Genomic DNA, 576,716 nt, shown 5'->3' with positions numbered 1-576,716 from the left:
TATGCCCTGGTGCTTTATTCAAACTGTGTTTCCCACAAAAGCAACAGCTAGCAGTTTGTACCCTTCAGAAGTGCTCTGCGGTTTAGTAGACAATTAGCAATGCGGATGGCTGTTTTTGCTTTTCAGCCTTTTTAGAACAAAGACACAGAACACTCTTGCACATATTTTCCTAAGCATAACCTTTGTTTCAGAATTTAGACTGCAAAAACAGAGCAACTACTCCCATGGCATTTCACAGTTTCTATTTGTGGTTGACGTTGACAAGTACAGAAACATGAAAAGTGCACATTTCCCATGCTCTCCATGATGAGACATGATGTAGCACCTCAGGGGAGGTGGTTCCCTGGGTGCTGAGATCAGTACCTGTGGGATCATGCTGCAGCTCTCGGCTCTGTACCTTAGCTTTTCTCCCATGGAAATCAAGGTAGAGGAATAGATGTGCATAGAATCATAGAATAGTTTGGGTTGGAAGGGACCTTTAAAGGCCATCTAGTCCAAGCCCCCCGCAATGAGCAGGGACATCTTCAACTATGTCAGGTTGCTCAAAGTATAATTGTGCCTTCTCCTGAAGTGGGGGCAGGAAGGAGCCTGAGCCAGCAAGCAAAACCCCTCAGAAACTGTTCAGGTTCCATGGGCTGATGCTGCTCCTGTAGACTGAACTGGAGCAGAGGTGATAACAAAGTCATGTAAACACAGAAATTGTAAAGCACCAAGGAGTAATGAAGAAATAAAACAAACTTGGAGAGATCTAGGAGAAAAAACTATCAAAATGTCACATGAGCTTAATTCAGTATGTAAATCAATCTGAATCTGCATTTGCTTTCTGTCTTACAGCGGGCTGTAATTAGAACTATGCTGACTGCTGTCTGTTGCTGATGAAGAAGCCAAGAGAAAATCTAGTTAATTCCCTAACACTGCAAAAACCATACAGCTAAGAGCTGAGCTTCATTTAATGAATCAAAAATATGAACTTGGCCTGCTCATGCTCAGGGAGCTTTTATACAGACCATTTTACAGGCAAGAACATTTCTGACTATCCCAAAACCTATCTCATGGTTTGGAAAAGGGAGAAAATAAGGTGATATTTTTAAATTAAAGGTTTGAACCTGTCTGTCTCAACTCAAAAAAAAAAAAAAAAAGTTTCTAACGAAGACAGTAATTATGTTTTATACGTATAGGTTTGGTTGCTTATAAATTACCATAACAGCATAATAGTGTATTTTGTTGGGTTGTGAGTACCATTACTGGTTAACATTTAAAAGAACCTTCTAAAACATTATTTTGAGGATATGTAGCCTCTAAAGACATTTTTCAGCTGAAGTTTTCTGTGTTTGCTGCTAGTCATTTGTACGTCCTTTGCTTAAAATATGTCTGGCAGGTTACAGTGGAAAAGCTTCTGATAACTCAGCACATAGCTTTAAAGAAGGTACTTAGATATGTTTTGTCTTTTAAATTAACCTAGTCTAGTCGAGACTCACAACTTTTGGGACAGAAGTGGTCTGAATTACCTAAAAAAGTAAAAATATTCAGATCACATTGAGAAAAAGACAAGCAAGAAAAACAGACGTGTAAAGTGATGGTATCACACAGCTGGATGGCTGCTGCATAGCCTTAGGAAGAGATCCTGAGTCTTTAATGAGATGTACAATATCTATAAGGACAGAAGATTGTTATGAAGATATCAGGCTGTCCAGATTTTAACAGAATGCGAGTTAGATATTGAGGAACTAGGTTATAACCATTCTTTAACATGCTTCTCTGAAAGCTAATTTGCTACGAAATTAGGAGCAAAACCAGGTAATGGCCACTGCATAAACATGTTGGCCTGTTTAGTTAATTATTTAGTAGCTGAAATTAGTTAATGGACTAAATAATTTGCTAGGTGCATTTTATTTACTAATTATGCTCACAATAATATTCATAATACTTTATTATTCCATTTCTTTCAACATTTCCGAGTGGGTTTATAGCAGCCTTAAATGAGCTCCAGGAAATTTAGACTAACAGCTAATTATTGTGGCAAGGCTGTTAACCAAATTGGAAAGAAATGTACAAAAACTTTATCATGTAGTTTATTGCTTACTGTCAGAAGGTTCAGACATGGATTTATATCCTGTATTTTCTAATTAAAATAAACAAAGTATTAAAATATTAAGAATGCAGGGATAAAAATGTATGTATGTCATGAAAAAACCTTAAACATTCTGATTTAACATGCAATCTCTTAGGGACAAATTAATATGACCTAAATTCTACTAAAGCTCACCATCTTCTTTCTTTGTGGTGGTTCTTCTTCTGAGAAGCCTAACTGTGGAAAACGGCTGACCTCAACAAAATCTTCTTAGAAAAACAAAGCAAGATATTGTTTTCGACCTTCTTTTTTTTTTTTTTTAAGAATCACCATCCGTCTTAGTAAGTTTTTTGGCTATTCTCTGTTTGACAAGCGTTTCACCTAGAACTGCCAGCATCACAGAGTACTGTGAGCTGACACTGTAGGTGAAAAAATCGAGCTAAAATTCCCCCTCTCTTGCTCATGCCCTTTCTATGAGAACCAGGTAGCACTGAAATGATCCTTGAAGCCTCACAGTGAATTATTTTGTTGTACTAACATTTATCAAAGCAGCATACAACGTGATGTGACTGTATGCCAATAATGATACATTTCTTTTCTTAGGATAATAAACCATTTTAATTATAATAAATTATCCCCCCAGGTCATAACAGAGATGCAACATTCACTGCAGAGCTGTCTATAGATTTATTCCATAAACATTTACAACAGAGAAGGTGAATGTCACACTGCTTAAGCTCCCCTTTTTCAGATAAAAACCCATTCTGTAAGAAGCAGAACATTCACTACTTCCATTGATTTCAATACAAATTAGACGTTCAGCTTTTTCACAGAATTGCATGTAATAAGTGGGTATGTCACATCTCACAGATGCTCTGTTATTAGTCTATGAATAGCATCAGCTGAATGACTGATCTTTACCAACACTGAACTGCTCCAAAATACATTTTAAACATTGACTGTGTGAATTAAAAGTTTTCAAAAATCAAATGCCTTAGAACTTTTTCTTCCTCTGCAAGCTCGGCTGCTCATAGTGCCAGGATGAAATGACATGCAGATACCTGATGCACCTCTAATCATAATGATTCTCCTCAGTTTTACTGACTGCAATGTCTCAATGTCCCCTGTGCACAGGTCCCTATCTTTTGATCATTTTTTCTTCCTTATCTCTTAAATACAAGATTTTGCTTGCCCCTTCCTACTTACCCATAGAGTAAGACACAGTTACAGAGAACTTTTCCAACATTCCTCTAGATGTTTATGCCAAGACTGTGGGAGTAGAGGACTTACAAAGTAATTTCACTTTTTCTTCTTGAGACCAGATGCATCAGACAGTCTAATCTTTGCTCCTTCTGCAGTAATATATAACTTATGGCTTTATTATTACATGCACTTTTCCCACTCTCAGCAACATGAATGCTAAGCAGCACAATGAAAAGCCATGGAACGAACTCTACCTTGCTACAAGTCCATGAGTCTTGCCATGACTACTTGATGAACCTTGGACTTCCTCCAACACTAGGGATGACTGTAGCGTAAGTTGCTCAGTTAAATAGGATACCGATAATACTTATAGGCAAGTCTTGATTGCTATTTGGAAACAACTCCATATATATATCTTTTTATATAAATAAAAGCTACATTTGTCTCCATTTTATTTTGGGCAATGTGCAAGCCCTTAACTATTCTTGACTCACGTACCTTTGTATTGTCTTAATACTCCAGCTATAGATCCTGAAAATAAGCCATTAACATAACAAGTCTGAAAATATCCACAGTTTTGGTTTTAGTTTGGCACATTTGCCAAAGAAGGCAATGTAAAGATAGCATCTGAATTCCAGTCTGACAAAATTCTAGCTGCAATTGCAGTTTCTGTCTTTTAAACATCAGTTTACTTTTCAAGCATGGAGTCCTCATCGTGTACACAAATATGGACAGATGAACCAATTGGCATAGAAGTTTTGGGAAAACCATAAAATACTTTTTTCCAGTTCACCTGAAATAAATTTGCTGACACAAAGCAATGCCTTGAAATATATTTGGAAACATTTGAGCGTTACTTATTCATATCCAGAGAATTCAAGGGTAAGTCTGCTCTGTTGTTCACGCAAAATTATCAGCCAAATTTAACTAGCCAATGAAACTCCCACCTTACGTTACAGCGCAGAAAGGAGAATGAAACTCTCTTATTTCATGTTGGTGTTAAGGACTCTGAGTTACACATCTGGGTAGAAGTCCATCTCATATTAAATGACACCTATACCTGTAGGTCATTGGCTTATGTGAGCCTGCAGACAAAATGTTCACCTGTTTCAGAATACGGTCCTAAACTCACAGGAAGATTTGAGGTAAGTACCAGTTCTACACATGCCTCTGAGCAAGGTGTGGCATTTAAACTGGACCACTTTGGGATTTGAGTAGAAGGTTGCTACAACTCAAACACGCCTCTGAGGCAGAACATCTGTCTACGTTCTTCTGAGAGTACCAGTTCACTATCAACCAACCCCAGCAGAATTTTAATACTGTTCTTTTACTAGGTTAGCTAGTGGTACAGAAAGGTAGTGAGAACTGTTACTTCTCATCCATCTCCTTCCCCTCTAGTGCAACTTTCTTTTGTGAAGAGTACAGCTATACGCCTATAAAATACAAGTAAATTAATCTCTTATTCTGTAAAAACAGTACACTCGCATGTACACTGCAGCAGCGTAAGCCCTGGAAACTCTTGTATGGCCGCTGTTAAAGGTGCCTGCTCACTCCAGATGGGAAGCAAACCATTCTAATTCCTGCATTTCTAGTCAGGCTCCAGGTAGTCTCACAGCTTGTTCATAATCAGGTTGCAGCCGTGCCAGCAACTAAGGTAACTTTCCTCACCTCTCATACTGCTATCTCTGATCTAGTGATGGGGCTGCTCCACTGTGTGTTTCCTGACATATTTTTTTGAAAATGAGCCAGGTTGACTTTCTAAGTTGTACAAGCAAGTGGAAAAGAGGAGCTGAAGAAGGATGCTGACGTTCTCTTTCCCCACTTGCAGATCTATAAACCAAGCCGCAAGTACCAAAAATCATGCTTACGATGTTCTGCAGCAGAACCTTCTTGCATAAAAAAAGCACAAAACTACTTGGCCAATTTAAAAGAAAATATCACCTGTAATTCTCAGTTGAAAGTAATTTGACAACCCAGAGGAAGGTATATTGGATTAAAACAGTAAAACCAAGTTCTCAGTAGCAAATCAGCCTTCATGAAACTGTGTTGTATTTCTCAAGTTACTTATTCCGCTTCACTGTTTAAAGTAGCTGCTTACTATTGAGAAGGCATGCAGGTACAGAGACACTAATGATGCATGCAGCATTCAAGCCACCAGTAGCAGTCTTGGTCTCTAATGGGCCTTCAAAAGCCACTTCTTTCATTTCATTTAATATAGAAACAGTACATTATAAATCCTCTCCCAAAGAACACATACTGAGAAAAAAAGGAATACATTATACCAGACTGGCAAAACCATTCGGGTCTTCCTGACCTCTGAGATAATATGTCCTGTGTGGTATTCTGCAGTGTTGTAGGAAATAAATTACTCATTTCAATAAATGTTGAAAAATTTCTGACAAAGTTATGAAGAGCTCTTACAGAGTTGTGTGATCCTGCTTGTGTGGATGAGCACTTAGTCATACAAACAACATGACTGAAGCCAACGGATCGCCTCCCAGGGATCAATGCTCACCAAACAAAGAGTATTTGTCTGGTTTAGTGCTGTTTAATATAATTGTTTGTGTTTGCTTTTTTGTTTGAGAATGCAAAAGCTGTGTCATGTTTATACTGGGCCCATTCCCTGTCTGGGGAAAAATTTCCTTCCAAGAAGATGATGATATAGCAGGGTTTATTATTTGTATGTGATTTATTGTATTTAAATCAGATTACACATGATTACCTTGGAAACACTGCAAACATTTTCATACACTGTTCCATTTCAGTAGTGCAATGTATCAAGAATTAGTTAGTTAAGTTAGAACAAATTGTATATATTTTTCCCTCAAAAAGGTTTACTCTAGTCCATCAACTGGAAGTCCCTTCCCTCCATTTCCTTTCAGCGAAAGTGTATAGACTGGGAGAAGGATGGCAAACAGTTTATTCAGTGAATGATCCTAGAGCAGACTTGTAATCCTGCCTGCCTTCCTACCTCCTGTCTATTAGTCTGGAAGCTCTTTGGAGCCAGCATTTCTTTTTCTGTAAGACAATCAATTATTTGTGAAAAAGCAGAGCTGGAATCTGAGTTAGAGACTCTAGAAGTCCTTTTCCCCATAGTAAGAAAGGCTGTAGCAGGAAAGTTTGGATTCTCTAAACTGAATCTGAAGTTGGACAGGTTCATCACTCACTCATGAAATTGCTTTTATATTCAAGAGGAAATGTAAAAGGAATAGATGTAGTGATACTTCTGAAAATAATGTATAATTTGAAAGCATAGTACTGCTTCAGGAACAGTAAGAGGAAGATAGTAATGTGGCTTCTGTGTAACATTAAATGCTGTTCTACTCCTCTCCCAATTCAGATAAAACTAAGGAAAAATAACAAAGTTAGATGAGAAGTGCGCTTGTTTTATCGTTTATTGCAAGTGAAAAGCAAAACTCAAACAAAATTCAAACACCCTTTTCACCACATGGAGTCCAAACGTATCCAAGTAGTCATGTATTCAAGTAGTCATGTATTCAAGTAGTCAAGACAACAACAATGCAAACCAAAATTAGAGTAAATTAAACCATAAATCATTAAATTCTACACGATGTGAGTAAATAACTTGCAAACTCTCATCTAGGAACTTATGAAAAACAATAATTAAATAAAATCAAGTATTTTGTGATTTCCTAAAGTCATTGCTAGCTAAAAGCTTATCTGAGTGTGCTACGCCAAATCAAGTATCTTTGCTGCTCTTTAGACTTGTCTTCTTTGTTTACATTGTATCAAGTTATATGGTTAAAAAAAATGAAGGCCTGAACTAATAATTCTTTAGTTAGTTTAGTTAGTTTAGCCTTTCCTTAGTGCTGGCAATACAAGGGGGTACTCTGAGTGTTCAGCTAAAGCTGCAAGGGGGTTAAAAAGAATGAGAATTGATGGCTTTGATAATGTAGTTGTAAGAACAAAAATGACAGCCAGTGTTTCATTAACTGAATAGCCCCTGTGTACAGCTACTAGACAAGTTTAATAGGAGTGTTTCCTTGCATAGTAATTGATTTACTTTACATAAATAATGCATTAGAATTTTATAAGGTTTCCCATCATACCTTTGGACTTTAACTGAGCACTAGGCATGAACAGGATTAATTTTTTTCTGATTTACGGTATTGCAAAGAGGTGTATTCCAGTTGCTGAGATGTTTTTCTTTGTGAGTGCCAATCATATACCTAAATTATATGATTATTCCTCTCTTTGCGAGAATTCCTGGTTCCATTCCATTTTCAGGTGTCATTCCTGGTTTAACTGAAATTATCTTCAACTAATGACCAAAATTAACTTGCACTTGAATTAACATAGTGAACAACATACAAATATAAAAATAATTTCAGACAGTCATTCCCCTCCTAACTCCCTCCCCTCCCCCACTATGCATTCAGTATATCACTATATCTTATACTATTAAGCACTTCACTTTGTACCAAAATTGCATTAGGAAGTTTAAGTCCATTCTGCCTTCCACATTGTCCTTTCAGGGATTATTTTACCAAGTTCCTCTATTATGAGTTTCCAGGTATGCACTACTCTTAAATTACCAGACCCCTTGGAAGCTGCAACTTGAGCCAATATTATGCTAATTTAAAGTCTCTTGTAAAGTCTGCCCTAAGCAGACTTGCCAAGTGGCCAAACTCTTCTCATCTAACACCGTTTAGGTTCCTGTACCCAAATATATGACAGAGTTAGCTCACTGTCTGTCAATAATGGATTAAGCTAAAAAACCTGTCAGACACTGGTTGTGGCTTCTTCCCTGCCTCCTGTGCTCCTACACAATCACAGAATATTAGGGATTGGAAGGGACCTCAAAAGACCATCTAGTCCAATCGCCCTGCTGGAGCAGGAACACCTAGATGAGGTTACACAGGAATGTGTCCAGGCGGGTCTTGAATGTCTCCAGAGCAGAAGACTCCACAACCCCCCTGGGCAGCCTGTTCCAGTGTTTTGACACCCTTACTGTGAAGAAGTTTCTTCTCAAATTTAAGTGGAACCTCTTGTGTTCCAGTTTGAACCCATTACCCCTTGTCCTACTGTTGGCTGTCACCAAGAAGAGCCTGGCTCCATCCTCGTGACACACCTTTTATATATTTGTAAACATTAATAAGGTCACCCCTCCCCTGACTCCTTGGAGATGTTTCACTTTGTGTAGCTACTTGTAAGTTCATGGAGGTAATCTTCTCAAGATTCATTCTACAAAGAACTCCTGTGCAATATGGAAGGAGAGGTTATAGGTACAGCTGTGAATTCATTCCCCAAGGTCTTTCAGAACCCCAGCATCCTACACGCAAACCTCTCAGTTACTCATTAGTCATTATCCACCTCTTCCCATGGCTGTCAGAAAGCATTGTGGGTTTTGTTTTGTTTTTAGTTTTGGTTTTCTTTTGCTTTTCTTCAAGGCTGGTACATTTCCAAAGAAAGTTTCTGGTTTTATAAAACATCATTGATCATGAAAAGTAAAAACCAAAAAAACCCCAAACAAACAACAACAACAAAAAAACCAAAACAAACAAATGAACAAAAAATCTGCATGATCTCCTCTTACAAATATCTTCCTAAACCCCCATTCTTTTTGCAACAGCTCCAGCTTTGTTTTTGTACCTGCTTCATTCTGAAGCTTCCTATCTGCAAGTGGCTCCATACACCATAAGTGTTCCCTGTTAGATTGCTTTAATAGTGTCCCCTTTCTCTCAGGCTGGCTCTTGGCCAGTCCATCTTAGTGTAGCAATCGCTGTTCCAGTATAATAGGCAAGGTAAGCCACTATCAGTCTCCGTTACAGCAGTCTTCACTAATTGCTTTACTTTGGAAGGACTCCATCTCCTTGCTGTCCCGTATAAAATTCTGGAGACCAGTTTGGCTAAAAAAATATTCCCCAAGCACACATTTCATGGCACATTACACAAAAACACTGCCTGTTTACGAACATTTTAATCTGACACAATGACAAGAAGAAAACCCAAGAGTTCCAGAAATGTGCATATGCACATATAACACAATTCTTTCTAGGTGAATTAAGTCTTTCTAAGTTTAGTATAGAGCATCTTATATTTTCTTTGATTATCATATGCATAACAATATTGCAGTTCTTTTCTGTATAAAGGATATCTTTCAGATCTGCTGCTACTCTCACCATGCAGCAATAGTTCCTTCAGTATCAAAGCCCCACATATGTTGAGCAAAATCTACCAAGACAAAGCAATTGGATGCATTCTTATGCAAATTCCATCATGCTCTCCTTTTTCATCTAGTGCCAAATGGTCCATTCACTGTATGTCAGGAAACAGAAAGCTGTAAATCATGTTATAATCATGATGGCTTAAGCATGTATGTGCAGGAAAACTTATTAATTCTTACTGCACTGATAGATACAGTATAATTAAAAAGTAAGTTTTCTGGCATACCACCCATTTTTATGGTTGAAACAGAAGCAGCAAGCTCCATAGAGAGGAAAAAGGTGCTTGGTAGCTGTGAAGCAGGAGAGGATTTTTGCAAAATAAGACGTCACAAGTTAGGTAACCCCTGTGGTTAGAAGAAATAGAAATAGAATCAGATATTCATCACCTCTAGACCACTGAATGATTGTCTGAAAATTATAGTATGTGATAAAATCAACATCTTGACTGACTCCACAATTTTAATATCTCCCAGACTTAAATTTTAAAGGTGTTTGTAGGCCTAGATTGCGACAAGACTTCCTCCACTTGGAACTGCTTCATTATGATGGCAACTCTTAGCTTTAGAGAGTCTATCAGGGTGCATAACCAAATAGCATTTGCCCACACACGTTCCATGAAGGTAGACGGAGTAGTGAATAACGTTTATATATTCAGTGACACAGGAAATTGATTATGTGAGGAAAAAGCATGCAGAGGAGCCTGGGAACACAGCCACCTTCTGGATGACCCTGCAGAAGGTGGTAATAGTGACAAATTGCTTTCTGCCTCTTTTTATATAGTTCTGTACTTAGCATTCTGTTGTTTTGGTTTAAGGACGTTTAAAGCTACTCCTGTCTGTAAAAACAGCTTTTGTTCTGTTAAATAAAAAGAGAGCTCTTCTTTTGAATTAAAGTTTTTTTTTTCAAAATAGAAAATTATCTTTAAATACAGGTAGGTGAAATCTATAGAGTGAATGCCTCAGGAACGTAACTTCTTGCAATCTATAAAATCAACTGAAATAATTATCCCAAAGTAATTTGGTTTGTAATTCAACTTAAAATAAAGCCTATACGAGAAAAAAAGCATGTATTATGATTTGTTGTTTCCCAACTATATTAGTGACGATTCTCCAGTCATTCGAAACAATTATGTGTAACAGGATACTCATTTTTGTAATTCCAAGGCATATTGGGGATGCGTTTCCTGGGTCTTGTGCTTCTCTCAGTTGAACAGAGCAGGAGGACCAGTGCTACATGACCTCCTTCTTTCTGCAGGTCCACCTTTATAGTCCAGCTTGTCACAGTCAAGGTCTTGAAGGAAAAAACAGTGAGAATTACAATGAGTAGAGTGGGACAAGAGAACAGTAGCTATACACGACAGTTTAGCATGGTTTATGCTCTGCAGAGTGAAAACAAGAAAAGACAAAACATAACCATTGCTTGAGCCAGCATCCAGTGTGACTTGAGAGAACAGGAAAAACTGAACAGATGTATAAGAGGGTAATCCTGGTGTTCCTCTATAAATACTGGGTTGGATTTTGTTCTTCTCTTTCCTCACATGCCTTTAACTCTTTCTTTTGTTGGAAATTTTTGTTATAAAGTTCTGCGGTAGACGTCAGTTACTTTCTTTGTTGTTGTTGTTGTTTTGTTTGTTTGTTTTCCACGGCTGAGCTTTTCCATGGGATGTAGAAAATGGCTAGTTGTCTTTGGGATAGACCTTGCTGTTCCATCAAGGGGGGAATACATTAACCTCTGTGGTTTTATCCAGTTGAAACATTTTCACAGGCACAGTTCTGACTAAAGCAAAGGAATATCACTCACCGTCTCAGTCCTAAACCAAAACTGAGAGCTTAGTTCTGATAGTGCTTCACTGATTTACAGTATGAAAACCAAACAAATTGCATGAAAAATGCTGCAACTGCATTACAAACAGTATCCATAAGAGCCAAATATAGTTTGCTTGTAAAGTCTGCTTAAATCTTTTTGACCAAATACTCTCTTACCAAGAAGCTTCATGGAGGATTAATTAACACTGATGGTGGGTTAAGTAACACATTTTGTTTTACATGCACCATAAATGTGGTATAAAAGCCTCTATAAACCGCTTTTTACAAGGACTTACTGATGTACCCAATTTTGATGGGTGATCTGGCAGTGCAAAAATCCAGTGTTAAGGACTGTGAAACCATGGCCTCAATATCCAATGCTTTTCTGGTGTTAATAATAGCCATGAAACCTTTGTGAAAGTTATGAGGGCCCTTAAAATCATTATTAAAGTTGAAAATTTCCTAAGACATAGATACTAACACAAATTACTCAGCTGGCTATCAGAGGGCAGGATGTCTGACTTTCTTGTAGGTTTGAAGATCCGTTGTCAGTCTGAACAAGGGTGCACTTCACATACAACACACAGGGAATAAACCAACAGCTACAAAAGCTTAGCTGAATGTGCAGCAAAACCCCCACAATGATCATGCTTATCAAGTGCCCTTTTCCACAGTTTGCATTTTAAATTGAAATTTAAAGATACTGTGAATCTATGTGCTTATAGGTATATACATTATGAGGCAAATAAATGCTTACCACAGATGTCCGTTTGATGTTAATTTTGTTTGGGAGATCCTCAGGGAAGGCTATTTCAAAACAGTGTTGTTTTCAATGAAACATCAAAGCTTTTCCATATCTTCAAAATAAGTCTTTTATTGCAAAGCCATAAAAGCTCGGTTAAAATGTATGTGAATGTGTTTATCTAACTTATAACACACAATTAACTGACAAAATTCAGTTTGTAGTCGCAGATGTTATATGCTATGCTACTAAATCTCAATCAGAATCACCTAGTTCATTCTATTAACTTGTTCTTCATCTGTAAAGGTTGCAAGCTATGCAAGTTTTGCAATTTTTAGGCATCTATGTAGGTTTTTAAGTGATTTGACTGATTTTTTTCTTCAGTCTTATAATCTAACCTATAGCATTGTCTGCAGTGACAAATTATTTTTGCATGTTAAAAATTAAATGGGAGTAGCATTTCTCTTCTAAGAGGAAAGAAATGTTTGCCAAATAGATGTCAAGGATGTATAGTTAAATAGGAAGATTGTACTGAGAGAACCTACAAAATATACACATCAGCAAAATTCACTAATTCAGACACTTCTTTGCCAGGATGTTAAGTCGCTCAAAACTGAGGTGGATATCTATACCTGGTCTAAGTAATTCATTTATAGATGTTCATCTGGTGAATAAAATAGGAAATTATCATTATTTATATGGAAAATGCTCACACTTAGCACTTTTAAATCCCAACAAACAGTTACTTATGCTAGAAATGTTGTCCATTGCTTGCTTTCTTCTGTCCTGATATGACTGCAATGCTGATCTTCATATGACAGCTAATATGTACAGCCTCATCACTTACATCAAAAACCTGGATACATTCAGTAAAGAAAGCTCCCCAGAACCTTTAACCGGTCACTGCTAAAACAGGAGACTTTTATTCCTGAATCTCCATCCTGCAATTTGCAGTAAAAGTCAGGATAGCTGATCTGGGTACCAGCTGTCTCTTTTCAATGAGACAACCATTTGCGATACCAATTTCTGCAGTTTTACACAGCAATCAATTATTCGCTGCCACAATGGGCCACTAAAGATCCATCACTCAAAGATTCGTGTCTGGCAGTTATTTTAAGAAGCCAAAAACGAAAACTCCTACAGAAAAAAAAAAAATCTTCATATTTCCGAAATTTAACAAAATATCTGCTTATAAGAATAATCATCTCCAGTGAAGGAAGGAATGAATTAAACTTTTTGAAACATCCCTGAAAGTGTGTCAGCAGCTACACCTGTAGGTTAGAGCCAGACTGGAACAGGAAGGCAATGAGTCAGGGTGTCAGGTGAAATGGGATCTGCAGTCTGCTGGAGGAGCAGAGCATTGAGCCAGACCACTGAGCATATCTATGTATGAAACACAGTCAGGAGAGAACCAAGTTTCAGGAAACTGGTCAAACTCGAATTCACCAAGCTGAAGAGCTAAACAGCAGCACCGCAAGAGACTGGGTGAAGGTAAGAAAGTTGAAGACTCTGAGTAAGACAGGGCTGAATGACGTTGGAGTAAATGGAGGGAGAAGAGGAGCCTTAACCCCTAACCAAGACTCTGGAGGAGGAAATGCAAACAGGAATGCAGATGAGAGATTCAGAGACGAGAGAAACAAGAGCCTGATGCACAGCAGTAACCAAAAGGAACAACCGGGAGCATTGTATAGGATTGTCTCACACCTCCAATGAATGGGGCAAACTGCAAGCCAGCCTCAGGACCCGTCCTCAGGATGCCTGATCTCCAGATTCTCCTGGCTTCTCAAAGAGCTGATGACAGGCACAGTCCCTGGAGCTAGATAGTGTGGCTGAGGAAACAACTGGAAATATGTAGGATTTGGGATTTATTTGGCCAAATAAGCACTTCTAGGTGGCCATTCATCACAAACTAGGGTTAAAAAATAAATTAAAACTTCCCTAATCTGCCTTCAGAGGAAAAAAAACAAGGTACTTTGGTAAACGCTGTACTGAAGTTTCTTTGAAATCAAATGAAGATGAAGCAAGAGACTGTAACCTGACTAAACCCAATACCACAATACAGCAAAAAGAAAATATTTTTTACTTACGAGTGAGATGTTTTAGTAGGGTTGTTTTTTTTTTTTTTTAAAAAAAAAGCTTTCAAATTTTGTAAATGATCAATAGACATTTCAAGTTTTAGTGGAATGAAGTTGTGGCAGTGCACATGCTTGTGTTGGTGTTTACTTGTGTGTATGTATGTATGGAAGTATATAAATAGTTTGTTTCTCCTGCCCCCACGAGGTCTAATCCAAATCACTGCATAATTGCATTTGATAATATGCTGCCAATTGTTCTGTCCACATAGAGCCATCGAAGGACATTAGGAACTCTGATGTTTTACATAAGCATTTTTCAAGCTATTTTTATCTCATATACTGCCATCTCAGAGAAATTCAGTTCTTCACACCTCCTGCTTATTAGCTTCAACAAGGAGCTGTACTAGCACAGATATATTGGCAATGTTTCTAAAAAGTAGTTCAAAGTATTATCCTTTCTCAGTCTCATCTCTTCCATGCAGCCCAAGGGAAGCATTTGGAAACATCAGTTTGCCAAGCTTTGAAAAGGTCACTTGAATAAAATTTGTACCATGCACCCCCTGACACTGACTGAAAAGAAGATTACCTCTCCAAATAGCGACCTGCTATTTCCTTTTAATCAACAGCAAATAGCATTTCAGTAGGTATGAACTAGTTATAGACAATTTTCACCTTGTTCTTAATTCATAGAGAATTACATATCTTTATTTACAATTACAATATTGAATTACAATATCTTGATTGCCTTAGAAACATAACAAAAAAAAAAAATAAGAAAAAGAAAAAAGTAGAAACCCAAATCCCACTATATGAATACATATATTTAATGAACCCTTCTGCTGGACCAGATCCAATGAGTCTTTTTTGGAATCAGTAAATGGCTTTTAGAACTATTCCTCTAGAGTGAGGGCATGTCAATCTTTTGAGAACAGGTTTTTATTGGATTTGAAACAGATCAAGATAAAAATAGAGATAAGAGTTATTATGAGAGCTCTAGTACATTCTGAACTGACTAGTTTGAATAACTTTTCTTAAAAAATATGGTAAATATTGGCAGTGATGTCAGATCCCAGTTTTCTGTAGTTACCATATGTAAAACTTTAAGTCTTACATAACATGCTCAAACTAACAAGAAAAAAAGAATCTTAAGCCTATTTTGCATGGTATCTGTGTGTGTGAGGGAATGTCTCTCCTTTATTTCTTCATAAATTTATGCAAGCCTATCTACAAATTAATATGCTGATTCACAGGGATCTAAAATAGATTATCAGGATTTGTGGCTGAAATTTGGGTAGAATTTTCCAGATAGGAAATGAAGAGTTCCACATAGGAACTCTTAGGTAGTTAAGTTGTATTTAAACACCTGTGTTTTGTGAAATGCCATATATATATAGATACCTGTGTTTGATATAGATATATATCTATTAAAAACATTTTCATGTTATATATAGGTAAAATGGCAACATCCATTATTCATTTCATAAATTTATTTAATATTGAGAATAGCATGTATCAACTAATCTGCAGCTTCATTGGTTTTTGAACCAGACTTGACAAAACTTTCCAGTAAATCTGTTTAGTAAAGTAGATTTGGGAATATAAAATTTTTGTGTAGCTCAGAAGCGATCCAGAAATCCTTATAAAACCATTGCTGCTGGAGAAGTTCTTTAGAATTCTCAGCTGTGAGGCTGGTTCGGTTACATGTTACCTTTCCTGCTCACAGCATTAATTGCTCAAAGGCTGTGATAAATAGGGAAAAGTCTGATCGTTAAAATTTAACTGCAAGAGAACAGGAATATTACATCTGCCAAATAACTACTGAGTAGCTGAATGATCAGAAAAGGTAGCACTGACATTTGTTGCAGTAAAACCAGACAAGATGAAGTCAAATTATGAATCCTTCACAGTAAATATTGTATCTCCCCCAATGTATTCAAGCTAGCAATGAAACAAGTGGTATTTCCAATATTATATTTTATTTTTGACCATATGGTACAGCTTACAGAAGTAATTTGGGCAGAACCTGATGTCTTTTTTTATGTGCTTGCTAAGTTCTTTCTTGGTACAGGCAGATGCCAACATTAAAAACCTATCACTGAGTACTATTAGGGTAGGTACATTAACTAGACATTTAAATAAAGAGACCGTGTATATATTCCTCAATGAATAAAGATGCAATTCACACTGCTTTAAATTCATAGGTCTAAGCCACTGCACTTCAAACATGATAGTGATAAAGGACATATGTCCGCGCCTGTAGTTCTACCTGAAAGCTTCTTGTATGATCTGAACAGAGGAACCCTACTGATCTTTGTTTTGGACGGGAATGTGATTTGTGGGTGGATGAATGACAGCTTGGGAGGAAAAGCAAGGAGCTACTTTCAAGTTCAGAGAGAGAAGGACATTTCAGTACTGCCTGAGCCACCCTGCTGTGTAACTCTGGCAGAAATCTGAATAAGTCGTTGCACAGGTTGATGCTAAAAGAGGGTTGATAGCTGTATCAGCAAAAACATTTCTCAAAGTTTGTTTCAAGATAATGTGGCTTTCGCTACCTTATAACTAACAATTATCAGTTTCTCATGAAAAGCAAAGCATCCAGGATCTCGGGTTTTGTCTAGGTTGGAGGTGTTAGCAGCACTTCATTCAATGCTGCTCTGTGCAGAAGTGCTGGCTCCTTATTACAGATATTACAGATAAATTTCGAACAGCTGATGCAGTGACTGCCCCCACCGCCTCCCCCAGCCGTCTGCCATCCCTCTAGCAGATACTAGATCCAGTGCCTTGAATCAGAGTCTGGATTCAGAACTACTAAATTCAACAGGAATAATTTGTTTCTCTCCAGAGAAACTGCACCAATGCTTTGGCTCTCTGTGTTGCCCCCCTGGCAGGACCACGGAAAGAAGCCTCCCTGCTTCTCTGGACTCGGCTGCTTTCTGACCACAGCCCCTCAAACCTCAGCATGGGCAGCTACAGAAATAAGCAGTTTAGGCAGTGACCATGGGAAAAGTGGATTGCTAGGGACAGCCTGACTTACAAGCAGCCTTACAAACCTGAATGTCACCAGGCTTTCTCCTGTGGCTGGCTTCACGCTGGCCGCACATCTGCCTGGGCACTGTGGGGAAGCAGCAGGCGAGCAAGCTGAGCCGCATCCACCAAGCTCGCTCCCCGCAGAGCTGGAAGCAGTGAGGAGGGGCTGCCTGCTAATTCCTGGATATTACCAGCTGCTGGATCAGTGAGGGGTTCTTCATCCAGAGACAAGAAAACATGGAGACAGAAGAGAAAAAGTTTGCGCAATCCTAATGGGGGAGTGCTCCTCTTGGTGAGGAAAAGATGTCAGATTGACATTCTACTTGCAGTTATTTTGCTCTCAAATTTCTCCTGCTCTGCTCCTGGAATTATTTTAAATTTAAGATGTTGGTTTGCTTTTAATTAAATGAAAATTGCAAGTTTACTTTAAATTTAGAGATTAAAATTCTAAAAACCCCACATTTTATTTTGTTGAGTCTTTAAAGGGGCTTTTTGTATATTAAAAAACTAACCAAACAGAAACAATAAACAGCAAAAACAACAAGTGAATGTAACTAGTTATTTTACTTCACCCCAGCAGTTGAGGTGCTAGCTAAGCATGAATAACAGCAGCAGTAATGACTTGGTTTGCATAGCATCCTGTGTTCAGTTAATGTTGTCCTAATGTGATAGGAAATATATAAACACCTGGGAGGGAAAGATCTTCATTACGTTAACTGTCTGTCATTTTCCAATCCCTTGTTACAACACCTGGTAAAACAGCCTTTCCTTTGGTAGATGTTATTAAAGAGTTATACTAAATTCAGTGTCACTTTGTTAGGGTACTTCTTGTAGGTATATTTAGGGTAATTGTCAGAGGGAGTTTTAACATACACTGCTGATGTAAAATCTAAATGAAAGATATAATTTTCCATCAAACAGAAAACATCAACTGTAGTGTTGAAAATATTTCCATTTTATTACAAACTAAATGATCCAATCTGTGTGTAAGCGAAGAAATTTTATAGCTGTTTCTATTCATGCAGTTCATAAATACCCTGTTTATATAAGCATATTATGGAGGTATTTATGTAAAATGGTATCAATAGCATAAAAAAAAAGGACACTGAAAATCTAAAGTTATATTACAAGTCTGTCTTGACTCCCTTTAAAAAAAAAAAAGTTATATTGTGAAAACCAGAGAAAATCAGTTAACTCTGACTGGAAAGCATTAGCCACACAAACACAAAGTAAAAAGTTACCCTATGTCAGCCAATCTGTGATGCCCTTAGAAAATCTGCATCTGTATGCCCTTAGAAAACGCAAAGTTTTTTCAATTAACTGGGTTCTTTGTGACTGAAAGCCAAGCTAACTCACATTACCTGGCATTTTCTGTAGGCCAAATAAGGCACTCATGCTGAGTCAAAGAGCAAATGTTCCTTACAAGAGTCAGGTAATTATACAACCTAATTTACATTTCTAAAGTTAGATTCCTTGAATGCTACTTTTTGAGGTGCACAGATGACCATGTGTATGTATTTGCAGGTGGCATTTTTGTTAACTTCTTTGCTTCTGATCTTGAAGCATGCATTCTTCACTCAGAATACTGAAAAACACAACAGCTGGAAGAATCTGCTTTTTCCAGTTCGCTTTCTCTTCCCAGCTGCATTTCATTACTGTCCTCTATGCCAACAATGTTTGTTGCTTCATTACATCCTCAAAAGGAGCCCTCAAGATCCTTGCAGCTTCTTGTATGGATGGCTTGCTTCTCCTGAGAACTACAATTCTCCTTATTTGACAAAAGTTGTTTTAGCCAAGGGGAAGGAAAAAAATGACAGCCTATACAGGCATATAGCCTGCTACAAACAAATACAGGATTTGGTATGGACCAGAAACCAAATGTTATCTATAAGACAGCTAAGAAGCCATGGCTAAATTAAAAGCAGATTTATATAATCCTTTCTAAATAACGTTTCAGACATCTATGTCCAGAAGAGTGACCCTCAGAAATCTCACGTTGCCAACCAGGAGTCCTATTATGTTTTCTCAAGTAAATCACTTAGGTCAGGCACCTAAAGTTTACTACATTCATAGGGGAACTGTGGCCTGCTTGGCTGCACAACGTTTAAGGCCAACTGACATTGGCACATTAGACATCTCACATCCCCGTCTGGTGAAAGGCTGGATTCAGAAGGTGTGATCAGAATTTGCCAGCAACACTCTGTCAGAGTCAGAATTACATTCAGTAGAAAGCACCCCTCTTTGAAAAGAGAAAATAAACTGAGTGCCAATTCTATTGTGTAAATGTTAAGTGACTACTTCACTAGGGCAGCTCAATTCCTTCTTCAGCTTGAGATTCAAAAGTACATCTTCAGCCTTCCTGGAAGCTGGTCATCCTCCCTTCATAAAACAGGTTGAACTGAAGCACTCTCCATTTTGCCTGCTGAAGTGAGGCCATTAAATATGAAGTAATGTATGATACCTAGCACTGGAGGAAAACAGTAAAGAAGAAACTTAACTCTGAAAACTCTGAAGCTCATTGATAACTGCATTCCTTTGGAAAGGAACTTCTCAGTTGTGGGCCCAGCTTGAGATCACCTTATGCATTTCATTTAACAATGTTTTAATGCATAGAATATCTCTGGAAAAACTGGGAAAAACAGCAGTGATCTAAGCTGAACCTCTTATTTTGCAACTGGGATATGCTAAAAGCTGTGAAATGGTGGGTTAGCATAATAATTTAACAGGCTATGACTTCTTAAAAGTAGACAACTTGATCAACTGCCTTCATGTATGTTAAGTATGTTATCAATAGCTGTAACAAAATTAAGCCTAGACGTTTAAATTGAATTAATTTGTATGTGTTACTGCTTCTTGCAGTAGGAAAAAAAAATGGTGAAACGTAGAATTGCAGAAAGGTTTGCTTTGGAAGGGACCTTCAAAGGTCATCTAGTCCAACAGCCCTGCCATGCATAGGGACATCTTTCACTAGATCAGGTTGCTCAAAGGCCCATCCAGCCTGGCCTTCAACAACACCAGGAATGGTGCACACACCACTTCTCTGGGCAACCTGTTCCAGTGACTCACCACCCTCATAGATAAAAAATTCCTTCCTTATATCTGATCTAAATTTAGCCTCTTTTAGTTTAAAACTCTTCATCCTTATCCTACCATTGCAGGCCCTGTTAAAAAGACGCTTTTCATCTTTCTTTTAAGCCCCCTTTATGTATTGAAAAGCCACAGTAAAGTCTCCCTCGAACCTTTTCCAGGCTAAATAACCCCAACTCTCACATCATACCAAATGTGTAAGTTATGTTACTCAATGTGATGAGTCATTGCAAACAAACATTTTCCAGTTTATTATTCAGGTTCCAAATTGCTTATATGGAGCCATGCTTAGGCTGTTTAGAAACTGTTTACTCAGTCAGCTGTACATGGAAAAGCCTGCCGATTGTTCCACTCTATTATCTCTTACACATTCCTTTTGTTTGTTTGTTTGTATGTTTGTTTGTTTGTTTGTTTTAAATAGGTATCTGATGACAAAAGAGAAGACAACACTGTGGGATTTGAGTAACTACCCATGTTCACAAGTGAACCAAACAAGGTTTGAGTGAGGACAGGCTGAAAATCACTCATCCAGTCTATTAGACAAAGACGTAGTACCAAATATTTCAGAAAAAAAAAATGGAACAGTTCACAAAATATTTGCATATAAGAAAAAGTGGTGATGCTTTCACCAGATGCAATTATTCATAATAAATTATTTAATGTTATTTTTAGTACTCTGAAAGCATCAGTCCCATTTAAACACCAAAAATGTGTGACAAACAATCATCATCTGCCTATAAAAGTGCATCTTTCCAACAGAGATTCCATGTCTTAGACCACAAACACTTTTTTACACTGAAGGGAGAAGAAAAAGAATAAAATGTACTCTCTTCCATAGTAAAAGAAAAATAGATGTTACATTTAGAGACTGTTATGAGGTGAGTCTGTGTCCAAGAAAGTGATATCCTCATATCCTGACACAGAGACCTAGCTGTCTTTTAAGACTGTTGGTTACTGACAGAGCGAAAAAAGACACATGGAATATATGCTAGTCAAAACTATAATGTAATTTGTAGCTCCAAGGTAAAGAGAGGAAATATGTATTAACTACATTTAGTGAATTAAGAACAACATCCAAAGGAAACAAATGGCTTAACCTTTCTATAAGGACAATGCAAACTTGCCAATTCTCCTCCTTTTCCCAGCGTAGAACAGTGTTTATTTTTACACAGTGTACACAGCCTAATCATTTTTGGACATTAGCCCATACCACTGGGACAAGGAAAGATATGTATACAACCATTTTATGTTATATGGACAGGAAGTTATGCTGGACCTATTAAATAAAGCCTGAACTGCTGGATTTGAGCATATACAGCAAACATACCATTTACATGCAACAGATTTTTGGGCAAGAAGCTGACCAATTGCACATCACTTGCATAATATTTCCAGCACATCTGACGTGAAAAACTAGAAATGCTTTATATTAATATATAGGCACAGAAGTTATTGTCCTTTAATTTCAAAAGTATAGGTAGGATACAATTTAGACAAGTGAATAAGGCCTAGTCAGTAGTATCTGTAAAACAAAGTGTCTTACAAGAAAAAGACAGGAGAATCAAAATCCAACAATGTGGAAACTCTGGTGCTCAGGTATTATGATAATGAGCACTTTACTAAATAGGTTTGATACATTCTAATGCTACTGAAGTGAGCCACCCAACATGTGTTTTCCAGTTACAGTAAAAAAGGTTCACTGATTTTTTGAAAGTTCATGGCAGAGTTTATCATAGAGACTATCTGGTTTCAACACCAAAAATAATTTGCTTGATCATAACATCCCTTGATGCTTATTATGAGTGAAAACTGACCTTCCATTTACTCATGCTGCACACAGCACAATGCATGAACAATATCTGTCATCAGGTACTAAGCTTATTAAAACTGTCTGTAATTTCAGACATTGCTATTATAAGCCCTATTTCAACAGCTTGGGATTTTTTATACTGGATTTCTGCGTTTCAGTGTCTTTCCAAGCAGTATTTTTTTCCTGAAGGAACAAAACAAAAATAGTACTATTTTCAAAAAATAAGAAAATTGAATATTGTTTATGATTTTAAAACTTATTCAAATAGGTTGCATTCCAAGAGAAAAAGTTTGAGCAGAAAGTTGAAACAGCTAAACAAGATGCATCACTGAAGAAGAAATTTCTTAGTGGAATTACCTGTCTTTGATGATGTGAATTCTTATGTCTTCCAATAGGACAACTTTTATCCATATGTCTATGTAAAAAATAACTGTACTGCTCTGAGAACTTTGATATACATGTAAGTTACCAATGACAGGAGATCTGTGAAAATGCACAGAATTTACCTGGATAGCCTGGGTCATAGAAGCCCTTTTCACAAATGAGGACTAGAACTTGTTGTCTGCAGCCTAGCAACACAGAAATGATGATTCAGATGTTATATGCTCTTTCTTAATTTCCGTGCAGGCAACACTTTTCAAACTATTTTATTTCAATAGGTGTAAAAATAAGATAAACCTCACACATGTGTGTTAATTGAAAAACATGTCTAGCCCCCATTTCAGAGGGAAATAAGAAAACAAATAAAAAAATTGCATTGGAATAACTAGTGTCAGATGAATTGAACTAAATGAAGAGTCAAACCTGCTCTAGCTGACCCTAGTTTGAGCAATAGGGTTAACCCAGGCAATTTCCAGAGGTCCTTTCCAACCTCAACAATTTTGAGATTCTGTGAATCTTTGATAGTGAAATATCTGCCTTGCCACTTAATTTCTGAACTACCTCTGAAAGGTACTGTCTGACTGCAGAAGACCTTCTGAAGCAGAGACCTACAGGTAGGTTTAGTAACACTTAACATTTTCTTGCAGCCATGGTTATCCTTACTAATCGAGCAGCCTAGGCTGTCCCGAACAGCCTGGCAATTTTCAGCAGTGACAGTGAACAAACCTCAGTAAAGAACTGCATTGCAGGAGACATTTGTGTTGCCACTGGGCACAAACTGGCAAAAGGAAGAGCAATGATCTTGAAACATCCAAGGCCAGGCTGGACGGGGCTTTGAGCAACCTGACATAGTTGAAGATGTCCCTGCTCATTCCAGGGGGCTGGACTAGATGACCTTTGAAGGTCCCTTCCAACCCAAACTAGAAAGGGGAGTAGACAAATGTCTACTTACTGCTCAGTTCCTTACTGCTTAGTTCCACTATAAGAGCAGCGTAGTATAGTGGAGAAAGGGGTGGAACTGAAGCTGCATTATTTCACTGGAAATAAGAAGGGAAAAAGGAAGACAGTTAAGGTGGTAGCAGCTAGAAACAACACTGCAACATCATTAGCAAGCAGAAAAAAAACATTTCAGGAGCACTGCAACTTAAAGACATCCTTTCCAGAAGGCTAATTTCTAGAAATGTACTCTAGGAATTAGTTGAATAAAAAGGGAACCTTAGGAGGACTTGGTAGAGGATAAGAAGATTGCTAAGAAGTGTCTGTCCAACTATTTTGCAGTCTACTGTGGATGCCTGTTTCTAATGGTGCTGGATGAGGAGTGCTGCACACTGGCTTTATTCCTGCAAGACAAGGAGTCACATTTGTTAATACCAAGAATACTGAAAGATGGGACTTGGGTTCCACAGAATTTCATGATGTCGGATTTCAACTAACCCAGAAGGCAAATAAGAACGGCAAAAGTACCAATGTTTTCCTACTCAAGTCATATTTTCAAGCTTTGCATCTGAAATTATGCAGGCTAAAAGAACCTTCAGAAAGCAGAATTTAATCTTCACATATAGCAACATCACTGGAGTGTAGCCTTTTCTTTCCCTCACACCCAAAATATTTGTGAGAATCATGGTTTCAATAATGTTGATAACACGGGAAACTTTTTGTGGGAAGCAAAAAACAAAAACCAAACCAAACCAAACCAAACACCACCCACAAAGGAAAAAAAAAAGGAAAAAAAAAAAAGACAAACCACACACACACAGAGAAAACCCCTCCAAATACAACAAACAAGCCAAAAAGCCTAACCAACACAACCACAAACACTACTGGTTTTAGACACTGTCCTTATTGGTCTCTCCTGATTCTCTTGTAGGACTGAAGGCCTTGCAGAAAGTGACTGGGGATGATAGCACTGGCTTACAAGTGCTATTACAGTATAGTCAGCAGGAGCAGCATCTGTGTGCCATGTCGTCAGTATCATTTCTTCTCCTCTAAACATAGGTAGCACTTGTCATGAAAAACATATGTGCTTTCTTCTGATTCTCATTCAATAGATTCACAGCCTAAAATACTGTACCTGATCTTCCTTTATTTATTTGCAGTACCACAAAGCTTCTGTAAGTACAAATACACAATGAAAAGGTGGCCACTGCCTCAAGAACCTTGTGATCTGAAGTGAAAGAAAATAGACAGACATATTCAAGTGGACCAGGGGAGGCAGGAAAGAATGAGACAGCACTGATGATAATAATATAGCACACAGACAGCCCATCAGTGTCAACTGTGGCATGAAGACTCTAATAGAAAGTTTATGGATAATGTATCTGCCTTACAAGGACCTTTACCAAGGAAGAGAGCAGCCTGGGAAGCCACAGTGAGATAAGTTTGGAAAATACCACCAAAAGAGAAATGACAGGTAAGGATGGATTAAAATATTTGTCCTACTTGGCTACTCAGTACCTAGTTTTCTGACTTAATCTTTCTCAGCATATCCAGGCAGGGCTGAAAATAGACCCAGGCTGGAACAGAAAAAATAGTCATCATTTTCCGGATCCAATTAATACTACAGAGGTTATGAATTCTCCTCCCATTTTGTTTTCCTGAGTTAAAACTTTACAAGTTTGGGCTGGAGGAAACAGGAGAAGAATGGTTTCTAGTCTTATTTCCTGGAGATAAAGCTCATATCTAAAATGTGAGAGATGTGAAAAGGTGAACTTTAGAGGCTGACTGATGATTTTAAGTGCAAAGAAGGTTAGGCGTTTTGGGCCGGGCCACTGAATTTCATATTAAACCATATTTAAGGCATACTATTTAGTGCTGTATGAAAGCACAACACCCACCTCTTATCTTCGCGAGCATGCTGTCACTATTTAAATGAGAGAAGACTGAACTGAGAGGAAGCCTTTTAAAATGGTACAGCTGAGGTTGGATTCCACAACACGCCTCTGAGGGGTCTGCAAGGCAGGAGGTACGCAAAAAGCCTTTCCCTTTCCTTGCTGAGCCCAACAGGATCTCACCCTGGCAGCACAGAGATCCTTCCCAGACATTCTCACATTCTCTGTGCAAAGCAGGTTCCCCTAAAGGCTTCTTTTAATAGTCAGTACCTCAGTTTCTTAAACAGAAGTCAGTGGAACCTTCATATGTGGATTTTTGATAATCAGCCCAAAGCATCCTCCATGAAAACTCCAAACCAGAAACTTGATCTGAAGTGCAACTCCTTTCAGGCTGTAGAATGATACCCTAGCTACTGCTGTCTTTGACAGTATATAAAAATAAATGTGTTTTCCACTGCAAATAACTGAAAGACTCAAAAATCCCTGGAATGTCTTTTCAAGCTTGATGAACCTTCACTATGAACTTTACTTTTACATTTATGTCCCTTTAGAACAGGCAAAGTTATAAGACAATTATTTAATTCACTGTACATAATTACATCAAATATCCCTCTGGGGTTATATGCCGTTTTCATCTCGCTCTGTTTCCTCTATATTTTTACCACAACACAACAATATTCAAAGTCTCTATCTACATATTTCAATCAGTCCATTGTTCACTATGTCAAGAACATGTAGAGCTTTGATCAGTTCTCAAAAAACAGGAACACTTCTAGCTAAAATTTTCCCACAATATATTGACAAAGCAGCTGGCTGCACAAACAAGTGAGCAAACTATCACTTTTGCTTTAGCAGTCAACCAAATCTGGCCCTGCTTTCATTTTTTATTAACTGCAAATTTGACAAAGATGTAGTATTACTGAAATAATACACAGGTGGACAATTTAAACACGATTGTAAGTATGTCTATACTGCAGCAGATCTTATTTTGTGCACCTTAGGAAAAGAATCAGGTTCCTAATATTTATTCCATGTGCTTACTATTGAGGGTTTAGGACAGAGTGATGACTGCGGCATAAAGTAGACGTACACCAGCCACCTTTAAGATAGTTTGTTCAGAGAATAGTAGTAACAAAAAGCAAACTAATCTATCCTGTTTCTCAGGCAAATTTTTCAGCTTATTCAATCTGAATAGTGGAATTAAAAAGTTCAAGTCTAGTGATAGGTATATGCTCAATAAATTGTCATAGATTAAACAGTAAGATAAGACTCTTCTAGTTTAAGTAAAATAGGACTGACTGTAGTGTAGATGTAGAAACAGCGCAACTGGACTCTTCATCTAGACCTCCTCTGGGCTGCTAGGGCAGATTTGGACTTAAAAAGAGAATGAAAGATTAATTGATGTGCTTTGCACTGAGGATAAATCAGTATTTAAACCCATGTTCTGAAATAATATTCTTCTGTGTATTTCCAGGATGGAACAAAGACCATCCTAATGAAATATATGCTAACACATAGCCAGGAAAAACCATCAGTGGCAAAATGTGGAGCAAGGAAAATTAAACAAGTCCATTAGTATTAAACCACAGGGAATAAACATTGACACAAGGTTTCAGAAAGAGAAAAAGATGCTTGTAATAGTGAAACATAATCATTTCCCTAAGATAACATTCTGCTTTTGTTTGCAGAAGTCAGGTGGCCTTCTCTCTCATCTGAGTGAGAACAGATGATTTGGTAACAAACATTTTGTCTCAGTTCCTAGTGCATCTCAGGTGAGCCTTGCTTTTGCTAAACACATAATTTGTCATTGCAATGTTGTGGATATTCTGATTCACTCGGGTGATAAGTAGTTTTCCAGATAAATATATTCATATTAAGATATTAGTGTAATACATAAAATTACCATTGGCACTGGTATGATTTATTATTCAGAGAGCCACACTGACCAGCAGATCAATGGGGAACACTGTATTATTTTATTTATGTTAACTTTAAAACTTGACAAGAAAATGGGATATTTTCACTAGGGAGCAAAATTAGACTTGTTCAAAATGAGCTGCAAATGCTGCTGGCTTTCAGAAGTTACAGAAGTTAAGAAGGACAATCTTTCAGAAAAGTTTCTGTTTTTTTCTGAGTGTTATGGAAGTAAAAGAGAAGAGGCAAACTCTAAAGTGTTTTTACAGGAGTCCAAATCTAAGCATATGGATATACAGTAATAAAGGAAGATGAACATAAGAATCCAGTTTATCTGCAGTAATAATAGAGTGAGGTTAATGTGAAAAAGAAAGAATACTGTGCTTTAAAAATTCCAGAACTTTTTTGTGTTTTGGCAGATTAGTTTACGTTAAATGCCCTATGCTGGTGTGCAGGAACAATATATGTAAATTTTGATAGAGTGGGCATATTGCTAAGTTTGAGCAAAGAGAATCCACATTCACAAGTTAAATTTCCTTCAATAAGGATGAGAACAGGTACCTTATTATTGAGAGAAAATTTTGTTTAGTAAAGCCATCCTAGTTACAAAAGCAAATTTTAAAATGTGGACATTTTAAATAAGTGAAATAGTAATTAAAATAAAGCAAGAGTAAAATTAAGGCAAAGAATGTAAAAAGGGTGTGAAAACCTGGAAGAAATTATGAAATCATTTCTCTTGGACCCAGGTGCGTGAGTACAGACGCACTTGTAACACAGTGCTATTCAGAAAACAGGCACCACATAAAACTGCCTACTGTCTCACTACTCTGCCAAACACTTCTGCTTTTTTGAACTGAAGGTTATTTTCTGTAACCAAAGGAACAGCAATAAAAAGCTGGCTAGAAACGCTGCTTGTAAACAGGTGTTGTGAAATAAAGAATGCAGAACAAAAGCTACTAAAGGAACTGAAATACTGCTACAGTCTGAGTGGTAAGAAGCTGAATGTTTCAGCAGAACCATCATTCAATAAAGTACAGACAGAATACAAAAAAATCTGAGTTTCCCCTAAATACCACATTGCAGTCACTGTTAGTTTTCACTTCTTAATTAGACGTAAGGCGTATATAACTGATGAGAAAATATTAGGTTGGTGCAAAAGTAATTGTGGTCTTGGACCGTGAATTTTAAATCATTTTAACTAGGCTCAAATGCATCTTTCTTAATCAAAATAGTAACCATTACAATCAAAACATTTTTGCAAATATGAAATGTTTGGCTGTTCCTGTAAAATAAAAGTCCATGCTTTGGGATTCAACGAACTCTTGGAAAGCATTTTCTGCATCCTGCTGATTTTGGAAGCCTTTTCCCCACAAAATGTTGTCAAGATGCTTGCAGAAGAGGTAGTGGGTTGGCAAGAGGTTAGGTGGAATATGGCTGATGAGGCAAAACTCCGTAGCCAAATTCCTTCAACTTTTGAAATGTCCATTGCACAACACGTGGTCAGGCATTGTCATGGAGAACAACTGGGCCCTTTCTGTTGACCAATGCCAGCTGCAGGCACTGCAGTTTTCAGTGCATCTCATCAATTTGTTGAGCGGACTTCTCAGATGTAACAATTGTGCCAGGATTCCAAAAGCTGCAGTGGATCAGACTGGCAGCAGATCACCAAACAGTGACCATGACCTTTTTTGGTGCAAGTTTGGCTTTGGGAAGTGCTTTGGAGGTTCTTTTTGGTCCAACCACTGAGCTGGTCATCGCCAATTGTATGCAATCCACTTTTCATTGCACAATCCAGAAACAGTTCATTGTTGTTGCATAAAATAACAGAAGATGACGTTTAAAGTGACATTTTTTTGGAATTTCGGTGAGCTCATGAGGTACCCACTTACTGAGCTTTTTCACCTTTTCAATTTGCTTGAAATTCTGAATGACCACAGAATGGTTGACGTTGAGTTCCTCAGCAACTTCTCGTTGGATCAGCTTCCATAATTGTTATTCATTGGTCATTGTCAACTTCCAATGGCCAGCCACTATGCTCCTCATCTTCAAGGCTCTCAATTCCTTTGTGAAACTTCTTGAACCACCACAACACTGTGCATTTGTTAGCAGTTCCTGGGCCACATGTGTTGTTGATGTTGTGAGTTGTCCCTGCTGCTTTATGACCCATTTTGAACTTGAATAAGAGAATTGCTCAGATTTGCTTTTTGTCTAACATAATTTCCATAGTCTGAAATAAATATAAAATAAACAGCACATAATAAGTCAGTAGCAAGAAAGCATAAAGCAAGTGCATTAAAATGACGTATAGCATAACCACACTTAACTAAGAATGTATTCCAATATCAAATGGCAAATTTCAACAACACAAAAAACGCAATTACTTTTGCACCAATCCCCCTTCAAGAAAAAAACAATAAAACAAAAAACAAAAGCAAACCCCAAAACAAACCAAAAAATCCCAAAACACCTCTCTTTAGCTTTCACAGGTCTCTACTGTTACGTCTGTCAATCCATCCTTTTGAAGACCTTCCCAGATTTCTATGTGCTGCTTTTCAAGTGACAGGCTTGTAAGCCACACATCTCTTGGTACTGCAATGCTGTAATTCAGTCAGTCTCTGTGCTACACGATGGTAGCAAAGAGCATTCGTCAATAAACACAGTATCTTGGGCCTTTGCCAGCAATTCCCTTTGGAAGCCTGAGCACATAACCGCACAGAAATCAACTTCAAAACAGAGCAGAGCTTTTGTGTCAAAGACTACACAGTACTCACAGAAATTGATTCAAATCAATAGAAAGACATATTCTGCACATTTTGAGACCTACATTTGGCATCCACCTGTTTAAAAATCATCCTACAGGCATGGACAGAAACGCAACAAAAGCAGTTAAGGGAAAAATTAAACACCTGTCACGTTCACTGTAGGAAATTCATCCAAGATTTGTTAATTCTAAAAGCAAAATTTCAAGAACCGGAAATATGGATGAAAAATTTTGGTTTTGTAGATCTTACCCACTGCACAGAGCTTTACCTTTAAATTGTGTCAGACATTTCACAGCTTTGTGCTTTCTCCAACGCTACTACTGGGAGCACTTACATTCTATGATTTGCTGGCCAACAGATATGTTATTTATTTGTTTTAACTGATGTGCATAACATGTTGAAAGGACTGAGCAATACATTGAAGGCCATGAAAAAATTTCTTTAACAAGTGATTATTTCTTCTGAGTTATGAAAATAATACAGAGAATTGAAATGTGTTTCTTTTGAAACTTGGAGAATTTACATTTTAGGACTGCATTAATACTCTACTCTTAGTTCATTATAGGTTTATAGAAATGAAGAAACAATCTCATTTATAGACTTATTGCATAAAATGAAAAGATAGGAGGATGAAGGAAAAAACTAAGATCCATCATTACTGGTATATCTTATTCTATGTATGTCCATTTACCTTAACATAAGACAGTCACATTTCTAATAGTCTGAGAGACAAGCATGTATTTATAAAGATCTTTCATTTAAAAGGGATACATAAGGTCTATCAAATTGCATGATTGAAGCCCTCATGCCACAGCATGTTGTATAACACTGAGAGGAAAGCTGGGCCATGCAAAAGCCCATCAAAAAGTGCTACAACAATAAGAAACATTCATACTTTTCATACTTTCCTCAGAAAGGACCTGCAGTTTTCTTTTTTCATCTGGTTGACATTTCTTTACAGTGAATTTGGCTATTAATTATATGCAACTGGTTACATTAATTTTTTGTGACCGAATATGAAGTCAGATAAGTTTAATTGACATCAGAAATGGCTTCTCTGAACTATTTGTTTCAATGTACTGTCAGACTGTCATACTTATCTATTCTGGAAAGGCTGGCTTGAAATTTGTCACTGAAATGCTATTTAATAAACACTTATTTTTTTGTAATATTAGAATTTTATTTCAAATATCATTTGGGGGTTATTCTTTTTATACTATGCTTTATCTCTCACATGGACTTAATGATCTCTCTGCTGGATTCTTACAAATATTTTGAATGCATCTGCTGGTTAGTTCTGCTTGAAAAAACTTTTCTGTGGATCAGTGTGTACCTCCTGTTGTTTACAGCTAGTCAGTTTGCCCATGCAAAAGAAAAATGCCAGTTTAATGTAAGGATGGAAGCCAATCCAACCACACATGCTTAAACAATTCCTAACACTTCCCTTACACTTCATGTGGAGAATAGAATAGGAATGTGTCATGGGATAAACAACACTCCCTCACTGATTTGTTGCTACAGTCGTGGTTCAATACCTAAAAAAATCATTCTAAGAGCAGATACTATTAAATCTGATTTTATGTGAGATTTGCTTGGATTATTTAAGGTCTGATAAGGCACAAGTTCTTCTCTAAGCTCTCCTGTGTCTGGAGTGCTCACAGTGCCTCTCTTCTGAGAAACCTTTTGTTTCTAGTAACGTAAGTGATCTCACTCTGTGAGGTTCCCCACAGTGGGATGTCAATTGGACTCTTCTTCCTGTTCTCAGCAGCCAATTTTCCTGCAGCTTGAAGGAATTTAATATTGCTTAGCCCTCTACGCCTCTTTCTAGAAGCTTGGTTGAAAGTGACTGGTGGATTCAAACATTATTGAAGGAGATAATGACATATTGGCAGATACCAGGACAGATACAATGTCATCCCAGAAACCTAATTTCCCTTGGAAGTCAAGCTAATGTGGAAGAAAATTCAGATATACATTCACAGCAACTTTCAATACCCAGCTATTCTATTCCCTGCTATTGTGGTTTTGCTCCTCAGGCCTATTTAGTAAGAGCCTTATCTCAAAGGAATGTTTTAGAACCTAATTGCTGTGGAGACAGCAACAACAGGCTTTTATCCAAGAATGGAAGTTCGTTCTCATCTGTAAAATACCTTTTTTTTTCTTTTTTTTTTTTTTTAATAACACCTGATTCACAATTAAATAGAAACTTATCTTTTAAGTTCTCTTTTTTTAGGTTATTAATCTTTCCCCACTGTGCCACTGTGTTTTACACATAAATTGCATTAAGACAGTCAGTTTCTTTTAACTGTCTCCACACACAATAAGTTTATATTCCAGTTACGGATCTGAGGACTTTGCAGTACAAAAATCATACGTAATAGGAAAAGATATTATAAACCAGTTCAACTGGTTAGGTGTCCACTTTGCAAATGACCATTTTCTTGTGACAAGTTGCAGTCATTACTGCATCATATAGAAAATCAGGTTTATTATATGCCTTGGGTGTCATGGATCCAGTTCCATCTTGGTGGTAATAGCAGAAAAATATATTAGGTGTATTACTTTGATTAAGAGTTGATAGGACTCACACCCACTAGAGAAACTTTTTACATAAAACTGTTGGAGCTAGACCTCATAAGAGACTCAGGCACCTTGCCATGAGGGCAGATATTCATCCTTGCTCACGTAACCCCACCTCCAGGTAGGAGGGATGTGTTAGGAAAGGATCATTTCATGCTAACCTTTAAGATTTTTTCTGCTGGGGCTGCAGCACTCAAGTTTTTGGTTCTTGGTCCTTCCCTGAGAAGCAAAATCCCGGTGTTCAAGCACCCCAGCCAAGGCCTCATAAAGGACAAGCCGAACAAGAAGTATACTGAGCATGGAGAAGACATACTGGTAGCAAACAGGGAAACTAAAGAGCAAGAGAAAAATATCATCAACCCAATCCTTTCCAGAGATTATGCTTCTAAATCAAGGCTGTGGGTAAACACCTCCATCTGTTTAGCATCCCAGTCCTCTCAAGGGAGTAGGCACCTAAAAACCTGTTTGAAAGAATTCAGCAGTTCAGTCTCTCTCATGCTTTCCCTTGTGAAGTGCAGACTGAATAGGAAAGAATGGAGAATGGAGAGAATGGAGAAGGGTAGCTGGATAGTCAGTACTTATCCTGAAAATAAGTCATCTGAACCATAAGTTTTTCTCTACCTGAGGAGGTTAAATACATACCTTACATATCCTGCCAACACATCCAGACAAGGCTTAAGGTGGGAGAAAACTGAATGTATTTTATTGGCAACCTGTGTACTAGATTATGTTATTTTACCATTCCAAAATATAACATATTGCAAGGTAATGCATTCTTGCAAGGCTGTAAAGTCTTTAATGTTTAATTTGTGTTCATTGAACATTTAGTAGTCTGTACTTAAGGAAGGAAATCCTGTGAATTCTAATAATTAAAAGTAACACATCTAAAATCAGAAAACAATAGCACATGATCTGGAGATAAAAATTAATTTTGGAAGCTAAATCATTTGAAGTATGTTCCCTTTCTTTTAAGAACTGGTGCGTGCTCTTTGGCATACACAAATTCTTTCTTCCTCCTACATACATACAAATTATTTCCCTCCCTTAAGACTTCATTCCTATTGTGGAGAAGTAAAGATTAATGTAATTGTTCACATTCGTAATTCGGTTTGGCAGAATTCCGAGAGGTGGATTTTGATTTCAAGGACCAGACTAATTCAAGATTGTCTAGATCCAAGGTTTCAAATCCATCTTCAGTTAGAAATGGGACCTAATAACAAGATAATTTTCTCCTTTGCACAAGCTCTCTTTGGAGTAGTTTTTCCCTGAAAAAAAATCAGCATTGATTGGCTTTGGGTGTGCTTCTGAAACCTCCTTTCTCCAGAACTGCATTGTTATAGAACTTCTATTATTTTTAAATAAGAGTGTTTCCTACCTGTCCTTTGCCTGATTGTGAGCTGTTGGTCTGATGCTTACAAAGTTCAATTTGACAACATTGAACATTCTGGAGTATACACTGCATGTGGATCTGAGGATCACTCTTCTGTATTTCAGGAAAAGAGGAAAACCTTTTTCATTCAAATTATTCACTAGTCATTATATTCTTTGTTGATGCACATTGATACTATTATTGAATAAAGCATCACTGTAATTAAAAAAAAATAGAAAGAAGTATAAATGCTATAAAAACCTGAATTCAACCTAAAAGCATGAAGACCTGATGTCTAAGACTCAATATGTAAAAACATTTGTGGTTCTATCTTCTTAGAGTTATTGTTTCTAGTTTCTGCTTGTCGGCAATGCCCTTTCCATAGGTTTTTCTCACCTAAGCTATAAGCTATCATGGAGACACTGTACTTGGGTAAAATACAGTTACTAGTATTCCATATTTCTCTATTTGCTTTGCAAAGATAATAATATGCAAATTTATGTATGTGACAACCTTGAAGCACTCCCCCCATCCCAATTAAAACAAAGGATGATGTTATGCCTTAAACATCTAGTTTTTGATACTTTGAGCAGAAAAGATAGATAGCTGTAGAGGCAGACACCTTGTCTTTCCCAAGGTTTTGTGCAATTAACAGTGTTGCTGTGAAGGCCTTGTGGCCTAATTAGGATGATAAAAATGAACCGTCTGTTGGACAATGGATTACCAGAAGAAAACTTGAACCAACAGCTACCCCTGACAGGCAAAACAACTCACTTCTGTTTAGTACTGTGAATTTTCCCCTAGTGTCAAGACCCCAGACCCATTTCCAGAAGAGTCTTCCTAATTTGCATGAAGAGCCAATAGAGAGAGGAGACAAACCACCCTCTCCTCTCTCACATGTAAATGAACTGGGTTATAAAGTCACCTCATGCGTGACATAAGGTGATGGTGTGTACCAAAACCTTCGATGTGTTCATCTCCCTCCATAGAACACTGCGGGACCCACTGACCTGTGGAGTGGTGATATTTTACTCTCTCTTTCTGTTATCTTAGTTTTCCTTCTCTCTCTCTTTTTTCCTTCTTCCTGAACACATAAAGTTAATATCATCATTGTAAGTTCTGCTGCTAAAGTCTTGTTAAGTTTTGTGATATAATAATATATTTTGCCAGGTCACTAATTGCTGTAATTTGTATTCCACCAAGTGCTTTTAGTAAATTCATAACTGAGTTGGACCTCTCGAGTGATTGTCTGTCATTCACTTCACATTACTGTGCAGAAATATCCAGAGTTAACTCACACCTGATTTCACCTGGTGAGAGAGGTTGCATGTGGCATCCAGAGTTAACTCATCCCTAATTGCACCTGGTAGGGTGGGACAATGTATCATCTTTGTTTGCTTAATTTTTTTCCAGTTGTAGGGCTTCTGTTGCTGAGGAAGATATTTATTGCATAGATTTTCTTGACAGGGATACAATATAAAACCCCAGTAAATAATTTCTCCTTGATCCTACAAAACTACAAGAGATTCCCAAGACTCTTTGATAGGGTACATGAAATGCAAAAATGTCATGAAATATCCCTACCTACCCTGATCATTAGGGTAAAAACTCTTTTAATAATATGCTGAGAAGAGGGTCCCGAACAGTAGCAATGTCTCTTTTCAATGAAATCTGATCTCTGCTAGGATTTATATTTAATTTTTCTTTTTAACTGCACAATTTATTCTAATTCCTGATTTTCCACCAATTATACTTTTCCTTTCAGTCTTCCCATCATACCTCTATTTACATCACTGGTTTGTTTGTTTGGTTGGTTGGTTGGTTGTTTTTTTTCCCTTTAAATCAGCCACTAAACATTAATGATCTTAAATGTTTCCAGATTCTTGTCTGTCTGAAATGAAATAGCCTGACACACTTTCACTCTTCACAAATTGGACTGTGAGAAGAAAGACCCTGTGTGGACCAGCCCTTAAGAACAGTTCTAAAGCAGCAAAGAGTTAACACAGCCTGGCAAAATCTAAAAATATATCACCAGCATGCTACAGGTATCAAGGAAGTATTTTTCAGTTAGCAACAGTGGCAAATGGGTACTTGTTTTTTTATACAATTCCTTCTATGTCCATTTTTAAAAGGGTCAGACAGGATATAAAAACCAAAAAGACTTTGAAAACTCATCTGTATTGTAATGGGTTTACATCAAAGATGGATAATATGACTTGAAGTCTGGAGAGCTGTCTACACCACAAATGTGCCGGAAGCGTGTGTTTTGTAGAATTTCTGTTAAGAGTGGAGGAATTTCTTCATGGCTTCTCTTCATGGTTCTTCTCCATGCACTCATGAACTCAACATAAAAGGCAGCAGGGAAGGAAACAAATACAGCAGCGCTTGAGACGATTATGCTAAAGGTAGAAAATCAAGCTATTTGAGAGCAGCTTTAAGCATTACCAGAAAAGAAAAGAGATATCATTCTGGCTTTCTGAATGTTCCATTTCTGTGCTAGTATCAACTGTATGAGAAAAATTATTTGTTTACAGCTGAAAAAAAAAAAAAAGATAATTCTGTGAAAGTCTCCCTCATACCTTGAAACTTCAAACTGAATAGCCCTGTCTCTTGGGCTTTGCTTTTCGCAGCTTTCTTTCTCAGTCTAATAAAAATGCTACTTATGATAAACCAGTGCCTTTCTCTCTGAATTATTTTCTTGGCTTTCTATGTCTCTCACGGCCTCAGATTTGTTTCTTTGTTCTTATCTTCTCATAGTTCTCACCTTTCCTTGTATTTTTGTCCTTTTGTAGTGTCACACAAGTATTTACACAATAAGGTAAGAAGATATTTTGGTTACAGGTTTGACAGATTGCTACAGTGGAAACACATGTAAATGTGTAGAACCACTGATAAAATCTACCAAACAAACTCTATTGTCTAAAAGAAAATGGCAACAGCAATAAATATCAAACAGAATAGTTGTAACGGTCTTACCATGTTTCTTTTGCTAGTAGGAATTTTGATTCATGAATAAGATATAAAATTACATTAATGTATCAAATTAAAATGCACAGAACAAGAAAGCAGTCCTATGAATATAAATTGTAGATCTCCAATGATTTAGTAAAAGTTCAAGTAGGGACAGAATCATGAGAAACGTAAGAAAAGGATTAGATCTAAAACCACAAAATTATGAGGCAGCTTAAATCCAAGAAAGTGAAAAATCAGTATTGACACTCAATGGATGTGATGTTGCCAAAGACAGAATTTCCAGCATATGGACTGTTTATCTTCAGCAACATCTGCAAAACACAGACACACATTGCAAATTGTGTGATTGCTGGACACGTGGCAAGCAGTGAGCTTTAGACTCATTAAACAACTTCTTCAAAGAAAAGCATTTTTATTGTAGTAAGAGAAAATTAGATGGAAGGGAACAAGATGAATATATAACTGCCACGAAAATCCAGAAAGAGATGTAATTAAAAATGAGAAGAAACAATTAAAACAGGCACAAGAGTTCCACAGGAAATACAACCATGTGTTTTGCTACTTATGTACTCTATATAAATAATTTAGATCACAAACTAAATAATTATTTTATAATATGTTGATCAAATGCCATCATTAACTAGAAAGCAGAAATATGCCATGTTCTTCTAAAATTAATGGGTAGATGACATTTGCAGACAAGCAAAAAATATTCTCATCAGGTAAAAATACCAAATTAAATTATGAAATTATTTCAGACTAGTCTAACTTTAAAAACAAAAATTTATGTGGATGTCAGAACCTTCTGAATACAATGACACTTTTTAGCAGCAACATTGATGTTGACTTCCCTCTCCTCATCACTACTTCCAGTACAGCCAACAGAAATCTTCCCTTTAAGGTGTAGATTACACAAAAATCTGTGACATTGACTGCAGGAATATGCTATGGTGAGAGTGATTTTATTAAATGAAACAGTGCTTTTGAAACAGTAGCTATAACCAGGCTTCCAGTTCTCCCACATGCATATTGTAACTGGTTGCTCTAGACTTTGGACCTGAGAAACAGAGAAAAACATATTTTGGAGAGGAAATAAGTTGGCTTACAAGGCATGACATGACAACACAGAAGACTTGCTTGCGGGCATTTAGCATTTGTTACTATCTCTCAGCTGTCTGACTTTCTCCCAACACTTCCAATATGTTCCAGTTCTCATCTACTCAATGTCAGCCTCCACTTTTCAACCTCCCTCAGCTCTTACCAAACTCATCCCCATCTCCACTTTGGCCTTCCCCCATCTCCTCATCTTGCTCTTAATGTACTTACATCCACTGTCCAGGCACCATTCACCACCAGACTCTTTGATCTAAGTCTTTGTACAGATATTTTCACGTTTTCCCACCTCATGCCTACCAGTAACTTCTCAAATTTGTCCTCAGCAGCAGTGCCATGGTTACTGATGCCTTATCAGATGGAGTCTCCACTGCCTCATCCAATTAATTTTTCCTCTCTCTACCTGGCTCTAAGCATCCGCTCTGTCTTCTCTCACTCACACTGATAAAACTCTGAGAGGTGCTTGTATCTTTTGCTCTCAACTAGAAGTGGTGTTCAGCTTCAAATAGAAAATAAAAAACTATCATTTTTATATTCACAGTGGGAAGAAAAATGTGTTCTCATTACATTTGAGAAATATTTTTCACTGCAGTTATTAGAATTGAAGACTAGATTGGAACTTATTTTTTACCAATCTGTTTTTGCAACGTTGGATTTCTCCTGCAGAGATGCCAGCCTAATGTAAGAAAGGTGTCTGATTCTATCCCTTTTATCTGGTGTGTCTCTAGATTTAGCATTAACAGACTAAGAATACTGTCTCTGTCTTAGTGCCAACACAGTAACTTCTGTAAACATTTTGATCTACTGTTTTCAGAGAAAAAGGTAGCAAAATCTCTGTCTTCCAGAGGGTGAAACTGAGACAGAGAGGAAATTTTTGCAAGTCTACACCATTCTTTTTTGGTAAAATCAGTAAAGGAATCCAGGTACCCTCTGTTCAGGATTAGTATCACAGCCATTAGTCCATGTTTTTTCTGGATGAGTTCACTGGGAAGAATTATCTGAATAGTTCAGTTACATTTCCTTCACAATTAGTAAACCTTACATGTAGGCTACAGGTTACTACAGCAGCTTCTTTCCACCATAGCTTACAAACACTAGAAATCCAGAACTTGAATTCTAATAACTATTACATTCAGAGAAATCAAGAAAGGTGAAATACAGCTTTAGTAGCTGACTCTCTTTTTTTTATCTCAAACTGTACATATCCCTTCTTTGTCATTCCAACTGAGTAAACTAGAACACATCTAACTCAATTTAGTTAAAAAGCCAGCAATTAAAAAGTAAAATCAAATAAACAAGCCAACAGGGAAAAATGTTTTAAATCTAAGAAATTAAAAGCCTACTTAATTTAGCTGGGTTTTTTCACAGAGCTTTTCATTAGCCAAAGAAAGGATACAAACCCTGCAAAACAGTGGCAAACACTATTAGCCAGTTCTTCATTCAGATTACACAAAGGAAATGAGCACATTCTGAAAAGACAATGGGTTGAATGTAAAGGCCAGTAATACAGGAGACCATCATGGGAGAGGAAACCAGAGCAAGTGTTATCCAGAAAGATCAGGACATTGTGGAAGAAATGACTCAGTTCTCTTCTGGTGTTTGAGGAAAGGAATTCTGCTAGGATACAAAACTGTTGAGGCTTGGTCAGATCCTCCTCACCAGACATGCATCCTGGAGCAGGTGATGTTTTTTCATGGTACTGGCCATGTTATAGTTCAATAAGGGGGACACCTACTTTTTATTTGCTTCTAAATTTTTAACATTTAGAAAAGCTGTGATTAGATCAGTTTTTTAAAAAAAAAAAAACTAAGTGGCTAAATCTGCTGAGGCAGAAAACATCTACTCTTCTGTGAGACCATGTGATTCTGACATAGCCACAGCCACAATAAATTCTCAGAGATTACTCTGAAAACTTGCTTTAGATTTAGCACTTTCAGGCACTGCCTGTGCACTGTTATCTTTCGAGCCACAAACCAAGAACTAAAATATAATCAAGCTGGCAAAACAACTTTTGACTTTCCTTTTTTAAGTGGAGACTCTCTTGAGATGCAAGATTTTGTATCCTCTGAATGATCCTCAGATCTTTGTAGTCTTTTAACCACTTCTCTGAGATACAGCATAATGCTACCAGCATAACAGAGTTAGTCCAAAGCCTTGTTAATACTCAGATGTGACACAAGAGTTAAGTACAAAAAACAACCTTGTCAACCAAAATTCATGTTAAAATGGGAGCTCATGTCAATGCTGCTATATCTTCCTGACAGCTGAATGCACACAGAAAGTTTTACAAGCCTTAGTACATCTACAAAATGGAGTGCTCTGCTATTGCGATTGTCTACACCCATCACAGAATCACAGAATATTAGGGATTGGAAGGGACCTCGAAAGATCCTCTAGTCCAATCCCCCTGCTGGAGCAGGAACACCTAGATGAGGTTACACAGGAATGTGTCCAGGCGGGTTTTGAATGTCTCCAGAGTAGGAGACTCCACAACCTCCCTTGGGCAGCCTGTTCCAGTGTTCTGTTACCTCACTGAGAAGAAGTTTCTTCTCAAATTTAGGTGGAACCTCTTGTTTTCCGGTTTGAACCCATTATCCCTTGTTCTACCATTGGCTGTCACCGAGAAGAGCATGGCTCCATCCTTGTGACACTCACCCTTTATATATTTGTAAACATTAATAAGGTCACCCCTCAGTCTCCTCTTCTCCAAGCTAAAGAGACCCAACTCTCAGCCTTTCCTCATCAGGGAGATGTTCCACTCCCTTAATCATCTTCGTTGCCCTACGCTGGACTCTCTCCAGCAGTTCCCTGTCCTTCTTGAACTGAGGGGCCCAGAACTGGACACAATATTCCAGATGTGGTCTCACCAGGGCAGAGTAGAGGGGAAGGACCTACTAACCACACCACTTCTAACACACCCCAGGATGCCATTTACCTTCTTGGCCACAAGGGCCCAGTGCTGGCTCATGGTCATCCTGCTGTCCACCAGGACTCCCAGGTCCCTTTCCCCCACATTGCCCTCTAATAGGTCATTCCCCAACTTATACTGGAACCTGGGGATGTTGCTATCCAAATGCAATACTCTACACTTTCCCTTGTCCTGTTTCATTAAATTTTTCCCCGCCCAACTCTCCAGCCTGTCCAGGTCTCTCTGGATGGCAGCACAGCCTTCTGGTGTGTCAGCCACTCCTCCCAGCTTGGTGCCATCAACAAACTTGCTGACAGTGCACTCTATTACTTCTGTTCCCATGAAAACTATCCTAATAGTTCCTGTTCCCCTTGGAAACCATCAGCCTAAAAGCCTCTCTGGATTATTTCTCCTTCTATGAGATGAAATTTTACATGAGGATGGCTGTCTGAAATATATCTATGCTCTAGTTCTTTCAGAGGATGTGGAGTTTAATTTAAGAATTTGTGCATGGAACTCAGAAAAAAAAAAATAGGCTAATGTCTCATTTGGCCTTAAGCACTGCAAAACTCTGCCTTCACTTATTCATATAAAGATATTTTATGTTGCATGGGAGCTCTTCTACCGCTGTCTAATAATAAATCATCACTGCTGAACTGTTTGATTTATGTATGCTCACATTAAACCCACACAAGTTAGTGTAAATGTAGTTTGAACAGAAAATTATACAAAACTGCAGTTGCTAGTGATGGTGCCTAGGAAACTACATATAGGTGAATTCCCAACTGCTGTATAGGCATTGGTACAATTTAATTGGGCATTTTGGCTTAGGGGCAGAAGTTAGGTGCAACATGTACATACCCACTATAGAATAAAGTATTTTTATTCATTTTACCTTTGTTATGCAGATAAATACTAAATAATAGTACCCAAAGCACTGCACTATGAAGGAATCTTTCATGGTAAGGCAGAGATTGTCTTCAAGAACAGTGGGAAATGCTGGGATGAGTAACCCCTGCCTTCTCCCTTGCTCCCACTAGAAAATGTGCTGACAGTTGATGTTAGCAAGCAGTCCTCCCCATTAGAGTTGTATGGCTCTTTTGTCACTGCTTTATTTATATTCAGTCTGATATCCGTGCTGTCATACAGCTGGCCCTGGCAAGATGTTTACTGGATGGGACACCCACAGATTTATTTGCTCTGAGTCTTTAAGTGAAGCTGCAGCAAAGTCAGCATGTCCTTTGAAGGGATGGCACATGTGAGCATATATTACTGAGTTCACTGCTCGGTTCACCCACTGTCCAGACAGCAGAGGTACAGGCAGCCAGGTGAGCAGCTGACACAGACCTGGAGGAGGGAGACCTTGAAGGCCATCACTGCCCCGCTAATGGCTTTGTCTGTGGATGACACTTTGGGACAGCTGCTGGCAAAGGATTAGTTTCACTAAGGGGAAACTCATGTCAAGGTAAATGTATTCATTTTACCAAAAGACAAAATGAAACTTCACACACTCTAACACTGCAGAAGGAGATCAAAATTCAGGGAGTCATTTTGCTTCTATTAATATAATGCCTTTTCCTGGTCTGCTACAAAGTGTGTGTCCCTCTCTACAGAGCCCTGCCATTTGTAGACTATTCTGGACACATGGCTGATTTGCTCCAAAACCTTTTTCTCCTCATTTCTGACCTTGTCCCTAATGGCTGTTTCTGAAACAATAATTTATGTCCTATAGCTCAGCATATCACATCCATAATTGCAAACAACAGAACTGAAAATTACACTAACTCTGCATTTACATCCAACACATGTCTGGATCATTTTCTACACAAGAAATAATTAATCTTGCAGGGAGCTTTTCCATCAACCTAATGGTTGCTTTGAGAATTAAATTCCCCTACCTCCTTCTAGCAACTCGTTAGAGATTAGAGAGATGAGAGAATAAAGCTGACAAGAATGTAGCCTTTAAATTCAGCTACAGTAAGTTAGGGCCGTACTGAATCAGTGAAGTCCCCTGAAAGAGTTTAGATATAAAAATCTGAGTTTCACATGAAATCTGTAGCTTTTTTGAGTTGAAGTAGAACTCAAGTGCTTTTTCCTTTTGTTTTGAATCAACTTTACTCATAATGAGTTCAAAAAAGTTATTGTTATGATCATCTGCAGAAAATAATGCTAAATTAATCCCATAAAATTTTATGAGTGAAATTATACAACACAGTAATGAAATGCAAATATCCTCATTCATTAGGCTCATCCATTTCAATTTCACCTACGGTACATGTCTCAGTGGAGACTGTTAATCATACAGCAGCATGCAGAAAAGAATATATTATATTAATTAAATAGCCTCATTATGCAACTGGGTGCTGAATTATTCCCATGAAATTAAACGTAGCACACATTATTGTTTTTATTAGAGCAACAGAATCTTCTGCTTACTAAATTTGGGGGAACACAATATCATTTTGGTGTGCATCACAAGTAACAAATTAAGAAAATTCCAGTATTTTGAAGGATAATGGTATTTAACAAAAGAAACCTCCACATGAAATTCACAAAACTGTGATCCTTTGCAGAGCTGTTCACAGGCACATGGAGCAGTCCATGCAGACCTCACCAAAAGACTGAAGCCCACAAGAAGACCAGAGAGCTGGACAGAGTAGCCAGGACTGGCAGAATTGAGCCCTCAAATTCAAATGTTCAGCCAACAATGATACAAGTTTATCTAAGACTCAATACAGTTTATTTGCAAAGGTCGCTTGACCAACTCATCCACTACACAGTGCTCTCAGGGACCTTGAGCGCTTTAAAGACTAAGTTCAGTGCACACTACAAAATGTTATCACAAAGACAGTGTGTGGTGTGCTCACGATCACTGAAAAAGACTCTGCTAACTGTTATGGAAGGAAAATCAAAATAACTTTGTGTAACTTTCTGCTTCCACCATAACACTGTGCATATCCTTAATGATGCATCGGAGCCAGTTTCTTGCTAGGATTTTGAACATTTAAAGTCAATGATGATTTAGTTCTGAAACCAGAGGCTAATGTCCCTCAATCTCTCTTAAAAATACTGGAACCAGAAGCAGAGAAAAGTCCACTTCAGCAAACCTACCCAATGTAAAATGTCATTTCTCCTTTACATATAAAATATAGCACTTCGCACTGTAGATTATGCTACAAAGAGGAAGAATGAAACATTTGCAGGACAGAGCAAATTCATATCTTACAACATGCTCTCAGGTTACTGAAATCTCAGGGTTCCCTCTGAAACATCATGGTGCAAGAGCTGTTAACCACTAATATTTGAAGAAAAAGCAGTATTTGCATTTATAGACTATAAAGAATTTCAGGCTCCCTATTAATTTGCGGCAGTGGCATCAGAACACACAGAAAACAGGCATCTAGCCCTGCCAGGACACTAGATTTCAGGCTCTTTGTCTGGCTAGTGGCTACAAATATACATCAACAAAATTCATTGTTTATAAAGGCCTGGCCTAAAGAGAGGAAGGGAGGGGGGTTGTCTCTTCCACCCACACAGTTCTAGCGCTGGGTCATTCTGCAAGAAAATGTGCTTCAATTCCTGTACTTGGAGGAGACACTGGAACTTGTGTTTGCCAGTTCCCAGAGGGCTTTACCAGTAATCTGTCAAACAAAATGCTGATACACACACTTTCCCACCCTGACTCTATCTTTCTGGATAAAGTGACAGTGCCTGCTCTGTCTTGTGGTGATCTGAAGGCTGGCCATGGGCTTTCAGCATGTTTTGATTATGCCTGAAGGATCATGCACTTTGGGCTACAGAATTAGGTTCCTCTTTATACCTCAGGTACCACTAGACCTTCTTCTCTCTGTGAATATCAGGCCACATAAGTAACTTCACTCATATGCAATATTACTAAATTCAGTCTATCAGTGTGGCTTCTGAAGAATTTACTTTGCATTTAGACAGCATTCATGTTTCCCCACTAGATGCAGAAACACACAGGTCCTGCACAGGAAGGTATGTAGGCATACATAAAAAGCAGTGTACAGTGCCACTGAGTCTAAGTGAACCACCCCACTGCCATTAAGCTCACTGTGACTTTTAGAGACTTCCTGAACAGGTACCATGTGTAATACAAGGGGAAAGTTTCAAAATTATTTTGGAGCTGCCTGTTTTGTTGCTTGCCTGTGTATCAAACTTAAATTCAGACTTAATGTGGTGCCAGTTTTTCATCCTTAATAAACACTGGGATGTGCACTGGTTGTAACACCATTCACATTGCAGTGAAGACTGCAGCCATGATAGCACTGTCCGGTTTCTTCCCTGATTTATAAATCAGCTGTAAAACTTTGGTCTAGTTTTAAAAACATGAGGAGATTTCTAGTTGAAAGTAACTGCTTAAAACAGAATTTACATATAAATATATCAAAACTACACTGTGTTAATTTGCTAGATTCCCTTTACAGAAAAATTATATTATTAAGAGTCTTTCATTTCTTGAGCATTATGTCTAGATTGATAGTCATCTAAATGAATCAAGAGCTATTCAGTCAAAACTGAAGGTCTGGATTCACTTGAACAGGCTCATTGTGCTCAATAGTTCTATAGCAGTTAATAAGAAGATTAATTCAGTAACTTTTTGCATACTGACTCAACACATTGTTCCTGACACATCATACTGAACTCTTATGGTGGGTATGAAATCTTTCTGGTCACTATTGTGTGGCCCAGGTAATCTCACATTTGAATTTGATTATGATTTTTAATACAAGATCAAAAAATTGAGAAGGGTGGAATTTTTTTCTTACAACAGTAAGTCACAGCAACATTCTTCTGTGTTTCCTAGGTTTGGTTTGACATTTGTCTACAAACAGAACAACTTACAGCTAGGACCATTGCCATCACCCACTCTGACCTCCTACATGAAACAACCTATAGCATTTAGGGATGTTTCCATATTTGTACTTTCTAGGACCTGGCACAGTTTTTCTTGTACACTTGAGGGCAGCTGCTTATCTGGTGCAGGAGTCAATCCACTACGATGACACTTATCATTTTACTACAACATCAAGAGCAAATAGAGCAACCACAACAGTCACAGCGATTCCTATAAAGGGACAAAATTAAAATGCAGAATTCCGAGAAGAACAAACTAAGGACAGGTAGTCAGAGTCCTTCAGAAAGCTAAAATAAAGTTTTGGTTTGATTGTAGTAATGTACACCCTCTAAAATTTAGATTTCCACACCTACTTTCACAGAAATTGATGTCATTTAGAGGAAACAAACCCATTTGATTTCAAGGGGTTTGTACACACAGAAAAATAAAATTTAAAAAATTCTTAGCAGAGTTTTGTTAATGTTCTAATTTTGGATTTAGACACTTTAAACATTTTACATCTTGAACAACTTTGAACGCACCTCTCTGACATCTCATCTCTAGCGAGCTTCATATAAACTCAGTGGTCTAACAATTATTTAGGCTTCTACAGCTATAGGCAGAAGACTGAACCTTTTACCTGATTCAGCTGTTCAATTGTCTCCTACCAGATAGAATGGGGAAATAGGTGGCAAGATTCCTAACATATTAAGTTTTAGACAGCTAGATTTACCTGAGACTAAATACATGTCCTGGTAATGTTTCATGAGGAAAAAGTACATGTAGCATCAAAATAATTAAGTACTTTTTCGTTGTTGTTGTTCACTGGAAAAAGCAGATGTTATGTAATGCAGGAGATTCTTCATAAGGGTTCAGTGTTTCAGCTGAGAAGGGAGAAACAACTCTATTCCCAGGAGCAACAACAATTTTCAGTAGAAAATTGAAGCACCTCAGAGAGCACTCGGGGTCTGCATCTTCAAGACACATGAATTTCAGAGAATAGAAAGCAATAACTTCAACAAAGGGACATTTGTTAAACTTTCAGCTGCCCATGAGAGATCAAAGCTGAATCCTTCCTTCCTGCTTCCACAGCCAGTAAATCAAACTCAATGAATTAGCTGTAAACATTTAAAGCCCTCAAATTTAACAAATAAATAGATAAATAAATAGATAGATAGATAGATAAAGAAATAAATGTAACATATTTACTTTTTGTTGCAGTTCTATTAAAGGTGTGAACTAAGACAACTGCCTATAATGTCAGCCAGATTTATTATTCACTCTGACACAGTCACCCAATATTGGCGTGGACTGCTGTAGGGAGGCATTCTTATAATCAGAGAGTTGAAAGCAAGGCCATCGATCAAGGTTCTCTTTCCCAGCTGCAATTAAGAAACTTTCTTATCTCTGCTCCTCTTTTATCACCTTTTTATGTCTTTTTGTGTTGATTCTTCTTTGGGCTTTCTTCATGTTTTCCCTTCCAGCAGTGTACACTGAGTGCTAATAGGTCAAATATCTGTCATTTAATTTCAGTACAAATATTGCCTGTTCAGATAGGTTTATGTTTTGCTTTTATTCTCATGACTGTGTGTCCTTTTGACAGCACGTGTCATATAATATTATACCATGATAGATTTGAATATATAGTATATTACGGTTTCTTTTCAGTCCCATAGCTTCAAACATGCTATTGAAATTAGACCCTTGTGTAAAATTTTGCTTGACTATTTTCTCAAGGAGCATGGAGGTGTTGGAGCAAAGGCAAATTCACATAGTGCAAATAACATTTGATGCAAAGTGCCATTTGCCATCTCAACAGATTATTGTAAGGGGTTTTTTTACTTTATATTTCTCCAGAGAGTAAAGTTTTGAACATTATTAACTGCTCTACATTTTGTTTGCACAGTTTTCACTGAGAATGAGACAGTGATCCTTTCCAAAAGAATTTGTGAGATATGTTTGGGTCACTTAACAAATCAAAGCAATTCTTGTTGCTGAACTGACGTTTTGATATCAACAGAATAGGGCTGGCTAATGACAAGATCCAAAAAAGGGCAAAGGTGTCACAAGACTAACCTTAAGGTAGCTGGAACTCCAAGTAAATACGGAGTCACAGATTATACGCTTATATTTCTACTACAATGTGTAAAAGGGACATAGAGAACAAAGTACAGGCTACAAAAACCAGTATTCTAATTGAGGCCTTCCTTGCCGATGGATGCATATTGACACAGCTGTGTGTCCTAAATTCTAGCCCGTTCTGGAACTGAATGATGAAAACTAAGGTTCAATTGATTTTACACTGGCTACAAGAGGATGGACTATGCATGATCCAGCACAAAGCCTTCCAATACCAGCTTAACATATCACAGCTTCAGAATAGGATTCAGCTGATAGAGTGAGTTTTGACTAGATCAATACTTTTTGTCATGAGGCTGTTGTATTTCCAACCTGCTGTAGGGCATCAAAAGAAAAAGTGATTCCTCTTCCATTAAAAGTACTACCACAGAATCATAGAATTGTAGAGTCATTTTAGTTGGAAAAGACCTTTCAGATCATCAAGTCCAACTGTTAACCTAACAGTCCACCTCTAAATCAGAGGAGGCACTAGTGCCAATTCTCATTTTCATGCAAAAGTGTGAAGTGCCAGAGGACCACTCACCTGACAGAAGGACCAAGATTCAGCTGAGAAGGGTGGGAAATATGCTGAGCTATTTTATTCCCAGCACATGAGCCACAGTAACTGATTAAGCATTGCAGGAAAGTACAGTATCTGAAGGAAATGTGTTTACTTTTACAATATGGAAGCAATCAGCACACATGGTAGGAATTACGTTTTTACTATTGAGGCATTGCACATGAAATTCTGCACAGAAATACTATTATGAGGCTGTACTTTTTCTGTTTTATTTAATTGGACCCAATTCACTGAATAGCATGAGATACAGTGGGGCTTTGCTCCAAGCAGGGTCCTTGTATTTAAACGTAAGTCTACTTTTGCCAAAAAATACATGACATTGCAAGAAGAAAGGCATCTTGTTTAGTGATGTTTCAATATTATTTTCAGGTCACAAGTGTTTAATTAAAACTTTATTAAGATGAGCTGAAAGTTACTTTTTCCATTTTAGGTGAAACAAGTCCCATCACTCAATTATAAAATACACTCCTATAAAATTGTGCACACATACATGTTTATTCTCTTTTGTGAAATGAAAAATTAAAACATGATCTGCCATGGAATAATCCTATTCATAATACCTCCACTTATATCCCATCACAATCTTTACATATGATAATAACAGAAATTTATGTGATCTAAATTATTTATTTTTTTCTTTTTTACTATGAACTATATTGTCACAGCAAGTTCCAGAAAACTTTAATAGCTACATAATCAGTCATCAGATATAGACAATCACATCCTCTATGAGCTGAATCATCTTCTGCTATAGAAACATCCACAGGAAAGAACTGTGAAGGGAAAATGAATCCCAGAAAACATTTGTCATGTCTCCTGTTCTGCCCTAGCAAGTGGAGTGCCAAAACAAAGCTGTGGAATCCATTACTAAGACTTCAGGTTCCCCTGAGGTTTCTACATTTTCCTTGTTCTCCCTTTCTACCTCTTTTGTACACTGAAAATCACATGAACTTGTACAAAATCACCTCATAAAATCATAAAGTCTCAACTCATGAAAACCAACCACCAAATCACTCAGGGTCCATAAAAGACACTGATTCATTTATTTATTTTAGCCAGAGAGATAAGATGTGCCAGCAGTCAGGACAGCAACAAAGGCTGAGTCTTGGTAACAACAGGAACACTAATTTTTTCACGGACATTTTTGTGGACTGCAGACTGTCAAGTTTAAAGTATGTCTTCTCCTACACCTCAGTGACACCTTGTAGTCTGTGGGCACTGCTGTGACACAGAGAATTGTTTGCTGACCTTTATGTCTCTCCAAGACTCAATGGATTGTCTCCAATGCTTGCTGTTATATCAAATATTTAGTCACCTTTTTATTTAGCATTCAGTGCAAAGGAAGTTTACTCCTAGTAGTGGAAGAACATGTGAGTGAGGGGGATTGAATGATTTCTAACTTTTTTTAAAAATAGTCCACATTTACAACATGCCTAACTTTGCCTTTTTAGTAATCTATAGTACTGACAGCTTGAACCCTGATGGAAATGGGACATACTTTTAATATTCATAATTTTTGCCAACATCTGGATTTACAAGATAAATTATTAGAAACATCACTGCAGGGTAGAGTTGGTGGACACGTGTATAACTATGATGGATAACTGGGGCAAAAGTCAGCACAGCTTTTGTGAAAAGAAAGCCTGCTTTATAAACTCACTGGGGTTCTTTGAAGGCTTTGCTAAGGACTTATATACATGAAATCTTGTTGACTTTGACAGAGTCCTCTGAAAAAGGCTGCTGAGGAAAGTTAATTGCCATTGAATAAAATGGAAGGACCTGGAATGGATAAATAGTTTCTGCCCTGTCCATTCCCACCCCCACTCACACTCCCCCATGCCCCCACACTGCCTCAAAAAAAAAAAAAAAAAAAGGTAGAAAAAGCAAGAAAAAGAACAGAAGGTACAAATGCTTGGTCCTTGCAGTGGAAGGAGGCCTTGAATTGAGTTGAAGAGGGGTATGTGCTGGAATGTGTGTTGTGCAGCATATTCATAAACAGTCTGGAGACAGTGACCAGTGAGGAGACAAATTTTGCTGAGGTTGCTAACTTATTCTTAATTACATAAAGCTGAAGAAGAAACACAAATAATTGCATGAAGATCTATGACACAACACGAATAGCCAATAAAACAGCAGAACAAGATATCAGCAGAGATGCACAAAACATCATGTAGTTAAGGAGGAAAAAAGCCAGCCTTAACTTCTCATGCACAATTGTGGTCTTTGAGCTGGTCATTCCCACTGAGGAGTGAAAGTGAAAATAGAGCTCAGAGCTCAGGGGAGGCTTATGAGGCAAAGTCCAGGGACTACAGGGAAAGACAGGACAAAATAAAGAGTACCATTATGCCACTCCATGGATACATAATTCTCCTCCATCTTGAATTATGTGTGTAGTACAGTGCTATCCATTGCAAAAGGATTATTGCAGAGCTGGAAAAGTTAAGAAAAGACCACAGGGACAGTCAGGGATATGGACCAGACTCTGTGTCAAAAATGACTAAGTAGGCTAGGAGTCTTCAAAGTAAAAAAGAAATGACTGAGGGGCATATGAAAGAGTTATATAAGATCAGAAGTGTCACAAAGTGGGTGTATATGGATTGACTGGCCATTCTTCCAAAAAAAAAAGAAGTGGGGATTAAATTACAAGGAAGGCAGTTCAAAACAAATAGAGTTGCTATTCATACAGCCAGTAGTTTAGCTACGGTACTTCTGGCCACAAGATGCTGTAGAGTGTAAAAGTTTATGGGGTTTCCAGGACAGGTTAGCAAAGTTCACAAAAGAGATACTTGCTAGTGTTCTCAAACAAACAGAAACTACAGCTCTCTCCACAAGACCTGGAGATGCACATGACTGGATGCTAGGAGAATATTTATGGGGATCACATTTACCTTGTTCTTATACTATTCCCTAAGCCTCTGGCTTTTGGTCACTGTCAGAGATGGCATACTGGGCTAGATGGATTGACCTCCAGACTGATCCTTCATGACTTCTCTTTCATTCTTAATCAAGATGTGGTCAAAAATTAGTTATACTCCACTCTACAAGATCCGTATGCCAGATAGCCCATCACATCTTTCTTTCTGCTCTAGAATTACTTGTCAGACCTTAGCTGGTTTAGTGCTGAAATATATAGGTAACTCAAAAATGCAACACTGCAAAAATATTGGCAAAATAAAGAGCCCTGGATTTGTGCTCAGAGTTATTTTCTTCCCTTCAGTGATAAGAATATATTGAAATGCTGCTGAATTGCAGCATATATTAAATGTATTGTATCTTTTTCCTTTTGATATTCTTAAATAAAAAAGTTTTACTCTAGTGCTGAATGGCTGTTGATATACCATAGCAAAACAATACTTAACACAGTTAAATGCATTTGGTAAATAAAGCCTTTCATAAGTCAGAAGTTGCATTTTCATACAAGCTGTAAATTCAAGAAAGATTCAATATCATTGTGCTCTCAAAGCAGGATTTTTTAGCATATACCATTTTCTATGAATACCATTCAAAGCTCTTTCACTCTAAACATTTACAAAGGACATTATCAGAGTCACATGGTAGACTCGCTTTTAAGTACAGTATGATTATAACAGAAAATCTTTGACAGTCTGGGAAAGAAGAATATATTACTTCGGATGTTAAATAATGAAGAAAAATAAAACACCTGACAGAATACAAGGAAACAAATCATATTCAGTAGCCTATGCTTTTACAGAAGTACAATTTCCAATGTCTAATTATGTTTGCACAGTTTACATTTTAATACACTCTTTTAGTAACATTTCTAATTATTTTGTGATGGACAATGACCATTAAAATAGCAATTGAAAAGTGCAAAATCAGATTCTATACCAATTTGTGTTGCCAAGCATATCCTTGGAGATTTCCCCCTTGAAAAGCCACAACAGATGGGTAAATTGACAGTGAAAACACACAACAGACTTCAGGCCTGTATCACATTTTTCTGTGTCAGCCTCAGTCCTGAATAGTGTAGCTAAGAACAATGTTTGCTATTAGATCCATGCTGTATGGATTACAAACTAAAGACATAAACACAAGCAGTCACCTCAGAATTCAGACACTGTATAACTATTCATTTCTCATGGATAACAGAAAGCAACAATGGGTCACAGTAGTCGTAAGTGTTTGCAATTCAGATAGATATTAAATTGCTTTTGTTTTGTGGTCATAAGCCTGACAGAAATGAGCCTTCGTTTGGCAGTGTCACTGTGCCTGTAGAAGTCCAGAAGCCACTAACAGTGGTGCACTGGTCTACTGAAGCCTATTAAGTAACACAACAAAGTCTTTAGCTCAAAGATCAAAAGCTAATGTAATTAATGGTAAGGGATCAAAGTCACTATCAGTGGCTCACTCATTCATTTGGCATCTGTCAAGACAACAAAAATATCCAGTAGTGAAAACCTGGCACTGTGGAAGCCAACAGCAAAGCTCTGGAGAGCTTGGTTGTTGTGATGGAGATTAGTTTTCTGTCCAAAAAGAGATATAAAACCTAAAAGACTCCATGAAATTACCTAGTTCTGTGCCAGAAAGAAATTTTATGGAGTGCTTGGTAGTTCTTGCAGATCCAGCTTCTGGGACTGCCGAGATTGGTTCACTGATGTTTTTTTGAGGGGAAGGATAATCCTTATTTGGATAAATAAAATCAAAGCATTTGCAAAGAACAGAACAGAAAATTGTAAGACTAATATCTCACAGATACATATCATATATTAATAGTTTATTTCTTTAATTACACAGCCAAAGCTTTTAAAAATACCTATTTGTAGTGTTGTTCACAGTTTTGAATCCATCTCTACAGACAAACTAATCCAAAATTTTGAAGTACAGTACCAGTTGTACCAACATTTGTTAGAATGATTTCAGATCTCTGATGAGAGGTCTGTTCAAAAATGAAAGACACAAGTTCACCTCAGTTGGTAAATTTGCTGTCTGGGACCATCCCCCAGAATCTAGGAGATTCAGGCTCTCATCTGCTTTCTCGTTAAATCATTTTCTCTCTTTGTTTGAGAAAATTAGTGGTTAGTTTATACAAAGTGGACAACTCTTTAACAGCAATTAAGAGACACTCCCCATCATAGTTTTCCATGTAATTATTCCCTAGCACAAAGTACAAAAAAAATTTCACACAGTCCTTCAGATCCTTAGTCCTCACGTTTTGAAAGTGTTTTTTCAATTCCAATGCAATCGAGTCAAAACCTCACCATTTTTAATTTTTTTTTTTTTTTTTTTTTTTTTTTTTTTGGTGGGAAATCCTACTCCAAAGTTGCCATCTGCTAGTTCTCTACTATGATTGCTGCATAATACATCCATAGAAGGCAGCCACTAATGCTAAACTGCCCAATTAATTGAATCATTTATTCGGCAACTGGATTCTTTGCACATTATATCAGCCAGGTGTTTTTTGTTTACAAGCCATGGATCTAAAGCAACTACCTCTCAGCGAGCTATTTTCCTTTTTATATCACTTGTGCTAAATACAACCTTAAGACAATTTTTTAAAACAAGTTTGGAAGATAAAACTTTGTCAAGGACCTCATCTCAGCTATGACAATTTGATAAAACAGGCCAGTTAACAGAATGGAATTAGGACTGTCGTTTAACAGAACCATACTTTCCTGATAATCAGATCTGACTTTGCCTATCTGTAAACATATAAAAGACTTAATATGTTTTCACCATCCTACATACTTAGAATGTTTTGCCAGATTTACACAGAAAAAAACTAATTAGCAGGAAGAAAAAAATTCTGGGAAAATGGCTGAGATTCTTCACAAAAATAAAAGCTCTGCAAGGGAGCTGGTAGTATGTTGACTTCTATGCAACAGCCTTTTTTCCTCATCTGTCAGAAGACATGAGGAATACTTCTTTGCAAACAGTTTAGATGGTGACAGGTTCCTTCCAAAACGTCTGTTACTAATTCTCTCGATTTCTTTACTTTCACACTGTCTGTTGCAGGCAAAAGGAGAGTATTTTCGAGGGTTATGCACAGTGTGCACAATGTAACTTGTAGATCAAAGATTTCTATGCATCATTGACAAACAGACCACAGTTTTTACCAGCCTGTCAGGGTGGACTGCCAAAATAAATCAGTTCTACAGGAGAGGTACCTTCTGACTGCTGTTCACTGGAATTAATTATTAGTCTTTTGATAAGGGTTTGGCTTCTGTATCTCTTCTCTCCAGTCCCAGCTGTGGCTAGCTAGGTGATTCATAATATGAAACACTCCATCATCTTCATGGAATGGAAAATATCTGAACAACTTAGAAGGGTAGATAATGAAGTTATCAGCATCAAAACTAGACCAGCAACACAAAATAACTACTTGTTCCCTTAACACCTCTAATCACAGTACAGGGCTCAAGTATCTATTCCAATGTAATATTAACACGCAGTAACTTGCATTATTACAATCAGAGATGACTGTGCCTATTGTGTCACCCCTACCTTCATATAGCTGTGATATACTATGTTGAACAACCCACTATACTTAGCCAGAAGAAATTTGCCTTCCTAATGTTAATCAAGGTGCTCTCAGTTACATATTATATTGAATATCTATAGGGGAAAAAAAAAAAAAGTACATGAGTAAAAGCTGTGAAGGATTCCTTACATCCAAACATTTCTGCAAGACATGGCATGGCCTGTTGAGATACAATCTCCCTCCTTTGCTGGAACCAATGGGACTGTTCCACCAAGTCCACCAATTCCCAGTTCCACCAGGACGTCTACAGCTAGACAGGATTTCATCCTCAGGTGTTAAGAGTAGGTCACTAGACTTGGTAGACTAGCCAATTCACCCATCTACTGACAATGTCACCAGACTGTAACATGATCTGGAAGTTGTCAAGGAAAGAGAAATTTAATCTTGCTCCTTCTTATTATCCAAAGTACTAAGACTGAAACATGTATCTTCAAGCTTTTATTCAATGAAGGAAAATAAAAAGGAGCAGCACAAGGATTTCTGCATACATGAGTATGCATTCAATCAAAATCCTTATCTTCGGCTGCTCTCTTGGTTTTGATTAACAAAAGACCAGTTGTCTTTTAGTGATTTTTTTCCTTTCAGCTAGGTTCTTCTAGGTGGCTGGACTTTTCTGAGTTTTAGCCTGCATATTTTTCCCTGGATGCTGTAGTCGGTGCTGATAAGAAGACCAACGGAACGCTGAAGAAGCTCACTTTTAGATTTATTACTATTGTAGCCAATAAAGACTGATAAGATTTCCTGTGTTCTGTCGTGAGAGGGGCGTGTTTGAGGAGGGGTGGATGGAACAGGTGACTAAAACTGACCAACTGAGTATTCCATCCCATAATTGTCATACAACCTATATAAAAGGGTGATTGTGAGGGTCTGGCTCTTTTTAACCATGGCCGGCATCTAGAGAGGACCTTGTCTGTCTGCCTGAGATCTGGAAGGCCTCAGGTCCTGCATCCCTAAAATCCAGTTTCCAGTTTGCTGTGAAGTCCCACCCATGACTTCCGGGGGCCTGACCTGCACCTGCTGGAGTCACCAGCTCCGCACACCCAGCTCCGCCGCTGCTGGAGTGACGCCAACTCCACATCGAGCACTCAAGCTTGGTTTTGTATATTTTGTACATATTCTCTATTTATTAGTAGCATTAGTAATAGCCTTTAAAACCTTCCAGCTTGAATTCTGAGTCTCTCGTCCTACCTCCTTATCTTCCTTATCATCTTTCCAATCTAAATGAGAGGGTGGAGGGAGGGTACAGGGGGTAACAGAGAGCATCTGCCATGGTTTATTGTCGCCTTGCCTTAAACCTTGACAGCTGCCCAGCAAGTTCATAAATCCCTCAAATATTTCTGCATCAAATCCAATGCCAGCATGCATAATGTTTCCATGTTCAGTGCAGAACACACTGTGTACTTCACCCTTTAGAGTTACAGAGAGAGAAGAAAAACAGTTGTGCTTTTGGCATACAAATGTATTTTGAAAAAAAAAGAAACAGGAATATAAAAAAAAAAAAAACCTCCTCAACCAGCCTCAGGTCTTTACTTCAGGGCGAAAGAACACACAAACATATTCTTTTCTAAGATCTGATCATATGTTCTTTTTTTCTTTTTCCCAGGTAATTACTCTTTATGACCAAATTACATCTCTTGACAAACTTAAACTTTGCAGCTAAAGAGCGCAACATCTATTTCCTCCATCATTAGTTACAATGAATTTGCTGCCCGTTCCTGTGCAAACACAAATTTAACTGGCTTCCTTCTTTTGTTTCCTTTTCCTAATTAGCCAGAGCAATAATGCCTTCCCTTTAGAACATGAGCACTGGACAGTGTTTACAGGAAAAGGCTGGTCCTCTTTCCTCCTCCCAAAGCAGTTAATTAACCTCTTCTTGGCCAAAGATAGGACATATCTCAGACCCATATTCTATCACAAATGGCCTGTTAGGTAAGTTTCTTGACACTATAAAGTATCAAGTATTTGGTGAATAAAGTCATTAGGTGAAATGACCCTGAATGCCTTTCTTTTTCACCTACACCAATAATTTGGTCATTTTGCATCTGAAGCAAACAAGAAGTCAAATGGATTAATACAATGAGAAAGATGAGATTCCTTATGAAAAAAAAAAAAAAAGTTCCTGCCAATTTTACATGTGAATGTTTTTTATACCTATGATCTTCTCTTGGTTTGCTATTCCATCCTTCTCACAACTTTCTAAATCCTGAAAGTATAATGTTAAAAGGACTGCGTGACCATTCTCCATTTTTCTTTGACAATAATGAATACAGGAGGCAATTTTGGCTGTGACTTGCCTGTATGCTTAGTTTCACACACATGTATACACGAAGACATTGGAACCACTTCCAAAGCCCAACTCAATCCTTATTGAAAACAATGGGCAAATTCCTTCACCTCTCTTAATTGTTCTCCATATGTGAAAAAGTAAACTTATTCTTAATTTTTTTCAGGACTTCTGAAAACATCACCAGACAAAACAAACAAACAAACAAACAAAAAAACAACACACACACACAAAAAAAACACACTAACTTGAAGGGAAGACTGTAAATAACCCTGTAAATATCAGGAATTCTGCTCAGCAGTCATAACCCAGCTACCCAGGATTTCATTATACATTGCCTTGGTTGTTAATACTTAAGCATCACCTAGCCATGCTAGAAGGCAACCTTCAGTTCTAATAACAGGGACAGAAATAACTTGTGGGTTAAGAGCTTTTCTGGGACTTAGAACACCAGAATTCAGACCTAAGCTCTGCTAACAGCTTTTTGTGTGAACCTGTTCTTCTCACTCCATTAAAACTGTTTGCATGTCTAATTGGAGCTATTCTTACAGCTCACTCACACGTTTCAAAGGTTCCATACAGATACACTCAACAATTGTACACAATACCCACAGATGCAACAACAATGGGGCCAACAACCTGGAGACATTGTGAGCCAGTTTTGTCTTTCCCAGCTTTTCATCTCTATACTAAGAAATTTCGGAAATATCTGAAATCTCAAAGCAGTCAAAGCATTTTATCAGTTATCTTTAAAACAATGAGAAATCCTTTGTTCCAGATATCTTGCTTCATATACTGGGATTTAATTTGTTCATCATAAGCAGCCCAGGAGAGCATACATTTAATAATATGAACAACATTTACAGAGAAATAGCAGCTTGACAGAGAACAGGTATTGTTAATGAGCCTTTAAACTACTGCTGTACTTTATTTGCCAATGTGTACCGAACAATCTTCAGTGATAACCATCCAGTTTAGGAGCTTGACTACCCTTAGGGTTTTGAAATCTTTTTTTCTACAGCATAGCAAACATGTTCCCTGATTCATTTTAAACATTTTGCTTTTTATCACAAGGCAGGGCACTGTTGTCTCTGATTCAGTTTTTGATCCTCTAAAAGCTGTAGGTTCTCTTCTTTATAAGTTCTGCTTCTCTAACACTCTCCATCTTGCATGCAGATAGCTGATTATACTCACGTGTGGGATTTTGCCCCTTCTCTCATTGATAAACATCCTGTCTGTCTCATGCTATTGCTCCAATCAATCAGCATTTCACACTCTAATCTTCCCAAGTGCTTGTAGTTGTCCTGCCCTTGCTTCTTTTTGCCTGAAAATTTAATAAGGGCATTCTGTATTCTGCTGTCCAAATCCTTAATGAAAACAACAAGTAATACTGACCTTGAGAAACTTCTCTTTACTCATCTGTTCAGTTTGTGAACAACAGATAGCTACTCTCAGTATGACTTTTCAGCTACTTGCTTACCCACTCTATGCTAGTTTCCTAATGTTTCTATAACTCAACTATGGGAATGCTGTGCAAGAGTATCAAATTCTGTTGAAAGTCAAGTTATTTGTGAAGTTTTCTTCCTTCTCCACAAGCTTGTCCCTCATACTGTAAGAAGAAGTTGGGTAGCTTGAAGTTCATGAATTCTAAACCGCAGAGGTGCTTTATAAAATTCAATTAAGTTTTGTTGCAGACCTGGACAATGCCACTTATTATGGGTGAGTGAAAACTGGTCCTGAAAATACTACCTAATATGTCAAAAAAAAAGCATTATTTTCCTTACCTTGGCTGAGTCAGATAAAGCCATCTTATTGAGCATGTACCTAAAGAGATCTTATGTACCTGGACAGACTTTAATAGCTAAACTCAGCAATTATCATGAAGGAACTTATTTTGGATTATTGAACAAAATCTCACCAATAAACAAATGTCACAGGTGCTTTGTAATTTAAAAGCTCTAAGTATAAATAGTTGAAATTCTACAGTCCTTTTAGCACACACTTGATCATGTTCCTTTCCTAATAACCATTGTAGTTTGGATTAGAGGGAGGTATATTAATATATTCAGAACCATATTTTGCAATACATTCTTAGAACAATCAATCAAACAGAATCAGCTGCTTTGGGATTAGCTATTGGCAAAAATAATCCTGCCCATGGACTTTTTTTATTGGCACCAATGCCTGAAGCTAAGTTTAGCGTGAGTCTTCTTTGTCTATCATAGTTCCAGATTTTTGACCGCTTATTTCTACATCCCGAATATTTTCAGAGTTTATTTCTGAAACAGCCATAACTCAAAGCCAGGGAGCCAGAGAGTTGGCTTCACTTTCTGTCACTTAACTGCTCAGTTTTGTACATCACTCCAAATGAATTCTGCCAGAGCTTCTTACATATCCATTTTCCTATGATTGTGTGCAACAGCTTCTACTTGGGGTATGTTCCATGGAATCTCTGAGGCTGCTTCTGTCCATTTTTCTTTATCCCAAATTGTAAAATCTCAAGCTTTTATTTCTTTAGAGGTTGCAGAACTGTTCATCACCTGCATCAATCAATATTATAGGCACTGAAATAGACTCTGCAATGGGCTGTGGATACAATTTTTTGTCATTACCTGTCCCTGCAAAGAACTGAATATAAAAAGATGAAAGTGCAAGTTCTGTGTGGGGTCAGAACATAGTAATATAGATCAAGCTTTGAAAACGTTTGCTATTAACCTTGATAAAAAAGGATTAAATATTTTAAAGTGTTCAATTTCTTATTTCTAATATGCATAAGGTTAAAAAGATTGCCCTTGACTCCCCAGTTTCAAGAGATATTACAGGAAAGAGTAGCAATCATGAGAAAAGATGCTCTATGGAAAGTAAAGACCCCTCAAAATAGATTTTTAAAATATATGAAATTATTAGACCTTTCTGTCTAGTAACTTTTATGGTGCTCACACACACAGAGCTCCTAGTGTGTCTCATGCTGTCCTGTCATCTTCACTGTGAGTTGCAAACACCTTATGACATTCTGCAGTGTGATGGCCATTTTAATTATTCATTTTAATAAAAGACTGGACACTATAGTGGATGACAATAAACACCTTCCCATATGCCAGGTTTTTTTTGAAGGCATTTTATTCCTCCACCAGACTCAACTCTCCTCCAAAGCATACCTGTTAAACTTCCAGCATTTCTTCTTGACTTCCAACAAGTTAAATAATACAATAGTTCCTGTAACTAAATAAACAATATAGGCGCAATAATAAGAGAACAGCCCTGCTGTCGGTGGTTATAAGACAGAACCTATAAAACCATGGGCAAAGGATGGCAGGTAAAATAAGGGCCTAGAAACTCACATCTGGTCCAAAGCAAACATATATGCTTTGATTTTTTTCTTCTGGCTCATTTAATATTCAGTTTCACTTCAGTTGGATATGAGTTATAACCTACTTTATTCCTAAATTTCCAGGTACATAAAACAAAATTACTTTGTCTTCAAAGGAGATAGCTCCCTGCTGTTGCTGTCTTGTTTCATTGACCTTGACTGTAACCACCTAGTAGCAAATTGAGAATTTCTAAAGAATTCTCCAATTTTTTAATTAATTTTATTAATAATTATTAATCTTTTGGATTGTGGAATTAATTGCTCTTATGAACTGTTAGGAAAGAATCAAAGTAAACTCACCAAGTTAAATCATAGAACCATAGAATAGTTCGGGTTGGAAGTGACCTTCAAAGGCCATCAACAATGACCTTACTTTGTCTCAACTACTACGCTATAAAAATTGATATGGCTAAATATTTAAGAGAAATAGTTTTGAAAGATCTGAAGTCAAATAATCGATGCATTACTCAGACTAATCAAAAACACCTATTTCAACTTTCATTCACTAAAATAGGATGTAAACTGACAATAAGGAAAAGTGATACCAATTATGTCAGCTCTTAATCCAAATCCAACTGAACACAAACAAGTAAATGGAAAAAGTAACAAAAACTCAGTTTTAAATACAGTTGTTAGTAATCCTAGTACTATGACTGTTACAAAGTTATGATCTAAACTTAGATATGTGTAGAAGGATACTTTTCTAAAAAGATAAAGGATTTATCCCGATATTGATTTTTTGGGGAGTGCAATCAATTTCTCTTTCTGAGAAGATTTGTGAGCTTGATTCTGGTGTTGTATCAGAACTCTATGTCTATTCAAGCCCTTAGCTAAAGAACTATTGGATAATATGTCAGTTGTCAATCCTGGTGCATAATATTGATCATTTAGATCTTCCCTTCTGAAATCTGTACAGGCTGTTTTTTGCTGTTGGCTTTGGGCTTTTTGTTTTATTATCCTTGTCTCATCTTGTTAAGTAAAGCAAATGACACAAGAAAAGATTTCATAAAACCCTGCATCTTTCATGGTCTGCCTAGGAACTGAAAAAGAAAAAATAATATGAAGTGTTAAGTCTCATTGGCAAGTGCAGCTTTCACCAGGCTCAACAGTATATTGTGACAACGAAGCAGTGGCCACACAAAACATCAGAGTTTAAAATAATTAGATAATTGGCTACACAAAGAGTAGGACAGGGAACCTTTCACCTTAGGAAATAGGATTAAGATTTTGTCGAACAAAATTACAACCTAACAGCACATCAGCTGGAAGCATTTTGACAGCATTTGGTGAGATGACTTGGTAGCAGTGTTGAGAGTCACAGCCTCAGACTAGAGGAATTCAGGCACTAAAGGAAAACAATTTATTTTTGCCTTTTTCTTCCTTAAGGAAAAGAAATCCTACTTTTCTCCCAGGAAGATAGCTTGGGGAAGGTGGATCATCAGACAGTGCAGGACTAATGAGCAGGGCAAAATGGAATCAGTGAGGACTGGAATTACCTGTCCATGGCAGAGAGATGGACCAAGTTGGTGTAAGAGAGCAAGACAGAAATTAGGTGAAATGCTCCCTGTAGCTGCAACTTGCACAACTCAGGAGAAGCTGAATCATGAGAGGAAAACCAGGGTTTGCAAAGTCAGTTCTGCCTGCGGGTAAATGCACCTCCCTCCCACCCTCCTCCTTTGGCTGCTCCTGCACCCCCAGCACCGAGCTGTGTCCAAGCCTAAGCTAGCGGTGCAGTGCCTGCTTTCTTCAATGCATCTTATCACATCTTTGCTAAATCTCTGTATAAGGAGCAAAAAAGGAAACTCTATAGGGAGCAAAAAGGGAAGCGGTCAAAGGTTGAAAAATGAGCATCCAGTATTTTAAACAAGCTCCTGAACAGTTTAACACATTTTTCATGTCAAAAGTACCTGCTTTCTTTCTGTGTACGGCAACACCTTGTAGTCCTGAAGGAAGGAAGTCCTCACTTTTTCATCTAGCCCTTTAGTATGTTTAATAATGCACTGTATAAGTTTCAAAGCAAGACTAAAATAAAAATAGCTGCTTTCTTGCATAGACTTTACAGCTGCTGGCTAAGAATCAGAATTTTCAAACTTGTATCTTTCTTGTAATTATTTTACTTATGAACATGATCTTAATGAATTTTAGGTTTTAGGATATTGGGTGGGTGGAGATTGAAGGATATAAGGTGGATGGGGGTTGAAATTTGTGGTTATTCAAGATATTACTATTACCTTACAGACACTTAAAGTGAAGAAGGCTAGAGAATTTCTTCCCTATGGTCATGAATTTATGCTGAAGTTGCAACACAGCAAAACTCATGAAAATAATTGATTTGCTAATTATAGAGATGTTCAAGTAGTAAATTATGGAAATTTCCACAAAGTTGTTTTTTTTTAGTGCAGAAAGAAGTGCAAAATCATTAATAACTTTAAGACAATATTCTGCATTTCTAAACAGAACTTTGGTCATAAGCAAAATCAGGAAGACTCATGTTGACAATACCCTTCCACCTTCCAGCTGTAGTGCAAGTACAAACAACTGCTGTTGTGCAATGAGCACCCCAAATTAAGGGTGGGTCTAAGGACATTGCTTCTTGTTAGCATTTTTTCAAAAGGATCTGACGTGTTTCTATGAACTTCTAGCCTCTTGCTGTCTAAGAGTTTGGATGCTTCTGTTCCAATTGTTATGCAGATTTCTGACAAATTCTAGGAATAGATTACATACATAAGGGGACCCCCATGTCTAGTATTGTATGGGGTTTTTCTTAATACTCTTTTACATTAGTAAAGGTGAGCTACAAGATTGAATAACTATAAAAACAAGAGACAGTCTGTATTATTATTTCTCCCCCAAAAACTACCGAATAGCATTACTAAATAATATTTGGTATTAATTCTTGGCTCTACCAAAGTCAATAGAACACTTGGTTTTACTTTCAGTCATGTCAGAATTCCTCTTTGAGCTACAATTTAGGTATTCTTTTAGTCATTTAGAACCTATTAATATATGTAGACATCCATCTCTGAGCAGTACTGTAACATACCAGTATAGTGAATGGCATCTGTTATAAAATGAATCACAGTGATACTATGCGAATATTTAAAACATTATTCTGCAAATATTGGGTCATAAGCAGCACTGTTTCTAGGAGGTGTTTTTTGAATTTACTTCTATGACAAAAACCCTGCTGTCTTCTTCTTGTTGAAGGTGAGTATAAATTCACTGAAGACCTCTGCACATACACAGAGAATTTGTCTCACCATTTTCACAGCACTTCTGCAATTTCAATTTTACCTATTGCATAATAGTTTAAATTTCCTTTTAGTGCCGTATGTACAAAATGAGAAAGTCATTAAAAGCTCTAATCTTTAGTGTTGCTGTTACCTTATTTTTTCCAATAAATGGTAAAATACTGATTGATCTTAAGTTAATAGGAAGTTTGTGCAATATTTTTTTTTCATGTGTGGTTTTTACAATAGCAATTTTCTTGCTGTTTAAGCAGATTTGTGTGCTCATGCATGTATGTGTAAAGGCAAGGCATATAAAAAGAGATTGCAAATGACCGATTCACTTTCAGAAGCCTAAAAAAATCTATGCATTCTTTATTGATGTAAGCACTAGAGCTCAAAGGTAAGCAATCAAAACATCACATCATCGGTTCTATATAGTGAAAGCATAAGGAAAAAAAATCATGAGTTTGATAAAATAGACAAAGCATGTTATAAATAACAAATCATGTACTGCCACTACTTACACTCAGCCTTCATCATAATATAGACAATGTTTTCTTCCCATCTGTCACATCCAATTATTTTTTATGAAAGTATGATTAAATTCATCATTTAAAAGTGCTGAATTTCCAGACGTCAACAACAGTTGTTTTGTTTTTTACAAAAAGTTCTGAAACCTATTTGGTTTTAATCAGTATTTTATTGTTACAAGGAGAAGAAAAAAATATTTTTAAGTTCAGTAAGAAAATTATATTTATCCAGATAAAAATAGGGGACAGAACAAAATGTCATTTCAAATGAAAAATGCTTTAAATTGTATTTAATCTTCAGAGAGAATGTTTTCTATTCTAAAGAGTGACACGGATAGACCAGGTAATAAATAGTGTATGGAATTGTTAATCTGCAATTTTATAAGGCAATAGCAAGCCAATTCCAGTCTTGCACAACTGAAAGCTTTTAACATAAAAATGCAGTTGCTACAAAATATATATTTTATTGTTTCACTAAATAGATATTAATATATATGCTAAAATATACTGTATACTTTAGCTGTGAGAAATTTTGTTCATAATGATCATTTGGGGGATTTAAACCATGAGATTGTATTTCTAACATACATATAAAAAACAATAAAGTGTAATTCAGTGAGGCTTAAAAATCAGTGATGGACATCAAATACAGACAATTGTAACTCCTAAAAATAATCTATTCTTTCCCTGAGAACAAAAGTTTAAGAAAAAATATTACCATGAATCAGTCAGTTTTCAGCCGACTCCAACTCCCATCACAAACTCCAAACATTTTGGCCATGTGAGGACCAAGATTTTGGTGTCTTCTTCCCTTCTATGCATTTGCTAATTATTCCTTCTGTTTAGATTCAGGAACTGTTCCTAACACACAAACCTTCAAGCTTGCTGCACGTTTACAAACCAACAGTTAAATCGCTTAACTCTTCCAAAGCAGATATTGAAACATGCCTGTATATTTGTTCCCCTGCAGAACCAATTCTTTGAGAAGTTGAATTTACTTTTTTGTACTTGTGAATGTTTGAGGAAGCTATACATATTCATAGCCTCATTAAAATATCTTCCTCATAATTACTTCCTCAGCAAGTTCTCATTTTTTTTCCTGTGAACCACTTAGAAGAAACAGAAAATACCACTAATAACTCTCCCTTCACTTGCCAAAACTCTTCTTAAATGAAAGGGGATTAATAAGTTACAGTGTCATATATAAGTTAAAACATTCAGACACATTACAAAGCCAAAATTTAACAGCAGTAATCACACAGTGATGTTTTATGACACAAATTGATCTTAGAATTTTAACTGTAAGTAACACTGGTTTATGTTCACAACTGTCTAGAGAGATGGTATTGGCAATCGAAGTACAGTGATTCCATTTTTCATTTTTCTCCCCAGAAATATAGCTGAGATGAGACAGCTAAAGTAACTCAGTATTTTCCACCTGTGCATTAGGAATCTTGTAGCAAAACCTATACAACAGCAAGGAAGAATACAAACAAGGGAAAGCTCGTTCATGGGAAGTGAGCACCTGATCCCATTATTCTAGGTATCCTCTAGCATCAATGGCAAGAGATGGCACACCCAGAAGACAATTTAGAGTTTGATGAATTTAAGTGCTGGAAATATTCAGACACCTCTCTTCAAAACATAAAGAATTTGCCAAGACTAACTAACACTCTAAAATTAGTCGTGTCAGTAAAATCCCTAAGGTCGATGTATAAATCCATCTGACAATACTGAAGAGGATATACTAGAGGGCAAGCTAATTTCCTACAGTTCCCAATTTCGTGCTTTAACTAATCTTGGCCTGTAAAAGGCTAAAAAGTGAACCTTGAATATATTCAAAACTGCAAAGACAAATAAAATGCTATTTTTTTTTTTCACTGAGCAAAGCCAGAGTCCATCTGCTGAAGTCTGTGGTGGAACTGCAGGTACTCAGTACTCAGAGCCTGGAAGGACTGCCTGTAGGTCAGCCTAGTCATTGACCACCAACTCAGCAAGTGTTCTGGATTGGGATACCACCCCTGGAGACACAGACCAAAAAAAAAAAAACCAAACTAAGACATGCAGCAACAGTAAAGTGACTCAATTAAACCTAGTAAATAATTCCCTTTTTTCATAAAGTATCTGCACTGATTTGCATCATAATCACAGACAATACAATTTTGGCTCAGTGAGCCAGAAACAGGTTTGCATTGCCTGCCCTGAAATAACAGGCTACTCCTGCGTTAGAAGCAGCATCATATGGGAAATGGTTCTGCAAAGAATGCTAATGGCTGGATGCATCACTTCAATCACTGTTTCCTTACAACCAGAGAACTAGAACTACACAAGTGTTTTCGTACTTCTCCCATGCCTGTTTAAGCAAAGAGTTGTGTCTTTTTGCCCTGGACTCGGAAGATTCACATCTCTCCGGAGGCACTCCAGACCTGCATGGTCTAGATTTGCACAATGAAAACCAGAGAGAAAGTTTTGTGTTGTAAGCACCTCAGGAATGAGTTTGCCTGTCAGAATTGTTTCTCTTGTAAGTTTTATTTTAACTTTATTTGGCATAACTACCCATACCATTTTTGAAAACTAAATAACTTAGACAAGTGAATGAGTGCACTTCTTTCAGATTGTAACAGGGTGAAGCAGGGCTGTAGGTGAATGTCCAACACTTACACTTTCCTTCCCAACTAGCACATGAAAAGAAATTTCACTTAACAACTAAAACAATTCATGGTCTGGGCATGTAATTAGGCAAAAAAAAATGCTACTGCTTCTATATTTTGATAGAATGTTCAGTGATAAATAAGGAGCAAAAATTGTATGGAATTTAGTCTAATTCAGACAAGGTAGGATGGATAAACTCCTAGTATATGCAGTAATATATATAAATGGTGCATATGGTCTGCAAAATTACTTTACAGACTTTGCTGATAGTAAGGGGGGATTTTATTAGTTATTTTCAGACCACTGGTTTAGACATTTTTAGACAGAAAGCTGCAGTTCGAGGAAGAAGCCCCATTTTAAATTAATTTCCTTACACTTATGGTCCTATGCTATTATATTCCTTTGATCTTTTCTTCCCAGAATTTGCTGGCTGAGATGGGATATATCTTAATATATATTTTAAAAGTGAAAACACACAACTGCTTCTGATCTCTCTCTCCTTTTTTAATAGCTTTTCCTGATGATACATGAACCATTTGCTTTTTATTTTATTCACCAAGCAGTGGTTAATTTGAGAAATATTTCAAGGGCTTCAGTGCAATGCTGTGTCATATTGATCGAAAGTGAGAAGTTTCAAATCAATACATGGAAGTGCAGACTAATTTAATAGACCTTTACATGTATTGCAGTCCGATATTTTATCAGAAATACCCTTTAATGTGATACACACTACACCTTACATTTCTGTCTTACTATAAGAGAGATTGCTTGAGTAAAGGACAAGTTGCACAGTTATTTTGGAGACTTTTAGGTGCTTTTCAAGAATTATTTTGGTATTTTGCCATTTGGTACTGTAAGACTTTTTTACATTGTGTTTTGAAATAGTTTGGTCACAGCACAATAGTATCACTTTATCTCAAAATTAACAACAAAGCATTACAGGCAGAAACATGAGAAACTTCGTCACCTCATGGTGTGAATTTCTTAGGAAGCACAAAAAGAGGGAAAGGAATCCCACTGTGGCTCTAAAAGACTGAGTTTGAGAGCATGAAGAAGCAGGTGTCAGATTCCTGTTATAATTCATTCCTAATAGAATTATAAGTTACAATTGGCAAAGCAGAAACAAAACTTCTCTGCCATACCTAGGCTGATCATTGAGATGGAGAGAAGTGAATAATGATTTGCTGATGGCAGAAACATCCTGTTTAAGGGATACTGACAGAGGGAAGACACAGTTTTCACTCCCAGTGGTATTGCTACCAAACTTGCTGTTTCTCTGTATTGCCATCTGTCCTGTTTACACACATACACCCTGCATTGCAAATCAATCTAGGAGCTGAAGCAGAAGCATTATTTCATTATTTATTTTGTAACTTAGTACTGGGTGAAAAAATAAGCTACTCAGAAATCCAAGGTTGTAATAGCTGATAACATGCCCCAGGAACATTTCCTTTCTTGTTTCTCCATATTATGTTACTATTCCCTCCCACCTCTCAAGCTGTCCAGCTGATTTAATTGCTGGCAGTACCAAGAAATATAATTTCATTCTAAAGTTTTGTTTTCACAACAGAGAAGTCAAAAAGGATGTATCAGGGAGGGATACTGCAAATCTAGAAAGAATAAACAGATTCAGGCAATATGTTTTTGTTATGTCTTCAAATTGCTGCTTCCATAATCAAAACTAAATCAAGGGAAAAAAAAAAATAAAATAAAATAAAATAAAATAAAATAAAATAAAATAAAATAAAATAAAATAAAATAAAATAAAATAAAATAAAATAAAATAACCTAACACTCTTTCTCAACTTCTCTCCAGAAATAAACACTGACAGCTGCTCAAAGTGTGATCACTACAGCCTGGCCAACAGCATGCACTGGCAGATTCTCTTCTCTCCTTGCTGCAGGGAGAAATACCCTGAAGGTTCGAATTGTTTCTCTTTACAGTGTTTCCATCTGTTGATAAGATAAGCAAAACTTCTAGCATTTGTTCACATAAGCATAGCAAAGATTTAATATTAGTGTTTTAAACAGATATAAACCTGAACATCTGGAACCTTCCACAGAAGGAAGCCTGAATTAATTCAGATATATATAAAAACAAAGTTTTGAGCAACTAAGCTTTGCAGGTGCTACAGAGGAATTTCATTGCTTCCTGTGTAGCTATAGCTTAAACATCTTAGAATTCTTCCATTGTAACTAAGAAGTTTTGATAACTCTCTCCCTTACACAGAAACAACCTCTTCGCATGGAACCAAGGAAGACGACTCCTAACAATCCTCTAGTGAATGATTACTGCAATTAAAAAAAAAAAACACACACACACACACACAAAAAACCAAACAAATAAAAACAACAACCACCAAATAAACAAAAATGCAAAAACAAACAAACAAACAAACAAACAAACAAACCAATGCAACACTTTCAAGGAAATAGTCTTTATAGGAAGCAACATTTTCCAGTCCATGCCTGGTGAAAGTGCCCATATTCACAGAAGACCGTTGAAAGGATTGATGTGATGAAAGAGGTACCTGAAGTTCCTTGAGGAATGAAAAAAGAAAAAGTGCCTACTTTCTGTTGCCTCTAGGACACCAAATGCAGAATACGGCTTCTTTTCATTTAATCTCGTAGTGTTCAATAATCCTATTCTTCCAGAGGCCAGGACATCCCTGTTCTTCACAGAGACCAACAGTTGTGACACTGGACCAAGGCTAAACTTGACGAACAACATCAAATCTATCTTTCAAAAATAAGAAATATGGGTGTTCAGGCTTACACAGTACTGTCAGTTAACATACAAATATTGCCCTCAACAACTTTCTAGACATACACATAAGATGGGAACCTCCTAGTAAATGTAGTTTTAGGATAGGAAACTTTGGTCTAGAATCTTTGCATAACCATTATGACACAAGTATGTATGTGACGTATTTGACAAATAAACATATGATTATTAAATAGATACAACATAATAGATATTCTGTTGGAAAATGTCCATCAGATTAAAGTATTCTTTCTTGTTCAGACTAAATGTGACAGGAGAACTGAAAACAGACTTTCACTGAGTTTTAGATTTGCCTTCAGGAAATGGAGCCCATGGTGTTATACAACAGGGCTAGTCACAGTTGTGCTATGACAACTTCCAAGGTACATTGATAAAACTGGAACAAGATCAATGATGAACATCCATTGCCTTTCTCCACCATTTTTTTTGTTGAATAAATTTTTTGGCATACAAGCTTAGCATTTTTTATGCAAGGTAAGATAGCACCAGCTGTATACATTATATATATATATGCATATATATATATATATATGCTAATTCCACTGATTTTTCACCCTAAAAATTTCTGTGTGAATAAACTTGAAGATTAAGGTGGTGCCTACTTATCTGGGATGTTACAAGAAATTCTCAGAAGCACTGTTTCTTCAGCAAAAATAATAGTGCACATTATAGATGCAGTATAAAATATTTAAACATATTTCTTCATTAGTTTTATTCCACATTAGTGGCTGGCTGGTACATCCTGAAAGAAAAATGAATATACAAGATAATACTAAATCTAAATTAAAGAAAACAATTTAATCGAACAGTGGTCAAATTGCAGGAATGCTTATAAATCCACACTATAAAATTGGCATCAAGTTTTTTCAGGATTCAAAAAACCTCATCAGCTGCAAATCAGAGGCCAGATAAAATCCCAGTAGGCACCACTGGTATGGCATTCCATCATGTAAAATTAATGTTGTGGGCATGCGATGAAACAGACATTACTACAGGAGCAGAAGTTGCAAACCACTGCAGTAATTACAGCATAGTTGAACAATCAAAGGCAGATTCATGAACATTTTTGCAATTAAGTGCGGTAGCTTCTCCCCAGGGTCACAGGCATGCATTTTTGGCATTTTTTTGAACACCCTCCAGTTTATTCACAAAAGTAGTGGTCAGTCTAAAAAGTGCCATGAGTGTTAGTGCAAATTAATTATTTTGGCCAAATTTGTACTAGATATGCATTCTTTTTAAACTGTTAAGACATTAGCCTGGAGCAAAAGAGTTTTAGGATTCAGCCACATGATTCATGTAACCAACATAGTATTAACAGCAAAGGAAAAAAAAAATGCACCCAGCCAGTCTTCAGTGGATTTTATTTACAAAATTATTTGGCAAATATTTATTACTATTCCAGCATTACTTCATGGAAACATGACTATATCAAAATAAAAGGGGAAGGGGAAGGGGAAGGGGAAGGGGAAAGGGAAGGGGAAGGGGAAGGGGAAGGGGAAGGGGAAGGGGAAGGGGAAGGGGAAGGGGAAGGGGAAGGGGAAGGGGAAGGGGAAGGGGAAGGGGAAGGGGAAGGGGAAGGGGAAGGGGAAAGGGAAGGGGAAGGGAAAGAGGAAGGGAAAGGGGAAGGGGAAGGGGAAGGGGAAGGGGAAGGGGAAGGGAAAGGGAAAGGGAAAGGGAAAGGGAAAGGGAAAGGGAAAGGGAAAGGGAAAAGGAGAGGGAAAGGAAGAGGGAAAAGAAAGAGCTTACAGGCTTCCAATGAATGATCCAAGCAGCTCTAGTCAAATTCAGAAATACTCTGGCCCAGGAGTATTTGCAGTGCTGTGAGGTGTATGTCTGTCCTAAATAGACTGAACTGGGAATCATGTTGTGATCCCCAAGTATAACCTGAGCCAAAACCTCACTGGGAATTTTGGTAACAGTTTGACAGTGTGGATGAGAGTGGGACAGGGCTGGGCCCCAAGCTCTGGGTCTCCTCTAGTTTTCTAGTACACTTTGCCTGACTGCCCTGCTGTAGCAAGAACAGGTGCAGAGAAAAGCCGCAAAATTTTCACTAGAAAAATCTAGAAAACAATTTGTTAACAAGACACCACAGTCCTCTCCCAGCCCTAATTGACATCAAAGAGCATGTGACATGGGTTACTTCTGCCATGGTGAAATTATAGGGAAGCAAGTCTCTTGAAATGATACTGCAAACCTTATTCTCCTACCCTAGTCTCCCAGTTGATCATTCACACATGACAAAATGCATCTTAGGGCCATGATCAGAAAAAACAGAGAAGTTCAGAACATGTAATAGGGAGGCATATTCAAAATAATAATCTTACTGTACAATTACATTAAAAAAAAGTTTTTACTCTAGTTATGGCAACATATTTTTACATATCACAGCCTTTCCTCATACCACACATGCTCCAGTCTCTTATTCATCCTAGTGGCCCTTCACTGAACTCACTCCAATATGTCCACGTTTCTTATGTACTAGAGAGCCCAGAACATGTCCAGCACTCCAGACAGGTTACAGCCAGTGCTGAATAGAGGGGACTAACCACCTCCCTTCTCCTGGGGAGACTCTGATGCTATGCCACAAACATCATTCAGCAACAAGCAACTCTGCCTGATTAATTTTTGATGCAATTATTTTTGCTCTTTCCTTGCAAAAGCAATATTTCTGTTCGAGCTTTTCTTCAGATAGAAATATGTTAGGTCATAAAAATCTGCAATAGCTCAGACAAATCACTTCTTCCATCTCCTGCTTTTCTCCCTTAGTCACCAACATTATTTTGCTGCCAGTGCTCTGAGATTCCTAGTCTGTGGCACTCTGCTGAGTACACAGTTTTAAGCACTCAGCTTTTCACAGTTTTTCAGCACTGTGATTATGAAAAGCATATTTAGCTTTGTGAATCATGTGGAAAGACATATCAGCCAAGAAGATTTATTCTTGGGAAGGCATCTCTAAAATTAAGACTTAGCTAAATTGCAGGGTGGAGGTTCATTCAACTATGCTGATTAGACTCACCTAAGGTTTTGGAGTGTGGCATTTGGGACCTTAGAAGTTAACTGAGGTACAGACATGGGGCACTCCATCATGCACCTTGGCTGAATAAACCTATTCATTAGTAATTCCACAAAATATGAAGAGATTAGTAGCTCTAGCCTAGACTGTGACTGCAAAACATGAGGACAGTTCTGAGGGTGTTGACAGATGTGCCCTCTCAAAATAGTTGTGTGATAGAAGAGGTTAGATGCATACCTCCATATGGTTGCTACCTTCCCACATCAGATCTGCTAGCATAAGTGCTAATTTATTTCATTCAAAATGAAACAACATTTACTTCCTTTTAAATTAAATCCCAGTTAAAAATACCTCCATTACAATGACACAGTGCAAAACTAGGAAAACTCTTCAATTCAAACTTGTTAAGCTAAACTACTTGATAGACTGAAGAAGGTTTGGCACCATTTTCATGAGCAGCGGATTCAGCAGTTTTGAGAGGACTATATACCAGAGACCTAACCCAGTTTCAACTGTTCAGGCTAACATGAAGGCAGCATCTACCTTCATCCCTATTCCTTTACATCTCACACTACTCCAAGACACCTCGACATTGGATCCAGCTAAACAGATACTGCTTTGAGCAAATGCAGAAGCTGTAGTTCATTTATTAACCCTTTCCTTGTTCCACTTCACAAGAAAGATGGATCCATTTCTGGCAGTTATTGACATCTGAGTGCTGACCCAAGCTGGTCAAAATTTCTGTTTCTCAAAGTAAAGTGAAAGGTGAGTAGAAGTTGTAAACAAACAGAACATATTGCAGCGTGTGCAACCTAATAGCAAAAGACCTATTGACATTAATGTCCCAAGCTGGTCTGAACATCTCCAGCCCACATGAGCTAGAAATAGTTATCTCCCAGGGGAACTCCTGGATCTATGGGATTTTTGAAGCATGAGTTCTTCAGACCTTGGTTCAAAGCAAGGTTCTGTCCATATTGGAAACACTGTAACATGCTAAATTCATGTACACAGACACAGATTAGCTTCAAACTATTTATGTCTGGTTCTGACAGCAGTAGAGTACCACACAGTTTAGTACCATACAACTGGAGGGTATATTCATAATGTCTTGAGAGTTTTGCATAGAGAACTGATCTTCACTGGTAGCTAATTATAAATTAACATGCTAGAGCATACCATCAACTCACCTATGTAAAAGTGCAATCCTGTCTTTCGCAATAGATGAAGAAGAGCAGCTGGTATAATCCCATTCCAAATACCGAGGCCAACTCATTTCATGAATATATCTACTCTTCAGTTTGGAACACTAAGTAGACGAACAGTCATGTGTGAGAGAATCTTCTCCTTTGATGAACCTTTTGAAAATCCTGATTTCTACTTCAGACTTCTGGGGAAAATAAAATTTCAGTTTGGAGCCAGAAGCAGATTTCCTGAGCAAGGAAAAGAGTGCTGAGGTTATGTCATAGTAAATAATAACAATAGTAATTAGCAGTTGTAACAATAATAGTGTTTAGTTTTAGAAAACTGATATTAAATTCAGGCTGTTTTTCAGCTTTAGATCCTTACTGAGCCTAGAAACTTTGAGAACTACAGACAGTGAAGATTCCCAACTCAGTGAGGCTTTACAAGGTTCATGAGGACTTAAATTCTAGGGCAAAGAATTTGAAAACCCACGTAGCAGGTTTCCTTCCAGAACTTGGAAAACCAGGCTTTGAGCAGTAAGGTGAGAACTTGACCTTGCTTCTTTCAGCATCAGTTTAAGTGAACTGACAAAGTCTTTCTTCAAAAGAGGGAATGACATGGGGGATTGACATTCAGATGTGTTCCAGTCACAACTACTGTAACACACCTGTGCCAAGAACAGCCAGTATATGCATATTGTGATCATCTTGCTTTGAGCTGGAATCCTTGCAGCTTTATAGCAACAGTCATAAAATTGCTGAAGAAACCTCCTGACTCAATTACTGTAAGGAAGGCCAAATTTCTTAGAAGCAGATCCTATTTTGTATATCTTTGCAATACTAGCTTGGGGAAGAAAAAACAAAAAAAAAACACCAAACATACTGAAACTCTGAAATTGCTAGCTGACAAGTCTGATTTTTATCATATTTTACTTTAACAAAAGTGATTCTACAGAGAGAGTTAGTTGTGGCACAAAGTTTAACTACTTTTTCTCTTCTCTTTTTTATTTAGGGCTTTTTCCTTTTCTGTTCAAGGGACTTCTTAAATTTAGTCATTATTTCCTTGCAGTAAAATTTAAAACATCTCTTTAGCTTCAAAATTTCAGCTTGAAACTGAAAGGTATACTGGAGAAGCCAGATACAAGAATGCTCAGCAACTGAGATACAATCATTCAGATGAGTCTTCTGTCACCATGGTAACATTTCACAAATTTGTGTAAGAAAAAAACTGACACACTATAATGTCATGAAAGTGTGTCTCATGATCTATTCATGAGTCCTTTATAAGCAGTAACAAACACACATAAAATGCACTGCACTGATTTTATTTGGGTTAGTTTCTTGAATAAGGTCTTGTTGACTAATCCTAATACATCCAATATTTTTTTACCACTACAAAGTTTATATCTGTTTTAGAATATATAAAATAAATCATAATATCACATTATTCACGGTGCATAACTCCAGCCTTCCAATTACTTTCTTGTACAAAGTACACATTTTTCAGCTTAATTCTTCAGCATTATCAAATATTAATTAGGAAGATATCTTCTCCGTCCTACATAATAAATCCTGCTATTTTTCCTGAGTCTGCTTTTTTAGGAGATTGTCACTTTCAGCATGGGTTGTAGAGTTAGATTTAATCCTCATTTGAAATATGAACTTATAAAGACATGCATTTTCTTAATATTATACACTGATTTATTGAATGTCTGTACCTCTTTGCAGCATAGGGCATAAATTAACAAAAGGTAAGGTACTTTTCCTTGAGAAAAAAATGACAATGTGTTAAATGTGCACAGACAAGTCTTCAAATTCAATTGGACTTTTCAAGAAATACATGTTCTACTAAAAAGGTCATTCCTAAAGGACACTGCAGACCGGCAAAACAGCACTCTTTAAACAGTATGAAGCTAGCACAGCTTAGTATGTTATTCAAAGTCTACAGGTAGTATACTTCATGGCTAAAACTTTCTGATTCCTCCTGCAATTAAAACACATGAATTATAATTTTATTTAAACTACACTGTTGCAGGATGTCACTGCAGCCTAGATAGATACATTTTAGAACTTATCTTGATCCATGTGAATTGCAAAGTTCCAACAAAGAAATGCCACAATCTCATAAGAATCAATGAAGTCTTTGTGAGGCAACATCTTTCAGACCTTATCATTTGGCAGAGTTTTTCATTTTACTTCTGTGCCTATTCAAGAGGAAAATAACAGAGTTTCCTACAGCATGTCCACAAACCATATTAAAAAATCCAAAATGGTTATAGTCTCATATTGCTTTTAGAAGGAGCAAAATGCTTTGAAAATATAAATTGGGTAAATCTTTTGTAATGGATCTATAATGTAAATACTGTAGGAGTCTAAAACATCAAAAATCTCCAGTCAACTCTGGAATATGGCATTATCTTCTCCCAACATGCCTACCAAGTCCTTAGAACTATCAATTATATTTTGCACTTTTTAAAGGCAAGAGAGAGACTGTAGCTCTGTGACATTTTGCTTCTGAGAAGCTGGTGAAGCAATGCTATATCCAGTTTTAAATGGGGAAATGACAAAGCCTGGGAAGATTCTAGTGCCTGAGTAACTGATACGATTAAGGCTACTCCTGCATTAGAAAACAAAAGGACCGAACAAGCCGATGGTAAGTCTGTCATGCTATGAGCTTCAACCAAGGAGGATGATTAGAAAAGCTAGTGAAACTCCTTCGGGAAAAACAATAGGAGAGGATTTTTAAAGAACACAGTCTTCACATCTACCTTGTTCTCTTCCCTTAATATTCAATGAAGGAGAAAGAGGATCTTAACACACAGAAAAGAAAACTTACCTAGATGTGCACCAGAAAACTACTTTGTACAAAACATCTCAGAATACACAATATTTAGGAAAGACACAAGAGCAGGATTCCTCCAGAGTCCTGCTGGGTTTCATTGTGCATCGCTGAAAACCAGAGTTGGTTTTGCCAGGCCAATAAATGCGCAGTGGGCAGCCCTACATTTCTAAAGTATACAGGGCCGGGGAAGGCAGTCAGGCATGACTCTGCCTTCCAGGTTTGTTGCATGGTGTGTAACATAACAGCCTCTCAGCTCCAGGCAGGATTTGATTCTTGCCTAAAGCGTCAACTCAAAAATCCAGTCAAAGAAAGATGTATGGACTATCTCATGCTCTGTATATGCAGACAGTGCCACCAAATTCAGACCTTTGTCAGGAACTAGTTGTGAAATATTTGCTCATTTAAACAGTTTTCATTTAAATCAAATAGAAGTTGTCGACTACATAACTATAGCAGAGAAGTACTAGGAGTTTGATCTAGAGCAAAAGAACCAATCCTACCATTTTCTGCAATTCCACAGGACTTGTGTGTTGTAAATCCCTGCAGTTCTGAGGAGACCAGAGTGGGATTTACCCCAAGAGATGTTCCCAGCATCCTACAAGGCACCCTCCCTGTTTCCCACTTGACTCCTATTCCCAGTTATCCACACCGCATCCCTGTTAGTTTGCACCTGCAATTTTCTTGTAATTGCCTTAATGGTGCAGAGCATGTGTACCCCACCCCTGTTATCTACAGTGGGGAGCAAGACCTGTTCCCCAGGCTGAGTGGTAAAAGCTGGCTTGCATGCATTCCACCTGGGGTACATGATAGGAGGTCTCTGGGGATACAATGGCCCATTTCTCCTCTAAGTGCTCCTGGGAGTGTGTCTCTGTGAGAGCTGTGTTTCAGTCTCTATGCCTACCCAGCACGGACCTCTTCAGCATGCCCCCTGCACTCTGTCCATGTCTGGTCTGTTGCACATATTTGTGCCCCTCCATGTTAGAGGCAATGGCAGACACATAGCCACAGTTGATATATAAAATCTACTACAAAGCTATGCTGCCTTCTCTCCTGCCACTGCTGCCTGTGCTGCTGTCCAAGATACAATGACATGCAATGGCTACTGTAATTCCTTGGCTAAAAGGCAACACAGCCCACAACTGGAAAATTAATCTTGCCATCATCCTGCATAAATCAGTTCCCTCAGAACAGCACGTGGTGAAAAATGCCTGCCAAGGATATTTTCTTCCTCCTCCCTCATATAGTAGTTGTCTGGGTTGTAGCCACGGCCAGGTCAATCTATACTAACTCAAGAGGAGATATGGGCCCTATGGAGGTTAACATCTACTTGTAGGATGATTAACATAAGAGATTATGGTTGCTGGGAACAGAATTTTACACTGTGGAATGTCGCATTTGTGGTTCTCAACATAGGCCCTTCCATATAATCCTCTGAGTATTTTTGTCCATCAGTAAAGCAGTGAGTTCTGTGGTGATGGATTGTGGAACCTTCTCTGTTCAGCCCTCTCTGTCTCTGTTCAGCTGTGCATATTCCCAGGACCCAAGCACCCGCTCTGGCGTGGCCCAGATGTGTACTCTTAGCTCAGGCTGCTGACAACACTGCCAGCTTGGGAGTGAGCTGTGAAATACTCTGAGGAAAGCTGAGAGAGGTGTGGTTACAGAGAGAAGATGGTACAGGCTGAATCATTAGTCACTCAAGGATTCAAGACAGGAAAGATCAGCTTGGAAAAGGTGTAAAACCCTCTTAAAGAAATTAAAACTAGGAGTAAAATTAACAGTTGATCAGACCAATTGTCAGATTATTAATGTTGACAGATTTGGTGCAAAACATCAGTTTAGTAATCCCTGGGACCAGTGAATGCTGATCCTTCTCCAACTGGCTGAAGCCTGCCTTGCCAGCAAAGACTCATTGGATGCATCAGCAGGTGCTTAGCTTAGGCTAAGCATACTAATGCAGAAACTAATAGTTTGTTCAATTCTCAAAATTGTTTTAAGTGTTTATTGGCCATTTTTTTTTAATGTTCATAAACTGCACATATCCTTCTTGCAGAGTTTCTTTGCACATGGCTGAAGATACACAGTGATCCAAAAGAAGAGCTGTAACAGGTCAATGGACAAGGTAGACGGCCTATATCTTTTTGACTGAAAGCCAGAAACCAAAGGCAGCATTGCCAATTTGTAATTTAGAGTAATTAGTGGTAATTTGTTGAGTCCTGCTCAGACTGTACTGCACAGAAGTTCATAACCCAAACCCAGAAATCATCACTCATCTGAGAGAAAAAAAAAAAAAAAAAAAAAGAGAGAGAAAATAAAATTACTTCTTTCTTTCCAGAGGAAAGCCTGGGGATGTGGGTCATTGAGAAGTGACCCCATATGAGATCAGGAAGACTTTCAGGGCTAAGATGCATTGAGTGAGAGGCAGGAGAGGCATTTGCCATCTGCCATGAGAGCACATGAGGCAGATAGCTGAGCTTCTGTGCCATGAGCTTAGTTGCAGCTGATTCACCTCTTCCACTAAACAGAGTAAAAGGACAATGTGGAGAGACAAGAACAAAAAAAGAAAATGGGTCCAAAAGCAGAGATGGGATTCTGGACTGAAGTGAAATGGCAAGTTAGTGCATAGGTAAGGAATAAAAAAAGTAAACATTATGCTAAGCTGGGAGAAAAGAAGTCTAATGCTGAACATTGTGCCAATGGAGAAGGGAGCTGTCGAGGGTTTTGATTGCGGGGTGACAATAAAACCATGGCAGATGTATTGTTAACCCTCCTCCCTCCTTCCCCCCCTTCCCCTTTCAGCCCCTCCCTCTCCCCCTTCCCACTAAGGACAGGCGATCAGGAGGGAAAGAAGGACAGAGAGAAGAGAGTTGGAAACATTAAAAATGTTCTACTAATGCTACTAATAAGAATAGAGAAAATAATACAAAATATAAAAACCCAATCTTGAAAGTCTCAGCAAATGCAGAGCTGGCACCGAGAGTCCTGGATTGAACTCTGCAGCCAACCGGAGCTGGATTCAGTCTCTCACTAGGCCTCAGTTTGCAGGGATGACTAGCAAGGTCTTCTCCTAATGTCGGCCATAAGCAAAAAAAGGAACGAGGTCCTCGTGATCTCCCACTTTTATATGAAGTATTCACGTGAATGGAATGTTATACACAGTTGGTCAGTTTCTTGGTCACCTGTTTCTCATTGCCCCTCTCCCGAGAGATGAATCTGTCCTTATCAATAACCTCGCATTCCATTGCTATGTTTACCAAAACATGTATCTGGTTCTCCAGGAAAATGCAGCTAATATGAAGGCTTTAGCTGACAGGCAAATTCACTAAAAGAGAAACTTGTTTTTAACAAAACCAGGACAGGAGCCTATGTCTGGTGTCTAAGATTAAACAAGTTCAGGCAAAACATTATGAATATCATAGAAAACCAAGTTCTTCAGAAGTTCGAACCAAGGAGTTAGATGAGCAGTTGAAAGAGATTGAAGCAACTACAAAACTTCTGGTGAAAGGTAGGCCATGCTGTAAATTAGGTCATTCAATACACCAGAAGACAATTCAGTCCCTGAAAAAAGTGATAGAGGATAAGCAAGGTAAAGTGTGCAGGACACAGAGAAGACACCAATCCATGTGACAGGGATTGGGATAGCCGATACAATCTGGATTGTTCCAAGTCAGATCCACCAGATTACACTGACAATGCATTCCCTTCCTTAGCAGAAAGAGTCAGCACAAGTAACAATTCCCAAAATAAGCATAAAAGTGATGACAATGGGAATGCGTGGCACAAGGAAATCGATTTATCCTTGGATTAGTTAAGATGTTAGAAAACCTCAGTAATGACTGTCAAAGCCTACAAAGCTATTTCAAGGGCATTTACACATCCATCAAATTGAGAAACAGCCCAGTGACAGACAACAAATAATTGCTAATATTTGTAAACTGCATAGTGCCTGCTCAGTCTCTTTGCACAGGGATAAATGCCAAAACACAGAGCCCCACAGGAAGGGTGATAGCAATGACTGGCTCCCAGTCTGCCCACCCACAGGTTCCAGATAGGATGCCTGAGGCACAGAAGAGTGAAACACCTGCTGCAAGGTACAAGTAAACCAACCTGGCAACTGGAATGCAGCCTTAATGGTCCTTCTAAGAACTCTTAGTTAAAATCTTCAACGGGAATTTCAGTTCAAGTCATTGATCTTTTGTCTTCATAGGCCTGCAGCTCAAATACAGTTACTTGCCTATACAACTCAGAGAATGACAAAAGACAAAGGTAATGAATAGGTGAAGATTTCCAAGTATTTAACAATAGTTTCACAATAGCTCAACTTTGTACTGATTTACTTCTACATGACAGGCTGTTTACTACAATACCATTTGTCCAAACAGACCATCTCATTCCAAGTCTTTGTATACAAGAGATTTTAAATAAGATTGCGGAGTAGAAAACAATCACCTGGAGCTTTCAGCTGAGGTTCAGTGAAAGTACCAGATGACATTCAGTCAGTATCTTCTTATTCTGAAGAGTCTGAAAAAAAGCTTATTCTTTCTCTTGGCTAAAACAAAAGTACATAAATTTAGGTGTGCTCTTTCCAAAATTTTATCCAATGTAAAAGTCCTTTAGTACAGTTTGGTGTTTTAATGGAGACCAACAGAAAATATCTTGTAAATGAACAATACAAGACACCACAGGTTCTTTAAAACTATTAGATGCTACTTACTAGAAACAAAGATTTTTACATCAGTTCAATTCAATTAATTTAGGTACAGTCTAATCAGATGTTAAATAAGAGATCGTCAAAGCAGTTTTGGAACTGTTATTATGATACAAACAAAATCAGGTATTTTGTAAAGTGCTCTTGTTTTGCAAAGATACAGAGAAGATACATATTTTCAAATTTAACTTTTCTGTGATACCATTATTTTTATATTTCATGTCATATTGCACACAAGAATTCTGGCATGGCTTGAATGGTATTATATACAACAGCAAGAGTGTTGCTACTACAATGTGACTACTAACAACAAAACACATCAGTGTCAGAATTTCTTACTCCATGACTATAGCATTGGTAATATGTCTTTTAAAAGGCAAACATTTTCAAAAGTTTGTATTTAAACATTATTCCTAAAACCTTTTCAGAATTCATATTTTGTTAATTGCCTTATAAGAAATGTAAAATATTTTTGTTTTCTTTCCACACTGGGACAGACAGCAACGGCAGCTTCCTGAGAAGCTGCTATTCTGACCCGCACTGAGCTCTGGGTGCAAATGTCGCCAGTTACTTCAGGCTCTCCCAGTAACCACCATACAGAAGGTACTTGGAGCTCGAGACTCAGGATGTTAGACTATGAATACTTTGAATATCATCTTCTGTGCCAAAGGAGACAAAAGGATCCATAAGCAGGTGGTACTTAAATGATTTGAAAGTAAAATTAGAACAATCAGGGACCAGGCATAGGAACTATGTACAACATTACTGGTGGCTTTCTTTCACAGCAGTTAAGTGCTGTGTCTAGTGAAGGAAGGTTCCACTGTCTGCTTTTTTTGCAGTTTAGGAATTTTTATTACATTATCATACATATTATCCATCTCATGAACTCAGCTCTTCATGTCTTTTCTTGAGCAGCAGCTGGGAAATCAAGCACTTTTAACATGCATGTTGAAAAAGAGATAGTTTGCTTCTCATCTTCCTGAATAGTATTAGATTCTGTCTCGCCATATTTAAAGATTATCACTGTCTGTTGATGAGCTGTTTGAGCCAGAGCCTAAGAGCATGCTTTCTGAGCATAAAAATAATCAGGATGTACTACCTTCCACAGTGATCCTTACTGTACTGTTGAAAACAACATTAGACAAAAAATGACTCCTAATACAAAGAACAGATAGAAAACAAGAATTTGTTCTGTTCTGAAGTAAAAATGAAACCATTCAAAGTTTCAGGGACAAAATACACTGTAATAGCCAGCATACTACTTAGAGATTCAAGTCCATATTCCCGTTTTCTCTGAAACAAAACAGAAGACTTCTGTGACTTAGATTCAAGTAACTGCTGTTCTGACCATCTCTTGTCCTTGCCTCATCCTGACTCACAAACTGAAGTACATTATTATTCTTCAGCTCTTCTGCTTTGTACACTTACAAATCCCCATATATTCCCTTCTGCTTTACTGCATCCCAGTGACAGCTCTCATTTTCATTCCATATCAGAACAAAAATTCTGTTTGTCCAGCTACCATTAATCAGATTTTAACACCTAATACTTGTCAGAATCTCCCAAGTAATACATTGCAAACAGTAAGATAAAAAAAAAGTCAAGCTAGTCATTATACCCCTAAAGCAACACCAAGAGTTTCACTAAGCACTTTTCATTAACATTTTTTCTGCATTTACATAAAAATTAGATTTTCTCTTCTGTTTCCTGATAAATGATAAATGAGGCCTTTGATGTACCAGTATGTAAGTACCTAATGTTACGTTTCTAAGAGGATCTGATTAGAATAATAGTAACAGAAATCCCTTTATACTTATGCCAGATGTTACAGTGCAGCAAAGCATTCCAATGCTATAAAATACATAGATTTTTAGGTAAGGTTCTACCATCTTTTTCTGTAGTGACTACAGCTCTCTGCTGATGAGAAATGACTACAGCTGAAAGAAAGCTGAAGAGACAGTTTCCATCAGGAGGCAGACTGAACATGTATATTTGCCCACATGTATATTTGCCCATATGATGTGCATATGAGTAAATTTAGCAAAGCTTTAATCTTTGCTCCCTCAGAGATCTGAAAGTAGCAATGCGCAAAAGAAATATGACAATAGGAAATATTGCTTATAGTTTTCCTAAGCCCTAAATGTGCACCTTGATCCACAGGACAAGCTATTGCACTTGTGTAAGCCACACTTGTAGATGGAACCTCCTTCAAACAAACATCACTGAGACAAAAGCTTAACAAGATTAAATAAAAATATGTTCTGTATAAAGGAGAGCTAAATTTCCATTAAAGTAAATAAGGTATGCTTCTGTAGGATGTCTGTCATATTTGTCTAATAAGTTATTTCCTACACAGAGAGGAAACCTCATGAGGAGTCCCCTAAAAGGGAATTAGCACCTTTCTTCTAAGGAACTCCCACCAAAATCAAAGTTGCTGTTGTGGACTGAGGCAGCATTTCTGTCATTACTGCTCTGTACCATGAGCTGTTAATACACAAGTTGGGACACAAACACCTGAAGCAACCTCTGTACTAGCTGAAAAGAAATCATAAAAGCATCTTAGAATATGGCTGTATTTAAGCTAATATACGCTGTCCCTATGAGGAACACTGCTGCATTACCTAGCCTACAAAGCTAGGTCAGGATCCAACCAGATGAAGGCAGATTAAACCTGTCACATTTGAATAAAAGAAAGTTAAAGATGTTGGAATATACAGTAAGTGCAGAATGACATTGCAACTGAATCTTATTAACACATAGAACTGAAAGTGCTTTTAAAATACCACTATGGTGACATGCTGTTTGATAGCTCAGAGGTGGCATTGTAGTTAAGTTTTATCATTAAGGTCAATGGCTCACACATATGGGAACAGTGAATTCACTCTAAAAGGATTAAAGCTGCCCATGTCTTCATGATAGCATAAATCTTTAGAAGTTTCTCCTGCATCTATGGAGAGAATTACTTCTCAGCTCTGTCTTTTATAACATTCTAATATTTCTATGCAAAATTCCTTGTTATTTCTGGTTTGGTTTTAAGATGAAGAAGGCTTGCAATGTGCTAGACATTACAATGCTTTACTTAAATACAAAATAGGTTGGCAACAAAAGCAGTTATTTTCACACTTTAGTGTCACAGCTTTTAGCATATTGTTGCCATTAGCATGCAGTCACTTGTACAGAACAAGCATGTAGTTGTGACCACCTTATTGTGCCAAGCCGCTGTGAAACACAGCCTAATCCCTCATGATGGGAGGAAGTGCACTCCCAGAAACTTTGCTGATTATACCAAACCGAGAGAGAGCAGTCAATATGCTGGAGGACAGGGCTGCTATTCAGGGACCTGACAAGAACCTCATGAAGCTCAATAAAGGCAAAGTATTGGATCTTGAAACGGAATAACCCCATGCAACTGTACAGACTGTGGAACATCTCAGCTGAAAGGACGTGGAGAGCCTGGAAAACAGAAAGCTGAAAAAGAGGCAGCACTGTGTCCTCACAGCCAAGAAGCCCAATTGCATCCTGGGTTCAGAGAGCAATCCAAGTGATTATTCCCCTCTGTGCGGCATTTGTAAGACCAGTTCTCCAAAAACCCTTACACAGTTAATCAAGTCCAGGATAGAGCCAAGCTGGTTGGGCCCTGGAGCATGTGGCATGTGAGGAGCGGCTGAGGGAACTGGATTTATTCATCCTGAAACATGAGGATGTTCAAGGGAGACCATATCTCTGTCTACAGGTACCTAATGGCAAAGTATAGAGAGGATGAAGCCAAACTCTTCTCAGAGGTGCATTGTGGAAGGATGAGAGGCAGACATGAGATGCAAGCTGGGAGATTCCGATCTTATATAAGGAAACAGCCTTTTGTTTGGTTGGTTGAGTTTTTTCACCACAAGCATTGTCGAAGAAGGCTGAACTAGGTGATGTCTGGAGGCCTCAATGAATCTATGACTAACAACAAGGATTCCTTGCCCAAACAATTCTAAAGACATCTTTACCACCTTACACAACAGTTCGAGGCTTCAGCCAAGACCACATTCTGACTGTGATGTCTTACTATACAGACAGAGAATCCTCACTAGGAACTTCTTGCAGTCTAAGAACTGCAGCATTGGCCCAGTAAATTAAAGCCAGTGCAGGCATGACTACAACATATATGACACCTCTCAACTCTCAAAACACAGAGAAATCGATAAACCAGGTTATTTGACTTGAGACATCCCATGAGCAAAAGAATTAGAAGTAAAGAAGAATTCTGTTACCACATTAAATAGATAAATGCACTAGGAACTTGTTTCAAATTATTTCTGGTTTAGCTTCAACTGTAGTATCATTTTAATTATCTTAACTTTTAAAAATATGTAAATCTGTGAGCTGTAAAATATTATTATTTCATTTTAAAAACATTAAACTTTCACTTTGACTGTATGGAAATTTTCATCGAGAATATTTCCATTTTAAGTGCCTTTAATAGGGAAAAAGCGGTATCTGCCCCTTTGCGGAAAAAGAAAAATGTTAAAGTCACTCATATTGTTGTTATTCCTCCCTTCCTTTAAAGCAATACTTAAGCATACAAAAAGGGAGTGAAAGAAAGTAGAAAAACAGAGGATACAACATTTTATCTTCTACAAATTTTCTTGTGTAGCCACACTGCTGGACAAACTCAGACTCATCACAACCTTTCTGTGCCACGCAAGCCCTAATACTGCCAGAAAAAAACCATGCTGAGACATGAACCCTCTATTAAATCCCTCATTCCTCTACTGTAAACCTGACTGCAACTGCAAACTGTGCTAGGGAGCCCCATGCTAGAGAGCTCCACAAACATCTTCTACACTTCTACCTTCTCTTGGTTTTCAGATGTCCAGGTTCCTGCCTGAACCTGTGTACTAAGTCTGACTACCAAAAATCTTGTGATTGAGCTCATGACTTTATCTGGGACAATCTATATACCCACAGCCTTCCTGTAGATAGAAACTAATTGGGTAGCAAACCCTCTCTTTTGTTGGTGCAGTTTCACAGCCTCGCTGTCCCTTGTCATAGCTAATCCCATATTTACTCAGCCTTCTGCTGGAGTTTAGCATCTCAGAGAGACTGTATCTATATTCCACAGCTAGGTATTTCTTCCTATGGCGAATTTTGTAGCTCATGTCCTTACACTCACTCCTTCAGTAAGTTTTCGAGAAGTTTTCACCTCTTTTGAAGGCAAGTTGTCAGTGGGACGAGACCTACAGGTTGAGATTTGACAGTGAGATTTGGCAGCGTTGCTCCAAGGTTCCTCACATAATCCCCTAAAAATTGGTTTGTGTCATTAGCCAATGGGAACAAGAAAAAATCTCAAGGTCCCCCCACTTCTGCACAAAACAGGGCACATGGAACAGATATTACCTGAAACAGCAACAGTGTAATTGATCTCAGCTTAATAGAGCACAGACCATGTCAGCTAAGTACAGGATCACTGTTACCACTAGTAAATCACTTGACGTGTGACTTCCAGCCTGTGTGATCTAGATGCACAGGCTGAGTGTTCAAAACTGGTTGTCACTGTGGAGCCTTGTAGGATGTTTGTGTGAACATGGATGCAGCCCCCACCACAGCCTCCTGCTGATCCTCTGAGCGGAAAAGGGGCAGCCATTCCATGGCTTTTCTCGACTGGAAAAGGTTAGGCCAGCTGCGATTTCCAGGTTCCCTATTTAACCTTCAACATCAGTTTACTGCCCTGCGCCTGACAGAGAGGAAGCATTTTCACATCCTGGGTCAGTTACAGCCAAAAACTTAAAGCCACTTGTTATCAAATCCTAAAACTGACCCTAGATCATGTGTGCATCCTGTCTACACTTCACAGGCCATCTTTGTAAAGTATTCTTACCTTATGGCTCACAATATTTGTTCTAAGAAAATGAATGCATTAACTGTAATAGATATAGTATATTGTGTCCTTGGCTTTCAAGGTCATTTCTGATGACCTGTATTAAATATTCTATTTAATATTTAATTTCATTTTACTAGCCAAGAAATTAAACTGCCTTGTCTGGAAATATCAATATAATTTAAAGGAAGTTAGTTGAGTAAATAAACTCAGATGCCTATTATTAATTTGAAAATTTGTCTTTGCTGCTGTAGGCTTTGCACTCAAAGAAATCATTCAGAAGCTGAAAACACACATTTCTGAACCTAATAAAACAATTATGAATTTTAATAATTAAAAAAAAATCAATCAGTCACGAGCTTCATTCCTAAGAAGGAAATATAGGAGTACAACACTTCTGAACTGGCGTAAGATAAGATTAAAGAAGGCAGCAGCTCTGAATTTTAGGATGGCAAAGAGCATTCCTTTTCTAAATAGTTCTGTCTCTTGTTGCCAAAACCACTAATATACGGTACCCTCTCAGAAATCTTTTAATAGCTATTCAGTGACTGAAGTATGACCTTTTTACATTTTAATATCCTGGAAATTTCAATTTTATCCTTAGATTAGATAACAGTCAAATTCCCCCTGGCAGGCACTAACATATAAATGAAAACTGACCCAAATACCTAATTTCAGATTGGGGTCATTATTGCTTCTTCTTTTAAGGTATCTAACAGATTGTAGCCAAAATCTATTTGATGAGAAAATGTTGATAAATCTCCACTGCATTATCAGAAGTTGTCAGGTTTCCTAAGGATACAAGCACTTTTTTTTCACCCCAGTTTGTGTTCAGTTTTTAAAAATGAATCAAAGTATCCTACAAGAACTGCTAAAAGCAAAAGAAATGTAGAGCAGAGTCATGCTCCATGATTTATACACCTATTCAGCATAAATATGGCAAAGGTCCCAGAACACTGTATGATTCTCAAGGGCACGGTCAGAGCTAACCGTAATGAGGTGAGTGAGCAGAAGTTTTTCTTATACAATTGTTTAAGCATTCTTGAAGGTCAGATGATGAAAAACATTCTTAACATGCATATAGAGAAACTGCAATAAATATAAATAATTTTTAATTGCAAACAGTGTTTTGCCTGATCTTATTTGCTGACCGCTATAACACTATATTCTGCTTTCATTCCAGCTTTAGTAATCTGGTTTTAATCTGAGGGTTTGGTTGTTATTTTTTAACTTTTCTATTTTATAGCAAATTTTCACAGAAGACCTTGAAGGTGATATTTCTTTAGCAGAACTATTATTTGGATCTGAATTTACAAGGATGCTCACTAACATTTTTACTGTCCTCTGTCCATGATTAAAATGGCCTAATTTTTTAATATGATAGCATATGGTTATAGAAGCTTCAGAGTTCTGATTCTTTTTAGACATCATTATTAGAGTTTTAGAAGTGCATAGTATTAACCCAGATGTTCTATTGAAATGAATGGCAAAGAGCCCGCTGGCTTCAATTGGAGTAAAGATAGGCCACTGCTGAGGGTTTTCATAAATTCTTCCTTCAAGCATAATACAGTGTACGTCTGTTAAATAATTGCCTGTCTGAGCTATTTTTTAGCTTATTGCATATTCAAAAGTGATCAGAAATGGTAGTGTTTTGTGAATTTGAAGCCATAAATCCTCTGAAAGGCAAAATAGATTCATGAACTGAAGATTTATTCTGTTAATACTTATAAGCCTAGCTGTCTTTACTCACAGAGACAAAGCCTATGAGTGAGAGTATTTGTAGGACTGTTTTCGACTTCAGATATTGGGTTTTTCTTGTGGGTTTTTTCTTTGTTTGCTTTACAAGCCAGCAGACAGAAGTAACATTTGATTCATCATGACTCCACGATAAATGGAATTTATCCATGCCATGGGTCTGTCTTATTGTATCAGACTGCTACAATTATTCTTCTGGCAGGACTCAAAGGAGTACCTAGAAAGGAATGAAAAAGAAACAAATTCTGAAAGGCTCATATTTTGCTGAATGGCACAGTATAATACACCCCATACTGACAACAAATTGTGCCTATTCTCTAATAAATACAAATGTCGTTAGTTGATACGATCAATCTTTTATACATTATTTATTTTAACATACTTATCTCTCTTGGATTTTGCTTTTTTATTTTGTTTTTGGTGGGATTGTTTGTTTTAAATATAGTATTTGTCATAGTAAAATAGGGGGGAAAAAGACTTGGATATATCTTAGGAAAAAGAGGTAAAAAAAATTTACGTCTTCTTTTTAATTCTTTTACTAAGAAGTGATAGGCAGCAATTTTTTTTATTTCTTTTTTTACTAGCCAAAAATCAGTACACAAATGTGCTGACTTCTCCTCCCAGATGCATTTGTGGAAGGGACATTGGCCTAGCCCAGTTTCTCTTGAAGTGTTTAACCCACAGTTTACTTTCACCCTCATACTCAGAAAACACATTACAATACCTTTGTAGTGTCATTTAGTGAGCAATGCTGCTGAAACTGAAAAATATCAGCCTACTAAAGAAAATACTTTAAATTATTGTTATCTCGGTTTCTGTAAGTGTAAACGAAGATTTCCTCTGAGAAACTGGAAGTTTTAGTGATTGTATATATATATATATATTCAGAAATATAATATTTTTTCCAGAAATTCAGATTATATATTTATATACATATTTAGAAGATAAAGTTGAAAGGTTTCAGCACATAGGAGGACTGAATCAAATAAATGAAATTAATTAAACTCTCTCTAAAGGTGCCAGACTTCCAGCTCACAATACTGCTGAAGCAGAATTGGTTTCAAGATGTTGCATGAGAAAAATTACATTCTTCTTTTCAAAAGTTTTTCAATGCGGTTGCAGATTTCTTATCTAATAATTTATTAGTAAAATCTATACACGTATCTAAAACACATTAATCAGCTTTATTGTAATAGATAAACTTCCAAAATTGAATCACACTGCATCTTTTCTCAGTGAGGCTTTGTAGGAAAATAGATATGAAAAGAATTTTCCCCTAGGCTGTGAAAAACAAATTTCCTAGGCTTAGAATCAGCATCTCACACAGCGTGGCACAGAAATAAACACAAGCTATATAGCACTGAAAAAGTTGAGATTTTTGCTATAATTGAGGTACTTTACAGTTCAATAAAAGATAATTCTGTGTCAGAGATACTAACCATCAACCAGAGCCAAAATTCTCTATGCAATCATAGCTTCCTTTTGCTTTACACATCTTAGTGATTTAAAGGATACATCACAGTATCTATTTGGAAGAGGAAAAAGTCATCTCAAGGAGGAACAGAATAGCTTTAGTATTCTCAGGCTCCGAAAAACCCATTCACCTACTCCCTTGTAGCTTTATGTAATTAATGTGATTGGACAGTAGTTATGACGGTGGATATAGTTAGCAACTATGAAATTGTGAGTTCTTGAACATCCTTAGAAGAATCCAAAACCGTATAATAATTTTCTTTTTTACTCTGTTAGATTGTTTCACACATTCTTTTTCATCCATCTACAATGCACGTCCAAGGTGTGATAATTCCAGCCTTCTGAGAAAGTGTATGTTTGGGATGGCAATCAGTTGCTTGTACAAAGAGAGCAAAGAAAATAAGTGTTCCATATACCTTCAGGCCAACATTTTCAAGAGACTTGCCTCTGTTCTACGAACGTAGTCTGATTTTATGTGCCCATTCAATCTAGGCAAAGAGAATGTTAAGACTGAAGTTGTACCAAGCTCTGTTATAAGCAAACACATAGATATAGCAGAAGTCTTGGCAGCAGGTGTTGTGATCTTGGGATTTTTAACACTAGTCTCTCCTCAATGGTGTTACAACCCTTTAAGAGTTTAAGATACAAGAAAAGAAAACTTGGACTGTTTCAGTGCTGTCAAAGTCTAGCTGAAAATATTTAACTGTTTTTTTTTTAAGAAACTGAAGACCAAAATACCACTAAACTTTCTGTCTTGTCTTTTAAGTAATAATATTGAGAGCTTTCAGAAAAATCTAGATTTTCTGCATGATTTGGTGAATCTGTGTGAGGTACTACAAACAGAAAATAAAATTAAAGACCGGTTCATGGGAAGAAATCTGCATGAAGTTTGATATCATAGAAGAAAAAAGGCCTACCAACCATATGCCATGCACACAGTTGAGGAAATAAATGATAAAAGCAGCAACTGCAAAGAAAACACTGCAGGAGAATTTGCGGCTGCAGTTTTGTTCTAAAAACAACCTACAGAAGCAGTCACTTGAAAAAAGTATTTCAAAAATGTGATTATTACAAAACTGAATCTCTGGTTTTGCCTCTTTCAGTAGGGTAATTTTGCCTAGCTAAAATAAGTAGCTACAGCCTTGCCAGCATGTCTCAGAAACCATGAGAAGCATACAGGGTCAAAGCCCCACAACTTCTCAGCCCAACCTGCATTTCATTTGCCCTATAACAAGCACCACTCTGAGTCTGATAACCTTTTCCTCCCAGCCCTATACTAGGCTGCCATCTCTCTTTGGCTCCCAGGTCCCAGTCCAGGTCCCAGCAGCTAGGGCGATGTTCATCTGAGAGTCTAGACATCCCAGTGTCCTGTTGGTAACAAGAGTGGCTATCTTGCCCCAAAAGACTTCCCCTGCCCCAAATGCTCATATGGGGGTTTTCATCCGTGTAACTCAAAACAACAACTGTTCCATGATCCCTTCTGGAAGGTACCTCACTGTTCCAACCAATGAACCACGGTTTGTGTTCATTTTTGCTCACAGGGAGGGAGGATGGACAAATGCCTCCCAAGAAAGGGCTCTTTCCCAGATCCACCCTCTACTCGGGATTTTTTTGGGAGTTTGGGGTTTGGTTTTTTTTGTTTTGGTTTGATTGGGTATTTTTGGTGGGTTGGTTGGTTTTTTAAAATCTTTGGAGGCTGCTCTTGTGAGCAGGAGCTCAGAGCTCTCAGCCTGGTAACTATACAAATCTAGATCAGAAATTCCTCCACTCATGGCTGACCAGAAGGACACAGAATCACTGAGGTTAGAAAGGACCTCTGGAGATCATCTAGTTCAACTCCCTGATCAAAGCAGGTCATCTAGAGCAAGTTGCTCTCCAGGAACATAGATTCCAGAGCCTCTCTGAGCAGCCTGTTCCAATGTTAATCACCCTTACAGTAGAAAAGACTGTTTCTTCTGTTCAAAGGGAATTTCTTTTACTTTTTTTTTTCCCTTTTGCCTCTTGTGCTTTTGTGCTTTAACTGGATACCACTGAGGAGAGTCTGGTTCCATTTTGTTTACTTGCCCACACTAGGTATTCACATAAATTTATAGATCTTCTCAGAGCCTTCTTTTCTCAAGACTACACAATCCCAGCTCTCTACATGTGTGTCAGCCTCTCCTCAGATGACAGATGCCCCAATCAGTCGTCAGGTCAGAAATCACCAAGACGTAGAAGCACTTGACATTAAGTTTCTGAATTCAGAGTAAAAGAGAAATGAAAGCAGGGATTCTGATACTACCATCTATACCACATAGCACAACAGCTTTGTTCTGTTCCTCAGTGTCAGCTTTGAAGACAGCAAACACAGAGAACAACCACATGATTAGTCCTTTGTTAAGTAGCCCTGATATGAATGAGTCAATCTGACAAGTTTAGAAACTCCGCAGCTACTAACGATCCTGTCCCAAACTAAAACACACCTTAGAAGGATTCATTAACTGTCAGTCAAATGAAGCAGGAAGTCAACGATGTAAGAGTGAACATGAGCTAAGAGTCAGCATGGAGAGAAGGATCTTATGTGTGATGGAGAGAGACACAGTCAGTGAAGGGCTGGGAAGAGACAACTTGTGCAATGACTTTCTGAGTGGAGAAGAGAACTAGACTGCATTTGTCAGGCCTCAAGAGACACTGCAATATTCAGAACATAAATATTTTGAACAAGTGGCTTAGGATGGAGGGCATAAAAGTTGAAATAACTCTGTTTCAAAAATAAAAGGCTTAGATATAAGATGGACAAAGAGACCAAGAGAGACTCTCAATATAAGTCTCAAATAACGGATCCACATGACAAGTAGACTGTTATTATTATCAATAGTGAGTAAGAAAGCATGAAGTAGAAAGGGTTTGAGGAAGATATTTGAGAGTTCTGGTTTAGATATTCTGTTTTTATAGCTAGACATCTACAACAGACCTCTGTCAGATAACAGCCCAGTTTTCAGTTTAATTTGGATTACAGTCAACAGGTCTAGTTTAGAGTGGTAGATCTCTGGAAGTCATCAACGTAGAGACTGGCACTAAAACTTCCACAGTGTTTCACAGGTAATGGAAGCTATACCCTGCAGTCCTCATGTAACCCATAATTTTGGTAGGAGTTCTATCCATTTAAAGACTTCAGGGTTGATATTTTTGTTTCATATAAGTCTCCATAATGATACTTCATGTCAAATCCAGCATTGCCCTGCAACTTTTGTTGAAATTTATACTTCTGCAAAATGGATATAAAATGTGACTTTTGGCTTGATAGCACTCAGCAGACACTGTGCAAAGTATAAATTATGAAAAGATGTAGAAGGTGCCATAAAGTCAGAATAGTAGCTTTCTACATCTATTTGGCAGAGGTGTAAATCACAAGCTACTGAATTGAACAAAGCACCAGTACTTAGGCACTAACAACAAGCACTTTCCTGGACACCTTTTCTGCTGTAATAGGCTATAAAAAGCAAGGGGGTTTCTAAGAACCTTTTTTAGTCATAGATAAGCACCTTGAATGTGTTTTAGACATGAATAGTAAGGATCAAATATAACTAAAGGGGGAGAGGGGAAGAAGTAAAAAGGGGGAAGAAAATGAAGTGCCTAATAATATGCACCTTAAAAGGGTAAACTTTTATCCCACTAAACCAGCTAATAGACATGTAGTGTGAGTGGCATAAGCAGGGAACGGAAATGTGAGATTTTGCATTACTGAGTGGATATATTTGCAACTATCATACAAAGAGGTAGTAAAATATAGACTTTTGCCTCTGTAGCTTCAAAACTTCACTTCCTATGTTCTGTTCAGTCAAAGAGTTCCTCATGCATACAAAATACAGAAGTGTCTAGCATGGACAAGTAGCTAAATAAAGCAAGAAATTGAAACAGCTATTCAAAAAGAAAATTAGTTTTCAAGGAAAGAGCTAAGAGATGGCTCATGAGCCCAGTGTGTATTTTCTCTGGCCGCACATTACAACCTGCACTGATACTCTGCACAAGCAAGTCCAGGAAGGTGCTTCATGTTCAAGTGTTGCTAAGCAACATCACTACCCAGCAGCAGGGATGCGGTATGAAGCACTGTCTGGTTTTGTAATCGTTTATCATCTAACCTATAGATGATTTTCTGAAAAATAAAAGAGAATATTTCAATATTATTCAATATTTTTTGTAGACTTTTGGGGTTGTTGGTTGATTTTTGTGGTTTTGCTTTAAAAGGAAAGTATTATATATAATCTGGATGCTGTCTGACAGACAGTCTGCTTCTTATACAATTTGCTTTTAAAATTGTCTTCTGCTGATCTTTTCATTCTAAAGTCTTTCAGCATCCTCCATTAAAATTATATATTTCACAATGAATTCTCTATTCCATTAAACAGTTCCTCTTTGCCTGTTTTGTGAGAGGAATGCTGGATAGCAAGTAAATATTTTCAAATGAACCAATCCCTTTCACTAACATAACACTCTGTATGTGTAATTTGATATCACACAAAAGTTGTGAGGCCTATAAAACATATGAGCACATGAAGAACCTGTTAGTCCCAACTAAACAAACACCTTGCCCAGCTTTGTAATCTACTACACCCTAATTATGCTTGCTTTGTTGAAGTGGTTTAATTTTAAGCAAATTAAAATTCCTAAAATAATTTGCATAAGGAAAACTAGAGTTGCAGCCTGGGGGCATTTTACTAGATTGGTGTAGAAGGAGAACAGAGCTGGACTTTAGTGCCTCAGTCCCAGAAAGTTCTGCATGCAAATAGGTGCACAAACCTTGTGTAGCACATGCTGTGAATCTGGACCGTTTTATACAATGCAGGCTTATTTTCCATGGCAAGCTGATGATCAGTGTACTCAGAATAGACCTTCAGTGCTTCCTGAACACAAGGAACTTCCTGTGAGGGCAAGTACTCATCAGTCAGTGCATCTCCTAAGCTCAGTATGTTCCAGATGTACAGCACGTACTGTATACATATTTGATCCACAGGTGAGGAGCAGCTGCCAGATGTATTCTTGGCATCAAGGAATGTTGGACAGAACAATTGCCCTTGCTCTGATCACATGGCTCATCTCCACTTGCTGTGTTTGTGCTGCAGTTTCAAGTGCAATAGATTCCTGCAGGGACAGTAGGCACTTGCCCTTCTTTTTCCCTGGAGACTATTTGGCTATCTAAGTATTGCTTCAAATTATAAAGAAGCACCAGAGAAAAATATATGTGTGTATGCATATCTACCTATATATATATATGGATCATTAACAAACTCTCAGCACTTTCCCTGAAATAATACTTTGTATTTAAATAAACATTTTTATTTCTCTTTCTTGTATACTCACAGTCACCCATCTGTAAAGATGACTGCATAAACTGAAACCAGAGCTACTGTATATTTTGTCTGAGGGTGAAGAAGATTCTTGCAATATAACTGCATATTGTGAGTGACACCATCCTGTAAGGCTCCTGCTTGGGACCCTTCTATTCAACTATGAATGTGGTCTCTCCATGGGTATACCCGTATTGCTTTTCATGACCCCATGTCCAAGGATGTGTTCATGTGTTGTTCTTCCCTCAGCTTGATCCATACATGTCCACTCCGCAAGCCATGTCTTATCTCTTATTTATCCTTGTCTCATCTATCTTTTGGGAGGAGCAAATTCAGGTATGTCAGGTGTCTCAACATTTTGTGTCTCAGCTTTTCAGGACCATCAGGTTTCAAGAAATAGGTAGAGAAGGGTTTGCCCCACCACTGTTCAAGATTCAGGATCCACCAGATGGAGCAGCTCTAAGCTGTCAGATTGTTGGTCACAGCAGAAGTCAATGCTACTCAGAACACTATCTCCATTCTGCAGCTCTGGGATATGAAAATGCCCCTCTTCTTCCCTCGCATCAATCTCCTGGACAACAACATCACACCACTCTCCTCTCTCAACACAAATCCCACAGCAAAAGTCCAGCCAGAGGGCTGCTGTGCTTTATCTGCAAAGGACTCAGATCAACAACACAACTTGACCACTCTGCCAAACCCGGATTCTGCTCTTGCACTCACCAGGGTTTGCCTTATTAATTAACCTGTGCATTGTACTGGGCTTCCAAGGAACAACTTCAGGGGTTGTACCGAGAAGGTGGTATTTCTCACATATCACATGCCTGCCAGTATTGTTAGTTGTTATCTTGTGGTGTTTTTCAGATGGCAGCTTTGGTAGGCCAGTTGAAAAGCCCAGATTTGTACAAGGAATTTATTTCAGTTATCTCAACCATTTCCACTGAACCGATCAATAAGATAGTAATGAGAATATCTGCTAGCTTGAGCTCTCTCCCACACCAGTGTAGACAGAAATTAAGGAACAAGTGGACAACACAATGCTGCTTTAAAGGAGTTATCACTCATATATAAGTTCAGAAGTATGGCAAATAAAATTATTAAAGATGAAGTCCTTGAAAATCATTACACAATGTACTTGTGCGTAAGCTGTGTTCAAGCTGTGCAACCATTTTGTGTGGGGTTTCAAGCCTGATATATAAAAACACAGTCCTGAAAACAAACCCAAAACACAAATTCAGCCAACTCAGAAAACATGGAGGAAAATACATAACTTCTATTGATCTACAGAAAACATTTCAAATTACACTGAATGTCTAGCAAAAGAAGCAAAATGGGTAGAATGACTGAATATTTTACTAGCATATGCCTTAATGTTTCACTATACTTTGAAACATGCGAAATAACTGAGCCAGATGTTGTAGTTTTGTATGTGAAAGGAAATAATATACTGGTAACATTTCTGTAATAATACAGAAATTATCCCGGGCTACTTTCTCAGCAGTCAGCCTTACTGCCTAATGGTTTTAGCAGCTTGTCACTTACTGGCTTTAGACTGAGTCTTGTTCCTGAGAAACCAGATTCGCATTCTTGTTCCTGAGAAACCAGATTCGCATTCTTGTTGGCTTACATGTAGCTGCAAACTTTGATTCAGGTTGTGAGGATTTCAGGCTTGAGGAATTCTGTGCTCTGCATACCAGCACTCATTTTCTGGGCAGAGATTGCTTTCCTATAGTAAGCATGCAAAGTTAATGCATGTATTGGTTCTATGCTCCTGAATGTGATGGTAACACAGTGTTGACATCAAAGAAAAATTTGGCTGTGCAAAAGAGTTCATCTACAGAATTAAAATCTGACTTAAGACAACAGCGATTCAGTAGAAATTCTGTTAGCTCTAACTGTTAGTGGAAGATCACATATCACCAGCACACCAAATTTAGCATTATCATATGTGCTGAATACTATCTGGCTTCTTAGAGGCATACAAGAATCCTTTTTCCCAAGGGCAGACCCAAGAGAATTGATGTTAAGCTGCTGATGGAGATTCTGTTTCAGGAACCATCAATAAGCCAGTTTCCCAAGGTGGAACAGGCTTATGCAATGCCCATTTTTGAAAAGACCTTGTTTGAGACAACACTTTGACATGTCTCTGTTTCAGGGTTCCTTCTCCCCCTCTGTGTTCTCCATTTCCTTCTCCCCTTTGTGTGTCTGGCAGCACAGAATCATAGAATTGTTTTGGTTGGAAGAGACTCTCAAGATTATCAAGCCCAACAGTTAACCTCACACTGTCACTAAACTACATCCCTAAGAACCTCATCCACATGTCTTTTAAATTGAAAGCATGCTTGGGCACATGCTATATCACATCTAGGGAACAGCCCAGCTCCGTAAGCAGACCCACACAGGGGTCCCCCAGTTGCTCCTGTTGTTGGGACATGCCTGGAAGGAGTCTGCAGTTTCTACAGGTGCCTGGAATGAACATGGCAGCAAAAAACAATTGCAAGCCTTGTGAGGGTGGAATTTAGGGATTTCTGGAGAAGATTTACAAGCGCATGTCCCCATGTGTCCCCCCAGCTGTTTGTGTTAAGCAGCCATGCTTCGAGCAGGTGCCACATCCCAGGCCAGCATGGTGTCTAGGCACATCTTCAGAGTTGGTGGGAGCTGTTATTGACCACGGCTTAATATGAAGAAGTTGTTACCTCGTGCTTCCCAGAGTTGCATGAGGACTTTGCTCAGAGTACAGCTGGATTTAGTGATGTTTTGTAGAGGTACACAGAACACAGCCCGAAGGAGTGGGGTACGAGGAAGCTCTCTTCACAGACCCCCTACAGTACCAGCTATAAAACTAGCCATGAGCCACATTCCTGCTACACTATGTGTGCGGTGTGAAATGCTTTCTCAGATTAAGCAGCAGAAGCCTATAGTCTACATTGAAGCCCCTCTCATCAGGATGAGCCATATGTACAGGTCAGCTTCATCCTGACCACTTCATGTCACGCAGAGAAAGTTCCCATGCTGTAAACACAACTGCCTGGAGCAGCTGAATGCCACTGCCTGCTGGGCAGCCAGGAAAGGAATGTGAGATCCTGTCCGCTCAGTTTCTCTGGCCCACTCTCATTCTAGTTGTGAAGGAAAGATTCCTTGTCTGGGGGAAGGGTTTCCCTTGAGATGATAGGCATGTTATTTTTGGTTTTGCAGCTTTGTAGACTCAAGTAGAAGAAAACCTATTAATAGCAGCAACTTAAAAATCACTAATTGAACACTGCAGTTGATTCTTACTATTAGTAGCCAAGAATCGTGCATAATGTAGTAGCTATTGTTAATTGCACAGGTACCCAATTATTTAAATAGGTTTTGCAGATATTTAAAATGCATGGCAAGACAATACAATGCACTGAATACTTTATCAACACTCTCTCTGAAGTGGCTATGTTAAGAGTCACTGCAGACTCTTGTTGGCAATGCATCAAAACAATTCAGAAGTTTATTGTGTCCATTCTGTTTTAAGAATATATTATATAATATGCCATTTATAACAAATATAAAATGCTTTAAGACATTTCTATTTAAGAATATGTTTGTAAGTTTGATATATAGCCCAGAAGAACTATCATGAGAAAAGAACAAAAGGGGAAAAAAAAAAAAAAAAGAAAAATAAGTTATTTTTCTCCTTGTTATCCCCTTCAATGTGTTATCACTGCATTTGACAGTGCTGCAGGTGGTGAGCTTAATTATTTTCTCCTCTGTAGCTCGTCAGTCTGTCAGTTCCAATTCTTATTTCAAAGGTCATAGCAGCAAATGAGGGTGGGGAGAAAGGAAGGAAATTAAATAGGGCAAACCCAAAATCTGACAGGAATCTCAAAGACAGTAATGAACTCACACCTTTGATTCATTTTCCTTTTTGGCAAATACCCCACAAGTGTCAAGAAATATAAACCAAGATGCCCTAAGGTTTTCTTTATTTTGACATGCTGTAATAACATGAGCATATATAAATTAGTGCCAAAAACTGTTTTTTCAAACCCTAAGCTAATGAGGAATGGACCAAGGTGGCAAAGCGCTAGTTGAATTCAACGATGAATTAGATTCCACCCTTTACATGGCATCAAATTCTAGCTGATTTAATAATTCTTCTGAATTTCTTGTTTTGTTTTGGAACAAAACAGAGGAAAATTCTGAAAGATGAGCTCTTTTCATAGGTTTCTTGGACAAGAGGCTCTATTTCATGAGAAGACTATTATCTCATTACTGAGAATGTATCCAAACAGGTTTAGAACTCGGTCCCCTAGTTTGGGATCTCACTATAGCTAAAGAGATTGTCTAATCAATACAGGAATAGGAAGGATGTTACGAATAGAAGTTACAGGTGGGAATTACCTAATTCCTGTTGAAAAATCATTGCTATTTGAGTACTTCAGGCTACATTTAAACACCCTTTTAAGAATATCATTCCCTCTACAGCTCAAAAGAGACCAAGCTTTGGATGGTTCACAGATGTTCATTCTTTAATTACTGAATGCTTCTATTACACACTCAGAAGTTCCTATTAAGATAAAGTAAACAAATTCTACCTTTTTAATGTTATGCATGAATTGGATGAAAATTTAATATTTGCTACATATTTATTTGTATGGTTATAACATGCTGATTATTGGAGTGCTGTGCACAAACACATTGTTGTACTATACTCAATCATAACCTTATTCCTTTACAGGAACAAGATTATTTGCAGTGAAGACGCTGCTACAAAATTAACAAAAACCTAACTGTCGTAGCAATGCCTATAGATAAATAAAGCATAAAGTGTGATGGTTGATTTCTCAACGGGATATAGGCAGCTGGAGTATTAGCCAAGAATAACCAAATGGACAAAGGCTCACTTTAATCCCTGGTTTTGAAAAGAATGGAAAAGAAACTGTAGCATAATAACCCAAAACAAATAAGTGAACTAGAAAAAAAATATACAATGAACTTTAAAAAAAGGACAACTTATATCATTTACTGGGAAGCACATTTTCTAAAAAAAATGGAACATTATCAGAATACATTAGAACAAGGCAACTGCTCTTTGAACCTTCACACTTTGAAAAAAGGAATGCAGCACATTTCATTGAGTCAGTGTGCCGGTTTTGATTGGGGTAGAGTTAATTTTCTTCACAGTAGATAGTATGTGGGTATGATTTGGATTTGTGTTTCAAACAATGTTGATAACACAAAGATGCTTTAGCTATTGCTGAGCAGTGCTTACACAGAGCTAAGGCCTCTTCTGCTCCTCACACCACTCCTCAGCATGGAGGTGGGGGGTGCACAAGGAGCTGGAAGTGGACACAGCTGGGACAGCTGACCCCAACTGACCACAGGGATATCCCCACCATATAACGTCATGCTTGGCAACCAAAGCTGGGAGAAGAGAGATGAAGGGGGAACATTCAGAGTTATGGTGTTTGTCTTCCCAAGTAACCATTACGGTGATGGATCCCTGCGGTCCTGGAGCTGGCTGAACCCCTGCCTGCCCATGGGAAAGAGTGAATTAATTCCTTGGTTTTGCTTTGCTTGTGCCTGCAGCTTTTGCTTGACCTATTAAACTGTCTTTATCTCAACCCACGAGTTTCCTCACATCTACCCTTCTGATTCTTTTCCCCCATCCCACCAGGGGTTAGCGAGTGAGTGGCTGCATGGTGCTTAGTTGCCAGCTGGGGTTAAACCACATCAGTTAGCTTTCAAAAAGCATAAACTTTCTGTTCATGTGGAAAAGTGGCCATAAGCATGCCACGTCACATCAGTTTGTGGTTTTTTCTAAATACTGCCAGTCACCACAGTTCAGCTGCTGAGGTGCATTTAAATACATAAAATAATTATGATATCATGTATCCTTATGATAGCCTCTTCATCCTTCTAGTATATTAGCCCTTTTGCTGAACAACTGAGAGATTTAGATTTATCTTCAAATTGATTTTTTCCCCCTCAAACAGAATAATGCTATCCCTCAGGACACAACCAGCCCAACATCATTTCAGCACGACTGAATCATTTGGTAAACTGCAAAGGGTGTATTTAATGGAATTACAGTGCTTGCTGAAGTACTTTCTACTGAGATTCAGGAGCACACTTTCTTTCTAGAACATGGGGCCACCTCTGGCTAGGGTAAATCAATGCAATGCTCCTTAAACTAACTGTTACTTTACTTTATAGCAACTGAGGACTTAATCTTCAAAGACTTTAGAAAGTATACTTCCAAATGGCTGGCATGGCAACTCAGGTTTTTTCTTCTGACATTCTGTTATATTCCCTAGCCAAGATGCCTTTTGCAAGTGCTACAAGTTAAAGGACTGTCACTGATGACTCAGAGTAGCACAGAAAATTGAGCCAGAAATGTCACATGGAGGTGGTGCTGGAAGACAGGCTACCATCAAAGCTACAAGCAACTACTTTCTGTTTAGATGAACAACCTTCACCTTTATATTAGCCATTTATTGCTTGGCGCAATGGTACATCAGCCAGCATATCATCTTTAACCTAACAATTGTTTCCTCTTAAAGAAAGAAATTGTGTAATGTCAGAAAAAACGATAGGAATAATAAAAAGAACTTTTCCTAGCAAATAATATGTGAGCAATAACTATGTTTCCTGGGCTGGCTCATGGACTCCAACTGATACTTGCTTATCCAAATAAAGGGCAAGGGACCAAAGACAGTACAATGGCAGTGTCACTACAGTTGAGACAGAGTTACCAGTCTCTTATTGCCTCTTTCTAGAGGTAATTAGTCACTGGGTGTAGAGCTGTGATTCAATGAGCAAATAATTATTTATCCTTAAACCACATAAACCTGTCATCATTGGCCATCTCTGGGCAAGAATGAAACACTGAAATTTCAGCTGCAAAATTAGTTGCTCTTGGAAGATGGATGTTTTCAGTGTTTATCAACTTTATTTCTCATGTACTCTGCCAGCCCAATTTCCGTAAATTCATTATTTTATTAGTTAGAGGCAAATGGTTAGCACAAACAAGTTCAACAGTACTTAAGCTAGTCTGGATATTCATGTAACAAGTGCAACAATGTTGGTAGCAAATCTGCCAAAATAGACCTTAGCATTCAACCATTTGCAGAAACCTGTCCACATAATTTCCAGTATTAAATACTTAACACAGTTTTGCAATACCATCGAAAGGAGATATTCAATATTACCTAGCTTCATTTGCTCGATTTAAAGATGAAGAGGCCTAGTGCAATCCTAGTCTTGGCATACATGTACAAAAAATAGCTTCAATTTAAATTGAAAAATAAACCGGAGAACATTGGCTATTTTTGCTCAAACAATCTTCATCAATTCCTCTTCCATTTTAATGCCTAGCTTATTTGTAAGATACATTAGAGACGGGATATAATTTATAATGATGTCCTGTACTGGGGAGCATAAAAGCTGATTGTTCAGGCATTAGGAGAGTCATTTTGGAAGTCCTGAACAACCAAAACCTACATACCCGAGCACCTTGAAAATGTTGGCACAAGTCTACAGCAAAACAGAGGAAAGAAAAGAAAGCATGTTAATAGTTCTCCTCTTCTGCTGCTTTTTCCTGCTCACTTTACTCTTCCACTCCTTCATTTCCCTTCCTTGCTCAACAGAGACTTCATGCTTTGTTTGCAAGCTTATTGTAATTTGTTTCAGCCTGCCATTTAGGGTTCATCTGCATGAAAAGAAGCAAATGGAAACATGAACATCAGCCCACCCCACATTCAATGGCAGTACACCTTTGTTGCCAGTGGTCTGGACAGTCTCAATCCAGCTTTGCACTTAGAGATCATCTAGCAGTTCCTACTATTCGGCAAGAGTTCTTTAATTCTAATACCACAATATCACAACCACTACCTTCACTTCCCCAATGCAGCAGTTGGCCTCATGTTTCGACCAGAAAACCAACCAAAGGAGAAAAACAAAGTTGCCAATCCAACAGATAAGTGAGGGAAGCAATACCAAATAGCAGATACAGCCAATAAACAGTGTTCACACAGACTGAAATTTGTTCTTGTGGTACATCAAATCAATAATGAATAGCAAACAAATTAATAAGATCCAAAGTCTATTTAGAAAGCACAAACAAAATGAAAAGACTGAAACTGATCATATTAATTATTTGCAGCCAGGAGTTTCACTACATTTAGCACTGAATTATTCAGAAAGAGCTTACTATAAATGCACAAATCTCTGCTTTGAGTCAAAGCCTGAAGTAACTTGAACAAGCCCTAAACTACATCTTACACAAGTGTCATAACCACTGAGTCACCCAATATTCAGGGTTGTGTATCTCCAGCTACCTTCCATTCTTATGGGAGAAATGTCAAGTTTCAGCTGAAAGAAGGAAAGGAAAATTTAAATCACATAAAACAGCAACTTGTTTCCAATACTTTTTAAAAATTACTTCTAAACTTCTTTGTAGAGTGCTTTGAGATCTGTGGATGCGATGTGCTGAGTAAGAACATGATAAGATTAATAGTGCTTCATGAGGGAAGAGAAAATAGCTTAACAGGATTTTTTATAGTGAGTAGAATGACAGGCTTCCTATTCTGACTATAAATTCTGGCCATTTCAACATAAGCGTTAGATGAAAAAACAATGCGCTAATACATTTTAAATAATACAATATATATATTGCACATAACATAGTATTCTTTGTCTGAGTCTTACTTTCCCGGTACTTCCAAATTAATTTATTGCTGGGAATTTATCAGGAAAAGACTCAGTGATCACAAGAAGAGATTTCTGGGTACAGGTGCAATACCAACAGTGCTGTTGTAATAAAAGCAAAGGGCAGTAATTTCACTGATATATGGTATGGTTAGAGTTAGCTGTGGAGGACTAAATAAAGCACCCTACCCTGTAGAGAACAGTGAACCGTATCTACGGGTGCATCATTAAATAACATCTTGAGAGAGCACTAATAATTTTTTACCAGCTGCATTTATATATAATATAGAATGCTTACATGTACCCTTCCTCATGATTTTTCCATGCTAGCCCAGGTGATAGAGCAACAAACATGTTGAATTACTGGGCTCTGGTAGAAGTGCTTTGTGCTGGTTAAGATCCAGAGATGCTACTTATACTCCAGAGATGAGCCATCCTCATATGTCACATAATTTGCAGTTTGACCTCTCCCACCACCCAAAATTGTTCTTTTAGTTCACTGAGAAAAAATCAATAACAAATCTGCATGATTTGCCACAAAGAAAAGTTAAGAAGGATGTAAAAAAAGACAGGCATGCTATGCCACTCAGTTGAGTTCATTAGGGGTAGCTCAGCTTGAAGAGGTGTAACTGATAAGCCCAGAAAGTTGTGGAAACAGATCCTAAAAATCCACAGTTCCTAGAAACAATGTTGTCATTATTCCTTCCCAATGCAGCTATACTACTCTAGCACCTAGATTAACTCTCTCTAATAAGTACTTAGTGAAGTAGGTAAACACCAGAAAAAGCTACCTAGGGAGATGGAATCTCCTTGAGATATTGCCACGTTGTCATCACATGAACCCCACTGACCCAATCATATCAGGTCAGCACAAGCTGAGGGGTCAAAGATTGCAGACTGATGCCTACTTGAAAGCACCACCCAGACAAAAGAGATTAAGAAGTATGGTCCCTAACTCTATAGACATGAAGTACTATATAATAAGTTACATCTCCAGAAAACACCAGGAGCCTTTACTTGGATGGGTAGGATGAGGTGAGTTGGGGAGAGGGGAGTTGAGAATGAAGATGAGAATAAGCCTGTACTTGGAAATATTAAGATGGCATCTGAAAAATGGAGACTTGTTATAAGCTATACAGAATTGGCTAAACTGTGATCTAAGCTGTTTGGTTCATTGGTAATGTCATGTTTAATTGCATTACTGCACTTGAAAACTGGGAATTTTGCTGACTCTAGATTATGGGAGAGGTTCCAAGAGAAATTGTTAATCTACATAAACATTTCTTAGGAAAAAATCATAATAGGGAGATATGTTCAATCAACTATAGCTCTAGAAGTGTCCCTTGTGGCTCTCTTGGTTGGCTTTCACATCTAAAATATTTTTTCACCAACAATTTATACTGTTATTTTTCCTTGTCGCCTTAACATAAACCTACCAGAAGTATTTTCAGAGTAACATGTGTCTCTACAAGTAATAGTCTGTCAGCTTCTAGCTTAAGATGCACTATGAATCAAAAGTGTAGAGAAAAGAAAAGAAGATAAAGAAGAGAAAATATCAAAGGCACAGTGATAAACCTGCCTGTTTCTACTTAAAATAGCTATTAATTTCACTTCAAGCACTTAGAAGAATCAAATAGAATCTATTACAGTGTTAGGAATCTCAGGATTTTCAGACCAGCCAGCTTCATAATAATGTGCTGGTTTTAATGCGTGTGTATTCAAACTCACTCACTCAATTAGACAAACCAAAACACTGAGTAAAAGCTCAAAGTCGAGGCCATGCAAAAATATTTCCAATGAGCTTTGAACCCCAAATATAATTTACCTCAACTTCACCTATATTGACTCACTTTCTATAGCCCGATCCACATGTTTATGCATCAAAGCCACACTATATGACTGCAGACTGGGAGCTGCTCTCAGTGAGCTGGAAAACAGTATAAAATAAATCCTGGCTGCATAAGCTGATGAAGAGGTTAAACTGGCCTACTGTGTAATCAGAAATGGCTAGAGAGTTCAGATGTCTTCATTATGGGTACATGATACCAGTCACTTGGTATCTAGATGATATACTAAAATTGAATCACTAGATTGAATATGACAGATAATCTAAACATGAGCATCTCTGAAAATCTGTCCCTTTCAAAGAGTCTTAAGATAACATCTCAGTTTTAAGATGCTTAAAATCATCAATCATATGTGAAAATGTTGCAACATGTTTTACCAAACAAGGTTACAGGGAAAGCTTACTAAAATGAGAATCTCAGCTTTAAAATATTCTTTCACTGATACTACTTGATGCTTGATACAATAGCTGTATATTTTCAGGCAGCATTAACATGCTAATAAATCCTGTCCATTACTGTTTGTGAATAACTAACACATTCTTAATATCTGATAAACCAGAACCTTAGAGTGCAAAGTTTCATTAACATGCTAATGCATCTTGTCCTTGCTTGCTTTAGAATTAGAGAGGAGGTTTTTAGCCAATATAAACCCATTTTTCATTTTGTTAAAGCCATTAACAATGAGAAAAGAGACAGAGATGCTGTCTGCCAATCAATATTTCTTAACAACTAACACCTAAATGTAACCAAAAATACTGCCTGTAAAGCAGTACAGGGAAAAATCAAACTATCATGGCACCTAACTAATTGGTTTTAGAAGCCCCATGAATTATTTGTATTTGGCATGTATATCCAGAAATTTGGCAGCTGGCTCTTTATTCCACGGCCCAAAAATCTCAATTATTCCAAGTGCCTAATAACTTAAGTACAATAAATTTAAAGAGGAGTAGTGATATTCCTCAGTTTCAAATTCAGGACTTTCCTTGGCAAATGCTATTCCACCCACGGCATTTATTTTGAATATAACAACATAGTTCTTCATTTTTCTGGAAGATATCAAGGACTCTTCCTTTCTACTCATGTGAAACTGAGTTGCTCCCAGAAATGAATGAAGTTATGTCAGTTTAGAAACAAGATCAGTTAGATATAAAATCAGGCCACTAATGCAGAAGACAGTTGTGCAGACCCTGTATTTTCAACTATTACAAGGGAAAAAATGTGTCAACAGCTTGATTCATACACATTAATAGGCAGTCAAAGGAAGCGTGGAATGAAAAGTCTGTACTGACTTACAGGTTTGGCTTAACATCTTTGTGAAGGCAAACAGGGCTGCAGCAGCGCTCTGCACCAGCTGCCATGTTAATTAAAGGTCGCGATACCCTGTGAGCAGTTTTGATGAGCACTGAAAGGCTGTCTGATTTTGGCAATGCATACAGCAAAGAGGTCAACACTTCTGGGGCCAGTGTGGCCCAATTTCTTCCTGATAAGAGATGTTGTCCTTTAGTATACATCCCTCAGGCAAAGAGGGACATGATATGCAGCAAGGATTAGAGGAGGATCACTCCCTGATGCTGGATATGCACAAAGAAGTAAGGCTTTTTACCCAGCCTTACTTATCCTATGAATTCATCCAAAGAGCCAGCTGTAATCCCGTTTTGGAGCACGTAAGGAGCGCCTTCATGAAAATGCTTTGTATGTTAAGGAAAGAATACAATATTCTCATGTGACACATCCCTGTTCCAGTCCACAGGGGAATATTTTGATGGCTTGAGGTATGCATTAGCACAGAGCAAAAAATAGACACTTTTGATCAAATCTACCCAGATGCAAAATTCCTTTTGACTTCTGTTTGTGACTGTCTTGTGAACAGTGTCTCAAGAACACTTGACTACTGACGTATTACGAGGACTCTTACAATTCAGATTTTCTTGGCTTGGAAGCTAAAATCCAGAAATATCTGCCAAGTATGCATTTTACACTTTTTATTTGTGGAATTTTTACTTTTCACAGAATTGTTCTGTTACCTGAATTGTCTGATAAAAGAAATATGCACACATTATCTGCCTGTGTTCACTTACACCATTCAAGAAATGACCAGTCATTTAAAAATGCACAGATTGGATAAAATTAACAAACCAGTGAAATTTGTAAAAGGCTAGTGGATAATTCATAAGCAGAAAAGGTGACTTTGAAATCAATTATTCATTGGAAATTATTTGCTTAACTCCACTGCAGTCAAATTTCTACTCAGCTCTAAAATGAAACCATTATGCATTCATTCTTGTTTGCATCCTAATTAGTTTTTGAAGCTAGCTTAGCAGTGCAATATGCCACTACAACATTTATCTCAGTGTCCCTTAACAGAGGTCTGAAAGACAATTTAACATCTTGAGATCATGACAGGTGCTGCAATGGTATGATCTCAGTATATGAGAAATAGTGCGAAAAAAAAAGAGAACTGATGATGTTCAGTATATAGGGGAAAGAAATATGTCTCCTTTTAAATATGACAAAATAAGAAAATAGATTCTAACATTTATGATCCACTCACTGAACCTTATGAGTTATAAAATTACCAGACAGGGCAATACATACTTTCAAATTTCCATCTGCTCCCTTAACAAGTAAGTAACTAGCACAGACTCAAGCACACCTGAGCTGTGTCATTAGACTGACAACAGCCAATTAAAGTTAGAATGCAGGTGAAAATTTTCAAGTTATTGTACCATTGCAAAACCCCAAAGCTTATATGGAAAAAAAAATGTGTATCTTGCACATCCAAATGACAGACACAAAATGGGAGGGTCAATAGCCCCAAACACTGTGACTAGACTATAACAGAACACATATATAGTTTGTAAAGCAGCACATATTCTTAGCCATCTGTCAAACATTGCAAACTGCACGCCTGACCTTCCATACCCAGGTTTTCTACAGTTGCTAGTTCCCTTTTTTTATTGTGAGTTTCAGAGACTTGGCACTTGTCCTGAAAGTCTTAAACTCCAGAGTTTGATGATAATATGGGAAGCTCAAGTGAGAGAAAAGGATGTATCTTTTGTAGTTGAAGAGCAAAACATGAAAATATGCATTTTCTAAAAGCTCAAACAACAGAAGGTAAATAAGAAAAAACCAGCATGTTGTTTTAAATATCACATTAACGTATTTTAAACCAAATGCCTGACCCATGATGGCTCAAATCTGAAATGCCAGGAGTTTCTAAAGTACGGCTCTGGGACAATGCTAGAACCCTGTCTCATCTCACTGCCATACTTCCCTTCCAGCCATGCTATGGAGCTATACTTTCTAATAGCTTCAAGACAGGACAAGTTATGAATGCATGATAATTTTATCAATGGATGATAGGGGAAATATAATCTATGAAGCATATGCAAGACCTGTTCCTTCAGTCATCCAAATCAGAGACCCAGCCAAGGTCAGTAGTAAATCTCCAGGCCCTGGCCTTGGATTTCCCTCCACAGAAATGATGGCAGCAGGACAGTACAACACTCAGCTACGTCTCACCCAGCTCAGAGTCAAGATGCAGCTGGGTCATCTGCCCAGACAAGTGAAGTGGAGGCTTCTCCAGAAACTCACAGTTTGGAAATATCTTACTGAGGCCACAGAGTCTTAAGGCTTAATGCTGTGTTGAAGTCTGTGGTGGGGAATCTGAAATTTGACCTTCGCTGTTTAATATCTGACTGCATACATATGTGTATTGATGTAGATGCACACACACACAAAATCTAAAACAAAGATAACTTTTTCTTGCCTCCTCCATATCCTTTATTACTTGTAGATTTCATATTAATCCCACAGCAAAATAAATATTCTTGTCTATGAAATGATTGTTCTAAATTATTGCTGGTTTTCTGTACTTATTCCTTTCTAGAGTTAAATGTCTTTCATTTAGATGGGATTTTATCATTTTTCTTGTTTGTTTGTTTCGTACTACATGATTTTTTTCCAGTAAAAACTAATTTTAATTAAACACAATTAAACTATTAAACACAAAAACATTTTGTGTTTTCAATGAAGATTTAAACCCTCGTTAGTCTAATTAGATTTTTTTCTCAAAATTGTAACTTCAAATAAATTAAGGTACTTTGTTCATTGATTCAATATGTGATTTATTTTCGTATTTTGCACACATCCTCAGGAAAGATTAATAAGCACATACCACATACACACTAGGTGGACAGAGCACATTTCTACACTGATTTAATATACAGCAATATTTAAACAAAAAATGGAGTAATGGTTGCAAGATCTTTTCAGTAAGGTATTATAATGTTTTCTGAGTGACTAAGAAGTGATTACACTATCCGGCCAGAAGATAAGCCACTCGGAATCTGGGGGAATGGACTGGAAGTCTTTCTCACATCAACAATACAGTAATTTACCTTTCAATTCCAATTTTATTCAATCTTCTAGTGTTATTGTGTTATTTCTAGTAAAAGAAGAAACTCTTTGCTTTTTCAAAGGCTCTTTCCTAAATACATTCAATTTCTACAGCCATGGTTTCTGTTTTATTCCTTCAGTATTCACTTGTGGTGTCGATGATTCTGTCATACTATGATAGTTTTAACTTAAATATTCACTACTTTTTCTTTCAGCAACTGCAGTAAGGAAGTTGTTTCCAATGGGACACATGGCACAAATTTTTTCTCAGTTCACTGGTTTCAGACCCAGTCTCTGAAAAGCAAATTCAAAAAGGAGGGCTAAAGAAGTCAGACCAGAAATGAAATGCCTGATGTTCTTCAATTAGGAACCGAAATAATAGGAAATAGTGATTTCGTTGTCAGTGTCATAATCAGATAAAGGCCAGACAAGCTTTGTAGGTAAAGGTAGTATCTTCTACCAGATGGAACTTCTTAAGTAAGGGCTAATCCTGTCAACTGTTAGGAATAAAAGGAAGAAAACAACTAACTATAAGATGCTTAGTGATTTCATATTTTTCCTAATGTTCATAGAATTTTACAATTGTGTGCTTTATATATTGTAAAATTCTCTAACTGCATATTCATGCTAAGACTTTGATCAGATTCCCAGATGCCTCTGAGTTTCTGATCTGAAATGCTAATCTACTCTTAAAAACATTATGTTTGAAGGAAAGGATCTAATTTAAGCAGCAGTGATCGTGATTCAGGCTAAAGTAATTCAGTTTATGGTAAAAGAAGACTCAACTTTCCTTTTTTGAGGGTTAAATATTCAGCAAACTACTATCTTCCAAAGTTTACTGAAAAAGTGATTCTGAATTGTCCTGTCTGCCTACTAACAGGTGCCCTCTGAATTTTAATAGTTTAGACTCAGACTTTGATAAAGAAATACCAGACAATGTTTCACTTTCATCTGCTAAAGGCTTTCATCTTCTGTCCCTGGCTAGGGAAGATTTCATTCCTACTTCAAGTAATGCATTTGCAGTCATAAGGTTAAACACTCTTCACATAAAGTTGCATGTTGCATCCCCTTTGAAAATAACTCTTCTCAACCATCATGTGTAGAGGAGAAGGAAAACTTGGTAAAACAATATTTTTTTTTCTTACTTCCCTCTTTCACATATGACATTATTAGTTCTATGCTAATAGAAGCTACTTTAAAAGCCTTCATCATTTCTTTACACTTGCTGTGACAGATCACAAGTTTCTGAACTCATTTAGGCACCAACTGGATTAAGTGGCCATTATCTGGCTAGGCAAAATTGAATTTTTCACATATATGTTCAGAATACAATATCTAAATGAACTGACAAACAGTAGAAAGGAAACTGGAGACAAGAAGCTTAGAGCTTATTTCCAGTGCTGTGAACAAAATGATAGGCACAAGGTGATATACAGCCCACTGGCATGAGAGGATACAGGGGATATTTGTTCTATAACTGCCAAAAGAATGGTATTTATAGTTATAAACTACTCTGAAATAGCTTATAACTTTGCAACGGAGAGGACAGGCGTTTTCAGTGTACCCAAAAGTAAAATTGTCATGGACTTTCGTGTCCATTAATAAACCAGATATTATATCTCACATATTCTCAGAATCTTTTATTCTTAGGTTCTCATACTCAAAGGTCTTCCACTGAAAGGTCTAGAACATATTTTCTATTTTGGCTCTGGAAAGAAAGAGCAAGTTACACCCTGGACCAGTGTAAATCCCATTTTTTTGTCAAAGTTTATTTTCTACCATTTTAAGATGTATTGTTGGTTATCAGAAGTTGTTTTCTAAACAGAAACATGGTGCCAAAGAATGCAAGAACAAATACCAGTAAATGCCATTTTGCTCTTTCACATATCTCTCATTGTAATATTTATTTGTTCTTCTATTTGTCTATCTCTTCAAGAAATACTGCCATACCCAGCCTACACTCTTTGTCCTTACTTGGGTGAATAAATAACATATAGTCACTGATTTGACACGACTTATCAACTGAAGCTCATTCAGTATATCTTGAAGTCAAATGAAGATTTCCATTGACAGTGGTAGGCACTGGATTGGTATGATTATAGAGAAGACAGAAGATGTGTTTCATACTAATTAACCTAATACCTGAAAATTAAGGTAACCAGAACTTGGGCTTTTTGGAAGTCCTGTGTAACGTTCTTCAGATAGGATTGGCTGTGGCTAACCTAGAGGGAGAAGTGCCCTTCAGACCTGAAGACAGAAAGTTAAGAAAAGTGAAAACTGTCATGACTGACAAAAATATGCAGAATAAAAATAGAGAGCTACTAAAGAGAAGCAGGTTCTTGCTTCTAAGTGGATTTTAAAACCTCAAGAAATGACACACATGTTCACTGCTGCAGAAATTATGTGCGTGCTTATTGGAAGTAGTGATAGTCTCTTGTGAGTTCTCAAAATATGAGATTTTTCCAATAAAAGTTACTTTTTATATGGATTTCTTACAGGCCCCCCAAAAAAATCTTCTTCTATAAACTATTACAAACTATGAGGCACATTTTATAATATGCCTTAATTTTTTTCTGCTGAAGTGTCTGCTTTTTTCCAAGAAAATACGTTAATCAACCGTAGTGCCTTTTCAGGCTAATGAACCATAGTTAACTGAAGCAGAAGTAGCCAGGCAGCTCAGTGTAGTCCATTCAAACATATTGTCTGATATTTGTTCCTTAAAAGGGAATGTTTTTAACTAAAAAATGAACTGATTTTTCTAAATTTTTTCTTTCCAGTTCTTTATACAGTATTTTTCTGTATACAAAAAAAAAAAAAAAAAAAAAAAAAAAAAGCATGAGCCAGTACTAGCAGATAAACAGATGTGATAGTCTACAAGAAGGCTGACCCACTGAGAGAAAGCAAGCTTTCTGTTCTTTTCCTGAGGTCACACAACCCAACAAGGCCATTTCATCCTTTCTTCAGATAGACTGAGGATTTCCATCCATCAACTAGTATTCACTTTCTACATTCTAACTTGAATGAACCTATCTTGTTCTTTGCACTTCTTTTCAGGTAATAAAAAACACTGTTATGATCAAAGCTGAAAAATGTGCTCCTAGGGCCATCTTATAAAAGAGGCATTTACTGCCTCTTCCTAGAACTTCTGTGCTCCACCTGATGTAATCAGTACTTTACTATAACAGGTTTTAAAACATTGTTTTTTCTCAATGCAGAGATAGTTTTAGGGAAGCAAGCTTTTTCAAAAGTCCATCCAATGTAATCTTTTCACTAAGCCAAAAGTAAAATGATAGGCAAATGTACAGTCAGCTAATGTGCTAGTAAAAAATCTGAGCTGTTCTCTGTCCAGCTGCTTCTTCCTTCCTCCTCAAACACAAAAAAGTCTAAGTTTGGGATCTTTCCCACTCCTTCCTTTCTCCATTTCCTCATCTGCCCCTCCAACTGTACAATGCATTGAGTCATCGGAATTATGGGAGACTACTTGCACAATAAGACATACAGGTTGTATTTTGATACGTTGGATTTAGTCATATAAACCATGGTAAGCCGTGCTTCCAAAATATGTGCTGTAGTCAAATGAGAAGACAGTGGGATGAATGCTGGAATTATTAGGAGAAACACTGAGATCTGTTGCACAGAAACAGTCAGATCAATTAATTATAGAAGTCCCTCCTGATCTCTCCCTGTTAATTTTTTTGAGTAGCTGTTACACTCATGACCCCAGCTATTATATCCCAAAAGTAAAGTCAGAACTAGTCAGAACCAGATTTTGGCTTTATTTTTTCTTTGTACAGCAGCATTGTCTTTTCTACCATTGACTGTTTTATGGAATATGTTAAGTAATTTTCTGGGCCACTGACTTCCCATTGCACAGGTCAGAGTGACATGCTGGTAGTCTAATACCGTATGCAAATCTCCTGTTCCATTTTTTCTTCTACTAACCATCATACTACCACGTTGTGAAAAATCAGAATGGGCCTCTAGTTTGGAAAGCAGCATGGCAGGAGGCAGTAAAAAATGTAAACCATAAAACAAAATGTAAACCAGCTCCACATTTCTATACATAAATAAAGAAGTTATTTGATTCTTTATGCCACTACCTTTGTAGTATAGAATCATAGAATAGTTTGGGATGGAAGGGACCCTCAAAGTTCATCTAGTCCAACCCCCCTGCCATGAGCAGGGACATCTTCAACTAGGTCAGGTTGCTCAGAGCCATGTCCAGCCTGGCCTTCAGTGTTTCCAGGGATGGGGCATCTACCACTTCTCTGCACAACCTGTGCCAATGTTTCTTCCTTATATCTAGTGTGAACCTGTAAACCTGGGATGAATGAGTTTCATAGAAAATAAAATCTGTCCCAACTTGGCTAATTAATCCAGAATTACATCCTTGTTAAAAAGATCTTAGTATCTTTCCGATTTGTAGTTGCTAGAAATACAACTTGCTCTTCCCCTTTTTATTATGCCATTTACTATGAATAACAAACTTTAACAGACTTTCCAGTTCCCAATAAACATTTTATAGATTTTGAATCTGTCTTTTGCCACTAATAGACAAAACAAGATCCTTCTTTCAAGATCCTTATAGCAGAAACTTTTCTTTGCAGGAATAATTCACAGACAGCGAAAGCTGTAAGACCACAGCTTGCATGTAGATTGTGTTTCACAACTACCTCCACTCCCTCAAAAGACCATCTACCTGCAGGTATTTTAAAGTCCTGAGAGAAAACCTATAAGCCCATTCTGAAGACAAAAAAAGAGTACAAAAAAGATGAGAACATAAGCTCCCAGTACAACACACAAAATCAATCTAAGACCTGCTCAGAAGCCAAGCAGAGTTTGTGGCTCCATCAGGGACTAAGTTATATTAATGCAAAAGAAGAAGTCTATAGATGAGATAAAGAAGGAATTTAGAGACAGCCAAAGATTTAGTCAGGATTACAAACCTTTGACCTATATTTCCAAACGTACTTAAAAGCTTGAAGCTTTTCATCAAGAGCAATAGCAGTGAAGGGCCCTCTGGGAGTATCTTGCTTTGAGAGAATTTCAGAAATGCTCCTCTCAGACAGGAGTGATAAATTAAAAAAAAAAAAAAAAAAACCACAAACAAATACTACAAAAAACAACAACAAAAACAAAACTAACAAAAAAAAAAACACACAAAAACAAATGTGGTATTAACAATTGGATTTTTTAAATAAAAAAAATCTGATAGTCGTCTGTCTTGGACCATGGCAGGAGAGGAAAAAGAAATAGAAAATCTGTGACTCTGACAAGAATTGGATTACTTTTTTTTCAAGTGACAACTTGCAGGAACACACATGAATAACTCATCGAATGGTTGAAGTAGCAAGGCAGAAGTAACAGCATGCATTTCTCATTGCAAACACTCTAAACATGAATAGACAATACAAACACTTCAGTAAGCTTAAATAGAAACTCAAATCTAAAAGACTAGGTATCATTCAACTTTAGGAATGTTTCGAGAGGGAATAATCTGAGCTCAAATCTCAAAATCCAACTGCCCCCAGCCTTAAAGGCACAGTTGACTGGAGTGGACATTTTAAAACTGGAGCTTTGATGGGAATAGCAGATAGTTGCATGGTTTTTCTCTAGCTCTCTTTTCAGCTACTAAAACCAAATAGAAATCAGCTGTTGAGTGAGTGCATCATAGCAGCCAGCTCTGTGTGTATTGAGTGCTAAACATACATTTCTTCCTCTGGACTGATGCCTTTCTGTGGGAGATTTGATTACCTAAAGGCTCCACAGAGTCCCTAATCTTCCCAGGAAAAACATTTTGGCAGGGCAGGAAAAGACATTTAAATTAAAATATATATATATACATATTTCAATGTATGAGCCAAGTCAATACTATTTTTAATTTTCCTTACTTCAAACAGCAGTAAAACTGTGGAGCTAATTAAGCATTTGTATTGTACATATGAGTTCAACAGGAATTTTATGCTGATTAAAATACTTTCATTCCATTTTTTATGTCAACTGCACTTGGACCAAGAACTGAGAAAGGCAATGATAAAATGAGTATAATCTAGCACTAAATAGAACAATTCTTATTAGATGACATTTTGTTTTTGAAAAAAAGAATGTCAAGAGTAAAATAAATGGATTTCAGTGCACATAATTCTGTTGACCTTTACAATATACTTTCGTTCTGGAAGATAAGATATTTTAGATAATGTGACCATTTCTCATTTGTCTAGTTGGCATCAGTTACTGTTGTTTCAGGCCTCTTTCCTAGAGACAGTTTTTTGCTAATGATGGGAATATGTTTATAACTATTAGCAGTATCGATCCAGTAGTTCAAAGAGTTCCTGCTTCCACCTACTTGAAAGAATAGCAAAAAGCTATATGAGCTCAGACAAGCTGTTAAGCTCATGACTGCTCTGTCAAAGTAGGCATATCTCAGAGAGGTTTTAGACTTCGCTACATACATAAATTTTAATGAACCCTTTTATACTAGTACTAGTCCCTCTTTGGTAATAAAAATCATATAGAGCAGCGACTGCTCAATATAGAGGCTTTCCATGTTTTTGATCAAAGGCCTGACAGCCTAGTTCAACGCAGATCTAACAAGTTTCTCTTTTAGGCCCAGGAAACCAAGGCAGGTTAGTAAATATGATCTCCTGTGTTAGCCTTGCCGGTGGCCCTATTCCAGTGTAAATCACAATAGGGAGTATATTAACTCTGCTTTCTGTGGATAGAGAAGTTGCATTGTCTCAGAGAGTAGGAAAGAAAACCTTTCCTCTGGGAAATTTCAGGTATTTGCTAATAAGTACTTCAGAGAAGTTATTAATAAAAATACAACTACATTTGACTTTCTTTTTGTGCTGAGACTCATCTTGTTTGTAACAACTAAAATCAGTCTCTTCTGTTTAATTCATGAAACAGCTTAAGCAGCATTTGCCATCTGGACCAAAATTAGATCCCTATGGAAATGGCGCATTATAACCTTAAATCATTATTTCTGTGCTATTTAAGGAGAATGTTGCAATAATTTTTGCCTCTAGTAATATTACTAGGATCATTAGAGTAGGTACAAAGACCATTTCAAAGTTTCTAAAGGACAATCACCACATGAACAATGCACAAGACAAAATATAAAGAGAACACTGTCTTCCTACTTGCCAGCAAAGTTTTAAGTGATGGAATTTCATTGACAGTCAAAGAAATTAAATTGCATTTTCAACAGTTGTAAAATTTCATCTACAGGAGTTTCCATTGATATTTTAAGTTGGTTAGTCAAAGTAGACTGTATTTTATATGACTGGTCTTTTTTATTTTTTTTTTTTAGACTAAATTTGACATTGTAGTAGAGCTGCCCTCCAAACCTTTCATAAGTTAATGCCAGACATTGGCCTCATTGTCTCACTGAGTTCTACCTTATTTCACTGAGTTCTCCCTTCAGCATGCATTTTCTCACAGTAAAATAGTTCATCCAAGCAAGCCTTTCATACTTGAGTCCATGTTCTACCCTTCCTCAGATGGCTATCTCAGCTTACAGGAGGAAAGGCTTTCTAATAATTGTTTATACAAAAAAGGACCCCATGTCTGTATTGTCAGTGACAAATTAAAAGAATATGACTGTATATAAACCCATATGTAAATGAAGCATGAAAATAATCCATCTTTTGCTTCTAAACTCGAATGGATTATACCATACACTTGCTGTATTTACAGAGGGATTACTCTAAATATCCTCATTACATCCCTCTAGCTATTGTTTCCTTTGTTAGAAGACGGAAATGTTAAACAATTCTATGACTTCAGAAATTAATAATTCAGAGAAGAAAAAAAAGTAATAAATCCTTCATAAATTCTTGTTCGTTCCACTCACACTCAATCCTGCAAAAGCCATGATGAGAGCAGCTTCCTCCCCTTCCCTTGCGCTGCCAGCTGTACTGAGCGGTGCATGCGAGGGGCAGAACCAAGGTCACCACATTCCATCCTCTCCAGACACAAGTGACATAGTGAGGAGAGGTGAGTTACTGGCAGAATTGTAGAGATCATACTGTTTAGGTTAGTAAGATTGCCCATTTCTTTGTTATGGCAGTGTGAAAGCAGATCTCTACAATAGGAAATAAGATAATTACAGTCTAGGATAGTGCAGGCATAACAAAAATGTCTCCTGAAGAAAATGCCTCAAGAAAAATATTAGGTATTAAAAGGATTTAATAACAAGTGCAGAGATGATCTGGAGGGTTCGAAAACCTCTGCCAGTCTTTTCTGTAAAAGAAGATGAAAATATCTGTGACAAATACAAAGGACAAAGCCAGAGAATCTGCCATAGGAGAAATGTGGTGGATCAAGTTGCAGAAAGATGTAAAAGGAGCTGAAAGCATCTTTCTGTCAAATTGGATGTGAATAAGGAAAATGTAGAAGACTTACTAGAGAGGATTTGAAAAGAGACTGGGCCTGAGTAGGCGGAAGTACTTATGTCCCAGGTCATGGGAAGAATTCAGATACAGATTTTTTTTGGACCTTGCAATGGAGTTCTGAAAATATTAGAGAGCAATTAGATGCCTGGTGTAGAAGTGGTGTGACAGAGAGTAATGAAAGAATGAATATACTATAATATAAACCATTTGCTTTCCTTAATGTCTTGTTTCATAACTCAGTGACTCCCTTCCCAAAGTCCATGGTAGCTCAGTCTCTGAACTGAAGTCTTCTAAGCAACACCTTAGTCTACCTCCTAAATTCACGCCTGATACTCACAAGTATTTAAAAGCTATATGGTACCTTTTCATCACCTCTTCAGTGACGGATAGAAGTATCTTCATTTTAGAAGCCCAAAATGTTACACAAGCATGTATCTAGGTTACAATGAAAACAGCTACTTTCTATTTTATAACACACTTCTTTTAGCCAATGCAGTGTCCTGTCCTTTTCCTGCAGAAATTGCACAACTGATAAGACAGAAGCAGCTACTTTAAGATTTAAGTTTTAACATTTTAATGCAATCGAAACTAAGTGACTATGAAAAAAAAAAGACATAGCAAATAAGTTTTAGCCAAATCAAAGCAGGAGTTTTTCCCTTCTGCTGATGGTGTATAGAAAGGATTGCTGTGGACCTACGTTCAGCCTCTGGGTCCTCATCAAGGTTCTTCATCCAAGGCCTTAAAATAAAAGGCGTTTCGACATGCCGTGGGGTATAAGCATTGATGTCTCAGTATGTCATAATTTATTTCAGTATAACGCCTAATACTTTAGTGTTTTTCATATTACATTTGCTTCCATTGGAAGAAAATGCTTTTATTTTGGGGTTAGGTGAAACCTCATTGGAGGTGTAGGTAAGACAGCCACTTTTGATTTACCACAAATGTAAGCAGCAATTAAACTTATTTTTGAAGCAAAAAACTTTTCAGGCAGTACGAACCACTGATTCTAACACAGATACCACAGGAGCTGTATGGACAGATATCTCTGGTGCAGAGTGTGAATAATGGTACATGAGTATTTGTTTGTGTCTGTAGCAAGAGAATTACTGATAATGTGGCCATGAAGAAAGTCATCAGAAGTTTTTGACCACTGTGGTAAAATAAAAAAGGCTTGGACTTGGAAGTAAAATAGCTAACTATAGTTGCATTCATGCTTGTCTGTTGAAATTTTGGGCATTATAAGGGGGATTACTATAGGGTGGGAGAACCTGTTGATGACCAAGTATTGCTGTGTAAAAGGAAAAAAAAAAAAACAGTCAAGACTTCAAATGGCCCTTGACTTCTCCTGTGCAAAAGAGCATACAGAATATGAAGCAAGGGGGTGCAGAAAGATTATTAATATCCAGCACCTGTAAGCAAAGCAATGACAGAAATACAAGCAGGTAAAATAAAGAAGGGCAAAACAAAGAAGAGCTGTATAAAGTTTCTGCTTTCTACACCCCATAGTTTTTTTCATTTCCTCACCTATTTCTAATGACACGTTCACCTCACTTTAGGTAGGAAGCTACCTTTGTTATTAACATAGAGTTTTCTGAGTGTGAGATTGGAAATGAGGAATATCAGTGTCAAACACAGAGCACACAGAAAATCACTCTCCCACAGCACAAATATGTTCACTTTCTCACAAATATACTGTGCCTTAATTTTAAAACTGGAAACGTTGAGAAGAACATTGAGGAAGTTCTCCTTGTGGCTATGGCAAGTCATAAATGTGTAATTCAAACAAGTGTACATATACATTAAATTCTGTATGTGTAATATGTGTAACATGCATTCCTCATTTTGGTGTAGTAAACAATACTTCATTTTAAGAAGCCTACTTTTCACAGAGGTACATGGCTAGCAGATTTCAGCTAAAAATAAATAATCCAGAAAGAATCTAAACTGTACCAGGCTGTTGATTACAATTTCCATGGTTTAGAATTCTCATTAATTTGTGTAACTATTTTCTTTCTTGACACATGATCTTAACTGTCTCTATAAAGATTTTCACTAATCTGTTAAAATTATTTAACAACACTCGTAAAGTTTTCTAAATGAATAAGTTACAACAAAAGCAGATCTATGCTAACAGCTAATTGAAGTTTTATAAGAATTTTAGCAAACCTGAATCTGTGTGCCTTAGTATTCTGTACAATTTATTTAATAGACCAGAAAATAAAGGGGATTAAGGCTGCACCTTGAATATCAATAATTTAACAAGCCAGTCGGCTTGTTGTCACTAAATAGCCTGAGATCTGGAGATTGGAGGTTTCTCAATCATGTAAGATGAAGGGACATTGAATATTTCATTACCATCTTTTTCAAGGATTTCAGTCAAATTACAAAATAAGCAATCCTATCCCATACATTTTAACACATCTACATTAAAAAGGCAAGTTTAGTTCTCTTGTAAGTGATATTGAAATTATTAACATATTCCATTTCTCAGGCTATTTCTTCTGAAACAAATAAAGAATTCAAGGATGTATAATCTTCCATGAGGGCTACAGGAATCTATGGAAAAGCAATTTTAGAAGCAATAATAGTTTTAAGATAAAGTCAAAATGGAAAAATAAATTTCCAAGATGGTACTGTTACTCTTGTAGAAAGAATCCAAAAATAGTGACCAAGTGTAGCCTTAGAAAGTAACCTCAAAATCCTTCCAGGCTTTTCACCCCTTATATTTATTAATCCTTATGAAGTTAATAGATTTGCACTGAAACTTCTATAGAATCTAGTGTATTTGACTTACTTTGAAATGTTGTTGTTGAAGTCAGCCCACCAACCAAGCCTAATGGTCCGTGCTCTCCTTTTTCTTCTTCGTTATAGGTCTTCTTTAGAATGATTCCTGCTTTGGAGAATCTTCCATCTCACTCCAGTGACATCCTTTATACAGTATATATATTTATGCTTGATTCTTTGATGTTACACCAAGTGAATACCAGGTTAAACCCATGTAGGGAAAATCAAGGTATGTGTGCTTGTTTGGCTGAAAATTGGTTAATTTTCTTCGTGCAGTTAGAAACCTTTCTTTTCCATAGCTAGCATGCTCATTATTTGGACTTAGTTTGAGAACAAGCAGGTAACACCCCAGCACAGAGTTAATGTTTTTAATTGCTCTGGTCTGAGAGACAAGGGCATTCTGAGCCCTTAGGTATGAGGCATCAAGGAAGGGGGGCATGGATGGGGCAGAGCTTGACCGACATCCAGACTGATCAATAAGAGTATTCCATCCCATTAGTGTCATGCTCCGGATTTAAGAGTGGGGCTTTCTGGTTTCTCACCCCCTTTTCTCTTCTGCTCTTGCTCTGGAGAGCAGCCGGGGGAGTTTTCGGTTGGGACGTGTAGCCTGGCCTTTTGACATTTTGCAGAGGCCTCTAGGCTTTTCTGCCTTTTTCCTCTTTTTTCACTGTTGGGGACCAGGTATAGCTTGCTGGGACTGGCTGCTCAGCTGTGGACGGAGTTCATGAGGAATTGCCTTGAGTATCTTTTATTTCTATTTTATATATACATTTACTAGTAGTGCATTAGTATTTTGTTATTTTATTAAACCATGTTTATCTCAATACAAGTTTCTCCCTTCCCTTTTGAATCTCTTGCCTGTTGCGGGGGGTGGAGGGGTGGAAGAGGGTGACTGAGTGGCTATCGTGGTTGTATTGCTAGCTCAAGTTAAACCACAACAGTATGAAATCTCACTGGAGCAATTCCCTACGGTCATGGATTATGTAACTGTTATTTTGACAAAACCACAAGGCAAAGCAATTTACAGTTGTAGTAAAAATGCAAATACATCTTCTAAATGTGCCTCAACATACTTGGAACAACTTGGATTTTGAGTTTATCTCATAGCCCAGGGTTGGATTAAGCCAATTCATATGATTTAACAAACCGAAGCTGACTACAGAAAAAAAAAAAATCTTGGTCTATTATAGGGTCTATAGAGCTTCTGTTTTAATTATAGAATTTATAAAGTTTCTAGAGGCTACAGTGGCAGGATTAATTTATTCAATGCATCTAAAATCAGCATAATGTCAGACTGAGTCTGAAGAAACCTGGATCATTACTCAGAAATCTTTAAACTGTCCGTTGCCTCAGCTCTGCTCAGCCTAAGGCATGACAGCTGTAATACCACCACATTAATGCCACCAGAGATAGCGTTCACACACACACACACACAAAGAGAGAGAGAGGGAGGGGGAATACTGGGGAGTACTTTTATTATACAAAGACCAGAATGATTTTTTAATGGGTTTTTTTTTTTGGAAGCAACATCTCTACTTTGTTCCTTTGAAGGGCTTATAGACAGAACATACTGTTACACCGTATGCACTCCGACCTCTGTGCAGAATATACCTGACTTAATATTCACTGTAATTTTCATGATATAGAGGTGCTGGCACAATATTTTACACAAAATATCTCTGTAATAAAGGTAACTTCATTTCTGGAATATACTCTTTCCAAAGAATAACTTCATCTTCATTTAGAAGGTATTTGCAATACTCCAAGCTCAGGGTAAACCTTTAGATGGGATTTACTGTATTTCCATTTTGCTAAAATATTTGTGGTAATCAACGTCACTTGGGGAAAAAATTCGTTGAAATAATGCCAAAAAACAAACATAACAGAATAGAAATAATGAGCATTCACAATAATAATCGTTAAACATTTGGCAGGAAAAAGGCATTCTCTTCACAAGAAAAATTTGGACAGTAATACCTTTCATAAGGAATGTTGTAAGCCTCCCTGAAACCTCAAGAGACAGAACTAACTTAATATTCACCTTCTGCAAAGAGTTTGGAAGTGACAGGCCTATTAGCAAACTAATTAACAATCCATTATAAATGGCTAAACTAATTTTCATGGTTTAATTATAAACTCTTTAGGAACCTAAAACTTTCAGGTGCTCCATTAATCATAAGATACACCTTAAAATTCATCACAATGAACCACTAATTTAAATGACTACAGTGAGTAATACAGAAAAATATATCCATGTTCATATTAACATGCTCCTATTAAATATTTCTTTGCATAAAAATAAATACACTCTTACTGTTTTTATGTTGCAGTACAAATACAACTATATTTTTATTTGGATTTTTGCAGGTACACGTCGATCTGCAATCTGCTTGTAATAAAATATGACTGGGCTGTCAGGATATTGCTCTCAGTGGTGCAAGCACTGTTTATTCAGCAGAGGGTCTCATGAGGGCTATATCCACCTACAAACTAACACAGATATGTCACAGTGGACCTGTAAAGCCAAACAGTCCGTGATAAGGATTTAATGTCCACATTATACTCATTCCAGTGGCAGTCAGGTTTGCTTTTTAAGCTTTGGGCTGACTCTAGCCTGCCCCCTTGGACTGAATGACAATTTGCATCTGAACCTGTTCCTGGAGCACCTCTCCCAATTCAGTTTCATTCAAAAGAAAGACAAAAAGGATACTGAAAGGATCAAGTGAGACTGCTTCAAAGCACAAACCAAAGCATAAATGCCGAATGAGCGGATTTGCTTCAAACCAAACTCTTTATTCGAACATGAATTGGACATACCCCAGAGATCAACACTTGACATTTTGTCCAGACACTTTTTGTTGAAATGTGACGATAAAGTGGCAAATTTCACACCTGTTACTGCTGAAAGCAAAAATCTCTGAAATCTCTGAGGATGCCAACTGCTCTGTCAAAGGACCAAACCATTCTGATCAACAAAATTTCAACTGGAAAAATATTTGACTTTAAATGGGGAAAAAAAGTCAGATAAACCCCTCAGCTTCAGAGAGATTCTCAAAAATCAATGAGTGGTAAGAAACTCTCTCCCAAGACAGAAATTCCAATAGTACATGAGCACCAAGTATCCACTGAAATTGCCTCCTGGTATATGGCTGTCATCTTCTGAAGAAAAGTTATCTTTGTGATGGTCTTCCTTACCCCACTCTAAGTGTAGGAGAATTTAGATGGTAAGGCAGAAGTCATGCTGCCTCAAAAAAGGAAGTAAGAAAGCACACTGAAATAACACCATGAGGTAACAAGAGGCACAAGAAAGTACAAAAATACAGATTGTGGAACTGTCAGATCAGCTGCCCCAATGGGTCAAAGATAAACACAGACTCAGCCTTGGTTCTGATTCAGTCCCTCCCTCAGTACTCCAGATCAAGCCAACAATAAGAGTCCTCAGACTTCCCATTTGGTTCACCCACCACCAGATTGCAACCAGATCCTCTTCCTTTGACCACCTGTCTCAGTCAAAACAGAGGGCTCTGCCTGCAGCCTCTTCTGGTCTCCCTGCTGCTTCCCTGTGAGAGGCCAACTAGGTTTTTCCAAGAGGACTCTGAAGAAAAGCTGAAGGACTATTTAATTCTTACAGACAGCATGGTGAGAACCATGACAAATTTGATAGTCACCACTGTATAGATCTTCATTGTTAAGCCCAGAGGCCTGATGCCCTAAAGTCTTTGGACAATTTGGGGAGACATCTACTTCAAAGACTCTCTCAGCATTTCCTTTGCTTTGCAAGCTGTTGGCTAGATGGCCAACACAAGTCAGCAGACCCAGCCAGGTAAGAGTTTCCTTACATTTGTCTAGGAATGTATTAGAGAAAGACATTGGTGCGCAGTCTTAAAGGAAATGCATTAATGCAATAGATCACCTGTTCTCAACTCAAATAACAGCCTGATATTGGCTGAAGAATACTTCCTTAGGGCAGCCAGCTGTGCTACAACTAGGTCTGTTGCCAGTGGGGAGTAAGACACACTCTCCTAGCCAGCCCGGGCATTCACAGACAGCTGTATGTGTGCGTAGCCCACTCCCCACCTCAATGCTACCGTACAGCTGTCCACACTTTGATCCAGACAGCCTTCCTCTGCCCTGCTCAGAGCCTTGCTCCCCTTTTTAGTGAGCTCATACTACTGCTGTTAGTAGGAAAGTTTCCTTTTTCCTTCTTTTCCTAAGCTAGAAAAGGGCCAATTCTTTACTGGTACACAGAGAAAAAACTTGCTTACAAATTTCAGATGATGATTCCATGAAAGCAGCAAAAGATTTTTAAGATGTCAAAACCTATGGCCTGTGAACTACGTATAAGAAAAGTCTGATTTTGTAGTCTTATTCCTTACAAGTTGTGTGTTGGAAAAATGAGCAAGTCTTCCTTCTCACTGGGAAAATTCTGATTTTCCTTCTCTCAGCTTCCTTTCTCTTAAGTTAGAAACCTGTTAAACACAGAATTAGACATATGCATGTTTCAAGATTAATTTTTCTCTTGTGTTTTCCCACCTCTTCATTTATAACTTAGAAAAAGTTAGACTTTTGTACAACATTTTGCAGTTCTGTTTTGATTGTTTACCAGTTCAAATGCTTCAGTCAACAGTTTTGCATTATTTAGCAGTCAATGAAAATAGAAAGTTATTTAGTATGCCTGAAAGGTAGCCCTCATATTTTCGACTGCAAAATCTATGTTTTAGTAAACTATAGTTACTTATAAAGCCTTGAAGATCTTGACCTTTGAAAATTATCTAGGTTTTCTGATTAAGTAACCTCTAGATTTCTCTCTCACTGGGCTAAGACAAGTGAGAGATGTTATTGATATGTTGATATATTGATATACACATATATTGATATATACATATTGCTGAGCCTGAAACACAAAGTTAAGAGCTGGATTTAAACTCTGTCCTAACTGAGCTTTCCCACACTGTTGCACAGAACTTAGCACAGTCCAGTGAAAAAGCAGAAATGTCAATAGTAAAGTTAACTTTGATGTCATATTGTAGTCCTGATATTTTCCATGTTGGAAATATATGAAAATTGAAAACTTTCTGTAGGCAAACTGAAAAACTGAGAATACTGGCAGAGTCTTAACACTGCTATGGATACATGGCTGTGGCAATGATGTGTTTCCTTCCTGATCAGCAAGCAATATAAACATATCTGCTATTTTCAAGTATGTTGCTCCATCCATCAGGGCTGCACTGAACAGTCTGCATTTAGTAGGTAAGTGAGGCATGGCAGAGAGTGATAAAGTGAAAAATTACTCCCACTTCAGCTATGCTAAATCTGAGCTATGTACTGTAAATGTTTACAACCCCTTTTAACATAATGCCTCTAAGAATACAGCTTTAATAAAATTACACCCAAATGTTCAAAACAAAGTGTTCCTTTTCAGCCAATTTCAATCAAATAAAAAGAATTCAGAAGCCCAACTCAGAAAAAAAAAATAAAATTCAAAAGCCCAAAGGATTTCAAAAGCCCAACTCAATAATATGAAGTGCTGATTTACATGGAAGAAAAGTTTGCATGATTACAAAGCTCCATTTCTGTGACACTAGCTGTACAATGAGAAAGGCTCTTTGAAGTCAGTGCTGTAAGAGAAAATAATTTGATAATTGCACAACAGTGGGATGCAATAAGTTTCAATATTTCCTTATATTTAGCTCCTTCAGCTCCCTGTATAGAAGAGGTGGATTCCTCTGGAGGGTAATTTAAAACAGGAGGCTAATTTAAATGCTCTGAAAAATTCCCTGGAGAAGCTTAGACATCATCTTTTACAATAAAAATAGTAGTTCACCATCTTTCATGCCAGGGTTTGGCAGTATGAACTCCAGGCTTCCCCTGAGTATACTTGCGTGTTAAGTGTAGATAGGTGGAAGCAGCTGCCATCTTAAACATCCTTGATTTGGCCAAAGAAGTAGAGACCAAGATTTGTGCCAAAACCAAACCTCCCAGGGCAGTAGAATATGGTTTTCTGTCTTGACATTTTATGATGCTATAAAGAGATATTGAGAGATATTAAACGCTTGGCATCACAGTGAGGCTTCACTGCGAGCACTGTTCCTGTGTTTGCAATAGACTAAGTGATGACAGAAACAGATTATTTCTTGGTCTTCAGTGGATTTTCCCTTCACCAAGAAGGCTTGTGTCTGCCTCCACCCCTGCCCTGGGGTTAATAAATGGCTGCAGCTTCATGCAGTGAGGAAGAACAGACCTGAAGGGCCCAGTGTGGTCCCCTTCTGCCAAAGACCAGGGCAAAATGAGACCTGAGGGCCTCTGCACCAGCTGTCCACTTCCACTACTGTGCTGCACACTCAGAAATGGGCATGTGCCCTAGAATTATATCTTTACATTGAAATTCAGTATCAACCCTTCTTTCCCATGGCTTTTCATGAAAGCAACTGAGAAAAGCTTCCTTCAGATCTGGTGACAGGTAGGCTCTGAGGGACCTCATCTAGCCCTACCCATTTGTCCAAGAGAGGAGAGGGGTTTGCTCTACAGAAGAGGATGTGAAGCAGAGAGAATGCTTTCTGTGGGGTATCCCTGCTGTGTGATGAGAAAAGATTCATTGGATTTCTGACAAAGATATTGAAAGAAGAGCTGTTGTATTTGTTAGTTACATGTACGTACTCGTTTTAGTTTTTCTTAAACTTTATGATTCTGTCCCCTTCGTGTTAGCAACATATTTCGTGGCTCTACTAACCAAGAGATTTTATGACTCATAGGGAAATCCAGGCAGGCTGCACCAACTTTCCCACACTTATCAGAAGGGGCTTAAAGTTTATTTAATTATTTTCTTGTGCAACCTAGAAATATTTAATTCAGGCAGATTTGCCAAACCCAGCAGATGGGTGACATTTTGAAAATATGTATTCAGTATAGAAGATTATAAGTGGGGAGGGTCCTTGGAGGAGGAGGAAATATTACATACATTTTAAGGTTTGTTCTAGTTATACTCTTTTCTGAGGTACAACATATTTTTTATTGTGTCCTTACAATCTGGGAAGGGAGCAACATTTACAGATAGCAAAGCCTTGTGGAGTAATTCCAATTCCATCATGATTTGGGGCACAGCATGTAGTACAGTGCATACCTTTCAAAGCTATTGAAATTTTGATTGATCTTCCTAAGTTCGTTCACTCACAGGTTAGGCCTTTTGCTTTTGCCATACTTAGGTTCTCTTCTAAAATCAGTCCTTAGGATTCAGTGCAAACTGCCACTACTGTTTTTTCTATTCAGAACATAAACAGTGATATGCAAGAAAATCTTTCTTCATATATAAGAAGTAATTATATTTTTAGTATTTTTTATAAACAAGTACAAGAGAAAAAAAAAGGATTTTAAAACCAATTTTCTGTGTATGATTCTCTTATCTAAAGCTGTTACTACAAATGAAGCCTAATTAAGTAATTCTAGATACATTCTTATCTGAGCCAGGTTTCAGACGAATTGCCTCTATATCAATGAGAGAGTGGCTTTTTCTTCAATCCTGTCACAGTTCTTTGCCAATTGTTGGTTTGTGTCTTTCTGGTTAAACCAGATCTGTGAAAAAGTTCAAGACAAAATCAGCAGTGCTTACATGGGTAACTGCTTTGGACAACAGTTCAGAAAACAAAGAGCACCCAAGGTTTTTGCTTAACAATTCTTAAGTACCAGTAGTCATTTGCTAGAGTCTCTCGAGCCTTTCCTTCACTACACAAGTGTTTCAACTCAATCTAATACCCACTTTAAATTAAGCAGAGGACTCCGGTGACAAATAAAAAAATATTCCATAGAAAAAAAAGAAGCACTGAAGAAACAGACTTGAATGAGTTGTTTTGAAGGCTTTTGATATAGAGGACATTTTTCCTGGTAATGGAATCTAGAATTGTTTGTAAGATCTATTTAATCTAGTAAATTTGTTGGACTTGTTACAAAGAAGATTCCTTCTGGAACGTCCCATCCAAACCAACAAAGTTTATTATGAAAGGGCAACTCACGCTGCCTACACATGCTTTTTAGACACTGCCATTACACTTTTTGTTTTAGTTACACAGAAGACCAAGAAAACATTATGGCTTATTTCACTGTTCACTTTGTACATAATTGAGATGTTAAGCACACTACAGTGGTTAGGGACAAGAAATCTTTGGTATGCTGTCAAAAGTTCCCATTCTTCAGTCACATTGCATGCTTCAATAAATCCACCTATACAGGCAATGCCTTAAAAAGCTGTCACCCATGCCCAATGTCAGCAGCATCTCTCAGTGACTTGTCAGTAATCCCTGGTTATCCTCACCTTTCTTGGCTTCACAGACTGACAACAAGACATGAGTGATTGGTGAGTGAGACCTGGGACGAGGCCATATGCAGAAGTCACAGACAATGAACATAACAGACCTCCGCTGTCTAAGTGAATTAAAAAACTTGAAACATGCATCTAGTTGTTATGGCAACCATGAGCATCCAAATTCATCATTCTAAGGGCACATGTGAAAATTAACAAACACTTCTAATGTACTTTTAACATCATCCCTCCTATGGTATTTATATTTTGCTTTCCCCTTTTCAACTCTTGCATGTTTCAAGAAGAGTTGTACACAGTTGCTTTCATATAATTTTAATTGAAGACAAACATATAAATCTTATTTTCAAAACACAATAAAATATCCATTTCTTGAGCTCAGACACTTCTAGCGATAAATTTGGTTTGTTACCTCAAAATCTGAAAAGAGCACAGAACTCAGATTTCTATCTCAGCCTGGCTCAGGTCTCCAGCCTGTGTTTTTTCTAGCAAAATATTTCTGCATTACTAATTTAACCATGTTCTGTAATTGAATCCAAAATCTGAAACTGTTTTAGCTAAATAATACAGATGATAATTTTCTAATGTAAATGGCGTTGTACCAGGCATGATGTAATTGTTATCAGAATCACACAATATAGAAGGAAGAATTAATCACTGGACTGAAACTTCATGGATATCTAAGAAACAATAATCACAACATGATTTAAATTTCATAAGAGAAGACAGATCCCAGTTTCAATGCAAACTAGGTTTTCAATAGAGCTAATTTTCTAAATCAGAAGACCATTATTTTGAAGGAAAATAATCAAGCAAAGATGTGACCATATGTATAAAGCTGCTTAAGAGAGAAATTCAATGACGGTAGGAATTTTTAAAATATTTTTAAAATATTTTTTAAATATTTTAAATAATATATATTTTTATATAGCAAATGAAAAAGGAGTAAAAGATTTAGGGAAGTTAAAGGAAAACTCATAACTAGCAAAGCTAAAGCCTATATTTGAGAAGCCTGGTAGGATGTTAGTGCTGTACTGACAAGCAACAAGAGTAATGGCACTTGCGCAGATACTTATGGGCTCACTTGCCTGCCATTAAAAAGAGGAAAAGCAAAAATTGATATGAAATTCAATTAATAAATACAGAGTAATAATTTTACAGACAATAGGTCTCATCAAACAAATTGATATATTTTGCATGAGACCACAAGAGTGATAAAGACAACTGGGTAGGTACAATGGTCTGTAAAGATACTTGAGCCTCCACTAACTGGCAATGATCTCATTTAAGAATTAGCACTAAAATAAAAATGAAAATCAATCTTTCCTACATGAAATAAAGTGAGAACTGTTCAATAGTTAAGTATCTGAAAGTAGCTGCTTTCGTCGTTTGTCTTATAACTTAGTATGTTAGTAGCATTCTTCAGGGTTTGTTTTCAGGCTTGATGTTACTCAACATAATAATTAAGATTCAAATGTAGATACACAAGCACTTTTAACAAAAAGTGTAAATGCCCCAGTGTTTGGTAAACCACTAAATACCAATAGCAAACAATGTCATCAAACTTGCTTACTATTAAAACAGTTGCAACACAAAAGCAATTACATGTTTAGTAAATATTTCTGTCAGACAATCTCATAGAAATGGCAACCATGCTCAGAATAATAGGGACAAAATGAATTTTTCCAAATAATGAGTCAGGAACACCTCAGCAGGAGTTTCAAACGTGAATGTTAGAGTCTCACAAACAACAGAATAGCGAACAGTAAAATGGCTATGTGTTGATGTCCAGCACCAATGAACTACACCAAGTGACAGTTCTGTTGCCTGTGTTTTATAACAGGAGGATGAAAGACTGGAAAATCATGAAAACATGGGGAAATGCTGGGAAATTGCTTTACAGTAAGAAGTGTTTAAAAAAAAAAAAAGAAAATGCTCCCCTTTTTCAAAAAAATAAAGACTGACGACTGACGTATTTCTAACACAAATGTGCCTTTATGAACTTCATATATACCAAATTTTAAAATACAAAGGAGAAATACATCAGAAATATATGCTTCTGGAAAGATGAAAAGCTATGTCTAGATGTGTGGAGCAATAACAAATTAGGTCAGCTTTTAATTTAAAAGAATCCTTTTTGATGACTTCCCAGTTCATAAGAGTAGATTTTAGACAAAGAGACTCATCTGTCCAGAGAATCATGTTTTCACAAAACAACCATCCAGAGAGCAAGACCTGATGTGAAAACTGCCCCACGATTCAATAAAACAATCAGCATTTGAATGGACCGTACAGATTGTCTGAATTTGCAGTCTGTTTGAGAAGGTGTCCCTCTCCGTACATTCCTGCAGAAGCTCAGCAGTGAGACAGAAGTTCTTACATGTGTTAAAAAATAAATAACAAAAAAGTTAGGAAAAACTCCCTGGAAATTAGGAAACAAGACAGAAATAATTGGTCAGTTTTTCTAATAAAAGTAGTCATTAATGAAATCTCATGGGGATCTATACTGAGCGCATTCTCTCTTTTATATATTCATAAACAATCTGGAAAAGAAGATGAAGTCTCATGTGAGACAGTTTGCTGATAAAACATGTCATCCGGGTTATGAAAGGTGGTGGCTGACTGCTAAGGAAAGACCTTACCATAAAAAACATGTGGCCTGATGAAATATAATGTATTAATAGATAATCATAAAGCAAGGTGCTGAAGTAGTTAAACCAAATGGCATCAAATCAAACAAACAGATGAGAGGAGCTTTCGACATCAGCAACACTATTTTTAATTCCTCTATCTTAAATAATTAAATTTTTTTTGGTGTAAGAAGGCTTTGATTAAAAAAAAATCAAAATTCAAGGTGAGACAAGACAACAACTTGAAAAGTTTCAGACAGAATGTTTATCCTGTGCTAGAACTGTAAGCAACTGAAAATATCAGGAAGCCCTAGACAATATTAATAAAAAGTTTTCTGGTATCATCTCTGCTCTGTCGAATGTTACTGGTATCTTGCCCATCATCTCGGGATTTCTTCAAGATTATCTACATCTACTGGGTCAGAATGCCCAACTATTTTAACAACCCAAGCTCTAATATTTCCACCAACCCCACTCACTTTATTTTGTTATCTAATGGTGGTATAAAGAATGCTGATTCAAATTTTCTAGAAGTTTGTCTTTACAATTCCTATCCATTTCAGACTTGCTACCCTCTGAAGGCAGGTTACCTTTCCTTCTTTTAAAACCTAGCACAGCAATAAGAAATGGAAAACATCACCATTTTGAACAAAGTTTACTATATCCTGACTCTCTTATTCACAAAACTAATTACATACCTTGAAAATATATACAGTCAGAAGGACTAACAAAATGGATGAAGCAATAAATGGATGCTGAGTTTTTATTTCTAACTGGTGGAATGTACCCGTGACTCTGGGAAAACTGTAAATTTACTAATGTTGATAAACAAAATGAAATACACAGATTGGAAACCCTGTAAATCACAATCACAGTCCACTAAAAGGGAAGAACAGCTGCAAATGCTTTGGAGACTAAAGCGAGGAAAACAATTTGCAATATAACATGAGAGTCACCTTGGACAGAACATTAGAACAACTGCAAGAACTATAGCGTGAAGCAGAGCTATCGAATGGCTGTCACCTGGAAAACAATGTTTGGCAAGAGTTACCGTGAACAGCATATTAAACCTGAGTTCACACTGTAAAACAGTAACACAAAAGACAAGCACTGTTGCATTGGAAACAGAGAGAAGGCAATATATTCTTTCAATGTGGGCACAGGAATGTCACAAAAATTGTCAACCCATTAAACCCACAGACTAATTTCTTACCTCCCACCTGCAAAACTAAGAAGTTGAGCAATCAAACCTCATAGCTGGCACACCAGCAAGGTGAAAATGCTGGTACCTGGACATGAACAAGACTTCTGATTGGAAACCAGTGCAGAGACTGTAGCTGACAAGCTAATGAGGTCACTGGCACAGGCCCAGAGGGTAGAGAAAACCCCAGCCAGACATCCCAGCATGCAAAACTCACAGAAAAGGTGCAGCCACAGTGGAAACAAGTGAGAGGAAGTTAATGTTGAGTTCAAAACTCTGACATGAATTGTCACATAGCTACAAAACCAATTGGGTTAACACTAATCTGGGTTTCTGTATTTCACATTGCAGTGATCTTGCATGAGCTCAACTTTCTGAAGTTGCCAGTCAGCTGTGAAAAAATACCAGTGACATGTGGAAGGGCAGGTGCAAGTGGAATGAGAGACTATTTTCACCTGTCAGGAACCCCAGCTTAAGTCCACCTTCCCAGCCCTTTGCTGTCTGTTAAACCAAAAGGAAAATCTCAAGGAGAAGCAACAAAAACGACTGCTCCATCAGTTTATAAGGCTGAAACCTTTTTTCTGTGAAAAAAATAGGATCTGGTAGAATTGCTTAAGCAAGGGGAGAGTATTCTCTGCTTTGTCACCAGATGTGCATGGAAGAAGAATGACTCTGCTGGTTTTCTCCCTCTGGATATCCACAACAAAGCAAGAGAGCCAGGTGGCAGAAGCCAAAGGAGACCCATCTTAAGAGCTGGTGTGCTTGAAAAAGAAATGGGACAAAGGGAAGAATAATTAAAGATTTTGTGGAACAATCAGGTCACCTCCTGAATCTAAACAATATAGTAATGTTCTGAGTGTACTGAAGCATTAGAAACTGAAGAGGTTCATAAAATCAGGCCCATGGTCTGCTGCTTTTCCCCACTTACCACAGATTGTTACATCTGTTTTCCAAGTAAAACTGAGTTCTAATTAACATGCCACAGTGCAGCTCAAGGCAGATGGGAGGGAGCAGAAAGTTTTTAACAGAGCTGTAATAGTATAGGTACACATTTCTAAAGACACCTTTATAGCTCTATAGTTCTCTTTTCATGTACTTTTCACCGATCCCTCTCTATGCAGGCATCTGCCTACGTGGGTGGCTCTTGCTAATTTAATTTTTATCTCCACATTGATAATAACGTGGGAGCAACACATGAAATGTAACCTGGCTTTGGCTCTGCCTTTCAAAAATGAATACATCAATTATAGCAAGATACTCAATTCCTGAAAAGTGTCATAGATTCTTTTGTATGGAGATCAGGCATATTTGAGATTTATGCAGCCTGTTTGATATGGGATTATGTTGCAAGGCGCTAGGCAATTCCAGCTTTCTCTGTCTTTGGTGCTGGAAAAAAGCACTCAGCACATACAAGGAAGTTCTTGGAACTTCACAAGGATTGGGCCAGAGTGAGAACATTAGGAGATAGTTTGCTTTCTAATATTTTAGGTCCGACTCATTGAGACTTGATATTTTTAATCTTATTCAAATATGAATATCTTCAGGAGTAATTAAAAGGGAACCATTTTAAAAGAGCTTTTTATATCAAAGAGAAAAAAAATAACTTTGTATTGCCTGTCTAAAAGAAGTGTGGCAAAGCCTAATTACTTTTATTCAAAATCTAGGCCAAATAAAATGTCAGCGTAACAACTGTTTCAAATTTAGAGCTGTATAAGAAATGTTACAGGGAAACAGACTGTAATGGATATAAAGAAATCCAAGTCTGGATTAAATGAAAAGCTGTTACAAAAAGAAAGTGTACTATTTTCACAAAAGCAGCCTCATGACAAATCAGGGGGAAATTAACATCATTCTCCAAAAAGCATAAGTATCTTGCCTTTAAGAGGACATTTTAATTCAGTTTCACTGACTGAAGAGGGCTACAGAGACATGAGAAGTGAGGGATGAAGGTTGGGGATCATTTCTTAGAAAATATTAACCATCTTAAACAGCATGTGTTCAAATTGCTGCAGAAGAACATTCACCTGGGTTTTCAGTCAAATTCCGCAGCTCAAGTTCATTCTGAGGATCCCCCGCAGAACTGAGCACAAGCCACTAACTGAAGCAAAAAGCCAAATCACTGTCTCTTCACTGAAGTAAGGATATACTCCCTAAATTATTTCCCCTGATAAAGCAAATAAAAATAGGGGCAAATGAATGAAAAGGACCCATCAGAAACTGTTCAGGACAGAAATCCTGAGTGGAGAGGGAGAGCCATACCTACAGGGGAAAAAAAAAAATAAAAAAAAAAAATAAAAAAAAATTAAGTACAACTGCTTAACTGATTCTCTAGTTTCTCTTACATATATCTCTGTTCTCCACCTCCTACCAGCTAACTTCATCTTTGAATCTATTCTGCCTGTATTATTTTTCTACCCCCTTTGTTCTCCATTGGCAACTGGGTTCAATATTGTGGTTCATAACACTGCCAGTCCCCAAAGACTTGATGCTTTACTCTTTAGAATCTCTCAGACATTTTATGTACTACAGGTGAACACAGTACCTCCTCCGGGATTAATCCTGCTGTCCTATGGCTGAGAACTCTCCCAGTGCAAGAAGTCATGTTGCCTGTTTGTCTAGAGAATGATTACAGAAATAATGTGGCTATAACACCAACAAAAACAACTCTGGTGTCATCATTAAAATATGCTTTACTCACCACTGAAAGTAGTAAACCAAAAATCATTATAAAGTCGCTTCTTTCTACACACATGCAAGCATGTTGGATACACCAGTATCCAGATAGTATCTCTGCAACACCACACAGCATAGGGAAGTTTTATTAAAACAAGGAACATGAGATATCTGTCATGATCCCTGAATTACAATTAGAAGCTCACACTCGGTTCTGTAACTACCAGATGCCAAGTCAGAGCTGCCAAAGTGAAGAGGAACAGATGGCATAGACCCATTTAAGTTTCTGAGTTTCGAGAATGGGTTTGGGAGATTGCACAGAGGGTTTTTTTCTTGTGCCAAATAAAGTACTAGAGGATTTTTCAGCGTCTACAGGAAATAACAGTTTCAGGATAAATAAAAGACAATCCCAAGTCTCAAGCAAAATTAGCAGATACTTAAACTCCAATAAGTTTTTCCTCCAGTGGGAATTTTTATGGTAAATCCTCCTTGTTGAATAATTTCTTGATTTTGATATAAAAATATCTGTAAAAGCTCAAGTCAAAGCTCAAGTCATTCCATGAAATCTCTTCACTCATATGAAAAACTATAAAGAAGTGCTTTAAGACTGCAAATGAACCTTGGTTCTGAGTGCAGCCAAGAAAAGTCAGACTGGAAATTAAAGAAGTTAAATAAACAGAAGTAATTGTATTTTCCCAGTGCCTGTGGTAACGTCCATATAGAAATCTTACATCTGGCCTGGTATTATGAGGTTAAACAATTTTCAGCATGAGCAAGTTGACAAAATAGAATTGTTTATTACTGATTCAAGTCCAGAGGATATAAAGTTTGAGATATCTGCCTTCTGAAATCCCCAAGCTCTTCTTTACTTAGAAACAAAATCCAGAGTGATGCTGAGGATCCGATCTTTCTGTTTTTACAAGAACTGCAGATGACCAGCACATCTTAAACTGTATTGTAAGTGACTGTCGAAGAGCCCTTCATACTCTAATTCAGAAGCAATAAGTGTTAAGGATGGTTTTTGACATGTAAACAACTCCAAGATGAGAAACTGCGTATAGCAAATACATACTGTGAGGAGGAGGCCCATTACATGCCAGTATAATACTGTTCTAGGCAGCACCTGGCTCAAAACATGGTAGCCCACAAGATCACAGCATTTCCCCTAAACAGGCTGAGTTCTTTCCATTTGAAATTTGTTTCTCTTTAGATCCTTTCCATCTCTGCTTGTCTGCATCATTGCTACACCGCAGTGCTTAACCCCTTAGCCATTGTACTAGAACAATGCATGAAAATGGCTGGTTTTGCTTATGAGGTTGTGCAACATCAAGTGCTCAGTGTTGCAAACAGCACAGCAGGGACTTATGACACAAAACATACTCCTAAGAATATTGATGAATAGGTCAATAAACTCATATAATCGGCTGTGAAAGAATTTAGAGGAGGAGTGCACTAGCGTACTGAAAATAAAACTGTCCAAGTTTCTTATTTAAACTCTAGGCTCAGTGTTATCCTGCTCAACTTTCAATATTTTACTTGGAAATCTGGTTGTGTTGTGCCCTAATAATACATTCTGCATAATAATAATACTCTCTGCATAATTCAGTGCAATCCAGAGAACAAGAAGCCATATAAGGGAAATCCCTCTTTTCAAGAGGGTTTGATTTTAATCCCTTCTTGTAAAGAAAATAAAAAAGCTTCAAACATCCCCTCCATTCTCATTCCTCAGCTTCAGTCTAATTGTGAAAGAAAAGAACAAGCTCTAGACTGGGAATACAAAAGAACGGGTCAGTCCACAAGAAAGATGTGGAGAATTATGCTATAGAAATACAAGCAGAGCAAATATGTTATTGTTTTTACCAGTGAAATAAGGCTGTGGGCCAGACTGAGGAACTTCTCAAGTCATCAGCCTCCACTCCTGATTTCCCACTGTAATCAGTGAAATAGATTTAGGACTAAAATCTTAAGTCCCCTGGTTTATGTCTTCTCTGTTATTATTTAAGAACTTGTAGAGTTTGACCCTAATACGTAAAAGTTTTCCTTTAAAAAACTGAGAGAGAAGGAATTATTATATAGGAAAGGTCTGAAACACAGAAATTCATTGATGAAAATACAACCTCAGGGAAAAAAAGGTGGAGGTTGGAGAAGAGGGGAATAAATGAGCTCAGTTAGCCAGCTGTAAAGGCAAATCTTTTTGCAAAGCAGCTACGTTGTCTGGCATTCTATTTCCCCAGCTATCAGGCTACAAAGAATATCACACACTTATCAGCTATATACATCTCAGTAACAGAATCATTTCTCACTGAAATTTTCAAACGACCCTTCAAACTCTCTTTACTCCTTTGATGTCTAAAAGTGACTATTTTTAACCAAATCAAGCAGCTCAAACAAAATATGTTTATCTCTACAGAAATAATATTTATGAGAATGTGGAGACTTCAGTCACCAGTGAAGCTGCAGTTATAACTGAAACCGAACACCAGATGCATACACTTTTTAGCTGTGCATAACAAAGGAACAAAACATATCAGTCAGCCACATAGAGGGGAAAAGAAAAAAAAAAAAAAGGAAAAAAAGAGATGCGCAGCAATACAGTGGAAGAGTAAGCATACTTCATTAACATCTAAACATATTTCTTCCCAGTTTTTCCTGTGCTACCAATAAATGAAGTTCCAGGAGAAGGAGCAAATTATTTGCCTCCCGCTCCCACCATAAGGCAACCAAGTTTTTTCTCAGTGGGCGCTCAAATCCTCCCACACATTAGACCAGATCTGCCATGTTTTTGCACTTTAGACAACCAACTGCACTTATACCATGCCAGCATAAAAAGCACTAAGTCAGTCGGAGGAAAGCCATTTGCTCTGCACTAGTGCAATAAAAAAGCCTTTTCTGTTTCTCTCAGGTCTGGCAAGGCTCATTTATTCCATGTCTTTTCCCATCTGGAACAACCTAACTGTACCTTGTTAGCTCATTTTCCTCGCTTCTCGCCAAGTCTCTGGCAAATACGCTTCGTTCTTTGCCTTTCCCTTTTCCTATTTCTTACCTGAATCATTCAAAGATTTGCATCTGTAGAACATTCTGCAACAGAGTGGAAACTTTGCAGGGAAGGTGAACAGTATCCAGTGGACTGTTCCCTAAGAGTGCACAGGATCCATTCATAACTACTGTTTTTTCCCCGAGTTCCTCTCAAAGTGGCATATTTACATGCTGTCTCATTCTTGGAGCATATCTATAAAGTCTCAGTCTAGCCCTAGATTGAATTCCACAAGATGCCGTAAGAGTCAGCTTGAACATCTTGTCTGCCTTAACCATTGCAAATCAAGTTATCAATGAATAACAAGAAAATAGTTATTATATTTTTAAAACCTTTCAGATCTACACAAGACTTGGTCAGAATTATGGTCCTACTACAACAAAGGAAAAAAAAAAGTTATATCTCAAGACAAACCATGTCATTTTGTAATAAACATTCAGCATGAAGTTTCTGTTTGCAGAAGACTTTTTTTTCTAAAATAAAATAAATTATGAGGTCACTGGTAGTTTTCTCCTAGTTTTGCACTGATTAGCTATCTTGAAGTCAATTAAGATATTCCTCATCCAGAAATATTAACCCCTGCATGAGCAACTTCATCCAAGGTAATAGTTGTTTTTGCAAAGTCACTCTTACGTTCAAGTGTTCATAAAATCATGCCCTAAACCAGGAGCAACTAGATTCATAAATGGGGAAAATCAGTAAATAACTTTAGATTTAAAGATTCTAAGGTAGTCAATGAGGTTTCTCCAAATAAAAATGTTTCCTGAAGGCTAGGCTGACTACAGCAAGATAATGCAAGGTAGATTAACTAAATCTGCCATTTTTTTTCCTGGTCTCTCACTCAGTTGATCCTTCTGTTGCCAGAACAGTGAAAGCCCTATTTAACATTAAAGTTACAGTCTGCACCAAGGAAAGGACCATATTTCAGTTTGTCATGTGACATTGCTCCAATAACTAAATATGATGTGCTTTTTCTTTTTCAGTCAAGATTGTTCCAATTTTTTCAAAAGCACAGTAGGAATGATTCAATGAAAGAAACCAATCACACAGAAGTATTAAAAAGATACATGAAAATTGTTGAAGAGTAATCATTAAGAAACCTGCACATTGAATTCCTAAACTCCAGCGCACTTGAAATTAACATTTCACCTCGAAACTAGATACAACATATATATGTCTTTCTGCATGAAGCTACAAGTTGTTCACCTTAAATTATGAAACAAAGGTACTTCTGCTGTAAACAAAATGTGACATTTTTCAGTTTTACTGATTGCCTTTGAAGAGAAATAAAATGTCGCTGTGTCTCATGAAGTTTGCTGGTAACTCATGTGAGTCAGAAAGATATTTACTTATCTCAGTGGGAGACTAAGGCTTAAGCAACCTTAAGCAACTTCTACAAGTTACAGACTCCTTAGTGCATGTGTTAAGGATAAGTCCTACGCCTTATCTGCCTAAACATTGGCTCCTTATTCCCCCGTTTCCTGTTGAGGACTTAGTTTGACTCCTGCTTGTTAAAACCTGGCATGAAGCAGACCAAAGCACAACAGCAGCCAGCATCTCAAAGCTGGTTTTAAACAGGAAATTTAAATAGGTTCAAATATATAAAGGTCTGCCACTTTTCATAAACAAATCCTTTGCTGTGGTTGCAATGGAAATTTCTGACACCACTGTGCTCTGAATGTAGATTTTTACTCTGTGCAAAGACTCACAAAGAACAAATAACAACCACCAGCAGGTGCCATCAAGTGATTCTTTATGGATTTTATTTCCACCAGGTACTCCAAGAAACAAAAGCAAGGTCAAGGTATCAATAACCTCCTATAACACCAAGACGGAATTCAAGGAAAAAAGCAGACCCATGATCTAAAAACTATGCTCCTTAGAGGTTGGAACTCACAAAATAAATGTATTTCTCTTCCTTTCTTTCCCCTAGAAAAATTTTATTCAAGTATCTTAACTAATTATGGTAATAAAACTACAGCATTCAATTTACTTAGTATAAAACTTTCATCCTGATTCAGTTTTTAAAAGCTGGAAAATCTCTATTTCCAACTTGGATGGTTGTTTTCCACCAAACAACGGAGTGTATTTTGTTGTTGTTACCGTGTTTTTCCTTTTTTTTTTTTACCTCTAGGAGAATTTCAAGTTGAAAGGAAAGATCAGAAGCTGGTTATGTAACTTCACAACTTTCTCAGCAGTTCCATTCTACTACATTGACATTATTGTCAAGGTTTAAAAATTGAAGAGGTAAAAAAAGAGGAAAAAGGAAAAAGAGAAAAGAGAAAACATGAAGACTCTGGACTTTGTCTATTTAATTTAGTGATGAAGAAGAAAAGCAAAAAGAATTTAAAATTACCTATAAAGCTTATTCTTTCTTTCTTCCCCACACTAGGAGTTTCAGGGAGGAAGACACAAGCAAGGTCTGTTTAGAAAATGTAATCTGCTCTGAACAGAAGGTTTAGATCCCCTCTCTGGAGTATACTCAGCAAATATTTCTCTGTACCACACATGAGCCAAACATACGCAGTCTTCCTTGGTGACCTTTCTATGTTAAAGTTTCCATTCAGAGGGTGCTCAAAGAGGTAGATTAGTTCTTTCAGTTTTTGTTTTTCAGCAGTCTCATAATTCCTCTCCTGACCTAGATCAAGATGGTATCACATGGAAAATGCTGGAAAACTCCAGTCTTGCCCTGAGAGAGCTCATATGCCTATGTGGCACATCACACCACCATATGGAGATGGTCATGAGAGTCCCAGTGCATGAGCATTCCCTTTTGCCAGGGGTGAACTACTAAGCTCACCATGCTGTGTCTGATTACAAGCCTCTCTCGTTCAGCTTGAAAGCCCACCACATCCTCAGGTGTAGAAACACTCTGCTCTCCCTAAGGCTTTACTGAGAAGTTCCTACTACTTGCACATAGGTTCTGGCATGGGAAAAGTATAGCAGACACGTTGAGCTCACACCTGCAATCTGATTCCTTTCACGTCGCTTTGCATAAGCTTCACTGACTCATGTTTAGCATGATAAATGGGATGTCTTAAATACTTCTTAAAGATTTGCAGGACTGCAGACACTGAACACAGCTTGAGGACTTAGCCTCTGTCTCTTAGTCTCTCCTGTATGAGTGTTTATTTTAAAATTTCAATGGGGCAAAGGAAAAATGAAAAGTTTTTTGTCAGTCCTTTATTTCTGATTTTTTTCATAGCTTTGTATTAAACAGTAAAGTCAGTTCTGCCATGGTAGTTTATGTTACTAGTAAAAGTGTTTTTTTCCAACACATCTTCCATCTGTTCTAGGAAGGTAGGCAATGACCACACCAGCAAATGAATCTTGACAGATACATGATCCAGGGCAGCCCTAGCCATAATCTATACTTAGGGATTTATGAGCCTTTCTAAAGAATTACCAATAAGATAACCAGCATAAATCTTAAACTAATGGTTTACCTACATTCCATCCTAGCACATAGCTCAGGACATCCAATCCAGCTCTGTATATGCTAGGTCAGCCAGTACCAGATACAGCCTAAGCACCTTGAGGCAGAGCAAATTAGCCCCCAGGAGCTCTGTGCTTCCACTTAGCATGAGCTTGAGTATACTTGTTGATTTATCTCTAGTTTAACACCTGTGCCTATTTTTTGTACCTCTTTTTAAAAGGATAATAAATTTTAAGTGCAGGCTTTGCTTTTCTTTAAGAACGAGTATACAGCCAAATTAGCAAACAAAAAGGGGTTTAAATCCATCAGGCATTTTACCTCTGCTGAAGGTCACGTTGCCAATAACTAAGATACAGGAAAAAAACATTAAAAAGTTATGTGTGGCCATGTTATTCTTCTATCTGCCTTGATCTGTTTGCAAGAATGATTTATAAAACTGTTAGAAGCTGCATACATTAACCAGACTGCTCCATTAAAGCTTTTGTAGTGCTAACTAGTTATCACTAGTGGTAGCAACACGGTTAATGAACAACTTATGATTGAGTATCAGTGTCACCAGATAATATCCATTCAACCCCATCACTTAAGCATTTTCAGTTCAGAGGCTTTAAAACTGGAAATACATCAGTTCGTGTCATTGTGTTCTCCTCTTTTCTTCAGTTAAATGTCTTTGTGAAAATTTTCTACTTTTCCTGTAACTCTGTCAGATATTTGAGTATCAAAAGCTTTTATCACACTACCAATTATATTTCTTATGATAACACTTGGTTTTTTTTTCTAGTAGAAATGCTTCTATTCTCTGTAATTTAGAAAACCCATCCTGAAACATCTGCAATGAAAAGATAATGCAACTGAATTAATGGCAGCTGGAATCTTTATACATAGCAAAGAATATCTGAGCCTCTCTGCCAGAATTTCAACCCTTTTTCAACTAATTGTTTGTTCTTCTTGCATTTGTCCATTCAGCATAACAATTAAATGCTGCATTCTCCTAGGCAGTCTGATCAAGTGTGGATTGCTTTCAGATGCCTCAGCTGGGAGTAAAAAATGAGGGAATAAACCTTGGGAAATGTCGTGGTTTCTCTTATTCAACAGAGGATTACATTGGGATACAGTGTGCATCAATTGCCTTGTGCATGAGTCATTACTAGGGGAAGGCCAGAAATTGTCACCCTCTGCCCCCCCCCCCTTTTTTTTTTCTAAGCTGCAACTGGCCTTCTGGGATTGAATCGTGTCTTGCTTTAAGGGAGTATTGCAGAAATATCCCTGTAATATTAGGAATGTACCTTACCCTCTTAACACTTCCTCAGGCACATTCCTGGCTTCAGTTTTAATAAGACATATGGTTCACTGCTCAGTCTGATACACATGTCCACTGAACACCTTTCTAGAAGAGATGGAAGTTGTATTGGAAAAGAGTATTTTTCTACTACCCTAAATGGAAAGAGTAGCAGATCCACAGATGAATGGGTTCTCAAACCAGACCTTCAAATGAAAAAAGCCCTTATTGCTCTTACAGCTAATATACATTTTCCTTAGCTTGCGAGAACAAGAACCCATTATTTTTGCTTCAAAACTCAGATTATCTCTGCTTAATACCATTGCCTGAGTCTTCTCTGACTGCAGGCAGTCTGCATCAGAAAGGAAGTAGAGGCTATAAGACTTCAGTACAAACTGGTACTTAACATTCACAGCCTCTGCTTAAGGCCCCTGTGCACCATGCTGTGGAAATGTACTTTAATGAACATTTTATCTGCCACTCTGGATGTCTTCTTTCCACTAAAATCAGCTAAATGAGTTAGTATATAAGCCAAAGAAATGGACAAATAGAAGAGATAAATGCTTTCCCCAGTATTTGAAATTGCAAGATTAAGCCATACTGCCTTCCATTCAGAAGGTATAAAGAGAAAAAGAACTACAGCATGTATTTGAAGCGCTCTGTCGTAAGTTGTGTTTTACAGGCATATCTCTAACAGCTGTATAATTATGCTGTCTGTATAATTATGTTCCTTCATGGCACACCTCCCAAACCAGCACTCTTACAACCAGGTATTGTGTTTCTGCTAGAAAGCAGTAAAAAGCAGTTTCCTAGAACACTTAACAGCTGCAGGCAATAGCATAAGCACATTTACTGTGCTTCAGACCCAAAGCAAAGACCCCACTTTGAATCACCTTTGACAGTTTCCCTGGGCCTCAGACTTCACACAGACAAGGCAGGGAGTAGTGTCCTCAGTCCTGAGCGGGTAGGCTTGTGCACCTTCTCAGCCTGACCTACATGAGACTTCCCAATACTGCCCTTTGCTGCATCTCACCTTCTGCTCTGCACTAGCTGGTGTAGTAGGAGCGAGTATAGCACACACCTTTCTCTGCTCTTTAACACAATTACCTTCATCTTGGTTTAACATCTATTTAAGTATGAAAAAGCTGAGACAAAACCAGCATGATCCTATTTAGCTTTGACATCAAACTGACAATATTTTTACATAAACAAGCATACAAGATCTGAAATTTATGCTGTACCAGCTGAAAATGAAACAACCCAAGACAAGGATACAGCAGCCAAAGTAAGGTAACAAGTGAGAAAAATAAAAACACAGCGAGTATTAACACTTGCATGACACCTGAAATCTGTGTTTCTAGTGGACAGTAAAGGCAAATACTTTTGCAGGCAGCCATATTATGGCTTCTCTTGGATCTGATACATACAAATTAAGACTTTTTAAATGTACCTTGCCCTGAGAGTTGCTATTTCTAGCGTTATTTGGTTGTTATTCTTTACTAATCTAGTTTTATTATTCACTTGAAGGACTGCCAATAAATATATCTATAGAGGCACCTGGCGTTGTGGTTTGCATCAGACATGATCAAAACACCAAAAATGGTGGCTTCCAAGTGTATGTTCTTTTTATTTGCATAAGAATTACAAAAAAAAAAAAAAAAAAAAAAAAAAGATGGCAAAGAGCAAACTATTTACTCCTGCATTTCTGGTTTTGATTTTCTAGATTATTCCCCAAACCTACCAGCAAGAGCTGCAATGATAAATCATAGTGGGGAGGGATGGTCCTTGCCTGAACTTTCAGGTTTAGCGGAAGAGATATGAAATAGTGTCAGTAGTAGTTCTTCAACCTGTGCATGTGTTCCTTTTAAAGACTATATGATGATTACATTTGGTCAATTATATGGACATTCTGGAAGCAGTCCTTGGTCTGCTCCTGTTCTTTCATATTATTTTTATACTGAAAAGAAGGTAGAAAAATTCATAGGAGTCCCCCTTTTGAAGACAATTATTAGTTAGCAGGTGAAGATATTTAGAAAGCGTCTATTCCCTCTGCCCATACAGGGACATAGTAAGCATGTCTGTATCCCGGAAAGGTCATAAGCAGCTGTGAGTAATGGTTAATGTGCCCAAAAATGCTCTAAAGTATCCTAAAACCAAGCCAGACATAGGAATGGTGAGTGCAGGATAGTTTAAGACAGTACACTTCAGAAGGATGCTGCAGAACAGCATTGAGATGTATTTATAGCTTTTGGTTCTGTGTTCTAACAGAAATGGTCTTGGGTCAAGTTCCTTAGAATTACACACCCAAAGATTTAGCTTTATTTAATCTTAAAGTGAATAATAAAGATACAGTGAGGCTTTATTATTTCTGAATGGTGTCACCTACACAGGAATTAAGGGTAATTTTAATTAGCCCATTTAAAATTAACATATTTACTTATTCCAAATGAATTTCTAATAAACATTTTGTTCATATAAGCCTTTAGACATATGCTTGACACTGACTGACCTCATTTGGAGTCTAGTTGCTCTCCTGAAACTGTCTTCATCGCTGACATATTGTTGGTGAGGAGCAAGGGAAGGGAACAGAGATTCTTCTCAAGCACAGGAGAGGCATGTGAGTGAAGGAAGTAACAAAACCAGCAGCAGAGCAGCTCACTTCATAAATAAGAGATGCTACAGCTCCTATCATGAAAAAGGTGCCTCACCACACAAACAGGTTTGTGCATTCATGGCTTGGCTTGCCCCTCCCCTCTACAGCTTTGCCATCCTCCTTCCTGAAGGACACAGAAGTATCACAATAACAAAAATAATTCATCTCTTATCATTGATATATTTGACATGTTTCACTATAGAAATCAGGCTGAATACTTAATAGATTTTCCTGGCTGGTTTTTGCTTTAGTAAAACCAGGAGACCAGAATCCTCCTCTTTTTCAGCTGTGAGAACAGAGATCATACCAGGAAGAATTTAAGTGCAAATAACATACCTTCTTTCCTTAAGTAAAATGGAAAATAAAGCCAAACTCGTTTTATCTGACTTGCATTGAGTGAACCAATTAAACTATTCTCGTGTAGATTTGAGTTGCATGTTTTGTTCAGCAACATGCATGTTCCAACTGGCAGACAGGCAGATAAAGAAGCTCGGTACTCACACACACACACACCAAAAAAAATGTTCAAGACAAGATATGCCTCAGAATAGCTGGACTCCCTAACAACTGTTTTGTTTTACAAAGAAATCAGACAGAATATTCTACATTCATGGGGCTTGTAACATAACTGCATGGATGTGCCAGTTGTATCCCAGTTGTGTTATATTGCTTTTGTCTCCTGTGACAAAAGAGTCAGTGGCATTATATCTTATTGTTGTCTTCCAATACATTCTGAGCACCTGAAAAGTCATGTCTGAGGCAGGACAACCCTGAAGTAGCTGGACAACAAAGAAAATTAAAATGTCAAAAGTCCTTTACAAAACAGTAAAGGTCGATCCTCTTTGTTTGGACACACTAAGTGCCCTTGGGCAACACAAGGGAAAACTAGAAAGATCGTGGTTGGTTTGTTATCCCTCTTCACGGAGCAGCAGGTCCGTGCTATTGCAGGACTTCAGAGTCAAGTTCAAAAGGGATAAAAATGTATTAAAAAAAAAAAAAACACAACTTCTTCTTGACAGGAATTTTCAATTATATTTAAAACAAAGCCAACCACAAAGAAGGAGGCAGGGGAAATACTATTGGACATATCACTGATAGATCGTTTTCTTTTTATAGAATCAGTATCATTTCGGTTGGAAAAGACGTACAAGATCATTGAGTCTAACCATCAATCTAACACTACCAATTCCACCACTAAACTATGTCCCTAAGCACCACATCTACACATCTTTTAAATCCCTCTGGGGATGGTGACTCATCCACTTCCCTGAGTTGCCTGTTCCAACACCTGACAGCTCTTTTGGTGAAGAAATGTTTCCTAATATCCAATCTAAACCTCCCTGGTACAACTTGAGGCCATTTCCTCTTGTTCTAGCTCTCATTCATAACCATTTTAATCTGGTTTGTACTTTCAGCATCACAGCAAATAATAATTCAGATACAACAGTAACATTGTTTGAAAACAGTGCAAAAATTCAGATATCAAGGTTTCTTAAGGAAACTTAATTCAGAAACAACTTATTTTTCCCCACTGCCAAGTCAGATGCAGTAATGTAATAGATGTCAATAATTATGTTACAGTAGGTATGTTAGAATAAATAGTTACACGGAGGTTAACAGATATGCTGAAATTATGCATTCTGATGTGTCCTTGATATTTTTTTCAAACTAGACAACCAGAAAGAAGCCATTACAGTGAGTAATTTTTTTCTTAAAAAAAAAAAAAAAAAGTAGGAGTGAGAGGGAACAAATTGAAGATCATTAAAAAGATTGCAGGGCAAAAAACACTTGATCCTAGTAGAGCAACAATAACACAGATTTCTCTACACTGTTCCCTGTTGTTACAAGTGGAAGGTGAAAGTGTGATAGCCAGAACAGCTACATTAGTCAGATTTGAGTATTTGAATTTACTGCAACTTCCAGGGCAAATACCTTTAAAAAACTGGTTTTCTGTCTCAGTTTCCGGTTTGGTTGGTTGGTTGTTTGGTGGTGGGGGAGGGAATGGGTGGGGTTATTTTGTTTGTTTGTTGGGAGTTTTTTACAAATCTTTAGATAAAATCAGTGCAGGCAGGCAGGGGATGAAGGTTGCAGATTTCGGGTACTGTTTCTTGCTCATCTTCTGGATTTACTGTTCAATGTTGTTTATATAATCCTTGGCCACACTATGTATGATACACATCAATCTTGAAAATTCGATCCCTATCATAACAGGCTAATTTAACCTGTCACTCCCATAGGCTTCTTTGATCACTGAAGCTGCACATATATTTTGCCATGTTTTAACTTAACACTGAATTAATGTTTAATTGCAGTTTCATGTTTGTCTAGGTTGATGAAAACAAAACAAATTGCTCAGTGAGTAAAAAGCATACAGAACTGAAAAAGCTTGTCTGTGACTCGTAATACAACTTATTGAATGATTGTGAATTTCTATTAACAGGTATGAAATCAAGGTGGGGAGGGTTATGCTTTGTTTGCAATCCTTATCTCTCATCTAATGTGAGTCAGAACTCATTAACCATTAACCCATTTAATTAAATGACCTCTTTATCAGAAAAGTGACTGTTTTCCCCAAACAAAGAAAAATCAGCTGCCTAGTTATTGCTGTGATTAGCCAGAATTAAGTTAATGATACATCAGATGGAAAAGGTTGTACAGTGTTTTCCTTTGCTTAGTTCAAACAGAAACTCTCCAGTATAACTCAATACAAAGATGATGAGGTCACAAATATCATGCTTATATTCAGAGTATCCAAGGCAGAGCTCACTCTGCTCACATAGGAAAAGACCAGCACCTCTTAAAGAGGAATAGGGCAAAGACATGGGAAATGCCCCACAGAGAGCCATCTCCATCTTTCGGTCAGTTGGACTCTGCCTTGCACAGAGGGAGGCAAATGTGTAGTCAACTTTTATTGATCCAGGCACCTGCAATACAACCTTGCAGCAGCTTGTGACCCACTGCATCTATTGACTCACTGCTCCAAGTAAGCACTTGCTGCATAGGAAGTCCCCGATGTGTAAGAACGTTAGAAGTAATGAAAAATAATTATGCTGCAAAAGTCAGTTGCAGGAAGGGTCATGGTGTTTCTGTGCCATCTGAGCACCCTTTCTGCACTAAGACCACCAAAAGGTCAGACAGATGTGCCTTAGTCTTACACCATTCCCTCCACATGTCACAAAGAGCAGCCATTAAGACAGAGACAGAAGATTTGGGAGTTTTTATGTTTATTGTGTCAAATCCCAGACTTCCCATATGGCCTTTAACATTCATCCACAGCTACAGGTGCCAAAAAAAGCCTTTGTTAAAGCTCACAGCTAAAGGTTTCACCACAAAGGAAACTGAGGGAGAAGGACAGTCATCTGTAAACTAGTGATGATGGTAATAAACTGCTTTATGCAACACTGTACAGAAGAGCAACATAGGAGGCTGTGTGGTGATTTGTCTTAAGAAAATATGTACAAATAATTCAAGGTTCTGCCTATGGGTCACTGAGGTTCAGAATGGGACATTTTCCTGGGCCCATTTCCTAATAAAAGTTCACTTTCATTCACTGGAAAAGCAACGTCCACAGAATATATTTTTCTAGCAATAAGATCTGCCTCTTCTTCTCCCACATCTGCCTCAGTATTCCCTACTGTCTCTGGTGGTTTCCCTCTCACTGGTGGTTATTTCTCCTCTCCCTGTTCACAGGAAAAATCTTCCCTGTCACTTCATCCATCTCAGGTAGGCCTCTGGTGTTTCTAGTCATGTCTCCTACCTCTCAGCCTTGAGAAACCATCTCATACCTTGAACTGTGTGGCATTTGAGAGGTTCACCAAATACTTTCTCTTCTTGATTCTCAGAATATTGTATTTTAACTAACTGAAATGGTCAATGTCTTTGAATACCTGGGCTTGCCAGCATCCCAAATAAGAACAACTTTCAAGTTCACACTGTCTGTTGGGTAGCGGTCGCACTGAGCTTGGGACATGCTGGATGGCTTCTCTTTTGAACTCCATTTCACTTTAATGGGTGTGTGGCCACAGCTTTAAAGAGTACATGGCCGAGATATTTATTGACAGTGCTATCAGGAGTGACATAGATGCTGAAGACAGGCAAACAAGTAATTAATTGCATGCAGATTCATTAACACTAGAGGACACATCCCTGACCTGGGACTCAGTCAGCAAAGTGAAGAAAGTGCCTACCCACAAAATCCAAGTGGATGGATATTAACGTGTTGGTTAAGACCAGGAACAGCAAGGAAAAAAAATTGCCCGTGACTCCCCCAAGTAAAGGAGCAAGACTGAGGTTGGCTGCTACAAGACATTGAAATGTTTCTCCCCTGATATCTGGAGGAGAAAGCCAGCTTCTCCAGTGCAAACATTTAGGGACAATGTGAGCACTTCATGAGTCTAAGAATCTCATTCTTAAACACACTCAGAGGCCTCTGTTCAATAAATGCTGCTTTTCAATGAGTGCCCAGTATACAAAAGGTTAACAGTGTTAATATCTTGTTAACAACAATGTGCAATTTTCCTATCTGGAGTTTCCTTACTGTTGGAGCATAGGATATCAGGGAGCAGAGGGTGGGTGAATTTGTACTGATTAATTGAATTAATTTCCAGCTTAATTAAAATACATTGTGTACTATATATATTGTTACAGAACTACAGAATGACATGCCCTAAACAAATACGTTTGTCTTTTAAGCTTTCCTTTGATTAGCACCAGCACAGTTAGCTTCTGAATGGAATGTACAGACCGGCAGGACTTGCTGGGAGGAAGAAGGGGGAAAACCACCATGAAAGGTGCTATGCCTGGCATGATGGGACAAGATAGTGTACCTCTGGCTTCAGGAAAAAAACTGAAGAATGGGTTGTGGTTCACTGTAGGACTGACTTACAGTAGAAGCCAGTGCTATGCTGCTTACTGGTCCCTCTGCCAGCCTGCTGGCAGCCTTGTAGGGCTATGACATGAACAAAATGTTAGGGTGCTGGCTGCCTCCTGGCTATGAGATAATCTAAAATCATGACCTCACCCATCATCCTTGTCTTTATTTTGAGCACCAGCAGTGCCAAAGCTGAAATAATCAATTATTAGAGCCTTGTGCTAAAACTGCATTATTAATAATTCCTCATCAGCAGAATTTGAACCCTTCATTGCTCCAATTCTCAAAAAAAAAAAAAAAAGGTAGACATCTAGTTTTACTGCAAGACGGTTTCACATTCATAATTTCTGACCTAGTACCACCTACATCTTGAGGTCACGACTCTGTTTCACCATCCACATTAGCAAACACCACCCCCCGCACACAACTCTCTGGCCATCGTTTTTGTTGTTGCACCAGTTGAGTGCAGGCTAGAAATGGAGACTAGAAAACAAGACTGTGGTAGTTGTATAGATTACTAGAGCCTGAAAGCATGAAGGAACTAAACATCACTACTCCCCAGTGCTTAAAAAAAGGGAACAAACACTCTATCTGTGTGATTGCAGAACAGCTACAAGCACACAGGTAGCAAGCCAGGTAGTCTGAGCAACAGGGGGGAGTAGAGGCCTGCCAAAGCTCTGCGCAATGCAGGTGAATACTAGTTTGCAATAATAAATCTCAAGATGAAGTTAACTGCTGCTTCCAAGCAACACAGTATGGCATCAGTTACTACATTGTGAGTGACTTGCACAGTGCAGACAAGAATTTTTTATTCAAAACAATTCAGTAGAGGATAAATTCCATTGTGTAAACAAGCCCTTAGACCAGATGTAGGCAAAGAACTGTGAATCTCACCCTGAACTTTTTGGTCAAGTTACTCTACAACCTGTTCACAATCAGCACATAGAAGTGTGTCACATATGTCACAGCCTGACAGCTGTGCAGGGGAAGAGATGAGTCATATAAATATTATTACATAATTTTATATTTCCATATAAGTACCACACACATGGCCCTCCACAGCCTCACATACTGTAATCATTCAGATGGGTATTCAGCTAAATGCTACCCAATACTACTGGATACTCTCTTCCTGTACAGATGTAAACAACCGAGTGGGCAGGAGGAAAGCAAGAATCAGGGCCCTATACACTTGAATGCCTGTGTTAGAGAATGTATCCAGAACTGTTGCTGTTTTTACAAGATACTTAGGACTTTAGTTCATTTCAAGATCCATTTCATGACAGTCAAAAATCTGAAGGTAATTTTCAATGTTGTGTAGCCATCTGAAATTTAAGAACAATAATGTTCTGAACAGTCGGTGTCGGCATTTCTTTCAGCTAAGGCAGGGGTGTCAAACTCATTTTCACCGAAGGCCACATCAGCCTCACGGTTGCCTTCAAAGCGCCGATTGTAATTTTAAGATGGTATAAATGTAGGAGTAGTTACATGGAACAGATATAGGAACGGTATGCACATTTGCACATGAACCTGTTCTTCAGTAGTGGGACAAATTCAGTTCAGCTGTCAATTATGCAGCTGCACAGATCGCATTTAATACTTATTATTGCATAACTGAGAATATGAACAGGAGAGAATAACTCTGAGACATATAAAGCCTTAGATCTGAATGTTAATCTAGTAGGTGGGTGGGCTACAAGCTACAAGTTCTGCACTAGCAGCAGGATGAAATATTTATCTGCTTTTTTCTCCTCTCTTTCAGCTTTCATAATTTTAACTGTTTACTTCAATTTGCAGTTCTGACCCAAGCCATCTCCCCTAAGGTTGCATAAAGTAAAATGACAGGTAGGCAAAAAGTACAGTCATATTTTAGCCAAACATTTGCCTAAGGAAGCTAGATTACCCAGAGTTTTGCTTTGCATTATGCCTTTCATACACAGAGTAGCTACTCCGTGTAGATGCCCATCAGAAAGAGAACAGCTGCCTTCTATAAAACTAAACAAGCTTCCTCCAGCATCTACTCATTGCCAGTAACCCCCCAGCTGTTGTTTTTTCACTGTCACTCAAAACTCTATGTTTCTAGCATTCAGATTTGATTCTACTAAAAATGTGGTTCAAGCGCTATAGCTATCCCACAAACTACAATGTGGTATAAGGGTCTGAGCAATCTTGAAATGAGAAAGTCTGAGTAGCATAATCTGCACAGACATGGCCACATGATGCTTAGCAGAGTATAATTCATCCTGCTTCTGAGAAAAGTAAATTATCCATGGTAAGCCTTGTGCTGCTGCAGCAAGATTTCTACAAATATCCAAGCTGTCTCATTTAAAGCTAGAGTAGGCATCTATAAACAATATTGAAAGCTGCAGACTCAGATTCAGCTGCTTTTTCCTTGGATGGATTATATATCAACAATATCTAATTGCCATAGGAAAACACAAATGTAGAAGAAATCTTCCATCATTAAGTATTCAAATCCTTAACAATTCTGTGGCACACTCAAGCCAGGTTGTTCCAAGAGCTCCCATGCCACAAACTGAAATTTTGCTGTTCATCTGTTAAACACAAAACAGTTGTTAAACACCAAAACTGCAAGCAACCCTCAACACTGCTGTGCTCTTGAGGAAGAAACATAATGATGCCACTCTTAATGAATTTACCTTGAGAATCAAACTCTCTTTCTAAAGTCTGCCAACCTCAATGTGACATTTAAACAGTAAAAGGACTTTCACGAAACACCTTTTTCATTCGTGCAGCCTTATGATGCTACATTCAGTAACTGAACAACTAGCCGCACAGTGATGTCAGAATTCAACAATACCTTTGTACAAGAGTGGGGTTTGTATCATTTTGGGTTTTTTTTAAAGACACAAAGTTCTCATCAGTTTGCTAAGATCTTGCAAGTTCTACTATGCATTAGAAAGGATTTGTTCTCAAAACACTAAAAATGCACACCGCCAACTACAAGCTATTTTTCAGAAGATAGTGTCATCCTTACTGAAGGAAATACCAGTAACTGCTACATCTTGGGGTCATTAATATTATACTGTAAGGTATTATGTGTGATACTGTAATATTTGTATTTTATGTTGTTTAGAAGGTCTTCAGAAACTGAGTGGGATTTGCAGAAATTATTATAGTTTGCTTACCTCTGCTCTCTCCAAATGAAATTCATTATATCACCAGTTTTATTCATAGCAGAACTAAATGGATGTTTAGGCCTCTTGAGAATCAGTTAGAGCTTTTTCTTGAGTAAAAAAATTATCCTAATTTTTACCGTTGTTGCTGCAATGAGGACTGTAAGAATCCCCTCAACCATTTCATTGCATCATAGCTATAAATAATCAAAAAACAGCCTTCTATTTTTGCTATTCTGGTAGGGCAAGACAAACCTAGGCTTAATTTTTTTCAACAAGTGTTGCACCTCCACTGGTTTGGGGGCCGCAACAATCAGATAAGAGTTAGTCAAGGAGCTGCATCAGCTTGAGTTACTTTTGGAGAGCTGAAACAAAAAGCCACTGGATGAAGAAGGGCTGTAATCATGCAGCAAATGGAGGTTATGTGTTCCTTGTGCTTCCCTACAGCTTCTTCTTCAAGGAGATTAAAGGCATGGAGAAAAAATTCCTCAACAGGAAATCTTAGGCAGAAACTTTGAACAGAACTTGGAAACAGTTGAAAAGCCACAGTATGGAAAAAAGAGAGTCTGCAGAGAAGCAGATTGTAACTGAGCAGCAAGGACATGCCTAAGCTTGCAAAGAGTAGCCAAATTTAGATAAAACTGTGTGCGTTTAAGAATTTGTTATTTTAAACTTTTGTTTGCAAAACTCCTATGGAAAAGCAAACCATATGTTGCTCTCTGCAAATGGTTCCCACTGTAAGGAAACTAAGCTGTAGGGAAACACCTTAGATTCGTGCTGTTGGAACCTGTTGCCAATGCATAGCCACCACATGGTATTAGATGCAACTTTTACTCTCACTCCTATGGTTCCTAGGTCTCCTCCTTGAGAGGAGGGCAAAGAGCAACTGGAGTCCTTCCAGTGCCAGAACTGTTTGCTAGAACAAAGCAGTCGGCAGGTGACAAATACCAGCAGGAGTCACCAGCAAAGAGGATGCTTCACACTGGAGTGTGGTCAGCGCAGCCTGCAAGCCGCCTCTGCTATTGGCTACTGGTTGGTGGGAGTGAACGAAAACGGACCAGTCAGACTAAATAATCCAGCCCTCTGGAAGGAGACAGGATGGAATACTCTACAGTTTTTCAACAGCAGGTCTGTTCCTATAATAGCAGCTGGACTGCAACAAAGAGGTATGTGACAATGTACAACGACATTTGTCTTTGGCATTTTCCACAAATTGTTTGGGGTTTCTATAAATTGTTCAGGGTTTCTAACATCAATCTGGATATTCTCCCTATATAAATATGAAAAACTTAAGGGAAAAGTGAATATATTTATTTAAATGTATATATAAGTAAGAAAAAAAAAAAACAACAAACTATCTATTGCCTGAAATCTTTTTTCTTAAATTAAAAAAAGCTCTCAATATGTAAAACCATCCAACAATAGTTTAATCTTAGCCTGGAAGGATAGTGCCCTCTGGTGATACAAATGCCCTGTCATTTGAAAGTACCAAGTTTATCTTGTTTTTTCTTATGACACTTCTGAGCAGCTGCACTAGACTACTCAATTTCCAAAGCTTTGTTTTTAAAATATGCTTAATTAAGAAGCTTTTACTTGTAGCAAAGATATCTGATTATGTTTGGTTGCAAAAAATCTAACAAATTAAGATGGAATTACCTGATGCAAATAGCTGCTGACTGATGCTGCTGCTCTGCGCATTCTCAGTATTCATTATGGTTCATGGGAATTTTATAGAGGCAAGAGTTACATACATTATGGTTGTGCCTTTTGAGAATAAACAGGGGTCTAACATTCACTCACTGACTGCTCCAGTTCCCAGTAAGTTCATCTAGTTAACTACAGGAAAGAAAAATAACAAATTGTTCATATTTGATCATATTTACAAAAATAAATTCTACATCCGTAACATGTTCCACTGAAAATCTCACTAATTCATTCAAGTCTAAGTAAATTTGAGTGAGGGGGAAGAAAAATAAAAGTAAATATTCACAAATTGAGGAATCTTGACCAAAATACTAAAATAATGAACTGTGAAAAGGGCCAGGATATTGATTATACTACCCACATCACGATACTATCTGGTAGTATTCAGAGATACATCTCCTATATAAGTATGGAGAACATAACTAAATGCTGTGCAATTACTGTAATCTTCATTTCACCTCATATCATAGTTTATTGTTCTCTAAAATATCTACTTTGATTCAAATATTGTTGCTACAAGTCTACATGCCTCAAACAGGGAAAAAAAAAAAAGAGGGGTGTGAGGATTCTGAAAGAAGTTAATTCCTTCAGAGGGTGATACCTTCACTAGAAAGACACAGTAACAGAGAGTACAATTATACACATTTCTGACCAAAGTAGATAGATCCAATAGATGCCCATTTTACTCAGCCATGACAAAGGAGTACAACGACCAAAAGGACAAAAGCAGCAGGGACCTGATTCACTTTCTCTCTGTAGAGATTCTTGCAGTTACCTGCTATCCCTTGTACTACTTTATCTTATTTTCAAATTCTGGCAATATTAGAAAAGCATGTGCTAACTGGGCTATATTTAATATCTTTGCTAGATTACAGGGGAAGTTTAGCAGAATACTGCTTAAACTTGGTTGAACTTTCCATAGTAACCTTTTCTACCAAGGTGACAAGATCTTGTGACCACTGGCAAACAACATATTTACAAATATTGGCAAAACTTATGTAACCTTTTCCTAAGGCCGAAGAGTAAAAACCTTAGAGAAAGAGAGAATGCAGAAGGGGAAAGAAGCTACTGAAATTCTTCATACCATGTTGGTTTCTTCAGTTTACAAAGATATTAGAGGAATAGACTAACTCCTAGTGCCACAGGAGCATCTGCTGAGAAGCTGGTAAGGAAAACACCTTTTGAACTCCTTATACTAAGAAGCAACAATTAAGACACAATTATGTGAACACTGATGTGAACCTGCCTGCGCTCATGAGAAGGGAAGCTGAGAAATTGAGAAATCTCGTAGTTTGTGCCAGATGTGATGTTTCTAATCACCAGCCGTGTCTCACACTGAATTTTTCCAGGCATTCAGATTGCAGTTCCTTTGAGATTTTTTTGTGTGTGTTTTTTTTGGTTGTTGTTGTTGGTTTTTTTCCGTAGCTCTGTGCCCAGAACAAGAATCCTCTTCAAGGAGGAGATTAAAGTAGGCTAATTCTGCCTTGGAAAAGGGTGGAAGCGTGACAGTGAATAACAGGAAAGCCCTGAAGAGCTGCAGCACGCCGCCACGGCAATCGGAGGAAGCATTATCTGCCTTCTCACGCACCACAGCGAGAGCAGCAGTTGCCCTTAGACTGTTCAAGGACTACGCATTGCCTGTACCAGAGCTTTTTGCCACCTCACATGGTCTGGTGACCCAAACAATTCCCTCTGCCTATACTGTATCAGTTTAGCTGGTTCTGTAGTGGCAAGCATAATGATAATAATGCAATAAATTGTCTAGGATGCCCCTAAAAACAGGATACCTTCAAGGCTTTAAATAGTTCCCCTCACAGAAACACTTGAGAAACAAAGGACTACAGCAAATGACCACTGAAATGAAAGAAGGTTCAGTTTCATTCCCCTTTTCCAAAATAGGCCTATCCAAATATTCGAGCAGAGCTTCACAGTGTCTATCTGTCCTACTGTCTTTTAACAGCTCTGTGTTTTACAACAGAGTTAGTTTTGAGAATTTGATAGTAAAGCAAATTTCATCTGAATCTATGTTAGTGATCAAGTTTAAAGTAGCATTCATGTTCTATTTCCAGGTGATACAAAATTGAATTCTTAAAATTGAGTTAAATGACTTTCTGTACACTGCTTTTCAAAATGTAAGCAGTAATCATGTGGGGAAAGAGTACATAAAATATAGTTTAAAAGTTGCAAATTAAGTTGCCAGTAGAAATTCTTCTATTCTCCCGAGAGCAGAAAATTATTTAAGTGAAATCTGCTTTCATTTAACTAGCACTTCTTACAAGGGATCTTTGTGAAGCAAGATGAAGTTCTGCAAATTAGTCTGCATTTTCCACTGTTTCAGATATTTGCACTTGTTTTCTAATAAAAATAGTTGGGTCAGACGTGTAAAATGTTGAGTAGTCAGGATCGTAATGTTAAAAGCTTCAGCTATGCATTTAAATTTTCCATGAGCATTTGACATTACTAAAACCTGTCGGTGTTAAAAAGATCAAGTATAAATTACTGTCTTTATCATTTAAATAGCAGCAAGAACAGGAAAGAAAAGTATTTGAATTCAAAATCAAATCAGCAAGATCTAATATGCTGCTGAGCTACCTTAAAGCTTCTTCAGTTGTCCATCGGTCATCTTGTCCTAGAGGGAGTTGCTAGATGCACTGCACTTCTGAAACTAAGAAATTTGCTTGCATGTGTAGGTCTTTGTTTTGGAGTAGTTTGGACATGTGGAACAGCAGCCAGTGCCAGAATCAAGGTTGCTATTTCTCGTCTTCCTCCCCCATTCCCAGCAGCAGAAACAGACCAAGCTCTGTGTGGTTCATATCCTTGTTCCTATTCCCACAGCAAGAGTTAGGGTTCGATCAGGCTTCAGCCTTCATGTAAGACAATTAAGTTTTGATATAGTGCTATAAAGTCTTGCACTGACCTTGTTATTGCTAATGCCCAACTCTCTTTTCTGGTTTCCAATTATTAATTGGCCCCTGCCCTGTATGTGCTAAACAGTTAATAGTGAAAATCTATCAACTCATGAAGAGCGGCTCCTCCAAATTAAGAGTGAAAATAGAACAAAGCTCATATACCTCGATCCTATGATGCAGATTAAAAACATAATGAAGAGTTATCACCACTTTAACATGCATAATTGTGTATTCTATAAAGAAATTCTTAGAAATTAGGCTTTTAAGGTGAAAAAGTGTGCTGTCAGTAAATAGCTGAGGATACCAATAAAGGGTGCTCATATGGATGAGCTTCATTATACATGAACTAAGCTTTTGCAAGATTATGAAAAAAAAAGACTAGAATACAGTACTTGAAGCAGTCCAGGAAAGTTGCTTTGAGAGACGTACATCACTGGAAGGGTTATTTTTGGTTATTATTGTTTCATGTGTTACATCATTATCTTCATCACCATTATTGTCCCACTTGTGATGACATCTGAACAATTTTCATCATATTTAGGAATCCAAATCCACAGAAATAACTGAGAGAGTTGCCTCTGATATCACCCATCAAAAGAAAAATAGCATGAGAGGTTTTAAGATCTCCGTAAGTACTAAGCTTCCAATTGGCAAGATAAAGTAAAATACAAAGGAGTCTGATAGTAGGACAGTTGTCAAGTAAAACACAGAACTTCTAAAAACAGAGGGGGAAAAAATACAACAGGTTGAAATACTTATAAGATTGCAATATACGCTGTGTTCTTAAGTATTTTATTATCTATCACAGCTCCTACAAAACATATGGATGAAGAGTATTGACTTTCTTCCTCCTGTTGAAATCCATTTCTAGAACAGCTCTATTTCTTATATTTGGTACCCTATTTAATATTCTTAGTTCTACCCCTGTGATTTACTGTGTTGGCATATCAAAGATTTCAGTAATATAGGACACACTCATTTGGACAGACAAGAGACTATTCCTGGGAAAACTGAAAGCTGGAAATTATCACAGAATTATAGTCTATCTGATGTGTTAGTTTAAAAATACACTATGCTACATAGTATGACTCAATAGCAAAAGAGACCAATGAAGAACTTTCTTCCAAAAAAACTTGTTTTGTTGATTTGAAGGGGGAGGGTGAGGAAGGAACTGCAGTGAAATTGTAGCAAAATATTCCTCTGGGATAGTCTTAAAGGGTGCCATAGGATGCCAATAATAGTTCTGGAAGATCAAGAAGTTTTGAAATATTTATAAGTTCTACTTTTAAAAGCTCAGCTGATGCCTCAAATTTTAGCAGTCTCTAAATAGCACCTGGTAACTCAAGCATAACAGAGCACAAAATGCCGCTGGTGCAACACAGTGATGGGCAGCGTGAGCCTCCAGAACATCACAGAGGAGAGTCAAGTGAATGACATTTCTTTCCTAAGTAGGAACTGCACATGTGAACAGGGGACCTAGTGATCTGTGCCCAAAGTACGGCTAAATAAAAACAGTGAAGAAGATTCCACAAGAAGGAAACATAATTGAGTGTGACTAATTTTTAGGTGCTCTCTGAATATTTTGCCAATTCCTTTCTGTTTTGTTTGACCTTTATGAGTTTTGTTTGTTTTGGTCTTTAAAGGAGAACAAGCATTACAAGAACCAGCACTGCGAAGCCTTCAAACTAGTCCCAGAAGAGGACGTTAGGTTGTGTAGCCCAGAAGGAGAACAAGGCACAGAATGGAGGATAGGAAGAAAGTAAGGAATGATATTTAGAGGAAATTGTCAACAGTTCAGGATTGAGTTGGGACAGCATGATATGGGAATAGGAAAAGAAGGGTGAACTACTTGGAAAAAAGGATAAACATGTTTTTAATTATAACTAATTATTAATGCAATGAACACTTTCCTTCACAAATGGAGAAGTTGTTTTTCAGCAGCTCTTGGATGGAATTGCTTGTTTGGGGCTATGAGACTTGTTTTCTTTTCCCAGTGCCTGGCATACAACTCACTTTAGCCCTCTGTTTCAATTTTCAAATCTGCAGAATCAAAAGAAGGAAATATTACTTCCTTCACCACACAAAATGCTGAAAGGCATTTAGATAGCAAGTGTTATTGAGTCAGTATGCTTCATCTGCAGATTACCACCGGCAATCTGTCCACTGCCTCACTACTTTGCACTGCACCCAGAAAACTTTATTAACCTGGATCAAAATGATGGCACATTGCCATCATCCAAGTCTGGAGGTTTTTCATGCCAGGTTTGCTTGGTTAATTAACCATACTTGAGGGCAACAACATGCTCAGTTGATGAGGTCCTATTAGACCTTGTCTTGTTTTGTGCATGGGGTATCAACATTAAGTTGCTTATACCTGTGTTGTTTTTTAAATACCATTGAAGATAATCAGATCTGTATATTTGATAATCTTACTAAGTTCAACTAGAGTGCTGTGCAGTTTGCCTGTACCTACTATCACTACTGCCATGACGCTGGTTTGAAATATAGTGTTTAAGGAACATCGCATAAGCAAAACTAATTACTCCTTGTTTTACTGTCATATGTGAATCGTATATGAAATAAAGCAGAAAACAGTAAACATTTTTCAAGGTTAAATACTGCCCTAAGCAATTCTGTAGAAACTATTACTATGAATAATTTAAATTAAAATTAATGCTTAATTACTTCTGCTAGTGAAAGAGCAAGAAACTTATGCCAGCCTGTCTTTCTTCCCTGAAACTGTTTCATAATAGACCACCAATATTTACAAATTTGCTTGTCATAAAAAGAGCATATGAGCACTGATTTAATTGCTGAGAGACAGTATGTTCACATATGCTCTGGACTAAATCTGAGCTGTTCTTCAATGGAGGCTATCACCATCAGTTTTACATAGCATCCACACAAACAAAATGCCAAAATCTACTCTTCTTAATAGAAAGCCAATGGAAATTTTCTGCTCCAAAGCAGCCTCACATTCACTTAATCTCCCATAGATTCTCTAACCAGCTCAGTATTCATTTCTCTGTTCACGTTCCTCCCTTGAATTTGTCTGAAATGCCCCATGGATAAAAGGAATAGAAAAGCCACTGACAAGGTGGCAGCAGAACCTGGGTGACTTCAGAAAGCTCTTGCAGGAAGGGGAGGAGGCCATAGTGCAAAGTTATTTGTTAGCACGGAACCACAGCTCTCATCACAGACAAGGAAGCAAAGAGGTTTCTACCTACCCTCAGCAGAGCGGACACAGAAAAGAGGAAGGAAAAGAAGCCCTCTACAACTACGTAGAAAGCTACAACAGCAATCCTGTTGCACTCTTTCAGCAGTTTGCAAAGTCAGGGATTCAACTGAAAATCTTGAAATTAATCACAGCTGGGAAAGTAGAAACAGGACAAGGCAAAACATATGAACAGCCACTGTGATGTACTGCACATGTTGACATAAGAAGCCGCTCCACACTACCTAATGTGCCATCAGACTGTTTCTCTTCGATATGTTAGATGATACACACAGCATAGAAGCAAGAGAACGAGAATCTGAGCAGCTTCACACATTAGATGAGCCACAGTTCAGCTTTTGATCATGAAAAGCAAAGCTCTTAAGAAGTGTTACATGTTTTCATTGATTATTTTCCATGTCCTTTCTCCTTTGTGAAAGCTAGTGAAGAACTTTATTGTTTCCAATTCCATTCATTTTTCAGCTTGACAACAGCTTTTACTAGCAGATACTCTTTTTAAGATGTTATTTCTACTTTGCACTGCAAATTTCACTAGACAAAAGAAAGCATAAGTATGTTTTTGTGGGCACTTACTTGTCTTTACAGCACTAATTGAGAGAATATGCATGGAACCAGCACAGAAAAACAGATTGCTTTTATAAAAAAAAAAATGTTGCTATATTCTTGCAAATGTCATAAGTGAGTCTCAGTGGCTGTGCAGAAAGACACAGATTAGCAAGAAAATATCAGAAAGGAACTCTCTGCATGGATATGTGCAAAGTCATTGCTAATGTCCTGCATTCATATCTTCTCAGCAGACACCTAGGTCTGAGGCACTAGGCTGCTATTCTTCAGCTGTAGGAAGTAATTGCAGAGAGGACCTGCTGTTGAAACAACCAAAAATAACTTTTTAGACCTAGCCACACTAGTTCTGCCTCGTGATATGCATTTGCTTCCTTTAAGCCTGTCTCTCTCTCTTGCAACCCTTTATGCAGTTTTCTTGCCTACACCCTGTACCTCACCCTTCCCTCCACCCCTCTTAAATAGTCTTTGGCACAGCAGACCACTTACCTCACGACTAACCTAGTCCTTTATTGTGTGTTTTACAAGTGAGCAAATACCTTCCGTCCACATTCAGGAAACTAATTTGGTGCCTGTGAGTCATAGCTTCCCTCTCACTCTGTGGTATCAGGATGGTCTGACCTCAGCAACACTATCTGGCTATGTCCAGGATTCAGAGAAATCACGCAAGTCAGCTACATTGTCCGGTCTTAGCAGCAACTATTCCCTGCCTCAGTGACAAGCAAAGGTACCTGCCCATATTTCCTAAGAGCTGATACATAAACCCAGCCAGCAGAAGTTGTCAGAAGTATTAGAGAGCAGGTAGCTGTTCTTTTTTCCCTCCTGATCCCAAAGCCCATTTTTCACCCATTCCAAACAGCCTGGATCTGTAAAATTAGTGAGCAGGATCATTCAGTGGTTTGGGCACCTTTTGCTCTTGCAAGAGGTATTTCCCCATCTGTCTGTAAAGAAAGGAGTGTGACCAGATGGATGTGTCCTGCACAGCCCATCTGCACTGCAGGTATGGGCATAACAGTTCCAAGCTGAGGGAGGCTCAGGTTTCCTTTTGTCCCACCCCTTGCTTTCCTGCAATGTAAATTTCCCCATTGATTTTGGCTCAAAGAACAAAGACATAGTGCAAATTTAGGCTTGGAAGCACAAAAGGTATAAGCTTCCTAGCACGTAGCTCAAATTTTTAGAAAGCATTTGATTGATGCACATGGAAAGGTAAATGCAGATAGGCTTTGCATATTCTCTAAGATATTTCTGCTGTTTCTTATCAGATAAAGAACACAAGAATGCAGATAATTAGAAAATATATTGCCTGGCTATAACATCCTCCCACTCAGCTTGCCTTAACCTGGAAGATGCAATGGAATCTGTGACAGCAATGTTTAGAAAGGCAAAATTCCCTTCTATTGCTAGATCTATGAACTAGGACAGGTTTTTTGTTTGGTTTTTGGTTTTTTTTTCATCTGCCTTCATTTTCTTAAACCTCAATTCACTAAGTGGAGATTAACTGAACCACCAGAAGCCACCTCTGACCATTACTTCCCAGGAGGCAGAGTCTGTAACAATGCAGGAAGTTGAGTGATATTTTCTTGGTTCCCAAGCCAGAAATTGTAGCATTGTGTTTAATAGAATATAAGAAAACTTTCTGATGTTAATTTGCATAACTGCTCTTGCCTCTCTTCATTTCTGGAGTCCTTTGGAAAACCTTGCTGAGAGATCATATGTAACAACTCTACTTTGCTGTTATTCATTTAAACCTGGTGCTGGGTAGTCCTTATACTCAGCAGTGGATGATTGTTGCTTATACATCTTCATAACATTCAAAGTTTTATATCTCTTCCCTGTACCTACCTCCTCTCTCTTCCACACTGAAGACCTCTGTGCTGTTTAAACTTTCCTCATGAGAAGAGGGGACTCAAACTGTGTGACGGATGAGATGTACTTTTAGAAAACAGCATAATGGTAATCTGAGATTTTCTGTTTTCTTCTTTCCTACTATTCCCTAGTACTTTTATTGTTGTTATTATTTTGTTATCATGAAGCCCTGAACTGACTCTGCATAGTGCAAAGAATAGTGATGACAAGATCTCTCCAGGATGGTAATAGTCAGCTGAAAGCTCCTGACCCATGCACAGAAAGTGATGATAACACAAAACCTTGGACTCTTGACAGTCACCTGACATCTGAGTGCTTTGAAAATTCTGTGTCATTGGTAAGTTTTGCCACATCACTGCTGAGTTCCTAGGATTACATATGAGCACAATGTAATTATTATGTCCATGCACTGATCTTTCCTAGGGTCTGCTTGTATTATCCATTTTTAAACGTCTCTTTTTTTCCACCCTTTTCCTTCTTGTTTGTTAATTTATTTCTTTAAGGCTCCTAAAAAATCTAAAGATACCATAGGCCGAGAGGAGAAATTTTCTCACAGATTAAGAGCTGGCTAAGAAACAGGCAAAGGATGATTGGAATAAATGGCTGGAGCCTTCCACTGCAAATATGTGGATGTCTTCTGCACAATGGACTTCCAGCAGATTGCTTTCTTTGTTCTAGCCCTTCCCTCAAAAGCACGCCCAAACACTTCAACCTACCCAAACCTTCTGTTATTCTTCCTTTCTTTTATTCCTTCTAGAGCCCTCTTTAAGTGCCTCCTCTGTTAATTTCCTCTGATTTTTTTCCCTAGCTTCTGATATTTTTCTACTCTTTTTGTCTTTTTCCTCCCCTTCTGAAATGCAGAGCAGTCATTTCCTTTGTATGTCCATTACCAATCACAATGGAATAATCATCAAGACTAAATTATCTCTGTTGCCCTGCCTGATGTGTATGCACTTGAACCATTGCTAGTCAGGGGGAAGCATATTCACGGCACAGCAATTTTCATAGTAACAACTACATAATAGCAACAGTGTTCATAAGAGAATAGTTTCCTTCTATTTTTACATTTTAAAAATTGTTTGTTTACTTCTACCTAACCCTCTTATGTCATGCTCTGTCATTAATTTTTTTAAGTATCACTAGAGTATAATAATAAGTAATTAGGAGTATCTATTCAACTCACAAATGAAAAGCCTAACAGTCATTGAAATAAAGTTGTCTTCTGTGGCAGACTAACATTACATTTCTGCTGCACAAGAAAGAGGAATATGACAGAAAGGATAGTTTGTAGCAGTCAATAATATTCAACTAGAACATATCAAGACAGCTATAAAGGTCTAAGGAAGCCCGGAAGCACTCTGTTAACAGTACAGTTTTCACGGTTTGGAATAACTATATTTTACTTGGAATGTTTCTCCCAGATTTGCAATTCATGAGATGCTAAACAACTTAACTGACACCACACACTTCCATTCTAGTGTGTTTGTTTCCGTCTGGGTATAGCAGAGATGGTAACTTCTAGAAAAACTTGCCTTGGGGTTTCAAACTGAAGGTCCTGTTTTCAATGCTGATAAGCTTCCTGAGTTCTAAGAGTCTGGACTGAAACTTCCTGTACCAAGTGTGTGCCTTGGAACAACACATGGAAAATTTCAGTTAAAACCTTTCCTTCATTTTGAAAAGGAACTAGTAAAAAGAAGTGGTGCCCCATTTAAACTGAATATTTTCCTCCCTTTTGCTGAAAAAATGCTAGCCCTTGCCTTGAAGAAAAAAATCTGTCCAGAGGATATTCCTCTGGTTTACAGTTGCATATTTTGCCATAAAAATCTGCCAAGGACACAACTCTAGTGCATCAGCATGTGCCATCTTCACAGAGCAAAATGCCTTCCCTTTGAAGGAAGTGAGCCTCTCAGAAATGCAAGAACTGTACTTTTCCTGCAGCTTGTATTCCAACTAATAGGAGTTGCTATGGTGTCTAGCATCACAAATAAAAGAAAATAAACCTTCTTATGGCTGGTAGCCAGGTTGCAGTAAGGGTACACATGACCAGTTTGATTAAAACTGGATTGAATTAAGACCTATGGATGATATGAACAAGAGAAATAGAATTGAGAAAAATATGGAGAGATGACAAAACAGAAGTACTGTCTTTGCTCGGTTATACTTCCATTGTCTCAGCCCAAACAATTTGTGGATCAGGTGTTTTCTAGACCAGAGGTGGTTTCTGCCCATTTTGTAACTCTACAGGTTCTTATTCCAATAATTTGTCTCATGTCTCCTTAAAAATTAATGTGTCCTTGAAATCCTCCAGTCCACGCAAAGAATAACAACTATTCCAGCAAGTTTTCAGTTCTAGAAATATGTCCAGGTTTCTGGATGCAGCTCAAAGTCTCCAGTATGGTAATGCATGATAGATTTTCTTTTAATTGTTTGCAGTCCAGGAAAACACAAAGCCAGTATGTCAGCAGAACACTGAGACTGTAACATCAAATAAACAGATCTCAAAAAATGCTAGCATTTGTATTGTTAATGGAACAGAAGTTCATCACTTCCTCGATCCACACGCAGTCCTGTTAAATGTGAGTTCACTACAGAAGATGAATCACAATAAATGTTATAGTTCTGTTTTTTTAAAAAAAATGCACACTGAATATTGTAAGTATGCTCACAAAGAGATAAATTGGTTCTATGGTTAAAGTAATTCAACTTCTGACGTGTCTATCACTGTCTCTGTTACACATAAACCAGGCAAACCTTAAGCTGTTGAAATCAAAGTATTCTTCCTCATTTTCTGAGTGTCTGATTTCAGATGTATTATATCAAAATTTTAAGAAGAACCATGTGCTCTGTATTTAAGTTAATATGAATTCAAGTTAAGAATATGAGTTATCATGTGTCATACACATTAGGAAGCCTGAGGCAAAATAAGTCCTGCATATCTCACACTGGGTATCTATACTAACAGCTATTAGATTGTGATCTAAATTTCCTATGAAAGTTCGAAAAAAATCCACAGTATTCATAATACCAAAGATTTTCCTGAAGTTGCTGATATTAAGTGAGAACACAAATTAAATTTTAAAATCTTGTTTGTTTCATTTTTGGTACCAGTGAGTCTGTGTCAGCTGCCTTGCAACTTCTATGCTGGGTGTTTTCATAATCCTGCTGGGGACCCTTGAGTGAAGAACTGTTGTCCCTGGTGCAGTCTCGCTTATCATGCACTGTAGGACATTTACTCCCACTACAAAATTGCCATAGAATTTGATGGAGTCAGAATAAGCGCATATTGGTTAGAATGTTCAGAGGCATTGAACACAGTAAGGATATACAGAACTTTATTTGATTAGCTTTTTTTCAGAAGGCCTTTCAAATAAAAGGTTAAGAATTCACTGATGAATTCATAACTCCATTTACTGTAATAAACAGACATTCTCCATTTCACAAAAATTAGGTTGTTCTCTCAGTGGTACTAAAAACTTCAAAACCTTTCCTGGGTATTACACTATATAACATAGATTAAAATGCAAGAAACGGCTATTAAAATCACCCATCAGACTAAAAAACTTTCTTGACCACTCCTTGCAGGAGGCAGAGTTGAGGAAACACAATAAATAAACTCTAAAGTAGTCAAGCTTCAATTTACTATAGAAGAAATCAATTTACTCTAATCAATCAAAGGTGAAAGGCAGCATCTAGACTACAAGCAAATGTGTCAAAATCTAAAAGTTGCGGTATTTAGGAAGAACATGGCATCAAGCTAAGTACATGAAAAAAATAGAATAACAGAAAAGTAACTGAACATGTGATGTGAATTACCAGAAATATTACTTTATTTACTTTACTTTATTTACTTTATTATTTTACTTTATTGTTTTACTTTATTTACTTATTTACTTTATTATTTTGTTTATTTAGGATAAATACTTTGGTCATATGGAACACAATGTCTCATACTACTATGTGAAAGCAGAAAGGGATAAAACAAGTAAAAAATTCATTGCAAGATCTGGAAAAGTATAACCTTTCAGAAAATGAAAAAAATCCATTCAAATTAAGTAACTAGCTTTACTTTTCTTTGGAACAAACTGTGTGATTTTTATAAAAAGTGCATCAGAATAAATCAGGAACAATGTTTGCTATGTTGACTTTTAAAAGTACTCTGACAAAAGATGTACTCATGATAAAGACAGCAAACTATGTGATTTTTTTTAAAAAAAACAGCAGAATAAATCTGGACTAATGTTTGCTTTGTTGACTTTTGAAAGTACTCTGACAAAAGATGTACTCATGTTAAAGACAGCAACAGGAATTTAATAGTCATGACACTTAGATTGAAGCCTTGATTGAAATGCACCACCGCTGGGTTCAATCTCACTTGACAACCCCATTTCACACTTGTTGCATTCCTTTGTTTATCAGCAGGAAGTCCTGGGAACACAGACACAATCAGCTTTGGTAACTGAAGTGAAAATTGATCCTTTCTATGCAAGAAGGAAAGAATTAACCCAATCAGCCTAAAAGACTCTGAAAATAGGCCCCAAAAATAGGCACAGGGAACAAACAGTGATTTAGGCTCTGAGAAAGCTCCATTTTCAAGGCCAGAGGATTCCATGTATCCAAGAATCTATCCAAACCATCTACAAGAAGGACCAGAAGGAGGATTTGGGGAACTACAGACATGTCAGTCTAACCTCACTGCCACGGAAGGTCATGGAGCAGATCATCCTGAGTGACATCACACGGCACATACAAGAAAACCATGCAATCAGGCCCAGTCAACATGGGTTTATGAAAGGCATGTGTCACAGAGGCACCCCGAAATTAGTTTTAGGTGGACAACAAGGATCAAAACAAACTTTTATTCTGGTAAAAAATGTGCAGCAAATTAACCAGTAAGGAACGGGATTTATGCAATCGGTTAGCACTCCAGTAACATAAATACAGGTTTTAATATAAGTTGAGGAAATCATTGGGGTGCAGCAAATAATAGCAATGGAGATGCACAGTGTTATAGACGATCACGATAAATAGCACTCACTCATCGAAATAAATTGCTTAGAATTTATTGCAGCAAGCGGCAAGTGGGCAAAACAGCGCTGGGCGACCGGGGAGTCTCCTGCTCCACCACGGTGCATGTTTTCAGTAGCCGCAAGCCTGGTTAAATGTGGTATAGGATTGCATATTCATGGTTATTCCAGGAACACCTATACATATTCATAACTTTTTCCTTGAAAAGGCCATCCTTATTAAAATTAGTTCCAGTGAATTATATCTATAGTCTTCAGCATTGGCTCTTTCCTGTTGCGCCTGCACAGTGTCTTCGGGTGGTCACGGGCGGGGGCTTTTGGATGAAGGCTGCAGTCTATCTTGTCGTGCACTTATCTTTGGCCTAGTACACTGGGTTTGGCCAAGGCTCCAACGGCTTGAGCTGGTTTTCCTCATGCTTTGTGCTGAAGACCCCCGTTATCTCGTTCACACAAGGATGCAACTGGGCCCTTATCTCTGTCAGTCTCTTACTGAATGTTCTGCAGGGTACACTAAATTAGGCTTTTACACATATAAGTTTTTTACAAAGACTACATACAGGTTGCATTGTTTAATGGCAGCATGTACTAATATCATGTTATATGCTCAGGTTTCACAGCCACTGATAATATATCCATTTAGACCGGTTTGATTAACAAATATATTGTTAAGTCTATTACAACAGTGTGCATACACGTCGCTAACAAAAACAACATCAGAGCCATCCCTGACTTCAGGAAACATATACACATGCTTATATTTAAGCACAGGATACCCTCACCCACAAATCCTGCGAGGAAATACACTTGTCTGATTTTGGCAAGAAAAATACACTCGCTTATGCAGCAAGGAACTATTAAGTAGGTTATCACCCACCCACATGGTGCAGTGAGGCAATCCCAGTCCCTGGAGATTACCTTAGGTGGCAATTCTGCCGATGACAGCGTTCTTGGCCCACTGCTCCGAGAGGACACACACAAAGAGATGCCTGGGCGGGATCCCTGTTGTAATAGTCGTGTCAGGTCTGACGTGGGCATTCCAGAAGCTTCTCTGTTCCCCCTCCCCCACTCTGGCTGTGGGCACCCAGAAACTTCCTGACTGTCTGGCGCCTCTTCCCCTCTCCTGGCTGGCCGACAGATGGTTAAACAAAAGGAGCCGTTAACTTGCCCCATATAGAGGCAGGAGGTGTTGGGGAAGAGGGTGGGGTGTGCATGCCCCTTTCACATCAAAAGAGGGGGGAGAAGGGAGAGAGAGGGGGCTGTGCAACTGCCACAGCATGTCATGTTTGACCAATCTGTTCTCTTTCTACAAGACGACACACCTAGTAGATGAGGAAAAGGCTGTGGATGTTGTGTACTTAGACTTCAGTAAGGCCTTCGACACTGTATCCCACAGCATTCTCCTGGGGAAGCTGGCAGCTCATGAACTGGATGGGTGTGCTCTGCAATGGCTAAAGAACTGGTTGGAGGGCTGGGCCCAAAGAGTTGTGGTGAATGTAGTCAAATCCAGTTGGTGGCCGGTTACCAGTAGTGTTCCCAGGGCTCAGTATTGGAGCCAGTTCTGTTTAATCTCTTTATCAAGAGAGGATGAGGGCATTGAGTACACTCTTAGTAAGTTTGCAGATGACAGCAAATTGGGTGGGAGTGTTGATCTGCTGGAGGGTAGGAAGGTCCTCCAGAGGGATTTGGACTGGCTGGATCATTGGCCTGAGGCCAAATGTATGAGGTTCAACAAGGCCAAGTGCTGGGTCCTGCACTTGGGCCACAACAACCCCAGGCAGTGCTACAGGCTTTGGGAAGAGTGGCTGGAAAGTGCCTGGCAGAAAAGGATCTGGGGCTGTTGACTGACAGCCAGCTGAATATGAACCAGCAGTGTGCCCAGGTGGCCAAAAAAGCCAACAGCATCCTGGCTTGTGGCCAGCAGGACTAGAGAAGTGATTGTCCCCTTGTACTTGGCGCTGGTGAGGCCCCACCTTGAATCCTGTGTTCAATTTTGGGCCCCTCGTCATAGGAAAGAGGTGCTGGAGAGAATTCAGAGAAGGGTGACAAAGCTGGTGAGGGGCCTGGAGCACAAGTCTGATGAGGAGCAGCTGAGGGAACTGGGGCTGTTTAGCCTGGAGAAAAGGAGGCTGAGGGGAGAACTTATCGTTGTCTACAACTACCTGACAGGAGGTTGTAGCATGGAGGGTGTTGGTCTCTTCTCCCAAGTAGTAAGTGATAGGACAAGAGGAAATGGCCTCAAGTTGGACCAGAGGAGGTTTCATTCGTTATTAGGAAAAAATTCTTCACAGAAAGGGTTGTCAGGCATTGGAACAGGCTGCCCAGGGAAGGAGTTGAGTCACCATCCCTGGAGGTGTTTAAAAGGTGTTTAAACAAGATTTTTAGGAACATGGCTTAGTGCTAGAGTTAAGGTTAGGTTATGGTTGGACTTGATGATCCTGAGGGTCTCTTCCAACTGAAATGATTCTATGATAGAGAAATGTATTTTCCCACATACAGCAAAGAGACCATATTTTACATCTCTTCCAACTGAAATGATTCTATGATTCTCTGTTCTCTTAGCAGATCACTTTATTCTAAATTTTGTCATTCTCTACTAGTTCCACTCTCTCTTCTTCCTTTGAAGGATTTATTTTGGTTCTGTCTAGACAGGAAGAAGTGCCCTTGTAATGGACTAAGATCATTAGAGAATCACAATAATTGTGTTTCTGGAGGAGAAAGGAGGGGAGAACCACCTCAGTCCAATAACTGTTGAAGGAAATCGTGGAAGTTGTGTTGGATTTATTTTTGTGATTTTTGGAAAATAAAAAAATAAAAAAAAATACAGGATAGTTAGTGTTACACAATTAAGTTTTCATTAATGTCATTCATGCTATGCTCTTCAGGTTACACATTGCTTCCCTTGCTTAATCTGACTAGCACGAAGTGTGCCATGTATAAGCACACAACAATAAAGCCATTTAAACAGACACACATCCAAGAGACTTCTGTCTCATATGATACAATATTGGTTAGTTGATATGATAAAAAGTCTTTTTCTTTATTATATTAACTTTTTCATGTATGCCTCATCATTTCTTTGTGCTGATTACTCAGTGAAAGAGATGGATTCTATTTAAGGCTACAGAAAAGGTCACAGACAAAAGGGAGCTTGAGTCTCTGTTTGCTATTTTAAAAGAAAACTACCACAGTAGTGTTAATATTTGCTTTCACTTACAGCAGGTATGCTTTGGTTATCTGAATACCAAATCGTGGTGGGCGGTGTGAAAGAAAAAGTAATGGGAAGTTATTGATCTCAGAAGAAGGATGTAGACATGTAGCAATGCATTTTTTTAACAGAAACTTCTGAAATTTTAGGGGCTTAGTTGTTATTGTTCAAAGCTATTGAAAGACATACCAGCTGCAAAAAAGAAAAATGTTATTTTCTTGTAGCTGATATCCAGAAAAGTAAAATAGGTAATCAGAACATGCAAGTTAAAAGAAAAATCTATTATGATAATTGAAACTGAATGCAAAGTAAACAATTGCTATAAACAAAGCATTTCTTTCAATAAAAAATTACATGGGCACAGAACAATAATGACTTCTGGGTTTGGTCAGCTGGTTGATTACTTTGGATGGGAGGTGGAGTGAAAACATTTTGAGAATAATTTTGGCCGCAATTTCACAATTGGCCTTGATTCACCAGACAGTCATTTTTAAATGCAAATATTCCCACTGCTTTCAAGGGATGGTTTTAAACCAGGTTTTCTAACAGATAATAAAGGTCAGGATTTCAGGTTTGCCGTCCGAACACATTTATAACATTTACTGACTGTGCAAATAAATGAGGCATTTTATATTTTGAAAAAGTATTTGTTGAGAGGCAATATTTCATAGCTTGTAGGAGTGTTCGCATTTGCATATGAGAGTTTGCTCTGATTGTGGAGAGCACTCAGGCAGGTCGGGATCTTCCAAATTAGGCACTGACACATGTGTTACTCAAACTACCTGCTCTGCCGTGACACCTGTCTTAGTTGCCAGAAGCAAACAACACAACATATCCCTTCCAGCATGAGACTATCTCCTCCCCTGAAACCATTCATCCTTTTCCCATCTTGCCCATCTCAGCTGTAAGTGGGAGCCAACAAAGAACAGAAGACCAAGGCTCCCCTGACTCCAGTTACCCAGCTTAAGCACTACAGTGGATATGACTTAAACTAGCAGAGAGGAGTGATGAAGTTCAGAATGAGAACAACCATCAGTCCCTTATACAGAAAGGTTGTAATTGTAATGAAGAGTGCACTGAAGGAATAAATAAAGGACCATACTAAAATGCAATTACACTCCAACTAGCAGCAGAGTGGTGGAAATTGCGTATTTGAAAGGTTGATACAGGATGGCATTTAATCCCACACAGCTTTGATGCTAATATGCCAATGCCGTATATTCAACAGTAGCCTGCTCCGGCCTCCACATCTGTGAGAACCAGGGCGTGAAACTGCATTTAAGACAGCATTTGGTTAGTATTTTAAAGCAGTGTCTAAGGTTTCATAAATGCTACGGTAATAAAATACGACTCAGTAATTAGTTACTGTGCAACCTAAGAATGCAGTTACTTATACAAAAATGGCATCCCAAATGCATATTAGATTCTGCCTTTAGACATATTGTCTAAACACAGACATCCTGGAAACGATGTTTCACACATTCCAACATGTCAAGAATGCTAAGAAAGTTTGTAATATCTCAAGATTGCAAGCCATGGTTTTCTGATGGAATTTATGTATGTGTTATTTCATTTTCTTTAAATAAAGCTTTTAAATATTTGTAAATGACAGATTGGTTTGGCTGTTCACTGCAGATTGATTTATTCAGACCAATTACTTCTTTGCTTATGTTATATGAAAGGGTTATTCAAAAGGTTCAGTTCTACTGGATGACTGATCTAAAAATATACCTGCCTCTCCAGTCCATTTCACAAATTCAGTGAACAAATAAACAACATATTTCACTTTCACGAAGGTACAGTCTTTAAGAAAATTGTACAGTTCAGTGCACAGAATCAGTAAATCAAGTTGTACAAAGCTATTAAAAAGCACATAGATGTGTTTGAACTCTGCAGAAACTGAAAACATAGAAGGTAGTTAACAAAACTTCCAGACAAGAACTACCAGCTGGGGGACAACATGACATGGGGTAGCAGAGGAAAATTAGAGGAGCTCAGGATTGTGTCAGAGACTTCTTCCAGGGATTCATTCAGATAGAAGAGAATAGAGTTTCTCTGTACTAATTATGAGTGCCTCTTGTTTCACCTGGAGCAGGAAACACTTTCTGTAACCTGCCCAGAATGCCTTTGTTTACAGGACTGCACCCCATTTTCTTGTCCCAAGTCGGCCCCCAGAAGCACATGATCAAAATGTGCCCTACCCACTCAGCAGAGTACTCTGGGGAGAAGGGCATGGCTGAGGAGAAAGTTCGAATGCCCAAAGAGAGCAAGCAAATTGGTGGTCACCATATCCTCCCAAAGAGGAACTCAGGAGAAAATCAAGTTTCTGTACTGTCCCTTACTTTCTCCATTCCTGTCAACACATATATATTTTTTTTAATTGACTGCTTTCACAAGGCATCATTTGCACAATACTCATACTCATGTAATCAAAATGTGTAGGCCAGAGACACATGAGTGAACACAAAGCAAGAAACATCTTCATGTATTTGTCAGTGTCTTCTCTTCATTTGCCATGACAACAATGAAAGAGTTCCTAGTGAGCCAGTGGAAGAATCACTGCTTTGAAAGATTTCAGGATGATCTAGTAGGTCACGAATAAGAATAACCTATATGCAAGATTCACAGTACAATAGCTTGTACAATTTTCCTTCTATTAATACCTCACAATATCATCTGATATTTTTCTTCAGCCTATGAATATTTCCAAAAAAAATTTCAGCTTCCTTAATATAGTGCTGCTTTTTCTATTCTTTTCATTTTCATTTTGTCCCTTGCACTAAGATCCCACCACAAAGATTACATAGCCATTCATATTGTCAGTAGGAATAAACAAATTTTGGACAAATCCCAAACCATCTTACTGTCTGGGGGCTGAGCAACAGAGTTTTCACAGGTTTGCAAGACACGAGTTCTTGGCTTAGAATTCCTGACCCTGAGAAAGTTTGTACCGTGTCATCTTTTCCTGTTTACTAATTTCAGTTTATTTCCAGTCATCATGTTCCATATTGAACTACTTACACTCTAGAGAGATATTAATTCTGCAGCCGTGTGTTCAGTCTCAGTAATTTCAATGACTTGCATTCATCACAAACAACTTTGGTCCATTCTTTATGTCACCAGAAAAAATAAAGGAAAAAAAAGGAAAACAAACAAACAAACAACAAACAAACAAAGCACTTAGAATTCCACTTTCCTTCCAGGAGGGAAAAAAAAAAAAAAAAAGATAAATCTGCCTGAAAAGTGCAGATCATCCAGGTAAATGTTTTGCAAAGGGGTAACGGTAGATAAGTATCTCAGAAGCTTGAAATGGTAAGTGCACACTGCAAGAGGGGCTTCAATCATGACCACTGTCTGACTCAAGTAGGATACTCCGACACTTGCAGTTTTAGCAAGCACCACTTGTCTTCTCAGCCAGGCATTTTCAGATATGGAAGAGAGAACAGCAATGTGACCCAGCTAGTAAAGGTAGTTTTACGAAGTGATAAGTAAGAAACCTAGAGGTATTAAATACATGGTAAGAAAACTAAACATATTAAATCGAAACCCAAAGAAGCATTAAGCTGATATCTTGATTATCTGATGCTGTAGAGACAGCGAAAATAAATTACCTTTAAAACCTGAGCTTTCACCTCCAGATCTATTCTGTATTTACAGTTTCCTTTAAAAAGCCTCCTACAGGGCATGCCATTTGTAAACTAGCATTAACATAAAGAGGAGATAATTTAGGAGGCCCTATCATACTGCTGTAGTATTTTTTCTTCCTAAACATGTTTCTCAGAAACCATTCTTCAAAATGGAATTCTTCCTCAGAGCAAAAGCAGTGACCAAGGATCACTGCATTCTTTCAAACACCTTTGAAAAGTCTGAACACCCTTAAAAAATGACCACATACTTCCCAAAATTTTTGTTCTTAGCAGAAATAAAATGTATCTGCACAAGACAATGGATCCCCAAGGACAAAATCATGCAGCCTTGTACCTGCATTGCAAGCCAGCTTTCCAACCCCTTTTATGGCCCTCATCTTTCAACATAGTCAATACATTTAGACATTCAATCTGTTGTTACAGTGTAATTTGTATGTGTTGACTTACTTGTTCTCTGTGACATTAGCTTTTCCCTTCCTTTATATATTCTTCCTCTGTCATCCTAAGACATCCTTCACACAGCTGTCTCAGTGTGCCATAGAAACACTTTTTCCTGCAATTCATCGATTTTAATTTTTTTCCAGGTAGTAACTGTATATTCCTATTTTATATAAGAAAATTCACCACGAAGCAGATTCCTGATCGCATTTTCTGCTGATGGCAGCATATCTTCCTTTGTCCTAATCCATTGTTTTCTTTTAATATAGCTGAAAAATTGGCCTTTTATTCATATTTTTCTCTGAGATAATACGCTTACATCAATATTTCACGATGCAGTTGAATTTGTGGGATTATTTGTTTAGGTTTGTCACAACAAGTATCACTGTTCATTTCATGTTTAGAGACTGAAGTGATAGACCTGCCAGAAGTCACCAATGGTTTCTGTTTATGCCTTTCTGAATAACAAGGGGAGACACTGAAATAGTAGTACCGCTGCAAGTAAAGGGCTTTTTTGATGAAATATCCACAATTATTGCAACCCATCTGATCCAAGCAGTTGGCCAAAGTAACAAAAATATATGGGTTGATTTTACTCATGATAAGACATTCATAATGGAGTTTGGCATCTTTATTTACAAGGCACAGACAAAACCCTTTTTTCTTCCGAGTGCAGGAGGAATAAAAATGAAACAAAAAGTGTTTTTCACAGCTTCAGCTTTTTTCCATTAGTCAATACCTAATCCTCAATATTGTAGCAAAAAATTTCTCTCGGAGGTTTTGGATTCTGTAGGTGAATTTTAGATTTTCTCCTTTCCTTTGTTATGCCATCTGACTCTTTCTTACTCCTCTACAGAAAGGTGATTCTGCCTACACAGCCCCACTTTCTGACCATACAGCAACTGAGCAGCGGCACATGTCATTTAAGTCGGAATTTTCTTCCATTTAACGAAAAACAGGTTTACCTCACCATACTGGGCAAAACACAGCATTTACACATGCTGACTTTTACATCTGTTGCCCAAAACAAACAAACAAAAAAACTAGCAATGATTTAGAACTTCTACATTAGATTTACAGCTGAGGATAACAAAGCTCTTTAGACTTGGCATGAAACAGTGCAAGCATGGGAAGATAAACAAATTTGGCTGCATCTTCTGCCAGTTATTCTAGCAACAAACTCATGATTTAGCCAGCATGAGTCCATCAGCATAGGAAAGCTAATAAGTCTTACTGCTTGCACTGGATCAGTAGCATGGACCTGTTGTTGTCATCATGACACAATGGGAACAGAAGTGCTGCACTAATTCACCGACAGAATGGTAAAACTATTTCATAAGGTTTGCTTTATGTCCTTGATTCAAGGACTACAAGACTGATGTTTAGATGTGTTAGAAAAGTACAATACTGTAGATCCATAATGCATTTTTTTTTTTAAATATGTATTCTCTATTTAGAACCACCAAGTTTCTTGCTGTTGTAAGCTATTAAGGATCTATGTAAAAGTTTCATTTAGCAAAATCACTTGAAAAACATTTATGGTTTCTAGTAGTATTGCAACCATTAGAAAAAGAGATACAAATTTCCATGTATCAACTCTAGAGCAATAGTGGAGGTTTCACTCATTAAACTGCAAGTCAAGTATTTGCCAGTTGTTAAACTACAGCTCCTTGGTGTTTGACAATGCCATCCAGGACTCCCTAGTCTGCTTCTATCCAACCATTAGGTCCTCAGAACACACATGATCAAGTGTTTTCAATGCATGGCCCTGAATTTTAAAAAAACCTGTGACAACAGACTACCCTTAGGCTGTTTGAGATGAGATTATCAGCAAGCACTCTATCTACCAAAAAAGCAGATTTAGGGGTTTTTGTTAAGCAACACTCCATTCAAGAAAATATAGCACATGTGCAAACTGAGTTGATTCTGAAGACATCTGTTCAAACCAATATCAAGTCAAAATATCCTGTTTCAACGATAAAATGTTAAATTCAGTTCTCCTCTCAGACTTTTAGTTATTAATCCTTTGGAATAAAATCTAAATCCATTTCAGGGAGATCTGAGAAGAGGAAGAGAATGATACTAATTAGTTTACCCTGTAGTTGTTCAGCCTTGTGAACTAGTTCTTCCGTGAAAGGAGATCGGAATGACATGACTTGCCGTAACGTAGATGACTATTTGATAGATGAGTCATCAAGTCATAAGAATGAAGTAGTCCCAGTCATGCATATATTAATATTTCCAGAGTTAGAGAAGCAACAAGACTGTGAAAGGAAAATGTGGAGGTGAAGTAATAAATCAAAACTCTCCTAGAATATGTGTTCTTTTAAATACCAAATACTCTTATAGATATGATACAGTTTCAGAAGTTCAGTTGCTTTCTGTTCCTATTCCAATTTTGTACAATTTCATTTATTGTAAACTTCTCTGGCTTAGCAACTATTTTTCATCATGGGCCTCATTATACAAGTTGGGCAATAAGCAGTCTCACAGTTAGAGGTCACCAAGCTTTGTTCCCTCTTTCACATCTATTCAACTTCGGTTGGGTTTTGGTTTTATTAAAAAAAAAAAAAAAAAATCATACCCAAGGTTAAAGAAAAGTGATTTAAGACACAGGCACTGTTGTAGGGAATCTAGACTAGAGAAATAACAATACCCCAGCTTCACATTTTCTGACTTATTCAGCAGGATTTTCAAATTTTTTACAGGCCCCTGGGTAAGGTAAACTTATGCTATGAATCTAAGGCATGATCTTACAGGCTACTTACTATTCTATTTGTCATACCGGAAAAAAAATCTGGCTGCACACAGCTACAGTAACTTTTCACCACCACACACACAAAAACACAACCACAGCTAACAGTCCTAACTGAAACAAAAAGATAGGAAACACAAATGGGATAGAGAGCAATTTTAAGTCTACTAAAACAGTCAACCTTTTTGGGCTAGAGAACAGAAAACTTCCCACCATGTTTTTAGTACTACTAGGAACTAATCAGCTTATTAATACTCTTGTACCACTAAGATCTTTTAACATCTGTTGTAAGCTGAAACACTCACAGCGCCACATTGAGTTGCTTTTGCTTCATTGCACTTTTGTTTCTAATACCAGGCTGTATTTTCTAGTTGCAACTGTCTAGAACAGGGTTATCAAACCCATTTTACCCCCTGCCACATCAGCCTCAAGTTTGTCTTCAAAGGAGCGAATGCAATTTTAGGACTGGATAGGTGTAACTAGTCCTACATTTACACAGTCCCAAACTTTCATTCGCCCCTTTGAAGGCAACCATGAGGCTGATGTGGCTCTCAGTGAAAATGTGTTTGACACTCCTGGTCTAGAAACTCCATACGAACAACAAGGAACACTGTCACCAAATTTCTACTTTCTTAGAAAAAAGCACTGTAATTTCATAGGAACGCTAGAAAAGATGTACAGCAAGACTCAAAATAACACATTTCTGCTACAGAATGTGCAATATATCTTGTAGTATCTGTGACTGAATTTTTACAGAGCAAAAGCTATGAGAAGATGAGCCTCCCACTGACAGTACAATCCAATTTTCCCTGTCCTTGCCACTTGATATTTATTGTTATTCCACCAATTCTCTTCTATGGATGGCAAGAGTTTCTTTCTATAGAGAAATATATACAAGCAGCACTTCTCAAAAAGCTGATCAAAGCCTGTGTTACTCAACACAGGGTTATCTTTTCAACAACACCACAGCATTTCTTCTGCACTTTTGCAGGGCTGCTTGCTGCTTCACAGAATCACACAGAATCATAGAATGTTAGGCATTAGAAGGGACCTCAAAAGATCATCTAGTCCAATCCCCCCATCGGAGCAGGAACGCCTAGATGAGGTTACACAGGAATGTGTCCAGGCGGGTTTTGCATGTCTCCAGAGAAGGAGACTCCACAATTTCCCTTGGGCAGCCTGTTCCAGTGCTCTGTCACCCTCACTGAGAAGAAGTTTCTTCTCATATTTAAGTGGAACCTCCTGTGTTCCAGTTTGCACCCATTGCCTCTTGTCCTATTACTGATTGTCACCAAGAATAGACTGGCTCCATCTTCATGACACTCACCCTTTACATATTTATAAACATTAATGTGGTCACCCCTCAGTCTCCTCCAAGCTAAAGAGACCAAACTCCCTCAGTCTTTCCTCAACAGGGAGATGCTCCACTCTCTTAATCATCTTCATGGCCCTCTGCTAGACTCTCTCCAGCAGTTCCCTGGCCTTCTTGAACTGAGGAGCCCAGAACTGGACACAATATTCCAGATGTGGTCTCACCAGGGCAGAGTAGAGGGGAAGTACCTGCTAACCACACCTCTTCTAATACACCCCAGGATGCCATTGGCCTTCTTGGCCACAAGGGCACAGTGCTGGCTCATGGTCATCCTGCTGTCCACCAGGACCCCCAGATCGCTTTCCCCTATGCTGCTCTCTAACAGGTCATTCCCCAACTTATACTGGAATCTGGGGTTGTTCCTGCCCAGATGCAAGACTCTACACTTGCCCTTATTATATTTCATTAAATTTTTCCCTGCCCAACTCTCCAGCCTGTCCAGGTCTCTCTGGATGGCAGCACAGCCTTCTGGTGTGTCAGCCACTCCTCCCAGCTTGGTGTCATCAGCAAACTTGCTGATAGTGCACTCTGTTCCCTCATCCAAGTCGTTGATGAATATATTGAATAGCACTGGTCCCAGTACTGACCCTTGAGGGACTCCGCTAGATACAGGCCTCCAACTAGACTCTGTCCCATTGACCACAGCTCTCTGGCTTCTTTCCTTCAGCCAGCTGACAGTGCACCTCACTACTTTTATCATCCAGTCCACACTTCCTCAGCTTAGCTACTTCATAGACCAGATAAAAGCCTCACAATTTGTGGACCATTTCTGACGGCCTGACCTTGCAGAAGACATTCTGCAGGTCTGTTTCAGTAGCAGAGTTATGGTGTTCTAAAGAATACAAGTCCACAGGACAAGTTCTTCTACAGGACTGCAGTTTGCCCCTAGTGTTTTGCTGTTACCTTGGCATAGGTTTGGCATACTGGAACTACTGCTCCCCCATACAATTCTGTTGTTGCTCATATTTCCTCCTGCTTCATCTGTTTCATGAACTTTGTCAGGTCTCACAGGAACGGTTGCAGCTGTGTACTGACCAGAGCAATGGTCTTCACTATTGCCATCAAATCAGCTGTTATCCCTTAAAGGAACAAAGATCTATGTTTGCTTTCTTCTTTTCTCCATAGATTGAGTTTTTAGCTGTTGAAGCACTCCTAAAACCACACATAACAAACTGAATTAATTTACTAAAAGCCTTAAGGCAGTCTCAGTACACATAAGAAATCTGCCTACAAGAAAACAGATTCACCACTTGCAAAACAAGCAACAACACTGCCAAAACTGAAAGATCTGTTATATCCAAGAAAAAGCACAGTAAGTTGCAGTTACATGCTTCTACTGAGATTAATCACAGCCACTGGCCAGACAATACATTAAAATACCAGCACGGAAAGTACATACGAAGTTTAGAGTATTTCCTCCCTTTAACAGGAATTATAAAGGGAAGTGGTTTCCTTTTTTCCTCCCACCAGTACCTGAAAACTTACTGTTCTAAAACAAAAGGGAAAAAAAAAAACAGAAAAACATATTTATTATTCTTTAGTGTTAGCTTAAAAAAAAAAAAAAGCCTCTGACAAGCTCTCCTCTATCTAGAACCAGCTAGTGATGTAAGGTTTCCTGGCTCCACACAGCTCTTTCTGACTAGTCACAGCAGAAGTGGCAAAGATGTGCCAGAAGAGGTGGAGTGAGTGCCTCTGAGTCAACCTGCCACAGCTTGGCATAACTGGGGCTTTGGGTAAATTTAATCAAATGAATATTAATTTCATTCCAGTTTTCAGTGCTCCACTCAAGAGCTTGTTTCTGTAGGTTCTGCCAAGTACAAATCTGCACTTTCTAAATTAAGCAGTTTTATAACACTATGCTGTAATAATACAGCTTCTTAACATTGATCACTGTAAAAGGCAGAAGGAATAACGTGCTATTAAATGCCAGAAGGAGAGGAACAGGGATCCACAGAAAACATAAACCAACCCATTTTACTGGAAAGTGTGGAGGGAGCTGAAAAGGAGGCAAATGCCAGCCCTGCCTACCACCCCAGGAACTCCACCCCAGAGCTCCCCAGCAGCAGCACACACTCCTCAATGCTGTGACAAGCAGCGCTTGTAAACCTACCTGCCTCTTCTCACATGGCATCATGCAAATGTGCAATTACATTTCTACTGGTGCCTTGGAAGAGCAAACCTACCCACTCCTGACACAATCTGTACAGAGCACAGTCGCTGCCAAATGCTTACACAACATTATCAGCCTGGTTACTAACAGAAAGGTCGTTTCTGTTTAACAAAGATAAAACCAAAGCTGGTTTTTAAGCATAAGTGAAGGGAAATGAAAAAACAAATATACATTTACTCTTCCTAAAAACAGCCAGGAAAATAAAAGACATTTGTAACAGCATGATCTATAGATCACTTTTCCTTGCTTTTCTCGGGGGAAGGTGATAAATAACCACAAATAGATTTATAGACAGACTAACACATCTAAATGTTAAACTACAATCCAATCTAGCATGAGCTGGAACATTAGTGTCTGGCTCTCCTATCTGCTGACACCCCACATAGCAAAACCTTTGAATTATAATAAAATCGCTTTCCTGATGGTGATGGAGGACGTCTGGGTGTTTTTTTTTTTTACTCTAGTTCAATGCTACAGTTTTCCATTGGCCTGGGCAGCCCTGAGGAATTAACTTTTCAGTGATTTGCCTCTTGCCTTTCCATGAAGAGTTGTGCCATAATTTCTCTAATTAAAAAAAAAAAAAAAAAAAAAAAAAGCTTTGATAAGCAAGTTTCATCAATTGTCTTGTTTTGTTCAGTAGCTGGACTCCAGTGCAGAAAGTCTCAAGGAATTAAGACAGGTGTGCCTGATCAAGAGATCATTACAATGAATGGGAGACCACTCAAAAGGTCTGTCCCTTATGTGTGGTTCATAACATCTCTAAGACCGGTCTTTTAGGTACTTCATACCCTCTGTCACTTCTGTGGGTCAAACCTTTCAAACAGGCCCAGTCTCTTGTAATGCACCAAAGCACGTGGCTCTGCACCCGTGACAAAGCACAAAGCTCATCACTCCAAGGGTGTATACATTAGTAAAGACCATAGGGACATAAGTTACAGCTCCCTGGATAAACCGTTGAACTTTGTGTCATTAAAACACAACCTTGCATCTACCTAAAGTCTGTGGTTCAATTAAATATATCATTTCAGGTTTTCTAGAGAGAATCCTATATACTTCAGTACAAGTTTCAACAAAGCAAAATTTAGTGCTTCTGCCTTTTTTTCATTTAGAAATTCCCAGCTACCCCATGGATGTCATGGGTGATAGACTGGGTGTGTTATCTGGAAGACTGTGGCCTTCAGCATCAGCTTTCTTGCTAATCTATGGTGAACCCAAAAATGCAGATCAACACGCTACTCTAATATTTAGACCAGAAATCAGGAATCCTGGCGGTGACATAAGCAGATAAAAATTGTAAATTATAATAAATAAAGAGTGGAGCATGTAAGCAAAAAAAACCCCATGTAGCTGTGAAGCAAAGTACTTCAGCACATTCTTGAATAGTTTACTGAAGTCATTTTATCAAATTATCTTTTCTGCTGTCGAGGGATGTAGTAACTTCACAATAATTCAGAGCTCATTTAGATTTGATGAATAACCCACCAGCCAGCAGGCAGAAGATACACCCATTCAACAAGTAAGCCTTACAGTACTCCCCAGTTTCTTTCCCATCCCAACACCAACTGTATCAATACGGGAGAAGTAGCTTATTAAACATATCACAACCTACGTTTCTTCTTCAATTCTCTTGGTGTTTCCTTTTAAGTTTTCCGCTTGTGTGTCACCCAGTTTAAGCAACCCCCCCACACACACTGTCCTTCTGCTTGCCATTTTGCTTGGTGTTACCTATTAGAGGAAACCTTTCACCCATGCAGGCTTCTCTGCTATCAAGTCCCGCACTAGTGCTTTCCTCCCCCTCAAAAAACAATAGTACAAGAACATATTGCATCAATACTTTGCAGCTACCTTGAAAAATCACTTGTAAACAGAAGTTATGCTAAAAAGTAAATAATAATTTATTAAAATATAGGTAATGTTTTCTATGAATGGGCAGAAAAAATGAAACATTTCCATCTTCCTTTCCTTCAATCCACTTCAAGAGATTTATCTCTTCTTGTGCCAGCCACCTTAAAAGCTATTTTGAAGTTAAACCTGCACACAGATTATTTCCACTCTCCTTCCACTTGCCCCCTTGCTACTCACTGCTCCCAAAAATCTTAATATCACTTTGCATAGCTAAGTGCAAGCATCTCCCATTCCGGCAGGAAACAGAATCTGTAGCTGTCCTGAAGGTTACTCAGCTAGAGATAAGCCATTTACACTTTGCATGGTTATGTGAGTGAAATGAACTCAGAATTTCATTTTCCATCTCAAAACAGCAAAACAGACACACATAGAGTTAGCACTGCCTGGTTTTTATTGCTCTTAAGAGAAGCTGCACAGTGGTAAATGAAACTCGGGGCTAGAAATGAGTTTCAAGTGACTGACCTCAATCACCATGAAAACTGTGATTATATTTACTGCTTTGTAAATATATTTACTCTAACCACACATCAATGTTGACAGGGCTAATTCTAATAGAAGAGACAGTAAGAAGAAAAAGGTCATTTTCCTTCTTAACAGGATATACTGGAGCTGGTGGGGTGGGGGCAGACACCAGTCATGCAGATAAGCAGGGCCAACTGGCCTCCTTTGATGAGGGGGATGAGAAAGCACTAATTTAAAAACCCAAGGTGAACAACACAACATCTACAAATAAGTTGAAGGTGCTGGAGGTGCCAAGTCTGACCTCACCATCTGGAAGTCCTCCAGCTTCTGAATCAGTCCACAGAGGTCTGTCCAGAAACCTCCTGAAGACCAGCCTATCATCAAAACACACACATACCAGTTATATCAAGGATACCATAGCTGCAAGTCTTGCTCTTTAGAAAGCTGTGTAAGACTTTCTGTGTGTGTGTGTGTGTGTGTGTGTGTGTGTTCATTGAAAACTGATGGAAATGAAAAATCAATGTGCCTTTTTTCATCATTTAACTTGATAAACCACTCCATTATAGCAGAAATTAATTTATTAAAACAAAAGTAAATTGACTATTTATAAGTATCACAAAACACTTCCAAGAATAAAAATAGTGTTTCTATGTAATTTCTTGTTAATATATCATAAACCAGTGCCAGATAAAACATAACACTGTGTTAGCCAAAAGGAAATTTATTGGCGAATTTAAAACCTTCCTAGTACCAGAATGCAATTAGTTCTAGCATACATGATTTGTAAATTAATTAACAGAGATATGCCATCACTTACAACACCGATCTACATGACAAAATAACTTCTGTAGTGCTGGACCCTGTCATTGAGCCTTCTCCTAATCATTGTATTTAGCTACCAGTCAAACATACTATATTCCATTCAACAGTGGACTTCAGAAATGTCTGACTCTGTGTACTCTGTGACTAGAAGCATGCTCCCATTTCTATGGATACAAAGAGCAGCTGATAGGAAGAAGGAAAAGAGTGAAAAGAACATTATTAAAGCAGTTCAGTCACTATAGTAAACTTAAGACCTAATCTATTAGATCTCAGTCTGATCAGCATACAGGGAAGATTGCTGCCTTTTTTTCCTGTGGGAACGTGCACATGGACAACTACTTTAGAAGAGATACCTTGTCTGGTAATGATGTTTTACAGCCATCATCTAAGAAAAAAGAGATTTTCCCATATTCCCCATGTGAGAGGATCAGTTCAGGCTATCACGATGTCCAGAATAAGCCAACTGGAAGTAATAAAACAAACACTAACTTTTAGAGGGACCTGGCAAAAGGCTGAAAGAGTTACAAGGGCAGAAATAATTTACTGTTATTTACTGTAATAAGATTGTCCCAGATCTAGTTGCACTTTTATAGTGGAAGTTTCATGATTTGCATTTACATGAAAATTTTACTGTCATGAATATTTCTTATCTTTGTTGCAGTTCACCATAGGATTAGCTAATAAACAGGTCTGCTTCACTCACTAAAGCTGTGAAAACTTCACAGAACTGCTTATATGACAGAGCTGTGGTCATGAATCAGTTAGTGCTACTATTATAAGCAGTTTCAGAGCCTATTTGAATATTTTAAGTCATAGCCTGAAATTTGGTGTGAGATTTGGGAGTCATGCAGAGCTACCGATATATATGTCATGTCACTGAAAACCCTTTGTGGCTACTGAGCAGTAATAAAAATGTTAAATAGCAAATCAGCTAAGCCTGGGTAGGAAAAGATTTGAGGCTGGTGAGCTTAAGAAAAGTGGGCTGTATTTGAACATAGTGATTACAGCTCTTCATTTTATCATCATTAGTTAAACTTTTGTATAATTAGACCAACAACAGGTCTTTAGGAACATGACAGCGACACAGCGACAACAAATCCTGGAGGATTTGTTGGTATGAATGATAACACACATTTTACCTCACCTCACCTCACCTCATCTCCAAGAGCTAGCGAAAGGGAGAGCCCAGGCTGAACCCAGCACAAGTTAAAGTAACCTTAGGATTATTTTAACTAGCACCAGGGGACAAAATTCCCATTCGGGACCCTTGCCCATAGCATACAAAGTAGGACTCTCACCCCATACTGTGAAATGTTCATCTGGAAAGATGAAATTAGTGTGCTGAATATCAAAATACATTTGGATAGGAAACCTATTACTCTTAGAGGTAACTTAAAACCCCATATGTTTGAAAAACCATTTCACGTCCACTGAGCCTGCTGTTGTACAGTTGTATTTGTAATAAATGTTTTTAAAGAAACATAATGATTTTATGTTGGTGTGTTCTAGAAGCTAACTTTCTGTTTGGCCTGTTTTCTGCTCAGGCCTTATGCTTCTCCAAGCATACAAGAAAATCCCTCCAGAACTACTGAGTTATTTGAAACTATAATATCTTTTTCTTTAACACAAATGAGTGTACAGATATTACATGATATTTTCAGGATCTAAGAGGAGTTTGAAGACCTCACACATGTCCAGTGCCAGACTATGAGACTATTTAAAACATCATTGTATACATGGAGAAGAACTACTAAATCTGAATAATCACTGCATAACTAAACTTGTGAGTCAGTTCACTGAAACAAGCCCCAAAACACTGGGTAGGCAGCACACATACTGGGTGATTTTGCTACTGCAGCTGGGACAGCGTCACTTCATCATAAACTAAATTGCAGGCAGATCAAAAGTTTCTCAAATCAATTTTGCCAATACAGCTAAAATAAATAAATAAATAAATAAATAAATAAATAAATAAATAAATAAATAAATAAAAGCAGGCAACCTTAGTTACTGTGGGTAAGAGGAGAGTAGTGTATAATATGGCATTAATAATCCTATGAGAGCATTATATTTGGAGAGGAAGCTCTGCAGAGAACGACATTCAGCTTTGTTTAAGTACATTTGAAGATCATTACTACATCACCATATGTGTCAGGCCAGGATATCAAAGTGTGACACTCACCTCTACATGCTAGGGAGCATCCACTGGGGGTCAGATTATCTTCCTCTTGACATTAAAACTGTAGTGCTGGGGAACTTGTCTAACATTTTTGTTTGGTTTTCCTTCTACAAGTCACCACCAATACGATAGCCAAAGAAACTGATGAAGATTTCTCTCCTCTCGTCATGCCAAGCATGAAGACCACACAGTAATTCCACAGATTCCTCAAGAAATACTACTTGCCAGCACTAAGTGGCAACTGCTCCAAATTTTTCCCTGGCCTGCTCTCACACACCATCCTTCCCTTGACTCAGGGAACATCTACAGTGACACAAATAAAACTTTCCCTTTAGCCAACCACATCATACTGTACTCAGAGGAATTGCCCAAGGACTGGTCTGCACAACTAAGCTGGAGGCAACTTGCACAAAACACATGTGGTGGATTTCTAACCACAGCTGAGATACTGGTCTCTTTATTAAATATTAAAGATAGTGCAGTGCACTTCCTTAACAAAAAGTTACACTGTATTTCATTAATCTTTTTCTGTTTCTGTTGCCATCAGTAGCATCTACCACTTCCTATTCTACTCTGGTTGATAAGTAATATTGTCTTCCTTCCATACCATTTGATCATTTTTGCTTGCAGCATCTTTAAGAGCACTCCAGATCTTTTGAAGGCTCCATTAATTCCCAAAGGTCCTATTTCATCCCAAGGTCCCTAATAGCAGCAAGCACATAGAACTGACTGGTACCTACAAATCTGCCAGAGGAGTCACAATAAAAATGTAGGGTGCATTTATTGCTTTTGTAATAAGGGTTGGTCCCTGGAGCACATTCTGAGCATTTGGATCTGAAGAATATGCTACAAGGATCACTGTTTCCCAGCAAAGTATCTTATGAAAAAATGAAGTATTTTAAAGCATTTGTTGTTTTCCACGTGTCTGTGATTCCACATGCCTCCAGGCTAAAGAAAGCCTGAAAGAATACTAAGTAGATGTCTAGATGGGATGTTAAAAATAAAACTATTCCAAACAGTGTGTTAATGTGCTACAATTTGCAGTCAGTTTCTAGAGAAAGATGCCTACCTGAAGTTTCTGTTTCAGAGCTCTCCCAGTTAAGATTTAATGATGAAAATTCCAGGACACCTCTATCAATGCCTGTTCCTAGTAAAGCTACTTGAATTTACATGGTCATTTAAAAGATGGGGAATCAGATCCCATTAGTATCCAACTGTCTCCACACTACTTTGTGCCTAAGGTAGAGAGGGAACTGGAGCTTCTTCCTGACACCTCTCCTGGTGAAGCATCCAGGATTTAAGAGTCTCTGTGGAAAGTGGAGTGTCATCCTGAATTAAGCTAATGCCAAGGACAGTCCAGTTAAACTGCTGAAAGTTTCCAGTATAAACTTGAATCAATAAGATTTTGGCATTAAGAACACCTCAACTGTAACGGGTGGCAGAAAGTTGGAAGTTTTAAAAAGTGAGACAAATTCTAGTGCTCAAGATTTTTTAAGCCAAGCCCTGTTCTCTGTCCACTTCATTTTCAAACTCCATAGCTAATAAAGTGCCTTTCATTTTGGCCGCTTTTGAGGTGTCCTGCAATCATGAAGTTATTAAACAAAAAAGTATCTAAGACAACTAGTTGCTAATGTTAAAATAGACAGTTTTCTGATTCTGAACACTGAGGCTTTTTAAACTGGCCAGCCACCCAGCCTGCCTGGACAGATGAAGTAATTTGACTCATGTTTCCCAGATATTCATGCATATTTCCTGAAGTCCACAGACACTTTTGTTCTCTAGCTACCTCAGCGTCACTCTTCATTCTTGCAATACTTCAGTTGTGAACCCATAGCTTTTGTTGTCCTCTTTGGTGCTGCATGGGAAAAAGAAAATCCATTGTACTTAAATTCTGCACAGCCTTATGATTTTTTTCCACCTTCCTGCATGTCTACAATGTGTATTGCACCAATAGTCACAGGATTTCCGTAACTTTCAGGTAGCATCTAAAGCAGACAATAAGAAAACAAGTTTGTCTTCCCACATTGATGATAAAATATGGCATTGGTTGATCTTGCACCTCAGGGGGAAAAGGGATATCAAAAGTCTTTGTAAATTGGGACTCCTGTCTCCACATCTCCTGGGACAAGTGTCATGAAGACTGAATACTACATGGAGGATAAAAGGAGTACCAAGTGTTAAGGTCTATGTAGTAGGAACATCCAGGATGTGACTTGCCACTCAAAAATTCATGCATACATGTGTCTTCAGCTTTCTGTGTGTCCTGACAGCTTGAAAAAGGAAACAAATCCTTTTCCTCATTGAGGTGGACCACACATGAATGCACAGTTAGAGCTACAAGGACTTCAATACAACAGCCTCAGACCTGGAATTCATTGTTTTGAGACATATCTCAATACTCGTCTATGTCAAGAGTGCCAGGTCTCACAGAACTGGATGAATTCTGAGTAACTGTGTTCATAGTCTTTAATCCTGCAGGACCTAGAGAAGCCAGTAGAAAGTAGTGGAATAGGTTTAGGAACATGTTTCCATATTCCTTATTTATTTTTTGGTTGATTGCATAAATTCAATGTTTGGAGTAGTCAAATGCCTGCCTAAAAGGATCCAGAGAAAGACATTCTTGCTGAGGACAAGCTAACACTTGCAGCTCTGTCAGTGTTACTGCTTTTTAGAAGCTTATGCCTAAGACACAGATACACCAAGCATTATCTGAAAAACAGAATAGTGTACGTCAAGGACTCAGAAGAAACTGTTAATTAATTCTCAGTAGAAGCTAAGGCTGATTAAGCTGCGGAAAAATTAAAGATCTTTCATGATTGTCAAGTTGTTCAAGACACGCATCAAGACCACCTACTCCTCAAAACTGTGTCACAACGTTATAGGCAGAGAGAGGTTTGACTTTGCTTTGAATGGTGCCTTCTGTCAGTGCACAGCTTTACACTTGACTCAATTCCTTACCAGCTCTCTCATTTTACCAGTTTCTCTGGTTCACCAAAACCCCTGCTTCATACGATAAGCGCCAACCTTACCAAGTGTAAAAGCCAAGTAGTCCTGACAAAATTACAGTATTCTTGCACAGATTCTCAGGTAAGTTTTCAACTAAGAACTCAGGGATAAATTAGAATATAACTTTATTTTACCAAGAAAAGGAGTTCCTGCTTATTTTACCAAGTAGTTCCTCCTTAGCACTGTCCAACTTCAGAAGACCAGAGCTCCAAAAAGTGCATTCCTCAACCACGGCAGTGTGACCACAGCAGTGTCTCTACTTGTCACCAGCTGTTAGGCTGTGGCACACAGCTACAATCCAGGTCCTGACTTTATTGAGATGGGCCACTAACTGTGTCTTTAGACAAAAAAATTAATGGGACACCTTTTCAGCAACAGCAGCAACATGATTCTTCACTAACTCTACTTGGTTTGATAGAACACTAGAATTCTTAGTGGCAAAAGAAATAACATGAAAGGGTTTGATATGTAGCAGCAGATTAGCCTAGGAGATGGAGGCTTGTGGTAATGTGAGATGTAGCTTTACAAAAAACTTCCTGTAGTGCTATGTAGCATAACAACAACATCCGCAGTGGGGTAGGATTTAGGGTACACTTGGTCAGATGTAATAACAGATCAACCAATTTAGGAGAAATTATATATCAAGCACAGCTAAAATGCACATTGTAGCAACCACAAAACTAAAGACTCAGCATGCATTTTAATGTTGCCATTTGTGTTCTTTAGTGACATGTGCAATGTTCAAATTCAACATAAGATCACATCAGCATAAAGAGACAATATGCATATAAGATTCTTTTTTTTAGTGTATGGAAGGCTGGCAACATATCAATTGGCAAATCTCAGTAATATCATCTACAGTCCAAGAGGAAACAATGGAACAACTATTTGAAAATAGAAAGCAGAGCCTATATCTACTGATTTTGTATCTTCACGCTCCCTCACTTCAGATACGTGACCTGAAGAGCTTTTCAACTCAAGCTGTTCTTGGCTGTTGACAAACCCTCAACCTCTCAAATACAGTAGGATTTATACCACTTCACGACTTCTCTAAACAGATCTCCTAGAGTGTTTCCAAAGAAACCCACTATATATCACCATCACTATTATTATTGTTGTTGTTGTTGTTGTTGTTATTGTTATCATTATTGTTATTATTAGTAGTATTCAAAACACTCTTTATCTGACAGGCTATCCCTCCTTCCCAGTTCCTCCAACAAGCTGATTGCCTGAAGCTTATCATATTTTGCTACTTGCTAAAGAACCCTCCACGTATTTTAAACGGATAGAAGATGGAAGAGGTGCTGACTCTTACCCATAGTAGTTAATAGGATGCTCTCAGGGAGTATAAAACACAGATTTTGAAAGAAGGTAAATGCTCCTGAGCTGCCAGAGGTAGTCTGAGCAGACATACGGCAAGACTAGTGACTGCAGCAGTCAGAAGCGTACCCTTAACACCACAATTACCTACTATCTCCTTTAGACTCATTGTCCAAAGGTGTAAGGAGAAGCTACTACAGTTAGTTGTCTTATATTCCTGAAATGGTCAGCTACTCAAGAAAGCCAAAGTCAGCTCCACTCTTCACTCTCTGGGTAGTGTATGAGGATTTGGGGTCAGCACATCTCCCACTAGCGTCAGCAGACACAAGATTTTGTGCTTTACTTGTGTCTTTTTGTTGTTTTTAGCATCACACTTGTTAGGGAGTACACTGCCTCAGCTTATTGAGCTATTAGGTAAACTCCTTCTTACAGAATCTATATTTTTATCTGGCTATGCCATTAGACTGCTCACCTTGGGATTCCACCCTGTGTGGACTGCAGTCATTAATAGAAGCTCCTGCCCAGTGCGTGATGATACTACTGAAACCTAAAGGCCTCACTGAAGGTAAGTAGTGTCCTCCTCACCTTCCACGGACTGCAAAAGAACCAAACAAACCCTTGAGAAGTTAGTATCCTGAAGCCTTTTAGGGGCAGATGTTCAAAGGTCTTAAGAAAGGTTTTAAAACATTTTTCTTCCCCTACCATTATTTAGAGATGAGATTATAACTCTGTCCTAACATGAAAAGAGATGGCATAGCCAGAGTCGTATTCCCAAGAAACAACATTTTTGCAGAAATGTATTCATGATTTGTTCTATTTAAACTGAACATAGCCAGAAAATTAATCATGACCCAGAATTATGCTGAATTACATTCCATATCAATATGTTGAATTGGATTGCTTGCAACCTTTCGACTGGATCACAGGAGCATACAGGAGGGACAATTCCCTTAAAGTGGCAGACTGACATTCAGGAGATGAGAACATCGTGTCTGGCAATGCTGTGTCTTGAGATAGACTCCTGGTTAAGGCTGTTAACCTCCCAGTATCACTATCGATAACAGAAGAATAACAATTCATAGACCCAGAAGGAAGTTGCAACACATTAATCAGTGTCCATAATATCTTCAAAAGTTGACGTATTCTTCATTTGCTGTTTGCTGCCTACTCAGTTCATAACTGGAAGCTGTAGCTTCACTACTCCTTTCAGGTGTGGGTTGAATCAGTGAGATAGCTCTGGAGCCTCCTTCTTTGTCTTTGTAGTGTCATCTGGTGACTAGGACAGAAATTCTCAAAGCACTATAAATAAGTGGCATTTGCAAGTGAAAACAGAACAGCAAATACTAAAGTACTGAGGTGTCTATTCTCCAAGTCCTGTTGCTAATCTTACTGTCCTGTAACTTCGTTTAAAGGATTCCTCAGGTGAAAACATTGACAGTGCAAACAATTTAGCACTTGGTCTTTTGCAAAAAGTTGTTCCTGTGAGCACTCAGCTAGACAGAAAGCAGCAGAAACTACTCAGAAAACAACTATAGCTTTCCCTAATATCTCTACCCTTTCATGATTTTATTTACCTTCACTTAAAAACTTATGGCTTTAGCTGTCCAAGCACAGAATTACTGCATAACAAAAATGACTGGGCTACTGCCATTTTGCACAACCTATTGGGAAAAATGAAATGTTAATTAAGCCCTTATAAAATCAACTTTTGTCCTAGTCAAATTTAGGGTTGTTTGCTTTTTTTTTTTCTTCTGCAATAGTTTTTTATTACATAAAATAACAAAGTAATAACAGTGACACATTTAACAAAGGTTTGTGATAGGTTTAGCACTTGTATCTACTGGAAAAACAAAAAAGAGCAGACTGATAGAACAGACAGCAACACTGTAAGCTCTAGTGCTCTCTTGTTTAAGCATTCAAAATACTTCTACCTACACTTAAGTAAAGGAATTTATTCAATAAATATGTCATTCATATTTTAAAGATCTAGATGGTTTGACCTCGTGCTGGTTAAAAAAAAAAAAAATCCCTTGAGCAGTTATTCCACTGTGGAAGTGATTTACAACAGGCTACAACTTCAATCGAAACAGAAAAATCAATTTCATTAAAAAAAGAAAATCAGTACAAGGACACAACTTTTGAAGTTAGCTTTTACTCCTTACTAAGGCAAAAATTGGATCATCAGAGTATTAACAGATCCCAAATGACAATGTGGCGCCCTTGGTTATTCAGCTAGTCTTAATTAAAGGATTGGCACAGCTCCCTGAATCAGAAACTCTCTTCAAAGTTTCTCCAACAAAGAATATCCATGAGCATTTTCTCCCAAAATATTTCTAACCAACCCATGACTACACAGTGAACAAGCTAATGCTACACTGCAGTACTTTAACCATTTCAGAAAAGTGCTGTATCACCACAACAAATAACTATCCAGATTAGGACCAGAGACTACACTGCCAGTCTACTTAAACATTGAGCATCTACAAGCCAGAGTTCTCAAGATAACAGGCTTTGTCTGTCAGGAAATAAGAATTCAAATTCACATAAACTTTTTCCAGCTCTTCCTGAAAAAAAAAAAAAAACAGTTTCACATCTGTCAGATCACAAAACCAAGAGTGTCACCTGCTTTGCCCAACAAAAATTTGCAGAATTCTGCTGAAAATTTACCTGCACAGTGCTGCCCAACAAAGCCAACGATGTCCCAAGGGCTTTCCAGCTGCCTGTGGTGCTCACACGTTTGGAAAATCAAAGAGGATAATGCATTGCTGCATGGACCATATGGCCCCAATTACTTGAACTGTTTGAAGGAAGGTAATCAAGGAGCAACCTACCAGTTGCCCTGACCCATCTGTGTCTGAAACCTTAGGGTTTTCAGTTACTTCTATTTTCTACTGTGAAAAAGTGTGGCAACAACATAACATCATTAACCTTTATTTCTTTTTTTGACCATCTCTATTTCCAGCCGGCAGACTGCTTACAGCAGTAGCTCTAGGCAGACAAGAAGCCTGTAATCCTAGATGCTTTTATTTGCTTTTTGTATGTTTTGTCCCATTTATTTCAAAAGTCATTTACGACTGGTGAAAACCCTGGATAATGGTAACTCAGACCTCCATTTGATGACTCTGCTTTTTATATAATTTAAAGAAAAGTCAGGTCAGGCTATTTTCACAAAGCTATATACTCAATATACAAGGCAGCAGACAGTTTTTATTTTAATCAGCATTGCACTTGAATGTGCTGTCACCTAATCCCATTTGAGGATGCAGTCACACTGAATGAGGGAGCCACACTCAAGGAAGAGCAATGCTGCATGGAAATCTGCTGTACTGCTTCAGGCCACAGTTGTGAGGTATTTTACAGCAGTACAAAAACTACAAAGTTAAACTATCAGTGTTTTAGAAAGCATTAAATTCTCTCCAAATGACATCCTTCCTTCTCAGGTGATAGGGTAATGTCCAACATTGTCTTTGTTTCCACCAGATAACAAGTTGAGTGGTCTTTTCTGAGCGCTGTAATAAAAAACTCACAGCGAAATGCTAGGCTGGGTTCTCACTCGGGTGAGTGGTGGCGGTGTCAGCATAAGAGCAGCATGGGATGCAGACCTCACAGACACACTTTCTATCCTCCACTTCACTATAAAATCACAAGACAGTTTTAAATAAAACCTTCTCTTGGATCCTGCTGGTGTGTTTAGGGAAGTCTGGCTTCACCAGAAATGTACCTCATTTGCTCACATATTTGATGTTCATTGTGTCAAGACACCTGACGCACAGGCAGATCCTTTCTTTGGTGACCACATTCTAGGGAGAAAATGGCCACCCCACCAGTGAGGACTCCTGTATCTGGACATGTCCTCCTAGAGTAAGCAGAGGACCTGCCATTTAGCCCCTGGTGTAGCGGTGCAATAACTTTCCAACAGGGAGGGCCTTTTTGTGTTTATGGCATCCACAGTAGAGCCCAGGGCCTCAGGTGTATCCACTGCAGGGTGTGCTGCGGGACTGGGATATCCCGTGTTTCATGAGCGACTGAAGACACCAAATACCTCCATTTATGCCAGGATGCCCCAACAAATGCTTATTTCACTCAAAACTGAAGCCAGAGCCATTGGTCCCATGCGCCCCTCACAGGAGGGAGGAAGGTGGGTGGCAGGTACGTGGCCAGGCTGCGCAGGGCCAGCAGCACCAGCCGGCCTGAGAGGGGGCACGGGGGACGGGCTGGGGCATGAGCAAGGGGGCAAAGACTGGAAGGCCATCACTGCGGGGCCAGTGTCTCTGAAGGTGGCTGCGCACAGGGATGTCGGTGCATCCAGGCTCAAGCTGGGAGACCGAAAGCAGCCGCCGTGCCTGTGGTGAGTTGGTTGCAGCACCCAGAGCCTGGTGCTGGTGAACAAAACCCTTGAGCTAGCAAGCAGGCCCATAGCAAATACCAGATTTCAAAAGTTCACAACCTTTTTTTTTTTTTAATTAAAACCATGCTGAATTTCCAGTTGTCTGTTGCTGAAGTTGCCCTTACTTGATGAAGAAAAATCCTTATAATTGCTCTGAAATTTCCATTCATTCTGTTCAACATAAGCTTGCAGAAGGCTTGCCTCCTCTGGCAAATGAAGCTTCACTAGGGAACAACAACATAAAACAGCTTGATTTCCAACTGAGCTCTTGATGCAATACAATAAACAGAAATGAGGTATTACAAAGCAACTGTCTCACTGCCTATCCCCATAGCTCTGTTGGCTGTTCACAGCTCACTCCCTCTAACAGATGCTTCATGCTGTAAGTCAAGCCTGAGCCTCTGCATCTGCAGACACAGTTCATTAAATCAGCTAATTCAATCGCACAGTGAAAACTGCTGCTTCACGGCTGCAGCAGCTTCTGCAGTCTGACCTTTCCATGCAATATCTGCCTGGGAAGTGAAATTGAATCTTGCCCTCACCAAAGTCATTGTTGGCTGATGCTGTAGTAGAAGGTACTTTTTACATTGTGTGGTTTTGGTGGTTTGGTTTGGGGTTTTTGTTTGTTTGTTTGATTGACTGATTGATTACATCTTTTCTCTGTTTTGAATGATCTCTTAAACAAAAAGAACAAACAAAGTATGCAATCTTCCAGTCTATTTCACATCACTCCAAAAGAGAGAGTCAACATATTCTTACTACTAGTAATGAATTTGAAATTTGTTCAGTAATCACAAGTTATCACTATTATCTTGTTCATATTGATTTTTCCTGCAATCAAAACCACATCTTTTTCTCATCTCTGAACCCACCCTCCCCATAACTCTTATGGTACAGAATGAGTCTGGCCTTCACACTACTCAGCACATTAACCTTCAGTGCTCCCTTTTCCCCAGAAAACCCTCTGATGTGGGAAGAACTTCACCAGTTCTCTAAATTCCTCACATATAAAAAACCTCCTATCAAAATGAAGTTCTTGTGACCTGAGCCTGCCAAGCTAACAATAGGCATTTTCAGATTTGTGGAACAAAGGCTTCCTTTTCCCAATCAGTGTACCTCAAGCATTGTGTTCTAAGGGAAAAACATTGTTTTATTAAAAGCTGAGTCCACCAAAAGTCATGCCCTTATGCAATATGCATGTGTAATAAACACATTCCATGGTGTATGATAATACAGGCTTAAAAATACACAAGTATGCATTAGTGATCTGAATAAAGATAGGTCAGTTTGACCTAAGCTACATTTGCTTCTTGCAAAGGTTACAAGTGAGTGTCACCTTAACAACATCTGCATTGTGTTAAAGCAAAACTCCAAATTACTGAATGAAAAACAAAGGGGAATAATTCAGATTTCAAGTGGTTCCTGAAGGGCAGGATTGTCATAAAAACTAGGTTACAAGATCTACAAGTTGACCAGTGGCAGAACTTAGTCTAAAAATAATGAAAATATAGATGTACTAACAAAACATCCTCTAATTCTAATTAAAGGCTGGGCTGATTTCATATACAACCAGAAATTTCAGCAGGAGGCCCAATTGGCAAAGCAAGGAGCTGTTAATGAATTAAAACGCAAAAAAGAAAACATACAAGAAGCAGAAACACAGATAACAAAGGAGGGGTACAAAAGCATTGCTTAGGCTATTAGGGATGGTAACAGGAAAGACAGAGCCCAGTTGGAGCTGAAACTGCTGAATGACATAAAGGGTAAAATGACAATAATTCTGTAAGCATGCTAGGAGCAAACTGAGGTGCAAAGGAAAAGTGAAGCTGTTGTTGAATGGGGGAGATAACCTGGTGGCAGACAGTAGGGCGAAGGCTGAAATACTCAATGGCTTTTTTGCCTCAGTCTTCAAAAGTTCCCAGACCTACACACACACCTGCACAGTCTGAGAAAGGAGGAAATGCAAAAGTAGGAGAGTTAAGGACTATTTAGATAAAGTGTGTGTATTCATGTCTACAGAGATAAATGCGACCTATGATGTGATGTGATGTGACTGTGAAGCTACATCATCCTCAGAACATGTGATGATCCAGGGAGGTCCAATGAATGGGGGTAACTATTACAGTCATCTTCAAGAAGGGTGCAGAGGAAGATCCGAGGAACTAAATGCTGGACAGCTTCAGCTCGGTCCCTAGAAAGACCACGCAGCACATTTCCTTAGGATCCACCTACAAACAAACAAAGGACAAGAAGACAGCGAGGATTTACAAAGGGCAGATCAGCCCTGACCAATCTGATTGCTTTCTCTAGCAAAATTACTTGCTATGAGGCCAAGGGAAGATCAGTGAGTACAATATACAGCCCTCAGTGACTTCACACATCAAAGCCACCAGTTTCATTGCTGTAAAAACTTCTCCTGCAATGAACACAAGTCACAAGTACCTTTCCTGAGCTGCAAAGACACCTGTGGCTGCTCCAGCCTCCCAAGATCATTTGCTTCTCTTTCCTGGCACTTTGGATCTCCTTGCTGATGTTTGCTTGTTTCAGCTGTTCCATGTTCCATACTCCCAGCTGAGTATTCTGCAAAGCTGCTTAACTCATTCTTACAACACCTAGGACAGAGATTAGACGTGATGATCCCCTTGTTCTCTGAACTAATAATTCCTTGTATACTACATGTGGGGTTTTTTCCCAGTTAGTAAATGAACCTGGAGCTATCAGAAGCGTTCATTCAACACTAAAAATCCTAACTTAACAAGTTTTCTTCTGGATATTTTACACCTCCAAAATGATTGTCTTCTTACATTAGTTCAAGTTGGGTGAATGTTTTGGGCAAGTATTTGTCCAGCCACATAGATACAACACATCTCATTTCCTTTAGTCAATTACACCCTTTTATTTTCTTACAGATAAAAAAAAAAAAAAAAAAAAAAGAAAAAAAAATCATGCAAATCGGTGCCTGTTTACTTAGTTTCTGCTTATTTCATATTCTTTTTAGAAGATGAGGATCAAAAGATGATCGTTCTGCTGAATTTCTTCTCTTGTGTTTATTTGTGCACATTTTATGTTACAAGTTAACCTTTTATAAAGAAGATGCTTTGATACACTTAGGGGAGTTCCAGCTTATCCCATTAAAATATTTTAAATCAGCTCTTTGCAGCTCTTCTTTCTAGATTATTTCTTAAAACATCAAAAATTGCTTATGACATGTTGTTTACTTTAGAGGCTTGTCATTATTTTTATCATAAAAGTTCAAACTGAAAAAATAAAAAAATAAAATATTGCTGTGTTTTTCTAAGTGAAGGTGTTTTAAACCCAAATTCTACACTGATAGAACTTGGAATTTGAAGTGATTCCACACTTATATGGGTGCAAATGAGGAATAATCAAAGACACTCAATAACACCAGCAACCAGCAAAAGTGGAGCGAGGATCTGGCCACGCGTCTGCTGCCCTCTCGAGTTTTGCCAAAGGTATTGCCAGCAATTAAAACACTGCCACCGGCCGGGAAGCTGCGAATCCGCACTGCTGATTTCTCCGTAGCCGGCCCGCTCCTGCCAGCCCACAGCTACACAGGATTGCAGCCGAAGTGCAGCAGGGCGTCTCTGGTCGCATTAAGTGCTGATACTCGTTTCAGCAGGTAACATCTTCCTTTAACCAAAGCTCTGCTCCTGCAGAGGATTAGCCCGCACGTTTGATCCACACACAGCAAAGTAACCACTTATTCCATTGGAATCAAATTTGCAAAAGCAAATTATTCCCTTTGTTTGTGAGACTGGAGGCAGAAGCTTTGCTTCTTGTAAGGACATGGGAACTGTCAATTGCAAAGTGCAATGCAGTATTTCAAAAAATACATATTTTTAATGTTAGCAAATAAGATAGTTGTGTCTATAGTTTAACATGTTACAAAGACCTGACTAAAACAGATGTCCTATTTATTCTGCTCAGCTTAATTCCAAGTTATTTCAAGCTCTGCTTAGGGTGGCATTATGTCATAAATTACCAAATATATAATCTCAGAAAATAAATCCAGACTTATTTATACACATTATTTAACTAGGACAAAGGATATTTTTCATTCAGATGCAACTGGCCTGCCATGAGGACCTATCACTTCATGGATTTCAGATATTTATGCACAGGGAACAATTTAATTTTTTGTTCAATCCGCATTCAGTCTAGTAAGATGGATTTAGCCTTTGAAAGTGTTCTGCCCACGTTATCTTTTCAGTTAAAATCACCTCTCAGAAAACATTCCCTGCATGTTTATACATGGAGTTTTGCACAGCAGCACAAAGACAGAGACTGACATGAGGAGCTGAGAGTTCTCAGTCCAACTCCTGCAGCTTATGGGACTCTTTCCATTTGGGCTACAATTATGCTGGATAACAAGTAGCCTGTGCAAGGACCTATCTTTAAATTCCTAAATTTTCAATTCCTTTTTAAGGCAAAAAAAAAAAAAGCCATCTAGACAAGGTCCTGGGCAACCAGCTCTAGATGGACTTGCTTGAACATGGGGATTGGACAAGACGACCTCCAGAAGTCCCTTCTAACTTTGACACTTCTGTGATTCTGTGAAAAGTAACATTTACAGTAGTGGGACTCTCTCTATCCTGCCGTCTCGGTAGATCCCACAAAACTACTGAATTTGTCTCATTTTCTACAGTTATCTATCAGGGTTGTATTCTTGCTTACTCAAGGGAAATTAATTCATATCCCTTAACCAGAAAGAGGTTATTAGGTTATTAAGTTACTTAAACAACCACTTCAGTCTGGAAGGCGCAGCCATCAGTTTGTGCATCTGTGTTCCAAGTGTCCTGTCAACACATGGCTAACACATCTGGTAAGTGCAAAGAAAAGCAATTTCAGTTGTTCCCAAAGGAAAGGAAGCAACAGCAGAACATTTATATGCTAAGATTTCAGCACAGCCATCTTGTTAATTTTAGTCAGCCAAAGTATAAAAATAGAAATCACAGTGTACTTGGCTCAATTTACCTTTGATGGACCAAAAATCAAAAAACACAATTAAGGTCTGTTTGCCATGCACACACCGATAACCTGGTCTGCAAAGGCTGCAGCAGTCTTCTCCTGCCCCCAGCCATTGCACTGCTTTGCTCCTGGGGCACTTTTGCCTTCCTTGGAAACAGGCACCAACCACAGCTTGCTCTAGGATGCCAAACTGATGCTCGTAATCAAATGAAAGCTCCAGGGTGTCTTGCTGGTGTTTGGGGTAAAGTTAGCTCCCTGCTTGGAAGCTGGCAAGGATTTTCTGCTCCAATTAGATTGGCAGGGGCTACCAAGGTATTGCATTTCACATGGCCAACTTCCTTCCGTCACCTGGGCATTTCACTTAAAATTCTTTGCTATTGCAGGGAACCTCTACAATATGACACTGTCATACACTTTTGATCTCTGCTTTTTCTCCCATGACATAGCACAAATTTCATCTTGCATATTTATGAGAAAAGTATTAGTTCTGCAACAGATGTTAAAAGTATCTGTTGTGTCTGAAGGCTCATTCACAGAGGAAACAGCACAATGTAGACCTGGACTGAGCAAAGTGTCTGTTGCACAAGTACAGTTGTGGGAGATCAACTCTGCTGCCAATCTCTCTTCCTGGATCCCTCTTTACTCCAGTGAAAGAAACACTCTATCTTCTGCAAACAATTTTAGCTTTGAAGAGTCTGTGATAAAATCCTCATTTTCTAAAGGACAAAAATATACGTTCTGTTAAGTTCTGTAACAAGTTAGCTCTCTCATTTTCTGCCTTTACAGGGACAAAAATGGAGTACAGTTCCATTGTCCGGTTCGGTGCCATCATTTAAAGGGTGTCACCTCCACTTCCCTCCTGCTGCAGAGGAGTGGGAGCAAGCCTGAAACATGGAGTTGTACCCTCCCGTACGGCAGCACTGCTCACGCCACAGCGCTAGGTCCAGCTGCGCTTTTTTCCCCCTCAGTGCAGTGTGTAAATACCTAGAGCGAGAGGATATACCACAGCAACTCGCATGGGAGAGTCACATTTTTATCTTAACTAGACTGGCAACACTGCTTGAAACCACAAGCTCCTCAGCAATTCATCTTCTCAGCCTGGCCCACTGACTGGCAGCCTGGCTGGCTCTCAGTGCCTCTCCTTACAGCCTTTCACATCTGCTCTTGGGCAAACAGGAGCGGAGCTCACAGCGACTGTGGTAACAAGAACAGATCGGAGGGTCACCCACTGCTCTTTTACCTGTTCCATGGCACACGAAAAAGATGCAGCAAGTAGTACTTTGCCCACCTATAAACTTCCTGTAAGTTTTCTCGAAAAAGGTAATACAAGTCCTTCTAAAAAGCAGCATTAATAAAAACACACTTGCTCTGAGATTAATAAAGATCAGCAGAGCTACAAACAACTTATAACTCTACTCCATCAGCCAAGTGTGACGTCTGCAGACTAGGATATCTCAGTTTAAACTGTCCACATTTCAGTTAGTGATTCAAGCCACCCTGTAATGCTGATCTCTGTAGCAAGAAAAATTAAAAAATCCCTCTCCCATAGTAACACTCTTTTCAGGTCATGCAGGATAAGGTCTTACAAAGTTCATACCCATCCAGAGCCAAGGCTGAAAACATGTCTGTGCTACTAACAAAAACATTTAAATACGTCCCAGCCCCCGTATGCAGCTGAAAAGGAGCTCACAGTTGAATCCTAGAAACGTCATCTCTTCTTATTCAGTACTTTAATTATTAGATTGGCTACTTCATACCAACCTAGTATCACTCAAACTCTTCCAGGTCTCCATCTAGCTTCTATTTTTCACACATGGCTATGCTCCCTTGCTAAACTCTTATTAATAAACCTACGAAAGCAATACAGTTGCACATGCTATCTGTAAAGTACAAACTGTGGCCCATGAGTCACTTGGCATCTCTCCTGAAGTTGAAAGGTCAGCAACCACAGAGAGGAGAGTTCTAACCTAGATGGAAGCAGACGTTCAGGGACCACAGAGGCTATTCCTGCATTATTTCAACCCCAGCTCAACAAGCATTATGGTTCCAGGCTACCCTGATAGCATAATTTTTGTGCATGCTTTGAAAGTGGCTAATCCCCTGGGCGGTTGTCTCTTGGTAGTATTTGGGAAAACAATGCATGAAGCTGACTGCAGCCCATGGCACAACACAGGCATTTCCCCCTGAAGAAGGCAGAGAACAGCCTGCTGCTCATTCCACACACATCAGCTCAGCTTCCAAGCAAACTCTTACCCACTTCATGGCAACGTGCCACACAGCAGCATAGCCCCAGGCAGTCCTGGGACAGGATGGAAAGACACACGCGATGGAATATCTGCAGGTGTTGGGGACAGGCTCCACTGTTAAAGGGTACAGTGATTATTTTGCTTCATTTTTGCCAAAAATCAACTTATGGACACTGATGTAATTGTTTATCTTTTAGCATCATGGCCCTTTCTTCGGACAAAAGTTTGCACTATTAGGCACAATCTGCCATTTTAAACAAGATTTTACATTCAATTCAGAGCAGTGCAACAGCTTCATTATTTTTTCCATCTGTTCTGTTCAGGCTTGTTGGCTTTCATGTACCATTTAACTTTTGTATGAACCCAAAATGCCAAAAGCTGAAGTGAGCTCGACACTATTGTGTGTCACAATCTGACAGGAGGATAAGGTAGTTGTTTGCCTCAGATTTGGTAAAAGAACAGGACAGGCTCCTGGTCAGTATTCATCAACTAACTGTGGAAAAGAGAATATTGGAAAATGCAATTTTCCAAACACACCATTTTGTGTTGGAGGCAGCCAATGGGGCTCTCACACATGTCATAGCCGCACAGACCAAGCTGTGAGGTTCCAGGAATTTGACAGTATTTGTATTTCTAGGCAAATCCACATGCCTTTAAGCAATTCAGCTTTTCGTTGAGCTTGTTAAATCTGTGTCTAAACCTGGTACCTTGTGAGATAATGCATCCAAACAGGAGGTGTCAGTCTAAAGTTATCAATCCACTCCCTTTTCCCAAGCATGAGGAAAGCAAATTACTTAAAAATAATAATGAAATAAATACAGGGAACCTAAAAAAATCCTCATTTAAAAAAAGAGATCTCAAAGCTGTACTATAACATGGATTTAGTCACTGTAAATTATTTCCAAAGGTTGTTAACATACCAGACGTGCCACTCCCAATCCTGTGAAGTGGGGGGCGAGTAGTGGCCACGCCAGGACATTTATCACAGCAGCAAAAAATTTACCAGTCAGCAAGAAACCAAACAGCAGAAGGTTGCTGCCTGCTCACCTGTGAAAGAGCAGAGCATTGTCGGGGACGTCCCAGCCTTCTTTCTAGCATACACATCTCTGTGCAGACAGCTAAGAGTCTGGTTTTGAGGTTCAGTCAGAAACACTTAGAGCTTTGAGGCTTTTATACATCTAAATATGGAGTCATCTTCCACATTTTGGATGATGGTTTCTATTGCTCTAAGTGGCTCATTCCAAAACAGAGTTTAAACACCATTTCTCTTCCTGAATGAAGGGCAGTTCTCACACTTACAAGGTCCAGCAAACTTCTACCTGATCTTTCATGTGCCAGCAGTAAGAGCTCTGTGTTGTGGGCTCGTTTAAACACATGAAGGGTAAGTGGACATAATTAATGGACTGTAAGTACAGGACTTGAGGCAATGAAAAGAGAAGAAAAATTCAGATGTTTGTGTATCACATACAGCCTGAAAAGTTGTCCTGAGAAAAAGGCAGCAAGCCAGAAATAAGTGCCTTTTCGACCAGGCACAATGCAAGGACTGCCAATCACAATGTGCTTTTTTATATGATGTCCAAACACCATCAACAAGCATATCTAAGAACATGAACAGCTGTTACAGTGCCAGGGGCCTCTATCTGATTTCATGACGCTGGCAAAACATTAACTTCAGATTCAACCATGCTGCTCTCTGAGACAAAAGTCCTCCCCAGATGGCAATGCTTCAGGCAGACAGGCATCCAGTGAGAATGTTTATATCAAGAACAGATTTTGTTCTGTTCTAAAACTCACAGCCAGCCAAACAAAGCAGAAAAAGCAGTATGCAACTGCTTTCTCCTCTACCTCTGGCTGCCCATGTAGAATTTTCAGTTTTCGGCTTCCCAGTCCTTAACAGAACAGGCAGCATCTGTTTTATCCCCTGTCCTGCAGAAGGCCACTTCAAGGCCTTGTGTTTTTCAACAAGAACATTTGACCTAGTCTTCCTCCAATTTCTAATCTGTGTCTAGCCAAAACTAAATATTTAAAGAAATCACTGCAAAGCCTTCTATCATAGTCAAACAGGTCAACTAGCCCCCGTGATAAGACGGCAACGTGTCATAGATACTGCACAGATCGGTAGCATCTCTTCACCACAAAATCTAGTAATGCAGATGCTAGCAAAGATTGCAAATAGCAGCAATTTCTCTTTTTCAAACCACTTTCTCCTGTAGCACAACCCTACAACAAACTGTTTTAACTTTAAATGTTGATCAGTTCTCACTCATAACAAACAGATTACTTCCCCTGGCGTAGCTCACCTGATCTATGTAAATATGCAAAAGGTATTAGATCAAGTAGATGAATAAGATGTTAATAAGTTACCAGGACTGGGTGGCTTTCTCACAGGAGTTCTGAAGGCAGCAAGACATCGAAGAGCAGAGGTGCCAGTGGACATGTGTAACTCATCACAGAGTCCCTCTGCCGGATGACTGGCAGACTGCTGCCCCTGTCACCCTCACCCACAAAAAGGACTGTTGAGAGAATCCTGCAAGTTCCAGACTGCTGAGCCTGATCTGTCTCCCTCCTGGGATTGTGGATGGAGGCTCTAATGAGAAGCACAACTCACGAGCCTATGGATACACATGGGCTTTTGGGAAAGAGTCCAGTACGCTTCCTACGAAGGCGAATCCTGTCTCAGTAACCACACGGACTCTTTGGAAGAGATGAATACGCAGGTTGGTAAAGGTAATCCCTCAGACATATTAGGATTTTCAAAAAATCTTTGACAATGTTAAATACTTGAAGCTACAAAAGAAGCTAATGTTGTCAAGAGATTGGATAAAAGAACCTATTACAGGGTGAAAGCTGATGAAAGGGTGGGAAGGAAAGCACAAAAAACCCATCCATTATCATTATTTATCGTAGAACCATAAATCAATTCATCACTTGGTGATGAATTGCTAGTCAAACAATATTTAACTGCCAAACATATTGGGCATATTTAGTATTACAAAATTTTTTAAGCTGTTTATTAGCTAAAAAACACAGTCAAGAGGGCTACCAAGTTATTATCTCCTAAACTGCCACTAGTGTGAACAGTTCAGCATCTGTGGAATTTAAACAAGTTTGATACCAATTACCAGATGAATCAAAGTGGTGACGTTATTCTAAATTTTATGATTACTACCTTTATTTCCACATTCCATTTCAAGCACTGACAGAAAACAGCACAATTAAAAAAGTGAGAGAAAAACATGTATTTTATTTGTACTGAGGCAAAAGGAGCCCATCTCATTAAGAACAAAGAAATGGAGAGCATTTGATTTCATCAATTTTTTGAGAATTTACAGAAAACAGGAAAAAAAACCCTCATGTTATCACACCAGTTTATGATTTAATTTCCTATGTCAAAACTCTCCCTCTTTCTCTAGACTTGGCACATTTCTTTATTGCCCACTACCACATTTCACATCATTACTTGTCCAAATATCATATTACTTATGTAAACATCTGGTTTATGTGTAAACTTCAACAAATAAATTGGAAATCATACTAATTCATCCACACCCCAAAAAAAACAAGTACGAACTAAATATCAAATTAATGACATCAAATTCTATATAATACTGTTTCAACAAGAACTATAACCTGTTGAATTGATAATAAAAAGGATGCAAAACCGAAAAGCAGATGTGCAGCGTTATGTATTAGTGTAATAACATCATAAGGCAATAATAAAGAAGGTAAATATATATATTTTTTTAAGTATACACTAGCCAAGACAAAAATCAAGGCTGTACCCTTAGTCAGTTCATTTTGGTAGTGTAGGATTTCTTAGCTCAAGCTAAAAATGTTAACTTTTGAGCATCTTCATCTGTTATCATGTTTGATAATATATATTTTTGTCAAAAACACAACATGTGGATTTAAATTTTGTGCAATAACATTTTTAGTTTTTCAGTTCAAATTCTTTATGTGAAAATAAAGAAAAACTCTGTTCCCAAATAATCAAGAAGGGTAAGTGGGAAGAAATATTTGAAATTAAATACTCTTAAAATGAACATGAACAATAATATCTCTGCAGGAAAGAAACGTTCGGCAGCCTAAGTCAAAAGACTGAGTTCATACTATTTTTATATGCTTTTTGTTGCTTCTTTGTTCACCTTGTGCTCAAATTGAGTAATAAAAGTAGCCATATGGCAGTCTGGAAAGCCTGACATCACCAAAGATTTCCTTTATTGTTCAATGTGCCTCTGTAGTGCAGAGAAGAATCAACCTCAACCATTTAAAAGGGAAACTGAAATCACATCTCAATGTTGTTATAAATGATCTCAAAGTAATTATAGTATCACAGTAATCAAAGTGACTGTTCTTTTTCCTCTAATTATAACTTAATTTAATCTACTACCTGTCATTTTTACAAACTGCAGTTCACATTAAAACATTCGCTGATAGCAAAAGCTTTTCTTTGAAAACAACACTGCTTTATATCTAGTCAGGCAGCTTGTGCATATCAGAGCATTCTGTCACAAGAGACATGGGAAAGTGTAAATGAGAAAAAGCTGAAATATGGCTACAGCTTATCTGTGCCTTTACTGCACTGCAGAATCTCAGGCAGCACTAGAGACAGCAAGTTTCTTCAGATGATCCATAAATACTTGCAAGCTGACATCATCAGTAAGGATGGGTGCTCCAGACTCCTGTAACATAAAAGGAAATGAGGAGAACTGATTATACTCTTTGTGAAGAAAAAGCATCTTAAAGCACAATATGTTCCATTAAATAAACACTTTACATATTTAGAAAGACCTTAGAAGCATCTCATTGTTGAAATCCTCTGACAAAAACCAGCAGACTATACATTTACATAAATTTTCATATGCTTACATAAATTCAGGCATAAACCATAACTACACTCTCTTCCATTTTAATGCATACAGCCACGGGCTGCAGTATAGCAAGACATCTACAACCACTGTATAGAGTTTTTGACAGCTGCCAAATGCTAACTCACAAATTTTTGGAAGTAAATAGAACTTCCACACCACAATTCCTGTATCATTCCTACCTCAGTGGAGCAAAGACGAGAGAAACAGAGACAACCAAGTGACACAACTAACCAATCAGTATCTGTCACTGGACTCCAGACATATCAAAATTACAAAAGGAAGAAACAAATCCACTAAGGGTCTGATTTGACAGAGTGAAGGTCAACTGGCTTTCTGAAGGAAATCCTGGCCAAACCTTTCCTACAGCTCTGTGCCACCTCGGAGAAACACCAAAACCAACACCTGAAGGTCATGGCACTGCAAAATCAGCCCACAAAAGATTAAAAAAACCCACAACTCTGGGGTGGATTTTCACAATTTACTTTTTGACCTCAGAGGTAATTTTTAGAATTCCAAGAAGTTCAAAATCGTCAATTTTTAATTATTATTTTTAAACAAATTTACAGTCTAAACAAAACAGCAGTTGGCAACTCTGCAAATGTTACATAGTAACTTTCTTAACTCCTCTGAAACCAATCTGCCATTACTTCCATTTACAGATGCAGAAAGAATTCCTGTAAATCTCAAACATTCAACCTTTTCAAAGGTACTAAGCACCCATATTTCCAAATTAAATCAGCGCTGTCTGAACACTTGCAAAATCTTCCAAAATACAGACATGGAAGTCTTAACAAGGATGCTTAGAACTGGCCAAAACCAGTCCTTTTTGAGAACCAGTCCTTGGTTAATGATCAAAGGACAAATCCAGAAGCAGTAAGAGTTCTCGGATCACTACAATATTCTTGACCCAATACACAGCCACTCCCAGGGAAGGGCAGGAATTGTCTATCAGCTGATGGTGGCAAGACGAGAATAAAGGATGTTCTTTCTACCTATTTCCAAGCCTGCCAAATGCTAATCCTGAGCTCCCTTACGTAAGAAGCCACAAGGGAATTACAAGTAGTTCAATTCTGAGCAGGATATAATTCGCCACCTCGTGCCTTACGCATTGAAGAACAGCACATCATCCTCCAGTAAATAAAACAAAGGCGCTGACAGACCCCTAAGAAAAGAGATCCCTCCCAATGACTGCTCGTGGTGATCCAGGGTAATTAAAACCAATGCACAGACTGTTCCTCAGCAGCAGCAGCTTTACTCTGAAGACTGGGAACCCCTCATTCTAGTAAGGTAGCAGAGTATTTGATTTGCTGGAGAATCAAGTGAAATCCAGCAAGGTCACAATGTACAAGTCTGAAAAGTACACGAGCATTCACTTCAGTCTTTCAGAGACCACCTTAAGTTTTGTTTTCTGTTTAAAAAAAATTTGAGCTAAGGCATAAAATGAGAACTTAAATTTAATTAACAGTGATTCAGTGACATCTAGCTGGGCATTTGATAAGATTTGTCCCGCTGACCTCTTCATTTCACGTTGCAAATTCCCCATAGTTACCAAGGCAAAAAAATATTTTTTAAAAAAGCTGAAAAAAACGCATTCTCAAATAAATGTCATATCCAATATAACCTGAAAATTTCAACTGCACCTTCAAAGACTAACCAATAAAACAGAGGTGTATGAAAAGTTTGCCATTATTTTCTTCAAATGTTTCTATACTATACAAGGCACCCACCTGCTAAAGTTTAAAAAAAAAAATCTTTACTTTCAATATTAAAACCCAAACTAGTCAAAATTCACCACTTCCTGAAACATGGTTTCAGTGGTATGTGGGTGCCCTCTTCAGGTCAATGTGGACTAGCAAATTTTTCTGTAGACTTTCAGTTATGCACAAAATAAAAAAACATTAAACAATCCACGTAGCTCATGAGAAAAATAAGAGCAAAATCAATTCAGTTAAACATTTTCTACAAGCACTTATATTTCTCATTTCATAATCTGCAATTGGTTCAACTTTGTTAACAAAAAACCCTGCAGTCACTGGAGGCCATTATGTTGAGCACACTCGCTGCAATACTACTGGGGAGATTAATACACCATTTCTTATGTTACCCCAGAACTGAATTATTTTCAAAATTAGAAGGGAAAGCTGGGGTTCCTAAAATGTATCAAAGAGTCTCACTTGTCCAGCATGAACAATTTTATTAGAGATCAGTTCGATAATTGTTTTGTATTTGCATTTATATTTGGTATACTGTTTCATTTGCTTACTAATTATTAATAAATGAGGAGGAAACAGTTGTCCAAAGGTAATGTTCAAAAGGTAATGTTCAAAAGGTGTTCAAAAGGTAATGTTTAGATTAAACAAAGACCTTTCAAACTACAGGATTTGTGTGTATGCTGTGGAGGAAACATGAAATGCTGCTCAGGTTATCAGCTCTGGAGGCAAGAGAGCTGGGTTCAAATCGTGCTGTCCCTGACTCAACACAAAGTCTTCAAGTATTTTCAATTCTGGATCTCAGTGCCCTTCATTGACAGATGCTTCATTAGAACCAACACATCCCTGTGAAAACTTACCTGACAAAAATCACTGCCATAGAATTGCTACAGAGTTCTCTCCCTCATAACTTGAACACTGTACCCTTTAGCAAAATACTCTACAAATACAGTTAGAATGTAGCTTCAACTGTGTGATGCCATTACTTTTTCACGAGAAAATGACACTGCACTAGCATTCACCCACAGCAGTGTTTCTCTTCCCACTAAAACAGCTGAAAGTGGAAGAACATGGAACTGGGATGCAAGGTTCAAGAACACAAAATGCTCCAGAAAGCTTAACTTTTGAGCTCTCATGTAACTTCCTTCCTAAAGATATAAGATTTGAAAGACTGATTCAGGATCACCCAGGCCACTGAAATTCTGGAAAACACCAGTACTGGTGTACTTTTCAGTTCTTGCTTATAACTAACTTCAAAATTTATTTCCCCTATGGCAAAAAGGTCCCTTAGTCTTTAGGCGTGCTAAGTGCTCTCATTCTAAGGAGTATGAAGGTCTCTGTCCAGGAAATATGGTAGACATGAAAACAGCCTAATACAAGCTTAAAAGACCAAACCAGATCATTTTTGTCTGAAGAAATGAAATCCATTTTACTTAACTTTTGCAATTTTGGTGGCACCAGGCCAAAACTGCATTTATTTTTCAGTTTCAAAACTTGGCATTATTACTTATATGTACACAATGTGTCACTCAACTTCTGAAACAGTGAAAAACAAAATCACGCATACAAGCTTCATCAACAGATTCTTACTTACCTGTCCCCATGCATACATATTGTTATGAGTCTGAGAGGGATTTACTTTGGAAAGCAAGAACCGAGCCTTTAAAAAACAAAACACAGGCAATAGATTAACCTTCTCAAATACAAGTTTCTTATAATAAAAAGAAAAGATACATGTGTATGAAATACATAATTTCTGCTATTTGGAGATTAAAATGTGTACAGATACCTATTCAGAAGAGCAAGGAGAACTTCTATAAATAAAGCCACTCCCTGGATTCTACAGCTATGATGGAGAACTGCTAACACTTTTCAATGCAGCACAAAGTAAGCTTTTTTCTTTTTTCTAAACACTAGCAAAGCAAATGTGAATATCAGTAAGATAGCAATTAAGAAGTTTCAAAAAATATAACACAAAGAAAAACTCTGGTAACGGTCCACAGACTCTGACATGCACTAACATTTTGCCCTACACATCTCACACCAGGAATCTGAAAGTCCAAGTCAGTATGATAAAAATAGCAATAAAAAACAGGATTCACAAATTAGGCAAAAACCTACTATTACATATCTGTCTCTGTAAAAGCTTTAAAATTCAAAATGTTCACTTGTAACTTACACATATTTTACCACAGAAATGCATGTATACTACTGAAAAAAAAAATTCATGACATCACTAATACATCACCTCTTAGATTATGTAATATATACTTCACCATACCTGACTTCCTCCATGTTCTGTATCAATGTATCTGGGCATTGGAAATCTGGAATGGAGAATCTCTTGGGCATCGTCTATTGGAGCTTGCAGCAAGTGGTGAAAATTTTCATATTCTGGCATATCTTGGTAACCTGACTTACGCCACTGAGCTATGGTCTGGTGATGGGGGAAGAAAAGTTCAGAATTGATTCACCAGTCTTTCTTAGAAAATACGAAGGTCTTTTCAGGTGAAAATGTGCCATTGCTGGCCTCTTTTCTATCATGTATCCCTTTCTGTCCTATAGTATGCACATTAACTTTGAAAAGCCAAGATGTGCAAGTACCATACCATTAGTTGTTTTTTTTTAACTCTACCAATTTGTGGTCTGTCTGTTATTTTGTCATCCTTTGTATGCTAAATATTTAGTTCATGAGGTCAAGGATACTATTCACAGTTCTCTAATATGCATATATGATATCACAGAATCACAGAACAGTTTGGGTTGGAAGGGACCTCTGGAGATCATCTAGTCCAACCCGCCTGCTAAAGCAGGTTCAAATATCTATGATATATAAGAAATAAACATTTATACTGATGCTTATCTTTCAGGGCCCGTAGCATAGCCTCCTGACATTCTGGGAGTGGTCAAGGTCAGCTCACCACTACAGGCTGCTGTTAGGAAAGAGCTGGAGGGAGCCCCAGCAGGGGTTTCCCCTCCTTTGTTTGGCAGCTGCTTTTAAGCTGAGGCTCCTGCCTGGCTCCTGCCTGAGCTAGGTGGCAGCCAGGCCTGTACCTGCCCATGCAGCCCACTCGTCTGGACCCTCACCCAGGGACTTGACTTCCCAGCTTGAACTGGGATCTGCCTTATCCCCACTGACTTGTCTGATGATCTTGACTGGAAGCTGAGCCTGGCTACTGCCCACAAACTGCTCTGCTCTGTCATGCTCCGGGAGCAGCCCGCCCCTGCTGCTTCCTGACAGCATCTTACAAAAATACGGAGAACATTTTTCTATTTAAGAAGTATTAAAGTTTAATAACCACTTTAAAAAGTGCAGCTATGAGGACATGATCCAGAACATTATTTATCAAACTCTCAGCTATGAAACATTTACAGTCACAAAGCAGTAAAAAGCAGCAGTTTGGTTCCTCCAAGCATTTATATTCATATTACTAGGGAATGTCCGTCCGTCTAACTGCCAGGAGCAGTTTCATTCCTCCAAGACAGTGCAGATGAAAGATGACTACAGAACTTGGTGTTCTGACTCCATATCCCTGAAGAAGGTCAAAAATAAATGAGTGAAAAGCAGGAGGCTTGCAGGGCATAACACTCTCAAAAGTTGTAGAATTATTGATCTAAACAAATAATCTGAATATTGAAGTTAATTCCTCTTAAACCCATCATAACAAGCAGGACTGAAACATGAGGCAATGTGAGGTGTCTGTGTGTAGGCATGTCAGGTCATCAAACCATGAACATGAATAAGGAGTCTGGCTGGGATCAGCTATGCAGATGAGAGGTCAATGATGGGAGTGCATTAGAACTGGGGCTCAACTTTCAGACTTCTACAGAAAAAGAATATTTATGTAAGAAATTACAAATCTTACCTCTCCATGATAAATAAGTATCTGGAAAAAAGTGTCCATCAAGAGAATGCGATCTGGTAAAATGCTGCTGCTATCCAGAAGAACAGGCTAAGATTTAAAAATTTAAAAAAAAAATTACCAACCGATGCAGAAATGAGCAACCAAATGGCATTACCAGCTTCTTGAATCAGACACTGAATCTTAGGAACTTTTTCAATCACTTACTAAAGCTCCGTATTTGCTTGTTTTCATGTTATACATCTGCAAGCCACACAATCTCATTCTAAAGTTATCCACCATGGTTCTGAATATAACTTCACGAAACTAGTAAAAAATGTATTCAAGAGCTGCAACCTCTTTCATTATTATGCCCTTTTCTAGTCTTTCAAGTACCTCCATATTTACTGATACAATGCCACTAATTTGAATGACATTTAAAAGTATAAAGATTCAGTAGTTATTCAAGTATAAGATTTGGGGGTTGAGAGCTGCCTGGGGTTTTTTTAGTCTTGTCTTCTTGCACCTATTATTACTGTACATATATATCCACCAATACTGTACATTCATGATCTATGAATTTATGAAATCTAACATAATATTGAAGGTTTAATTCACCTTTTTAAGGGTCGTGACACTGTATTGGCACAATATTACTTAACTGAATCAGTACCATGTGATTGAATTGGATCAATCTAATTAGAGATAACAAAAATATTGACAATTCCAAGAATCCAAAATAAAGTTAATTACTCATTCTACACTCAGGTGACAGTTCCCACTTGATCATACTTCACCATTGCATCACCCACATGACTTAACTGTTATTCATACATGGGAAAGTGATCTTACACCCGTGAGTAGCTCTTTACAAACCATCTCATTACTTTAATTTAAACTCCACTTTTCAAAGTCTTTTTTTTAATTTACACAGCTAAAAAACAAAACAAAAAACCCCCCCCCACACACACACACACAAAAGAAAAAAAAAACCAACCAACCAACAAAACCCTAACAACAGTGAGAATTCCAACCTGCCAAGATCCTTGCCTACAATGTTTATTTTCACTGTCTTACCATTCCTCACTCTCTTATCTGCCAGACTAGTTTTGTTGTCAGGATCTTACACTTCTTTCACAAGCTTCTTGGTAAATAATGTTTTTATTTTAGGTTTATATAGAACGTGCCACAATAAGGTCAGCTGAAAGGTTCTGTACCAAATATATACATAATGGTAACCACATCAGAATCAGAAGCTTTGGATGAGGGTTTTCACACAGACTGCATTTTGTACATTTCAAAAAACCCAACTTTTCTTTCAAACTCTACAGAAAAATTACATTGTGAATTAAAAATATTTTTGTTGATGTTTTCATTCTGGTACCACAAAAACAACCCCCAAACTCCTATGGCTCTCAAAACCTAACAAAAGAAATACCATTCCTCAGTTTAAAACATAATTTCACACAGTGACTTTTCCTCTCGGGACTATGCTAAATCAGAATTCTGAGATATGCCTTGTTCATAGTACGTTCTATATTAACTGAATATTCTTTCTCATGCAATAAATTTTAAACTAACACATTTTACAACATGTCACAGTAAGGACAATAATCACCCCTTTCTCAAAATTGCATATTTTAACCTACTGTTATGTTAGATACAATGATACCTCTGGAGGTCCATTGAAAGAGTAGGCATAAAGAATTGGCTGAACCATGATAAGCGACTGGGTTAGATCTTGACGCATAAAATGATGCCGATAGTAGGAGCTCTCGTCTGGACTGTTGTTAAAAACTTGTAAGAAGGGAGATCGTCTCAGGTGAAACATAAACTGCAAAACAAAAACCATTTGTTCAAACTTTCACAGATCAAAAGGAGAATTGTACAAGGAGATAAATATTTTCCACAAACTACATGAGAGCTGTGCCACTAAAAAATTGAATTCCAAGTCCTTCAACATTTTTAACTTGTGTTTGCATCTTTGCCAGTTTTTACATACTCTCATGAGAATAAGACAGAGACATCAGAATGGATAAACCTACAAAGCAGCTTTGAATTAAAAGAAAAGTTCAATATTTCTTCTTCTTCTTCGGTACTAACTGATAAATAGGATGACTGAATACTGCCAAGCTCTTCCTTTAAGTTCTCATGTTCCTAACAGGGAGGCTGCTGTGCATGTGAACAGAAAAAACATCAACCACAGTGAAGTCAAACTTTGTTAGTAAAATGAAAAAAGCAAAATCCTCTTATTGCTGAATCAATCGCTCCACAACACTTAACATCTTGAGACACATTGGTAGGTAACTCGAACAGAAATATAATGGAATTCTATGAACAGTCCAAAAGCAACATATCTGGAGCTATCAGAATCTATCAGAACAGATTATTAGCAAAGAAACTATTCAAAGTCTAATACAGTCAAGCTCAAGTTCACTTCACCAGAGAAGTGTTTCTTTTCAGGTACTATAAATCATCAAAGAGCAAAGAAACAAAAAGCAAAACCGTATCTTTTCTCATGTTTTCTAAATTTCTTCATTAAAACTGCCCTAAAGAGAAAAAAAAAAAAAAAACACAGTGTAATTATCCAAATTACAAACTTGTCTAAGATGACGATTCCATTACAGGAGAAAAAAAAAATACACAGAGTTAGTTTAGCTGTAAGGACAGAGGACAAAATGGGTCACAGCAGCACAGACAACAGCAGTGATTTGCCTAATGTCAGATGCCAAACAGTAGCTGGGGGCAGGGAGGTCTTTTCATTCCAGTATCCAGCGTAAAGCTTTTATTTTACTCTGTGCTGCAGTGCCTCTTCCTTTACTAAGCAAACTCTCTTTATCCCTTCCAGACACACGCTCCTTCTGCTCACCTGTGGGTAAAGTGAAAAGGTTTCTGAAAATCTGAAAGAGCTTGGATCATCCTTATGATATTCTCCAAATTTCTGACACTGGAGTAAAACAAAAAATTATCTGAATTAATAAACATACAGTAATGGCATGACCAAGCAAGTAAGCTTGTTTGTTTTTAACAAACACATGATCTGAGGCGCTTACAGCTTTGCAAGCAAACAGAAACCAGTTCTTCTCTTAACTTTCCTTCTGTGTGAGGCTTTAACGGCTTTTTGGTTTTTTTCTCTAAAATTGCTAAACAGAGTTAGATGATTAAACAGCCATAGAGAACGTGTTCAAAATTAAGTTATTAATAAGTGCTTACTTACAAGTAAGAAATAAAATTTAAAAAAAAAAAAAAACAACCAACTTTTGAAAATAAAAGAAATTCCATATAGTTTTCTAGACACTTCGGCTTTTTTTTTCTAAAAATATTTCATCGACGATGTCATTACAGGCAGCAGAAAGTAGAGAAAGTTTTAATTTCTGCTAAACTCATGCTAAAATTTCTCTCAGTTGTTGGCAATTACCAAATACTGAGGAAACATCCATAAACAAACTAAGGGCATGCCTGCTCTTTTTTTCATTTAAAATAGAATATCTTAGTTAATTCTGCATACCCACTTGTGGAAATGAAGTGCTCAGTTCATTTTTTTTGTATGTTTAAAGAAACAAATCACTGAACATTAGTCATTTAAGAAATATATGTCTGGAGACAAGAAACCAATCTGACTCTTTTAATATAGTCTTTTTACCAGTCGTATAAGTTGTCTGTCCAGCCACCTAAGCACATCAGGCCCCTCTTCTGTCTCTGCCCTATACACCGCCAACCTAGCCATGAGAATTGCAGCAGCTTCCTGGTCAAAAGATGCAGCGATGTTTTGAATCTGTGTTTGCGCATCTGCCCAGCTGCAAAACAACAACACAAGTATTCACATCACAGCGACAGGAAAGATGTCGGACCTCAAACTATCCCTTCAAAATTAAGGCAAAGAAAGAAGTGTTAGCAGTTAAACTATGCTAGAACCTCAAAAATCTACTGGGTGTAAATAAGCAGCCTCTCAGTTAACCATTCTTCATTAGAGGTGTCCCTTATTTGTACAGATGCCATGCAACCAGCGAAATAAAACATAATGCCACTTATAAAACAATTATTATATTAAAAACTATTAATTGTGAAAGGTTAAGCTACAGAAAACACTGTCCATTAAGCTAATCACACATTCCCACACCAGCAGTTTTCTTGTGCACCTTGCTTGCTCTTTACAATTTATAAGGTGGCCTATTAATCTGTCTTTTCATCAGTCGACAAGAAGATTTTACTAATATAACCAATGTGAGTTAACAAAATATTCATATCAACAGTAAGGGCAATGCTTTTTTTCATAAACTGAATTCTCCCTCAAACTAACCAATCAATAATTTCCCTCAGGTTAAAGAAAATGTCATCAGACACTGAAAAATGCCTGCATAATATTAAAGATCACCTTCTAAAATTGTGAAGTAAATTGAACAAAGAAAGCTGCAGGTAAAAATTATGTGTGGATGAACAGGTATTTACACCCTCCTGAACTGCAGCTAACACTCTCAAACTAAGTTAGGATCTCTGCCATTCCCCAAGTCCACCCAGCTCCTCAGTTTAGGCTCCAGAATTTCACCCAAAGCTTCCTCTTCATCTAAAATCCCTTGGGTTACTTCAGAGCACTCCCATAACATCATTATACAGCCACTGCACCTCCCAAAGAAGAAACCGCCCACAGAACCAGAGAGGCAACTGCCTCAAAGGTATGATGATGCCTTCATCACCTGTGGCACTGTGTATCCCAGAACAATAGACTGCTTATATAATCCAGAAATAAAAGGCAAATACATATCCTGCTTTTTCAAAAACGATTCATCACGAGAAAACCTACTTTCTGGCAACTGTGGTCACTCTGATACGTCTCTGTCCACTGGAATGCTGGTACTGAGTCACAAACTGGATGGCACCACGTCCTCCTTGAGGAATGGGAGCATTGTGCTACGTACACAAGGAAAAAAAAATAAATGGAGGGGAATCTCAAGATTTTACAGTATAATGTGAAAATATATAAACATATCACTAGAAAAAATATATGCTGTCTATTGTGAGGAATGTTAAGTTATATAAATGCATTGTCTGGTGCTTTAGTTGAGCACCTTAACTAAACATCACCAATAAACTTGGAGACTGTAAAGGGACGTTAGGAGGAGTTGCTGCCTCCACCAGATACCTTTAGAGCAACCAATGCTTTCTCCTTCCACATACCCTTACAGAGACAATACTTTTGTGTTACTATTGCTGATTTCATTAGAATCTCTTTGAACATCATGTGATCCACCAGAATTACATGGCAACAAAAGTGATACTACCCTAAAATGATTAATGAATCCCAAAAAGTGTCATCAAATCATAAAGATTGGAATCCAGGTGCAAAATGAAATTTCAAAACTCTGGTCAGTAGAAATAAAGGTTTATATGCTGCTAACAGGGTAAGTAATTCCAAAAGAGAAGGACAATTGAAATCAACTATTACATACCATGACCAGACCAGTTTTAGAGCTACTAATAAAACAAAACCAAAATAAATATGCAAAAAGTAATATTTAAAATGGCTAAGGTAAGTTCAAGTTTTCAAACCTTTGCATAGGTTTTAAAGTATGCAATATAGCATCCTAAATACATAGAAACTACAGACAGCTCACATAGTTCCTAAGCTTCAAACACTTGGAAGAAGGGAAAGTACGAGAAGGAAGCAGGGAAACTGCTCATCACGTTTTAATCCTCTTGCCTGCTACTGTGCTTGAGAAAACCACACAAAAATACAGGCTTCAGCAGTGTGCTGGTGTTGGCTGGAGTAGAGTTAATTTTCTTCACAGTAGCTGGTAAGGGGCCACCTTTTGAATTTGTGCTGGACACAGTGTTGATAACACAGGGATGTTTTAGTTATTGCTGGTTACAAAGAGTCAAGGCCTTTGCTGCTCCCCATACCGCCCCGCCAGCAAGAAGGCTGGGGCTGCACAAGGAGCTGGGAGGGGGCACAGGCAGGACAGTTGAGCCCAACTGACCAAAGGGTTATTCCACACCATATAATATCATGCTCAGTCTATAAAGTTGGGGGAAGAAGAAGGAAGGTGGGGGGTGTTCAGAGTTATGTCATTTGTCTTCCAAAGTAACCATTACACATGATGGTTCCCTGCTGTCCTGGAGCTGGCTGAACACCTGCCTGCCCATGGGAAGTCGTGAATGAACCCCTTGTATTGCTTTCCTTGTGTGTACAGCTTTTGCTTTACTTATTAAATACCCTTTATCTCAACCCACAAGTTTTCTCACTTTTGCTCTTCTGACTGTCTCCCCCATCCCACTAGGAGGGAGGGAATGAGCAGCTGCATGGTGCTTAGTTGCCAGCTGGGGTTAAACCATGACTAGCAGTCACATAAAATTACTGTGTTTAGTAGACAGCTAGACAAATATTCATTACCTGGTTGACCACTTCAAAGTACAGCGCCAGTGTTGTAGTAGGATTAAGTCCACAAATCTTCCACTGACAAGTACCTCCTGTTCCAATCTCCTGTAGAAAGATTTTATAACACCTTTACAAATCAGAAGTATTACCTTGTTTGTGAAGTAGAACATGTGGTCACCACAGGTAAGTGTTTACGACTACTCTGTCACAAGTTTCCTCCCTGCTCACTCTGTCAGCTTCTCAGACAAACACTCTTGAAAAACAACTGCAGTATTAGATGCAGGAATAATAAAAAAGGAGGTGGTTGCAAAAAGATTAAAACATTAGAAGGACAAGGAGATGGCATTGGAAAAACAGAAAAAAAAAAAATGTCAGAAACAGGAAAAAGTACTAGACTTTGCTTAAACAGCCCCAAGAGAAGAGATAAAAAGCACATATAAGTTAAATTACTCTTCTAAAGCACACAGTAAAACTTAAGTAGATGGCTTACACAGTGTATAGTATGTAGTTACACAGTCTCTAGTGACTAACAAGGTAACAGTACACAGACAGGGATGTATTTCAAGTGACAATTCATTTTTGTCATCCAAACAACACCAGAACCCAGTGAAACCAATTAAAACAATCAGTCATCCATAATGGACCCAGAGAAACTGCAAAACATTCAAGGAAAATTATGCTGGCGATATTGTCACTGTGCTTGTATTCACTCTTAAAAGAGTCATGGCTAGAATAATTGTTCAGTTACCACTTTAAACAAGCTGCATGCATCTACATTTTATTCATATGTTTTACCTCTAAAACTTTAAATCAGATCATTTCAACAAAAAGGTTTTTGGAATAGAAATTAATCATTATATAATTGCAAGGCAACACACAAATTCACAATTAAATTTTCTATTACTTCCTACGATTTAGACGTATAGCTTAAACAAGAAGATGTAAAATTTACTGGGGTTTGGGGTTTTAACTTTTATTCTAATTTATGTAGTCCTTCAGATGATTAAATAAATCTGTACCAGAACACTTAGAAAAAAAATGCTGATTGTATCGAGACTTTAGTTCACAAAGATGCAATTATAAATACAAGGAAAATTTAGGCATAAAAAACACTTGATTAAAGCTGGTTTCATACTAGCAAGTGCTCTACAATGCAGATTGTTAGGAACAAAACTGAGACTTTTCAAATGCAAGAAATTTTGGTTACTGGCAGGAATTGTTTTTTATTAGTAATCAAATGCAAAATTAAGCTGTAATAATATTATTTGATAGGAAAATAAAGTAATTATATAAGTCTGATGTAAATTTAAAGGACTTACTTCAGGAGCCTGTAATAGTTGGATAGTCTAACCAATTAATTCAATGGGCATTTGGTGAAACAGCTACAAGAACAGGAAGACAGGACTAAGATAAAGGGGATGTTTCCATGGTCTGGTGTCATCCTGTTTTCTCAGTCTTTCTGAAGTAAATATTTTTATGGTTCTCTTTGGATAAAAGGACATAGCTCTGATTTTAACAATAAAGCATGCTAGCTCACTTTCTGCTTGGTTTCTGCTATGCCAGCATATAACTTCTCTGTAATAATTTTAAAGCAACCACTCAGTGGACAAACCTAAACAAGCAACAAAGGATTTGCAAGGTCTAATACAACTCAAATCTAATCTAGCAGTGAACAGAAGCTTATCCAAAAAACAGCCCCTTGCATGCATTTAATTTAAAACCAGTAAAAAGTGAACACTATTTGTTCTGTTTATGGAAGAGTTCCAGCTCCTCTTCAAACCCAGAAATCCAAAACCTTATTTTTCCACAGCAGAAAATTACCTTCATTTTCAGCAAAGTTTACTTACATTTTCTGAGACACAAGGTCCTTTAGAGTTGAGAGAAACACAGGGTCCAATCGCTCCAGAAATCTTCACTTCTCTTGAAGTCTTCATATTTAGAAGAAAAACAGACATTATTTTGGCACACTAAGAATTCAGTCCTATTTTATCACTAGTTAAAGAAAACCTCAGTGTGTATCAGACTTTTGATGCCTTTAGGAAAGGTTACATATATAATAAAGCTTGATACATCTAGAGAAACTTTTCATGTGCTCACTTCCTACACTTAAGTATGTATGTTAGCTGTACCAATTAGTACATCTGAAACAGTATGAGCATAAATTAAAACATGGAGAAAAGATGCTGTTATTTATAAACCTAAGAGAAAGTATACCAGATGTCTATTTTCTAGCAAAGTAATTAAAATATTCACAAGATTAAATTAAAACTGAAGACTGGTAAAATAACCCTGTGCATACCCCACAACTAATTTATACACTATCTCCTAAACTTATTTAGCTAAAAGCAAAATCCAGTTATTTACATTCTTGTGATGTCATTTTCCTGTTTGTAGTGATTGGTACATCCCTCTAAAACTCCCTTTTTGCATTTTCCAGGATCTTCTAACAAAACCCACAAGAACATGTACATGAAAAAAAAGAGGGTTCAATTATTTGTCCTAGTAATAAAAAACTTATACAGATTTTTACTGAACATACTCTTATGAGTTCTGTTGGAAGAGATACCTATTTTCAGAAGATATATTCTATATATCTTCTACAAGGCAGGATTGTCATATTTTGCAAGAACCATCACAGAAGACAGTACCTGAACCTACAGCACATGCATCTCTAAGCTTCTCACAACAGTGGAGGTGAAAATGAACATTGTTAAAGTGCCAGAAGCGATTTTGATAATGGAAAATTGAAGGAAAGCTGTCCTGGACTACCTAGAGAACCTGGACCTACACTCACGAAACACTCATGACTGATACCAAAGTCTACGCAGACATCATTGTGAGTTTCTAACAGAGACACGTATTCAGTTTGTCTCCCTTTTAGGTGTCCCTGAATGCAGGGTAAGAAGGAATTATTGTTATAACTAACTCAAATTTACAGAATCACGGAACTGCAAGGAGATAAGCCAGGCAGTAACAGCTATGTCCAGTCCAACCCCAACACATCTGTTTAACATGTTCCCAAAAATTCTTAAATGGCAAAGATTCCACAGTTCGTAGCCATCCTGTTCCCAGTGCTTCACTAACATGCTGCATTTTTGTATTCTTACCTTTATTTCTAATGTGCCACCAAATCCCATTTTAAATTGTCCTTGCATATCTTTCGTGAATACTCTCTGAAAGGTTTGTTTGAATAAAGATGTATTGAAAGAGTCTCCCATGACCATGTAGCCTCTAGGCAACAACAAAACAAACAAAACCCTCAAGTTAAAACAGATTACTTATAATGCAATAATTTAGCACACAGGATTTATATAGTTTATTTCTATTAAAGGCTAAAACTAAAGACAGTGTATTGTGAGGCACATTTTTGCCTTCTTAAAATGGACTATCACTAAATTGGTATTTTGCTGCAATGCTAAAGAGGAAATTTTTAAGTGAGCTTCTTGCCAAAGCAGCATCTTAAGATCATTGTGATTATAATATATAACAAAATCTGTCACTGTAAAACTGCTATACTGGACTTAAACACTACAAATGTCTTGTAACCTTGTAATGCAATGTCAGCTTACTTCTAATATTCAATACTCCAAACTCAGTTCCACACCATTTTGTGTAGTTCACTCATTATTTCAGGTTTAAATCTATGCTCAAGAAGCATGATTTATTTTTATGCTTAGCAATATTCTGTGGATGTAACTGCAACAGTTGCCACTCATCACAAAACATCATACACTAACTACATTTAGGAAATAGTAATGGGAGATATTCTTTTTATTAATTTAAAAAATAATTAAACCATATTAGTAAAATATGTTAATAGGTCAAACATTACACCCAAAAGAGGTTACATAATTTTCAGGTGCATACTCAAAAATAGAAGAAAATAGACACAGGCAGAATCAGAAATTCCTCCCTGTATGTAGGATGTAACCAAATAAAAAACAGGAACAGGTGTAGGAGAAACAAACTACACATTAAGGCTAGTTTTGCTGGAGTCACAAGAGCAGACAGAAAAATTATGCACATTATAGAAAAATACAGCTTGAGTTTGACGCAGAAAAGGAATAGGAATCAAATATACAGGTAAAGTCATAATCTTAAAGATACTGAGCAGTGGAAACTCCCAAGTTAAGGCTATACACACAGCTCCAAGAAGAAGCAATCCAGCAATAATTACTATGGACTGAAACTCAGAAGCATATGTTCACCACAACATGCGGCTGCATCTCTCATTCTTCTTGGTATACCAAGGTATGTAGCGTGTGCTTAAGATCCTCTCCCGTATGAAGATACTGATAGACAACTAAGGCCCCTTATCTGCAGATATACCAGTAATTAAACCGATAAGCAAACATGCTTCATTTAATTTTACCCGCAGTTGATACTGACAAAGCTAAGAGTAATAAGCAAGAAAAATGAGCTTGGCAACAGAATCCAGACTGAATACAGAAGTCTACCCTAAAAATCAAACGGTATGTAAAGCACATGGCTATACTTCTAAAGATGAAATGTTATAAGCATAGGAAAGACTTTCAGAAAGAAAAGACAGTTTTTGAAAAAATATGGAGGAAGAATTGGCAGGATTTACAAACTGAGGTACTTAACATGCAAGCAAGAGTCAAAAGCTATCCCAGACTGTAGATCTGCAAACAGGAAGGGTGAAGGTGTCATCCACAGTGACAGAAAACAAGGGAGTGGTTTCATGAGAAACACTAGAACCTGCTCTGATCATATTAAAGCAAACTGATGGCAAGACAAGCTGGAAGGAATACAAGACCACATCTGAAATGCAGAACTGGACAGATGGAGCAAAACTCAGGAGCAACATATGTACCTGATAGTCACCTAAGACAGTAGCTGAACCTATGAACAACAGTATATAAAAGGGCATCAACAAGACAGAAAGAATAACACAAGGTCTTGTACCACTCTGAACAGCAAAAAAGGAAGGACGAGAGGTCCTTATTTTAAAGAAACCTGCAGCTTACTGAAAAATAGGAACAGTGCATAGGATAAATTGCCTGTTTAAAAGACATCCATGTTATTTAAGCCGCAAACAGATGATATTAACAGAAAAACAGCAAATCCCCTTCTGATTAAACCCACAATTGTGGTGACAAATTTGCCAGAGGTTTCACAACTCCAGTACAAATGCAACCATCACAGTGTATCAGAGTAGGTTTGTGCATTTTTCTTTTTAAAAGTAGCAGAATGTTTTTGTAAGTGCTTCCTGTTAATCAATCAAAAAAAAAAAAAATTAAAACTGCATCTTCGTATACTACTGAAAAATGAATAGGCACATACCCAGTGTAGTTGGGACAACACTTCATCTCCAGTAGACCAGTCTGATCCAACGCACATGCATATATGTCAATAACATGACCATTTGTTGCAGCCCGATTAGCCAGGGCTTCAAAATGCTAAATCCAAGATGAAAATACAGTTCATAGCAATTTATGATGTGAACTCTCCTTATCTTTATATTGAATCCTAAACTCCCAACATTTTTCTAAGACAACATTATCAGACTTTATACACATGATATTTTAATACAAGCCAGAAGAATATTTTTTTCCTGAAGCTAAAATTAAGTCAGCAATTTTCAACACTTTGGGGTTTTTTCCTCAGCAGTTGAGAACCTGACCGACACTAGACAGACCAGTGGTTGCTATTTAAACTAGAAAATTACATTGATTTTTTTTCTTTTTAAACTTTGCATTAGCTACTAGTTCCAACACACAGAATTGAATTTACCTTTCTAATCTCAAGTGTCTATAATGACAGGTGCCTGTGACTGAGCTATTTGTTTAAGCTCCCATTATAAACAGTTAAGATGAATTCCACAGGTTCTGGATGCAGTTCACCTGCTCAGACATACATTTAAGACGAAATTAACTATGCCTGAACTCTACTGCCTAACCCTTCCTCATCTACAGTGAGTTTTGAGCAGCTGCATTAGAAGCAGACAGCCTTACTCTAGAGATATCATTTAGTCACATAAATCTTTTCTGACTTAAACCAGAGAAACACTCCAAACAACTCGAATGTGAGCTAGACAAAGCCCAAACTCAATATACTGAAATTTATTAAGAAATTCCTGAAGACATAGCACTATTCAGAGACAGGTAAACAAAATCACACAATTCCCACATCTTTATACATTCGCTACCACTAACAGTATTTTACAGTGCCAGACAATGTAAATGTTTACTCACTGGTAAATTGCTTAAAATATCACCCCAAAACATCTCTTACCTTAGTACCCTTTTTAACATATTTAGCATTGTCTTTTTCAATGTCATGCCATGATCTTATAGGTAACTTCAACTCATCCCCTACAACCATGCCAGGTCCTTGCGTAGCTGGTCCTCCAATGAACATCATTATACGTGCACCGGTATTAGGAAAAGTGCACTGCAGGAAATAAAACACAAATAAAACCATGGGGTTTTGCTACAAACTGAACAAAAGAAAAAGTTATGCGAGTATTCATCACGTTGATAGGATTCCAGCAGTAACTGTACATTTTCCCTCCCAAAACTTAAATCTGCAGTTAAATGCAAGTCTCAATTTTGCCTCATTAAAATGCATGAACACCTACAATTATTCTATACATGTAAAGGATGATACCTATCAGAATCATCACACAAATCTAATATGCATCAATTACTAAGGTTTTTACATATTGACTGCAGTAGCTTTTCTGCAACAAAATGATCTATTTACATATTAGCACAACTGTAGTTAAGGCTATTACCTCAAGGAGCCCTACAGCTATAGAAAGAGCCACTCCAGAAGAACGTAAAGGCCGTTTTCCTTGTGGAACGGGCCAAGGATCCCTCTGGAGTTCACCCAAAAGATCAGTAAGATTCATATCAATTTTCTGCACAGGTTGCAAAAATCTGTAAACAAATACATGGAATCAGTTTAAAGTCAAATTTTTAAATAAAAATTTTATCAGTTGCTCACTAGCAATATATAATATTAGACATATATTAGCAATGACTCATTCTAGATTCAGAGCAATGTCTTTGCATTACCAAGTCGATGCAGTTTGGCATTACTAAACACACAGCACACTCTGCTTAAGTTCAGCAAAGAGCTTGTAAACCAAAAACTTGCTGACTCGCCATTATCCAGAAAGAACCCTATCTAGGCAAAAGAATGCAGCAGATGATGAATTTCAAAAAGAAACTCGTTTCACTATTTCAGTCAAAATCAAAGATCAGAAAAAATAATAACATGTGAAGCATTTATTGTGCTCTCTGCTACAGGCTGCAGCTACTTGTTGGAAGGTAGAGACTGAAAAACTGTCTCTCTTTTTTATCATTTCATCAGTTTATTCGATGTCACAGTGGAATACACAGGAGAACGAAACACCAATCCACAATTTCCAAATGAGAGACAAAAGAAGAGGGGAGAGGAGTGGAAGAGAGAGAAAATGTGAAGGCAAAACTGGATATCCACATAAGGAAGGGGCACTAAAGCAGTTATTAACACTTTCCAGCATACCAACCAACAGAAGCATCATTATTTACATATCTATAATATGCCTATATAAAGTTCTCTCAGAACATTTCCAAAGCATCACCCAGATCATTTTACTACCACTCATTACGTCTTTTCTTCCCAGTGCAAACTGTAGGAAAGAAGCAGGTTACAACCATTAGTCTAGTAAATTTGTGTCTGATCAAAAGGTTCAACTGCCAGTCGATCGTCTTCACTGTCATAAAACACATTGTCCAGTAAATCAGTGCAGTCGAGGTACATTTTTCAGATGTTTTAAGCACATTACCTGTTAGAAGGGGGTGGCTGCTGCACTTGAGGACCCCGACCAACTTGTGAAACAGCTACTTTTGTAAGCCCCAGCATTTCCTGTAGTCAAACACAGATTTTATTACAAAATTTGTTTACAAACCATTTGAAGTTCAACATCATCACCTCGATGATTTCTTTTTGTTTACTTCTGTGTGTTACCTGAAGCTGCTTTGCAGATAGGTCTTTCGTTCCTCTGAAGACATAACTCTTGGAAATTCCTTCACAGCCAAGCTCGTGAACCTGCACCATTCGGCCAAAGGTAATGAGACCTACTAGCGCAGTAGGTGGTAGGAGACTAAGTGACATTTGCATGGATTCCTTCAGAGCTTGCAAGTCTTCATCTTCCATGCATGTGTCCACAACATAAAGAAATATCAAAGGCATCTGAGGACCACGCTTTAAGAAAGACAAATGTCAACACATGAAAAACAAATCCTGCAATACTTACAAGATCAAAAATGAACAAATAAAGCACATTTTGTAAAAGTTTTTATTTTAATCATACCAATAATGTCAATGTTCCATTTAACTTAGCTCCCTCTCACACAGTAATTGGTATCTGGGGCTAATGGGGAACGAAACCCCTACCACAATGAACTCTGCATGAAATTGAAATGCTTGCTAGAGAAGAAAAGAAAAAATCCTTTCCAGAAGTAATGAGAGTTTTGAAGCATCTGTCAATTATATAAATCTTTTACCACACAATGAGCTTATATTGCTCTAAGTGAACATAATAATCATAAAGCTATCCAGAATTACAAAATATTCCAACCTGATGATATTCTGTGGCATTTCACCTTACAATTTTACTCTAGAGATAGATCACTGGTTCTTTTTATTCTTTCTAAATTTATTTTACTGTACTATGAGCCAATACCCCCCTTACTTTGCATTACAAAAGTTGGCAAAAACTAGAGATAGTCTTCGCTCTTCACTCTTCATAATCTGAATGCCTCAAACTCTTACAAATTTTAATCCTCAAAAAGGGAATTAAGATGTTGCAAATTTGCAATTGCAATTGTTTGCAATTCTGCTGTTTAGGTTCACTTTTTATTTCTATTCAAGTAACTTCTACCCTAGAAAAAGATTAATATTAAATTTCAAACACCTGAGTTTAACATGTGTTAGCTGTTTTCTCTAAACCAGCTAACCCTAAACCCAGTTCATAACCATTTAAATATAAAATTAAATTCAAATTACTAGTGAGAGATGAATCAACAGTCAACTGAATTTAAACTGAGAAAGTCTGAGCAAGCAACAGTAGTAAGCAGATCACCAGCACAAACACAAATTAGACTCCTGGTAAAGAAACAGACCTAATAGAAATATTGCCTTTAGAAGAGACCTCTCTTTTTTTCTCCTTTTTTTTTAAACCAGTCTTATTAGCCACCCTTATGTTATTACAAAAAGTTATGTTTTCAGTTTCCCACTGATCACATAAAGTTCAATCTACTAACAAGCACACAAACTCTTAATCATTAAAATGCAGTGAACAAATGAAATAAATTCTTCTTGTATCTTGCAAGGCTATAGATATTAAAGATGTTATTTAATTATTTTACCTGTACTACATATTCAATGCTGGAGAACTGAGGCAAAAGTTCAGCTGGCTGATTCATTTCAGATATGCCAGCATAGGTAGGAGGAAACTGCAAATAAAAACACAGAAGTTAAGTATAAACAAAATATAACAACTTCTGCAAAAACAAAAACATATGCATGGACTACCATCCTCTGCAACAGATGCTCACTATTGCCATTATGAAAAAAAGCTCAAGGCAATCCCTGAAGATAGAGCTGCACACTCATGCTCTTGCTGTCAATTTCAGTTCACAACTATGGTTTGAAAAATGGGGATTTTCACTTCTCACTTAAAAAAAGATTTTCTATATAATTAATGTTTCATTTTCTTACCTGATTTCTCTGATAACAAAAGTTGCAAGCCCAGAGTTTCGCTCGATAATCCACTTGGCTATAAAAATACCAAAAAAAAATTTATACAGCATGAATAATTCATTTCCCCCCACTGACACCAGAATATGTTTAATTTTTCAAAAACACATAAACCTGAAAAAGCTTCCTCCTAATATACTTTCTCCTAAACACCTATATTATAAATTCAAAATAAGTGTAGTCTTATGCAGATATATCATGCAAATCATGGTCTTTAGAGAGTAAGAATGGTCTTCAAGGAAAAGAAGCAAGTAAGAAATTCAATAATAGACTCAACACCTTTATTAGAGATTTTCTGCATGATTCTAGGCAAAACATTTTAACTCTCCCTATCTTTGCATTTTTCTCCTTTCTCAGCCCATGCCCATCAGCTCTCAGTGTCTGAGACTAGCCTGAATATACATTACACCCTAAAAAACAACCGGTTCCAACTTAACAGCCCTCTCCCTAGTGAGAGAGTTTTTCTATTTATGAGCCTACCTCCATAGTTAAAATAAAAAAATGCAACTTCATGCCATATAGACATCTTACAAAGTCCTACTCGCATCTTATGGGAAAGAAAGCTTTAAGTGTTTTCAATGTGCACTTCTTGCTATCATATCTTCTCCCATCCACAAGGGCAAAGATCTTTTTAAAATATGATTAAATCTTTGGATAAGTCCCAGTATGCTGTATATGCAACACAGCTCCACTGGGATCAAAGGATCTATACCAAATTCAGCCCAATACTCTCTGCCACACAGGCTTCAAAAGGTTCCCCCTAAACTGAGTCTCTAATCACACCTTCAAAATAAAATAAAAATCTGGCCATGACTTGCATACATGCAAGAAAAATACACACAGTTCAATGTAATGTCAGGAATCTGACTGACCCTTTACAGCTTTGCCTTTCTGTTATTTTTCTTCCAGTCCTCAATAAAAGATAATCCTTCTGAAATAGCTAGCTTCCAGTAAGTCTGACTTCCAGTATCATCAGCCACTGTGTCTGTTTAATACTGAAACACAATTTTATATCTGTTTTGAAATCATCTTTTCTCCTAAGCAGGGAGAACTCATTCATAAAACTGAGTTCGTCCTACAGAATCTTTTACATCATGTCCAATCTCTCCCTATCACTCAGTACCTTTCCCGTGCCTATCAAACTCCACCTTAGAAATTTTTCTGTTTCTTTTCCATACTTCTGTTACTGGAATGACATATGAAGCACCTCCTCTGCTTCCAACTTAAGCTTATCCATGACTAGTCCACAATCATATGTGCTTGTGCCAATATCACCCTTTACCTTAAACAGCTTTTCACCTCTCTTGGTCCTACTCCTGATTTATCTATCTATCCATCCATCACACTTTCTAGCTTCTATTTTGGTAAACTAAACCAGCTAACCTGTTTTGGTCTACAAATGAACTAAGGTCAGTAATAAATACAGTTTATTTCACTTGGAAACTAAACTATATCAAGGCCTAATAGTTAAAATATATAGCATTGTAACTTTTTACCCAAGTAATTTTCTAGAGGCAAAATGCAGCATACTAATTCACAAGATGTGTAGTTGCAGAAAAATAACATAACTAATCATTAACTAAATTAGGTTGAAAAAACTCGTTAAATTGAAACCATGTTCTAAGCATATATGTTACATATGCAAATCTGTGTGCAGAAACTTCTAAACTGTAGAAGATTGAACTGTATACTCATTTGAAGTGTACATGAACTCCCGCACAGCAAATCTTTGGCATAGTTTAACTGGCACTATTCTAAAGATAGTTTGTAATGTAAAATATTGGCATAATGTATGTATTAGGTTTACCATAAAGGATTCAGAACAGCTCGACAGGTGGTCCTACTGCACAGAACTGGCTCATACTGAATAGGAGGCAGGTCTGGCCGTTCCTTCAGTGGTGTGAAGAGGGCAGCCACCGGGACCACCATTCTTGTGGCTTCAAGACGACTTGAAGGCCAAACATTCCAGCTGAATCTAACTCCATCTCTGTCCTCATTCTGCTGGATGAATTCCAGGAAGGTTGTCATGGTCAACTTCTCTGTTTATCACTAATAAAAATAAAAAAATAACCATTAGCAGAATGTCAAAATGCAACTGTTTTTAACCACTAAATATTGAATGCTCTTAATGACAGTCACACATTCAAATACTGTGACAGAGTTACAATCAATAAACACCGAGTAGTGCTTCTTACACCCAAAAAGCAATGCACAGAACTCCAAAGTGAAACAAAAAGAAACTAGGACTCCTAGGATGCAGCAACCTCTTCAAAATAACAAATATTTGGTATCTTGCAAGTTAAATACACAGTGTTAAAACAGTCCATCTTATGATCCCTTTTTGACTTACGCAACAAACTCAGGCAAGGAATAACTAAAGCAGTAATTCTAGGGTAGGTCAGAGCAGAGAATATGCACCACACTAACACTGTAAATAAAAAAACTTGCTTACAAAGAAAAAAATACACACTGTTTTGAGGACTTTCACTAATGCATCTAGTTATTCATTCTGTTCATTACTCAAGAATCATTCATCCTTGCAAACAGTTTAATCCTCTAACTTCTTTTAAGAATCAAATAGTAAAAAGTATTTCTCCTAAATGTGGTTGGTTTTATGTCTTCTGCTGTATCAAATTTTGTAAGAGTTTTCTAACTGTATTTTCAGTAACTCATAATGAATCCTACATGTAAATGTAAAGGAATAACACCACGATATTTCACAAGTGTACATTCCTGCAACAATGCTAGGAAATAACTTTGTAAGAAGTACTAGTGTAATATTCCACTACGTTATCTATCAAGATGCACCTTTCAACAATCGTTTTAACTCAAATTTACCATTTTGAGCACTGACCTAAGGCTTTCAAAATTTTGACCTACAGCAACTCAGAAGCTGGGGAACACAGACACGGCTGAAAAATTCAACAGGTCCCTATGAACATCTGGGAAAGATAGCAAGAATCACACTCTTTCCTCCCAACCTAAAAACCCTCAGCTATAAACACTCTGTTTCTGAATACCTGCTGCATGCTTCCCAGCACATTTTATTGTACAGGTTTTCTCAGCAACTAGGATATCTAAACTCCCACTGCCTAACAGCTAAGAAGTATAAATCTACATGAACCACCTGAGAGGTAGTCTGGGAAAATACTCTTAAGTCTCAATTTAGACTGTACTATGTTAATTACCGGCTTTTAGAAATTCTGAAATCCTTCTACATTTCGGATTTAAATCAGGAATTCTCACAAGCACACTGACCTTCTTTAGTCCTGCAATTACATATGCTAAGGAAGACTCCTGGAGAACTCTCAATTTGTAAAGAACAAGCTCTCTTTACTGAAATTATAATGGTATTTAACTTCCATGACAGTTAAAAACTTTGCAAGTCTTTTTAAACTACAGTTTAACTTAATAGCTTTATTCCAATGCTGACTTTTAAGAAAACAGATTAACAACTTCCATAGAATAAAGAGAAGCCCCACATTTCACAGTTATTATCATTTGGAAATAATCAACTGTCAGCATGTGATGAAAGCTACAAAGAGCAGTCTCATTGTTCCTATAAAACACAGACTGACCAGCAAAGTTAACTCCATAGAGTACCCCTGCCTTCAAGTTTTCCACAGGTGCTACCACTGCCACTTATCTCCACGTTGTAATAGAAATACTGCAACAATTATTCTGTTAACATTTTATTAGGCATGTCATCTTAGTGATATAGGAGCAAATCTACCTGTCACAGCAATTGCAACACAGGGAAGCCACACAGGACTTTGTGCAGAGGAGCGCTTCCACCAGGGCCTTCGCTCAAAATGCTGCAAGGCCATCAGGCAGGGGGCAAAACTGAGCAAAAGCAAAGGGAGAGAACACCTGGAAATCATAACTAGTACAGAGGATAGACAGAAGATAATTCAGGAAAAAACAGCCCGGTATTTGAAAAGGATCTAGAATTTACGAAATTTCTTTCCTAACACATCAAAATCCATCAATTTTTTTTTAAAAGGTGAGTGAACATCACCCCTGAAAAAATAGGATATTGATACAATTATCTGCATGAAGCAACTCCCTCAGCTAAAACCACAAACTGAATAATCTCTCCTTTTAAAATTACCTCCTGAGAAGACAGAGAAAAATATGTGTTTCCTATTCAAAAGGCAGAACCTAATAATCAATTTGTCCTTCATCTTTTCTTCCATCCTTTTTTCCTTTCCAAGAGCAAATAATGTTCATGCATTTCATCATTAATCAAACGTCAAACTCATGGTCTGACAAGTTACATTCAGTTTCAGTACCACTGTTTTAGCTACACAGGCACAGGTAGGACAGGTGTGGAGATGCATTATTTTAGAACAGAACAGCAAACCCTCCTGACCTACAGGCCACCTACCAGACCTCACACATCTGACTGCCACAAAATACACATTGCCCACCTCAGAAAAGCACACAGAAGAGATTTTCAGAACAGCCGAACAGCAGCGGCTCCCCTGTTGGGGTGTCACTGCTTCAGCTTCACTGCAGGACAGGACATCCAGACGAGACCAGCTGTGCTACCCAGCTGCCTCCTCCTTCCCTGGGCTGAGGCTGAACGCACCTCACATCTCTGCACCATGGCAATCTCACTGTGTCTGTCACACAAAAACCCCACACCTGAATGGCGTCAAGAGTCACAGGCTGACAATACCTAACTGTAAAGGCCTGATTCTCAGGTAAATAGTATTCATGTAAATACTCTGACTAGAGGCAAGAGTACAATTGGGGCTTTCTAACCATCACACATATCAAATGTGTTTGATATACCATTCAGAAAGCTATCCTATAGCTGAATAAATGGGTTTGAAACACATTACTTTGAAATGGCACCATGTTGAAAAGCTTCTAGAAGCACTTAAAAATGGTAACAATAGTTTCTTCAAAATATATTATTCTAAAAGATCCTCCTTCATCTCAGCACCTTTAAACATCTACACACCACACATAAATGTATCCCAATACAATGTATCACTAAAATAATATCTACTAAACCTTGGAAACACATACAAATAAAATAAAAACATTTATCTCCACAGCATTTAAGAGTTCCAACACAGACGGATCAAAGTCCCTCATACAACCACGTATTTAAATACCTCTAAATCAGTACAGTTCACTGTGCACTTTTCTTACAACAAACCCATTCTTTCCATTTATTATTCACTAAAAATCTGGTAAAATAAAAGAGATTAATAATAAACCTTTAACTATTTTATGTCAAAATCAGCATTTCAGATACATATCTATTTCAGTTCCAAAAAGGAACTTAAACATACCAGGAAAACGACTTAGTACTTCTCTAAAGCAACTGCAAGTTGTCAAACTGACAACATAAGAATTCCATTTTCACTATTCAAACTCAGCCATCCATACCTGTTCTCCTAGTTTTGTTCACTGAGGACTTCTTTTTTAAAAAGTAAAAACACTAGTATATGTAATAAACCACCTAAATTAAAAAAAAAAAAAAATCCTGGAACACAGCAGGGCCTGCCTAAGCACAATTTTTGTGCAGCTTTATCTACGTGGCGAGGCACCCCTGCCAGCGGCACGACGGGGTGCAGGGAGCCCCGGGACAGGAGCCGCACTGCACACCCGGCGCAGCGGCGGCCGTGCCCCGCCGGTCCTACCCAGGTGCCGGCAGCCCCAGCCAAGGAAGGAGGGGGCTCTCGGCAGCTGCTCCCACCGCTCCAGCCGGGCTCCACGGCGGTGGCCAGCGTGGGCGCTCCCCGCCCCAGGAGAAGGGGCACACACACTCTGGTCTGAGTCCCGGGAGGCCGCGGGCACCGCTGACCGGCCGCCGGTGCTGTCCCCGGCCCCTCAGGGCCGCCCGGGGGCCCCGAGACCACCGTCAGGCCGCTCGGGGGCCCACCGCCACGGAGAGCTGCGTTAGCGCCCGGAGCCTCGGAAGGAGAGGCGGAGAGGAGGGGAGCTCCCCGCCACGCTCCCTCCTGGCACAGAAACGGGGCGGCCCCACGGTTGGGGTCCCACGGCCCGAAGGCGGCGGTGCCTCCGTACCCACGCAGCGCGGCGAGGGGGGCTGCCGCCACGGCGCCGGCGAAGGGCTCTTCTCCCCGCGCCGCCTCCCCAGCTCGCACCGCCGGCCGACTCCGGCTCCCCGTATCCTCCGCTGCCCCGCTCAGCCCCTGCCCTGCCCGCTCACCCGCGTCCCGGCCGCCGCCGCCGCCTCTCTCGCTCTCCCCTCCCGCGCGCAGCCGCCGCGGCGCCGCCGACGCAGCCAACATGGCTGATGGGAGAGTCCGCGCCACGTCAAGGGGCAGAGAGCGCCGGGCCGGGCTAAGCTACCCGGCTCCCCCACCGCAGGGGGAGCCCTCGCCGGGCCGCGGCCCCCGGCCGTATCCCGCGGCCCTCCTCGGAGAACGGAGCGGAGGGACCCGGCGTCAGTCACCCCACAGCGCTGACCTTCGCTTCACCGCCTGACGGCTCCTGTTCGCGGTGGCTTTTCCCCTGTTCGGCTTTCGGATTTCTTTCTGAAGATCGTTTGTCTCAGTCTCGCTCCTAAAATCGCTCGGGACACACCCCGACCGCCGGGGCGGCTTTGCCTTCTGCGCCCCTCGGCTGTGCCCGCGGTTACCGGAGCTGCCCGCACCCCGCCCGGGGACGCGACCGCCGCTCCTGCCAGGGCACGTTTCAGGGAGACCCTCGGGACGAGGCAGCCGGGCTCCTGGGAGTCCCTCAATTCACCCTGCTTGTGGCACATCTTCCACCGTGTGTATTTCTGGCAACTTTTTAATTTGGAAGATAATGTTTTTTTCGAATTGCCTGGGAAAAAAAATACATGGAAATTATATTCCTGGTGGGCTTTAGCCCTAGACAATACTTTATGCAACATTTATAAATATTTAGAAATATAACACATTTACTATCCACACAATAACTTTCACAAAGCCATAACTGTACGGTTTTGTTCCATTTTTTTGTTACTGTGGTTATCTTTTTCCCCCCAAACCCAAGTTACAGTGACACTTGGGTTTCAGGGCTCTTCAGCATCGTTTTAAACAAGCCTGCCATAAAAGGCTAGAACAGTAATTTCTGCCTTTCCTCAGACAGCTTAGTGCAACCAATCCAGACATGGGGAGGACTGAAAAACATTCTGCTGAGTACCATGTCCTCCTTCACTGCAACTCTGAAAACATGCTATAACCACCAACCAAACATAAATGGCTAAAACAACCTTATCATTTTTTCTGTCAAATGTAATTATGATAGAATTTCTATGCCATTACTATCCCCAGTATCACCTGCCAGTCCTTCAGTGTAAAAGCATAAGCAGGTAAACAACAGCAGAACTTAAAGAGAAGGATTTAAAATTTCTTTGTCCACAAATCTCGCTGCCAGTTGTGGGAGTATTGAGCAGGAGCTTGCCAAGGACATGTAACCTCCTCAGATCGTTAAAAAGTAAAAGAAAATGAAAATAAACCAGGGTGAACGTCAAACATGCACAGAAAGCAATTCAGTGTTTTAATTTCAGAAGTACTCAAATATCTCTGTGAAACATTTTCAGAAAGTTACACTGAAAAGAGGCAAGTCCCAAAGTCAGAACTTCAGTATGAACTCTATAAACAAGAGAAAAAGAGGCAACTGACACTTAAAAAGGGAAGAGGAAAGAACAGGAAAGTTTGCTACAAATAAAAGGTATACAGTATTTTTAAGCAGCCATTAGCACAATTACATTTAATTGCATAATGACTCAACCTATTGCTCTAAAATTCAATATGTCTTACAGCTGTTACAATGATGCAAACCACAGAGAAAAGCAAAAAAAAGAACAGAAAATAGGATCCTAACATGGTGTATGCTCATTATAAGAAAATACTTTATCTCCCAGTATAGGAATGTACAGTGAAAGCGTTGCATTTTTCTTAATGTCATATTTTTAGTTTACGTGTTAGACTTTTTTTTTTCAGTCAGCAGACATATCCAGTGATGGCAACTCACCCTTTCTTTGGAAAAATACTCTTCCATAATGCCTAGGCAGCTGAGAAGAAAGAAAATTAATCTCCACTTTCTTTTTCCTCTTCCTCCACTGAGTCATATTTGCTAGCCACTGCAACACCATTGTTGGTAAAACTTGTTAGGAACACTTTTATCATCTGTGGAAGACTACCTGTAATCATTAAAAATATGTTACTTCACTTTAAAAGTATAAATGGAAAGTTACATAAAAAGTAACCTAGAGATTGAAAGTATACATAAGGTATATTTCTATCTGTGGATTCTCTTTCTGTCCATAGTTCCTGACTACACAACAAATAGGAAAAATAAGTTCTGAATACTACCGAAGTATTAGAAGAGAACTTTTACAGCTGGACTCACCAAAGTTTTTGTCTTGACCATTGGTCAGCCTTTCCAGAGGTATCACTGTAGTTCTAGCTACGCAGGTTTTATTTCTAGTGGTGACTGCAATCGTTGCATACTCAATTAGGACGTTGGATCCGTTTTCAGAATTAAAACTCCCTGTTACACGTAGGTGGTTGTGGAAACACCTTAAAACAAACAAAAGCCAGTGGAAAGGAGGAGTTAGGGTAAATGTTTGTTCAGAACTGCTAAAACACAGCCTTGCGGGGCGGGGGCTCTTTTTTAACTTATGTAAGAAGTATTCAGAGCTGCTCTGATCTACTACATTGACTGTGGGTAGCTATAAACTGACTTTGTGTGCAGCAGAACTAATAGAAAAAATAATACAAATTGACATTTTAAGTAACAGGAATTTCATAATGCACAATGTAAATGATTACAGCATTATCCTTCTGCTTATCTTCACTGAAAAGCAGCTCCCTTTCTGCTAATGCTGCCTTGCTTTTTATTTGGCACACGGCTACTCCCACATAATAGTATTTAGATAAACCTATATAACAACAAAATACGAACTGAGGCAATGACCCTTCCCAAATTATGATTGTTTAAATTTATAGCAATTAATTTTTATGTAACTGATTTCAAGCATAGATCTCAAAGCACTGCAAGGAATGGACAAATAGTAGTATTACTGGATGTCCACAGGTAGAATAGAAAATACTAACAGGTGAGTCTTAAAGAGCCACTTGCAGAAGCTACTGTATATTAGAATTATGGTATAGGGCCTAATAAAAATGGTTATTAAAGGTTTACACCGTTTCACCTCAAAAATAGGCCTAGTTTGATGGGCAGCAAACTGACACAACCACTTTCTGCACTACTCGTTGGCCATACTGCCTTTTATTCCCGTCCTGGGGTTTTCAGAGCAGCTAAAACCTCCGCAGCGGGCCAGGGCTCGGCGCCTCCCAGTGCCGCAGCCCCGAGCACACGGCGCTCACGGGATCGCCCCTAAGCCACAGCGCAGCACCCACGCGCCCTTATCGGGGCGCCAGAGCCGAGAGGAGACGGGCGGCCCCGGGGTGTTTATCACGGCACCGCTCCCAGGACGCGTCCCTTGCAGCATTAAGACCCAGTGCCCCGTAACACGCTCGTGGCCGCCGGGCGGCCAGCGGCCCTCGGAATGGCCCCGCTCGGCGCCGCCTCTCGCGAGAGCTTCCAGCGCGCAGGCTCAAGCGGCCTCAGCAGCGCCGGCCGTGGGGCGGGGCGCGGGCGGCCGCAGCGGTTTCGCCGGGGCCATGGAGCCGGGAATGGAGGAGCTGATGCCGCGGCTGTTGCCTGTGGATGACTGTGACTTGTCTGAGGACTTCGACCCCACAGTGCCTCCTAGGACGCCCCAGGAGTATCTGAAGCGCGTCCAGTGAGTGGCGGGGCGGAGGGGCCCAGCTGGGTGAGAGCGGCGCGGCCGCCGGTGCTGCCCGGGCTGAGCTTCGTGGTGGGTGCGGGAGGGCGGCTGTGTCGTGCTGAAAGCTGTCGGTGACCTGCCAGCCGCAGCCGGAGAGCTGTGTCCCCGGCGCTCCCGGTGCGGTGGGATCTCGTACGACACTCGCGTTCTACCAGGCTTCTGCTTCTCCAGGCCCGTGTAGCGATGGCCGCTGCCGCCTGTGCCACGGCGGGCTCGGTACCGCGCAGCGATCGGCAGCGCTGCGGGCCGGCGCTGCTCTGTTCCCCAGGATGGAGGTGCAGCTCTTGGCTGCCCGCACCTGCAGCCCAAGCCTCCGCAGGTCTCGCTGCGGGAAGCGGAGCTGCACTTCAGGCGGGTTGGGAAGCACGAAAGCTTCGGGGAGGCCAGAGCAGTCGAGTAGAAAGTGCGAATAGTTGATCTGTAACTCTCAAGTCAAACTTTCTGTTAAGAACTGCCCGTGTAGCCAGTGTCTTACATGCTTGAAGACTTCCACCGGTGCTGTATTTCAGAGACATCCATAACCACCTGTTACAAAAAGGAAAAACTGGAGCCACTGGATTTTGTTTTGTAGGATTGAAGCAGCTCGATGCCCAGATGTGGTTGTGGCACAAATAGACCCCAAAAAATTAAGGAAGAAGCAGACTGTAAATATTTCAGTAAGTTTGACAGCTTTAACATGTTTTGTTTTGAGAGGAAAAACAAATTAAGGGAAGATATGTTAATATATTGTTGGTTCATATGTTGTTAATATAATGTTAGTGCTAATTTGGGGAGTGATTGGCATAACTGAACAATAGCACTGCTGGATTTTAAAAGCATCTACAGAATTGAAAATCTGGGTTTGAAGAAACAGCTGTTAAACTGCTAGCTAACAGCAGTCTTTATAACTTATTTAAATTTATAATATTCATACTATATGATACACAGCAGACTGTTTTACTGTCTGAGGAAGTAAAATGTTGCATTAAATTTTACAGCTATTTAATCATAAAACCTGCATAAACTTCATAAGTAAGATATATCCGTATCTATATTTAGGCTTATATATGTATCCAGAGTAAGGGTAGTAAGTGCAGCTAACCTTTGCTAAAATCAGATGAAGTTCTAGCATCACTTCTTTCCTTTTTGGTGGAATTTTTCCTTACTGTCCAAGCAGATTTCTCTGTTGTCACATTGCCTTGCTAGCTTGTTTTTTAATCTACTTTCAAATAGTTCAAGAGATCAAGTTTGCCTCGGTCTAGTGAAAATTATGTAGTCTGAAATTTCACTACTAGATTGCTCAAGAAAAATTTCTAGTACTGACATATGACCATGTAACTTTTGCACCCGTTCTCTACATTTGTCTCATCTCTTTGTAGTGGCATTCTTAAGCATTTGTAGAAAGATTCTTTTTTCTTTTTTTAGTAAGTCTTTCATGCTAATCTTTAAAGAGGTTATATCTACTTAACTGTCAGAGATGATTTCCTAAAAGATATTTTTGCAGTCTTCTGTCTTCCTCAATTTATTATCTTGGCAAGCAGAACACCTAAGATTCAAAGCATGTATCCAAGATAAGAAAACAGCATCTTGCTTTTTATAAACAGGGAAACTAAGGCAGGACAATTGCTAAAAAGAAGACCTTAAATAATTATTCGACAATGTATATTGAACACTTGGTTTTCCTTCTTATTTGTATATGAGAAGTGTCAAGCATAATAAACTTTTTCTAAACCAATAGTTAAGTCAGTATTGGATATGGTCATGAAATTACCTTTCTTAAATGAATATTTAAAGGATATTGTTTACCTGATAGTAAACATTTACTGATTCTCTTGTTCTTAAGGATTCTTCTTATATAGCTTTCCTTACATTATAATTATTGCCAGTGTTTTCTTAGATTTCTGGGTGTCAGCCTGCTCCTGAAGGATATGCTCCAACACTCAAGTGGCAGCAACAGCAAGTGGCCAATTTCTCAGCCATTCGTCAGGTAAAAATGGAATTCTGAAGTATAAGCAACTGCACTGAAGGTGCTGTAGCACTGAACATTGCATGAGCTCATTTACCCTGTTTTTTTTACAGGAGGTAAATCAGTGAAGGTGGAGATCTGTTTTTACTGCTCTATATTGCAAATATTAACTGAGCTAGCCCCTATTTCTACAAGGTATCATATTGCATACTGTATATGAGGCATAATGCAAGGTTTTAGTAGAACTAAAGAAACTGACATCTAAAGGTATATTCACTGTACAGATATTTATTTTATACAGAAATCAATTGTCCCCTCATCTTTGCTAGAATTAACGCATATGAGAATATACTAAAAATATTTAAGAGAAAAAAAGGGCATCAGAAGTCACTTGTTCAGACACTATGCATCAGCTACTGTTACAGCATTTTTAGTGATCACTTTTATTTATTTGCTACAATAACAGTTGGATTTGGGAAAAATTGCTTCTGTTGCAAAACATTTACACCTCTGTCCAGGAAACTGTCAAGCAGGCAAGTTTGTCTTAACATGGTGTCCCTGTCAGGTAGAAGAAATACACTAGGAACACCCACCTGCCTGCTTTCTAACAGTTCTGCAGACATCTGATACAGGTACAGACCACTGCTGGAAACAGGATATTGACTGTGTGGTTCTAGATTAAACCAAATATTATTTTCTTAAACTTGTTATACCAAGAAAAGTCTAGAAGTCTATTAAAGCTCACTACTTCAACTTAAAGCTTTATGTAGTAGACTTAAAATTGATTCAGCTTTAACATTACTTCTAAAAACCCAGCATGAGCAACTTACTTACAGTTATACTAAGAGGCACAGGAAATGTTTAGCCAGTTACGCCTCTACCGATTTATAGAACATCATAACATATACCTTTTATACATTTAAAAGATAATGAAGGGGAATTATGACAAGGATAAAATAACTGCAAAGTTAAACTGTAATTTGGCTTTGTTTTAATAACTCAGAGCCTGAACAAGCACAGAAATCACTGGCGGTCACAACATTTGGACAGCAATGTTACTATGGTGAGTACAATCCATAACAGTGCTGGGTTTTTTTCCACTCATTAAATCCATGGTTAATCTTGCTTTACAGTTTAATGCAACAACTTGTGAATATTACCAAGTCTTTTCTTCAGTGTCTTCAAGATAGCAACATTTCAGTTTTCGTTTATTTTTATTTACTTCAGCCAAAATCAGAGGATGAAGAAGGCTGGAAGAAGTTTTGCCTGGGTGAAAGAGCATACTCAGAAATAGATGCACTATCTGATAATGAAAATCTAGGCATTGATTACCTAAAGGTGAGTATAAGACTTGTGATTTTCAGCTGGTATTTTCAAGAATAACTGCCAGAAACAATTCTACTGTTTATTACCACTTTGTGCTAAATAAAAATTAGGCTCTCTGGTGAGCCCAGAAAGTCCCATTTTTCTTCCCTTTTAAATGGAAACTCAGTGAAGCAGAGAACAAATCTAACCCTTAAGTCATGCCCTCATCCATTTTCAGCAAAAGCACACTGCCTTGTTGCTCATTGAACTGAATTGATAGCTTTTTGCATAGTCTGCTTTCATGTTTTGTTGAATGGTGATTTGTGGTTCCTCTCCTCCTACATGCTGTCCTACAAATATACCTTCTACTGTGTCATTTTGAAAAAACACCCAAACTTTAACAAATAACAGTAAAAGCAATGTTTTTGACACCAAATTTGACCGGACCTTAACTTAAATTGATTGAGGATTTTATTTTTTTAATATTTCAAACCTCAGAACAGACTTTCGGATCACTACAAAATGTCTAGGCATCACATGTTAGTATGTTCTAAACTAGAAAAAAAATTATTATGATAATGTCTTTGCATTTTCCACCTTGATTTTTTTCAGGTGGGCTTTCCGCCTTTGCTAAGTATTGTAAGCAGAATGAGTCAGGTAAGCCTACCTCTTAGAACCACATAGTGACATTGCATAAATCATTATTTTTCATATTCTATCTGTTGCAGAAGCTTTATCTATTTTTCTGTGCCAGAGCAGGCAGTTGTTCATTACAGCTGCTATTTGTTGTGCACTTACAAGGAAAACACATTCTCTTACCTTCAGCTACAAATAACTTTACTAGTGAACATGTATCCTACTAGTTTTAAGAATATTCTGTCCTTGTAATTTCTCCATAGAACATCTTAGTGTTTGAATTTTTGCTGAATGCCCCATCAGGTGCTTGACAGTGTTTTAAGGTTTCTCAGTGTGTTAAGTGCAGTCCCTCAACTTAATCATGAACTGTTATGTACATTACAAGACTAGAAGAATAACACTTCCCTTTACTATGTTTCCTACTAGTCACCTTTATAAAGAAGCAACCAGTCAGTGTAATGCTTCTTTCCTAATCTGTAGCTACTTACCCATAATTTTTTGTTAACACAAAATTACTTCCTTTTACATAAAGTTCTTTCCAGGAACTGGTGCTTGAACATTTACTTTACCCTTATATGTAACTTCACCCTGGAATAAATACCATATAGTACCACAGTGGAGTAGAAATACATAATTTGTATATTTTTAAAAGATCACATCGCTTTTTATATAATGTAATCCTTCAGCTAGAAGGACAGCAAAACAAAACATTGCAGGTATTGTATTTTCTCTTTCTGTTCCTCTTTTGAAGGCAACAGTAACCAGTGTCTTAGAGTACCTCACAAGCTGGTTTGGAGAGAAAAAATTCACTCCAGAACTGGTAATTTTTAATTTATCATAACTACTTGCACATTAATGCATTAAACAAGGGATAAATTGTTCATAGTTTTTTATGAAATTGTTTTAGTTTCTAGAGTTGTCTAGATGCATATATCATATTCAGTTACTTTCAAAACTTTCTTGATTAGATACTGAGTATTCACAGGATTAGTATTGGAAGGCTAATTACAAAACATACCAGATGCAGATCTATCAAGTACTGCCATAGCCTCCTCCCCTTTTTATCGCTCCCCACACTAAGACAAACCACAAGGTTAGCTGAGCATCAGCACTGGGGAGAGAAGAGGGTTTAATATGAGAATAATGTTGGTAACACAGTGACATTTTTCTTGTTGCTAAATAGTCAAGGACTTCTCAGTTTCTCATGCTGTGCCAAGCACACGAGAAGCTGTGAGGGGGCACAGGCAGGACAGCTGACCCCAGCTGACCAAAGGGATATTCCATACCATGTGACATCATGGTCAAGGGAAGAAGGAGGAGGAAGGGGGGAATGTTTGGAGTTACGGTGTTTGTCTTCCTAAGTAACTGTTGTGGTGATGGATCCCTGCTGTCCTGGAGCTGGCTGAACACCTGCCTGCCAATGGGAAGGAGTGAATCAATTCCTTGTTTTGCTTTGCTTGTGTGCACAGCCTTTGCTTTACTTATTAAATGGTCTTTATCTCAATCCACAACTTTTCTCACTTTTCTGATTCTCTCCCCCATCCTACCAGGGGAGAGTGAGTGAGTGAGTGGCTGTGTGGTACTTAGTTGCCAGCTGGGGTTTAACCACAACAGCTGTGTTAATTTATATCTTGGTCAGTATTCAAAAAAATATCAGGAATACTGCTCACAAGCAGTTTGTCAAGAGGTAGAAAATTCTACTGTATAATGTGTAATTTGGCTTTCAAACTTCGCATTTAAGTACTACTGCCACAATTGAAATTTTGAGACCTACTCTCTAGGCCTGCTCTATATAACAAGAAGTGCATGAAACATCAAGGAAATGCTCATAATTAAAACTTTGCTATTTGAATCCACACAGGGTAGGTGGCTTTATGCACTGTTGGCATGCCTTGAAAAACCTTTGCTACCTGAGGCTCACTCCCTTATTCGACAGCTGGCAAGGCGATGCTCAGAAGTCAGAGTACTAGAGGTAAGGTTTAATATAACATAGTGCAAAGGACTTGCTGAACTTAGCAAATTATTATCAGGATGATTTTTCAGTTCTTAAGTCTTGGTAAGTGATTTTTTTCATGTGCTAAATTTGCTTGAAAGTGAAGGGAAGAGTACAAGAATGTGACATTACAATGTAACAGCTTTTCTATTGGACACAGGTAACAGGAACTGTTCTAGTGTTTCTCTTTCAGGAGAACAAGAATGAAGAACAGATATCAGCTCTGAACTTGATAATCTGCTTAGTTAGCAGGTAATGCAACTTAGATATCTAAAAACCAGTAAAGTATGTCCAGGAAAAAAAGTGTGATTACTCTTGTCCTAACCTCGATTATTTCAAAGTGGAATTAAATGAAGTACCCTGGACCTAAGTCCTTTCAGTGAAGTATATGTGCTACTTAAGATAAACCTAAGCATAAAGTAAATTTAGTGGTTTCCTCAGATGAGCCCCCTAAACTGCAAAGCTGTAAATATGATAAAACACTAAAAAGAAGAGCTAGAAAGCCAGGGGTCAAAGGAGTATGTTGCATTTGAGATTTCTTACTGTATTCCACTTCCCTCCACTAGGTACTTCGATCAACGTGACTTGGCTGATGAGCCTTCCTAGACTGTTTTATTGAGTATTTTGTGTTGCCAGAGTACAAACAGCATTATCAGAGTTAACAGCAAGACACTGCACCATTCAGACCTGAAGTACTATACAACCCCTTCTGAACACCCTCAAGATGATGCATTTGGGACAGTGATGAGTAACTTAAGCTGCGCTTTAGCATGAGATTGTCAGCGTCTCTGATATCACCACCACCATCATCGTAAAATGGTCAATGAAGTGTCTGGCATCATCTCACAAGCTACTGTCTCTGTAGACTACATTTTTGGTTTTTTCTACCATCTGAGTGATCCTGTGGACACTGCAATTAGGTGAAGTCTGAGGTTACATTACAAATGATAGTTCTTTAACATACACCTATTGAGGGCTTTTTTTAAATAAAACCAAAACATTTTAAAGAGTCTTCTTAAATACTGTGGCTTTTCTCATTTTCATAGTATTTAACAGCAACCTTGTGTGGAAGCATACACAACTAGGACTGAATGTGCTTTTTCAACTTTTGGTCCTGAGCTTAAGCACTGCTAAGTCATTCAATGATAACCAGTAAGTTATTAAAACTATTATTTTAGTAATTTAGCCAGGAGAAGAGAAGGCTCCAGGGAGACCTTACAGCAGCCTTTCAGTATCTAAAGGGAAGCTACAGGAAAGCTGGAGAGGGACTTTTTACAAGGGTATGCAGTGATCAGACAAGGGGTAATGGCTTCAGACTAAAAGAGGGTAGATTTAGATTAGATATAAGGAAGAAATTATTCACCATGAGGGTGGTGAGGCACTGGGACAGGCTGCCTAGAGAAGCTGTGGATGCCCCATCCCTGGAAGTGTTAAAATGTTAAAGCTAGATGAGGCTTTGATAAACCTCATCTAGTGGAAAGTGTCCCTGCCCATGGCAAGGGGGCATGGAACTAGATGATCTTTAAGGTCCCTTCCAACCCAAACTATTCTATGAAAACTATCATTACTACTTCCTAAGTAGTAATACCATTTTTAGTAAGCAGTTGCATAAACCAGTGAAAATTACACAGCTGTATTCAATGCTTTCAATAGAAACATTAATTAAACAGAATGAACAAATGTATTGTCTGTATGGTATCTCAACAAATACATTAGCTTCCCTATTCATATATTTACTGTGGAGTGTTCTGCCAAGAATATCAGCTTCTGGTACATATATGATTCACTCCGGTTTTAATTATCTTCAAAACTTAAAAATCCACATTAAAGGAAGTGCGAATTCTGCCGATAGCAGCAAATCTATACCATTAACTGATGTCTACTTTCTGTATATTGTAGAATGTAAGTCCCTCACTATTAAAAGAACAAAAAATATCACTAAGCACAACTAGTTATTGATAAACCTTTAATATGTCTTGGAATGCTTGGCACTTTTGCATCTGGAAGAGTAGTCTTAACTATCAATTGAAAACTCAAAGTGAATTACCATGACTACTAGAGTTTTAATTCTGGAGATGCAAGTAACAAAACAGTTCTCTATGCTGATGCTGTCTGCCACACTGCAGATGCCTAAAATTTAACACTGAAATGTCCATTTATTAGGCATACAGTGCAAATTATTCCTAGTTTCTTTAGTAATATTTTCAGCATATTAAAAACAGGATGAGTTGGCAACTGAAGAACCCATGGAGTGCACTCAGCAGGAGTACTAGCTAGTTAACTCTTTAGCACTACCATTTCAAACAGATCTGAGTTACAAAGGCGGACAACCACAGCCTTCCTATAAACTACCAGTATAAGAGCCCAGCGCTTTCAATGAGTTGAACGGCTGATCCGCACTGAATACCATCCTACTGTAGTTTCATATTTGCTACTTGCTAGTTCTACAAACAGTGGGACAGCATGCTGCTGGTTTGAGTTCTGCCCCAGATGTTTCCTAGAACTGTCAAATTATTCAGCTACAACTAACCTGAACTGCCATTCACAGTACCTGAAAAGATGATAATTTGGTCACATCTTAAGCTCAAGTATAACAAACCCCATGTACAATCTATAGCTTGCCAGCTTCTGACAGCTATCTAGGAAAGGCTTGAACCCTTACAAATGTCAGATCTTGAGAGCTCCAGGAAGAACAGCTTCCACTATTCTTGCCCACCATCCAACTGGACAACATACACTTAACACAGATGGTAGTTACAACACTCAATGGTGCTATTTTAATGTGTTAGCTTTTCTAGTCAGCCTGTTATTTACCAGTTTCAAAGTAGAAAACGAGTCCCTATCACACGGCATTCTCACACTGCTGAATAACAGTGATTCTACTGTGATTAATTAAAAAATGTAAGGCCCGAACCTCCCAAAAGAAGAGTCTTATAGCAAAATTCATTAGAAGTTTTAACAAGATGTTTTCATGCTTACCTACAGCAAGGTAAGTATTGTTATGCAGATCTTGTAAGAAGTAGTATCTAGCAAACCCCAATGTCCTCAAGATTCTTGGTGATGTCTATAGCTTCTTGCAGGCCTAATAGTCTTCCTGCACATGCTCGTTACAGAAGTGAGTTGTAGCTAGCAATTAAAAACAATTACTTTGATATTGAATTTATGCACAAGCTAAAACAAATTTCCTTCTTTGGCCAGTAGTAGATGACTTTAGCTGTAAAATTATTCTGACACAGGAAAAACAGCCTCTAATTTTAGGGAGGTATGAGATACTGTTTAACTATGTAGAAATAAGTTCTTTTTTTTACTGTTCCATATCATTCCTATGAAGGAACTAAACCTCCCATTTAACAACTTTAATGAGGACACTAGGTTTATTTGATAAGGGCTTCCTCAGAATACAAAAGCAAATGCTGCCTCACAGTTCAGAGTGAATAAGGTGGTATTTTGGCATTCAAGTTAAGTGACAGGAAACACTTAAGTTTCTTATTTCAATTTAGTCTTGCTCAGGCTCTATTCTCAAAACACACCTCTGGTCTTCCATATGTGCTGTTTCAGTAATTTAAATCTTCTGTTGAAAACTTGTGAATAGGCAGTTTTTACCATGTGGACATTATTATCTTGGTATAGAATAGATTTCATACCAAGATACAAGGATAGTTATTTTGATGAAAATTTATTATACATTTTGGAATTGTGCTGCACACTGGTATAATTTACAAGCTATATACAAAGCCAAAACAAGATACTGAATCCACACACAAAGGATTTTTAAGGTAGATACCAAGATTTGAATGTGCTCTACATCTTCTGTATCATCACCTGAAATTTACCTGCAAAGAAAAAGCGAAGTCAGATCAAAGTATCACCATTAGTTATTTTTCCAAGTAATTATTTTCTTGTAATCATTTTGTTAAAAGAAGTAGTAAGGGATATTTCAATCTTACTGTTTAATTGTGAACAATCTAGCCACTATTTAACTCCAACTACACAGCCTTTTATTTTTTTCCTTTTTTCTTTTTTTTTAAGTTGATCCATCACAACAGTTTTGTCAGCTAAATTTAAAATTTGTGCAAAGTATGTGGAATTTTTTAAGTCTGCCTTAAGCATCTTGGGGAGTTACAATAGACTTCACCTACTGACTTTCTTAATGACTTTTGCAGAAAAAGAGCATGCATCTAGTTGTTTTTATCTTCACTTGTTCAAATAGCCTTCTGGAAATACATCCGTATCCACTGGATGCTTCCAAATGTAAATACAACTTTTTAGTTTTGCTTTCCACTCCATATCATGGAGGTTGACCCTCTGACAGTATTTTCTGAACGCTAAAGCATTTAGTGACAAGCTTTATCCTGAAGTTCATACTGAGTCCTATGGCACTGATGAACTCAGTAAGGAAAATTACCAAGTGAGCTAATAATCGCATACTCTGGAACTACTTACATGCAGGCATTGATGAAACTTCAGCTGTCACAATACTCTTTATTCCCAAATTCGATAGGCCTCCTCTGATTAGTCCACAAGTAAATGCTAAATACTAAATATAAAGTTGCATTTTAAGTAAGTGTGAAGTGTAAAGCTTGTTGCTAGAGATTTAAACTAAGTACTGAAGAGCAAGATTTAACACTTGGATAATATAAAACTGTGAAGGTTTTGTTACTGTGCTTGAGAGACCTTGTCATATCTCTAATAGATGAAAGCTCTGATATTTGGTACAGCAGAGCTCACAATACAGATTTCTCTTGTTAGAGACTCTGTCTTGAGTCACGTGTTCCTACTTATTTCCATTAAACCTGTAGGAACTTAGTATCCTTAAAACAACTACTCCCACGACTTGGCTGAAATTACCAACCAGTATTAAAGTCAGCGAAGGAGAAACAGTCCAAGATATAGCATCCTTGCACAGGCCACATCTTAGAATGTGAGGGCAGAAGATGCCTGCAATTATTCAGGATATATCTCATAAAACTGAAGAAGCATCTCGCCAAACACAAAAAAAAATCCCAAGGATGGTAGTCTGTAACTGTGATGACTAAGAACATCAAGAATTAAGAAACTGTAAAATGGAACTGAATACCCCATTTCTTACATCCACCTGAACCAAAGTGCTTTCACTTTTTACTGATTTTACATACCTGAACTATAGTTCAGCATCTACACTCAAAACTATTTTTATTTGGTGGAACATCTTTCTGAATGTTCGTATCATCTCAGAAGCTTGTCCTCAGTAACAAACAGCATCTTCCAAATATGCTTTGGAAAATTTAAAAAAGCTCCTGAGAGCAGGTGCTTTCCAAAGAGAAAGGACAAATTTGTGTGACAGTGGCCAACAGTGACATACCAGTTACTACCATCAAGTAATTCAAACATGACAGCAGCAAATTGCATGACAGTGTTTCTCGAAGCATAAATCAAATCCATGAATCTGAAACAAGATGCATTTCTAAAAACACAGTTTTTAGAGACTAAACATGAGCTGCCCTTTTGGAGAGTCTGTATCCATTCAATTACAAAATTTAAAGTTATTATTAATAGACCAAGATAATTCAAATTAAACTGGTAGGTCCCAAGGGTAAAACTGAAGTGTACCTTTGGTGCATGTTCTAAATACTGCTTTCCTGCAGATATCTGTGTCAAGAGGCGAAATTTATTGTCTTGAAGAACATAAATACCCTGTTAAAAAAAAAAAGGTTTCCTTAGAGTAGCCATAACACATAATCAACATTATATGTGAAGGGATTTGATCTGTAGGTACAATATAAATGTCCTCAGGTTGAAAAAGGAACATTTATATTAAGGCATATACAATTTAAGCTGTATTTTTCTTTACTTATATGAAATATAAACACAAAAGAAAGGATACTTGTGAATTTACAACAAAACAACTAGATGATAATCCTAAAAACTGTATGTTTGCATTCCTCTTGGAAGAGCCCTTCCAGCGCTCTGAAGCAACAGCTCCATGTTAGAGAGTCTTTTCTAATACATCAACTATATGCTGATTTTTACATTCAAGTAATAATTTGGTATTCTTATTCTTCAGTTCAGTGAGAATTGTCTTCTTTAATAGAGATACAGGCAACAACACCCAGCAGATGATCAAAGTAAAAGTCTAGTGTTTTCTACATTACAATTTTGTGCCACAATATGCATTTTAATATATCAAGTATGAACAGAGTAATTCTAATTTATTTGATAATGACTGTGCTACTTCGGAACTTCACAATCCTTGAGATTACATTTAGGTTGCATATAAAACTGAGACCCAAGCTCAACACTGCAGGTTTCTTTGAATTCAAAGAAGATTTCTAAGATAATTATTATTCATTAAGACCACTGCTTGATAAACAGCTCACTGAAAAATAAGATTTATTTTATTTGGCACAACCCTTGGACAAATTATCTTGTCCTTACTCTGATACAACAGGAAAATGGCCATAAGAAAACCAAGTTACTCAAAGGAAGAATTTTTTTTTTTTTTTACTCTAGTAAAATAGCTGCTTAAATTATTTTGATCTTTCTTTATGAACAGTGTCTGTTGATACAGTAGAAAACATCGATACAATGCAATGTCACCAACATGTAAATTTTGGGAAGTTTTTCAGATGTTCCAGACTCATGTATGTTCAGTAGAGTGAAACTAACTGTTAATATTCTTCAAAATAAAAAATTACTTCAAGGCAGCCATTCTATTTAAATAGATGTTAAGATAGCAATAGCACTTTCTCACACTAGTTTTCCAGTAAAATTTGTTGGGAGATATATAAAAAGTTCCTGTTTAAGTGTTACTCAACTGTTACTGTTCTGTCAGTTTGCAACTCTGCAACCACACATGTGAAATTCAATCACTCATTTTTTTCAAAGAGGGTGGCAATAAAGACATCACAAGCAATTATTAAATTGTATTCTGAAACATGAACCTTAAACACCTACTTTTAAACCAAACACATAAATAAATAGTATTTTGGGTTTCTGATCAGATAATTAATACTAGACCAAGACTAATTAAAAAAATGCAGTAGTAACTCAAACCAGCATGATTGATTTTGTAAATTAAATCTTATTATAAAGCATTAGTACCTGATGATTAGTCCTTAGGTTATCTATTTGTTTTTTGAATACAGTTGTCCAAAAATCTTTGCAAATGAACTTCATAATATCTAATTCGTCCTTGAACCTGGCCGTATCTTTTGTAAACCTAAGAGATAAGTGAGAAATACATCAATAACTAAGGTGCACACGACAACTTGACCAATTAAACAGAAAAAGACAATACAAAATATGGTACTGTGTGACATTACTTTTCTGTAACCTGTTATAAAAATTAGTTTTGCAGCCATTGTACAGTATCAGTCAAGCATCACTCAGCATTCATCAAGTGTTATAACTTCAGCACAAAAGTGTACCTTAATACCTACAACCCTACAGCTGAATAAATGGTTTTCACTATAAGATTATTAAAGACAGCTGAAGTACAGAAAGATGCAAAGCACTCCATCATTTTTATCTTCAACTAAATGTCTAAATAGCAGATAAACAAAAAGCTCAAGCCTCCACTACTGCTCAGGAGTCCTTCAAACATGCAAAAAAGCACTAACACATAGGAACAAACACGTAAAACTTATTCCTGTTTCCCAAAAAATGGCCTTCTTTTTAATTTCAGAATTCTCTCCCTTTATCCTCCTTAAAGGTCTTTATCTGGCACTAAAGCACCACTTTTTCAATGAAAACATCATCTTCAGAAGCTCAAGAGTCCCTGCACGACCCCAGAACTAGGGTGCTGAAGTTGGGTGAGCAGCAAGTCATCGTGCAGCACCAAAGGGCCTGGAGAATTAAGGAGGTAAAGTTCCAGGAACTGCAAGTGCATTGGAAAAACGAAATTCAAGAGTAGCCAATCATAAAATTATGTTTAAGAAAAAAATTAGAAAGAGAAGAAAGCAACTAAATGCACCAGAACCAGGAAATACACAAAAGGAGGTCTACAAAAAGTGGAATTTGAAAAGATCATATGTATTAAAAGTAACCGTATACTCTGACTCAGTTTTCACGAAGGAAAGCACTGGGTAAGTATAGACTCCAAAATCGTCCTGTCTATTCGAACACAGGTCCCCGCAAGACTGAGATGACAAAAGGAAAGATGCCCGGGCGCCTAATGAGGAGCAAACACATCCGCACCACAACCCCGGCCCCTACTCCACGGGGCCGCATTCCGCCGGGCGGGCTGCGCTCCCGGCCCCAGCAGGCCGGTGCTGAGGGGCCCGGGCCCGGGAGGACGAGCAAGTCCCGCCGGCCCGGGAGCTGTCAGAGGAGCGCCGCCGGGGCCCGAGGCAGCGGCGGGGACTCACCTTTCGATCAGCCCCTGCCCGACGCGGAAGCCCATGCTCTCCAGCTTGGTGGTGCAGCGCCCGTTCTCCTGCAAGACACAAGGCGCCGCCGCCGCGTTACCCCGGCCGCTGCCGGGCGCCTCCCAGGGGCGGCCCCCGCCCCACTCACCCCTTCGCCCTGCTCGGCGGCACGGTACAGCCCCGCCACCATCTCGTTGTGCAGCAGCAGGAACAGCGCCTCATCCGCCATCTCCGCTCCGCAGCGGGGCTCCCGGCAACGGCCCGCTGTGCGCCGCCGCCCCGCCCCTTCCGGCCCGGGCCTGTCAGCCGCGGGTGCCCCGACGCAGGTGGCGGCGGTCGGGCTGGTCCTCGCAGGCGGGAAGCCGCGCAGCGTTCCCGCTCGCCGCCGCCCGGGGAAGGACTGCGGCAGCTCGCCGCCGCCTGCCAGAGCCTCTCCTGGGGCGGGGAAGGGCCTTTGGTGCTATCGCTTTCAGAGGCCGCTGCGTCGGGCGGTGGCGCGAATGGGAGCGGCACAAGCGAGCGCCGTCAGGGGGCCGGAGGGGAGCCCAGCGCTGGGGCCAAGCGTTCCCCGCGGAGCTGCGCACGCCACGCTGCACGGGCGGGGGGGAGCGGTGTTGCCCTCAGAGCGTCACTCGCTCATCGCCTGCCGCTGGGCTCGCCGCAGCCTCCACACACGCGTGGCACGGGCTGCGCGCCGCAGGAGGGCGCAGCCAAACTCCCGGTGTCGCGGAAACTCCCGGCAGCGCAGTTTTACAGCCGGCCCGCGAGGCACAGCCCGCGCGGCTGCGCGTGACCACCGGGAGGACCCGGCAACGCCCCCGCTGCCAGCCCGCCGGCCCGCGCGCCAGCCGCCAGTAACGTCCCAGCTGACTGGCTCCCCTGGCGCGGCCGCCTCTGTAGTGGAGCTGTGATTGGTCCCGCCCAAGCCGCCTGCGTGCGAGCCTGTCGGCGCCATTGACAGCGAGGAAGCAGGATGAGTCCCGGGTGGGTGGGGATAAACGCCCTCGAGGTGGCTTTCTGATTGGGCTGCTGGAAAATGACGTAGTGAGCTCTCATTAGCTGCGAGTGGTGTCACTCCAGCGACCCTTTCGGTGATTCGCCGCTCTAGCGGCAGAGGCTTCCGCTAGTTGGCCGGTCGGGATGCCAGTCTGTCCCTGAGCTTTGTGATTGGCGGGGGCCTACAGTGAGCCTTTCCCGCGGGGCGTGCCCTTTCCTCTCGTGCCCGATTATTGGCGGTCGGAGGAGACCGCCGAGGGGCTATTGGCTGCACCGTTCTCTCCCGCGGCTGCCGGAGTGCTGTGCCGCCAGGAGGGCCGCGCCGCGCCGCGCGTGGGCGGGGCCTCTCCTCCCCGTTACCCAGCGGTGCCTTGCGGCAGGCTCCGGCTAGGCCGCGCGGCGGCGGGATGGCGGTGGCGGTGCGCGCGCTGCAGGAGCAGCTGGAGAAGGCCAAGGAGAGCCTCAAGCACGTGGACGAGAACATCCGCAAGCTCACGGGCCGGGACCCCAATGACGTGAGGTGAGGCGGGGGCGCCGGCGCCAGAAAAGGGGCTGTGAGGAACGGGGCGCGGTCGGGGGTGCTGGTGTCCCGGGAGTGAGGGGGATTGCGTGAGGGGCCCGAGGGGCGGGTGCCGAGGAGCTGCCTACAGGCCGCCGTCCCCGCGCCTTTCTGTGGGCCGTTCCCGCTCCTCTGGTGCAGCGCGGGGGGGGTGGGGAGGGTTTGCTGGTGGTGTCTGCCCGCTGTGGCGGCCACGGGGGCAGCTGTGGGGTGCGTGAGGGAGCGATTGTGGCCGCGGCCAGCTGTGGTGGGGCGAGCAGCAGAGCCTGGGGTCGTGCTGCGGCTCGGGTCCCGCTAACAGCGGCCGTTGTCTCTTGCAGGCCCCCTCAAAATAGACTGCCAGCCCTCACAGGCCCTGGTGGAGGTAGAGGCCGTGGGAGTTTATTGCTGAGGTAAGGAGCGGGCAGTGGGGTCTCTTCCAACCTTGCCCCTGACCCTGGTTTGCTGTCTGTACACTGGGGGGTTTGTGTTTCTTTTCTGACCTTGTTGCTCGTTGTACTGCTGTTTCAGTAAGCAGGTATCAAAGCTGGCCCACAGAGCATTTGGGGGTTTATATCATAGCCTGATGTTTAGAGTATTGTCTAGTTCTGACTTGTACCAGGTTTAAACTGGTGGTTTCACCTAACCTTTGCAGCCTTGTCTCTTTGAAATCGTTCAAAGTCAATCTCTCCGTAATTAAGAAACTAGTAGCTTTTCTAGGGAGAATAGAAAGAGTTGAACTCAATGGGAATTTTAAAACCCATGTATGTAAAGCCACTAGTGTTTTGTTATGGGTTTTCCTTTCTTCACCCCCCCCTTTTTTTTTTTCTACTTCACCCTGTCTCAAGTAGAATGAAAAGGACAATTTTTGTTCAGTAGTTCTTTATTAATGGAGTAAGTAGTGGATTTTTAAATTGAATTTCAATTTTAAACTGCTGGTTAAGTCTTAATACACCTTGAAAGTTATTGCAGATGTAGGCACTTGAACATAATGGAGCTCCATATTCAAGTGCAGCTACTCAGTTGAGTAAGTGCAGAAATTCAAGTTTAAATTAGTTGGTCCGCAAGCAGTATGTTTAAACACTTCGTTGTAGAAATAACAATAAATTATGTTAGAGCTGAGTAAAACTTATTGTTATATCATGACTGTAAAGCCAAAATACTGTTTGATTGTGCAGGTTTAGGGTGGACCTGGGATTAGCCTCACTTGTTCAGAGATTACAAGTGTTTTCTTTTTAGGCGTGGATTCTCGGATAGTGGAGGAGGACCCCCAGCCAAACAGAGGGATCTTGAAGGGGCAACCAGTAGGTGGGTGCAAAAACTGATGCAGATAACTTCCTTTATCAGAATGAGAATTTATAACAGGAAATTGAAAATACTGTTTAAGGAAAATACCGTTTATAACTGATGACTTTCACTGTCTTCTTGAGAGATTACATATTTGAGACTTGTAGGAAATACATTTGTATGATAGCAATTGACTACAGTGAATTTTTTTATATGTTACAGCAACACAATGATTATAGCAATAATATAAAAATGTAGTAATACAAAGATTCTTGGGATTTTCTGTTCTGTTTGATGTACAGTCTGCCATATCATATTCTGCTTAGTGCCTAGGTTTGTTTTACAGTAGACACAAATTGAGTTATGACTGAGATCTCAATAAATTGAATGCGTACAGTATGACAATTGGATCAGATTTTGAGTTTTCACACATGGACGCAGATCCCTCAGATGTGGCTAATTATACAGAGCTTTATTCTGTGGGCACTTGTGCAATGGTAGTTTCTGACTAAAGCAAGGCTTGCTTTTGAATTTTTGAGTTAATACAAATGAACACTGTAAAGTGGCTTTACCATTAGTGAAGTGCTGTGCCGCAAAGCTGGGAGTGAAAGCTGAAAATAATTTATACAACCCACTGCCTGTTCTTTGTTAAAGCTTCAGTTCGTCCAAGTTCTCAGGTCCTAAGTGCTCTGCCTCTTCTCACCTGTTTCTAGGTACTTGGCTAGGTAACTTAAATAGCACTTCTCATTTGAAAATCATACCAAACTTAATATCCTGATGCATTTAAATCTGTTGCAAGATCCCCTTATACCAGTAAACATTTGAGAGATTCTGGAAAAAAAAGTGCAAACATTAAAAACATAAATTCAAAAGGTATTGTAAAAAGTCAAATATGGTATGAATATGGGTTCTTCTGTTTTACTTTACTGTACAAGTTGTATTAAAATCTAAACTGTCTTGTCTCACTGGTTTTTACCAACAGTAGATTCTGTCTGTAAAATGCTACGTACTGGTCATGAGAACAGTAGGAAGATTTTTACTGGAAGTGTTGGTTCTTCTGACTAGATATGCTGACTTGTTTTTTTTGTGTTAGACCAGATGCTGTCCTAAATACATATGTTCTCTAGTGTCCACTAATGCTTTCTCTTCCTCAGGCTGGGTGGAGAACGTCGGACAAGAAGAGAATCACGCCAAGAAAGCGATGCAGAGGATGATGATATTAAAAAGGTAACACATGATAAATGGTGTTGTGTGGGAAGAAACATACTTTCCTGAACATGAGCACAGTAATTTGTTTTTCTTGGTTGTAGCCAGCATTGCCATCTTCTGTTGTTGCTACCTCCAAAGAGCGAACACGTCGAGACCTTATACAAGATCAAAATATGGATGAGAAAGGAAAACAAAGGTATGTAGAAATCGCTCAAGCGCTTATGTGATGCTTCTGAGTGTTAGCACAGGAAGTAGCTTTAGATTTTAAGTGTTATACAGATGCTATAATGTATCAAAGATGACATTGAAGAGGCACCATAATGGTATAAAATTGATTTTTTAAAAATATTTTCTTAAAATTGTTTCACAGCAAGACATAGTTACTGTAACTGGTGGGTTCTGTTATGCTTCTCAAGCCACCTACAGGAAAAGGCTTGCTAGTGCTGTTGTAACTGGTCAAGACAGAAGTACATATAGCTTCATTGGTTACTTACCATTTTGCACCTTTACAACTGTCTTGGTAAATCATTTATTTTGTTGGTTGAAGGAGACTTCGGGGTTTTTCCTCTTTTTTTAATGCACTAGTTCCATCACGTTTCTTTTATTACTTTCAGGCTCATTATTATGTATGCAGTCCAAACTTCCTTTTGCCTGCTTCTTTCTAGATTCCTCCTATGTGTACCTCCTTTTTCCTATATTTTTGTGTGTGTGTGTCAGGGTAGCTCATAAACATTCTTGCAAAAATGCAGTTCTGTTGGGAAAAGGTGTTAGAAAAGCAAATTTGCAATTGTGTCCAACCTCTTGAACTCCATCCACTTCATTCTGCAGTTCACCTGATGCAATAAGAATGCACACCTCAAATAAATAGAAGAATGATCACTGGAATAAGGAACTATAGAGATCTTCTTTGACAGGGACCACAGATCAATTAGCACAGAAAAGGCACTTTCCTTCCTTCTTTTACAGTTACACCACCACTAACAGACTGCTGTTACTTCTATCAGCAGTTTCTAACTGCTTTTCTTACAGGAGGACTTTCAAATCCTTAGTGGACTTCCTAGAGCTTCAGGCACTGAAAGTTCGTTTCCTCAGAATTGTTGTTTTACTGTTTGGCACTTCAGTAGAGAGTTGGCTGTGTGACTTATGGTGGAAAGAGGCTCTTTAGAAGGACAGCATCCATTGAACTCTTGATTTTGCTTCATTTCTTCTGGGATGTCATTCATATACAAATACACCTTGAGTAATCTCTAGCTCTCCCATTTTTTATTTCTTCCCATTTCTAGTGTTTAATATACAGACACCTTTACCATTCCATGTCAGGTTTGTGCCACAGTAGTAGAGTGGTATTGAGTGAAGAGAGTAGCATTTCCTTTCACTCTTTATTGGGGAAAAGGTCAAGGCAAATAAGAGTCTGCCTCTTCCGTAAATGCTTCATTGGGGATTAAATGGAAAGAAAGAAAGAGTGAAATTCAAGACATTAGGTCTTGTTCAGAAGAAGGGAATTCCTTGAAGAATTTTATTTACTAAGCTTTCTCAAAACAACACTGAACTGGATGAGAGCAATTCTGATTTCATCCCACAGTGCCATGTCTCGTTGGAGCAGATACTGTTAGGCAAATTGCGACAGATAAGCTTTCACTCCCCTGTGGCTCCATTTCTCCTTAATCCTCTGAGTGGGGTGGAGGGGTTATGTTTATCACAAAGAGCAATGACCTTCCAGTTCACTACTGTATTGATAACTCGCACTCTACTTACTGAAGCTTTTCTTCAGTAATCTCTGCTCTTGGATTTATTTTTTTAAATATTTCATTAGTGTCATTATTTCCAGATGTAAAACATGCAAGCTTCCAATTTTCCCAGTGCTAACTGTGCTATGTTACGGGTAAGAGCTATGTCTTACTCTTAAGCAAAATATGATATGTCACTGTAAATTATATCCATGACTCTTGGCACAGTCAATATGTGTTCTATTGCTAATGGTGTTGAGTAATACTGAGCTTTTAAAAATGAATGTCTCTTCTGATCACTTATGCAAATAAAAATCTTAGTACTTGAACTGTATCTCAAACTTCTTTTTGTTTTTATTCAGGAATCGACGTATATTTGGCTTGTTGATGGGCACTCTTCAAAAATTTAAGCAGGAGTCCACAGTTTCTACTGAGAAGGTACTTACTTTTAGTTCTGTCTGAATCTAGATTGTAAATAATAAAGTAAAATTCTATAGTTATGCTGCTTCAAATAGGAATGAATGTTACCCATGGTCTAGGTTGCAGGTGCAACAAATTGGCAAGAGTGCCTGTAGATTTTCGTTTGCTTTAGTCGAACTGTGGTGGCTGGCAGGAGAGGGACTATAACAATTTCATGACTATACAACAGTATTTCTTAGCATTGCAAAAGCGAAAAGGCAATGTTTTGTTGAGTGAGTTTGTTTTTAATTGCAGTACATTTTTAAAACATGTAAAATACAAAATATTATTTTTGTGTGTATATTGTTGTGTGTATATTATTTCAAAGTAAATGAGATTTTTTCAGGTAACTGTTTAATAGGTCATGGGCTACTTCTGTAATGGTGATTCAGTATTGCTAAAGCAGTGCTAACCCTGCTGTGTTCCAGATGTGTAAGTTATAACCAAGTATACAGAAATGAATGGTTGTATTAAGTTTTCTGTTTGATTACAAATGGCTTCCGCTCTCAGTATTAAAAGCAAGAGTTCTTGTTTTTAATAAATGCATATGTGATTGTACTGATGTGAAGGCTTTTTATAGCTTAGTGGTAACTTCAAAAAACTTGTATATAGCATGACAGTAACTTTATTCCTAGTGTGGCCTTTTAAATTGTGGAGCACATGGTATTTGTTTACCGTTGCCCTTAATGGGTTATTCAGTTAATACTATAACCTTTAGATTAAAAACAGTGTTTAAAAGTCCTGCTTTCAGCAGTCCAGTGGAAGCAGATGCAGTCTTTAAACTTAAAACCTTTTCTGTGTAGTGTTAGCATAGCTGGCTTGCAGTGTTGGTATTGATTACTTTAAGATTCAGTGTTTGGATATCCAGCTGTTTTATTTAACTTGTTGTGTAGCACATGAGAAAGGACCAAAGTTCTCTGTTGCCTGCTTGCCTTTAGAACAAGAAACTATAGATTAGGATGGTCTAGAAACACAGAATCCTTGTCTAATTTTTAGTAGTATGTGTTTGCACGAAGAGACTTTGAGGAGTTACTGCTCTTTGCAACATTTTCTTGAGAATTTGTATAGGCATTGTTCTCTTCATACAAAAAACGCTTAAGTATAAATCAAACAAAGTAGAGGCCTAAGGAGTTTTATGACATGGCTATTTTGTTGTCCAGGCACTGAATTATATTTTTTTATTAGACAACTGTTGTACAGTCTGAGTATATGGCTGTTTAGGACATACGAACAGGGCATTCCTGGATTACAGTAATATATCTAATTAGCAGTGAATATGCAGAAAGTATTCGCAATGTAATTTGTTTTGTTGGTCACAAACACCAGTCTGCAGTCCTTCCTTTGTTTCTGGGGGAGTTGACTTTTTTTTTTGCCTCCAAGTGGAATACCCAAAATCGATTCAATTTTTTTCTGCCATTAGGGGGGAAAAAAGCGTTGAAGCTTGCGCTGAAAATTCAAATCCAAATTGAATGACAAAAAAGCAGACAGAAATCTACAGGGGTCCATAATTTTATAGCTGACTCACAAAAAATCAAGTGCTGGCAAGCAATTACACTGCTTTCTTTTACCTGTAATTTAGGAGATGTTTCTTAATGCGTTTTTAGGAATGCCTTTAATGGCATAAATAATTTGAAGTTTTAATTGGACCAAACTTTCTTGGAACATTTTCTTGATTTAGAAAAAATATTTAAGATACTTCTTTATTTATCTTAGCAAAAGAGACGACAAGAAATTGAGCAAAAACTTGAAGTGCAGGCAGAGGAAGAAAGAAAGCAAGTTGAAAATGAAAGGCGAGAACTGTTTGAAGAAAGACGTGCTAAACAGACAGAGCTGCGGTTACTGGAGCAAAAGGTTGAGCTTGCGCAGTTGGTGAGTTTTAGTTTTGCTCTTGATCTTAAATATTTTTTAAAATTATTTTTAGTATATCTTAGGGTTATTTTCTTTCATTTCTCAGCAAGAAGAATGGAATGAACATAATGCTAAAATAATTAAATACATTAGAACGAAGACAAAACCCCACTTATTCTACATACCTGGCAGAATGTGTCCTGCTACGCAAAAGTTGATGGAAGACTCACAGAGAAAGATGAATGGTAAGTTGTCTTTGATACAAAGGCCCTTGTTCTTGCTTCCCTTTGTTTGCTGTATTAATTAATTTTAAGTCTCTCTGCTTAAATACATTCATTTCATGGTTAGGGCAAACTGTGTTTTCTTGCATGGGTGTTCATCATAAGTGAACGTTACTCTTTCAGTGACTTATTTTTATGTTGGATGTGCTTTGCTTCTTTTACAAGAAGTCAAGCGAGGTGTATGAATAATCTCAGAGGTATGTGTTTAAAACACAGTCCTTTATATTACCTTTAGTACTCAGATATATGCCCGTGCAGCAACTTAGTTTTTGAAAAGGCAGATTCTATGGATTGAACACCCAAGGAAATGCAGATTTTTACAAGGGATTTGAGAAGCATTTTCTTAAGCGCAACACTAGAACTTGATGATGATAATTTTTACTTTTTTTCCTTAATGTGTGTTCATTTCTGTTTCACAGGATAACTATAATTTTCTTTTTGGAAAACAAAATACTGCAGTTGATGGTAGTCCTACTGTTCTTCTTTTATTAAACTGAGAATGTATTGGGGTTTTTTTTCTTATGAAATGTTTCTTCATTGTGTGGGGTTGTGGGATAAGCTAGTTTACCTGTCTGAATAGCTTATATTATTTAAGCTTTCTTAATACCTAACCAGCTTTTTGCTGATTCTGTCTTTTGTTTACCTTAGGAAGTATAACCTTGTTAATATATAAATACCAGGAAATTAAGGTATTATTTTGTTATACTGTTGGTTGGATTGATTTTAATGAAGTCAAAAACTCTTTTTGTTAGCCTGAATTTAGGGCTTTACTGTTCTGATACTCAGCTGAGCTGACTATCCCCTTTGCTTTGTTTTCTTAAGGTAACTAGCAGTCTTTTTCATTATGCATGAATGGCTTGTTACTTCAGAATGAATAAGGATGCAGTATTTATAAGTTAAAACAATTTGATAACTTATTAGCTTATTAAGGGGAAAATAGACTTCAGTATCAGTAGATTTTCTGAAATTATTATTTATTCATTTATTCCTTAGCGATCTTTGAAAGCAGGAGAAATGAATTTGCAGAGCAGATTAACAAAATGGAGGCCAGGCCCAGAAGACAATCTATGAAGGAGAAAGAACAACAGGAGTTGCAGAAAGAAGAAAAGAAGGAAGAACAGAAGAAGGAGCAGGAAGAGGGTAAGGCGGCTCAGCAGGTGGAAGAGTTGGAGACAGGTAATCAGCACAATGATGTAGAAATGGAGGAGGTAGGGGAGGAAAAGGGAAAAATAGGTTCAGGGCATAGTGATGCAGAGAAAGAACAGGAAGAGGATGAACAAAAACATGAAATGGAGATGAAAGTAGAAGAGACTACTGAGGTGAGGGAGAATGACAAGCAACAGGATGGTCAGCATGAAGAGGTCACAGTCATAAAAGAGGAAAGTGAAAACATTCAGCCAGTGGATAATGACCAGGATGTGGCTGAAATGAATGAGGCTGATAGTGTAGAACTTGTAGAAAATGAAAATGGCAAAGAAGTGGAACCAGAAGCAGAGTGTGATGCTCAGCCAGAAAAAGTGTGTAGTGTTCCTTCTCCCAAAAAGGATAAAGGTATCAAACCAGAAATTGAATCTGAACCTGAAGAAAAACAAGAGAAGGCACCTGAAGCTCAGCCAGATCCTGCGGCTGAGGGTCTATCCCAGCCGCAGTCTGTGCCACTGCCACAGTCACCTCAGTTGTCTCAGTCCACTCAGGATACAGAGCCCCAGACAGACAAGGATGAAGATGCTGTGGTATCTGTAAAGGTGACTGAGGCACAGACAGAACAGACTCAGACACTGAGTGTAGAAATTAAGAATAAGACTAGGAGTAGAAGCAGGGGTAGGGCAGGGAACAAAACTGGTAAGAGTCATAGCCGTAGTAGCAGCAGCAGTAGTAGCAGTAGTACTTCAAGCAGTACTACTACTGGAAGTAGTTCCAGCACTGGCAGCACTAGCAGTCGGAGTAGTTCCACCAGCAGCAGCACTACAAGTGGAAGTACTAGCAGGGGCAGTAGCAGCAGTAGCTCTAGCACTAGTGAAAGTAGAAGTCGAAGCCGAGGAAGAGGGCATAACAGAGATAGAAAACGCAGAAGGAGCACAGACAGGAAGCGAAGGGATGCTTCAGGAGTAGATAGAAGTCACAAGTCCTCAAAAGGTGGGAACAGAGATACCAAAAGTTCAAAGGATAAAAGTTCAAGATCTGATAGAAAGAGATCTATATCAGAAAGTAGTCGGTCAGGCAAGAGAACTTCACGGAGTGAAAGAGACCGTAAATCAGACAGGAAAGACAAAAGGCGTTAACAGAAGAGACCAAGCTTCCTTAGCCTAATCTTTGCAGCGGAAGAGTATTTGAGTGAAAGGATTCCCTATAAGGAGAAGGCTGCCTTAAGAATTGCATGCTGTAAAAAATCTTTTGGAAAAATGCAGACTGTTTACCAGGCATTATTGTACTTTTTACATAATTTTGTAAAAGGTTACTTACCAAAATTATGTGAAGTTCCTGAAAATGTAAAAATAAAAGATTAACACTCCTTTGCATCTTTTTTTAAATATCCTGTACTCGTTAAGATCCTCTGTATATTTTAATAGGTAAACCTTTAAGTAGCTGTGATCACTTCTTCTGTATCATACACTTTTTTTTTTTTGGTAGAAATAAATGTGCATTTTAAATAAATTGTTTGAGATGTCCTGTTGACAATTAAATTCCCCTTTTAGATCATATGTAGGGAGGCAGCATTGCAGGAACCATAAAAATTTGCTTTTCCCCTCTATTCCTTGCAAGAATGGGAATCTTAAGACCCAGTAAAGGGAGTAATCTCTGCAGTGCTGGGTAGGAAGGGGAAGTAATGGATTTGCATCTATACCTTTTGTTTTCTTCTGTAATCACAAGCTTTTATGCAATTCTGTATTCCAGTTTTATAAAACTTTTTTCTTATCCATAGCAAGCAGTGATGAAATGGGAATGCTAACACTGGCCAGGATAGCTCATCAGTCTGGAACACCACTCTTATCTGCCTTCTGCAGGTGCTTTGGTGGTATTTACGTCTATGTTCTGGAGACAGTTAATCTGTTTAATGATGTTGCTTGCTTTTATGGCCAGTGGAGGGAAGACTTCAGCTTGCTTCTCAACCAGGATTCTCTTTATTTTAGTTGCAGACTAATATTTGATCCCTTCATACCACTAGGAATAGTTACATTGCAGTGTTGGAGTTACCTGGGACTACCTAATACTGATGTTGTGTGCGTGTAAGAATGCTTTCTGAATGTATTTAATACAACTTAAGGTGGTATGGTGTTATCTATGAAGGTGGATACTGTTTTTATATAATTTTGTATGGAAAACAATAACATCTGTTGCTCTGTTCTGTACATGTGCAAATAAATGTGGCTTTGTAGACTACTCAATGCCTATGATGTTTTCTGTAGCACAGATGTGTTACCTTAGTCTTTCTGCATTTAAAGCATGAATCATAATTGCAAGTGTCTGTACCTTAGAAGCTCTATATCCGAGGTTGTTCTTGTAGACTTTAATGCCTATTAACTGAATCTGAAACACTGCTATAATCCTGTTGTCTTGGCAGGAACTCCTGTATCTTTTATGCCAAATCGCAGATCACAAGTCCTATAAAGGTTTTGGAATGGAAGTGACATGTAAGCTTATTTTAGTGTATGAAATGCCATATATAGCCCATTTTTCTGGAACATAGGGCAGACTTTTGTAAAGTTCTAGTTTGGGAGGGTGTACATTTTTGGATTTTCCATCTGAACTCAAGAGTAGTGACAGACTTCTGAAGTGCTGAACTTCCTGGCTTAAAAAAAAAGTGTCTAGCAAGGGAAGAAGTGGGGTGTTCTTTCAGCACAAACAGACACAGTGGGAAAGCTCCTCAGGCTTCCCCCTTCTCAACAAGTTCAATACTTTATGCCGATTCTTCACACCATTTGCTACTTCAGTATCCTACCTGCCTCCGCTTCTTTACAGCTGAGGATCATTTTTAGTTCTTGTAGTCTCCAACCATATTCCCTTCAGAAGAGTGTGGTGATTTAATGTGGGTTGTATTTTGAAGGACAAGCAAAAGTTCAAATGCCTTATTGAAGGTGTTAAACACAGCAGTTTACCACAAGGAACAAACTTTTATGCCAAGTAGTTGAGGAAATGTTACTTGCTTGCATGTTTCAACTAATGGTCACATTTCAAATTGCCTTTGGAAATCATTTTAATTTTGTTGATTAATTTTTTTTTTTTCTGAGTATTTTTAAGGTTTCTTGTTTTAAGCTTGAGTGATTCACTGCCATAGTGTATTTACTGTGCTGGTTTTAATGCCTGACACTGTAGTCGTTATGCAAAGCTAGAGAGGTAGGTTGCTTGTCAGCAGCTGCTGTTTCAGAGGAACAGGGTTTATAAAAGTGATGTGGTGCATAGTGGTAACTGAACTAGGGAATGGATTGATTACTTTGTTTCAGGTTATATTTCAGCCAGCAATGTATTTCTGACAAGTTTTGTTTTTGAGTACAAAGCTGGTGATGTACTTGACAGTTAATGTTTGTTGGAAGAAACTGCCATGGTTAAACTGTCCTGTTAATTGTTAGCTTTGCTAAATCTAAGCAGCTCAGTGTAACATCAGTGTGTGATAACTTCGTAAGTATGAAGTTTTCTAAAAGCTAGATATTCCAACCAATATTCCACTACAGAAACAGTATAAGATGGTAGTACACTATTAGCATAATATTACATAAAGTCTCCTGTCTTTATAAAGCAGTAGTATTTTTAGTAATTGTTACATTTGCTCTCCAGGTCCCATCCTCTTACCCTGAAATAATTTCAGCTGTGGACAGGGCTGAGGCCGTGGATGCAATTTCCTTCCTCTGTTGGCAGTCTCCTATTTCAGATAGCTGATGGCTTCAAGACTGAATTCGATGCAACAGCTTGGGGTTCGTGAGAATTAAGTGCAGATAGTATAGGGGTAGAAAATTATTAAAACATCTTCTTATTTCCCTTCCCCACAGTGCCGAGTACAGATCAAAGGAAAAATACCTTGTTCTATTTTTCATTCAAGCAATGTGGAAAAAGGAATTATTGAAAAAGGGGAAAAACTAAGAATGAAGTTGAGATGCTTTATGTGAGTGTGCAACATAGCACGTATGCTCTGCCTGGCTTGTGGAGTGTTTCCATCAGATGGTCCCGTCAGCTTCAGGTATCACTTCAGAAGGCAGTCAGGGATTTTTTATTGTATGCACTGACTCTATACTTGTCTTTTTCTTCAGTCCTGATGCACAAACTGGAAAGCTCCAAGAATGTGCTTTTTTCCATGATGCTCCCCTCACAGCCCTCGTCAGAGTAGATTTTACACGAATTGTTCATTCATTATAAGCTGAAACATGACTTTACAGAAAAGGTACACCTCTTCAAATTCCTGCTTTTTTACCAAAACGGATGTCTTTATGCTTACAACAGCTTCACTGTATGTATTCAAAGGAAACCTTCTGTGGAAAGTAGGTATTGGTGAACTAAACAACCCCCATCAGCAAAATTCATTTCAAAAACCAGTAAATTTTCAAATAGAATTCTAGAGCGTATTTTGTTTATCAGGAAAGCAATGGTCTCGTGTTCCCAGCTGTAATTTTGAGACTTAGGTTCAGCTGCTGATTTTTGTAGCAATTACAGTGATATGACATGACAAACATATTCATTTCATGCATGTCCCAGATATTTAAAATGAGTCCCTGCCCAAAGAAGATTTTCTCTGAAACTACATGTATTTATGATGGGATCAAATGCTGTGGCAGTGCTGTATGAGTAACATACAGAGATCTATGTTTTGGAGGATAGAATTTTACTCTTTCAAACTTTTTTTTTTTCCCATCTCAGTTTTATAGCAAACCTGTGTTTTACCACAAACCCCGTTCGGGCAGTTGTTACTAGGTGACTGTGTTCTATCATATAGCGAAATGTAAGGCACTCAAAGCATGGAAACCTATTATCAAGATTCAAAGTAATGTAAGTCACAAGTTCCATGGTTTTCTAGAAATGCACTGTTAGTTGTCATGCTTTTTACTCTTTTTATAAGAGGAAGAAAAAGCCATTATTGCTTCCCTGTTTGTTATCCTAGCTAAAAACAGTTGTTTTAAATCTGGATGATGAATGACTGTTACCCATTTAGATTTGTCTAACTAGAAGAGTGAATCAGTGTTTCTTTTCTTCTTTGGATTTATTAACTTTTAGAAGATACTTGTTTTTTAAAAAAAAAGGTTTTAGTGTGACATTTCAGTAAAAGTTGATCTGTATTTTCATCCAAACATCCTCAGTCAAGAGAACTATATTTTTAAGTGCTTTTGCCATATTTTGCGATATTCCACACAGTGAAACCCTGTGTTCTGTATGGAGCCTTTTAGTATTGTTATAAAAATATAACCACACCTGGATATACTGTTGTTATCTAAAAAAAATGTTGACTTTTATGTACTTAGAACTTTTATCAAGTTATTAATTGCTTTGGGATGTTTATTGTTAATGCAGATACTGAATAGTCTCGGAAATGCAACATCTCTTGTATTTCTACAAAATCACGTTTTAGAAAAGCCATCCGGTGGGCCATACTTCTTGGTTTATTTAAATTGCACCATCAATTCTGAGTTGATCCTTCTGTGAATTTTAATATATCATAAGGGATCCCTGCATTTTTAGCTTGGTAGTTAAAGTCACTAAGATGTTATTGCCAATAAAAAGTTGATAGTTTCATCCTAATGAAAGCTGTTGGAGATAGATCTTACTCTTTCATTAGCTGTGTTCATCTTTGCATGTATCATAGTACTCGCATTTGTTGCTTCAGTTCTGCAGAATAGTAATTAACTGAAATCTCACTCTGCCTGCTATAAAGCTTTCAACTTTGTCCTTTGGAAGGCAGCTATGATAAACTCCATGAATCTTTCACTTCGGTCCAAAGGTGATCAGAATTTATGCTTGTATAACATCTGCAAGTATAGGCTTTAGGCACAGAGGAAAAGAGTATTTTATATAAATATGATTTATTATTGGAGTTACTAGAGGAACAAATAACACAGAGATCAAAGCTGTGCTCATCAGGCTTTTAACAGCTTCAGACCTAGAAGAATGGCGTTGTTGAGACTACACTACACAATGAGCAGTGCCCAGAATAACTTGAAAATTGCAGGTGCAAATTAAATTGAGTAGGTAAGACAAGCTGCAACGTTTTATCTCCGTATGAAGACTTGAGAATTAGTTTGGGTGTCCATATGAAACTGACGTCAGAGCCATTTTCAGTGTTCTTTTGACAAATACAGTAATGTGCAGATCTCAAGGTGTGGGTCTGGTTGTTTGTCTTCCCACACAAACTTGCTGAAGTACATAATTTTAGGTGTCAGAATACCTGGCTTTTCCATTTTTAGATGAATCAGCTCCATGTTGCCAGACTCAAAAAGGTACTGTTAACCTTTCTAGGCCCATTATTGGGTTTTGTCTCATGTTCTATGGCTGGTATGTGACATTATGAAAGACCCTTTTGACCAGCTGTAAATCTTGATGGGATAAAAGTGTTGTCCTTTTTTTTTTTTTTTTTTTTTAATTTTGTACAACACTGAGTATACAGAGACAGTCCCTCCAATATAAATGTATATTCCCTGACACTCATCTGTCCTACTTTTCTTCTCACTGGGTTTCTTTGCATTTGGCATCTTTTAGCTGCTTGGTATTCCATTGCCCCCCCTTCACCTGCTGGAGGAGACCAGGGAAGGTCTCCTGTCACCAGCCCTCTAAGCAACACAAGATCCAAGGGAGTGAAGGGGAGAGAATGTTGATGCTGGGGATGTGGCAGCATCAAAGCCGGTCAGGAGCAAGTGGTGGGGCTGAGCTATGGTTTTCCCTGGTGTACAGGGAGCTTGTGGGTGGATGATCTAACAGCGGAGGCAGCTGGTGCACAAGGTCATAAAATGGGCCAGTCTGACTACCAGGTCACGTGGCAAAGGAAGGGGCCAAAGTCTGAGATTGACACTGGAGGACATGTCACCTACTGTGATATTTTTGTTTGCAGGATGATGCTGGTTAAGGTGACCCTGGCTCATTTTGTGCTCTCTCTCCTGACCTCTGGTAGATGATCTGTTTGCTGGCCCAGCAGATGAGGCTAAGCACCAGTGTCTGGTGGGACTGGATGTGGAACAGGAGGGAGGAGAACTGTGCTGCAAGTAGGATCCAACCAAGGTTCATGGAAAGAGAAAACAGAGCAAATTCTGCTTGAGTCATGTTGGGGACTGAGGAGAGGCAGCCTGCTAGGAAGCAGATGATGGCAATCATCATCAGGCTGGGAAGGAATGGAGATTCTTGGGGCACTATCAAGAAGGGAGGGAGAAGAGGCTACCCCCATGCAGGAGAGCAGGAAAGGTGAAGCCCCTTCTGCAGGCAATTTAGATGTATTGTGATTAGGTGACCAAGGAAGTGCAGGACAACAATGTGAAGCATTGGAAGCAAAGCTTACTTCTAACACAAACCTCTCTGTAGCATTTCATTTATAGTACAACTTCACACCTTTATGACCAGTGTACAACTCCCTGCATAATTACTGCTTTAAAGAATAGCTTGTATCTGAGAAAATATTTACACCTTCCTGTTGGATAATACGTTGCTAAGAAACAGAGGGTATTCCTTAAAAAGCAGGACAGATCATCTGCTTAGCTTGGTTATGTTGCTCTGTGATGTACGATGTAGGGATAACATATGGATTTTCTAGTTGTCCCAAGTGCCTGAAAATCTCCAAGAACCTTTAAAAGACTTGCAGTTGGGTATATATTCCCCGTACTAATGGCTTTTACTTAGCATCTAATGTGTGTGAAAACTTCAAAAGAGTATGTGGAAAAAAATCCTGTTCTGAGTTCCCAACGACCACCTATCAATAATCCCAAATGTATCAGTGGACAAAAAATATAGTTTATTAAAATAAAAAAAAAAAAATAGGAAATTGTCACTAGCTATATTAACACTCATTCAAATCCATATAAACATAGGCCATCTTAAAATCAGATGGAAGAAGTATATTAGAAGTGCATTTATAACCCAGAAAAAACCCTAATACTTGTTGAATTTCCCCTAACACAACCTTCCACAAACTCAGTACAAAAGAACCTTTCCACTAAAGGCTTAATTTTGATGTGACAAGAACTAGTTTCTTTGTATTCAAAACATCAGTCTCGCTACCAGAATGTAGTTAATTATTAACTGTATAGGACACCGGACTTTGCAGATTGCTAGCAGGTCAGCATAGTGTACTTCTGTTTAACCAGATGAGAGAAAGAAAAGGAGCAGTTTATTTGCAATGTTTTGTTAGACTAAGAAAAATAACGTAGAATATTCTTGCTAACTGTGCATTGATGCAGTTTCCACAGTTTCTATGCATTCTAGATTTAATCTAAAATGTCGAGGGTCTTGGATGGGAGAATTTTCCTGTTGGTAGTTTCATTTTTAACAAGTCTGCGGAGTACGAAGGTACTTTCAGAATGGAAGAAGTGTGGTGATCGGGAATGTGAGAGTAAGTAAAAAAGTTGTTTGTTTTTTCAAAAGGGGGTGATGGTGCGTATGCAGCTATTACAAACCATAATGTCAACATTAGCAATGAAATAGACTGAAAATGAGCAGCCATAGAAAATGTTAGTTGTAAATATACTAAGTTTATGAGCAACGGACTTCAACTTTTCAAACAAAATGAGAAAGAAATACTTGCTGGATTGTGTTGTGTAAGTATATAAAGATCAAAGGTCAGCAAAAATACTCTTCAATAGCTAGTTTTACTCATATTTCCTCAAAATAGGCAGTACAAAGCAGCTTTAAAGTATTTTTAACTCATTTGTTACAGGTACAAAAGAAATGTAAAAAAAAAAAAAAAGGTAGGCTATACACTGAGCAGGAAGACTATATATTTTGTGTTTGCAGTACATTCACAGCCCATTCTGCAAAACTCTATTTTTTCTACTGTAAGCAAACTGTTTAGAATAGGGGTTTTGTAATCCTTCTTACAAAAGACACTGTTAATATATCCTATTTACTTATTTTTTTCTTCTTAAAGTGAAGTAAGAGCATTATCTGCTTATGGAATTCCTGGGGAGTAAAGAGCTCTGTGGGAGGCAGAACCACTGAATCGCAAGTGGGCAGCAATAAATAATGCCCCACTTATTATTCATTGATTGCCATTGTGAAACCTGTCATAATCATGCATAGTTTCTAAGCTGTCTCCATCGGTTGGCAGCTTTAATTGTTGCACTTTCGATGTGGACAGCTTGTCCTGAAGTGGAAGAGAGCTTGGGTTTCCTCTGCTGATGGATCTTTATGTTCCTGTGGAGCCACACTGACTTGAGCTGGTTCTGGATGCTGAGAGATGTCTGTGGGGCAGCAGGTGGACTGGGCTGCAAAGTGACCAGAGCACAGCAGTAGTGGTTTCTGTGGGGAGATCGGTGAAGACAAAGAGAACTTAAAAGTCATTCAAATTGAATTGGAAACTTTGGTTTTGACAATGTGCTTAAGGTTTATATTGCTTAAAATTACCTCTTTTCTTTTTAATATCAATGTATTCAAAATAGAGGACAAAATCCCCAAAATAATTACTAGATTTAACTTAGAATTTATAAAATATACAATTTAAATATGCCTGGGAAATATTCTTTAGCTGTTTAGATCTGGCTTTAGTAGTTGAACTTGCTAATTCTCCACATGCATTTCAGCATTGAAAGCTTGTCTGAATAAGGACTGGAAAATGCCCTTGATGTCTGCAGTAAATAAGAATGAAAACAGGATAGGTCTGGGCTGCTTTTTGCATTAGTTGCTTTCCACTTGATGATATAAATGGATTAGTATCATTACAAAGCACATATTGATGTATTAACAAACATTTTGATGTATTTATATACATAAGACTTCTGATTTCGGACAAAATGGCTGCTATACTTCTTTCTTTCTACATACTATTCCAGCAGCAATGAGCAGAGTTCGAACCACTACAGACTACTCAGGGCCTGATTGCCGGTATCTTAACTTCAAACCAGGGGAAGAGATAACGGTATACTCCAAACTTTCAAGGAAAAATGAAAATCTGTGGACAGGAAGTGTAAGTACTTCAATCTGAAACACTTTCCCCATAAATAATTTAGTGATTATAATAAGAGTGTAAAAACTGCAGTCTGCTTGCTTCTAGGGATCTTCCCTCTCTTTCATAATATTAACGAGTCATGGATCAATACAGTATTTGGGAGGTGTGTCATTGTTACTATCTTTATATAGAAAGGGAAAATCCCATCTTGGCAAAGATCACTCATGGAGAAACAAAGTCAGGATCAGAATCCAAGTTTTTTGTCTCCTTCATCTAATCATTTGACTACAATGACTTGCTCTGGTTCCCTTAAAAACATCCAGGTTCGGCGGGTCAAGCACCTCCCTACAGGTCCGTGGGTAAGAAGGTGCTATGGTTGCTTAATCAGTGATCTAGTACTGGGACCTGGCTTCATGTTCAAGGAAATTTCTCAGAGAAGTTATCACACATATTTAATGATTTGGAACAATTGACAATGTAATTAGAACGACCATGCAGTTATGTTATAGCTAAGAAGGAACAGATGCATTGATCCAAATCCAACTGCTAGTAAAACTGTGTGCTTCAAAATGTGATTTTTTTTTTTTCCGGTAAATGATCTGTCACATTTCATTGTTTAACTGTCAAATTCTGTCTTCCTTTTTCTTTTTTTGAATCCAAGAGTATCTTTGCAAGTATCTCACTCCTCCTTGCTTTCCAAGATGTATTCTTCCATTCAAGACTCTGTGCAACTGTTCGATATAAAGCTAGTGGTTGTTTTCCTGGTCAGACTGGTCCTTACTTTTGGGGGAGAGGCATTGTCATCAACTTATTTTCTGTACTGTTGCCACCTTCACTGCCATTTTCTCTTCAGCTGCAGCTGGCCTCATACCTGAATTTCACATCCTACTTCTCTTGTAACATATTATGTGTCACTAGTTATTAAGCTATGACTTTTCTCCCACTTGAGTAAATAGGAAATTTGCAGCTGATTTCAGTAGGAGCTGGCGGAGACCATCTGCCTCAATTGAAGCAGTGTTAAGGCTACTGATACGGTTCTGCATAAACACATGCTCATAAAAATAACACAGAAAATAGTAACATGGAGTAATATACTTCCCCTTGCTTTGTGAAGTGACAAATTGAAAACTTGTGAAGCAAAAAGAACCTTTTTTTGTGTATGCGTGACCAAAATGAAGGGGTTGGGGAACAGTCCTATAAACTTATCATTTATTTATTCATAATTTTCTAGCATGTATGCAAGCACCTAACATACTGAAGTTTAAATGCTCTCATTCTTTTTATATTTTTTTTTTTACAGAAAGGAAAGGATTTTGGATATTTCCCAAAAGATGCTGTCAAGGTTGAGCAAGTTTTAACTGCAGAAGAAGTTGAAGTACTCACTAAGGTAAAAAAAATCAGCAGGTGAAAATTGAAAATTTAATATCCAGTTAGAAATTCAAGTGTTGACACATATTTTATTTCAGATAATTCAATACATATTTTTCATTATTAGTCCATTTGCATGTTTAATGTCCTCTAAAATATGCTTATTTAATAAACAATATAGAATAGGAATAGTATAATAACTTACAATACTTTGTGTAAAGTTATACACATGTGCAACTACACAGAAAGAAAGAGAATAAAGATATATTGCTGTGCTACACAGTACTGTAGAAAATTACACATGAAAACATATTAACAGTTAAAACTGTCCTTCTAGGAAACTGATTTCCTTTGTCTTCATGGAGATAAGTACACTTTTGAAAATGAAAATAGTGCACTACCTGAGCACAAAGAAAGTGAACATTCATCATCTGATGCAGAATCGAAGCTGCATGAAAATGAACTCTTAAAACATACAAGGGGCTCCATGCGAAAGGAAGAAAGAGTTGAATCAGTTTCTGAAAATGATTGCAAGGAATGTCCCACTCAAGAGGAGTCTGCAAGCAAAAAGTTGGTTCGAAAAAATGAGAACAGAGAAGATGATAATGAAGAGCCACAAACACAAACCAGTCTCCCACCAGAACCCATCCCAACTCAATCTAGTTGGATTGCAGGATGGTTCACCACAGGAAGCAAAAATGATGAAGAGCCCTTAAGAGCAATTACTGAATCTTTAGAAGAATATATATACCAAGGCAGAAAAATAATGGTAGCTGCTGAAAATGACTTAGAGGAGCCAAACGATAAGGAGGAACAAGAACCCCCAGCATCTGCTTGGTTTCAAGGTGGACTGATGGACTTTCTGTATTTTGGTGAACAGAATGTAGATGTTGGTTTGGCATCAGAGAAAAGTGATCCACAAAACCATGATGATTCCGGTGTGCCTGGACATTCCAGTAACGAAGAGGAAACAGCAGTCACAGCGTTGTTGGCATATGAAGAAGGAAAGAGTGAAGGCCAAGAATCCAAGTCAAATTGGTTTAATTTGGGTTTAAGTCATGTTTTTAATTTTGGTCTTGCTCTGGAAGACCAGCAAAGCAGAGAGACAAAGGATCAAACAAATAAGAATGAAGAAGTGCAGCCTTTAGACCATGAAACAGTTAAAGCAGTGACAGGTGAAGAAGATGAAGAGAATTACGCACATGAAGTAACAGATTCATACGGTAACATGCCAAGTCCTGGGAAGATACCAGCAAGTATGCATACCCTTAATGGCACCAAAAGCACCTCAAATAGCACAGAATCATATTTTGATATACTAACAGGTGACAAAGAGAAGCCACTTGAACCTTACAGTTCAGTACAAGACTTGGTCTTGGAAAGCCAACTGCTGAAAAACGCTGAAGCTAAACAAAGAAATCAGGAGTCAGAAAGTAAACATGTCCAGTCAGGTTGGTATACAAATATCTATAATAGATTTATTAATTATAATGTGGACACGTATGATAATCAATAGGGACATGAATCAATTGCATCAGATCAGATTTCCTCTTCTCCTAGCCCACCTCAGAATTGTGATCCCTCAGACACAAAAAACACAGAAGAAAGGCCTGACATAGCTGAAGAACAGAACCGTTTTTTCACTTTTAGTAGTTCTGCAGACATACTGATGTATTGGAGTTCAACACACGAAGAAGAACAAGCGCAGAGTTTGCAACAACATGTATTTTTTAGAGAAGAAATCCCTCAAACTGAAAGTGATTATGAAATATTACAAGGGAATAATAACAGAGCAATGAAAGTACATGCAAAACAGAGAGTGAGGAGCTGTCTGGAAAAAGATGAGGGTGCAATCTAAGAAAGCAATCTGTTTTCCTCACTAGCTGTGCAAAATAATGAATGTAGTAATAGCAATACAAAACATTTTGTCAAATTAGTTAGAAACAGTGATGCTTCACAAATTTTATCTGTTGAAACACTAGTACAACCTGAAGTATCTAAAAGACAATATGTACCCTTGTTTAGTTATTCCAGTGCTGAAGATCACGTTTCTTAGAATAGTGGAAGTCACGAAAACACCAGTATAAAAGGTTGTTATGAAGACCTTGCCTCCAAACTTTCTCTACATTTATCTTCAAAATTAAATTTTGTGAATACAGTGGAAACTGGAACTCGTCTGCAGGGAAAATACAAAATTGAAAGAGTTGAAAAAGTGTATAAAGAACAAAATAACCTGAATACTTGTATTCAAGAATCTGTAAATTCAGAGAATGAATTACCAAGTTATGGGGAACCGCCAGGAACTGCAGATAATCCTCTGGGTATCAAGAAGACCCCATGTGACAGTGAGCCAAGTCTTAGTCTGGAAACATCTGAGAAAGGCAAACCAGTTGAATGCTGTGATCACAACAGAATTCAGCATCAACAAGCTAGTTCAAAATGGCTGGTGATGTGAAAGAGAAAATTCACAAACTAGAGAATAAAAACAACCCACAGGGTTTTTATGAAAACAACATCAAAGATTTCAGTTTCAGTCAGGATATTTTTAATGATGAACAGGATCAGAAATCTGAGGAGTTCTTAGAACTGACTCCAGACCAACCTTTCTTTCCTCACCCCTCATCTAGTGGCTTCAGTCTTACAGGTACAAAAACTTCAGAAGAAATTGGCTACCTGGAAGATAAATGGAGTTTCAGAATGGAAAATAAAAACTGCTTGCTGAGAACAGGCGAACTAAGCTTCCATGATGAAAAAAGGCCTCAGTGTAAGCCTTGCTAAACTGCTCTGGGGAAAAGAAACTGAAGGCAGCTCAAATCAGAAAGTTAAACATAATGAATCAGATAACAGTAATGTGGATACCTCCAAAGAGAGCAGTCTTTCTCTTCAGCTGGCAATGCAAAAACAGGGCAGTGGAAGGGGAAAAAAAATCTGCCCGATTAGTAGAAGATAGGACAACACTTGATGCTCTTGCTGATTGCTTGTCAGGAGAGAAGGTACAAACTGAACAAATCCCTATGAATGTGCAATGTCATTAGAAAAGTGAAGCAGAAATGACACAAAAGATTCATTTTCAAAACATGAACTTCTGGTACAAGGGAATGGGTCAGAGGACAGTTCTAATCCAGAAACTAGAAAGAAATATAAAAATCACATGTAATAAAGTAAGAGAAAATATTATTCTGTGTCATCAGATTTAGGCCTATCCATTCAAGCCATTATGACAATGCAAGATACAAAACATAGAACATTAATCTGTGTTTTGGAAGGCATCATCATACGTTACTTCAAAAGGCACAGTAATGCTCAAGTCTTCAACAGAATCCAAGTCCAAAAAAAAATTATGAAGGACATTTATTTACAATAAAAGCAACACAGCAGTCATGTGATATTATTCTGACTGAATGTGAACTTTTACCCTAGAAGACCTCTAAAATAGAAGACAATTTTAAAGAAAAAAAAAAGAATTACAGTTAGTGTCTCCAAAACCCCTCAAACTAGAAAGCCACAAATTAATTAAATCCCCATAATCTGGGATTACTCAGAAACCTGGCTAATAAAGTGTGTGTCAAAAAAGAAGATACTGTTGTAAGTGAAAGGATGGATAAAACGGAAAAATTAATTGCTGCTTCTGAAACAAGATAGGAGAGCGAAAGAAAAAAAAAATCTGAAAATCAGAGAGAGTCAAAGTCCAGAAATATAAATAATAAAAATAGCATTATAAGAGAAAGGGTTCCAGGTATTATTTTACCAGACGATCACGGTTCCTTGCAAATATTTTTAGTAAGACTAACAATTAAGCCTATAGAAAAATGTCTGAGGATACTTGTTATGTTAAAAAAAACACAAAAAATAGCAATTACATGAGGACTAGTGGAATTAAATATTGCACAAAAGAATGGGATGGAGTTAAGAGAAAAAGAATCTGAACAAGAAAAAGATACTACTACATCTGTAGAAGGTGCATAAAATGATTAAATCAATTTAGAAATTATGCAAGATAAATTTGAGGAAGGACGGCTTAGCATTTTGGAAAAGGTACTGCTGCCGAATCCAGCAAAAACAATGAAAGTGACCGTATCATAGTAGGGCAGACAGCATTCGTGTCCCAAAAAATAAGTAAAACCAGGCAAACAGTGTATGATAAACACTCAGATTTACCCAGCCCACTGATTACATTCCAACAATTTTATATGAAGTTAAAATAAGATGGTAAGCAACCCTTAGATCATCTGTCTGAGGGAAGAAAATTTATGCAGCTGCACCAGTAATTTGAAAGATTCATCATAAAATCACAGCTTACTCATGTAAAGACAAAGTTATGCAGATGAAACAACTGATTGTTTCTGTGCAAAAGGGGCACAATTTGGACACTGGGCAGGAAAAATGTATGGAAAAAAGGAATGTTCTTTTAGAGCTGCCAGAGCTTTTGTCTGTGATAACAATTCAGTGTACATCCCAAACTGCAGTTAAAGGTACTGGATGAATGCTTCACTGGCAGTGATTTAGCAAGAACAAAATATGCTTTGTTTGAGGAAAAAAACACAACAGATACAACGCTGTCTCCTCTGGTGATTTACAATCAAGAGGTAGTGAGCCTCATTCACAGTAATGTCTGATTTATGCTATTTTGAGGATCTGATAATACAGGTTCAGTTAATATAATGGTAACAGTTTAAGAGCCAGTTACTCTTCCTGACTTTTGACTACTGAAGTATTTGTGATGAGTATCTTTGGCCAATACTGGCTTGAAGCACAGAATTAAAAATTAATCAATTTGTAAATGGCATCTTTTTTCTACATGGGTAAACATTGTGTGGGGTTTTTTGAAAGTGGTATTTTATTTGCTTCATGAAATTTACTCCCCGTCACTGAAACTGAGGCAGCTGGGTGCCTTTACCCATACTTCTGCATCATCATGCCAGTGGTTTCTTGTATTTTGCAATGAAGTTTGTTATCTTGAGGGAAGCTGTTAATCTTTAGCACTACATGGCATTTTTAATTGTTCTCTTCATAAAGCTTTTCTCACTTGTATTTGGAGATAATCTAAGAAAGAGACCTATTAATCCCAAACAATGAATCTATAGGCTAACTATCAAAAAGAAGTATATTTTTTCCTGAACAGTGACTTTAACTACTTTACTACAACACCAGTTTTGCCTAAAGTTCTATCCTCCAAACTCTGTTTTGAGACCACTATTTGAACGAGTATTTCTTAAATCTGTAGCCCATTTTTACTCTGATACAGCAATCCAGTGTTTGGCTTTAAACTGAGGAAAATAATTTTTAAAAAATCAAAGTCTTTGTAAAGGTTAATATAAAATTGTGTCTAAGTTGAATTGTCTGAAAATAAGTGTGACTTCCCTTCACAATTATTTGCAGGAGTAGGCAGTAGAAGAAAGCTACTGGGAGAAACACCAGAGAAGGAACATGAAATGAATGCAGCTGTAGACAGTGAACGTAACAGTGACCAACATTCTAAGGCAATAGTGCTTCCTCCAGTAAATTCTGGAGAAAAAATTGACAGTTCAGTAGCTGACTTTCCATTTGATGTCAAAAAGCCTTTCTCAGATGCCATCCAGAACTACGTTCCAAGTAATGGTAAGTGTTTCTTAAGTTTAGGGAAAAGAAATTTGCAATCTTAAAAAAAAATAGTTGGAATTATATTAAATTGATAATTATAATGTAAAACCTTTTTGTTTCCTTATGAACAAACCAGAAGGAGGATGGATATATGAGATGCTTCTGTGCTTGAATGCTGCTGAGATTGGGGAACTGATAAAATATATGTTTTCAGCAATGGCGAGTATTATCAAAAAGGTAAGAGTTCTTTATGTGATATATGTTTGGCATTAGTGCAAAATTAAGACAGTCACTTATTAGTTATGTTCTTCAATGAAACTTCTAAAAAAGAACTAAAACAAGATCCTTTTAAATAAACCCTCTGCAGTCCCACAGAATCACAGAATGTTAGGGATTGGAAGGGACCTCAAAAGATCATCTAGTCCAATCCCCCTGCCGGAGCAGGGTATCTGATGCTAAATGAGATAGAGATGGAACAAGAAAATGTCAGGTTAGCTGCTGGTCATCTGCCTTTGTTGTTCACACTGCAGAATCTGATTAACTTAGTGCATTTATTTTTTTCTACAGAACAGCCAGAAAATACCTCAGTGGCCAAAACATCAGCATTTTGTTGTTGTTGATGTGTGCTTTTTGTTTGTTTGTTTTAAATGAAACTCATAGCTTCCTCTAGTTTCCATGACAGTACTGATGAAATTTGCTTGGACTTTAAAAGTTTGGTTTAGGATGAGTAAAATAACCAGAATATTTCAATTATTTTTAAAAATTAAGTTTGAAGCCTTGATTCCCAAATATTCACATAGTTCAGAATTCCATAAAAAATTATTTTTTAAGCAAATATATAAATTACAAAATGATATTACAGTTTTTAAAGAGATGTCTTAAATACAAGAGTGTAGGGCCAGAGTGAAGGTGAACCTTACTGGACATAACTGCACAAGAAACAGTGCTGCAAGAGAATGTGAGAAAAGGTAGATCGTGTTGCACTGTTCCCTCTAAACAGAGGAGTTATATCAGGTAAAGTGGTATACGTCAAACTTCATTAATTTTGGTATTTGAGTTTGTTTGGATTAGGTAACTGAAGTTTAAGAAACACATAAATTTGTTCCTGATTTCCTGTCTACTTACCTAGATTCTGACTAAATTGCAGCCTAGAAGAGAAAAACTAAAGGGCTTTGCATTATTTTCTCATGAACGTGATTGGATTTCAACGCTCATTGATAGGTCACTGCTATGGCCAAACTCATTCTTGTATTGTTTAATACAGCTAAAAAAGCCACTTACACCTAAGGGTGATACCAGCATCACAGGCAAGTCAACCACCTTGCACTGTGAAAACTGAGCGAGTGCACACTAATTAAAAGTATATGTAAAAAAAATATGAAAAAATACAGGGTGTTGCAAAAAGATGGACTCACCTTCTCCTCTGAAGTGTGTGGTTGCCCTGTGCTCTTCCCCTTACATAAACAGCCAGTTTCCTTAAATTGTCGGTACCAACGACGAATACTCTTTGGCATTGGCGGGGCAACACCAAAACACCGTTGGAATGCATGCTGCACCGCAGTTACGGATTCAGTTTTGCTGAATTGCAGAACACAAAACGCCTTGTGTTGCAGGGTCACCACCCTGGGAAAGACTCAGGCTGGGGGCTGTTTGTGTGCTGGGAGAGGCATTTGAAATTCTGTGCCCTGTCGTTTCAAACGGTAAGAGTTTCATTCATGGGCGGTTTGTGGTTGCAGAGATACAGTGATTTCAAGTTGGGTCCATCTTTTTGAAACACCCTGTATAATACAAAAATATGGTTAGCCCTAGTGAATGAGCCGAAGAAGAATCTATTGCTATGTGGCTACTGTTTCTCGTATCTTCCCTTACACTTTTCTGTCAGCGACCCCAGTAGGATCAATTTTTTAGCAAACGAAGTTTTTGAAGAAATCTAATTTACAGTCAGTGCCCCGCGGCTGGGCGGCCCTGGGGCTGGTGACGAGCCCGGCACGTACACAACAACCCCGTTGCGCAAGGCCGGGAGGCCGCGGCCGCTGCCTCATCCACCTGTCGCCCTTCCTCCCCCGCCGGGCCAATGTCAGCTCGGCTGTCCGGCTGGGAGCAGGCGCGGCGGGCTGCCGTGTCCGGCCGGTGGGAGCCAGGCCCTTCCCGAGGGATCTCGCCCAGATACTTTTATTTTTGTAAAGACCCGCGGCTGCACGGGGGCAGATGGAGGGGGCAGAGGTGAGTTTCCCAGCGAGTAACTCTGAGGAACAACAGGTGGTTCGTGGCCAGCGGGGCCACATCAGTACCGGAGAACGGGGGCGGCGGCGGGCGGACTCTGAGGGGGCTGTCGGGCCTTCCCGCCCCTCTGTCAGGAGAGGTCCCGGAGACCTGCGGCACTGAGCCGCCAGTTGCCCCCGCTCCGGATAGCTGCGCTGGGAGAGCAAGGAGAGGCCACCCTGAAGCGCACCTGCCCCTCGGCCCCGCCGGCTCAGACTTCGGAGCCGCGTACGGAGGCACCCCCGGTGGAGCCGGGCGGTGAGGCCGGGGCCCGGCTGCTGCGGTCGCTCTCTCACCTCCACCGGCAGTGGTATCTCCCTCTTCATTCCCCCCACTGCCCCTCCCGGCAGCCGTGTTGCGCCCCCTTTCATGTCGCAGTGGTACAGTCCGCCGCCCCTTTCAGGCTCCCCGGGTGCTCCCGCCTGTGCTCGCGCAGTTGCCCCCTTTTCCGCGGCAGCAGTGGTTTTTCCCTCCCCCCCGCGGCAGTGGTACAGGCCGGTTGTCAAGTAGCGAGCCGGAAGGGGCCGCGCGCCGGGGGGGCCTCGAGCCGCCGCCGCGCGCGGTAAGATGGCTGCCGGCGGCCGCGGGGATGCGTTGGACGTCTCCGCCGCCAGCCTCTGGCTGGGCCTGCGGGACAGCGCGCAGCGCTACTGCGGGCTGGCCTTGGAAGGGGCGCGCAGGGTGAGTGCGAGGCCCGCCTCCGCCCGGGGTCGGCTCTGGTCTTGTGCAGCGACGCCTCGGCGTCGGGGGGAAACGGCGCTGCCGGGGATGGCGGGGGCTGGGGTCTGAGAGGAACGGCCTCCCGGCGGAGCGGGCGGCTGCGGCACCGGGGCACCGTGCGCGGCGCAGAGCCGGGCTGGAGCTGGAGCTGTGCCGTGCCAGCCTGGGGCGGGGCCGCGCGGGTCCTGTTGTAGCGGCCGCTTCTTCGAGAATAAAGCTCTTTAAAAGCCGAAGCAGTGGAACGAACGCTCCCTGATTTTATACGCGCACACCCCTCTTGGCTTGAGACGGGGGTAGTCTGGCCGTTTTATTAAAGAAATTCAGATTAAGACTTTGCTGCACAGTAACTTTTAGTAAGTGTGAGCTACGTTGAGCAGGTTCTATCTTTGAGAAAATAACGATATCCCTTTACAAGTTGAATGTAAGTGTATTTAAAATGTGTCAAATAATTCTCTGTATTCAGTATGTTGCTTTAGTATTAATTTGGTTGAGCAGGCTTTTCTGCCAAACAAATTTTCTACCACTAAATCGTGAAAAATACTTATTAGTATTGGTTATTGTAACAGTGAAATGTATAGACGACTTGAAGGAGAACTTACTATAATTGGTAGGTTCAGAAGGAAAAGTTTTCAGAGCTTTATGTAGTCATTGTATCTTCTGTTAACCACTTCTGTTAACCATTTTGTCAGAGTTTTGGAGAAAAAAAAATAGATGTACAAGCCTATAAAAGCCCTAGAAGTAAACTGAATGAACATGTAATGTCTATTTCTGTTGAAAACATTAACCTCTTTTAGTTGAAGCTTTTTACTTTATTTTTCAGGCTGTGGCTTCACTGCCTGAAGATATGAGACCTGGTCCTGATCTATATGGTTTCCCGTGGGAAATAGTGATTTGTGCTGGTGTTGTTGGAACCTTCACAGTTCTCTTGTTCCTATATAGAAGTTATCAATCTGTAAGTGTTCAGATTACATGCACAGTGAATTAATGGTTTGAATTGAAATTGTATTCTGTTCAAGATATAGTACACTTCTGAGTTTTAAATCTGTTGTGATTGAATTTAGAATCCCCATAAAAGAGAATTTGAGTAGTCTGTTTTGTCAAGACAGTAAATATTTTGAGGTGTACCGAGTGACTTGTCATTAGAGGAAATGCAAGGAAACTTGATGTAGTAAGGCTTCCTTTTTCCTTCCCTTTTAAATTTCTACACCAGACTTTCAAAGTCAGCCCTCAATTTTTTTTTTCACGGGATACAGAGGTCTTCTCTAGGGTGTGTGTATTGGTATCTCTGTGACCGTGATGGCTATAGCCACATTAGCTCAGGTCTTTCAAGGTAATTGTAAGCAAAATCAATTCAGATAGATTCCTATCAAGGGAGTTATTTTAAAACTCTTCGAACAGTGACCTTGATTCTGTTTATTAGAACACTGACCCAATTTCACTGTGTGCTGCTTGTGAGCACTCAGCTGATGACTGAGAAATGTAATACTGAAACCTTTTAATGTACCAATCAGATTATATTTTTGAGGTAAGGGTTGTCTTCTACGGTGAGTAAGGATCTGAGTAATAACAGCTGCCTACCAAACTCTCCCTACTAATGAAATGGGGTCAGTGTCCATAATTCAGTAGTTTAAATTTATCCACAGTTTTTGCATACTCTTATACAGACAAAATGTGATTTTGGTGCTCATGTATGAAGATAGGTTGCATACTGGTTTAGTTTTACAGATATGAGCAACTGCATTTTTAGGGTTCTAACATCAACTTAGATCTGGAAAAACGCCACCTTATTCTGCAGCAGCGATTCAGATTGTGTGGAATGGAATCTGTATTTGTATAAGTTAATGCAGCTATAAGTTGGGTCGTTCCTTCTGTTTTCTAGCAGCGTCCCTCCAGGTGGTACTTTCATACCAACATACTTTCAGCATTTCAGCTGAAATTAGTCAAGCAGTAACTCCAGTGTTGTTTTCCTCCTGCACGTGTCACTGAGGCATTAGATATTACAGAAGTTACTGATAGCTTTTTCAGTCATTCATACTTAGAACACACTGACTGCTCTTTAAAGTATTAATGGTTACTTACTCAAAAGTAATGGGATTTGGTTTTGGGTTTTTTGGGCTATGACGGGATAAGGTGTACATATTACTTTTGTCCCCTTTTTTTGTTATGTGGACTTGCGGCCGTCCCATGGCTTTAAATGAGGAGAAAACAGGGAAAATCTGAGGGACCCATTGTATGTTAGGCATGTGATCCAGGCCCTGCCTTGAGAGGAGTGCTGTGTTGTAAAGTTTCTGCGGGTTCAGCCTCCTGTCTGGGCCATTTGTGGCAGATTCTATCCCGCAGTTTGTTAGATTTTGATTCTGGGGCACTAGATGCCACGTGGCAGCTGCTGATTTGGTTCTTTGCACTGCGTTGCGTCTGGGCAAGATGCCAATTAGGTAGTACCCTTACTGTGGCTCTAACTGTTAGCTATTGTAATGTGTGGAGTTTTATCCTCATAGGAAGGTAAATCTGAGCTGGCACCTGGAACTTCCCCCTCCTACTCCTTTCATACTCTTTTGGCTGTACATGTCCACCACCACTTCGTTTTGGCAGTCATGCTTATGTGGTGACTATACAGAGGTGTGTTATAAAAGTGATCCAGGTGAAAACGAAACTCCTTTTCCCTCTTCTTGCTGTTTGATTAGAATGAGAAAAGGACAGGGCAAACAGGCAGCCACGGAATGGGTGAGACCAGAGGATGCAATTATGCATTTTTAACAACAGCCTGTATTTATACTCCTTTTTAAAGTTCTGTTGTTAAGCTGATCATGGAACCCCAGCTTACAAGATTAGTTTTCAGACTATGTGCAAGAGTAATTGATCAGACATTTTCAGTATTTATTTTTTTTATTTCAGGTTAGAAGTCGACTTTATGTAGGTAAGCTTATTTTTCGTACTGTTTTCTTTGGAATATGACTTTCTTTTACTTTTTTTTTCTCCATCTTTTTTTCTCCTTTTAGTTACTTGGATGTTGCAACACTTAACTGTCTTTTTTTTAGGAAGGGAAAAAAAGCTTGCCAATAAAATTGCTGAATTAGTTGAAGACAAATGCAAAATTCTTGAAAAACTCAGCCTTTGCAAAAAAGAGGTAATGGTCATTTATTACTTTTAGGTGTGTCACAGAAATAGACTCAATTAATCAAGTATTTAAAGTATTAAACTATCTAAAAGTGAGATCTTTAAAACCTGTTGAAGTGATTCTTCACATGCTTTTCCCTTGTCGGTGCCTTTAAGTGCAACTAAGGTGTTAGCAAGTTCTGCCTTTAACTCTTAATACAATATATTTCACTGGAAGCAGTTTTTAAATGTCTTTGTTTTATATCACTGGGATAATCTACTAGGGCTAAGGCTTTCCTGATTTCCAGCAAGGTGCATTTGTGAATATTTAGGTGGTGGTTATGTTTCAGTCTAGAGCACCCTAAACCAGTGCTATTATTTATGCAATTCTTTACATAGATTCTGACATACAGTATTTCCTTTTCAGTTTGAAGATTTAGAATTGTCTCTGAAGGATGGTAATGTTATGAAAGAATCAACAGACGCATCTTTTTTTGAGGTAAAAAGATAAATGGAAATTGTTATTTCTACGATTTAAGGCAGTATTTCAGGAAAAAGTTGGTCATATTAAAAAAAAACCTCACCAAAAGGCAACAACAACAAAAAAATCCCAATCCCCCAAACCTTAATTGTTTTAATTGAGAGCATTGTTACTTGGGTCCTGGGTTACTAAAAATGACATAGAAGCAAGAAATTTAAATTAAGATAACTTTTTGTAACAATTTTATTAAAAATTATTGATAGTAGGGCAAATGGCATATTAGACAATATTTAATTGTTTAAAAAGTAAATTATTCTTGTTTCTAGGAGAGAGAGAGGGTACTGCATCAAGTATTTTTTCTCACATCTGATTTAATTCAAATATATTTTATAAGCTACTGGGGCACAATTGTAAACAAAAATTACCACTACATTTTTACATCCACCAAACTGAGAATACATTTGTAAAAGAGTTCCAAAAACGTGGATAAAATAATTAATGGATTTCATGAAATTTATGTAACAAAAAAGCAAATAGATTTGTTTCACTCTGCACCTTGGATCCTATAGAGCTAATTGTTAGGGATTTTGTTAACATGCGAGAGTCTCTAGAGTACTTTGAGATTTATCCTTGATATGGTGAAAATTGTTAGATATACTTTGTTCTCATATTGAAAATCTACTTGTTGTTTTCATATGTAGTTAATGTCAAATGTTTTATGTTAACTGTTGAAACAACTTGATTTAGGAAATGCATGAAAAACTGAGCAAGTCAAACTTGGAACTCAACCAAGAACTAGAGAATCTAGAAAAAGAACTGGAAGAAGAAAAATCTAAGCAATCAGAAAGTGATAACTTGGTAAGAATAAATAGAATCCTTTATTGTTACTATTCGTTTAAAAAAAAAAAAAAACAAAACAGACAAAACATGGTAAGTTATCTGCGGAGAAGACAAACTATTCTCTTCGGGTTTTGTGAGACAAAACCTACATTTTCCATTTTGTCTCCTCTCATATTCCTTATAGCATATTAGAAAAAATAACACTCATAAAGCAAAATACTCAAAACAATAAAAGCTTTGTTTTACTGATTTGGCAGTATAACCTTCTCAGTTTTAAAATTAAAATAACTTTATTAATTGCCTAGACTTTTTCAGTCAAATCTGTGGAAGAAGCTATATGACAACTCATAATTTTCAGGTGGCTGAAATTCAGAAGAGAGTGGAGTCTTTAGAGAATGAAGCAAAATCTATCCAGTCACAAATTGATGAGGTATGCCCAATCTTTGTAGTTTCTGTTTTCAAATCTTTGCAATTTCTTTTCTCTACGTAGTTACTGTTTTATTTTTTTTCACTTAAGTGTGGGGAAATAATACACTGCGTAAACCAAAAGACTTTGTAAGGCTTAATACTTTTGTGTGACTTGATTTAGCAACTTTGAAATTCCCATAGTGATTGGCATTTCTTGGGAAGTACAATTACCTTGTCTTCCTTGCCTTCTTACTCCACAGTGATATACAGTGTTGCAAAACTACAATCAGAAAAAACTGTTGAAATTCTAGGGAAAATGGGAGAATACATATATAGCACAGATAGAAAACCTAAGAATAAGTCTAATAATACCACCATGACCTCACTTGTCTTTGCTTCTACTGTTGAAACAATGCACTTTTTTATTTCACTTAGGCCAAGTCCACTCTAAAAGTCTATCAGATTAATACAGAGAGACTTAAGACATCCATTCAAGATGCAGTAGATGAAACCTGCCATCTCCAGGAAAGTGAGAAACAGGTAGGTTCTTCCTAGTTATCCTTAGAAATATTGTATTTTTGTATGATAGTGAGTAAATACTATTGCTCCAAGGAGCTCATCCTCAGCATGTTTATTAATACCACTTGTGTGTTCTAGTAAATGGAATGAGGAAGAGGACGTGGCTTTAAAATTATTTTATGTTGAATAACTGTGTAAAATACTCCTGTTTTAAAATAAATTAAATAATCAGAGTTTGTTTGTGGAAACATGCGTAGATTTTGGTGAGAAAGAGACCATATGATAATATGAGATTAATAAGAATTTTGCTGAGACCTGGAGGAAAGCAGAAGGATTTAAGCAAGTCCACCTTTAGGATTCTCTACAGAGGCAGTGACAAAATACTTACGTGTGATCCAGAACACAAAAGAAATTAAGAAATTGCAAAGTATGCAAAAGGCGGGTAAAAAAATTACTGTAGTACCATTATAGGTGAACTCATGGAAACTCAGGTAAGTAATACAAATGGACAGAAAAGACAATTACTTCCCAGATTTTAGCTGTTTATTTTCCTCAATGCCATAGCCAGATCTCAAAGAGTGCTGATTATTTTAAAATGTTCAGTGTATGCAATAGTTGTCCTGTGCAATAACTAGTTTTACAATGCATTTACTTTTTTTTTTCTTTTTTTTTTTTTTGCCTTTTCTAACAAGAATATATGCTTTCTGAACATTAAATGTTCCATGGAATGTTTTTGGGTGGATTTTGTATTGGTTGGTTGGTTTTGTTTGTTTTGTTTTTTTTTAATGGACATATGCTTATTTTCCTGAGTGACTGATGATCTCCTTGTTGTCTGTATAGTAACCTGATAAATATCTTGTGAAGGAGGGAATAGAAGTACAGGCCTGTGGGTTTTTTTTTCCCCAGCTTCTTAGAAGATGCTAGTGCTTTAGTCCCCTCTATCAAAATATTGTGCACATCAGACTTACTGATTCAGAAAAACAACCCAAAGGTTACTGGAAACAGAAAACTTTCTACAGGGGGAATTTTTCAGTTCTGCGGAACTCTGTTATCAGTAAAACTTCATATTTTTCTCTAATTTTAAGACTACATGTTTGTGACTACAAAAAAAAAAAAAAAGGAAGATAATTTTATTAGTGGAGAAACAGTAGATTTCAGTGTTATCACAGTGAGAATGAAGTTGCTTTAAACTTATTTTATTTCGAGATTCTCTTTTGTCTAATCTATACACGCTCTTTGTTTCTGTGAGGAGGAAGAATCTGGTTGGTGCTTTATTTCAAATGTGACAGTATACTTATGTAATAAATTTTGAGAAACAGTACACAAAGTTTTAATATAGAAGGATTTCCCGCCCCCCCCGGTAATTTCTTGAGTTCAAACAGAAATAATCCAATTGTGTGTGTGTGTGTGTGTGTTTTAAAAGAATCTTACAGTACTTGGAGTAAGATAATGCTAACTGCTGACAATTACCCTACATTTTATAGGCAATCATATCAAGTAAAACCAGGAAAAAAATCAGTAAAAACAACTCCTGGGATATAATTAACCTGCCAGATTCCTAGATGAAAATAAGGGGTTTTCCATTCCTTCCAGATAAAATAACTGGGGTATAGTAGTTCCTTAACCACATTATTTAAGATTAATTACTATACTTTGTTGTTAACTGAGTTTTGTTCAGTTTTTAGTAATTTGAGAACATTTGTGTATATTGCATTTTGCTATGCTCTTTAGTAGGTAAATAATAGGATAAGAGTTGATGGAACCTGATAGGCAAAGAAGTATCTGCTTTGCTTATTTGCATTCTCTTTTATGAAGTAGTTTGTAAGCATGTGAGATAGTTTGCTATATTAGAATATCCATATCCTTTTTTTATTTTTCTTTTTTTTTTTTTAAGATGGAATTTCACTTATGCTCAAAAGGTAACAAAGTTGTTATTTGTTCACAAAATTTAGAGTACTTTCTTCCTCTGTCCATTTGCACTAATGGGTCATAATCTTCTGGCACGTCATAGCTTAAATGTTATAACAGATGTGCTGTCTCAGGTTTATGATGTGTCAGAGAGAGGATTGGGCCTTTTAGTTTGAACAAGGGAACTGTTAATCAATTCCGAAATTTCTGTGCTTTGTGTTTTTTTTTTTTTTTTTTTTTTTTTTTTTTTTTTTTTTCCAGGAACATTAGAAATACATATTGCTTTAGCTTATTTAAAATCCTTGCATTCCTATTTATTGTAGTTCTTACAGGTCTATAAAGTCATGTCAATTTATTTTCTCTTCGGTTTAATGAAGAAACATTAGGTTCCCTTTGAGGATAACGTTTAATGATAAAAGTAGTTGCCTGTATATGTCTTCTGAGCAGTATTAGCATACAGAGTATTTTTGTTTTACCTGTAATACATAGTTTGCATGATGCTGCAAATTCATACATGGCTTTTACTGCTTGAAGGGTGCAGTTGTGGGCCAAGTGGCGTTCATTCAAATCTAGTCACATACTTTTTGGTTTGTGCCTTCCAGTTTACCTTGCTCAGGCTTGCTTGTCAATTTGCATGGCAGTTCCCCTGTTTAACTACCATATTCTGGTTTTATTTTTAGTATAAGTGGCTGTTATATTCTTGTTAATCAACCTGGTTATTCCTTTCAGTACATTCACTGCTTTTAAATTGGTTGCCTGTTGTGCAACTTTAAGCAGCAATGTTCTTTTGACACTAAGACATTTTTTTTTGTACTGTACCCTATGTTTTTGTACTGCGTGCTTTGTCTTAACAGACATTTGCATCAGTTCAGTTTTGTTCTCACAATATGAATGCATGGTTTACTTAGTATGTTGCAGTGGTAATTTTTAATGAACTGGTGCGTAAGCGTGCTAATCCCTTTACTGCTGTAAAGTATTTTTGTGAAATGAGATTTTACTAGTGGGTATTTCTAAAATGTAGCCTTGGAATCTACCTGTCTTTTTAGTTAACTACAGTTGTTTACAAAGATACATACTAGTAGGTGTTGATGACATACAGCTGACTTCCGTTAGCAGGAAAGCTTTTTTAAAATAAAATCTTTGCTTTAAGAGATATGGGATAGAGTAGGAACAATAATAAAGTTTTGCAGGTCACATGAATTTAAATATCTTTTTAAAAAGCTTTCTGGTTTTCCTTACCTCACTGACCTCTTACAGCTTGAAAAGACAAGTACAATTTCAGAAGCATGTGTACATATTGGGGAATGAATGTTCTCCTCTCCATCTATTCCCCAGTGTTTGTAGCTGTTACACAGATTGTTACTATTTTATATCCATTGCTATTGTCACATCAGATTTTTAAACTGAGTGGATTATTAACTGTTGCTAAAGCAACTGCACAATAACATAGAAGTCTTATTTTCCAACTCTTGAGGTTTAACTGTCTTGTAGTCTGTCTCTGTTAAATCTTACCGATGGGCAAGTGGTTAAAATTCTGCTTAGGTATATATAATATACATAACAGGCTCAAGTACTTTGATTTTTGTTGTAATAGACAATCATGCTAATCTGGTATTTCTCTTTGTAGCTTTTACAAGAAGCTGAAGGATGGGGTGAACGATTTAGTGAACTAAACGAACAGACCAAGATGTTTGAATCGTCCAAAGCAGATATAGAAGAAGTATTGAAAAATAAAGAGAGTCAAGTCAAGGTAGGTTATGACAGCTAGCATTGAATCACACCATTCAGACTGATGCTAATCACAATATGCCTTAAACTGTATAGAGTCTTTGTTTGCTGTCTTCATTCTCTAATGTCTTGTTTCCTGCTAAGGTTGCTTAGCAGCACAATGGAGCAGTCTGATGGCCTTGGAAGCCAGCACTTAAATAAGGAAAAACTCTTTTCAGACTATTTGCGTGGGGTTTTTTTGTGGGTTTTTTTGTTTGTTTGTTTGTTTTAATTTGGAGCATGAGAGTTGGGAGTGTATTGTTACATGTATGTACCTCATATACACAAGCCCTGCTAAAAGCATGCATACTACTCCTGTTGACCTGCAGGTATGTGTTTTAATAGAAAAAGTAATATCGGACATCTAGAATCCTGTATGTGGACCTCACTTAATGTGCTAAGGGAACTAAATTAAGGATAGAAATCCCGGAAAAGTAATTGTAATGGTAACTACATGTTCATTGCTTGTATTTATTTTACCCTTTGTGTTTTGTGTGGGTTTTTTCTTAGTCGCTGACACAATACTTACTGAAGATGAAAGACTGGAGTTCAGCAATAAGTGAAGATGATGACACTGAAGATAATCACTGGGACATAGATATAAAGGGTGAGACAGAGAATGGAGAGCCCTTAGGTATGGTTTGTATAGCTTCCTATCTTAAATATTAATTTAGTAGATGTTTTAGAAGTACAAAACAAACAAACTTCTAGGAAAGTTGAAAGATTAGCTTGTAGAAATTGGATTTTCAAAACTCACCCAGTGTTATCCATGTCAGACAATTAACTGATGCTTGGACACCTCTGGAATAACAACCTGTGCTACTGTTTAGCAGTGTGTAGCTGTAGATAAAGCATATGTATTATCAGAGAGCAATGTAAAGACTCAGTGCATGGTCTCTTGCAGAACAACTTTAGCCTGTGTTAGTATTAAGCAGTGATTCTCAAACGTTTTTAGGTGGAAACCTTGCTTTCCATTCTTCTTGAAGCTCCTCCCAGCAGTTGCACTGTGGTCCTTAGAGCCTGATTTCTTCATCCTTGTCCTTATGCAGGTGGTACTTGTTGCAGACAGTTTGGTAGCACTGGAGTCAGATGGGTGTAGATGTGAGTGCCCTCAAAACTGTGGCACAGAAGAGCCTTTCTTCCTCTGTTTCCTTGCTGCAGCCTCTTTTTATGCTGATGTTGATTATGCCATAGGCCATGGCCCAGTAAGTGTTAGAGCGTGTATTCAGCCTGTCACTTTTAACATGACCATTCTGAGTCTGGTTGGCAAACAAAACACTAGAATATAGGCGTATCCCTCTTGCCCCCTTTGTTTTTTTTTCTTTTTCCTCCAAATATGCTACACCTACCATGGTATGTTGGGGCTTGCATTTTTAGATACATATGTTAAAAAAGTAGTAGTAAGCTCTTCCACAAACTTTTTTGTGCTTTACATGTGATATATTACTCTGTTCTGTCCATCAGATGATCAACAAAAACGAACTGTGAAGAAATTGATCTATGCTGCAAAGGTATGTGATTTTAAGAAACTTGTGGATGGAAGTGGGGTAAACTAGAGGCAATATATATAATTTTTATGGTAAATTTAATTGCATATAGATATGAGCATCACTGAATTAATAATCTTTTAATGTTTAATTAGATATTTTTGCATGCAAACAGGTTTTGGTAATCTTAAAATGCCTTTTTTTTTTACTTTTTACTCTTGTAGTTAAATGCTTGTTTAAAGACCCTGGAAACAGAACGAGATCAAATGTATTCAAAACTGTCTGATGAAAGTAAAGCTAAAGGAGAGCTTACAGGTAATTAAATGGTTTTTTTTTGCCTTTAAGATTAATAAGATGTTACTTTTGTAAAATGAGGTCATGGGCTGTAAGTATTACTTGCAGTAAAGACTTAATTAAGTTACATTAGTAGCTCTACTTGATTTTTAAAACACCTGTTTAAGTTGCTAAGCTGTTTTAAATACTTGATTTTTAGAAGGAGAGCAATCAAAGATGCTAAAGCACCATTTGCAAATTTTGTTGTACTCTTTTGAAATATTCTGTAGCTGTGACGTTATAGAATCTTAAAATATTTGGGCAAAGTGATGTTAATATACAATACCTTCTTTATTTGTTTTTTGTACATGAAACACTGGAGTTTTAATCTAAATTTTTGGTAGCTTAATTGCAGTTAGTTTGCAATAGGTGCAAGCTCAATACTTATCATAGAATCATAGAGTAGCTTGAGTTGGAAGGCACCTTAAAGATCACCTAGTTCCAGCCTCCCTGCTGTGAGCAGAGACGTGTTCCACTAGACAAGGTTGCTTGAAGCCCCATCCAACCTGACCACCTTAAAATCCGAAATACTGCATTTAGAGAATTGAACCTATAAAAGCATCTTACTCTGTTTTTTTCCTTTGTGTAGGACATACTGAATTATACCTTATGAAATGAAGCCACTGCCACTTTAATTCAAATTAAAGCCTATAATTAGCTGTTGCTTTCAGAGATAATAGCCAGCAGAGTAGCCATCACATTTGATTGTACTGTGCTTTGTTATTTGGGTGATTAAATGCTCTGTAAAACTCTCTTTTTCAGTTTTTTTATAGTCCTTAAAACTGACTCTCTGTGCAAGTGTGTTTTCAAAAGTGATTGCAACTCTGTCCCATAAAGATATTGAAGCTTACTTGAAGCTTGCTTTGTTTGTTGAAGAGAGTCGTAGGAGTAGTAAACAGAGAAGAAACATGAGTGATTTAAATTTGGAAAGATAAGGTAGTTTGACAAATCTGAGTTGTGCCTTCAGGTGACTCAGCAAGACCTTGTGTGGATAAATCTGCAAGAGTGCATGACGGTATTGATTTTACTCCTTTAGTAGAATAATTACAATAGGAGTCCTAAATGAAAATTTATATTGTAAATTACAAAACTGCATTGTTTTCAAAGAAGCTATACAATTTAGAGCAAAGGTGAGATATGCACTCAGCACTGCACTTTGTGACAGGTAAATGGTATAGCTGCTGTTTTTCTAACAAAAGGAGCAGTGCTGCTGCTCAATTTGTATAATTTATTGACATATATGAGCATATTATTGCTTGTATTATTAAATCAACATAGAATCAAAGGTTTTTACTGACTTGTAATATACTAAAATATTGCAAATACTTTAATTTTTTAAATTGTACATTGTCCCAATATAATCATCTCTAAATTTGACAGAACGTATCGAAAACCTTCAAAGTCAGCAAGCTTCCTTGCAGTCTGAAAATGAACATTTTGAAAGTGAAGTTCAGAAGCTTCAGCAGAAACTTAAAGTAATGACTGAGCTTTATCAAGAAAATGAAATGAAACTACACAGGTGCCGGTTCCTCTTCTTATATTCAATGCTTACTGTTTGATTTGAATATAACTCTTTGATTCAGGGGGCTGAAAATTATTGAAAATTTGAATATTGCTTTCCAGAGTTTTATGAATTGTAAAGACTGTTACATTACACTTTCATGTACATTTGTATCACAGTAATTTTATAGAAATTGTCTCCATGAAAGTAGGACTTTTCCACAAGCAAGTTCAAAAACAGAGATAAAACAGCTATTAACAAATTTTTAATCTGGGAAATGAAATGGGTAAAGTTGGAAAGCTTCATTTTTAAAAATTTTTTTTTAATTAAGTTATGATGTAATACAGCTATCGAAGTTGATGAAAGGAAGATAATCAGTAGATGCCTTAACCATGAGGTATATTTTGTATAGTAAAGAGAGGCAGTAATGTCAGCAGAGGAGTGATGCTGTATATCAGGGGTTTCAGAAGCATTTTCACCGAGGGCCACATCAGCCTTGTGGTTGCCTTCAAAGGGCCAAATGTAATTTTAGGACTGTATAAATGTAGGAGTAGTAGCTGCATATGAAACTAAGCTTTGAGTTAAAACATGGGCAAGCTAACTATTATAAGTAAGCAACATAGAAACCCTGTGAATCAGGCTTTCATCACCAAGAAAGACAGAATATGAGGGCTGTACTGTCAGAGTCAAGATGATAATAGTAGAGATTCCGACTTACTGATTAAAATCAGACATATGTTAAGGACTAGAAATAAATGTGATTGGTTTGGGGCACATAATAATCTTCAGAATTGTGTGCATGGATGGGGCAGGGAGGGAGCAGGGAGCATCATTTTAGGGCATGGTGGTAAAATTACAGTTTCATTAGCCAGAAATTATTTCTTCAAGGAGTAGACATAATCTTAAAGGTAGCAAGAGAAGCAGCGCAAGTCTTGATCCTGTACTGAGCAGCATGCAGGACCTTTTTAAAGTATTACTTTCAATAATCTGCTCTGTCTTTTATGTATGTAGATATAGACATTTGGCATCTAATGTAGATGCAACAAAAGCTAGAAATCCACTACATCAACATTAAAAAAGAGCCGGGGGGGCAGGGGGAGAGTGGAAAGGAACCTATTAAAAAGAAGCTATGATGGGCAGTCAGAAAAGAAAAATGTTTGCAGACTATGTGGATGATATTTTAAAAATACCACACTGAAGCTCAGGAAATGTAGAAAAGCCAAAAAGGAGTGGGGATGAGATAGCAGAATAAAAGAGGCTATTAGTATTAAAGGCATCATTTTAAAAGCTAAGTGTGTTCAAACAAGGGCAATAGAAAATGTTCAAAAGACCCATGATTTAGGTAGTTTGATTGTGAAGGCCTGTTGTTCATGGGGAAGATGACCGGTTTATCCATTCAGGGCTGTGCACAGCAGTCTCTGTGTGTGTTCTGCAGAACTAATTTGTGCATGGTCTGTGGTCTGGAATATGCGTTTTCTCATCTGTAGTGTCCGATAAGGTATAAAGAAAGACGGACCCGCAGATAAATTTTTAATAGCTAATAACCTTTTTCTTCTTCAGAAAATTATGTTAAAATGTAAAAAAGTACCAGAACAAATCAGTGGAAGTCAGCGTAGTTTGGTATTTGATTTGATTTGATTTCTGGCTGCATTTTTCCCCCCCTACTCCCTCTGTACCTGCCCCTGCCCCAACAGAAATATTCTTTGGGAATATGGATTTTATTCCAGATTCCTTTTAGGAATAGTGGTAATCTAATTGTTTCATATAGACCAGTTACTTAACTGGAAAAACAAACAAACAAACACAAACAATAAACAACAATATGAGTACAAACCTGTTCTATTTCTGCTATTTCATATGTTGCCTATACACCTCTTTATCTGCATGAATATCATGTATTCGTCATGCCTAAATAATTGGACAAGTTTTTCGTGACAGACCAACTACAAAATTGTTGATTTAAAACAGAATTAACCATAGTTTTTGAATTTCCTTAAAGGAAGCTGACAGTAGAAGAGAGAGAACGCCTACAGAAAGAAGAAAAGCTTTCTAAAGTAGATGAAAAAATTAATCATGCTGCTGAAGAACTAAACAGCTACAGGTAATTACAGATTTTAGTTACTGTAATCACTTGTTCCTAAGTGAACAAAAGGCAATAGAGAATTAATAGAAACGCCAGTGTAAGTGAATGTCTTTTCTTCCAGTTTCTTTGTTTTGTGTGTATGTTACATGCCGCTTTGGGTGTAATAATACATACTAAGGCAGTTTCTGCTTTCTTAAAGTGTTTAGGTATGAAAGATCACTAGCAACTTTTCTTCCATTTGAATGCTAATTGTATTGACATGTTAGCTTTAATGGAATGGTAGAAGTGGGTCTCTAATCTAGTTCCTTTACTGAACAGAGATAAAAATATGAAGAGAATGCTGAGAAATAAATGCAATGTTCAGTTTTCCTGTAGGTTCTAACATATTTATGTTGTATAATTATTGTATTTCTGTATCTCTAAGCTTGTCAAATAGTACTGTTGTTTAAAAATTCTTTAGTAACATACTGTGATATGGGAATATTTTCTGTGATTATTTTTTAATTGCTTTGCTATGTTTTGTGTTACACCAACTCGGTACCTCTGCTTTCTGGCATAATTATTCAATCTGTAATGTGTATTTGCCATCTTCCTTCAATGTTTATGGGATAATTGACCCTCACTGAAGGACACTGACCAACAGTGCTTCCTGAAGAGTTAATTAGATTAATTCTTCTCTAGAATGTTAAGTTCTTGTAGACACTCTTCAGTATTCGTACAGGAAGATGGAATTCACCCTTCTTGATTTACTCTAGAATGTGAACATTGTAGACATCTTAAAGAGAATGTTAATATTGCAAATGGAGTATTATTAAACAATGAAGGTGTCTTTGGCCCACCTCCTGAGAGAATGGAGAACCTGGCAAGGTTGTGCACGGGGCAGCTGGCAGCAGAGATGGCATTGTACTTTCTGTGGTCTTGAAATTTTAGACCAAGTGACTGTGCCTCGGGACTGACTGCAGTAGCATGTGGCAGCGTGATGCTCCAGCCATGTTGGTACATCTGCTGAGCTGGGTGAGGCTGCTTACTAGGGTGTATGTGGAAATATAGCACACACCACTGAAAAGCTGGGGAGGTGTTGCTTATTTGGGTTCTGTTCTTTTGTTTACATTCCTGTTTACACTAATCTGGGCCCTAGAATTTCCACTGCTACTACAGTTTTTCTGTGTCTCCTGGGCCTAGGTGACAATACTGTCTTTTGGATTAAAAAAAAAAAATCTGAGTACACCTTGTGTTTACTATGTTTAAAGTTGCTTTCCTCCATATTTTATTACAATGTCATAAATTGTAATTTTGTTATAGACAGCGAGCAAAAGATCTTGAAGAAGAGCTAGAAAGAACCATTCGTTCTTACCAGAATCAGGTATGTGCTTTGTGTTACTTAGATCTGTGCCAAGTAGGAGGGATGTTATTGCAGCTGAAGTACCACTTTGAGGCAGGTTGTGGCGCTACATTTGGCTTCCTTTTGTTGGGTGGTTCCTTGCCTCTTTTTTTTCTTTCTTCCCCTTCTTAGTGCCCTCTGGTTTTGACTGATACAATTTCATAGTAGAAATCACAAAATAACCTTATGAAAAAGTTAAATTTTAAGTTTAGACGTTTAATTATAAATTATTCACACATAAAATTTATTAATAAGAGCTTATACTCAATCTTAAGTTTTATTTTTTAGATGAATAATGATTTGATGAATCTTGCTTCCACAGATTACTTCACATGAGAAAAAAGCTCATGATAATTGGGTAAGTTCCAGATACTGAATTTTCTGAACTTTGTGCATCTTCCTTTTCTTACTTGAATAGCTTGCTTTATCACTTTTTTGTTTCTTACTAAAAACACAAGCAAAATTAACCTGTCACCTTCAAACATACAGTTTTCTTGCAGAAATACACAAAAGCATGTTAAAAATACTTTTACCATAAAAATAGTTGGAATAATTAAGCTGGATGCGTACAAGCACAGTAGAAAGATATGAGAATATTATTTGCTATAGCAATAAATCTGCTGGATAACATGTTACCATTTAATAAATGTGTGACATTTTGCTAATAATAAAAGCTTTTGGCCTTGTTTCAATGCCATTTTAAGATTTTCCATGGATGTTATTCACTTCTTTTATCTACTAATGGAAGACGTTATGTCCTGTGAGAACAGTATGTTCCATTGACAGCTTCCTAAGAATGTTGCTACAAAATCCGTTTTTACCTTTTTTCCCCCAAACAGGAAACTTTAAAATATCTCCTGACTAATACATTCTTCAGTTTCGCAGAGTGGTCTGTATTAAGAGAGAATCCTGTTAAAAGTTGTAGTGCTTCATGGTCATATTTTTACAGTCTTTAACTCTATGATTTTAAAATAAAACTTCCTATATAAGATTTGAGACTCTAAATCTTGTACCTATTCTTTAGATACTTCAAAGCAGCTACAGCCAAAGAATTTCATTTCTGCTGTTCTAAGCAAGAAAGTCATATCATTTCTCTAAAAATTTGGGTAGTAGAGCTGCTAATTTCCTTTGGTGATGTATGTTGGTCTCTGTTTCATATGCTTTGTACACTAGGCATGAATATCTAGTCCACACACTTCAGGTAGGAAAATAATATCTTGGACCTAGGACCTGTCCCATTTACAAAGCATTTAATTAATAAACAGCAATATCTAAGCATTTAACTTTTGTCTCTCCCTAAAGCTGACAGCCCGAGCAGCTGAAAGACACCTCAGTGATATAAAAAAAGAAAATGCACATAACAGGCAAAAGTAAGTGCAGTCCTGATGTAAACAAATGCAATTTAACATGCATGTTTTGGATTTATGCAGTTTGGTGTTTTCTAGACCTATATTAATCAATCGTGGTTCAAACAAGGCAGAGAGAGCACAGTGTTCCATTTGAGTTCTAAAAGAAAGGGAGTCATTTGAATGCTCCTTTAATAATAATGTGCAAGAAAGTAAGAACTTAAGAATTATGAGAAGTATCGAAATATTTCAGGAAAGAAACAGAATGTAGCACTGGAACTCAAAGGTTTTGGGGGTGTTGTGTTGTTTTTTGTTGTTGTTGGTTGGTTGATTTTGTTTTTTAATAAGTGTGTATCAACCAGATGTTGTATTTACCTGGTGATTTTACCGCTTATCTCAGAAGTTAATACTGAGCTAACAGATCAGGTGGTGGTGGTTGAGGGGAACCTTTAGGTATGAAGTTAACTAGTATTTGGAATGTAGTTTAGAGTACTCATGAGAGTAACATCATGCTAGGAATTGTGACATCTAACATGCCACTTCTGCTTCTGAATTACGGTTTAAACACAGCAACACAGAGAAATGCTTTCAGGAATTCTTAAGTTCAGAGTTCTGTTACATCCTTTGTCTTTTTTCTTTTTCTTTGAGGAATAAAATACCCTTTAAGTAGAAAGCCTAGCAATAAACAGTGCAATCCAGTAAAACTTCTGCAGTTTTGGTTATTTACTACTTCTGTTGTTGTTTATTTGCAGATTAACTGAAGCAGAATTTAAACTTGACCTTTTAGAAAAAGATCCTTATGCTCTTGATGTCCCAGTTAGACCATTTGGCAGAGGTACAGTATTGAATTGTAAAATAAAGCCTAATTGTTTTGGTTTATGGCTTTGTTTCCCAAGACCACAAATATGTAATTGTTTGGAAACTATCTTGGCCATGTGTATGTACAAATAACAGTCATTAAAAAAAATAATTGGGTCATAAGTGACTCTAGGTCATGTTGAGTATTCTGTTGAAACTAAGAGCGTTTGTAGTATTGATGAGAGTAGACTGGGAATATGATACACATTGTAATTAGAGCACCATTTTTATTTCGCTTATACAATTTAGTTTTAAACTTCACCTGAGAAGTTAATTACTTTATACAGTTTGCTAAACTGAATATTGTGAACTTGAGTATTTTGTTTTAACTGTTCCAGAGCATTCCCCATATGGACCCTCACCAATGGGCCGGCCTTCATCTGAAACAAGAGCTTTTCTTTCCCCTCCAACTTTATTGGAGGGTCCTTTAAGGCTTTCACCTCTGCTTCCAGGTGGAGGAGGAGGAAGAGGTACAATTCTTAAATTTGAAAACATATCTGTTCTGGATTTCTCTCTCCTCTACTATAAACCTGTCACACCTTTTCCTCTTGCTGGTGACAAAAAGTATTGAGCCAACCGATTCAATATAAACAGTTAATCAGACAAACTCTTCCTGTTTTTCAATTTGCTTCTAAAGCTGTCTAAGGTGTAACAGTACAGTGGAAAATTTACTTGGTACGAGTGGCTTGGTCAGTGGATTCATTTTAGAAGCATACATTGAGAAAAGTGAAAAGCCAAACTTAATCAGTCTTGGTTTACTTCTTGGAAAAGTGGGGTTCTGCTGTTAGAAATTTATGATTTCAAAGTAAACAAGAGTCAGTTAGGTTTCTGAAGAAAGAATACTGCCGCATCCATCTCAATGGTCTACAGTTGGCGAGAGGAGAGGGTACCTATGTTGTCAATAACATGAGACAGTTTTGTTGAGGGTCATGATACTAGGAAGTTACTGATTGGATAAATTGTTTTCCTCCCTTTGTTCTAAATTTGGGGCTGTCATATGTGGAAACAGTTTCTTCCCTAGTGATAAAAGGGACCAGGAAGGATGTGTCTAAGGAGTCAAATGCGGAGATTGATGCTTAAGTGCAAAGCAAGCTGTGATGTTGTGAATTGTAAGGGAAGAAAACCACTATTGCTTTATATTTTTGATGTTGATGGAAATAGTGTAGATAAATACTAGAGTGGAGTTCAGTATCTGTTACAGGTAATAAAGAAGCTATAATTTAATTTACTACTACTGTTATACCCATTGAAACCTGTACTTACTTCATGGGAAATATGTCTAAATGCCTTTCCTATAGGGATTTCACTAATCAGCATTGATTTTTTTAAAAGACCAGCATGGACTATTTATTTATTTTAGTTCTTTGTAAAAAGCATATCCAGTACATATGAAAGTTGATTCATTTTCTGAGTCAGAAAAAGGTTTGAGGTTGAATGTTCAACTCTAGCCATACAACACACAAGCAAAATCATACTTGACAATTTATTTGTGTAGAGACAGTAAGTAATGAAACTGAGCCGTCCAGTGTATCTTCAAATCGCAGGTTACCTTCTGCTGGTGAGGAAGAGTAAAAACTGGATTTCAGGATGCAGGATTAGCAAGAAAAGAGACTGTGCAAAGGCAGCACTAGTGTAACTTGAGCAGATTAAACAAATGATGTGTTTAAATAATGCCAGCTATAGAACAGTTATAGTGCTCATCTCACTTTGCACAAGATGCAAAATGGCTTCAAATTTTAGAGAATTAGAGAAAGATACCAGAATTCAGTATTTCTGTCATTTTTCAGACAAAATCTCTTTTAAAGGAAACTTGCAACCTAAAATCACTGATTCTCACAGTTTCTCTTGCACTTGGTTATGTGTTTACCTGGTCTTCTCCTATTATTTTTTTTCTTGAACAAAGAATTAGAACCAGAAGAGTGAATGTGAGTGTATTTTCTCATTATGTGGGTATTAGTTTTCAGTGTGCTGATTTTTAGTTTGATTAGCAGCAGGTTTTTTAGCACTGAGAAGACTTGTCATGAGGCCACTAGTTTCTCTGATTCAAATGAACCAAAACTCTTAAAATTATTATTAAAAAAAAAAGTGCAGGTACTCTAGATAACACTCTTGTTGAACTAAGTTTTTTTCATTCCAAAGAAACCTTTTAAACACTTCTATTAAACATAACTGGCCATCAGAAAACAGCTGGAAAGTCCTGTGGAGCCATGCATCTCTCAAATCTTGACAGTGTTGGCGTTCCATGATTCATGCTACTATTTTCAGACTCGATGAAGAAAGCCATAATAGAGGATTTAAAGTACCTGGGTAAATAGCTATCTGATTTCTTCGATTAGGATCCAGAGGACCAACTGCCATGTATGAAGCTGGTAATGAAAGAGGAGAACTGAGTTCTGACAGATTAACTGATCCCCACAGACCACCATCAGATACTGGGTCCCTGTCCCCGCCTTGGGATAGAGAACGCAGGATAATTCTGCCTCCACCAGGTATCATACTCTGCTTACCTACTGTATCTGTGGAAAAATGGGGTTACTGACTTGCAGTGTATGTATTTAAGTATTTTTTGCTTAAAAATATGAAGTTTTCTTGGAATGCATGTGCAATTGCACAGGAAAGGGTTTTTTTAATAGTAGGCTTTTTCCCCTTCTTGAGTGGTGCAGTTCACTTGCACTTCTTCTGTGCCATCTTTTAAATGTATATTATTACTAGCAGTGTACAATCAGCTGTTTGATTTTATCATTTTACTGGAGGTTTGTTCAGTGCATCAAAAGACCTGTCTGGGCTGGATGATTAATAAGAGATCTGAGGAAGTAAAAAGCTTTAATGGCACGTTAGCCATAAATAAAAGCTAGCTAATGTTGAAAAATACTATTTTATTTTATTTTTTTAATTTTACATTAATAGTACAGGAGTACCATGGTACAATCCTCCTGTTGGGTACATATTTTCGTGTTGATACTGCCTCTGATATTTAACAACAACAAAATCGGTCTTCACTCTTACTTCAGCTAAACATCTGTATTTCACATTGTCACTCAAGGAAGACAGATAATTTGAGAGGATACTACTGATATTACTGAAGTAAGCAGTGTGGGGGGAATGACAACCTTCCTGTGTACCTGTAACAAAGAAGCAAAAATGCTACAAGTTTAAAAAAAAAAAAAGTTAAAAATTAGGTGAAGTATACACATTAAAGTACCTCAATTATTAGATGCAGCAAGCAATGTTGTAGTTGCTACGCATCTATGTGAAAGCCTGATGATAACACTCAGTCTGCTCAGGATGCAGTTTCTCATTTGCCAGATCTGATATGTTGACAGGACACTGCAGAGAGTTTGTGTTTCCTTGGCCTGCGCTGTGTTCTTACCTCAGCTTTGCACTTGGATCTCACTGATACAGTTTGTCTTGTACCTGTGTGATTGATTGCTAGATCTGATGCAAGGAGGTAGTGGTAACACATTACAGCGCTATGAAACGTAACAGCAAACAGCATTCTCATCTAAGAATGGCTTAAAACGTATAGTACCTTATTTTGCCGTTGACCTTCACTGCTGTGCTGAACCTTTGAGTCCCCACTGTTTATAATGTAGGCAATCATAACTTTCAAAATTCTACTGTATGTTAAACTGAAAATCAATGAACTTTTGTCTTCTGCAGATCCTTAGAAATGTAAGCTGTAGTACATGGTGGAATTCCTATGTTTGGATTTTTTTAAGATGAATAGTCAGTTTGGATATTTAGAAGAGCATGAGATACCCAGATAATAACTCATCTCCAGTTATATGGAATGGGGGGAATAAATGTTTGCTGACCTGTTTCGTGATTTCTTCAATGTTAGGTGAGCCTTACACTGATCCAGTTCTTCCTCCTCGAAGACAAGAAAGATTTTTCCCTAATCCTCCAAACACTGGGAGACTTTCTGGACCAGCAGAACTACGAACTTATAACATGCAGTCTTTTGATAAAACAGGTGAGAATTGCTTCCGTGGTACTGTTAAATGGAGATTCATGGTGTATGTTGACTATATTTAGTAAGCTGTGGTAAGAGGACAACTTGATAGCTACCATGGCCCTGATGTTCCATTGTGTCAAAACCTTTTAACATCCGCTGGCCTTGGTTCAGTCTTTCCCTGTTACCAACAGTAGCAGTCTCTTCTGTTGGGGTGGGACTCAGAGAATGGTAGGCATAAGTTTTGTTTTGTTTTGTTTTTTGTTCACCTTCACTTTTCTGTGTGTTAACCATTCAGGATTGGCCTCGAGTCTGTTTTGGCATGACAGTGTTAAAGTATCACAAACCCTCATGTGCATTTCCATGCCACATTTGTTGAAGTTAGAAAGAGCTGGGGTCAGTAAGACTGAAAGAATAATGGAAAAATTTCAAATGTCCACTGGTTTTCTGTACTGAACTAGAAGGTCCTGAGGTCTCCTTCTTGGAACTGTTTACCATACTTGCAGTTGCACCCAACTTAATCACACGTTTCACCAACCCAAGTACCACTTGTTTTAAATTGGCCAATTATGTAAATTGTGGTTAATGATACTTAGCAACAGCCAGAAACTCAGCAGCAAGTTTTGGTGATTTAAACCGTATCACTGGAACAGTTTAAGAGATAAAGCCTTAACACTTATTAAACAGTTTTCATCCTTATTTAATGGCTAGTAAGTCACATGCATCTTATTCATCAGCTAGCCTGAAGCCATTAAACTGCCAACAGAACTTTGCCACCCAGTATTCAGTTACTGATATTATTAGTAGTAACGTACCATCTTTGCCCAATTTCTGGCAATAAGAGGGAGAACCTTTAACTTGCTGTCACAGGTTGGGAACTGGGAATGCTGAATTCTGTTTCAGGTTGTACGTTCAGGTTTCACAGGGAATTGTTCTCTCCTGGAAGGCAGTTCTGTTTCTGTACAGCCGCTCACCTTCCCTCCCCTCTTTCCCAAGCCTCCCCGTGTTTCACTTCTGCTTCCTAATACTTTGTGTTCCACTGAGGTCTTTCTTTTAGCACCTGGATGCTGACTGAAGGGCAGGAGTGCACTGTCTGAACTCATTGCATCCATTTTTACCCTTTTCTTCAACAGCTGGCAAGCAACAATGTTTAAAAAAAAAAAAAAAAAAATTAAAATCTGTATTCACTTCTTGGGCAGTTCAAAACCTACTTAATGGAAAGAGCGTTTTGCTACATAATCTTGCTGCCAGCATTTAGCAGGTCATTAAGCATATGTGAATGGTGCTTTATTAGGGGCATTTAATTTCAGTAGACTTGGGTGAGTATTTGTAAAAATAGCAAAAAAGTCCAACAAAAGTAAAAAACAAACCAAAACCCCCAAACAAACAAAAAACACCAACAAAAACCCAAACGTCCAACACCCCACCTGGCTTCAGAAGAGCAATGTCTCACAGTACTGAAATCCAGGCTCCAACTTTGCGGTTGGAACTTACCAAAGAAACAAAGTATTAGCAGGAGGGGAAGATAGAACTGCTACAGTAACGGTAAGATGTATCACTAGGAAATTGCGCTTGTAAACTTCTTAAAAAAAAAAAAAAAGGGCGGGGAGGGGAAACTAAAATGAAAGGAAAAGCCTTATTTGGATACAAGAAACTTTGGTAAAACCTGCAACCTTGTAATTCACGTGTAACTTGTACAGAAATTGGAGAAGATATTCGGCATAGCTTTGTGTTCCTGGTTGTCTTTCAGTCTGCCCCCAGAACAGTTGCTTGGTACAGCAGTATTTATTTTTTCTTGCCTATATATCCGGATTTCAGAAAAAGTACTGAAATCAGTGGTGAAGAGAAGGAGGTCAGCACTAAATAGCTTGTTTAACTTTTGCATACAGATGGACAAACACCTTCAGAAAATAGCCCACAAACAGAACCAAGTGGAAATGGGATGAAAGATCACTCTAACCTTACTGTAAGTAGCTAAACAGAAATTTTATTTAAAGAAGCTTTAATTTTCTGCAAAATTTTTAGGAAAATTTGTCTCTAGTGTGTTGATTATGTTATATTGCCTTTTTAAGTCCAAATTATAAAATTGTGTGCCTTTAACACAGCACTTAATTGTCTTGTGAATTAGTTTTGATGCATGACTAATACAATACCTGCTAAAAATTAATTACAACCCAAAAGATGAAACTGTGGCCAAGCTGAGGGTCAGTGCACAGAGACATCCTTGCTCAGGATTATGCCTCAGCTAAGGCAAAGCCGTGAGCCAGTGTGCCTGTCTACATCAAAGTGGGCCCCATATCCCTTTCCCTAAGCTGACTTCCCTGGTTTTGTTGTGTTGCAGAACTCACTACCGGATCAGCCATTGGCTTCTGAAAGCGAAGCTGTCAGTTCAGGGTTTGCTCCTCCACCCTTCCCTCCAGTCAGACCGCCGATGATGCCAGTGGATCCCAGAGCACCTTTCATGAGACGGGGTCCCCCTTTTCCTCCCCCTCCTCCTGCTGGCGTGTACGGACCACGTGAATGTTTTCCAGTACGAGACTTCGGGCTTCCACGCCCTCCACTGCCAAGTACGTAGCACTTGCCAGCACTTACTTCAAGCTAAGTTGATGAACATGTGTGCTTTGTGCAGGTAGTGAGTTATCACACTGGGTGAATACTTAACTCTTTATTTGCACGTACTGCTTCTCAGTTCAGGTAACTGGGAGCATCTTCTCTGATGAAGGTTAATTGCATTGAACACTTTGGCTTCTACACAGTTGCTTATATTGATAATGCTTTTACAAATGCTAGCTTTGGCTGGAAAACACACATACACACTTCAGCATTTAAAGAGTTATTTTTAGGGTGGGAAAGCAAGTAGATGCTTACCTTAATCCTTTTCCTCCTATGAGGTTGCATCATATATAAATCTTAAAGCTTCATCCTTTAGCTTTGAGGTATGCCAGTATCCATACAAAAGCATGTATTTAGGACATCATTAATTGTTAATTGTTTTTCCTTGGAGTTTGCATTAGTGGAACAAGATGTGTCAGACTGAAGGGCTGCTTCTGCCTCTCGCTGTTCTCTGATTAACCTGTGCAGAGCTAGAGTTATTTTCCAGAGTATTTGTCAGGTGTGGGAGCCAAGTGCTGCCACCACAGAGCAGAGGCGATGGTGGCAGCAGCCGCCCATTAACAGACACTGGCTGCTGCTGTGAGCCTGGTGCAGGTAACCACTGGAAAAAGTGCTTGATGTGTCCTCCCCTTCTGAGCATCTTTGTCTCTTTGGAACAGAACATTTACTGTGGTCTGCTTTGTGACATGTATTGAGTTAGGCTGTTGCTGAGCAGCAAGGTCCATGGGGTAGCAGGACATAGGTGTTTGCTGTTACAACTGACACTAACTGGAATACTCTGCTTCTCTCACAGTAAGAAATCCATTTCCGATGAGGTCTTACCCTCACTATCCACCTCAACGACCTGGATTTTTGCCTCCACCACCACATCCTGAAAATAGAGTTGAGCCACCTCAGTCAAATCCATCAGCTGTAGAACAACCAGAACCACCACAGGAGACTTGACAGTCATTTGAGCAACGTGCCAAACCCTTTCTCTACTCTCCTAATGGCATTTTCCTTACATTAAGTAACTATTGTTACTTAGGTATACATAAACTCCTTTGCTCAAATTGAAGCTTAATAGAAAATTCTCAGGATAGTGTTTTGTAAATAAAGAATGAAATAACTATGAATATTGTGAATAAGTGATTTCCATTGTACAATAGTAATTTTAAATTAAGTATTTCTAACTTGAGTAATCTCTTCAGAGGTGTATAAAATTAAATCATGTGAACCATATTTTAAAATCCCAGCTGCTTTGTCCTTGTTTAGCTGTACAGGGAATCTCTGCATGCCAAAAGTGATGCTTGCTGCTTTTTGAATAGAATGTGAAAACAAAACTGTTAATAAACATCTCCTGAAAATGAATGCACTGTCACTGTTAACATGGTACTACAGAAGCAGCTCAAGTGAAGAGGAATTAATAATCTTCCCTACTACAAACATACTACATTAATGACCATACAGGAAAGCTTTACAAAGGGGAGGACAAAATGTAGAGCAAGTCTCCCACCATTTCAAAACTAAGAGTGTGGGAGGGTAGCATTTTCCTGAAAGTGTTTATGGTTTTTAATGACATGGGAGGAAGGAGTCATGGCTCTGTGATGATGCTTCAGCACTACCAGACCTTTGCCTTTGAAGATGAAATGGCTGCAGCAAACTAATATTAGGGGTTCGTTTACTCTCTCAAGATGAATTTAGTTTTTAGGCTTCAGATTTTAACACTGGCAGTTGGGAAGCTGGGAGGGACAAAAATATCACTCTTACTTTGGAGAGCACTCCAGGATTTCTCAACAAAATGGCCACAGAGGAGGGGGCAGGGGATTGCTCTAAGCATGCTCATTGTAATAGATAATACAGATAATTAAAACTGCAAAGCAAGGTAGAATTTCTTGCTTGCCTACACTAGGCACAGAAGCAAGTATACCACATACACATCACAAAAAAGCAGCAAAATGGTCAAGAACATGGTGGCAAACATTTTAAAACAACAACAAAAAAGTAGCAAACTGCAGCGTTAATAATTTTGTGCATTAGGCGTGTTATCTTGTCCAGCTGCTCACCTGAGGTTGCTGTTTGCGTCTTCCCTTGCAGTGACAGACACCACAGCAGGCACAGGGCACTTCCCTGCAGCTTGTCTGTGCCACGCTGCCTCTGGACTAGACCCCAGCTCTATTTTTACTGACTGTTGTACAATTTAAAGACGACAGCTGGAGGCTGTTGGCTGTTCTGTCAGTTTAGCTTCAACTTGAACCTCGTGTCCTGACTCCCAATGCTGCCAGCTGTGATGGATGCTTTACGATAAAGAAGGAAACTGCTTTTAGCCAGCCCCACGTGCAGTCCCGCTGCCACCTCCCCATTCTCTGCACACACACACACACACACACACAGTTTCAGCCTTGACTATGAATACAGCCACCACATCCCATAATTAGCAGTTACCAAAAAAAAAATCTCCAGCCCACTTTTTTTGTAATTGCTTAGGTGAAGTGTGCCAAGTGAGGGCTTTTTCTTTTGCAGCTCAGTTCTCCTGCTCCCACTGTTATTTCCACACAGGCTTAGTTCAGTGGCAGAACTCTCCCATGGCTTATTCCTAATATTTCTTTATTGTCCTTTCTACTTCCAGTTTAGTTCTCAATGCCTTTGGGTAAGCCTTTCTACTTGAGCTATCAAATGACAAATTGCAACAACAGACATTTTAAAGCATTATCCTTGTTAAATTGTTTTAACTGCTATTTGGCTTAATCCAGCTGCTGCACCATTTTTAGCCAATTATTTATTTTCTGAAGGCTCTAAGCTTGCCTGAAAGACTTCACCAGGACGCTAAAATGAATTATTTGGTTTTACCCTTGCTGTCAATGCTAGAGACAGCCAGAGCTGCCAGCTTACCCCTGTACATAGAACCAGTGGATCGTACAGGGGTCCTTAGTTTGATAACACTGCCACTGTAAGAACCCCTTTTTTCCTACCAACTCAATAGTTGCAAACTACTTATGAATGTAACTATATTTTTTGAACAGGTACCGTATTCTCTCTGTGTGGCTTAAATATTTATTCTAGCTTTTAACTGAGTTAACTGCAAAAAAACAGTTATTCCTCCACCAAAACAATATACTCTGTGCCCACAATGACACCGAAAGCTGCAGGCAAAACAAAACTTAGCTGCACTAAGGTGATGCAGGACAATCATGGATTCAATCACCCCACAGAGAGAATGGAATAATTTCAGACTTGGAAGACCCTGTTACCCAAAAAAAGTTGAATCCCTACATCTTGGTATCACTAGTTCAGATTGTTGCTAAAAATACAAACAACAAACCCAACTTTCATTCATTTCTAGGACAACAGAACAATCAGAAGAGCATTTCTCCACACTGCTCAAGGTCTGGGTTTCACTGCACACACCTTACTGGACTCCCTATACTTGTAAAGTCAGAAAGGTTATAGCAGCGTGTATGTATTAAGTACATTGACTTGGTTCCTGGAACACAAGCCACACCCAGTGATGAGACTTCGAATTGTGCCAAAATCCAACCTGGAGCACGAACAACAGCCACCCACAGACACAGCCTGTTCTGAACGCTGCGCTGTGGCTGCGGCAAATGAAAGCATTGCACCTCTCTCTACCATGGGCGAGTGGCCTGTTCCTCCTGCTCCTTATCTTACCTTTCAAGATGAAGTTAATTAAAAACAAAGCAGAAAATAGGTTACACTAACAAAAGAAACTAATTTATATAACAGAAAGGTAAACAAGTTACTTCCCAGCTGTGCTAAGCAAGGCAGTTATCCACAGAAACCCTCTGGTCTGCAGAGATAAAATTAACCTCCTGCAACTCTGTTTATACCAGAGGATACAGCATTTGCTTCAGGGAGTTCCGAGGAAAAAGCCAGAAATCTTCATCTCTCTATCACCAAATCTGAGGTCCAGATGATGCTGAACAATCCCTGTCAGATTTAAGTGCCACATAAACCTCCCTCCTGAGGCTGAGCCCTGACGGGCACCAAGACCAAGCCTTGTTATGATGTCACTTTACTGCAATTTGAAAAAGTATTTACCTGATCTTTACTACCCACAGCATCTCTTCCGTAAGTCAGTAAATGACCTCGCTTTCCAGACCTGCTCGGACAACACGCAGTGCAATTCTCACGCTTGGCAGGAGTTTGGACTGTCACGAAACGACGCTCGGAAGCTCCAATGAAATCCGTGCTTGGCGCACACACCGAACAGCCACTCCCACAATTCTCACAGCACAAGCAGCCGTCGCAGGGCACAGCGGCTCCTCCGCAGCGTACCAGGCATCTCCAGCTTCCATTCAGATTGCGCAGCTACGTACTTTGAATATGGATAAAACGGCAAACTGAAGCATTGCAGGTATTCATAATCTATTTAATAGTGGGACACCAAAAAAGTACTACACATTTTTTTTTCTTGAGCACATTAGATTTTGATTTAAGCAATTGCAACGGATGCAGGAATTTGTCAAAAATAGTCTTCTATATTCTACAATCCACAGTTTACTGTATCAGTCTAATTAATAAGTCATATCATGATATACTGTTTGTGCTAACTGGGTCTGATAGTCTGATCTTTAGCAAAGCAGCCATCCCCTTCCTCCGCCCCCTCAAAAAGTGTTGACAATATTCAGCCAAATTAAAAAAATATTACTGTACGACTTTAGACTCTTTTGTTGACCTAAACACAATGGGAGCTACCAGTTATACACAGCTTATGAACGATGTTGCATTTTAATTCTAAAAATCTTCATGCTGATACAATAAAGTATTTTATTCAGCGATCAATTTTTAATGCTTTATTCATTGATTAAAAGAATATACATTTAACATAAACCATACAACATCAGTCATCAATTCAAACATTCAGCTGGTTTCCTTACATTTTCTGTCAGGATTTTTTTTTTTATCTGATCACATTTATAAGATAAAATCTCACCACATCTGGCATATACACACACTGTGCCAGTGGATTCACTCTACTGATGTACATATAAAATCCGCATGGTATGTGCTCACTGGAGACAAAACAGCGCACACCTGTCAAAAGGTCATTTTAATATAAGATGGTAAAACCATTTGTAAAACACATATAAACTTTTTCCATAAATAGAATCATATCTGGACATCTGTTGCATAAATTGTGTTTTCCAAAGCTTACAATATAGCAGCCAGGTCTCAGCACTGCTGGGCACCCACGTTGGCCACTTACTTTATTATTGCAGACTGTCCTTTAAACATTAAATGCACAACATTCGTACCACTTAAAACTGGGGTCAGGTGGAAGTCTCACAGAGACCACGTCTGTACCGCGGTTGCCCTGAAACAGTTAAATCGGCTTTTAAAGCCTCTCAGATATAACAAGATTTTAAAACATACTTCATGGAATGTTCTTCATGCATCATAGCAGCTCATACCTGTGATAGAACAAGCTTTGTATTTGTTTCCTTCCCTTCCTTTACATTCACTATTCACAGTGAAACAGGTGCATGTTTGTTAAGAGTTCTGAGGTTGCTGACTGAGCCACAGCACAGCTGTGTACCGCAGGTCGAAATTCGACCTTATATATTACAATCTAGCAGTATCTGGCGGGCCAAGAGTCGGCCTGCCCCTGCCAGCATGTGGGCACTTCTTCGTTTTTAATCTATTCTTTGGCAGCTGACACAGGCGCTGACAGAGAAAATCCAGTGACTTGGTTGCTAGGGATTTCACGACTAATGTTTGTTTGCAGGTGTATACCTTTGCATTTGAGTCTTCACTGTTACGTTTTTACCTCATCGGAGTGCACGTTCTTGGTTTTTTATTTTAAACTTTGGCCCAAAGCTAACTTTTAAGGAAGATGACAGAACATGAGAATAAACGAGGAGGAGCTTGCAAAGAATCTGACAGACTACAGCTTACGGAGTGAATCTGGAAGTGCAGGTACCCGAAAAGCTAGTGTTTCACACCACCGCTCGACAGCTAAGAAAAGCCGAGAACGGTAGTTAAGTCATGCTTCAGAATCCGCAGGTGACACAACGCAGGGTGAGGGTCTGACAAGGAACCGCCCTGGACAGACTGCTCTGCCTTCAAGCCTACGAAGCAGCATGCGACCAGGTGACGCACACAACGACAGCACAGAAATCCACCAGGCTACGGGTACGGGGATTCAAGAGTTGGCTCCTGAGCACGGAACTCCGATATAATAGTAAAATCATTCAAAATGCAGTTACTCAATAAAAGTAAAGTTAGCCGGCAACCTCAGACAGCCTTTGGCTGTATCTCTGTAAGGTTTGGTAGACAAGTCCATTAACCGTGAAAACCCTAAACACTGCCACTTTCAGCTTCTAAACCAATACCCGACTACGTTCTTTGATCAAGAAGTAGAATACACATATATAATTCTATATAGCTAATACTGATTAAACACAGCACAAAAGGGGTTAATTCACGCTACCGAAAAAAAAAAAAAACAAAAAACAAAAACAGAAACAAAAACATAATAGGACCCTACTTGCATATGTAACCACAGGAGTTGTAAATAAGGAGCTAAATGCCTTCACTGAAGCTTTGCATCTCCCTGTAAAAGTGACGGGTTGGCTCAGTGAAGACACTGAGCAGCTCGATGTCCATGACTGCGTGCCAGGGCCGACCCAATCCCAGAGACACTTGCTCGATGAGATTGTGCACGGGATCCACATCCTGATCAGCCAGCTCTCCTTGGTCAAAATCAATGCTTTCTTCTGTCACTTCCAGAACTTTCAAGTCAGAGCCACGAAGACGAGCAATTGCTATCAGATTATGAGCCCAAACTGTGTAACCTGGAGGAGGGAGGAAAGCAAAAAAAAATTACTCTGTCATTTTGGTAAAGGCTTTTTTTACTGAAGTACTTAATACCAGCACTTCTCAACATCCTCCCCAACCTATTTTGTCACCTTCCATCTGGCAGAATTCCCCTACAGCTTTTTTTTTTGGCTGCACGTAGTAAAGCCTCATTTCATGTTCTGAATATGGAAGTATCAAAAATATTTCAGGTAGCTTGACCAAGGTTTTCTAGATCTAATTTTTTTACCATTTGTAGAAAAGTGAACTTCTTTACTCCAAGGTAACTTGTATCTACCATTTCAAACCTCCCGTAATCTATTTTGTAGTATAAATAAATAGAATGAAAAAAGTGGATAATCAGTTTTTTTAAGTGAACATCTAGAAGGACTGTTTCAAAGCTGTGCTTGTGCTGGAAAAAAAATATACCTGAAGTTTGCTTCTGTTGCATTAAAGGTAAACTTGGGAAAAAAAAAAAAGCAAACAAACAATAAAACCCAACACACAGCAACCAGAAGCCTCTCCCGAAAACAGGCCACACCACTATCAGCAAAAATAATTTAAAAAATCTACATATATATCTTCTTGTTCTAGCTGAGATTAAACATAGTTACGAAGCTTTCCCCTCTCCCCATTAGTATATATTGGCATCCCTCTTTAAAAACACCTACTCCCCAGTTACCTGTCAGCTTTCTGCACCCTGGCTAAGGCACATGCTGAGCTCCCCCTTATCCAGATGCAAACCACAGATGATTTGGGAACTCCCCTTTTTGGGAGCTCTGCCAAGTGAACCCTTCCTCTGCAATAGGCTCATTTCTGCCTTCATCATGGTTCTCACAGGTGCTAAGTCTCTTGGTGAGATGCCCACTTAGATTCCAAGCAAAGCTGCAGTCTGCACAGTGTTTGAAGTGGGAAAGTTAAGCTGATGAGAAATAAAAACTAACTGTGGTTTGGTCTTCAATGATGCAGTTAACATGCTCTTATCATAATGTATCGAAATAAGACAGCTAATTAAAGAACGAAGAAAACTAATGTCAAAGTAATAAAGAAAATAGCTTTCATTCTTTTTTTCTTTTACTTTTTCCTGCTGTTTGTCTCTAAGGCTTCCTGTAAATATGTTGCCCAAGGTAGGCAGGTTTTCAACAGAACAGCCTGCACACACCTATATGTCTCATTTCCTCTGTATTAGCCACTAGGAATGCACAAATTCCCACAATTTTCCTCTGCTGATACTTCACCTCCAGCACAACTGCCCACAGAAGATGAATTTGTCAATAAGGCTGTAGGACATGAAATCCAATCAAAAATTCCACCTGTACAATGACACTCCCTTATCGGGATTTGAAGGAGCTCACAGCACCTTCCAGTTATCTTGATTGTAAAGGATCTTACTAAAGAAATCCTTGACAGAAAATGCTAGAGTAAAGGGAACAACAACTGCGGTTAAGTCCCCTGCTGTGCCATCCCTGTGGTTCATGTATATGGCTTTTGCTATAACTTTCAAGGTCAGATCCACCATGTTCTGGAACAACTTAATCTCGTAGTAAATAAACTCTCCTTTAAAAAATTTTGCCTGAAGTTTCCCAGTAACCTTCCAGCAGTCAAAAAGTCCCTGCCCAGTTAAATATTTAGAAGTGACAGGGAATGATCACTTCACTACAAATATCATTGAAAAACAAATACACCACCGGCACAGCATAATTTGTTTTTCCATTCATTTCGCTCATGGACAGAACAAAACAGAGAATATCAGAGATAAAATACGTTTACAACACAAAGTCTTGAAAATCCACGTGCTGTGTCCTTCTCTTAAACAGGAGAGAAAAAAAAACCAAAAACAACTTCACCCCCATAGATGGACGGTGCTTTTTATTTACAATATCAGATTATACCACTCTGACTATTCTACTGTCCCCATCCCATAGGAACACATGCTCTTCACACCCTTCCTTCATTCTGCAATAATGTACTTAATATCCTTCAATCAGCTTCCCTCTGCTCCCAAAGAGGCTACCGGGGTGGAAAGATACAACTTCCCACAGAAGAAAATCTCAAGGTACCCAAGGAAAAGAGTGTCCTCAGGGTATGTTTCCGCCTTCCTCCTTTGGTCAGTGACAAGGATAGCCAAAACTATATGTAAACCAAAGCCTTTTTTTCAGAGCAAACTAATAGCAAAGAAGGGGAAACAAAACAAACAAAAACCCAACTCACACAAACTGAGAAGTATTGGAAACTGAAGAATTGCCACTTCAGGAGACAGGATAAAAAACCTGAGCATTACATGTAAAGCAAATGATGGCACCTTCAACAAAACCATCATTTTTTCCTGAAGGAACTTGATAATACCACGAAGAACGTGACAAACGCAGTCGCAAACAATTATCTGTAAACCTCAGAAAAGAAAAGTGTGAGGCTAAGATGCTGAACTGAAGCATCACAGCATCCTAGATCTTTCTTCCTAGTCATGTTCTTCCCACAGCTGCTACTCTAGAAGAAAGACACTCATGCTGTAGTACCACAGAAGTCATATTCTGCGCTTAAAAAATATCAGGAGGCATTTGTAAGCAGCTTAGCTAGATTCTGCTGCAAGGAGGGGAGAAAAGAAGGGCACAGAATCCAAATCCCACCATCAGAGGAAGGGTGATATTGGGCCATTCTCTCCTCCAGGTATACAGAGCATCTCTCCAAAGAAGATGCAGCAACAACCATTTGCTAGACAGAATCATAGGCAGCGTTTGCTTTCCCAGTGCTCTGCACAGACTAATACTTTCCACTCAATACACATGCACTGATATTAAACGATACTACGGCTAGCTTATGTTCAGATATATTGCCATCTTTTTAAGTTTAGATAATATACTAGAGGACTGCCCTGTATCAGGAGGACAATTTAAGGTAATGCCTTAAAAAAAAAAATAAAAAATCCTCAAACTTGTATCCAAATGTTACAAGAAACTGCTAAAATCCACATTTAGAGTGGTAGGGTCATGGGCCAGTATCTGTCAGACCTGGAAATGATAAAGGAGAGACAGCTGAATTGATTTTTTTTCCCCCATGTAATTTTTCAGTAGAAGACAGTGGAAAAACTTTTTCTAGCAAATGCAGCAGGACCTTCTGACTTTAATCAAAGGAAACCTGAATGTACAACCTTGACTGCTGAAGGTCTCTCCTGTTTGTGCTGAATGGCTGGAGATTTACTTCCCCACACAGCCTGAGGAAACAGGCATTCATTCTTATGCAACACAATACAGAGTCACTGCTTAACTCCTTCATGCATCTTCATGCTAACTTGGTCTTGATAAGCTGATTCCAGCACAAACAAAATAACCTATTCTGCATTATTTCAGTATCAGGTGCCTTAAAATTTGCAAAGCAACTGTAACTTCTAGCAAGTACTGTACTGATGACAAAGCTGAATACAAATGCACACCTTTTTTCCAGTTTGCTATTATGTAGCAAATAAATAGGTGGGATAAACCTAGCTCAGGTATTACTGGTAAAACCAATGCACCCAGCAAGGCAACCTCCTCCACATTATATTTTTCAGCCTTCATCTGCCACCAAATTCAAACAGGATGCACAATCATCTCATCTTGCCACAATACAAGCTCACAGTAAAACAGTAAATATTTTCAGTGGTCACGTTTACAAAACCAGCCACTTAGTGGAACTTGTACAGCACAGACCACTTTCAGGATAAGCCTCCTGGAATGCTCAGTTCTCAGTTATCCTCATTTCTGTGAGCAGCCTAATAGAATCCTATGTGACTTCTCAACAGAAGTTAGTAAATTTCAAGTATGTTTAGAACTCGTACACAATACCTTCGTATTTTCAAACACGAAAATACAGCATAAAATACAACAGTACGTATAGCAACTGTGGAGCAGAGTTTTGAAAACCACTCCACCAAATACATAATGATTAGAAAGGCTGAAGCGTTGTAAGTACTTCAAAGTCACCTATTATGCCCGTGCAACGCGTTACCTACCATGAACAGCTAGAAGAGACAGCCGTGTGCACCTCCAGGCTAGTAAGACAAGTGGATCTTCATTCCGGTTGTCGCTAAGATCTGGGAAGCCAGACATATCTATCACATCATTCATTAGGATAAAATGAGTGAGGAACTTGTCGTACTGCCTGGATATGAGGTCAACAACAGCCCCTGAAACACAAGTGATGTAGCTGTCAAAGTGAATCCTCTCTAGCGGGATACTGGGCTTAAGAATCCTTAACATATCATCACTCTTGACATCAAAAGCCATTATGTAGACCCGAAGATTAGTGCTGTTGCGAGTCAGCGCCTTCCAATTCTCATCTTCTGGCATGCTGTCCAATGACTTGTGCATTATGGAAACGCTGTGGACCAGGAGGGACAGTCGATGCAAAGGCACATGGTTGCTGTCAGCCAGGACTCTTGCCATTTCAGCTGTAAAATCACAGAAATCCAGAGCAAGCGAACGCAGATTCACAAAGCGCTCCAATTCAACCGCAGTGATAAGAGTGGTATTACCAGGGATGTGGTTGTCCAACAAGCTCAGATGTTCCATGGTGTTGGCTATGGGGTTTGATAAGGAGGACAATGATGTGGGAGTTACTATTTGCAGCATAAACCCACAAGAGAGCCATTTCAATTGCCTGCTATTGCCTAATATCTCTTCAAACAGTTGTTGTATTCTGCAAGTAAACAAAACAGACAATGTTCCTATTAAACGTGGTTTAGTCTTACCAATTGCATACCATTCTTTTTTTTTTTTTAATTCAAGAATTATTCTTCTTTCATTTATGGCCTCGTTCTGCAGGAAGGTGCTATTATTATGGTTCTTATAAACTACAAATGTTAGAACCTGACTCTGCAGACCTCCCACAGCAATTTAACCTTCACTGCACTTAAAGGTTTCAAATTGTAATCTAACTTGAGAAAAATTATGCACTTTATCTTTCAAAAACAGTGGCACACTATGAACCTTCATTTTGTGTATTTTCCAGCACATATTTAACACCCTCCCACACACATTTTAAGGTTATGCAAATAAGAAAACCTGTAATGCTTTTAAAACACAGCTCTTGTTTTCAAAAACAGCTTTTCGTATTTGCTAACCTCTCCAGAACTGCAAATTCATTATTGAAAAAAAAAGAAGTCATTTTCAATGAAAGGCTGTAGAAACTTGGCTTTGAGCATAAGTTGGAATTATCTGAAACCACCTGCTTGACTTGGCTCATTAAGGGTAAAGAACAAACATCTAAGAAGATTCCTGAAGATTCTTTAAATAATTCCAAATGTACAGCTAACTAGATTTTCAAGTGTCAACACGCTCAAGTTTTACCAAAACCACTTGGACCTTGTAACATTTCAGTCTCAGATTATCGGTGCCAGGTGATTCTCAGCACACCCAATATCCTCATGCCATTTATTATGTTGATGATTATTATTATTAACTTATTCTAACGCATCCCACCTCTCCTTCCCCTTTATTTTTTTAATGAAAGGATGTTCTTTAAGTTAGATATTTAATTCAAGATGGTAACAAAACTATTTAAAGATTTTGAATACTAAATTCAAATAGTTCAATCAAACCCTACAAACTTTTCCCAAACAAATATTTTTCCAGTCTTCACCCCATGAGGCCCAAAGGACCCCCCCCGCCCAAATGACAAGTGTTCTTTGAGCATATTCATTTTGGGACACACGTGTAGATGAGTGTTTGATCTCAAACCCTGGTCAGCCAGAAGGGGAGATCGGCATTAAAGGGAAGCAGTGGAGTCAGGCTGTGACACTTCATGAAACACCAAGGAACAAGATGCAAACACCTCCAGTACAAAATTAGCAGAAATCTTTGTGCCGCAAATCAGGTAATAGTTTGCATAGAACGCTTTTTCCTTTGTTGTTATGAATATCAGTATACTTTATACATCTAAACAAAACAATGTTACAAAGTTATTATTCTCATCCATGTATCTTTAATCAAGATAATGTTCAGACAAAATTAAAGGCTTATTTAGCTCAGTATCCTGAGTGTCAGCAGAGAAACACCAACGCCTTAAGACTCGAGAAGGAAAGCATGTAAGGATACTTCTCAAATATCTCCCTAGTTTCCAAAAAAATATTAACTCGGGCCTCCTGAGCCAGAGGTGGCTTTCTGTATTCAGTAACCCTCAGCAACATGACTTGTACAAATTTATCCAGCTTCCTCTTTGAGCCACGTAAACTTTTAGCAACTGTAACATCCCATAACAAAGATCTCTGCAGTGTGATTCCCTCCTCTTCTTGCTTGCTCTGAACCTGTCACCTTCTACCTTTGATGCCCCATAATCCTTCTGCAAATCCTTACTCATCCTCTCCCTTCCCTGCATGTGCTTTCTTCCTTCAGCAAAGAACGTGTTGGGTCTGCCGGGCCAGGCTTCTCTTTCTAAGTGGAAAAGTTGGTGTGGTTATCGTACTTATCTACTACACATCTCAGAATGGTTCCCAAGGTTTTGCTTAGTACAGCCATTAGATTTAAAGACTTCAGTTCTCCCAGATCGTCTCCAGATATTTTTTTAAAACCAAAGACCAGCAACTGTGACACAAACACAGTTTTAAACAACAGGTCAATAGTCGTAGATAATGTTATTTCGCTATTTTAATTCCTAAATTATTTTACAGTTCAGATGAGCCTTGTTTGATCCTGGCAAAGTCTGTTTCATAATTATTCCTGCCAATGCTTAAATTGAAAGCACATTCTCTGACAATCCCCCAAAGAAAAAGGTTCTACCACAGGAGACTTTCTAATTTCCTCCAAGGAACAAAGACTCTTCCCTCCCCTCTCTCATCATAAACATCCATGAAAGGTGCTGTAATGGTTGCAGGAAATGTAGAATTTATTTTGTACTAGTCCAAGTAGTCAATCTTAATAGTGCTTGTAATATTTTACAGAACAAGTGAAAAGATGACAAACCAATTTTGAGATACTCAGTAGAATACTACCATCTATATACCTCACTGCACTAAAAATCTGTTTAAATTACGCTTCTGATAAAACTTGATATATCTAAGCTTAGAAGAGAACTGTTCTAATACTTGCACAACTCAATGAAAATAAATACATTACAGAACTCTGCAGCTGTAGGGTGGTTCCTTCTCCCCTATGGGAGCTGCAGTAAATAACTCTACAAAAGAGAGATATGGATTTAATCCTAGCCACACATCAACTTTTTAGTGCAAGCACCAAAGCATTTATACAAGTATTTAGATTTGTGCTAATAGTCTATCAACCTGTAGCTTCTAAGAAAACTTTCTCCAGTTCTTTGCCAATTTAATAAAAAGAGATCAAATATGTCAAGAGAGAATATTTAAGAGTGATCACTTTCGGATTGTTTTTAATACCTGCTTTATAGAAGGCCAGACGGGACACACAATATAAACCACAGGCTGTTAGTTTTAACATATTTCAAATAAATTTTCCAAACACCCTAACAGGGTTTTTCCCCCCCTGCAAATTCCTATGCACATTCTATTTTTCAAAACCAGACTGCATCTAAGTGGGATTTCCAAAAATAATTTGAACTGTGTTCTAGAAATCTAGACACATTAAGTGAATTCTTGAGAATTAACACCTACTTTTTTACCATGTTAATTTTTACTTCAACTGCCTAGCATGTAGTACCACATTTATGCTAACTCACACACAGTTATCTTAAAGTTAACTTATAAAACAAAATATAACCAGAGCACAGCACATGGAACAAAGCAATGTAACCGAGTGATGCCTCAACAAGTGTACTTAATCAGTCCCCTTTACTCCCAATTACGGGATGTCCACCATCAACCTGAAACCTACAAATGGTCATACTGGAGCAAAGCATTTAAAAAATAAAAAACTCAAAATAAATTAGTTTTGCAGTTAATGCCCCAAGTACTGCTTTCAGCCCAAGGACAGACCAGAGCCTGACTAGACAGGCTGAGTTACTGTTTAAGCCCAAAAACCAGTCCTGACCAGCACTGGAGCACATCGATCGCCCTGGACAGGAAGCAAACATATTACTAAGGTCCATATGGAGCCTATTTGTTTAATTAAAGACTATCAATCAAAATGTTTTGTTTAATAACAGAGACTAAACTGTTTCTTTTGAAAACCAAACTATCTGAACCACACAGATCAATCATAGGAAGCAGATTTCAGAAAGCCAAAATTTTAAACAACTACCTTTTGTTCAACTCAAGACAAACGCGTTGTTTACACTGAGCTTCCCAACACTAAGGAACTGAGTTAAGAGACTTTTAGAAAGTAACCAGGGACACATGCTATACAGAAGAACAAGCATTACAAACCCATGCTGATCACTGCAAAAGTACACTTGTGAAAACACAATCCAAAGCCTTCTCTCCCTCAGAACAACCCTTAGTCTGAACCTGGGGGAGCAGCCTAATGGTTCTGTGCTGAGATTTCACCCATGGTCTGTTACACCCAGCTCAATACTACCGACTTCAGGAAGCATCACATCTTCTCCGAATGCTTTAACTGCAGGAAGGTCCTGAAACAGCTCAGAAGGTTTATCACCATCCGGCTTCCAAAAATCCTCAACTACCAGTAACGCCGACTCCAAAGGTTGCTCAATATCTTTCAGCGTTAGTTATCAGTAACCGCGTTTTGCAACTTCAGTGATGCAAACCTCAAGTACGAAAGAAAATATTAAGGAGCCCTAAAATAAATGTGCTTCTACTGTGGGGAGCTTAAAAACACTGAACACTACCAGCTTTCCTTTAATTTAGACAAGGACTAGCAGGTCCCAAATACATTGTTTTATTCTAGGAAAAAAACACAAACAACCAGAACAAACAAACAAACACACAAAAAACAAACAAACAAAAAACCTCCAAAAACAAACAAAAAAACCCAAAAACAACACAAAAACCAAACATCAAAACCAATCAAAAAGAGAGGTATAATAGCATTTATTTGCTCATTCCAAAATGTGCAAAGGTCAATATTTACCTAAAAGACTAACTCAAATTAGATAAGTTTTGAATGGTTTATGGCTTTGAAATGTGCATACTTATTTTCATTATTTGTTTGAAGAAATGTTTAACCATGCACTCAGGCGAGTAAACATCTGCTTTGACAGCTCTCTAAGCCCCTTAGCAAAGATTTGATTATATATTTATGTTTTCACAACAAAGGATATGAAAAAAAGGAGCTTTTACTAGATCCGCCTTTTACCTGCAAACAGCACTTCAGTACGTACGTTCAATAGAAACCCAAATTGTTCTAAGTTCTGCGATCTAAGCATAATGGATGACAAACGCACAGTATGAGACACACATCTATATTTTCGCTGTTTGGCAAACTGAAGTCAGGGCCAAACATCTAGTTTGGTGGTTGTGTTCACATACAAACATTGATCTGATAAGATACCTACACTAGTTCTAAAACCACATTAAAAAGTAATAGTAAAGAGCTGGAGCGGCTGTACTTATTCCACTCCCATGCTACTGCAAGAAAGACATTCAAACTGACACAAAATAAAATTATGGTACTCGGGGTTTATCTATACAGAAAGTTCTAGCAGAGCTACTGAAATAGTTAACATAGCATCAATTCCCTCTGTGGTAATTTAGTCAATAAATTAATAGCTTTTTACATCGTATTTAATGTTCTCCAAAGAACAGCTAGCTATTTGGATTGTAAGCATTCAAGGACTGTACCATAATGTCACTATGGCAAGCTAAAATACACCTCTGAACTAAAGAAGCACATGGTGAGCTATCATCTTCCAGTGATTCTGCAAATACATAACCTAGATTTGAGATGCAACTTGAAATAAGTTGTTTTGTGTTCCTGTTCTCTTTTGAGTTTACTTGCTACATGTCCTCAATTCTTGTGAAATACGACAGATGACTTCCTTTCCAAGATTTTCATGTACAGCAACAGTAGAGGTGCTGGTAACAACCCCCCATCCCTCCTCCCCTTTTGTGCCATTAACATAATATTGTTTCTAGAACACAATGAAAAGAGGAAAGAAAGGATTCTCACTCTGCTGAGATGGGAAAAAAAAAGCCACAAAAACAGACTAATTCATGTAAATAGTAGGAACAGAAATGAACTCCATAAGAATTTAGATTCTTATCCTATTAAAAAAATTAAAGTTTTCTCAGTCACGTATTGCAGGCATGAAAATCTCTGCTCTGTTATCCAGTTTTATTATTTTAATGTATTTGATAATTTACAAATATAACTTACTGCTTAATCTTCTTGCCATCGGGGTCAACCTTGCCAAGGTATGTGTTTGATATACTTCCATGTTGCTGCAGAATGCTTATATCCCCAAAGAGACTTAACTTCTGGAGGTTCCTACAAAACGACAAAATAAAAAGGAATCTGTATACCAAACAAAAACACTGTGAGGAATCATTCTGGATAAGACAAACACAGACAATAATAACACATTATTACATGGAACATGTGGTCTCTTTTGGGAAACATCCTACTGTCCCAGAATACAGGCACATATGGATCTACAAAAGAATGAGAGTGAAGTGTGAAGGGAAGAGGGCTACATAAACTGCTGAATTCAGCTGTAAAAGCTAACGCCAGTTTTCAGTCACCACAGAAGGATTCTCAGCGGGTCAACACCATAAAGAAAACTTTCAGCAGTGCTTCATGCACTTTTTAATCCTTGGAACATATGTGTCAGGTGTCACAGATGAAAACATCCAGTATCTATTGCTTTTAACATTTAATGCCCAATAGCAGGCAACCACAAACAACCCCATCTGAGCAGTTACGTCTCGCAGCTGGGTTACAAACGGGAGCCCAAACCTGCCTCAATCAAGGCAACACAAACCTCAGACAGGAAAAGCGAAAGCTCCCCACACCTTCAGTGTCTAATTTCTGTTACATTAAATTAGTAGAAGCTCTCCTAATATTTCCCATCCGTGACCAGAAGAGGACTAGAGGTGCACCATGACATAAAATTACAATTTTTAAAAGAGGTACCTAAAAAGAACAATCTCCAAGTTTATGCTGGACACGACTCAGTGAGCTGGACAGTCAGTTTTCCCTAGTACAGTTCATTTCTCTGACTTGCATATTTTCTGTTCCAAACAAATAACAAAGCAAGAGATATGAAAATTACTACAGTTTTAGAGTAGCTGTGTGGTATTTACTTGTAAGATTTTAATTTTTTTTTGACTAAGTTTCAGGTCAACACTTTTTTATTTATACATGCTGTAAATTAGAATTATTCCTAGCATGCAAGGACTAGTCTGCTCACAGCAGAAACTCCAGTTTCATCACAAATGAATACATGAGTTAAATTCATTTTAAAGAGCAGATGCCAATTAACCTGTAGCTGACAATTAAGCGAGCTACATGAATCCTTCTTTCTGCTGGCTTACAAATCATATACTAACATTTCAGATGAGCACAGGGAAGCTCTGGTGCCAGTTCACCACCTCCACAGCTGGAGCCCATATTCCAGCAGCGGGGCAGGGGAACTATCAAGTAGTCAAGTTTTACATTTCTTAAGTAAGTATGAACTGCAGTCTGTAATTGGTATCTACCATAAATCATAATTTACCTGTTTTGGAGCTCCTGTATTCAATAAGTGTACACTAGTTTCCTGAAACCTACCCACTCTTGCACCTGCTACTTTTCTTCTACAGCTGAACAACAATGTAGCAGCAAGATCCACAAGCTTCATATCAATTTGAACACATACTAGGGCCAAATAACTAGATTTGAAAATTATTTCAGAAATTCTAACAATTTCTTATTTAGTCTTTTAAGTACAGGACTACTTAATATAAACTGAGCCCTGCCCACATGCTCAATGCTCTTTACAATGGAAAAAGGCAATGCCTGATCATACTGAAGAGTAAGCTTGGCTGGGAAACCTGGAGACACTGGCATCACCATCAAGAGTATTTTGGGCTCTTCTTTCCTCAAAAGCTGTAAGAGCCAGTCTGGTATGGCAGGCAAAGCAGCAGAAACCTCCACCTGGTGTGAAAGGCAGCATTTGCAGCCAATGCTATAATTAAGTTTTTTATCTTCTGATCTCTGTGACTTAATGCTGAGAGCCAAGAGATAAAACACAACCTTCAGAACCATTTTCAATCACCTGCATATTCACATCACACACGGGTCTTGTTTTGTGCTACCCATACCCCCACAAATGCTACCACAAGCAGGTATTCATTTCAGATCCACCAAACTACACGACACACAAAACACTATTTACTAGTATCCCGCACATTTTTACTGAATCTATTTGACTGCAATTGCAGGCGCTACAGAGGTGCATGGAAAAGTTCTCCACCTCAAAACCTGAGCAATGAAAACGTCCCGTTATTTTTCCATTCACAGCACAGTCATTACCATCAACTAACCTGATCACAGTTCAACACAATATTACATTTTTGCTACTATTCACAGTGTCCTATAATCTCTATGGCATTCGGCTCACATCTCATCATTATTTCATAGAAATAGTAAAGTGATTTATATTTAAATAAAATTATTTAGAAGTTAATTGTCACCTTCTGCTAAAAGTAACTCCGGTGTCTTAATCGTATGTACTAGCCATACACACAGCTGGGGAAGAATGTGTTTTGAGGAATTTATACATTATTTATTTTCCACTAGCTCAAGATGCATATTAAAAGTAATAAGCTTCTTCCTAGGCTCCATCTTCAGTTTTAGTGGGTCTTTTTGAATACATAATTTAAAAAAAACCCCTACACAATGAAAATTGCCTTGCTTGCATTCAACATAAAGTGGTAAGGCACATGTTGTATTATTATACTTTTTTTTTGACATTTTCAGCTGCCTGTGCAGACCAATAGAAGAGAGTCATAAGAAAACTTCAAATACAGATGCAATCTACTGTTCCAAGCGATTCACCAATTTTTGGCAACGCCAAGATAGTCACCATACTTCACCAAGATACCACAGTTTTACTACCATCTGCATTTTTATTTCCACAGCAGAAATCAAACAAGTCACACAAATTAAGGTGCTGCAGAGGGAAGGGGCAAGGGGGGATCACTACCCTCCTGTCTTCCTTTGGAAGCAGCTAGAGGAGAAACCACATGCTGGGATTTGAGTTACATAAGAACACAAAATTTTCCTAAGGAATGATCGGCAGTTGCTTATTAGCTGCTGTATGCGCTGAAATGACTCACAGAAAGTTTGTTGCCCTCCCACCTGCCTTCCAGAGCTTAGTTTTGAAAGATCAGTTTGAGAAGGTGCAGATTATTGAGATCCCCTAAGAGCCACTAAGAAACAACTTGTCCCTCCTGATACTGCAAAAGAACATTACACCAACCTGCCTTTTTTTTTTTTTTTATTTTAATAGAAAGTAGAACATTAACTGTTTAAACAATAATATACCTTGTTATTTTGCTTCCTTTACTGTCATACGCATAATAGCTCATGGAAAAGTTACAGATCGTTATAAATGCTACTTTAGTGCCTTTTAATTAGGTAAATTTCAGATTTTTAGAGCTCATCATGGTCCCAGAGCTATTAAAGCAATATTTTAGGAGTAATATGCTGCCACCCACAAAATAAAAGTTTATGGCAAATATGAGGTAGACCTAGCATGTAGCTTTTTGCATGACAACTGGCTGCCAGCAGTAATACTTAGCCAGAATACTATCAGCTGGCTTTAAACCAAGTTGAGGACAAGTAGTTATTTCCTTAATTCCATCAAAATTAGCAAAGGTCACTCTGAAATATTTTTCCAGAGACTTAACAGGCAGACTTGCTTAGAAAATGATGATTTTATGTTGTACGGAAAATGCTTTTATTAGCAAAAACACATAATTCTCCTCTATCCAAGAAATAATCTAGGAATTGCTTCACTTTAGTCATCACGTTTTTCAGGTTCTGCGGTATTGAAAAACCTCAAGGAATTCTAGAGACATCTAAAGTACTCTTTTTTTTTTTTCCTGCGAGGAGGGGAGTTGTTACTGAACTGTTTAATAACAAATTTAAAAGCCTAAAACAAGATTACACAGTTAAGAAACAGCGTAGCATTTCACAAAAGTAGATTTCTTCCTCTCCAGTTCTGAAGCGTAAGATGGAAATTCTCTGAATTTCTCTGCCAAAAAAACTATCATAAGGGCTGACAGGAGTTATGAAAGAATCATCCTGTTTTAAGCTTAACTCCAAAACAGCGATTTGTCAGTGGAGAAGTTAAAAGCACTGCAATTTCCGTTATTCTGGAAATTACAATGGCATACTGCAAACACAAGAAGGAATTTTTAATTTCCCTAGAGTTACAGATGAATAAACAGAAGCAGAGAAATAAAGTGATTGGACTATGGCCATTCCTTAGACAAAACTCAGCATCAGGCAGGCAACAAAGCCTCCGGTTTAGACACAGTCACAGTAAGGACTAAGCAGCTATCTGGCCCATGTTAATGTTCCTTCCCACCTCGTTTCAATCTCTAAACTACTTAAAGAGCTAAAAACCAGTGTTCTACATGCAAACTGATCCATTGTCAATAGTTACCTCGTTAGAAAGAAAAACAAAATCAAAATGAACTAAATACCTGTTCAAGGGAAAAAAAAAAGAGTCTATTCAGGAAGTAAATCTGAATAAAAGGTCAAGTTTTTAATATAAATCAACCCCCTCAATTTTTTAGATACTAAAAAAAAAAAGTCTGCTGTAATAACCAGGTATCCTGTGTTCCCCAGTTATACATTATCCATTTCAAAACAAAAGAGCGCGATGCAAATGATTTGAAGAGAGCAAGGAAATACAGTAATGCCAACTCCTATCAAATTTGCTAACTTTTAACCTCTAGTTTACCACCAAAATTATAGTGACCTGCCAGAGAACAGGTGTGAGAAACAGCTACTTTTACACAGTATTTTACTGCAGCCCTGAGCCAGACTGTGCATGCAGAATCTGTAAAAAGAACTTTAGAAAGCAAGTGTCCTTGTACGAGTCTCAGATAAGGCCACAGAGAACAAATCTTTTTCAAAAGTTACCAAAATCCTTCTCACAACACATTAAATCTTGACAGCCTCATATTTTAGTGAGACAAAGAAAAAAAAAGGCATTCTAGTTTTTCCAACAAAACCCTCAGGCAACATCTCCTGCAGATACTATTTATTTTAAAATTCCAAGTCCACGTGGTGATAGTTGTCTCAGATCAGATAATCACCAACATAGCTTCAACATTTTTTCCACTTATGACATTAGCTGGATTTCCCAAATATTCAACAGCTCCTTAAAGACAAGAGAAGACCGATTGAGACAGATGATCATGATTTGCACACCGAGGATTCACGGGGCAAGAAATAAATTAAGGTGAAGGTGGGCCAGACCAAGGAGCCATTTTCAGATGCAGTAAGGTTACAGCAGTAAGGTTTATAACTCTCGACCATCACAGCTGCACCGCAGGAAGTACCTGCTGGGCACAACAGAGCAGCGGAACCGAAAGCGAGACTGCACACACCACATTTGCATTCATCGCAAACCAACAAGGAATTCAATTTAAAGTTCTCTTGCTACAATGCAAAATAAAAAAGCAAGGAGGCCTCAAACTACTCCCTCCGGAATCAACAAGAGGCAGTGATCAGACCATGACTGAGGTCCAGACAGTTTTCCAAAAGCCATCCACAAGGTTTAATTGATCCTAAAGATACCCCAAAATACTTGCAGCTTCTTGTTTTCTTGATGGGTGAAGCTATATGCACACGGAGGAAAAATAATATTAATCATTTCCTATCCTGAAATCTACATAGCTTTCCAAACACATCATAACCTAACTGCAATATCCTTGCTTTCCCGTCCTAGGTGCTGACTAGAGGCCATATATCGGGATATCTGATTATTATCTTTTTTAAAAAGATATTTATCTTGATCACACCCACACACAGTAAAGAGAATGCACTTATTTTCATCTTAAAGAACTCCAGCCCGAGGAGATTATCTACCCTGCCAAGGTAAGTCTGAAAAAGCAGGCTCTAAACACATCTTAACTCCAAAGCATGGGAAAATATTTCTACCATTTAAATTCAATTTGGTCAAGAAAGCCTTACATCTGAAATATTTTTTCAATAAACCCCTACTCCTGGTGAAAAGTGAGCCAAACCTCAGTTTAGTAGGTAACAAACACAAGAGCTGGCATGCACGTTCAGCTTTTCAATGGCAAAAACCCTCACAGTTGGAATGGTGAAAATATTTTCCTCCATCCCTTTGCCTGAAGAAGAACACGAGTGCTGTAACTTTAACTCCTTTAATAATTTCTCAAGACATTAATTATTTTTCAGTCATGCATAAGAGCTCTAAAGCCTGTCCATAGTAAGGCTTACATTTTAAAGTGAGAAACGTGCCTCATTAGGCACCAAATTCAAACTCCCAGCTCTCCCTTGCCCCCTGTGAGCTGCATTCCCCCTTTTTTCAAAAGGACGAAGTAATTCTGATTACTACAGCTACATCTGGTTCGCATATTGACCAGCCGCTTGCCAGCTAAGCGTCTGCCTTCATTTTCTCCATCAAACTACAGAATACGACAAAAATCGGTAGTCTGGAGGAGCGCGCCTCCGCTTCAGCTCAGCCGGCGGCCGCGGCAGCAGCCCGGGTCAGCCCCGCCGGCTGCGCGGGTGTCCCCCCGCCCCGCGGCTGCAGAGGCGCAGCCCCAGCACGAACCGGCCTGTGCGGGTCACCCACAGGCGCCGTCGCCGGCTGCGGACGGGACGGCCCGACCGCGGCCCCGCGCCACCCAGGGGGCTCCGCCTGCCCCCGCCGCCTGCCCGCACGCTTCCGCCGGGCGAGGCGAGGCGCGGCCCTCCCTTCCTCCCCCCAGGCCCGGCCCGAAGCGGTACCTGTTGTTGCGGACGCTGCTCAGGACGCACAGCACCAGCTCCAGGTAGGTCCTCAGCAGGTCGAGCCAGCGCGGGCACAGCGGCGGCACCTCCCCGTCGCCCGCCGCCGCCGCCGCGCCCTCGCCCGCCGCCGCCGCCCCCCCTCCGCCGCTGGGGTAGTTGTCGGCGGCGAACTGTACGCGGAGCTCACGGACGAACCAGCCGCACTTGCGCATGAGGAACTCGAGGCGCGGGCGCTCGGCCGGCGAGACGCGGAGGCTGAGGCGGAGGCGCGGCCAGAGGGCCGGGTAGAACAGGCACTCCCGCCAGTGCGAGCAGGCGGCCGAGGCCCGCAGCCGGTCGGGGCCCGCCAGGAAGGAGAAGATGTGGACGACCAGCTCGCTGGGCAGGGAGCCGGCGCCCACCGCCTCCCCGCACACCGACATGCCTGGCGCCGGCCCGAGCCCCGCGGCTGCTGCGGCGGCCACAGGCGGCGGCGGCCCCGGCCTCGCCTCCGGCTCCTGCGACAAAAACAACAACATCAATGACAAGGCGGAGGGGGCGGGCGCCGGCCGGGACGCGGCTGCTGCCGGGACGCACCACCCGCGCCGCCGCCGGAGGGGGGGACGAGGGGCGGAGCGGGACCTACCACCACCCAGCGCGGCGGGGAGGGGCGCGAGAGGGAAGACGTGGATCGGGCCCCCCGCCAGCGCGGCGCCGCGCGGGCCATACCACCCAGCCTGCAGGGGGGTGTGAATACGCACGCCGCCGGCGCCGCGCTCTGCTCCAGCGGAGCGAGGAGAGCCGCCGAGCCGGAGGGAGGAGGAGTTACCCCGCGGGGGAAATGGAACGTGCCATCGGTCGAATGGGAGGCGGAGCCAGGCCAACCGCCTCCGGGACGGGAGTTGAGCCCTTAACCCTTCCGTGCCGGCAGTGGGGCCGCCGCTGACTCGGAGTCCTGTCCCGTCGGGGCGCTCCAGACACCTCGCGGCGGGGTCTGCGTGCCTCCGCGTCTGCCCGGCACTGGAGCTTCGAGCGGCGGGCAGGAGTGCAGCTCCTCGGCAGGGCGGGAGTGTCTGGGTACCTACCGGCGCGGCACCCCGAGGGGCCGGTCCGGCAGCGCAGGCTCCCTCACCTATCCCCGGCTCCTCCGCCCTAACGCAGTGCGGCGGGAGGCCCGGGAGGGAGCGGGGCGACGCTCCGAAGCCAGCTCCCCTGTGGGCTCGGCAGCTGGCGGAGCCGCCGCCGCTCTCTGGGAGCGCGGGGCGCTGCCGTGGGGGCAGGCGCGGGAGGGACCCCGGGCGCCCCGTGTTCTGGAAAGCTTGGAAAGCGTGCCGGGTCGCGGCGGCAGGTTTGTGACCGCACGTACGGCTTCCAGTCAGAGAAATTACCTCAGCAGCGTTCCGGCTGCCGCTGCGGGAAACGCGCTGACGGGGCAGGAAAAGCGAAGCGCCACGGAGAGTCCGACATGTGACCGAGCGGGGTGCGAGCCTCGGGGGATGCATGAGGAAACGCTCCGCTCCTTAGGTCTCTCAGTTTCTTATAAGTCAGCCGTTTTGTAATGCCCCCGCCAACATCAGCTGTAGGTGTGAGAAGAAAACTTTTGCGTGTACAGACTTCTGAGACAATTAAAAAATCTGTTAAATACCGATGCTGCAAAGGCTGAGCATCAAAGCGAAGTTAATTGCAATGTAAGATGTAAGTTTTCTCATGTTAAAAACCTTAGTGAAGTAACATTGAGTGGTGCTGGTGTTTTGGAATAACGCACGTAAGTTTATATAACAATGTTATATCTGAGTGTAGGTATTAAAGGACAAAAGATGTGCTAAGAGATATAAAGCTTAGGCTCCCCCTTGCATTCAGAATAGGGTCCCATTATAAAGAGATTTATCAACAGGCAAAGCTAAAACACTACTCTCTGCTCCATGACTAGCCATTTTCTGTGTCTCATAGCAGGGGTGAAAAAAGCAGTATTGTTTCTCTTTTCTTGAATCCGGTCATGAGGGAAATGTGACTGAGTCTTCTGTTTCTCCTTGATTAGCAGGAAGGATCCCAGAGGGGCAGATGTTATTGAGAAAGTGAGACTGTAGGAAATTCCCAGCCAGACAATTCTCCCATCAGGGACCAGTGCTGCTTCACACACCTGCGCCAGTGATTTGGACCTGCATAAACAACTCAGGTAAGCACTGTGCTATTCCCACTGCAGATTCCCCAGTCAGATTAGACCAGAATTCCCCAGGCAGTCAAGATGCAAGCTCTGAAGCAGCCAAACTCATCTAGCCTAGAAGGATGCAAATGAAAGGAACTTATATGCCTACACGTCTCCATGTTTTAATACCTACTCAACAATTCTACATTGTTGGGCTGATGATGAGTCAAAGGACTTCTGAGGTTACTAAGTCTCTTAATGTAACAGAATCAAGCTTTACAATTCAGTGCCCTGGGATTACTGAAGTGGCACCAAGAAAACATGGGTTTATGAGGTTAGTAGTTCTGCATTTCTGATTGCCCTTGTTACATTGTATTGGATCAGCAAATGTGGCGTGCCTGTGATAATAAACATGGTGAAATGGTCTTTTACTGTGACCATTGCATAGTCATTCATTCAGCTCCAGCCTATTGGGGTTATGTTAAAAAATTCAAAACCTTCAGTTCTGTAGGCTTGAGGGAATAAATGATACATGTTTAAAGTTTCAGGTCATTACAACTATGGCCAAGTAGTCCAACATGATAAATGCCAGAATTGGTGAGGTTCCCCACTCAATCTATCTGCATAACCAGTGAGGTGACCCGGTCTCTGAGGTGGCTGATTTTGGGTGTTGAATCACAGTTTTCCCTGCCTGGAACATCAGAAGAGTGCTTCAGTTTGACTGAGAATTCATTGCACAGTACAGGCTTTTGTTGTACTAATGCAGTGACTGCACGTTGATGGGATAATACCTCAGAAAAAGACATGCATGTAACTTGCCTGCAGACTTTGGGGAGTTACTGGGTGGCTCCAGCAGGTCAATGGTCTGTTTGCTGAAGCACTAGGCTGGCTCTACAACTGAAGCTACTTGCTGAACATTTAAAGCTGATGGGGATAACTATGAATCTTTAAGCTGGAAATCAACTTTTTCAAATGGCTGAAAGGTAGGGGAGCCATACTGCACATCTTAGAGAGGCTGAAAAGAGGAAAGCATTCCAAAGCAGTTCACAGACAGATGATGACAGTCATTTCTTGGGAAGTGACCACAGGTTCTTGCACAGTCCACCATGGATCAGAACAGAGCCCTGGGGAACCTGTTTTTTTTCCAGCCTCCACAGCCCCCCTTGGGTTCCTTCCATATTGTCAGGATTCTCATTGCTCAGCAGCACCAACACCATCCCAGGAGCAGCTGTTCTGGCACAGGAGTTGGGAATCACACATGGCTCCAAACTACAGACTAGCTGCAACCAAGTTAGAGTTTACTGGACCTGAAGGTCCCCAGTTTAGCAGCTGATGTTCAGACCAGAAGCTGCCACCCTGCTGCTTCAGGAGCTCTGTCCTGCTGACCTACAGATACCAAGATAAAGCTAATGAGCAGAAAACAAAGTACAAGCTTCTTAAATTACTCAGTCCCTTGTTTTTTAGGTATGTTGTTAAGACATGTACGTTTCTGACATTAGTGACTTAGTCTGTGTCGTTTGGGAGCTGCTGTGAACTCAGGAGTTCTCCATCACCAGCTGCAAGAACAGACCCACCAAGTCAGAACAAAGCCGAAACAGAAACCACTGTCCTAGCAGGAAGCCAGTGTTTCCACATGTGCTGCACCAAACTGAAATAACGCGTCTTCTGTGTTCCATTATGTTGAAGAGGAGCTCAGCAGTTAAATGTTGAACTTGACCTTAAGCTTCCTGCATAATCTTCACCTGTAAAACATTCTCCATATCAAAAGGTTGTTTTGAGAGGGGTCAGGCTGCAGCAGACACCGCGGCCCTGGTAACGGGGGCTGAGGGAAACAACAATAAACTCACTCCCGCGTGGGCTCCTCAAGAAGGCCGGGCGCAGGCAGGCACCGCGGCAGCGCCACGGCGGGAAGGGTGAGCGGCACCCAACGGCAGCGGTGCCCCCGGGCGGCCGGTAAGGGCGGGGCCAAGCGTAAGGCCCCGCGCAGCCGCCCTGAGCCCCGGCGGCGGCCGGAACTGGAGCGGCGCTCCTTCCAGGGCTCACCATAGAGATGCGGGGGGAGGGGGGGCGGAGGGCCTTTGGCATTTCCGGTTGGGTGCTCCGTCACATCCGGGCGGCTGAGATGCCGGTAAGGCGGGCGGGGGGGTGCGGGGGCCCGGGCCTGGCCGCTCCCCCAGGACTCATCGCCCCCTGCGGGGCACGGGAGCCGAGCGGGCCGTGGGGCGGGGGCGGGCGGCCCGGCCCTCCCCGCCGCCGGAGGCCGCCCCTTAGGGCGACGGGCCGGCCCCCGCCATGGGGGAGGGCGGCGCACCTGCCCGCGGAGGGGGGTGGAGAGGTAAGGGGAGGGAAGTGCGCCCCCGCCGGCCCTGGGCGCCCGCCCTGCCCGCGGCGCTGGGGGCTCTCGCTCTGCCCCCTCAGGGCTGCGGCCGGTGTCCGCCAGGCTGCCCCCGTGCCCTCCCGGCCCGGTTGTGGGCAGCCCGGCCTGGCAGCTCCGCTCGTGTCCCCCTGGGTCTCCCGGGGCTCGCCTGGGTGCGGGCTGGAAGGGGCAGCGGGGGTTCCCGAGCCCCGGCTGGCGGGCGGTGGTCTTGAGTTACGCTGCCTTCTCTGTGTGCATTATGTTGCCCCTTCCCAGCCGAAGGCGAGGCTCCTGTGTGTATCCTGAGTATCCCGTGCCGCACGCTTGCTGTCAGGAGTACTAGAGGAAGGCTTTTAGGTTCTCTTGTTAGCTGATCCACTGTTCTCATTATCTTTTAATATAGTCAATAGATTTGTGATGGAAGTGGGGGAAGAGCTGTATGTCGTTCACTTTCTTCTCCCATCGCTAGTGTGTGAGTGCTTTCCCAGCAGGCAAAAATACATACAAGCTTGTTCTCATTTTCTCTTGTAGCTAAAAGAGCAAACATTGTGTGGGTATTTGTGAAGTCACTTCTAACCTACCTGTGTTCCACAAGATATTTCTCATAATCAGAAACATAACAACAGACAGGAAAAACAGAGCTTTCCTGGTGACAGCTTGTTTGTGTATATTTGTCTTTCATCAACAATTTGGATAATTCTACTGTTTTGCAGGGTGGGAGTTCAGCCTCATTTTCTCTTGCGTACTCTGTGATTTTCAGTTGATCCCATAAGTTTCCAGGACAAACAATTCAATTTTCCATTGAAAGTGAACTACTGAAAATAAAATGTGGTGTAGAGCCTTTGAAAATTAAATTTGCAGTGTTGGGATGTTATTTTGCTGACTCAATGACAACAGAAATTCAGGAACCTGGGTAAATGAGTTTTCTCAGCACTTCAAAGTGTATTTTTCGAGTTACATGCAACAGCTGCTCACTTCTTTTTGCATTGCTCTTGTTTTTTGATTCCTATCTCTTTATATTTCCTTTTTTGTTGTTTTAGGTTAAATTGAGTATTTGCACAACACAGCTTCTTGCTGAGGACCACTGTACCATTTTACACTTAGGAAAATATGAGAATAAGCACGGAGTATTGTTCTCTCTGAACTAAAAAAAAACCAAAACTGTGCCTTGCTGAGGACAGCTGCAGGAATCAGACACTTGAATCAATGTTATCGGATGAGTTAGAATCCAAACCTGAGGTGAGCAATTGTGAGCTGGGTTTGGTTCCCAGGAATGTTTATGGGCAACACATAAAACTTTTGTTCAGTGACTTTACACAGTTTGCTGCTTACATATTAATTCTCAAAGTGTTTTCAGTGGCAGCTTCTAATGCTTCCGTGTTTTGATTTGAACGGTAAAAAATTAAAGAATATTGTAGGCCTTTTTCTCTCCTTTCAAGTGTCAACCAACTATCTTGCCTGTTCTCAGGTTATGATAGGACAAGGGGTAATGGGATCAAGCTGGAACACAAGAGGTTCCGCTTAAATTTGAGAAGAAACTTCTTCTCAGTGAGGGTGACAGAGCACTGGAACAGGCTGCCCAGGGAGGTTGTGGAGTCTCCTTCTCTGGAGACATTCAAAACCCACCTGGACATGTTCCTGTGTGACCTCACCTAGGTGTTCCTGCTCCAGCAGGGGGATTGGACTAGATGATCTTTTGAGGTCCCTTCCAATCCCAAACATACTGTGATACTGTGATGTTATATTTTTCACTATTACGATGTTCTTTCTGTTACAATAATAAAATAAATTACTGTATTGACTACTTCTTTCCCTCAAACCAAATTGACTTTACTCAGTTTTGGAGAGCCTGGATAATTCTATTAGCATCAGCCAGCTCTGTTTTTAAAGTACTCATGTTTCCACTAAGCAGTTGGTGGAAGTGGTAGGCAGCAGCACCCAGGGGATCCTGATTGCTGGGCGTGAGGCTGCTGGACCATCACCAGGTTCAGCCAGTGGCACAGCCGAGCATGAATTGCAGTGATGTGTGTGTGTGTGTGCACACAACTGGCCACAGATTAACACATACATAGCTGAAGGGTCTTTAAGAAATGAACAGAAACAGCATGAACAACACAGAAGTTTGTAACTGGAATATATCTGTACCTTCACTCCCATGCGTACTCACGTTCGCAGATGTCTCTGGTCTCTGCCAGGTCTAAAGCCTTGGCTTTTTAGCCAGTTTCTGGCTGCAATCTTGGGTTTTCTAGGCTGTGGTTGCCTTCTCCTCATATGTTAGACTAGAAGTTCACTAGCAGTGAACTCACTTGTGGGGAGAATGTTTAGGAATATGCTCAGTAGGTGGATAGAAGGGACTGCAGTGATCGGACACAGCAATGTACTGACCAACAGCCAGCTAACATATGATTGGAGTCTCTTCTCTCCCCTAGCCATGGTTCTTTCTCTCCTTAACTCAGTTTCTCCTTTGATCCACTCCCTAATCATTGTCTAATAAGTTTTACACGTCCTGCAGTCCCTGTTACATCAGATAGTAAGTTTGATCTTTCGTGTTAGACCCATTCAGGTAACCCAAGACAATTTTATTTTCTTACCAGTTACAAATGTTTTGGTTGAGCCTCTTCAACATTTCATTTCAGCAGCAGCCCATTGATTAGTGTCTGAGGAGTTCTGTGCTTTGTTACTCTTACCTACAATTTGCTAGATACAAGTCTGCAGTTTGTTACGCTTTACACAATTGTATCAGTGTTTTCAATTTATTACTTCTCTTGTTTCTTGCCTTTGTTTCAGGCTGACAGCTGCTAGTCAGGTATCTGTATGTTCCCCTACTTAAAAGTGCAGAGGGCTGTATTGCTTTGTATCTTTGCTTTTCTGGTTTACCTCCTCAGAAGGCTGAGGTCCTAAAGCAGAGGATTTAGTACTGCTATGAAGGACCTTTTGGGGAAGTTCACAGGTGTAAATAGAATTGTTTTTATTGAATCCTCTGTTTCTATCCTTTTTCAGCCCATATGCAATACAGCAAATATCTTAAACTGGTACTCCAAAGGGAATGTGGATTATAGGCTTGTAATTAGTCGTAGCTTGGGTGAAGTTGTAATTTGTTAATTAACAGAGCAGCCAAAGTCCTTCCAATCCTACTATTCAGGTAAAGTAGCTGCAAATTCATTGCAGCCCTGAGTAGCCTTGGTATAGGCTGCAAGGAGTTCCTTTCCCTTGTCTTGTGGTTGGAATTTCGTAACTGCTACCGAATTTTCTCCTGGTTCTCAGGTGGGGGACTCTGTTACTTCAGTCTTTGCATGGGTGGATTCCTGTAGATTATTTCTGTCAGCCAAGGACCAGAATAGTGGGAATACTTTTCCCTCATTCCTCACATAGAAGCTGTAAGTGAGCCTTGTCTTTTCTCAACTTAAGTCAAATGTTTGTTAATTAGGCATGTTTACATAACAGTCCTATTTCTGCAGACCAGAGTTAGATCTCCTTCCCAGTAAGCCCGGAACAGGGTAGGCCTTTCTCCAGTATGAAAAGGCCTGATGCGTGAAAGCTACGGAGGTTGCAGAGGGCATCCTTTCCATAGATGCTGTTTTCTAAACAGTGTTCCTCTGGATCAAGGCTATTTTGTATTACAAATTTGGATTAATTTGCATTGCAGATTACCAAATCTATACACACCCTCTTTCTGGTTCTGATTGTGAAAGTTGAGTGTTAAGTTAGTACTATTTTCTGCTCCTTTGATGTGAAACTGGTACATACCTCTTTTACACCTTCCCAAATAGCTGTTCAAGTGTGTCTGAAAGTCAATCATGATTTTATATCCTCTTCTGAGCCTTGCACCTCAGCCACAGATGTTTTTTCATATCCCCTGCCATGTGAGAAAGGTATTAATTAGGAGCTAACTGTATTTGTGTAATGTCTAGATAATATTAATGAAAGCACTACGGACGGGTTGCATAAGCTTCTTTGCTACTGGTTTTATCCCTAAAGAAGCCACCAACATGCCAGTAGATATTTAGTATTATACTTGAGTAGAGGTGCATCCTTTCCCAGGAAGTTACAAAACTGCCTGGAGACAGTTTGTACAGGCAGATGGATCTGCTTTTTCTTCTGAACTCCCTGCCCCCAAAGCTGTATTGCAAGCATTCCTCAGGGAGCTGATAAGATCTGCATTTTGCATGCTTTAAGCCTTCAGGGTGATTTGTTACAATTGCAAATATCTCCAGCCGCCCCCACCGCACTGGTGCACTGCAGGGCCTTTCTGCTGTCGGGTTGGGGGGGTAGCTCTGGCACAACCAAGTGAACTACAGCTCTGGTCTATTAATTGAACTGGGTATTGAAAAGGGAGAGGTGGGAGATATTTTAGCCTCTCCTTTCTCGTTAGCACCTCGCAAGGAGAGACTCTTGTGAATTAATTCATTTCCCAGAGGCTGTATGGGAGGAGGGCATCCTTCTGCCCTCCACACTTTTCAGCTCCAGTCCCTCCTTTCCACTCCACACCTCTCTGTCTATTGAATGTTCTTTCGACCTCTTTATTTTGTAGTGGTTCATGGGATTAATTTAGAACAGAAACAGTATCAATTAAAAACATAGTCCTTGCTGCTCTCAGAGTCTAGTCTAGCTGTTCAGCAGGAGGATAGATCTCAATGCCAGTACTGGAGCAACCTTCTCCCCCGCCATGCCCCCTGTTCCTCCCCAGCCACCCTCACCATAAACAGAACAGCTGCCTGACACTTCTTGGCTTTTGAATCATCTGATGAAGGGGGTCTGTTATGGGACACAAACTTCAACCAGATGGATCCCAGATGGCCATATTTTAATTTGTTTCTGTGGTGTTTTGTGTTATTTTTAGGATATCTAGGAGGGGTTCCCAGTTCTTTGAACAGATATATTGTTGTTTTCTTCTTATTTTCTCTCTCAGGTCAGGGGCATTATCCAAGCTTTTCGGTAACACAAGCATTCTGCACGGCTTGTGGGGATCAATCCTGTCCAACCATCTCTTGTTGACCAGCAGGGATGACAGTTATTTGTTTAGTGATAAGAGCCAAGAAATATTTTACATTTTTAGTACATACACTGTCTATATTACTTACAGGATTTTCAGAGTTATGTGATCTTTCAGCAGGAATAAAAGGAGGTTATATTTAAGAAGGTGGTATGGCAAGGACAAAAATAAAATTCTTTATAGCAAGATGCAGCTGAACTTTTCTCATTTTGTCCCTCCAAGGCTTATAGATTCTCTTTGTATGGCTCACATCTTGTCCATAAAGTTTTAATCTATAAGTTGAGGATGTTCTTTTGCAATTAATACTAAAATTTATTTGAAATTCCACAGGATATCTTGGCTATAGAGTAAAGCCACTTTACAACTCTTGTAATTCATTTTGTGTTCTGTTAATAATTTGTACATTCAGTTTTCCTAACTATTCCTGCTCAGGTGCCCCAAGATGTACTGTCTGCTTGGTTACAAATTCTGGCACTTTGGCCATATTTGTAGAAGGATCAGTCACCTCCTTACATAGGGATTTTATAGTCACCATCTCAGGAATGCTTACAGCCCACCTGGATCCTGTTTGTGATGCCAGATATTAAGTGTTATGAGATCTGACAAACTGTAGCATCCAGGAGATTCCTCCCCTCCTGGTCCTTCAGACTGGAGACCACTGGCCTGTTCCCAGGTGCAGGCAGAAGTGGGGCTGAGTCTGAACTGCAGTTATGCCCCCACGCACACATAGACAGTACAGACACGTATGGCTGCAAACACTTAACACATGGCAGGACAGCACCTTTACAGGCACCCACAAACACAAATAGCATTCACATGGAACAGAAAGACCACAAATGGCCTAATTCTGTTCCTACTCGTCAGGTAATCAGGTGTGAAATTTGCAAGTGTATCGCACATATGCCCTCTCTCAGCTGAACATGCATACTCACGATCATGGATGTATCCAGTCTCTGCCAGACCTTAAGTCCTTCCAGTATCTATCTCCAGGCCCTGGGCTTTTTAATCAGGCTTCTGACCAGGATCTTGGGGTCCAGATTATGGTTTCCTCCTATTCACAGGCTAGCCCACCTTGAAGTCAACTGGATGATCCTACTTGGAAACTATTTAGGAGCAAACAGTGTTTGAGAAGACAGGATAGACTTGAGTGACAGAATGGCGTACTGACCTGCAGCGTGCTAATGTGTGCTTGACCCATATTATCCCCCACCCCCTTCCTGTTCCCCATGGCTGTTCCTCTCCTATCTACCTTGATCTCTCCCTTTCCCCGCCTTTGATTCTTTCCCTTAAACATCCATAAGTTTTTCACATTCCTACAGCCTCCTCTTAAGACATCTTAGTAACAGTTAATCAGTCCCAGATTTCTCCCATATCCCATAAGAAGTTTGCTCCTGCCTATGAGATGTGTTCCAGTATTCCACGATCATGTTGTTCCTATCTCTTACAAAGTTTCTGGTTGAATTTCTTCAAGGTCACATTCAAGTCGTTCTTGTAAAGGTCCATCCATCAATGTCCCAGGAGTTCTGGTCTTTGTTACTCTCTCTTATCTGTAGTTTGTTAGAGTTTGTGTATCTGCACATTTAATTTATCACCTCTCTATTCCCACTCTGTCTTTTATGCTGAATAGCCAATTACCAGATACCCTTACAATTTCCTATTTGCTTTCAGCTGCAAAACTAAATTAAAAGAAACTTAAGAAAGCAGCACACAGTGTTTGTAATTAGTCTTTTTTTTCCCATATTGCAGTTGCTGTAGCTGTCAAAAAGGTATTAAAAGAGTTTGAGCAGAAAGGAAGGTTTCTGAAAGTACTTGACTGTCAAGATACAAGTGTAACATGAAATTTTTATTTTCTCTGAATTATTTGATGTAGAGTTGGAATATATTTGATGATTGATTTGCTTTTAGTTTATGGGAAAGGCTTTTATTCCAGATTTTAACAATGAGCATGATTCTTATCCTTTTGTTTACTTCCGCTTCTTTTGCCCCCTTTTAATTCTCTGTACTAGCTTGTTACCACTTTACACAGAAAACTAAAAGGATCTCTTTTCTTTCAGGCATCTGTTTGTGGCTGCTGCAGTTTGCTTTTCCCTAGTGGCTTAATATTGCTGTGTGGAAGTGGAGGGTTTGAAGCAAAGCTTTCCTGTTATAGGAGGAAAGTTTTATCTAAGGCTTTCTGTATGAAAATAAGGGAGTGTTTTGTGGTGGTGGAGTAGGCAGGAGTAGGGGTCATGAACAGACTGAAGATGAAAGGCAGTCCAGTAATTTTGAACTATCTTGCTGCTCACATTTTTCAGTCCAGCTTCTTTGTCTGGTTGCTTTGCTCTGTTATTCCTAACTCCCTTATCTTCTTACTCTTTCTCTTGTTTTTTAATCTTAAATTAGAATGCATGGCCTTGGGGAAGGGACTGTCTCTTATTGCCTCTCTATTATTTTGACAAAATAAAAATACTTCCCTCTTCAGACTGGGGTCTCTGGATAATCTTATACCTAAGTGGAAAAAATGCTAACCTTTCAAACTGCAGTCTGACTTGGAGGCATATTGCCATCTGAATGAATGAGTCCAAGACTTAATTTTTACCTTCATAATTGTCAGCGATGACATGCTGCTCCTAAAGGAGGGTGAGCTGGGAGCCAAGGGTGAGCCCAGCCCAGGCTGTGCCCTCACTGACCAGGGCACAGTCCTGCAGCACCTGAGCAAGGCCAGCAGAGTTGGGTGCTGGAAACAGGGTCCATCCACAGCTCTGGATGAGGTAAAGTGAGGAATCAGGTCCAGGGTCCTTCCAGAGAGTCCAGTCGGGAGAAGCAGGGGATGGGGCTGCAGACACTGATGCAGTAGAAGTCTGAGAGTTATCCAGGAGAGGGGCTTGAGACAGGTAAACCTACAACGCAGCTCAGGAAGGGACTAAGGAGCACAGGCTGAGTTTAAATGGAGCCCACAGGGGGAGGGTGCAGGTGAGGGCCACAAGTAGGATGCTTGTAGCTTTACCCACATAAGCACAGGCAGCACAAAGTGCCTGATTCCATTTCCAAGGGTTGCTGCTTAGAGGCAACCTTGATGGGTTTCTCTAGGATGTGTCCCCGTACCTCTCATGCTTACCAACCAGTCTGGCTTGGAGTTCACTGGCATATGACACATACACACTCTAGAGAGCGGGATCACACATGGAATAGTTAAGAATGGATTTTAGTGATTAGACAGGATGCACAGTGATGTTTAGGCTGTGCCAGATAACTGAACTGACAAATTTTCTGCGTATATATAATGGGCCTCGTTCATCCTCCCCTCTCCATTTTCCTGTGTTTGTTCTGCCCTAATCCACCTTGATCCTTTACAGTTCCTGCCTTTGGCCTTTCCCTTAAACAATGCATAATAAGTCCTGTGCAATCCACCAAACCTCTTCTTCAGTCCCAAAGTCCTCCCCAGGGAGTGCATCCCAATATAAGTCCTATACCTCTTTATGCTATGGTTCCCCTTATTTTGCATAGAATTCTGAAGAGCTTTTCTTCTGTTGAATACCCTTGGGGGGGGGGTTCACACTAAGGACAATGGCTATAATGGTCTGTCTTTGCTGGTCCTAGGAGTAGCTGACTTGGATGGATAAGGCTGTCTGTGTTCTCCCTCTTGTCATCCCAGCCCTGTTCCTCTGATCATTATCTGCCTATTTTGAATAGCTATTAGCTAGACATCTTTGCAACTAGACTTTTGCTTGCTTTTTATTTAAGAAAGGCTGACTTTTAAGTATTTAAAAACAATGGGTTTTTTTTAAAAACTGTGCCAAAGGCTGAGCATGGAAAACATTTACTTGGAAGGTTGGAGGGTGGTAAAACATCAGGTGGTAAAAGATGAATTAAAAAGGAATGTATGCCTTAAAACATGGCATATATTGGTAAAATTTATATTGGTGAAAGATTAAATAAAACGGAATGTAGCCTAAGTAGCCTTCAGAGTAGTCCATAGTGATCCAGGCCTATTTATTGTAGGTTAAAGAAATGAGAATTGTATAGGTACTTCAGAGATGACAAATACAAACAATTTCTCCTTTGCCATTAGTGCAGATTGAAAAGCTTCCATTTGCTTTGATGTGTATTCATGGGATTATATTCACTGTCTCCTACAAGACATTAGGGGGTAAAGGACTGGTTTTCCTACCTTTTTAAATTATTTGTGCTGCTCTCGACCTAATCTTCAGTATCTTTTTTCAGCTGCTGGTTCAGTTTGTTCAGAATACTTCTATTCCACTGGGGCAGGGGCTGGTGGAATCGGAACCAAAAGACATCACCTGTCTTTCTCTCCTTCCTGTTACTGAGACCTCAGAATGCAACAGACTCATGTTGCCAGGTAAAATCTCTGTGGAGGATCTTTGTGCGTGTGCCCTTTCGCTGTGCCATGGTGGCAACTGCCTCTTGCTGATAAGATATTCCAGGGATGGGGAAACAAGTGCAGGAGGGTGACTGAAACTTTTCTCATTTAACAGTGAAGTCTGACTAGTTAGAAAATTCCTTCCTCCTCCAATCTCTCTCAAGTTCTATTTTATTTTTTATAGAAAAATAACTTATTAGGCATCTTTTAGTCATAGTATATTTATGCTTTTTATTTACTCTGGTTTTACTTTCTTCACTAGATGATGAAAGAGATCTCACTTCTCCAAGCCACACTAATTCTTCCAAGGATGTTTCTTCATCTGCTGTCTTGAGAAGTCTCCAGGTAAATGTGGGCCCTGATGGAGAGGAAACAAGGGCACAGAGTGTACAAAAACCATCTGAACTTCTGTCAACTTCAGAGACTTCCAGTTTATTGCAAGACCTCCAGCCCAGTGACAGCACTTCATTTATTCTTCTCAACCTAACAAGAGCAGGTAACTCTTCTGTTTGTCATCCAGCTGTATATGTCTCAGACAGCAGAATGGAGGAGGTAGAAGTACAGCTCTGTCCCTGCTGCTTCTGAATGGGAAAGATTACAAATTTTTCTGGGCATTATTGGATATTTCAGGAGCATTTAATCATCAGCAGCTTCACAATGCAGTGAAAACTTTTTCAGTGCAGCTATTAGGTCTATGCCATAAACACCAGACTCTGGGAAGTGAAAGAAATTTCCCTCTGTTACATTATCCTTCTGTTTCATGAAGCTATTTTTGTTTCTAGGGTTGGGGTCTCCAGCAGAGCACTTGGTGTTTGTTCAAGATGAAGCAGAAGATTCTGGGAATGACTTTCTCTCTCATGACAGCACAGACAGCAGTACTCCGTGGTTCCTACGAGTGCAAGAGTTGGCCCATGACAGTTTAATTGCTGCCACTCGGGCACAGCTCGCTAAGAATGCCAAAGCAAGCAATAATGGTAGGAAATACCCTCCTGTCTCAAAAGTTGAATGTTCCATACAAGGCTTGTAGTTTCAGCTTGTATCTTCCTTTCTCTTTCACTCTCTCTTGCTTTTAATCTATTCTGACATGTCTTCATATCATCAGTGACAGAATTACACAGGACAGTCATGTAATGTTTCTGCAATATAAACAGGCTCTTCTGCTTTTCTCAGGGAATGAACTTCAGTGGATCCAGCAGTTCCATTGTAGTCCCCATGTTCTCTGGTACATATGGAGTATCTTCCTTCTGACTGCAGCTGCTTTTATTTCAGCTTTCATTTTCACTTTCAAGTGTCTATTTTTAATGCATACTGTAATTTATACTTCTTAGCTCCACAGGGTTTGGAGATCAGCTTTCTGGAGAATACATAATTGGATGTAGTCACATGCTTTGTGACTTAATTATTTTAATAAATAAATGCAAATAAATGCATGGTGTCTTTTTTAGCTAAGGTGTTTTTTAAAATAGTTATCCTGGCTAATACTTAAAATCAGTTTGTTGATATTAATAGAGAGACTGTTTTTATAATTTTTGATGCATTGGCTTTCTATTCTCATGATAAGACTGATCTGGTAGCAGCTGATCTGATACAGGTAGTTTGTTGGAAATAGATTATGGGCCTGGTAAAGTTTCCAAGTCTGTTATGGGTTAGGCAGCACCATCTAGGATGTGGTAAACAATTAGTAACAAGGCACATACCTGCTTTACAGTCCTGTATCATGTATTATGCTGGTTTTATCTATTAAATTTGACACATTGTAGTAATCCGTATGTTTTTTAGATTTTGCTGGGCTTTTTCTTCCAGGTGAAAATGTTCATCTTTGCTCAGGAGATGGGCAGCCGAAAGACTCCAGCCCCATTCCTCATTTATCTCGCGTGGAAAGGAAGCTGAAGTGCACGGTTGAGGGCTGCGATCGGACGTTCGTGTGGCCAGCTCACTTCAAGTATCATCTGAAAACACACCGGTGAGTGGAACAAAGCTGTATTTTGTCATGACTTTGAAAAACTGTGCTCTGTTTTTGGGATAGCATTATTTTTTTTACATTGACAGGCTGTGAAAATGTGGTATTACTCTTGGAAATACTAGGCCTATTGCTAGCTTTGGGTCATTTATGTTGAAACACTATGACCAAATTTAGATGATTTTTGGAGGTCCTTGTTAGTGATCAGTTTTGAGTATTTGTATTTTAACAGGTGCTCGATAAAGAGCATGCTTCTATGCTATAGTGAACATTAGAACTTTTAGGTTGCTATCATACTTTTATATATCCTTGAACAAACTTGCTTGATCTAGCAAATCACCCTAGTCTCTTTTAGATACGAAACTGGCAGTCTCTAAGGTAAACTGTAGAAGAGAAGCTTAAAAACTGAGGAGGACTCCAACAGACATGAGGCCATCATCTTGCCCTGAGACAGGGTCAGCAGTAATTGCATATATTATATGAACACATACAGTCATTTTTGATCCTCCAGTGACTAAAATTCCACAATGCTCCTGTATAATCTGTTGCACCAATTTACTAAATCATTCTGGGTAGGGAGTAGTCAAGGCAATATGATGAAAAGACACTACCTGAACAAATACTTACAGTGGACCACTCATACTCTAGTTCCTTAGGACTTAGGTCATTCACTTTGCTTGAGTCTCTGTGTTTTCTGATATAATTCATTTTAGTTTAAATGTTTCTGCTTTTATTTAATCAAAAAAAGAAGTTGAGTGTTCACAAAAAATACATTGCAGTGGCTGGTAATGAAACAGCTGATTTGTTGCTTTCCAGGAACGACCGCTCCTTCACCTGCCCAGCAGAAGGCTGTGGAAAAAGTTTCTACGTCTTGCAGAGGCTGAAGGTGCACATGAGAACTCACAATGGTGAAAAACCCTTTGTGTGCACGGAGCTGGGCTGTGGGAAACAGTTCACAACAGCTGGAAACCTGAAGAACCACCTACGAATTCACACTGGTGTGTTTTAGACCTCACCTATTTGTGGTCTGCAGAGGTGGGGTCTTTACTGAGGAATAAAGCACTTCCTCCTCCATCCTCAAACTTCTCAGAATCTTATGTTGTTTATCTCTGCCCTACATTAATGTCCATTTTCTAGAAATTCACATTGAACTATAGGTCAAATTAATCAACTACTTACCCTCTTTACTATCCTATAAAATTCCACACAGGTTTTACCCTTTAAATGCTATATGATGATGCTGTACTCATGCGATGAAGATTCCCTTTCCCCCTCCAGTGGTTTGATGGAGGGAGTGGTGTGTGTTGTTTTGGGAAGAAAATAGACTTTTCTCAGGGGAACAGTCTGTGAACATGACTGCTGAAATTGGTTTTTATGAAGAAACTATTTTAAATTCCTGAAAGGCACAATAGCTTAGATATTTCTCCAGTGTGGAGTCCTGGCGGACACAGTCGCAGCTGTACTGACATCTAGCTGGATCTGATTAGCTTACGTTACCTGTGCTGCTTGTAGAATGACTACATTTGGGAAATGTAGGGAAGTGAGAAATTCAGTGGAATGAGTAGCAAAAATATAGCAGCAAAGTCTAGTAGGAAAAGGCGATAATTGAAGACAGCATTCTGGCATGCAAACTGCTCTGTTTGTGCTCATGCTAATTCGGGATGGTACCATATGCTGGAGCCTGTGTACTCTTAACTCATGCTCAGCTTTTGACATTAAATAAAACAAGAACCTTTATTTCACAGTGCTGTATTTTATACATGGTTTGTTTATGCTGTCTCTTCTGGAGAATCTGATCCTGCTTTGTCAATATTTTTAGAAGTTGGTGTACCAGCCAAAGTCTTGAAAACTGCAGAAAGTGCTTTAGGTGTTTTTATTCTAGAAAGTTGCTTGAGGGAGGCACACAAGTTACTGCTGAAATCATCAGCAGTTTAATAGTTAGCAAAGTTCATAGTGAATATCCTGGTGGTTTGGTTGGTTTTTTTAAGCCTCAGGATTATCACACCACTTACACAAATGGGCCACTTCAAGCCTCTCAGAATATTGTTAGAGGTTTACTGATGGCCGAGGGAGGTAGGCTTGCATGACAGTTAGCTAACATTTTAAAATAGCCTTGACAACTGCAGGAGCACAAGGCCTCCCTAGTAAAATGAAATCATAGTTTATGTGGGCCGCCAGCAGCTGTTTATGCCTTCTGCTTTACTTAAGTGCTGCCGTGTGGTATGTGCTTTGTAGATACACATGGAAAAAGGTTGCTATTTTAAAGAATTTGCAGTCTAGCTAGGACACATGGTTTGGGGGGCAGATGTTGGGATGTAGTTAAAAATTATGTATACCAATAATAAAATCTTAAACATGTAGTAACAGCAGCCATAGTTTTTACAGTTGTCTTTTGCACTTAAAGCTCCCAGCCAAGGCACAGAGAACATTAAAAGGCCCAACTGACACATGCAGAGTCCTCCATGACAGAGTGAGTGTTCTGCAGCCAACAAAGTAGTAGCTTCTGGAGGAGTAAATAATAAGTTTCCTAGCTGCAAATTGATGAGGTGCAGTTACAAGTTTGATCAGACCAAAGGTGTTACAAAACTGCAGGTATAAATAGATGTAGGGTTTCTTAGAGATGGAACTGTGTGCTGTTATTTTTGTTAATGGTAGTTTTTCTTCCAAGTTTTAAATATTTATAACAAGGCAGGAGGTACAGTGCCACGTATTTCAGCTTTGTAACACTAATCAGAACATGCTGTATTGATCCTTTTTGCTCAGATCTGTTGAATGCTATAGCAGATAGGAAGCTGAGAAATGAACTGTGGGGAGAGGACTTCTAAAGGCAAAATCACAGTAGAAACAACTTTAAAAACAAGTTTACTCTGAAAGAGCTATGTTAGACAATATATGTTAGACAATAAATTAGTTAAAATAGCTTGCTTAATCTCCTGTGGACTTGCTGTTACTCTGATACAGTGGTCTAGCTGAAGACTTGAAATCATAGTGTTAAAGATAGTATATTGAGTGGGATGTTGCAGGCAAAAGTTATCTCTAGGTTTTTTAAGGCTTTATTAAGAGGGTGTTTAGAACAGATAATTATGTTGCATTGCACTAGTGTGGTCACCTCCCAATTTTTCATCATTTAGACAAATACAAAAATAGCTGTGGAGAGATATAAAAATAACGAATTTCAGCCTATGAGAACAAATTGTGCCTTGAATTCCTGTTCCTCCATGGATAAATATAAATGACTGACACATCTCTCATGGGATTTTGCCAAGTTCAGCCTGATCTGAAATAAAGTATAGAATCTGACATGAAGGGAAATACAGTTAATGGAATTTTTGGCACTGAGAGGCAGAAAGAGAACAGAATCCTGGGAGTGTGTGAAGCAGAGAGCTGGTTGTTAAGAACTGTATATAGAAGATATATCATAGTCCAGGCACTTTTAAATTACTCTTTTGGTATTTACATACTTGGAAGATCGATTTAGAAACACTGGACCCTTGGTTCGCTTTCAGCGAATGATGATCTAAGAATATTTCAGAACATCAGTGTTTCTACTTCAAAGCTGATGAAGAGAATGCTTTAAAAGCTTTAGGAAGCATATGTGTAATTTCTGTTGAACTTGTTGCACCTAAGGCCAAAAGGGAGAATGCAATAGACATCTTCAGAGGGACTTGGACAATCAGATCAAGTTGTGATCCCAAAATCTAAGAACTTACTTTTCCCTTGTAGGGGAAAAACCTTTTCTGTGTGAGGCACAGGGATGCGGTCGCTCCTTTGCTGAATACTCCAGCCTTCGGAAACATTTGGTTGTCCACTCAGGTAAGAGTCTTCACCTGACATTCTGTGGCCTATCTGAGAAAAGATCTGTATTGTAGGACTTTGATTTTATTTCCTTAAGAAAAATCCCCTGGTTTTTACAGGTCATAGTGTTTCACAACTTCCTTTGTGGTGCCTGTAGCCATTAATTTTTTTTTTTTCTGTTGTTAACTGTTTCTAAATTTCATGTTTCTAGATTTAAATTACATTTTTAAAACTTGTTTTTAAATTGTTTCTAAAATGTCAAAAGTTGGATATCTCTTCCATAGCTGCCATTTTCTTACTTAAAAGAGAGGACCTAGCACCTCTATATATTAACCAAAGCCATTCACATCTGAAATCTCTCATGAGTAGGTTTCTGCCCTGGGTAGGGTTCTCCTTTATTTTTTTAATACTACATACTTGTAGTTGGACAAAGCATTAGATGGACATCTATTTCACACGTGTTTCAAAGCTTCTGCCTTCTATTTTGATTGATCTGTCTTAAATATCATCAGCACATAATGCATGTGCCTTGTTTGAGGAAGGAGAGATTTTATTGGGGTAGTAATATTTGAGACTACCCAAGTTCTTCATGCTTTCTCTTTCCCGTCTTCTTGGATACCATGCTGTTGAGCTCACATGTATGGACATCATACTTGTATGGAGGAAATGGTAGACTGCTCTGTAAAATGGAAATGGTTTCACAGTGACAAGTCATCATCCAGTCTCTGCTCAGTAATGTAAACCAGGTGCTGCAATTTGTTGTATGGTGGCAGGAGACAGCTTCCTTGCCTCTGCTTCCTTGCTTTTGGTCCTTTTATTCTAGGTATGGGACAGTAAATATTTCCATGTCACTGACTAAGAGATTCCAAATAACTTGTTCCCTCTCATAAATCAGAGTTGAAGACTTTATATTGCTCTCTAGACTTGAGATTTCCAACAACTGGCAGTACTGATACCTAAACCTCTTCTGTTCTGAAAGCTTATCGCACTCCAGGAAACAGGAATATTTCTCATTTGTTTTTATTCACTGATAATTAGCACCAGTGGTGTCAGCTCCAACAGTATTATTGGCTTCTTGGTTGATGAGATCTTTATTCCAAATTTGGTAATTGTTGGGACATTTTTTCCCCCTTCTACTCCAAGGAGTGAAGCCCCATCAGTGCCAAATTTGTGGGAAGACGTTTTCCCAGAGTGGTAGCAGAAATGTGCACATGAGGAAACATCACTCCCGAATTGGAACAGATGGCAGCAGAGAGCAGGAACAGCCAGGTAAGGAAGGGAGGACACACTGTGGGGAAGGCGTACAGGGAAGAATTAGTGGATGGTCAAAGAGAAATGGAAGATGTTTGTCCTCAAAATATGAGACCACAAGCCAGTAAGGAATAAAAGACTGTTCCTCTTGAAGATGTGGATGGATTGCTCACTCCACCCTTTTCTAGGATAGAAGACAAAGGTGTGTTTCTGTATTGTGGTCAAGGGGCAGATAGGTTCATTGTTTTCAAAATTAATGTGAATCTGGTATTTTTTTTTCACATGGAATTTGTGCCCATCATTATGTATTCTTGTTGCAAGATGCCTTGGTTTTTTATTACAATTTGAACTATTTAAAGAGAAATCCAAACCCACATGAGACCCTGCCATACTGAGGCTCAAAACAGTAAATACAGGAGTTACCATCCATTGGAGCACTGGATGCCCAAAGAATGGGAAAAGATAAAGTAGGTTTCTAGGAAAGAAGTCTGTGTGACTTGGAGACGGGCATGGTATGTTGTAGTGTCATTATGAGTGACCTTATGTGTCATTATGTAGTGACATTATGAGAATTTTGGTTTACTGTTTTGTTTTGGTTTTTTTTCCACAACAGAGTCACTGATGGGCAGCAGTTTGCTGGAAGAATCTACAGTGCATAGTAAGAATCTCATCTCCATGAACTCTCAGCCCAGCCTTGGTGTTGAGTCTCTGCACCTGCCAGATACCGAGTCTATTATTGGAGTAGAGGAGGGTGAGACCAGCTGCTCTTTTTTCCGCCCTCTTATATGTGGTGACTGAAGTGGGATCGATCATCCCTCGTAGAGGCTCACCATGTTGCAGCAGGATGAGTGGACATTGCTTTAACTGTGCACCGAGTGGGTGGGTAGATGGAGAATGAATCATAAAACTGGAGTTGGAGAAGACCTACCGGACCAAGCTTCTCTCTTGCAGAGCTTAGAAGGTTAAGTCTGCTGCTTAGGTGTCATTTAGCCCATGTCATGGAACGCCATTTCCAAACTGTTTATGCAGTCCATTCTCCTCAAGCCTAATACATCTATTGCTGGAGTACTTAGGAGCCCCAGTGAAGGGCCAGGACCTCATTGTGCCAAGCACTGTACAGACATTCGGTCTCTTGAGCAACAGGCCGTCCTTCCATCCTTTACCTTCAGAGACTATATTCTAATACATCTCGCTGTCAGAAGCTGACTTACTATCTGAAATAAATGTACTACTTGATATCATTTAATTACATTTGCTGTGTTCTTTTCCTGCTTTCCCCAGTCACTTTTTCCTCCAAAATTTGTTTGGTATATCAAGCTCTTTAAATGAGTCGACTACATAGATGTTTTGAATTTTTGTTAGTTTCTTCAAAATTGGGATTATTAAGAATGCAGAGTTTTGCGAAGACACTATGCACCTACAATAGCTCCTACACGAAGAGAATGCTCCCTAGCTGAATGTAAAGGTAGAGCTGCTGTCTTTAAAGGTATTGTAGTTTGGCAGTTCTTGCAGAAGCTCCACCAGGGACCTGTGAATTGGGATCTGCTGTGGTTTGGCTGCCATCTCATAAATTGATGGGAGATGCTCTAGTGAGATGTCTTCTTTACTACAGTATTTTATAGGTCAGCTGAACAGCCTGCAATTCTTTTAACTAAAATAAGCATTTTTTTTCCTAAAATGCAAAAATCCAGAGCAAAGGTGAAAACTCTTTATTGCCATGCCATTTTGAGATATATTAAGAGCTTACGAATTTGTTAGGATTACAGAAATGTAATCCTACTTTCAGAACAACACTTTGTTTAGAAAAAAGCTGCTAATAAGTTTCAGTTACTTAGTTTGATGCTTTTACTTTCATCACCATTTGTTTAGGGAACAATATTAAGACTTGGATTTATCCGTTACTCTATTCATGCATGTGACCTTAGGGTTTGTTAAAGGGATATGGCATAATATCAATTTAAAGTCAAGCCTTTGTTCCTCCTTTCTTTTTTTCTTTATGCTTCACATGCTTGGATTTTTTTTTTTCAGCATCATCAAGTATTATTACGGAAAGTAGCAAACAATTTTAGTAAATATCCCTCAAAATTTTCTTTTTTTTTTTTTTTTTCCTAGTACTTTGTTATGGTCAAAAGTGTCATGGTCTCAATTTCATATCTTTATCTAATGTGGTAGCTCTTACAGGTATTATACTATATTTCTGACATGATGATGCAGTTTGGTTATTGGAAAAAGATAAATGGATTGAGGTAATGAAGATGAAGAGACACAGCTTCCATTTAAAAAGTGAGGAAAATATGATTGATAAAGAAATTGGACAATGCAGAAACATTGATAGCCATTTAAAAATCTTTTAATCTCAAATTGCTTTGATATAATAATTATCAGAAAACATTCCAGGTGGCAAGGGTTTGTATTTTTGAGATTGTAACTACTGTCAGATAAAGAAAGACCACCAAAGTGTGAACTAGACCATTTAAGATGCCCCAGGGATTTGAGTGCAACATGCTTGACAGGTAATGCCTGATCTTTCTTCCACCAAAGTCCATCTTTGTTATCACAGTAATCGTAGAATTAGGACACCAGCAATCCTACATGATGCATTGTTTAATTACAACCTTCTTCATAATTTTGGTTGTTTTTCAGGCCAAATTAATGACCTAAATTGGTAAGATGTTAAAACAGTTTCAAATAATTAAGTCTTTATTAAAATATCTCCTATACTATTGCTTCTTCCTAATGGAAGGAGCGGTGCTGGTAACAAGTGACTGAAGAGTTAACACCAGAGAAGGACTTCCCTCTGAGTCTTCTGCCCGCCTTCTGCCAAGGTAGGTCAACTCCTGCAATTTTTATTTTCTCAGAAATACCTTGTTTAAAAGCATTCTACCGCAGATATGTGTAAACAAAGGTTTAGTGCACTGAAAGACATTCTCCTCTTTCTGTGTGCTTCTGTGGCATCAACACAAGGAGCTGACACTAGAGGATGCACCGCTTCAATCTTTCATATCTACTTTTATCCAAAGACTGTGCTTCAACCTTTTTATCTTGTTTCCCGTTAAAGAAAGATAAATGGCTCACACTGGGAGCACTTGTGAAGACTAAGGAAGGTTGCAGGGTTTGCTGGGTTGGACAAGACATGCTCTAAACAACAGTTGCTCTTCCTTTCCTTTACTAAGTTCTCACATCTCGCTTCCTCCAGAGCAATTCTTAGGTGTCAGTCTCAATCAGAAAGCTTCTGAGGATTAACCCAGAGAATCTTGAATTTAAAAAAAATCAAGAGATGATCGATGGATTCTTTTGCTAGATCTCATGTTGCCACTTGCTTTCCACTCTGTTCCTCTTGAGGTTCTCCTTCCTGTACAGTACAGTTGTCCTTTTCACGCTGAGGCTTGGGTGCTCTGCAGAAACAGATACTGTCTACTACTGGAAATGGTTCACAGTGCTTACTTGCTGCTTTGCCCCATGCATTAGAATAGAGTGCAGTCACAGTGGTTACGATAGAGAAGCAATGGTGCTTAATAAGAGGAGTGAAGTTGATTTCATTTTGCCTGCACTAGATGATACAAACTGGAATGCTTTCATGAACAAGGCAAATATTTCTACTCAAAGGCAAAAGCTCTGTATTGCATTGTTGTTATTACCTGTGAACATCAGATTCTTCTTCCAGCAAGTCAGTGGCACCTTTCCCTTTTTTCTTTACAAATTCTTCGCTTAGGCCAACCTGCTGCAGGGTGTGTCTGTAGCGACGCTCTGCTCCTTGACGAGCATCATGCTGTGAAATTGAAACTTAAACAGTAATCACATAGAATTGGAGTTTCCCCATAATGGGCAAATTGTTCTAAAGTTCAGGACTGACACTCCTAACAAGAACATGAGAGCAGCAAAGCCACCATCCAGAATTTTTATCATCCATACAGTACAGTACGAAAAACATACTAGGAGAATATCTCATTTGTATCAAAGCCAGAGCTCACCTTTTCCTGCTTCTGTCCTTTTTCTTCCTTCTTCTGCTCTCCTGCTTCTACAGTGTTCCAGTCTTACCAGACTAACATACTTGTGTCTCAGTCCTGACTCTGACACTCAATTTGAGAATATGTGCAAAAAGGAGTTGTGAGAAATTCCAGAAGCACGTTTGCTTGTAATTTGTAAGCACTAGCAACTGCAGAGCTCAATAAACGGAGAGCACCTGTGAAATAGTTTCATACCAGCTCATCTTCAAGAACCTGAAAAACAAGCATCCTGGATCTTATATCCTCATTGCCTCCAAATACACCTTGCAAATTAATGTAGTCTGAGATGATGGTTTTCCAGAGGGACTGGCCAGTTCCTCAGATTAAGGTGTTCTATGTGGAAGGATAGAAATGCTGTCTCACCAGGAGTGAATGCTATCGATACTGCTGAATTCTTAACAACCTGGCAAACATAAATGTTACCAATATTTATCATACAAAGGTGTTCTCTGCCTCCATTAACTACACATCTGAACAGAAAGTCTGACCCAGGAGGCTACTTTCTATTGAGAAATCTTCAATCTGCACATTGTCAATGTATTGTCACTATGTCTCTAACCAGGTATTCTCCCTGCAAGGAGACAGACCTGAGAGAGAAAACCCAGGGGAAGAGATACTTGGTAGTGAGTAAAGACTGTGTTGCACCTCAAGTGCAAAAGAGATTTGCAGATCATATTGTGTGATGGATTAGACATGCTGAATGCAGCCCCAGATAGCAGAGCTGGCGGGTGATGTAAGCGACATAAGTGTCATCAACGGTTCCCTAATAGCGCTTGTGGTACAAAGAAAAAGTGCTCAACTGGAGAGGCTAAGGAAAGAAAAAAAAAAAAAAAGATTTCTAGCCTGTAGTATTCAGGTGCAGAGTAGGTGCTCATATAATTTCTGGTGTGATAAGGCCTTAATTTTCATCATACCATATATTTTGATTGCAATATATACTAGGGACTGGAAAGCTTTACAACCAAGAAATAAGTCTGAGTGTTTTTTCGAGTGGTCAGAAGGATTTTTTAATATACAATTAAATTATAAACAAATAATAATATATTTATAATTTATATTTTTAAACTATACTTGAGTGGCCTTATAGGTATTATTGTAAGTATAGTCAAGAGACTATGCAACCATTTTGACCTTGTTACCCATGAATTAATGGTAGACTAGGCTTCTTAATGCCTGTTTTAGATGAAAACCGAAGTATCCTGTCACCCAGAAACACTGCAGAACTTTGACCAGTTACCTTGGTGACCTGTTCAAAGAGGTATGGTCTGTTCTTGACTCGCAGCTGCATTTCTTCCAGCTCCTTTCTGTATTCTTTTGTTCTTGCTCTCATATTTTGCCTGAAATAGAAAAGTTCCCTGTCAATAAGGTTCCTTCTGACTGTAGCTAATCAGGAATGAGGAATTCTCAGTAACTGTTCTGTCCTTTAAATAGCCCTGGTAATTGTCTTGATTCTGAACGCTGGGCAAAACGCTGCTATTGCTGGCAAGTTACGGACCCATTAGCAAGGCTTTACTACTAGAGTGTAAGCAGAGAACTAGCATTCACATTTTTAGAAAACCTTGTCTTATGTGTGCTTTGCCAACTTACACATCTCAGTTTGTTTGTACAAATTAGTCTCTACAAATGTAAAACTAAAGGAAACCATTCTGTATGGAAAGAGTAGTGTGGAATTGTCAAGAAATGCAAACAAATGTGGAATGGGTATAAGAGCCAAAAAAGTTAGGCTAGGAATGTTCTTAGACCCAATTCCTCCTAAAGAATTATCTGATGATCCCCAGTTAGTAGAGCAAATAGTTATTTCTGTGCAAAATAAGATACTGACCAGTTCTGTTTTGACTTCTCCTTGTGTGTTTCCTCCAGACTTCTGTGTGGATCAAGGGCTTTTGCTCGGCTGTTCACTGACTTTTGGATAGCTTGGCATTTCTTTTTCTGTTTCTCCAGCCAATAAATTCCTTCTTTGTTCCCTTCCTTTTTGCTATCTTGGGAGTATCTATGTAGAAAAAAATATTAATGAGCTCACTTAAGACTGCCAGACTACATGGTATTGGGTATTTCACTTTTGTGGTCCTTTAAGGAGAAAAGCAAAATTTCAGACATACGAGTGTGCAGCTCCCAATCAACTAGGGGGCAGGGCAAGAATTAGCAGAGAAAGAAGACAGAGACACATTCAGGAAAAAAGTATCACTGATGTAGTTGATGTGATGAGGGTAAACACTGATTTTTTTAAAATTCCCCCCACCTCCATTTTGGTCATTTAGTTGGTGTATAGTCTTGTAGGCAAAGTTTTCTACTTACTTAAGAGCAGATTCCCTTTTTCTAGTGGCATCTGTAATATGCACTGGAAGGGTGTTGGAAGAGAGAGAGGAAAGTCCAGTCAGAGAATGACCTTTTTGCACTGAAACCTTGGAAAGTTGCTGAGAATCCTGAAAAAAATGGAACTTCATTCAGTGTATTTATTCACAGCATAGGATCTCCTCTTTTCTTTGTTTACCAAAGATAACAGTTGGGGTATGAGAGCAATGCACTTGTTCTTCTCTCTTCCATTAGCAGGGGTTTATGTGGGGAGGGGGATGAGGGGGAGAAGATGTGATTAGGAGTATGGAAGGGTGGCCTTAGCTGTCATAGCTCATCTTTTTGTGTAGAGTTTTGTTCTCTCTGGTTTGTCCTAGAATTCTGCAGTACTCCCAAGACAAGGGCAGAAGTCACAGGACATTAACCATCCATAAATAAATGCTGTAAATTTAAGAAGTTGCCATCTTGATCAGAGAAAGCAGTACCAGAGAAATATCCAGTCATCTCACCTTTATCTTTTCATTAGCCTGCCTCTGCCTGCCATGGAGATTGGAGGTTCTTAGCTTGAAAGGCTTATTACGAGTTGCCTCTTTGATTTCTTGTCTCCTTACTGCTTCCCTCTGAAATGCCCAGTAAAGTCCTTCAAAATCCGGTATTGTTGGATTAATCCTTGGCTTGAAGCTGAAACTTTTGTCCTGCAAGAAGCCAAGTCTTTCCTGTTTAGTTTTAGTGGCAGTTCGGCACTGAGGCTCCCTCCGACAGTTGTTAGTATCTATAAGAGCTACGGAGCTCTCAAGCAAATCCTTGGCTCTCATTTGAATGCGGATTTCTCTGTAGAGTTCAGCTTCTAATGAATCAAAAGCAAAGCAATGAGAAGAATATGAGTGATATAAAAGGCTATAAAATTGCCACTGCACAACTCTAACCTTTTATTTATGATGGCAGCTACACGTATAGGAGAGACCAGACCTCCTTTGTTCTCTTTCCCCACCCTCCAGCCTGTCTCGCTTCTGCCTCCCATGAAAAAAAAAAATGAAAGATACCAGAAAAAACAGGGGAGAGTCTCTTTCTTAGGCATTAACCTCTAGGTATCTCTTTCACTTATCAGAACAAGTTACTGAAGAGGCATTCTTTTCCTGTTCCTGTTCTAGGAGCACCAGATCACTCGTGCCCTTTGTGTCGCAGAAGTGTTGTGTTAATTGAGGTTCTACTTTTCATACAGAACTGCATGTCATTGTGTTGACTGTGTGATTAAAACAAGCCATTCAAATATAATTCTCAAGGATAATGGCTTTTCTATGTAATATCCAGCAATGTTTGCCTATATTGGAAAATATTTTAAGTAACAAGCATTTGGTGGATGGATCATGTCTTGTGACTTCTGTGACAAACCTTCCATAGAAAAAATGTTTCAGGGTACAGCGTCAAACGGAGTCCTTTCCAGTGCAGCACTACATTTTTGTGAAAACAAACAGTTTGCTGTTGGTTGTGTGTGTTTTTTCTTTTAGAAAAAAAATCAATACTGCTGTTTGCAGAATAAGACTTTTTTTAAGTTTATTTAGAAGTTTGCATTGACTGAGGTATGAAATGTTAATTTGTCCTCCCTTCTGATATACCAGATAGAAGAGGGGTTTGTCCTTTGTTCTCTAGTAAAAAAAAAAAAAAAAAAAAAAAAGGGAAAAGCAATGAGGATTACCAAGGACTGGTTTAGGTCCTATATTCAAACATGAAGTCTGTACAGCTTACCATCTGAAAGGAAGTGAGCAACAAGAAAACTTCCATGACTGTCCCTCTGACTGGAATGGTCCTGGCACCTACCTCCCCTGTTTTAAGAACTTAATAAGAAGGTGGAAAGTGAGTGGGAAGGTAACTGAAAGCATCGGAGAATGGCAGGAGGGACTGGACAACTGCACTAGCCCTTAGAACTGACCTGATTTCCTGTTTTGGGCTCATGATATAACTTTTTCCTAGGGGTCCTGTGCACCACAGATCACTCAGGTGGGAGTAAAATTGCCAGTTCCAAGAGACTGCACAGACCTGGGATGCTTCTGGCACTATTATCTGTCTTCACATTTGCGCCACAAATAATCTGGGTCCCTTAATGTAAAATCCAGTGCAGGGAAAGATTTGCAAACTGTCATGATTTGCAGCAAAAGGAGCATGGAAATCTGTCTGAAGAGTACAATGTATTCATGTGTGCTGGGGAGTGGTACAGAACTCCTGATGCTGATACAAGACTACTACATTTAGGACACTCTGTATCTAGATGAGATGGAATGACCAGTGACTCACAGGAGAGCGGACAACACCAGGGGACGTAATGGTATTTGCTTTATACTCCAAGTAACACCCTATGGACCATGATCCTACTTTCCAGCATGGAGACAGTGATGGACAGGCAGGGAGTTGTCTTTACAGGAAGAGCCCTGGCATTTTACCTTTGAGTTTATCTCCAAGCAGTGAGTCATAAGTAGATTTAGGCACTTTTTTACTGACTTGCTTCAGTTTGGAGCTCTCATTTGTGGTTGCTGCTGCCAGGAACTTTTGTCTGATAGCTTCTTTCTTTTTCTCCTCCTTCTCCAAGAAACTGAAGGGCCGCTGGGTTGCAAGTAGCAGCTCCTTTCTTTTCTGTGTTGCTATTTGCCTGCGAATCTCATTCTGCTCCATTATTTCCTGATAAAGGGGCAGAAACACATGGGCAGGTACAGGCTGCGCCCGAAATTGTTTCTGACATTCAGCTTCGTCCTGGCTTTGCCTTTTGTCTCTCTGTTTGTCTAGTTCAAGAAACGTGTAGGACTTCATCAACTGGGACTTTTGGTGAGCTTCCCGCAGTGTCATTTTGAAGGGCTGAGGGATGGTGATGGAAGGAATCCAGGGAGATGAAGCGCTTTTTGGCCTCAAGCGGGATTTAGGAATCAAGTGAGGCTTTGGCTGATCCCATGTACTGTCCGAGGTGAGGTCAATCAAAGAACTGGACTGCCTTTTGTTGCCAGATGTACGACTAAGACAAAGAGAGTATTAAGGGAAAATACAAGAAATTATTAAACAATAGAATTAAAAGAAGGGAGAGGCTGTTGATTACAAGAAAGATACCGTGGGCCGAGCTGGTCGACAGGCCCAGGGCTTATTGTTCTTGGGCTCTATATTTGGCTTTGTTACCAAAGTTCGCAAGCAGAACTTTGCTTTCCATTTTCCATAGGCATTTCCATGTATAAAACCAGTTAGGCCTACTTAGCTTTGTAATGCAATACATTATGCTGCTAGTACTCTATTGCCAGAAAGGCCACCAGTGAATCAAAAAGTTCTAGGTTCAGGATAGGTGGCTGATAGCTACTCAACATAAAGGACAAGCTCAGGAGAAGCAATAAATTATGCACACAGATGCACAAATCTTAATAAGCAGTACTAAGCACCAGAATTCCTAAGACACTGATGGAAGGGCTATTACAAGGAATCGCTTTAATGCCAGTCTTAAGAGGTTCAGCTGGAAACTTTGTAGCTGATAAGACCATATGATTGATGATAAGAAAAAAAACAAGACTATCATGACTCTTATTGAAATAGCAAACATCTCATAGGATGCTTGAGGGTGATTGTGAAACTGAATAAATGTTTAGGGATGGAATAAACACAGGGAAAAGGAAGGATCAGTGCGGACTGAGAACAGGAAAAGGGGGAAATGCCGATCACGTGTGAACCTGGTCAATACTCTTGGCTGGTGATTGCTGAAGTCTGTTCTTCATAAACTATTTCTTCTGTATAAGAGCATGTGTGTGATCTTCTAGTGAACTTCAAGCTGGACTAACCACAAAGAAAGACCAAAGATCTGAGAGCTAGAAGCTGGAGACTGCAGCACTGAAGACTGGATTCTGGATAGAAATGTGTGTGACCTACTAGCAAATTTTCGTCATGATCAGCAGGAATAGGCAACCCGCTGTTCATGTTTTATATGAACGCTGCTTATGTGGGCACCTCTTGGCCCCATCCTCCCACCTGTGAATATATTTGTGGCCAGCATTTTGGTGGTATATACGCGTGGAGTTCACGCTCCGCCTTGTTGCTGGTCAGCAGCAGCAGGAATGCCGCATCCTTGCCAGGCACCATCCTACCTGAGAGCCTCCCACAGCTTGTCACGCAGGACTGCCGCCTCCCGCCTGAAACCCTCGAGCTCCTCATCCTCTTCAGGTACCCCCAGGTCATCCTTTAGCTTTTCCTGGTACGGTAAGCCCGTTTCTGACGGAGAGCACCGGCCTCCCATCCTGAGAGGCCTCACCCGGTGGCGGGCTGTTACAGCCTGAGGTGGTGCTGTGTCACCTGGAAGAAAACAAACAAAAAGAAGCGATAAACGCTCGTTTCGGGGAGAAAAGCCCAATCTCCATGCCCGGGCTCGGCGCTCCCGGCTCTACCTCAGCCCCGGCGGCGGCGGCCGCCGCCGCCGGGGCTGAGGTAGAGCCGGGAGCGCCGAGCCCGGGCCGCTGCCCTTACCTGCAGGCCGCCGCTTCAGCCCTCCGACGGCGCCAATGCCCATTCCAGCCAATCAGCGAAGCCGATAGCGCTTCATGCCCGCCTTCTCGGCCTCAAGTAGCCAATCAGACTCGAAGACGGACGGCGCCCACCGCTGGGGAAAACAAGTGTTTTGTGTAGCGCCCGCCCCCAGGCAGGCTGCGTTGTCATGGTTTTTCGGAGAGACTTCCGCTGGGAGGCGGTTGGCGTGTCGTCACTTCCGCAGAGATGGCGGTTGTGTGTGGTAGGGGGTTGCTGGCCCCGCTGGCTGGGCGGTTGCGGGCCGGCCCGCGGGCTCCGCTACGCTCTGTCGCCGCCGCCGCGCCGCTCTACGATGTGGTGGTGTCGGGCGGGGGGATGGTCGGGAGCGCCATGGCCGCCGTGCTGGGTAAGGCTGTGACCTTCCCGCCCGCTGCGGGCGGTGTCCCGGGTGCCGTCAGCCCGGCCGTCGCCGTCCCCGCGGGAACTGCTCTCAGGGCCGCCCCGCCGGTGGCGGACTGGCCCTCCTGCCGTGCCGCGGTGCTGTGAGGGCTCGGGGGTCTTCGGTCCTCCTGCAGTGTGTTGGGTGAGTTCAGCGAGTGGCAGGTTTTGTGTCCCGCTGTCCTCGCTGTCTCACCAGTGCCACGGAAAACATCATAGCGGGACCTTTGCCGAAACCTTCGTGTTTCAGCGTGTGAAGTATCGGGTACTTTTATAAGGGGACCGTAGTGATTAATCCATGTTGGTGATAGTGTGATATAACTATGTAGTTACCATTTAGGATCTTAATGTTCAAGATCCTGTTCTGGAGTGTAAAGAAGAGCAAAAGGGCAGAGATCCTAAGCAATAAGTGATTTGCCAAGAATAAGGGTTTACCCTCCAAACTTATCATTGTTCTGCTTGTATTGTTGACCAAGACCACAGTGGAATTGAGGCAGCATAGGGATCCTCTCCAGCACTGACATCTAAGGCTAACATATGGATTTGGGACCTTTCAAAACATGAAATTATGTTATGCACAATCTAGAAAACATGTTCTATCGTATTATAAAAATGCATAGATCCAAAACTAAAAAATGATATTTTTTTGGCAGAAGCATTGTAACAAAGCATATGTTTTTGTATTTTAGGGCATGATATCCATTTTCATGATAAGAAGATTGCTTTGCTGGAGGCTGGTCCTAGGAAAGAATATGACCGCATGCCAGAGAGTTACAGTAACAGGGTCAGTTCCATCTCCCCAGGATCAGCAACCCTCCTAAGCAGTAAGTAGGACTTCTGTTGTGTACATTTTTAACCGTATGTTTGAACTGGTTTTATTTTGTTTAAACAAAACCCCTTTGAGCATGTGCTGTCTTCATCCTAAACTCAGTGGAATTATTTGTCTTTGCCTCTTAGTATTCTATATGCTGAATCAAGCTTCTCTTGGTAACAGCAAACTGTGTTCTGGTACCTTGGTCTGATTAGTTATATAAACATTTGGGACATTACTTATTGCTCGGTACTCTGGAAACTCACTTCTTGTGATTAATTTTCATTTTAAATAGAGATTTGAGTCTTGATTCTTCATGGAGAAAGAAGTGTTCTAAACAATGATGCATTTCTGTGTCTGTTTTATTACTCAGTGACAGGACAGTGAGAGTTGACTGTTAAGTTACAGTGTTCATGGAAAGCTCTTGTGTCTTTTCCACTGGCTGGTGCTGACAGTAAAATAATGTGAAAGTATCAAGGCAGACCTGGCCCTGTTGAGGGATGATGCGAGCAGTGTCTGGGCACTGAGAGTGAGGGAGGGAGGAGGATGTGGAGTGACCTTCAGTTTTGTTTGGGTCTCAAGGTCACATGTGAACCAGTATCTCCACGCATTTGTGTCCTTTTTCTCTTTCAGGTTTTGGTGCCTGGGATCATGTCTGCAGTCTGAGACTCAAAGCGTTCCGGCGAATGCAGGTGCCTTACTTAGGGCTGTAAATGCGCTATATGTCTGTCTACTCTGAATTCTCAGGAGTACTTACATTAATGTTCCAAGTATGATTTTGCTTTGGAAAAGGGCAGGTCATGCTTATTATGATTCCTGTTACTTCTTTGGGGGTAGCAGTCTACTCAGAAATACCTGTCCTCAGTTTTGGCGTTACAGGATGAGAGGTTGATTCCTAGTGGAAGCTGTAGATACTCAGGCATGGGTGCTAGTCAGGAAATAAAGGTAAAGGTGTGTATTGGTTTTGGCTGTGACTGAGTTAATTTCCTTCATAGTAGCTTGTGTGGGGCCATGTTGTGGATTTGTGCTGGAAACTGTTGATAGCCCAGGCATGTATTAGCTATAGCTGAGCAGTGCTTACACAGCGCCAAGGCCTTTGCTGCTTCTCACCTTCCCAAGAGTGAGTGGGCTGGGGCTGCACAAGAAGCTGGGAGAGGACACAGCTGGGACAGCTGACCCCAGCTGACCACAGGGATATTCCACACCATATGATGTCATGCTCAGCAATAAAAGCTGGAGGAAGAAGGAAAAGGAAAGGATATTTGGAGTGATGGAATTTGTCTTCCAAAATAACTGTTACATGTGATGGATCCCTGCTGCCCTGTAGCTGGCTGAACACCTGCCTGCCCATGGGAAGCAGTGAATGAATCCCTTATTTTGCTTCGTGTGGGTGCACGGCTTTTGCTTTGCCTATTAAATGGTCTTAATGTCAGCTCGTGAGTTTTCACACTTATACCTCTCTGATTCTCTTGCCCATCGCATTGCAGGGGTGTGAGTGAACAGGTGCATGGTGCCGACCTGCCTGCTGGGCTTAAGCCACAGCAAGGTGGTAAGGGACCTTTATATTTTAATTATGTAACAGGGAAGTAGGGATAAAAAACTTTCTTTGCAATTAGTTTTTGAAATGAAGCAAGATCATTGTATGAAAGGAATTATGTCATGTACTTCAGTAGCTGAGAATGGAGGGTAATCCAGGATGTTTCCTCTAGTTCTGTATTTCTAGATTGCCACATCCTTTTCCTGTTAGGATGGATACATTCATAGTCCCTGAAAGGCACAGCACTTCTTTATCATGTATCTTCATGGAGTGTTTTTTTTCCTTTGTAGGTGTGGGATGCTTGCTCAGAAGCCATGATTGTTTTTGAGAAAGATGACTTAGATGATATGGGTTACATAGTGGAGAATGATGTCATTATGTCTGCTCTTACAAAACAGTTAGATGCAGTAGCAGGTAATAGACAACTTCTTTAATATTTTCTTTCTTGCAGAGAGCTTTCCATTACTTGCCTTCTGTTGCGTGTGCTAAGTTAGGAGAGGGAGAAAGACAATTCATCTGACAAGTGATTCTGAGACACAGGCAGCTTCTTGAATTGGGGGGGAGGGAGAAATCTGTCTTCCAAAGGCTACACAGCAAGAAAGCAGTTGCATATGTAGTTCTCTAGAACCTAGTTTCTCCAAAAATAGACTTAATGAAAAGATCTATAACTTTCTATCCAGAGCAGGCCTTGCAGTGACAAAGGGTTGGCCATATCTGTTCTTTCAGGGTGCCTTGGGAACTGTAGGGTCAGCTCTTAGGGTGCCATTAAGACATGCGGCCTTTGCTCTTGTAGTGATGTTTCCTTTTTTTATTTCTGTGTCATGCTGTGACTGCGGTACTTTGTGTTCCCATCAGACCGGGTGGAGGTTTTCTACGGGAGCAGAGCAGTCGGGTATACCTGGCCCCTTCCCACTCACAGCTGTGACACAAGCCCTTGGGTCCAAATTGAGTTAGCTGATGGACGCAGACTTCAGACCAAACTGCTGGTAACTAAACTTTTTATTTCTGTTGATCAGGCGTCATCTCTCACCCAAGTCCTTTCCACTGGATTTGGTTCTGATTCCGTGTGTGCCGCTCCACCCACGTGGAGGGCTTGAGTGAGGTGAGTGGCTAACTCTGTCAGAGATGCTATGTGATGCGATGCGCAGCCTTTTCCGTACCTGATGCAAGAAGGCTGTACTGAGTTGGACAAGAGCAGAATGGGCCCCCTTTTCTGGTTTTTTTTTGGATTTTTTTTTTTCGTGAATAAACAAAAAATGCATACCTGCAGGCTGAGTTTTGTAGACTGGAATAGTGGCTTTCTTAGGAGCTGCTGAAGAGATTGCTTTGTATCTCTTTGTTTTGCAGATTGGTGCAGATGGTCATAACTCTGTAGTCCGGAAGGAAGCAGAAATTAAGAACATTGAGCATCAGTACGACCAGTCAGCTGTTGTGGCAACTCTTCATTTGTCTGAGGTGATATTCTGCTAGTTGACTCTTCCGTAAACAGTAGAACAGCTTAAGAAGGTGATCCAGGTTGCTAGTTTGTCCATTTGCTTCTTTCCACCGTAGGCCACAGACAATAACGTAGCGTGGCAGAGGTTCCTTCCCACAGGGCCAATTGCGCTTCTTCCGGTAAGATGACTCGTGGTCTCTGTAGTTCTTTTTTGTTTGGTTGGTTGTGGTTTTTTGTTTGTTTCTTTGTTTGTTTGTTTGTTTTTGTTTGGTTTGTTTGTTTGTTTGTGGTTTTTAGCCTGTTTTCTAGTAACTTTGCTTCTGCTTGTACCTTTCTATGTTGGTTCTTTCTCTTAAGAATTTGTCCATCTCCCCATGACTTTTCAGTTATTGCGCTTGTTTTCCTCTCTTGCCCTCTCACTTTATCCTTGGTATTTCCCACTTGTAGAAAGTTGGGTTGGAAGAGTAAGGTGCAGAGGGACTGGTGTGGGGCAGGGCAGTGGGGAAATCTTTGCTCTGATAGTTTATTTTTGCTTCTTTTGATACTTACTCTTGACATTCTCTTAAACTAGCTGTCTGACACTGCCAGCTCTCTGGTCTGGTCTACATCTCATGAACATGCATCAGAACTTCTTGCTATGGATGAGGAAAGTTTTGTGGATAGCATCAACTCTGCCTTTGTGAGTATCAGCCTTGCGGTGGGTATGAAGCTCTGTTGTAATCATGGGAAATAGAACGGAACCCTACAGCTGAAAGGATAGGCATGGGAGAGGTAGATTACCAAGTTCCTTCCTCTGGCGAGCGTGATATTAAAAAGGCACTTAGCAAAGAAGGGATGACTCCCTGGGACTGAATTAGGTTAATTCTGAAAGTCACAGAAGAAGTAGAAATAAATTTCCAAACAGTGGGAAGGGTAAGCTTATCCTAGCTGGAAACTTTTATGTCCTGAAATGATGAAGATAGTTTCTTCTACTGCGTAATTTTGTCCAAGTGATTAAAATTCAGTATTTGGAGCTCATTCTGATTTTTCTTTTTCAACTAGATTCTTTCATATGTCTAGTTCGATTTAACATCTGAAGATCTGTCTGTTTTTTCAGTGGAGCAATGTAAACCACACGGACTTCATTGATACTGCGGGGGCCATGTTTCGATCTGCTATTTCCCTCCTGAAACCCTCAGGAACTGCTGTCCGTCAGCTGCCCCCAAGCGTGGCTAAAGTAGATCCAGAGAGCCGAGCCATGTTCCCTCTCGGAATGGGGCATGCGACAGAGTACGTCCACCACCGTGTGGCTCTGATTGGGTAAGGTCCCCAGTGGTAGCCCTTGTGTGAGTGGGTGGCGTGTGGTTAGAAATGATGCGAGTGTAGCGACTTCTGATCAACAAATTAGATGGTTAGAAGTAATTTATAGTTTCTGTTTGACTTTATCCAGGCCTGGTTTGTACCATGTGCTCTTGTGCCAACAAAGTCCTTCTGTATAAGTAGCTCTCTGTCCATTGTGTGTGCTTGCTGTTTACATTGTGAGATAATTATTTCCCTTTTCTGGCTTGTGTTCAGTGAAACAATCCTGTATCTCACGCTGGACCTGTACTTCCACAAACACTGGAGCAGCCATTCTGTGTGCCAGTCTGAGTTTTAAACTCACCATTCTTGAACATAAATGTCAAAGGGATGTCATAGGCTCTTGTAGGGTGGTCTATAGAAATAGGAAAATATCTTGTCTTTTACATGCTGCATGGGCTTTTTTGTCCACCACAGCTGCAATCAATGCACTGGTAGCTTATAGTAATTCCCATGCCATATTACACTGCAGATACTTTTTGTCTTTCCTGCTTGTGAGCCACTCTGCTTGGCAGCACTCTGTGCTTTACAGCTTGGTGAAGTGCGTGATCTTATATTTCATACCCAGAAATAATTTCATTTCTTTAAGACTCCCTTATCAATGTCTGGCTTTGTCCTTTATAGATACATCTACTCATAAAATAATTTGATTTTGGTTTTATTCAACAATGTCCCACTTTGCCTTTGTATTCATGATATCTGTCTACTTTGTGTTTGTGAAATGTGCTAGTGAGGTACCTCCTGTTGTGCTGAGTTCACTTACAAAAACATTAAGGCCTGTTCCACATGTGATCTGAGAGAGGACTTTGGCTAGTCAGCTCTTTATAATTTTTCCTTTCAGAACTGCTTTTTGTTATCTCCCCTTTGTCTTGCTTTTTACAACTGGAGAGGCAGGCAGGTAGTTCAGCGTAGCATGCAAGGAGGTACTGGGTAAAGCACATGTGCTGCTGTAAGATGGTGTTCGTTGCGAAGAGGTGAGGAGTGCTATACTGATCCTGTCTGGAGTTTGTCAGCTGTTACAGCTTTCTTCAAAAAGGAATATAAATTTCTGTCTTCTCTTCCTCCAGGGATGCAGCACACAGAGTCCACCCACTTGCAGGACAAGGTGTAAACCTGGGCTTTGGTGATATTGCATGCTTAGCTCATCACCTCAGTGTAGCAGCTTTCAATGGGAGCGATCTGGGTAAGAATCCAGGACAGTGAAGTGGCCGTAAGAGACTGATTGGTCTTACAGGCCTTCACTGCTAACAGCAGGACAAGCATTACCTCTCTTGCAGGTTAAGGGTGCTGCTGGCTTGTGTTTGACAGGCACAAGCACCTCTGAAGCAAAAGTGTTCTGCTGCACATTGGCTGTGGAGCAGTTATGGATGCCTTTCCATCCCACAAATCTCGAAGCTGCTTTAAAACAAAAAGGAAGTTCTGCAGGATGGTAGTTGACGAGGTGGTGAGATGAAGAGCACTACGTGGCGGAAGGAGGCCTTTATTAAGATGGACCATTTCTCTGTCCTGTGTTTTCAGTTGTCAGTGGAGACTGCTATATAGATAAGATGCACAATTGTTTGTAGCAAGTAAATTTTAATAGGAGCACTCAATTATCTCTTCCAGGCTCTTTAAAACATCTCCTAAAGTTTGAGACAGAACGGCAGAGGCACAATGTCTCCTTCATTGCTGCCACTGATGTGCTCAAGAGGCTTTACTCCACGAGGCTGGCTCCTTTGGTGTTGCTGAGGACGTGGGGATTGCAAGCAACAAATGCCCTGCCTCCTCTCAAAGTAAGAATCTCACTTTAGTGGGGGCCCTGCAAAGAGTGTGGAACTACTCTTGAAGCATACACGAGTTGTGAAGATTTTTTTTCTTTAAAATTAAGCATTTTTGGTTGGAAAATGCTGCTTGTGAGGTTTTGTGGCCTGAATAAGCCTGAGAAGTTCCTGACTGTGTTGAAACTGACAGCTCAGACATAACTAGTTTCTCTTGCAGCACCAGGGAAAATAAGGATCTAAGTGTGTGTTCTGTATCAGTAGTTAGATGTTAGAAGTCATTATTTTGCTATGGCATGAAAATGTGGAACCTTGAACTGTATTCCAGAAATGCACTACAAAAAAAAAGCCCTACAAAAACACATCTTCAGCAAGAATAAGATGTCAGGTGACTTGACAGATGTGCTGTGCAGCTCAGATGGCTGTTTTCTGTACTGTTTTGCCTTGTTAAATTGTTCCCTCGTGGCAGAAGTGCAAGTCTCAAATGGAAGTTACCTGAGAAAGGCAGCGGTGAGGAGGTTCAGTCTTAAACAGGCGCTCTCTTTGCAGCCTGCCTGAAGTCTGCACCATCTTAACCTGGTTGCTGGATTTTCATGAGGTTCCTTGAGCCACCTGCTCTGTAAGCTCCCAAGCACCCTCAAAGCAGATTCCTCGTTTCTGGATTTGGATGCTTTATTCCACAAATCAAATCACCTTATTCCAGTTAAACACAGGTGGCCTGTTTCCTTTGTGGTAGAGTCATGGTTGAGACACTACATGAGTTGAAGAGCAGTAGATTGCTCAGTAGTAGCTGCCATTGACAATGCTGCTGCTTCAGTGCTCACATTTTTTTTTTCTGTTTAAAGCAGAAAACCAAATGAAGACTGCTTTTTCTGAGCACAGAACCTGTTGTAACACCTGTTTTGTGCAGCTTGGGAGGGAAAGGAATGCTGCAGCTTCTTCCGTTTTCTAGCATACAGGGATGGGTGCTCTGCACTTGGCTAGAAAGATCAACAAAGAACTGTTTTTCATATATTTAAAAAGGAACATGTCTACAGCTGCTTTCTAGAATGTATGCTTACTACCAGTTTACAAATCACTTATCTTTTTATTTCCCCTTTTTAGGAGCAAATCATGGCTTTTGCCAGTAAGTGATCAGTTGTCAGTTTGGAACAGCAGCTTGCCAGGGAATGCATTGCCCTTGGAAGGACTGGGACTGACTTGAATCTTTGAATTGTGCTATTTTAATTTAACAATAAAGCTGAGGGATTGAGCTGTGTATTACATCATCCACTGGTTTGTGCAAAAGCTGTCTCATCTGCTCTCCTCAAGAGGATTTGTGGTCTCTTCCTGTAGTACCATGATGTCTTCAGCCACAGAACAATCTGTACAATGTGCTTTTAATTTTGGCCTTTTGAATTGAAGACGGAGGTGGAAACAGTGGTCTTTTGGCAAACACAGTGCTGAATTTTGCCAGCTACAGTTTCTGCTGCTTAATTATTTCATTTTTTTCTGATGTGATTTCTAGAGCTGCAGTGTCACTCCTGGCTTCCTAGCACTTTCTGGGCTCAGAAAGGAGGGGTAGTTTTCAGTACAGGAGAGCCAACTCATGATGACAGATATGTCTTAAAACTGATTTGTCTCTTTCACCCTTTTCCCTACCCTTCTGTTGGTGCTTTATTTAATGTTTTTTCTTGTGGAACTGGCAAGTCTTAAGGGCTCTGTGAAAAAGAAATGCAAGACAACAATAATGTCTAGGAAAGAAAACTGCACCACAACACCTTGAACATTGTTAAAAATGCTTTAATTACTAAAATAGATATTCAAGATATTCTGTCTTAGGTTCCAAACGCCAGCCTCTGCATTAGACATTTGACACTCGCAACATTAACTGAGCACTGCCCGTGGGCAAGATTTACACATATGGTTAACCACTCTTGGGAATTAACAGCAGAAAGAATGAAACATAAGGTTTGAACTGAAAGCCATTACTTGTGCTTCTTCAGTCACTCATATCAGACAGTTCCTGTTAGAGACCAGCTAAAAGACACTAGGAAGGAGGAGATAAAAATCAGGGCTGCAAGTAGAACTCTTCTATTAACAGGCTCCTGAGTCTTTAGTTGAGCTAATAAATAATCTCATTGCACTAGGATAAGTGTGAGGACTCAACTGGCTTCTCAGATCCCCCACCCACCTTGACTAGTTCAGATGTAAACAGCAGGGGCTCAATTCTGCAATTCCTCGCAAAAGAAACCTTTAGCTGAGTTTTTGTTTCTCTCATGACTGCAGGATCAGGCCCCTGGTAGAGAGCAGCAGTTATGCTTCAGTGAATGCATTGTGCCACTGACCAAGGAAGGCCCTGAGCATTCCGATTTCATGCAACTTTGGTGCTGGGAAGCAGATGCTCCCACCTAGCATTTGTAGTACCAGAGTCTGAGGCAAAGAATGCAGAAAATAAACTCCCTCTGCAGGCTACCCGTCTTGTTCTAGAGCACCCTCCCTTCAGACAAAACCCAGCCCCGCAGTACTCCTCGGGGCCAGTGTCTGTGCAGCTGGCAGATACACTGCTGCTGGTTGTTCCTTATGCATCACACCCCACCTTCCCGTCCTGTTTCAAATACAGCCTCACTGCTGGTGCCTCGTAGCCCCAAGATGTGGTAGGAGTTTGTCATAGCACTGGCTCAGACTGAGACTTTTGGATCATTAAATTACCTAGTTCTCAGGAGTCATGCAGCCTGGCTAGTAACTACTGCATCCTACTCTGTGCTCTTTGAGAATATGAAAGCGAATACAGTTGTTCACTGAAAACAAAATGAATGTGTTCATTGTGCAGACCAGACCATATACTAAGTTTTGCCAAACACTAGGAAGGAGAATAAGAAATAGTTGTGGTTGAGAAGAGGCCACAACGACTTTCTTCACGTTCAAACAGAAGCTCCTAGTGAGGAAGGGACAGAACTTTGATGTGACACTGAGGAATTTCCCAACATGGATCTCAAAACAGATTATGGTAAGGGATAGGACAGGTAGGATGAGCAGATCATATTTGAAAGAAACAGCCTGAATTTACAGCAAGGTGTCAGTGGTGGGACAAGTCCAGTTAGCTCCAGCCCCAGCCCTTGGACTCTTGTTGCTGACTGAACTTGCTCAATCAAAAGCACACCTTGCACCCTGGTGCTGTAAAACCTGAGATGTGAGAAGGGGGTAGCTTAGTCAGCCACCATCAAACTTACGCTGCTAACTAGAGGAAGTGAACTAATGTTCACAGTAAGGCAAATTTCTAAGTCTTTGAAAAGATTTTTAAGTCTGCTTGAAATGATTAGTGAGGGCCTGAGTGTGCTACTTCCTCCCCTTGCTGGCAATTACAAATTATTTTCAAGTCCAGTTTGCAGAGAAGGTAGCGTGAAGTCTTTGGTTTTACAGAAGTGGGAAAGGTGTGTCATAGCAAAGAGCTAAGGGCCTGACAGGAAAGTGTTCATCACAAGAGATTAGTGGATAAAAGCCTTAGTCATGCGAGTAACACCTGTCTTCTTTTGACTGGGCTAAATTCATCTTGATGTTACACATTCCATGGTGAGTAGAAGATATTAAAATTTTGCTAAATAGGAGCAAACGGATGAGCTAGATGCCAGCTATTTCATGGGGTGGAAAAAGTTGTCTCTACAGCTGTTTCTATTTAGGACAATGCAAGGTCTGCACTTGAAGCTTGAAGGTATTTGAGCCATCTTGATTTTCTTTACAGCCAATTAAACAAGAAAACCAGGATTCTACAGGCCAGCTTTCTAGCCTATCTGACAAGATGCTTTATTTATTATATTGACCTTCCATTGCTTCTATGTGTTTGGCGTGAACGATGGCAAAATCCACTTAAAATTGTTACTCAAGAAGCTTTGTGCTATCCTGACAGAACTCTTGGGCTTCCTCAACAGCTGCAACCCCTTCATTGGATGCACTATTCCTAAAGCCCTGCTGTATATAATAAATATAATTCCAGATCAATGCAGGGCTGCATACATACGGGTCCAACTGCACCATACTGAATTAGAGACAATTTTAAATGGGCAATGGATAAGCAAACAAGGGATAAGAAAGCAAAGCTACCTCTGTTCTTGTTCTCCCTCTGTTTCTGATGCTAATGTCACTCCCCCTATTTTCATCTATTAAGCAACTGAAAAAAACTTGTTTCAACATAGGTCTGCATTCAGAGGTGGTTCCTGAGGAGAACGCAGGAAGCAATAAGTCCACACTTTCAAACAGGAAACCACACCTTAGAGCTCACTCCCATAAAGCAAGCAGTGGTGTTCTAACAGCTCACTGGCCCAGCAGCTCTCCCGGGCTGTGCAGCGCTTATTTCCCCTGTGCTAGTGCTACAGTTGACTCTGGTGAGCTGATTTAACTCAAGCTTGGTGTGGTGAATGAGTTCACTGAAAAACCTGAGGAGCACCAGCATCAGAGGAAAGGCAGCTGTGGGAGCACCCTGCTGAGAGCAGAGAAATGAAACTGCCTCTCGCAGCAAAGCGAGCTCTTGGATCGGCCATTTCAGCTGGCTGCACCCTTCAAGTCCTCATGGGTGTAATGTGACAAGCATTTCTTTCAGCAGTGGAGTTTAAATTGCTGGCAGTGCTGTCTAGTTGTGCCAACACAATGTGTTAAAACTACATGAATCACATTATCAGGTCTGGTAGCCAGATGTATGGTATAGCAGCATCGCCCTGTAAAAGGCAGCAAAATGAACACCAACAGCCAGGCACACATTCTGCTTCGGAAACAACTGCTGCCTAAAGAAATGCTTGGTATGTTATAACCCACATTTTAGCCAACACTTCTGCCAAAACCATGCCCAAAGTGTGCTTGTAGCAGGCCCTTTGAAAGGCTGGAGTCTTTGCAATGTATTAGCTAACAGCTGGGTACTTGGAATGCTGAGGCTGGCAGCATCCAGAGTCGCTCACTTTTCTCTGAATGACTTGATGCCATCTTAAATTTCTGTATTTAACATCTCATGAGCAAACTTAAGTTATGTATGTTTAAAATAAAAGGGGGAAATCATGTGTCTGTAGTCTACCACCACATGCCAGATACTCTGTGCTTCTAGCAATGGGATGCTCTACAATGTGCTGGTGAAAGCCGGCTTTGAGCCCCTTGCGGACACTCTGCTGGAGTTTAGGCCTCTTGACTTTCAGAAGGCAGCTTCTGGATCATTTATGGCAATCACAACTATAAATCATACTGTGGCAACTCTCATTATGCACGGTGCCAATCCTGCGTGAAGATCTGTTCTATAGCTTTGGTCCATGTTCTGCTCTGTGACCAGCTCCAGCTGAACAACACACCTGGAGATTTCAATTCACTTTCTCAGCCTTTCAGAAATGCTGAAGTCCACAGGAATGACGCGCCTCAGTGGGTTATCCCCAGAGACTGCAGCAGGTGAAAAGTAGCACCCAAAGTCCAGCTTGTCTCTATGTTGTTCACTTTCTTTGTTAACTATAAAGGGAGAAAAATAAGTTGTTGCTAACAATTCTCTAAATGCATATGTTGCCCAGATGACAACAACTACACTAATGTCCCTGGAAATGAACTAATGAATGTTGATTGATGAGAGAAATTTGGAAACTGGCTTTGGGATTTAACTGTTTTTCTCACCTGTAAGAGTGTGTTGTCTCTAAATCCAAAACCTTCCTTCAGTAAAGCAGTGATGTAAGTGAGATCCATGCAGAGGAAAGGACTGGCTGAGTTGTACCTTTCCATGTTATCACAGACTAGAGATGGAAGAAAAAAAAAAAAAAGAGATCTCAGCAAAATAAAGGAGCTTTTATCCGTGTTATACACTTGAACTGACCTCAAGCCAAAGCCCCCTAAAACAACCCACCCACTTCTATTAATGGATACATATGACACATGGTACATGCCACCCAGCTGTTCTGTAACACTGGAGAAGAAACTGTGTAGCACTTCCAGTTTCTCTTAACTCTATCAGAAGTACAGCTTTTATTACAGCAACATAATCCACACAGTTATTCTGAAGCGTGAATCTCTGTTCAACTGATAACTGGCAGGGAGAACGCAGCATCATTTGTCTTCCTTGCCTAGTCTCCAAAGATGGCTCCAGCAATGGCCTCCACCTTCTAGGCTGGCAGCTTCTTTCATTTTTTTTCCAAACACATGTCAAAGGACATGAAAGCGGCTACTGCCCAGCCAACCACTCACAGCAGCTAAGTCAAGGTGCCACAGTAAGTGTGGCAGTGACTCAGAAATGGATTTACACTAAGCGTCATCTTCTAGGCCTACTCTTACTGCCCTGTTCCACAAGCATCAAGAGCAGAGTTCACTTCTTTTAGGAAACTGATAAGCAGCAGCTTCCTACCATTGAAATGAGAAAGAGGAGTGTTAATTTAGGATCACAGAATTATCATATCCTGATGCTTTAAAGCTAAATAAATGGTTTGATGGTGTTAGATAACATCTTAGCTGCATCTTTGGAAATAAGCTCTCTCAGTATCCAGGGGGAAAACAAACACCCCACACTCAAACTGTTCCAAACCATTTGGATTTCTAGGGAGATTAATTGAAAAATCATTAGATTTAGGTCACATTTTAGCAAAAAGTCATTGTCATTCCTTTACTACATAATTCAGCATCTTGTGGTGACAAATATGGTCTACTAATCATCACGAGGATGATCACAATTCAGAGGTAACGTCTTGCTCTGTAAGCTAAGGTTTCAGCCATCAATAGCACAGCAAGGCAGCAGCTCTTTTTTCACAGGAGGAGGTACAAAACCAGAACAAGCATTCACAAAAAAAAGTCAGGGCGAGGGAAAGGAATGCAGAAGAGGCTGTCAGATGTAAGCTCTGCTCTCTCCTCCATTTTGTTAGAGATTAAAAAGGATTTAAGGCGACACTTACAGAAGTCAGCATTGTTTTAAACTCGAGAAAGCTGCAGTTTGACAGCAGGAGCTCTTGATACAGCAAACTCTCCTTTGTACTGACAGTGGAGCTCTTGATACAGCAAACTCTCTTTTGTACTTACATTTATGAACTATCATCTCCCTTCTGTCCTGAACACAACTGGGAAGCTGCTAATACTTTGTTTCCCCTCATTGCTCTATCAGTGCTAACATGACAAGGAAGGTATAAATGGAATAAGTCTAAACAAACTTTTTTTCAAAAGTCAAACTCACATTAGGTACTCCCTACAGACATTCACATTTTTGTTATTTCTCAACCCCACCAGTTTCGGAAGTCTCATGACAGTTACCTTCTTTGGCTTTTCTTTCAAAATCTTTAACTTCCAGAACACCTCCCTGTTCATAATCTGAAAAGGAAGAGGTGAGAAAACATGATAATAAACTTGAAAGCATTTGTGTTCTATATCTAAGTTGTCCCTAGAGTGCAACTTGGTCATGCTGGGCTAAGAGTGAGATCTGTTGGTAACAGAGGACAGAGCTGCAAGTATCACTGGAACTCAGAGCACAAGTCTCTTTTGCTGAACTCTGAACATCAAACTGCACTGACAGATACACATTCCCTGAAGGCATTTCATGTATTTCTCAACACTGTTCCTCTTCACTGCTCCCCATGGCTCCAGCCTCCAGGGTTCCTCTGTCTACCTTCTGGTTGACATGCTCACACACAGTATGTTATCCCAAACCAATTTACCAATTAGGTTGGTGTCAACTGCACGATCGTAGTAATAGGAGAAAGCATAGAAGGAACTTCCACGAATCTCATCTGGTTGGTGTAGTTTCCCTTTGACAACCTTGAGTACTTCCAAGTAGCAAGGCTTGAATCCTGTTTCTCCTGTCAGGACAAACACAGATGGAGTGAGCCCAAGAGGCATATCCAGGTGATGGAAGAATCAGTGACAAGAGGATGAAAAAGGGAAGAAGCAGAAATGAAAGCATCAGAAAAGGTGAGAAGAGCTTACATATCCCTGCTGTAACCCATCATGGCACCTGCATGCAGGCAAGGACTCTAGATCGCTATCCAGTGGAACTGGTTAGAGCAGATCGTAGCAATATCTGAAAGGTGTGCTGAGCGAACTAGCAGTAGGTGCATGAAAAGCTTCCTCCACATCAGGCAAAACTCCCATTGTTATGTTATGTGGTCTGCAGATCACTGAACATTTCATTTACTTTTGCTACCACCTGCTGGATAAAACCTTAATATTCCTCCCCATCACATCATCATTTTATCAACCCGCATACACCAAATCTGCAAGTCAGTTCTCGTGTTTCCCTGTTGTAAAGCAGAGCAACACAAGTCACCAAAGGAGTGTGTTCTAGGCACTGATGGCAGCAGCTTCACCCCCTGGATGCAGCATTAGGGATAATATCTTAAGAAAAAGTTCCACGAGTGAGATAGATACACTTTGGCCTAGCAGTTATTGTACCCTAACAGAGCCTGAGTTTTTGTACTTAGCTCAAAGCCTCAGAAAAACTCTCTTACTTGCACAAGCAACTTCACATTGCCTATACAAGTAGTATTTGTAATAACAGATCAGAGCCAGAATATGGACAGTACAGGCCAGCTACTCTTAAAGACTCAGATTTTGCTTTGGCTCTGTCAAAAGTGCACATTATGATCGGGCAGGTATCCTTCACAATACAAGGTAACTGATGAAGCATCTGCCAAGAAAAATCTCAGATTCTGAAGACAAGACTTATCTTACAAGAAGCAACAAGTCTCCTTAGCTTACCTTCTTTGTTGCCACCATACTGGTATTTCACTCCCCCGAAATGCCACTCTGCCTCCAGCTGCTTTGGCAAACAAGAACTGCGGAACATTTGTCCATCCACAGCTGGAATGAAACCAGAGGGGAGAGTCAAAGGGTAAATATTAACATAGTTATCAATCAATATGCAGAATCAGAAAAGGCTGAAAGCCTTATTAAGGTCTTTAAGCAAAAGTAAGAAAATCTGAATTGACAGATGCTGCACATGATTATGAATTGTGGACCAATCTCAGCCTGGAAAAGTTGTGACTATTTTGCTCTGTGAGCTGCAGAGCGGCTGGGCTTGTCATTTGTTAATGAGAGATAAATGGTACAAGGATATCTGGATAATGCCTGCTCACCACAGAAGAGAAGAAACAAGAGAGGTAGTAAACACACAGATAGACAAACCCTAACAAACAGCAGATAACCAAGACAAACAAAACAACTGAGCAACAAAGACAAAAACTCCTAAGATCAACGGCCACTACAAGAACCACTGAATGTACCCTTGCAGGGTCCAACCAGAAATACTGTAACTGGTGAGAAGAATACATGATTATTGTGGCCAGTACAGGTCTCACAGGGAAAGCAAACTTCTTACACAGTGATTGAGGGGGATTATGGAACTGCACAAAATTTACTACAGGATGTTTAGGGGCAGGCTCAAATGCAGGGAAAGGGGCAAGCACGGGATCAGGGAAGCACAAGTGTGGGAAAATGGAGGGGATGGTAAAAGAAGGCAATTGCAACTAAGCAGGCAGCTGGCCAGTATGCTTCTCTGGTTGAGCCTTGTGACCAGTCGCTGCAGTCTGTCCCATCTTCTTCTTAAATTCTTTTCCAAACTACTTTTGAGTACATTCCAGTAACTAACACAAGTCCATCTAGCTTGCAAGTATGAATCCAAAAGGTGGAAAGACCCCAGGTACTGTCCAGAGACTGGACAAAAGGCCCAAGGTCTGGGCATGAGGACTGGAAGAACTTAAGGCCTGGGTCAGAGACTGAAAAGACTCAGGAATGTGAGTATGGATTCAGGTTTGAGAGTGACAGTGTGTGTGAAATGTTTGTGGACTTCAAGCTAGACTAGTCAGTGAATCCAACAGGAGGCCTGAGGGAACACAGCGGACTAGGCAGGCACCGGAGAAATCTATAATATAATGTGGGTTTGGCCTAAGCAGCCATCCTTAGGAAAAGGATCTATTAGTGCTGTTGGTGTTTCTGTGGAAACTTGTAGAGCTGTGAGTTTGTGGCTGGCCACATCTATATGGTGTTTGTATATTCCCATGGGTGATTTTCTGGAATTTGCACTCAGTCTCACTGCTGGCTGAACCTGGAAATATGGAAAAGCAGCTGTCTCACAAGATACCTCCTTAACAAGTGGTAGCCTGTTTCCAGACAGATCTATAACAGTGAAAACGTAGAAAAGCACAGGATACAGAAGTGAAGACACAGGAAATGGACTGCTGACACAACACTAAGTCCAACTATCTCTTCAAAAATCTTGGATGTTTTACGATACAATTCCAGTATAGGTTGGGAAATTACATATTAGAGAGCAGTGTAGGGGAAAGGGACCTGGGGGTCCTGGTGGACAACAGGATGACCATGAGCCAGCACTGTGCCCTTGTGGCCAGGAAGGCCAATGGCATCCTGGGGTGTATTACAAAGGGGGTGGTTAGTAGATCGAGAGAGGTCCTCCTTCCCCTCTACTCCGCCCTGGTGAGACCACATCTGGAATATTGTGTCCAGTTCTGGGCCCCTCAGTTCAAGAAGGACAGGGAACTGCTGGAGAGGGTCCAGCATAGGGCAACGAAGATGATTAAGGGAGTGGAGCACCTCCCTTATGAAGAAAGGCTGAGGGAGCTGGGTCTCTTTAGTTTGGAGAAGAGGAGACTAAGGGGGGACCTTATTAATGTTTATAAATATATAAAGGGTGAGTGCCATGAGGATGGAGCCAGGCTCTTCTCGGTGGCAAACAATGACAGGACAAGGGGTAATGGGATCAAGCTGGAACACAAGAGGTTCCACTTAAATTTGAGAAAAAACTTCTTCTCAGTGAGGGTGACAGAGCACTGGAACAGGCTGCCCAGGGAGGTTGTGGAGTCTCCTTCTCTGGAGACATTCAAAACCCGCCTGGACATGTTCCTGTGTGACCTCACCTAGGCGTTCCTGCTCCAGCAGGGGGATTGGACTAGATGATCTTTTGAGGTCCCTTCCAATCCCAAACATACTGTGATACTGTGATACTGTGATACGACCATACCTTCCACATTCAAAGCTCCAAGCGTTGCTAGTCTGGCAGCTTTTAGTCCAAACCCCAAATAGCTGCAAACAAAGATAGACATTAGAATTTTAATTCTTGCACATCTGGTATACTTCACCCATAGCCTCTTCCTAAATCCTGGAACACCCAAACCAAATTTCCTTCCTCTGCTTCCCACAAGTCTCCCCTCTCTAAGACAGAGGGTTGCCTTTGCCAGAATAATGCCAAGTACCAATAGAGTGACACAAACCCAGGAGTTGCAGAGACCTGTAAAATGGGTAAATCTAAAACTGTAGAAAGTGGTTAGAGCTGGTGTGACGTTTCTACAAGACATTCATAAAAGCAAAAATGCACAATCTTAAAAATGCAGGAGAAATAAGTGGTATGTGAGGAGTGCATGGGGAGTTCTGTCATACACATAAGACTTTATGCTCTTAGGGCAGAACTAACAGGAGAACCTGCAGAACCTCCCATTAAATGGGAGCTGTGCCTTCGTGTGAAATGCACCTCTGTTTGACTCCACAGATTACTGCTATTCTCATTACAAGCTAGAACGTGAACAACATCTATGAGAATGTCATTACATGTTCCTGACTTCAGCAACACAGCTGGATTAAAAACATGTTGGCCTTTCATTCCCACCTCTGTTTTGGGCTTCTTATCCCTTTAGTCATGTCAATAGAAGCATTTACAGAATCATTAGTTTAACCTCCAGCTTCCTCATTTTCAGGAGATTTTCAATCCCAATTACTTTAATTGATCTAATGGACTGTATTGATGGAATACTGCAATCAGTTACACCAGCAAATGTAAGGAGTAGGAGAGTGTGGAATATAAAACCAGCTTTGCTATCAAATAAGCATATTCTGGAACTGACAGAGATTATAAACTTCACCCCACTAGTAATGGGCTCAGACCAAGTCTCTGTTATACATGGTTGAGTTCTCATTGGACTGTAAGTCACGCAGGTAAACCCTCTGGATTTCACTGCAGATATCTCAGAAACTGGTCAGCTTAATGCAGTAAGCACAATTATATTATTCCAGGACAAGTATCTCCTCCAATCGGTTCAATTGTGTTCCGTGGTCTGTATCAGCTGCCCGTGGTAGTCTCTCTTTGGTTTACATCAGTCTAGGGTTTACTTTTTGTCCAGCTGCCAATGAGATGTGCCATTTCAAACTAAGAACTAAGAAGGAGAAAGGTCCTCTTTCCAAATCTCTGACCAGGTTTAGTTCTGACTGCTGGCACAATATCCACCTTTCTCCTTGGTCCAGAATATTTGACTTGAATCTAGTTCTCCTTAAATATAGTGACTCATAATGCTTCCTCTTCATTTGACAGACTGACTAATATTCCCTTGCAGTGATATTAACCATGATCCTGGAATGTTTCCAGTCAACTAATGTCATGTTCCACTTCAACTAATGTTTCAAGCAGATAAGAAAATTAGTAAAAAAGTCGCGGTCCCACCAGCTGGATGACATGACCATTTGTGGTTAGCTCAGAGGCTGCAGGAAGACTGATTTCCCCAGCGGAGACAGCAGCCTTTTTGCTCCTCACCTGTGGGTATAGAGCTTGTAGGTGCTATTAAACATTTCAAACGAGGTAAGAAAATCGCCAGGGGTTTCCTTCAAAGTTTCCTAAAAGTTAAGTAAAAGAAGAAATCTTTTAGTTTCTATAACGCAATACAGAATAACCAACTTTGATGTGACATCACAGATATACCCATAGGGTTTACTGCACACTTGTCTGATCTGCTTCGAAAACAAAAACCAGTTTTCCAATGGTGCCTACTGTTCTAATATCTGCAGCTTTTAACACTGAGTTTATTTATATCCATCTTTGTGTTATTTCAGTGTATAATACAGAAGCACAACAGATTGGGATGAAAATACTTTCTAATCCAGGATACTTGAATTTTTTCAGAGTACTTATGTGGTAGTCCATCTAAACAGAGTGTCCACCGAAATCTGCTGCACTAGAAGCACTATGACCTTTCACAAGTCAGATTAGACATCTCAGTTCAGGAACTCAGAAGAATTAAAAATGCAAAGTACAGGCCACATTTTCACCATGTTAAATGTCATGCTAATACACAAGGAAACACTGGACTGCTCACTCCCAGTCTTAGGGCTGCTTCAACTCCTAGTTTAAGAGCTTTCCTCTAAATTGACCTCTTGTTTTACCACCTTCAGTTTCCCTCCTTTCACAGTCCTCCCTCTGTGTGCACCTCTGCCCCACTGGTACTCAGTCCCTACCTTCTTGCCAGACTAACTCTCACATTCTTGTAAATCTGAACCAGTTTAGGGCCCACTTACTGTTCCTTTGTTTCCAGTCCCCGAGACCTCAAACCCAGTATCTGTCTCTCCTCTGCTAGTGACCTCATTCTTCCATCCCTTCTTGGCCCTAAACACTCATATCAGACACTGTTACCCTGGACCAAGCAGCAGAATCTCAGAGAGGACTGAAGCTGCAAAGCCCCCGTGGTTACCATTCAAGTAACCAGACAGCGAAAAGCACGCAACAGGGCTGGAGTTGTAGACTCCTAGACAGAAGCCTCCTCAAAGGTGAAAGAGATTCGGCAGTATTCAGCTTGAGTTTCTCCTGAACAAATACAAACTGAAATTTGTTTTGGGCATCAGGCAGGTTCTGATTGGAATGGCAGTCACATCCTTGACCCTGCACACCCAGACCCTGCCACATTTTGAGTTCTGTTCCTAAATCTTACATCACAAAAACTTCTAAACAGAGAGATATTGGGAAAAAAAAAAAAAAAAAAAAAGTTTGGAAAAACCAACTGGCATTTTTCATGCCCTGCTTTCACAAAAATGTGGGAAACTTCACACCCCTCCCATATCAGGCAGGCACCAGACAGATAACTTCATCATGATTATGACTACTTTTCAGTTGCTTATAACTTTGGCAATAATACCATGAAAAGCATAACACCAGCTTGCAGTTACCATTATATGTCCTCTATTTGCTTGTAATCTATATTTCATTAAGGAACCTTACTGTCACGGTATTTTGTTCAAAATGAATACAAGAGCTAACATGTGACTGCATTGGATTACAGGAAGGGAAAAACACGCTCTGCAAATCAAAGGGGTAAATCCCTGCTAATTCTGCCAGAAGGGAAAAACTCTTCAGAAACATACTGACTTATGTAGTGTGCTTTTTGTATAAGCTTGACAACACAGGCGAGAAGCAGACGGAGTGTACAAGCAGACAGCATGAACCTTGACATCCACACTGCCCTATAAAGTCCCACCATTGATCCTGGTCAGTAGCAAACCCTTGAGGCCTTTTCCTGCAAGGCTCTAAGGAGAGGTTTTAATCCTGAGCTGCAGTTCAGCTTACTTCACAGCTCTATTTATTCTCCAAAACCCTGACATACAACACCCTTTCCTGTTGGTCCAGTGCCCACTTGAGCAGGTGTTATCAACACAAAACAGAGGGCAAGCCCAGAGCAGTAGACACTTTGCTGAACAGGATAAGGTTGCACGTCATGTTTCAACATGACCCACCACCGCAGAATTAAAATATCCTGATATGAAAAACATGTGTTTTGTGGGCCCCAAACAACCTTTGAGAATCATAATTTCTGTAAACAAAAAAAGGTTAAACAAAGGACCCTTTCAGAAAGGGGGACAAAAACAACTTCACAATATCAAGGTATAGAATGTTACAGTGCCCTTCCAATACCCATGTAATATTCCCATGCAAACTGTAGATCTGAGTCCCAGTTCAAACTCTTTTTGAAGATCTATAGAACTCCTGACAAATCCAGCAGAGGTAGGCTGAGGGGCAGAGAGGGGACTTCTCAAAGAAAATGAGAAGAAATTTATAAGAAAACAAAGAGGTATTTGCTGTACTATTATAAAAGACATTTGCCCCATGAGACATCTCCCTCTAAAATTTAGTGAGGATCTGCTGTCAGACTGGGGAAATAAAAAAAGATAACTCAGAGCAGACCATAAATTCCTTGTAATATGCAAGAATACTCCCTGGAAATGTTCTACATTTATTGAATACAAAATAACTGTCTGCACTGATAGGGCTTTTCTAGCCTGGGTCTAGAAAACAAAAGCTTTTTCTCTTTGTTTTTACCCATTTGCTTCCTTTCTTTTTTCTTTCTTGTTATCCAGGCTCCTTTGTTTGTAAGTGCCTATCAGCCAACAGCTGATGTCAAAGGGAACAGAAATGCAGATGTTCTGTACACCACAGATGTTCTGCTTGTGCCAGTGCTGACAAAATGATATCAGACAGCACAGCAGTGCTCTCCCTCCACTGCCCTGCAGTCCCAACCCTGCACACTTCTAACCATTCCTCACCTCAAACCGTGGCAGGAATGTGATTTGGGTTGAGGCTCCTCCCAAGTCCAGCGTCCCAACAGTGTGCTGGTTTTGTCCAGACAGCTGCCCTGCGAACAACATCAAGCTCAGAACAGCCCCAAGTGCAAAATGCTGCAAGCACGGCCAGGCAGCCACTGAGTCATCGCATTATCACCGCAATACAGGAGGGCTGAGCTGGCCTTCGAAGACAAAAAACTTCACAGAGAAAATGTAGGCAAACAGAAGGTATGACAAAAAGAATCATAGGACTTTCTTTCTGGATTCCAGTTTCGCCTCCAAAGAGACAAAGGCAGATAAAACTCTAGGCATCCAGCAAAAGCTGAAAGTAAGAGACAAGTATCTCCTGCAGAAGACTGTAAGGGAGAGTCCGTAAATTCTGTTACCCCCATACACCTGATCAAGAGCAGCAGGGGAGAAAGGATAGTAAGAGCAGAACCAACTATTATAATTTCTCTTCAACCAGAGCGGCTTTTTTGCTGCTCAGTACTAGAATACTGATTGTCCCTTCACTAGATTACATTCCCAGAAATTCTTGGAGCCAGCAGGGCTAGAGGACCTGTGCATTCCTTGTTACACCATTTTTAGTTGCATACTTCACCAAGAATATTGCAAAACATTGTTCCCCATGTTCTAACAGATTAGCAGTGCCACTCCCCTATGTATGTTGCAGAAACCAGCTTGCCAGTGCATCCCAGTTCTGAGTAAATCCTGGCACCTTCTGGATTAAGATGCCCTCTTTTTACTACAGGTGTGGCTCAGAACATAGTCTGCCCAAGATAATACACTGCTTTAGCACTGGTGCCACAGTGGAGAGGAAAAGCAGGACATGGAAACCATGGCAGAGGAACTTAAGAGTGATCACCTCCACAGGAAAGACTCAAGTTCATATTTAAAGAGAAATGATACAGAATAAACTACCTGTCAAAAAGTTCACAGTGATCCAGGCTAAAATTCCTGCAAAGAGTGAAAAGATGAAAAAAAGTCACCACTGAATACTCCCACAACCCCCTTAACACCCCTCCACATTATTTATTTACCTACAAATCATTCCTAACTTAATGCAACCACCCCATACTTCAGAGATTAATTCAAACTTATAATTAAGTGATATGATGCATTACTAATTCATTAAAATTTCATAAGATGGGGTAGGTAGAACATTTGTAATAGCCATGCAACTGCAGCACGTACAAGTCATGTCTGTTATCCAAGCAATGTACAAAGAAGTAACAGGCTGACACAATGCACGAGATTCCTTGGGCACTTCTCCCCAGCCAGCATTTCAATTCCTGCTCTGACAATGCCTACGTACCACTTTGTGTTTTAATCTGGTGGGTCTTGTGTTTACACTACAGACACAGTGGCAACCAGTAAAACACAAACAATTCCTCTGACTCCAGCAGCTTGCTTGGCACTGGTGTGATTCTCACCCAAACACAGGCAAACACGTGACAGTAGAAGTGGGATTTTTAAATAAATCTTGGCAGGCTGCACTGTGCTCTATTACGCCTCGTTGGTCCTGCTCCCTGTCAGTGCAACACTTCTCCCCTCTATATAGCTCACCCATTAACTCTAGTAACATACTATGCATTGCACCATACTGCATCAAACACTTGTAGATTTTGTGTTACTTCTTTTCTCTTGACCCATATTGATAGATTTTGCTCTTTAATCTTCTTCTATTTACTAGTTGTTTAAGCATTGTGATAATTCTTTTTGCTTTCCTTGAACACCTTCAAAAACTGGCAACATATCTGCCATAATGAAGTGTTCAGAACTGAATGTAACGTCACAGATGGCTCTTACCAGGCATCCACAATGACGGATTATTAGCTGCCTGTTCTCTAAGGTAATATGTCTGGTATGCAGCCAAAATGCTGCAGTGGTTTGTTCTGCACTGCAACATCATCGCTCACTCCAAACCTAAAACATATTTCACCTTTTCTTGTATTTTAGGTTATCTCCTTTGCTACTTTGCTTGCTGCATTTTTCCAATCAGATTTTATTTTTTTAAGATTTGATTATGTATTTAGTTAACTATTTTTTAATACTTGCCAACTGTCTTTCATGTTCCTCTAATATGCCCAATGCTTCCAAGCTTATCTCAAAAAATTGATGAGCTAACCATAATAGACTATTTTTAATACTGAAATTACAGGATTTACCAGGCACTTTCCAAAAGCTCCCTATCTTGCCATATATCATCATGTAGCCCTTCAGGGGTGGACACTATCTTTTTTCCACCAGTTTCCAAGAGCAGGCTTCAGCTGGTTAGCCTGCATACCTGTTTCTGAGATGAGGTCCTCTTCCGGCACCTCAGAAGGTTTTGGATGAAACTTCATCTAGCTAACTCATAAAACTCTTTGTGTATCTGCATTTGTAGCCTAACAGGTGACCAAGTAATCAACACCTCCAAATAAAAGCAGGGTTGAATTGTTTCAAACAGAGCTAGAAACCTTTTATTTTTTCCCTCAGTTTAGTGAACATTTCACTTTTCTTCTCATGTCCATAAAACATCTCTCTTTCCACCACTCCTCTTTGCTTTTGCTTTTTCCTCCTTCTAAAACATACCTTCATAAGACCCGTCCATTATGCTAACACTGTCCTCTGGCACAAGAAATGGTGATTCCTCAAAGACTTCTCTCACCTGAAGAAAGAATTAATTATTACATTCTTAAGAGTCTTGTTCTGCTCTGATGGTGACAGAGAAAGTTTTCTTTTTCACAGCAGTATAAGACAAGTGGGTGGAGAAGACAAAATTATTCTTCTTTCGAAGGCCAGGAAAGAAAGAAACAAGTATTGCAGGTCTCTCTCTGCATGCCTCTTATCGACATCAAGACAGAGAATTTCAAGACCATACAAGAAAGTCTGTAAAGCCCATGAGTTTCATGCTATCACAGGATTACAGTCACTTTCCACAGCTGAAATTTTCTTATGCAAAATAGAATGGATAACTGAATCATGAAAGAAGAAACAGAGAGAGCAATACTAGTGCATCCAGAAGATCTCAGGATTACCTCTAAAAGCAGAGCTTGAGCTTTCTCCTCTGACAGCAAGCGCAGTCCAGCTGTGGCTTTTAACACTACCGGGGTCTTCTTCCAGAGATGAGGTGGCACAGCCTCTATGGCCATGTCCAGCAATCTTTTGACGCTTTCAGCACCCTAAAAGGAAAAAGATCTTGTTTTACTTATGGTTTCCTCCTACATGCCAGCAGAAAACAGGCCTCTCAACTCCCCCTCAATGCTAGTGAAACCAGTATTCAACAGCAGAGTATACCTCACCTACCCCCAAGATAAGGATATAAACTGTGCTAGACAGCTCCTAAGAACCTTAGAGAGCATGTCTGCATGGGAAGGACAAGCGTATTCAGATATGTATCCTAGGTAACAGAAATGTCATTGTTTGTGGAAAGTGTTATTTGAAAGGACGGAGGGAGGTGACAGAACTGAGTATCTGACCATACATCTTGCAGTATGATGAAACTGAATGGTAGAATTATGGAATGTTGGTAGATTTCACTAAACGCAATATAAGAATTCCAGTGTGCCCACAGCAACTAGTGTGCTTAAAACTCCAGCTGTAGCATGGTTACCACATGAGGTGCAGGCATCATTGCTGGGCTCTCAATTATTTACATTGCTCTAACAATTACAGTTTGGCATTAGCAATAAACATTGTCCTGTGAAATGTCTAGCATTTTCTTCTGGGGTGAATTTTTCTCATCTCCTACCCAATAAACAAGACAATTTAGTGAAATAATGAGAAACCCCAACGTTTAAAAAAATCCAAAAGCCATTCACTTTTCCTTAAAGTTTCTCACTCAAATTCCTGTAGCACTGAATGCAATTGAGCAACCTGAGAAGCCCAAAACTCCGCCTATGCCAGCCCCCAACCCTAAGACTGCTAAAGCACATAGAGTATCTAATCTAGAATTTCTCTGGCACCTCCTTTAGCTTGTGAGAGAGCTCACTGTCAGCATGGGGGATCTGCAAAATGGTTGCTCACTTCAACACTGGCCCTGTGTATCACAACAGGATTATTTTAGCTCTCGCTGCTGTTGCATATTTCTGACTCGGGATCCCGTAGAGCGGCGTGGAATGAGTGTACTGTGCATGAATTCACCTAACTGACACCTAACTTCAATTTCTTACTCAAATCATAAATTTGTATGTTAATTAATACAGCTGATTGTGGAAGATGGAACCATCCAACTGTTTTTTGAAAAACTCTGTATACAAACAAAACAACAAAAGTCCTGAGGCAGTAGAAAAGTAACTGCCTGTGCCTAAACCGTTATTCAGCTAAAACTGTAATAAACTATTTGAATTGAGCATGACTGAAGCAAGTCACATGTTATCACCAAGCACTGACTTTGAAGCCACAATTCCAAAGATAACAGCAAAGAATCAAACAAATTATTGGAAGTCTGATGATAGAAGCAGAGAATACACTTAAATAAATATCAAGGCCTGACTAAACCTGCTAACTACATCTTTATTCTTCCCCTTCTCCATAAGTCATTAAAAAAATTAACTTTTGTAGATCTGACTATACACACACACACAGAAATGAAACAGTTTTAGGAGTCACAGAAATGAACCCTCTTTGCTTGTCAGTGTAATGTGGCTAAAAAAGACCTTCTCAGTCTTAACCCCTTACTTCTAAACTAAACAAGTCAAAACAAAATATGCCCATTTTGAACTGTGATCAGAACTGAAAATTTCAACCAAATGAAAAAAACTGAGAATATTTTTAGTAAATGAGACAGGAACATATATTTACTCCTATTTGGGGTAGCTATAGGGGAAATAATAACTGAATATGGATGCTGCTAGAGGCAAAAAAATCACAGTGTCTTTGAAATTCTCAAAAGCATATAGTCTAGTTATACATAGCATTTAAGGAATTAATCAAGCCATTGTTCTGTTGAAGAAATATGTAAAATAGCAGCTCCCTTTTCACTGTGTACAAATTAACTCACAAAAGTAGAGCAACAGGTTTCGAGAGGCAGCAGTAGAACCTTTACATTTTTTGTTGACTCTCTGCAATTACAATTAGTAATACTTGAACTGATGGCAGAGTCCAGCTGACTCTAGTAGAAGCAGGACCAACTCATGGGGAATGAAGGAGAGCTTTACCTTTTCAGGCTGATCGGCATATGCAGAAAGACCTGGCTTCACAGACTCGAAGATTTCCCCTTCCAACTCTGGAAGGTTTTCTACACAAACAAAACATTAAATGAAACAGTCAAAACCAACTCAAATCTTTTTCTTTAGTTTCAAAAGGTTGTCTGCAACCCTTGTAAAGTGACTGTCCTTGATTTCTCCTTGCAAACAATATTATTCCCCTCCCAAAACAAGAACTGCACCTTTACTTCAGGAACATGTTTAATAGAATGTTGCCCCTATACCCTCCAAGTTCACAAACAATTTATTAAGAACACATTGTTATAATTAGAGGTATGTTCATTTTGTATTTGTGAACTACAAACAGTTATAGTAACACGGTATGACTGTTGCCTAATCTTAATAAAATTTCCTTCCCTTTCTGCCCCCAAGCTAATTGTGAAATACTAATGCATATTAAGACATACACAGTCAACTTCTGATTATCTTTAGGTGATTCATCCAACTCATAGAGAACAGAGCTGACTGGGCTCAAGAATTTGGCTGCAAAGCCAAACCAGTGTGACCATTGCTCCCAGAGCAGCTTGGGTCTAGAAGCCAACCCCAAGTATTGCATCTTACAGGTCAGAGCTGCACATTGTACCAGCCCTTCCAAACAAAAGTTGAAAACATGTGACGCCACATAGGTACTGTGAGTGGCCCTGAAGGGCTTATTAGCTGAGTTCCACAAAGCAGCCTTCAACCTCTGCAGATTTGCTGGCTCACTGTTCCCAAGCTAATTCACCCTCTTCAATCCTGTTGCATGTCCAGCCAATTCGGGCACCTCTGCACAGCAACAGATACACTGGAGCGTGGTGCATCTGCGCACAGGAGTTCTCTTGGAAATGGCCTAGACCTTCTGTGCTTATAACTCTTTAATTTACTGGGTTTAATTTGCTACAAAATGTGACATATAATCTATGCAGAATTTAAGTATCTCTTGATATTCAAGGTAATGTGCAACTAGACAGAAACAGTGTCAGCCTCTTTCCAACTCAATGAGACATTCCTTTAAACAGCTGCATAGATAAAAATATTTGAAAATTCAAAACTCTCCAGTATACCCAGAACTAAACCTCTGAGTTTCAAAAGATCTACAAAAACAATAACTGCACAGCAAAACACCACCACAAATGGACAATAATAATCTGCCAAAGAATCATTTAAAGGACAAATTGTAGAAATCTTCAGTTGTTCCCAAATGCTGTGTTGGAAAAAATAATCTCTTTTGGGAAGTGGGCACCTAAGTCAACATGATCCAAGTGCACAGGGTCTTACCTGGGCTCTTTTGCACAAACGTGTAAATGTGAATCCGGGTTCCAGTGCTTCCTGCGTCAAACATTATGCCGTAAAAAGTGTTTGCTTTGGCATCTATAGGGCACACGTTAGGTGGAAAGAAATGCTTAAACCACATCTCCCTGTTTGAATGGGAAAGAACAAAGGACAAAGAGGAAAATGCCAGTGCTAGAAGGATGGGAAGTCTGGAAGATGCCATCTTGCCAGGAACCCTTGAGGCAGTCAAGCACGGATCAGCAATCAAAGAGGTGCAGTAGGTTCTGTAGAGAAAAAAGCAGGAATGGAAATTACCAAGAGCCCTTTCCTTAAAAAGTCTATAGAGAAGAAAAAATCAAAACAAACCAAAACACTCTGTATACATATATTCTGCCCTTTACATGTTTTTCAACACCTCATCCAAAAGCTGTGATTTACTGCACTTAGTGCTACAACTGCATCTAAGCAATTTGTTCTTTCAGAATAAAGATTTCTTCACTTCCCAAATGCAGAAGAGTTAAAGTAGTTTGCTCACCAGTATTCTAGTTTTGACTTTATTTAGATATTTTTTAAACCTAATTTGGCTTGACGGTTCTCAACACTTATAGTCCCCAGAACCTCCAAAAAGTCCAAATGTTATCTGAGAAGAAGCATCATCAAAGTGGAGCTCAGGGCAAAACTGCTTTGCCCTAACATTTACACACTTGAGATGCTATGGCAGAACAGAAGTGTGATTCAGAGTCACAAACAAGGAGAATTTTACCTCGGGCTAAGAACAGCTGCTGGGAGAGATCAGCATAGAGAGAGAGTGAGGGCATGTCCTTCCAGCAGCATCCTCATCCCCAAGAAACACCCATGTTGCATGAAAGCGACTGACATCAGGTGCACCTGGGCTTTGCCTCTCAGTATTTTTCATACTTCTCCTTTCTGTCTTCATTTTGTTTTTTTTCATCATTTTCTCCTGGCACAGCTTTCATTTTCAGAATTACAAAAAACTTCAACAAAACCCACCGCGCCCTCACCCCGAGACCAGTTGCCCTGAACACAGAGGTTGCTGACATAGCTTCTAACAACAGCGTCAATAAGCCAAGGCCCCAAAGGTGTGTGATGCAGTACTGGATATCAAGACACAACAACTACACCTTCCTTCTGTTAACACATATCTCTTTGCATTTTTTTTCCTAAGAAATGCTAGTAAAGGAAAGATAAGGGCACAGAAATGATAGGGTTCATTAGGTGCCCAGGTAAAAAGAAGAAGAATATATAGCTATGGTTGTTATTTGCATTTTAACAGCAGAAAAGAGCATGTGGCCAGATGCCACACCATATGCAGTATCGTCTGTGTTGATATACGCAGGAGCACTCAACATACAGAAGGTGCAAACAGCTCTTTGTCATTCTCCAGACACTTGGTAACACATCCACCCACCCACAGTACTGAATATTCTGTTTCATATGCCTGTTCATCTGCTCTGCCTGAGACCCTCACTCACCTCTACTCCTCACATTTTATTGCCTTTCAGTGATCTGCTCAGCCCCACTACATTCACTCTCTTGAAATCTTTGTCACCTCTATCCTACATTTATTCATTCCTCATATCCTAACCTCTCCCCTTCCTTTCTGTGTGAACCTGCCACAGTCTCTATTTCCACACACCTTCCTCCCACGCCCAAAGAACTCACTTATCCTCCACTACCTTTCATCCCAGATTAAGCCCTTGTACAACTTTTATTATTTCCACCTTTGTCCCCAGTTACAGTAAAGCGATATTAACTTTCACCTGTTTTTAGTAAACAATGTCACATTGGGTCATTCAAGTGTCTAACTCACGCAAGTGTCCAGCTATCTCCAGGGCAAACAAAATGCACAGCCCACTGTAGACGGGTAACCATAGCCCTCTTCTGTGACCTTTATTTGTATTCTCCTATTCCTGGTAAATGCAGAGCACCGCAGGCAGAAGCACAAGCTCTTGACCCATCTGCCCTATAAGTCCACGCTGACAAGAGGAAGAAATGACTTTATGATTCTACAAACGGGCAATAGCCCTGGCCACCCCCTGTGACGGATCAACTCCAACTCTAATGGTTTCTAAAGCATTCACATTTTACGTGGAAATGAGTAAAAACCTAGTTCTAAACTGTAACAACTGAAAAGTTCTATCCTGAAGCGGGTTCATGAAATGTGCTGAGCTGTTTGGCAGCTTCATAGCTATGGATTTGTACTAAGATGCAGCTGGCATTCCCCATGTTTGCTTCATCATAGCAAGGAGGTCTACTGAAAATCTAAGAAGCTATGCTGCTTTAATAGAACATAAGGCACACTAATGAGTGCTGCCTTCCAAGCAGGTCAGAAGAGGTGTTGTTATTCTCATGCAATGTAAGGATTTTGCTTACCAAACAATCACAAATACAACCCAAGCATCTGCCTTAAGAACAAACTCCAGAGTCCTATTACAAATTGCACATCTGACACTTACGCAAGCCTCAGAATCTCCAATGATTTGAAAATATCTGAGCAACCGCCACCACAAACACATACTTTTCTTGCCAGATCGAACAGTGGATTAGCTTTAGCCTCCCATGAAACACTCCCTCATTAAGCTGCTCTTCTCTATCCCTTCTCAGATATCCACCACCTTTATATGCTTTCTGTTCTCTGCTTCTCCCCTGACATTTTTCCTCTCCACCTCGTAAGGACAAAAAAAACGCAACAACAAACCACCACTTCGGGATTTTATTTTTCTCCACCCTCGTTAAGAAAGGAAAAAGCACACTGAGCCTCTTTGATGAATGGTGAAGACCATGTAATCAAGTGCACTAGCAAAACAGTGTCCACGAGAAGCATAAAAATAGATGAGGGAAGTAAGAAATCAGAGACAAGTGAGGGAAATTGGCAGAGCATAACAGAAACAGCAACAGAAAAGGTATTTGGAAAGAGCCGGTCAGAAAAAAGAATGGAAGAAAAAAAATTAGAGTAGAGGTAGACAAGAGAGAAGGAAAAATATTTCCAGAAGAGTTCCTCTTAAAATCCGAGCTGCTCTCAGAATAAAAGAGGATTAATAACATTAACAACAAACAGAAAGGAGTAAACTGAGTAACAGTAATACGAGCACAAGTTCATTAATATTAGCAAGCAGTTCAGCAGGTAAAACACACAGATCACCACCAACAGGCTCCAATTACTGCCTTTATAAATGAGCAGTAATAACCAACCTCAACTGTGAGTCTGTTAGGCACACACCTGAAGCAGGACGGAAGCAACAGCTATTCCATGCCAGAGACGCCTAACAAAAACCACTTTGGAGCACTGCGACAAGAGACACTGCGCCTGCACTTCTCTACTTCACCTTCGCTTTCAGCTAGTAGGAGTGGACTATGTATTAAACAAATTACAAGGTCATGGAAGCACACAAAATATTGGTCGGGTTGCTTTATTCAAATCTGAGTTTATCATTGCCCAATACAAGCAGTGAAACACACTCAGATAATTACACGGGATGAACTTCAAGAAGTTGAAAGTTAACAGAGTTCAACAAGTTAGTAAAACATTTACACAGACTGCACAGACTGTATGATCAAAAAATACCGGGATGCTGCATAGATACTACCCGGACCGAAAGCATTAATAGGAAGAAAAGAAAAATCACCACCCAAACTCTCCTTAAACAACAAAAGTAAAAACAATTCCAGATAATAATAAGAAACCTTAAGACAGCGAAACACAACCTTACTTAGAGTCCACCATACACAGAAACACTGGTAATTTTCAAGACAAGAAAGTCTCACCCACATTCTTGAATATTTCTGACAAAAGAAATCATGCAAAACCCACACCACAGCAACAGGAGCATCTCCCTGTAAAAAGGAATCTGTCTCATCTGAGAGGAAGGAAAAGCAGTGTATCTGAGATACGCAAGAACTTCTCTTCTGTTTCCTAAAATATTATTGGGAGATGTTTGGATATAAAGAAAATTATTAGAAAATAATTAGAAATATTTACAATATATAAATATTGAGACAAATAGGTTAGTTAACAAAACAGATGAGTTATGTAATTCAGTTAATGTTGTTATTTATTGCTCAAGCACACAAAAAATATTGAGAATGGAAAGTCTATTTTCTGCACTAAAACAGTAACAAAATCTATTTACCAGATGAGCAGCTCTTATGGTAACAAGATCTGTTTCGCAGGTGAGCAGCTTTTACACTTATTGCTCATGACTAGACAAATATATTATTACCTCATTTTTTCCAGAAACAAAAAGTCATTACATTTTTTCTGGACTTATTTTTAATTAGTGAAAAAAAACCCACACCTTCTTGAATTGACAAAAATTTAGGCTTCTTGAAAGTACGTTTAAAAATCACAATAGAAAGAATAATTGAGTTTATTGGCAGAATTTCCTAGCATCTCCATAAAGACAGTGGCCTGATATTCTTTGTACACATACTTTTTCAGTAAAATTCTCGATCTAGAGCTTTAAACGTTAGGAAAAAAAACCAGAATGAACTCACAAACACGTGTTATCAGCAGTTTTAATCTTGTCCCGGTACTGAGGTTCCAAATACGCATTATTTATTTATTCTGACTTCTGACCAAGTAGGTTTTCAGGTTTCCTATTCAACTATCGCCAGACGGCTTCGCAAAAGCCGGCGGCGTTACCGTCATGCGGGGTGTCTTGGGGCGTCCCTTGACAGCTGCCCAACTGCAGACCCGCAGGGGCTGCCAAGAACATCTTTTGTAGGGTCAACCGGTATTCTCAGAAAACAGATTTCGGGTGCAGGGAGATTTCGCTTCAGTCTGAGCCTGGGGAGAAATCAGGGCAAATGTCAGCAGGACGCTGCCAGCTGTGCGCCCTGAAAGCTTCGCCAGAGCTTCATCAAGAGTAACAACCCGGGGCCGGGCACCGTGACAGCCCTTCCCCAAACCTCGCTGCCTTAACTTTTACACACCTCATCGCCGAAGCATTCTCCCTTTCTCCACGCCAAGCAGCCGCAACCCAACCCCTTCACTGAGCACACCTCAAATAATTTCCCCGCCTTCATCTGCTCTCCCCAGGCAAACCTCCCCGCGTTCCCCGCCGTACCGCGGCGGCGGCGGCGGCCAGCCCGGCGCCCGGGTCCCGCGGCTCTGCCCGCAGCCGGGACGGTGACAGTGAGCACTGATACTCGTGTTTCCTCCTCAGCAGCCACCCACAGCTGTGACGCGATCAGCACAGCGCGTCCTTCTGCCCGCCCCGGCCGGCAGCGCCGCGGAGTAACGGAAACGCCGCCGGCTCCCCGGGTGTCACACCGCTCCCTGACGAAACCCCGCCGTCACACCCCAGCGGAGCCCCCTCCCGGGGCGCCGGAACGGGCACGGGCTTGGCGGGGGGGAATAACCCAGCCTGGGAGCGGCTGTCTGCCCGCTCCTCCGCCGCACCCGGCAGGACGGCGGCAGCCTCGCGTTCCGGATCCCGCTGGCACAGGGCGGCGGGCGGGGCGGCGGGCAGGGGCGCGGTTGCCATGGCAGGGCGGCGCTGTCACACACCTCCCCCCGCCCCCGCCGCTGCGCGCGCTCACCGGCCGCTCGGAGCGCTGGCGGCGCCACATCTCGCCGGTCCTGCGCGTCACGTCAGCGCGCACACGTGACGGATCCGTCGCGTGAGTTGCACGTCGCCGGGGGGGGGGCGCTATCTGGTTTCCATAGGAACAGGCAGCCGCGCGCGGCCGGTACCCAAGGCAACGGGGCGGGGCCTCCGTCATGACGAGCGAGGCGGGTTGCCGTGGAGACGCAGCGGCGGTGGCGGATGCGCGCTGGTCGCTCCGCTGTGGCGGCTCTTCCTGCTCCCGCAGGACGACGGTGGAGGGGCAGGCGGCCTGGGTGTCTGAAGAGAAGGGGGAGGAGGTCGCCGCGGCGCTGTGGAAGGCTCGGCTGGCGGCGACCGAGGCGTCCGGGCCGATTACCGCGAAGCCACCTGCCGGCTGGCCAGGAGCAACGCGGAGCTGCTGCGGCGGCGGCAAGACGCGGGGAGGGAGGCGGCGGCCGTGATGGCCGCCCGCGCGAAGCACGGCCAGGAGAAGGCGGAGGAGGTGTGCGCGCAGCGGGGCAGGCCCCTCTCCCCTGCGGCCTCCGCAGCTTCCCGGTGTGCAGCCGCCTGGAGCAAAACACCCAGCGGCAGGTCCTGCCCCCCTCCCCGGTGCCTGCAGCCACAGATGAGGCGGGCGGCCCGCAGCCGGTGCCCGGCCCGCAGCGCGGAGCGAAGGCACGCGGGGCAGCAGCGCCCCCTCGTGGCGTGACGGCTCCTGGCGGGTGGGGCTGCGGGAGCTGGTGCCGTCCCTGCGTGGGACCTGCTCCCGCACACGGCGTCCGGGTTTGCTCCCCCTCAGCACGAGGGAGAGCGCGATACACCGCAATGAATTCAGGAGGAGGGCACCGAGTGGGCTCTTCAGCACACGATGTACAAGAAGAGCCTGAAGCGGTTTTTTTTTTCCAGCTTGAAAAAAAGACAAAGCTAAGGGGGAATCAGCTGATTCCAGCCACCTGGAGAAGGTTTTAGAGAAAACAGATCCTAACTCAGAACGCAAGGCAGGAAATGAAGCCCTACACTGTACCTTCCATTTCCTCTGTCACAGATTATTTCACTTTAGTCCTATTCCTGCTTTTCTAAGTCCAAGTACCAAGCAAAACCCTTTTTCAGTTAGAAAAAGAAATTGAAAATGGAAACTAAAATTGCATTATTTTAATATCCTATGTATTAAATAAAAAAAAAATACAAAGCTCCAGGACGTAGGTGAGGTCAAATGATAGGAGACAATTTTCTTGCTCACATCCCACAGTTTTCTTTTGGCCTATCCAGTACAGATGATCTCACTCAGACCTTTTCCCAACTGCCTGTTTTTCTCTATACATCTGTCTTTCTTTTCTCCTTTTCTATACTGGTTCTCTAACACTGCACCACTATCCAAAACAGTGAGGAAGAAAACCCTCTGCCCACATAGTTTTAATTCTTTAATAGAGTCACAGACCTGTTTGTATCTAATATGTGTGGATTTTTATAGTTCAAGCTTACATTACTTCATATGCTTAACACAAATAAAACTGTTTTAAACATGGTTTAATTGACCTGAACACTGCAAATGATGGGCCTTTCCCCTCTTTGTGTCTACTCATGATTAAATTAGAAAAGAGCACAGCAAGGATACTTTTTTTTCCACCTTCACAGTCACTGTTTCTTGATTTCTCTTTTCACAGATTGGGAAACTGAAGCAGGAGCTGATTGATTTGAAACAGAAAGCTCAAGAAGATAAGAAAAAGCTGGTGAATTAACTTTTCTCTTTGTCCTCAGGACAGCAGGGTCTTCTGAGCAGGCTGAAAAGTGGTTCTGATTTTAGTATGAGGAACAAGCTAGGGCAGTTAACTGTTACAGGCTTTGGTGCAAAAATAGTGCATGAAGAAAGAACTTGAAAAAAGCAAAGGTGATGTGGGAGTTATCCCATGACTGTAGTATTATTTCAGAGAGTAGTAGTAATATTTTATAGCATCTGAAACAGTATTAGGAACCACCTGGGTAATGGCGAGGCCAGAGGCAGAGCAAAAACACGTTTCAATTTTACTGAGATAAACAATACTTTGAATTACAGAATCACAGAATCACAGAATCGACTGGGTTGGAAAAGACCTCAGAGATCATCGAGTCAAACCCTTGGTCCAACTCTAGTCCGTTTACTAGATCATGGCACTAAGTGCCATGTCCAATCTCAGTTTAAAAACCTCTAGGGACGGTGAGTCCACTACCTCTCTGGGCAGGCCATTCCAATGCCTGATCACTCTCTCTGTAAAGAATTTCTTTCTAATATCCAGCCTAAATTTCCCCTGGTAGAGTTTAAGCCCATGCCCCCTTGTCCTATTGCTAACTGCCTGGGAGAAGAGACCAATCCCCACCTGGCTATAACTTCCCTTCAGGTAGTTATAGAGAGTGATGAGGTCACCTCTAAGCCTCCTCTTCTCTAGACTAAACAACCCCAGCTCCCTCAGCCTCTCCTCATAGGTCTTATGTTCAAGTCCCTTCACCAGTCGTGTTGCTCTTCTCTGGACCCGCTCCAGCACTTCAATGTCTTTCCTGAACTGAGGGGCCCAGAACTGAACACAATACTCCAGGTGTGGCCTCACCAATGCAGAGTACAGGGGAAGGATCACTTCCCTTGTCCTGCTGACCACGCTGTTTTTGATACAGGACAGGATACCGTTGGCCTTCTTGGCCACCTGGGCACACTGTTGGCTCATGTTGAGCTTCCTGTCAATTAGTACCCCCAGGTCCCTTTCTGTCTGACTGCTCTCCAGCCACTCTGCGCCCAGCCTGTAGCGCTGCAGGGGGTTGTTGTGACCAAAGTGCAGCACCCGGCATTTGGCCTTATTGAACTTCATCCCATTGGAATCAGCCCATTTTTCCAGTCTATCCAGGTCCCTCTGCAGAGCCCTCCTGCCTTCCAGCAGGTTGACACTCCCTCCCAGCTTGGTGTCATCAGCAAATTTGCTGATGATGGTCTCAATCCCCTCATCTAAATCATCAATAAAGATGTTAAACAGGACTGGACCCAACACTGACCCCTGGGGAACACCACTAGTGACTGGCCGCCAGCTGGATGCAGCCCCATTCACCAGCACTCTCTGGGCCCGGCCCTCCAGCCAGTTCTTAGCCCAGCATAGAGTACACTTGTCCAAGCCATGGGCTACCAGCTTTTGCAAGAGTATATTATGGGAGATAGTGTCAAAGGCCTTGCTGAAGTCCAGATAGACCACATCCACAGCTTTCCCCTCATCCACCAGGTGAGTCACCTGATCATAAAAGGAGATCAGGTTGGTCAGACAGGACCTGCCCCTCCTAAACCCATGCTGGCTGGGTCTGATCCCTTGTCCATCCTGAAGGTGCTGTGTGATTCCGTTCAGGATGATCTGCTCCATAACCCTGCCAGGCACCGAGGTCAGGCTGACAGGCCTGTAGTTGCCAGGGTCAGCTCTGCAGCCCTTTTCGTGGACTGGGGTAACATTGGCCAATTTCCAATCATATGGGACCTCCCCAGTGAGCCAGGACTGTTGGAAGATGATGGAGAGCGGCTTGGCAAGTTCTTCTGCTAGCTCCCTCATCACCCTAGGATGGATCCCATCTGGTCCCATAGACTTGTGAGGATCCAGATGGCTCAGTAAATCACCAACTATTTCCTCCTGGAATACAAGGGGCCTATTTGGCTTTCTATCTCTGCCAACCATCTCCAGAGATGAGTTGTCCTGAGGGCCACCTGTCTTACTGGTAAAAACTGAGGCAAAGTAGGTATTAAGTACCTCAGCTTTCTCCTCATCTTTGTTAACTATATTTCCTTCAGAGTCCAACAGAGAATGGAGGTTTTCCTTGCCCCTCCTTTTGTTATTAACATATTTGAAGAAGGACTTTTTATTATCCCTGACAGAATTGGCTAAGTTAACTTCAAATTGCACTTTTGTTTCCCTGATCTTTTTTCTGCATGATCTAGCTATTTCCATAAATTCTTCGTAAGTAGCCAGCCCTTTTTTCCACAGTCGGTAAAGTCTCTTTTTATTTCTGATTTCATTCAAAATCTCCCTGTTTAGCCAAGCCGGTTGTCTTCCCCGCCGGCTAGCCTTATTTTCTAGTTCTCTGTCCTTCACTACTGTTGAACCAAGAATTCTTAAAAAGAGCTGAGAAAACTAGTATCTGCTAATCTGGCTTCAATAAGAAACAGAACTGTGCTCATCTGTGCTTTAAGACAGCTCCCAGCAAGCAGACTCCACAAGGAACTTTCTCTCGCTCTCAGATTATAAAGAGCAGAAAAGGCCATAGTTGTGGTGGGTTGGCCTTGTTTGGGCTCCAGGTGCCCACCAAGCTGCTCTATCACTCCCCTCTTCAGCTGGACAAGGAGAGGAAAAATACGATGAAATGTTTGTGGATCAAGTCAAGGACAGGGAGATCACTCAGTAATTACCATCACAGGCAAAACAGACTCGACTTGGGGAAATTAATTTAATTTATTACCAATCAAATCAGAGTAGGATAATGAGAAAGAAAACCAAACCTTAAAATACCTTCCCCTCACCCCTCCCTTCTTCCTGGGCTCAACTTCACTCCTGATTTCTCTATTTCCTCCACCAGAGTGGCACAGGGGGCAGGAATGGGGCTTGCAGTCAGTTCATCGCATGTTGTCTCTGCTGCTCCTTCCTCCTCAGGGGGAGTACTGCTCACATGCTTCCCCTGCTCCAGTGTGGAGTCCGTCCCGTGGGAGACAGTCCTCCAGGAGCTTTTCCAATGTGGGTCCTTCCCACAGGCTGGAGTTGTTCATGAACTGCTCCAGCGTAGGTGCTTCCACACAGTGCAGTCCTTCAGGAACAGACTGCTCCAGCGTGGGCTCTTCTCTCTATGGGGCCACAGGTCCTACCAGGAGCCTGCTCCCTTGCAGGTTTCCCATGGGGTCACAGCCTTTGGGCATCCACCTGCATTGGTGTGGGGTCTTCCACAGGCTGCAGGTGGGTCTCTGCTCCACCATGGACCTGCATGGGCTGCAGGGAACAGCTGGCCTCACCATGGGCTGCACCACAGGCTGAAGAGGAATCTGTGCCCTGGCACCTGGGGCACCTCCTGCCCTCCTCCTTCACTGGCCTTGGTGTCTGCAGAGCTGTTCCTCTCACGTATTCTCACTCCTCTCTTCTGCTCCTGTTGCACAGGTTTTTTTCTCCTTCTTATCCCAGAGGTGCTACCACTGTCACTGATGGGCTTGGCCTTGTCCAGCAATGGGTCCATCTTGGATCCAGCTGGTGTTGGCTCTGTTGGACATGGGAGAAGCTTTTAGCAGCTTCTCACAGAAGCCACCCCTGTAGCTCCCCTGCTACCAAAACCTTGTGATGCAAACCTAATATCACGATATTATGGTCATTGTTTTAGACTTACTATTCATTTCTAGACCTCTTATTTCACTGGAGGGTAGCTTCTGCTGAGTTTGCAGCATTTCTTAATTCCTTGTGGTTTTCAAAACATTGCAGCTTGGCATAATTTCAGACATCCAGTTCTGTGTGCTCTGTGTTTTGTTACAATGTTTGATGATTGTTTTTTTAATTTTGCTTTCTTCTTATTAAGAATTTCTGTTTTGCAGGCAGACTATTATGTCCAACAAATAAAAGAACTGGAAGAGAAATTTCAGAAAAAGGTTGGAGAAATTGGCCAAATCCACTTAGAACTGGAATCAATAAAGGAGTTCCGCAGGGAGATGGCAGCTGTGGAAAAAGAGCTGGAAGATGTAAGTTTGTCATAAATACATGTTTGCAATATTTGTTTAAAAAGCAACTTCTCTGTCTGCATGACGACATAGAATTTGGGAGGAGAGGAGAACAGACATGGCTGATCTACTGAATTGTTTCTTTACAGTTTATAGAGAGTGAGGAAAAGCACTAAGCTGATAAAATGGAAGTTCTGCAGCCAGAACTCACTTCTGTAATGGTCCAGTGCTGCAGGGTTGTTTTCGTTTTTTTTACACAGTAACATGTAATCATGCAAACATGTATGTGGATGGGATAGAGCATCTAGTACACACTTTAAAGATATATATGGATGAACTAGCAATTGACTATAAGCAGTGCAAGTCTGACTGATTTCTTGCTAGTCAGCTCAGTTAGGATGTGAATGCTAGTGTTATTTCAACTACATAAGCCATTTAGAGTGTAAAATTAGGGACTGGCATTCACTAAGCACTTACACAGCACATGACCTAATCAGAGATACTTTGGAACTATAATACAAATATTAAATAGGAGAATTGCCTGTAAAATATTTCAGCCTGGAATAAAAAAGTATCCCAGGTGACTGATGACATGAAAAAAGTGCCTTGAGCAACTCAAGTGCCTTGCTGACTCAGCTCTGCAGGATTTTTTTTTCATTTGAAGAAGGGGCTTAGAAACAACACTAAATACATTCAGTGAAGAGAAATGATTGGCCAAGAGCATTTGGATTATTAATATACAGCTACTTTTAAGCTAGTATATTAAATGTGAGCTAGTTAGGCATTTTTCAAAGAACACTTGAGGCGCTGGACTTTGAATGATCTTGATGACTGAATCAACAACCAAAGTAAAGCAGATTTCTGAAACTGAGCATTAAACAGGTTTGATGGAATGTGTGTGAATGTTTGTGATGTGAAAATATGGGCACAAGTGAACTATGAGGGTGAAGCAAAGCAATAATACGAGTAAGAAGGTTAAGTGCATTTTATAGATTTTGTAAAAATTTGATGAAGACTGTGGGCAGTGCCAGGAGAGACTACCAAATTACTTCTTGAAGAGTACATCCATGCTTTTAGTTCCATGGCTGAAGTAGAACACCATTATTAAAGATTTTTTTAATCATAGTTAAAAGAAACTATGGAGGTTTCAAACAGGGGACATGAGTAAGTGGTTGTGAGTTTGGAGAGGAGGTTTCTTGAAGAAAGGGTAAAGACTGACAGACAGTTAAACTTTTATTAGGACAAAATTATTTCTCCCACTGACTATTCTGGTTTATGTAGTTTTCACATTTCTTTATGGAGTGTTTTAAAATTTCCCATGCCAAGACAAGTATGATGAATGAGTTGGAGGCTAGCTGCAGTTTTCCAGTGAAAAACATGGGATGTCAGGATCCCAGAAAGGTGCCATTTTCCACTGCAGTGGAACTTCAGTGCCCTCAGGGGTTCATTGTTTCTCTAGCAAGAAGCTGGGTGAGCTGGAAACTGTGGGTGTGATTTTAGAATTTACACTGTTTCAGATTTAACTTCAGTGCAACAGGTCTCATGCAACATTTAAACAGACTTTTCTCCCTTTTAGATAAGACCAGAAGAAGTTGTTGACAAAAAGCAAATAATGATGACAGAGACCACCCAGTGTGAGACTGTTTTGTAAGATACACTTGCTTTTCCTGTTTTTTGCTTTTCAAAACCATTTAACACTGTGTTCAAATAAGGAGTTGCTCGTGTTACTACATGGGCTTTGAGGGGCAAAATCAGTAATAACCTAGGCTGGTTTTGTATTTTGAATGTCAAGATGATGTCAGCACTTACCTTTAATCTGTAAGACTCATCCTGGTTCCAGAGAACTGGAGGAAGTGGTACAATGGTACCACTGTTTTCTTCATTTTCCCAGTCCAGACTAGAAGCAAAGCTATGAAAATTTGGTACACACCTGTAATAATTTTACAGCTTAGCTCTGAATTTAGGACACTGATACTGATTTTAATTAAAAAAAAAGCAATAAAGGACATGATTAAAGCTCTTGGATTTTGTTTCCCCCTGTACAGGCAGCTGAACAGCCCTGGGAGAGACGCGTTTAAGGAGAATGTTGGTCTTCATGGTGTATTTGCTTACCAGCTGAAAGAGACAATGGAATTGCAGAAAATCAATCAGAAGTTAGAAGAGGACAAAACTCTTCTGTTACAGGAGAAGGTTTGTGGTCTGGTTTTAATTCTGTTTCATTCTCCTCCAGGAAGGGGTACTTCTGGATACAGGATTTACTGCAACTAACCTCTGTCTGGTCAGATGCCTCCATAGTTACTGAGCTGGGAGTTGTCTGAAGAAGAGCTCTTACTGTGTCTTAATTACGGAGGAGAAAGAAGGAAGGGTTTCCTATGCTACCCCATTAAGAATAAGTCCCTCAGCAATGTATACTACATACCAAGCCTTCTTTATCTGGATTCTCTGGTAAACAAAAACCTAATCCCAGAGAAGCATTCACTTTCCGATGTGAAGGTGCCAGCATGTTTACTACATTGTCAGTGTTGGGGAAAAAGCAAGCAAACAAACTCCAGATTTGGTGCAAATGAAATAAAAGCCCAAATAATTTCTTCTAATCTTTTAGGAAAACAACGAGGGTTTGATTCGAAAAAAGATCCTACAGATTAATCACCAGAAAGCACAGATTGGAGATCTGCAACGTAAAGTGGAAAAGCTGGAGAGGGCCTTAAGTTGCATGACTGGAGAATCTGTGAGAGAGACTCAGAAAACACAGCAGCAGACACTGATAGAAAACCAGGCAAGCATGGTGGAGATCAAGAAACTGCAGCAACTACTAGAAATGAAGGATCGGGAGATGAACCGAGTGAAGAAACTAGCCCGGAATATCTTAAATGAGAGGACCGAGGTGGAAAGGTTCTTTCTAGATGCTCTGGAACATGTGAAGCAGGAGATCATATCCAGTAGAAAACAATATAAGAAAAAGGCCCAAACTGCCTATTACAGAAAAATGATGGAGGCATGTGCAGGGAAGGAAGAATTTCCCAAAATCAAAACATTCAAGTGCAACATAAACAGCACAAATAGTGTGTACAGAGACCTAGAGGAAGCAGAGAAATGCTACTGGTATTGAAACATCAAAAACTAGTGTCTATCTTCCTAGCACACCTGAAAAACTCTTTACGTAACAATATTGCCTAGATTTGGAATGCTTGTGGAGGCTTCTGTTGTGAGAATAACTGTACGAAGTGTAATATGCTATCAATTAGGGAACTTAATTTCAACCAGGCTATCACTTTTTGGTCATTATTTTTATTGATTAAATTAAAAATTAGCTTGAAAGAATTTTTTTGCATATTCTGTCATGTGCTGTGGAATTTGGTATCGAACTGACAGTATAGATGTGCTTCTGCAGCTTCCTTTTCATAATTATTGTTGCTTTTCTAATATTTTTGGTTTTATAGGCATTGCTCTTCTGGATTGCTCTTTTGCTTTTTTTACTCACTCCAGTGAGCTACAAACACTGAAGCCTTAAAATTACAAATAAGATGCTAACAGCTCTTTACTATGTTGCTGATCATTTTAACAGAAACATCCAGGTTTTTTTCAAGTGTTCTTCCATATGTCAGAAGCCCCTGCTTTGCATTGTGCTTTCAAAAGCTGTTTTCTTCAAACTTAATTATAATCTAAGAACCAGCCATTACATGAAATAGACACTGACATATAAAAAATAAGATCACATGCAGTATAGTACTGTGACAGGATTACCTTTTATAGCAAATAAAATAAGTGTAGTATTTCAGAATTTGTATTAGGAGGTAGCTTAGTTTAAATTAGGGCTACACGTGCTGTGGTGGTCAGGATTATGGGTCTCCTCCTGCTACAAATCTGTGCCTACAAACTGCAGCAGTGTCCAGGCGCTTGGATTTTAAGCCAGAGTTAAGGATGCCCATAGCTGCAGCTTGTATGCCTCTTTGGTGAGAGATCAAAATTATCCTACTCACAAATAAAATGTTTGCTTAGTATGCATTGGCTATTGGGTGATTCAGCAGCACGGAGTCACAATACTTTGTTCAGTCCAGGTTATATCTCAAAAATGGTACAGCAGAAACACTTCATGAAAAATTAGAGGCCAAAGTACTTATTGAGATCTAAGGAAGCTTCTCCTTGGAGCGAGAGACGGTGGAGACTGGAACTGAGATTGAAAACTGTTTGTACGTGTTGAATCTTTTATGTGTCAACAAGAGAAGCAAGGCAAGGACAATGTACTCGAAACCAATACATGTTAATACTGACCCTCCCAGTATTTATAACCACTACATGTGTAACAGAAATCACTGGTTTTGTTCTACTTAGTTTTGAGAGCCATAGATTCAAAAGTCAAAAAGACAGCACTGTGTGCTCAGATTTAGTTTTTTAATTTATATGCTATGAATAGCTGAACAAGAGCAATACGGAGCTAGAATTTAAAACCTGTTTTACACTTAGAAAATCCATGAGAGGTATGTCTTTGAAATTTTCTTATAATGTGTTGATCTTTTCCGTGTTTTTCAGGGAAACAATCCAGTTTGAAAAAGTGGATATCAGTGAATTGACATGGGAACAAAAAGAACGTGTTCTGCGATTGCTTTTTGCCAAAATGAATGGCAGAAATCAATGGTAATATTCTGTTTCTTCGCTAGGTGAATGCTGAACTTGCCTGTTCCAGAAGCAGGGCTGGTAACTCCAGGTCTAGGCATTCCAAGAAACTGAATCTAACATAAGAATCTAGTTAACCATGTGGCTTGGTGTGAGGCACTTTAACTTTTTGAAAAAGCTGACTTAACCTTTTGAAAAAGTTTATATACTATATACTAATTTTGGACATGCACTAGACTATGCTGTTAGATCTTTGTGGAAGCAAGTGGAAGTAAATTTTGGTCGTGCTGAGGAAGAGACAAGTGCAGTAGCATTAATTTTGTTCAGTCATTAATGAATGCCTATCCATATTTACCAAACAACTAAATAATGTATATTGTGGCAGTAGCATTCACCACATACATTTCCTTTTAATAAGCGTACAGTAAAGCAATATGCCCAGTTTGAAAAGTATTAAAGGTGTACTTACTCTATGGCTCATTGCTGTCTGCATAAGAAACTTGGGAGCATGACTTCAGAGATACCTAAAATACGGCTTGCACTGGAAATTTAAAGTGTTAGTTATAAGCTGTGAATGAGGGCATAAGAGGGTCCAAAGAGAAAACTAAAATGCTGTGATTTTTAATGTAGCTTGGGGAGACTTAATGCTTAGAGTGGAATATCAGTTAAAATAATTTATTTACTTTTAAAAAATTATATTTAAATTTTGTTAACAAAAGTTACATTAATGGAATTTTAGCAAATTTTGTTAAGGTTATTACAGTGGAAGTAAGAAATGTATAATTAAATGATTAATCCATTAGCTTTTATGGTTCCAATTTATGGATGGATTTAACTCATTTTATCAGTATTTGCTACCATACAAGAGCACACATAAAGCTGTAGGATATGAAAGCTTGAGGAATGGAATACAAACACTTAAATTGAGTTATAATTAAACCTAGTTTTTTTTTTAAAACTTTTTTGTTTGTTTTTCCTTATTCTAATTGTAATGATTTTGCCACAAAATACAGAATTCTAAGTGAACTGAACTTGTGTTTGGTTCATAGTGCTGATTTTGAGGAGTGTGCTGCAGCAGCTTAGGTGCCCTGGCATTTCTTGCTTGCTGTTCATCTCAGAAAGCAAGTTTGGTGTGGAATTAGAAATCTGGTTGAGCATAAATCGCCATTAGATGAGATTACTTTGCTCTTGTGTCTTCCTCACAGGAAATACCCCAGAGTTTTGTCTTCTTCAGCTCCAGCTCCTAATGATATTAAAAAAGAAAGCAAAAATGGGTAAGATAATAAATTATTCCACACTATCTAACATCTCTGCAGTCCTGGTTATATATAAATGGATGCAATTGTCTCTCCATTGTTCCTCCCACTTCAGAATACTGTGGTTTGTCTGAAGATCTATATTAGCGTGTCTATACACAAATAAATGTATGTGTGACAGAAAGAGGATTAAAAAAAAATTAAACTTCTGATCATGTTTATCTCTTAGCAGCTGGCACTGAGGCTCAACTCTCATGAGAAAAAAATGATCCCATGTCCCCCTAAAGCCTCCTTGAAAAGCAGCTTTATTATTTTTGGAGGATTCTCTTGTGAAAGGCCATGATCATGCAAGGAGATGCATTTTCAGGTAGCACAGGAACTTTTCATTGAAAGGCAAAATCTGTTAAGCTGATGCTGCTTTCAGTATAGAATCACTTAGAGGGAATGGACCTGGATGAAGATTTGTGTGCCTGATTTTCAGATGCAAACTCAGATACAACTATATAGTTAATTATAATACTCCAAGGCAAGCAATATTAAGTTACCCCGGAGGAGTAAGCAGGGAGGGTTCTGGCATGCCATGTCAGACATGAGGCTGTCAAGCACACAAAACAAAATGTAATACTCAGACAGTGAATGATGAGATAAAGCTCGTAAGCAGGAACTCTGGAGGGTTTATGTGGCAAGACAAGGAACCTCCTTTGGAGAGGCAGACCACCACTTCCAGCAATGGGACTGAAAGCAAGTTGTAGCCATTTTTTGCACAGACAGGGAAAAAAAGAAAAAAAAAATGGAAGTAGAAGTCACAAGGCTGAATTCTCAAAGGTGGTCAAACTATTTTAACATAACTTTTTGACCTGAGCATCAAATAGCTTTGAGAATCTAGAATAGTGCCTTCTAGGCAAGAAACAATTTTTAATAGGAGTAAAAGGGTTCACTATAAAATTGTATTTTAACAGAGTTTAAAGAAATTTATTATGAGATACTTTGTACTTAGATTATACTTTAGTATAATATAGAAGCTATATTCTTTAGCTTAATCTTTTCTTGTGGATGTTGAGATAAAAAGGAGAATAAACAGTAGGGTGGAAAACAGTAACAGCAGTGAGATGAGACAGGTGCACGATCAGTCAGCATTTGCAGTTTGATCTAAAATGGCATTTCATTAACTGAAAAAGGCAGATACAAGATTTGTAGCTCTAGTACAATTATTTAAAACCATCTGTTTAACAAATGCTGTTGAAAATGCGGATTATCAGGCAATATGTTTGCACCTGAACTAAAAGATTACAGAAGTGTCTAGAACAGGTGTGGGAAAAGTGCAGGGATACCTGCAGTTCTTCAAGGAACAGGTAAGCTTGATGATCAAGACTGCTTTTGGTACAGGAGGAGCTGGAATTTAGAATTTCTAAAGGAAAGATATAATGTGTTTTAATAAGACAATAGAATAGTCAGAATAGCAATACTGATTAGGAGGAAAATTAAGGCATTTTTGAAGTGAATGACTGTAGACAATATTAGAGGCTGTTAATTAGTATTCCATTCCCAAGTGCATGAAAGAATGCCAGTATCTTGATGATTATTTACCTAGAATATTTTACCTTTGCAGCACAGAAAATACTTCTCTCAGCCTAACGTTCATTACATAGCAGGCTGAATTATCAGATTCATCACCTTCTGCAACAATCTTTCCACATATTCAGATGTTGCTACCACAGTCTGAGTAAGGCAGCTGTACGCTTTGCATGAACAACAGTCACAGCAATTACTGACTCATCTGCACTTTTCATTTTGGAAGTTATCTTGTTAGCAAAGCTGCAAATTCTAAATCCCCCATATGCTATGCTACTGCTTTGACTATACATTTGAAATCCAGCTGAAATACAGTTGTTTTCTTCCTTCTTAAACTATTCTCTTATGTCCCAAGCCAAGAGTCCAGATAACCCTGTGCAAAGCACTATGTTTTGGATTAGTGGTTAGATCTCTATATATATCCATTCCTATAGTTTGATGAAGATTTTCAGTTTGTAATGAAGTAATTTTTGTGAAGCTTAAGAGTTTCTGTAATCAAATGATGTGTATAAGGAAACAGAAACAAAGTACTCCTTGAAATGCTTTATGAGGAAATTGGTAGAGGACCATGAAATACTGTGAAAGGAAGACGTACACATGGGTTACAGGACTCGCAGACCCACCTCTACAAAGAGGGGAATAAAGTCAACATCACACCTATATCATTATAATGTCTCACCAAGGAACAGTCATGTTCTGCAGAATGTATTAGCAGGTTTTTAATTTGTAATCAAATTTCAAGATGAGAATTTTCCTCTAGGGTACAGCAAAGGAAAAAAAACAAGATACAAACATTAGTGAATGCACAGGAATTGCTCTAATATATAACTATCAGTTACAAAGCATCTTTACCAGAAGGCACAATACAAAGTGTTAACATTCAGATTGTTCAATTAGAACAAGTAATGGTCACAATCATTAGAGCAAATGTTCTTTTCCATGGGTGCTTGCATGAGTTCTCCGCAGATCCCTCATGGCTGCATCATCTTCCACAAACCAGGAATAAAAATATAGGCTCTCCAGCTCCAAATGCACATGTTTAAAAACAGGGTGTACCAAGTCTTATCTTTCTCTAGTAGTGGGACCGACAATCCCTAGAGAATGTGACTGTGTTTGAGCAAATGTGACAAGAAGTCCATCAATCATCACAAGAAATATAGCTGTAGTCAGTAAAAGAGACCATCCACAGGCCTGGCTGCTTTGTGATTAAAAAAAATATGTTCTTTCCTCCTACTGACCCATCTCCTTACTCTCCCTTCCACTCAGATGCATATGATAAGGTGATTGTGTAAATACATATACATGCTTCTGTTTCTGCTTCCATAGTTTCATTATGCTACAGGACCTGTAGGCACATATCTGTTAGCACAGTGAAAAGGCACCAAACAACTTTCAGGTGTAACAGAATTGACAACAAGCTAGAGAATACAAGACACATGCATGACAGGAACAGAAGTTTTCAAGCCGTCAGAGGCACAATGAAAGTCACTGTACCACACGGGAATTTCTTTCATCCTCAGACAAGTAAATATGCTTTCCTAAAAAAACCTTAGAAAGCTATTTCCCAAACTGCTCAACAGTTGAAAGACTGACATTTTCAACTCCCAGACTTGGCTGTCATCATTGCACATGAAGTCACTTCTATGAGACACCCAAGGTGTCCCAGTTATGTCACTCAAAATGAGTACTCATCTTTGAGTAAGGTGAACTCAAAATCTTAACATAGAAGATAAAGAGGTAAAGAAAACTCTGCTACAAGATGTAGCCAGGAGTGAGTCACTAAGGCTGAAGATATTAAAGTGGAAACCAGAGTAATGTGCAAGTTTAGAAGGTCTGAAAGAAACACAGATTAAGACCAATCCCACTGTCTGTCCTTTCAATTAGATAGAGTTGTTTCATCTAGGATAGGTTGTTGGAGAAAAGTTGAGTTCAGCTAGACAAAAAACACTGACAGCTACAGAAAACCCAGACTGTGTGTTACATGATCCTGCCTGGTTTGCACAGAAATGGAGGTCCTTGAGAAAATGGAGTTTTCTATTCATTCCCAAGGAAATGCTGACAGTCAGGACAAAGCTGGGAAGTGCAGCATAGAAGGACAAGGGCACCAGGAACAGCGTCTGCAAAGGCTGATTTAGTTTCCCATAGTTGGCATAACCACAGCAGGTTTGGTAACTGTAGCATCTTCCTCTTTCCATTGAGAAATGATGGTTTTCAGCTGTGTGTAGAACTGCACTCCCTGGAGGAAAGGAGAGACACAGGGATCAGATGTTTGGCCTTAGGAATTCTTCAGGTCTGCACTAGTGGTGTTTCAAACAGTTTCTGCGTTATCTACAGGGGGTTGAGTTTTCCTCTGTGGGAACAACTGCTGTCAGCCTGTTCTCTTTACCAGTTCCCCAAAGATTCTGGTTCTGTGAGAAACCTTGTTATTTAGTTTTTGTTCCCCTCTAAAATCTCCTAAAAAATACTTGGCTTTTTACATCTGACAAGAAAAAAAAATGTTGGATATTGTAACATGCATTGTGGTGGCTGTGATCACTGGCTGGTCTTCAGTTTCCCAGTTGAGATGGCTTCAAAGCTTCTTTACTAATGAGGTCTGACAACCATTTCCCCATTGCCATTTATAATGTGATTTATCACTATTTGATCCAGTAGGTAGCTCTGAATCAGTAAGTTACCTGTTTGCCATAGAAATTGGTGTCTCCTCTGAAAGAAGCACGAGAGCCAGTGAAAGAGAACATAGGCAGAGGTACTGGGATTGGAACGTTGACACCCACCTAAAGCAAAGGAAAGCTGCCATATTAATCACAAGAACCGGCAGATTGCAGAGCACTCTCAAAAATCTACTACATTTTGATTCCTTAAGTCTGAGGCTGGGTACTGCTGCCTGAGTAGCCACTACAACTGGCTGGCTAGGAGTACTAATAGCAACAATTCTAGCTTGAACATACCTGCCCCACATCTACTAAGTGAGAATACTTCCGAGCTGTGGCTCCATTGGACGTGAAGATTGCTGTTCCATTTCCATAGGGGTTACTGTTCACCAACTCAATGGCATCATCCAAACTGTCTGCTTTCAGAACTACTAAGACGGGCCCAAAGATTTCCTCCTTGTAGCAAGTCATGTTTGGCTGCCAAAACAAACAGCAGAAAAAGCAGCTTGTGTATAAGATATAATAAACAGGATATAATAAAAATATCCTAGTAAAGGGGATATAATAAACATATATGCTACTAATGCTCAGGATATTCCTAGGATCAGCCATGGTACTGCATTGCCATAGGCCATCCTTCAGTCCTCCTCACCTTTTCACCATTTCCCACACCCTGCCATCTATCTAGTTCACCCAAGAGGGCATCACTTCTCATCTTCAGAGCCGTTTCTGCTTTCACTGCCTGCCTAGCCTCCCTTACAGGTCTACTCTGACCAAAGCTGATCCAGGCTGGGTTTAATTCAGGATAGTTTACTTCAGTTCTTGTCGACAAAGTGGCTAGAACCTGCTATCCTGTCCAACTCAGTGTCCAGGATTTATGTCTGATAATTAGCAACATATGACAAATACCAAAACACCAGTTAGAGAGTATTTCAATCACAAATAGCTAATGCAGCAAACTACAAAACATTCATTTGACAAGTTGTAAGTTTTATGTGGGTTACAATATTACTAACCACTGTATAAGAAAACTAAGAAACACAAAGTCTCAGTGTAACTTTTACCTTTGAATACCTAACAATGCTTTATGACACATCACAGGAAAGTGAAGTACTTTAAGATGTTTAATGAAAATAAGGCAAGAAAATTATGAGACGGATTAAAAGTCTGAATTATAGAATAGTATAAAAATCAATAAAATCCTAAGAATAAAAGAGCACAATAGCAGAACTATCAAGATTGCTTTGCTGTCATGGAATCATTCACCAGAAGGCCCACGAGGAACTGAATACTTTAATATTAAGGAAATTGTAGTAGCTAATTGTGTCTTGTAGAGAATATTCCCCCACAGTAGTGTCCACCTGTTGCACACCATGCATTATACTGAGGGGCTGACTCAACAAAGTTGCAAATATATTCAACAACAAAGAGATTTTAGACCTTATATTATTCCCGTTAAGACTTCCACAAACATTTAACCTTTGTTTCTGCAAGTCCTTAAACTGCAAGCTGCAGGAATGTATAACGGAAGACGGAAAATTGCAAGTTTGGCTGTTCACCTTACTCTCCCTTAGGCATCTGCTGCTGCCCATTACTACAGATAGTACACTTTGCTCAATGGACATTTAGTTTAACACAGCACAAACTGCCCATATCTTCTTTAAGTTGCTTGCAATGCATTCAAGTTAAGATCGTTAACCTCATTCAGGGTATGTTGCACTACTGCAAATTCTTTTATCACCTCCACAACAGCATTGCAATAAGCACTTCACTGGAATTGTGCAAGGGAAGGCTGAGCCATTTACGGGCTTTCTGCCTGGTGAATATTGATTACTGACTGATTTGGGGAACCCATTTTTCCATCGACCTTGCAATACACACTATCAAGCACTGGTTTTGGTCATCTTACCTTGACATTGGCAAGGATCGTTGGCCCAACAAAATTGCCATTTTCATAGCCCTTCACTTTGACATTACGTCCATCCAGAAGAAGGCTGGCACCTTCTTTTACTCCTGTCTCAATCAGATGGCAAACCCGTTCCTTAGCTTGGGGACTGATTAGTGGCCCTAGATCTGCTCCAGGCTGGTCTCCTGTGAAGAGGCAGAGACGCCAAGTTTTTAGCCCAGACAGCTTCCTCTTCACAGCCATCATGGAGATAACTACACTGACAGGAAAATATCTGAAAATCCTAATGCGTCTGAGACACAGAACAAAGATTTGAGACATTAATGCACAGAACTGACAGCCTGAAACTCTTATAATCCACAAATAAGAGAAGTGGTAAACATAATTTTAGATCCCCATGAAGCCAAAATTCAACAACAGATACTTCTCATAAAGGAATTTTTTCCCCTTTGCAGAAATTTATTGAACATAAACAAAAGATAATTCTCCTACAACTAATAACAGTCTAGTTTTCCCAAAGTACCTGTTTCCATTTTTCCTTTTTATGGCATGCTTACTACAAAGTGGAAAGGTATAAGTGAGGTTGCTGTATAAATGGTAGGTTTGAGTTAAACATAAGACATAACCTCAAAGCTCCAGTTAAAACAAGACCGATCCATTAAACCTTGCATCACAGTCATACTGCCAAGCCTCCCTACAAATTCCTAACTCAAGTCTAGCACAATCCAGACAATCTGCAAGCTCCTACCCCTACATATCAAACCTAGGCTGCTAATAGCTCCAAGGGACATGCTTTAGTATGGCAAATACATCAACCTAAAAGGCTACAGTTGTACAGAAGTCAAGTACTTTAGCACAGTCTGTACCTGCATTTACACGTAGATTTTTGGCTCTGTCCACAAGCTCTGGCAGCCATTTCTGAGCTTCTCCCACTAAAATTGCTGTAGACAGGGCCATGCAGCGTTGGCCAGCTGCTCCAAAAGCAGCTCCAACCAGCTGGTTCAAGGTGTTCTCTTTATTGGCATCAGGCATCACCACACCGTGGTTCTTGGCTCCCTGAAATACAACATGTACACAGTCTCCCATTATTAATCATCCCAGCCCAGTTCTTCTCTAGCTCTCTGGCAATACCTTCATGTAGTAGCTATGACTCTGCTACCAACAGGCTGGCATGAAGGGCAGCCTCGTCACTTAAGTATCAGTGGCAAAGTCAGCTTCTGCTGCCGAGTGCCTTGGTCTCTCTTAACATTCACAGGAGACAGAGGCAGTCTGTGTGCTGAAGTGTGCTCCATTCAGAGGCATTACCATGTTGGCCTGGACTCTCTTGCCATTCCGGGATCCTCTCTCATAGATGTACTCGCCAGCCTGATTAGATCCCACAAAGCTGATTGCTCTGATATCCGGATGGTCACAAATGAAATTCACAGCTTCAAATAGGAAATAATACATTATAACTGTGGTGCACAAATGCTTCCCTCTGTTCCCATCCCCACAGTGCTAAATTTATGTATCTTTCTTACTGGAATTCTTGCCTCTGTTTCCTACATCTGAGTTCCCCCACTGCCTGTCTATGCATCTCTCCAGTAATTTCTCAGCACGTATACTCCTGACCTCATCCTCATACACCTGTCTCTCTGCCATCTCTTCATGCTTTGGGCATCTCTCAAGGTGCCTGAGCAATGCTGAAGCCAAGTTACTGTTGTCTATTTGTATCCTCATGTTCTGAACCTACTTCTGCGCTGTGAAAATACCATGCTAAGAGCTAGAATACCGGCATCCACTGCATATTCAGTGAGGCATTTAATAATTGTTTAGGCTTCCTTGGGAAACCAAGATGATTTATCTACTTATTTCAGTTGGATCTTAGGTTGCTTAATAGAATTTGAGCACTTACATGCCTTGGGAAATTTGCCTCTAGCCCCCAAAATTTGGTTCACTAAATTCCTGAAAGATTTGGTGCAAGATGGCAAAGAATCTCCCAGTTAGCTCCCTTCACCTCCATCAAGAGGCCTAAGCATCTGTCCAAACCTATCTAACAGCAGCAGTATCAGACTCTCCAAATGGCACCTCCACTGAACATACAGCACAACACACACTCCAGCCATGTCCCAAGAACAGCTACTAATACCTTCATGTTGTCCATGGATGATATTCAGGGTCCCATCAGGGGCACCAGCATCCTGAAACAGCTTGGCAAGGAACATGAGTGCTCCTGGTACACGCTCTGATGGTTTCATCAAGAAGGTGTTTCCACAAACCATAGCCATGGGGAACATCCAAAGAGGGATCATGGCTGGGAAATTGAACGGTGCAATTCCAGCACACACGCCCAGAGGCAGACGGTAGGTGTAAGTGTCCATGTCTTTAGTGATGGAGGGCATGGTCTCTCCCAGTATGAGGGATGTCACACTGCAAGCATGTTCAACCACCTCTGCAGCAGAAAGGGCAATATGCCACTGGATGATCTGTTAATAATTAGTACCCAAACTCCCTTCTTACCACGGCCTTGACCCAAGTCTTTCTTCCAGCTTTTTTTCCCACAAATTAAAACTCATTGTGCTACAGAAAATCCCTTTGCTCTGCCAAGCAAGCTAATTGTGAATGGATTCTCTCTTGAGTGCATTATATGTCATTGTGATAGAAGCACAGACACAACAGCCCCAGTAAAAGAAGCACAGGGAGAGTATTATTGTGCCACCTGGGACTCAACCTTAGACATCTGAGCATAAGCAAGAAATTCTTATCCCTTCACAGCAATTTGTAGGATCTCATAGGAATAGGAAGGATCTAACAACATGGAAGTGATTTAAGGAAACTCTGTCTAAGGGAACAGTTCGAGTTACAATTGTGTCTTTCCTTTCAATAGGAGGTTATGGAGGGAGCTACGTGTACAGACTCCCAGAGCAATCAGTTGCTCAGGAGACCTCCTCACTTCCTATGGGTTCTCAAAGCCCCTTTTTTAACAGGAGGAGCCAGCAGCTTACGGAGGCCTCGGAACACATCTCCCTCAGCATCAGCCAGGGTCTTTCCTTGTTCAAAGGTGATGAGTTTTGAAATTTCTTTCTGCAAATGGAAAACATTACGTTTATTAATGTTAGAAAAGTGCCTGTCCATGAGATACAGTGCAGGAATAAGACAGTTTAACAGAGGGTTGAACATCACAATGAACACTCTAAGCAGAACCTGCAAAAGTCTACACTGACTGACTTGCTCCTCATTGACAAGAAGCCAATAAGCCACACAGGTGACATTTTAGAAAAAAATACAACCGTGGGTTGGCTTGTACTCGATAGCTTTTAGGTGTCACATCACAGACACATCAAAAAAGCAATCAGGGAAATCCAAAGACATAGTAACATACTTCTCACTTGTCTTTATCAACTCATACATTCTCCATCAAGGCTGAAAATTCCTCTGTGGTTTTTTGGTAAAGGGACAAACACAGAACAATATTCCGTAAGAAGCACTGGCTCTCTGTTCCCATTTGATGGAGAGTGCTTTGCTACAACTCTTGAGGACAATGTCTCTGTTGGCTCCTCAATCATGGCAACAATGCCTCATCACAAACTCTGTAAACCCCGAGCCCCTCAGTTTAATTGCTAAAGTCAACTGCAATGCATTAAGCAACAGCCATCACACACAGTCGTGGTGTCTCACCAGATTGTCTTTGATGAGTTGTTGATAACGCAGGAAGATTTGCTGGCGACTCAAAACAGATGTTTCTGACCAGTTCCAAAATGCCTTTTTGCAAGAAGCCACAGCTGCCTCCATCTCACTGGTTGTGGCTTTTGGTACACGGCTAACCACTTCATTTGTGGCCTGAAGGAAAAAACAAACCATCAAAACTCAATATTTTCCATCTGTCCTGCCAACCATCCAACAGTTGTTTCACACCACACACCTAATATCCTTGTTCTACAAGGAGCTGTACTTCTGAGAGGAGGGCACAAAAGAGACTCCTTCGTTGGTGCACACAAAAGGCCTGGGCTACAACTGGAATAGTTCTGAAAACCTGCAGTCTACCACATCTCAAGTTAGGCACCCAGAAAGCTACAAATGCAGTGCCGATTTCCAAGTTGGAGTTGAAGTGACTTGTCTGTCTCGAGGCTTCTAGATAGTATAAGGCAAAGGTTCTGTGGACCACGGTCCTTTCCCTCTGCATCATCTTGGCTCATTTGCTGTCCCTCTTGCACATTAAATGAGGCAAGGTTCCTTTGGAAGAAGCAGTACATGACCCTGCAGTTGGCACTGATGTTAGCTTACCAAGACCACTAGGCCAAAGTAAGGTTTTCACAAGCAAACTTAGTTCTATAGTATTTTAACTTTAAAAGCTTGTCTTTGGCAGTTTAACCCCCTTCTAATGCACTCTTAAAAATTAAGTCTGCTTTGACATGATAAAATGATCAGGACCATCTCTAAGAGAGAAACTACTCAAAACAAGAGAAAGAAAATTAAAGAACATTGGTTGCCACATAAAGACCAAATGAGCTTCATGAACTAGCACACTGTTCTAACCACTTCCACAAAGCAAATAAAAATAGGGCTTTACAGAGAAAAGCTTCAGAAACTGCTGTCCAAACGCTTACCTTACTAGTGGGGTCAGAACTCTGACTGTAACCTCATTTCCAGTTGTCTTTTGTGGAGGACTCAGACAAGTACAAGTGTTACTAATCTAAGATTAATTTGCACTGCATAGCATCCAGACTCTAAATTCACTGTGAATACTGTGGCTCACAGACAAAAGCTCTTTGAAAGGAGAGGAGCTTCAGTGGTCAGGATTTTTTTACCTTGGTCTAAAAGTGAAGGCAGCGACAGTCTCTGTCAGGACTTCACATTTATAGAATCATAGAATAGTTTGGGTTGGAAGGGACCTTCAAAGTTCATCTGGTCCAACTCCCCTGCAATGAGCAGGGACATCTTCAACCAGATCAGGTTGTTCAGAGCCCCATCCAGCCTGGCCTTCAATGTCTCCAGGGATGGGGTATCTACCACCTCTCTGGGCAACCTGTGCCGGTGTTTCACCGCTCTCATTGTAAAAAGTCTAGCCTGAATCTCCTTTCCTTTAGTTTAAAACCATTACCACTTGTCCTGATTCAGCTGGCATCAAATCACACCTGGTTGATTTCACATACAATGTTAAAGAAACCCTTCAGAAATTTGACATACTAATCACAGAGCCTTTCTATGAGCAAAAAATTTGCAAGCAGAGTTTCAGCTTCCTTTCTGGAGATCAGGGTTTTGCTACACAGGGAAGATAAAGGAGATCATTACTTTCCTAAGACTGGCATTTCATGTGAAAAGGAAATTGAGAAGCAATTACACAGTGCTAAATCCATCTTAAGCTCCAAGTATAAACCTTTCTTAAGAAAAGTACATACTTTCCCCATTTGCCAAATGCTGGAACAGAGGCACAGAACCTTGTTGCATAGTGATCGCTAATAGATAAGCTGAGCCCATTTAACTTACCGGGTTGTGGATATCAATCCATTCAGTAGTTTTGGACTCAACAAACTTCCCATCAATGAAGAGTTTGGTTGTTGGCTGTGGAAGACAAAACACTGGACAGTGAGTGATCTTTGTCTCAAGGTGCCTACACACCAGTGTGCCCCATTACACGCAAGCCTTCATCATTTACCACTATGCTGCCCACTAGAGAGTCTAGATCCAGTATTTACAGGCATAAAATTGGACTTCCCCTGCACCCCACTTGGTTCTGCAACTAAGAGCGAGGAACTGTCCTGGCAAACAGCACAGAAAACAGAACCTTCCACCTCATACGCCAAGGAGAGAAAAAGAGCGTTTGGAATAAGGTGTTCAGGTAAATGTAGGACAGAGAGTAAAGCAGAGGTGGAAGCTGTAACTAGCACTGGATAGGCAACAAACCCCTATCATGCAGGAAAACTGTATATGTATAAAGACTATAAATTAAGAAACTAGAAACTGGGAGCTGAGAGTGGGGGGTAAGGGGAGAAAACTAGGAGAAAGCAAGCACCAGTTAATTATGTCACAAAACAGTGTCTTGGGGAGAATAGATAAGAGGAAGGGGAAACAGATCTACTGTGTGAAGAGAAATGAGACAGATCAACAGAACTGGGATATAAACCCAAATATACCAGGGAACTCTGTGAATAGACTAGGATGTGGAATTATGAGAGGCAGATGAGTATTGGGATGCTATCCAAGGTGTAATGAAGGGAAACAGAACAGAGGAGGATCCAGGAACATAAATGGTGTTGGCTGGACAAGTAGTGACAGTGAAAAATAAATGAGAGCGAAAAAAGTGAACAGCAATGAGTTGGGACAAGCTCAGAAAGCTGGGATGAGAAGTATAAAGTAAGACTGTTAATGGATAAGCAAGACCTAGTGATTTGGGAGGTAACACCAGGAGAGGCTCAAAACTAAAAAGTTGCAGATGATTATGTAGCTGGAATTACACTTGGGAGAAACAGAAGTCTGTACCTATGAAAACAGAGTTCTCTCTAGAATCTGGAAGGAAGCACAGGAAATCTGAGATCTGAGTCCTTTGACTGAGTTTTCTGACTGTAAGAAAAGGTCTTCTAGTGCTGGTCTGAAGAATGATAAACTCCTACTGCTATCAGTCAGACCAAGTGCCGCGTATCTGCAGTGGACCTACAAGCTCCAGTGTTTTATGACCCATGCAGACTTCAGTGCAATGGAATTTATGTTTCATCAAATTGCTTTAAAACGATAGCTAGAAAATTGCACATATAACAAAAAAATATTTAAGCAAGGCAGGAAATGCTGAATTAAGATTGATCACACTTTTTTTCATAAGATCACCACCTTTTTTCTCAGTAGAGAATGAGCCTGTCATGGGAACAAGGACTGTAATAAAGGAGACTGAATAAAGGAGACCGGTCAGCCTCAACTCTGTCCCTGGGAAAGTAATGGAACAGCTTATCCTTGGTGCCACCTCAAGGCATATCAAGGATAAGAGGGTTATTAGGGGCAGTCAGCATGGCTTTACCAAGGGTAAGTCATGCTTGACCAACCTCATAGCCTTTTATGAGAATGTAACAAGGTGGATGGATGATGGCAGAGCGGTGGATGTGGTCTACCTTTACTTCAGTAAAGCCTTTGACACAGTCTCCCACAGCATCCTCACAGCTAAGTTGAGGAGGTGTGGAGTAGACAATAGAGTAGTGAGGTGGGTTGCAAACTGGCTTAAGGAGAGAAGCCAGAGAGTGGTAGTCAATGGTGCGGAGTCTAGTTGGAGGCCAGTATCTAGTGGAGTGCCTCAGGGGTCAGTACTGGGGCCAATATTATTCAATATATTCATTAACGATTTAGACGAGGGAATAGAGTGTACTATCAGCAAGTTTGCTGATGACACTAAGCTGGGAGGGGTGGCTGATACGCCAGAAGGCTGTGCTGCCATCCAGCGAGATCTGGACAGGCTGGAGTTGGGCGGGGAATAACCTAATGAAATTTAACGAGAGAAAGTGTAGAGTCCTGCATCTGGGCAGGAACAACCCCAGGTTCCAGTATAGGTTGGGAAATTACATATTAGAGAGCAGTGTAGGGGAAAGGGACCTGGGGGTCCTGGTGGACAACAGGATGACCATGAGCCAGCACTGTGCCCTTGTGGCCAGGAAGGCCAATGGCATCCTGGGGTGTATTACAAGGGGGGTGGTTAGTAGATCGAGAGAGGTCCTCCTTCCCCTCTACTCCGCCCTGGTGAGACCACATCTGGAATATTGTGTCCAGTTCTGGGCCCCTCAGTTCCAGAAGGACAGGGAACTGCTGGAGAGGGTCCAGCGTAGGGCAACGAAGATGATTAAGGGAGTGGAGCACCTCCCTTATGAAGAAAGGCTGAGGGAGCTGGGTCTCTTTAGTTTGGAGAAGAGGAGACTAAGGGGGGACCTCATTAATGTTTATAAATATATAAAGGGTGAGTGCCATGAGGATGGAGCCAGGCTCTTCTCGGTGGCAAACAATGATAGGACAAGGGGTAATGGGATCAAGCTGGAACACAAGAGGTTCCGCTTAAATTTGAGAAGAAACTTCTTCTCAGTGAGGGGGACAGAGCATTGGAACAGGCTGCCCATGGGGGCTGTGGAGTTTCCTTCTCTGGAGACATTCAAAACCCGCCTGGACATGTTCCTGTGTGACCTCACCTAGGCGTTCCTGCTCCAGCAGGGGGATTGGACTAGATGATCTTTTGAGGTCCCTTCCAATCCCAAACATACTGTGATACTGTGATACTATTTGAAGAATCACAATTTAGCTGTTCAGAACTTGCAGAGTGTACAGCCACAGATATCGGAAGAAAAAAAGACACTTTAACAGTTAAAGTTGTTAGATACTGTCCAAAGGAAATCAGATCCTCTCTCTGCCATAAACAGCTGATATGAGACCACTGCACACATCTTGAAACAATCTTCTTTCACACCTTACCATTAAGCACATAATCTATATTAATTTTCACTAATCTTATTGAAGAGATACTATACACGGTAAAAGCAATCTAAAAATCAGGAAAAAGTGGCTGGTGCATATGTAGTACAATGCGTGGTACATAAGGAGCACGGAATCAGGACGCCACTGACCGAACTCCCACGCCGCCCCCGGGTGCACCCCGCGGAGCTCGCTACAAGCAGTGACGGGGCCGATGCCCCGAGCGGCTGCAGCGCGGAGGGGCTGCCCAAGCGGGCGCTTCTTTGCTCCGTAGTCAAACCAACCCGACATTGCGCTTGCACCCCTTCCCTCCCGTTGCCCTCCGTGCGCGGGCAGTCCCGGAGGTTTGTTCCTGAAGCGCCAGCCGGGAGCCACGGGCAGGGGAAGGGAGCTGCAGAAACCAGCTCACGGGAGAAGCCCTGAGAGGAGTGTCCGGCCGGCTGCGGAGGGTAGCGGCGGCGCCCTCCCCCAGCCCGCAGCGCCTCCTCAGCCCGGGCCAAGCCTCCCCACAGGCCCCGCGGCCTCCGCCAGGTCCGCTCCGCGGGACGAGCACTTACCACCGAGGAGGAGAAGGACGCGGCGGCTGAGGCGATCCAGGAGGTGCCGGCTCTCCACGGCAGCTGGACGGGAGGGAAAGCACAAACCAGCCCGGTTCCTCAGGGCTGCCGACTGCCCCCCCCCACCCCCCCCGCGGCTCCATCGACTGCTCCCCGCTCGGGACCGGCCCACGCACGAGGCCCCGGGGCCAGGTGGGCCGCGACCCCCCTCCGCCTCCGCCTCCGCCTCCGCCCCGAGCCGCGGGACCCGCCGCGCGGCCGGCGCCGCCGCCTCACCCTCAGCGCCACGCGCCGCCCGCCCCAGGCGCCGCGCGCCACAGCCGTCGCCATCCCGGCCGAGGGTCGCTGCTCCGCGGCCCCCGACGGCGCCACCGCCCACCCGGAGCACCGCCCCCGCGCGCTGATTGGCCGCTCGCTCACCGGCCTCGCCCGCTCCGCGCCCCCTCTGGCGGGGCTCTCGCGGCCCGTAGCCAATCGCCGTCAGCAAGCCCTTCCTATCCCGCCTTCCGCCCCTACCGCCCCCCGTGCCGGGCTGTGGATTGGCCGCGAGAGCTCAGCCGCCCGCTGGCCGCCAGAGCCCGGATTGGCCGAGCACCGCCCAGCGGCGACGCCTCCTGGCGGTCGCGGCGAGAGGGACACGTGGAGTTCGGGGGTGGTTGGTTTTACTCGGTCGGGCTCGGCCGCGGTCACGACGCGTCACGTGAGGCGGGCAAGATGGCGGCTCCCGCGGACGGTAAGGCGCGGGGATGGCGGCGCCGTCCCGCTCCCGGTCCCGCCGGCTGGGCCCGGGCGGTGCCTCACACACCCCCCACCCTCTTCCTCTTGCAGGCGCCGACCTGGAGGCATCGCTGTTGAGCTTCGAGAAGCTGGACCGCGCCTCCCCGGACCTGTGGCCCGAGCAGCGTAAGTCCGGCGGGCCCGCGGCCCTGTCCGCTGGGGCCGGGGACCGGGCCGGGGGGCTGCGGGCAGAGGCGCTGACCCGCCGCTGCCCTTCGTTTTGTCTCCACAGTGCCCGGCGTCGCCGAGTTCGCCGCTTCCTTCAAAAGCGTGAGTGAGCACCCGTGCGGCTTCGCGGCTCCGGTCCGTCAGCGTAACTCGGTTGTACCTTCAGGATGGGGTAGCATCGTCCTTTCAGCTTTATCATCTCTTTATATATATATTTTTATACCGTATTCAATTTACTATAAATGAGAATAACATCTGGGAAGACATAACAGATTTAAAACTTTAGGAAATCTCACTTTTCATACTGACTTTGGCTTCCAGGTGGTAGTGTGCTGATTTTAACTCTGGGCCAGAGAGAGCTAGAAAACAAGGTTAAACGTAAAAATATCTCGACAGAGCACCAGGAAAACTCTTATTTTTTGCTGTCAATGTAACTAGTTTTCAATATGAGATCAGACTGCAATGTATAATTCTAAAATTCACTTATCTGAGCTTGAACTCTTCTTTCAAAACAGCCTATTACAAGTTCTCCTCCCAAATGGATGGCTGAATTGGAAAATGATGATATCGACATGTTAAAGGGTGCGTATGGACATTGTGGGCAGGAAGTAACATTGCCAGAGCACATGGGAATTCAGTACTCTCTTAAGAGGCTTAAACCACTTGTTCTTTAAATGTTCTGGAGGTGTCCCTGTGGCTTCAGGTCTTTAGCACTCACGTTTCCAGAATATCTAGCTCAGGAGTCTCTTGTTAACGATATATATTTCTCATTAATCCAGTTATCTGTAAGAGAAGATATCAGTGGCGGGCTGATTTTTCAGAGCACGCAGTTGAAGCAGTGTAATGTTACATATATTTCACTTACCTCGCTTATCAGTCTCTCACTGCATAAGTATTGTGGGTGTCTTCTGTATTTTAAGAAGTGTCATGAATTTTTTGGTGGGCCTCAGCTAACCGAACTTGGTGAGCAGCTTAGACTTGTTGATTGACGTGTTCAGAGATGCTCTGTGCATGTGTCTTCACTTACAGATCCCAGATCTCTAATCGAGCGGTAAGGCTATGTGAGCAAGCTACAGAAGGGCTAGCTAGTATGTAGATTTGTTGCATGTTATAGCTATTAGTTTGCAGTAAACATCCTTGAGCGGGCTGTCTCTCATGTGAATTTCAGATAAGCTGTTCCAAAGTGAAAGTGGAAGAAATTAACTTTGACTTGCTGCAAGAAATGTGCTTAAGCACACATTATTAGTATACAGTAAGTCCATTCTCTTGCATACTCTTTTGTAGCTTGCTCACATAGCAATGTGAATTTACAAGAACTTCCAAAATATGGGGTAAGTTGCTCATTGCAGTGGTGGCAGATTACAGTATGAACCAGATCTGTGGCTTTTTCAGTAGAGAAAGCTGGTCTTTTCTTAGTGTATTAAAATCAGGGGTGGCATCAGCTTGAATTTTGAACTCTGTTCGCTGGAAATAAATCTTGTCAGAAGTGACTTGAAAGTGCTCTGTGAAGTAGTAAACTGGTAAACTGTCACTAGAGGGCTACAGACAGTGTTCACACTTTTCTCTCTTAGAGCTGGGGAGCCTCACTACAGCCAACCTGATGGAAAAAGTCCGTGGCCTGCAGAACCTGGCTTACCAGCTGGGACTGGATGAATGTAAGTGCTGTATGCAGACCTGACAGACCACGCTGCAAATCTTTCCACTGAAGTGTGTGCTCATGGTGCATTTGTAGCTGGAAGAATGTGTTGGCAAGTTCGGCAAGTGTCTCACAGTAATAGTGACAGACAAAAGAGGATGAGGGAGTGAGGTAACATCTCTAACTTATCAGCCTACCTGTATGGGAGAAACAGCAGAAATAACGAGAGGTCACATGACAGCCTGCTGTTGTCTAGTGGCACAGAGACTTCTGTTCCTGACTTAATGTTGCCTTAGATAAATCAGGTCACTTTGCTTAATTTCCTGCTCAGATACTAAATCTATTTCTCAGAATACTTGTGGCAGTACTTCAGTCAAACTTCATGCGCTGTCTCCACAGTGAAACTTTCACTTGTGCATTGGGTTGTCCTATCCTTAGTGTTTGTATTATTTTCTGCTTCTGGAGCTGTTTTTTTGGGTTTTGTTTGTTTTTTTTTCCTGCACTCAATTGTGTCAGGAGGTGATGTTATTGAGTACTAAAGCTGACCTTCATCCTGCTTACAAACAGCAAATTTTTATCAGTTTTTTGAAGAAGGACCTGATTACATCCTCACATTCAGGACTCTGTTGTTAACAGATTGATCCAGCTTTGAGGATTTCAAGAATATTGTGTTTCTTTTAAATGCTACCTGTATGTTTGGACACATTGAATTTTTTTTTCTGCTTAAGTTTGCTCTAGCATAGACCTTAGTTGGAGTTACTCTTGTGCTACACAAAGCACTAAAAGTTTTAAAACTTAGGGGTCTTTTACCTTCCTTTCAGTCAATATGCTATTGACTGAAAAAGCAGTAATAAACCTTTGTAGTCTTCCTGACTGTAAACCTAGGATATCCTAATGACACCTTATTAACGAATCATTTAGCCTATTTTAACACACTCCCTGCAAGCTTATTTTACTTTCAGTGCTGACATCTGTTAAGACTGTGGAAAGCATTTAGTGGTGTAGAAGTATAACAATCTAAAACTGAGTCATATACAAAGATTGGCTGATGATTTGCTTTCTCAGTTAAGTTGTATGCTTAAATGTCAGGCAGCTTTGTCCTGCTAATGGAGCTTAAGCAGAGCCTGAGTTACATTGATGCGAACAAGGTGGTGGTTTCCTCAGCAATATTTGTTGCATGCATTTCCATTTATTTTTTTCTGAAAATGAATAAATAAATACAGAAAGAAGACAAAGTGAGCAAACAAATGAAATATGAGGTTATAACCTTTAGTCTGTAGTAACTCAAATATTGAATTTTCAAGCTGTATGAAAGCTCTCCATGTTTGTAACTTCTTCTCACTAAAGTCTATTTTCCTTTAGGCTACATTACACTCTTGATTTGTGTGTCTTATATTTACCTTAGAAAACTTTCACAGAAAATTACATATGGAGTTTGAACACAGCTGCTCAGGATTGTTTTTCCTAATACTGTCTTTAAGTTCTTTTCTCTTACAGACTTAAGTGAGAGAACAGGAAGAAAAATCCAAAAGATCTCTTAATTAAAGTTAAGGGTCTTGTGGTTTTGGTCCAGAGGTATTTGATAGGATTATATCTCTAGGTCTTGAAATTTAGTAGTCCCATTTTGACTTGACTATCGATTGAAACTGGCTGTCAAAACTAGGCTTGAAACCACGTCTGACAAGTCTCCTGTAGATGGCAGTGTGAGGCTTCAGAGAGAAGTCTTGCTGCTTTTGTATAAAACTCTACCGTTTTCAGTCATGATTTGAAGTTCTTCTTCCCAAGATTGTTTTTTGTGACATTTGCTGTTCTGAATGTGCGCTGTGGTTTTTGTTTTCTTGGAGGTTCTTTTGCATTATTTTCAAAGGTTTTATCTGTATTGAGTGTGAGAAGCAATTCTGTTGCATTGTGTTAGCAAATTTTCCTTCTAATTCTCCTCTTCTACATTTCATCTCAAATCCTTTCTATTTTTTAAAGACTTGTGTTTTCATCCAAGTTATTGGTAAAATGCTGTGCAGGACCAGAGTGATTCCTGCAGCATTCCATGACAAACGTATCCATTGAGTTACTTTGTAGTTATGTTGTGAGGGCTGTTATTGAACCAGTTCACAGCACACTTCTTGTTGATTTTGCATTAGAATTCATTAGGCAAAGTGACATGTGGGACAAGGTGCCTTTTGAAAAATGTATTCATCAAGGTGCTATTGCAACACTAAAACTGAAATCTGAGGAACTGATTTGAGATTAAGTTGGATAAATTAATAATTACTGAATTACATGCCTTGTTTCTTAAATTCATATGAACTGTCTTACTATTTTGTCTATATAAGTGGGCTTTCCTGACAAATTTAAAACAAATGTATTGAATACTTTGCCCATCTTCAGTGCTTTCATCTAGGAATAGCTGAATACTATTTTCTGGATTCCATGTTCTTATTATATGTCATTCCTGCTGTCCCTAACTTTTTGGCCATGGATTTCTCAGTTCTTCTTTTTGTTGCTTGCTTTGCACAGGTTTCTGTTCTTTACAACTTTCTCCCCTCTCTTTCCCATAGGGTTACCTGTACTTTCTGTACGCTTGGCTGTTTTGTTGAATGCCCTGTGTCTTCTGTGAATCAAATTGCATTGTTAACATATAACTTAAGTTTTCTTTCCAACTTGTTTGGTACCTGGTTTGATTTACAGTTGTTCTCCACTTTTAAAAGTAGCCAGTTTTACAGTCACTTGTCTGCACTTTAAGCTACATATTCTTATGTGATTTAAATGATTATATCTTAATTAGTGCAGAGTTCTGTGGAAGTTTTTCTTTATCAGGTGAAACTGAATAGGCTTGTCCTCCTTGGATTGTAACAGTGAGTTCAAGAAACACTTGACTAGAAACTTGAGAGCTGACTTTTACTGTTAGAGGTCTGAGATAGACTGACCGTCATTCAGGCTGCAGTAATGCTGCTGGAGCTTCCTCTGATGTTCTGTGTGGGCACCCGAGGAGTCGGGGTTCTTACCCTCTGTCGTGATTTCTGTGCAGTGTAGCATGGACCTGTTTAGGTTGCAGTAGCTTGATCTGCTAACACATCAGCCTCTGAGTGTGTGGGAAGATAATGTCAAAGGAGACCTTTGACAAATGAAATGGTTAATGCTATTTTTTATAAAGCCAGTTTCCCTCTTCCTTGTCTGGGGTTCAGTTACTTCTTTCTGAATAAGGTAACTGGTGATCTGTCCAGCCATGTTTCCAATTTTTCTAGCTTCAGTAGTACCTAATACAGTTAGTTCCTACTCAGACAAGTTGCTTATTTTTTGTGTTGTTTTACCTTTGTAGTTTAAAAATACTTCTGTTTGGCATTTCTTTTAACCAAACGGGTGAGTGAGCACCTTGCTTTTTAAAAATATATTTCTGACTGCTGGCTGCACGATCTCCTGTACTTCCATTTCTGGTTTACTAAGATGCAAACCACTAAGCTGCCAATAAAATATCGGTTTTCTTCCATAAATCAGAATTTCTTATTTGCACCATTTAATTTGCTGATGACTTGCACTGAAGATCTTTCTCGTGGATCAGAAAGGATCTCCAAGGTGACCATGGGGAATGCTCTCCTTCTAGCATGCTGATAGGTGGATTCTTGCTCACTCACGTCTGTTCCTTGCAGAATATTCTTCCCTTAGCACAGAATTCACCTAAAGGATAGCCTTCCTTGAATGAAGCAGGATGCTTGCAGCATGAACCAATGATTTAATTATTTTTTTTCAATTCTGCTCTTAAAGGATGAGCTATCCTGATGGCTCTGGTTTCTGTTTTTATTCTTTGCTACAAGGTGGTTCAGGAGTTTTCCAGTAGCTTCCAGGCTCAGGAACTGGTATCACTAATGAAATCTTTGAAAAATAAATTGTTTTTCAGCACCTCTTCTGAGGTTTCAGCTTGTGTTTCCTTGCCTCCCTTTTAAGCTATGTCAAATTCTACCTTGCCCTCTTGCTTGTTACTGCTCTTCTCTTTTTGCTTCAGTTCTCTCATTAGAGCTGCTGTTTTACTTCTGTTAAGAGTTTTTATTGGTTAGAATACATTGAAAATGTTTTTACTATTAAAAATCCTGCTTTATGTGGATTTTGCTTTCCCTGTTAATGTGGGTATTGTAAGGGCGGGAGGAAGAACAGGGCTCAGGGAACACACCTACTTTTAACAGTTCATGTAGTTATGGTGACTTTGGGAGACATGGTATCACTGCTGAACGTGAGCTGCAGCCAGTCAGTGAGTCTCTTCTCTCTTGTTGGCAGAAATCTGGCAGCGGGGGGAAAGGTATAGGCATATTGCCTTGTTGTGGGTTTTTCAGCCCCTTTCCTTGGAGCAGAGTAGTGAGCACTGCAGAATGAGGAGACCACAGCTGATGTGGCAAGCAAGAGGGAGGTTGTTCTTATCTGGGAACCTTGTCACAGATCTCAACTCAATGCTTGTGCCCACAAAGCAAGTTTCAAAGCCGTTTGTGTAAATAACTGCGAATTTAGATATGCAGCTCTGGTTTTTCAATGTATGACCCATTACAGCTTCTAGAGCAACTGTGTCAAAGTTGACTTTAGAAGATTTTTGAAGTCTTGGCTTCATGAGGTAGCAGCTCTGGGAAGTGCATACATTGCTAGTACACAAACTTAACTTGGTGTTTCTTATTATCTTTGGTTGCAGTTATTGTTAAAGATCTGCCCTGTCATCCTTTTGAATATACATGTACGGAGAGGGGTATCTGAGAACTACATACATGGAGAAAAAGATGTTTTTCTTAAAAAAAAAAAAAAAGAAAAGAAAGTGGGTTCCCTCCCCCTAAGCTCTGCCAAACTTTGGGACAAACCTATGTGTAAATATAACAGGTAGGATGGGGAAGCAGGAAAAGCACCATGTCACTGAAGATATGTGGTTGTCTAGGGATGTTCTGAAGTCCCTGCTGTTACTTTCCTGTGAATCTCTGATGTTTTTCATATGACACCTGCTATACTGGTTCAGAAGTCCTACCTGGTATCACAGCCATGTTTATAAAATCTGATGCCGGAGAGATTGTCTGGCTCCTGTGCTATCACAATATAGCTTTGGTGATATTGCCAATTGAAGACTTTCTGAAAAAGCTGTTCTTTTAAAGGCCTGATATGTTTGTGGAGGTAGTGGTGCTTTTGTGCAGTATCTGCCTTAAGTATTAGAAAATGTGGGATAACTGACCCCAGAGGTGTGAATACCATTTATGATTTTCCCGTCGGTGCTTTTTGCTAGTCTGCTGTCTTATGCTAGATTAATTTTTTTATTTGGAATTGAAGATGGTTTGTGCTTTTCCTCCTGTAAAATTAGGAATGTATGAATGACTCTGTTATCCGATATCAAATCCTCACACTCTTTCAAGAGCAATAAGACATTTACTGAACATGCTCAACCAAGTCTCCATACTTACAGTCCTTCATTGTTTTGTGTGCCCTGACTTGCACTGGATTTTAGCAACTTTGCACCTGTTTTCTTTGTAATGCTGATTTATTTGCTTGAACACATACAGAAAATAAAATACCAAGGGTGCAGTGGAAGAGCTGTTTGATGCTACCAATCAAGGGCTCGAGAATCAGACCTGCATGACCTAGGAGATGTCAGGTGAACAGCAGAAAGTTGACCGTCTTGTAGCACCACAGACTGAAAAAGGAAAAGTCAGGGTTTAGTCAGTCAGTGGTAGTTTTCCTTGATATTAAACATGAGTAGATGACTTTGAGTTTTTAGGCTGGAGACAACTGGTGCAGTACGTGACAAAGATCTGTAAAACTGATTAATGCAGAGAAGGTGTGAATAGGGAATGAATCTCCACTGTTTCTTGTAGGACGGGAGCCAGAGAGAATAAAATAGTGTGTCAGGACAGACACGAGGAGATACTTGTGCTGTGTGGTAAAGTCAGAACTCATCGCTGCTGAAGGCTGAGGGCACAGAGTTTATCTTACTCAGTAAATGAGACAAATTATTGGAAGATAAATCCATTGAGACTGTCTGACCGCAGAGAAGTAAGTCACGAGTGGCTTGGAAATCTTGGAGATGCAGGAAGCTGGAAGAGATTAGTGGGCAGGTACAGCTGTGTGCTTCCCTGCTCTTAGACTCTTCCAGAGGTGTTTGTCAGAATCGGGGTGGTGGGCTGGAAGTACCTTTTGTTTGGCAGTGGGTTTTTTCTTTGTTTATTTTAGTAATAGGCTAGACTGCATGGTGGTTAAGTAACTGCTACCAGAAATCACTGAGGTGTCCCCATACTGGAGAGGCCCTTCCAGAGACAGCAAGAGATGAATGGGCACATGAGTGAGGAACAGCTGCTTTGCTCCCAAGTTAAGCTGTCCTTGGTTGTGACTTGTGGTCCTCTGGAGCCTCAGCAGCCTCTGAAATTTCTGTAAAATCATAAAGGAGGCCTTTTGAACTCCAAGCTATTTACAGATTGCTATTTGTCAGATTGGTAGTCTTTGTTTTTTCATTTCTCTTGGAAAAATGCTGTCTATTGTGATCTCTTGCCTGCAAGTTCAGCTTTTTTGTAGGTTTGGAGAGGTAGAGCAGTTACTGCTTTTGCCTTCAGCAGGATTTAACTGGAGAATGTTTTGAAACCTATATATTTAGTTCTGCCTGTCATCCTTGCAGGCTGGTCTTATTGCTGATAATTTCAAAGCTGGGATGGCTCTTGCCTATACGGTTAAATATGAATTCACTCATTGAGGTGTGGTGGTTTTGTTCGATTGTTGGTTTTCTTCCTTTTTTGATGCTGATTGTAGGTAGGATATGTTTAAATCAGGGGCTTCACTTTTGGTGGACTGAATTAGTAGTATCTATTAAACTAAAAAATCAGGATGTGTCAGTTATTAAACTTGAACTTTGTGTAAGTTGTTGAATTAGAATCAAAGTAAGGAAAGGAGGGAGAACCATGCATCCTCTTACCGAAACATCTCTTTCCTTTTCTGTAATGGATTCTCTTTTCTGGGAGTGTAGTGAAATGTAGTATCAACATGCAGCCTTGAAGCTCTGTGCGAAACAGACTTATATCAAGGATGTAATTGATCAGATAAAAATGTTTCCTAACCATAACCATGTTATTTTAGTCCTGAGTCAATCAACACAGAGGCTTTTTAAGCTCAGAAGCCTTACTTTACACTTGTGAACACCCTCCCACTTCCCACAGTACAGTTGCCAAGTGCCTTTTCTGGTCTGTGTGTACACTTGTTTGTAAAAAAATATTTCAGGTTCTTAAATTTGTAGGAAATGAACATATCAGCAGGCATGTGCAAGTAAAGAGTGGTTTAATATTCAGGGTATCAGTGGGGTGTTTGTCTTATGGCACCTTCTGAAATTTCTTGTTGGTCCATTTTTCAGTAAAAGCTGTGTGTCCACTCTCTGCAGTCTGGGAAGCTGCATGAAAAAGTGAACTGCATTTTTATGGTTTCTTGTTAGCCAAAATGAGATTTTAGAGTCTACGTAAAAGAGCAGAACCTTCCCTGAACATGAACTCTCTTCTTATTCCCTTGGAGAAATAGAAAACCTAAAGTGTTGTGGTGGAGCTGGAGAAGAGAACTGACTTTTGGAGAAGGAAGAAGGAAATAAAGTGAAAGAGGATCACGTGGTGTGGATCCAAATCTAGATCCCACAGCAGGAGTTGCAGTGCCAGTTATTAGAAAGATATAGCAATGTTCTTAACATCCTAACTGCTGACAAGAGTAAGGAGGATGCTGACCTTTTGTTTGTTAAAAGCTGGCACTTCCAGAAGTATAGTGCTTCTAGCGCCAGTGTGTCTGTATTAATCTGAAACAAGAAGAAAATATGTTTTAGAATCCAAGTCTAGTGCTCATTATGTCCTTAAACTTAAAATACAGTTTATTTACGCTTCATTTGCTCTTGCAAGGTGAGCTGTCCTGCATAGGAGAAAGCAGTTTGAGATGGATGTGGTAAGTTACTTCTGCTCTGCTTACAATTTTCTTTTTAGCAACTGTTTTTTTCTTGCTTGGTTTCTACATTCCCTGCCTTCCTGAATTAATCTTCATCATGTTTCAGTTTTGCCTGAAAGCATATTTCTCCCTTATTTTGTTATTTAGTACTGTGTTTGGCAAGGACTTCATGTGAAATAGTATACTTCATGTGCTTCAAAGCCTGAAGGCAGAGTTTTATAGCTGGACAACAAAATTATGCTCTTTGGACACTGGATTTCAATGTTATGCAGTTAGCTTAAAGATTTACTTGGCAGAGTTAGTAGACTTCTCCCAGAAAATGTCTCACATTTTGGATGGTTCATTTGTGGGTTAGGAGATGATCACAGACTTTTTTCAGGAACTACATAATCAGTTGAAATGGTTTGTTTTGTTTTGCCTAGCTGGAAAAAACGTGGAGGCTGTTTTCAGTTTACATTCATAGTCATGCTTGGTCCTTATTTGATTGTTTCAGAGTTGTGAAAAGAGCACTTTCATTGTCTGTTACAGTGTTTATATGGCCCTGTCACCGTGATGTCTAAGCTGCTATGATTTCCCTGTGAAACCTTGGCCTTTCTCCTGATTCTCTTCATACCCTCCTCACACGCTGTAGAACTGCTTCTTCGTTTTAATGCACAGCACTGTGGAAGGAGATGCTCGGCATCTGCAGGGGGATGAGGAAATCGCCTTTCCTTATACTGCTCACTGGGTGGTTCATTTATAGGCATGGTTATTCTGGGGCAGCTCTTGTTGGAAGAACGAGACATCAGAATGGCGGCTTGAAATTGCCGTTCATATGTGATCTGCGAATTGGCTAATTTTGACATGTAGGTAGTTAAGAAATTATTACAGTCAGAGGAGTCATGACCTCAACTTTTCATCATCTCCATTGGCTTGTGCCCCAGTTTGGAAGTGAAGTAGGTATAGGAAGTTTTAATTGTACCTGTGTGATTTATCCTCAGTCAGCTCTTTAATTTCTTCTGGCTGTCTGAGGTTTCCGACACGCTGTAAATTTCTCCAACTTTTTCATTATCTGCAATTTCTTTATGACTCATGAATCGGAGTGGAGAGAGAGTGTGGATTTACAGCAGAGATAAACATGTCCATAAAGTCTGTATCTGTGTCAGTAATTGTACTGCTGTCAGTGACTGTCCTGTTTTACAGGTCTCTCTTGGGAGAGGAACACGCTTTGCTACCAGTGTCAGAGAAGTGTTTGCTTTGATTTGCATTAACTTGCCAGGAGATTAGGTTGCAATGGTGAGGATGGAAATTGAGCCTGGACCTTGGCTGCTATTGTTTTATTTTAAATAAGTGGGTGTGTGGTTGAGTTGCCCTCTATGTGCAGGAAAAAAAAAGAAGTCCAGGCTGTTTTTAAATACAAAATTGGGGATATACAGTCTACTGATGGTATCAAATGTGATACTACCCATATGCGTAAATTTTGTATTCTTACCATAAAACAAATGCTGTATCTAGGTAACTGTCATATATGGAAAAAATACTGCATGGATCCTTAGGGTGTTCTGTCGGCTGATGAAGTAGAATAAATATTTCTCTAAGCTTCAAGAAATTTCTGCGTCTTTGCTTTCTTCCCCTTGCCCCCCTTACTCTGAGAGCAAGGTACTATTGTGGATTTCAATGGCAAGTACTCATACAGCATCCTAGTCTTCCAGACATTGATGACTCTGCTTGCTGCAGAAGGACGTGTATACTGGTGGAGTTTGAGAAAAGGGGAAGAAATATCTAAAACTGTCCTAAATGTGTCAAAAGTTAAATCTTCTGCAAATTCTCTTGGCTTTTATTTTCTGTTTGATGCCTGTTTTTGATACTTGTGTACATGGAACCTCCTTTTGGTAGATTATATGGTTTGGGTTGGAATCTTTTTACTAATTTTTTGTCACAGGAAGAAGGCAATTATTTTCTCACAGAATTATTTTTAGATATTCAAAGTGACTGTAAAACCCCGAATATCCATTATGTCAGGTATGCATTGGGACCCCCAAATGCAGCTGATTGAACTTTTAAGTCTGCTGGACACCTTTTACAGAAGGGAGATTATAATAAATAATGTAAACTCTGTGATTGCATAGACGTAGGAGTGTTGGAAATGTTAATATGACATCTGCCATGGCTAATTCTGGAGCCTGATGTTGGAAATAAAAAGGGGAGCTTTTGAGTGTCAGACCGTGTCCATCTATTGCAATTCTGATAACTGAGTTTCTGAAGCTGTGGATAAGAATCATGTGCCAAGTGGCCCAATAGCTGGCAGATAATTGCGCTCTTAAAACTTACTGAGTGATGCTCAATGCAACAGCAACATTCTAAATAAAAGCTGAATTACTATGAGATGCTTTTTACCTGATCTTTAATGAAATGTCTGTCTTTTTGCCTTTTCTCTCATCCTCCTTCTCTCTTTATCTACATCCCCATACCTAGTTTGTAGATCTGATTTTGTTAAAACAAAGGTCACCTCTGAAAGGTCCTTCAACCAGGATGTATTATTTACTTTGTTTAAAAAAGTCAACATGATCTTACCGTATAATTGACTCTACTTTGAGTAGGAGGCCTCCTGAGCCTTTGTAACCCATATCATCCAGTGATTCAAGGATTCTGTAGTCTAAGATCCTTTCTAGAAGTTAGTTCAGAGCCTGTGTTCCCCAGTCTCAGCTGAACACAGCACCAAACAGTTGGTTCATCTTATGAGCTTTGAGCGAGAGATCTGAGGTGCAACTCCCTTGTCTGCTTCCATGAAAGCAGCCTGATTAGGAACAAGAAACCTAACAATTCTTGTATCGCAGTGGTGGCTTTCATGCCGTTTGGGGATGGACTTCCAAATACTTCCATCCACATAGCTGATTATGAGTCTATGCAGCTTGGGCTCAGAAGCCTGTTTTTCTTTGTAGAGAGAGAACAGTCCATTCAGTATCATTCTTTAAGCAGAGGAAGAGAATGGTCCTCAGCCTACACAGAGGTTCTTATGTGTTTCAGCTTGAATGAACAGTGAAACCACCACCATCTGTCTTAGGCATGCAAGGGGTCAATGGGGCTTGACTGAAGAGCTTTTAGCCACAGAAGTAAAGGAATGGGCTGTCACATTAAAGCATTTCTACCTGCCACATGCTTGGCACAGAAAGAAACATGACTACAAACAAAATGTTCTTACATTATACTGTCAGAAGCCTATTTTTTGCTACTCTCATTCTGACAGGATAACTTGTAGATTACTGTCAGTGGAGGAATTGAAGATGGGGAAAATTTTGATCAAGCATAAGGTTATGTGCATTTTTCCATTACAGTTTAAAAACACAAAAATGACAAACAAATCTTGGGAGATGCTCTGGCAGCGTTAGGGAAACTTATCTGTCATGCAACCACAGCAGTCACAAGCAAACCACCTGAGACTTTACCACCAGGACCAAAGTCCCTTTGTGGAAGGTGGGTCCAGTGACTTGATGGGTGCCCTATGTTGGCTCCTCACATACCACACACACACACAAACACACACACACTCATTTCCTAGTAGTTTTCCCCTAGGATTCTCAGAGCAAAATGACTGGCATGCCAGTTCTGAGTGGCACTTCTGTATTAATTGGTACAGCAATCAATTTCAGCCTGAGTGGGGTGCCTCTGGAGAGGAACCGCGAACAAAGAGATCCCTGGGTAGTTATACCCTTACAATCCAAGTTCCCCACTCCTCGCATGCCAGTTTGGGCCAATTGTAATATTATGGTCTGGGGTCTCCCAGTTCTTCATTGTCATTGGGTGGGTGATTCTAGTCTCTAGGCCTGCTGTTACTTCCTTTATCTCTAAGAATGCTGCTTCTGCTGATGATTGTCGCTCCCTTGTCTTCTGGCTTGAACTGACTCTGAGGGACCTGCTTTGCTTAACTTGGTTAAAGTTCAGCATATCTCGGTGCAAGTTGACAGCTTATGGCCTAAAGCGACAGCAATTTAGTTTCTCATCCTATGCATGTTCTATGTAAGCAGTTTCTAAACAAGTTCTATATAAGCAGCATACCAACTCACACGATACTTCTGCCCTGTCATGCTTGTGCAAGCCTCTTGGTGTTACAAGCACAATAGTTCAATAAGCTAAGGTTTAGACATAGGCTGAGGCAGTCAACATTTCCTAATAGGCAGGGACACTTAAAACTTTACAATTGGTCTGTATTTATTGTTTAAAATTCTTTAGCTGTCTATACCTTTGTCCAATTAAAACTTTTCTACTTCTGTGTCAATAGAACATTTCCTTTGTATTTAGAAATATTGGAAAGATGACCCCTCCATCACCTCTGTCTGAAATGTTTTCCTGTAAATTTTGGCTTCTGGAAGAAGTGAAGAGAGAATTTTCTTCCACAGCATGGGTAGCCAGACCTGTTTGCAGAGCAGGAGGTGATCCTAGTGAAAAATTGCACTAGAGTGTGACTTCGGAGACATTGGTTCAGTTTCTGCCATTACCGCTGTTCTGCTTGGTTGGTTTATTTCCCTTCTCATCTGTCCCTATTTCCAAACTGTAAGGTTGAGTTCATGTTAAGATTCTTTTGCAAGATATTGGAAAAATCACAGATTTAAAAAAAAAAAAAAAAGGCACATAAAGCCTGTATCAGTAAGTGTCTGCAGTGGGTTGACACTGACTAGATGCCGGGTATCCACCCAGTCTGCTCCATCACTCCCTTCCTCAGCTGGACAGGGGAGAGAAGATACAGCAGAAAGCTTGTGTCTCGAGATGAGGACAGGTAGAGATCACTCAGCAATGACCATGATGGGCAAGGCAGCCCTTCAGGAACAGATTGCTCCAGCGTGGGCTCCTCTCTCCATGGGGCCACAGGTCCTACCAGGAGCCTGCTCCTGTGCATGTTTCCCATGGGGTCACAGCCTTTGGGCATCCACCTGCATTGGTGTGAGGTCCTCCCTGGACTATAGGTGGGTCTCTCCTCCACCATGGACCTCCATGGGCTGCGGGGGACAGCTGACCTCACCATGGGCTGCACCATGGGCTGCAGGGGAATCTGTGCCGTGGCACCTGGGGCACCTCCTGCCCTCCTCCTTCACTGGCCTTGGTGTCTGCAGGGCTGTTTCTCTCACGTATTCTCACTCCTCTCTCTGCTGCTGTTGTCCTGCTGTGTTTTATCCCCCCCTTCTTAAGTATGTTGTCCCAGAGGTGCTGCCACTGTCACTGATGGGCTTGGCCTTGTCCAGCAATGGGTCCATCTTGGATCCAGCTGGTGTTGGCTCTGCTGGACATGGGAGAAGCTTCTTGCAGCTTCTCACAGAAGCCACCCCTGTAGCTCCTCCTCTACCAAAACCTTGTGATGCAAACCCAATACAGTATCTTATCCTGCATGTTGTTCTTGTCCCCTGCTTGCTCCTATTATATGCCACAGGAAGACTTCATTAAAATATTATGTATGTTGTCACTAGAAGTAAAATGAGAATGTGGTGATGAAACATCCTTCAGCCTGAGGCTCAAGCAAGGTAACTGAGAAAAGCAAGCTTATTCTCAGTTGTCTACAGACATAATATATACAAAAATTTATATTTGCAATTCACATAAAGGCTAAAAATCATTACTATGTATCCATACTAATTTACCTGTTTGGTAGCACATCTGCCCTGCTAGCTCAGAGATGGTGGAGTTACTCAGTACGTAAGGATCAGTCTCACTGTTTCATTCACCCAGTGTTGGTGCTTTGAGAAAGGAAATACTGTGTATTTGTTAAATAGATTGAACATACATTGGTGGGGTATTGCTATATTTCGTTTCAGTTTTCTCTTTGATCAGACGATGATTCATACAAGGCTTTGTGAAAAAATCTCCTCGCATTCTGTCGCCTTATTGAGTGGTTTTGGTTGTTCAGAGCACAAAGTCTTCTGTAAGATCAATTACGGACCTACTACCTTACCTCTTCCGTCTCCACTACATGCAGGTCTGTATACTGCTGCTAGACCAAGTCTGACAGTATCTGTCTCTTATTGCCTCATTAACTTGTGAGCATTAGAACAAGATAAAAATGCCCTGAAGCCTCTTATCTGATGATTGTTGTAACCTTCTGAGTGCCATTAGTTTTAAGTTTGCAATTAAATGCTTCCCCTGAGTATAAGGATCACTGATTAAACCTGAAGTGTCCCCAGAGGCTTTTACAGCTGTCATGGGGGCGGTGGCTGCCCCTCTCCAAAAGGAGAAGAGGGGCTGGAGGTCCCGGTGGGGCGGCCACTCTGCAGACCTCCACGTGGCTGCCCCAGCTGTTCCGCTTTGCCTAATGAATTGTTTTACAAGGAGAGGCTGGATATTGTCATCACAAGCTGCCTTCCCTGGGGACCGAAGCCAGCCTGATAATGACTAATGTTAGTGATAGTAATTGAAGTGTGATGGCTCTCCAGGGACTGGCACACGCCTCGAGCTGTCAGGCACTTGTGGCTGGTACAGTCCCATGAATACCTCAGAAACGCTTTTTAATTGCTTGACTTTCATAACTAGTTCCCATATATCTTCTGCAGAAATAGACATTTTATGGGGGGAGGGAAAAGAAGCTGAGAACTCTGCTATGACCCTCAGTTTACATGCCTGGTTTACTGCCTTGTGTTTCTAATGAGGATGACTGTGTGTGCTTGCTCCCCTCAGGTCTTGGTGTGGGCCTGCTTGGTGTCTCTGCCCAGGCATGCCCAACTGATTTCATCTTAATATACCTTTTGCTTTATGTTTAAGTCCTGTGGTGCTGATCCTTGATGCATAGAGATTGTACTGGATTATAAAAGAACACAATAACTTTATTTCAGAATATCAAAGAATCACTGGTATTAATAGTCTGGAAGTAATGACAACTATTTGCATTTTGCTAGGCATTGAAATCTTGTAAAAAATCCTACCCTATCCATATGTCCCAACAGGACTGGAGTTTATGGGGGTTCAGGACAAAGAACTCAGCAAAACAGAGTGTTTTGTGGTGTTTTTTTTTTTTTTCTGATAATTTTCTCCTTCAGAAATGCATTATTGAATAAAGCTGGAATGGGGAACTATACCTGTGACTTCCCGGATAGCCTTTTGTGTGTGCAGTCTGTTTGCTTGCCTGTTTGTTTGTTAAGTGTTGCATTGGGATTGGCAAATGAAGCCCATTGGGTTAAATTAATGTTTTTTCTGCCAGAAATGACATAGATGACAACATTATGTCAGTTCAGGAAACAGTTTCTGACAGGACCGTGAGAATTGCTATACTCAGACCAGCACTCTTTAGTGTCTTGCCCCCAGACAGGGCGCCGTGTCAGTGTGAAGAGCTACTCACCATTCTGCACAATTACAGACGAGCAGGCAAAGGGAGATTTCTTGCCAACCTCCTGCAACAGCAGTTGGTTTATTCCCTGAAACATGAAGCTTCTATAGCTTTGTCTATTGAAAATATACCTCTTTCTAAATTTTTATGTAATACTTCCTCAGGATCTTGTTAAATTTATCAGTATAATGTCATATGATTTTTAATTAAAGAGCTAATAACTTGAGTGCATGAAAGCTTTCATTTCAGCCTCCAGCTATATCCATTAGTCTAATAATATAAGACTGTCCCCTTGCAAATTTTGCTTTGCCTTAATTTCCTTTTACAGATTTCTTTAGACTCATTTCATTATTGTTCCTCAAGGTTTTTTTTTTAAATTCATTTCTATACAGTTTGTTTTCATTAAACAAATATGATTTTAATGGCGATAAGAAAACTTCTCATATATGAATTAACTGTATCTTTTGTAATGTTGTAGTACTGGACAGAGCACTTGTGGCGTACTTTGCCACTTATAAGGCTGGTCTTTTCTGAGAGTGTATAGAGTAAAAATACCAGGTCTCCTCTCTTGGTGCTGGCTTGGACAGAGGAAGAATGAAATTCATGTTGCTTCTACCTGAGGAAGCTGTGAGGAGAGAAGGGATTTATTCACAAAGCTGAGTGACCAAGAGGGAGCTTGGAAAAGAGATAGGAGAGGGGAGATCTTACCAAATGGGAAAGATTTTCTTTGTCCTATTTGTTGAGGGTGCTTGGAAGTAGGTATTCACCAAATACCTACCAATTGCCCAGTGCTGAGAGATAGAAGGATAGACTGGCTGAAGGTGGGTTTTTTAATTCTAGATTGATCATGAGATTATGGAACAGATGTACAGGGTCAGATGATAAGAGAGAAATGTGTAGGGAGGGGAAGTGAATGAACCTAATTTTTTTGCACTAAATCTTATATTTGTTTCATCTGGTTTTAGATGACTCAATTTGGTCCATTCTGTAGTCAGTATGAAGTACCTCAGTAAATTCAGGATGAGTCAAAATAGGTCTTACTAATTTGTTCCTGTGACTTCACGGATTTAAGTGTTGGAAACAGTATTTTGTTCCTCTTGCTCACATGTTACTCTGTAAGTGTAGGTCTATCTGATTTCAAGCTTAGGGGCAATCTTCTGAGAAGACAAGAATTTAAAGAGAGCACTTCTCTCCAGTTCTTCCAGAGCGTCCTAAAAGGCCACTCTAGCATGTGGAGCTTGTAAATGAGACCCAGCCTGCACAGTGGGAAAAAGGTACAACTTAGAAGGTCACAAGAAAAATTTCGATTGTGTGTCTGGGGGCCTTCTTTGAATTAATTTTTAGCATGAATTCCCTTGTTTAAAAACTGTCTTTCTTTATGAAAAAAAATCCTGTTTCACTAAAACAGATTAATAGTGATAGAGAATTTATTACATACCCATTGCTTACTTCTCTATTAAAAATCCAGCTCTTGATTCTAATGTGAATTTGTCTGGGTGCTTAGACATTTTGAATTGTCTTTGTCTGTACAGGAGGGTTTTGCTGTGGCTTTTCGAGTTGTAGCTGCAGATCAAAAAAAGGGTGCTTAGTGCTGTTGCCAGCAGAGTAAACATACTACCTCTTCTCATCATATTCATTGCAAGTTTGTTCTTCACCTTCCCCCTCCAGTGAAGTGCTGGCTCTTAGAAATTTATTTTGGTAATAAAACATTACTTTATACTTGCCCATGAAAGCATGTTTGAAGGCTGTTTGTGGATTCTTTAAAATGTCCAAGACATTGTTGTTCCCTGAACACACTGCAAACTCATATCATAATTAAGCCTGATGAATTAACATGCAGAAAGTTAAATTCATAACTTTCAGTGGTTAACTTAGGCTATTAAAATGTGGAACTAAACCGGTGGTTGGTCTGCTGTACTTCAGTTGTCAGTCCCAAAATGTTATGTATTGATGGGTTTTTCGTTCTGAGAAAATGGGTAGGTTTATTCTTTCAGAAATTTTATTCTTGCAGAAATTTTTGATCACAATGAGGAGACAATAAAGTTGCATTTACCACTTCTCACAGTTGTAAGTCTTGACAGTAAAGCTGAAGGATATAGTTCAATTATTTTCCTGTGGTTTATCTTACAGCTTTTTACTGTTATTGGAAAGGTGGGAATAGGAAACTCCACATTGCCTAAGTAGAGATTTTCAGTTTGTAATTTAATTTTTATGAGGTATTTTTTTTACTGATTGGTTTCTACAGCACAAGGGTGGAGGTAATTGAAAGGCAGCTAATAACCAATTAAGCATATTTCACTTGTGTGTTGTTTTGAGCACTGCTTTAGTGAAAGCTAGTGAAACTTATTATAATAAAGTTCAGCAGAGTGTGTCTTCTATGAAGAAATTATTTTACATTGATAGGGCTTTTCCATATTGAGAGCTTTCTGTGCTACAAGGCATGTATCCACACATTGTTTAAACTGCACGAAGTGCCAATTATTTTGGCGTTGATATACACTGTCATGTAAAATCTGGCTTTCCAGATATTTGCTGATGTTTTACGAACATCTGTATTATAAATAAGTCCTTAAGTCCTTGCATGACATCTCTGAAACCTGTTGTTACAATTTAAAGCTTCCTAGGTTCAGCAGCAGTTCAACAAATATTAGCTCCCACTTTCTTCTAATTAAAATGTGATTTCTGTTTTTTCTCTCTGGGGTTTAATCTCTGTTCTCCTGAACCAGGCAAAATCAGGTTTGGTCAGTAGCTGGAGAGGAATCTGTGAAGAGCCCAGGGATTGCTGTAAGCAGCGCTGGTGCCCTTCTGGTCCGGTGCTGAACTGCTTGTTATCCTGTGGTAGCTCTAGAGGGCTCTCTGCTGTTGGAAATACTACGTTTCCAATGAGTTACATGACAAATAACCTGTTGGTCATTACAGAGCTCATAACACCTTTTTTTGCAAATGCTAACCTCATTGTCATCAGCAAAATACAGCATATGCAATTAGAATCTAATTTTCTCCAGTGTCAATTAGGGATTCTCATTTTTATTCTTGACTGTGTAAATGACTGTCACTTAAGTTACGGCTTTTAAGTAGCACAGGAAATAATTTTTGTGTATGTGGTTTGCAAAGTTCCTTGTGTGAGACACTGGAAGTGTGATGTTATTCGCACTGACTATATGTGCAATAAAGACTGGAAATAATTATCCCAGCCTTTATTGTAACTATGCCGTTTGTTACTGTAGTAACCCTAGAAGTATATGGGCATTGTTACGGGAACATTACAGATAAATGTATAAGATGGATGACTAGATGAGACCGAATGAAAGTATGAACAGTAATTTTCAGCAGAGTGATAGGCATTTGTCATCAAGTGGCATTTAGAAAGGAAGGAATACCTATGTAATACTTCTGGGTTTTAGTTCCAAACGTTTCCTTTCGGTGTTATACAGGGGTTTCAATCCCAGTTCTGCCTCAGTGGACGTGCAGTATCATGCTGCGTTTGGGTATTCTGTATCAGACCCAGTTACATTAAAGTGGACTTTAAAATGTTTAGTTTGAAAATGAGTCAAGTAAGGAGTATAATACTGTGTGTTCTCTGTTGTAATACTAAATTCTTTTACAGTTTTGTAGGTTTGGTTTTCCGTAGACCTGGTTTTGTGCTGACAGTGTATTGCATAAACGAAGCTGGTGGCTTGGGAAGGTAGCGGGTGACATTTCGGGGGGTTGACATGGGGATAAGAATGCAAGGCAGTTTGGTAGCTGAGCCCTTCATTGGGTGTAGTGCTAACATAAGCAGCACTGTGTAATAATTTCAGTGCTAATGCTGCTGTCTTAAACATAGCCAAGGAAGAAACATTTACTGACATGAATGACAGTAGTTTGCATCTCCTGGAACAAATGTCTTTGGCTTCATTGCTTTCACTCAGTTGTGTTTTGAAAGCTTCGAAGACTAGAAATAACTAGAAATAATATCTGAAAACTATAAGACTAGAAATAATATCTGTAGAAACTAGAAATAACTGCAACGTGATTACAGCTTATATTCTCCAACACATGTGGGTTGGATGTCCATTATGGATGGTGCTGCAGTTTTCTGTAGGATAAGGAGCTTATGTGTTGAGGGAGTGAAAATAACGTTTAGTTTGATGCTTGGTGAGCTCCCCAGTAAGAACATGGGCAAGTGTCCTGCTTTACCTGCTCCGTGGTGAGTTCTGTCTTGTGTACTCTGCAAAGCCCTCGCTTGAAATCACCAGTGTGAATTTACTGCTGAAGGGGGAAAAGGTGAAGTACGGTGAGATTCAGGAAGGGAACAGGTTATTTTATTTTCATTGGTAGCATTTTCAGTTCTCCAAGCAATGAGGGCTGGAGAAACTGGCTGTTGAGAGCCACAGCTTGATTAGATGTTTGGGCCTGTTGTAAAATCCTGTGATGTCTGCTGGTTCTGCCCATGTGGAAATCCTTCTTATACGGTGGAGGAAGGGTACTAAGAAATCTTACCTGTAAATACTGAGTTTTTCCTTCCTCTAGGAGCTGCTTTTCATGGTGAGAAAAATACACTGAATTACCCTTGTCTCTGTAAAACACAAACTAAAAACAATTAAGCTATTGATTACTTTTTTGGGCAGTGAAAAGATGCTGCTTCCAGGATTCATTTCACTGTGCCATCCCTGACTTCAGACACCTGCAACACACGAATTCTGGTCATAGATTAATTCGAATGCTCATTTCTCCTCGTATTTTGGATGTATTTATTGCATGTAGTACATCTTTTCATATCTGACCACTGCAATTTGAGAAGAAATCATATCTTTTTTATTTGAGGGTGTGGGTTGTGCTAGTTTAGTTGAAGTGGAGATTTTATATCAGTTTTAATACACTAGTTAAATTTTTGCGAAATGAGATCTTAAGCAAATTTAAACCTTGTATGCAACTATTGACCTTGTGCTTGTAAATTCAGAGGGTAAACAGGTGTAGCCAGTTTTAAACTACATAGGATTTCAAATTGTTATTTGAAATATATTTTCAAGTAATTGTGACTGAACTGAAATAATTTATGTGAGATATAATACTGTAAATTGGCATCTGCATTCTCCATTCTTTATGCTTTGACTTGTTAGTTTTGAATACTTTCCTAATCAGTTAATAATCAGATCAGAATACTGAAGTCACTGAACAAAATGTCTGATAAGTGTCTCAGAATTAGTGTTAAGAAGTGCTCTCAGTGTGTTTAAATACACTTCTGTCTATATTCTATATAACACTGTACATTGTTAAACCCTGTCACTTTGGAGATCTATATAATTTAGGAAAAAATGAATTTAAAATACACTTTTGGCTCTTACATCTGCCTGAGGGACATCCTACTTGTTCAGAGGATTTAAGAAAACAATCCGTATGTTTAATTCGCAGTTGAGCTGTTCAGAAGTCACTAAACGCAGAGGGGGATACAGTGAAAGTTACTTGGCACAAATCTGTATGAAGAAGGAAAAGGAAATAAACATTCTCTATAGTTTTCCATTCCTAGCTGTTTTATGTTCGAGTAACTATGGTGGGTAAAATTCAGGTGAATATGAGTTTCAGAGATCACTCTGCAGCTGAAAGCGATAAAAAGAAAGGTGTTTTCTGCCACTGGCAGCTTTAGACCTTCAGAGGCCTGTATCCTAATTGCCTTAAGATGTATTAAGTGCATGTTTAAGTCTTTTCAGGTTTGCTTTTTACTGGGTTCTCCATTTCTCAGTTTAAAACAAAGGAAAAGTGATTCTGTTGTTGTTGTTGTAGTTAGCCATGTTCACTTTCTGGTGATCCAGCAGCATCACTGACCTTCTGTGCCTTAGTTTGGAAGTGCTGGGGCAGCATTTGTTTCTTTTTAAAACAGTTCACTTGAAATGATTATAGCAAAAATAAGGGTTGTAGCAGTCTGCAGCTTTCAAAAAGCTGAACTTTACATGTAAATGCATATATTAGTGTTACCTGGCAGTTGTTTCTGAATGTTTTATTGGAACTTTTTGAAATGTTGCTTCTTGTATTTGTTACTTCAACCCACTTTCACCACATCACCTGCTCTCTTTGGGGAACTCTGTTCAGTCCACCCACCCTCTGACCATCAGGATGGTAATTCTCGCGTTGCAATGGGTGGTAATGTCTGCTCTCTGACAAGCTGGCTTGTGAAGGGTCCTATGAACTGCTGGCCCTAAATCTATCGATCACACTCGGGTCACTGCTGCACATTTTCCGGGCTGAAGTTGCCAAATCCCTGGTCTCTGGGTTGCCTGCTGCTTCCCTGTTAGAATTCAGCATGCCAGACCCACGGCACCCCGTCTTTCATGAATGGAATTCAAAAAGACACTTATATTTCCATAAATAAATTAGGAATTCAGTGGCTTCTTCCGGCTAATCAGGGCAGGCTGATAAACCTTGCTAGCTGTTTAATAAATGAATTGTGACTGATTACCTATTAATATGGACGCCTCAGGAATTCACCCTGGGGGAAGCAGAGCAGTGAAATAGAGAGGGGCATGGCCCCCTGGGAAATCAGGGCTTCATGTTTGCAGCTTAAATATCTCTGTGAAGTATCAATAAGGAGGTAATTGAATTTTGAACACAAACATGAGCGCCGGATGGATGAAGGAGAGGGGGGCTCTGATCATCTCTTCATGCCCCTTCATACTCCCCTCCCCTTTCCCTCAGAGACCACTCTAGTGAAGATAGATGCTAAATCCATTAAATAAAGATTAGACTCTGTCGTGGTAGAAAATGGCAGCTTAGCTAGATCCCTGGGCAAACTGGGACCTTTAGCAATACAGAAAATTAAAATATACATTTTTAACAAGTGTGCTGTCGACACAGTAATAATGACTATGTGGCTTGTGGGGTTTGCTCACCTTTCAGATCTGCTTTTGTTTGGTTATATCACTTGCTCTTGTTTTGAAACCAGCCTGCTTGGTCTCTCTGAAGCAGAGAAGGCTTAGGGGAAGGAAGGTGGTTGTTTTTTTTTTCCCACTTTGCTTTCTGTCTTTGGCACTTTTTCTTGGCTGTTACGCCTGTAATAGTATAGAAGATCAGTACTCTTGTATTTGAATATGTAAATTATTAACTTTGGCTCCAGCAGACTCAGTCACATGTCCTGAAAAGTAGTTGGAAATAGTTTAGAGGAAGCATAGAGATGTTATTGGAGAGTGAAATGTAAATGTGATCGGGGTTTTTTTAAAATGGCTTTTATTCTCTAAGCGCATGGCTTTGGTTTTTATTTGCTCCAGATTGTTTTTTCTGAGTTCTACAATTACCAGAAAGATTAGTATAGGGGTGTGCATTGTAAAAATGCTGGAGTTCTTTCTTGTCGTGCAATGAATTGTAGAAACACAGCTGAGGTGGCCTGCAGTGGGTGACAGTCTTCCTTTATAATACAGGGTGTTTCAAAAAGAGAGATGGAATCTGAAATCACTATATTTCTGAAACCGTGGATCACCCATGAATGAAACTCTTACAGTCCGTACAGCAGGTGGAGGGAACACACAGCATTTATGAAAAAGGTTACTAAAACTTGATAACTCATTAAACCGCTTGTAAATTTTTGTGTAATTGTAGTATGTTGGGTCCATCTTTTTGTGCTAGGTGTAGAACGTGATCAGGCCTTCTTCACAACTTCATGTGCCCTATCCTCTCTTGCAGAATCATACGCCTGTACAAGTAGGATACCAATTGCCATACTAGAGAGGCTGCTTCTCTTTTTCTAAGTAAGATAGTAATTCTACAGAACAAAATCCAAATTTGTTTCCATTTAACATTTCTTAACAAGAAATGACCCTAAATTAATGTGTTCCTGGGGAAAATTGCTGTTGCTTCTTTCTAGAAATGATTCTGTCTACTCTAAATACTTTGAGAATGCAAAGAGAAAAAAGGGATTTATGGTTTGCTGAATTATAGTCCACTGCGACAGTAGTAACATGGGGCCATCTGTCTATTCTTCCATGACTTCTCCCTGATAACACTACTTTTTGCTTTTCGGACTCCTCTCAAATTTTAGCATTCATGCCTGGAATATCCTTGATGCTGCATCCTCAGCTTCAGCTGCTAACAAGTGAACCCAGCATCATCATCCTTAGTTTAAGAAGAATAAAAGTACCTATTGTTAAGTGTAAGAAAAGCATTAATATACATGAGTCCAGTCTGGAGACAGTAATGAGTGTACTGGTAATGCCTTGGCTTCCTTTAATGCAGAGCTGCTGCAGACGTGGAAAAGGTTTTCCATGTTTCCCAAGCTGTCATCTGCTTCCACATTCCACCAGTTTCCTCACTTGTCTTTTGTCAGAGGGTTTTGGAGTTGGGAATATCTGTATTCTTCCATCCAGCCACGCTTCTAGCAAGGAAAAAAATTTCAAAGCTGGCTCAGCCTCAAGGATTCTCTTTCATGGTGTTGGTATCAAATTGAAAATGAACAGGTACCACCCCTTAACTAATGGCAGTAATTGATTGTGTAGGTGCTGTAGCCTGTCTCAATTTAAGAAGCTGCCAGATCTCAAGCCTCCCTTGGTAAAGTAGGTTACAGCATTGAGTTTACCTTTGGCCAAGAGTATTGATCATGGGTTACTTCTGTCTTGGGACTTTCTGGCCTTGTCACCTAGCAAGGGGACAATTCTTCTCCTGAACGCCACCCCGCTCTCTCCATTTCTCAGTCTGCTGACTATTTATAACCCATCGAGTTTCCTTTAGCCTGGGCTGGCCACTTTGAAAGAAGTCATCTGTACCTTGGCAGCCTATGTCCTTGTTTCTGTCATGCTACTGGCATCCTTAGTCTTACTGTATCACCTGTCCGTCTGCCTATTTTGGAGATGTTTCTGCTCCCTTCTCCCTGCATGTAAACTTAGACGGATTTGGTAGCTGAGGAGTCTTCCTTTTTGTATCCCAGGGTAAAAAGGAGACTATTGCTGGTTTGTTTTGCAGCTTCTTCTGAAAGTAGGCATGTGCCAGGAACCTCACAGGCTTATGGCTTTCCACATATTAAGGCACTTAGTGATGCAGCATTTTAATTAAATTAACCAGAATTTATAAATTGCAGATAGACAGATTTTCCAGATCATCCCAATATGAGCTTTTAGAGTGATCAACACTCTGCTGGTGTTTAATCCATCAGACTGCCATATGGAGTGTTGAAGAGTAGAATATCTGTTTATTAACAATTGTTTTTTCACGTCATCAAGTATGATTTTCTTATTTGAGGACCTGGGAGTGCAATCTGCTGCTGCATCTCTTATACAAATTATATCGACCTCATGGCAGACCCTATTTCATATCTATCCCTCTTTTTTACTGAATCCAGGTGATCCAGTAGGCTGTCTAAATGGCACGATAGGCCAAGAGGGTCATTCCACTGGGGTCTCCAGGAGTTCTTTGGTTACACTATCACAAGAGGAATGTGTCCTGAGGTCCTTTACGAGAAATTATAGAAATCTGTAGTGCCAGTAGTTTCTGCAAACAATTGAGACATATTTAATGAAGCTTTACAATTTGAACAACCAGAATATAAGTTGTAATTCACAAAAGTCAAAAAGTTGTTTCTCATCTTCAAGATCCAGCTGACCTTTTATTCACTTTGTATTAATAAATACCTGTCCTCAAATTCCAGGAGATTGTCTGTGTTGGACACCCCTAGCAATAGAAGTTACCTGTCTCTTCAGAGTAGTGATCTGTTCCATTTTATTGTGACACCACAAGTCGGCTTCTACTCCTTTAGCTGAGTTAATGCTGCCAGTTGTTGGCCTTTATAATGGGAAAAATACTTTTCAGGCAAGAGGAGAAAACCTTCATGTCTTACAACTTTTTCATTGCTGTTTTCAGAAACAAGTATTGGTTGTTCTAGGATGGGAGATGAGATGGACCCAGTGCAGAAATATGACTTGCAACCTAGGCATCAGGCTCTTCTCATTAAATCTAGTTTAAGATTTTTTCCACTGTCAGAACCCCCTGAATTCTCAGCAGGAGTAACCTGCAGTCATTTTTACACATCTGAACATTTTCATAACTATTGGCTTAGTTGCTTTCTTGGATGCACTGACAGAGTATGGGGAATAAGAAATGCTTCTTAAGAAAACTTCAATTTTGATGTCTGTTTTGGTAAGGTGTAAAGAAGAGGGAACTGTTGGTATGTGTTGATGATGATAATGGCAAACAGTGGTTTCTGACCTTTGTTAGGGTTGTCCCTCTAATCCCGCAGATGGCATTGAAAATGTACCTGCTGGTCTCTCACTAAGTGATGCCTTAGCTGAAATGTGAAATCCTACAGGCTGGACTCTTCCTTTTTCTCTGGTGTGTAGCTGCAGATCATGTCCTAGTGAGGATTTTGAGCACCCCCTGCCTAGTGGGTAAAACAGAAGCCAACACGCCCACAGATTAATGAGAAAGGAATTTAAGGCTGATGTGCTGTACCCTGCAACAAAATCAGTTTTCAGGATTTCAAAGTATTCCTTTAAATGTTTAGTATTTGGGCAAGCCCTATTAGTAGCCATCTCTGCTTGACTTGCATCACTTGGCCGTCCATCTGCTTGTCTGCCAGTCAGCTTGGTATTTGTGTCATGTGGGCAGATAAGCAGTGATCTTTCGGTAAGCTCAGCACCAAAGGCCATGCTGGGCACTTGTGCTTTGGAGCAGTCCTGTGGTACTCACTGGCTCAGAGCTGCTGCTGCGTTCCCAGAAAGGACACACGTTTTTCAAGCCACTGGCAGCATCTGTCCCAGTGAAGGGCGTTTCTTAGGCTGGCGACAGTAGGAATTTGTAGGCCCTCTGCATGAGGGTCACTGGGAGGAGGAGGAGAGATTGTGGATGTAGATGATATTCAGAGTGGCTATCACTTTGCTTCTAATTAAATCATGAGGACAATGGGATGTAGATGTAGTATGATGATTCATACGGTAACTGGCTATAGAAACAAAGCTAAGAAGTGAGAAATCTTTACTATGCATGAAGAGAATGTCAATTCTGTAGTACATTGTTCCTTGTGTTTTCTGTATTCTTTTATCTGTATTTTTTCTTTTCAGTAAATATGCTGTTTAATATAATTTCTGTACAAGCATTACTATACTCATGCAGGAGAGTGTTTTATTACTCCTGAGCAGCCAAATAATTTGAAAGAAATAATGAAATTTACGTACATGGAGTTAGCATGAAAGCCCACATCAGAAATATGTAGCATGGCTTTGTTTGCCTTATATTATTTATATATTGTTCTATGTTGTGACTGTAAGTTAGCAACATACTCATTTCAGAGTATTTAGACCACATTGGGAGCTAATGAACATTGCTACCTTTCTGGAACCTATGGAACTAAAAATGCCTTCTGCCAGCCCCTTCATTTCCTTTATCTCTGAGGACCCGAGTAGGTGTGGAAACCGGAGCTTTTTACTCTCTCCTCCTCCTATTCTAAATCAATTGTCTGTGATCCCTCTTTTGATGACTGTGAACACCACTGCTGTTCTGTCCGTCATTTAGCCTTGTGATCAAGTATAATGCTTGACTCTTCAGTAAGTCCAGGCATCCAATCTCTAATACATAAAACTTCATTTTTTCCTATATAACACCTGTGGAATAAAACCTTTACTATCTATCCAAACAGCTTTTATCCAGGTTCTTATAATATTGCATCTTTTTCAGAATCTTTGCCCTGATCTTAACAAATGCTGTTCCACTCACAAAGATGAGCTCATAATTTTGGCTGTGATCAAGACCTCCATACATTCTCCACACACTTTGGTATTGTATCAAACCACTCTTCTTTCTCTTCATGTTTGTTTGGTTGTTTTTTTCTAGTGCTTTATCTAATACACTGCATCCAGTAGCAGAAAGACAACAGATATTTCCAGTCTGTTAAGAATACAAATTTCTGTGATCCATTGCTATGTTCTCTAAGGGACTGGTTTTCCTGCAGACTTTGGAGGCATGTTCTGTAAACATGCAGGGAGCTAGCTCATCATTCTTCCACCTACTGTACAGTACGTATAGAAATCTTGGTAACTGTTAAGATGATGTGTTGTGAGTGTAATACTTTTCAGTGTACTTAACTGTGTACCTCTGTTGTCTGTCTGTATTTATATTGTGTCTCTCCTAAGCTCCTTAGGGCAGAAATAACTTGTCCTGTGTTTGCACACCATGTAGCAGAGTGGGTACTCAATCAACAATAAGAACTTCCAGGCATCAAATTAATTATTCAAGATGTACATCAGCATTGCTAGCTAGTTGTATTTATTTAAAAATATTTGTCAAGCTAGCATCCTGGCTATTTTCTTCTCTTTTTGTTGACATTTTGTTGAACATGTTGGCTTTCTCTGCCTTGGTATTACATGTCCTAACTGCAGATATGTGTGGAATAAACTTCGTGGAGTGTTCCTTGAAGAGCTTTGATATAACAACAGTCTTCTGCAGGAGTGCTCAAGGCTCTTTTGACTGACTGCTTTAGAGAGCAGTTCTAGAAAATGTCACAAACAGATGTGCCTGATATTTGGGAGCAGTGTCCATTGCTGTGACCTTTAGACACCTGCCTGGACTCTCCAAATCAAAAATAGAGTCACTCTAAGCTGTACATGCAGTCAGATCTTAAATAAGCTGAACGGCTACTTCGGAGGCATTTGTATCTTCTGTACATTGATATGATGTTCTCAACTTAGATGCCTCAGTCTGGAACCTTAATTTAATTGGCATGGATCTAAGCCTTGGATCTGAAACACTATTCATGTGATTAAAATGGGGTTTCCTAGTTTCATAATAATTCTATTCCCTTGGAATTGAGCAGAGAAAGATTTATACCAGTTCATGGGTAGGGGAACCTGAGGAATGGATGGAGAAGTCACACAGCAGGAGTGACTGCATCAGGAATAGAAACCAGGTTTCCTTTTGCAGGCTAAAGTGCAGTCTGCCGGGAAATGCTGTCATTCTAGCCCAATAATTGTATCTATCAAAGAATAGCTTACCTATAAATAACACAACTCTTGTTGTATTTGAGATAATGCTTTCTGACACCAAAATAATACCATCCAGAATTATTATTAGAAACAGAAGAGGGCATACTTGAAGTTCAAACATGGCAACAATTAGTCACAGCCTTGTTTTTTCTTCTATTAAAAAATAGAAGGGAGACAGTGGAGTAAAATTTGTTTTCTGGACCTTCACTTTACATATAAATTGCAGGCTCCTTGAAGGGCCATATATTTAAACGTTTTATGTCATGTACATAAATAGCGAAGTCTTTTTTTTCAAGAAGTTATAAAGTAATTGTAATTTGTTGTTACGTCTGGTTAGGTAAGTCTGAGAAAGTTAACAGATGAAATATGATCTTTGTATGCATTTGTAATCACAAATATTAGTTAAACTACATTGATGTAGTTTTTTACCTCAATAAAGATTTGTCACTTTGGTAGGTTTGTAAAGAGTAGGTTTCAAAATAATTGGTGGAAGTTGAGTTGAATAGGAAGTGGTGACATAAGGGTCTGTAGGTGGGCCAACTTCTCTTGATGACTCTCTTGGACTGATACTAATACTTGTTCTAATAAGTTCTAAGTTGTTCTGATATTCTGTGTGGTAGGTTTTTGTATGGGATTTTGATGTTTCTGAACTAATATCTTGCTGTGTTGCAGAATTTTCATGACAAATCTATCTGAACTTGCCGGAGAATTTAGTTACGCAAAGTAATTGGAGCGCGTGTGCAGCTGGTGAATGTGGCCCCATTTAACCATGTTTTGCGTGTGCCCCTCGAGCCTCCTGAGCTCCTGGGGTGCTGCAGAACGGCCAGGTGGAAGCGGAGTCCCCAGCATGGGGAAGCAGAGCAGATTGCTCAACCTCTGGATGTCTTCAGGCTTGAGTGAAGCTCTGAGACACGGCAAATTATTGCACTGTTCCCCCCCTCTTCTGCTTGACTTTAATAATTGTTTGCGCTTTACAACCCATATTTCTGCATAAGGTTTCATTATCTTTTCCCAGAAAAGAAGTAAGTCTCATTCTCTCTTTTGTAACTTCAGGTACTCTGTCACTTCAGGCAGTAGGAATGATTTTGAGATAGTGTGAAATACACCATTGAGTTCTAGAGAGCTACTTACAAATCAAGAGATTTCACATTCATGAGAATGTGAAAAAGTGGATATTTTTGATTTTGAAGAGTAGTGCAATGTTATTTTACATTTCTACAATTGAGAATATAAATTGAAAATTTCTATTGACTCCCAACCCTGAAAAGAATGGGGGAGGGAGGGGGGGAATTCAGAAGAAAAAGCAATGGAAGCCAGTCAGATTAAAAGTAGCAAAAAGGAATGTCTTGCACGATTAATAATTTGATGTGGAAGTTTCAGCCACACTGGGGTTTTTTATTTTAGACCAAGTACTTAGCAGTTACTGAAAAGGAATCAGGCAATTAAATGAATGATGAGAACATCTCTAGGTATAGCAGAATAAATTATAAAATGAAGTAGGAAATGTCAGCTGCTTCAGGATATAAAACAAGCTCTTCGTAAGAGGAGGAATCTTTCAGAGGTGATTGTTCTGTATGTTTTCATAATGGGGTTCCTTGCCTTTTTTCCTGTGATGCTTCTGATATTGGGTGCAGTTAGACAAGATACCTGACTGGGTAGATCACTGGTCTGCCCTGCTCTATCAGTTCCTGTGTTCATTTACGGTTTTTATGACTACAGACCTGATAGATTCTTGTTTAACAGGAAATAACATTTCTACAGTCTTTTTTAGCGACTAGTCTTAGATCCTATCTATCGATAGGATTTTATATACAAGATTTTAGTCAGTGATCTGGAATGTCAATTCTGAGCATGCTCTGAGTTGCATCTCTAGAGAGAACTTTATTATTAAACCTTTTTGAGGGTGTCCCTGGTGGCAGCTCCATAGAGCAGGTGGCCTGTATGGCACAGACACACAGGGAGTCAGGAGCCTGTGTCTTATCAGAGCATATAATCTAAAAATCACTCAGCCTGTTTCTTTCTCCTGGGGAGATCACAACAGTGACACAGGACTCTTATGCTAAAAAATAATTGTTAACCTGCAGAAGACGTCATTCAGCACAAATCCCAGCAGAAAAGGGCTGGGTGATGGATGTTTCTGGGTAACGGGCCAAGCTGTCGTTTGGTTTTTAACAGATAGTTCTCTGGTTCCCTCAAGATTTTCATGCTTAGTTCCTGGCTTACTTGAAAATAGAAAGTGTATTAATTTTTTAAGAAACTGCTTAACCTTTCTGTTTACTAATCTATACATATGAAATTCCTCCCCTGTCTTAGGGCATGAACCGCACTGACTCTTGACTATAGTGTTCAGGTTTTCTGGAACCACAAGCAAAGCAGTGGCTGGGTGGAGGTCTGGGAAACGGGGTTGGACAGGAGTATAGCAAGTAGGTGATATTTGGAAGGGATTGTAGGATTGCATATACATTCATCTGTTGATAGGAGCATGGTCAGCAGACTAAGGGATGCAATTGTCCACCTCTACTCAGCAGTCATTAGATTGCATCTTCAGTGCCACATCCAGTGGTGTCCTCCATACCCCAGCAGGATGATGACATTGGTAAACCAGAATGAGGTCAGTGAAGGGCCACCAGGATAATCAGGGTGCTGGACCACTTGCCATGTGAACAGATGCCAAGGGAATGGGGCTTGTTCCACGTGGAGAACAGGTGACTTCACAGGGACCTGATAGCTGCCTGCTAGTACCTGCGAGGACGTTCTTGAGAAGACGGAGTCAGGCTCCGAACAGTGCTGCACGGTGGGAGGACAAGAGACAAAAGTCATAAACTGAAGAAAGAAGGTTTCTGACTGGTTTCAAGAGAGAACTTTTTCAGCACGGAACAATCAAGTATTGGAAGGCTTTCAAAGAGAGGTTGTGCACTCTCCATCCATGGATGTTTTTTAGACTTGACTGGCTAAAGCCCCAAACAGCCTGTCTGTTCTGAACAGAAGGTTGACTGGAGACCTGCCAAGGTCATTTCAAACCTGAATGTTTCTCATATTCTGTACAGTTTTCCTCATATGATATTGTACTGTATAGTTTATAATTTGATCTGTTCTTGTAGATTAAATTTTCTTCGCTCATCACTTTTTCCTTAGGTCTTCCTTTCTTATACCTCTTCTACTCTACTCTGCCTTTCTACTTCCAAATACGTCTGATAGTCCGATTGTCACTAGATCATGGAGTCTTCTGGGTTCTCCTGGCTTCCAAAGTTTCCTCAGTGCCCCTCAACCCTCAGAGCAGTCTCACCAGTCACTAAATCTATGGAGACCCCTCATGGCCATCACCACCTTCTGTGTTACTTTCTGAGCTGTATGGTTTGCCATCCGCTTTGCTGCAGTGCCTCTGTCCCTCATTTCCAGTAATGGATGAAGAACACTAGTCTGCTCACTAAGAAGGAGCTCTGGCACTGTATTTTGCTTTCATAAGAGAAAAAAGTAAGCACAGACGTGGCCTCATACCAGTGGTCTGCATGGACTGGGATTTGTGGAAACAAAAGAGTACCAGAGCTTACTGGACTGCTCTCAGTAGACTTTCCGTAGTGAAAAATAACATTTTGGGTTTTAATTATTTTATTTTCTTTTTATTTTGACTTGTTTTTCAGGAATGACAGTTGTCTGGTTTATTTCTGGGCCTCAAGAAACTGGAGTTTCTTCTGGCCAGTACTCTCAGGAGGTATCTGCAGACTCTGATACTTCTGTATTTCTTGTGTTTGAATCATGTCTTTAAGCTTTTCTTCAAAACCTGTGGGTACTATAAGCGTGAGAAGTGTTTATGAAAAATGTTCTTACATTTCTTCATGGGTCTGGGAGGGTTTATTTTTGGGTGCATCTTTTACATCTGCTTGTACAACTGGGCCTTGCCTACTTGTGTTTGAGCTCATCAACAGCTAAGTTGTAATAATTGTAGCAGAGCCTGCATTATTTATATTTTGCTATCTATTGCAAAGAGCCCTGAGTGGTATTACAATTTTGTTATCAAGTAGGACAGATTAAAATCAGCGCATTTCCTCAGGTGTCTTGTGAGCAACTTGCAGTTAGTAAAGATGGCTTTGAATTCCCAGAACCCTCTTCTGGGCTTCCAAATATTCCTCAGCTCAGGGTATTGTTGCCAGAAGAAGAGGATTGTGGTGGGTAGAGTGCATGAAACTAGTCAGTAGTATAACTGAAAAAGCTGAACTAAAGCAAGCTGTAATATACTGGGAAGGATGAGGGTAGGGATAAGGCTGGTCATTAAAAAAAGTGCCTTTGATTCATGTGGAGGAAAGAATAAAATGATAGAGGCAACTGTGAAGCTTTTCTTCTGCAGCTCACAAACTGCATATTGCTGCTTGTCTGTGATTCTGGTTTAACTAAAGTTGAGACTTTGGCCTTGGAACACTGCGTTTTTAATCATTTACTCGTATTTGCTCATACAGACTTTTTACTTTGATTTTTTTAAAAAATTATAGAAGTCCTCTCTGTAATTTCGTGTGTTGTATCATTGTACTAATGGCAAAAGGAATCTTCTTGTGTAAACCAAATAATATTGTTTGGTCATAAAAAGCATGAATCTTCTTTTCGTAGAGACCTTTAATATTGATAATTCATTGTTGTGTTAAGGCCTGCAGTCATCTACATGGAAAACATGGTTCAGTAAGGACTCTTGGGATTAGAAAACATTTCCAAAATTTAGTCTGCTTTTTGAAGTAAAGACGTACCTCTGGACAAATAAATACATACTACCATAGTATGAGTTTCTTTCATCCAGATGTCTTTTGTTGGCAGAAGTTAAATTTAAAAATTAAATTTAAATTTTTAATTTAAAAGTTCAGTTCCTCTTCACAGCTCAAGCCATCAGCTAACCTACTGACAGGGGCCTGCTTCTGCCTTTTGGAGGTCAGGGGGGCCGGGCCGTTCTCAAACCAGGGCTGCCAGCCTCCCCGCAAACACGCCTTGATGCCTTCTGATGGGATTTGTGTGCCCTGGCTTGCGTAACCATCCAGCTTGTACCGCGGCATTATTAGCCACAAGGAATATAGGGACTTACATAATCATTACACGATTATTTTTCAGTAACTGTTCTGTAAATATGTAATTCTCTCTACTCCTAATAACTCTTAATCCCTTTGTTCCTATTGGCTCCTGGGCTCAGATTTTGCCGTGGCCTGTGTGCCCCGACCACTGATAAGACTTGAAAAAATTCTTGCTTTCAAGGTTCACCTGCTTTGCTCCCAGCTGGTAAATGGGCGCTCCCCGCGTAGGCCGGGGCATGGCATCGCGGGGCCCTGTGCTGCGGGGCCTTGGGCCTTCCAAGATGGGGCTGTTTGCATCCACAGACCTTCCACGCGTGCCTGCCTGGCCATGTTCGGTGCAGACACACCCCCGCTTCTCTGTGTGTTCTTGAGCAAACAGTTTTGATCTCATTTCTCCATGTTGCTTGATAAAGAACGCTCCTCTTTGAGATACCATGGTGGTGAGAAAGCCTAAATCATTGAGAATTCTTGATCCTCTGCAGAGGCTGGGAGGCCAGAAAGAGGTTATTTTTATTTTGGTAGAAGCAGGTAGAAGAACAGCTTCAGAGTTTCTTGTTAATATGTGCCCCATTTCTATTCCCACTGTTTGCTTCCAATATCTGTGGGACTTGACGATCAGAGTTCTAAGCTGTAGCTGTTCCAGTGATAACTTACACTTGTAAAATCCCTTTTAGGTGTGCTTGAAGATACCCTCAACTTTGATATTAAACCGCCTTTCATACTGCTTTTAATATGAGAAGCATAACCTAAATGTCTTTCTTTAAGCCTTATAAAATTCTTGAACATAACTTTTCTGTGTTTAATTAGCTTCATGAGTCAGCGCCTGGTCTCAGGTCTTGACATTTTTGGCATGTAAAATTTTTTTGTGTATTTGACCTTGGCTTTATTCCAGAGTAAATATTTTAAGCTGCTAGTTGTGTGTGTTTTTTTGTCTTCAGTCTGAGACTAGGGGGCAGACATAACCAGCACTGAGAGAAGTGAACTGTATAAACCACAATTAGAATTGCAGTGCACAGGTGTTTGAAGATCTTATACAATTGCCAAGCTATTTGTTTCTCAAATGAGAGGGGCTTTGGGAGTGTATTTTGGAGAATAAAGGGAGCAGAAGGCCTTCCTTTTGGATGTTAGGGTTGTGGGGTTTAGTGTTTGTTTGTTTTTCTTTTAATCCTAGTTTAAATTCTTCCAGACTTGATATATTCGGTATCTGTACAGAGCCAGCATAATGAATGGTTGAAAGTGATCTAGTGTTCTTGGTGATGGAATTTATAACTGCCTTCTGATAGGAATCAGCATCTAAGAATAAAAATTTGTTGCATGCAAGCTTTTCTTTGAGCACCAAGTTAGGTTTTGTGGTTTAAAAATCTGAATGTCAATGTTCAAAGTAAGATTAGTTTTGATTATATTAAAGGAGAATGGCTTTAGCATCAGGGTTATGGGTGAGTTCTGCTGCAGATACTTGAGGATCTTTTTGGGAAGGTAGGCATCTTGAATCTCTATGCTAGTCATATACAAAGTATTGCAATGAAAAAATAGTGAATAAACAGCAGCTCACAGTACAAGACACTCGATGCATCTGGAGTCCCAGTGTTCACCATATTTTGCAATTTAATGCACAACAGTTTTTTAGTTCTGTATTTCTATATGCTCCACTGTGTTAGATCTGTATTCTTGGGATGTGAGGTTCCATTAAAAAATAAATAATAATTGCAGCCCCCGCTCCCCCCACATACACTCATTTTCTATAATATGGTAATGATATCACCGTAGCAGTAATTACGGGTCATCTTCATTTCTTTCATCTCTGCTGGTTCTGATGGCTTCATTCCTTTGACGGAGAAGATTTGGCTCTGGGTGCTGTGATTATTTTGTTAAGCATTATTCGAATAGACAGGAGTGAGAGAAATTAATCAATCCAAATGCAATTAGCATCATGTTTAACCCAGTGATGGACGTCTCAAGGTGAAACAGCCAGGGGAGTTTCAGACATTATTATTCAATCCAGTGGCTCTTATCTAAATTATAATCAAGAGAGGTTTTTATTGGCTTCGCAGAGAGGAAATGTAACTCTTTCCCTGCTTTGGGGGTCAAGGGGATCAGGTCTTTGGCCCCACAAGACATTGGCTGCAGGCAGCTTCAGGGAAGTGGGAGGTACTGTAAGAGTTTCCTTTAATATGGGGGTCACTCAGGAAAAAATATCTGTGCATCTTAATACCTGTGACCTGGAACATAAGTTTGGTAGCTCCCTGGGTGTATTCAGGGATGTTGTTACCCCTTGCTTCAAGTGTTCCCACTGATTGGCTTTGCCCGTCTGTGTGTGAGTGAATATTGTTTGTGGGTTTTACATTTGAAGTTCTGTGAGCATCATTGTTTGTGACTGAGTGCAAACAGAATGGTGTTGCCTTGCAAGGTAGGGAAATCTGATAAGGAGAATGAGGTAAATGATTCTGTAGAGAAGGAATCTGATTTTTTTTTTTAGAGTGATTGTAATTTTAGTATTTATTGACAGCAACAGTAACATTTATGAGGATATCCTAATCTGCAGCAGATCTGTTATCACCATTCTGGATAATCCTGAACGATCTCCGAGATCTCTTTTCAGGTATATGATAAAACACCACTACTGTGGGTGGAGAAAAACGAGGTGGAAAGAGGTCACATGAGGATTTTGTGATTCAGGAAAGCATTAAGTATTTGATTCCGATTCTTAAGGCTCTAGCTAGCACTCATTAAACTGTTACAGTGGTTTAAAACTATATCAGTCTCAGCTATTTACCACTGCTCTGTCAGAGATGATGCTGGGAGGAGTGGACCATGTGCCTGCCCTGCTGTGGTTCATGGCCTGGCTTTGTGCAAGCCCCCACCTTCTCCAGCATTTCAAAACCAGCCATGCCAGACTGTGAACTGCAGCTGAAGTGAGGGCAGATTCTGCTTTCTCATTCACCAAGGGAAGGATGGTGATGTTTTATACCAAGGGTGCTGTTAATATTTTAAAATGCTGCGGCAAGACCTGACAGAGCTCATCTTTCAGAGCCTGAATTCTAGCACGGTTGCTGACTCCTTTAGTATACATCTGTACATCACTGCTTGCTGAGGCTGTGACCCCATCTATAAGATGGGAATTAAATCACTGTATGTCTCAAGAATATTGTAAAGCTTGATAAACTTTGCAAGTGCTTCCATATTGATTATTGAAAGATGTCACGGTAATGCAAGTTTATTTCACCTGAAGGTTTATGCTGATTCTGTCGTCTTGCCTGAAAAATGTGTTTCAGGAGCACTGGGTGATTGCACTGATCTTCACTGTAAATGGAACAGTTCCTGAAGCTCAGGTCTAAGTATCTGCGTGTGCCAGTTTACCTTCAGTAAAGGCAACTGATGCCGCTTTTGCTGACCACCGCTCTGCTGAGGTGGCAGTTCCAGCTCATTATGACACTAGGCTTGGTGTAGCATTCACTGACAAGTACTTGTCAAAGGCCCACAGTCATCAAGCAGCGATTCATTTGACAACTGCATTTAGGAAGTATGCAGTTAGCAGAGTAATTGGAGCTGGTTCTATGCAGGAAGAGAAGCGGGCTGGTGCCAACACACATCTGGGTGGTGGTAGGATTTGGGGTCTGGTCTTGAGGCAGAAAGTGGTCCATACAGATCTGTTGCTCTGAGAGAAGTTCAGATTATGTTGGCTGGGTAATAATATTCTGCTGGTCTCATCTGAAATAAGCCTCTTTTTTGCTTTGAGGGCTGTTCAGTAATAGTGTCCACCTTAAAAGGTATTTGCTGGGTTTAGGTTGCGTTCTTGCCTTCACTCTCCACCACTGTGACCAATTCTATTTATGTATGTATGTATGTATGTATGTATGTATTTATTTGACTTTCAAATGCAACACTGGCTGAGCCCAGCCAAAAGATGTGGCATTGCTGTTGGCTTTCACAAGGCCAGTCAAGCAACACTCCCACAGTTACTCACAGACAGATTCCTCTAGGCTTTTTTGATGTCCTACCACCTTGGACAAAGAATGGTTTTGTCTTCTTATCCTAACATTGTGTCCGAGGGCAAAATAAATAATTTCTGATGCAACAGACCCTTGTGATAGGAGGGTTGAAAACCAGAGGAGTGTTCTGCTGTGTCTCTGCAAGCCATGTTCTTTGCCCTGAATTTCCACTGATGGTTCTTTAGAAATAAAACCTTTTAGTTTTGTTTTCTATGTAGTCCTAAGACACAGCAGTAGTTTGAGAGTGCCTGATTAGTACTTTAAAGGAATCTTTCCACGTTGAAAACCAAGTTCTTTGGTTATCATAAATACAGCTGACTGGGAGGAATAACTGATAAGCTAGCAAAGTATGACACACAAGTATGACACTTTTTGTAGTCAAGAATGTAGCATTCAGAGTGTGATGCTACAAGACATTTCAGCATTAAACACATGTTCTGTTCACAGGACATTAATTGTATTTCCAGTTCTTTTTAGTAGCAAGACCTTTAGATTTCAACACAGCTACATTTTCAGGTCAGAGGAGGAACACAGTCAAATTTGTCCCGTAAGTTGTACATCTGGGGGAGAGACTGAGAAGTGCTTCTTTAGTGGATGACTTAATTTTTAAAATATCAGGGATTTGGAGATGCTCACAGGCTTTGTTTTCAGATTTTTAGATAAACCCAGAAGCAGTAATCAGCGGAAGGTATAATGATCACGATAAATCTGCGATAAATACAGTTTGTCACATACATCTTTTACATTGACTTCATCACCAAGTGTATTGTGCTTTTGCATTTAAGTGTATATTATGTTAAAAAAGTGTGTACATGTGTTGCTTGGGGATTCTCCTGGATGAAAGTTGCTTATATAAGTGTAAATCACTGTTTTCGTTGCTGATTTTATGGCAGTAAATCCTTCCATTATTTCCTGGCTATCCAGACCTTATGACACAGTATGTCCTGAGCTATCATATGCCTGAGAAGGCTTTTTATGGGGAGCAATCAGGCTGGACCCCAATCTCCAGTGCAGTGGTTTTTTCTAATTAAATTGTCACTGGAAGGAATATCCGGAACAGCAGTTTTCATTTTCAGTCAAGGAAAAAACATTATGAGTCTTTGTCATTTGATTAAAAGTTACTTAACCTTTAAATTGCTACGGATGTAAAGATAGCTCTGAGTTTCCAACATAATCGCCTCCGAGTTAAAATCGGGAAAATCTTTGTGTAATGAAACCCATATGTCATAGTGAAAGGATGCAAAGCACTGGCAGAGTGGGCTGCTCTCGCAGGAGATTCTGCACCCAATCTTGTTAACCAGGACTGCTTTTGGTAATCCCTCATCTCCTCACTTGTAGGAAATCAATCTGTACTACTGAATCTTTTCAACCAGCAGCCATAAAATTTACTGTGGAGAAGCAGCTTGGGGGCAATTGTAGTAGAAAAGGAGCCCCAGGCAACAAGCCTAAATGCAGGATTGAGGGATTGAAGTTCTAAAGGGGAGATTATATTCAACCTTATTCTGCTCCCCTATCAAGTAGAAATCTCTCCTTTCAGGCCCAGCCTTTCGTACCCAGTACCTGTTCTTGAGATCTGCTTGGCAGATCTTGCCAGGCAGCAAACTGAATTTGTACAGTACAGCATTCTGTGTTAATTAGAATAGCCTGATACCATTTTTCAATATGTTTATCTGAAAGCATCTATTGAAACACTCAACTTCCATTGTAACCAGTGCTGATAATATCTTAAAGTGTTTCTTCTATGGTCTTCAGTATCCTCTTCTTCTTCCCTAGTAGGTGAGACTAATTTGTATCCAAGCTATTGCAATCATATCCATTGTTGCTTTTCTATTGTAGGAGATGCACAGCGTAGCAAGGTTGTAAATCGTGACTTGACACAGAGATTCATGTTCTGCTTCATGCTGCACAGCCTCTGTGGTGTCTGTTTGCTGGTACAATGAAACCTGTGTTCAAGCCCTCTCTTCACTTGAAGTCTGTGGTTTAAGCAACCATTTTAAAGAAAAAATGCTTAAGGTTTTCCCTATGGTTTTGTCCAACCCTTTAATTAAAAATACCTCTGTCTACTACACAACTGGCTTCTGCTGTTCCCAAGGGTAGTTGCTTTAAGGCAGGTTTTACCATCTCCCTTAGACTGTAGTTGTATTTAGAATGTGGATGATAGTTTCTTCATTGACAAGCTCTTCCCTCACTCCAGCAAGCTCCAAAGGCCCCATTGGAAATTATATTCCCATTATTAAGAATTCATTTATCTGAAGCAATACTGAGCAGAAGAGTCAGTTTAATATTAGAGGCTTTTCTGTGCAAAAGCTGAGCTCAAGTCATACTCCAGTGCAGGTTAAAGAGGAACAAAGGGGAAGGGATAGCCAAGACGTTTGAACACAGTACCATGTAATATGTATTTGGCCTGTGTTTACCAGGAATACATTGAGCTGTGGTTCTTGGGCAGACAAGAGAAGCAGCTGGAGCAGAGAAAACATGATTGGTAATGTTTGTGGAAACTTGCCCTTAGTTTGGCTGGGATTTTTTTTGTGATATGAGGATGTTATTTCGTGGCCACTTTCATACATATACAAAGATGGAAGGTCCTTTCTTCCAGTTTGGCATCATATGTTTAAAAATAAAGCCCTGATGCAAGTCTGAGTATGTGAGGAAAAGAGAAATACAGAATAGCAGAAGGCTGTCTCTTGCTCCTAATGGGATTTTGTAGCAGCATGTGCGAGTTTGTTTCAGAAGTCAGAAATGAACAGATGTTGGTATAAATTACCTCTGTGTCTGATGTCTTGCAAATTAAAAGCGCGGTTGGCATCACTAAACAATTTCACCAGGTTGGGGGGGGAAGCGGGCGGTGATTATTGTAGCAGGTCGGTAAGAATCTTTAAGCTGCAGCAGAACAGGATAGCAAGGATAAAGGAATGAAGAATAAATTGAGAGGTCTGTGAATTAATCAGAAATGTTAACATCTCCGATGACAAGTGAACAGGAGGGCACGTGCTCTGGAGCAACCCCCAACCCACAGTAATTTCACTCAGCGCACAGAAGGAGTCTGTGCTCTCTGCCTGATTTATAGGGTGCAGCCCTCTTTGGGGGAACAGAATTGTCATGCGTTCGTATATCTCCTATATGGGACTTGCACTCTGGAAAACTTTCCACTCTATCAACTACAGTTTGCCTTTATTCTTTCTTGTTTAAGAGTGTTGTAAAACCATGCACTGTGGATGGTGCAAGGCAGGGAGGCGTCAAAGAACTGGTGCCGAAAATCTCCTAGCTGAAATTTTTTAAAACTTGCATTTTTATTTCATCTTGTTCTTTGTGCATAACAATTTAGTTCTTGACAAAACAAAAATCCACTCTGCCCTCTGCAGCACCTTCTACCTGCGTGTCACTTTAGCAGCACTTAGAAGCTGTCTTGTGGGTGGGGAAATAGAGGTACAAATGGGTACTTTTGGGCTAGTTTGCACAGGAGCAGAGTTGGGAATGGATCTCAGATGCTATAATGCACAGCTGGAGGCTTGAACCAAGTGACTAATGCAGCGATGTGCTTGAGTCTGCAGCCAGCCTGAAGCGTGTTTCACTCATGGCGGTGGGCTATGGACTTGGCAGCCTGTGAATATCGATATGTACCAGGCAGTTTGTAATAACACTAATTGTTTTATGGGGATCTTGTTGATGGCAAAACCTTGTGTTACGATTTTGGGTAGACAAATTAGAAGGTAATAGCTTAAAGAAGAGACTTTAATGCACAAATTCTATTGAGTGTTTTGAGCTAAACATCTTATTACATTTTAGTTCTGTTCTAATAGATAGTAATGTCAAAAGAAAATATAACATCGGCAACAAATGCACCTCCAGTTTTTATGCTGATTTCTGTTGATCCTTTCAGTAGATTGTTCAGGAATTGAATGGGTAAAACAGAAAATGAATTCCCATTTCCACTGTCCAGTGTCTGTCTAGGCTAGGTGTGGGGAACACACACACTGTCATCAATCCTGTGAAGAAGAACCTTCATGTTTTGATGGCTGTCAGTCCAGCACAAAGCTTGCAGCTTAATTTAAAAGAAATGAAAGGAAGCAGCGGTGGGAAGATTGTCTTTCTCCAGGACTCAGTTGCTAATAGTGGTGTCTTCGATGCATTGTATTGTTATTGCAAGACAAAGATAGTATTAGCGCTGCTCTGCCAGCTTGTGAGCTTATGGGCTCAAAAGTCAGAAATGTCTTGTGCAGAAAAGTGGCTGTGTAAACCCTGTTGTAATACAGCTACCAGAGATTGATGGTGCCAAGAGTGAGAGAGAGACGTATAAACCTTGCCTTGCTGTATTAAACGTTGAAGGACTGACAATGCAGAGAGAGAGAGAAGACCAAAGCTCTATAAACTTTACTTTATTACACCATCCATAGATAAACTGCATTGAAGGAATATAAACCCCATTATATTACACTATCCAGGGACTGACACTGCTGAGAGAGAGAAAAAATGCTGTCTAATTTCTGTTGAAGATCATAGCATCCAGGGACTAATAATCCTGAAATGGAGAAAGAGAGAGTTCCATAATCTCTGACGGATTATAACATCCAGGAACAATTGCTCTGAGATAGAGTGATGGAGATCTGGATTACGCCATTCAGAGATGGATAGTATAGAGAAAAGGGGATGCTGCCAGAACATAATGCAGTAGGAATAGAAAGCATAGAGTGTATGTAATGAGACAGCCTGTGGGAATTATTGCTGAGTTTAGGAGATTCCAGACCCTGCTTGTATTTTTAGGTTGTCAGGAATTCAAGATGGAATAGAGTTTAATTTATTTTTCACTTTAAAAACCCCACCTCCTGACTTACTATTAGTATAAGCACAAATCTAAATGAATTTCTTATCTTCTGGTTCAAATCTGTAAATTATACAATTGCGTTTGCATTTCTTGACTTTGAAAAAAACATTCTTTTTTTTCTTCCCTTGTGATTTCAGCTAGAGAAATGACTCGTGGGAAATTCCTGAACATCCTAGAGAAACCCAAAAAGTAGCTGCCACACCTGGATTTTGTACAAAAATACCCTGACTGGACCATTTTACGTCCCGTGGATCCAGATGAACCCCAGAACTTCAAAGGAGGGAGTACAAAGCTCTTGCTCTAGACCTTCAGAAGCAAACAGCTCTTTTGCTTCCACAGCTCTTCTTGTTGTGGAGGGAGACGTGTTGCATACACTGGTCCCAAGGACTGCGATTTGTTGCGTTGGAACTCAGATTTCATCTAACCTTAAGACATCCAACAGGAGGACTCAGCCCTCACATGCTGTTAAAGAATTACCTGGGAGGGTATTTTAATCAGCTGTTTAAAGTGAACAGGCACAGTGTCCTTATTCCATTGCTCCCAGTGGCAGCACCTGTCCGAAGCTCACAAAAGATCTGACGCTGGCCAGTGTGCACCAGGAGGCATCGACCCTTTTGTGCGTCTTTTGTCTTAGATGCGTTGATTTGCTACGTGTAACTTCTGTGCTGAAAGATTTGAGCAGATTTGGGGTGCAGAGTGCCCGGTGGTGCTGGTTTGGCAGGAGCACGTGCTGTTGGTGCCGGAGCGCAGTCTGTGCCATACTTCTAGTTCCTCGCCGCCTTCAGAGAAGCACGTCTGGTGCTCCAAGGAGAACCTCCAGACCTTCATCTCATCGCAAAATGGTTCTCTAGAGAAATCGAGACTAGCAGACTGTAGGGAGCAGGAGGTGTTACTGTATCATGAAGGAAAATATCCCTATGGAAACTTTGGCCAGTACACAAAGAAACAGGTTTGGCAGACCACTGCAGTTCTCTGCATCTTACAGAGCTAGAAACTGAAAAATGTTATAAAGTTGAAAGGTAGTAATATTTTCAGTTAATTACTCCAAGAAGGGGTAACATTGCAAAGATGGTCTGCTTGTACAGAATCTTAACGCTTCTGACAATAATATTTTGCAGTATTTTAAATTACTTATAAACCAGCAAACTCAAAATTTTCTTCCCCTACAAAACCAGAGTTTTTAAGGCAGAATTTTCTGTGACCTGGTCTCTTTCAGTAGACCGTTTTGGGCTTTATTTATCTTGCAGTTTAGTGCCTTTTCCTTCTGTTAATGCGCTTCTGCATATTCACCCCTGAGAAGAAGGACCATGTTCAGCATTTAAATTTTATTTAAGAGAATTTTTTTTTTATTTCATCCTCTTTCCTTTTCCTAGAAAACAACATTTTAAGCGTTAGTAAATATTTTCTTTCTACATCACAACATAATATTGAAACATTGGATGAAGAAGAGAGTTTTTTCTCCATTTAGAAATGTTATTTTCAGCCTGCAGGCTTTTCAAAACTTGTAATTTCCAAAGTTGCAGTCACATGTGAGAGGAGAAATTACTTGCAAATAGGCAGATCATTGCATTTTCTGTCTTTGCAGAGAGAGGAGACTCTTCTCAGGTGCATGTGCAATAAAGAGGAGGAGATTTTTTTAATCAAGTAGACTTCTCTGAACTTTTACTAAAAGGCTGGTGGCCTTCTGCTTTGCAGTCTGTGGTCTTGGTTATTACCAGTCAGAACTGGGCTCATTTGGGACAGGTCCTGTTGACAGCGTTTAAGCAGTTAAATCCTACATCCCGAAGGACCCTGCACAAATACTGAGTGTTTAGGAATGTTAGGAGTCTGATTTAAAACCTAACAGATTTCATTCTGTACTTCACAGTTTATCCAGGCCTGTGTTTAGCAGGAACTCCATCCCTTGAGAACATGAGATTTAAGACAGGTCAATGTGAAGAGAAGCTAAAAGTGGCAATTTAGAGACAGACAAGAAACCTGCTGGTGTAAACTGATGTTGGTGTAGCTCTAAGTATTAAATGATACAATTTGAATGCAATTTAAAGTCTGTATACTAGATATATAATGTATATATACACATATGACGTAATAGGATGCTTCGTCTATATCACCAGTATGAGTTTGTGCATTTTATAGAGGTTTGTTGATCCAACACATCAAGAAATTGAGACATTAAGAAAGGGGGAGGAATACAGGAGAAGATATGAAAGCCTGGCATGGAAGTATATGTATATTTTCTGATACATTTAGTAAGGACTTTCAAACTTGAGGCAGTTTTTAATAACATACGTTTTGTTTGTTTGGGTTTTTTTTTTAAAAAGCCTTTTACCATATGCAGTACTTATCTTCTATAGGGCAGCCAGTAACATATGCTTTAGAATTGTGATATTTATTGGTTTTGTAATTGGCATCTGTAGAGATGAGTCAGTGAAGTATTTTTTTAATTGGTGATGTTCATATGTATTTTTGTGGGCTAGCTAGAGAATTGTAATCTATCAGTGATTGTTCTGTGGTTTGATAATAAACAAATGCAAAGCTGAGATTCATCTGGGTTTCCAGAATAGCTCTCTGAGATGCAAAAGCTTTTGCTTTACCACCTGAGCAATACTCTCCCTCAGGCTTTTCTTCACACGTCTGTATGCCACCACCTTAAGGTTTGGCCTGTGGATGCTCCATTCCCATCAGTAAATGAAAATTTGGCAATATCCAAATGGTACTAAGGGTTTTCATACGCTTTTGAACCCTATTTTTTTCCTTCAGCTATGTCCTTCCCGACATCCCTGCAGTATCTATCTATGCCAGAAGATCTGGGTGACTTTTTTTGTGGATAACCATCTGTATTTTGAAACAAATGACTGAGAAAAGATAAATGATGGGAATGAAGAGTATAAGAAGATCAAGACTTGGTAATATTAATTGAGCTAATGCTTTGCTTTATAAAGTGTTCTCATGTGTTGCTATGTTAAACGTTACTGTGTGATTCTTGGAAATAAACCCAATGTGTATTTAGTTCCTTTTAAGTGCCAGTGTTACATATACTCAGTTGTAAAGGTTATTCACTTCAGTCTTGGAGTATCAAATACTTTGCTGTTCAGTTCAACTGAGAAGAAATTCTTGTTTGTTATATTAATCATTATCAAAATAAAAGTCTAGTTGCACTGGCAATTTAAGAACATTTAACTCACTGTTTTGCTGTTACAAAGCTAACAATTTTGGAACAATGCTATAACCACAGTTTGCAACTTTGCTTCCTGTTTCTCTCAACAAGTCACCTAGAAATAACAGAACAGTGAAAACTGACTAATCCAACTCGGAGGTAGTGTTTGAACTTTATTCTGGTTTATCTTACTGATTTTTATGTTACATAAAACTGTAAGTCAAATCACAAAGCCCATCTTACCTGTAATATTCTCCTTGATTATAAATTGTTGTAGGCTTATAGGGAAGGACATAAATATAAGGCTTACACAAAATGATTTTGCTTTAGGGTAACTCACCCAGCATCCAGCAATCTGTTTTAGTTGAATCTGGTCTTCAGTAGACTCCACACTCTCTAAGTTTGTCTTAGTCCTAATTTGTCTGTACTGCCGTCTTCTAAAATAGCCCTTGACAGTGAGTTATACAAAGGTTTTGTTTTGTTTGTTTTTAAAGGGTGTGGAAGTCATTGTTTGTTTTAAACCTGCTTAACTGATAATTCCATTTTTAAACCTTTTGTTTCTTTTATTGTCAGAAACGGGAGGGGGGAAGGTGTTTTGTTGTTTTTGTTTTGTTTCTTCTTCTAGTCTGTGCACTACTCCTGTTTTTTCAGCTCCCGTTGTGCTTTTGGTTCCATGGGTATGTTCACCTTCCTTATGTTCACGATGTTCAGTTGTCTTCTATTACAGCGCACCTGAGATGGCATAATCAAAATTGCAGAGTATTCTGAGTGTGAGTGTACTGTGGAGGTAAGTCCTAATTACGGCTTGTATATTGTTCCTCTGCTGTGTTCTCCCACATCATCACGGGCTAAATCCTGTTTTGAGTATTCCGAAGAACAGGATCATCACTTAGATTTGCAGTTTGTGCAAACAGCTGATCTCATCCACTTGATCTTCACCCACAGTAACTTGTCCTAGGCATCACTTTTTCCGAATCATGACAACAGTTATGCCAACCACTTCACGTTGAGCAAGCAATACTGGTGAGTCCATCATCAGCCTATGCAGTTATCTAAAAAAGATACATTACATATTTGTCATATGGTCTGAAAACCTGGACTCCTACCACAAGTTCAGTAACATTGCATAAATGTTTCTGTGATACTAAACTAATAAAAAATACTATAGTAACACCAATTTTTAGACATATGCAATGAAAAGAAAAACACAAATTGCAAGTTACTATTGCAGAAAATCCACAGACTTATGTATTTGCTCTCCTAAAGCCAGCAGTCATTCAAAATGTTCTGTACTGACACTTTAAAAAGTCAGTAAATAATCAGTCTATAGTAGAAGATAATTAGTTGAAAGAATGCTCTCTCTGTATCTTCAGTCCAGCAAAATCACATTTGGATGGAAACTTCCCATGGACCAACAAACTCTGAATTTAATGAAAGTGATTAGAACAACAAATACAAATGTTGTACATACATTTCTGTAGTCACTGTAGCGAAAACTTCCCACAATAGAAATACCAAACCCCATGGTTCCTATATACACATTCCAACCTATACACCAGCCAGTGTGCCAAATACTTCTGAAGATACTGTATGTGTGATGCCAAATATGCATTAGCCTTGTAAGAGATGAACCTTGATATTTTTAAAAGGCAAGAAAATAAAAAGAGAGAAAAAGAAAATCGAAGAAAAGGAAAAGGAAAATAAAAAGGCTGGATCCTTGTAATACCATGATTCTTGGAATCAAAGCTGTTCTAGAGCTATGTTACCTCTGCAAGCCAGTCCTCACACCAGTGCTGGGAGTTTGTCAGGAGGATGTGAAATGCAAAACCCTGAAGTCAATTGTGGCCAATCATTTGAAGTCCACATAAAGATATTTATAAACTCAAGTGGCTGGAGAAGTATGGACTGATCCATCTTCTGAAGAGTGTAATCTACCTTCTGCATAGAATATGTGCAATAATGCCATTTTTATTTTGATTGTGCTAGATTTTCGGCATGGTGGGATCTCTTCACATTTTGACTTCATCATCCACTGAAGCTGCTGATTTTTAGACTTGGCTTTTTCCGTCATGTCCCTTTGAGCAGGATGACTGACTCCAGGCAGCTGATGCGTGTACAGAATAGGCGTTTTCTTGTTGGGTTTGTGTGGCTGACCTCTGGCTTGCCTGCTGATTCCTATAATACAGATCAGTGACCAGTGAAGCCAGAATGCTCCCTGCCTGTCTCTGTTATAGACACCTCAGTAAGAAACAGAAAAGAGGAAGAGGGCTGAGCTTGAAAGCCCTTACTTAATTGCTAGTAGAAAAAATGGGTAATAAGAATGACCTTGCACCTCATTTATTGACCAGATCTCTGGGGGGACAAAGTACTTGACTTGGTTCTGTATCACTTGAAAGGCTGGCTCTGTAGCCAATAGCTGATGAGTGGGCGTAATAATATGGGGTAATTAAATTTTGTGCTTGCAGGCACTTGGATGCCAGGGAAGATTCCCCTCCCAAACGTACCAGGCACATCTAACAACTTTCCTCATAATCACAGAATTTTAAAGCTTATTCTGAAGCATCAGGAATTTACCATCTTCTGCTTACTACAATAGCCCAGAACACAGCAGGTCACATCTGAAAAGGCAGGAAAAAGGCTCGTCAGCTACGTGAGAATGAGGGACAAGGAACTACCAGTGACCAAGTGGGCACAGATGCTTAGGCTGCCTGGTTCTGTGGCCTTTCTTTTGTTTTTCTCTCGCTGTATTAAAGGAACTTATTAGTTATAGCTAGTTTAAATGGATTTATTTATATATATGTCTATTGATTTTACTAAATTGCCTTTCAAGGTACTCGCTGGTGCCTGTCTTTCTCTTGTACTCTGCATGGATCAGTTTGTCACCCTGTCTTAGGTTTCTCCCCTGCTTAGCTCACTGAAGCTGAATAGCACATGTTAAACTGTGGACGAAGCACTTCTGGTGGGGCACCTTGGCCTGATCTGCAGGAGGGATCAGTTTGTGATCAGCTTCACAGGAGGCAAAGGGATCTGCAGGCCTTAAGTATCCCTAATGGGATCAGCTGAGATATTTTGCTCAAAATGAGCTTGTCATCAGAAATCAGGGAAAATGTTTTGCTGAAAAATATTTTGTTGGTGATAGTTTCTCAAGGTAATGCCGGATTGAAAGTTAAGGGGAATATGTGTCTTCTTTGCCTTGTTTCGATCAGGAAGTTGGAGCTGGGGTCTCCTACCTCCCTCACAACTTTTCAAAGTTCTTCTGGTTTTAATCATTTTGTGGGCATCTTTAGAAACCTGTCCTGTGAGAGCCAGTATGTGTTCCCTTCCATGCTCCTTCCCAGCCTGAACTCCAAGGCAGACGCACAGCATGGCCTCACTGGAGAAAAGCAAGTGCCAGCTGCTGCATTTCTCTAAGGGTAGCTCCCAGCAAGCCTTAGCAGAGACTTAAGGCAAATCTTTGCACTCAAACATTTGGTTTTGATGGTGCATTTCTGCGTGGAAGTGTGGGTAAGGGAAAGGACAAGGTAGGACAGAGGGTTGAACTTGTGTTTCCACCATGCAGGTGGATGGTGGCAATGGAGAGAGGGTAGAGAAGGTCCATGTCCCCAGCAATGGGTGGCTGCGGCCCAACTGCCGGCCCCGTGCCACGTAGCTGGGCCCCAGCTCTGGGCTGCTTTTCTGGATGTTTCTCCCCGTCCCCCTTCTCCTCCCGGAGCCCGAGAGGCGGCTCCCCGTCCGTCTGTGGCGCAGGGAGCGCTGGCTGCCGCTCGTTAGGAGAATTCCCCCAAGTCAGACCTATGGTACAAGCCGTGTGAAGCGGAAGACAATTAGGGGCTTATTAGTGTCCTGGGGAGACGTGTAACTTGTGTTGCTGGGACTTACCAAAACAGCGAGAGTCTTACCGGCAAGCTCCAGCCGAGAAAAGACTGAGGGATTGTCTCACCTAATTACGGGGAATGGGCCTCTTTGTGTTTGTGATTCGGTACGGTTGTCCGATCGCTTTTCTCTGGCTGCTGGCTCAGGCCGAGCTGGAAGTGTGCTAATTAGAAGAGAAATGGACGTAGTGATCCTGTCAGCTCTTGTTACCGGCGTGGACAAAGCCGAATATTATTCTGAGGCAGTGTTTTGTGAGTGTCCCCCTTCCAGCTCTCATTAAGGGCAAGGTTGGTGGACGAGGAAGGGACTCGACCACATGGGTTGGCTAATGGAGCACAGTTACCGTTACTGTGCTAATTAACGGGCTCAGGAGGCAAATGTTTCTCTAACCAGCGGTCCCAGCAGCTGCACCTGGTGCTTCCAAAACCCAACCATCTTGCTGGGCAAGCCAAGCAAATGCTGTGTGTGCAAGGGGGGGGGGTTTACACATGACGCACCCATCAGCCATCCAAATGTGCACAAGAACCATTAAAAATGGTCAACAGAGAGAGGGAAAGGGCAGCGGGCCGAGCTCCAGCGATCCCTGCTCCCCAGTGCCCCTCACATAGAGTGCAAGTGTTGTCTTCTGCCCTGCAGAGGTGTGAAGTGAGCAGCAGGGAGAGACCTGAGGAATCGCCAGAGCATCCAGGTGCCATCAGGAAATACATCTCCTATGAGTTGTGATCATCACAGGTCCCAGTATGGCCAGGAAGGGGAAAGCTGGAAAGGCGAGAGCTGACATGGGAACGAATCAGATTATCCCTCTCTGTGCTAATGGTGGAACACTTACAGTCTGAGGTGAGAAGCCAGTTGTACATATGTATCAGGATATTTCTTTGCCCCAGAAAGGCAGCTAGGCAAAATGGAAATTATTCACATAGATTAAGGCAGGTGAAGTTGATGACCAAAGGAGCCATGGGAAATGCTCAAGAAAATATGTACACTTTCATGCCGTTCCCTAAACCTGCTACGGTGAGAACAGAGAGAGTGACAGGAGAGATGGAAGACAAACCAGAGCCAGAGCAGGTCTGCAGTGTCCCAGCAGCTGAGACAGCCTCAGCAGAAGGCAAGAACAGTGCGTGCTGAGGAGGGTCAGTGGAAATGAGCAGTTTTATTTACTTGTCACACAGACTTTCATTTTAATGCATAGATGTTTTTGTAAAGGAATGTAGTAACTTGCAGAAGTAATTGCCGGTCGATGTTTCCAAAGTTATAGGAATGTATTAGTGATTCAGTCTGATTTTGATGTTATGGTCCTTCTAAAGGTCCTAATTAATCTGTCTTTGGGCTAGATGTCATAAAACTTATGTCTTAAAGCTTTCATTTTGCTTTAACAACGTGCCAATTGCATGCACTCACACAGGCTTGGGTACTGTTTTCAGACATATTTGGTTAAATGTTAAAGCTACAAGAGGTTCCCACTTTTCTTCCTTGTGTTATTTGTCCCTGATGGTGAAGCTATTCCAGCGAGAGGGTTAACTGTGTCCTCCCAAGGCTCCAGCAACAGTCTCCTGTCATCTTGCATGGAGCTCGAACTCTACTCTGTGCTTATGCCTCCTTATTTTTCTGTCTTGGATAGCTGTGAACCCAGCAAGGACACTTTCCCCATGACAGCACGTACACTATGTCCTAGAACTTCAGAGCTGTGAAAGCCTTTCCCTTTTAACTGGGGTTCATTTCCTACTGGCTGCTGTGATGGCTTGAGTCTTAAGAGTCTTGATGCAGGGACTGATCCCCAAAGAGGGCTTGAGAAGTATCTTCTCTGCAAAGAGGTTTATTCTGGAAGGAGGAGATATGTAATCCTCTTACTAAAACCCAGAGAAGAAAGGTGAAAAGCTTTATTGCTCCTGCCTTACTCCAGTGTGCTGGCAGCTTTTATGATGCCTCATGAAGACAAATATGCAGAGAGAGAAACATCTGAATTCAATTACTCCACCTGACCTGAGGCTCTCTGGTGGGCACTCAGTGAAAACCTCATCACCACTGCTTCTGAGTGTCTCAGCAGAACAGATCTGTAAAACCAGTGTCTGAAGAGAATAAAACTACTGTTAGTGCCTGCAGATGGCCACCGAGTGACCAGTTACCTTGCCTTCCAGATGCTTCAGTCTTGGTCTAAGGAGGAGTCCCAAATCAATGGCAGAAAACTAAAGACCATCAAACCCACCTCCATTTTCATGCTCTGGAAGCTCAAGAGTTGAGTGATCGCCCTCAGTAAGGGTTGGTGACGGTTTCTGTGTCAAGCCTCCCTTAAGAGGCTGGCAGACACTGAGAGAAAAGTCTCCAGGAAGACACATTGCTTGTTTTCCCTCTTTGTCTCAGTTTCTTTGCCTAAGGAAGTGTTAAGGGTCCTTGATTGTCACACAAAGGGTCTTAGTGGCCTGTTACCTTGTGTATAAATAATACCGTGCCAAATTTCTGACTTCCCAATGTAGATAAGGATCAATCAAGTATAAAAAAGTGTTGGTTTTGTGTCCTTGTGAGGAGGATGTTCTGGTGAAGAACATCCTCCATACAGATTAGCAGCACTTGAGAATGTCATGAAGAGAAGTGAAAAATATGCAGATGGAGGGAAAAGGTGTGATGGCTTCTTGTGACCTTCACTAAGACCTTCTGGCACTCATGTACCACTTACTAATGGTAACTAACTGTATGGTACCTGGCCTGTGGGCTGTGTTTGGAGAATATCTCTTTAGCAGTTTGAGTTATCAATTGCATTACAGTACTTATTTAGAGCAGAGTGACCTCAGCATATATCAAAACTTTATTGTGCTGTGAGTCATAGAAACACATAGTTAGGTGAAGGTCTCTGTCTTCAAGAGCTTACGAGCGGATGAAGCAGTAAAAGAGCAGGAGAAAAGGAGACACCGACATGTGGAGAGTCTTGTTAGAGGCTGTCCAGCAACGACAACTCAAACCTTATGACTTCTTAGCCACAGTCCAGTGGCCCTTCAGTGCTTGCCATCTGCCTTGTTTTTTCATTAAATAGATACAGCTTTTACAAAAATAAATAAATAAAATGCAAGCACCAAAGCAACTGACGGGCATTAGTAATTTAAATAATAATAAATTACAGTGTAATACCAGACATTTTAATCTTTTTTTAAAGACCTGTAAGAACTGTTCAGGAAATTAAAATTTTTTAAAAGTCACTTTAATGCAGCGTTAAAGACTGAGAATTTAAAAACAGAACAGTAAAAATGAAGCTTTCTCACAATGCTATTAACGGCCACAGTGTGCACGGTGTACATATGCATTTAGGAGAGTCATAAACATTACGGAAATCCTAATAATAATTATAACATCTTTACTGATGTAGGATGCTTATCCTGACCTTCACACTCAGGCAGAGAGGGTGTAAGTGCTGCTTTCCAGATTTGATGTAACTCTACGCTTACTCAGTCCAAATGTTTGTCAACAGACCAGGGTGAGAAAAATGTAATTTTCCTAATTCTGCCATGTTGAAATCCTTGCTCTTGCTCTGATGTTCTGTTGGTCTGATCCTGCCTTGACAGAGAACATTATTAAAGTGATCACTACAGCTCTCTAGGGAGCTGAAAACTATTTGCTCCAGCAAAAGAGAGATCGCTCCTCTCATGTCCTTCAGTAGTTCTGGAGAGGGAGGAACTTGCTCCAGTAAATATTGGCCTATCCCATTAGTGTAATGCAGCTGGGTAAGCCTTACAGGAGCTTCACTAGCAAGTATCAAAATACTGTTAGCCAGCCATTGGGTGGGAGAGGACTGTGGAAATGGAGTGATATGGAAGACTGAATGAAAAATACAGGTAAGTAAGTGAGAAGAATTTAAAAACAGGGATTTAGAGGAGAGGAGATCAAGAGAGGTAAGAAAGCACAGTTTGGAAGACGGCAAGGTGTGGGGAGGAGGTTGGGGAGAATGCAAAACAGCATTGTAACAAATGCAGTTTAAGAAGAAAAATAATGAAAAAAAAACAACACAGAAAGGGAGCAAACAGAAATAGGTAATGTTTTTCAGCAATATGGAGGTCAGGGAAAAGCAGAAATTTCCTGAGCAGTGGAACCAGCCAGGAAAGCGAGGTTCTGCTTGTGATGTGTCTCTCAGGACATCTGCGGATTCTCTCATGCCTAACAGAGGGTGTGCTCACACTTCAGTGAGGGCAGTCATTGGATTTCTTTCGTCAGCCACTTCATGTAACAAAATATACAGAAATATATTATCAGCCCTCCACAAAGTTGCCTGAAATTGGCCTACAGGTTCCAAAGTTATTGGGACACCCACGTTCACCTGTGGATGGATGGCAAGATAAAATGGTGAACAGCTGAAATTGCAAATGGATTCAGTGACAGAGAAGGGGAACACATTAGGGAAATGGGGATTTATATCTGTTTTTGATATATTTAATTTGCTTTACTGCCAATTTATTTCCTGGTTTTACATTTAAAAAAAAAGTAAAAAAAAAAAAGTATCTATTTAAAGCCCTTCTCCCAAATCAGGCTGATTTCACTGTGAATGTCCACACTGGTTATTTCTGGGGAGAAAAATCTCTTACTGCAGTTTTGTCTCCAACACGCTACAGGAGAGGCCCCAGGAGCTCCCTTACCAGTTACACCACCAAAACCTGCCTGGGACCTTGTCGACAAAAGCCTCATGGTCCTTCCATACTGGGATGAATTGCAGCTCTCTTACTCAGACGCTCCAGCTATTTTTTCTGCTGTCTTTCGCTGCAAATTCCCATCTCACTGGTTTCTGCTGCAGTGCTTCTCATCTGCTGTTTTCTAGTGACCTCCTCATGACTGGATACTGTGGTTTGGCTAATATTTGAATTTTTACTGGGATCCCATTTTACTTTCAGCTGCTCTATTCCACGTCCTTCTGTGTTTCAGTCTCTTAAAAAAATTGCTGATTTCCAGGCAGAAGGTGTCATGTCAGGAGGTGTTAGATAGGACAGGACCAACTGCTGATCTCTGGGAGGGAGGGAGACCTCTCTCTCCAACACAATACCTTTTTATGCATCATTATCCTTTATTTGCAGGTCTCCCGCCAATTTTTCATTTCATGTGCTGATGTAGCCAAGCCAATTTGAATTAATTTTGAGTAGGATTTATGTATCAAATCTTTACTAAAATCCAAATGTGTCAAATCCATCGTGTTCCCTTCATCCACTCATTTTATAATTCTATTAAAAAAAGCAATCAGGTTTCTCCAGCACAATTTGTTCTTTATAAAGCCCTAGTGCTGATAATTGTTTTCTTATCCGTATCCCTAGGTGGTTAGTGATTTTTTTTCCTCACATTTTTGATTCTGTTATTTCACTGGGAATAGATATTCCCGAGAACTCTAAATTTGTCTTTTTCTGTTTTAATGGTCAGTGGCCCAATTCCTTTAATCTCCAAGCAGCTTTCTAGTTCTTATAACCTATCAAAATTATTGTCCTTGGTAAAAAAGAGATTTTGTCATTTCCCTTGTATTGGGTAGATAGATGTTTCTTCAGCACAAGCCCCAATCCCAAAAACTTGAACATACAGGCTGAGTGCGATATATTCGATGAACTAAATGTGCTGTGAGTGAAACAAACGTGTAGAAATCATCAGCTTCTTAAGTGAATCCAGTCAGGCTTTCTGCCTGGTAAGATCTATTCTGAGCAATTGTTACTGCCTCCTGAAGAGGCATCAGGAGGGTATTTGTACATGTTTTTTATTATAGTGTTCATAAAAGTCTTAAACTAAAATGAAATAAAAATAGCATCCAAATAAGTTACATATGTATTAATATACATATGTAAGCTATAAATATTATTGAGCAAAGCTAACAAAAAGAACACTATCTTATCAGATCGGTAAATTAATTTAGTCTCAGAGTTGGATTGGAGATCAGTCATCAAACTAATGCCAAAATAATCAACTTCTATAGATCCTGAGAAGCTGTCCTGCTAAATTGGTTATAAATCCAGCTTGGAGTTAGAGCAAAGAAATCAGAATCTGTACTTTGAAGGGGTATCTGATGTCTTTTAATGTCTAGCACCTACACGACTTCAAAATACCTTTATTTGGGAGAAGGTGTGGATAGATACTCTGAATCAGCTGTCCCCTCACTCCTTTCCTCAGGCTCCTCCAGATCTGCAGGAGGCACCGTGAGTGCATTAGTCAGAAGACCGGACACAGGCAAACCTCTTACTGCTCGCCCTGACTTCTGCTGTTGGGTGGCAGATCGGCTGGTGCCCCCACGCCAGCCTTGCCATTACCAGAGTGCCCTCTTCACCTGGGACTTGTGTTCCTCACCTGGATGTACACAGGTGGCTCCTAGGAAGGAGAAACTCGCTTGGTGGCTTACTCTTCCCAAGGTAACCAACTGCTCTTGGGGACTGCAGGAGACTAGTCCTCCTGATGACCTGCTGATCTAAAAATAAAGGTTTCCTTCTCTTCGATTCTTGTGGTTCAGATGGTCTTGCAGCACATTCAGACAAGTTAGATACGAAGTCTCCCTTGGGATCCTTCAGTTTAATTCCAACAAGTTTGCAACAGGTCAGCACTGCTGCACATGAACAGAAACAGTCTCACGTAAGCTACGTTCTCAGAAATATTATGTATTTTCTACAGCATGGAACAGGATCTCTTTCAGTTCTCCTCTCACCTCATAATGTTAAAATGCAGGGCACAAAAGAACAAGAGGGTTTGTTCTTATTTGGGTCAAATGTCTTGAAAAAAATCCAGCATTTATTGAGAATTTAATATAAAACTCCTACAGAAATAATGGGAAAAATACAAGCCTAAAGGTCAGTCATTCAGCATTTATTCATCAGCAAAATAAAAATACATTTGGGCTAACAATAAATTTCACAATTGCTGTTTCTTCTGCTAACCTAAAATGAGATAAATGTTCTTATTTTTCTTGCAAACAAGATAATGACAGTAACCCTCTTACTCCTGAGTAAGGCAATTGATCAGGCAGCATCTTTTCTGAAACCCAGATATTGATAGAGAACAGTTACTTAAAAGCTATTTAAGATGAAATATGTTCGAAATTATATAAGAAGTCTGTGGACCTCTGTACAGCCTTCTGCTAACTGGCTTCTCAGGCACATGAAATTAAGCACGTATATCAGGAATTTTTGCATCATGTACTGAATTTGGGTTGGAAGTGTAGAATTTTGATCTTGGGGTCTCATTTAAGCTTAAAGTATGAGCTGGTTTGCTGGTGATGGAGAGCTATGTCACTTGCACAGGCAGCACCTGAAAAACGTCTTTAAACTTCAGAACTGGGAAGCTGACCTGGTTGGTGTAACCATGGGCTAAGGATACTTGTGGCAGTTATTGAAGCACTTTACTAAGGTCTTACCCTAAAATTCAGTGATGTCACTACCAGCCTTCTCATTGTTTTGGGAGAGTTGTCATTCCAGCCTCCGCAGAATAGGTGCCAACACACACGTACAAACATGGGCATATACACACACACTGTAGTTATGACCTGGATCTTAAAGCAACATTTAATCAAGCTGCTGTTTTCAACACAACAGTGTTGTGTTAATTCATACAGACTCTGTGTATCTGGAAAAAAAATGACTTCTGGAGCCAGACTTGATATAACTTGTTTTTGGTGGCCACTCCCTCTGCATGTTACAGAAGAAATTAGGTAAGAAAAAAGAGCTGGAAGTATTTCAGGAAACTCAGACCTAAGAAACCCTCCCCTTGGGCATTCACACTGCTTGGGCTCAGAACTGTGCTCTTGGCCTTTTGTATTTCATGCCACAGAGGTACCTAAATTAAATGAAGACACTGGAGACTCGGCAGGTCACTTTTTTAGAAGTCACTGGTTACAGATAGCATTGTGAATAGGTTCAGACACAGCTTCAGCCACAAATGCAGTTATGAGGTTGGCATCTCTGGCTGGACACGTGGTCCAGGGATGTTAATGCTGAATAATGGCTGATATCTGCCAAACTAGAGAAGAACAGATGAAGATTCAAGAAAATCTTAGTATTTTATATCAACCACTTTTCCCCCTGAAATGGCGTGAGCTGTCCAAAGAGGAAAGCAGTAGACAAGGCATCCCAGAAAGAACAAGCCGTGTTGCCAGTCCGCACCTGAGCACAGTTCTCATCCAGACAGCACAAGTGACGGCTTCGTGTGCGGCTGATGCTGCATTTTACACTGGCATGGGCATCAGCAGCTGCATCCTTGCAACTACCTAGGTAATGATCAGAAGCAGGAATATCTTGCTGTCTTCCTGGAAATATGGAGACTTTCTAAAATACTCCAACTTGCTAAAAGTCCAGATTGCTTTTCAAAAATGGTAGAGTTTTCTCCCACAGACAATTTGCTGAGACCTTCCCTTCTTCTTTGGATTCCCAAGAGCCAGAGGATTCTAAAGCAAAAAAAAAAAAAATCTGAGATAAAAAGCAAATTAAATTCAAACAGGTTACCCTGTCTTTCATCTCAGCAATAATTTCCATTCTGTCAACTTATTTAGAAATCTTGTGTGTACTTTGTGTAGAGAATACTTGCACTTCTACTACTGTAAACCAGACCACCAGTGTTATACACTTTGAGTGCCAGTGACTATTCCAATTTTTTTTCCTCCAGCATCCACAGACTTAGTACAGAAATTGGATGGCCTAGATTTAATTAAATTCTGGTTGTCTAAGAGACCTGTATTCAAATACCAATAAATTGTCATGAACATAGAAGAGTAACCGGTCTCTCCAGCTGAGGTGACATGAGTTCAAGTCAAAATATGCTGCTATAAGGTGGATTGCTCTGAAGAACCACCTCTCGAGTGAAGGATTCTACAATATCCTGGTCCATCAATCTGATGTGGCAGTCCTAGTGAGGCTACTTACCACTCCCTCAAGGATCGTATCTGTTACTGTCTACCCAGAGTTTTACAGTTGCGTAAAATTTCCTGCTACTAGAACTAAGCCCCTAAGCCTGGGCTCTGTGATTTCCAGGTAGACAGAAGGAGCTCTTGACTCAGTTGAGTGGGGTTTCTGCCTTCTAGTGATGACTTGGGAATTCAGGCAAATACTCAGTATCAAAAAGGTTAGTTTTCGTAAAGCTTAGGCCTTGGAGGAGTCACGGTCCCCACAAAACATTCCTTCTTCAGAAAGGAATCACAGTGTGGTGCTTGGTGGGTGAGGCTTTCTGTAGCAAGAGAGTTCTAAAGGTTCAGGGAGTTAAAACACCAAGAATGCACATTTCCTATCTGGATCTACCTCAGACACCCTGCTAAACATGGGCAGCCACTTAACCTACCTAGATCATAGTGCTCCATCTGTAGCATAACATTAACGAGTCTCATGAGAAATGTACGTGGTCAAATGTATCCCTGTTTACAAGGCTCTTGCAGACTATCAATGGAATCTGGGTCAACGCAGAAGAATAAATTCACTACTAAATAGCCCAGTGCTATATGTAACGGTTAATATTGTTGCACCAATGTATAGTCTTTGTAGTTACATTAGAAGGCAACAGCCTTGTAACAGTCAAGATGAGAAAGAGCCAAGGTTTAGCAAATTTCAACAATGGATCAAGAGAGAAAAAGAGGAAACTACCTGCCTGGCCCTCTCCAAATAACTTCTTTGCCAGGTTCTAAGTGATAAATGCCGTCATAAAAGTTGTTGGGGTGTTCTCCTCTCAAATACAACTTAAATTATGGACACCTTCTCCTGAAAGACACAGACATGAGAGAGGTTCTGAGCAGGTGAGCAAAATTTATTCATCACATGGGTCCATTTCACCTCTGTACCATGAATCATCACTGAGTCCGGGTGTATGTAGGGTGGAAAGAAGGAACAACAAATGTGAGGAGGGTATTAAATAATGACTGCCATAAAGATCACACGGCTCTACCCAACTCCATGAAATTGAAACAAGAGCTTAGAAAATGAAACCCCAGTACATTTCGAAGGGATAAAGGGCAGTGTGTAAGTCAGCTGTGGAATGCAATAACAGGATATCGAAGCAAGTTGTTTAGTCAGGTTTCTAAAATCCACTGTCAGCAATATGCAGATGAGACATCTCTATTTTTCATCCCTTCTGATCACACCACAAATGTGAGGACAGCACAGTGCTTTCATAGGAGACACAGGTAGAAGTAAGGCCAAAGTAAGGCAGAGGGATGATGCCAGTGGGTGTAGGGATGTGTTTGAGAGGCTTGAACTGCGATGCAGCTTCCTTTGGCTGAAGAGCCCCAGTGGTCAGGTCACACTGTGGTTTAAGATGGTTTTGAGGATTCTTCACCAGGCTTCCATCTTGGCACCCAGGAAGAGCTGTCTGCAATTTTGCCAGGAGATCCCATTCCTTCCACTCCAGTTTTCCAAGCCTTCATCTCCAGTAGCAGTGCGAGGTACCCTGGTCTGGAGCCTGTGGCTCCTAAGACTGTGCAGCTACTATGGTGTGCTGTAGTCAATCTGCTCACGGCTACCGCTTACTTTTAACTCAACCTCTGACACTTTCTGTACTGGCTTACCGCTGAATCCTGAACCAAGCTTAACCATCAGTTGTTACATCCAGGATGTACCATGTCTGAGGCAAGACCTCCAAAAGATGAGATGGATTCTAAGGGTGATGAGCACTCCCACAGCAAGAAGAAGCCAACACAAACACTGGGCATCCTTCTGTGACCTTTCAAGTACATTTCTTCACCCACTTTCTGCCTGACATAATTAGCTGCTAGATATGTAGTTTGAAAAGGCCTCCTCTGACACTCTCCTCAGCATTGCCAGGAACATCCCAGACCTGTCAGTGCTCCACTGCAGCTACCTGTACCTCAGAAGAGTGGCCGTACAGCCAGACTTTTGGTAGGCATCAGTCACGTTCAGTAACCTGCCTTGTGCTTGAGGAATACAGTGAAGCTGGTTTTATGACCAAGGTCCTGGCTTTAGGGCTCAAAAAGCTGGATTCAGCTCTTAGATTTTCCATGTGATCTTGGCTATGTCATTTAGCTTCTCTCTACGCAGGAGTCCAGCCTGCTCCTGAAGGGTGAGACAGCATAAATTTGTAAATCCAGAGGACATGCCCAAATTCTCTGGTGAGGGAGATTGCATAGGATGTTAGGTAAACAACTCTCTTGCTGCCCCATGATTTGCATGCAGTAAAGAGCAACTGAGAAGAGTCTTACTGAAAAAAAATCCCTATTTTCAATCAGTAGTTGTATCCTCTGATGTAAATATGAAGTGACTAATGATGCCTTGCGGTGACCTGCCATCCAGCAAGCATGGGCATTTGCAGCCTGCCAGCAGCCGCCACGGACTCCTGCTGGGGTGACGGACCCTCGGCAGACCTCTGCTGCCACAGACCCCCACCGGGGCCACGGGCAGGGTGGGGCTGCTGGCCAAGCCTACAGGGATTCACAGCCCTAGGAGCCCTCACCCCGTCCACGTCCACCTCCCACCCTGCCTGCGTGCTCAGCCACGTCCTACACAAGCTCCCCACCCCGCCCCCCTCTCCAGCCGGAGCCTGCTGTATCACCGTGGGATGCCCTCCCGCCCCGCAGCCTCCCCTCCGCGGCTGAGTCCCCCCGGAGCCCCGCAGCATCCCGGCTCCCGCGGGGTGGGCGGCCTCGCTTGTCCCCGTCCCGCGGCCGCCCAGGTGAGCGGGCAGGGAGCGCGCACCGGAGGGGGCTGCACATCACCTGACCCCCTCCGGCCGATTCCCTCAGACAGGACGTCAAGTTAATGAGCCCTCGGGCCTGTAATTAGCTGTCAATTACCTCAAATTAATCAACTCCTCGCCTAATTAAGCATAATCGGCAGGTGGGCAGAAAACGGGCCATTGTGCCGGAGCCATGAGAAAAGCATGGCTGGCAAACTTGGTTAGCGTCAGCGGCGCATTCCCGGACGCCGCGCCACCGACACCCGGGCGCCCGCCCCGCCCTCCCCGGCCCCCCTCGGCCGGCCCGGCCCCGGGCTGCCGCGGCGGGACAGCGCCGTGCGGGGCGGGGCGGCAGCGCTGGGGGCCCACCGGCGCGGGGGCTCCCCTGTCCCGACAGTGTGGGGCAGCCCCGGGGGGCCGGCCTGCAAAAGGCCGTGGTGGAAGTTTAGGGTGGGGGTTTTTCCTGCTTAAAATTTGCGCTGCTGGGCCTTCATCTGTTAATCACCCCGCCCTCCCGTCCTCCCTCCCTGGTTTGCGGTGCTTTCTGCACCCGCGTGCTTTGAACGTCTCTCTGAAAAGGGGAACAGAAGCGCACCCCGTGTTCGCTGACCGAGGCCCACCTCAGTTAGGAGCACACCTACTTAACAGCGTGAAGATGCGTGTAGCTAGCAAATGGCGTTTCAACGGTATTAATTACTACCTATAAAAATGAGTCGTATTGCATTATTTTTCACGTAGAATAAACACGACCCAAAAAACGCCCATCCTCTGGAGCGCTGTTTGGCAGAGGGCAGACGTTCCCTGCTGGGGCTGGGGAGGGAACAGGGCTCCTGCCAACTTTCAGATGTCGCCGAAGCACAGGATGAAACCGCTCTCTGCTGCGCCGGGGGCCTGATCCTGCGCCCTGCCTGCTACATCCCAGCAAGCACCGAAACGCCAGCTTTATTCAAGCACAAACAGGGCACGGTATCTTTCTGAGCTGCAGAGAAGGGCTGAGGGAAATGCAGTGTCGCTGTAGAAGCATTGTCCACAATATTAAAGTAAAATGTTTTGATTATACCTAGAAAGTTTTGTTTGTTTGTTTAATGTAGCTAGATTATCACCCAGTGCGCTGGATTTACACTGCTTTAGTGATCATCAAGATTAGAGCAGAATCCCCAGATAACAAACAGGGATATAAGACGTCAGTTTATGACATAATAGCAATAGTAACCCAATAATCATAGTTGAAAGAAGAAGGATGCAGTGGAGGGGGAGTTGGATCTCTTGACTCTGGAGAGAGAGCTGCCTGCGTTGGAGTGGCTTTGATTAAAAATCCATCTGTTGTTGTCCAGAAGGATGATTTTATACTTTATTCCTGACAGAGTGGAGAAACAACAGCCCAGCACAGGTCTCGCAAAGTTGGTGCATGAAACAACCAGCAACTAGAGTGGTAAGTTAGGATATCCAGCCTGCCCCCTTGACCCTACTAAGTGTCTGCAAGTCCTCAAAGACCCCTGGACCTCTCAAGAAAAGGTGCACATCAAACACAGTGTTTCTCTTCCTGCAGCTATTTGAAGCGCAAGCCCCAAGAAGAGGCTTCAGGTAGCTCCTGCCCTGCAAAGGGTGTAATCGGGTGCTCAGAGAGGACGGTGCGAGGGGCTGTGGTGCTGCCATGCTGGGGAACAGCCGGGTCCTGGCAGCTGGCCTGGCCCCGGGGGATTAGAGATGCCCCCACCTTCCCAGCTCACGTGGTGGCACACGCTGCAGCCGGGCCCACGAGGCCTCTCTTGTATTTCTTCCTGCCCTGTTCTCAGGCGAGTGCTTATTGCCGCAGCAGGAGATTTGGGCAGGGACCCTCTGTACACATAATGCAGGAGCCCATGAGATGCCAGGGGCCTCAGCATCCCCTCTGTCTCCTTGGCAAAGCCACCACTTTCCAGAGTTTCTCCTGCACCTGTCATCTCAGGGTGACCTCTAGACCCTCCTGAGGGGACAGCTCTTTTTTTGGGAATCAGGAACCCTCCCAGTATCCTCATTTCCCTCAATTTATGAGTGTTTTTCTTTCAGACCCTCTGTTTCCATCACATGTCTTCCTTTGGCTGGAGTGCTGGCCCCATTCTTTGGGGACATCAGCACATTCCCAAGGATCAGCTTGGGAGGGATGGTCTGTGCAACAGTGTCGCGGATAGTGACATGAGCTGCTGGTGATCAGTGTTCTCCTGCAGCTCCCTGTTCATTTACAGGCATGCTGCAGATGCACATTGATTTCACCGGCTCATGCCCATTTAGAGCTGGAGCACTCAAATGACTTACATCAAGGTTGACTAAACATTTCTATTATCAGCTCCCTTCACACATAACTCTTTCAGTCTGGGAATGTGAAGTTCTCCAGATCTTATGTACCTCCAAGGAAGCAGTGGTTGCTTTAACTGTGCCATGACTGAGCAAAAAGGCCTCAGGCATTTAGGAGGTAAGTGCCCAGGCCACAGAACCCTGATCCTATTATAAACTCAAACTCTGTGGAAAAACAAACAAACAAGCAACAAACAAAACAGAGAAGCAGACAGTAGAAACCTGTTAGGGCTAGACTGATGGAGCAGTTTCCAGTGATCCACTGAAAATCAATTGCAACAGGCCTGAGTCGAAAAATTGTGCTGAGAGAGGCAGTGTTGTTGCTGGTGAGGCACTGCTGCTGCCGCTGCTGCCTGGAGACCTTCCTGATGATGGGGTTGCACAGCAGGTGAGCGGGCAAGGTGCTGTACAGGGGACAAGCGTGCAGGGCAGGCGAGTGTGCAAGGCACAAGCACTACCTTGCTGGGGAAGCCCAGGGTCTGGCTGGGACCACCTCTTAGGGGAGCATGCCTGGAGCCTGGCCGCTGGCTGGGGAGGTACCTCCTGAGTAGGACGAGGAGGAAAGGTACAAGACTAAAAAAAACAATAATAAAAATGTATGTATTTGTTTGTTTGCTTGTTTATTTATTTATTCCAATCCCTGACATTGTTTGAACCTTATTGGCCACGCCAGCTGTTCCAGAGGCTGCTGTCTGGCCAGTAGTGCCCCAGGTAGGAAAATGCTCTTCTCCTCCCTTGCCACTGTCATAACAAACACACACACAAAAAAGCTGGCTAAACAATGTGGCTGTGCCATTTTCTGAGTCTGAAAAAGCAAAAGCTATAACTATTTTGTTAATTGTTTTGGCCAATGAGTTAGAAACAACAGTAGGGAATTCACAACAATCTGCCAGTCTTTCAGTCTGTATGGAATACTGAGTGTTCGTAAGGATCATGACCACCACGTTGTTCATTCTGCACAATGCCATAGCATTGAGGGCAGCTGTGTTTTGTTTTGGTTGTTCGTTGCTGCATTACTCTGGCAGGTAGCAGAAGTGGTGGTTTGAGCGGGAGGCATTGCTCTTCTAAACAGTCAATCCTACAAAAGCTGTGAGCTTCTCTGGACTTTATAGCTTACTGGAGCAAGGTGGAGAGTGATCTTGACCAACCCTCTGTGCAGCTCTAGTCCAAGATTACAAAAATAAAGCACTCAGGTTAGAAAGTACTTACAATGTGCATTGTGATTCTCCTGCAATTTTTCATTACAATGCAACCTGCAATCACATATCTGCAGCGCCGCAGTGTCTCCCCAGTCATGTGTGAAACTAACTTCAGCAATAACTGGGTAATCTCACTGAAAACAATGGCCAGCCCTTGCAGTCCAGGGGTTTTGGGCTAGCCTAGAGTGGCCTCCCTGTCCTGAGCTCCTGCTGGTCCTGGGCCCCATGGAAAGCTGCACAGCTTAGGAAAACTGTGAAAGAAGGTCACAAATTTCATAATAATTCAGTGTCATGGGGTAGCACCTGGTGAACAGCCTCACCCTGGCACTGAGGCTATGTGTACCCATGCACGTGTGCAAGTCTGCTCAGCAAGGTGCAAGCATGCTGCGGTTCTGGGCAGAAGCCACCTTGGGTCCAGTAGCAGCTGTGCCAGGAGCCTTGAGGGTGATCAAGATGTGAGGCTGGGTGTGGAGGTGCTCCAACACGGTTCCATGCTGCCGGGCTGGAGCCAGCTGCCAGCCAGAGCAAACCCGCATCTGTCCCGGTTTCTCTATGTAGATATGTACTTAATAACCATTGCTGCTTCCCAGAGCAAATTTCTAGGCTTCATTATGTTTTCACTTGCCTTGCAGGGGATACAGCAGGAGTTCTGATAAATGAAGAGAAAGGGCTGCTTGCTTTGCAGGATATTTATGTGACGGTCCCTCTCCCAGCCCCAGGAATCCTTTGTGTCATTCCTCATGGCTGGCATCCCCAGCCAGCTGTGGATAGGGTGCAGCAGATCCGGGGAGCCGACAGATGAGCACATTGTCGCTGTTCTGCGCTCTTACCAGCAGCAGGTTGGCACAAAGCTGCCTGCAAGCAGGCTCTGGCTGGCCCCAGGCAGCTAAAACACCAGACCCAAAGAAGCAGAACAGCCCAGGGAGCAGTGGTGGTTGGTGCTGCATCACCTCAGAGGTGCTGAGGGCACCAGCAGCATTGGGCCAGGGCTGGGGCAGAGTTACCCAGCTGAATATGAGTGCTACTGAAAGACAGACACTGTGCCGGTTTGTTCCCAGTGTGGCTCCAGTGACTCAAGCTACCCTTCACAACTGGGGCGGCTCCAGGAGACCCTGCATGAGGAGCCCTTGGTGCATCCCCGTCTGTGCCCGTGGATGTGGCTGCTGCTCGATCCCTGCATGTCCCAGTCCCTCGCCCCCCGCAGATGCTGAAGGCTGTGGGATCTGTTGGTGGGGTTGTGATGCTGGATGGGGACACCACCGCTAATGGGGCAGAGGGCAGGGATGGCCCCAGGCTAGAGCCTGCACGTGTGAAGGCAGCAGCTGGTGCAGGTCATGCTGCCCAGCGTCCCCAGGCCCTGGTGGGGAGCGAGCTGGGACCATATGGAAGGTGCTGCCAAACAAGGCTGTTGAAGCAAAGGCTGCAAATGAGTTTAGTGGAGAGCCAGACATTTTGAGGAGGGGAGAGACAGAGCTGGGAGTGGAGGAGTGCAGGAGAAAGGGAGAGCCCCAGTGCTTTGGCTGAGAGGGACCTGCTGGGACACCCAGATGTGGTGGGCATTGCTCCCCTTCCCCCTACCCCACACCTTCTCCTGGTGCCCTAACTTCAAGACCCCTCAAAGAGAAGAGGGGACCAAGGTGTCCTGGCTCTTCTTTGTTTTTAATTACTTCCCATTTTAATCTTGATTTGCACGTCGACCTCTCAGAACTGGGCCAGGGACTCTACAAAGCCCTCGTCAGCAACTCCCCCAATAATAAACAGGAAAAGGCTTAAGGGGCAAATCACTTGCATGTTAATGAGACTGTTTGCTGGAGTCAAGAGAGAAAACAGCAAACAAACAAATGGACTGAATTCCAGCGGCAGCTGTTTGCTCCTTAATCTCAGCTCGTCAGAGCTGCCCTTTGATGGGACACAATCTACACAAACGATTGTGCTAAATCTTCTAATCTACGTCCTCATTATTACATCCCTTCTTACGCATGTAAATCAGGGACAAACTCATTTTAATATGTAGATAGATTATAGAAGAGAAGGGGAGGGGATTGGAGGGGAAAGGAGCTGCTGGTGGTGTCTGTGCCTGCCGGTTTGGAGGGGTGTTAATGAGGAGCGCAGGGAGGGGAGCTGTCTGAAGAGACCCCCAGGGTACTCGAAGGAGGAGGAGGAAGAGGAGTGCCTCTTGTCAGGGCAAAAGTGGGGGTATAAAGGGGCCAGTACACTGGTGCTGGGATGCTGAAGAAGACACAGGTGTGGGGCAGCATTGGCAAGGCAATGTGATGAGGCTCTGAGGAGGGCCTCACCCTGGCATCCCCCCAAGCCCTCTGCCAAGGTACTCAGCCCCTGGCGTTGTTGAGGTGGGATGCTGGAGGAGGGCTTGGTGGGGTACAGGAGGCCTTGGTGGTGGCATCAGGTAGCAAGAGGTGACAGAGCCACACTGCAGGGGTGCACTGAGGCCCTGGCATTGTCCCTGGATGTCCTGCAGTGCAGGACCTCCTTGCAGCACAGCACCATGGTCTCCCACCCCTAAACCCCCCTGCTCCCAGCGCTGTCAGTGGGCTCAGGATCAGAGCAACCAGCTTCAGCCAGGTTGGAGTAGCAGGCTGATACCTCAGGCTGCAGAGCCAAGCATGCAGCCTATACTGCCTTCAAACAAATGTCAGTAAAGTTAGGATATGATCTTTAATAATGTTCAAAATAGTTGCTTTTACAACAAACACAACTGTGAGAAAAAAGAGCTCTCCTGCATTTCCCTGCCTCTGGCACCTCCTAATACAGTTGCCAACCTGTAACCTGCCCCTTAACCTTCTTCTTCCACTGGAACAAGGTGGGGGAACAGCAGCACCAGCCTTATTTATCTCAGCCACCTCGTCCTCCTCTGCTCCAGGAGGGGCAGCCTCCTGGTAAAATATGAAAAAGTATATTAAAAACAACCTAGTTAGTTCACATATTCCCCATTGACCTCACACCTGTGAAGGAAGGGTACAGGAGATAAGCAGTAGGTTGGAGCACAAAAGGTGAGTGCATGAGGCATGCAGGAACATAATCAAGAAGGCCAAGCATAAAATAAGTTTGTGAGTAACAGGATAATCAAAGGGAACAAGACATCATTCTGTAAATTCATTAGTAGCAAGAGGAAGACTAAGCAAAGTATTGGATCACTGCTCAGCAGGGACTGAAAATTATTGACAGAGGATACTACTAGAGAAACTAATAACAGTGATAAAGAGGTAAGTTCTTGCCATACAATAAGGAAAGAGTATGATAGAGGTAATGTTATTGAGTTAGATGCATTCAGATTTATTTGGTGTAATGAGCTTCATTGTAGGTACTTAGAGATTTGACTACCGCAGTCTCAGAGTCAGTAATGACTGTCTTCCAGAGCCTGTAGAGATGTAGTGGAGTACAGGAAAACCACAGGCATCGCTCTTTAAAAAGTGAAGGAAAGGGTGATGGGTAATTATGGACCAGTCAGTTTAATTCCCATTCCCATTAAAATTCTGGAATAAATCACCAAGTTATCTCTAACAATCAAAGGCAAAATGAGACAATCAATTGCATTCAGTGCGGATTTGTCAAGGATCAGTCCCTTCTAGTCACTCCAATTTCTTGCTGTAACAAGACAACAGGTCTTGTAGTTAAGAAAGGAACAGAATATGCTGTGTATCTTCAATAAACTGTTTAGGTTCCATTTCAAAAGCTATCCTTATGAGTAAACCAGGGAAATATAAGTTAGCAGAAACTACTGTTAGGTAGATAAAAAATTTTAGTTAAAAACCTGTGCTCAGGGAGTAGTCCTCAGTGGTTTACTATCAAGATAAAGGTTGTCTTGAGAATAGCTCCACAGAAGTCTGTTCTGGGTTTGGTTCTGCTCACTGGCTTAATTAACAACATAGATGACAAAACAGAGAGTAGGTACATCAGGAAGACACAGACCTGGAAAACTCTTTAAGTACACTGCAGGACAGGCTTAGCATTCCAAATTGTCTTGGCAAATTGGGAAAGTGGTTGAGAAAAGATAGATGAAAGTCAGTAAAAAACAATGCAAAGAATGTTAGTGATGCAGAAAAAAATGAAACGTATAAATAGGAGTTGGAAAACAACTTGTCAGGCAGCAATACTTTCAAAAAAGCACTAGGGGTAAGAACAGATTACAGGCCCTGTCACAAATAGTATGCTGTTGCCAAAAAAGCAAACCTTCTACCATACGGCATAAATAAGACTACAGCTGTCAAGACCTCTGGAAATTACCTTTCTTTCTAGTCAGCATTGCTGAGACTTTAGTTGGTGTTTTGAACCCAGTTTTGGCACTGGCTTTCGATGTGGACCCATTGGAGGGTGTCTAAAGGAGGGCAATGAGAATGACCAGAGATCTAAGACATGTCCTACAAGGGAAACCTGAAAGAAATGGTGTTGTGTAACTTGGAGGGAAGACTGAGGGAGGATAAAAGAAAATCCCCAGCCATTAAAGTAGTAAAGGGAAAGGGAAAAAAAACATCCTCTGTGCCCATGGCAGACAGGTAAGTCCGTGGCAAATTGTAGCAAGAATAGGTCTGTGTTTGATATTAGGAGAAAAATTAAGAAAAATGAGGGGGTGGGGAGAGAGAGAGACTTCAAGGGAGACACTAGAAGAGATTACTTAGGTGCTTTTCCATCTGTCAAGAATGAGACAGGTACAGCCTGCCATGAGGCAAAGAGGAGGAAGAGATGGCTTCTCTGGTTCCTTCAGTCCTAGTTTTCTAGTAGTCTGTCTTCTCATTTCTGACATCCATCACCTAACCTTCAGCAATATTGGAGACAGAAGTACACAAAGAAGGATGAGGCATAAGGCACTGCCACTGGTTCACTGAACACATCACTGCTTTCCTCAAACCCCAGCGTATGCTTACTGACCAGGAATGATGACAGGATGGAGACCTAAGAGATGATCAGACCCTTCAGATGGACAAAGTGTTGGCCCCTACTATCTTCTGGGACTTAGCAAAAAGAAAAGGGCAGGGTCATGCCACCCAGGTCACTGACTGCCCATGACTGACTGAGTGTTGCTGCTGGAGTTAAAACAGGGGTGTATCTGCCTCCCCATCACCACCAGATAACTGATGTGACTGCTGGTACTGCTCCTCCCTTCTAAGAAATCTAAATCAAGCGATGGCTTGAAGACTTACTATAAACTGTCTATATGCCTTAACAGAAGTGTCTATTTCTGCAGCATTTCCTTGGGGAAATCTTGGGAGGTTGGAAGTCTAGCAGGCTGGAATGAGTATCCACCTCAAGTAATGAAGTTTCAAGTAAAGGGTGAAATTTTTTTCCTCATCCCTTTCTCTCTATTTCCAGCTATTTTCAGTCTGTATGTTTGTCTTCTGCCACCTTTTCTTTGACCCTTGTGTTCCTGGCCATAGAACAGAATCATAAAATCATATAGGTTGGAAAAGAATTTTAAGATCAGAGACTCCAACTGTAAACCTAGCACTGTCAAGTCCACCACTAAACCATGTCCGTAAGTGCCACATCTACACATCTTTTAAATACCTCCAGGGATGGTGACTCCACCACTTCCCTAGGCAGCCTGTTCCAATATTTGACAACCCTTTCAGTAAGGAATTTTTTCCTAATAGCCAATCTAAACCTCCTTTGGTGCAACCTGACACTGTTCCCTCTTGTCCTGTTGCTTGGTATTTGGGAGAAGAGACCAACATCCTCCACGCTACAACTTCCTTTCAGGTAGCTGGAGAGAGTAAGAAGGTCTACCCTCAGCCTCCTTTTCTCCAAATTAATCCCCAGTTCCCTCAGCTGCTTCTCATAAGACTTGTACTGTGGACCCTTTGTCAGCTTCATTGCCCTTCTCTGAAGTTGCTCAAGCACCTCAATGTCTTTCTTGCAGTGAGGGGCCCAAAACTGAGCACAGGGTTTGAGGTGTGGCCTCACCAGTGCCGAGTACAGAGGGACGATCACTTCCCTGGTCCTGCTGGCTACACTATTTCTGACACAAGCCAGGATCCTTGTATCACTCCCTTGTATCACGCTTGATGTTCCACACACCGTTGTCTGTCTGAGAAACACAAAACCTTTCATGTTTTCTTTTGAGCTGAGAGGTAGACCACAAGAGGACCATGGTCCCTTGGCCAGATGGGCCTTGGACTTCTGTTCATGATGTCTGGGATTAAAGGTGGACATATTCAAGGCCCTATTTTTCTTCAGACTGTTATGAAACAACTCACTGTTGTGTTCCAGTGGTTGTGCTGTTTCCCACATTGCATTATCTGCCAAGCCAGGATATTAGCTCTGGTCTTCGAAGCCCTCTCAGAGTCAATTATGTCTGAGTATGCATTTTTGTCATGGCCCACCTGCTCCTTTGAGAAAGTGAAGTTGACTAAGTCCATGATGAAGTGTGGGAAACTGGAGATGAAATGGAAATAAATGGCAAGGAGGACTGGCTACTGAATAAGGTTGCAGAGGAAATACTCTACTCCAAACAGGAGACGTTTAGGACACAGAGCACTGCTCCCTTTCTTAATAAGCTTTTCCACTATAACAGAAAAGAGGGCTTAAGATTATAAAGTATGATTAAAACAAACAAACAGAAATGCAACAGTCCCATTTTAACAGATTATATTAGCAGTTACCAAAATAGTTTAATGGTCATAAGGAAAAATGGTTTGAGACCCTAAGACATTCAGCAGCCCCCCGTATACTTAAGGAAAGACATGGAGCATACAGAAGGTCGCAAGAAAACATGTCAAAGAGGTTGGGAAGGGGCGTGAGAAGGGTTGGGACAGGATGTGGTACATGGTGTAGGAGTTTCCTGCAATGCAGATGCCTTCACCAGGATCCGTATGAGCCAAGCATGGAGGATACAAGGGGTCAGCAGCATTGCACGGCTCCTGTGTCTGGCACTGGTGGCTACCACCAGTAATAGGGCAAGTGTGTTAGAGTGAAAATATCAAATTTATTAAATGTTCCCCATGACATAGCTCCCACAGTCCTTCCAGCTATTCTGTGGAAATGTCTACAGCCTGGTGTCATCCATCCTTTTCAGTGCTCACCTTTATCTTTGGCATAGATGATCTGTGACCTGCATTTCACTTAGTGACTGTCACTGCTGTTCCTGGTGCTAGCCCAAACCTTTAGTCTTCCTCCTCATATTTTGTACCATTCTAGTAGCTGAGGGATTACTACTCCCTTCCCTTTAGTTATCGCTTAAGCAAGTCAGGCACAGCTATGCATGGCTTGCAGACCAAAACTACAAGTTCCCAGTCATTTTCTTTCCTGTTCTATAGACTTTGTTCAGTTTGTCAGTATTTCCTTAAAAAACAAATGTGCAAAACTGCACAGAAAATTTGACTCAACACTAGAGCAATATAGCATTAATGGGCTGCTCTACAATGTCATGCTTCTGAATGTGGAGCTCTCTCAATCCTTTTTAGAGCTTTGTCATATTGCAAATGTAGATTGTGATTGCACCAAACTATTGTTTCCAGCTGTTCTCACTGTCCAGCTGTCTGTCCCTCAGGTATATTTTTGGCTCTGGGATTTTCCCTGTACCACAGTTTGCTGAGTTGACTCCCACCTATATTCTCTTTGAGGCAGCATTCTGGTTCTCACCCCTCGATGGGCACAAATTCTTCCAACTCAATATCACCTGCAAATGGCATTAATATTCAACTTGGCCTGCTTTCTGCACCGTTTATGAAGATTTGAAGAAGGGCAGATTTAAACTCTCCTTGCTGGAGAACTTCTGTCCCAGCCTGACAGTTACACTCTGAACCTATTATTTACAGTCATCTGGCTGCATTCTCATTGGTAATTTCTATCTGAAAACTCACAATAATTTTCCCAGTGGCACTTTCGCATTTTGCTAATTAGGACCTCAAGAACAGACCTGAAAAGGGGATTTTTTTAAAACAACAAAATAAACCACAATGCTGAACAAAGCCCAGTGTATTTCTGACACTGGGCAAGAAGGTCACTTGAACCAGTTTCATTTCATTTGGATTTTGTCCTTGGCAATTCAACCTGAATTTATTTTGGCAAACAAATCTTGTGAGTAGTTTTCCCACATGTTGAATGTATCTGTGGTATTCTCTTCCTCTAACAGTTCCATAATGCTAAGACAATTCAGTATGCACAGCAAAATTCCTCCTGTTATGATATAGTGATAGAAACAAAATTTTTGCCATAGCAATTGAGTCTAGCATTCTTTCCCCCTTTGGAAGATAAATTTATCTATCATGCTTCTTTCTTCAGGACCTAGCTCTGTGGCATCCAAATGCAGCAGAAAAATAATACAACCACAGTCCAGAATAAGAAGTTCTTTTTAATCTTCGCCCTTGTTCTAAGGTGGAGGAATATGCATTTGCGCTGTTCCATTACTGCAAAAGCAGAATAATACCTGGTCTCCCTTAGAGTGGGGTCCCTCTCCAAACTTTAGATGCCTACACCTGAGCTACTCATGGGATACTTTTGTAATCTATATCAATCTTGTCGATAAAGTCAATGGACATATAATTCCTCTGATCCAACATGGACAACTGTTTCAAGATAAGATGAACTGTGCCCTCGGCTCTGCTGAGCCTATTGACCAGAGCCCTCTGGCTGGAGTAGGAATGTGCTCACTGCAAACTCTCTACGCTGTAGGTGTTTACACAGGGTCTAATGAATCCCATTGCTCTTTGAAGGCCAGCTACACAAGTTTGTCCTGATTCACAAATTCAGGGTTGGGGACAAGTAGTGAGGGATTAGGCCATGTCTATCGAAGAGCATAGAGGTGTTTTTTGAGGAGTTTAGACATGGTCCCAGAGGTTAAGATCAGGCCTGCACAAGGCCTTAGGCTTGGCAGCTGGCTGGTGTTCATCCACCCAGCAGTGCTGGTGGTGGGTGGCTAGCTGTTGAGAGATTTTAATTTTGTGAGATAGCAGCCCCTGGTCACAGCAAAAGGACACCAAGTCACTTGTGAAGCCTCGTGTGCCTGTGGCTGAGCCAAGGCTGCTCTGTTCCCTAGCCCTGGCTCTGGGCACCCAGGTCCCATGAGGTGGCTGGGGCTCAGTCCCCAGGAGAGACCATGATCACCCAAGGCCTTTCTCCAGGCTGCTTGGCTCCACCTGGGATAACTGAGATGTGGTAGCTCCTGTGCTGCTGCTTCCCCAGCCCTGCAGATGGGTCAGTGCAGCGCTGGGGCATCGTACTGTAAATTGGGGTGGTGAAAAGATCTGGATTAGAAACAACCTCTTCCTGGGAGGCAGAGGGCATCTTCAGATGCTGATTTGGCCTTGGGAGAAATGATGTTCAATACAGGTTGTTCCCTTGGGTCAAGTGACACAGCTCAGGCTTGATGGCCTCTTGTACATGTGTTAATATCCAGCACACAATACCCAAATATCCCCAGCAACCCCCCTCACACCTGAGTCCTCCCAGGAAGCAAGGGCAGCTTTTGGAGACTCTTCATTAGGTCACCGGCCTCGGGAGCCTAAATCTCCCCTCCCCCACCTCTGTACACAACTGTTCCTCATTTACATAAATTATCTCTATTCAATTATCTGTCCAGATGTCCGAATTGTGCCACCAATGATCTGTGAATGAATTAAAAATGGAATATAATTTAATAATAACTGATTAGAAGGAGATTAGTTGTTATATAAAAAGGAAAAACCAAGAGATAGCTAGTTGCCCTTAATCCGAGCCAATCCACAGTAATTATAGAAATAGAGTCTCGCTTGTTCGCCTTCCCCATTTCTCTTCTGCTCCGCCCCCACATTTTCTCTCTTCTTTTCCCTTTTCTCTCTGTCCTTTCTTTCCTCTCTCTCCTGGCTCTCTCTTCTTTCTTTTTAGTTTCTTGGTCTCCATTCCTCCTGTGCCTTCTCTCCACTTTCTCCTCCTGATTATACATACCTGCATCAACAGAGTCACAGCCCCTCCGGCTCCTGAGACACCCATGTGGCTGGGGACGTCCTGGCAGGTCTGGCCAGCAAGAGGTTTCGGCTGCATTAACATCCTGTCTTTCAAGCCATGTTAATGAAGGTGTCTTTATACTCTCACTTTTCAGTTAAATATTTCTGGAATCACTGCCTTTTCCCTGGGTTCCTAAGACAGACTGTTTTCAGGTTTCCCTTCCTGCGTCTTTCAGAGTCTTGCAGAGCAATTTCTACATTGTGCTGGTTGTAATAAAATCATAAGTAGCACAGAAGCTCTGGCTCCTCCTCTTGCACCAGGAAGCACCAGCAGCAAGTCCCTGAGCCCCCACAGTGTCTCTCCCTGGTGACCTGTGCCCAGACTTTTCCAGGAAACTTGTCAGGGATTTTTCATTTACATTTTCTCTTCTCCCAAGCATACAGTCACAATACCCCAGAGCCAGGCTGAAAGAGAGAGTGCAGCACTTGTCTGGGTATTTGAGACAGAAAAAATTGGAGAGAAAAAACACAGCACAATGCTACCTGAATGTTCCATGAGCATCCACCACCTTGTCTAACAGAGCCCCCTCTCTCCCTCCTAGCTGTCACCTGTCTATGTCAATTGGGACTGCTGGTGCAAACCTCCATCGTTTGCTGTGATTTGCATAGCTAAAAACTATTATTAGTTTATTTTTACTTGTATTGTAAATTAGAAAAAGAAAAAAAAGTCATTTGCTGATGTTCAGTGCTGAGCTGGAATGGGCTATTTATTTCAGGTAATTTCAAACATGAATTGGAAACTCTCAGTTAACAATTTAAGTCAGATTTACTCCCTAGTTCCCCTAGTTCAACAGGGAACTTATCAGATCTGTGCAGTGATGATTAGCGATAGGGCTTAGAGAAATGCTCTTTTACAAGAAAAATGAAGCTGAAAACCCAAACATATTCACTGTCATAGAAGCATCTACCTGTGCTAAGGTACCAGATATTTAAAACCTTCAATGTCTTGGCTTACTATGTGAATTCTGTCTTTTTTGACACCCTGTTTCTGAGTTAAAAGCTCTGTTCCCCTTTAAGAACACTGCTCACAGCAGCAGGTCCACCTTTCCTTCTTCAAAGCACTAAGCCATCTGCAGTTCATATCTCTTTCCCCAAAAGCAGTCCATGAACAGCTGCTCCACCTCTCAGGGACAACTGCAGTGTTTGGAAGTCAATGGAACCAGCTCCTGTGTTTCTTCAGCATCAATTTAAATCCACATCTCCAAGCTGCGCCTGCACTAGGGTTGTCCTCTATCATTGACACTGGTGAGATCAGATCAGGCTCAGCACTCGCACAGGAGTTCAGGCTGAGATCCTGGCTTTGCTGCAGAGAGGTCTGAGTTAACAGGAAGGGGAGAAGGAGCAAGCATGGCTCAGGATCCAAAAGCTTCAGGTGCAGCAGTGTTGTACATAGAAATATTTGCATATAATATTATTCACAAACATCTATTTGAAGTATCTAGTCTAGACTTTTATGCTGTGTTCATTACCATGACATCTGAGCATCCTATGAATGTAATCCAATACAAATCATTTGACATAAATAACACTTTGTATGTTGGTGTTTTTGTTATCTTCTACACCTCTTAGTCGAAGGAAACTTTAAGGAGGATCTTCTTTAAGCAGTATAGTGATCAGTTCTCTGCCCTTTTAATTATCACAGACTTCTTCCTCTTAGGGAAAGACAGTACTGACAGATTTACTGGAACTGCTGCATTTTGAGGTATCCAGCCTGGCTTGGTCCAGCTGGAAAGCATCACTCCCTGCTGGATCTACTGAGGAGGAGCAGAGATCAGAGACACTGAAGGTCTAAAGCCTAGAGAGAAAACTTAACATATGATTTAATGAGCTGCAGACCATTTTGCTGGGATCACTGATGACATTGTGATGACAGTTGGTGGTGATTTTACCCTTTAATATACTCTCATTTCTTTAAAATAGAAGGCTATTTCTAGACATAAGGGAATTTAATGTTAGAATTCAGTTAATGCTACAGCTGCACTTACAACCAGAAAATGTTTTACAAATTAAGTTTTGAGAATGTTAGCATCAAAAAAACCCAACCATTTAAAAAGTAATAGAAATTAATTACTACAAAATCTGCAAAGTTTTGATTACCCTGTCATTCATCTCCTTTCATTAGCACAAATGTAAATGTGAAGATTTCCTTTGTCATTCCAGTAACTTGCAGTCTGGGTCAATTATCTTGGTTTTCCTGTGGAAAGTCCACCCGGCACTTCAAAAAATATTTACGGAGGTTTGTTCTGGTGAGCTAGTCTGTGTAAGTGCTGGAAGCACAGGATCTGTAACTCCAGGATGGACTGTCAGTTCCAAAGGAAGCTGATCAAGATCTTGTTAAGGTAATGTGTCTCCTTTACAGGTCACTGCAAGCAAAGGAATTCATTAATTGTAATATCTATGTTGCCAAATTTTGCCATGTTGCCTTGCAGCCGACTGTATTTATGGTTTTCACAAAGACCTCTGAGAATCAAGAGATTACAAGAAAATTTCAGTGATTGTTAGAAAGTGTCTCCGCCTCGACTGCTGCAAAAGGTTTGACAGCACTAACTGGAGCGATTCTAATGCTCAAAAAAGGAAGCTTAATACATTATTTAAAGACTTCCATGATTTTCAACCTAATATATTTACGTTTTATGGACTTAATTCAAATACTTCAGACTCTTGGGCTTTTACATTGAGCATTTTTGTATTTCGATAATTAAAATGTTAGGGCTCTGTGGCTAGAAGACGTGTTCAGCAGACTTTGAAGGATATTATTTACATATGATTTGGCTTTAATAGTCTCACCTTTTTGAGTAATATTTTACTCACAAGTAGTTCAAATAGCTTCTAGGAACATTATTCAATATGATAACAGGAGGAGAGGTAGCAAATCTGCCCTTCAGGTTAATGCAAGAAAAGCCACAGTTACTGAAAGTATATTAATGCTTTATGTTTTTTAAAAAATACATTGGTTCTGTTTTATAAATCCACCTCTGAAGCACATATGAAAGTGTTATGCACCTTGGTATTTCTGTTGCAGAGATTCAGAGGGATTACTGAAATGTTTCTCTACTGTTAATTTTCCCAGGTTTAGATTTATGTTAGAGGATGTGCGAACCGGAAGCATAATCAAACCCTTAACATATGTTACCTTTCCATTCTCCTTTCTTTTTTTTCTTCCCCACATTGTTTCCATCAGGATTTTGGAATGTGCTTTTTGAAAGGTTGTTAACTTCTGAAGGAATCTCCAGTTTGAAGCTGATTTTGTTGATGGTGGTTATGGAGGTTTTAAAGGAAAGGATGTCAATTTACAACAAATCTAAGAACATATTGCAATGCCGAGTGATGCTCAGCTTTGTTTTTCAGTGTAGAATTTGTTAGGAGTCTGAGGACAAAGGGCAGTGCCATAGCATGAGCAGAGGCACTAGGAGCACTGCAGTCCAGCGCTACCCTAACTTCATCAGAAAACTATGGCTTTTAGCAAACACCAAAGCCAGATGACTTCTCTGGGCCACACCATGTGCAGGATCTTCTCTGGACGACCATTCTGCACGCAATCCAGGAGGGGCAGCGGTGTCATCCTGTGCCATTGGCTTTGCCCAGTCTTAGACCTGAGGAACAAGCACTGCTTTCCTTCCAGGGCCTCCAAACAGCCTAGTTCAGTTCTAAGTACTTCCTTGTCTCTTTAACCTATTCCACCTGGCAAACATGTCTATGTCCTGGCTCATTTCCCTCAGCTCCACCTCTGCCTCGCAAACCAAACCTCTGGCAGGTGGCTGTGATTCAGCTTTGCCTGTGCTCTACCACACCAGAGCAGCAGCACTGACAGAGTCTTCCCCCATCCCAGACTGTCAAAATGCTCTTTTAAGTCTTCTAGGTTGGGTCATAAAGAGCCTGGAGAGCGAGACTTTGGTGTTTTCAGAAATCGGTGCTGACCTGCAGACGGGCTGTCCTTCAGTGCTGTTGCAGTGGTGCTGCTCATCTCCACACAAGGACAAAGGCAGGGATGTGTGGCTAAATAGAGGCTATTTTCCGACGTAATGGAATGCACATTGGAAGATATTATGCAAGGATGTAAGATCAGACAGAGGCCCGGGAATGTTCATAAACCATGGACCAGTCCCAAGCAACCTGATGTTGGTATAGACATGAGATCTCCCAGATACTAACTCAGAGTCCACAGAAACAAGTGGGCACCCTGGGCACATTTTGCCACCTCAGCCCTTTCGGTCACCAAGGGGGAAGCTGATGGAACTCCAGTGATTCACACCAAAATGGGGTGATACCTACTGCTAGATGCCTGGGCAGCTGGAGCACAACGTTTCTCCCTGCTGCAGAAGCAAGGGTACCATGGAGTCACAGTGAGCTTCTGCACAGCTCTGGTTTGGGATTATCACCTGTTTACACCCTCCTGGGGTTTCCGGGATCAGGGATCTTTTGACTCCATCCCTCCTTCATGACTGCACTCTCATCGTGGCTTCAGATGGACATTTTGTGGCTTTGTCTGCCCTGCAGGTTATTAATTCATTAGGGGAGGCCAGGAGGCACTAATGAATGTTGGTGCTAAAGACCTGGCACCTCCACTGTAGATGTTTGGGGCGATTTCTTTGGAATAGTTCTTCTCTGGTGCCATGGACTGAAGACCCATTAGCAGCTGGAAGATGCTGGGGGGTTCCTGCAACACGTCATCTTCCCATCCCCTTTCATCTGTGAGGACACGAGGCTGCACCTCCTGGGACCACCACACAACACAAAGTGCAGCAACGAAGGTGATCAGGATCCTCACACCCAGAGTGCACTTCTGACCCAAAAGTGATGTTCAATGTTGACAGACACATTATTTGCCCAGTCTGACCTGTGTCAAGGCTGAAAGTATTGGCTGTGCTGGAGCATGTATTTAAAAAGATCTATTAATAAGTGGAAAGCTCATTCCTCAGGTAAACATTTTTAATGCTTGAATATTAGAGGTGGTTCTAAATCAGGTTTTCTCATGCTGTGGGAAATTCTAAGATTTTAGAAAATCTTCTTTCCATGGAGAATTAATGTTGTCATTTTAAAATGTTGTTTTGTAACTTCATTTGTTTAGTTTTTTTCCTTTCCTAATAGTCTTACAGGTCACCAACAATAGGTGACAGCAAGCACAGCCTGAACTATGCACACACCTATCGCTGGCAACACACCATGACTGACAACAGAGATAGCGATTCCTATTTAATGTTTTAAAATCATTAAGTTCATCAGAAACTTCATGGCACATGAAATATTTCACACTCTTGGCAGTACAAAGATTCTCTGCTGTGTTATAATGAAAGAATTTTCCATCAATTTAGTATTCATTCAGTACTATGTAGCAAACGTATTTAAGAGTTTGAAAATTGAAATGAAAATAGATTTCGACGATTTTTCATTATATAATGTGATAATAGGATGACAACATAAAATGAAAATGCAAAAATTAACATGAAAAAACAAATTTCAGAAGATTTTTCTAAAACATTTCAAAATATACTGGTGTAGGAATTTCTGTAAGCAACTATCTATTTTTCTGTCAAAACCCCAAACATTTCCATCAAAACAGCTTTTTTTCCATCAAGAATCTCTTTCAAAAATGTCTTTCCTACTCTACTAATTATTCTTACTGTGAAGAATCTAGGCCCAACATAAATACTTATATTTAGTTATATTAATTAATCTAATTATGAATTAGCTTGACCTTCCGGTGCTGAATCCTGTTATGCCTTTGTCTAACAAATTAAAGAACCTTCCACCCTCCAAAAGTGTCTCTCCTAACTGCTTATAGAGGGTGACCAAACCACCTCCTAATTTTCTCTCTAACAAGCTGAATAGATTGATCTTAATTCTCACTGTAGGGCAGGTTTCCCAGCTCACAGGTTGCTCTTAAAGCTCTTGTCTGAACAGTTTCCAGTTCTTCCGTGTTATTTTTGAAAGTGCAGACACCAAAAGTGGACACAGTATGAATCTGCTATGGTCTTGGGATGCCAAAATCATCCTCGACCTCCTAGGTAATATTTTTCATGCAGATATATCCAAAAATTGCTTAGCTCCGATAGAGCAGATTACACCAAAAATCCACGTTTATTTTTTATTATCTGTCACATCTCCTGCATCCTCCTCAGAGCCACTGCTTCCCATGACAGCATCCCCCATCCTGTGACCTTCATTTTCTGGTCTGAGATATATGATCTTGCATTTGGCTATATTAAAATCACATATTGTTCAAATGAGCAGAGCCTGCCAAGTGATCCAGATTGCTCGGTATAACTGACCTGCTCCCATCATTATTTATTACTCAAGTAGAAATCATTACCGGCATTGATTTTGTGTTTTCTTCAGAGCCGCTACAAAGATATTACACTGTGTGGACTGAGAGCCGGTCTCTGGGAAACCCGCCTTCAAAGGTTCGCCGCCGGCGGATGATTCCCTGCCGAATTTTTCAGAACGACTAATTAGTCAGCTTTTAATTCATTTAACGTGCGTAATTCTGATTTCACCTCAAGCTAATTTTTTTACCAGGAAGGTCACGAGATGCCAAGCAAAGTGCTAACCCGACATTTAGACGCGCCGTGACAGCAGCTGCTTCCACGCCGCTTTATTTCTTCCTCTCCGGGAAAACAAGTTGTTCTCAAAATAATGTTCTCCTTTTGGGGACCCATACCCCGGGATTATTGGGATTGTGGATTTGGGCACCTTCACCCCGCCGTGCGAAGCGGCACCGCAGCAGCCGGGAGCTGGTCCGACTCCGCCGGGACTCCCCGGGGGTGCTCCCCTCCGCGGGAAGGGGATGGTCTGGGGGCTGCCCGGCTCTGCGGGGGCTCCTGCCGGCGGCACCCCGCTACGGGGAACCGGGGGCCCCCATGCCTGGGACACCTCCGAGGCCGGAGCTGCCTCGTGTAATTAGCGGCATTAGCGGAAGGAAAGTTGCCTGCTCTGATCTCCCACCCCGAGGCACAAGGTCCCCGGGCGTCCCCGTCCCTTCCCTTTCCACACTGCTCTATTGCACGCCGAGGCGGCCTCCCCCTTCTCCCCTCCCCGCCAGCCGGGAGAGGCTCCCGCTTGTATTTACCAGCAAATGATTAATTGTTGCTCGGCGCTGGCTGCTAATGCTGCTAATCCGGGCGGCTGCGTGTTCGGCCGCTCGCCCGGTGCCAGGCCCGGCGGGCGGAGGGGGCGCAGGGCCGGGCGGGGGCCGGGCGGGGGCCGGGCTGCGCCCCCGGCTGTAATTACTCCCCAGACAAATCTCCGCAAACAGAGGAGCGGGGAAATCTCTGCCCATATTGCGAGGGGCTGCGGCCCCCACCCGCGGGATAATTTTGAGACTCAAATCCCAGCAAAGACCTGCTACAAATTGCTGCAAATTAAGCTGATTTTGCCCCGAATGAGGGATTTTCTGCTGCAGATCAGCCCTTCCCGGAGCTGATGAGGTGGGGATTAGAGAAGGGACTGAAATCAAAGGGACAGGATGGTGCGGGAGGGGGGGAGCCCGCGAGGGGAGCGCAGCAGTGAAAGTCCTGGAGCATTAACACTTATTGATTTCTACTTTGCTGACATTTTATTCTATTACCAAGTTTCCGATTAGCCTAAACTAGGATCCCTGACAGCCAAGGCAGGGTGCGGAGCCCCGAGGGGCAACGGCTCTTTGGGTTTGCGCCCGCCCTGCCCCGCAAGCATCGGCTCTGAGCAAATGCCACCTCCCAGGAGCTGCCCGGCCCTGGAAGGGCTGCGAGGCGAGCTGGGTTTGCGGTCCCGGGGGGGCTGCGAGCTCCTCTTGCTCACCAGAGGTGCTGGTGATTTTGGGGGGAGGGAGCTCTGTCCAAATTCTATCTCCTTATAAAACCCCAAATCTTTAACATTACATGTGACAGGGAGAGGAAGTTCACCTCCTTTTCAACATCAGTCTGTCTGTCCATCTCTCCCTCCTCCCTCCCTCTGGATCCTCATTTCCATCTGTTTAAACAGCAACAGCAATGTATGTTGCAGGTATTTCAAATTGCACCATTAAAGATTTTATGTTGTGGATGTTAAAATTAAAAAGATATATGTGCAAATAGTCACTACAAATTTAATCAACTTGATTTAATACTAATAGGAAACAGCAAATGGAATTTATGACTCAAAAAGAAGTGAATTTTTTTAAATAAATACAAGTACTTTGTGCAAAACAGAAAAAAAATCCCAATCTGAAGAGTTTATTAGAGTCTAATCCCCCAACAACAACCGAAACCGGGGCTGCCCACCCAATAATCCTGGCTGCCATTAAAATATTAAAGATAAATCTAATCGTCTCTTTATCCAAAATAAGCGACTTTTATGTGGAGAGAAAATGTCTAACCCTTTGGGAAGAGAATTACTCCTAATGCATCAAATGGAATTCAGTCAGGATGACAAAACTAGGTTTAAAAGCAAATGAGATGGTAATAGAGATAAAGGCCAGTATAACAAATTAAAAACACTCATTTACACGAATTAAAATCCCTCCTAAAAGGCTTCTGAGTAAGGAGGCCACTGGACGGTCTTGGTCCTTCTTGGTATGCAGGGGCTTATGCAGCCTCTCTTTACTCAGGGGAAGGCAGGTTGCAGTGCTGAGTAGCTGTGGGGAAGAAGTTTTGCTCCTGACCCCAACTTCTCAAGCTGTTTTTTACTCATGTCTTACCATGGCCCTTTATTGCATCCCCAAACTCATGTGCATCTGAGGTTATACCAGCCCATGTCTTCCAAATAGTTGCCCTGGCCCCATAATGCCCACGCCAGCTGATGTGCCTGGGGTGTCTCTGTTCCACCCACATTCTCCAGTTGGGATGCTGGATTCCCCCATCCTCCAAGACTTGTAACATGTTGTATCAGCTCCCAGTGTCACCCTGAGCTCATGCTGGGCATAGGAAGGTGCCCAGCTTGAGACCTGGGTGATGTCTATCTATGGGAGCACCCTGTTAAGGAGGAGTCTCTCCAAAGAGCTCACCCAGCTGGCCTCCTCAGACAAAATCACCTCTGGGGCCTGGAAACACAGCTTGCTGCATGCTGGAAGCAGGACCTGCACCCAGGGTGGTTATGCTGAGCACAGAAACCCTGAGCAGAAGTCTGGGACCTGTGACTTCCCTCTACTTTCCTGCCACCTGCACAGCTCAAAAGTAGCAGAGCAAGTCAGAGAGGAGCCCTGTCCCCACTGCTGCGGCACACAACCTTCTCAAGCCTCCTGCCTGGACAGAACCGAAGTCCTAGCAATAGTGTCCCTGCACACGGCTTCACAGCCCACATGGGAAGGCAGCTCCTAGACACGACCCTCTGGACCCCCATGGTGGGGACACGGGTGTGGGCAAGGGCAGCACGCCAACTGCTGGTGAGCGCCGTGGTGGGGGCTGCTGCAGCACCCTGCGTCCTTGCACGTGCTCCCTGTAGGTGAGGAAGATTGCAGCTGGTTCCACCACCGTGTTAGATCACTTTGAGATTGTCTGTGTGCCTCGGTTTTGGAAACCCCAATCTCTTTGTAGGTGCACTGGAAGAAAAATCCCACTGGGTTACTTCTTCCCAATGCTACAGCCACAAATTAAATCCAGCATGGCATGGTCCCAGGCAAGGTGCCATTTGCAATGCGTTACAGCCAAGCACATTTGCCAAAGCTGGGAAGATGCTGAGTTCCCTCAGAACCAACTTTATGAAAGACATCTGTTAAATCCATAAGAACAAACCTTTACCTGCTCAGACTTCTCCTTCCAGTATGAAGTGCAAACTTGTTTCCAAAGTGAGGAAGTGAGACAGTGAAATTTGAACTGTCCCCACTAGCAATATGTGACATTAATAGGAGCAGTTCTCTGCAGCGCTGGAGCTTCAGGCTGCTTAGATTCCCTGACACCATTTTATCTTCACTTTGTGATTTTAAGATTGATGCAATTTTATAGATGAGATTTTTTTCTTTACTTAATGCTTAGGGTGTGGAAAACAAGATTGTTTCCTCTGGGAAAAAATGCCATTCCTCTTCCCAAATGTGATTGTTAGACTTCACCCTTGGTAGAAGGCTTCTGTCTTCTGAATGGTAGTGAAATAAGTGATGTTCTTGGAATCTTGGCTTCTTATTCATATAAACGTTGCAATTACAGCTCATAAGGGCCTCTCCAGGCTCTCTAGCCCTCCCCCAGCTGTAAGTGGGATCCACTATACAAAAGCCAATCATTTGAGGTGTTTGCATAAACTGTCCTTAAACATACCCAGAGAAGTTTCTCCAAGATTGTCGTTCTGTCCTAATGCCTGTCCTCACTGTTAAGAGAGTTTATCCTACTGTCTTGCTACAGACTAAGTCATCTCCAATAATTGTCCACTATATCTGCTATCCTCAGTAGATAGAGTGGACAATTTTGGAAGCTCACCACTGCTACATTTTAAAAAATGTATTTGAAGACTGATGGTATCTCACTTCAGTCATCTTTTTTCTAGGCAAAAAAATAATCTATGCTTTCTGGACATATTGTTATTCTTCCGGTCCCTCACCAATTAGTCCAGATCTGTGATGAAGTGCAATACCCAGAGCAGGTAGTGCAGGGTGCAACCCAGGACGTGGACTGGCTAGAAAGTTGCTTTGGGTACTTGCCTTTGTCTTGTATACTGTCCCCAGTATGGACACTCACCTATGGGCAGAAGCTGGGTCTAGTAATATTTTCCTATGTGTTTATTTTCCCTAAAGGCTCCATGCTATGGAATAAAAATAGCTCATTTGTCACCTGATAATGGATAGAACATCAAATTGATTCCCAAATTTCCTCTTTCTCACAAACAAAAAAAGAAAGGGAACACTTAATACAGTTGAAGAACAATGCATCAGAGAAAATCCTTTGGCATAGTGTATAATTTAGCTGTGGTACTTATATCCCAAAACAATATTTAGAACTGGGCAGGACATCCTCACCCAAAAGTTAGTATTAGAATGAAACGGCTAATGAGGTGGCCAACAGTCACAGTGTATCAAGCACATCTTTATATACATTAACGGCAGCTTTGTTTAGGATGTCCACATCAAGCATCATTACTTCCCTATGCCACATTTCAGCTGACTTTAAAATTACCTCCACTGAACAGATTTTAGTCCACTTGCTTGCACCCTGGTATAGCCCATGTCTGGTCGCTTTGTTACTTTTTAATGAATCAACACCAGAAGAAGCACTTGAAACTGGTTGAACAAAAATAAGCTTGTTTGCTCCAGAACAGCTAAAAGCAGGCCTACACTATGGGTCTAGTTCCGAATAAAAAACACTTTTAGTAAGCTTATTTCAAAAGAAGATAGAAACATTTATTAATTGCATATTATTATTCCCTTCTATTTTAGGGGATGGGAAAGAGTGGCAAGAAACCTTTGGTGTTGCCCCATCCAGCACTGCCCACTCTCAGAGAGACGAGGTGGGATCAGATGTGATGGGGCACTGACATGTAATACCCACTCCAGACTGGCCCAAACTTTAAGATTTTTCCCTTTGATTTACAGGTCACTGGGAGCAGCTGATATATTCAGCTAACAGAAAGCCTTGGTGTCCAGCCCTTACTCCTCTGTAGCCCCACACAGAAAAGATATTGTCTAACTCCTTGTCCTGAGCAGGGCAGAACTGCCCAGTGGCTCAAGCTGAAAGATGCCAGAGGAAACATGTCAGGAATTGCTCTCTCCTCGCCACAGGAAAACTGCAGGATGGAGGAACAGCCTCTGGTGCTGTGTAGTTGAATCCTAGCAGCTGGATGCGGCTCCACATGGCACGAATGGAGACACTCAGCCACAGGAGAGAAACAAAAGGAAAACTATGGATATGTCTGTGTCAGGAGAGAAGATGAGGTATAGTGGAAAAAAAGCAAAGTGCCAAAAGAAGTACTATGCAAAGTGAAACCCTAGATCTGTTCAGTGTCAGTGTCCAAGGTCCCACTGACTTCAGCAGGACGAGGGTTTTACCCAAGCGTTAAGAGGTGCAGCTTGAAACTACCAGGATATTTCAGAGCAGGCAGAAACAGAGAGGTCTGCTCTGGGCTGCAGTAACCCAGCCAGCAGCTGCCAGCTGAGAGCATTTAGCAATGGGCATGACGGGTGTCATAATCTCCTTGTCATCGTGTACTTGGTATCTTCAGTGATTATTTATAAATCAGTATACTGACATGTAAAGAAAAATATATGCTTGGCATGGCACTGGAATAGACACCAGAAGCTTCTTATATGTGAAAGCTTTTTTTTTTCTTTTCAGAAAGAACATGTCTAACAGACATGAACTCCATGGAGTCTGAGATTTTAGGACTTGAAGGGATCATTGCAACCTTCTAGCCTGAACTTCAACATAAAATAGCCTACAAAACTCCACCAAACAATTTCTGCATCAAGCCAATAGCTTCTGGATGAATTATAGATCATCTCTTAAGAAGATTTTCAGCCCTTGTTTGAAGACTTTATGTGACAGAGAGAATCTACAACATCTGTGGGTAGGTAGCTATAGTCACTCTTTGTGTTTCAGCAGTTTTTATTAGTATAGCAAGTGTTGTCTTTTTTCATATTAGCATTATCATGTCCTATATCCATCTACAGTGCAACATATGGTGGAAGGATAATGTGAAAATGTCCAGTGCCTGAGACTTCAGTAGGTCACCAGTGCTCTCCAAAGTTAAAAATCACAGCTAAAATGAAAACATACTGGGGAAGGATTTTTATTCAAAGTATTTTTCCTCATATAGGATTTGAAGGGAGATTGGCAGGAGCTGCATTGCCACTTCCACTGGGAGAACATGCAGAGGAGACCACGACAAGTGAGGCTTTGCTGGAAGGACCCAAAAGCCATTGTGGGGGAGATAGAAGAGCATCAAGGAGATCAGATACATGACCTATTGGCATGAATCCACTGAAGTTTGTCCACACAAAGGGCAAAGCAGCTTTGAACTGGATGGTGAAAGAAATCACACAAAACACACATGATGGAAATGGAGAAGAAGTGACACTTCTTTGCAAACTGAGAGGGTGATGACAAATATTGCTCCTACTGGGATCCAGGACATCCATGGACACAGAAGGAGAATAGGAGAAAGTTGAGACTGGATGAAGAACCAAGTCAGCCCAAACTGTGTAATCTGGGTGAAGAACAGATTTGCAAACAGAAATGGGAGAAGTGAAAAAGTTCAGCATCAAGGATAACGCAGCAGAAGACGTTAGTCACAGAGGTATTGAAATATAAGTATGTATTGAAATATAAGCAAGTGTTGAAATATAAGCTCAGTTTCATAACAACAAAGGCTTGCAGGGAGGCAAAGAGGAATGAGAAGGCATACTAAAAAGAAAACAGCCAAGCAATGAGTTTTGCAGCTCAGTGACTAGAGACTCAAAAAGAACTTGGCGGAAGGGGACAGAGCTGTCCTCACAGCTTTGGAAGCATGGTCAGGAGAATGGAGTGCTCTCCAGCATCACCAGGAGAAACAGAGGTGAGTATATGCAGGCTACCATTAGGTGATGTTCCACTGCAAAGCCAGCAAAACACTCCAGTGGGCAGGTGACAAAGTTTTTGGAGCAAAGCAACGAAAACACAGAGAAACTCCAGGATGTATCAGCAAGACCCCGTGTCTATACCTCTGCAGCCCAGCAGTGCTCAGAGCATTAACTTGTATTAAGTACAGTGCTTACTTCAAATCACCAGTCAAGGAGGCACAAAATGATAGAGGTGACACATGCTGTAGAATGGACCTCAGGCTGATAAGCTCTAATGGACTTGCCAAGTTGGGCTCTGTGGCAGTACTGCTTGAGTTAGAAAATGTTGTCATACCCAAATAACCCACACCCCTATACCTGTCCTTGTGTAGGGATGCAGAGCTCAGTTTGAAGTATAAAGCGGAGGAAGGGTGGTGCACAGAGATGAGAACGTGAGCTCAGGTTGAGAAGCAGCCCTTGTGCATCTCTACACCCTGTGTGAGCCCTAGGCAGATCTTTAGGCAAAGCCACAACGTTCACCTTCTCACACTGATGCTGGTACCAAACAGAGGTAGTTGGCAACATTTCAGAGGGCTTCAGACCTGGTGGTCTTGGTTCTGCAACAGGCTGCAGCTTGGAGCTGTGTAACCCAGATAATGCAGAGTTGAATCAGAAATGTGTGGGAAGGAACTGTTTCTGGGTAAATTTGAATCAGTTCCTGGACAACTGGAGAAATAAATGAATAATCAGAATAAAGTTCTGAACAATTTATTTGCAACCTGATAGCTTGAATTTTTACCCTCACAGACCCAGTCATGCTGAGCCAAGGTTTGTGTAACTCGAGGCTGAACACTGGGAAGGAAATGGCATACCATACCTGGGGAGCCCTGGCAGGGTGGGACAAGAGTGAACAATGCATTAGCTACCACAGACAAGACATAACCAAGGTTTAAGGTGGTAGGATGGCTTGTGGTGACCCTGTCAGAGCCTGTGGCATGGTCTACCCGACTTCTAGGAGTGAATCTGGTTGTTCAAGGTCAGCTCACCAATACAGGCTGCTGTTAGGAAAGAGCTGGAGGGAGCCCCAGCAGGGGCTCCTCCTCCTTTGCTTGGCAGCTGCTTTTAAACTGAGGCTCATTCCTGGCTCCTGCCTGAGCTACGCGGCAGCCAGGCCTGTACCTGCCCATGCAGCCCACTCGTCTGGACCCTCACCCGGGGACTTGACTTCCCAGCTTGAACTGGGATCTGCCTTATCCCCACTGACTTGTCTGATGATCTTGACTGGAAGCTGAGCCTGGCTACTGCCCACAAACTGCTCTGCTTGCCTTGCTCAGGTACGGGGAGATGGGGCCCTGGCTGGTGGCATCCTGCCCCAATGGCTATGTTATTACACTTGGCTCCCAGCTCCCTTAGGGAACAGTTGGCCCCTGCAGCACCCAATGCAGTTTTCATTGACTCCTTGTGAACCATTTCTGTCACTGTGGAGACATGAGCTGCTTTACAATTACAGCTGGGAATATCTGAAACACCAAGTTGGTACACGACTCCCTTGCAGCTCTCACAGGAGATTGCCTCAGCAATACTGCCATTGGGGTGGAGGTGTCCTCAGTTTGCTCAGAAAAGGCATGATATGCACCATTTGCAGCAGCCTCAATCTTTTGGCAGGCTAAGACTGGGTCTGCCGGAACACATATGCAGAACGTGGCCTGTGGGCAGTCCATAAAACCTGTGGCCATCCTGGACAGATCTCCCTGATTTCAGAGGCAGTTCCAAGCTCTCACTGTGCCATCACACACCAGGCACCAGAGAACCTCCCCCAGACACCCAGAGTGCCTCCTCTTCACAGGAAGGCAGGAGCTGTTTGACCTGATAGACTACCCTGGAGGCCTGTAAAGCTGAGGAGAAAGAGGGAAATGCTTCGCATTGAAGCTGGGGTGGAACATGGGTTTTTTTTGCTGATCTGGAGCTGCAGTCCCAGCCCCAGCTTGGTGTCCCACTGATTGACTGGCCCCCATGAGCAGACTTTAGGAGCCATGCTGTGGTGAAGCTGTTGCCTCAGGTCGAGTGAAACAGGGGATGACTTATGCTTTCTCTTAGTTGCATGTCTTTGGTTGGCACAGAGCTGGCAGGGATGATGTGTATGGTATCTTGCCCATAGGAGGTGAAAGGCTCTCTCTGTTTCTGAAGAACCGTGTGTCTCAGAAACTGTGCTCATGGGCAGGAGTGTCTAGAGAGTCTGAGCAACTTTAACCACCTCTGATGACATGAAGCCATATGATTTGTTCCAAAATACAATGCTTCCAGCTCTACACTTTCAAGGCACACTGCTTGGACTTCGTCCTTAGGCTTCCTCCGTGAACCCATATTTCCCTGCTGACCTGTATTTATCCCAGAATATGGGTTGAGTAAGAAAGCCGGGGAGGCCACTGTTTACCTACGTGGCTGTTTCGCTCATCTCTCCTCCGGGACCAGTGCCCCGTGACGCTGAAGCCGGGAAGCACGGATTCTTCAATCCCTCCCTACCCTCATGTCTCCCAGCACAGCTGGAGGTGAAGCGGCGCTCGGGCCTGCCCCGCCGGGGCGGCCCCTCTCGGTGCGGGGGCGGGCGCCGGCCCCAGCCCGCTGGTGGGCACCGGCCCCAGCCCAACGAGCAGCGGGCCCGCCACCGCCGGTGCCGGCTTTTTGGCATCCCTAATCGCGGCTGGCCCCTGTGATTGGCTGCGCGGCTCTGACCCCGCTCGGGCTCCCGGCTGGGCGGATAAAAGGGGCCTGAGCCGGGGGCTCCCAGGCATTCCCGGAGCGGGCACCAGGGACCGCCGGCCGCAGCATGACGGGCAAAGCGGGCGCGGCGCTGGCCCCCAGCCTGCCCGGTAAGCCCAAGCCCGACGGCGCGGCCGCCGCCCCCGCCGCCCCGCCGCCGCCGGCTCCGCCGCCCCCCGCGGCGGGGGCCAAGCCCAGCTCCGGGCCCACCCCTCCCCGCTGCACCGGCTTCGGCATCCAGGAGATCCTGGGCTTGAACAAGGAGCCGCCGTCGCACCCTCGGGCTGCCCTGGACTCGCTGCCCGCCGGGCACCTGCTGGCGGCCCGCTCCGTTCTCAGCCCCGCCGGGGTGGGCGGCGTGGGCATGGGGCTGCTGGGCGCCGGCGGCATCCCCGGCTTCTACACCCAGCCCACCTTCCTGGAGGTGCTCTCCGACCCCCAGAGCGTCCACCTGCAGCCCCTGGCCCGGGCCTCTGGGCAGCTGGACAGCAGCCAGACGGCCAGCTCAGGTAGGCACGTCCCCGGTCCCCGGGGACCCTGCCGCACCCCACCAGGGCCTCCGCCCGCTCCCGGCAGCCGCCGGCGCCCGGTACCCCAGCGGGAGGCCCCATGCCCGGCGGTGGGAAGGCGATTTCGTTTCGGTCCCGAGGAGAAAGAGTAGGGAGGGCGGGACCGTATTCCGCCCCCGTCCGGGACTTGCAGCCGCGGTGTGATGGCGCGGTCGAGGGCGCCCGGTTCGGTGATGCGCGGAGCCCCGGTGAAACGGCCACCCTGCGGCCCGGGAGGCCCCAACTCGTTGCCGGTGAATTAGGGGCCGCTCGGCATCCCTTTCTTAGACGGCAGCAGCCGCCTGCAACCCTGCCCGCAGGCCCCGCTCCCAGGCCGCCGCGGGTCCCCTCGGAGCAGCAGGCAGCAGCGCCCGACCGCGGGCGCAACACCCAGCCTCCTCCCGGGAGCGGCCGGAGCCGTCCGAAGCGGTGGCCGGCCCGGGAGGCGAATGCCGTCCCCGTCCGCAGCACGGCCCTCCCGGCCGGGAGGGTGGCGGGGAGCTGCGGGCAGCAACCGGGCCGGAACGCGGACCAACCCCGGCCGCAGCGGCGCACAGCGGCGCCCATCGAAATGCGGGTCCCGGTTCCGTCCCCCGCTTTCTCCCTCGGGGCAAAGGCAACGCCGCTCTGCCCTTAACACCCCCCGGCAGGGACACTTCCGGGGAGCGGGGGGCCGCGGACAGACACCAGGTCTTCCCAGGATTTTTTATTTTTCTGGCAGCTTCATAAACCTCAATTTTTCCCTCCCGCTCTGGTGTTTCTGCGGCGAAGTCCAGGATTCCCGGCCTGGGGCAAGCGGCCGCGGGTGTCCGGCCGCGGTGGGGGGGCTGCAGCTTCCCCATTTTCTTACGATTTTGTTGAGCTCGCCGGGCTCTGCATTTTAGCAGTGATACGACAGCAATCCCAGCAAACGATTCCGGGGGAGAGAGGGGAGAGCGAGAGCCCTGTCTCGGCCCGAAGGGTCGATCTCCCCGAGCCGCTCGGACCGGGACCAGCACCGGCGCCGGAACGGGGAGCAGCGCTGGGACCCGGACTGGGGCCGCGCCGGGCTGGAAGGAGCGGCCGGCAGCGGGCCCCGTCCGCAGCGCGATCGCAACGAAAGCTTCGGCCCGAGCCGCCGGAGAGAACGGAGCCGCCGTGTCCGGCCCTGTTTGGGGGTGCCCAGCGGGGAGGGAGCCCCAGCCCACGGCCGCTGCCTGTCTCTCCGCAGATTCCGAGGATGTCTCCTCTAGCGACCGGAAAATGTCCAAATCCTCCCTAAGCCAGAGCAAGAAACGAAAGAAGCGGCGGCACAGGTAAGCGAGCGGCTGCCACCCCACCGGCTCCCGCCGCCCCCCTCCTTAGGGCACCGGGCACCGGCAGCACCGAGTTCCGCCGCCCCGGCAGGCCCGATCCACTCTCGCCCCGATCCGGCACGGAGCGAAATACCCCTCCCGGCGGCGGCCGCACGAGAACCCCGGCGCCCCTGCGGCTTCTTCCCCGGGCCCTTTCCTTTTTTTCTTTCTCCCTGTCCAAAATAAATCGGAATTGGGGATGTGCCTTTAGGGAGCGGAGGGATTAGCCACAGGTGTCGTTTTATTTAAATTTTCTGGCTGCGGATCCGGGTAGACGGAGCCGCAAACCCGAGAAGACCGTGGGCATTTGGGCGGGATGCGGATCTCCGGTGTTCGGGGGAAAAAAAAATCATCAACCTCTCTGAAATAATCAAAACCGTTCCTTGCACCGCATACGGCAATCTTAATATTGGCTGTCAGCAAGGGGGATTTTCTATCGATGATTCAAATATTTTATTACTTGTAAATAAATGTTTTGACAATGGATTAAATAGTTGGGAATCAGACACAGCCCGCAGAGAAGGTGAAGAAGGCTGGAGAATTGGTTAAGGAAACGAAGATCTACTTTGGGAGATCCGGAGGGGAATTGGTATCCCCTCGGGAGTGGTCAGGACTTGACTTCCCAGCTTGAACTGACTTCTCCCACAGTTAAAATGGAGTTGGATTGTCTGTGCCTTATAAACAGGAACAAAAAAATCCTGTGCTGTGTCCGAAGAGTCAAGACAAAAGAAGGCCAGACACCATCCACCGAGGGTGATTTAGGAATAATTAAATCAATCCTGCCACGGTGCAGGAATGGTGGATTAGAAGATGCCCCAGTGAAAGCTTAGGAGGATGCGGGGTGGAAGGAGACTGACTATCCCAGGAGACATCCCGCTATGTGTGCAACAGGAGGCTTGGTCTGGAGGGCTCATGCCAAACCCGGGGTCCCTCACCAGGCGAGTGCTCCCAGTTTTGGGTACTTTGGAGTAAATGCAGGTTCATTTTCTTGGTGGACTGGACAGGGCTGGGTGAAAACATAGCAGGGCTTGGTGTACAGATCACGCTCTGAATGGGAGAGAGGAAACGAAATTCAGATTTGTTTTATTTTATTTATTATTCTAGACAGAAACAAACCTGCAATATCTAGTTGTAGTCGTATATTCTGTAATAAATGGTTAAGACCTCTAGTATCAAGAAAAGGCTGGGAGATGACAGGCCAATAGCCTGCAAATATTTGTGGCATAAAAATACCAAAAGAGACAGTGTATTGTGTATTGCGAAAGGGACAGGGGCTACCCCAGGGATGAGAGCTAAAAGGGGAAAACTTCAGCTGAATGTCAAGTAAAACCCTCCCGCCAGTGAGCCTTGCAGGGCTACGGTGCTCTTGTCAGACAGGAATGCTTGAAATCTAAACTGGATAAAAATTGGAATAATTTTTCCTGTTGTCCCAGAGAGAGAAAACACATGAGTTAATGTACCTCTGCTGTCCCTAGAGTTCACAGATTTGTTGGAGCTGAAGAAAAACTGTTTGAAGAGAATGGATTTAGGAGTTAATTTAAAGAAGGATCTGGCTGCAGGCAGATCCCTTACATTTGCATGCAGCTTTTGTTAGTAATGCTGTCGATCTGGTGGAATCCTTTCAATTCTGAATAGCAGAGGATATTTCTGAGATTTTCTGTTTATGCTCTCTGGAACTGCAAGGTGTTTCTGAAATTTGGATGTATTTTAGAGACTTAAAGACTTCCCCTCACCCCCCGGCTTTTTTCTCTTTCCATCCTCCTTCTGGGAGCTACATTTCTTAGTTTGACAATGTATTTATGTGTTTACTATGAACAAAGGCTGCAATTCGTTGTTGTTATTTTTGGTGATGGCGTTTTGTTTGTTTGTTTGTTTTGCTATTGGAGTGGTGTTAGTTTTTACCAAAAATCTCATTTTGTGTACCAGGGCGGTTGGAGGGTGGGAGTTCTAACCCTCGGGGGAGTGGAAGTGGTCCAAGAGCTCTCATCCAGCCCCCGGAGAAGGGCTTTCATCCGTCTCGGCTTTCCAGCTGCTGATTTTTCAATCTGATTGTCCCGAGCTGAGAACTGGCTGCATAGAGGCGGGTTGGGCTGCTGCCTGTCCAGGGCGGTCCAGGAGGATTTACAGAGAATAACGGGGTAATGCAAACTGGCAGAGAGCAGCTAATGGGATATGGGCGTAGAAGCAACCAGGGTGAAGGCAGAGGAAGGGAGATGGCACCAGCTCTCATAGGGAAGGACCGATGAAAAGCAGAGAGGACCAGAGTGGATAAAACCTTTGGAGGATTCAGCCGAGGACTAGAGCTCCGGGGGAGGATTATTTGCTTGTGGAGATTGAAAGGGCTAAGGACCAGCAGCTGGGGAGGGGCTCAGCACCTTTCCAGTCGGGGTGCTGAGGGGATGCCGCTTTATCTCAGTGTGGCTATCGAAGGGTTAAGAAACCTCTGGATGCAAGAGGAGGAGGGGGATGGTTTTCAGCCAGGCCAGGGGTGGGTGTCTTGTCCTGGTCGCTGCTGGTTGCTGGTGCTGGCTGCTGGGGAGGGATGTCTCCAGAGGAAAGTCCCTGAAAGGGAAGGTGATTTGTAACTGTTTAAAGCGCTGTCTTCTTCATTTTCTTGTTCTCCTTTCACCTTGGCACCTGACCTTTTGTGCACAGAAGGATGGGAAATGGGGAAAACACTATTTGTTAGCAGGTTACCCAGGTTTCTGTAGCTTCTATGTCCATTTCTCTGACTCTTCATCATCTTTGCTTCTTCTTCATGTATTTTTTGATCAAAGAGTTTTACTCCCCTCAGGACAATCTTCACATCCTACCAACTGGAAGAGCTGGAAAAGGCCTTCAATGAGGCCCACTATCCTGATGTATATGCTAGAGAGATGTTGGCCATGAAAACAGAGTTGCCAGAAGACAGGATACAGGTAATCATATCTCTTGAACCCCTTTATTCCGCCCCTCAGCCATGTTCATTACCCCTGCTCTTGATGGGTAGGCAGCCAGATTAGCTGTTTTTAGCAGATTTGGATTTGGTGTTTGTGTGTCAACATATTCTGTGTTGTACTGGTGATTTGGGTGGATGGGGGAGGGTGGTATGTAACAGGAGGAATCCTAAATCATTGAAAGGGAACTGGTGTGTGAGGAAAGACCACAGTGTTTTGAGTTCTTGGTGATACAGGCAAGAAGAGAGGCTCCCAGAGAGCAGGTCCAGGTGGGCAGGGCAAGGGGTTGTATCTGCTCCTCTGGTCACAGGAGGGTGCACAGGGCTGTCGCAGGCAGCTTGTACTGCTGTGGGTAGGACCGCAGTGCGGAGGTGATGGGTGAGTCCCAGGGAGGTGTTGTCACTGTCTCTGAATATTCACTGCATTTGCCCCTTCATCTGAAGCTTCCCTGAAAATCTCTGGGGATAATTTTTTATTAATGATTTTTAATGTTTGGGGTTTAATGGCATGCCAGTCCTGCCGTGCCACTGTGAGGAGGAAGAACAAGGCCGCGTGGAGCATCACCGCTGTGTAGTGAACCCCCGGTGGTAAGAAGCAGCCTGAGACACAGGAGTTCATGGCAGCCAGTGTGCAAGCAATCGCTACAGCCCAAAAAGCCTCAGGAGACTTACAACTGCCGTGTGCAGGGTGGGAGGCAAAATGTGCTTGGACAGACCAAACATGAAGTTCACAAAGGTGGACTCCAGCAGCTTCTGCTGCCTCCCTCCGCCCCATGCCCTGCTCCCAGGTTGCTGCACAAGACACAGCGCTGTAATGGCCAAGCCTTGAACACATATTTGCTAGTACAGGTGACATTTCTTGGCTGGCTGGGGATTAAACTGGCCTGGTCCCCCGCACAGTGGCAGTGGCTGCCTCTGTGGTTGGTGCATAGCTGTTTCTACCAGAATCACTGGTCTGAGCGCCATGTGGTGCTGGGAGGGTCCTGGTGTCCCTGGCTCCTCTTTCTGCTGCTTCTCCTCATACTCATCCAACACCTGTTGATCTGTTCCTTCAGCCTATGCTTTCTCTTGGCCAAAGAGATGGCCCAGTAGGCTGCTCCCTTGTGGGTTTGGAAGGTAGCTCGCAGGGCACCCAGCAAGATAGCACTGATGCTGGAAGATGCTGAGGCATGACCCCGTGCAGGAACAGGGAGATCCTCCCAAACAAAAGTGCAGTTCTTTTTCTCTCAGTCTTGAGCTCCTCTCACTACCCCCATTCTTGTGCTCAATCAAGAGTGACATTTTTATAAAAGCAAGTTGTGCTTCTTATCCTGTTGTGCTGGCAGGACCCCTGGTGACCCAACAGCTTGTAGATAACCTGTGTGCTGACAGGATTTCAGAAAAAATAGCCCATCATCTGAAAACCTACCTGATGCGTTAGTATTTTGCTCTGAGCAATTGGCCCTGATGCTTTGCCTGTAGAGAGTGCGAGCTGGATGGAGAGTCACTTCTCCACATGTGACCACGTAGGATATCAAGTCAAGAGGGGAGAGACCCGTCAGGAGTTTAGTGTAGTCTGCATCTACCATCTGACGCTGGGCTAGAAAGGAGATCCTTTTAATTTTCATAAGGGATCTTTTCAAGCAAGAGGTTCATCTGGTAGCACCGTGTCCATTGGCTTGCAGAGGCACCATTCCTACTGTAGCCAGAGCCGAGGGCTCTCACTGTGGCTGACGCAGAGGGAGTTGTTACAGCAGACATTGCAGAACTGAGCACTGCATGTACTGCTTCAACATCTGCAGCATCCTTCTAGTCCTCAGACTTAGTGTTTTATCTCATTTAGAAGTGCAATAGTGGGTAATTCATTTCAGGTCGTGCCGTCTTGCTGCTGGCATGTCATTCTGCAGCTGGCTAATGAACAACTGCCAACTCCTTCCTGTACTGCAGAGTTTTTAAACCTAAGAGTGATCCCTCTGCCCCAGAGATCTGGTTAGACTTGGACAGCAGAAGCACCATGTGGTGTGGCTGTTCCAAAGTGTTGCTAATGACACACATATTCCATCAGAAAGTGCTTGTGAGTGACACTCTTTTGCTCATCATGAAAGGGGAAATAATGAGAAACAATAGAATTTCTGTGGTATGTGTTGCGTGAGAGCACAAGTACCATGCCAGGGTGAGCATCAGGGTCACATAGGAGTCCTGAGCACCACTGATGAGGGACAACTGTTAGTTCCCACTGACGTTCCCAGGGGGTCAGCACCCAACTGTACCTTATCACATAATCCATGATGTTTCCCTGTCCATGCTTTTTTTTGTGCCACAAGCTATGACAAGATGATTCCCAGCCTTGGTCACACTTCTTGGTATTTAACCTCATGTTCCTTTTCAACTTTAGCCCCTTTTGTATGAGTCCAATTCTTTCCCCCGTGTTATGTTCACACTCTTTAAATAAATCTAATCTGTTCACCTGTTTTCTTCTCCTGGCTGTCACTTTTGGTTTTCATCATTGCTTAAGCAAGCTGTGAAGATCGTTTCTTAAATAATTCTTCATAAATGACACACTAGTCTCTTAATGATGTAGTTCTTCTGTGAAGCCCATCCTACCTGTCAATCTGTCTGGAGATAAGGGACCACATGTACACCGCATGTGTTCTCACCAGTTTGGCTGGACTTTGAGTCCTTGTTGAAACAGCCTTTGATTAGCACTGGTCTAACAGCTCCCATATTTATTTCTTCCTGTTTATCTAATTCAGTCGCTTCAAGCTATGTTTAGACACATATTGTTTTAAAATCCTTCAGTGTTCTGTGTTCCAAATAGCATTTTATTAACTTCGGCTAACAAGCATAATAATGGCCCTAGCAGCTCAGACATGGGTGAGACGTGGAGGTTAGAGAAGAGTGTGAGAGCAGGGCAGGTATCTGGTCATACATACGGCCTCCCAGAATTTGAACACATGTAGGTATCTCAACATCCCACAGCAAGGAGTTCCACAGCAGAACTGCAAAAATGAAGTAAATCTTGCTTTGAATCTATTAGCATCATTTAATGCCCCTTGAAAGAGACAGCTGACAGTGAATTTTTATCCCCTTCTTCATAATATTTGTAATTTCATGTAATTTTTTTTTTTTTTTTACTTGCATGAGCTTCTAACTGCTTGAGGGAGCTTATATTTTTGCATTTTCATTGCAGCTTGCAGTTCCTCCCATCATTCAATATTGTTCTCTCCCTCTTGTAGGTCATTAATGAAAGTGTTTTCTAAGATTGTGCGAATATCACATGCTGTGGGCTTTCACAGCATTTCATGTGGGTTCCCACTGGATCCACACCTAAGAGTGATATCTACCCCTTATTTTCATTCATGGAATTATTTCTCAGGAGGTAGTAGTCAAAGAGAAAATAAATCACCTATGAAATTCAATATGAAAGTGAAATTCAAAGACTGCAATTGAGAGAATGATATATAGGAGCTGCTTGCATTTAAAACCTTCAGCAGAACACTACAAATAGCTATCAGAGGCCAAGGAAGTTATTGGTTTGAGAGAACACTGAATTCAGGAAAAATATTCAAATCCTCCATTTAAAGAGAAGATGAACGTGTATTTTTTTTCAAGGCAGCACTCTTTCACATTGCATGCATCTTCCTTCTGTATTGAGCTGGCTGCTTCTAGAAGGAACACGAACATCCTCACATTAGGAAACATGGGAAAAGAATTTAATTTTCCCAGTGAGACACTTTGCACAATTCAGACCAGATGTCACCATGGCCATTTTGCAAGATGCTTGAAAAAGACTGCATCGATCAAAGTATTTGAAAGAATATTCAGAAGAGTTGAAGTGCCGATATTAAAATAAACCCAGACCATTCTGTAAAATCCAGGCGTGGTAAGTAGATTCCCGCAGGGAAGTATATCCCTAATGGACAACCTGTAGTATTCAAAAGCTTGTAAATATTCTGACATACGACTTAAATCAGCATCTTTCTCATAGCAGTTACTCTCAAGTGTAATATATAGATTTTTAGGTAAGTTATCCTCATTGAATTTACTAATATGTGACAGTTCCAAACTTCAAACACCAGTATCTACAATATTAAAATTCAGTAATAGTTTGATTTGAGATTATGGAAATGACTGTGTATTTGTCATTACAGTATGTTTCCTACTGGTCAAACAAATTGAATAATCAGTTTAGTATTTCCAAAAAGTAAGATCCTGACTGCCATTGCAGGGACACTACATTCACCTTTTAAGGGAACTCATAAATTAAAAAAAAAGATAATTATAGTGCTAAAAATTGCCAGTCCTTGTCCTTAAATTATTGTATGGCAATTATGTGGATGAAGTGGTTTGGGACAAATAAAATTGCTCACGTAAGCGAAAGGAACCCCAAAGAGATGCTAGTGCCATGTTTGAAGGGGAAGTGATTGTCTGTGTATCCAGCAAGCTTTGTTAGGCAGCTAAGAGGTCAGTTTTGGCTAAAACCAAAACCAAACCAACCAAAACTCTAATTGAAATGTATTATTTTAGGTGTTATTAATTAAGACATTTCAGTATCACTGTGTGTAGCCCTTTAGGATTTGAATGGGGATGGAGGAGTCAGGAGGGGCGGTCACCTGGAGGGAAGCATTCCTATCAAGAGTATTTTCCAGAACAAAAGACTTACTTTGCTTCAGTTTTGCAAAAGCGTTCTGTATTTAGAGGTGAATGTAATTTGGAAAAGCCTGAGGCACCTGCATTGCATAGAGCAGGAGCTCAGGAGCGAACCCATCAAGTCCCCTCAAGAAACACGATACAAAGTGTGAAGGAAAAATGGGTTTTACACAGCTTTAGCAGCTCTGACTTCTCCCTCTCCCGCCAGCTATTCTTGCTTGCTGCAGAGCGTTGAATTGTATGTGTGACCAGTGTAAGTGTGAAATGGAGGTGATTGCTCCATGTGGTCACTGACCATTCCCAAATCTGTGCCTGGAATGGCCACCAAGGGATTTCTTAGTGCTGCAGAAAGCAGTGGTGTTATTTGTTTTCCTAAGCTTGTGCTTACCACTATTACTCTCAATAAGTGGAGCCCTGACTATTCTTGCTAAAACTTCGGGTGACTCTTCCACTTAGAAGAGAGAAAGGCCAGCACAAGGCAATGTGCCATGGGTTCCTACCTCTATCTCTATATGGCACAGTCATGGAGATCAGGGAAATTACCAGAGCAATTAGGGTGATTTGAGACAGATTACTGAGGTGATGTAGATGTTGAAAGTGTTGTTGCTGTGTGAGCCAACCATTCCAATATATTATTTCTTTTTTTAAAAACCCTGCAATCCCTGCAAGAAGTTAATAATGAAATAGAGCTGAGCAGCTTGTGCTGGCTGCCTTTGCCAATAATTCCTGAGCACTGGGGCAAGCCATGGTACTGTGATACCAGATAAGTGTCATTAACTTCCCCTATGCTTTTAAAAACATAGAAAGTGTACAAGTGAGAGTAATAAAACTAATTAAACTTACTGGCTTGGTAAGAATATTGTTATGAGTGTTTCTTGTGGCGTATGGTCCATCTCTGCCACCCTGTCTTTAATTGATATGTGAGGAGTTCATCCACTTTGCTGCCTCTTCAATAGCATGCTTATTTAGTTGATCTAAATTCACATTCATTTCCATTTTTTAATTAAGATTTGTATAATTTGGCCCTTTCCATAATGGAGTGTTTTCATTACCCTTTACTATGTCTCGTTTTCAGTCCATGTGCTAGAACTTTATTTACAAGTTAATTACCAGAGCTGCAAACAGAGTGTCTGGGTGATGGGTGAGCACAGTGGCCCAGATGACCCTTCCCAAAGGGATCAATATCTGAAAAGTCTTACACTGTATGCCTTTGGCCAGAGGAAGAAAATTAGATGGGAGACAGGAAGCAAAGAGGAGGCCCAGGAACATCTCTTCGGCTTACTGTGAGGTGGAGACCCTCCTGCTTGTCACTAGACCATGTGGGTTACCTGCCCAGTTTGTGGGATTTACCTTGCTACAGCTGGTAGGTGCAGATAAAATGTGTTTTCAGTGCAGAGATGAAAGTATAGAGGTAGGAATATTTTGTATACCCAGGTACCACTTTATCTCTCTGTGTTCAGTCCCTGAGTTCCTTCAGCCACAAAGCAACTTTCTAAGTGTGAGTGAAAATCAAATAAACCCAACCCTGTCAGTCATTGTTTTCTACTCTGTTTCTTGCAAGATGTTTATGCATGTCACAGCATAAAAGACAGTGTGATCTGGGTGTGCACTACTGGGAGGGAAGCGGGGCTTTGCAATGACAGCTCTGTCCTTGTTCTCCCCATGGTCTGGAGACACCACCACTGGGGGTCAGATACCATAAAGTGTTGGGGCACTGAAGCTCCCTGTGAGAGCAAAGGCAGGCAGGCAACAAAACATGCTGTAGCCCATTGCTGTGAAGTGCCTTGGCAAAGACTTTCCCCATCATGGCCAGGACAATGAGAAATGGCTCTGTAGTCTTCATGCCAGGCTGTGACAACTCGGGCTCTCTTCCCTGCACTTATCCCCGTTTTCTTAACAACCATCGTTTAAGGGTAACACTTCCCTGACTTAGCTTAGGCACTGTGGCTCCTTGATTACTTAAGCTTTTCTGGGAACACTTGCCTAAATCTCTGTGCTGGGAACACTTGCATTCACTCGTCCTTTTTTCTCCTCTGATGCTGCTGCGGTTTTCCACAACTGATTTTTAAAAAAATTATTGGGCAGTACAGCAAGGTCAATAGTTGATTCTCCTCCAGCCTTAGGATACCTGGCAGAGGGACCAGCTGATGGTTGTGTGTTCAAGTTTTCCTTTAATGACCCTTTATTATGAAGTTTTTATCCTTTCCTGACTTTGAATGGAGATTTCTTTAACAGTTCAATAACACAGGCACTTTAGAGACATGGTTAATTTACTCTCCCCTTTATTTCTTAATGGATCTATTTTTCTCTATAGTGTTTATCTTTTAACCTGATAGATCTCAACAAATTATTCTGATTCTTCTCTGGCGGCAAAAATCTCCTTTGCCTTTTAATTGTCCTTCTTTGTGGATGTTCTGCTAACCAGGTTTTGCACAGGCCTGTGCAGAAATATAAAAAAATACTACCATCTTCCTCATGCACCAGGCTGTGGAGAACTAGACATACAGATGATGCTGATCTCCACTTGCATGAGGCTGACGGGTCCTTCTGTGGAGGAGAAAAGAGGAACTGAGATGGAGAACAAACTGTTGCTACAATAGCCTACAGAAAAGGTGGCTTCTAGAGATGACCTTCATCATAGAAAGCATCTTAGCCTGGGTGAACTAAGCGTGGGGCATACCTGGGAATGCCCTGGTGAGCTGGATGTGCTGTCCTGGTGTGAGCAGCACCCATGAGTGGGCTGCATGTTGCCAGCTCTGCTGGTCACACCATCAGCTGTGCTGTGCTCTAGGCCAACCTGACAATGTCAGCTGCAGGCATCAGTGGCATGGCAGTGGCAAGTGCCTGAAATGTGAGCCTTTTGCAGCTGTAAGGCATCATGTGAAATCTCCTGGAGTCATGAGTTACATGAAGAAGGTGAAGGGCACACAGAGCTGTGGAACAGGTAGAGCCAGGAGCAGACACCTGGTAGAAGCAGAGCTCAGAATGGCATCTGGCAGCCTGCATGGAGCCATAGATCCAGCTAAGCTGCGGGTCAGCTGTCGTTGCGATCTGACCATGATTAAATCAGTGTCGCAGGGATGTGTTTGCCGTGCAGATGTGCTGCATAGGTTGAGCATGTGCTGAACCACTGATCTCACTGTACCTACCATGCATTTTGTGTGCACACTTGTTTTCCTCTGGGTAAGACAAGAGCCCTGCAACTTGATGAAGTTCTCCACTTTTGAAAGGTTACCTGCCAACGAATGAGAAAACATGTCACCACATGAGGTGGCAAGGCCAGGTGAAAACCCCAGACTTGCCAAGGGGACACAATTTAAGACATGTTCCCTGGTTAAGAGGGTTTTTACAGCTTTGGCTGCGTCAGTCAGATAAATTGCAACAGGTAGCTCTTGGCCCATGTAGTGCTTTTAAGAGCCATATTCAGAGGCAGGCCTGGCCTGCAGGACCAGTGGCATGATAACAGCACATGCGTTTTTGCTGGGCGCAGTATTGAGCCTGTATTCAGTGTGTGCCCTGTGCTAATTTAGCTTAGAGGAGACCCAAGCTCAGATGATCCATCATGCCTTTGCTCGAGAGGGATGAGTACTGTCTCACAGCTTGTGTCAGTACATCTGGTTGGACCTGTTGGCCAATGCATTACCAGGAAGGGCTCTTGCCGTGCTATGTGCAGGAATTGCTCTTTCTAATGTGAGCTCAGAAAGCTCTTTCACAGTGTTTAGTAAGGGGAGGGATGATGAGTCCTGCAATCAGCCATGCAGCCCATGTGCAACCTTTACTGCTCTCATTTAACTTCATACCCACTTTACACCAGCCATAGAAAGTGATGTCACCATAAACAGTGCCAATAATTTTTACATTACATTGAAAAGACAGCAACAAAATGTTTCCAGGCTTACACAAGCAGTACAGTCTCCACCACAACCCTGGAACAAGAAGTTTTCCTGGTGTGATTACTATAGTGGAGGGATTCAGGGAAGCCAGTTAGACCTTATACTCTTGTGACAATTCATTATAAAGCCCTGGAGCCTGTAAGTGCAGATGGGAAGATGCTCTGAGGAAGATATGGGGCTGTTCTTTGCAGTGCTCACATCCTCAGACTGAACCTGGCCAGAGCCACTAGCCCTGTCTGATACAAGGGTGAGGACATCACTGTTTTATCGGAGGAGATTTTTGTTTTGACTGCTCTCATTGTAGAGATTTGGGTTGGAAAAGAAGGTAGAAAGGGAGGTGTGAAGTTGTCAAGAGGAACTGAGTGCTGAGGTGGTAGCAGGGCATTGGGTATGGAGGTGAACTAGAGGTGTTTTCTGGTTTGCAGCTGGACCCACCAAAGGACTTCAAGTGGGCAAGTGACAGGTATGCTGCTGAGCATGATTTTAGGAGCATTTTCCTGCTATGAGGGGGGATAGTGGGCCTGACCGAGATTTTCTAATCTGAGAGAGGCAACACCAGTATGTAGGCAGGGTGAGGAGGCTGCAGTGAGAAACGGAGCTTCTCTGAGCCAGTACTTTGCTGTGAACTGACAGGATCAATCCAGAGCAGTGTGGTGGGGAAGGGATGTCAGCAGCTACAGGTTGTTGGTGTACATGTCTGGGTGTTTCCCACAGCAGTAAATACCATAGAGAGGAGAGATTTGGTACATGAATGTGAGAAGTTCAGCTTCTGCATGGTTCAGCCTGAGATGGCTGGGTCCCTGGGAGAAGAGTGTGGTGCTGGATGGACATAAGTGTGTTGGGTCAGAAAGCCACCAGCACCATCACATCAGGTGGGACCATGACAGCAGATTACAACCCAAGGCAGGGAGAAGTCCAGAGAGCTCCCAGGCTACCTCTCCCAGGATAGGGTTTCTCAGCTGTGTTCTCACTTGAAGAGCTCAGTATTGGAAATGGCTTCTTGGCAAGGATTGTACAGAATTACAGTTCAGGTCCCAAAAGCCAAAGGTTTGCTCTGGGGGAATTGTCAGAGAGCAGAGAAGTTGGTGTGAAATGCCTATTAGTCCGTGTGCAGGGGAGATGGTCTCAGCGTTGCTTCTGGGGGTACTTGGGATTTTGTCCCTTGACTTAGTTGCTGGTTTGTCTACATCAGCGTGTGGCTGCACCCCGCAGCTTGGGGCAAAGGCATGTGCTGGTGTGTCCGTGTGTCTGTCTGCGGCTGAGCGGAGGTGCATTTGCCTGTGGCCATCTAGTGGACACTTGAGCATGCACTGCTGCGGGCTGGGACCAACTTGTGCTCAGTAACGCTTTTTACTTGAAAGATCCATGTCGAAATGCTGTGTCGAAGGCAGTATATGAGATTTGATGAAGCAAAATTTCCCCATTATCTACCCTAGAATCTTCCTTTAAGGCAGGGTTGTCAAACTCATTTTCACCAGGGGGCACATCAGACTCGCAGTTGCCTTCAAAGGGCCAAATGTAATTTTAGGAGTGTATAAATGCAGGAGTAGTGGCCCCTGGTGAAAATGAGTTTGACATCACTGTTTTAAGAGATGAATGCTTGGGTGGGGAAAATAACATTTTTTTTAATTAGAAAGACAGAAAAAGGCCAATACCAATTCTTCTGTCTGTGTGCTCCAGCTTGGAAAGTGGTAGCTAAGAAAATGAGTGTAATCAGTGAAAATTTTAGGTTGAAACAATACAGAAACAATACTCAGTAACACCCTAGGTACCTTAAAATATCCCTTTGCTAATTCAGATTCCTGGCTCGTGGCCAACCTCAGGGAGACTTCTCTCAGACAATGTTTCAGGAGATGATTAGGTAAACAAACTAACTAATATGATGAATGCGGATAACAAGGACACATTGAGTCGCGCATCCCTTTGCAAATGAGAGATTCCTCCTACTACAATTTGCTCTTCTGCATCATCAATAATCTGAAGAAGTATCTGTCATCATCTGTGATTCAGAGGAGGAAACTGGCAAGAATAACCTTGCTGGTCTTGACTTGGTAACGCTGCAAGCCTGCGGTTGAGCACGGGCTGCCTCAACTTTGCTTTGGGCAATGGGCACTGAGGGTGAGAATTAGATGATGATTAAGGTTAGAATCATCCCCATTTATAAAGCTTTGAAATGCTGCTGATTTGGGCAAGGGAACCTCAGAAGAACAGGTATGTGGCACAGGAAACAGGAGATGACACTGAAGGTGCTGGCATTTGCTGTTATCTTGGGTCATAGGCTTTGGCTGCCCTTGGAGGAGACAGTGACAGTGTGATGTGCCCAAGGGGGTTAGAGGGTGTGTGACACTAAACACTGACCAAATGACAGGGATTGAGTTAATGGGCAGATCCCCTCTGAGTGAAGTGTTATGTTACCACCTTCTTTTTGTCTGCTTCACGTTGGGAGCAGATTTTGCAAGGTGATGGGGTTTTGGTTTTGCATCTTTTCTATGCCCAGAGGACCAAAGCCCATGGATATGGAAAATACTGGAGTTCCTGCAGCGTGTGCAGGCGTACCCAGCCTGCAGCATGTAATGTGCAGTGAGCATCATCTTAACCTGCTGCTGGTGCCTGAAGGGCATCTGGCAGCCTTGTCAGAGGCTCACTTGGCTGCTGGCGCTAGCCTGGTCATGGCAGTGACCCCGCCACGTCCAGCCCTTGGTGTGCCAAAGCAGCACTTGTGGAGCCTCAGGAGCAGCCCAGGAGAGGCCTTTGGGCTGCTGAACAGCAAACATGCACACATGGGCTGAACTTAGATGTTAACACATCTCGTGGACAGCAAGACAAACCTGTCCTCTTCCCTCTGTTGTCCATTTTTTGAGGGTCCCTGGAGTAAGCTTCCCATGTTTTACAGAGGGTGCTCATGTGATAACAAAAAGCTGTAAATCATTGTAGGATGCAGCACATTGGTCCAAAAGACAGCTCTGCCCATCAGATTGTGATAGCATTGCCTGAACATCTGATGTGCTTCAGTTTAAAATTAATCAGGGGGCTTCACCACTGCTCAGGAAGTGTGGAAGCACAAGCACAATTCTTCACTATACCCTGGGCTGGGCAACAGAGAACCAGATGAAAGCAAGTGAGAAGCCAGGTGCATGGTACTCAGCCACGTCAGTAACGCATTTCACAAAGCTGAGTCAACCTACGTGATGAGAAGGGACAAGAGGAAACATGGACAAACCTGAACATTGCTTGAAGCAGGCTGAATTTTACAAAGCCAGGGGAAGTTATAGAGTAGATATCTCCAAGCAAAGACAACAAGCAGTCAAAGTAGTAATGGAATACCAAAACCACGAGTAAATGTGTAAGTGTGAAACTCTCTCAGTGAAAAGTGAGATGCCAATAGTAAATAACTGCATATTTAGAAGTGGTGCCTGATGTACCAATACAGCCAAAAATACCTCAGAATTACTAAAACTGGTGTGTAATTCAGCTTGGAATCAAGTCACAGGAAATTTATGATGATAACACATCAAGAAATTTAAAGAAAGCAGTAACATCTTCTTCCAGAAGAAAGTACCACTGCTGGAGCCACCTGAATGAGGGCAAAATCCTGAAAATGGGCCACGGAGAATAATTCTGCTGATCTGAAATGGCATGGGGGCTGCCAGCATCATGCTGGAGCTCCTCCTTCTGTGCTCCTTGAGATGGGCTTGTGGCAGAGATGCTGGGCTGCGATCTGATCCCAGCAGTGTTCCGTATTGAGCACCACTGGTTTCACTCAACTTCATGCCTAAGATGAAGATATGGCTCCTGGTATTAAAGCAAGATGGTCAGTCCTCCTGATTTCTGTTCTGGTAGAAATTCTGAGATTTCAAACTTTCCTTTTGCCTAGTTAAAACTGATAGGAAATTCCCACCAAATCATAAAAATGGGTTGGGGGAATCTCAGTATGATCTTATTGAGGTGTTGATGTAATTTTGATTTTCCCATTTGGCTTTAAAGCATAGATTTTGCATGTCATAGGTGTCCAAGATTAAAATACAGAATTCAAAATAAAGTCATAGATAATTTTGATTACACATCCACTGGCCGGACGCAGTTTCTCCTGTGGGACTGAATCTGCATTTTTTGATTGAAAATCTTCCACCGGCCCTAGTCAAAATTGGACTGCCAGCTGGCAAAGCTTCTGCTGGCTCCAGCGTTTGCAAGGTCCTGCTGTGGGAAAGGGGATGCTCTGCGGCAGCAGGTTCAGTGGCAGCAGGCAGTGCTGGGGCAGGCTGAGCCCTGGCCAGGGATCATGAGCCATGGGGAAAGATGTTTGGGGCATCAAGACAGAAGGCAGGGGAAAGGGAGAGGTGGCAAAAGCATCAGTGAAGAAGCACCTGGATAAAAGAGCATCGAGTGGAGATTAAAAAGTTGCCCACTTGGTACTTGATGGAAAAACCCCTTTCCTGGCTGAGATCTCAGGTATGGCAACTGGTGAAAAAAAACCCTTTGTGTAGAGCTGAGCCCTGCAAACTGCTCTGGGTACATGGAAAGGTGTCGCTGCAGCTCCAAACCAAGGCAGATTTGCAGGTGCCAGCTCTTGGGTTGTGTAGGAATTTCTCCCTGAAACCAAGGGAAGTAGAGAGGAGCTCTGTGGCAAGGGATGTAATTGTCCTGGTTTATCCAGGGAAGAACAGGCAGCATCCCTCTGCTGGAGGGGAATGACTCCCTTGCCAGCCTCACCATAAACCCCTGTGGTTCCTTCTCACCCACCAGACCACCCCACCACCCCTCCAGCTCTGCCCTATGGCCTCTGGGAGTGGGAGAAGCGCATGGCCTGGGGCGAGACCCTGCCAGCATCCTGCCGACTGCACATCCAAAAAACCCCTGTGTCACCCAGGCATGGAGGCGGAGAGAGGCAGCTGTGCACTCCTGAGGGTCCTGCTCAGGTCCTTGCTTGGTGGATTGTCAGCCATCCATGGTGCAGGGGTTACAAACTGGCAGTATGAAAGTGTAAATCTGACTGTTCATCATGCAGAGGAGATGACGTGTTGTGAAGCAGCCTGGCTGCAAAATCCCCTCTGACAAGCACAGAGTGTCTTCTGCTGGGAGAAGCTGGAATAACAGCTGTTGGGACCACCACCCCACCCACCCACAGAGTTTCCTGCGGGGCCAGGCCTGTTGGGCTCCTAGGAATGGCGAAGGCTGGTTGTCACTGGCGCTAGCAAGCTGTCGCCAGGGCTAGCAAGCCACTCACCTACCCTGCAGCTCTGTCCTTGTACAGCTTCGGTGCTGGGCAGGTTCTGTCTGCCCAGTTAGAAGAGGCGAGCTTGCCTTGCCAGCTGAGAGCAAGACGTCACCTCACAGCATCAGTTTCATGGTCCCCACAGCAGAGCTGGGGCTCTGCCCCAGTCTCCCAGTGCTCCTCACTGCAGCCTGAGCTCCCCCACAGCAATGGGTGGTGGGGACAAGAGAGGGTTAAGCTGTCAGCTCTGTAATGTTAAACAGGTGTCAAAGGCACCTCCATATATCTGCAGATTGAAATCAAATTCTTTGCAGTATAAAAAGATAAATTACCCAGGCGATTCCCGCCTCATCCCACTCATCAGACCAGCGCCAGACGGCAAGCAATTTTTTTTTTTAATGTGCTAACGACCTAATCAAGCAATCAAGTCGGAGAAGATTGCGGAGTGACCCCGAGCATCCATCTGCCAGAGAGACCCCGCCATTCATTTCCATTCTGCTGTGTACTTTCCGGGAAAGGGAGGGGAAAAAATAGAAAAGAAAAAAAAATCGTAAACAAATTAACACCCAATTTTCTGTGAGTCTAATTAGTTAAATGAGGAGGTGTTTGAGGTGTCCGTGGGGAGGGAGGGGCTGCCTCTCAGAGAGGGGCCTGGTAACTCCATGGCATTAATTAGCGCAGGTCAATGGTGTGGTTCCCCGGGGACCAGCTGCTTTAATTTCCCGTGATATTTCAGTGCCTGAGGCCCATCGATTCAAACTGAAATTAACTTATTTTTCAATCAGGCCTGGGCTGCCCCTGGGGCTGACTCTTCCTTTGCCTTCTTCTGAATAGACCTCAAGCAATTTTTCATCTAAAGCTGATGCCTCTGCTCAGCGAGAAGGGAGGGGAGCTGGAAAGGGAGGAGGGCAAGGGAGACAAGAGGAATGGAAATCGGAGAGAGAGCTAATAGATTTCTGCCAGCATCCCCCACCTCCACCACCATTGCCACCCGCCTCTCTGCTCGCTGCCCCCCAGGTCACAGCTCAGAGATTATTCTGCCAATTTTCTGAGAAGATGAGGGGCTTTTCAAACTGGGAATTCAGGGCACAGTGCACAGCTCAGCTTCCTCCTTCTCCCGCCTCTCCTGAGCATCCGCCCCCAGCCCAACCCTCCCCGCAGGCACCGCTGCCTGCAGCCCCGTGCCGCAGCTCCGACACCCAGTAAATAATGAAAGAAAATCCCAGGCACAAGAGCCAAAAGCCGCTAGAAAAAAGCGCTGCTATGGCAAATTAATTACATCCTGCAGGGAGGGATGGGATCTGCTCTTACACTTGGCCCTGCAAGGGAGGGAGGGAGAGATACCCAATGGCTGCTGCATGGGGGAAGAGGTTATAGTGCTTTTGGGATGAGCATTCACGTGTCTGCCTTCCTGTCACTGCAAAAGCACATGTGTGTTCCCATGGGTGAAGTGGAATGACACACCAAAAAACACATTTTCATCCTTGTTGTCCGCCCCAGGTTTGGTTCCAGAACCGCCGGGCCAAATGGCGGAAGAGGGAGAAGTGCTGGGGCAGGAGCAGTGTGATGGCTGAGTACGGGCTCTACGGTGCCATGGTGCGTCACTCCATCCCACTGCCTGAATCCATCCTCAAGTCTGCCAAGGACGGCATCATGGAGTCCTGCGCCCCTTGGCTCCTCGGTAAGAGAGCAGCCACTTTCATGGGGGATGGCGAGTGGGTCGAGACCAAGTGGGGGGATGTGAGGAAGAAGCCAGAGCTGTGTTGAAAACCCAGGTGGAGGACAGTGAGGTGAGGTCCTCCTGTCACCCTCCACCCCCCTAATAGCCCTCATCAATAGGGTCTGACTGCTCATTCCAAACTCCTGATGGTTCTTGGACCCTGATCTGCAGGATCTGGTTGGGGCAGGAATTTGCCACCCATGCTCAGGCTGGTGTTAGCCTTGACTCCCATGATGCGAGCATCACTTGCCCAAGGCAGAAGGCCATCCCAATCTGACTCACCCAGCCCCACGATGCTGTGTAGGATGCTGGGACCCCCAAACATGCTCTCCTAGCCCCAGGTCCCAGGGGGAACATGCTGCTGCCTTCTATTGCTCTCAGTACCTTGAGGAGCTGCATTTCTGTCTGGTTTTGCTTCGTTTTCTCTGCAGACATAGAGGTAGCAGCTACCTTACTATGCTCCTGCTCTTTGCTTCCTGCTTTCTGACTTTTTGGGCTGGTTCTGCTCCCAAACTAATGCCTGGCACCTTGACAAAGGCCTGTCCTGTCCTTCTATCAGTGTGAAACTGAAAGAGGCAGAGGGGTGGGTTGTGTGAGGAGCAGGTTGATACAGGAGCAGGCGATGGGAGTTCTCCCTCCCAAGCCTCAGTGAAGCTCAGGCAACTGTGCTGCTGTCTGAAACCCTTGTTCTCATGTAGGGACAAGTTAGCTTTAGGTTCACAGAGAGAAATGAAAGGGAGAGTAATTACAGAGCTTTGGGGGCAGACCTGAGGCCAGGGGTGCTGGGGCCAGGCTGCCGGAGCTGGTGGCTGCCTTGCCTGGACTGCCCTCGCATGGGGGCCAAAGTGAGTGCCTCGCCGTTACTGCTGTGTGAAGCAAGGGTTTCTGCTTTTCCTTAATTCTGGCCTCTCTTTATCTTTGCTGTTTTCAGTTCAAGATGGCTTTCCCATGCCCAGGCGCTTTTCTAAACCCGAATACCAACAATTCTTTTTAGGGATGCACAAAAAGTCTCTGGAGGCAGCGGCTGAGGCGGGGAGGAAGACGGAAGTGGAGCGCCAGGCCCTGCCCAAGCTTGACAAGGGAGACAAGGAAGAGAGGGGCCCGGATTCCAAAACAACCATTTCCCAGGAGGAACTGAGAGAAAACAGCATTGCTGCCCTCAGGGCCAAAGCTCAGGAGCACAGCACCAAAGTCCTGGGGACCATAGCTGGGGAAACCCTGGCCCCGGGCAGGAAGACGGAGACAGGGGAGGGGGCGGCTGTGGCAGAGGATGAGAGACAGATGGAGAAGCTGAACTCATCGCAGAAGGAGGAGAAGCTGATCTAGGGGAGGGAGAGGCAGCAGAAGCCAGCCTCAACAGACGTTGTGTCCTCTGGGGGCTGCATTCCCCCTTGGACTGCCAGGACCCCCGGCTGCCCCTGCCCAGGGTGCGGGGCCACCAGTCTCTGCGTTTGGGGCTGCCTGGCAGGGGCGACCCCACAACACATGCCCCTGCCCCTCGCTCCTCCACCCTGCCGGGCTTTCCTCACCCCCCCACCCCTTCCTTTTGGGGGACTGGGAAGTGACCCATCATAGTTGCCACCTGAGAGGACACTGAGGCTCTGGGTCCCTCCAGCCTCACCACCAGCTCTGGGGCTCTCTCCTCCTGCTCCAACCCAGGATCCCATCTGCCATCTTGGAGTGAGCCTGTCCCCTGCTGCCATGCCCCTCCTTGGTGCACATCTCTCCCCAGTGCTGCCTGGGTGTCCCATCCCGCCATGCCCCAGGCAGACCTGACACCTTCTCCCAGCCATCACCTCTGCCTCTGGCCCAGGCCACAGCAGGACAAGCCCATGGCAGTGTTTGCATGAAATGGTGACTCTCCATCCAGGGTGGTTTGCACCTTCCACCTGTCTCTCCCCACCCAGTGCTGGTGTCTGCTGGGAAGGGGCTGTAGCTTTAGAGTGGTTGAGTTTTGCCTCCATTTGGCAGGAAAGCAGCTTTAACCTGTCCGTGTGGCAGCCTGGTCCCACTTGGCACCTCGAGGTGACCCCAGCCCATGCAGCTGGCCACTGTTGCTGGGTCTGACTCTGCCCCAAACGCCAAAGCCCTGCACCCTGTGGAGTGACCGAATGGTGAATTTATTTACTGAATACATTAGTCCAGGTGAGACAACATCTGCCCAATGTATTTATTGAATTAAATTTGTCCAGCTCGCCCTCTGAGTGTTAAAGGGAATGACAGCCATGTACATCCACCCTGATACACCCCATGATGTGTACATATGTCTCCCAGACAGCCCCACATGAGCACACGCAGACCCATGAAGCCAAACCCACTCCTGCGGTACCATCACCTTCCCATCCCAGTAAGGCACTCTTTTCCCCTGAAAGCCATAGGACAGTGACTTCCAGGTGACCCTTTCTGTCCTGCTTTCAGTTGTGAGCACCCTTTCCCCAAAGCTACTGTTTTTCTTCCATCAAAGGTTAAGCCCCTCCATTCAGCCCTTGTTTGTCTTTGTCCCCCAGTCGTTTGACGTGTTAGATGATAGCCCATGGTGTGTAAATAATGTATATACAGTGAGAAAAGAATTCAGTATTGAGGTGTTTGAGATATGGAGCTGTAACAACTTCTAGTCATCCAGCATCTGTGATTTATGTGCCATTTTCTGTAAAGATATGAACAAGAATAAAACTAAATGGGAATACTGTGTAAGAGTCTGGCCAATGATGTTCAAGGAGGGGGAATTCAGCCGAAGCTGGGAGCGGGTTGGACATTGGGCTGTAGCTAGAGAGAGATGGGAGCTCCAAAGGGGCACAGAGAGGTCTGCATCTTCCTCCCCACCCAGGCAAGGAGAAGACAAGGCTTGGCTGCCACCCTCCCTTTGCAGTGAAAGACAAAGCTGAAAGGGGTATGCTTGTACCTGGAGCAGAAGTTAGGCATCATGGCATACAACTGGTCATGGAACAAGTCACTTCAGCATCCAGAACAGCCCTAGTCACCCGGTGTCACATGTTCCCTGGCATCAAAGAGAAAGTCGGACCTTCGGACAGGCTCAGCCTCTGCCAGGAGCAGGCGGTGGGGCCCAGCCAGCCCTGGGAGCAGAGGTGGCAGCCAGATGCCGCAAGCACAGGGGAGCTTGTTGCGTGGGAGTGGCAGAAATGGGTTTCCAGCAAGGCAGGCTTCAGTTTGAGAGCAGCAGGAGCCCATACTGAGGTATCAGAGAAGAAACCAAGATTTGCCCACCCTGCGAAGGGCAGTTGGGTATGGTCTGATGGAAACACCTGATGTCTTACAGGGGAAAAAGGCTGAGGCAGGGCAGACATGCAAAGGAAATGAGAGACTTTGCTTGTGGAATGATGAGACTGCTTGGGTTTGTCTTTGTGGAACAGCAGTAAGCCCACAGGACTGCGTTTTCCTGGGGTGACAGAGCCCTCGTAAGTCCTGACGTAGCTCTAGGAGCAGCTCTGATACAAACCAGGTGTGTGGTCTGGGATGAGTGTACCTGCTGTCAAATAGCACCTGTCTCCCATATTGGTGTCCAGCCTGTTCACCCAAGATATCAGCCCTGCAGACCACCAGAGGTGTCGTACTATGAAGAACACAGAAGAGATCTACCAGCCTCTCATCACTGCTGTAGATCCCATTGGTGTGTCTGGCTGAGAACAGCCCTGCCTGCAGGGAGAGCTCTCTTCTGCTCTTCTCTTGTGCCCTCTAGGAAGGGAGGGGAACCTGGTCAGTGAAATTAAGGAAACCTCCAAGCTCTGCCTTAGAAAACCACTACTTATATAGGGCCTGAAGGAGAGGAAGGCAGACAGACGTTTGGAGGCATGGAGGCAGCTTAGCTTGGCTACAGCAGGCGGTGGGAGATCTTGGTGTGAGGTGTGCTGCAGTGTTTCATGCCAAATCAGCACCTCAGTCTACCACGGCCTCATTGAGTGCTTCCAGTCCACCCTGTGGTTCAGGCCTGTCTGAAGTGTTTGGGAGGAGGCAGAGAGCCCAGCCCAGCATGCCAGGGGAGACAGCTCTGATAGTCACCCAGCAGTGAGGTGGGATGGGATACAATATTCCCTTCCTGCAGCAGACAGCCGCAGGAGAAAAACATTCCCTGGCCCACCAGAGACACCACAGCTCAGTGCTCTGCAGGGAATGGGCTTTAATTCTGGGAAGGAGATGGTCCTGTCACCCAAGGATAGCATGGATGGGACCCTAACATTTACAGGTGGGCTGCCCTGGGCTGCCCTCATGGCTGGCAGAGGACCAGGGGGCTGCAGCCAGGGGACTGTGGGGAGCAAGGGGATGAGGGTGAATAGAGAGAGGTGGAAGACAGGCAGGTGGGGGCAAAGCAGAGGGGTCCAGGGATGCAGCTCATCCCCAGGAGAGTGGGAGCAGGCTGGTGGAGCGTGGCCCAGGCGCTTCAGTCCCCATGGGGTGCCCAGGCACCCGCTCAACCTGGCTCCCGTTCAAGAGCAGCCGTCAGGACTCAAATTATCATGAAGGTTATTTTCAGTTAAATATTTCTACAGTCCACCCTTTTGCCCTCCCTTAAAGGGATTGAATTTCATTTTTCCCACAGTGCTCTGGGAGAGAGGAGGGGAGGAATGAGTCAGAGGAGAAGGGGTTCCCTGCACGGGAGAACTGTTTTGTGTCCAGTCAGCCCAGGGTAACGTAGCCCCAGACCTCACAGGGGCCTGTCTTGGCCAGGTCAGGTGTCCCAAGTGACTGTGAGGGCTCCAGGCACCCATCTCCTTGATAAGAGGCAGGTGCCCTGGTATGATGGCTAGGCTGCTGGCCAGGGCTCTCTGCCCTGAAGCTCTTCCTTGGGGTCCCAGATGCTCCCCTGGGTCAGTGGCTGCCCGAGCCTGGAGCCATGGACCCCTCACTGCCTACATGCCTGAAGCCGTCGCCTTTCCCAGACCCAAGGACCACCAAGGCTTGTACAAGGTGTCGGTGGAGCAGGGGGACACCTTCTGGGGAGCGCTAGGGAGAAGCCGTCTCAACTGGATCACTCCCTTCCACTCTGTCCAGGACTGCGACCTGCGCCAGGGCAGGGTCTCCTGGTTCCTCGGTGGGCAGCTCAACGTGGCAGGTAAGGAGGGAGACGGACGTGGGAGCCCTCTAAGTGCCTGTGGGTGCCTCTCTGCAAAGATCTTTGGCCCCGGGAGCAGACTGCAGGAGCACAGAGTTAAAGGGTTGGAGTGAGGAGGACGCTCCAAAGGTCCAGTTGGTCCTGCAATGGCTGTAGTGTAGTGATGCAGCTGGTCCTAAGGGAGCAACTGGCTCTCGCTGGCAGGGCTGCAGCTGGATGAGGGTGTGCTGGGAGCCAGGCTGCTCTCCCTCAGCTCCCATGGCTCACACAGCAGCTCAGCAGTTCCATTCTGCAGGACCACAGGCAACAGCACTGAACTCTGTGCATTCCGCAGGCAGTGCTGCACTAGGCTGTCCCTGCGCAGTGAAGGCAGTCTGTATCTGCAGAAAGCAGAACGCAGGAGCAATGGGTGGTACTGGAGGTCCCCACAGCCATGCGAGGCTCTTCTTCTGTGGGCTGGGGCTACCAGGGGAAGACATAGGGGCTGGTGACACTGTGTCCTGCTTACAGTGCTCTTGGTCCCAGTGTCCAAAATACAAGACAAGACCTCAGAAACCATGTCCTACACAGTCTATTTGGGTAGGAGAGCAGTGGTTATTTGTCTTTGGGATTTGAGGTCTTACTGTTCCCCCTTCCGTGTGTGTTTCTTTCTCTACTGTACAACTACAAATGGTGAGGAGAAAAAGGCATTTTGGTATGCAAACTGGGGCTGCTACACCATCCCATGACCTCAGTAGCGGGTCTGAGGAAAACAAAGAGGGGAACAAGGCTTCTGAGGAAACTGCAGCTGCCAGCAATGTAGGAAACTTTTCACAGAAGAATTACAGCCAAAGTCTCAGCCTACCATGTCCCTGGAAAGCCAGGAGCTGCGCACGCCTGGCCCTTGATCTCCTCCGTCTTGGACAAATGCACCCTCCAGCCTTCCTGTGCAGAGCTTTGCCTCATCCTACATTTGTTATTTAGGAGCACAGCCACTGAAAATCTGCCCTAGTCTGCACCAGAGGCAGCTGCAAGGCAGTGCTGGGTGGAGTCATGGCTGAGTTAATGTTTGCCAGGCCCTCTGAGGCCACTGGGGATGTGACCTCCAAAGCAACTTCAAGCACTTTTTGTTCTGGACTGCATTAGGTTGCAATTAACTGGGAAGCTGATAGTGGGGATTGGTAGGTATTGGAGTGCAGAGGAGTGTAATGAGCTTGGGATGGTGCTTGTGGTCTGCTGGCTGGTATCCACAAAGGTTATTCCAGTGGATGCACAAGGCTGGTACTGAAGAGACTCACACACAGCCCTGACTCTGATCTGAAAATGGGGCTGCCAGTGCTGGCTTTATGGGAGGTAAGAGGTACTGAGGGTTGCTCTGGCAATGAGGCTGGTTCATATTTTCCAGTGAACTGTCTGGATCGACATGTCCATGTAGCCCCAGACAAAGTGGCCTTAATCTGGGAGAAGGATGAACCAGGAGAGGAGGTGCGGGTCACGTACAGGTCAGTACTTACCTCTAAGCATATGAGACGTCACAGCGTTCATGAGCACTGCACAGGGCTGATCTGCTGATGTGCTTCATGTGAGGGGATGCAGCATTTTGTTGTATAGATAGATCAACAGTATGGTGGCTGTTGGCTTGCCTGCGCTGATCTGAGACTTCAGCCTACACCCTGATTAACCCTTCGGGCCCGAGGGATCCCTACCCGGGTGGGCAGGCAGATGTAAGCCCTTTGAGGCAGCACCGCAATGCTTGTAAGTAAGATCACGTGGGAAAGTCACACATGTGCCTTCCCAGCAAAGCTCCTGGTGTCTAAACTTGGAGGTGAATGTTCTGCAAGAGAGGCCAGATTCACAGTCACATGGGTGCTGGGAGGTCCTATGCTCACCCACACATAAGCAACACTGCTGGGTTTGGCTCTTTGTGGGGGCTGCCTGTCCAGCCTTGCTAGGTTGGTCTGGGGCCCCCCCACCTTCCAGCTCAGTTTGCCTGCTCTCCCAGTCTCCACTGCAAAATCCACTTACATCCCTCTGCACACAGAACAAGTCCCTCTGTCCTCTCTGGCTTCAGAACTCACACGATAAACGTGACCATCCACCCCTGCCAATCTCCCTGCACGGAGAGCCCTTCCATTAAATGAGTCACTGACAGCCAAGCCATGGTTTCTGGGAGGGATGCTTCTCAGGAGAGGCATCGTTTTGCTCACTGCTTTCCTACAACTGCTGTTCTCTCTGGTGGTCACAAGCTCTGGAGAACTTGACCTTGTCAGCTTTAGCAAAGCACAAGGCCCTGTTTTCATGGGGGAAGTTATCAGACTCCCCCTGTTTAGCCTCTATTCTTGCAGGGCACTGTGTTTCTTCAGTTGTATGGGCTGATAAGAATTGTCCTTGGGAAAGTCAGCTGAGGTGGTGTGGGCTTGCTGAGCCACATAAATTGCCAGTGGCCATTGCTGGCCCTATGGCTTGCTCCTCATGCTGGCCAGAGAGAGTGTCAGGCTCTGTACAGAGGCCATTCTGATTTATTTATTTTCCATAAATATCGGCCCATGTTAGTGACTGTCTTCTCCTTCCCACTGATATTTTATAGTTCTCCCATGGACTCCCAGTATGGGGGGTTAGGGTACACGGGGATGTAAGCTGCACAGCTGAGGCCCCCCCATCTTTATGCACACTGGTGAGATCTGCGAGGAAGTCTCTAACTGTGCCATTGCTTCTTTGGGCAGGGAACTGCTGGAGCTGACGTGCCGCCTGGGGAACACATTAAAACGTCAAGGGGTGAAACGTGGTGACAGGGTGACAATCTACATGCCCCCATGCCCACTGGCGGTGGCTAGCATGCTAGCCTGTGCCCGCATCGGGGCTGTGCACGCTGTGGTGTTTGCTGGGTTCAGCGCAGAGTCCCTTGCAGACAGGATCCGGGATGGTAAGAGCCAGTGGGTAACAGGGATGTGTGTTTCCCTTGGGGGACAGTGTCGATCTTGTTGGTTTGGCAGCTGGGGAGGCTCAGGGTTGTGCTGATAGCAAAACTTTCCTGAGTTTCCTGGACTCAGTGAGGGTGGCCTGCCATGACATGTGACCATAGAGCAGGGATTAGCACCCCAGGAAACCACACAGGCTCACTAAATATTTTCCAGCCCATAGGATGGACTGGTTCTCTCCTTCATCCAAGGGACTGAAGTGGCCTAGGATACAGCGTCTCCTCTGAGAGGATGCAACACAGGCAGGAATGAATGGCAAACAAAGATGCAAAGCTGCTGTTTCTGCTAAATGGAGGACACGAGTAACAGGGGCTGGGAGACAGTGGGAGAGGTGCAGGGTCATGGCAGAGCCAAACTGCTGTGTGATGGATGAAGAGGGGCAGAGCTGCTTATGTGGTTCTTCTGCCTTTGCAGCCCAGTCGGAGACAGTGATCACAGTGAACCAGGGGCTGAGAGGTGGCAAGGTTATTCAGCTAAAGAAGACAGTGGACCAGGCTGTGAAGCAGTGCCCAGAAGTGAAACGGGTTCTGGTTTCCATGAGGACTGATAGCAAGGTTCCCATGACAGCCATGGATGTGCCGCTGGAGGAGGTGAGAGGCTGCCCAGCACTACTGCTGCTTCCCATGGGCAATGTGCCTCGTCTGGGGGCAGGGAGAGCACGTGGAGATAAGGTCCTGGCTAGCCATGACAGTTTTTCTGGTGTTGACATGATGTAGGGACATTGTCCTGTAGTAGCAGCAGCTGGAGCTGCACTCAAGTTCAGGAGAGTCATGGGAGCCATCGGGAGAGGTAACTGGTGGCTATTCCTGCACACCAGCCCTATACTGTCATGGGCAGGCAGTGCAAACCAGGACTAGTAGCAGGGTGGACCAGGGGCTAGAAACACCCCAGGTGTGGTCTGACATGTGAGTTCAGCCTTGTACAGCCACTGCACTGTAACACACAGCTCTGCTGGCAGACTTGGCACCCCCTGTGAGCGCCACTGGCAGCTGGTGTCCAAGTAAGCAGGCAGAGAGGCTGCTCATGCGCTCCTTATTCGTGGCACACAGGATGGCCAGGCTGCCAGCATGGAGCACTTCTTCTGAAGAGGTGAGCCCCTGCTCTGCGTTTCTGTTAGCTCCCTGGGGCTGCAGAGAGGTCTCTCTGCCTCTGCTCATCCCATCTGCAAGCAATCAGTGCTAGAAAGTCTTCTTGGAAGAATTCTGTGCTGGTCAAAGCAGCAGCAGAGTAAAAATAGCTGCCTCTTACTCAGCAGGTCTGCTCTGGCTGACGACAGCATTTGCCAGCTCAGCACAGTGAAAGAGAGGTCAGGATGGGGAGCAAGGGGGTGCAGGTGGGGAGGTGGGGGGGGGGACAGTATGTGGGGAGCCGGGTAGTGCAGGTGCTTGGATGATGCTCAGGGGAGAAGTGCACATGTGGATGTAGGGACAACACAGGGAAGCCTGTGAGAGCCTGAGAGACAACGGCTGTGCTCTCTCCTGCAGGAGATGATGAAGGAGGATGCACACTGTGAACCCGCTGTCATGGACAGTGAAGACATGTTGTTCCTTCTCTACACATCAGGCAGCACTGGCAAACCCAAGGGCCTAGTTCACTCCCAAGCTGGTTATTTGCTGTTTGCTGCCCTCACGCACAAGGTAATGGAACCCAGCCACAGAGTGCTTGTGAGCTGGCAGTTCATAGACGGTGCAGGGAATAGATGTGGTGTCTTGTTGCACCATGACATCATCTTTATCCAGAACACAGTCTCTGGGGAGCCCTCCTCGAGCATCAGCCCAGTAGAGCACATTTGACTACAGGTAGTGGGGAAGAGCAACACATGCTCAGAAGCAGGGCGTCCCAAAAACTTACTCCTTTGAGCTCCTCTGCTGGGATCCTTGCTGAGCTCAGGGTTTTCCTGAGGGTTTATAGTGCGTTTGGAGCCTAGTAGTGCCTGTGGGTGGCTCATGGAGGCCTCTACCACACTGCCTTTGCCTACAACTCCTTCCCTTCAATGTGGTCCTGTGAGTGTGGAGGGTCCATCCTCACCCTGAAAGTTCTCCTGCTTTGATACTAGAGGATACTTGGATCAGCCTTGTCTAGACACCAGTAGAAGGAAGAAAGGGCTGTAGCTTTCTCCTTTGGAAAAGAGAAAATTTGGCTGTTAGTTTGTTTTGTTTTGTTTTTTGGTCTTCCTTCCTCCTGCACCTTCATAAGGCACTCAATATTTTATTTTAATTTTTTTTCTGATAATATAATAATTCAATGATAATATAATAGAACTCTGCAGGAAGAAGGTGTCCCTGCAGGGGTGGTGTGAAGATGGAAGGATGTAATAACATTATGGCTAAGTGAGGGTACACTGCTCCCAGTTGTCCCCCTTGCCAGGAGGGCAGGCCCAGGTTGTCCCTATCCCCCTCACTGCCTCTCCTCTCTTGAGCAGTATGTGTTCGACTACCAGGACAGAGACATCTTTGGCTGTGTGGCAGACATTGGCTGGATCACGGGGCACACCTATGTGGTCTATGGCCCCCTCTGCAATGGCGGCACTACAGTCCTTTATGAGAGCACTCCCATCCATCCTAACCCTGGTGAGTGAGAAGGCGTCTAGAGGGAGCTGGGATAAGCCACAGCCACCTTGCGCAGGGTGGGCAGCTGGCAGCTTGATGCCAGGACACAGACAGCAATGCTTCTGTCTCCGCAGGAACAGACTGTGGGCTGTGCCCAGCCGAGAGCTGCAAGGGGAAGGGACTTTTCCTCTGGTTAGGAAGCCACCGCTGCTTCTCTAGGGGTGAAGTTGTTTCTCCCTGTCCCTCCCTGCAGCAGGGAGAGTAGCAGAGCTAGGTGATGTGGAAGAAAAAGGGTTGCAGCTGCTCCTGGGCTGCTTTAGTCATTCCCAGAGTGCGGTTAACTTAGCTGAGGGTACAGGCACTGCTGGAGAGCCCTTCCTCTCACCTCCTCTCCCTCTCTCTTGGTCTTGGGGGTCCTGTGCAGATGGTTACTGGCCTTGTTTCCATTCCAGGCCGCTACTGGGAAACAGTGGAGAGGTTAAAAATTAACCATTTTTATGGGGCACCCACTGCCATCCGCCTGCTCCTGAGATACGGCGATGAATGGGTGAAGAAGTATGACCGCTCTTCTCTCAAAGTGCTTGGCTCAGGTAACTGCTGGTGGCATGGGCTGGAGCAGCACATCCTTGAACAACAGGTTTTGCCTCTTCCCACAAATGCCAAGAGTAACAGCATATGAGAGTAGAAAGTGGGCAGAAGTGGGCAGACTCTCCTGTTTTGGGGGTGACTCCATGAGCAGGCCTTGGGAAGCTGTGTCTTTGACCTGATCTTTCAGCTCTGTTGTCTTTCCCCTTGCAGTGGGGGAACCCATCAACAAGGAGGCGTGGGAGTGGTACTTTCGTGTGGTCGGCGAGACACGGTGCCCAGTAGTGGACACGTGGTGGCAAACTGGTGAGACATATATGACCTCTTGTTCCAGCTTCTGCTCTCCCAGGCTGTAGGAGTGACTTGCTGCTTTGTTGGCCAAGCGGGAATGGTTGTTACTGGCACTCTTGTATGAGCAATGCCGTAAGGGGCCATAGGCACCAAAACACGAAAGAGATAAATGGCCTTTAAAACTATCCCAGAGAAACACAGAGGAGGTGGTGGTAGGGAGCTGATCTCTGCTGAACTAAATGAGCAGGATCATCCTTCTGCAAAGAGCCTTTTCCCGCTCTCCAGCAAACCCAGCCTCAACCTGTGGTCCAGCAGCATGCAGCAAGGGCCAGGGCAAAGGCTGTTGGCCAAGCAGTGCTACCTGGCTTTCCTCTTGCCCCTGACTTTGATGAGCATTACAGCTTCTTTTTCTTCAGAAACAGGAGGCATCTGTATCTCACCTCGTCCTTCTAATCCTGGAGCTGAAATCCTTCCAGGCATGGCTATGAGACCTTTTTTTGGGATCAGCCCCTCCCTCCTGGATGACAAGGTATATTTTTAACCTGCAGCCCCAGCACCAGCTCAGCTCACTTTACCCCAGGTGCTTGCAGAGAGGTGTGGAAATCTGCAAACTCCTTTCCTGCTTACCTCTGCTAGATGGCCACCCTCTTTACCAGAAAGGGACTACCAGTAAACCTGTTCTTGCACCTAGTGCAGAAGTCCAATTGTTTTCTACTTTGCTCTGTCCTGACAAGATGGGCTGTGCTTGGGTTCTCTACTGGCCTTTCCAGGGTGAGGTAGCTGGGCAGGGACAGCCACCCTCCCTGGATGAACCCTGTGTCCCAGCACAGCAAGCAGCTGGTGGCAGACCTCCTCTGGGAGAGACTGGGCCTGTCCCCTTGGAGCCAGGGGCATAGGACACCCCTCACTGCCTTCCCTGGCATTGCCATCACAGGGTTGTTACTGAACATAGTGGTAAAAATAGGCAATGACTAAACAACCCAAGTACCCTCAGCCATGGTTACTAAATGTAACTATTTTGCAGGGAAATGTCCTTCGGGAAAACAACACCTCTGGAGCCCTGTGCATCTCACAAGCCTGGCCAGGTATGGCACGAACCATTTACAAAGACCACAAGAGATTTCTGGAAACCTACCTGACTCCTTATCCAGGTAAGGAGACACTGTGGCAGGTCACAGCAGAGGTGTTTGGTTTGGTACGCCTAGGTCTGCCTGCTGGCTTTCTGCACAGGGCAGGACTTGGGAGAGCTGGCACTGGTGCTTCATTCTTCTACACTCCCCACGGTGTTGAGGGCCTTCATCTGTCCCTGCCTGAGACCTCATCACTGCCATGGGAATAGGCTTCTGTCACTCACTTTCCCCATTGGATCACATGTGGTTTTATGGCACTGGATTTTTCCTTCTGCCTCCAATGCCCTCAAGCACAGAGAGGCCTCTTGGTGCATTTCTTGCAAACCCTGTTGGCTCCTGTCGCTCATACAGAGGCACTGAGCAAGCCCAAGTGTGTGTCTCCATGTGAAGCAAAGGGGTCAAGCAGCAGGACCACAGGTACCTGCGCTGGGGCAAAGTGTTCCCAGCCCGTGGTGATGAGGCATGACAGGCATTAGCACACTGCAGAATGAGGAAAGGAGCCCAGTGATGGAGCAGGTAGCAACAGAGGCAGACAACTGATAAGGAAGGTAGGCACCTTCACCTGGAGCAGCTGAGAGGAAGGAACAGAGCACATGAGCCCTAGTGTCAACAGAGGAGAAGGGTCAAGGTGAGAATGTGACTGGTGAGTAGCTCACAAGCTCACTATAACAACTGACGATGGTGTGGTTCTGGCCCCTGCAGGGTTTTTCTTCACTGGGGATGGCGCGTATCGTACCAGTGAGGGCTACTACCAGCTGACAGGACGGCTGGATGACATCATTAACATCAGCGGACACCGCCTGGGCACTGCAGAGGTGGAAGATGTTGTGGTAAGAGGTGTGGGTGGGAGGTAAAGCCATTTGAGGGAGCAGCGAAGGTGCACTGGTGGTGCCCAGGGAAGCCTCTTGGAAATACCCAGAGAGAAACACGCTGCTGCTGTAGCTTCAGGGAGAACTGCTGGACACATGGCCTGCCTGCAGGAACAGCTTCCCACCCTCTCCCCTCCCTTTTCACTCTGCAGCAAGAGAGGTACAAAGCCTGATATGCTTGATGCTGTAAGCAGGCAAATCCCAAAGCATCCCTGGGCCAGTAAAGGTTGTGGGACCTAGTGGAGCAATCTGGAGGCACACAACAGTGTCTAGAAGGTGCAAGCCTAAATCAGCCAGAGAGGGGGGAAAGACTTGTCTTTGCAGACCAACCTGCTAAGGCAAGAAGGAAAAACGAAGATGATTAAGGGCAACGAAGATGATTAAGGGAGTGGAGCACCTCCCTTATGAAGAAAGGCTGAGGGAGCTGGGTCTCTTTAGTTTGGAGAAGAGGAGACCGAGGGGTGACCTTATTAATGTTTATAAATATATAAAGGGTGAGTGCCATGAGGATGGAGCCAGGCTCTTCTCGGTGGCAAACAATGATAGGACAAGGGGTAATGGGATCAAGCTGGAACACAAGAGGTTCCACTTAAATTTGAGAAAAAACTTCTCAGTGAGGGTGACAGAGCACTGGAACAGGCTGCCCAGGGAGGTTGTGGAGTCTCCTTCTCTGGAGACATTCAAAACCTGCCTGGACATGTTCCTGTGTGACCTCACCTGGGCGTTCCTGCTCCAGCAGGGGGATTGGACTAGATGATCTTTTGAGGTCCCTTCCAATCCCAAACATACTGTGATACTGTGTAAAAAGGGCAGAGGCCACCTGAGGCCCTCTCCTATTGCTCCACATTACTGTGGGCTGCAGCAGCCAAGCCAGGGCAGGGCGGGTCCCAGGTGGCAGCCAGACTGCTGAAAAGTGCTGAGACAAACCCTAGCCCTGTTTTCTTCCAGAATCACCATGTGGCAGTGGCAGAATCTGCTGTCATCGGCTACACACATGAGATCAAGGGAGAAGGTGAGACACTTGCTTTCCTGCACCCAAAATGCCTGTCCCGGGCTGTTGCAATGCGGTGGGAAATAGCACTGTCACACCAACCACTGGTAGCAATGCTGTGCCAACACCCCCGAGTGGGGATCTTGACACAGCCTTCACAAGCTACACTGCAACCAGTTGGGCTCTGCACGAGGTGCAAATGCTGTGGTCAAAAGCACTTACAGCTCATGGTACTGAGTATTCCCCAAGGCCACCAGCAGAGAGGCAACTCTCCTGGCAGTAGGTCCAGGCAGCCTCTCAGGAAGACCCTGCACACACTGCCCAGTAACCCCATGGTCTTTCTGCCAGGAGCCTACGTGTTTGCTGTGCTGAAGAAGGGCAGCAGCTACACGCAGGAGACTCTTGCTGCTGAACTACGGGAGCTGATCTCCAAGAAGATTGCAAAGTATGCAGCTCCAGAGTATGTTCAGGTAACGCCTGTAGGCTGACCCAGCACTCACTCTGGCAGCCTGGTGAACCCCCTTCCCTCAGCCTTAGCTCTGCTCCTCCCTGTTACAGGTCACGCAACGGCTGCCAAAGACACGCTCGGGGAAGATTATGCGTCGGGTGCTAAGAAAAATTGTGGAGGGCAAGGCCAGTGACCTTGGGGACATAACCACCCTGGATGACCATGAAGCTGTGCAGCAGATCATAGAGGGACACAAGCATCTGGTGGAAAGGCAGAAGAGCTGCTAGCTTGGCTCTGTCAGCAGCCACCTCCTGGTCCTTCACTGCAGAACTGGGGCCACATCCAGAAATATCAGTAAGCGAAGGGTGCTCAGTAAGTTCTCAGGGGCTGTTACTTCCACTGCAGTCACAGAGTGACCTCTGCACAACAGAGATCCTCAAAACCTCTGTCTTCACACCCCTGTGGGCGGCAGGGAAAAAAACATGATACACCATAGGCAGAACAGTAAGGGGAGACCAGCTGTGTTTCCTCCCTAGAGGAAAGACCCACAGAAAGCCAAAAGCCCTCAGTGGGTTCCTTGTGCATTGCAGTAGCTGTGGCAATAGCAGCAGGGTAGGATACTACAGGCAGCCCTGGATAGGTATATTACTCCTACACTGCTCTGCTCTTCAGTAGACTAGTCTAAGAGCACCGCCAATATTCAAGCATCTCCTCCAAAGCAAACCCCAGAAGGAAAAGATGCAGCAGCCAGGTTAACAACTACTGACTCTTCTCCATAAACATTATTGGAAAACAGGCCCCAGATTTTAATACAAAAATGTTCCTTAGACCTGTAACCCTGTGTCATAAGGAGAGCAGAGACATGTCCTTCTCTGTGCCAGCCATCTCCTTCCCTTACAGTTCATCCCTTGGCTCCTGCTGGGGAGCACAACCTTCAACACAGCCACTAGTACAGAAGCCTGTTCTGCAGAACTGTGTATCAAAGAGACGGAGGTCCCAGTGAGGCACAGAGGGCAGAACAGGAGGCTGTATCCCAGCCTTGCACCACTGAACCATGCACAAGTGGAGGCTCCTCTGGCCATTGCTTCTGCAAGCTCCATGAGGCAGCATCTTCTCTTTGGGCAGCCTAGCAGCTCAGCCCCTTCCGCTATGAAAGGCAGGGAGGTAAGAGAAGGGGATTGGGAGAAGGGTGGCATAGATGTGTCTGCTCCTGGAAGAATCTCACACCACAAGTTCAGACTTGGCCCTGCGTCCACCAGCAAATTGCAGAACTGGTCTTGCACTGGATGAATCCCTGGTTGAGAGCTGTTGGCTCAGCAGCCCCATGTCTGCTAGGCAGAGCTCTCCCATGCGTGTGCAGGATCTGCGGCTGGTCAAACAACAGCATGCCTTTCAGCATCCTTCTCCAGCTGGGAGCCGCTTCATCTTCTCGCACCGGGTGAGCTCCCATCTTCCCTCCCCATGAAGTTTCAAAATCCATCTGTGGAACTGCAATTCAATAACGCAATGACTGAGGGATGTCTCTGTGAGGTCATATCTTCCCACTCTGAGGGTCTCCAGCCTCAGTCACTCCCCTCTGCTCGCCAGGGACCCTCTCTACCTCCCCCTGGTCTTCCCACCACAGCATGGAGTGCTGCCTCCCCAATGCACCTTTTCCAGGCTGGCCCTGTGTCCCACGCTGATCAGTGTCATGCCCAGCTGAAGGCACACATGGTACAGTTCATGCTCCACGTCTTCCGTCAGGGCACTGGTGGCTTCATCTAGCACTGAAAAAAAAGCCATAAGCCCCACAAATGCCCTTTCTTCCCGAGTGATCATCTCTCTCTGGGCAAAAGACCAGCAACTGCTGAGAACATTTCACATATTAACCAAAGCTCACCAAAAGCATCTGCAGAAGATAAATGAGGAGAAGCCTAAGGACCCTGATTTTCCTCTGGCACAGCTAGTGTCAGCCAACGGGGAAAGTGCCCTTCCCCACAAGCCCTCAAATCCACTCAAACAGCGCAGCTGACATCTTCCTCTCTCTCAACAGTTGCCAGCCACTGCCTCACCTCCACTGCTGTGAAAGCCAAGACGAATCCCTCCCAAGGTGGGCCATGCCCCAGAGCACCAGGCTAAGCAGGAACCTGTGCACCGCTCCCACCCAGACCCCACCTAGAGCAGCCAGGATGGCCTGGGACACCTTCCTGTCTGTTCAGGGTAAATCCTACAGATGTGGAGCAGAAAAATTCAATTTGTCTTACATAATCTGTACAGCTTTTAGCTTGCAATCCACAGGTTCCTTCTGCCCAGACAGCACCGAGCTGTGCCGCTTCAGGGGAAAGAGAGATACTTACATGTGGCTACTTGCTACTGACACTGGCTCTGTTCACCCACACCCACCCTGGCCCTCACAGCAAGTACCCCAACAGCCTCTGCAGCCCCCAGCCATCACTAGCCATCTAGATGTGCAAAAGGAATTAGCCCCATCTGCAAATGGGCGCTACTTTTGAGATCTCTCAGGATTGTTTTCCCCATCACTCCTCGTCTTCTTTTGCTGCGTTACAGCTGAATTTCCCACATTGCTTCCACAAGCCTATAGAGGTTCATGAGCTTCAGCTACAGCAGCTGACACCCTGCTCCCTAGCACGCACACTTCTTTGTGGCAACTCATGAGCAAGCTGACAGGGGGCTCCCTAAGGTGCCATTGGACCTGGACTGAGAACATAAATCACTGGTTCCCTAAGAAGGGAATGTCTTATATACAGCCTCTTGATTTACCACCCTCCACACAGATAACAAAATGTTTTCAGCCCTGAATCCTCTGTGTGCTACGCTGCTAAAGTAATGGCCAAGATGAAGCATATTCCTAGCAAAGAAGGGATTTCATGAACTGTCTCTGCACCAGCTTCTCTACACCAAGGGTACCACCTTTGTTTTTTCCTCTATTCATTCACAGTCACTCACTCACCTGCATATTTTGGCTGGAGGTAGAAGAGCCGTGCAAATGAGAGCCTCTGCATCTCCCCTGGGGACAGGATGTCACACCTGCAACAGGGTCAAGATTCAAAATCTCCCTCCACAAAGACAGCTCGTCTGCTGATGAGCTTATGGTTGCTGATAGTGGAGATCCCAGGAAGGAGCTGTCCCTTGTGTCCCCCGTGCCCCCACCATGCTGGGACCGGCTTCATAAGTCTGCGCACAGTCAGCTGCCTGCAGAGCAGCATGGCTGGTGACTGTTGGCATTGATGCTTGGGCATGAAGGCTTTGCCCCTGTACACTGCCCACCTTCCCCAGGACACAGGTGGAAACAGATGTTTGTAAGTCCAGCAGCCATGTGCATCTGCTTGGAAGTGTTCCCCACCCAAAGGGATCACCCGAATTCAGGCAGATGGTGAGCTCCCTTACCAGTTCCAGTCCACCGGCTCGTCCAGACCTCCAGCCCTTGCCAACAAATCAGTCTGTAGAGAGCACAGGAGCCTTGTGAGCACAGCCCCAGCCCTGTCCATAATTGCCCCCTTCCTGCTACTCTCTCTTTTCCTGCTTGAACTGAAGTTGCTCTGTATCCCTTCTCCTCTTCCTGTCCCACAGACCATCCTGTCCCAGCTGCAGACAATGTCCCTGCATGTGGCAGCACACAGTTACGCTGTGCTGCCACAAAACTTCATTGCCTCTTCCTTCACTGGCAGTATCAGGCAAGACAGCAGCAGCTCTACCAGGGACTCACCAGCCCAACCAGCTCCAGGAATCGCACAATTCTCTCATCATCTGCAGATCCTAGGGGAGAATGCAGTAAAGCATAAACAGAGTCAATGTGTGCTGAGGCCACAGCTGCAAGGAGTTGGTGGGGCAAAAGGGAAGGTTTGGAGGACCCCCTGAGGTCCAGTGTAGCTGACTATATGAGGTTCTGAGCTTTGGCACACAGAGCTCCCAAAGACTGACCTTCCCTAAAAATGTTAACTGTGCCTGTAAGCAGCATGCCAGGAGGCAGCTTGGCTCCACAGACACACCTGAGACTTGGCTCAGTCCATGGTCACAGGTGGTCACAGGTGGACACAGCCTGAACACAAGGATCCAGGCCTCAATTGCCAAGGCCCTGCTCACCAGCCACTGTCTGATGGCTGACTGCCCGCTGCAGGCAGTGGAGTCATGGGAGCAGTTGCTCAGGTAACAGCCAGCAAAAGGAACCTAAGTGGGGGTGGGAAAAACCTCAGGGCGAACCAGCTGTGGACCAGAACATACTCTTACGCTGATACAGCTGCTACGGAAGCTGAGCAGAAGGGCTGTGCATCTGCCATGGACATCTCTGAAGCTGCTGAAAGACCACAACAGTAGCTGATGGCTGCAGTTACTCTCTGCAAGACTGTGACTCTCAAGTGTTGGAAAGCAGCACGTAGCACTGTTTCCCTCAGACGGAATCACAGAATGGTTGGGTTTGGAAGGGACCTCTGGAGATCATCTAGTACAACCCACCAGCTAAAGCAGGTTCACCTCAAGTAGATTGCACAGGAAACTTAAACCTGGACATCTGTGAGCTGCAGCAGAGCACATGCATGGTCTGGCTTGGGAAGAGGGCAGGGAAAAAGGTCTACGTAGTCTGACCTCAACAGCATGCAAGGCCCTGGGACATCATTTGAAAAAGAGGAACAGTGGAAGATGGAACTGGATGGAAAATGAGACAAAGGCAAACGTGGCTTGCCCAAAGACAGGTTGTACTAGACAGGCCAGATGTATCCCTACAGCAAGTTTAGAGGGCAGCAAGGTGCCTCGACATATACCAGGTCTACTACAACACGGAGAGCACAGCCAGACTGTCCTCACAGCATCAAGAGAACATGTTCTCTCTGAAAGGGAGGGAACGCAGAGCTGACTTTAACATACAGTAAGGTAAATACTCCAGGGAAAAGCAGTGAGCAGCTAAAGTGAAATGAATGAGTGCTCCTGATGAGGCATGGTAGGGGAGAAGCTGCACTGGGTACAGGACAGGGAGCTGACACCACAGTGTTGGCTAATTGCTCTGATAGATTTCCACTTACCTGAAGCTGGATAGATCTCTTTCAGGGGATAGATTACCTGTTTAACAGATCAAAAGAAGCTGTGTCAGAGGGAGCTGGATACAGCCCAGAGATGCAACAGTGGTGGCATGAGTTCAGGCATGAGGGAAGGAGCAGCCACAGGCATCCTCCCTTCTGCAGGCCTTTCTGCAGCACAGAGGTTTGCAGGACACGACCATGGCTGGGAGCAGAGCTGGAGCCGGAGCAGAACCAGCCCTGGGCTCACCTGCTCACGCAGGCTTCCATCTGTGAAGAAGGGCCGCTGTGGCAGGAACACCACACCCCGGGGACCAAAGCAGGTCAGCATCTTGATGCTCCCTGCACAGAGACACACATCAAGCTGGCAGAGACAGCCAGCAACTCCTCACCACCCCCTGTGCAGTCCTGCCCCATGGAGTAGCCATCAAACCCCAGAACAGGGCACAACAGAGCAAAGCAATGAGAGGCAAAGCAGAATATGCAACACAGAGATGGATGGCTCCAACGCATCAGCAACACATTCATCATCACAAGGTGGCACTGGCCTCACAACCCCACACTGCCACCTTCCAAACTTGGGGCAGTCCTGGTTGATGAAAAGAAGGCAGAGGCAAGCAGCAGTCCTTACCCCGTGTGCTCTCCCAGAGTCCCCCCAGAGCCCTCAGGAGAGATGTCTTCCCTGTGCCAGTGTTCCCCACAATCATCACACTGTTCCCTTGTGAGATCCTGAGGCTCAGGTCCTTGATCAGCTGCTTGCCAGAGGATGGCACCGAAAGTGTCACTCGCTCCAAAAGGAAAGCTGTGTCCCTTGGCACTGGGTCCTCCCCAGAATGGCTGCTGCACCACCACCAAGACAAAAGAGAAGAGATCTGGGGGTAAGTGATCATGCTGAGGCTGGTAAATATTAGGCACATTCCTTTGCACCTTAGACCTTCTGTGCCCCTGTGACAGCAGCCTCATCCCACGCACATTCCAAATGTCAGATCACGGTGAGCACTGCCTGCTCGTACCAACGGCATGCGGCAGGCTGTTACACCAAGGGCCACCTCCATCCCGTGACAACCCGACACTGCAAGGCAGCAAATTGCTGAGGGGAGACTCACTTGTCCAAATCCCAGCTGGCTTTGGCTTCTGAGTAGTTATCATTTTTTTTTCTGCCAAGGCTCAGCAGTGTCTCCTGCAGTTCTCCAATCCTGGACAAACAAGAGGCTGCATGAATGCCAGGGACAACTCCAGCAGCCACCTCACAATATCCAACCTTGTCCATACTCTCACAAACAAATATTTCTCATTTATTTAGCACAGACCTGTGCAGAGTCTTGTCCCACACTTCCCTCTCTTATAAAGAAGCTCACCTGTGTGTGTAGCCAGCTACATCCGTTATGGTGCTGGAGAGATCTATGAGCTGGCTGAAGCAGCCAATGAGGTAGATGGAAACAAAGGCGTTCTGGGGAGAAATCACACATCAGAGCAAAGGTCAGCACTGACCTGGGGCATGGTTCTTTCCTCCATAGCTGCAAGGAAGCAGCCAAGGAGTTGAAACATCTGGCCACATCAGCAGTCCCAGCAAGATGAAGGAGGGGTGGAGAGTTACCCAGGGCAGTGGGAGTGACGATGATGACAATATTCAGATGGAGCAAGCCTGCCCTGCTCAGTACAGCGGTTTTTGCCAGGTGGACACATCTCCTGCCACCCAGGAATGGTGTTTAGAGAGTGTCTGCTGGCCAGCCCAGGGCCCAACAGGCTCACCCCGTCTAAGTCACACAGATCCAAGCCACCAGCCCCACACCAGCATCGTATGTGGCCGAGAGCAGAGTGTCTCAGCCCACAGTGCCCACTTTGCTATTTTCAGCTCTGCATTCTCTGTCACAAGCCAGTTTTGAGTACCTGAGATTGAGTCAGGCCAGGAAGGCAAACTCAAACCAGCTCAGCCTTGCACATGGCCAGGCTTACCACGGGCAGCAGCCCAGGGCATGACCCCAGACCAGAGCGCTGTGCAGACCCAATCCCCACCCACACCACTAAAAGCCAGAGGCCTTCTGACCTCCTGTTTTTTTTGTTTTAGACACAGAAGTCTGGGCTAGTAAACTCATAGGGGTACCCTTGACAGCTCTCACCTCCAGGTTAATCATACACCAGCTGGCTCCAAGCTCCCAATTTCATGCCACCATGGGCAGGGACAGCCTAACCTGAAGGTCAGTCACTGAAGGTCATCCAGCCCCAATGTCACCAGCCCCCCAGGAAACCTCCATCTTCAGTGCACTCGCAATGGGGTCTGGGAGGTCACCCTTAGCTCACCTTGCTGACCAGGGCGATGAGCTCTGTAGGACTCAGGTCACTGTAGACCCCAGAAAAGATGGGAATGGCAATGACCACATAGCTCAGGATGCTGCCCAGGTAGTCAAAGGTGTTGATCCCAACTGGGTAGAAGCACATTGAGAGAAGACAGTGAGTTGTGGTGGGAACCTCTGGCCCAGCCAGGCTCAAGTGCAGCCCATGAGCCCAGTCAGAAGAAGACCCACAGACTTGCCTCAGTCCTTCACAATGCACTGGAACAAAAGAACCAATTTCGCAGGACAGCACAAGCACCAGGCTAAAAACTCATTTGCACAGCCAAGAGAACTTTGGGGCAAGCCTCCAGGTAGAGAAACATCATCCAGACACACAGCTCAAGAGCCACCATGGGGCAAAAGCCACTTTGCCTGCTTGTTTCTACTCTTCAGGGGCCTGGCTGATCCCCAAAAAAACAGAATAGAAGGCAAAAGGGAAGCTCGGGGCGAGATGGTTGGCCATGAAGTGTGCCTTGGAGCACAGGACAAGCAGAAAGACTGAAGATGCCAAACTGTGACAGAAACACCTGCATACAGGACTCTCCATCCCTTATGTTTCTCAGAAGGTCACTATGCTGAGATGAGGAAGAACTGTCTTGACAGTGGTCATTTAACACCCAAATTTGGAGCTACTGACAATGGGAGAAGGAGATTGTCAAAGGACAACTATGCTCAAGGGACAGAGTCTATAGGAAAGAATTTCCATAGCTCCCAACCACATACACAAAGTCTTCTCCTTTCCCAGAGCCCAAGCCCTTCCCCTTCTTCCTGGCCATGAAATGCCTGTCCCACAAAGAGCAGGGATTCCTGCAGATTCCTCTTTTTGGGCTTACATAATCTGACTTAGCTTGGTCCTTCACAGCTTCACTCTCTACAAGGCTTTTTCCCATCAGGATTGCCATTTAGACCTGCAGGAGGCACCTTGCTCACCCTCGGGGCTTTCATGCAGCAGCAAGAGGTGGAAGAGGAACACCCAGCACTGCTGCTCTAGCAGTTGTGCTCCTAAGCCTGTGGGCCACCACAACAGAGCTACCCACTTCACCCCCCAAACTCCCCACTCACTGTATAGCCACAGCTCCTTGCACATTAGCTCTCTCTGGGTCTGCAGCAGGCTCTGCAGCCTCCGGTCCGTGCGCATGTGCTCCACTCGCCCAGCTCTGTAAAGTAAGATCGCAACATGCTATAGACTCCTTGTGAGCACTGCAAAAAGGTCAAAGCATGGGCTCCAGGACTGAGTCTTGGCAAGGATCTGGCACTGTAGCCTCCAAGCAACAGCTCTTTGTTAAGCAGTAACTGAACACCCAAGAGCACCTTCCTGAAGAGCTTCAATTAAGAAGCTCAAGGAAGAAAGCATCACTGCAAATCTCTCTCAGAGCCTGTGGGTGCTGCTGTTGCATACAGAAGGAGGTGAGGCAAGGCCCTGGCCTGGGGCTATGCACACCCAAGGTCTCACACACTTCCCAAGCAGAGCCTGGTTGGAACAGAGGGAGCTGGAGCTAAAAAGCAGAGGGCAGAGGCAAGGCCAGGAGATGACAGCAAGCCAACACTGGCCACACAGCCAGCAGTCCCAGTCCATTCCTTCCCAACCCAGAGAAGTGGGACACAGACCAGTCCCAAGCTGTGCAGCCCCCAGTGCAGGTGACCCCAGCCCGCCAACCTTGTCTTTCCCAGGGGTATCCTGCAGGCATCAGGGGGTTGCCCATCACTGCAGCTAGCAGCGATGGCCAGGCTGAGCTGGTTGCAGGAGGCATATCTCAGCTCCAAACCAGGGCCCTCAGCAAGTGTGGCAGCTCCTTCTGCTCCTTCGCCAGAGCTGGGCTGCCCTCAGGTGGCAAAATGCAGAGAGAGCTCCAGGCTCCTGCCTGCTGCAGCAGCTGCTGCCCACAACAAGAAGTCACAGGGGCCCAAGCAGGCAGGGCCAGGAGCTGCACAACAAAAATACAAAGATTTCTGAAGAGTCTCAGTTCTAAAGATTCTGAGTTCTTAGAAAAACACATTTTATTTCTCAAAAGTACATGGGGTTAGAATTCAATTTGGCATTACTGCCCTACAACCCATGTCAGGTGACTGCTGAGCTACAATCTTCACTGCTGAGCATTCAGAAAGGACAAAGCCTTGGACACAAGGAGTTAAAGGTGAGGAAGGCAGCGGGGACTAGAGCTACTACTTCTTTTGCAGATGCAGAGATTGCTGTATTGGTTTCTGCTTTTTCTCCCATTCAGTTCACTTTTAAAGCAAGGTTGCCAAAGGCTTAGAAACCAAAGAAGTAAAAAGGTGACAGTGCTCAGGTTTTGGTTTGTTTTTTACTAAAACCATAGTTAGGCAGGTGTAAGAGCACAAGCTCTCACAGTTTTGACAAGCTAGAGAAGTCCAGCAATCAAAACCAACCACTCTACCACATGTTCCTCCTCTTGCAGGATTCTAGGAATGCAACCTTTTAAAAATTTTATTTATTTTAAATTAAGATTCATACCATGAAAATGGCTGGTTTTGTGCAATTCAGTTAAATTCTAACTTCCCACTAAGCAAAGCTTTTCCAGTAACGAACTCTACTGAAGTAAGACAATCTGTTTTCTGGTATAACAATTCACTTTCCATTTTCTACTTAGTAATACAATAAAGACCTTCAAAATTAGGAGAAAAAGGACTGCAGCTTAAATAAGGGCTTGTAATTAGAGTATCTTCTCCATTAAGAAAAATCATCATCAACCAATAAAAATCAACCAGTCCACAAAGAAATAACTCAAACTTGCCAATGCAAACCAAGATTGATTTCAGTTATTTAAATCAGAGTTTCATGCCTGTCAGTATAAATCTTTAAGAAATTGGTGATTTTGAATCAAACCACTTTGGGGACAGAACCACAACACTTGAAATGCTCAGTCATTACAGCATGAAGGAGCCAAATACAGATGACAGGCAGGGAAGACCAGACAGGACAGCTGGTGCTTGCTTAAATTCCTGGAAGAATCATGATTTCACAACACGCAGGGCAAAGGCAGACATGTGACAAGAGAGGAGAAACTACCTCCTGCCACTGACCAGGCAACCCAACACAAGCTACAGTAAAATCGCAGCAGTTTTCCTGAGTTCTAGCCATTTCTGTGACACACTTTAAAGGCTCCAAGCAGCAACCCAGCAAACTTCAGGGCATCACTAAGTGAAGAGGTGCTGCTGGGCTCCTGACTGTGTGTTCAGCTTTGTGGTAAATGTCACCGGGCAAATTTGGAGAGTGGCAGAACCGTGTTGGGAGGGTCAGGGCACAGGCTGATCTAGAGGAGCAGCAGAGGCAAGGAGGACAGGCAACAGCCAGCCTACACACAGCAGACACGCAAGTTAGCAGCAGCAGGATGGGGCCAGCAGCAACCTGAAACAAGTCCCCTGCGGGAACATCCTAACAAGATACAAGGAGACCCCGAGCAATCTCCCAGGTAAAGACCACAGCAAAAACTAAGCAATGGTCTCAATGAATCTATATCAGGCTCCCGGGGATGTCAGAAGGGAGGCAGACAAAAATTAGTCATCTCCAGCTGCTCTGAAGTATTTCTGCAGATGATGCACAGAATGCAAAGGAGAACAGTGTCAGGGCTGTAGGACCCTACAAAGGCCCTGCACCTGCAGTGGGATGGAAGGAACAGAAAGCTCCAGCTGCACCAACAGGATATGGACTCCTCAGAGATACCTGAATACAAGAAGGATGCCCTGAGCTGGCAGGATCTCTGCAAGGGCATAAGAAATGAATGCTACTAACCTGTAGAAAGCAACTGTTTCTGCATTGACACGGATCTGCATGTGCTTGAACCTGGACAATGAAAAAAAAAAAATCATCAGGATCACACATAAATTCCAAGCGAATTATATAGCCAACATCCTTGCTAGAGGAAATCTCTCTTGCATCTGTCAGATCAATGATCTGAGGCATCTCTTGACAGAAATATTCAGTCGGGTCAAAAAGGCACTGGAGAACAAAGCTTAGCACAAGGTAACATCACTCTGGGCTGCCAGCTCAGTGGCATATTCGTTTGGTATCCTGCATCTTTTCAGCCCTGGGGCCTCTTGTTTGCTGGCCCAACGTGTCTACAATACAGAATCACCACAACTGACTGCTCTGGTCTGGGCTTCCTGTGCCACACCAGCTTCTGCCGCTGTCCCTGGATGCCCAGAGGCCCAGGGAAAGAAGCTGCTGAGCACCTGTCATACACTCCTCCAAGCCGGCAGGGGAAGGGGAGGAGATAAGTTACAGAGCATATGGAAAGACTGTGCTGTTTGGGGTACTTCCTGAAGGTGGTAGTGAACCAGACACCTGATTTCTGTCAGCAGATACAGTCCACTGAACTTGCACTTGCACCCAAGGAAGCTCCATGTGCAGTTTTCTTCAGCACATCCAATGCCACAGCAGATGCACAAGCAACAATGATCATTAGTCAGGCAGCAGCAATGAGGAGACTGAACCAAGGGCACCGCCTGCCATGACAGAAGGCAGTGAAAAGGGTGGCTCAGTACAGAAACTTTGGGGCAGCACAGGGCAGGCAGGTTTCTCTGAGCATGGGGAAAGTCATGGACAAGAGCAGTAGCGGCACACATAGCACTGAACAGGGACAAAAATGCAGCTCTTGCAGGAAGTGCCAAGAGGCAGTGAAAATGCTGCTCTGCTGGGACTCACCTGAAATCCCCCTCCAGCTTTTCCTGCTGCACAAGTTTAGACACAATTGGGCTCATCAATATCTTGTTGACGATAGTCCCAATGATGAAATACCCAAAGATGCTCACTGGGCCTAGCCAGCCTGTGCTACAGAGGAGGAGAAAGAGAGGTCAGCTAATAATCCAAGCAAAAGGACACCCCAGCACTCTCAGGCTCAAGAAGTCAGAGCCCTTAACTGTCACCTCTTTTGGCTTTCACAGAGGTTTGGGGGCCAGTACTGCACACCCCAGCATCCCCAAGGTAGAAGTGCTTATGGAGGGCAGAGACCACTCACCCACATACACAAGCATCTGTCAGGGGAGTTGCAACATGGGTGCCAGGCTCCAAAAAAGAGCATAGCAAAGAGGTGTGAAAACAGGGCCAGGAAGGGTCCTTACCTGTGGAAGCACTGATAAGTGTAGTAGGCCAGTGTAAAGGGTGAGATGATGAGCTTGCTGGCCATGGAGCTGAGCTGCCTGCAGAATCTCTCCACATCCTGGCTGATGCGCTGGTCCCTGCTCAACACGAAGAAGCATCGACACCATTAAAGCCCAAGAGTGAGAACCAGTTGGTGCAGGATGTAGCAACTCCCTAACATGGCACAAGCATTGCACAAGCCACACTGTTAATTAATTGCCTGAACTTAGGGTGGCGGGGGGTTGTGGGGTGTCAACAACCCTGCTGGGAATGACCTGCAGTTGCGACTCCCATTCCTCTACAGGAGACAATTTCCATGAGCCAGCAGGACCCACCCAAGGGCCTTCCTGGAACTGAGGAAGAATAGCTCCTGCTGTTAACTTCACCCTGTTCCTTGTATTAATTCCTTGTTCCACTTTCAACAACACCGGTCCACTCTGTGCTAAAGGTCTCTGCATCCTTGTTGTTTACTCCTCTCCTGAAGCCACCCCTGTACTACCAAAAACTACTGACTCTCCTAAAACCTTCAGTGCTGGTGCTGCATCTCAGGCACCAGAGCTACCAGGACCAGCTAGAGCACAGGTCAGGCCTTCACCAGCTGTTGGATATTTGCAAATACCTTCCTCAAAGCCACCCTTCCACAGCAGCTGGTCCCTTTGCTCTGCATGGAGTGCCCTCTGATCCCTTTGGTGTAAGGAAGAAAGCACTTCCACCCACACATTCCACAAGAACAGGCAGCACCACACCAGGCCTTCTCACCCCAGCAGAAGCAGGCATGTGGGTGACAGACCCTCAAGTCCCATCCATCCCACTGCCGAGCAGCAGATGAGACTGGGGATTTCAGCATATTTACTCCTTGTCACCTCATCTGTCTGGAGCACCTGGAGAGCTTCACATTGATGCTCTATGCATGGGCAGAAAGGCCATGACTGTGACTGCTAGAGTCCAGAATGAAGAGCAAGGCTGGACTCCTGCACAGCCATTGGCACAGATACCACATGGACATTAGTCTCTCAAATCTTCTGCAGTCCTGGAACATCAATATGTTTACTCTTGAGGCAGCTCTCACCCTGACTGACCTTACAGTCATCATTTTTCCTTTTCCTCAGACTGTAATTGTTCACATAAAGTTATAATTTAACTCGTACTATAGACACATTGCAAGATATTGCTTTTTACGAGCTATTAAGCAACATGTAATGATAACACATAAACAACAACTCAGATGCCCTGCTAGGAACCACAAGTGTTTGTATGCCACTCAGAACCCACTCCTCATTACTTTTAGATGGATGACACCATGCATCGAACACCCAGCTTGGTTTGCACTGCAAAACGGGACATCACTTTGTCACTCTATTTCATTCTCTAAGCACCTGGTGCACAGAAGAAGTTCTCATCAAGGAATTGAAAGATAAAGACAATTTTTGCTGTGGCATCAAAAAAGACACTGAGGTTTGAGCAGAAGCAAGGTGGTAATGAAAAATACTTCGCAGAAAACTCACACATTCGGTCTACTAAGGTCAGGAGAGCTGGTTCTATCGCCACAGGGCATACAGACCCAGCTATCCCATGCATTTCACTGCACAATACGAACACATTCCCTGGTTAAAAATAAACCTAAGCAGGATTGTCATGTGGTGACGGGCCTCTGTCCTCCCCTTCCCACTCACAAAAGAAAAGAGCCATGCAGGAGCTTCTGGCCATGGCCAATGTGCTACAATGCCTGGGAAGCACTGCACGCCTTGGTGACAGACATGGCTTTTTAAGCTTCCCTCACAACTCCATAGCACTGCAAAATACCATCAGAAATTAACACTTAACAAAGGTGGGAATAACTCCAACAGCTTCTGGAAAGTGCAGCAGCGTCATGAAGCTGTGATTTCATGTTTGTCAGCAGGGCTGTTTGACCCAAGCTAAGCCCTCTCCTTGCTTGCTGCTGCCCCTGCACATGGCTGGTTGCTCTGATCCAGCACTGGGGCCACAGAGGCAGCCAGCAAACGGGACTGGCTGAAAAATGGTACAGACAAAAAACACCTGAGAGATCCAGCATGATTTCACTGTGCAGCCACACAGACCAGCTGTGCCATGAAGGCACAAGGACAGGCAGCCAGGAGCACTGGGCAGCAGAAGCACAGAGGCTTATTCAGTTCCTTGAGGTCACCACTACGAGCAAAAAGTTAGAAGTTCCCACAAGACAGTCACTGCATACAGAGACCCGGGGCTTGGACTCCTCTGATGCCACCGATGTGGGAGATAGCACCAGTGCAGTGAGTAGCCTAGGGGTACCCCTTCCAGGGGAGGAGAGTTTGGAGTCTCAAAACAACTGTATAAAGCCACACAATTTGGAAAACAAGTTATCCCCTGGTTTCCAATTGTTCAGCCAGAATTTTATAATAACTTATTTAAATTCTGGAGGGGGAAAAAAAACTTCTACCTCTCACATGGTATTTAATGTAGGATCTTTAACTCTTCAAAGTGCATAACTATGACAGCGGTGCCCTGTGTGCAAGGACAGGCTGAAGGTCAGCAGGCAGTTGTGAGGATGGGAGATGTTCTACTTTCGCTGCACAGCCCGGGTAGACCAGCAGCTCTGCAGTAAGCAGGACAGCACATGAAGCAAAACTGCAGGGGGTTTTGGTTGTGCTGGGCTAAGCAATGAGGGACTGAATGCTCCTCCTCTCTCACACTTCAAATCACTCCTGACATTTCCTTCCTGGAACAGGAAAGGGGAAATGCAGCCTTCATAGAGTGCAAAACAAAGCCCATCATGGACCTGGCTCCCATGGGTTATCAAAACCACTAAAAACCCAGCTAAACAAAACTGCATTCAGCTGGAGACTCTGGTGGCTAAAGCTCAAACAAAACAGGGACCATCCTAACATGCTGGCTACGTGAAAGCAGGGACTGGCAGTAGTCCCTGATTCAACCAGACCTTTTGCAATCTCACACTGAATGTCAAGGGTTGAGTTTGCAGCAGACAGCATGCTTTATAGCAGCAAGCGATCCCTGTTCTGTCGGGCCTCCATTTTCCTTGCAACAAAAACATCCTAACCCTAAAAACATCATGACCAGCAGTCACGAAGCTCCCAGCAACAGCTACCAACCTCTAACTCAGGGCAGATGAGGGTATTTGTGCCTAGATGGCAAAAGCTTCTAGGGCTCAATCCCCTACCCAGAGAAGCCAGGAAAAGGCATGGAGCAGCCCAGGAGAAGCCAAGCAAGGGGCTGAGAAAAGCCACGGGCAGCCTACGGGTTATCGATGTCCTCGTGCAGCACGTGCAGGCTGTAGTAGACCTGGCCCTGGAAGTAGCAGCTGTGGAGGTATTCGGTGAGGGACTTCCTCCAGCTCACATACATCATGTTGCAGATAAACTGGTCAAAGCTTTTTAGCTGGAACAAGGGCAAGGAGACAGACAGGAAGAGATGAGTGAGTAGAATGAGCATTTCACAAAATGAAATAAAAACTAATAGTTTGTACCAGTGATCTGTCCCACACATGGCTACCTAACGGGCAGACCTAGATCCTTCGTTACCAGGATCATGCCGGGAGCCACGTGTAGCGTCCCCTTCCCCTCCCAAGACTCGGGAGCCTCTGGCCTGTCTTACCGTGGAGTTCACCACGATCAGAGTCAGGGCAAGGGCAGTCAGTGTTCTGAACCCGGGGAAGTCCTTGTTCCCCAGGACCTCGTAGTACTGGCTGGGGATGACGCCGACCTGGTAAATAACCAGCTGCTCTGGAGGGAAGAGAAGGCACGGAGGTGACGGACCGCGGGGGCGCGGCACAGGGGGCGCGGCGGGATGTGGAGCAGAGGCGGGTGCGGCCCCCGTGCCCCAGGCTCACCCAGCAAGGCCACGCAGAGGAGCGTCAGGAACATGAGGGCGGCCGGAGAGGGCCAGCCCGGGAACAGCACGGCCTGCAGCCGCAGGAAGCGCCGCACGAACAGCCCGTCCAGCCGGGCGCCGGGCCTGCAACAGATGGAGACGCGGGGACCGTCAGTGAGCCCGCCGCCCTCCGCCCCGCCGGGACCCCGGCCGCGGAGGCAGCCCCGAGCTCACCCCTCACACACCACCCCGCCCGCCCCGTCCTCACCGGCCGCCAGCCCTGGCACTGCCTCCCGCCATCAGCGCCCGGCTGGACCCACCCGGCAAAGCCCCGCCCCCCGGGCGTTACGACACGAATATTCCCCACCTCTCCTCGCCGGGCATGGGCCCCGCACCGCCCGCTCCGGCAGGGGCCGCCGAGCGCTTCCGGGGGCGGCATCACCAGAAAGACCCCGCCCGCCAGCACCGCCCCGCCCCCGGGCCGCCGAGCCGTAGCGCCCCCTTGCGACGCGCTGCGCTGCCCGCGGGACACGGCGCCCCCTGGCGGCAACGGGACGGGAGGAGCGGGCGCCGCCGCCCGGGGCGCCGGGGCGTCCTCGCGTCGCTGGTCGCCGCCTCAGCGCCCGCCTGCTTGCACAGGCGGCCGGCTGCCTGCAGCAGCGCGACCTCGGGACCCCAGCGGCTGAGGGACAGTCCCCGCGGGCAGCTGGCACTGCCCACAGGGGACACGGGAAAGGAGACGCTGGGCTGCTTCCTGCACGTTTGGGTTATTTTGGGGCTGACGGGGACATTTTGGACGGCTTTGACAGGACACACAACTTGTGGTGGCCCGTGTCTGCGGGGTATTGCTCAAGTCAAGACCTTGGGATGAGGCAGCGATCCCCAGCCTGGCAGTGAATGGCAGCATGTGCTCCTGCTCTGCCATGGGAAAGGAAGGGTAGAGAGAAGCCCTGGGCAGGGGGTGAGAAAGGCTTAAGAAAGCAGCAATGGGTTGTGCCAGTGCATGGACCCTCTCTGGCTTCTCAGCAATCCCAAGTTTAACACAGAAACTGACTACTTTGTCTAGATTTGGGTAGTCACCCACACTCTGGGTTATGAAATGTTTCAGCATAAGCAAATTTCTGGACAAGTCTGTTGACAGGAGACAAGGGATCCCACAAGCTGGAGTCCTTTCCTTCCTCGTGTGTCTCTCACACCTGCCATCCTGCTGACACCAGTTCTTCTGCAGAGCCTTTGGACTTCTGCACATACTCTGTCCCTCTTTGCATACACCAAGTAGCTTAGATCTCCTGCCTCTCAGCCCTCTTTTCTCTTCTCTCATCCTCATCTCCCGTGTCTTTGCTCTGCTGCTACCTCCTTAGGGATCTTGGCACTTCAAAACACAAAATCAGAGTATATGCGCTCAGAGATGAAAGAAGATGCATCAGTCTGCTTCCTCAGTAAACGGCACTGTCCCTAAGCTATGTCCCTTTCTCCGTGCCCTCACCTCCCTTCTCTCAGCTCTTTTACTGCTGGAATTCACAATGCTATCAGTTCGACCTAAAGGTTAAGCTCCAGAGGGCAGAGATTGGCCCTCTGAAAACCTAACCTCAGTGATGACTAATTTTTATGTTAAAAGGATCGTGGTTTTTTTTTCAGCTGTTGCATCAGACCTGGGTGACAGTTGCTCCAGTTGCTCCTAGGCAGTCACATCCTCTCAGTACTGCATGGCAGCCATTGCAATTGTATGTGTCACCATGTCAGTGCTTACTGGTACTGAATTGAGCCCTCTGCTCCCTCGCCCACCTGATGGCAAGGGGATATTCCTCCCCTTCCTCCCCTGCTGATGACATGGCTTCCCAGCATGGAGGGAGCAAGGAGATCTGATACAGAGATGAGAAGGCCACAGCCCTTCCTCCTACATCCTCCTCTCTGCCCTTTGTCCTGTCCTTGTCACCCCAGGACCACCACCTGATAAATCACATGCTATGAGCTCCCTTTAGTCAATCAGCTCCAGGATTTTTCCTGGGAACCCTCCTAAGGCAGCCAAGATCAAGAACAAAAGAGAAGTGCCTTCTGCGTGCTTCTCCATCCCCCCTGCTGAGGCTGTCCCTGAGACACTCAGAGCTGCTCTCAGCACAGAAACATTTACATCTTTTACAGCACTCTGTCTCTACTTGTCACATTTCTCCCCCAGCAAACATCACGGCCATTTCAGAGTGTGCCTGGGGGCAGGGCTTGGGAAGGGCCTGGGGAATCACAACTTGAGCTGGGTTCTATGGCTCTGTTGACACTGCAGGGCCATATCTCAGTTCCCTGACCAGCTACAGACCCAAGAGAAGCCCCTCTGCATTGCTGACCCATCACTAAACAGTTTGCCATGGATCCAGGGAAGGGAGAGCCTGTCACGGCTTCCTAAGTACTGGGCTCCTTGTGGCAGTGCAAGTTAATTCCTTGTGGTGTTTAACTCCAGCCCCATCTGCTCCTGCTTGCTAGGTGTGAAACATCCCATCCCCCAGCCTCCCCCTGCTTGCTGTATGATGCATTTTCCCCCTGCACAGGATCGGTGGGGGAAGCCCATCCTCTGGTACTCCTGGCCTCCCAGCCCCAGCCTCCTGGCAGTCTCCACTGCCCCCCTGTGCTGCCTCTTCCCTCCAGTTCCATTCTGCCTGCTGGCCTGTCACTGGGATGTAGGTAGCAGCCTGACAAACCCATCTGTGAGTGCCTTTGGGGGGTAAGTGGCCCTGGGTGCCTTCTGAAACAAGCAGCATCAGCTGTGGCCACTGAAAGAAACATAAAACTGTGGCCTTGACTGCGGCTCGCTTTCTCTTGGGTTTCCCGTCCCAGGTCTTAATGCTACTTGGTTTGTGCGGCGTTGCGTAATAAAGAGTGCCAGAAGAATATCACCTTCCCGGGCTTTCCAAAATTGAATCGGCCATTTCCTGCCCATGTTCCCAGTCTCCAGCCTCTTCGTATGTGCCTGTCCTCATTGAAGCTTGCAGCTTCTTCAGTTTGGGATCACCTCTAAGCTTTAGCCTGCTCTCTGATCATGAGTAAGGAAGGGGTAATGGAAACTCCCATCCTGAGTTTCACAGAGTTTCACCTCTGTCTGTATTAGGGTGTGAACTAAATCAACTAATTTTCAGGGGGATCAGCAACTTGAACTGACTGACAAAGTCCCCCACACTCCTATGCCACCCCGAAGGGGAGAGTGGGAATGGAGAACCAAGGGGGAGCAAACAGCAGAGGCCAGGCTCAGTGTGGCCTAAACCTCCATGGAGCCACACCACTGGCTCCTGCTGTGATATCTTAATTATTCTGCCTTTTCCTCCTCCACGCTCTGTGCCTTAATTAGCCTATCCCCCTCCTGTGGGCCAAACTGCTCTGCTTTCTTTTCAATCCTCCTTCCTCATGCTTTGCAGTGTCTTTCTACTGTACACTTCAAAGGCTTTTCTTGCTGCATCTCCCCCGTGCTGGCAGCAGCTGGTAACACCCCAAAGCAGGCCAGGCCTGCCATGAGCTCACAGTCATTGAGATGTCTTTGGTCCCTTTGGATCTGGGCAAGAAGCGGGCATGGGGGAGGAGAGGTGGAAGGATTTTCACCATTTCACCTCTGGGAAGTTATTAGTAACACAGGAAAAGCGAGGGGGAAAGCAGCCCCCTCCTCCACACACCCTCCCCAGCAGAGAGCCTGCTGAGGGCAGAGTGCTTTTATGTGCAAGTGGGAGGGATGGAGAGTGTTAGGGCTTCAGAGGGAAATGCTTTGATCTTGACTTTGAATCTCCTGCAGTTCCCGGCTCTCCCTCACCCCTCCCACCTACAGCTTGGGCCCAAAGATGTGGCCAAGACTCTGGGTCCTCACCCAGTGCTGTGGTACTGTGCTTGGTGCTCCATGCTTAATTCTGTGAGCCTTGGGGAGCCTTAGGGAGCAAGGACACAGCACCAGCACGAAGTTCAAACCTTCCTTCCCATCTCTCAGAATGGGAAGGAAGAGGGAGCCCAGCTGGACAGAAGCCGGAAGGGAAAACAGCCCTGAGCCAAGCAGAGGAGAATTAGAGATGGAACCTGCTGTAAGGGCTCTGCTGCTCCAGGACAGGGAACAGGCAGACCTGGCTCTCCTGTGCACTCCTGGTGCGTTTGTCCTCAACATCACCTAGAAAACGAACTGGGTGGTAGCCACCATTAGGAGAGGGACAGGGTGCTCTGGGTAGGCTCTTCAGGGACAGCACTGAGGTCCCCTGGTCTCACAAGGAGTGATCTTAAGTCAGAGAGAAGAGAACAGCAATGGCGGGCCCAGGTGTTCTCTCGGGGGTGGGAAGGAGGTGGCACTGAGGAGTGCTGAAGAGGAACAACCCCAAGCTCTGAGTCACTGCAGAAGAAGAGGGGGACAGAGTGTGGGAGAGCTTTAGAGGTCTCTGGTCTGCGACTCAGTGCCCAGGCCAGCTCCCTGCTTCCCCTGGGGAGATGAAACTCCTGGCTGGGCCAGGCCACATTCTTCTGCCCTCTGTGCCAACCCTCTGTCCTTGGTCATACAGCTGGAGTCACCCCTGTTAACTGCTCTTGCTCACTGATGTTGATGCCCTTGGCTGTCCCTGCCTGCCAGTTCTCACTTCAGCTCCTCACATTGTCTCCTGTAATTCGATCACTCCCGTGCTTCTGACTGAAGAGTTTGTCACTCTCCCTCTCAGCGTGGCGTAAGCAGAAACGAACAAAATTGCAATTGTCCATCTGCTGGCACCCAGCGTCATCCTGGGGCATGCATGGACATGAGGGTGCCTCATGGGACTTCTCCACAGAGCCTGGCAGTTTTTCTGTCTGAGCATTCCTTTAAGGGCTCCAGCACAGGTATGACAGAGTGGGTTCAGAGATGTTTCACGGCTGGGAATGAATAATACCAGACAATGTGAACCCCAAACCAGGACTTCTGTCATTCAGTTTGAAGATGTTACCACAAAAATTGGGGTGGACTCTCTGTTTTCCAGGTCCCTGTTGGGCACAATTACACTTGAACCACTTGCCCTTCCTCCTGAAACTGGTGGGCAGACTGCAGCTGCAGCAACCCTGTTTCTCCTGCCATTTCTTTGTGGAGCAATGCCAGGCACAGGGGAGAAACCCAGCCAAGACATCAGACACTTAGACACTTAGGACCCTCCTGGAAGGCCCCATGCTCTCAGTCCTGCCAGCAACTCAGCAGTCCCAGCTCTCCAACTTCCCGGAAGGAAGATTCTGACTCTGCAGTTCTCTGGATGAAGAAAGATGGAAAAAACAGAAGCTGGGGCATCAGCAGTGGCTTTGAGGGGATGGACATGTCATTTTAGACCATTTAGGTCAAGCTGTTCCAATTCCAGAGGTGGTTTTGGCAATTGGCCCACAGTCTGACCTACCCCAAATGACATTTGTCTGCTCTGGGTGTTTCAGCCATATCCCATCCTACCTGAAGTGTTTCCTCTGGACAACAGACAGAAAAGCTTCTGGCAACCAGAGCTAAACTGCAAAGGTCTCCATGGCCTACTGTCATGCTGAAGCACCCCACACTACATCAGGGAGCACTCTTGTCTCCCACCACACTCCTTCAAGGAACAGAAAAATGCTAACTATTTGTTTATATGCTGGAAGCTAGTGTGTGCAGTCATCTGCATAACAGAACTGCCCAGGCTGTCTCTTTGTGTGTTTTCCAGCTCCTATGTTAATCACTGACCCTGCTGACTCCGGCATTTACCAGTGTCTCACTGCCCTGTGAGCACCACTTTGCATTTGCAACCAAAGAAGTTAAAAGGATGAAGGATGAGAAGGGGAGCTCAGCAGCTGTGGACATGAACACCGGCCTGCCGACGAAAATATCCAGGACTGGCCAGATTGACAGTGAGAGTGGAGCTGGCTTTGGAGATATGAAGATTGCCTGAGGGGGAAGAAAGCTCACCAGCGGGTGGTTTAGGTCTCTCTTCCTTGCACTGTAGCTTTCCTGTGTCCAGCGAGAG

The 576,716-nt window shown here is 41.2% G+C and overlaps 17 protein-coding genes and 5 long non-coding RNA genes across 69 annotated transcripts; 9 read left to right on the top strand and 13 right to left on the bottom strand.

The window, feature by feature from the left end:
• Positions 1-168,822: 168,822 nt before the first annotated feature.
• On the bottom strand, positions 168,823-171,583 carry LOC110358704 (uncharacterized). Its single transcript, XR_002413378.2, has 2 exons — positions 171,447-171,583; positions 168,823-171,029 (listed from the first exon to the last, which is right to left on the bottom strand). It is a non-coding gene; the product is annotated as an uncharacterized LOC110358704 (long non-coding RNA).
• A 27,752-nt stretch (positions 171,584-199,335) lies between these two features.
• LOC135579557 (uncharacterized) lies at positions 199,336-200,811 on the bottom strand. The gene is made up of 2 exons (XR_010472889.1): positions 200,642-200,811; positions 199,336-200,427 (listed from the first exon to the last, which is right to left on the bottom strand). It is a non-coding gene; the product is annotated as an uncharacterized LOC135579557 (long non-coding RNA).
• A 7,847-nt stretch (positions 200,812-208,658) lies between these two features.
• Positions 208,659-238,697, bottom strand: SEC23A (SEC23 homolog A, COPII coat complex component). Of its 4 annotated transcripts, XM_065063967.1 has the most exons (21): positions 238,191-238,247; positions 235,734-235,843; positions 233,808-234,049; positions 231,962-232,019; positions 231,610-231,696; positions 230,207-230,443; positions 230,025-230,104; positions 228,987-229,131; positions 228,485-228,643; positions 227,534-227,649; positions 225,337-225,460; positions 224,077-224,157; positions 222,245-222,334; positions 220,658-220,764; positions 219,500-219,653; positions 218,726-218,803; positions 217,529-217,690; positions 215,881-215,967; positions 214,296-214,451; positions 213,609-213,674; positions 208,659-210,116 (listed from the first exon to the last, which is right to left on the bottom strand). In XM_065063967.1, exons 3-21 carry the CDS (start codon positions 234,026-234,028, stop codon positions 210,027-210,029), a joined length of 2,298 nt encoding a protein of 765 aa, XP_064920039.1. In that variant the 5' UTR covers positions 234,029-234,049; positions 235,734-235,843; positions 238,191-238,247; the 3' UTR covers positions 208,659-210,026. The 4 variants fall into 4 exon arrangements, with proteins under 4 accessions (XP_064920039.1, XP_064920038.1, XP_064920037.1 ...); XM_065063966.1 differs by lacking the exons at positions 235,734-235,843; positions 238,191-238,247 and adding an exon at positions 238,451-238,697; XM_065063965.1 differs by lacking the exon at positions 235,734-235,843 and having other exon boundaries at positions 238,191-238,330.
• LOC102095319 (trafficking protein particle complex subunit 6B) lies at positions 238,601-250,803 on the bottom strand. 3 transcript variants are annotated; one of them, XR_002413380.2, is made up of 5 exons: positions 250,667-250,803; positions 242,284-242,333; positions 240,365-240,534; positions 239,987-240,155; positions 238,601-238,810 (listed from the first exon to the last, which is right to left on the bottom strand). XR_002413380.2 is itself a non-coding variant. In XM_065063999.1 (4 exons), the coding sequence occupies exons 2-4, from the start codon at positions 242,325-242,327 to the stop codon at positions 240,043-240,045; spliced, it is 327 nt and encodes a 108-aa protein (XP_064920071.1). In that variant the 5' UTR covers positions 242,328-242,333; positions 250,667-250,803; the 3' UTR covers positions 239,910-240,042. The 3 variants fall into 3 exon arrangements, 1 of the variants encoding a protein (XP_064920071.1); XR_010472886.1 differs by lacking the exon at positions 250,667-250,803 and having other exon boundaries at positions 242,284-242,461; XM_065063999.1 differs by lacking the exon at positions 238,601-238,810 and having other exon boundaries at positions 239,910-240,155.
• GEMIN2 (gem nuclear organelle associated protein 2) lies at positions 241,501-249,625 on the top strand. Of its 7 annotated transcripts, none has more exons than XM_021287126.2 (10): positions 241,510-241,763; positions 242,380-242,464; positions 243,685-243,774; positions 244,757-244,816; positions 244,981-245,091; positions 245,671-245,715; positions 246,446-246,514; positions 247,556-247,666; positions 247,867-247,939; positions 248,254-249,625. In XM_021287126.2, exons 1-9 carry the CDS (start codon positions 241,642-241,644, stop codon positions 247,912-247,914), a joined length of 741 nt encoding a protein of 246 aa, XP_021142801.1. In that variant the 5' UTR covers positions 241,510-241,641; the 3' UTR covers positions 247,915-247,939; positions 248,254-249,625. The 7 variants fall into 7 exon arrangements, with proteins under 7 accessions (XP_064919042.1, XP_064919041.1, XP_064919043.1 ...); NM_001291522.1 differs by having other exon boundaries at positions 241,632-241,763; positions 247,881-247,939; positions 248,254-248,871; XM_065062970.1 differs by lacking the exon at positions 246,446-246,514 and having other exon boundaries at positions 241,501-241,763.
• Positions 250,804-251,347: 544 nt separating the features above from the next.
• Positions 251,348-256,492, bottom strand: TRAPPC6B (trafficking protein particle complex subunit 6B). The gene is made up of 6 exons (XM_065064000.1): positions 256,181-256,492; positions 256,033-256,100; positions 254,768-254,885; positions 253,277-253,360; positions 252,131-252,224; positions 251,348-251,520 (listed from the first exon to the last, which is right to left on the bottom strand). The coding sequence occupies exons 1-6, from the start codon at positions 256,259-256,261 to the stop codon at positions 251,489-251,491; spliced, it is 477 nt and encodes a 158-aa protein (XP_064920072.1). The 5' UTR covers positions 256,262-256,492; the 3' UTR covers positions 251,348-251,488.
• Positions 256,493-257,276: 784 nt separating this feature from the next.
• Positions 257,277-267,758, top strand: PNN (pinin, desmosome associated protein). Its single transcript, XM_065063970.1, has 9 exons — positions 257,277-257,548; positions 257,908-257,979; positions 258,806-258,874; positions 260,008-260,080; positions 260,164-260,258; positions 262,152-262,227; positions 263,962-264,117; positions 264,203-264,341; positions 265,371-267,758. The coding sequence occupies exons 1-9, from the start codon at positions 257,436-257,438 to the stop codon at positions 266,657-266,659; spliced, it is 2,082 nt and encodes a 693-aa protein (XP_064920042.1). The 5' UTR covers positions 257,277-257,435; the 3' UTR covers positions 266,660-267,758.
• Positions 267,759-273,637: 5,879 nt separating this feature from the next.
• On the top strand, positions 273,638-311,295 carry MIA2 (MIA SH3 domain ER export factor 2). Of its 6 annotated transcripts, none has more exons than XM_065063962.1 (29): positions 273,638-273,891; positions 275,330-275,460; positions 276,743-276,829; positions 277,148-278,261; positions 282,190-282,408; positions 282,527-282,627; positions 286,193-286,324; positions 288,268-288,289; positions 288,411-288,499; positions 288,896-288,967; positions 289,697-289,807; positions 290,148-290,219; positions 290,633-290,737; positions 294,252-294,374; positions 294,902-295,025; positions 295,856-295,902; positions 296,103-296,193; positions 297,592-297,730; positions 299,712-299,813; positions 301,098-301,158; positions 301,499-301,534; positions 302,479-302,546; positions 303,275-303,357; positions 303,719-303,850; positions 305,717-305,869; positions 307,222-307,353; positions 309,222-309,298; positions 309,674-309,899; positions 310,739-311,295. In XM_065063962.1, exons 1-29 carry the CDS (start codon positions 273,777-273,779, stop codon positions 310,888-310,890), a joined length of 4,116 nt encoding a protein of 1,371 aa, XP_064920034.1. In that variant the 5' UTR covers positions 273,638-273,776; the 3' UTR covers positions 310,891-311,295. The 6 variants fall into 6 exon arrangements, with proteins under 6 accessions (XP_064920034.1, XP_064920032.1, XP_064920035.1 ...); XM_065063960.1 differs by having other exon boundaries at positions 275,327-275,460; XM_065063963.1 differs by lacking the exon at positions 303,719-303,850 and having other exon boundaries at positions 275,327-275,460.
• Positions 274,011-285,088, bottom strand: LOC135579556 (uncharacterized). Of its 2 annotated transcripts, none has more exons than XR_010472887.1 (3): positions 284,949-285,088; positions 283,806-284,168; positions 274,011-274,796 (listed from the first exon to the last, which is right to left on the bottom strand). It is a non-coding gene; the product is annotated as an uncharacterized LOC135579556 (long non-coding RNA). The 2 variants fall into 2 exon arrangements; XR_010472888.1 differs by having other exon boundaries at positions 284,843-284,978.
• A 2,998-nt stretch (positions 311,296-314,293) lies between the features above and the next one.
• FBXO33 (F-box protein 33) lies at positions 314,294-335,046 on the bottom strand. Of its 2 annotated transcripts, none has more exons than XM_065063975.1 (5): positions 334,928-335,046; positions 333,558-334,057; positions 326,958-327,068; positions 320,729-321,414; positions 314,294-316,739 (listed from the first exon to the last, which is right to left on the bottom strand). In XM_065063975.1, the coding sequence occupies exons 1-5, from the start codon at positions 335,039-335,041 to the stop codon at positions 316,468-316,470; spliced, it is 1,683 nt and encodes a 560-aa protein (XP_064920047.1). In that variant the 5' UTR covers positions 335,042-335,046; the 3' UTR covers positions 314,294-316,467. The 2 variants fall into 2 exon arrangements, with proteins under 2 accessions (XP_064920047.1, XP_064920048.1); XM_065063976.1 differs by lacking the exon at positions 334,928-335,046 and adding an exon at positions 334,186-334,374.
• Positions 333,472-355,646, top strand: ZNF410 (zinc finger protein 410). Of its 9 annotated transcripts, none has more exons than XM_065063983.1 (11): positions 333,472-333,601; positions 335,578-335,715; positions 339,082-339,280; positions 347,238-347,373; positions 347,657-347,890; positions 348,177-348,368; positions 349,198-349,357; positions 350,171-350,352; positions 353,078-353,167; positions 354,293-354,418; positions 355,014-355,646. In XM_065063983.1, the coding sequence occupies exons 3-11, from the start codon at positions 339,248-339,250 to the stop codon at positions 355,196-355,198; spliced, it is 1,338 nt and encodes a 445-aa protein (XP_064920055.1). In that variant the 5' UTR covers positions 333,472-333,601; positions 335,578-335,715; positions 339,082-339,247; the 3' UTR covers positions 355,199-355,646. The 9 variants fall into 9 exon arrangements, with proteins under 9 accessions (XP_064920055.1, XP_064920060.1, XP_064920058.1 ...); XM_065063986.1 differs by having other exon boundaries at positions 333,489-333,601; positions 335,581-335,715; XM_065063985.1 differs by lacking the exon at positions 333,472-333,601 and adding an exon at positions 334,417-334,616.
• On the bottom strand, positions 335,289-337,736 carry LOC110358706 (uncharacterized). The gene is made up of 2 exons (XR_002413385.2): positions 337,533-337,736; positions 335,289-337,427 (listed from the first exon to the last, which is right to left on the bottom strand). It is a non-coding gene; the product is annotated as an uncharacterized LOC110358706 (long non-coding RNA).
• Positions 355,647-356,732: 1,086 nt separating the features above from the next.
• On the bottom strand, positions 356,733-365,366 carry FAM161B (FAM161 centrosomal protein B). Of its 5 annotated transcripts, XR_010472884.1 has the most exons (10): positions 365,185-365,366; positions 364,809-365,013; positions 363,138-363,700; positions 361,209-361,546; positions 360,703-360,830; positions 360,230-360,397; positions 359,645-359,744; positions 358,372-358,583; positions 358,039-358,169; positions 356,733-357,795 (listed from the first exon to the last, which is right to left on the bottom strand). XR_010472884.1 is itself a non-coding variant. In XM_065063971.1 (9 exons), the coding sequence occupies exons 1-9, from the start codon at positions 365,225-365,227 to the stop codon at positions 357,705-357,707; spliced, it is 1,767 nt and encodes a 588-aa protein (XP_064920043.1). In that variant the 5' UTR covers positions 365,228-365,366; the 3' UTR covers positions 356,733-357,704. The 5 variants fall into 5 exon arrangements, 4 of the variants coding, with proteins under 4 accessions (XP_064920043.1, XP_064920045.1, XP_064920046.1 ...); XM_065063971.1 differs by lacking the exon at positions 358,372-358,583; XM_065063973.1 differs by lacking the exons at positions 356,733-357,795; positions 358,039-358,169 and having other exon boundaries at positions 358,382-358,620.
• Positions 365,367-365,395: 29 nt separating this feature from the next.
• Positions 365,396-373,768, top strand: COQ6 (coenzyme Q6, monooxygenase). 2 transcript variants are annotated; one of them, XM_005502477.3, is made up of 12 exons: positions 365,396-365,590; positions 366,312-366,446; positions 367,067-367,125; positions 368,261-368,384; positions 368,826-368,956; positions 369,318-369,425; positions 369,522-369,584; positions 369,977-370,084; positions 370,502-370,704; positions 371,811-371,926; positions 372,349-372,515; positions 373,605-373,768. In XM_005502477.3, exons 1-12 carry the CDS (start codon positions 365,431-365,433, stop codon positions 373,632-373,634), a joined length of 1,404 nt encoding a protein of 467 aa, XP_005502534.3. In that variant the 5' UTR covers positions 365,396-365,430; the 3' UTR covers positions 373,635-373,768. The 2 variants fall into 2 exon arrangements, with proteins under 2 accessions (XP_005502534.3, XP_064920052.1); XM_065063980.1 differs by lacking the exons at positions 372,349-372,515; positions 373,605-373,768 and adding an exon at positions 372,021-372,220.
• A 493-nt stretch (positions 373,769-374,261) lies between these two features.
• ENTPD5 (ectonucleoside triphosphate diphosphohydrolase 5 (inactive)) lies at positions 374,262-399,945 on the bottom strand. 5 transcript variants are annotated; one of them, XM_065063991.1, is made up of 15 exons: positions 399,806-399,945; positions 398,759-399,050; positions 394,250-394,527; positions 392,945-393,024; positions 390,824-390,967; positions 390,378-390,453; positions 388,725-388,760; positions 387,786-387,874; positions 385,012-385,091; positions 383,452-383,513; positions 381,174-381,275; positions 380,135-380,275; positions 379,734-379,790; positions 378,120-378,235; positions 374,262-377,960 (listed from the first exon to the last, which is right to left on the bottom strand). In XM_065063991.1, the coding sequence occupies exons 3-15, from the start codon at positions 394,464-394,466 to the stop codon at positions 377,874-377,876; spliced, it is 1,287 nt and encodes a 428-aa protein (XP_064920063.1). In that variant the 5' UTR covers positions 394,467-394,527; positions 398,759-399,050; positions 399,806-399,945; the 3' UTR covers positions 374,262-377,873. The 5 variants fall into 5 exon arrangements, with proteins under 5 accessions (XP_064920063.1, XP_064920062.1, XP_064920064.1 ...); XM_065063990.1 differs by lacking the exon at positions 398,759-399,050 and having other exon boundaries at positions 399,806-399,941; XM_065063992.1 differs by lacking the exons at positions 398,759-399,050; positions 399,806-399,945 and adding an exon at positions 399,331-399,470.
• On the top strand, positions 399,901-411,538 carry BBOF1 (basal body orientation factor 1). The gene is given in 9 exon segments (XM_065063979.1): positions 399,901-400,173; positions 400,176-400,315; positions 401,478-401,543; positions 405,383-405,526; positions 407,082-407,152; positions 407,551-407,695; positions 408,108-408,607; positions 410,036-410,140; positions 411,325-411,538. Coding segments are annotated over 9 exon segments (1,431 nt in total). The 5' UTR covers positions 399,901-399,986; the 3' UTR covers positions 411,398-411,538.
• A 2,103-nt stretch (positions 411,539-413,641) lies between these two features.
• Positions 413,642-426,909, bottom strand: ALDH6A1 (aldehyde dehydrogenase 6 family member A1). The gene is made up of 12 exons (XM_065063977.1): positions 426,756-426,909; positions 426,480-426,542; positions 422,971-423,045; positions 421,162-421,323; positions 420,489-420,567; positions 419,633-419,935; positions 418,810-418,931; positions 418,371-418,560; positions 417,508-417,689; positions 415,896-416,075; positions 415,623-415,721; positions 413,642-415,183 (listed from the first exon to the last, which is right to left on the bottom strand). The coding sequence occupies exons 1-12, from the start codon at positions 426,807-426,809 to the stop codon at positions 415,079-415,081; spliced, it is 1,614 nt and encodes a 537-aa protein (XP_064920049.1). The 5' UTR covers positions 426,810-426,909; the 3' UTR covers positions 413,642-415,078.
• Positions 426,910-427,009: 100 nt separating this feature from the next.
• LIN52 (lin-52 DREAM MuvB core complex component) lies at positions 427,010-474,224 on the top strand. 4 transcript variants are annotated; one of them, XR_010472885.1, is made up of 7 exons: positions 427,020-427,212; positions 427,308-427,382; positions 427,489-427,526; positions 427,940-428,006; positions 428,996-429,079; positions 455,894-455,992; positions 471,197-474,224. XR_010472885.1 is itself a non-coding variant. In XM_065063996.1 (7 exons), exons 1-7 carry the CDS (start codon positions 427,194-427,196, stop codon positions 437,531-437,533), a joined length of 351 nt encoding a protein of 116 aa, XP_064920068.1. In that variant the 5' UTR covers positions 427,020-427,193; the 3' UTR covers positions 437,534-438,568. The 4 variants fall into 4 exon arrangements, 3 of the variants coding, with proteins under 3 accessions (XP_064920069.1, XP_064920068.1, XP_064920070.1); XM_065063996.1 differs by lacking the exons at positions 455,894-455,992; positions 471,197-474,224 and adding exons at positions 436,938-436,980; positions 437,509-438,568; XM_065063997.1 differs by lacking the exon at positions 455,894-455,992 and having other exon boundaries at positions 427,010-427,212.
• Positions 474,225-484,872: 10,648 nt separating this feature from the next.
• Positions 484,873-489,990, bottom strand: LOC110358708 (uncharacterized). The gene is made up of 3 exons (XR_002413388.2): positions 489,812-489,990; positions 487,653-487,766; positions 484,873-486,466 (listed from the first exon to the last, which is right to left on the bottom strand). It is a non-coding gene; the product is annotated as an uncharacterized LOC110358708 (long non-coding RNA).
• Positions 489,991-519,355: 29,365 nt separating this feature from the next.
• On the top strand, positions 519,356-542,300 carry VSX2 (visual system homeobox 2). Of its 2 annotated transcripts, none has more exons than XM_065063958.1 (5): positions 519,356-519,844; positions 521,094-521,178; positions 524,012-524,135; positions 539,387-539,567; positions 540,538-542,300. In XM_065063958.1, the coding sequence occupies exons 1-5, from the start codon at positions 519,403-519,405 to the stop codon at positions 540,930-540,932; spliced, it is 1,227 nt and encodes a 408-aa protein (XP_064920030.1). In that variant the 5' UTR covers positions 519,356-519,402; the 3' UTR covers positions 540,933-542,300. The 2 variants fall into 2 exon arrangements, with proteins under 2 accessions (XP_064920030.1, XP_064920031.1); XM_065063959.1 differs by having other exon boundaries at positions 519,361-519,844; positions 540,601-542,300.
• Positions 542,301-544,159: 1,859 nt separating this feature from the next.
• On the top strand, positions 544,160-555,330 carry LOC102085206 (acetyl-coenzyme A synthetase 2-like, mitochondrial). Of its 2 annotated transcripts, none has more exons than XM_065063949.1 (14): positions 544,160-544,674; positions 546,059-546,155; positions 547,377-547,576; positions 548,046-548,221; positions 549,116-549,268; positions 550,072-550,201; positions 550,633-550,770; positions 550,979-551,071; positions 551,473-551,585; positions 552,081-552,207; positions 552,889-553,016; positions 554,004-554,067; positions 554,395-554,516; positions 554,605-555,330. In XM_065063949.1, the coding sequence occupies exons 1-14, from the start codon at positions 544,359-544,361 to the stop codon at positions 554,779-554,781; spliced, it is 2,034 nt and encodes a 677-aa protein (XP_064920021.1). In that variant the 5' UTR covers positions 544,160-544,358; the 3' UTR covers positions 554,782-555,330. The 2 variants fall into 2 exon arrangements, with proteins under 2 accessions (XP_064920021.1, XP_064920020.1); XM_065063948.1 differs by having other exon boundaries at positions 550,054-550,201.
• On the bottom strand, positions 555,247-571,268 carry ABCD4 (ATP binding cassette subfamily D member 4). 8 transcript variants are annotated; one of them, XR_010472883.1, is made up of 20 exons: positions 571,028-571,146; positions 570,779-570,903; positions 570,544-570,671; positions 570,188-570,327; positions 566,916-567,032; positions 566,500-566,625; positions 565,588-565,638; positions 562,899-562,993; positions 561,805-561,926; positions 560,862-560,953; positions 560,610-560,699; positions 560,135-560,343; positions 559,754-559,845; positions 559,510-559,546; positions 558,201-558,250; positions 557,882-557,934; positions 557,445-557,521; positions 556,738-556,805; positions 556,145-556,260; positions 555,910-555,982 (listed from the first exon to the last, which is right to left on the bottom strand). XR_010472883.1 is itself a non-coding variant. In XM_065063953.1 (19 exons), exons 1-19 carry the CDS (start codon positions 571,141-571,143, stop codon positions 555,887-555,889), a joined length of 1,833 nt encoding a protein of 610 aa, XP_064920025.1. In that variant the 5' UTR covers positions 571,144-571,268; the 3' UTR covers positions 555,247-555,886. The 8 variants fall into 8 exon arrangements, 7 of the variants coding, with proteins under 7 accessions (XP_064920025.1, XP_064920027.1, XP_064920022.1 ...); XM_065063953.1 differs by lacking the exon at positions 556,738-556,805 and having other exon boundaries at positions 555,247-555,982; positions 571,127-571,268; XM_065063955.1 differs by lacking the exon at positions 556,738-556,805 and having other exon boundaries at positions 555,247-555,982; positions 570,544-570,666; positions 571,127-571,183.
• Positions 571,269-576,716: the final 5,448 nt, after the last annotated feature.

This window comes from Columba livia, chromosome 5, assembly GCF_036013475.1.
Source record: "Columba livia isolate bColLiv1 breed racing homer chromosome 5, bColLiv1.pat.W.v2, whole genome shotgun sequence".
In the NCBI taxonomy this organism is placed as follows: Eukaryota; Metazoa; Chordata; class Aves; order Columbiformes; family Columbidae; genus Columba; species Columba livia.
Note: the sequence above shows the minus strand (reverse complement) of the source record. Positions and strands in the feature narration are given on the sequence as shown.

Excerpts from the sequence above, each read along its gene's own strand:
- ENTPD5 (XM_065063989.1), bottom strand. Across the intron at positions 385,092-387,785 it reads CATTCCTGCCACGGTTTGAG|GAAACTTTGAAGGAAACCCC; the intron begins GTGAGGAATGGT and ends CTTAACTTTTAG. Across the intron at positions 381,276-383,451 it reads TGGAGCTTTGAATGTGGAAG|CTGTGGATGGACAAATGTTC; the intron begins GTATGGTCGTAT and ends GTTTCATTCCAG.
- COQ6 (XM_005502477.3), top strand. The coding sequence starts at position 365,431 with ATGGCGGTTGTGTGTGGTAGGGGGTTGCTGGCCCCGCTGGCTGGGCGG. Across the intron at positions 370,705-371,810 it reads CACCGTGTGGCTCTGATTGG|GGATGCAGCACACAGAGTCC; the intron begins GTAAGGTCCCCA and ends CTCTTCCTCCAG. Across the intron at positions 372,516-373,604 it reads ATGCCCTGCCTCCTCTCAAA|GAGCAAATCATGGCTTTTGC; the intron begins GTAAGAATCTCA and ends TCCCCTTTTTAG.
- TRAPPC6B (XM_065064000.1), bottom strand. The coding sequence starts at position 256,261 with ATGGCGGATGAGGCGCTGTTCCTGCTGCTGCACAACGAGATGGTGGCG. Across the intron at positions 256,101-256,180 it reads CCGCCGAGCAGGGCGAAGGG|GAGAACGGGCGCTGCACCAC; the intron begins GTGAGTGGGGCG and ends TGTGTCTTGCAG. Across the intron at positions 252,225-253,276 it reads ATTTAGAACATGCACCAAAG|TATTTAGCATTTACTTGTGG; the intron begins GTACACTTCAGT and ends CTTTATATTTAG.
- MIA2 (XM_065063960.1), top strand. The coding sequence starts at position 273,777 with ATGTCGAGGGTCTTGGATGGGAGAATTTTCCTGTTGGTAGTTTCATTT. Across the intron at positions 294,375-294,901 it reads ATAAAGAGAGTCAAGTCAAG|TCGCTGACACAATACTTACT; the intron begins GTAGGTTATGAC and ends GTTTTTTCTTAG. Across the intron at positions 305,870-307,221 it reads GATAATTCTGCCTCCACCAG|GTGAGCCTTACACTGATCCA; the intron begins GTATCATACTCT and ends CTTCAATGTTAG.
- VSX2 (XM_065063958.1), top strand. The coding sequence starts at position 519,403 with ATGACGGGCAAAGCGGGCGCGGCGCTGGCCCCCAGCCTGCCCGGTAAG. Across the intron at positions 519,845-521,093 it reads CAGCCAGACGGCCAGCTCAG|ATTCCGAGGATGTCTCCTCT; the intron begins GTAGGCACGTCC and ends GTCTCTCCGCAG. Across the intron at positions 524,136-539,386 it reads TGCCAGAAGACAGGATACAG|GTTTGGTTCCAGAACCGCCG; the intron begins GTAATCATATCT and ends TGTCCGCCCCAG.
- FAM161B (XM_065063971.1), bottom strand. The coding sequence starts at position 365,227 with ATGGGCATTGGCGCCGTCGGAGGGCTGAAGCGGCGGCCTGCAG. Across the intron at positions 363,701-364,808 it reads AAGCTGTGGGAGGCTCTCAG|TCGTACATCTGGCAACAAAA; the intron begins GTAGGATGGTGC and ends TCTTTGTCTTAG. Across the intron at positions 357,796-358,038 it reads GAAGAATCTGATGTTCACAG|AGCACCCAAGCCTCAGCGTG; the intron begins GTAATAACAACA and ends CTGTTTCTGCAG.
- SEC23A (XM_065063966.1), bottom strand. The coding sequence starts at position 234,028 with ATGACAACCTTCCTGGAATTCATCCAGCAGAATGAGGACAGAGATGGA. Across the intron at positions 230,105-230,206 it reads TATCTGCAAAGCAGCTTCAG|GAAATGCTGGGGCTTACAAA; the intron begins GTAACACACAGA and ends GTTTGACTACAG. Across the intron at positions 227,650-228,484 it reads ATGTTAAAAAGGGTACTAAG|CATTTTGAAGCCCTGGCTAA; the intron begins GTAAGAGATGTT and ends TCTTGGATTTAG.
- ZNF410 (XM_065063983.1), top strand. The coding sequence starts at position 339,248 with ATGTTATCGGATGAGTTAGAATCCAAACCTGAG. Across the intron at positions 347,891-348,176 it reads TCTCAACCTAACAAGAGCAG|GGTTGGGGTCTCCAGCAGAG; the intron begins GTAACTCTTCTG and ends TTTTGTTTCTAG. Across the intron at positions 350,353-353,077 it reads CCACCTACGAATTCACACTG|GGGAAAAACCTTTTCTGTGT; the intron begins GTGTGTTTTAGA and ends TTTCCCTTGTAG.
- LIN52 (XM_065063996.1), top strand. Across the intron at positions 427,527-427,939 it reads TCGCCGCTTCCTTCAAAAGC|CCTATTACAAGTTCTCCTCC; the intron begins GTGAGTGAGCAC and ends CTTTCAAAACAG. Across the intron at positions 436,981-437,508 it reads AGCAGTTTGAGATGGATGTG|TGTTTATATGGCCCTGTCAC; the intron begins GTAAGTTACTTC and ends TGTCTGTTACAG.
- LOC102095319 (XM_065063999.1), bottom strand. The coding sequence starts at position 242,327 with ATGGATGTCTCTGAAATACAGCACCGGTGGAAGTCTTCAAGCAT. Across the intron at positions 240,535-242,283 it reads CGGTGGAAGTCTTCAAGCAT|GTGTTTCCACAACCACCTAC; the intron begins GTAAGACACTGG and ends GTTTGTTTTAAG. Across the intron at positions 240,156-240,364 it reads TGGTCAAGACAAAAACTTTG|GTAGTCTTCCACAGATGATA; the intron begins GTGAGTCCAGCT and ends TAATGATTACAG.
- PNN (XM_065063970.1), top strand. The coding sequence starts at position 257,436 with ATGGCGGTGGCGGTGCGCGCGCTGCAGGAGCAGCTGGAGAAGGCCAAG. Across the intron at positions 257,980-258,805 it reads CGTGGGAGTTTATTGCTGAG|GCGTGGATTCTCGGATAGTG; the intron begins GTAAGGAGCGGG and ends TTTTCTTTTTAG. Across the intron at positions 262,228-263,961 it reads CCACAGTTTCTACTGAGAAG|CAAAAGAGACGACAAGAAAT; the intron begins GTACTTACTTTT and ends TATTTATCTTAG.
- LOC102085206 (XM_065063948.1), top strand. The coding sequence starts at position 544,359 with ATGATGGCTAGGCTGCTGGCCAGGGCTCTCTGCCCTGAAGCTCTTCCT. Across the intron at positions 551,586-552,080 it reads CCTCCCTCCTGGATGACAAG|GGAAATGTCCTTCGGGAAAA; the intron begins GTATATTTTTAA and ends ACTATTTTGCAG. Across the intron at positions 553,017-554,003 it reads CAGAGGTGGAAGATGTTGTG|AATCACCATGTGGCAGTGGC; the intron begins GTAAGAGGTGTG and ends GTTTTCTTCCAG.
- FBXO33 (XM_065063975.1), bottom strand. The coding sequence starts at position 335,041 with ATGCATCCCCCGAGGCTCGCACCCCGCTCGGTCACATGTCGGACTCTC. Across the intron at positions 334,058-334,927 it reads GCAGCCGGAACGCTGCTGAG|GAGCCGGAGGCGAGGCCGGG; the intron begins GTAATTTCTCTG and ends TTTTTGTCGCAG. Across the intron at positions 316,740-320,728 it reads GTCTCTTCTAGCTGTTCATG|GTTACACAGTTTGGGCTCAT; the intron begins GTAGGTAACGCG and ends TCCCTCCTCCAG.
- ALDH6A1 (XM_065063977.1), bottom strand. The coding sequence starts at position 426,809 with ATGGCGACGGCTGTGGCGCGCGGCGCCTGGGGCGGGCGGCGCGTGGCG. Across the intron at positions 415,722-415,895 it reads ACTTAGTAGATGTGGGGCAG|GTGGGTGTCAACGTTCCAAT; the intron begins GTATGTTCAAGC and ends CCTTTGCTTTAG. Across the intron at positions 415,184-415,622 it reads CCAATTTCTATGGCAAACAG|GGAGTGCAGTTCTACACACA; the intron begins GTAACTTACTGA and ends CCTTTCCTCCAG.
- GEMIN2 (NM_001291522.1), top strand. The coding sequence starts at position 241,642 with ATGGAGCCGGGAATGGAGGAGCTGATGCCGCGGCTGTTGCCTGTGGAT. Across the intron at positions 241,764-242,379 it reads GAGTATCTGAAGCGCGTCCA|GATTGAAGCAGCTCGATGCC; the intron begins GTGAGTGGCGGG and ends TTTGTTTTGTAG. Across the intron at positions 244,817-244,980 it reads TGGACAGCAATGTTACTATG|CCAAAATCAGAGGATGAAGA; the intron begins GTGAGTACAATC and ends TATTTACTTCAG.
- ABCD4 (XM_065063950.1), bottom strand. The coding sequence starts at position 571,059 with ATGGCGGGAGGCAGTGCCAGGGCTGGCGGCCG. Across the intron at positions 570,328-570,543 it reads TGATCGTGGTGAACTCCACG|CTAAAAAGCTTTGACCAGTT; the intron begins GTAAGACAGGCC and ends CCCTTGTTCCAG. Across the intron at positions 556,261-557,444 it reads CCTCCAGCCAAAATATGCAG|TGCTAGATGAAGCCACCAGT; the intron begins GTGAGTGAGTGA and ends CTTTTTTTTCAG.